General features: G+C 43.4%; 2 long non-coding RNA genes across 2 annotated transcripts; both read right to left on the bottom strand.

The window, feature by feature from the left end:
* Window positions 1–118,128: 118,128 nt before the first annotated feature.
* LOC146870122 (uncharacterized) lies at window positions 118,129–483,699 on the bottom strand. The gene is made up of 4 exons (XR_014969486.1): window positions 483,640–483,699; window positions 156,282–156,348; window positions 126,295–126,396; window positions 118,129–121,586 (listed from the first exon to the last, which is right to left on the bottom strand). It is a non-coding gene; the product is annotated as an uncharacterized LOC146870122 (long non-coding RNA).
* LOC146870123 (uncharacterized) lies at window positions 261,612–469,583 on the bottom strand. Its single transcript, XR_014969461.1, has 4 exons — window positions 469,480–469,583; window positions 469,272–469,394; window positions 262,375–262,759; window positions 261,612–262,121 (listed from the first exon to the last, which is right to left on the bottom strand). It is a non-coding gene; the product is annotated as an uncharacterized LOC146870123 (long non-coding RNA).
* Window positions 483,700–576,716: the final 93,017 nt, after the last annotated feature.

Below are 576,716 nucleotides of genomic sequence, written 5' to 3'. Positions count from 1 at the left end.
TAGATGTTAGAAAGCCATCTTGCCGCTTTTGCTGCTTTTGCACACGACACTGTAGTCACATGTTATTAAATTGAGAAATGCTTACTCGACTTTGCTTCACATGAGAACTGTCTGTTGTTCACATCCCAAACAGTGAGCAGCAACCTTGGTCTGTACACAGTGTAAAGAAATAGTCTGGGTCGCTAGACGGTGCATGTTGTTGGGTGCAGGTTGATCGGCCCACTATTTTAGCCATAACACGCACGCAGCTACGAATGCCTGAAAGTCGGGTGCTTTTAATATTGCAGTGTTACATTTTTTCATTACATTCGGAAGAAGAGTTTTCCCAGGAGCTGATCCTGACCCTGTGATGTGATCTCACTGAGCTGATCTTTACGGTATGGGGTTCCCCATTCAAGCCTAGAGACCTTTTACTAATAATAATTCTATTAGTTTGCTAGAGAAAGGAAGGTGGCTTAGATCCACTGTCATTTTAGTATGATTACTCCTTTCATTTTCTATGGTATTGTAACTATGCTGATGGTTTTGATTTTAATCGTTTGTCTGCTTATGTTAACCAAACTGCTGCATCTTAGGACATGAGGTTTATAAAATAAACTCTTTAAACTTTTACCGTGTCTCTGTTTATTCTGTTGTGGACTGATTTGAGAATAATTACGAAAAGGTATTTCTGATTCCCACCATTCCTGAGATATACACTAAGTCGCTTGTTCTGGGTTGTCTATACATTGGGACCGCCGAGCAGAACCTCGGATAACGAATGGGAAACTGATGCTGGTCGGATCTGAGGTGAGTTTTTTGGTACACCACAATTCACTGAGGGCCTGGGTTCCTGCGCATAGTTCTGTGCATAAGCAGAAACCCTGCAACATGGCGCACCTAACGTTTGGTCTATTGATTTGAAACGCCTTAGTAGTGCCTATATTAGTCCACAACACCCTCACTCTGGTTTCTGGATAACAGGAGTGACGGTTTAACCTACCTGTGTTTCGACTAATAGGTTCCTTCAAGCTTGATCATTAAAAAGGTTATTTTTTCTGAACCCCAGTGCTACTGTTGATATCGTTGATACTCTTTAGTGTGTCCTGATGGCGGTTGACATAGCCGCGCATAGCCGCGCACCTCTGCGCCGTCATTTGACGACGTATGGGGTGCCAGATGATGGGATGGCTGTAATTTTTGTGGTAAGCGCTGATGCGTCATACCCGTATGAGTTGTTTTACTCATGGGTGACTTTTCCGGCGGTAGATGACGATGATACGTTTCATACCTATACTGCCACACAGCTGCCTGCGGTCTATACCCCATATAGGACACAAGAAATTCCAATCTCTGCCTGGCAGCATACTATTTGGTTTAATGGCGCCCATCCCCATGCGGTTGCACCGGCGAGAATGGGCCCGTTGTCTATTGCAGGGGCCACATGGCCGGTGCTGGCCGGCTTTACGCCTCATCCCCGCTATCTCACGGTGGTGGTGGCTGAGTTGCGGGTACTACACACAGCCCTGATTACAGTCCATAGGGCTTTAGTGCAGTACGTGTCACGCAACGTAAAGGTGGGGGCACCTGCTGTTGCGGGACAACCTACGGACCACCACGCGGTGGTTATTAGTCCTGTTATGGTTAATTCGGTGGTCAGCAAGTGCCCCCAAAGTAAGGATGAATTTCCTTATTGGTTTGCTGAGAAATTTGACCAACTGGAAGCGGTTGTTCCAATTATCACTCCTGTGTCGAAACACAGGATCCTCACCATTACTTTGCCTAAAGACCTGGTCCCGGATATGGCCGATTGTGACAACTGGGGTAAGGTCTGTGCCGTGACCTATTCGAAGTGCTATGGCACTCCGTCTATGTCTGTGCTACCATCCGTCATCAAAAAGGTTCAGGAGAATCATGGTGCGGAGGCTGCTATTGAATTGGGAATGAGGCTTGTCGACAGCTTCGATGTGGTATGCTCCATGGTAATGGGCAACCTCAAAGGAGATGCCATGCAGTTCCAAGTTGCAAATATGATGGACCGCGTGGATGACGCCGACAAGCCCAAAGAGTTCGCTAAAGTAATTGCAAAGGCATATAGGACTGTGGGTCGTAGTGCCTTGGGTGTAAAACCGACTGTGATCATTCCTGATATAGTACAGCAAACTAAGGTGAGTTCGTCTACAAAAGACGAACGCCCCAACTTCCCTAAGCAAAGTTGGAGAGCTAAGAAACAGGGAAAGCAGCAACAGAAACAGGGGTCACATCCTGCCTCACCGGTACAGTCGTCTACCGACAGCAAATATGTTCTGCGCGATCGATCTCGTATTAAGTCACCTGATAGATTTCAGGTTTCTGAACAACGTTCTCCTCGTTCTTCACAGGAAACATCGGCTTCACAATCCGGTGGCGGAGACCGAGGGAAAGGAAGGGGTGCCCAAAGTCGTGAGCAACCCCGCCAGTCGGACGGCAAAGGCAAGCAGGACGAATCTGCGCGTCAAAGACCCCCGTTTCAGAAGAAGAAAGTTGCTGCGCTGACAGCGAGGTATGCCTCAGATGGTACAGATGCAGCTTCAGAACCTGACATAGGCACTAACGCTGCTAGACAGCGCGGCGGAAGTTACAGTAGTGCGACAAGCACTGCGTCCATATCTGGTGGTGACAGCAACTGATATATTCGTGAATATTGAAACTGCTGATACTCGGGTGTCTCCCCCTGATAGACTGTATAATATAGTCATTCAAATTGAAGGTGACATACAACGTACAATTCAAGGTTTTTTTTGGGATAATCTGACCACTTCCTATGATATTCTGTTGGCGGAGGCGGATTGGCCCCGGCTTTCGTTTTAGATGCTCCTAGAGGGGAGGAGGTAATCCTCCCGTCCTTTGCGCACACAGTGCCGAAGGTCCCAGCTAAAAAGTACGCCGAGGAATGGGCTCAGGTGCTAGCACCTGCTTTATATCGAAATCAGGTTGGCTGGGATAAATTGTCTCCCGGCCATGAGATTCCGTTGCGGACTACACCCCAACCTCAACCCCAATACCCCATGAGTCGCGAAGCTAGACCTCACGTCGCGTCAATCCTTGAACAATTGGAATATCAAGGAGTAATCGAAACATGTGTGTCACCTATGAATAATCCTTTGTTCACTGTGACGAAGCCTGACGGGTCGTACCGCCTAGTTTTGGATTACCGGCACCTAAACTCTCATTGCCGGACATGTGCAGTACAAAACACCCACAGTTCGGCTCTCGTCGATAGTCTTGTGAGAAAAAGGTTTAAAACCACACTTGACATTTCCAATGGCTTTTACAGCCATAACCTGTCCTCTCTTAGTAGTGAGTGGACGGCGTTCACCTCGGGTGGCAAACAAAAACAATTCAAAAGATTACCAATGGGCTATAAGAACAGCCCTGGAGTCTTTGCCGCTCGCGTCGTCTCTCTCTTATAGGGCATAGACCCTGATGCGTACTCGTATGTGGATGATATTTATCTCACAGATGACGAGTTGGAAGCACATCTCCGTCGCGTTGATCGCATTATTGTTTTGTTTGCAGACTTCGGTTACAAATTCAACTTTGCGAAGTCTCACATTGCAGAATATACAGTGTTGTTCTAGGGGTACGAACTCAACAATGAAGGTCGAGGATTGGCTCCGCACTTTCTAGAGAAGTGCGCATGCCTACGTGCTCCTACGACACTGAAGAAATTACAATCACTGCTGGGCTTTCTGAATTTTGGTCGAACTTACATTCCGGATTATGCCGAGCGTATCAAGCCGCTTTATGCCTTGGTACAACCTTCTTTTTCCAAATCTTGTTGGCTGCCGGAGCATTCAGCTATATTGCAGTCATTGCAAGCTGATCTTCTTGCTTCTAAATACTTACTGACGCGTGATAACCACACTAACCTGGTCATAAGAATTGTGCCTGGCGCGGTGGGTTTCACATACTTAACGTTCAATGAGGGCGACACCGTCCCCATTGCTTACAAATCTCACTTGTACACTTCGGCTGAACTGCGATTTTCCGCTGTCGAGAAAGTTCTGACGGCAGTGCAGATGGCGATTCTGAAAGAACGAGCGCTATCGCAAGGTAAACGCATGTTGGTGGTAACACCATATCCTGCCCTTGAGGCGGTGACAAAAGCAAGTGTACCAAATTCTAAGGCTTTACATCCAAGGTGGATACAATGGGCCACTTCCTTGACATCGCCGGACGTCACATATATCTTTGACGCGGCAATTCAGACTCAGGAGTTTTTGCAGTATGAATTCGTTCATCCGGCTCCTCTGTCCTTGCGCCTGCTCGAGGATTACCATTGTGTCATTTACACTGATGGTTCTGTGCAACCGGCAACTGGATCAAAGCACGCCTATTCAGCGGCTTGCGCAATTGTGGTCGGTAGTTTCGTATATGGTGAATTCCAGTCCGATGTCGTGCATATGTAGTCATTGGGTGATTGTACCACGCAGTTGGCGGAGCTTCGTGCTCTAGTGCTAGCGCTAGAGTTTGCTGATCCCCGAGTCACTACTCTTATAGTGAGTGACTCCTTTTATTGTGTTCAATCTTACAACGACAATCTACATTTTTGGTCTCAGAATGACTACCATGATTCCAAAGGTAGCACGATTAAGCATAAACTGCTTTGGGTTCGAGTGGCAGATCTAAAACAACGTCTGCCTCTCGTGAATGTTATTCACACTCTTGGTCACCAACGTGTAGGTGTCCATGCTGTCGGCAACAGCCTGGCTGACGAGGCAGCAAAAACAGCAGTGGCAACATACTTAGTAGCAGCAGTTACAAGATCCAAGAGTAAGATCGATGATGACATCTTGGCAGCTATTTCTGCTACAGAGAAGGGAACGAAATTTCCTAGAGGTTCCCCTTCTCGTTACCATTATCGCTTAAGTCCTGATAACGTCCCATTAGTCAGGATTATTGACGTTGGTGACAGATTGATTCCCAACGCGGACTGCAGACCATCTTTGATATTAGCGGCTCATGAGGGCATGGCGTCCGCGCATCCCGGCGTTGCAGCTACTGTATCTCTGCTACAACAACGTTACTGGTGGTGCGGTTTGTAAAAACAGGCCAGAGCTTATGTTCTTAATTGTGACATTTGCCAGCAGATTAAACCTTCAACAGAGGCGCGCCCACCACAAACTCAGTTGTACATATCTAATAAACCAATGGTTTGTGTTTATTTAGATCATTGCGGTCCTTTTACCTCTGATACTGCGTACAAATACATCTTGTTTGCAGTTGATTCGTGCACACGTTTTCTGTGGGTGTGGCCACAAAGGAGTGCTGATTCCCGCACTGTCATAAAAGATTTGCGTGTCTTTGTTGGAAATTTTGCGTGTGGTACCTTTCATTCTGATCAGGGCCCTGCTTTCGCCTCTAAGGCGTACAAAGAAGCCATGAGAAATTTGGGGGTCCAAGTCAAATTTTCGTCTCCATACCGGCCTGGGGGTAATAGTGTGGTGGAGCGAATGAACCGTGACCTAAAGCGATCTTTGACAGCCAGGGTTTTAGGTACTGGCCGGAACTGGCTAGCCCACTTGTATGACGTGCAACGTGCACTTAATAATCTTCCTAGAAGGTCTCTGGGTGGGCGGACCCCATACATGATGCTCTTTGGTGTACGAATGTTTGTCCCAGACCTTGATGGTCTAGACATAGCGGCGTCAGCCACACCCTTTGACGTAGATGAACACTGTGCGTTATTGCAGAATCTTCAAAAAGCCAGAGACAGTCTAGCGAAGGAACACATACCCTCCTCATCTGATGCTGCGCTTCAGGTTCCAGTAGTCGGCTGGCTACCTCGAGTTGGTGATCTGGTCCGTGAGAAGGTGGAGAACAAGAAGGAGTTCGGCCCCTCTTATCGTGCACCAGTTCCAGTGCTTGGAGTACAGGGTACACGTACAGTCATTTTACCTCCGCTTCCTGGTCGAAAGGATAACAGGTACATCTCAATTGACAATGTCAAGCTACAGCGAGTGGCCGATTCTTCTTACTATGACACCGGCGGTTTCTTGCCCTTCGATGCTGAGAAATTCTGTTGTGGCCAGAGCTTCTAACGCCGTGCCTGATGTTGCCATCGAGATGCATACAGTTACTGGTCCCTTATTGCCACCGACACCTAGTGGTCTGCCTGAAGATGTTGAGTATGCTTATCCTGCGCATGTTACATTGCCTGTTTTACAATCCACCACAGTTGCCCACTCACGAGACTCTTTTGACTCTAATTCAATGACTTCCATTGCCCCGTCCAAAGTTTCGATTTTTGTGGCCTGGTTCAAAAGACATTTTTTGATTCACCCTTGGACTTACATTTGGCTGGTGCTCATATGTATTTTTTTGTTTATGTCCATTGGCTTTGTGGTAGTGTTTTTTAGACTTATCAATGGACACTACCTGAAAGAAAGATCTACAATTCGACTAATTAATGGAACTTTGCCCCCCCCCCACTCCTCATCACATATTATGAAAAGGGACCAGACTTTTGTGAACATTACTGCCTGGCCTGTATGTGATGGGATCGCTTGGGATGCCGTAAAATTTCGAATTCATGGCCCCACTGAAGTAATTAATGTGCCAAATGTGTTTCGTGTTTCTATGGGTGATGTCGTTAAGCAGAACATCCACTCAGATGACTGGGATGTTCAAGCCATAGAAGCACTGTTTTCTGATTTGAAATATTATGCTGCATTTGATGCTGAGGATTTATATTTAGATACTGCTAATTATGATGAGCAATTCTGTTATCAACATTATGGCACGCATTTCCTGCACAAAGCAAATACGTTTAGACATTTTGTAAATTATACTCAATGGGAACACTGTCCCGCCCCTAGGCTGGGCAGCTCCGCCACGTTAGTGGACAAATTCACTTATTTTTCTGATTTGAGTGTGTCACATCCTGCCTCCTTTGATTTTAAGGTTGCGCCTGAGTCTGCTTCTAAAGTTCGACTGACACACACCAAATTGTTGTATTCCAAGTCCTTTATGGACGAGTTGGCAATTGGAGAGTATGATCTATGGAAAGCTACTATCGATCTTAAATCGGTTTGGGGCTCCAAACCGTGGCAAGTACAGGGAACAGAAGCTTTGCATCGTGCCTGTCTTATCCCGAATCACATGTTATTTTTAAATTCGTCCATTTTTCAGACCACCTGTTTTGGATTGGCTACTTCTAAAAAATTAAATTCTCCCTCGATTCCGGGTCTGGGTGCTTATCCTAATTGGGGTAATCATACGGATCTGTCCCTTGCTATGTTGCAGACATACATTTCCAACACATCCTTCAATATTTCTGAATTGGATCCGGAAGGGTGGTTGGTGTGGCAGACGAGTTCGGACTCCTGTCAACATCGGTTTCTGGATTTGAAGCAGGGGTATACACAGGTTCGTGTAGACCCCCGTTTTGAATCTTCTCATTTTGTAACTACCTACTCAGTAAGGAAGTTATGCCAGTCTTGGCTGCAACATTCCACTTTAGCATCTGTTAAACTTCATTTAGCATGATTAAACGACAAAATAGATTTGAATGATTTTGTTAAGGGTCCTGCGGTAGGCAGGCCCAAAAGATGGGTGTATGCTGTTTACAACGAAGTTTGAAAGTTATCACAAATTGAGGCTGCATCCAGATTACGTGCTATTGATCAAGCCAATATGGAAAAGGTATTGGCTGTTATAGATAATAGTATTAACACCCTGTCTTCCAGAATTTATACTTTAGACAATATTGTTTCATCTGTGGTAGACATTGTGCATGATGATTTCTCTGTATAGTATTATGGTGTAAAACAATTGCGTTCTATTATGCAGTTTGCATTGACGTTGCAAACGCTAAAGGCAGGGAAGGTCCCTTGGGATTACATGAACACTTCATCTTTGTTCCTTCCTTTTAATTTAACTGCAAAGCAGCAGTTCATGTCCATGAAAGATGCTACTTATTCATTACTGCACATTGAGAAATTATAACCTTTGCCTTTCTCTGTTGCTGAATTGAATTCCGCTGTGTGGCTTATACATGGGTTGATCACGTTACCGTTCCCCCTGTTTAAGTTCAGTTCGTGCATGAAACATTATGCTCTTGGCAGATATGAACAACTTGGTACTGCCTTCCTGCACGAGGTTTGGTCACTCCCATTTACGTATAGATGTGTGAGAGACGGCAAAGAGGTTTACTTGAAAGGTGAAGAGTGCACTTCCACTCCGGATCACTCTGTTGTGTGTAGGCACATTCAATTGCATGGTGCATGTAATGTGCACGCCCCTAATTTAGCTTGTGTCCTGAAAGGGATCCCTGTGCCAGTAATAACACCGTCTTTTACGCTGCTTGCTAACAGTAGTTATTTGCTTTTGAATAATGAAGCTTGCAGTGGGATGTTAGTGGGAATTCCCCACATAGTGACTGTATCACAGAGGGTAGTTTGCTGTAATAACGTCCTTTTCCCACCCCCGCATGGACGGCTCGATGTATCCATCTGGCCTTCCATTCCAACCTTGAAAGCAGAGTTCAACAAGATGAGCAGAATAAGGGCTCTATTGTCTCAAAAAGAAGTCGCGTTGACTTCACCCCGGGAAACATTTGTCCTTCACGTAGCAAATACCCGCACTGAGGTGCAAGCGCTTTTGAATACTGATCTCCCACTTCATTTTGGGACCCTGATTCAGACTATCTTTAATGCCTCGTCAACAAGTGGCATGGCTCATTTTTTAAAAATTGTGGGCTCCGGCCTCGTGACCTCCTTTCAAACTATTTTTGGTGTGATCCCGGCCGTTTTTCATTCTATTTTTTCCAGCGTCTTCGGAGGTCTCCCTTTACTTCTCGCCCTCATAGCTGGAATACTTTTGTTGATCTGCGCCCTGCGCTATGGATGCACAACTTGCGTCACACGACAACATGTCCTGGCTGCTCCATCTTCGTAACCAGATGCTTGGATACTATGGCACTTTACCACTGGCAACTCTAAGCATAGCCTATGGATTGTCCTTCCGGTTTCCCTACTTTACTTGTGTGCAGCCCGTCTTTCATTGCCTAGATTGTCCGTTCCAATGGGCTCTGGATTTGTGTCTGTCGAACTCGGTGTCTCCTGCCCCGGATTATGATCGGCTGATGAGCCCCTTAGTGGCTCATGAGTTGGAATGTTCTGGCGTCTGGATTATGGCCTGTGGAGCAGCACATGGAGTCCTTGGGTATTGGGACATCGGAACGGCTGCGATTGACTTCTTAGCGAGAAGTTATCTTGAAGAACACGTCAGTTGTCCTCGTCTGGTGCTGGAGGCTCCGGTGGTTGAGAAGCATGTATGTTCCTTCCCCGTCCTGAACTGGATGGCAGATAATTTTGCGGAACGTTCCAATGATTTCCTCTTGGAAGCTTTTGCAACTTATTGTGCTTATACATTGATGGATTGACTTTTGCACTTTCATTTCGTCCTACGTCATTCAATGAGTTTTTTTTATCCTTAACATGGGTTTTTGTCACTCCTTTTAAATTTTTTTCTTTATTTTTTTCTTTGAACTTTTTCACTTACCTTATATGGACTTACAGTTCATGCCCTTGGTTCCGTTCTATCAAACTTGAACTCTGCGTTCTTGCAAGTGCGCCCCTACTGGTTAGTGGTCCGATCAAGGGGGGATGTAGTGAAGATCGTTAGCTATATATGTACAATGCTAAGTTAGCACAACCGCGTTAGATGTTAGAAAGCCATCTTGCCGCTTTTGCTGCTTTTGCACACTACACTGTAGTCACATGTTATTAAATTGAGAAATGCTTACTCGACTTTGCTTCACATGAGAACTGTCTGTTGTTCACATCCCAAACAGTGAGCAGCGACCTTGGTCTGTGCACAGTGTAAAGAAACAGTCTGGGTCGCTAGACGGTGCATGTTGTTGTGTTCAGGTTGATCGGCCCACTATTTTAGCCATAACACGCACGCAGCTGCGAATGCCTGAAAGTCGGGTGCTTTTTATATTGCACTGTTACATTTTTTCATTACATTCGGAAGAAGAGTTTTCCCAGGAGCAGAGCCTAGCTGATCCTGTGATGTGATCTCACTGAGCTGATCTTTACGGTATGGGGTTCCCCATTCAAGCCTAGAGACCTTTTACTAGTCTAATAATAATACTATTAGTTTGCTAGAGAAAGGAAGGTGGCTTAGATCCACTGTCATTTTAGTATGATTACTCCTTTCATTTTCTATGGTATTGTAACTATGCTGATGGTTTTGATTTTAATTGTTTGTCTGCTTATGTTAGCCAAACTGCTACATCTTAGGACACGAGGTTTATAAAATAAACTCTTTAAACTTTTACCGTGTCTCTGTTTATTCTGTTGTGGACTGATATGAGAATAATTACGAAAAGGTATTTCTGATTCCCACCATTCCTGAGATATACACTAAGGCGCTTGTTCTGGGTTGTCTATACATTGGAACCGCCGAGCTAAACCTCGGATAACGAATGGGACACTGATGCTGGTCGGATAAGGGGTTCTGGGTTCTGAGGTGAGTTTTTTGGTATACCACAATTCACTGAGGGCCTGGGTTCCCGCGCATAGTTCTGTGCATAAGCAGAATCCCTGCAACACTGGATTCTTCCAGGGTCCCCTTAATGTCCCTATCATCATCATCAATAGAGGTAGTTGGAGTAGATAGTGGAGGAATACCCTTCCTTTTTCTTGCTGGAGATCTGGGAGACAATGATTCTAAAAGAGGAGGTTCTTGCTTGGAAGGAAGCCCAACCTCCTGTTCTACTGAAACATCAGGAACATTTACTATTTACTGGCAGTGGCTTCTGTCTGCTTTGCTCTGTGGTACTACCTTGTGAAAGGGACAAATTCAATTCAACATCACTACTCGTCGAAATCAACATAAATGCAGTGTCTGCCTCACTGACAGACATGGTCCTGTGCTTAGGTTGGGGTGGTGCTGTTGAGGCAGGAGAGCTGCTCTCAGCTTGCTCCCCAGAGGCTGGTCCGGCAGACACATGACGTGGTGGTCCAAAAATGGTTTGGGGTGATATGCCACTTGTAGGAAGCTGCTTCATCTCACTGACCACCTTCTTGAAAGCATCTTTCTTTTGGGCCATCTTGAAGATCTCAATTGGCAGTTGCACCAAGCTGAACAAGTGGAAGTGATTGGACGACTGATGTGGGACTGCGCAGGCCTTCTATTTGACAGTAATGCGGGTGATGTCTCTTCTCTTGTGCAGGTAAAAGCAAACAAGCAGGAACAACATTTACTGTGAAACGTGGCATTGTTTGCAGTTAGAATTAGTACAGACAAAGGCAATATTATTGTGGTTGTTTTGGTAACTTTGGTAACCACTTTAAAGTCAAACCAAACCACCATACCATAATTCCCCATCAGAATAACACAGAATATGCAGAATGATAGAGCTCTTTCCTTTATGTTTATGTTTTCAAAAGGAGACACCTCTGCCATTCAGGGAACTAAATTAATAAATGGAATAGTAATCTTTAAAAAAAATGGAGGTTAGTGTGCTCCTATGGCAGGCTCTGTGGTCCAGCAAGGAATGGAATAATAATCATCGCCATTACACAAATGTATGAAGGAGGAAACAGAATTATATACCTAAAAAACAGAATGTTGTTGCATGGTTGTGCACCCATGGTGGATGGATGGTTGGATGGATGCATGATGGATCGACCAAGGCTAAATGCTAAATGGGAAAAAAGTAATTTCAATAAATAATGAAAAAAACTAAAAAAATTACATTTTAAAAATTGAATTTAAAATCAATAAAAATAATGTAAGTGAAATTATCCTCAACCATATTATAAAACTGGATTCTCATCCTTCCATGCAAGTCTATGGCAAAGGCACGCTGACTGGATACACAAAATGGCTGCCAGCCTGTGCCCAATGGTCATCAACAACACTGAGCAAGAAGGCATGGGAAACAATTAAGACATGTAGGCCTATGGCAAAAGTAAACTGGCTACCCATACAAAATGGCCACCAGCCACATGGTTGCAACAACAAGCAGGGGGCCTGGAAAACAAAGAACACGTGCAGGCCTAAAGAAACAACAAGAAGGACAAACTTGCAGGGCTACAGCAAAAGCACACTGGCTGCCTAGTGCCTACACGAAATGGTCACCAGCTACTTAGTCACAACAACAAGCTGGAGGCCTGGAAAACAAAGTGCACATGCAGGCTTATGGGAAAAAACACACTGGCTGCAGCCACATGGTGACAACAACGAGTAGGAGGCCTGGAAAGCAAAGAACACATGCAGACCTATGAAAAAAACACACTAGCTACATACACAAAATGGCCACCAGCCACATGGTCACAACAGCAACACCAATCAGCAAGAAGGTATGGCCACAACAAAGAACTTATGCAGGCCTATGGCAAAAGCACACTGGTTGCCTACACGAAATGGCCACCAGCCACGTGGTCACAACAGCAACAACAACCAGCAATGAATCATGGCCTCACTTTCAAGACAATTCTTCTAACAACCTCTGCTGCCACTCCAGTAATAAGAATCATCAACAATTCCTTAACTACCGAAATATTTCCAGAAGAACTCAAACAGTCATGCATACACCTTTTACTACAGACTCAATACAAATGGACCTTTCCTAGGCAAACTGATAGAAAGAGCAGTGTTCACCCAGATGTCACAATTCATTGAAGACAATGCCATACTTTCAGACTTCCAAACAGGATTCCGTCCGGGAAGAGGCACAGAATATGCCCTCCTTGCCATCTGGGATGACCTGACGAACACAGTTGACCGCAACGGGGTTGCTGCGCTACTCCTCTTGGACCTCGCAGCTGCCTTTGACACGGTTGACCATGACACTCTGATACAAAGACTCTACAAAGCCGGCATACAGGGGACTGCTTTAGACTGGATCACGTCCTACCTTCGAAACAGAACTATTGTCATCCATACCCCACCTTTCTCATCCAAATTGTCAGATGAGACTCCAACCACTCACCTGAATGGCCAGGAAGATTTGCAGGGGCGATGCTAGATCCTCAATCCTCTTGGAACAATTCTCAAAGCTACTGGAGGAACAGCAGGCTTGACAATTGTCCCAAAAGGGAAGGGGGTTGGGAAGACAAGAGAGAAAAGAGAAGACACCGCAATCATCTGCAACCTGGACCAGCCAGGATCCGAGTTCTTGTGAGCAGGTGTTATGTGTGTATCTTCTTTCTGTAAACAATAAGCGGAATATGCTTAGACATCAATAAAACATAATTAGCTGTAAAAGAGAATCAAGCTGCGCCTAGAATTAACAAGCTGCGCCTAGAATTACCTTAATAATAACTGTTGATGCACAGTAAATCTCTCTGTTTCTTGGAATTGACTGTGTTGACAAATTACGATTTTACTCTTAACCCCTTCAGCGTGGCGCGGGTTTCCGCGCCACGCTGAAGATTCCGTGCGCGGGCGGGGCCATGACGGAACGGTTCCGTCATAAGCACAGCCCAACCGACGTGCATGACGGAACCGTTCCGTCGAGCGCGTCGAAGGGGTTAAAGAACTATTGACTGTTAAAGGGAAATATAAATACACAATAAGTACATGCAATGATTTCAAAGACCTTTGGTTAATTGAATTCCTGAAATAGGGCCCACTACTAATATAAGAAACATACCTAAATAACAAACCACTTGTCAAACATGGGGGGTCAAGGTTCATCAAGGATTCCACAGAAATCGTGACTAAGTTGGAAGGAAATGTGCAAACAGTGTTCATTGGACCTTCACATAAAATGTTATTCAGTTTGGTTATTTTCTTATTCAACAAAAGCTTAAAATCATTTAACAATACTGGAGAGACTCTCTTCACAATGTCCTGAACAAACTGTCTTTTTAGGGCCTTGATTTATGTCCTGTCATAGCCTTGAAAGTCTGGAGTGCCTCCTGTTAATTTCCTTTTAAATAGACTCGCGAGCATTCATTCCAACTCCTGGCACTGAAAATCTCAAGCTTGTCTAATGCAGAGCTTGTTCTTTAAACAACACGGAGATTACTTCACATGCGCTTTCAAATACAGAGAGCTTTTAAACATGTCACTTAGCTTGCTCTTCCTTGTGAGATTCGTTTGATTGAAGACGGCCTGAGGATGTCTGCATTCTTTTCTTCAAGAGTCTCAGCGCTGTCCTTCTTCGTCCTCATATGAAGAAACAAAAAGCCAAGCACCCTTGCGTGTAGGGTGTGGCTATTTATAGCTGCAGCAAGGGTGTGGTTCCTACGTTTGTCACGGATTATTCTCAAGCGTGCCTTTGATTTCCTGGCAATAGTGTTCATAATTGGAAACCAAACAAGCATTGCCAAAAACAAATATTATACCAAACAAGCAATGCTTAGAATACATGTTAGAACATATCCTAAATCACAGAAACATGATTAAAATAGACCCCAGAAGGATGTTGGCAAATGACACAGGTATGGTGGGAGTTCTGTACATGAGAATTCCTAACACAAATCATACTCCACAAAAGCTGGGGTCCCTCAAGGCTCTATCATCTCGCCCATGCTTTTCAACATCTACATGAAGTCATTACCGGTACTGATCAATCAATTTCAACTGATGTGCTATAACTATGCAGATGACACACAATTACTCCTTCAACTGGAATGCGACAGGACATTGGAAACTTACCAATTTTCAGTTGTCTCAGAGTCGTGGATCAATGGTTGACTTAGAGCCATCTCAAATTGAATGTTTCCAAAACAGAAATACTCATGTGTGGCGATTGGAAACATTATGACCCTCTTGCCCCCTGGCCTGATGAACTGGGATCACCGCTTAAAGTATCAAGGAAGTAAGAAACCTCAGAACGACCATGGACTCCAAGCTATTGATGAATGCCCAAGTGGACAAAGTAGCAAGATCAAGCTTTGATACTATAAAAACTCTGAGACAAATCTTCACCCATTTGGGATTTCCAGACAAGGTCCAAGCTACTATCTCCCTTGTTCTGTCCAAACTCGATTACGCCAATAGCCTCTACCACGGATCACCTTTAACGACTATGAAAAGACTACAACGGATTCAGAACTCGGCTGCCAGACTACTCTTGCATATCAAACCGCAAGACCACATTTCCCCTGCCTTGAAAGCCCTGCATTGGTTACCGGTTTGCCAGAAGATCCCCATTCAAACTGGTTTGTATCACCCACAAAGCGATTAATGGAATGGGACCGCTCTTCATCAGGAATAAAATCACCAAACATATTTATCATAGGAACCTCCGCTCTAGAGTGGCACCTTGCCTCAAAATCCCAAGATACAAGAACTGGGATCACCACCTAAAGTATAGAAGGAAGTTTGAAATGACCATGGACTCAAAGCAACTGATGAATGCCCAAGTGGACAAACTAGAAAAATCAAGCTTAGTTACCATAAAAATTCTGTGACAAATCTTCCCCCATTTGGGATTTCCACACAAGGTCCACGCTACCATCTGCATTGTTCTGTCCAAACTTGATTACGCGAGTAGCCTCTACTAACGATCACCTTTAATGACTATGAAAAGACTACAACGGATTCAGAACTCGGCTGCCAGACTGCTCCTCCATATCAAACCACAAGACCACATCTCCCCTGCCTTGAAAGCCCTGCATCCACGTTCAAGCTGGTTTGTATCACCCACAAAGCGATACATGGAATGGGACTGCTCTTCATCTGAAAAAAAATCACCAAACACATTCATCATGGGAACCTCCGCTCTAGAGTGGCACTTCACCTCAAAATCCCAATATACAAGAAACAAACATGGGTGGCACATCCTTCTCTGTTCAAGTAGCCAAAATATGGAACTCTTAACCCCCAACAACCACCGACAACCACCTTATCTTCAGAAAACTACTCAAGAATTGTCTCTTCCCCACATAAGCACCATACGCAAACAGAAATCTACAGCATATCCCTCTGTATGTAAGTATTTATTTGTACTATAGATATGTACCTATATATGTGTATTGCTTTGTATAAACATGTAGAATAATTATGTTTTTTTTCTTTTAAGTACAACACTTGAAAACCAGAGTTTACTGAATGCATCTTTAATCTGCTTATACTTACTTTATGCATCTATATACCTTCCATGTATTTGGATCTATATATTGATTGATTTCCTCGAAAAAAAGGATATTCAACACACTACCCTATTTCTCACCCTATACCTCTATAAATATCTTTAATCTACATATACCTACTTCCTTTATGCATCTATAAACTTTCCATGTACTTATTGATCTATATATTTATTAATGTATTCTAATTCAGGATATACAATGCCCTACCCTATTTCTCACCCTATACCTCTCTCAATATATCTTCCACCTCAACTCTCTGACTCATCTCAAACCTCTTTTTACTACTCTTTCTAATGCACTACCCGATTTCTAACCCTATACCTCTATCAATATATCCTTTACATCCATTTTCTCATTCATCTCAAACCCCATACCACTACTATGATCCCCAAAATAACCCTTTCAAGACTCTCCCTCCTTGCACTATCTTACACCTCTTTTACTATACTGATCCCCAAGCAAGCCTTTCTAAACTCTTCCCTCTGACTCTTCCCCTCCACATCCCTTTTTACTCATCCCAAGCCTCCCTATACTGCTATGACCTCCCAAAAAATTAAAAAAAGTAAAATAAAAAAAGTCTACATCCTTCACTCTTTTATCCCTCCACTCTACTTTTCAATCAAAATAACAGACTAACCCTGTCCACTTCTCAAATTTCATATTTCACTATACTAATTCACCACTAATCCTTTATGGGTTCCAGAGAAGCGTGCTACTCACCCAGAAAAGCGCTTCAACACCTCATTAGGGGTAGCAAGCACTATATATATGCAAACCTTTATCCCTCTTCTATCCCTCTGCTACCCTTCTCAATCCAAATATGACTAACATATCCACCAATCAAATTACTTTCATATTTCACTATACTAATTCAACACTAATCCTTTACTGTGTTCCGGAGTAGCGTGCTACTCGCCAAAAAAGCGCTTCAACACCCTGATCAGGAGTAACAAGTGGTATATAAATGCAAACCTTTTTCCCTCTTCTATCCCTCCACTTTCCTTCTGAATCCAAATAACTGACTAACCTATCCACCACACAACTTAATTTCATATTTCACTATACTAATTCAACACTAATCCTTCATGGGTTCCGGAGTAGCATGCTACTCGCTGAAAAAGCGCTTTGGCGCCTCATCAGGGGTAGCAAGCTCTAAATAAATGCAGTTAAAATACAATACAATACAAAGAACACATGTAGGACTTCGGCAAAAGCATGCTGGCTGCCTACACAAAATAAGAAGTTGAAATAGTCAGCGCACTCAATCTAAACTGTGATTCAAATATTGGAAACAAAATTCAATACATTGTACTCAAAGATTATTCCCGTGCAAACCAGAAATAGGTAGCCAACCTAAACGACAACAAAGGAAGCAGGTGAACTGTCACCTGTATACCGAATGCACAGCATTGAACGAAATTCTAACTAATGAAGACTCTTTTCACAATAGAAAAAAGACACTGTTATCTATTCTAATGCACATAAATTTCATTTATAATCATTCAATTATGAAGTTATCAAAAATGTTGACAAAAATATTGCTCATGGAAATTATATTAATGTACATCTGCTAAAGAAACAAGACATATTCCTGAATGTTCATGTAATGAAATAAAGACGTCAGCAATAAACATAATTCGCTGAGAATGTTGACGCTGTTTTGATTGATGCCCAATGCATTTCGGGATAACCAATATCCCTTCTTCAGGGGCCTCTATATGAAAAATGAAGAGAACAAAAATACATCGTTGTACAACATATAACACTGAAATACCACATAAAATAACAGATGCAGCATTCATGTCCAGAGTTGTAAGGTCACACCTATACGTGTTCAAAATCCAAACAATTATGTTCTCGTGTGAAAAAAAGAAAGAAAACGAGTGCTCAAAAATTGTGAACAACAATAATGCATCTTGTGAAACATAGCAATAGAAAGAAAGACTAGTTGAACCCCACACCGAAGAAAAGAAAATGTGCAATACTATTGAAAGTGCTGACTGAACAGCACTTACATGTAATCAAAAGAGTCTGCTGTTCTGTTGCTGAACGGAAAATGTCAGTTCACTCTCGTTCTGAGAAACATGAGAGAAACCCATGTTAAAACACTGACAACTGATTATGAAAAAGCTTAACCCAAGACTGTGCGTAATGTACTCACTATGATCGACATACACGAAAACTTCCTATTGCGCAGCTGAATTTGTGGTAACTCTTGCTAGTCTGGTGATACAGAAAGAAACGCACGTGACTAAGACCAAGAATAAACCAATAGTAAAAAAGAAAAAAACAAAAGTATCACTTGAAAAATACCGGTAAGTGATGTTGAGCGTTAAAAATGAAGACAACGTTCAACCCAGAAATCCAATGTCCAAACTGGTAATACGAAGCGTGCGCACTAAAGTGGCTATCAAGCGCGGGAACCTACAATAGAATAACTATGTTCTAATTCAGTAATAATTTGACAAAAGCCCATTCCCATGATGCTGGGAGACTAGTCAACAACTGTCAAATCGCTAACAGAGAAGAAGGACTACTACTAGACTTGATGGGATGCCATCTTCAGTCGGGATAAGTGGCACTACAATTGCTGATAAAACAAGGCCATAAATGCTGGTCAAAGTGGCAAAGTGAGCAAGGGACCCACATCTGGGCATACCCTGCCAACTTAGGGCGAACAAAGCAAAACCACTCACAGACTGTCCAGACAAAGGAGGCATGGTAACATAGCGAAAGCAGCATTAATTCAACAATGCCAAAAATGAAAATTAACAGTGCTAAAATATTTTACAACAACACATATCCTCCAAAGGCATCAAATATAATTAGCTCACCTATACACTGTTTGCAGAAAAAAAATGAAATACCCCAAGATAACAACACATTTTGTAATTTAATTCAATGCTATCCATGGCCTAAATTATGTTTCAATTCAACAGACACCACAGAAACAGTTGTTTCATGCACCCATCACTATTACTGGGCCTACTATCTGGAAGGCCCATTGATAGACTAGGCCACATAGTACATTTAATGAATATTGCATATGTTTAAAAACAACATGGAAAAAAATGTACTAGGGTGTGCAACATTTTTCGTGTGTAAAATAAGAAAAATAACATGCAAAAAACAACTAGGCCCCTACTGAAACTGCAGGCCACCCACCACAATAAATTTTTAAAATCAAAAAGAAATTCAAATAAATCCTGCTGCATACACTCAATCAAACAAAGAACACCCTTATACACCAGTTTTTGAATTTACTTGTGAAATGTCATATACAAAGTTCCTGCATATATGCGGCAGGCAGAGAGAGTAATTCTTCCAGCTCCAAATCCCAATGAAAAGTGACCAGGAGATGGAGAAGGCACTGAGAGGACCTTGCTAGACAGGAACAGGATATTTGAGTCTCTGGCGCCCTTCCTTACTGTTGGACAATAAAGGTTAAAAAAATAAACCTTCCAGCACAAAAAGCAATGGCCAGTTGGAGAAGAAACTCCATTTGAAAACCCACTCAGCTGCTTCTCGAGCACAAAAGCTGCGTTTGCGATGCGTTTGCGATGCGTTCGTGATTGGCACTAGATTGGCACCGTCATGGCCAGAACCCGAGCAAATGAGTGCAAAGTAACGTGCAAGATCGCTAGCAGACCGAGATTATCGTAGTGCTCAAGAAGCGAGGGCAAAAAAAATCTTGAGCTTTCAAACAGAAAAAATACAATCCTGGGAAGGAGGAATTTGGGAACTCAGTGCACCTCCACGGAGTGTGGAATGCCCGAATTCCGCAAACTCTGTGAGAAGAGCGGAGTTTTATATCCGAGCCTACCGGAAAGTCAAAAAGAATCAAAGTTATCAATTTGATCACTGTCCATCCAGAGGCAAATTTCCAAAGGGCGCAGAGAAGGGGAATCGCACAGGAAATCTACAAGGAAGAACCTTCCTACTGGGTGTATCAACTTGCACCACTCTTAAATCTCTTCTAAGACAATGGCAAGGTCCCTGCCTCTTGGAATGGCTCAAACATCTCGCCAATCTTTAAAGGAGGAGACAAAGGAAAACCAGAAAATTACCATCTAAGGCTCTAATAGGTAACAAAGCCAATCACTTTGCAGGGGCCATAGTAGAATAACTATAGACATGGGCTGAGGAAAACAGCATACTTTCCTTGAATCAGACTGGCTTCACAAAACAAATGGGGTCGATAACAAACATCATGGTCCTTTCCCTGTTGAGTGACTTTGCAACGTCGTACAACCAACCGGTGTAACTATGTTTTATAAATTATAAATCTGCATTTGATAGGGTAAACCACAGCAATCTATGGCCAAAACTGGCAGCATGGAACACTCCAGATGGTCTTCTAAGGGCACTACAAATGCTGTACACAAATATGTGCACCAGGAACAAACGGTGTGATGGCTCCCATCTGTCCAGGGTAATTCCAATGACTGAAGGATGAAAATAGGTTTGTTTATTGGCCCTGACACTCTATAACTTGTTTCTCACTGATCTTCCATCTCTTCTAAATAATATAAACAGCCATGCCCTAAAATTGGGAGGAATACAACTCTCTCATGTACTCTATGCAGATGACCTAGTGCTGGTCAGCAGAACTAAGGTAGGGCTGCAACGACTACTGGATGCAACCTTGGAATAACCAAAGAGCAACGCTCTGACTATAAACATGAAAAAGACCTAAACAATGAAATTCCAAGGAAAAAGAGCGAACAACTTCACTTGGTATTTGGGAAGAGACAAAGTTGAGTCTCCCAATGTGTACAGATATCTTGGAGCGGTATTCAATTGCAATGGCAGGTCAGCAAACCAAATGCAAGAAATCAAAAGGAAAGGCAAAGCGCTTGTGGCCGGCCTGGGGTCACTGCTCAGGAAGATGAAGGGCTCATCACTAACTCCAATATTGCAAGTTGCCCAGGCCAAAGTCTTCCTCATGTTGGCTTACAGAAGTGAGGCTCTGAGGGGTCAGGACAGGACTGTGTTTGACAACATAGTATAGAAAATCTAGAGGTCCATTTTCAATCTGTCAAAGTACATGTCCCCTGCACAAATTAGGTTGGAGTTCTGCCTAGTTAAACAAACACTGGGTCAGCAGGAGGCCTTTATGAATTGGTGTCAAGGCCTCACACTTACAAGGGAGTGCTCTGTAGGCCATTATCTCGGGTTGGAAACTCAAAGCAGGGACTGCTCACCTATGAGAGCCTTTTTACATCAGTGCTTAGCTACCTTTGGCCTCTCGTCTTCCTGGGCCCTTCACCTGAGCTGGAGTGAGTTAAAAAGGATTGCAAAACTAAACACCAAAGTCCTTTCTCTTCTGGATGATAAGCAATCCTTGGCAAGGTGGAGCCATGGGTGGCTAACACTCAGTAGCTACACGAACGAGTCCCGTCAAGGCTATCTAGCGGTGCTCCACAGTAATCATACAAAGGAACAGTTCTTAAAATACAGACTGCAGGTACTGCCTGTTTTACAGCATTACCCTCCTTGGAGAAGAATGAAAGGTAAGGGAAACTGCATGCTACATAGATAAAGCTTTGAGGACATTATTCATGTGTTGTGCCTCTGCGCAGCTACCTTAGAAGATTGCCAGGAACTTGTATGTAGAAATTCAACGCTAGAGCGTTAAGGGATAAGAGAGGCAGGAGTAGAATGTTTTAATCCCACTGACTTAAGACTGAACTGTGTGCTGGTAAAATGTCTCCTATTGGTGGAGAAAAGGGTACTGACCAAACAACGGGAGAAAGCTGCTAATGCCTAGTGAGCAGGGCATGGACCAGCCCCTGGGAGCTCTTGGTGCAATTGGAGGGGAGGCACATTGGGGCCCTTTATATAGCACAACGACTCTTTAGCGAACAGGCACGAAAGCACTTTATATTTGGCGCTCTCCAACAGCATGACTTCTCCATTATCCCTAGATCAATTCTTTTGTGCACATAGATGGTGGAAAAAGGGCAGTGACCAAACAAAGGGAAGCAGCTGCTAAGGGCTTGTGAGCTTGGTGCAGCCCAGTCATAGGCCTCAATGGAGCAATTGGAGGGAAATCACTTTAGAGCACTTTACATAGTTTAAAAAAAAATGCAAATAGGCACTAATGCACTTTAGATGTGGCATGCTCCACCAGCATGACTCCTTCACCATCCCTAGGCTAAACCTTAATGAAAATGCAATCTAACGGGGACATTGGCACAACAACACTTTTTTTCTAGGAGCCCCTAACTGCCTGTTTTTGTATTGCACATTCTAGTTATGTCATAAATATAGTGGGCCTACATGGCCCCTTGCCACTTTTCCTAGGCCTAAATCTAACTGCAAATTCATTGATAAGTGTGTAGGCTAAATTGCATTTAATTTTTGTGATGCTCCAATTTGTATGACCTCAGCAGCTATCTACCATGCCTCCCTCAGTGTCTGCGCACTGAGAATATGGACAATGGTATGGGAGCCTTGCTTTAAAATCTATTGTGACACTGACTCACTCGGATTTTATCTGTACAGGGAAAGCTAGCCAAGTGTTTTGTTTTAATTCAGCGCCTGATTCGCTTGATTGTAACCCCGTGTATAAATGCATTGCAATGGCTTATAAAATGACAAACATTAGGGCATGTGCTGTTTTAATGTTCTGTATTTGATTAGTTTTACTGTATTGAGAGTTATATGGATTCCAATGATTTAGATCAACTATTCACATGAAATAAACTTGAAACTACATTTGCTTGGTCCTGGCGAAAGATTTTGGAATAGCTATCTGACGTAAAGCCCCTAAGGTCAGAGTCATCTAACTATATTCTAGATAGGAAGCATCACCATTTTAGATGATGAAAGTTTCCATTTTATTCCATGAGTGTTGTCATCTTTCTCCATTTATGCAGAATCGTTTTCATGTCTGCCATCTTATGCAGACGTCATCTTTTATAGAAACCGTGGAAGTGTCTGACATAGATATATCAGCTAAAACGGCATAGGTCTGGGAAGTGTCTACTTGTCACAATGTCTAGATCAATTAAGAACAAAATCTAGCTATATAGTCAAAATAATGTAGTCTGAATTGATGTCCTCTTATGTCAGAAATTCCAATCTCTTATAAGACTCAATATAGAAGGAATGCCATTTGACCATTTAGATGAGAGGTCCTTTACCCAGATTAGCGGCCTAGATTCTGCCAGGAGATGATCTCACTATAATTCCACTGCACTTCAAAGATGCGTCTTCTCGCTCAGTCCTGATATAGCCAAGTCCGAGAGGAAGGCTGCTACAGCAGTGAATGTGTGCACTTTTCAGGGAACACTGACTTCATGCCTCTGCTGATAACCACAGCGCAAGCTGTCAGCAAAGTATGCAGTATATTACCTTTCTCTAATACACTCTAGGGGCTTATTTACAAGCCCTGCGCACCACCGGAATGTCACTTTTTGTAATATTGCGGAGGCGCACAGGGCTTAGCCATCGCTACAAGGCCACGTAAAGCCACCCTGCCTTGTAGATATGGCAAGTTGCTGCGTTGCCTTACATTATGATGGGGGGGCATGCCAGGGTCATTACTGTGGGTTTTACACATAACATCCATGGCATTTGATACATTTCAATATTTACAAAACGTTGTAAACCTGGGAATGCATCAAAAGCCTACGCCTCCCCAGGAGAGGTACAGGGGAAGTACAACAAGGGCAAATAACATTATTTCTTCTGGCATTTTTCATCTTCTATGTGCGCTGCATTCTGCAGCACACATGGAAAGAGGAAATTGTCTCCATTGATTAAACAATTATCCCTACAGTTCAGACACCCTTGCATCATGGTGCAAGGGTGCCTGCAATGGCGCATAGCAGCCAATTGAGCACAAGTGCAGGGAAAGAGGATAGGAAGGCACTGTATCTTTTGCCATAGGCGAGCGCAGCAGGAAGGCTTGCAGCACTGCCCTATGGCAATATATTATAAATGAGTACCTTAAACTGCAAGTTACTCTGCTAGTTACTCTAGCCGATAACGGAGGTGCTTGAAAGCATTTTGCGGCACTCACCGCGTGGGAGCCGATAACGGAGCCGACAATGCCTCACAGCACTTCTGTGTGGGGGGACTACAGCCACATAGTCCCTAGCACCTGGAGGTGCCGATGCTGCCCTTTTTACGCCCAGAGGCGCTTGAAAGCATTTCATGGCACCCGCTGCGCGGGAGTAGATAACGGAGCCGACAATGCCTGACGCTGCCCTTTTTGTACCTGGAGGCGCTTGAAAGCATTCCGCTGTGCAGGAGCCGACAAAGCCTGACAACACTTCTGTATGGGGGAACTACACGCCCCATAGTCCCTTGCGCTCAGAGGTGCAGATTCTACCCTTTTCGCGCCCGGAAGCACTTGAAAGCATTTGCTGCACCCGCGAAGCCCAGGCCTAGAGCGGGCCCGTCGGAGCCTGGAAGAGGCTGGGCTGGGCTCCCCCTCTAACATCCAGTCCTACGGAGAGAGAAAACTTCCAGCCTTCAGGTACTGTGTTATCTCTATTGACTACCATTATTCTCCCAAGGCTTTTGCTTAAGACGTTTGACCATACAGGAGTAGCGGGAACTTAGGATGCCTTCATTACAAGGCCTGAGTCAATGCTTAGCCATGAGATAGAGTTAACAGAGCAGCGACTTTCACTGGACCCACTGACTTTCCAGAGACGCTCATCGCTAGGCCCCCAAAATTTTGGCACCATCCTGCTAATTCCCCCGCCTTCTCCAGTGAAAAACCTGTCTCTTCCTCATGATGTACGAGACCTGGACATCCCCCCCTCTGATTCTCCAAATGGGCCCAGCACAGGAACGAGGGGCCGGGTTTCTAAATCTCATAATGATGACAACAGGAATGAACCGCCAGCAAAGCGAAGGAGGGGCGCGGGGTCACAAAAACATAAACCCACAAAAGGGTCTTGTTTGGCTAAACCTAAGGGCACAGTGAACCTGAACAGGGACTCATTTTTGACCCACTGACCACTGACCGGGCAACGTTGCCCTCCCAGTTGGGTGGAGAGGAAACGAATGGAGATCCTGGTCACGGTGTTACTAACTCCCCTCCAGCTTAAATTATCAGAAATCGAAGAGAGACTAGCTAAGTTGGAGGGCCTGAGTAAACCGGGACACCTTTATGCACAACATTCTCGCGCTGGTATAGAAGAAGGACAGTTGACTTATAGTGAGACGGAGAGGGCTCAAGAGTACCAATAATTGCAGGAGATAATCCATCTCAGCTACTCCAACTGAAACCACTTCATAATATGAGCCCGAGTACCTTTGTCCCTGTTCTTCACCCGCATGGGCATTCCACCATAGAGCAAAGGACTGGAAACCCTCTAATATGATGGAACCTATATCTACCTCCCTCTTAGTAGTGTCTCAGATAGACCACCAATAATTTACAGACACCTAGAATACCGGGGGGCATTGCTGACATCTCAAAACAAGGGAAAATCTTAGAGGGGCAGACCCACAACAGGTCCCAACTGCTGCATTTACCACCTTTAGCGGCACCCCTCATATTAGTTCTTGGAAACGTTCCCATCTTGAGGGAGGACCAGTTTGAAACCACGACTCACTTAATCAATAAATCTCTTCACTGGCTGACTGCTCACACAACAGGCCTGACAAGGAAAGGATCTTTGCTAGCTAGCCAAATTATTATGGCAAGAAGGGTAGGGTGGGTGGGACTGACCCCAAAAAACCCTGTGAGGCGACTGTGTGGTACTCAATTTCAATAATCCATAAATATTGAGATCCCTCCTGTTTCAATTACACAGAGCTCCACTTAAGGGTACCCAGATCTTAGCACTCCCTCTTGGCCATTTCTATACCCCTTCCCCTAAAATGGGCCTTGAAACAACATTCTACCATAGGGTGGACCAAGCAAACGCTATCCCTCTGAGCAATTCGGGCTTACACCTAATGAATAGATATGCGCCTATTTCTGGTATGGACCTCTGTGACTGACTGCACCCACGGCTAGCCGGCGGGCCTCCCTCATTGGAAGTCGTACTGCCTGACTTCGAGCCCCGTAGGTCCATCGTATGGACGATGAGGCACAGTTCTCGAAGGCATATTATCACCTTCCTATGCGAAGCACATACTTAGAGGGCAAAGGAACTTGACGAGAGAATTTTACAGCACTATCGACAGCAAGTTCCACGCGTATAACATGCGAATAGAGGGTCTTAGTATTGTTTCATGGAACATCGCAGGCCTTCGGTCCAAGATTGATAATTCTGATTAGAGAGCTTTGCTTGAACAATATCATATTGTTTGTTGCCAAGAGACCTGGACCGTGGATCCTTTTGATGGTTTTGCCTCTGATCATATACCAGCTGTCCCCTCTAGAGCTAGTAGAGCAAAAAGGGCTTGGTCACTTTCATATCATTGTCACTATCTCAATACTATTAGTTGCTTTCAAGTATTACATCAGAGTCGTTTGGTTTGCTTTTAATTAATTTCTATTATAATATTTTTGATCCAACTGTGACAAATCTTGTAGATGACTTAGAGGATGTTATAACTGATGCACAGAAGAAACATAGAAAGGATCTGCAAATAATTTGGGTGGGGGGTTTTAATATAGGAACTTGTGATCCTAGGGTCCAGGAATCCTGCGGCATTTGTGACGAAAGGGATAAGCCCGTGAATCATTTTAAACATACGCCGTATGGGGATACACTGAATAGAGTTACCACCACTAAGGATCTGAAATTTGCACAAGATTTGGATGCGACTATCACCCCCTGATCCCAACATATGTAGGTCCCTTATCATCCTCAACCATTGACCATATTTTAATTAGTAAAGATCTAGTACCTTTTTTTAAGGGATATGTAGTCAAGGCAAGTTGTTTGAGTGACCAAAACCCCATTATTTTAACCTTAAATCTACCGGTGTTAAAAAAAGAGAGGGACAAAAAAAAAAAACACAGGGCTATATATAATAGAAATAAGGGCCTTAGTATCAAATGGGAAAAGGTTGATAAGGAAGCCTTTTTTGTAGACCTTATAACAAATAATAAGGCAGATATAGGGACAGTACTGTCAGATCCTGCCCACCCAGAGAACGTCATAGTGGCCTTTACAAACCTTAATAGCTTCATTTTTTTAAAGCTGCAATAGTGGGCCCCCTAGTCCAGACTTGACAAAAAGCCAATATAGTGCTGATTTTTAAAAAGGGGGATATAACCAACCCCTAGTGCTATCGCCCAAGTTCCCTGCTGGATAGTTCGGTTAAAATATTGGGCAGGGTTATTTTGGTTAAATTAGAACTTTGGGCACTAGAACATCAGGCGCTTTCAATTTACCAATTTGGTTTCCGTCCAGGACTTAGAACTGTAGAACAATCTTTAAATCTGGCTTTAATTGTTCAAATGTACACTAGAACACAAAATGGCTGTGTCCACTTTGCATTTATGGACCTATCCTATGCTTTTGACACAGTGAATCGCAGCCAATAATTGTCCATAATGTTAAAAATGGGGATTGATGGAGCAATTGTCACCTTGCTCAGTACGCTTCACGAATATACCTCAGCCTCAGTACGCTGTAACAATCAAGGGAGATTTGACTTAAGGATTCTCTTCAGATATTGGGGTAAGACAGGGCTGTGTCCTGGCCCCATTCTTCATTTTGCCATACATTAATGAGCTGGGAGACCAACTATGTAAGGTGTGAAAAGATATACCAAAATGTAATATGTGCCAAATCCCCGTTTTCTTATATGCTGATGCTGCTGTCCTGATAGCCAGGACAGCAAATGGCCTACAAGTGTTGTTAGATTAATTTAATGATCTTATGAACAATCTAGGGCTTAAAGTAAATCGCACAAAATCTGTTGTCATGAAATGTAGCTAAAAAAAAAGCCAAAACAAGAACATTTTTACTGGGGGGGGGGACGAAGAAATTGAGAAGGTCCCATATTGTACCTATCTGGGGGTACCATTTGATGCTGATTTTAATTGGAAACATGTTTTAAATGTTAGAAGTATGCATTGGATGGATCTGCAGGTACTTATTTATGTCATCCAATTCCGATCGATTCTCCGGAGTATACCACTTTTGATAATAATCAGCGAATTGCCCTAGTATCTGGTTTGGGTGCTCATAAGCCACATTATTAGGCCCTTTAATCAGCTTTATAAGGGTCTTGGCCTTATCATCTGCCACCTTGAATGCCAAGAGCTTCCCTATTTTTTCGCCGCTTTCATATTGAGATACCCAATATTTATTTAGTTTAGCTACGCTTTTTTCCCTAAATGTCTTTTTCAGTGTGGATTTTCAGTCAACTAAAATATATCCTAAATCTTCTGCATTTGGGAGACCCCTTAACAATGCCTCAGCCTGTTGATTCTCAACCGTGAGAATATTTGTGATAGTCTCTTCTGTTTCTTTCTTACGCTCACCATTCTGTCTCCAAATGTATTGCTGGGAGAATCCTCTAATACTAGCCTTACATGAGTCCCATACTACAGTGGGTGCAGCAGAGTCAATATTAATTTCTAGGAATTCTTTCAGGTGTCTCTTAATCTGAACTACGAAGTTTTCATCTAGAAGTAGATATCTAGGGAACAAGAAGGACCTAGGTCTCCTTCTCTCCCCTGACATTTTGAATGACAAAAGAATGGGATTATGGTCAGAAGTGACCCTTGGGCATATCTCCATTATACTTGATTCTAAGACTTTATCTGACACCCAAGCCATGTCTATCCGGGAGCATAGTTTATGTGCAGCCGAGTAATAAGTATAACCAGCTATATTTGGGTATAATACCCGCCAAGTATCCCTGGGAGCATGTAATCGGCCAAACTCTTTGATCGCGACCCGTGTCTTTCGCATCCTCTGAAAAGCACACCGTCTAGTGATATCTATCTCATAGTTCATAATGCAGTTAAAATCACCCATTACCACCCTCTCCCCATCCCAGTTTAGCAATTCCATATTTAACCGGTCTATAATTGAAGGGTCATCGATATTCGGGCCATATATTACACAGAAAACATATTTGCTGCCTTCTATTACTATCTGTACTATAGCCCATCTGCCCCCCTTGTCTGTTAGTGATTTACCGACATCGGCTCTGAATCGTTTATGTTTTAGAATAGCGACCCCTCGAGTTGAGAAGCTTTGATCGGAGCTGGCAGCTACCTCCTATCCCAGTTGTTTTAATAAGCCTCGATCTTTATAAGAGATATGCGTTTCCGTTAACAGCACTAGCTGTGGATTATACATCCTCAGTTCTTCCGCGACAAGCCGTCTTTTGTTCCTACTATTCAAACCTGCGACATTCCAGGCTAAACACTTCACTAACTCCATCTTATTAATAATAATAGTTATCTTGTTTCTTTCTTATTGATTAATCCTGTAATGGTCCTCACTTTTGTCCCCTTTTTTCGTGATGATCTCATGTTGTTTTTTTTTGTTTTTTTGTCCCCCCCATAAACCCTCCCCCTCCCCTGATCTTCTAATCCCAACCCGCCCCCTCACCCTGTTTCTAGTAAGAGGAATCTTCCTCTTCTATCGGCTGCCGTTGGAGTGGCAGCCATCTAGGATTCAGCCACCCTCCTGGCTCCCGAGCTAGGACACCTCACTGCTATTTCAGCCATAGAGAGATTAAACATAGATAGGAGAGAACAGCCAGAAAAAAGAGAGAAAAGAGACATCTACATCTGGCCCGCACCCTCCCTTTGCCATTTCAGCATCATTTCATTCACATCTGACTTGAAAGAAAAGAAGTACGTTTGTCCCCTTCTCATGATCTTCAGGTGAGCAGGCTCCTGCAAGAAGACTTGAGCCCCCATTTCCTTCAGTGGATCGATTAGCTGTCTCAGTTGCCATCTCCTGTCCATTGTGGCTTTGCAGAAATCTGATCGGAAAAATATAGAGACAGAGTCCTCTGCTATCGGAGATCTAGGACCAGCTTTTAGTGAGACCGCTTGTCGCAACAGAAAGTTGCCAAAGTAGAGCAGAAACGGCCTTGGATGCCGAGAATCCTGCCGGCGTTGTACAATTGGGAGTCTATGGGCCCTCTGGATCTGGCAGTCCCAGTCCCAATCCCCCAGATCAGGGAAGGCCTTCTGCATGATCTGAACTATATATAGGCTCTGGGATCCGCCCCCTTCTGGCCATCAGGTATTCCAAATAGCTTGAGGTTCTGTCTCCTTTGTCTGTTTTCGAGGTCTTTGAGTTTAGATTGCATGTTCCTAAGTTGTTCTTCGTGCTGTGCAACCGAGCTAACAGTTCTGGATGTAGTCTCTTCTCTACAGACAACTCTCTGCTGGAGCTCTGTCAGTTCTTCTGTCATAGATCCGACTTTCTCCGTTACCTTCTTCAGTGTTTGCTGAATATTTCCATTATCAGCTCTAACTTGAGCAAAAAGCTCTCTTGTTTCTTCCCTCTGATCCTTCAGAGCCTGCAAGATCATAGAGTATAGCGGCTTCATTGCCCTGAGTCCCACTATTCTGAAGATCCTCTTCCGAGTGAGATATATAGGAAAGTGGAGACACTGAAGGTAGTATTAGAGGCAGGGAGAGAGTAGGATCAGGGCCAGAGCCAGGAGCTGGAGATGTCTCACCACTGCCATTTTTGCGAGATCCACTGAATACGCCCTGTCCAACAGATACCCTTGTCAAATTTGGCGCTATTTCAGAAGACAGGCAGTCCGAGCCTTTGGCTACCACTGTGCCACTATGCCCACCTTCTGACCCTCCATCAATGAGTCCCACATCTGAGAGTCTAGCAATCACCTTTTTAATTCCGCCTTGAGCCTGCACCCATTTCCTCATGGGGCTATTATTCAAGACCTCCTTAGCCTGTATCGTCTTCCCTTTTACAGAGCCTGTATTAGCTATATTTGTCATCTTCAGATCTTTCGCATTTTTAGCCTTGAGATCTTTCTTTAAAGGAGCTGCAGCAGCCATTGTTTTTTTTTTTGCCTCTCTTCGGGGCCGTTGATCCCTCAATAGATTTCCGAGGTGTTGTTCCTGGCCCCCATTGGAGGTATTTGGAATATTGACCTCCCTGCCAGAGAGGGCAGAGCCCTCGAGTTCGTCCGTGGACGTGTCAGCGCATTGTAATCCTAGAGAATTATCAGGTACTTCTAAATTTCTGGCAACTATGCCTTTATCACCACATGCTTTATTTCTGTAATTACCTGAGGCCCCAATCTCAGTCTCAGCCCCTTTATCCTTTGCCTCCATCTCCGTTGATCCCATGAGTGTGATACCTATGTTCTCTAAGCTCTGAGCCTCAACAAAAAAAGGCTGCTGTAGCTGATCAGAGGTCGCGGGGCTCTGGAGCACAGAGTCAGCGCAACATTGTTGCTTGTTAGCGATGGCACTTATTATAGTGTCATCTAAGTAATTTTCTCCAAGAGACTGTGTAGCAATATCTGCAAGCTCTGTCAATTTCTTAGACTGTAGGTATTGAAGTACCGGTTTGCCCAGTTTCATGTTTGATTTTTGAGCATATGCAGCTCCCGTAGTTTCCGCGGCTTCCAGCCCGTCCACTGGTTCCGCCGCCCTCTCTGTCCTCTCCACCTGGGAGTCTACCGAGGAGTCTACCGGGGCCCCCGCCGCCACATCTAATCTCGGACTAGCGGCCCGCTCACCGCTAAGCTTACCGGCTGGCGGCTCATCCCGTGTCCTCCTCGGGCTGTGCTTTTCAACGGAGCCATGTCTACAGCAGAGGCGATATGCGGGTAGCGAATGGGGCCGATATGAAAGCAAAATGGAGAACGCCAGACTGGGAGCCCCACAGCTAGCAGAGCCGACAACGGCGAACACCTGATGCAAGTCCGAGGTATCAGCAGCATCGAACCCGGGTAAGCGTTTCAAGCTTGCAGATCCGCTATTCTCTCGTTATTCTCTCTTTTTTTTTTTTTGCCTTCTCTCACAAAAAAGGGACGTCTTCAGCATGCGTTCATGTGTCAAAATCTTTTTTCGAATATTTTGATAATGTATATCCTTATGCTAGCAGAGAGTTCCAGTTCCTCGGGAGCCTCAGCGGTCTGCTCCTAGAGACGGCATCAGTCCGCCATCTTGTCTCCTCCCGGGTCATTGACAGCTGATATTACGAATAAAGAAGTCAAACTAGTGATAGCTGCCCTGCCTTCGGGCAAAGCATCAGGGGAAGATTCTATTCCCCTGGAACTATATAAGCTCTGCATGGATGAACTACTTCCACTTCTCATCCAGCTGATTAGATCTATCGGAGCAGGAGGAAATGTTCCTGACTCGTGGAATGTCTCACAGATTGTTTTCTTTAAAAAAAAAAACACTGGAGGAATGTGGGTCATATATAGGCCTGGGCCAAAATTCCGTTCCGTTTCTCGGAAATTGCGATAATTTGGCATTTTCGCGTTCCGCGGAAAGCACGAAAATGTCAAAATTTCCGCATTCCGCAGCTTAGCGATAATTTGTTTCTTGCTCGCGCTGTAAAATAATACATTCTCGCGAGCACGCGATCGCCTTACCTGAATCCCCGCGTTCGCCGACAAGTTTTCCCGATCCGGTCGCGTTCTCCACGAGATGTTGGATTGTTGGTAGCCATTTGCGCTGTCTCGCGACAGTTCGCGCCCGCAGTAACGTCATGCGTCTCGCGATCACGTCTTTCTTCTCGCGATCATGCACCGCGAGACAAGTGAAAACAAGATAGCCGCGCCCGCGAGCAACCGCATGGGTAAGTTGGCGAGCCGCGACCACGCAGAAAATACCGCGAACGGGCGGGAAAAAAACTTCTGCATCTTCGCAATATTTCCGCGTGTTTGCAGAGATTTTTTACATTTTCGCAATAATTTACGAAAGTGAATTTCGCCAATTCCGCCCACCCCTAGTCATATAGACCAATATCACTTAAAAATGCCGCCGCAAAAAGTTTTGCTAGAATTTTGGCGACTCGTCTTGCTCCAATAATGCCTGGTCTGGTGTCTCCTCAACAACATGGATTTATCTCAGAGAGGGACACTACGGCTCATGTGAATATGGCCGTAGCAGCATTTGATGTTGCAAAGACAAAGGCGACCCCACTCGGTATGGTCTTATTGGATGCCGAAAAAGCTTTCGTCCGAGTGGGGTGGGTCTTTCTCTGGGTCACATTAATAGCATTTGGTATTAAAGGCAAGTTTCTGCAATGGGTCAAATCCTTGTATCATCACCCTAGCGCTAAATTAATATATGCGGGATTACAATCCCCTACCTTTTCAATTTCTCGTGGCATCCGTCAGGGGTGCCCTCTATTGCCGTTATTGTTTGCGTTGTCAATAGAGCCATTTATTTTGGCCTTGCAAAATCAACCTCGGATTAAGCCCTTTATATCTGGGTTGAATAGCCTCAAAGTCACGGCATATGCAGACGACATTGCAGTTTACTCGACTGATGTTGAGGAAGCTCTGAAGGGGACAGTCGAGGAGGCAAAGAGATTTGGTGCAATATTGGGTTAAAGACTTAACACTAATAAAACTGAATTATAAATCCCCAGCCCCAGTTCCGGGAGTTTGCAGTGTCGCTACCTATTTAGGGATTAGAATATCGGCTAAAATAAGATAAGATAGTTGCATTAAACTACGAGGTACTTTTGAAAGAAACAGCTAAATCACTCAAAAAATGGTACAAGGCGCCTATAGGTATCAGCAGACGAATAAATATAATCAAAATGAAAATCTTGTCCAAATTCCTATATCTGTTTCGGTCCATCCCTTTACGACTGCATACTTCCTTTTTCAAGCACCTAGATGGATCTGTTTCGGTCCATCCCTCTACAACTGAATACTTCCTTTTTCAAGCACCTAGATGGAGTTTGTAGTGGTTTTATCTGGGGCTATAAGAAGGCACGTAGAGCTATTGACTTATTAAAGCTTCCATTCAACCAGGGGGGGGCTCGATTTCCCGGATTTTAAATTATACTTTTGGGCAGTTTTTCTGGGCCGTCTCTGTAGCTTAATAAATCCCACGAGCAATACTTTTTTCTATAGATTTATGTTAGGTGAAGATTATAATATGTTTCTTTTCAGAACTAATGACCCGAACTATTACAAGCGGGTCAAATTTAAGACCGCACGTGATAGTGTAAATATTTGGCGTGCTATTCTGTCTAAATGCAACACACTGTTCTATCATGTCAAACTCCCCTTGTGGGGTAATCCGGGTCAAGCAGAGATTTTTCATGATGCAGAGGGAAAGTTCTGGGATCAAATACCTCGGAGATCTATATGATTATAATGGTTTTATCACATTTGAAAGACTGAATATTCTATACAATTTATCAGCAAGCATGCGATTTAAATATTACCAGATCCGAGACTACTTCATACGCAGTATGAAGCTGACAAATGTTTCGGATTCTGATATATGGAAATGCTTGTATGAAATAAACGAAAAATCATTGATTAGTATAGGATATAAAAGTCTCTGCACCTATAAGGAAGACGATTGCACTAGACTCGCCGATCGCTGGAGCCGCAGTATGGGGATATCGATCTCGGCTAATACTATCTCGCTTGCCCTCAGCAGCATCAATAAGTCGGTGCACTCGTCTAATTTGAGGATGCAGCAGTATAAAACAATCTGTCTACTATACTATACACCTGAAAAGATATCAAAATGGTCATCTCACGATTCCCTTAGTGGTCGGACAAAGTGTCCGAAGTGTGATTTACAGGCAGCCGATCTAAAACACATGTTCTTTTCATGCCCTGAGCTAGTAGAATTCTGGCAGAAGGTGACTCAAATATTGTCTCAGAAACTTGGGAGATCGCTCATGTTCTCAATAGTAGATGTAATGATGGGTGGGCAGAACATGGGAACTAGCCAGACGGACTTAATTACTATCTTACTGGTATGTGCTAGGTTGACAATTGCCCGGGTCTGGATCTCACGAGCTCCTCCATCTGCTATGGAATGGTGGGTATTGGTTAAAGAGATATATGACATGGAATTAGCACTGGCTAAAACAAGAGGGATTCGTTCATTAAGCAAACTTAAGAAAGTTTGGGAATCATTGTTTTGAAAAATGTAAGGAATAGTACGGAACAGTTTGGTTTAATTAGGATCGCCTTTTGTCTTAAAAGAAGGGTAAGAATTAGTATTCCCGAAATTTGCTATGTTTTGGTATCACTGGTGTAAGTCAGTATGACTGTCCATTTAAATGTCTATTCTGTTATTTTTCTCATGTTGGTAAATAAAAAAAATTTAAAAAAAATAAAAAATAAACATGGCTTAGGTCTGCTACTATAGCCTGTATGCAATTTTAAATGACCAAATTTGACTTGGTAAAATAAACCTTTTGCAAAGCCTAAAAGACTATTTTTAATGCATACAAAGGAAAAAAAAAATATTAGAAGTATGCAATTTCAGAAATCTATTGATGCTATTTTTAGATTTGCTAAAAGACTAGGATATAAACCCATTAAGGAGATTTTATGTATCTACAAGAGTAAAAGTATCTCTGTAGTAACCTTGGGGCCAGGGTGTGGGGACACGTAAATTACAAATCACTCCAAGTAGCAGAGAATACGTTTCTAAGACGACTTCTCTCAGTGCCTCAGTTTTCCGCCGTTTCTTTCTGTCACAAGGAATTTGGTATGACTTATCTGAAAGACTATATAGTGATTCAAACGTTGTTCCTCTGGTTAAAAACCTGGAAGAATCCAGAGGCTGCCCTCTGCAGAGAAATACTGACAGACTGCATGAAGCTGGATAATAGCTTAGACATACCCTGACTTAGGTATATTAAAACGTGTTTTGCTAAAATGGATGTCCCAGAGTATTATACAAACCCCGATATGCTGAAAAATGTTTCACCGGTCACTATAAAGTCACTTTTTTATCAAAGCTATATCAATGTGCAGTATTACTGGTTAGCCAGAGCGCCTCCCACAACTGCAGAGAGCCTGACATGTACTTGCAAATTGACTTAAACGAAAGAAGGACATTTTTGCTAACGAAGTTGCGTTTAAAAACTGTAAATTTTTTTGCCGCTATTCTTATCCAAGGCACGTGGTTTGCCTCACTCCCTGTTTGTCTGTGTGACAATTGTTAACCTCAAAGCACACTGCACTTTATTCTCATTGGTAGATTTTACATCCCCCAGAGGAAACAGTTTATTCATCCTGTATTGCTGCAGGGATTATGAATTACAAATTCGCAATGGAGTTTTTACTCTCCCTAGGACCAGTTGAGATCATATTAAATTACCTTTTTACCGCTTTTAAGATTCGTAGTAGATACTGATCCTTTTAAAACCTGTACATTTTGCATATATGGATGTGCTGTTTTCAAATGAAATTGTGTTAGTACAACTTTATATGGCTCTTTTAGAGTCGAATTAAAGTATTTCTGACTGCTCTGCCTTCTATGATCTCTCAGCTTTATTTAGGGTGTTAGGTTTGAGATGACATTTTAACCATGTTAGAAATGTTTATATTGTTTTTATTACTCACAATGTGTCTTCTTTCTGTTTTTATTAAGTTCTCTTTAGTTGTTTTAGACTGAGAAAAAGGTTATTCCTGTGATAATAAACTTTTTTTTAAAGTGTCTATTCGTTGGCAGTCGTGGTTGAATCGTGGCAAGATGGCCGCAGGCCACTGATGCTCTGCTCGGTGTCGGAGGTTTTCTTTTGTTTACGGCGGCGGCCGAAAACATGTGCAGATTGACGATTAAGGTGCGTGCGGATTGGAGATGAGGTAAATTCTATTTTCTGGCATTTTTTTTATGCTGCTCACCTCGTTCTTACTTCCGCGTTGCTCACCTCAGCGCTGGTGGTCACGGCAACCATTTTGCCATACCAAAGTGCGTCGGAGATGATTTCCCTCCCACATGACGCTCGACCTCATGAAGCATTTTCAAGGTTAAATGACAGTGGAAAGCCCCGGAGCATGCCTGCATTTTGCTTCTGCTGCCTGAACTCTCTCAGTTAATTGATAACTGATGCTTCAGATAAAGTTTTTTAAAGGTGTAAATAATAGATTTTTGTGAGGAGATATTTGCAGCATACCTTGTTTTTTTTTAGGTGGTTATACCTGACATTTAGCTCAGGATTTTTATAAATGCTGTTGCATTTCAACTAACAGTCTCATATTCAAATTTTTATGAGGTAATTATTGTCACTATTGGTTTGGTGCAATAATCAGCTTCTTGTGCCTTAGTGTCTCTACTAATCTGAGCTCATATTTTGGATATTGCTTAATACGTGGTGCTAATATGTGGAGTCTTCTACTGCTTCTACCTTGAAGGCTGCCACCACGTCTACAGCAATGCCTATTGCTCTGAAGGATACAACTGTTCCCACTAAAAGGCATAAAAAGATCCTGGCTCTCCTACAAAGTCTCCTTTGCCTCTCACTTTGGAAGATCTTATGGAGGAAATCAAACACTAGAAACCTTTTATCATGGAGACTTACGTCACACTTCAACATATTGAGGAAAGATGGTCTACATTGGAGACCAGGGTGTCTGAGGTAGAACAACGGATTAGTGATGTTCAGGACCCAGCCATCAAAATTGACAGTATGTCTAAGGAAATAACTCTTTTGAAGCAGCAGACTGAGGATTTAGAGAAATTGGAACAGACGTAACAACCTTCGAATTTATGGTATTCCAGAGGGAGCAGGGGGATCAGACATGCTTGCCTTTCTTGGAATTCATATTCCGAAATTGGTGGGTCTTAAAGAGGGGATCCATCTTAATTTACAGTGGGCTCATCGTTTTGGTCCTAAATATTCTGATGTGTCAAGCTCTGGCTGACCTAGAGGTATAATTGTTATTTTTCTAGAATATACTGAGCTTCTGATAGTGTTATCTGCAGCCAAGCAAAGAAAAAAAATTCTATGGTCTGGCCAGAGAGTATATATATCTCAAGATAAGTCCCAAGCAACTGCAGCTCGTTGGGAGGAGTTTATGTCATTTCAACCAACCTTAAGATCTATGAATGCAAGATACGGTCTTGTACACCCATGCTTCTTTAAAGTAAGCTATAAAGACTGAACCTATTCTTTTGAAAGTCCACAAGACCTGATAACATTTATTTTTCAGCATTAGGGTGAAGCAATGGACACAGGAAAAGTTTAAGCTTCTTGTATTCAAGATACTTCTTCTGTTCATGGTTTGATCTTTTTTCTATGTCTCAGAGATTTTACTCAAGTTATACTTTATGTTTATTATTTATCTATGTCGTTCTAAAAGTAATCATGTAATTAATGTTAATGTTGTGTTTATGGTCGTACATCAGTTGTTTTCTTTTTTTGTTAATATTAATATGTATCATTCCTTTTTTACAGTTTGATGTTGTCTATCCTGGAATTCCTCCCCTGATTTGAAGTATTGCCCACTGCTTACTCCCCTTCCTACTCCTATTGTTTCATATTGTCCTCATGTCTGGTAAGTTGTCCCCTTTGACCATTTTTGTATAATATATTCTATTGTTGTCTTTTTAACTTTTTGTTTTGTTGCTTTTCATCTCATGATTGACTCAAAGATATTTCCTTCTCTACACGCTCTCTGCTTTCTGTATAATAATTAATGTCTCTGATACCACTTTCCTTTATTTTAAATGAATGTTTGCCTGTTGTCCGTCTGCAGTTTTTGCGTTTCTCCACCTATTCACTTTATTTATTCACACTACATGTGTCTCATTCTTCCCATGACTAAAGCCTTTCGGCTTTCTGTCATCTTCTTTCTTGTTACCAAGGTTTTTCTTGCTTTTCCTGGCTACTTCTCTTTCTTCTTTTACTTCTTTCCTTCTTGTGCTTTCTGTTTTTCGTTTCTATGTGTATCACAGTTTTCATCGATTTTCATACTTAGATCACTTTAGATGTTATATAATTTCAAAGAGTTTGATGTTGGTTTTAGTTATTCTTTGGTTGTATCTGTTTGTTACATTTATTGACATGTTACAATGGTGAACTCTCTTAAGATTATTTCCTGGAATGTTAAGGGTTTACGTAATCCTGTTAAGAAGTAAAGAGTCTTGACCCATCTAGCATGCCTCAAATGTAATATTGCTCTATTACAATAAAGTCATTTGATTGATAGAGAATTGAATTCATTGCACACAAATTGGGTTGGTCACATTTTTTGTTCTCTAGCCCTTGATCATAAAAATTGAGTCATTATCCTGGTTCATAAATCTCTTCCTTTGGTAGTTGAGAAAGTGACGATGAGGGCCGTTGGGTTTTATTGTCTGCTTCTTTACACCGTATGCCTGTTTCTATATTAAATATTTATGGTCCTACAGGTATAGATGTATTCTTTTGGAATCAAATGTCAGATGTTTTAGGCTCCTGTTCTAATGTAAAGTTGATAGTTGGTGGAGACCTTAATCAAATTGTCGACCCCTTCTTAGATAGGAAGTCTCAAGTTAAATATGTACCTAATAAAATGCAGAAAACATTTTCATGTTTTATACATTCTAGGGGATTGGTTGATGCATGGAGATTATACTTTCCAGACACACTGGAATATAATTTGTTTTCACCCACGCATAAGTCTCAGTCTAGAATTGATTATATATTTCTTTCACCGCCTCTAGTCGCCTCACTTACACATGCTGAAATTGGGTCAATTTTAATATCAGACCATGCAACGATTATCATAGATTTAGATTTATTACCTGAAACCTCTAAATCTAATAGATGGCAGTTTAATAATATTCTGCTGAAGGATAAAGAATTTTTACAGGATTTTGAATGTTTTATTAAAGAGTTTTTTCTGCTAAATATTACGCCGGATATCCCATTTCATACTGTTTGGGCTGCTTTCAAAGCCTCTGCCCGAGGTCATATTATTAATTTTGTTTCATTAAAAAAAAAGAAAGCTAATAAGGAGTCCTCAACTTTACTTCATGTTATTAAACAGCTAGAACATGAATTTTTACTACCAAGAATGATAATGCGTTACAGAAACTGATGAGTGCTAAATTTGAGTTTAATAGAAAGTCAACTGAAGAGGCTGCCGGTACATTACTAAAAATGAATTCAATTTTTTGGGGGGGAAGCAATAAGACTGGCAAATTACTTGCCGAATATTTAAAAGTTAAATCTCAAAAATCTAAAATAGCTAAGATCTTAGACGAAAGTGGAGATCCTTGTTTTAAGAATAAAGACATTTTGAAATGCTTTACTGATTTTTATACCAATCTTTACACACCAGATCATTTTCCAACAGATGAGGTACTGGATGCGTACTTTCATCCACTCTTGCCAAGACCACAACAGACACTGGATCTTTCTTTTCTAGATGAGCCAATTTTGATGTCTGAACTAAAGTTTGCTCTTATGGCTTTACATAGGGTAACGCTCCGGGCCCAGATGGCTTTACTGCTGAGTTTTATTCCTGTTTTTTGTGTTTTTTACTTCCCCGCCTTCTCACAATATATCAGTCTTTTATCTTGCTAAAGGAAATTTTCTAGAAGTTATGATTTGTCTGATCCCTAAAAAGGATAACGACCCTTCCTTATATGCCAATTATAGGCCCATATCCCCTATCAATTTAGTTTGTAAGTTTTGTGCTAAAATGTTATCAAATATAATTTCCCCTCTAATTACTGATATGGTTGGACTTGAGCAGACCAGTTTTGTAAAGGGTAGGCACATGACTGACAACTCCAGATTATTTCTTGATATTTTACATATGGCTTCTTCTACCAGCATTCCTATGGCAGCTGTCTCTTTTAGATGCCGAAAAGGCTTTTGACCGTGTCAATTGGAAGTTCATGATGCAGGCTTTACAATGGCATGGCTTTAGTCCAACTTTCCTTAAATATGTCAGTATATTGTGTTCCTCACCGATGATGTCTGTTTTTCTAAATGGTTCCCAATCTTCATATTTTCCCCTTTTACGTGGTACTTGACAGGGATGTCTTCTTTCTCCATTGCTTTTTATTTTGTCCCTAGAACCCTTTTTGCATACATTATGTAATCCAGCATTGGTTCGGGGTTTTCAGCATAAAGACACTGAGGTTAAGTTCTCAGCATATGCTGATTATGTAGTCCTTTATGTTTCTGACCCAGAAACATCAATTCCTGCCTTTGCCAATCATTTATCAGTATATTCCGGTTTGTCTGCTTATAAATTAAGTTTTTCAAAATCTGAAGTACTCCCTCTCAACAAATATTGTCAGAGGGGTATGTTTGATGGCACTGGGTTTAAATGGTCATATTAAATGTTTTGGAATTAAATGCTCTACTTCCATAGCCAAGACAATAAAGCTAATTTTATAAGAACTTAATTGTAAGATTCTTCAAATGACAGAGAAATGGTCCCTGTTAGATCTGGGGGTCTCTAGTTGGCAGGGTAGGTACCACTGTCCAAGTAGGGACCCTTGCTTCTAGTCAGGCTGGGGTTGCATTACAAAGGCGGCAGGCCTTTGAAGCTTCCCTCTCGAGCACTGTGCCCATCCTGGGGTAGGAGGTGTGACACTTCCACCCAGGATGTGCTTTGTTTCTGGTCACAGAGAGAAGAGGCTCTCGACCCAAGGGTCCTGCATCATGTCTGGTCATGCAGGCTGCTTAAAGCCAGTCAGAGACCTCACCAGGGTTGGCAGGTTTTCAGGGGGCTCCTCTGAGGTGCCCTCAGAGTACATGGTTTAATAAATCTAGCACTGGCATCAGTGTGGGTTTAGTAACGGGAGTAGTTTTGTACCAAACACTCCTAGGTTTAGAGAAGCAATCATGGTGCTGAGGAACTCGGGTTGTGAAGTTTCCAGTCCATGTACTCTCTATGGCTGCTCTGGCACTTACTATATACAAGAATAGACTTAAATATTGTAGGTGCATATCTGCTTATGCAGATATGTCCACACCTGTGACATAGAGCACCCGGCCTCAGGGCTGTAAGGCCTAATAGAGGGATGACTTACCTATACTTAGGCAGTGCTCGTTGGCATGCCACACAGGCAGTGTGCCATGTCGACTTTATCATTTTCACTGCACCAAGGCATGCAATCTAGAGGATCCCCTTCAGTTCCCATGCCCTAGGTACCAAGTGTACCATTTACTAGGGACTTACAGGGCGCTGAAGTTGTCAATTTTGGAAAGGTTTTAGGGAAGAAGCACTAACATAGGGGACCGGGTTGGCAGGGTCCTTGTGCAGTACAATGGAAACCGCATCATTTTCCGAGCAAAATGTGTGGGGCTGACCATGTCATAAGAGGCACTTTCTTACACCGGGAGAACAATGATGGTTTGGTTGACTCTGCTTTGACATTATGGGCAGCGGTGAAGGTGGCCATCAGGGGGAAGCTGATAAAGGACACAGCACTGTCTAACAGGCAGAGGGAGGAGCATCTGAAGGAGCTGGAAGCGGATATAGTCTGCCTCAAGTATGCTTACTCGGCCACCCCTCCACTATTACCAGGCGCAACCTTGAGAATGCACAAATGGATCGCAATACTCTTTTTACCTTCAAAGTTGAGTATGCGCTACAGAGGTTGAAATGCCAGCACTATGAACAGGGAGGGAAGGCAGGACGGCTACTGAGGGTGCATCTCTGGCAGATGGAGGTGGGCATGGCCATTCCCACTATCATCACTGACTCGAGGGCATTAGTCACCAAGCCACAGGAAATTGCAGATGCGTTTGCATCCTGCTATAGAGCCCTCTGTTCCCTGGATATTGTCTAGGGATTGGCAGAGATGAGCACCTTCCTGGATGATATTTACTGACTGTGCATCTCAGAGGAAGGTAGGCAACTGCTTCAGGGTGAGATCACTAAAGAGGAGATTGAGCAAGCCATCTCGGATCTACCCTATCATAAAGCCCTGGAGGAAGAAGGCTTCCCGACAGAGTTTTATAAATGGACCAATTCCAAGGTGGTTTTTTTTTCCATGAGGCCTTTGCTGAGGCTTATTGCACAGGCTTCTTGGGTTTAATGTCCATAAGGGCGCTGATTTCAGTTCTTTCCAAACCAGGATAAGACCCTCTTCTTCATGGGAGTTGTCATTCTGTATCCCTGCTCAATGGAGATGACTAGATGCTGAGCAGTAATCTAGTTACTACAGAGAATTATTTTAATCATCTGGCACAAAGCGTGTCCTCAGGATCTCCTCTTGATCCCCTTCCACATAAAATCTGGAAAATATTTGGGCAAGAAACCCTGCCTTGGCTATGGCAGATCGGTTGCCAGAGGCATGGAAACAGGCAGTGGTGACTCCCTTGCTCAAAAAGCCATCCTTGGACCCTACAATCCCAGCAAATTTTAAACCAATCTCTCTCCTGCCATACCCGATCAAAATTTTAGAAAAGGCAGTTAGCAAAATTCTATCAGGCTACCTGGAGGATAACTCCCTGCTGCATAGGGACCAATTTGGCTTTCGCCTAGGGCACGGCACTGAGACTGCTCTGGCAACCGTAATGGACAATCTAAGAATGCGTGCTGACAATGGGAATTCATCTGTCCTAGTACTACTGGATATGTCAGCCGCATTTGACACAGTGAGCCATGCAGTATTAGTGGAAAGATTGAAAGGCATAGGAATCAAAGGATTGGCCTTGCAGTGGTCACAATCTTATTTGTCGGGAAAACAACAGGCTGTATCTCTGACACCGTTCACCTTCGATAAGTCTCGAGTACACCACGGGGTGCCACAGGGCTCGGCGATCAGCCCTGTTCTTTTCAACATCTATTTACGCCCTCTATTCCCCATCATGAAATCACATGGTATTGACCTGGTCAACTATGCGGATGACACCCAATTGGTGTTTTCCCTTGAGGGGAAACAAGCGATATCCATGGATATTTTCCAGGAGTTTATGCACCAAACCGCTAGTTGGCTCAGGAAAAATTCCCTGCAGTTTAACGGGGGAAAACAGAGGTGGGGTACTGCCCTGCGGCTAGAGTATCTCGACCCCTACCGGCGGAGTTTAGGCTCACCCCTGAGGATGAGGCCCTGATTCTTGTCAAAACGGTGCGTAATTTGGGGGTCATGGTGGATGATAATCTCCAGATGGAATCACAGGCCAACAAAACTGCTGGTGTCTGTTTCTCTTTACTACGTATGCTTCGGAAGGTTCTTCCGTTACTACCAGATGATACTCGCTCACTTGTAGTAAGGAGCATAATTTTGAGTAGACTGGACTACTGCAATTCCCTGTATTTGGGAGCACTGCAATACATCTTGCAGGGTTTGCAGAGAGTCCAGTCTACAGCAGCTAAGCTGGTACTGAATAGACAGCGTGGGTCCTCCACGACATTGGCTCTGAGAGACCTACACTGGCTGCCTATTAAAGAGAGAATTTGGTTCAAATCTCTCTGCATTGTACACAAAGCAGTACATGACCTGGGTCCATCCCTTTTGCAGAAGATGTTCACCTGGTATACTCCTGGGAGTCATCTTCGCTCCTCGAGTACAAATCTGATCACAACCACCAAATTAAAAAAATCTAGGATGGGGGGGCAGAGCGTTTAGAGTGGCCGCTGCGTGTCTATGGAATGACTTGCCTCAGAACCTTAGACAGGTTAGTTCTCTGACCTGCTTTAGGAAGGATCTGAAAACTTGGTTGTTTCCTAGGGGCGAGTAATAGATCCCTTCATCGCCAACTGGTCTTTACTGCTATAGTGAGTAATCCTTCAATCGAAGCGCCAGGATACCCGTAGGGTGGCAGTCTGCGCTATACAAATTTCTTTCCAATTCAATTCAATTCAAGTGTCCGCCTCAAGCCGGTACTCTCCCCTCTTATTCACCATTTGCAAGTTGGGTTTGCTCATCTCATGATTCTCTTTGCACGCTGTCTGGCTGGCAGTGAATCTTCTGGAGGAGGCCATGGCGCTGTCGTTGGATGCTGAGAATGCCTTTTACAAGATAGAATGGGACAACTCCGGAAATTTGGCCTTGGTGACAACTTAATCTCCAGAGTAAGATGGATCTACGATTCCCCCTCGATGCAGGTCGATTGTGGGGGCTTTCTTTCTGATCCCTTCCCAGTCCACAGGGGTACCTGCCAGGGTTGCCCAGTCTCCTCCCTGCTATTTCTCCTTGCGATGGAGCCTTTAGCAGCATCCCCATGTTAATCTGATCAGATCATAAGTATCCCCATGCCCTTAGGCACTTCACTATGCAATTTATACGCAGATGACATTTTACTCCCCATTGGGCTTACCTTCCTCCATTTCGATGGTGTTACAGATCATTGACATTTTTGCAGCATTTGGCTAGCCTCAGGATGACCTAGCAGGCTTACCTGCGGGTGTAATATGATGAGGAGGACTGGGTAGAACTTTTGGAAGATCTGAAAGTGGAGTCCGAGAAGCATGGATGAAGTTCAGTCTATTTAAGAGTCGTCAGGTCTGGCACTGGGCCCCGGCACAATTTCAGGTTGCAGTGTTGCTCCCTCACTATGCCTGCTGGTGGTGGGATCACACACCCTGTGATATAGTTCATATATTCATGAATTGTCCTGTCATGTATCCCTTCTGGACAGCAGTGGGGTCTACGTTCTGAAGAACCAGAACCTTTTGGACCTGGCGGCGCAGGGTACGCCTTAATCTCCTGGGTTCTCCTGCTTCAGCTAACAGAGACACGGGGACACTCTGTCGGCGTAAAAGATCAGATTTTATTAGCTGCAGCTAGTACAGTTGTCCTAGAAGTACACACGGTATGTTCTCAGGAGACTGCCACTTCACTCCGTGGCGCACAATCTTATATAGTACATAGGTAACATATACATTAACAAAGAACACACCTAAAACATACATAGAGGACCAATAAGGTAAGGTTAAAGACAGAACATGTCCAATAGAAAAGGTTGAAAAACAAAGATATCGAGTAACTCGAAGAAGCCTCTCCTCCAACGGTGTTTGCCATCCCTCCCACAGGTTAAGGTATTAACATGTTTGTAACTGGCTTGCAGGTGGCGAGATACGTTCGTGTGTTTTGGAGGACAGTTGTGAAACAAGAGAATATGAGCGGAGGACAGCGAAGGCCAGAAGATAAGATAAAGTCAGGAGAGAATAGTGTGAACCAACAAATAGTTAAGACAGGGATTAGAAGAACCAGACAGAGATTAGTGTACTCGGCCAGTCTCTAACACCAGCTTCATAAACAGAGGCACAAGGCTATTTTGACACAATATTGCAGGAAAAGCAGAAAAGACTTTGTTCATCGTGCTGCCTGAGTGAGGGCAACACAAAATGGCGGCAGAGCACAAAATGGCAGCTCAATGCGATCGTGATCAAAAATCGAATTTCCTCAGACCCTCCTTTTGCCAGAACTCAGGCAAGATACATCGACTCACGTCAATCTGAGTCGATCTCAATGGCCATGAGGTCATCAAGCTGTTGCTGTAACATCATTCTAATAGTCTCAATATTCTCTGTTCTTTGTGCCTTGGGTTTTGGGATGCACACAGTAGCAAAAAGGTCGCAGATGGTGGGACCACAGTGCATACAAAGACAACAAGAGAATATGATGGCTGAAACCATACCAAGGAATGTTAGCACTTTCCAACCCCATTTGGACAGTAGTCCCCAAAACCATCCCAATAATGACCAATCTTCTTCGTCCTGATGAATCGACTCAGAGATTACATGTAATTTAGAGATGGCCTGGTATACTGTCGGAGCGTCATCAGGTATATAAATACAGCAACTCGATTTGATCAATTTGCAGACTCCACCACGATCTGCAAGAATAACATCTAGGGCATCTCGGTTCTGTAAAGTCATAAGACGATCCGCCTGTAGTTCCGCTGTAATATTACTTAAAGCTCCTACAGTGATGTCTATAGTAGTCTCTACAACACGAACCAGTTGCCTCATATTCCTGCTGTTTGCCATAGGACCCCAAAAAGGAAGAAATCCTTTAAGGTAGTCTCCTCCCTCTTGTCCTGCTGTGTCTTTGGAATCAATAATTCCTCTGCCATATCTGTTTCTATGAAAATTTGAAGAAGCAGTGTATGTAGGGGGAAGAAGAAAAGCTATATAGCAAGTTCCAGAAAAACTAGTCGGCAACCACGTATAGGCTCTATCATGACAGATGAAATATGTGCCCTGAGATGGAACTAATGGCGGCGAATTCTGAGAGGAGTGAATGTAAGTATGGGAACAAAAGCTTTTTCTCTGTTCGGGGTCAGTAGTTTGGCCATTGATTTGCAAACAGAAATTGCCTTGATGAGGTACAGTCCAAATCGGTGGAGATTTTCCTTGTTTAACCTTATCACTAAGACTTGTGATGTAATGAGTGACATTCCAATTAGCGTATGCTTTTCTCTCATCGATAGCAATTTTGCTATTTTCCATGATTTTAGCCATAGCTACCATTCCCTTTATCAATGAACTATGACTGAAATCTGGTCCACCAATATAAGAACTGACAGGTCGTTTAAATCGGCTTTGGTAGGCGTTAGAGAAAATTACGAAATAAGCCCAAGCAGAACCTTCATAAGAGAATGGAAGGACTAAATATGGCATCCCTTTTTCTGTGGAATGAGGCATTAATCCACACACCCAACAATCGGTTGTATTAATTACTAATTGGTGTTGGTGTAATAATTGAATAAATGAATTATTGTAATATTCGATTCTTCGTACGAGTTCATGTTGAGGGAGTGTATGAAATAGATGTGGAGAGATAGTAGAATAAGAAGGCACAGTAATAGAAGAAGGGACAACTTTTTGCTGCATAGCATAAACAATCCAACCTATACACGCCAATAGAATACACAATAATATGAAGACACATAAGGTTATACTACAACAACTGTTTCTTGGATACAAACGATATTTGCCCCTACAGATTGTAGCCACATGGCCACTCTGTGCCTTTTTTTCTCGTCATTAAGACCACATATATTAATGGTCAAGATCTTCACCTTATCCATCTTGAAGTTTAGCTTTCCCGACTAAGTGCATATTTATCTTTTCTAAAAGCGCTTTTTTCCTATGCTCTTCCATCTGATGTCCCTTTCTGCGAAGAACTTTACCTTTACAATTTATACATATTATAGTACTGAGCTTGTCTCCTCCCAACCCCCTCTTAAACCTCCCACCCCCCGCCCCCACCAATATAAAGACAATCAGGCTCAGTCCTGAGCCTGTTATGATGGCGTCTGTACTGACCCCACCCCACCCCCGCCGCGGTCCGTAAGCTTAAATGAAAGTACCCCCTCTCCTTCCCTTTCATTCTTTCCTTTTCCTTCCCCACTCAAGAAAAAAATAAATCAAGATTTTTTTTTTTCCCCTCCTTTTCTTTCCCCCTGTCCAAAAGGCTTACTCTCAGGGAGTTTTTTTCTTTTGACCAACAGTGATTTCATCTAAGAATTTCTGGGCCTGAATTTCAGAAGTAAAATAGTGGTACTGCCCTTGGACGCTAATTTTAAGTTTCGCTGGATTTTGCAGAAAAGCAGTGGCCCCAATTTTCTGGAAAGGTGTGATCAACTGTCTAAGTCGCCACCTTCTTTCTACAGTAGCATGAGCAAAATCTGGGTGGACAAAATATGAAAAGGTCTCCCAGTTCCTTTTTTTATCTGGTCTTGCGAGTTCAAACACTGATTGCCGAAGCAAAAAATTCCCCAAAAAGATTAGAATCGCTCTGGGGTATTGCGGGTCGACTGAACGTCGCTTAGATATACTTAGAGGGAATCTATGCACCCGCTGAATTTCCTTGTCCCAGTCCCAGTGTGCCAGCTCTGGGAGAGAGCTTTTAAGGAGGTTAATGGCAAATTTCCTAATATCTCCTCCCTCGCTGCTCTCTGGAATTCCAAGAAGTCTCAGATTGTTACGGCGTTGCCGGTTTTCTGCCTTCTCCAGTTTACACATTACATCGTTTATAGTCTTTTCTTGAGATGCTGAGTTTTGTTTCAAGCTTTCGCCAGAGGCTTCAAGTAGATCAGTTCGATTTTCTAATAGGCTTAATCTTTCGACAATCTCTGTACAGGTTTTACCGACTTTTCGGATGGAGCCTTGTATTTTTTTAGAAGCCAAACGTGCTTGACGGTTCTCGATTTCAGAGACTGTAGTATTAGGGACAGGGACGGTTCTCCGGAGTCAGCAGGCATACACAGGTCTCCCTGTCCGAACCGGAGCGTGCTCTGTGGTTGTTCCTTTGAGGTTGTTACATCTTTACACAATAAGGAGTGTGTATCCGAGTAATCCCAACCAAGGTCCCCCTTCTCCTCCATCGACCTCCGTTTCAGGTTACTTTTTTTCCTCTCAGAGAGTCCTAGGTAACTTCTTTCCCCCTCCCTCTTGCTGACTGTAATGGCTTGTAGAGGTATCACCATCTCACTCCTCGTCGCAGATCGAACTTGAGGCTGAATTGTCTGAATCTACAGAGTCTTCATTTAATGAGTAAAAGTTCTCTAAGGTGTCTGGCGAGAGAGAACCTGCTTCCTGGTCACCCCCCCTAGGTATGTGCTTTCCTTCCGTGATAGGGTGTAGTGGTGGAATCATATTTTTACTGTCAGCTATATTCTGATAGGTAGGGGATTCTAAGATTCCACTCAGAGTCTTGCCTTGAACAGCCATATCTGGATTAAGACTTTTAACTATGGCTTCTGTGCTGCCTGAATGTTCGTTTATGTATACTTCTGGAATACCCATGACGGTTGTCTCACCTCTGGACCCCCATGAATGCCGCTCATCTCTGGCCTCCGTCAGAATATCGATAATGGTATTAGGGCTGAGAGGGTCTGTACCAGATATTCCGGAGTTAACTACGTTAGCTATATTGCTAGCATTAATAGGAGAAGTTGTAGTTACAGCGGTCAGACCTTCAGTAATTATGTCTTTTCAATGAGTTGAATTCTTTGTAGAATCAGATATGTCTTTAGTTGGAAACAAACTAGTGATAGCCAGCTGCTTTTTACATGAGTCCCCTGTTAGAGAGTTTTTAGGAAGGGGATATTTGATCATTTCTTTTTTCCCGCTCTTACCACCGATAGCATGTTCATTTCTCTTCTTATCAGTTTCAGTCCTCTTGATTGCTTCTGTTGGTGCCGATCCAGGGATTGCCGGTGTCTGGGCCAAGGAGCGCGTCTTGTTCCGAGCTCCGCGGGCCGCCATCAGACCTGTAGAGTGTGTAGAGTGATTGGTGAGAGCCCCGGCATCTGCGTTGCCTAGCTGCTGCGCTTCTATGTCAGGAATCCCGTGGCCGGCAGCCGCCGTCAGCAATAGCCGAGCGAGGCTTTCCCAGCACCTCGTTTGATCCGAGATTTTCAGCGAGCAGCTTCTACACCATCCATTTGAGGGAGACCAACCCGCGCCTCTCTCACGGACCCCCAGAGTCGCCAGAACCATGGAGAATGGAGGTATCTTCAAAGGGTCAAGCTATCGATCTCAAAGAGAAACGCCGCAGAGGTAGGTATCGGGGAAACTCGCTACGGCGCCATCTTGCCTCACCTACCGGGTTTCACAGCTTTCACATCTGCTTCCTTTGGAGTATACCAAATATAATGGCCTGTACAGCCTATAATATTTGATAGCCCCTATTTTTCTGAAGATTGAACTTGCCAGGATACAATTTGACATGGCCTTATGTTGGATGTATGAACACATTACTTTTTCTACCAGATAGAATCCTTGCTTGAGTTTTCTAACATCTTTTCCTAAAGTGATAACACATATTACAGCTCATTCATTTCTGTAAAATCTGATTTCCCCTACTTTTCAACTCAAGTTGCCTTTTTTTCATACCAGACTGCTATATCTTTTCATATTTGTTATTTCATTCCACACGCTTTCACATCAGGGTCCTTCTGGGGATATTAAATATAATGCTTTATAAGGGCTGTAATATTTGGTGTTCCCTATGTTTCTTGGGTTAGAGCTTACCAGGATTCAATTTGACATGGCATACTTTGGGCTACATGAACGCAGTATATTCCTGCCAAATAGCACCCGTTACTGTGTTTTCTAACATCTTTTACTATGGGGATATCTCATATTACTGCTCCAGCATTGCTGTAATTTCTGATATCCCCTACTTTTCAACGGTTACCTTTTAGCCACTGACCAATTCAAGTTACCTTTTATATGATAGTAGATTCCACTAATTCTTTGCATTTTTCATTTGATTCCACAAGCGTTCACATCTGGTTCCTTTCGGAGATACCAAATATAGCGCCTTGTTTGGGTTATAATATTTGGTATCCCTTATATTTCTTGGGTTAGAGCTCACTAGGATTCAATTTAACATGGCATTCTGTGGACAAAGTATTTTCCTGCTAAATAGCCCCCTTCCCTATGTTTTCCATAATATTTTACTGAGGGATACCACATATTATGGCTTCTGCAGTGCTGTAATATCTAGAATCCCCAACTTTTCAAGCCTTAACTTTTAGCCACATATCAACTTAAGTTGCCTTTTATTTGCTAGCAGACTGCTAGATCTTTTCACATTTTTTAATTCACTGCGCAAGCTTTCACATCTAGTTCCTTTGGAGGATACCAAAAAATAAAATTCTCATAAGGGCTATAATATTTGGTATCCCCTATGTTTCTCGGGATAGACCATACCAGGATTCAATTGGACATGACATTCTGTTGTCTGGGTGAACAAAGTATTTTCCTGCCAAATGGCATCCTTCCCTCCGTTTTCCATAATATTGTACAATGGGGATACCACATATTACAGCTTCTGCATTGCTGTAATATCTGGTACCTTACATAATGGACTCTGCTGCCTATGAAATTTAGTATTCCTGGTGTTTCTCGGGTAAGAACTTACAAAGATTCAATTTGACGTGGTCCAATGTTGTATGGCTTAGCACAGTATTCGTTTGCCAATAAGCGCCCTTCCTTTTGCTTTCCAACATCATTTACTATGGGGATACCAAGTATTTGGGCTCACGAATTACTGTAATATCTCGTATCCCCTACTTTCCATGGGTTACCCTTTAGCCATTGACCACTTGAAGTTGTCTTTTATTTGATAGCAGATTACAGTATCTTTTCACATTTTGTACATCATTCCATAGGAATTTACATACAGTTTGCTTAGGGGATACCAAATATACTAGCCTATATGGCCTATAATATTTGGTTTCCCCTGTGTTTCTCGAGTTGGAAATTACCAGGGTTTAATTTGATATAGTCTTATGTTGAATGGGTGAGCACATTGTTTCTATACCAAGTAGCACCCTTTTTTTTGCTTTAAAACATCATTTACTATGGGGATGCCAAATATTATGAACCACGTATTGCTGTACTATCTTGTATCCCCTATGTTTCATTGGTTACCCTTTAGCCATTTACCAGCTGAAGTTGCCTTATGTTTGATAACAGACTTCAAAACGTTCTCACGTTTTTACATCATTCCACAAGATTTTACATCCGGATCCCTTAGGGGATGCCAAATATAATGGCCTTTACCGGGTACAATATTTGGTATCCCCAGTGTTTCTCGGGTTAGAAGTTACCAGGATTCAATATAACATCACCTTCTGTTGCATGGGGGAGCACAGTATTTCTATATCAAGTATCACCCTTCCTTTTGCTTTCCAACATCATTTAATATGGGGATTCCAAATATTATGGCTCACTCATTGCTCTAATACCTTGTATCCCGTATGTTTCATGGGTTACCCTTGAGCCATTGAAAGTTGAAATTGCCTTTTGTTTTATAGCAGCTACAGTATGTTTTCACATTTTGTACATCATTCCACAAGATTTTACATCCGGTACCCTTAGGGGATACCAAATATAATAGCCTATATGGCCTATAATATTTGGTATCCCCAGTGTTTCTCAGGTTAGAAGTTACCAGGATTCAGTTTGACATCGCCTTATTTTGGCTGGGAGAGCACAGTATTTCTATACCAAATATCACCCTTCCTTTTGCTTTCCAACATCATTTATTAAGGGGATACCAAATATTATGGCTCACGCATTGCCATAATATCTTGTATCCCCTATGTTTCATGGCTTACCCTTTAGCCATTGACCAATTGAATTTGCCTTTTATTTGATAGCAGACTACAGTATCTTTTCCCATTTTGTACATCATTCCACAAGATGTTGCCTCCGATACCCTTAGGGGATACCACCTATAATAGCCTATAATATTTGGTATCCCCAGCGTTTCTCGGGTCAGAAGTTACCAGGATTCAATTTGACATCGCCTTAAGTTGGATGGAGGAGCACAGTATTTCTATTAGGCTTGGACGGTAAACCTGCCGCGAAACGAAAGTATTTTTCTTGTTCGCGCTTTAAAAATGCATTCTCGCGCGCACGGTTGCGACTTACCGGGTCTCTGCGTTCGCCGACAAGTTTTCATATCCGTTCGCACGCACCACAAGATGTTGGATTGTTGGTAGCCGGTCACACTATCCTGTGAGAGTTTGCGATCGCGAACACGTCATTGCGATCGCGAACAGGAAATAGATGGCCGCGCCCATTAGCGACCGCATTGGGCAAGTTGGAGATATATTTCCCCGCGAGCACGCAAAAAGCACATTGCGAACGGGCGGGAAAAACAATCTCCGCATCTTCGCGAAAGCTTCGCATGCTCGCGGAGATTTTGCGCAATTTCGTGATAATTTGCGAAAGTCAATTTCGCAAATTCTGCCCACCCTTCATTTCTATACCAAATGGCACCCTTCCCTTTGCTTTCCAACTTCATCTACTATGGGATACCAAACATTATGGCTCACACATTACTGTAATATCTTGTATCCCCTATGTCTTATGGGTTACCCTTTAGTCATTGACCAATTGAATTTGCCTTTTATTTGATAGCAGACTACAGTATCTTTTCACATTTTGTACATCATTCCACAAGATTTTGTCTCCGGTACCCTTAGGGGTTACCAATTATAATAGCCTTTACGGCCTATAATATTTGATATCCCCAGCGTTTCTCGGGTTAGAAGTTACCAGGATTCAATTTGATATCGCCTTATGTTGGATGGAGGAGCACAGTATTTCCATACCAAATAGCACCCTTCCTTTTGCTTTCCAACATCATTTACTATAGGGATACCAAATATTATGGCTCACGCTTTGCTGTAATATCTCGTATCCCCTGTGTTTCATGGGTTACCCTTTAGCCATTGACTAGTTGAAATTGCCTTTTGTTTGATAGCAGACTACAGTATCTTTTCACATTTTTGTACATCATTCCACAAGATTTTACATCCGTACCCTTAGGGGATAGGAACTATAATAGCCTATACGGCCTATAATATTTAGTATCCCCAGTGTTTCTTGGGTTAGAAATTATCAGGATTCAATTGGACTTCGCCTTATGTTGGATGCAGGAGCAAGGTATTTCTATACCAAATAGCACCCTTCCTTTTGCTTTTCAACATCATACACTATGGGGATACCAAATATTATGGCTCACGCATTGCTGTCATTTCTCGTATCCCCTATGTTTCATGGATTACCCTTGAGCCATTGAAAAGATGACATTGCCTTTTGTTTGATAGCACACTACAGTATCTTTCCACATTTTATACATCAATCCACAAGATTTTGCATCTGTGCCCTTAGGGGATAACAACTATAATATCCTATACGGCCTATAATATTTGGCATTCCCAGTGTTTCTCGGGTTAGAAGTTAACAGTGCTCAATTTGAATTTGCCTTATGTTGGATGCGGGAGCACAGTATTTCTATAGCAACAAGCACCCATCTTGTTGTTTTCCAACATCATTTACTAAGGGGATACCAAATATTATGGCTCACGCATTGCCATAACATCTCCTATCCCCTATGTTTCATGTGTTACCCTTTAGCCATTGACCAATTGAGTTAGCCTTTTATTTGATAGCAGTCTACAGTATCTTTTCACATTTTTTACTTCATTCCACAAGATTCTGCATCCCGTACAGTTAGGAGACACCAAATATAATAGCCTATACGGCCTATAATATTTGGTATCCCCAGCGTTTTTCAGGTTAGGAGTTACCAGGATTCAATTTAACATCGCCTTATGTTGGATGGAAGAGCACAGTATTTCTATACAACCTGATTTACTGTGAGGATACCAAATATTATGTTTCACGTATTGCCGTAATATCTCGTATCCCCCATGTTTCATGTGTTACATTTTAGCCATTGACCAATTGAATTTGCCTTTTATTTGATTGCAGACTACAGTATATTTTCACATTTTGTACATCATTCCACAAGATTTTGCATCCGTACCCTTAGGGAATACCAAATTTAATAGCCTATACGGCCTATATTATTTGGTATCCCCAGTGTTTCTTGGGTTAGAAGTTACCAGGATTAAATTTGAGTTCGCCTTATGTTGGATGGAGGAGCACAGTATTTCTATACCAAATAGCACCCTATCTTGTTGTTTTCCAACATCATTTACTAAGGGGATACCAAATATTATGGCTCACACATTGCCATAACTATCCCCTATGTTTCATGGGTTACCCTTTAGCCATTGACCAAATGAGTTTGCCTTTTATTTGATAGCAGTATACAGTTTCTTTTCACATTTTGTACATCATTCCACAAGATTTTGCCTCCGGTACATTTAGGGGATATCAACTATAATTGCCTATACGGCCTATAATATTTGGTATCCCCAGTGTTTCTCGGGTTAAATGTAAATTGTAAATTTGATACTTGTATAGCGCACTACTCACCCGCAAGGGTCTCAAGGCGCTTGTACGAATACCGCTGTGGAACCCATCCTGGCTTTCCCTGTGAGGCGACCACTCCTGGGCACCCCCAAGGTGGAGGCCAGGCATCCTTAGCGTTGTGGGGGCTGTTGTGGAGATTAAGCAAGCTATTGCCCAGAGTTGCAGAGTGGGACTCCATGATTGGAATAGGCACCGAGGCGAGAATTATCAGGTCTGTGGAATTTTCGAGCCCAAGACCCGCCGAGGCGGGGAATTGAACCCTGGTCCCGGGATAGACCTCTGCATCAGGGTCTGCCACTCTAATCATTGAGCCACACTTCTCCAGTTAGAAGTTACCGGGAACAATTTGACTTTCCCTTATGTTGGATGCAGGAGCAGATTATTTCTATAGCAAATAGCACCTTTCCTTTTGCTTTCCAACTTCATTTACTAAGGGGATACCAAATATTATGGCTCACGCATTGCTGTAATATCTCGTATCCCCTATGTTTCACGGGTTACCCTTTAGCCATTGAATAGTTGAAATTGCCTTTTGTTTGATAGCAAACTACAGTATCTTTTCATATTTTGTACATCATTCCACAAGATTTTGCCTCCGGTACCCTTAGGGATACCAACTACAATTGCCTTTACGGCCTATTATATTTGGTATCCCCAGTGTTTCTCGGCTTAGAAGTTACCGGGATTCAATTTGACTTTCCCTTATGTTGGATGCAGGAGCACATTATTTCTATAGCAAATAGCACCCTTCCTTTTGCTTTCCAACATCATTTCCTAAGGGGATACCAAATATTATGGCTCACGCTTTGACGTAATATCTCGTATCCCCTATGTTTCATGGGTTACCCTTTAGCCATTGACCAAATGAGTTTGCCTTTTATTTGATAGCAGGCTACAGTATCTTTTCACATTTTGTACTTCATTCCACAAGATTTTGCATCCGGTACCCTCAGGGGATACCACATATAATAGCCTATACGGCCTATAATATTTGTTATCCCCAGTATTTCTCGGGTTAGAAGTTACCAGGATTCAATTTGACATCGCCTTATGTTGGTTGGAAGAGCACTGTATTTCTATACCAAATAGCACCTTTCCTTTTGCATTCCAACTTCATTTACTGTGGAGATACCTGATATTTTTCTCACGCATTGCCATAATATCTTGTATCCCCTATGTTTCATGGGTTACCATTTAGACATTGACCAATTGGATTTGCATTTTATTTGATTGCAGGCTACAGTATCTTTTTACATTTTGTACATCATTTCACAAGATTTTGCCTCTGGTATATTGAGGGGAAACCAATTATACTAGTATACACGGTCTATAATATTTGGTATTCCCAACGATTCTCGGATTAGAAGTTACCAGGATTTAGTTTGCCATCACCTTATGTTGGATGGAGGAGCACAGTATTTCTATACCAAATAGCACCCTTCCTTTTGCTTTCCAACATCACTTACTAGGGGATTACCAAATATTATGGCTCACGCAAAGCTGTAATATTTGGTATACCCTATGTTTCATGGGTTACCTTTAGACATTGACCAATTGAATTTGCCTTTTATTTGATAGCAGACTACAGTATCTTTTCACATTTTGTACATCATTTCACAAGATTTTGCATCTGTACCCTTAGGGGATACCACATTTACGAGCCTATATGGCCTATAATATTTGGCATCCCCAGTGTTTCTAGGGTTAGAAGTTACCAGGATTCAATTTGACTTCGCCTTATGTTGGATGAGGGAGAACAGTATTCCTATACCAAAGAGCACCCTTCCTTTTGCTTTCCAACATTATTAACTATGGGGATATCAAATCTTAAGGCTTACGCATTACTGCAATATCTCATATCCCCTATGTTTCATGGGTTACCCTTGAGTCATTGAATAGTTGAAATTACATTTTGTTTGATAGCAAACTACAGTATCTTTTCACATTTTGTACATTAGTTCACAAGATTTTGCATCCATACCCTTAGGGGATACCAACTATCATAGTTTAAGCGGCCTATAATATTTGGTATCACCAGCGTTTCTCAGGTTAGAAGTTACAATAATTCAATTTGACCTCGCCTTTTGTTGGATGGAGGAGCACAGTATTTCTATACCAATTAGCACCCTTCCTCATCATTTTCTATGGGGATTCCAAATATTATGGCTCACCCATTGCTGTAATATATCATAGCCCCTATGTTTCATGGGTTACCCTTTAGCCATTAACCAATTGAATTTGCCTTTTATTTGATAGCAGACTACAGTATCTTTTCAAATTTTGTACATCATTCCACAAGATTTTTCATCCGTACCCTAAGGGGATACCACATTTAATAGCCTATACGGCCTCAAATATATAGTATCTCCAGTGTTTGTCGGTTTAGAAGTTACCAGGATTCAATTTGACTTCGCCTTATGTTGGATGGGGGAGCACAGTATTCCTATACCATATAGCACACTTCCTTTTGCTTTCCAACATCATTTACTAAGGGGATACCAAATATTATGGCTCACCCATTGCCATAAAATATCCTATCCCTTATGTTTCATGGGTTACCCTTAAGCCATTGACCAATTGAATTTGTCTTTTATTTGATAGCAGACTGCAGTCTCTTTTCAAATTTTGCACATCATTCCACAAGATTTTGCATTCGCACCCTAAGGGGATAACAAATATAATAGCCTATAGTGCCTATAATATTTGGTATCCCCAGCGTTTCCCGGGTTAGAACTTACCAGGATTCAATTTGACTTTGCCTTATGTTGGATGCGGGAGCACAGTATTTGTATGCCAAATAGCACACTTCCTTTTGATTTCCAACATCATTTACTAAGGGGATACCAAATATTATGGCTCACACATTGCCATAATATCTTGTATCCCCTATTTTTCATGGGTTACCCTTTAGCCATTGACCAATTGAATTTGCCTTTTACTTGATAGCAGACTACAGTATCTTTTCACATTTTCTACATCATTCCACAAGATTTTGCATACAGTACCCTAAGGGGATAACAAATATAATAGCCTATACGGCCTATAATATTTGGTATCCCCAGCGTTTCCCGGGTTAGAAGTTACCAGGTTTCAATTTGACATTGCCTTATGTTGGATGGAGGAGCACAGTATTCCTATACCAAATAGCAACTTTGCTTTTGCTTTCCAGCATCATTTACTATGGGGATACCACATATTATGGCTCACACATTGCCATAATATCTCGTATCCACTATTTTTCATGGGTTACCCTTTAGCCATTGACCAATTGAATTTGTCTTTTATTTGAAAGCAGACTACAGTATCTTTTCACATTTGTACATCATTCCACAAGATTTTGCATCCGTACCCGTGGGGGATACCAAATTTATTAGCCTATATGGCCTAAAATATTTGGTATCCCCAGTGTTTCTTGGTTTAGAAGTTACCAGGATTCAATTTGACTTCGCCTTATGTTGGATGGGGGAGCACAGTATTCCTATACCAAATAGCACCCTTCCTTTTGCTTTCCAACATAATTTACTAAGGGATACCACATATTATGGCTCACACATTGCCATAATATCTCGTATCCCCTATTTTTCATGGGTTACCCTTTAGCCATTGACCAATTTAATTTGTCTTTTATTTGATAGCAGACTACAGTATCTTTTCACATTTGTACATCATTCCACAAGATTTTGCATCCGTACCCGTAGGGGATACCAAATTTAATAGCCTATACGGCCTAAAATATTTGGTATCCCCAGTGTTTCTCGGTTTAGAAGTTACTAGGATTCAATTTGACTTCGCCTTATGTTGGATGGGGGAGCACAGTAATCCTATACCAAATAGCACCCTTCCTTTTGCTTTCCAACATCATTTACTAAGGGGATACCAAATATTATGGCTCACCCATTGCCATAAAATATCATATCCCCTATGTTTCATGGGTTACCATTTGGCAATTGACTAGTTGATAATGCCTTTTGTTTGATAGCAGACTACAGTATCTTTCCACATTTTTCTACGTCATTCCACAAGATTTTGCATCAGTGCCTTTAGGGGATACAAACTATAATAGCCTTTACGTCCTATAATATTTGTTATCCCCAGTGTTTCTCGGGTTAGAAGTTACCATGATTCAATTTGACTTCGCCTTATGTTGGATGAGGGAGCAAGGTCTTTCTATACCAATAGCACGCTTCCTTTTACTATCCAACATCATTTACTGTGGGGATACGAAATATTATGGCTCACACATTCCGTAATATTTTGTATCCCCTGTGTTTCATGGGTTACCCTTTAGCCATTGACCAATTGAATTTGCCTTTTATTTTTTATAGCGGACTACAGTATCTTTTCACATTTTGTACATCATTCCACAAGATTTTGTCTCCGGCAACCTTAGGGGATACCAATTATAATAGCCTATACGGCCTATAATATTTGTTATCCGCAGCGTTTCTCAGGTTAGAAGTTACCAGGATTCAATTTGACTTCTTCGTATGTTGGATGCGGGAGGAAGGTATTTCTATACCAAATAGCACACTTCCTCTTGCTTTACAACATCATGTACCATGGGGATACCAAATATTATGTCTCATGCATTGTTGTAATATCTCGTATCCCCTATGTTTCCTTGGTTACCCTTTAGGCATTGAATTGTTGAGATTGCCTTTTGTTTGATAGCAGACTACAGTATCTTTTCATATTTTGTACATCATTCCACAAGATTTTGCCTTCGGTATCCTTAGGGGATACCAACTATAATTGCCTATACGGCCTATAATATTTGGTATCCCCAGTGTTTCTCGGGTTAGAAGTTACCGGGATTCAATTTGACTTTGTGTTATGTTGGATGCGAGAGCACAGTATTTCTGTAGCAAATAGCACCCTTCCTTTTGCTTTACAACATCATTTACTAAGGGGAAACCAAATATTATGGCTCACGCATTGCCATAATATCTCATTTCCCTAATATTTGGCATTCCCAGTGTTTCTCGGGTTAGAAGTTAACAGTACTCAATTTGAATTTGCCTTATGTTGGATGCGTGAGCACAGTATTTCTATAGCAACAAGCACCCATCTTGTTGTTTTCCAACATCATTTAGTAAGGGGATGCCAAATATTATGGCTCACACATTGCCATAACATCTCCTATCCCCTATGTTTCATGGGTTACCCTTTAGCCATTGACCAATTGAGTTTGCCTTTTATTTGATAGCAGTCTACAGTATCTTTTCACATTTTGTACTTCATTCCACAAGATTCTGCATCCCGTGCAGTTAGGAGACACCAAATATAATAGCCTATACGGCCTATAATATTTGGTATCCCCAGCGTTTTTCAGGTTAGGAGTTACCAGGATTCAATTTAACATCGCCTTATGTTGGATGGAAGAGAACAGTATTTCTATACAACCTGATTTACTGTGGGGATACCAAATATTATGTTTCACGTATTGCCGTAATATCTCGTATCCCCTATGTTTCATATGTTACATTTTAGCCATTGACCAATTGAATTTGCCTTTTATTTGATTGCAGACTACAGTATATTTTCTCATTTTGTACATCATTCCACAAGATTTTGCATTCGTACCCTTAGGGGATACAAAATTTAATAGCCTATACGGCCTATAATATTTGGTATCCCTGGTGTTTCTCGGTTTAGAAGTTACCAGGATTCAATCTGACTTCGTCTTATGTTGGATGGGGGAGCACAGTATTCGTATACCAAAGGCCACCCTTCCTTTTGCCTTCCAACATCATTTTCTAAGGGGATACCAAATATTATGGCTCAGGCATTGCTGTAATATCTAGTATCCCGTAGATTTCATAGGCTACCATTCAGCCATTGACCAGTTGAGGTGGACATTTATTTGATAGCAGACTACAGCAGCTTTCACAGTTTATACATCATTCCACAACATTTTACATCTGATTCCTTTAGGGGATACCATATATAATGGGCTGTGCCATCTATAATATTTGGTATCCCCAGTGTTTCTTGGGTTAGAAGTTACCAGGATTCAATTTGACTTCGCCTTATGTTGGATGGAGGAGCACAGTATTTCTATGCCAAATAGCACCCTTCATTTTGCTTTCTAACATCGGTTATTATGGGGTTACCAAATATTGTAGCTCACTCATTTCTGTAATATCTCGTATCCCTTACATTTCATGGGCTGCCATTCAGCCATTGACCAGTCGAGGTGAAATATTATTTGATAGCAGACGACAGTAGCTTTTCACATTTTATACATCATTCCGCAAGATTTTGTATATTGAGACAGAAGAGAACAAACTATTCAGAAAAAAAGCAAATGTGGACAAAACTTCTACATGCATTTGTCCCTGTGCTAATAAAAAAATTGACCAAGGTAAACTTGCAGGGAAAATGTCTGCAACATTTTTCCATCTGAACCACATTTTATTAATGCATTTGGTGAGTGAGGAAGTTTAGCTGGGCAGAAACTTTGCAAACCTTATGAATTGTAGCAATTGTGAACGTCGCAAAAATGACAGTGGTATAAAAAAAAAACTTGGCAGCCCTCTTCATCACATGCCGACTTTGGGGCAGATTTCCAAGCCCCTTGCACCACTTTTGCGTTACTTTTAACATGGGAAAAATGATGCAAAAGTGGCGCAAGGGGCTTGTAAATCTGCCCCTTTGTATTTGCCTTGAACTGTGTTGAGAGCTCCACTACCTTTTGGTGCATCATAAATACAACATACATACATATAAAATACATTTCTCTTCTACTTGAAACTGTGTGACTCACTGACTTGTTTGATACATATTGATGCACCAATAAGAAATTAGTTAATATGCGGTGACTAATTGCTAAATATCAAATGTGTTTCCCTTCTGTATCTCTCTCAGGACTCTATTAAGAGTGAGCTGATAATTAAAATGTGTTCACAAATTGTGGTGGTTTGCTATTGTGATTTATGCGAAGTGAAACCTGCTGCAAATAGTGGGACCAAATAAAGCACATGCCATGTTTGTTCACCCCAGTATGGAATAGCATGAGCTTTTCACATGACATTCTACAATTCAAGGTGCCTTACTCGTACCATGCACAAATTGCATACCGCCTCATTTGTGCACCCATTTTGTGCAGCCCTATCGTAATTGAGGCCTTAATCTTTCTTCTTCTCTTTCTGTCTCGGCTAATCTAACTGAATGAGGGCTGACACATGTCACAGAGTAGTCATTTGGTCACCATGGGTATGAGCAGGACCAGCCCCAAATTCCTCATAGAGAATGGGCTAATTCCACAGACCCATGTTCCACACCAAAGCTACGCTGCTGTCTGCCCTTTGATTCACTTCTGGAGCTGCTTCTCCTTTTTCGGAGAACTTGATAAGTTGTATATTAAGCCCTGCTCCTGCAGCGCTTCTCTCTTTTCACTACCCTTGTCTCTGGTTCATGTCACCCCTGTCCTTTACACCCAATTTCTCTCGGCCTTGCCCACCTCTCCTAAAACTGACACGTCACCTATAACTCTCATGTCCTATTAACACCCATCCTTCTGCACATAACCACCTTTTCCTGTTTGTGACCAAACAGCAAGCTGTGGATTTTGAAGCTTTTTTGGAAGTTAAAGAAAAGCAGTAAGGTCAATAAAAATCAATTTTAAAAGCATTTAATGTTGCTTTAAAAAGTAAAATAGAAGATCTGTACTGGTGCGGGCATTAGTAAGCAATAAAACATTAAAGTGCAAGATATCAGTTCATAAAAACCCTTTTTCTAAAAATTAAGACAAAAGTTAATTGCTGGAAAAAAAGGCGTAAGTAAACGGATAGAGCAGTTGTCAAGGGGGTCCAGGTGGTGCAGTTCAAAGTTGAAGTGTGATTGTTCCCACCTTTGAGTATTGTGCCTTTGGTTTGAGCCTAGCTACGGACAATTGAAAGCGTTTAGGAGTGTTAATGCCCAAGTGGTGACTTCTCAAGTAGCTCTTGCATATCCACTGGCTACTTACTCCTTAGTCGCAGCCCTCTTTTCAAATCTCTGAAGGAATTTGATCATGGCACAGTTCAGACTGATATCTGTAGGGTGAAAGCAGGCTAGCACCGCCTCCCTGCATGACCTTATGACAGGGTTCTCCACTTCCTGCACAAACGCTCGCGTAGATTCCCCCATACTGGTGTGGCACAGGCATAAGACGTGGACGATGTTCTCCAGTTTTTGCAGGCATAACCGGCAACTGGCTTGCCCTGGCCTTCTTCTCCATGGGAGGAGTGCTTTAACCCCTTGTATGCGCATGACGGCTCCCAGCCGTCATGCATCACGGTGGGCGTGTGCGCACGACGGCCGGGAGCCGTCGTAATCCCGTCCACCGTTTATTTCTCCCGCACAGCGCGGGAAATAAACCTGCACCCAAGGGGTTAATAATGGTTATAAACCCAGCCTGTACTTCAGGTAAAGCACCTTGGCCCAATTGCAATAGGTTTTGCCAAGGTAGCCCTGTGATTTTAACGTGGTGTAATTTTGAAGTGTCATCCACCCATAACTATGTTTAGACAGTTTATCTTTATCCTTAAACATTGATGCCAACTGTGCTCTAGATTTGGTTAGTTTTCTAAGCTCCTGGTGGACTAGAGATAAGCCCCAAACATTTGTTAAGCTTTGTGAACTCAATGCCTGGTTTACATAGACATGTGCAGGGAGCTCGGCCTGAGTTCCAGTTTTTGCCAGAAGTGGCCACCCAGGGAGCCCTCTGGAGCCTTCCTAAACTTGTGGCAACAGGACACACAGGCCACCTTCCGAGCCCTTGACTGTTTGGGGATACCAAATTCCAGACTTATTTGAGCAGGCGATGTGTTCGGAGGTAGTCGGAAAATTCACCCTTATATTTTGAGAATCATTCTGTCCAGATTTGCACTGTCCTGGCCGTGAGAGCCAAGAGCCTCCCTCCCATATGTCAAGGTGGGAAGGATCTTAGCTTGTGCTACCTGTAAGATGGGGGTAAGCGTGGGGTCTTTAAGCTTGTTGCAAAGAGACCTTAAAAAAAAGGCCAACGCTTTGCCCTTCTTCCTGATTTCCTCCAGTTGGTCGCTATAGCTTCCATTCCCATTGAAATAAACTCCTAGGTACTTGAAGCTTTTTACTGATTCATTTCTTTCATTCCCCAGACGCCAGGTATGCTTCTGTTTCATTTTTCTTTGCACTGGTAATATATATATTTTTTTTCTGTTATTCACAGTAGGCGAGGGTTTTATTCAACAAGCGCTGTAGGCCGACCTTGGTTCTGTTTGCAAGGACTAAATGATCTGCATACAGTAGGTTTGATAACTGGAAGCCCACCACTTTGGTGAGTTCACTTCATTTAGTGAGGGTGTGAGGTCTGCAGGGAACAGGTTAAACAAGGTGTTGATGGTGACCTCAGCTAGGCCTACCAGCGCCCTTCTCTGTACAGAGTCCTCAGACCAATAGGAAGAAGTTGGCACAGAAACTGGAATAGAAAATACAAAGTTTAATAAACCTCATGAGGTGGAACTACATTCACACAGCACCCTTCGGTGTTGAGTGAAGTAGCACACTGAACAGAAGAAGCATGGTCCTTTTATACCCACACAGGGGCTGAAAAAGGCGGTACAAGTGCACATGAGAAGAGTTTTGCACATAGATGGTCATACAGAAACTACACAGTCAACAAGTAGGAGGAGTAATAAGTTGCTGACATCAGTTAGAACAGCCTGACAGTTCTATACTAGGAACAGATGCACTCTACTAGCTAAGCACATATACGCATGTGCAGGACTCTGGGAGAGGGAAACAGCAAATGTCCAGCACATAGCTAACTAAAATGGCTGCCAAGTACAAAATGGCTTTCAGCTCATGCAAAGAGATTAATGCAATCTTCAACAGACGGTCCTTTTAGCATGAGCTAAAGACATTTCCCATAATCCAGTAGGAAAACAAAAAATATGCACATTAATTTTTTCATAAATGTATCAATATCCTAATTCATTGCTAGGTGGGCATTTCTCATTCTAAATATTGTTAAGCTGGTATGTATAAGGTATAAGCAGGAGTACAAAGTGAACAGAGTATTGGGTCATACAGATAGCAGGAGAGAGTAATTACTATTTTCAGAAACAGAACTATTAGCTTTCTAGTCCTAAGCAAATCCTAGAACCATCCAGTAAAAACATTTTCAAGGCTCCTATGCATTTCAGTGACCATCAATTTCAATAACAAAATAGCCAACAGTACATATCTAATAAAAACATTTTCACTAGACTTTTCCAGTGTTTCCTTTATGAGGGCTAGAATATCAATCAAGAAAAGGGTAAAGTAACATTTATCGCAGAATAAACATTATTCCCAATACAATTATGAAAGCAGTCAGACATATTACAAAAATTATCCTGGATCCAGGGGACCAGGAGGACCACACAGGACCATGAGAATTAGGACGAAGAGCTGCAAAGGGTTGCTCCTCCTCAAAAATGGGACGACCAATGGGGTACATTTTCAACAAAAAAAAGAAGTCCTTGGGAAATTAAAGCCGCTGTACAACCAACCAGAGGGGAGTCTTCTCCCGTTTGAGCCTCACAGGCAGGCTCTTGTTGTTCCCACGGTGGAGCTGCACAACTCGCAACTCAGGAATCACGGCCCAGTTTCAAGGGAAAAGTTTCTTCTTTCAGGATAGGGCAATCACCCACCAGGGCAAATGCTCTCAGCGATCCTGTCCAGTGTCGCAGGCAGTGCACCAGTTTTCTTCAGTTCAATCTAACAGGCACCAGAGACACAGCACCTGTACCCTGAACTCAAGTCCTTCCCTAACTCCTGTATTGCTCTGCTGGCACACTGCTCTTTCGTTGGGGCCATAGATTGCATTCAGTGTGCCCAGGTATCTCTTGACCAACAAAGGTGAAAACTTTACAGCCAGCATTCAGGAGCGTGATGCTGAAGTGCCTGAAGCAACCCTTGTTTCAAAGGGGGTTACCTGAAGCAAAAACTTTCTTGCTGATCTGGTCGGTCTGTGACTCTCGGCTGGGCATCAAAAACTTGATCCACGATTTCTCCTTTCTGATTTGTGACCCCGTCTTTCGCCCAAGACAGTGGCAGGGGTACACACTTCACATCCCAGTGCTTCCGGCCTTCTACCTTCACTGAGGTCCTGGTTGCCAGCAATGCCTGTGCTGGTTACCTTCACTTTGACTTCAAGCTGGACTGGTGCTGACTCTCCAAGCTGGATCTGATGTCCGTGCCCCTCTGGCAATGGTTGTAAGGCAGCAAATATCTATTGGTGGACAGAACAAAAGGTCTTTAGACAAGGCACAGAAATAATCTATCAACAGAGAGGATAGTCTCAGAATACTTCCTAGTCTAGGGACGCCCCATATATTAGCAAGGCACCCAAGAACCACTTTCATCTATGTGAGAGTAAAAAAAAAACAACCGCCTCGACCTATTGGCAAGTATAAAAGGAACTCTTTGGTGAACTGACAAGAGTAATACGTCACCCAATCCCAAGCAGCCAAGGAAGTCTGTGTTCATTTACTAAATTCTCAGGAAAAGAGAAAAACAATACAGACATACTCCAAATCCTTACATCTGTATATTCCTATCTTAATCATCTAAAGACCCTCAAGAAAAAAGGAAATGTTCTACACTTTTACTCATAGACTTTGCATTACTTGTACAGGACTGCAGACACTTCTAAAATGATTTCTCTTAATAAAAGCACCTACATTGTATGCTTAGGACCATGCTCTCATGTTATAGGAGCAACAGGAAAATCTAAAACTGCTATTTTAACAGGGATTCCTATTACATAAAGAACTAAAAACTTCAACATATTGGGTACATTTTCTCCAGCAGAACATCTTGTGACAAACAGACTCCTATAAAACAATATTTTCCTCAAAAATGTTTGCTAAGGATCACATGGGCATCTTCTCTGCATTCTATTTTTCATAATCCAAACTATGCAACATCAGCTCTAGTAAGGACTGTCAGTTTATTTACACAGACTAGCTAATAAAAACTATCAATGCCCTTGCAAAACTGTATGTAGCATGAGAATAACAAACAATAGTGGTGTTATCACCTGAGAATTTTAGAACAAAAACTACCCACAGCTAGTTCCCCTTAAAGATCAAAATAAGGAAACCACAATCTAGACTACTCATCCTATTCATAATTTCATCAGACAGGATGGGCAGTAACATAGCAAATTTATTTATTCATTTTATTAATGCTAATAATGTTTAAAACAGTATTACCGAATAGCCAATTAAATGTCTCATGGCTATTTCACAGACAGTTTAGACAGGCTCAAAACAAATTAGGAAAAAGAGAGAGAAAACATAAATTTGCTTACCCTTAATTTCTAGAGGAGCTAGCCTCCTCCCCCCATTTTTGACAATAGGAAACCTGTAACAGGTTTCATTCTGTCAACACTATCAACCCCAATTTTTAGCAACTGGGCATAAACAAACTCTGAGGAGCTAAATAGCACATTGAGCTAGCTAAAGAACATATTCATTTAGCAAATGTACAAGTGTGACACGAGGGCACATGAATTCAAACTAAATCCCATTGCTTCCTTAATTCAGCCCTGAAAGCATTAGTGCTATGCATATGACAGAGCCATTGTCTTAATAAAAGCTGACATATACCATTATTATTCAATCTGTTCATATGAGTGAACAAAAACTTGCTTTTGCAAAAAAAAAGCAAGCAAAACCTCTTTCTGGCCCTGCCCTGCCATTTCGCCTTTCAAATGTCGAAATGTCAAAGCAAACGTTGCGCTGAGCCCTGCAGGCTTCTAAATGTAGGACTTCGGCCTTTAACCTATGCAGCTGTCCCATCTTGCGTGCAAGGATTTCATGGGGGTGTCCCAATTCAAAGTCACCCTGGAGACTGAAAGAGCAACAGCAAAACCCACTTCTTTCCTGTCTACCAGCAATTCAGAGGTAAGCTTAATAACTTCTGCCAGTTTTTTTGTACATATTTATATTTGTAAGCAGTGTGCCGAGTGCTTGTCTAGCAGTATAGATGTCAGCTATTCATTCTATGCTTACAAATGTGCATTTACTGTAGCCCGAGGCAGTTTAAAAGCTGCTCTGATTGGAATAACCTCATTTAAATAGTGAATTTTACTCAATTTCGACTTTGATGTTTGGGGCACTTAAAAATGAATATCCTACAATGTTTTTGCATAATAGTATATCCCCAGAATGTCCCCTACATATCCCAGAGATGTGGCATCAGAAATGTATAATGTATACCCTTACAAAAATTAGTTTTGTACGCCTGGGTAAAGTGACATTTCACATGTAAGTGACCCCCTATTGCTGTATAGCATGGCTTAAATTCAATTTGGTTGCTAGGAGGTCACAGTATCATTATTAGGCATTATAAATATTAAAAAACGAATTTAATGCACCTATTTTAAATAAAAAAATGTATATAATCAAAATATATATATTTTTTAATAAGTCCACATATGAAAAGCAAGCTGCATCCCTTGCCTATCATATTTAAACGCATTCATTCATAGCCCTAAGAACAGAAACCGAACTTGAAAGTCTGCGCCACTTTTAAATGAAGGAAAGTCGTTATTATTTAACATCAAAAACCACTCTTATCCTTATTTCAATCAATAAATCTTTATTTCGGCAATGTTTCAGCCATAAAAGAACAAATAAAAGATATGTACAATAAAAACATACAGTAATGGGGCAGTAACTACAATTTCAGCGTCTAATATAGACCAAAACTACTAACCACTATTTGAAATTACAAAATTCCTTTTGATCCAAACAGTATGCAAAAACTTTGAAAGTGCAAACACAATGTGACCAGCAGTATCAGTTTTAAAAATCCTTAGTGCTTCTGAGCATTTCCGGAAGCCTACATTTCTACAAATTGGTACTATCCAGTACTTCCGGGCTCTGCTGTAAAGAGGGCAGAAAAATAAAATATGGCATTCATTTTCATTGTCCATTCCGCAACCTGGGCATTGAGTGGTCCCTGACGAAGACCATTTGCCGGTAAGGCACGCTATAGGAAGGGAGCCGAACCTCCATTGTATATAAAGCTTCCTAGCCAGAGTAGGGTAAATCACATTCAGATAATCTTCAAATGAATATACAGATTTGACCTCTAAAAATGCTTTTACCATCGAACCATTCTGCGAGTCATGCAGCCAAACACTGGAGCAGCGAGATCTATGGTACTCAGTAAATGACTTCCCTGAAATCTTACTACAGGCTATTGCAGGGTTGAGCCACATATCCGCAAGGCCCATTGTCAAGGGTTCTTGTTTGACATAAGAGAGCCAGGGAATATGCACTGCTTTGCTTAAACACAATATTTCTTGAAGTTCGGTTCCGTACTGCAGAAGTTCGGGCGTCAACCATAGCCTCCTCCAAAACCTAAGGGGTTTAATGGCTAATTCCTCCTGGATGGGGAGAAGACCCAAGTCAAGCCTTAGCGGTAGGAGAGGTGTACTTTGGGGAAGCAGAAGCAGCTGCCGCAGAAATCTGTTCTCTACTTTTGTAATTTCAGGTCTAACTTCATGCCCCCATAATTCCCCTCCATACAATGCCGCCGCTCTTGCCCTCGTTTTATAAATTTCAAGACCAGGGCTTATAGGCTTATAAGTGGAGGCATTTGTCATTTTTAGTATACCCCAGCTATTTGGGTCAATTTTAGTTGAGATTTGGCCAGCTGGGTACCCCAGGAGAGATTTTCACTTAGTGTGACGCCCAGATATTGAAATGTTTGAACTCTCTCCAATGGAACCGAATCCAAGGAGGGTGATGGTCTGGTGTGTGATGAGGGGTTAAAGATCATAAATTTTGTCTTGTCTACATTTATCTGTAAACCATATTCACAGCAAAAGTTGTTAAAACCATCCAATATGCGTTGTATCCCCATGGGTGACTTAGATAATAGCGAGGTGTCGTCGGCAAACATTATAGCCGCGACTTTCTTGCCAGCCAATCTGGGTGCATCATTGTTTGGCACCGCATCCAAGTAAGATATCATCCCATTTACATATAGACAGAACAAAGTGGGTGCCAGGACACACCCTTGCCTGACCCCCTTGTTCACTGGAAACCTAGCAGACATTACACCCCCTCTCCCACACCTGACCTGTGCAAAATTTTGTGTGTGCAACCTCACCAGTAGCCCCAATAGTGAATTCGGAACTCCCAAATCCCGTAAGACAGCCCAAAGTTTACCCCTGGGGACAGTGTCAAATGCTGAACGTAAATCTACAAAGACCATATAGAGGCTGCCACCCTCTACCGTCACAGTCTTCCAATACAGCATTATTAAACGGAAGATCTGGTCCATGGTAGATGTTTTGCTCCTAAATCCAGCCTGATATAGTGAAAGAATTTCATACTCATTGATCCACTCCTGCAAACGATCTAAAATAAGACGTGCAAATATTTTTTGGGGGACATCAATGAGACTAATGGGTCTGTAATTGACGGGGAGCAGGGCGAACCCTTTTTATAGATTGGTACAATTTCTGCTCCCAGCCAAGAATCCGGAACCTCAGCACCATACAGAATGGAATTAAATAGAGCACTTAAATACGGCGCCCATATCTTTGGCTGTTCTTTGAACATATCCCCAGGGAGTTTATCAATACCTGGAGCGTTACCCCTCGTCAATTTTGCAAGGGTGTTAGAGACAACCTCTGGGGAACATTCCAGGGCCTCATCATCCCCTGGAGGGAATGCATGGAAGGGCAAAAGATCTAAATCAGAGGTTGCTGCATAAAGAGATTTAAAATGGGATTCCCACACCCCCGCGTCTAGATTAACTTCAATCGCGTTACGGGGTTCGTCGCACCCTGTGTTCACGATTGCCCAGAATCTCCGCGCTTCCTTATTAGCAAGTGCGGAGGCTAAATTCTCCCATCTTTCCCGATCCCAATCTATTTTAGCCTGTTTCATAACTTCTTTGTAGGAGTGCCTGAGGGCACTGATGGTAAGCCTAACGCTACCGATTTTGATGGCATGGATCAAATCGGATTTAGATTTCCTACACGTGGCATTATACCAGGACGTTGGGGAATTCCTAGTCTTGCTAGAAGTAGCAATAGGGTTGAAAATGCCTGCCAGGGTGTCTACCAATTCCTGGTGAACGGTAATCAGGTTCCTGGGTGTACCGGTGAGTAGCCCCTGTGCCCAAATGTCCCTTGCCCTTTCAAGAAGATGTAGAATTAGTGTATATAAATTTGAGAGAGCGTCCCTCTTCTCTCGGAGATTCCCCCACTTGACCCTTATCCTTATTTAAAAAGGCATTAAGAAAATAAATCCCTACTGTCAATCTGTCCCCTGTTTTTCAAAAATAATGAAACTATATTTCTAACTTTTAAAACAGCAGTCTGAAATGCAGAATTTTACACCGTGTTTGACTTCAGCTGTTCTCTGTGGCCGGAGTCAGAAATACCCACGTGCTGACACAGCTGCTTGACATGTAAAGGCGTCGAATTCACACGCCTTTCAAGTTAGCCGTTCCAGCCAGCACAAATCTGTCGTTCTGTAATGTGTATTTTGGGTCAATTCACTCAGATAATGTGAATGCCTTTTAATACCTAATACAGAAGGAGAAATACTGTGACATTTTGTATCTTAATTTATCTATTGCAAAACACACAATTTCGTTTTCTGAAGCTTTTTTTATTCCTATTAAATGTGGATTCTAATTTTATCTTTAACATTGTGGCAATTTGCACACATGTATAGTGTCTTACTCTGTCAATTTAATGATAGCGTGCAACTATTTAGCATATATTATATAATTCATTGCTGGATTCTTTTAAAATGTATTTTATTTTAATGATATTTGGCATAACAGAATGATGACAAAAAAAAAGACAAAAAAACATTGAGCTCATTCCAGACATTTTCAAAACGGTGTCATACACATAATACAGGGCACTTAAGGCTAGCCATTCTTGCACCAAGAGCGCAATCGCTACTTACAAGTACCACTAATGACAAACCACAGACATTTAAACACATATTTAACCCACAGATCAACACTTAGGACAGAAACAAAAGACAGCCCACAGACTGTACTTAAACCAAACCATTTGTAAATACTAGTTGTAAGTCATATTCACTAGATTTGGCTGGCAGAACACCAAGAAAAAAAGCTCTGCATATCACCACTTATGAATGTTACTAAGTGCACAGATCAGGATCCTTTCTATGTACATATTTAGTTCCTCGGGGTACTAGTCACCAAAGAAGAAATACTTTTTTATACCTAAACCTAGTTAAGTATCCCCTCTAGGGGAGCCGGCTAATTATATACAAGTTTAAAAATGGTACATCCAAGAAAGCAACACATTCATAAATTCACCTGGGGGAAAACAAAAAGACCATCACGTACTTGCTTACAATTAACTGCTTTGTTCTTCAGCTCTAATGCTTTCACATAAATGTTCTTTCGCTGTTCTTTTTCAATCAAGGCTTGCTCACGCTTCATTCGTTCACGCACTTCTTTCTCCCACATTCGTACACATTCAAACATCTCTTGCCTAGTCTTTCGCTTAAACATACATTGTTCCACATACTCAATCTTTCGTAAATCAAATGACCCATACATAGGCCAACGCAACTCAGGATCCTTACGAGTGTATTTATTCCATAATGCGCTGTACATTATAGAAGAAAGACCATACTTAATATACATATCCCTATTAGGCATCCCCTCCGGGGGGCCGGTTGTGCTTCATCTAGTTTCAAATTGGTACCACTACAAAAGCAACACATCCTACGAAGTGTGCTAAAAACAGGCATGCCAAAAATAGTGCAGAATATGCAGTATTATAATCAAAGTAGCACTTAAGGTACCTTTAGTACGATGTGCCGTTCAAATCAATTCAAATAGAGAAAATTCTCCTCATTACCTGCCTATATAGACTGCATTCCATATATAAATCTCATAACAAACCAAGTTGGCCAACACCCATTCCAAAATCCAAAAGCCACAGTAAGTGTTACTAAACTACCTTACCAATCCCAGGCATCAAAACCAACAGCAAGCGCCACAGAAGGACACTTACCAATCACTTGGTGTCCAGGTTCCAACAGCCAAGTTCTAAAATCGACCAAATGGTCACTGCACGGCAAATCAACAGAAGAGATCTCAGTCGAGGACCGGCACCACCTGGATGGTCAGATCAGAAAGAAAGGAAAAACGCCGTGGTTGCCAAGACTCGGGTCTCATTGGGCAGCGATCGCGTCCACAGCGAGATTCCAATCCTTCGTCGCGATCAATCCTTTGGGCATCCGAGTCACCGGTGAGCCCCAGTAGTTGGGCGCCAATTTGTTGATGGTGACCTCAGCTAGGCCTACCAGTGCAAGGGGTTCGCCTTTCTCTGCCCAGAGTCCTCAGACCAATAGGAAGAAGTTGGCACAGAAACTGGAATAGAAAATACAAAGTTTAATAAACCTCATGAGGTGGAACTACATTCACACAGCACCCTTCGGTGTTAAGTGAAGTAGCACACTGAACAGAAGAAGCATGGTCCTTTTATACCCACACAGGGGCTGAAAAAGGCGGTACAAGTACACATGAGAAGAGTTATGCACTGTTAGAAATGAGGGGGCTCCGGTTGACGCAGGTGTGAACCCACAACAAGCAGGGACCCTTTACTTCTTGTCAGGGCGAAGGATGACTCCCCAGAATAACCCCTGCTCACCCTCTAGGTGCGTGGCGCGAGCAGTCTAGGCTAAGTCTCAGGCGTACACGGTTAAGCAAATGCAATTACACATACAGTAAACCCCTTGCATGCACCACAAACGGACACCAATCAGGAAGTATATAAAAATAAGCTTTTATGTAGATTCAGCAGATTCAAATACAAGGCCCAGTAACGTTGAACTGATGGGGCCACAATTCTTGGAAATACGGTAAAGTTCTCTTTGTTTTACGGAAAGTTCTTTAGGCGGGCACAAGGTAACTGTAGGCCTCAGCGCACTTTGGGCTGAGGCAGCGCCCAGGAAGCACACAGCAGATGACAGGGAAATAAGAACGTTGCAGACCCTGGATCCGATGCGAGCTCGCGGTCGAGTTCGTGAGTACAGTACCTTGTTTCTTGACGCAAAGGCGGGTGCGGGATTTCAGCGGCCCTTCGACCGAAGGGCGAGGCGGCGTCCGAGGCTCCCACACTTCACGATGGGGGTCTGATCTTCAGGCTCACGACAAGAGCGGGGTGTTGCAGGTGGCGGGTGAACAAAGCGGGGCAGCCGGGCACGCAGATACGTCCGGGCCGTCCGAGGCTTGGAGATGCTCACAAACGCCGATTCCGGCGGGAGGGTGAAGGTGCACAGCGAGCCTCCAACGAGCGAGGTGACGGGGCAGCCCAGCACAGCGTAGGGGGAGCGGCTCCAATCAAGCGAGGCTCTTCCCAAGGCGGGGGCGGCTAAGCAGTCCTGGTCACGGCTCAAGGAGGGACTGGGGCACGAGGGTCACAGCTCCGGCGAGGGAAAGGACACCACAGTCCAGCAGCAGGCGAGTGAAGATCAGGTAGAGCCCAATGGTCCTGGGGCTCAGTTCAGGGGGCAAGCTCAGTTCCAAGCCCTTGGAGATCGTTTTGGAAAAGCACAAGTCTTGAAAGTAAAAGTAAAGTGAAAGTCTTCAGCAACAGTTTCTCTTCTCTCCTTTGGCAGCAAGGTCACCCCTGCAGGCCAATCCCCCAGGATAGGGACAGTCTTCCTCCTACAGCTTTCCCGGTGCCTCCTCCTCAGGCAGAGATTCTTCTTGGTCAAAAGCGGATCTAGTTTCTCAGGAGCAGGGCTCCTCCATTTATACAGCAAATCTTTTGTTCTCCCAGGCCAGGGGGGCCCTTGCCTAGTTCAGTCCGGTTTCTGAGCACTTTGTTTACGCGATGCAGGCTTCTTCTTTCAGAGTGCAGGGCAGAGTCATCAGACGCTCCACAGGGGGCGGAGCCGGCATTGAGGTAGCAGAGCACTGTCCTATTCAGAGCCTAGGAGCACTCCTCCCACCCATCTACCTGTCGATCGTCCTATTCATTACCAGGCTACCTAGCCCGGCCCATCTGGGTTCCCCCAGCCCTGTCACTCATACCAGCCAGACATCAGATACACATCACGCAGAGGCGGCTGAAAGGTTTAGGCAAGCAAAGGCCAACTTTCTAAAAGCGGCATTTGCAAACCCAGAATATTAAAATAAACCTTGCGAAAAGATGTACCTTATTATTCCGAGTTCAGGCATACTAAACTCGATCTTCTACCATGTTCCCTGGGTCGGTTAGGATCATAGGGTGTAATAATCCAGGCCGCCCATACTGGCCTATGAGAACAGGGTAGCCTTGCAGTAGTGAACAACAAGATGGCGGTAATTCACTACTAGGACATGCCACGCATCCGGGCTTGTCCTACCTTAGGCTTACAACGCACCCTGCCCGTGGGCCTACCAGAGGGGTGACTAACATGCAGCTAAGGGAAGGTTTTAGGGACTGGCAAGTGTGGGCACTTGCCGGTCAGCATGTCAGTACCAGACTGCACGCAGGTTCTGCGATGGCAGACCTCAGACATATTTTACCGGCCGCTTCTGTGGGTGGCACAACCAGTGCTGCAAGCCCACCAGCGTTGTTCGTATTTACATGCCCTGGCGCCCCCGGCGCATTTTACTGGGGTCTGACAGTAAATCAAACAATCCAATCATGGAATCCAACCAACATATACAATTTACATAGGGAGCACTCGCACCGCGACACTGGTTGGCAGCGGCACAGCGCGCTGAGCGGCCAACACCATAAAAACACATGAGGCACAGCGACAAAAAGAGGAAGGGAGACTCACGCCAAGGGGCCAGGTCTAACACGTGTCCCCTCCAGCTGAAAAGTGGGGAGAACTACCCTACCCCAGGGAGTTCCTCATCACTAAGGCGGAAAAATCTGGACAGACCGTCAGCATTGGCGTGATCTGTACCAGGGCGATGTTCCACCGTGAAATCCATACCCTGTAGGGAAATGGACCACCTCAACAGCTTTGGATTCTCACCCCTCATATGCATCAACCATCTGAGGGGCCTGTGGTCCGTCTGAACCCGGAAGTGAGACCCAAACAAGTAGGGTCTTAGCTTCTTCAGCGCCCAGACCACAGCAAATGCCTCACGCTCAATAGCACTCCACCTTTGTTCCCGTGGAAGTAACCTCCTGCTAAGAAAGGCTACGGGTTGATCTAGGCCCTCCTCATTAATCTGTGAAAGAACAGCCCCCACACCATGCTCTGAAGCGTCTGTCTGAACGATAAACTCTTTGGAGAAGTTGGGAGCCAAGAGCACGGGCGCCGTGCACATAGCAGTTTTCAAGGCCTCAAAAGCTTTCTGACAGGTGTCAGTCCAGATCACTTTCCTGGGCTGCTTCTTCGAAGTCAGCGCTGTCAAGGGGGCAACCATGTTGCCATACCCCTTGACAAACCTCCTGTAGTACCCGGTGAGACCTAGGAAGGCTCTCACCTCCGTCTGGGTTTTGGGCGCCTCCCAATTCAGGATGGTTTCTATCTTGGGCTGAAGGGGTGCCACCTGGCCACTCCCAACTTGGTGTCCCAAGTACACCACGGAACCCTGCCCGATCTGGCACTTACTCGCCTTGATCGTGAGGCCTGCCTTGCGCAGCGCCATCAACACTTCCCAGAGGTGACGCAAGTGTTCCTCCCAAGTGGAGCTGAACACTGCGATGTCATCCAGGTAGGCTGCACTGAACGAATCCAGCCCAGCCAACACCTGGTTGACCAATCTCTGGAAGGTGGCAGGGGCATTCTTCATCCCAAATGGCATAACCCGGAACTGGTAGTGCCCATCTGGGGTGGAAAATGCTGACCTCTCTTTGGCCCCCTCGGTCAAGGCGATCTGCCAATACCCAGACGTTAAATCAAACGTGCTGAGGTAGTTGGCAGCCCCTAGCCGATCGATGAGCTCATCAGCTCTGGGGATGGGGTGTGCGTCGGTCCTAGTGACCGAATTGAGTCCTCTGTAGTCCACACAGAACCGGAGTTCGGGTGTGGCTCCCGGCGCTGCAGCTTTTGGGTCCAAGACCACGGGGCTGGCCCAAGGACTGCTAGAAGACTCAATTACCCCGAGTGCAAACATCTTGGAGACCTCCTCCTTGATGCATGTCCTCACCCTGTCAGTCACCCTGTAGGCCTTGTGCCGCACAGGTGGACTATCCCCAGTGTCCACATCATGGACGCACCAATCAGTGACACCAGGGACCAGGGAAAACAGGTCAGAAAATTGTCCCAGCAACTGGCGACAATCATTCTGTTGCTCAGGGGTCAGGGTGGAAGAGAGGATGACACCATCCACTGACCCATCTTGCTCCTTGGCTGACAGGAGGTCAGGAAGAGGTTCTGTCTCCTCTTCCATTCCAGCATCTGTTGCCAAGAGCATGCCCACTTGGGACCTCTCCAAGTGGGGCTTGAGGCGGTTGACGTGTAGGACCCTTAAGGGGTTCCTAGGAGACTTTAGGTCCACCACGTAGGTAACAGGACTCTTGCGCTCCACCACCTCAAAGGGACCGGTCCACTTATCCTGGAGCGCACACGGCTCCACGGGGGCCAAGACCCATACTTTCTGCCCAGGCTGAAGCTCTACCAGAGTGGCGTTCTGGTCGTACCACCGCTTCATCTCCTCCTGGCTGGCTTCCAGATTTGCCTCAGCAAGTTGCCTGAATCGCCTAGTCTGATTCCTGAAGGCCAGCATGTAACTATATACATTCTGGGGAGGTTTCCTGGGAGATTGCTCCCAGCCTTCTTTGACCAGACTTAGAGGTCCTCTGACTGGGTGACCATACAGAAGCTCAAAGGGACTGAACCCCAGAGACTTCTGTGGCACCTCACGGTAAGCGAAGAGAAGGCATGGTAAGAGGACGTCCCACTTACGCCTCATGGCTCCTTCCAGGCCCATTATCATGCCTTTGAGGGTTCGGTTGAATCTCTCAACCAACCCGTTTCCTTGGGGGTGGTAAGGGGTGGTGAACTTGTAGGTTACACCACACTCTTGCCAAAGAGATTTCATGTACTTGGACATGAAATTGGTACCTCGGTCAGACACCACTTCTAGAGGGAATCCCACTCGGGAGAAAATTCCCATCAGTGCCCGTCCCACCACGGGGGCCGTCACTGTCCTTAGAGGAATGGCTTCCGGGTACCGGGTGGCATGGTCCACCAGGACCAGGATGAACCTTTTGCCCATCGCTGTCCTGGGGTCCAGTGGCCCTACAATGTCAATCCCCACTCGCTGGAATGGGGTACCGACCACAGGGAATGGCTGGAGTGGAGCCTTCTGCTTCCTTCCACTCTTTCCACTTGCCTGGCAAGTCTGGCATGTCCTGCAGTGAGTATCTGAACTCCTGCGCATTTGAGGCCAATAAAAGTGGGTGACAAGCCTTTCAAAGGTCTTGTCCTGCCCCAAATGCCCTGCCAATGGCACATCGTGAGCCAGCCCCAGTAGGAAGGCTCTGAAGTCCTGGGGTACCACCAGCGCACGGGCTGACCCAGGCTCAGCAACCTTAGGCTCTGTATATAGGAGGTCGTTCTCCCAGTAAACGAAATGTGATCCTGACTGATCACCTGCGGCCTGGTCTGCCGCCTGCTGCCGCATACCCACGAGAGAAGGGCACTCCTTCTGTGCCTTGCAAAAGTCCTCCCTGGTGGGACCCCCTTCCTGCTGCCAATGGGTCAGCTCCGGCAGGTCTCCCAGTTCAGCTATCTGCTCCCCTGTAAGCTCCAGGGCATCCCCCTCAAGGTCTGCTTCCTCCTGGACCGTGGGAACTTCAGGGGCTGGCTTCCCACGCCCCTTGCTCCTTCTCTCTGAGGCCGGTTCCTGGGCCTCCCTCTCAGGCTCCAGGACCTCTTGAGTACCTCTACTGGCTGCCATGGACCGTGTGGTGACACACGCCCAATCCGGCATACCCAACATCTCCAGGTGAGCACTCCGCTCCACCTTAGCCCAAGGTGAGCTCTCCAAATCGTTCCCTAACAAACAGTCTACAGGCATGGCGGGCCTCACAGCTACCTGAAGAGTACCAGAGACCCCCCCCCACTCAAAGGGAACCTGAGCCACCTTGCAGTGTCTCTCTGTGTTGTCAGCGGCAACAACGGGATAGAATGCGTTGGGGACCACCTGCTCCTGAGACACCAGGTGACACCTGACAGCTGTCACACTGGCTCCTGTATCCCTAAGAGCTTCCACTCTATGGCCATTTATGGTCACCCACTGCCTGTACTTCTTAGTGTTCTCAGGCAGCTGGGTTGGAGGGACCACTTCACGGTCTCCTAGCGAGACCAGGGACATCTCTGCGGGACCCCACCCACCTTGGACATCCCTCTCCTCCCCCAAGGCTACACTAGTCACCTGCCGGGGTGGAGCACCAGTGGGCGCTGGTTTACCAAACAATGGACACTTTACATCAGAGGCAAAATGCCCCAAATTGTTACACCTGTAACATCTTACGGGCCCCTTTTGAATAGGAGGACCTGTCGGGGCCCCGGTCGGTTTCTGGGGTGGGGGAGGCTGAGAACCCTTCCCTTGGTTCCCTTGGGGACTATGTTGGGGCCCTTTTTGGAACTGCTTCTGTTTACCCCTGTCCTCCCCACTCTTCTGCTGGGGACCCTGCCCACCTTTGGCGGAATCCCCCACGGTACCCTTGTGGACCCTGGTACTGACCCAGCGGTCCGCCTCCTCAGCAAGCTTCCTAGGGTTAGTCAGCCTACTATCGATCAGGTGCTGGCGTAGCTCAGGAAAACAATTACTGGACAAGTGCTCCCATGCCACTAAATCAAGAAGCCCTTGATAATCATTTACCTTACTACCCTTTACCCAACCATCCAGCGCTCTGCAAAAGAAAGTCACATACTCCACATACGTACTATTGGGAATCTTAGTGCAACCCCTGAACCTCTGTCTATATAACTCAGGGGTGTTGACCCATACCTAGCCATCAATGCTTCCTTCATATGGGCATAAGAATTATGAACATCAGCAGGTAAATCTAACAGTGTGTCCCGCCCTTCACTCAGGAACCGTCCCCACAACCCCGCTCCCCAATCTTTCTCAGGGACCCGGTGGGAAGACATGGCTACCTCGTAGGCTCTGAACCACTGCCCGATGTCGTCATTCTTGAAGAACTCCTTCACCACATCCTTGGGAATATAAACTCTTGGTTCCGCCGGTACTGGCGGTGTGCTGCCACCAGAGGGATTAAGCTCCAAACTTTTTGCTTTCAGCTCCAGCTCCCTCATGTCATGCTCTAATTGTAGTTTCTTTTCTTCCATGGCTAGTCTTTGTTTTTCCATATCCATCTGCCCATGAAGTTTTGCCATCTCCACCTCGTGTGCCCGGGTTGCTGCCCTGTCTGCCAACTCTTCTGGCGACAGGCCTCGGCCAAACTCATGGACACTTTCTGGTGGAACCACTTCCACCTGATTCTCTGGTGCCTTTGACTCATACCAGGCCCTCAGCGCCTTCACGAATTGGGTCTTGTTTTTCAATCCAGTTTGGGCAATTCTGAACTTGGAGCAAAAACCTTTCAATTCTTCATTGCTATAATTCCGAAGTGCGCTTTCTTCCCAATCTATGTCCTCAAATCCAGAGATTATAGAAGCTGCCCTTCCGGCGGGAAGTGAACCAGGCATGGTTCTAACAACGGAGATTCTTGGCAAAACAAAAACAAATTCTAGTCTTGTGGCTGTGTTACTGGTCTGCTCTCACTACGTGGTGATCAGTGGTTCACTATACGCAAACCGCAAATGCAAATCCGTAAATCCTCACCGCTGCCACCAATGTTAGAAATGAGGGGGCTCCGGTTGACGCAGGTGTGAACCCACAACAAGCAGGGACCCTTTACTTCTTGTCAGGGCGAAGGATGACTCCCCAGAATAACCCCTGCTCACCCTCTAGGTGCGTGGCGCGAGCAGTCTAGGCTAAGTCTCAGGCGTACAGGGTTAAGCAAATGCAATTACACATACAGTAAACCCCTTGCATGCACCACAAACGGACACCAATCAGGAAGTATATAAAAATAAGCTTTTATGTAGATTCAGCAGATTCAAATACAAGGCCCAGTAACGTTGAACTGATGGGGCCACAATTCTTGGAAATACGGTAAAGTTCTCTTTGTTTTACGGAAAGTTCTTTAGGCGGGCACAAGGTAACTGTAGGCCTCAGCGCACTTTGGGCTGAGGCAGCGCCCAGGAAGCACACAGCAGATGACAGGGAAATAAGAACGTTGCGGACCCTGGATCCGATGCGAGCTCGCGGTCGAGTTCGTGAGTACAGTACCTTGTTTCTTGACGCAAAGGCGGGTGCGGGATTTCAGCGGCCCTTCGACCGAAGGGCGAGGTGGCGTCCGAGGCTCCCACACTTCACGATGGGGGTCTGATCTTCAGGCTCACGACAAGAGCGGGGTGTTGCAGGTGGCGGGTGAACAAAGCGGGGCAGCCGGGCACGCAGATACGTCCGGGCCGTCCGAGGCTTGGAGATGCTCACAAACGCCGATTCCGGCGGGAGGGTGAAGGTGCACAGCGAGCCTCCAACGAGCGAGGTGACGGGGCAGCCCAGCACAGCGTAGGGGGAGCGGCTCCGATCAAGCGAGGCTCTTCCCAAGGCGGGGGCGGCTAAGCAGTCCTGGTCACGGCTCAAGGAGGGACTGGGGCACGAGGGTCACAGCTCCGGCGAGGGAAAGGACACCACAGTCCAGCAGCAGGCGAGTGAAGATCAGGTAGAGCCCAATGGTCCTGGGGCTCAGTTCAGGGGGCAAGCTCAGTTCCAAGCCCTTGGAGATCGTTTTGGAAAAGCACAAGTCTTGAAAGTAAAAGTAAAGTGAAAGTCTTCAGCAACAGTTTCTCTTCTCTCCTTTGGCAGCAAGGTCACCACTGCAGGCCAATCCCCCAGGATAGGGACAGTCTTCCTCCTACAGCTTTCCCGGTGCCTCCTCCTCAGGCAGAGATTCTTCTTGGTCAAAAGCGGATCTAGTTTCTCAGGAGCAGGGCTCCTCCATTTATACAGCAAATCTTTTGTTCTCCCAGGCCAGGGGGGCCCTTGCCTAGTTCAGTCCGGTTTCTGAGCACTTTGTTTACGTGATGCAGGCTTCTTCTTTCAGAGTGCAGGGCAGAGTCATCAGACGCTCCACAGGGGGCGGAGCCGGCATTGAGGTAGCAGAGCACTGTCCTATTCAGAGCCTAGGAGCACTCCTCCCACCCATCTACCTGTCGATTGTCCTATTCATTACCAGGCTACCTAGCCCTGCCCATCTGGGTTCCCCCAGCCCTGTCACTCATACCAGCCAGACATCAGATACACATCACGCAGAGGCGGCTGAAAGGTTTAGGCAAGCAAAGGCCAACTTTCTAAAAGCGGCATTTGCAAACCCGGAATATTAAAATAAACCTTGCGAAAAGATGTACCTTATTATTCCGAGTTCAGGCATACTAAACTCGATCTTCTACCATGTTCCCTGGGTCGGTTAGGATCATAGGGTGTAATAATCCAGGCCGCCCATACTGGCCTATGAGAACAGGGTAGCCTTGCAGTAGTGAACAACAAGATGGCGGTAATTCACTACTAGGACATGCCACGCATCCGGGCTTGTCCTACCTTAGGCTTACAACGCACCCTGCCCGTGGGCCTACCAGAGGGGTGACTAACATGCAGCTAAGGGAAGGTTTTAGGGACTGGCAAGTGTGGGCACTTGCCGGTCAGCATGTCAGTACCAGACTGCACGCAGGTTCTGCGATGGCAGACCTCAGACATATTTTACCGGCCGCTTCTGTGGGTGGCACAACCAGTGCTGCAAGCCCACCAGCGTTGTTCGTATTTACATGCCCTGGCGCCCCCGGCGCATTTTACTGGGGTCTGACAGTAAATCAAACAATCCAATCATGGAATCCAACCAACATATACAATTTACATAGGGAGCACTCGCACCGCGACACTGGTTGGCAGCGGCACAGCGCGCTGAGCGGCCAACACCATAAAAACACATGAGGCACAGCGACAAAAAGAGGAAGGGAGACTCACGCCAAGGGGCCAGGTCTAAAATGCACGTAGATGGTCATACAGAAACTGCACAGTCAACAAGTAGGAGGAGTAATAAGTTGCTGACATCAGTTAGAACAGCCTGACAGTTCTATACTAGGAACAGGTGCACTCTACTAGCTAAGCACATCTACGCATGTGCAGGACTCTGGGAGAGGGAAACAGCAAATGTCCAGCACATATCTAACTAAAATGGCTGCCAAGTACAAAATGGCTTTCAGCTCATGCAAAGAGATTAATGCAATCTTCAACAAAGGTTGAGGCCAAAACACATCACTGTTTCAACCCTTGCGTGGTTTTTATTTTCCTTGATAAATGGGAGCCATCCCCTACCTTGATCATGACCCAGGTGTCTGTGTGCAGTATTTCCAGGGCTCTTAACAAACCATTTGGCATTTTTAGGTTTGCAAATTTCCTCCAGAGCCTACCCCGATCCACTGTATCAAAAGCAAATTTAATATCAATTAAACCAATGTGGACAGGGTTTGTATTCATTTTTGTAGAATCAATCAGCAACAAAAGCACCATGATGTTTGTTGTGTTCCTTGTTTGTTTAGTAAAGCCGGTTTGATTTACAGGAACAAGTAAGTATGCCTCAGCCCAATGTTAAAATTCCTCCAATAGGTCACCTGCGTAGTATTTTACATTATTATCAATTAAGGCTATTAAACAGTAATTTCTGGTGTTGTCCTTATATCCCCTTGTATTTTGGGGCAAGATTTGAACCTCTCCATGAGCAAGAAATACTATGGAGCTAAATGGGGCAGGTTCAGATGTCCAGAACAGTGGGTCCTTCGTGTAAATGGCTGGTGGAATGCCATTCGAGCCCAGTGCCCCTTCCCTACGTCCCCTTGCAATTTGCCTCTGCACAGCGCAAGGGCGGATTGTGCACATGGCTAATTCTGGGGCCCTCTCCCTTTGTAAGGTTTGAGATGTGCTTGCTGGGTCAGGGTCATCTAATTTGCACCTTTGTTATTCCTCCAGTGCCCCTTGATTATAGTGACAGCTCAAGAAATGATACCAGATTGTCTCAGAGTTGTTGGATGCTGCCACTCTTGGGAGGGGCCGGTTGATTCGTTTAATGTTTGCTAAAAGGAGGTGGAGTTGTTTTCTCTAATGTCATGCAGCAGCTTAGCCCAGAATGAATCCTGAGATGCTCTTTGAAGCTGCCATTTTGCCCTTTTTAATTGTTTCCTTAAAGCCCTGAGATCTTTCAGAATGACAGGGTCCATAGGTGACCTTTTGAGGGCTTGGCAGAGGCTGTTGGCTTCCTTTTTGGCCATCCAGAATCAAGGTTACACTCCCTTCTCTCCTCTCTAGGGAGTTGACATTAATCTCTTGATGTTCCCTGTTTATTGAGACTAACTTGACTGGTTTTGCAGTCAAATCTATGAGTTTTGTAGTGAATCTTCCCCAGCTGATCAGTGGGTTTTCACCAGAGGCGAATGTGCATTTTATGCATTTGAGGTTGATTGTGTAACCTGGAGTTTCATTATCCTTTGCGGGTACGAGTGCTTCTAAGCCTAAGTATAGAATTATTTCTTGGGACCGGAGGTCACTTTCCAATTTCTTGCCATACTCATAAGCACTAACAACTTGCAGTAGTGAGAATCTTACAAATGTGTAGTCAATGAGTGATGCACCAGATCTGGACAGAAACGAAGGCTCAGATGGTTTGCCGGGGTTGTACCAACCGTTTAATGCTCTGAGGCCTAAATGATCTAGGTTTCCTTGAAGGCTTTGACTTCTCCTATCTTCTTTTTGCCACTGGGGGCCACCTGAGTTGGTATCATCCAAAGGGCTTCTTGGGCCTTTGTGACCTCATTTTTCTGTAGCTAGCTCATTAGCCACATGTTGAAGTGGCCTGTAACTATCATTTCAGTCTTGTTCATTTAACTTTAGAGCCAGGTTTGTCTCAGTCAGCTTCTCTGTTAGCCCAGGCTTGGTTGAGGCATTAGGGTGAATGTAGACGTTTACTATTATAATTTTCTTTGACTGGCTGTTTGTAGTCAGGACCGCCATTACTACGATTTGTAGGCCAGCTTCATCAGTTTCTTGCTCTAGGCTTTCAATATTGCTTGAAGCTCAGACTTCTATTGCCAGACCACCCTTACTGCAGCCATGTTTGTGTGCTTTGACCGCAAGAGTATAAAAGCTTGTTAAGCCCTCTAGATGAGATGCGACCTGAGCCCAGGTTTCTTGGAGGAGAATTACATGGAAGGTGCGCGGGTATTGGTAGGTGTCTAGTCCTTCAAGCTTATTAGCCAGGCCATTAATATTCTAAGAGCAGATCCTCAGTGCTTTGTCAATACCAGTATTAAGAGCAGTGTCTTGTAATTGTAAAATTCCGGTTCTGTTCAAGGCACCAGACAGCCAACCCCACTCTGTGCAACGTCTGGTTCTGTGGCACACCCACCACAGGGCCGTTCAGCCCATTCAATTTGCTTCTTGCACGTCTCAGGACAGAGTAGACAGTTCTCAGTCAGGTCGATGTTAAGGCAAACTTTTTTTGTGACTCTGTTAGCCCAGCCTTGGTTGCGGCGTGGGGGTGAATGTATATGTTTACCATTATAATTTTCTTTGGCTGGCTGTTTGTAGTCGTGACCGCCATTACTACGATTTGTAGGCCAGCTTCATCAGTTTCTTGCTCTAGGCTTTCAATATTGCTTGAAGCTCAGACTTCTATTGCCAGACCACCCTTACTGCAGCCATGTTTGTGTGCTTTGACCGCAAGAGTATAAAAGCTTGTTAAGCCCTCTAGATGAGATGCGACCTGAGCCCAGGTTTCTTGGAGGAGAATTACATGGAAGGTGCGCAGGTATTGGTAGGTGTCTAGTCCTTCAAGCTTATTAGCCAGGCCATTAATATTCCAGGAGCAGATCCTAAGTGCTTTGTCAATACCAGTAGTAAGAGCAGTGTCTTGTCATTGTAAAACTCCGGCTCTGTTCAAGGCACCAGACAGCCAACCCCACTCTGTGCAACGTCTGGTTCTGTGGCATACCCACCACAGGGCCGTTCAGCCCATTCAATTTGCTTCTTGCACCTCTCAGGACAGAGTAGACAGTTCTCGGTCAGGTCGATGTTAAGGCAAACTTTTTTTGTGACTCAGGACATTGGGATATCCTGTTCCCTTGAATGGTATAATGGTAATCCCCCAGCCTTGGAATATATTGGCTGTACTCAGGATCTTCTCAGCAATCTCAATAGAGCCCCAAACTACTTTAGTTGATTCATTTCACTGACCAGCGCCTGGGTCAATACATTCAATTGATACTATATTATGTGAGGCGGCCTCCCCCATCTCATCCATTGTCCGAATGAGCTTGAGAATGTCACCTCTATCTGTTCGCAGGGCTGGTTTGTTTAAAAGTGGTCATTAATGTTGGAACATCCTCCCTGTCCTGAGTCGTCAATTTCTCATAGAGATCTGCATCCCTGGGGGTGGAGTGTGGCCTGAGTCTTGTATTTAAGACTGTGTAGGCTGCCAGCCTGCTAGGCCGTAGGAGCTTTTTGTTGCAACCCTTTCGCTTCCATACTCCCTGCTGTTTTGGTGGCTCGTCCATGTTTTATTGGGTCCTGTCAAAATCTGGTGAGCCTGCCATTGGCGAAAGTGCCATCCCGCTGTTGGATCCAGCAGTCCCCAGGCATTCATTGTTGCAGCAGGAAAGGTGGCCACACTTCAGCCCCTCTGACTCTACTGGAAGTGGTGCCTCTGAGTGGCCTGCCTTAGTGTTCAGGGGTCCTATGCTCATTTGGGGCCTGTCTTTATTCATGTCTTTGAGGTCAACCAGTAGATGTGTCATCGTCACCAGAAGCTTGTCTAAGACAGGGGAGCACCCGCACCTCTGTCCTATTCCCTGCATGTCAGCCTGTGCTCTCTTTCAGTTCGCAATTTTCTCATCAATGCCTGACACATACATTGCTAGAGTGTTCAGGAGGCTAATTTGTATGTCCATTTGCTTGAAGTACCTCTTCTGAGCCCTGCAGAATCCTTAACATGGTTGACCATAAGGACCCTTGTGAGTTCTTGCTTCCTTGTGGGTTTGGGCTGGAGTTTGTTGGTGCTTCAATGCCCTATGAGACAAGCATCCTCTCCCATTCCTCTCCCATTCCTTCAAGTAGAGATATAAAGTATAATTCACAGCTGCTAATGAGTCCTCATTGTCAGTACCAGCCAGATTGTCAGCTGTTTCCTGAGGGCTCAGCACAGTGGGGGGATAGTCGCAGTGGAGTTGAACAGTTGCTATGGAATCCCATTCTTAGCCCTGGGGATGAGTCAGTCCTGAGCGTTTGACATTTCCTTTCTTCCTCCTTCAAGTTGGTTTGTGAACTGTAGCAGGTCGTCCCGCTCCCCAGTGGTTGACCAAGTTTTGGCTGCGAGAAATGTTCTGCTGTCAGGGGGATATCATTTTTCATCACTGTTTTCTCGGTCTGCTCAGAGTGTTCTAAGAACTCTAGTAATAAAGGGTTGATTTTGACTCTCAGGCTGGCTCGAGCTACCGGCATCATACCCTGGTTATCAAAATTGTTCTGCTTAACAGGGGACCTATGGATTGCTTGAAGTATCATGGTGCCATTGCTAGTTGTGGAAACCACCGCCTGCCGGGGGATAGCTGGTCCTCTCAGAGGGTTTTGTGCCAGTACTATGGGGCTTAGGGAAACAGGAAACCCTTTGATGTTCAAATTGCTTGAAAACAAGACTCTTCCTTTTTTTTATTTTTTTTATATTTTTATTTGTTTTAACATATTTATTCCCCCACCCCCGACAGGTAAACATTCTGTACATTTACATCATACATTTTTATGTTTATCATATTTACATAACCATTATAGGAGATCTTGCAGAATATGTTCCATGCTTCATAAAAAAAAGAAGAAAAAAAAAAAAAGGGAGAGAAAACAGCTAAGACAATAACATTAACATATTGCAGCATTGGTAATAAATCAAATTTCTAAATCTCGCCAAAGTGTAAGAGGAGTCCAGATATTCATGCCCCTTTCCCGTCGCCTTCTGCCTTTCCGCTTATAAATAGCTATCTCAATATTATGCACCGCTAAAAGCCTAGCTAGCCACTGTTGAAAAGTGGGTGGTAGCGGGTCTAGCCAGGCCGATGCTAGGCATAGCCGCCAAACGGCCATGGCAACAAATATAAGATCATGGCCGTCCTCAAGTTTATCTGAATCAACCACCCCAAGTACCATTGCCTCTGGAGGCAGAACAACCTTTCTATGAAGAACAGAAGTTAAAAACCTTTCTATGTTTTGTATCAGAGGTATTAACACTGGGCAGGAGGCAAAGATATGGATAGAGTCTGCTTTAAATAGATTACATCTCGGGCAGCAAGTCCCATTACCAGTTCCCCATTTTGCAATCTTGTTCGGTGTATAATAGAGAAAAAAGCAGGTTTTATAAAATTGTGTCTGAAGTTTGGTGGAGATAAGAAGCGTTTGCGCTAGCTTATAGGAGCCTAAAAATCCTTCTTTAGAAATATTGAGTTTATTTTGCCAATTCATTGCCATTTTATCTAGATCATCAGGAAGCTTATCCAACAATGACTCATACACTCCACCAATCGAATGTTTCTTGGAATGTATAATTATCTCTACAATCGTAGATTCTTCCCAGATGTTTCTTAGTCCAAATTTATGAGTTAGGAAGGCCCTAATCTGAAGAAATTTTAAAAAATCCCGCCAATCTAGGCCAAATTCTCTTTTCAAGACTTCAAAAGATTTAATCCCCTGATTAGTATAAAAATCTCCTAGTTGTGTTATTCCCAAGTTGTACCATTTCTTAACACAGTTATCTTTGAAGATAGTTGGTGGAAGGATTGGGTTATTTAATACTGGGGTGTAGTATGAAAATCGTCCTATTCCTAGCACTTTTTTTACAGCCTTCCATACCTTAAAACAGCTATAGAGAGTCTTAAATTTAACCTTTTTATGGTAGCTATCATGTATGTGTATCCAAAAATAGCCATAGCAGGAGTTCCCCACCAATAGCTGAAAGATTGAAGCGGTCTGTTCCTCTGTGTTATTGCATCCTTGTAATAATTCCTTACTGTATAGTAGTACACATGACCAGTAATATCTCCGTAAATTAGGGAGTGCTAACCCACCTCTGTCCTTAGGAAGAGTAAGATATTTATATGCTCGCCGGGGTTGAGCGTATGACCATATAAATCTAGAAAAGGTACGTTCCATTACTGTAAACCACTGATTTGATATTTCTAGGCAGACTGCCCTGAATACATACAAGATCTTTGGAAAGTACACCATTTTAATTGCATTAGTTCTTCCAATAATGAAAAGGTGGAGATTATTTAACCGTCGTAGATCTTTTTGTATCGTGTTTAGTAGTAGCTTAAGATTTAAATCCACCACTTCCTCTAGTTTGGAAGAGATTGTCACCCCCAGGTATGTCGCTCCCTGCACAACCCTAGGATCGTCCATCAGAATTTTTTGATTTAAGACAATTTGTGTCTTTCCTTGATTTAACGCATAGCCAGAGACCAGTCCAAATTTCCTGGCCTCGGTCTCAATGGTCAGCATTGCTACCTTAGGGTCTGCAGTAACTACAGCAATATCGTCAGCATATGCTAGTGTTTTTGTTACATATCCCTGTGATAAAATGGGGATTATATGATTGTTTTTCTCCAAGTAGCGGATGAAAAAATCTATATATATAGCAAAAAGCAATGGCGAGCAAGGGCATCCCTGGCGAGTTCCTCTGGAAACAACGATTTCCTTAGTTAGACTTCCATTAACAGATACGACGGCCCTAGGATTATTATACATTTTTTGTATCGCTTGAGTAAACTTGGTTCGAAATCCGATCGTCGCCATTGCTTTCCAGAGAAACGGCCAGGAGACCCTATCAAAGGCCTTCTCTGCATCCAAGAGTATCAGGGCCATAGGGTCTCCGGTAATTTCTGTTCCGTCAAAAAGTGTAATAACCCTCTGAATGTGATTTATCGTTGACCTTCCAGGAACGAAACCATGTTGGCTTTTAACGATAACTTTGTGTATTATAGGTGCAATTCGATTTGCAAAAACTTTAGAGTATATTTTAGAATCAGCGTTTATAAGGGTTATTGGACGGTATGATCCTAGCTGTTCTGGGGGTTTCCCTTTTTTAGCGAAAATAACAATTCTGGCCTTGGGCCAAGACCCGGGAGGTTCCCCCCCGGAGAAAACATGTGTAATTAGATCACTAAATATATGTTTAATTTCGTCTAAGAATATACTATAAAATTCTGAAGGGATACAGTCCAGCCCTGTTGCCTTTCCTTTAGGGAGGCTCTTAACAGCAGTCAAAACCTCTTCCATGTTCGGAGTTTCCTCTATAGCCAACTGTATGTTTACCTCAAGCTTTATGGCTTCACAATTCTCTAGGTATCTTTCTATTTCTATGGTGTCTCCATTGCCGCTGTCCATGTATAGTTCTTTATAGAACCTCCAAAATGCTTGCTTGATCAGCTCTGGGTCTTTTAACAGTCCTTCCACTGGATCTACAATCTCCCTTATTAAATTAGCATTGACCTGTTGTCGTAATCGCATTGCCAATTGATGTCCCACTAGCTCATTAACTTCATAAACTAATTCTTTTCGTACCGTGGCTTTCCGGATTGCCTTATCTGTGAAGATATTAGTAATTGCTGCCTTGGCGACTGCTACTTGGGCTAAGGTACTAGAGATATCCCTGGTTATGTCTATATTGCTAGTAGCACTAATGAGTCCTACTTCTGCTGATATAAGTTCATCCTGTAGCCTCCTTAATTCCTCTTTCTCTCGTTTATTTGCTCGGAGTGAATATGACATAGTCTCGCCCCGGACCCCTGCTTTTAACGTATCCCACACAACCTCTATTGATGAACTATTAATGTTTTCTGTTAGGAACTTTGGTATCCAGTCTTTCATGTAGGTAAGATACTGAGGGTCATACAATAATGCTTTTTCAAATGACCACAGGTTAGGCTCTGGTTTAGCTAAGCTAGTAGTCAATGTGCAAAAAAGGGGGTTGTGGTCAGATAATACCCGGGGCAGTTTGACAGTTTGGGAGTTCCTGATTAGTGAGCTTGAGAGTAAAATGTAGTCGATTCTGGTATGCGTACGGTGTGGATTTGAATAAAAGGTATAGCCAGGGTCACCAGTGTTAAAATTAGAAGTCTGCCAGCTATCCACAAGTCCATGTACAAGACATAGATCTTTAAGAGAGCGAAATACTTTAGGTTTACGACCTTTATAGACCCAGTCATCATTTAAGGACCAGTTGATTGGAAGGCTTATATTGAAGTCCCCACAGAGCAAGGCCGGAAGAGGCCAGTGTGTTAATTCATTGGAGACGTCATCGAAGACCACGGGGTCATCTATATTGCTCCCGTAAATAGCACAAATTGTTATTTTTTGCCCTGTTTGATGACTGCAATCGGTGATAGCCCAACGGCCAAACTTATCAGTTTTAGAGTTATTAAACACCAATCCACTCCCTTTAGCCAGAATAGCCACACCCCGATTTTTAACCCCTTGTGAGGTAGCACACACCAGTTTATAACCTAGTGTATTTAACAACAGGCTCTGGGACCCTTCAATATGCGTTTCCTGCATGCATACAACATTAGCTCCCCAGTTTTGTAGCCCAATAGCAACCATTTGCCTTTTCTTGAGATCGTTTAAACCACCAATGTTCAGAGATAATACCTTTATCCCAGCCATGCTGATAAAGCAAGAGTGCCATATTTTATATCCCAGATGTTCTGGTTTCCTGTGATCCCTGTTAACATTTCCCTATTCTTTTTAACATAAATTTACTACCCTTTATGTCTAACCTGTCCGGTCTTCCCCTCCCCTTTACCCTCTCCCCACCCACCACCACCTTTGAAGGTTACCTGGGCCAGTCTGGTCCAGGGATGTGACATCTGCGCAAGCGGGTCCTGTGAACTAGGCTACTTTGATATAAATAGTATGCTTATTTTTATAGGTGATCCAAATCCTAAGACATTTAGATTCCCCGAGCCAATCAGGCTAAATTCCACAAGTTCCCCAAGGTATATCTTCTACAAAATAGAAATTATAATAATGAATTAATCTTATATATCTTCTTTTTTGCTACGAGATATATATCTGATTTAGATTATTTCCCTGAGTGTCGGGAGGCTGTCTCTGAGATTTCCCGAAGATAATTCTCCGCCTGTATTTCACTATTAAAGTTTCTTGTAGCACCTTTAAATATAATTTTCAAGCGTGCCGGATTTTGAAGGAATATTTTTGCTCCAGCTTTTTCAAATAGTTCAAATAGCTGACGCATTTTCCACCTTCGCTCCACAGTGGCATGAGCGAAGTCTGGCCTGGCAAAAAATTTAAACCCCTTGTGCTCTCTTTGGGTGGTAGGTCTTGCAAGATCGTAAATTTTTTCACGAAGGAGAAAGTTCCCAAAGTAGACCAGCATTGCCCTCGGAAATTTATTTTGTTTGTTAGAGTTTTTTTATAGCATTAAGGGAAAACGATGGGCCCGCTGGACTTCCCTTTCCATGTCCCAGGCATCCAGTTCTGGAAATGATGTTTTGAGTATGTCAATCATTGCCGCTCTGGCATCGTTTCCCTCAAAATTCTCCGGAATTCCGAGAAACCTTAAATTGTTTCTTCTGGATCTGTTTTCATGATCCTCCACTTTGGCCATGAGATCCCTTATTATTCCGTCTTGTTCTGTTTCCTTTATTTGGAGCGTCGCCACATCAGTTTCAAGGTTCTCAGTACGAGTTTCTACCATGACCATTCTTTCTGAGATCTCAGAGCAAATACTGCCCACTTTCTTTACTGCGCCTTGTAGTTTTTCAATGGCCATGCGATTCTTTTGACTCTCTTTTTTCACATCCTCATGGAAGTTTTTTATTGAACAGAGCACCTGACTCAGCGAGGGTTCGGGGATTTTAGTTTGATGTATTTCTTGATTTTCCTGTACATCTGAATTTTGACATGGTATTTCTTCTGGTGATTTAATCCTTGGACTTCTTCGAGGAGGATTAGGTCTATCACTGGCGTAGTCCGTATTATTACCAGGATCTGTAGTTTCCTCGTTCAACACGTTTCGTTCTCTTTTGTGTTTTGGCCTTTTTTTCCCCCCCACTTATTTTTTTCCTTATGTTGATTTCGCTAATCACTCTTGAGTCATTAGAGCCGGAGATCTCCAGCGATACGGCTCCCCTTCGCGTACTTAGGCTTGATTCTTGTGAATTGCTTAGTTGACTAGAGTCACTAGAGATAGACATCCCTGTTTCGTATAGTTCAGAATCGGAGTCTTCATTCAAGAGAGAGTGTACTTCTTCCCCCACTGGAGGATCTTGTGAATTGAGAGAGTTGCGAAAGGGCATTAGCTCCTTCCTATCCTGATTCAAAAATTTTTTTTTTTGTTCCCATTGCTCCATTTGCTCTCTCCGTTTTTCTGTGTCTATCTCTATAGATGTCCTTGTCTCTTCCTGGTTTACATTTGGGTCAGCATTCATAATTGTAACACTCTGACAATCCTTATGCAGAGGGCTAAATATATTAGAGATTCTTGGTTGCGATGGTTCTATTAAGCAGGTGTTCTTTGCAGCTGCTTTTAAGTTTTTTATCGTCAGTAGTCTCTGCGCTTTTTTAGCCATTAGTTCCAGTTTGGTATCTTCCTCTGTTGCCAACCCTTTCTCTTTAATGTTACCAGCTTCTTTCTCTTTCTCTTTCTCTTTCTCTCTCTCCTTTCGTCTGGTCTTTTCTCTTTCTTTCTCCAATTTTTTTTCCATATTTTTATCTTTAATTTTATTTTTTTCCTGAGCCTCATTTTTAACCAGGTCGTTAACCGAGTCTTTTTCCAGGTCTTTCTCTTTTGCTCTAATGTCTCTGGTTTCCGGGCCTTTGTGTCTGTTAATTGTATGTTGAGCAAGTGTCCGCTCAAATTCTGCGCTCAGAAGGTTAGATGCGTTCGAGGTCTCTCCCCGTACGAGTTCGGCTGCTTCGTCCCCTTCTTCCTTGTTAAGGGCGGCGTTATTTACTATCCCTGTATGTGCTTTCTGGCTTATTTGTTCTTTCTCCAGGGTGGGCCCTTGCCTTCTGTCGCTTCTGTTACGGTTCTCTCCGATATTTTTTTCCATATCTGAGGGTTTATAGGGTTTATAGTGTATATAGGCTTTAGAGGGCTTAGGGGGCGTCAGAATCCGTTTCCGATAAATCTGACAGATTACTGACGTCGGTGCACCCCACCAACCCCGCCCCTGTAGCTTTCTCTTATCCAAGATGCCAGATAAAATTACAGGCACAAACACCAATATCGAAGCAGTATTAATCACTGCTCCAGTCCTGGGATAAACCAATGAGGCAGGTAAGGCAGATGTAGTAGATATAACAGATGGGGAATCCTGAATACTAGCTCCAGCTCCCGTCTCAGCTGTACAGAGAAAGATACACTGCCTCCTCGTTTTTAATCTATGTCTGATGCTGCTGCTGCTCCCAGGCAGCATTTGTTTTTACTTTCCCGGCTTTTCCCTTTTTTTTTTTTTTTGGAGCCCCCAGCTCTGAGTGTCTCCTTGACAACGAGACACGTAGGGCGCGTTGATGCGCAGCGCACGTAAGGTTGAAGAATGAAGGATTGAAAAGTCAGTCTTCACTTGTCCGCAGATGACATCTAGGAGCCGAGGGAGGCAGACGATGGAAGCAGACGAGGGAGAAGAGCCGGCGCGAGAGAGGCAGAAACGGTAAGAGTAAAACAGGCATGTTGCAGCAGCCAACGAATCTGGTGATTACGTCCCTTTATTTTTTTTTTTGATTAAATATGGAGGCGTAGATTTTTTACTAAAGGCACCGGCCAGGCACCGGCCAGAGGACTAAGCAAAGAAAGTTATTACTGGGCAATCGATCAATCAATCAATCCATACTTTTACAGGGCTCCGAGTAGCAGAGAACGGACAATCGCTATACCATTATAGCCAGCCAGCAACAGCAGCAGCAGCGAGGTAGTCAAAAATATTCAAAATAGCAGATAGCACAGGTTATATGAGCGAATATTCTGCTTGCAACTTACAGCTGGGTTCTAGATCGAAGTCAGGCCGGGACTTTTGTGTTACTCTATTGTCCAGTTGTCCTGTTGTCTGTTGTCCTGATGTCCACATCGATGCCGCATAGCTGCTAATGAGTCCTCATTGTCAGTACCAGCCAGATTGTCAGCTGTTTCCTGAGGGCTCAGCACAGTGGGGGGATAGTCGCAGTGGAGTTGAACAGTTGCTATGGAATCCCATTCTTAGCCCTGGTGATGAGTCAGTCCTGAGCGTTTGACATTTCCTTTCTTCCTCCTTCAAGTTGGTTTGTTAACTGTAGCAGGTCGTCCCGCTCCCCAGTGGTTGACCAAGTGTTGGCTGCGAGAAATGTTCTGCTGTCAGGGGGATATCATTTTTCATCACTGTTTTCTCGGTCTGCTCAGAGTGTTCTAAGAGCTCCAGTAATAAAGGGTTGATTTTGACTCTCAGGCTGGCTCGAGCTACCGGCATCATACCCTGGTTATCAAAATTGTTCTGCTTAACAGGGGACCTATGGATTTCTTGAAGTATCATGGTGCCATTGCGGTGATAATGAGCTTGATAATATGTCCTTGAGCATTCCAATAGAAGCCCAGGTTCACACCAGAACAGAAGAGAGACTTTCCCAAAAATGATTGTTCAGTATTAAAGTAGGTTTGTTCTGGTGACTATACTCTTTTACAGTAATCCTCATCTTATTTAAAGGCGTAATATCTTAAATACCTTTTAACACATTGATTTACCTCTCTATTTCTCTGTCTCTCTAATGGCAAAAACCGGTGAACAGACGCGCTTCAATTCCTTCCACCATGGAGAGCAAAATCTAGAAGTAATTTGATTCTGTCAATAAGCAGAACATGAGGAATACGGTATTTTTGAAAATTTTGAATGCAAAAACCCTATGAAATTCCTAAGTAGTGGGCTGCCCCATACAACATATAAAATTATTCATTTTGGTCAATGATCCGACACCACTAGAAATACAATTCAATCTTTACTTTTGGGTAATTGCACATTAATCAAGGCAATAAATTGATCATTTTGATGATTCGATTGAGAAAGTCTGTTGTCTGATTCTGCCTGGCATCTGTGCCCTAGGTGAACTGTCAAAAATGAGACTCAGATTAAATTGGTTATGGCTTGCTAAGGCCTTATAATTCAATTAGAAATCAAAAGAAAGATGTTTCCTTTCTTTTAGAAAAAGAGTAAATATGTTGTGCATAAACTGGTTTGCACTTTGGGTGAAGCTTGCCTAACTTTTTATCTGCATGAACTAGAAAGGGCATATATGGTCATATTACTAATTAGGGGTCATGAATGAGTTCATTGATGAGCACATCAAATTGTGCATATTTCCACGAGCCAGCCTTAGTGGAAATCAGCCATGAGCTGTCCTTCTGGCAAGTTTAATACTGTTCTAATTACGTGGCATGTTAAAATGCTTCAGGTACAATTGGCTCTTCTTTTGACAATAGATTTATCTTCACAAGCCAAGAGTGTGGGGAGAGTGGTCTGTCTACAGATTATGTGGCGCTGATAGGACTACTTTAGGTCAAGATATTAAGAGGCAAACAGAACTGTACAGGAGGGCAGATCCAGGCCACTACAGCTGTGATGCTGTTGAAGAAAATAAAGCAGCATTGCCAGTGGTTGTGGAAGAGCAGCAGCTTACCCATAAGTACATTTCTGTGGGTTAGGATACGCCTTACCAGAACATATGGTGGTTCAAGCACACCAGTAAAGGCACCAAGCAAACTATCCCATCCTAACTGGGCCAACAGGCTGGAGATATTTACAAAAGTACCTGTTACTTTTGGCAGAATTGTTATCCCTGCAGTGGGTGCCTTGAGAGTTGGGAGCACCTCCTGTTGTTAATAAATTCCTATCAGGGTTGATTCTCTGATAGGGGAATGCGGGGAATATTGCGGGCTTTTGTTTAAGAATTCATGTTAATCACTGCCCCTTCACGAGCTGTGATTAACATGAATACTTAAACAAAAGCCCACAATATTCCCCGCACTGCGCTTTACTAACTAAAGAGAAGAGCAACTTTAAAAACACAGCGTGTACTTTTCAAAGTACAAGCTGTGTTTTTAAACTTGCTGTGCTTTTTAGTTAGTAAAGCGCGGTGCCGGGGAAGATTGTGGGCTTTTGTTTAAGTATTCATGTTAATCACAGCTTGTGAAGGGGCTGTGATTAACATGAATTCTTAAACAAAAACCCACAATCTTCCCCGCACCGCGCTTTACTAACTAAAGAGAAGAGCAACTTTGAAAACACAGCATGTACTTTTCAGAGTACGCGCTGTGTTTTTAAACTTGCTGTGCGTTTTAGTTAGTAAAGCGCGGTGCGGGGGAAGATTGTGGGCTTTTGTTTAAGTATTCATGTTAATCACAGCTCGTGAAGGGCTGTGATTAACATGAATACTTAAAAAATGCCCACAATCTGTCCCGCAAGTGCCGACAGCCGCAAGCCCCCAAGCCCCAAAGCCCACCTTACCTTCAATCCTGAGTCCCGACACACCGCATCCAGGAAGTGAGTGATTTTCGCACCGCTCTCTTTTTTAAAGCAGCAGCGCGATTCACTCACGGGATGTCGTGACTGTGTGCGCGCTGCACATACGGCAAGGCGCACTCACGTTAATGTAAATGTAAATGTAAATGTTGTAGACTTGTAAAGCGCACAGCTGCCCCAGCAACGGGGCGTCCCGGCGCTGTAGACCGCTGGGGAACCCATCCTGGCTATCCCTGTGAGATGGTCCCTTTCTGGGTATCTCCAAGGTGAAACCAGGCATCCCCGGCATCTGTGGGGGGCCGTTGTAGAGATGAGGCAAGCTTAATGCCCAGAGTTGCCGAGTGTGTTCCTGGTTAGAGTAGGTACCGAGGCGAGAATTATCGAGTCCGTTTTGACCCTGGTCCACGACCCTGCCGCGTCGGGAATTGAACCCTGGTCTCTGGCTGATTCTCTGCTTACGGGTCTGCCGCCTCTAACCAGTGAGCGCACCTTAATGGGAACAGTGATTCTAATGTAACTAAAGTCTGTTATCACCCTTTATAGTTCTCCTTTTGGTAACCCTCAAAATCTTCGATTCACTACAATGCATTTTAATGGGGTACTATCATATATATTGGTCCCAAGATGGCTGCCAGCAATTCCAGGATGAAGTGCTGACAGCCAATCAGATCTCACGATGAGATGTGTCGGTAGGCTCCGCCCAGATATTGAAACTTTTTCTTTTCTAATTTCTCATGAACTACTGAACGGATTTATACCATTTAACAAAAAGGGACCTTTCTGAACCAAGGGCTACCTTTTCGCCAAATTTGGTGTAAATCAGTTCAGCAGTTCGGGCTGTAGCCGTGTCTAAAGTTTCCTATGGGAATTAACATGGAAAAAACACGTTTTGGGACCCCCCTTTTTTCTTGGTCCCCACTTGCTGAATCACCCCAAAACATTTAAGATAGGAGCTGACCGGCGCGCCCCACGAGCTTTGAAAATTTCACGAAGATTCGTCAACCGATGCCAAAGTTATTGGGAAAAGAATGTTATGATTTCCTATGGATAATAGGTCCTAACTATAACTACCTACTGGCGACAGTCAGTAGGTAATATATATATATATATATATATATATATATATATATTCACTGAAAAAACCATAGGTTTCACACATGTTATAGTTAGCTGTACATTTCACTCGTAAAAAACCAATGAAATTCCACGTTATAGTTAGATCAGGTAACTATAACTTGCGCGCCCACAATAAACTGCTGATGACGTCACATATTACATCACTCATGACATGGTCAGTGACATCACTCATGACATCAATGATGACATCTGAAATTACACATTGTGGATTGCGGTCGCGCAAGTTATAGTTACCTGATCTAACTATAACGTGGAATTTCATTGGTTTTTTACGAGTGAAATGTACAGCTAACTATAACATGTGTGAAACCTATGGTTTTTTAAGTGAATTTGCAAGGTTTTGTAAATGATAATTCCTAACTATAACGTGTGTGAAACCTATGGTTTTTTCAGTGAATTTGTACGGTTTTTTAAATGCTAAGTTATGTATTTATTTCTTTGTTTTTTTTCTGGTTTTTCACTGTGCGCACACCCTGTCAATGCCGTGCGCGCCTCGCCTTTTTTTACACAGTAACATTTGTTTTTTTCTCCCTTGTGGGTCCTTTAATTTATTTAATAAATGTGATTGTTACTTCTTTATTTATTTTTTTTATTTTTTTTGCCGTGCGCGTACGGTAAGCTTACCGTACCCGCACTCCGCGATTTTTTTTTTAAATTATTAAATTTATTTTCCGTACTTTTGGGTCCTTCTTGGACCCCCTGACAAACACTAGGGGGTCTGCAACTCTCTTCGTTGCCCCCTTTTCACGTTCGCCACCTTTGTTTCTCAGTGCGAGAGACAGAAAATGGCGGCCGACACTTCCTGATTTCGACCGATTCGAATGTTTACAGTCATGTAACCACCAATCAGAATTGAGCTTGCGCACGGCACCGTACGCGTACGGTAAGCTTACGGTAAGCGCACGGAGCGCGCTTACAGATATATATATTGATTTAAATGCTATTTTCTCAGGACCTACTGAACAGATTTACACCAGACCTACAAAAGGCACATCCTTGACCCGAGGACTACCTCTCTGCCAAATTTCAAGTCATTCTGTTCAGCCGTTCGGGCTGTAGCTCGGTCTAAAGGTCCTATGGGAAAATGCATGGGGAAAACGCGTTTTGGGACCCCCCTTTTTTCTCAGCCCCTGCTTTACGAATCCCCCCGAGACTTTCAGGGTAGGAGCGGAGCGTAGCTCCCCATTAGTTTTGAAAATTTCGCGAGGATTCAACGACCGGCGCCAAAGTTATTCCAAATAGAATGTTGCGGTTTTCCTATGGAAACACGGTCCTAACTATAACTATCTACTGGCGACCGCCAGTAGATAATATTTATATATATATATATATATTCACTGAAAAAACCATAGGTTTCAGGGGCGTTATAGTTAGCTGGACTTTTCACTCGTACAAAACCATAGAAATTCCCCCGTTATAGTTAGTTCAGCTAACTATAACTCGCACGCCCGCAATGCACTGCTGATGACGTCACATATTACATCACTCATGACATGGTCAGTGACATCACTCATGACATCACTGATGACATCTCAAATGACATCACTGATGACATCACTGATGACATCATCCAGCGAATGTGTGTTTTTCTGAAAATTACATATGTTTTATATATGTATATCTCAAGGTCGATGGAAGAATAAATGGGTATATAAGTGTCTAAATGGATGATTTGTTTTTGAAAAATTGATTGAATAACTAACTGATTAAGTGTATCTTAGTGAATACATGGCTTAGTGAGTAATGTTTAAATATGTAAATATCTGTATCAGTCTCTCACTTTGTGTATAAGTGGCTGCATGGGTTGGTGAGTAGCTACATGAGTGTCTATATAGGTTATTAGTTGGTTTTTTGAGTATCAGTATAAGTGTCTGATGTCTGTATGGTTTGGTGGGGGGTATTACGTAGTGCATAGGTGCATGAATGAGTGACTCACTGTTTGTATGTGTTGAAGACAGCATGTGTGCAGGACTGTATGGGTGGATGAGTGTGTGCATGGGTGTGTTAGTGAGTGAATGACTGTCTCAATAGTGTCTCTATGAGTAACTACATATGTTTTAAACTAGTATATGTTACTATTGGTGTATATGTGAGAGTGAGAGATTGAAAGAGTTCCTGTATGAATAAGTATGTGTTTCTATAAGTGATTGTTAAAAAGACTAAGTATGTGTAAGTTTCTGTAGAAGTAAGTGTGGTGGTGTGTGTATAACTGTATATGCAGGTAAACGGATGTTTGATTCTTTATTAGCATGAGTGACTATGTGTGTGAGTATTTATGGATGAGTGGCGTTGAGTAACAGGATGTATAGGTGTATGAGTACATATGATGAGTGAGTACATGTATGAGTGACTGTATAGGACTGTTGGTGAATGAGTGGATGTGGATGTGGATCTTACAATTACTGAATAGGTTGTTGTAACTGGTATTGGTATGTCCATTGTTTTGAAAATTTTAATTTCTATTTTTGAATGTGTGTATCAAACGTTATATTAGGGGGAGAGGAGGTCTGCCACTCTATCACAAGGATGATGTCATCAGTGATGTCATCAGTGATGTCATGAGTGATGTCACTGACCATGTCATGAGTGATGTAATATGTGACGTCATCAGCAGTGCATTGCGGGCGCGCGAGTTATAGTTAGCTGAACTAACTATAACGGGGGAATTTCTATGGTTTTGTATGAGTGAAAAGTCCAGCTAACAATAACGCCCCTGAAACCTATGGTTTTTTCAGTGAATTTCCAAGGTTTTTTAAATGCTAATTCCTAGCTATAACGTGCCTGAAACCTATGGTTTTTCAGTGAATTTCAAAGGTTTTTTAAATGCTAATTTCTAGCTATGGCTACAGAGATAGGACATGTGAAGAAAGAAGGAAAAACGCACAGAAAGAAAAAAAAGAAATGCAGAAAGAAGCAACAGAAGTCCTCAAAGACGAAGAAAAGTGCAGGAAGAAGTATAACGTGCAGAAAGAACAAACAGAAGAGCAGAAACAAGCCTTGTTGCAAAATCATCCTGTACCCTGAACTTTTTCAGACGGATACTGGTGGTAACTGAGTCTGACTAACCAGTCCTAGAGCCAGTGCTATGTTAAAAAACACTCAGAATACAGTGAAAACACCTACATACACTAGGGCACACTATGCGTTGGGGTCCCCCTGTGATTAGCATGACCTCCTATGTAAGCCCCTAGTATATAATAGGGCAGGGGATTAAAACTACCTCTTAAAATGCACCACAGGGCATGTTTGAACACGTCACCTCATGCCCCGTCCCCTCCCTTCCCCACTGTGTAAACACGCCCTGTAGCCGTTTTAAGTTGGGAGATTAAGTCCCCTTGAATCCTGAGGGTCCCTAGGGTCCAACTAGACCACTAGGTACCTCCAGTAAGCGCCACAGAGCTGCGTTGCAGAGAGGTGTACAAAGTGGCACGGCCTGCACCACCTCTCTGCAACGCAGAGCAGTGGTGCTTACTGGAAGCTCCTGGTGGGCTAGTTGGACCCCAGGGTCCCTCAGGATTGAAAGGGAATTATTTCCCCAACTTAAAAATGTGCCACAGGGCGTGTTTGCACACGTCACCTCAGGCCCCGTCCCCTCCCTTCACCAATGTGTAAACGCGCCCTGTGGCCCTTCTGAGTTAGGAGATTAAGTCCCCTTGAATCCTAAGGGTCCCTAGGGTCAAACTAGCCCACTAGGTACCTCCAGTAAGCGCCACAAAGCTGCGTTGCATGGAGGTGTAAAAAGGGGCAGGGCCTCAGAACACCTGTCTGCAATGCAGCTCCCTGGCGCATACTGGAGATGCCTGTTGGGCTAGTTGGCCCTCAGGGACCCTCAGTATTGAAGGGGAATTAATTCCTCAACTTACAACTGGCCAGGGGGCGCTTTTGCAGAGTGCTGCAAGGAGGGGGCATGGCGGTCTTTTATTTATTTATTTTTAAGAAGGAGGGCTGTGTTGCCCCCCTCCTCAGGCCACTTATGGCCCCGGGGACCCCATCCCCCGGGGCCGGCCTTTGTTTTTTTTTTTTTTTTAAATATATATTTATAGAAACACCTAGGACATGCTGGACAAACCGTATGTACCTATCACCATGACGATTTGCGTGATATTCATTAAAAGGCGACTATGCATACAATGAATCCACGTAGAATGTATTCACACCGCTAGTGAAGCTCTGACATGTCTGACACCCTACCGTGCCTAATCCCGGCGCCCCCGCTGGTGGGTACTCTCCAAGTAGACACCCTTGTCATTTATTTAAACAAACATGGGTAGCTATTGACGGGCACATTTAATACACATGCACACCAAGCCATTCAAAGGGGATTCGACAAAAATTCGACCAAACTATGCAAGAAACCCCCTTACGGTTAATAAAACACACATCCACCGCCGGATGTGTAATACTTTTTATTTTACTCTCTGGAAAGGAGACAAACCTCACTTGAGGGTCACAGCGTGCTCCTGGCTGAGCCCAATGCTGTGTTACACCCACCAGTGCCCGCCGAGTGCCACACACCTCTGTGTTGTATTCCACCAGCTAGTGCGTATGCTATGACACTCTCTAGCCCATGTGCACTGTAACACCAGCCCGTGAATATGTCATGCCACAATTGCCTTCGCACGGGTTATATTGCCCCATCTAACGTGCCTTCCTCGATGCCTATGTTATAAAGCACAGCGCTATGCCATACATATTACAATTTGGGATCCATATCTTTGTCACAGTGCATATGCAATGTTACACTACCCAGCACATATTTTATATTACAACTTTAGAGACTACTTAGGTTACACAACACTGCCCTGTGCATATTACACTCCAAGGTGCATATCACATAGCAAGCGCTAGTACCTGTGCTATCTCGCGCTTTCCAATGAATCTATCATTGCGCACAATGTATTGCATATTATATTTCACGCCCCGGTTCCTCTTATATCACACTTTTTGGTGCATAGTTTATACCATATACTATATCTAGTTTTCATTTTCAATCGTGCTCTCAGGACTATGTTCTATATAACACTGCGTCCACCTACCCTTTTTACGGGCATTACATTTTGCGATGGGGGGTGGAGGGTCAGGGGATGTTTCTGCCAAGTGAGCCCGGAGTCACAGTCCCAAACGTCCTCTTCTTCCTGAATAAAAGTGAGATTATGCTGCATACTTGTTCATATTTTAAGTAGTTCGCACAGACACACATTTTAAAAACAATAAAGTTCCTAATACCCACCTTCTATGAACAGTTAGCTTGCTACCCCATCCACCTCCTCCCTATCCTCTGTTGTCTGAATCCATGGACAAGCCTCCTCCCTCCTGCCATGCATGGTCTGATGTGCTGCCACTGCCCTGCATTTAGCATGATGTACCAGTCCACTCATACTGCCCTCCATTGCCCAATTCTATGGCCCATCATTGACCTCCTACTTAGCCTCTGTGCTTTGCTTGCTGCCCCTATTCTCCTTCCCCCTGCCCTCCGATGTCTTTGTCTTTGTGCATGCCCCTGCTCCATCCTTTTTGACCACCATGTTCCATGGACCTGCCACTCCTATCTACTCTGAGTGTTCTGTTGAGCTGCCACTCCCCTACCACCTGCCTAGCATTGTCGGATGACTGTAACCTGTCCCTGCCACCTCCACCCTGCCTGTCCACATGCCATGCCCCTATCCCCTTCCTCTTGTCCTCCATGGTCCATTTTACTGCCACACCCTTCTGCCCTCCCTGGTCTGTTGTGCTGCAACTGCTCCTCCTGCCTGCCCCGCGCGGTCTGTTGTGAGGCCCCTTCCCCTGAACTCTCTTGTCTGTGCCCAGGTCCTGACCCTCCCTTCTCTCCTCCATGGTCCTTTGTGCATGCCCCTGCACCCTCCTTCTTGCCCATCATAGCCATTGTGCTGCCACTAACCCTCCCGCTTGCCATGCATGGTCTTCTGTGCTGCCATGGCCCCTCCCACCTTCCCTGTGTGGTCAGCTAGCTGCTCCTGACCCCCTCCCACCTTCCCTCCATGGTATGTGTGTATGCCATCATAGTCTCACTGTTGCTCTCCATGGTGTGTCTTGTTTCTAGTGCCCATCCTGCCTGACCTCCATGGTCATCTTGCTGCTCCTGCCCTGCCCCCTTGCCCCCAGCCCTCTGTTTCCATGTGCAGACCCATATTCCCTCCCTCCTGGCTTGTCGGTTCCATTGTAATGCCCCTGATCCGTCCCTCCTGCCCTTTATGGTCTGTTATGCTGCAGCTTTCTCTCCTGTCTGTCCATTATGGTCAGCTAGCTACCATTGCCTCTTTCCCCTCTGTTGTCTGTTGTCCATGTGCATGGTCCTGTCCCCTCCCTATTGCTTTCTATGGATTGTTGTGCTGCACTCCCGTCTCGCATGCCCTGTGTGGGGTATTGTGCTGCTGCAAACCTTGATGCCTGCCCTGTAGGGTCAGTTTGGTGCACCTCTCAATGTCCCTCCTGTCCTCTGTTATCCGAGTCCATGTCCCTACCCCAATTCCTCCTGCCTACCATGATCCAATGTACCATACTTGCGAACATTTTGAACTTGGTAAGAGGGATATTTTGAAATAAAACTGGGGTATTGATTTTCCCCTTTGAGTTACATTGAAAAAGAGAAGATTGTAGACAGGAAACAGATCAAGTAAAGCCCATTTGAGCTTAAAAACATTGGACGTTTCCTGGCTGAAACGGGTCTGTTGGCATGTATGGTTGTATGACCACTGCCTCTTCCTTCTGCCCACAATGGTCTATTATATTGCCACAGCCTCTCTTACCAGTCCTGTATTGTTGGTTTGTTGCCCCTGCCCCCCTTTCCACTGCCCTCCATAGTCTGTTGTGCTGCCACTGCCCTTCCTGCCTGCCTAGTGTGGTCAAATTGTTGCCTCTGCACTCTCCTACCTGCCTTCAATTTTCAGAGTCCGTGCCCCTGGCCTCTGCCTCTCAACAGTATCCCAAGGAACAACTAGATTGCTAACATTTTATATTTATTACAAAAGTGTGGAATGCCTGACGTCATCTTGATGTAATCAAAACTGTAATGCCTAGAGCATTTCCTTTAGAAATTACATATATGAGAGGGTCTTATTTGCTTCAAAATTATGGTTAGTGCTCTAAAAAACTAAAATGAGGACATATTTTCCGAGTTTTCAAATAGCGACAAAGAACTTTTAAATTATTTGTAATCTTAGTTTCTGTATCCAGTTGACCACTTGATTAAATGTTGCATCCAAGGGGAGAGGGTGTGGTGTTACTTCCAGAGCTGCAGACTTTGCAACTGGGGAACCAGGTTGGAGTTTCTGCTTCAGCTGAACATTCTGTGATTCTGGTAAAATCACTTAATCTTCCCATGTCTACAACCAAAATGAATTTGATCTTGTGTGATGTAACCAATGTTCATGTAAAGCACTCCAATACCTGACAAGTCTGCACTATATAAAACTGCAAATACACCAAAAATAAGTGTTTTGCACACTTCTGTCATTGGGCTACATTTGGGCTACATCTGGGTGATATTTGGGCTACATTTGGGCTCTTTTGTCTCTGGTGGCCATTTTAGGAGATTTATTTGTTATGAAGTTTCCTAATTTCCTCATTTACTGCAGTCTCCTCAGTAGGAAATACTTTCAGTTGTTTACTTTGATTCCATCAAAAAGGCATTCAGATGTGTCACACATTTTCCATAAATTCTGAATGTTAGCACTCTAGTTGCTCATTAGATCACTGTAGTAAAGCTACTGCTCACCAGGCAAGTCTGCTGCTGGTATTCAAAGTGCATGTTTCAGTCTGCATGTCAGAATGTTTTTATGAAATAAAAGAGGATTTCAGAAGTCAAAATGTGCCCTAGTTTTTCTTTCTGCAGCACTAATCATAATTTATATGGCAAAATGAACCCCCTCATTTTGTTCCTTTGTAAATTAAATGTTTTAAGTGTGACCACTTTATTCCAATCAAGATGGCTTCAGGTGTGCCATACGTTTGTCATAAGTAAGACTGTTAGCTCTCTAGTTGTTCTTTAGAGCACTCTGGGAAGCTGCAGTAGAACACAAAGGAATCAACTGACAGTCTCTGCCCTTGTTGGATGTACATGTTTTACTGAGAAAGATAATGTGAATTTACAGAAAATATGCTCTCAGTTTAGCTTATAGATCACCTTCCAAACCTCTGTGGGAAAAGTATGAGAAAATAGTTTTTTCTCAAACATGGTTCGTGATATCACAGCAGAAGGCTTTTTCACATGGTAAAATCCCCTTAGAACACACCACAATTCCTAAAATGAGTATGGTACCATCAACAAATGATTTATAATGTAACTAAAGTCTTAAAACCTTCTATTAACTGCAATGCTTTTTAATGAGGTGCTATCATGTATATTGGTCCCAAGATGGCTGCCAACACTTCTTGGATGAAGTACTGACAGCCAATCAGATCTCACAATGAGATGTGTGATTAGGCTCCGCCCAGATATGTATGTGATTCTATTTTTGATTTTCTCAGGAACTACTGAACAGATTGACACCATATATGCAAAAGGCACATGCCTGACCTGAGGACTACCTCTTTGCCAAATTTCAAGTAATTCTGTTCAGCCGTTCGGGCTGTACCTTGGACTAAAGGTCCCTATGGAAAATTGCATGGGGAAAACGTGTTTTGGGACCCCCATTTTTTCTCAGCCCCCGCTTGACGAATCCCCCTGAGACTTTCAGGGTAGGAGCGGAGCGGAGCGGAGCGCCCCACCTATTTTGAAAATTTCGCGAGGATTCATCAACCGGCGCCAAAGTTATTCCAAATAGAATGTTGCGGATTTCCTATGGAAACACGGTCCTAACTATAACTATCTACTGGCGACCGCCAGTAGATAATATACATATATATATATATATATATTCACTGAAAAAATCATAGGTTTTACAGATGTTATAGTTAGGAATTAGCATTTAAAAAACCTTAGAAATTCACTGAAATAACCATAGGTTTCAGGGACGTTATAGTTAGTTGGACATTTGACTCATATAAAACCAGAGAAATTCGCCCATTATAGTTAGTTGAGCTAACTATAACTTGCACGCCCGCAATGCACAGGTGATGACGTCACATATCACACCACTCATGACATGGTCAGTGACATCACTGATGACATCACTGATGACATCATCCACCTGATAATCTGATGCACATACTGATGGTCTAATATAAACTTTGATGCACGCACTCTAAAATACAGACTACTATTTTTTAAACCATACACACAACAATGCCAGATTCTACATACCACCCACTATTTCCTAGGTCTACACTCAGATCCACTCACTTATACATACAGTTACTCATCAATACAGTACTATAATATGCACTCATATACCTATACATGCAGTCACAGTCTGCCACTCATCCATAGAGATACTCACACACCTAGTCAGTCATGCAAAATATGTAATGTTTTATATCTTTAAAAAAAAGTATGTGTTGGAAGGTGGACCCCGAGGAGTCGGCGAGACCACCAAGGGGGGCCCTCACACTGTACGAAGTAGCCGAGCGCTGCCGAGAAGTCTCCTGAGAGATCCTTCTCCTATCACGTACTAGCACAGTAACACCACCACACAGGAATCAAGGAGGTTGTCTCAAGACAAGCAATTCTTTATCAGCAATAAAAAGGTTACGAGGTCAATATTTACACAAAGGGATCGAGGGATCCACCAAAAGTCTCAGTGTCTCTTTGGAAGGGTAGGGGTAGCGGGACAGTCCTCGGCAGGAGTGCGGTACGAGGGTACCTGGGGCCCAGTTCTTATCCTCAAGTTGGAGGACCTCCGGATCTCGGAGGGGTCGAGCCGCGACGGCGTCAGCAGGGCTCTGGCGGACAGTTCGGGGAGAGCCGCGATCCAATCAGCAGGGCTCTCAAGACGGTTTCTGTTCAGCTCGAGCCGCGACGTCGTCAGCAGGGCTCCGAGGGAGGTTTCAGCGAGGTTGGGCCGCGACAGCGTCAGCAGGGCTCCGATGTTCCAGGTGGCTTCAAAGTGTTCGCAAGAAGGAGCCGCGACGCAGTCAGCAGGGCTCGTGATGGTTCCGACAAGAGTTCTTCTCCGCAGGGTCAGCCGCGATTCAATCAGCAGGGCTCTCGACTCTGGGATACAACTGCCGATCTGTGGCGGGGTCGCCCCAGATATAGGTCTGGAGCCCTTTGATGTCCGGACCCAGGCGCCCGGTGGGGGCGGAGAGGCTGGGTGGAGGTGGCCAGACGCCCAGCAGGAGAGGCGCCAGGCCCAAGGGAGTTGCAGGGCGATCACACCTCGAGAGGGGAGGACAGTTGGGGGTCCCATCGATACTGTCCTCCGCCGGAGGTGATGAATGGTTCCTGCGGCACCCCCTGGCCAGTTCGTGGTGCCTCGATGTCGGGGCTTCGCTGGGGTCGAGGCCGGGTTGAGCGGGGTCGCGCTGGCTGGTGCACAGAGTCACGTGGGTGCCAACAAGATGGCGGAGCCACGAGGGGTATGCGACCTCGTGCCGCTCAGGGGAAAGGGCCTCGGTGCAGTTCAGAAGGGTGGCCCGTGAAGGCCGGGGCGGGGAACGGGCGCAATCCACGGGGGTAAGGACCATGCCACGAGGCCGGGTCCAACAGGCGTCCCCCCCAGCCGAAGGCATGGAGAGTCACCCATCTCCTTGGGGATTCTCCTCGTCAAGGCGGAAGAAGCGGGACAGGCCGTCGGCGTTGGCGTGGTCATTGCCGGGCCGGTGTTCAACGTCAAAGTCCATCCCTTGTAGCGAGATGGACCACCACAGCAGCTTGGGGTTCTCGCCCCGCATTTGCATTAACCACCGCAGGGGCCGGTGGTCGGTCTGGACCCGGAAGTGGGTACCGAAGAGGTAGGGCCGGAGTTTCTTAAGGGCCCACACCACAGCGAAGGCCTCGCGCTCGATGGTGCTCCATCGTTGCTCCCGGGGCAGTAGCCGTCGGCTGATGAAGGCCACTGGTCGGTCGAGCCCCTTTTCATCGGCCTGGGACAGGACGGCCCCGATCCCATACTCGGAGGCGTCCGTCTGCACCACAAACTCCTTATTGTAGTCAGGGGCCTGTAGCACCGGGGCAGTACACATTGCGGTCTTTAGGGTGTCGAAGGCTGCTTGGCAGCGGGGTGTCCAGTGCACCTTCTTGGGCTGCTTTTTGGACGTTAGCTCTGTGAGGGGGCCAACAATGCTCCCATAGTCCCGGATAAACCGCCGGTAGTATCCGGTGAGACCCAGGAAGGCCCGGACAGCGGTCTGGGTAGTGGGGGGTTCCCAGGCCTGGATGGCATCTATTTTCGGTTGGAGAGGGGCCACCTGCCCGCTCCCCACTTGATGGCCCAGATAGGTCACGGATCCGTGGCCGATCTGGCATTTGCTGGCCTTGATTGTGAGCCCGGCCCGCTGGAGGGCGGCCAGGACGGCTTTAATGTGAAGGAGGTGCTCTGCCCAGTGGTTGCTGTACACGGCAATGTCATCTAGGTAGGCCGCGCTGAAGGCCTCAAGCCCGGCCAAAACCTTGTTCACCAGTCTTTGAAAAGTGGCCGGGGCGTTCTTCATTCCGAAGGGCATCACCCGAAAGTGGTAATGCCCATCCGGGGTCGAAAAGGCGGACCTTTCTTGGGCGCCGGGGGTGAGCTGGATCTGCCAGTACCCGGCGGTGAGGTCCAGCGTGCTCAAGTAGCGAGCGGCCCCTAAGCGGTCAATGAGTTCGTCGGCCCTGGGTATAGGGTGGGCGTCCGTCTTGGTCACTGCATTCAGGGCTCGGTAGTGCACGCAGAATCGCAATTCCGGGGGGTGGCCGGGAGCTGTGGCCTTTGGCACCAGGACGACAGGACTGGCCCACGGGCTGTCGGAGGGTTCGATGACCCCCCAGGGCCAGCATCTTCGTTACTTCGGCCTGGATGCATGCCCGCACTCGGTCGGGTACCCGGTAGGCTCTGTGTCGCACGGGGGGGCTCTCCCCGGTGTCGACGTCGTGGACGCACCAGTGGGTCACCCCCGGGGTGAGGGAGAAGAGGGCTGCGTAGTCCTGCAGCAGTTGCTGGCAGTCGTTGCGCTGTTCCGGAGTCAGGGAAGAGGCGAGTTGGACACCCTCGATTGTTCCATCATGGACGTTGGACTGCAAGAGGTCGGGCAGGGGCTCGGAGTCGTCCTCGCCCCCCTCGTCGGTCGCCAGTAGCAGGCTCAGTTCGGTCCGGGCAAAGTGGGGTTTTAGCCTGTTAGCATGTAGGACCCAGAGGGGGTTCCGGGGGGACTCCAGGTCGACCAGGTAGGTGACGGGACTTTTCTTCTCCACTACCTTGAAGGGCCCGGTCCACTTGTCCTGGAGGGCGCCGGGTTCAACCGGGGCCATGACCCATACCTTCTGACCTGGCTCGAATTCTATGGTAGAGGAGTTCCGATCGTACCATCGCTTCATGTCCTCCTGGCTGGCCTCGAGGTTGGCTTCGGCCAGGGCTCGGAACTTGCGGGTCTGGTTTCGGAGGGTCAGGAGGTATCGGTAGACGTCAGGAGGGGTGCCTTGGGGCTTCGTCTCCCAGCTCTCTTTGACCAGGCTGAGCGGTCCGCGGACCGGGTGTCCGTACAATAGTTCAAACGGGCTGAACCCCAGGGACTTCTGCGGGACCTCCCGATAGGCAAACAGGAGGCACGGCAGCAGGACATCCCATCTCCGCCTGAGGGGCTCTTCTAGGCCCTGGATCATTCCCTTTAATGTTCTGTTGAACCGCTCAACCAGTCCGTTCCCCTGAGGGTGATAGGGGGTCGTGAACTTGTATGTGACCCCGCACTGCTGCCACAGGGACCGCATGTATCTGGAAATAAAGTTCGTGCCTCTGTCGCTCACCACTTCGCGGGGAAATCCCACTCGGGAGAAGATCCCCATTAGGGCCCGGCCTACCACGGGGGCCGTTACAGTTCTTAGCGGGACCGCCTCCGGGTACCTGGTGGCGTGGTCCACGAGGACCAGGATGAAGCGGTGGCCCAGGGTGGTCTGGGGGTCCAGGGGCCCCACGATATCGATTCCGACCCGTTCGAACGGGGTGCTGACGGCTGGAAAGGGTTAGAGGGGGGCCTTGACCCGACCCCCCGTCTTCCCGCTGGCTTGGCAGGTCTGGCAGGACCGGCAGTGGTTGTCCACGTCTCTCCGCATCCGAGGCCAGTAGAAGTGGGTCACCAAACGGCTGTACGTTTTGTCTTGCCCCAAGTGTCCGGCGAGGGGCACATCATGTGCCAGGTTGAGCAGGAACTCCCAGAAGCGGAGGGGGACCACGAACACTCGGCTGGCCCCGAGTTCTGCCACTTTCTGCTCACTGTATAGCAGGCCCTCGGCCCAGTAGACCCAGTGGGTGCCGGTCTGGTCCCCGTTGGTTTGGGCGGACGCTTGTTGGCGGACCCCTTCGAAAGTGGGGCAGGACTGCTGCTCTTGTTGGAACTGCTCCCGGGTGGGGCCCCCTTCGTGTCGACATTGTGTCAGCTCTGGTAGGGCGCACGGGGAAGCCATCTCTTCGGGGGAGGATTCACTAGGTCCAGGGTCGGTGTCCGCCTCCCCCTCGCTGCTGGCGGGAGGTGGTGCGAGCCCCTCGGGCTGGGCGGCCCCGGAGGCCGAGGATGAGCGGGGGGCCCGGGCGGTCATGGACCGGGCGATGGCACAGGCCCAGTCAGATAGTCCCAGCATGCGGAGGTGCTCTCGTCGCTCTACTTGAGCCCAGGGGGAACTCTCCAAGTCGTTCCCCAGGAGGCAGTCGACGGGGGCGTCGTCGCGTACCGTCACCTTCAGCAGGCCCGTCACCCCTCCCCACTCGAAGGGGACCAGGGCCATCTGGCACAGGCTTTCGCTGTTGTCGGCCGTCCGGAAGGGACACAGCACATTCGGTAGGATCTGTTCGGGGGTCACCAGGTGGCAGCGGACAGCGGTGACACTGGCGCCGGTGTCACGAAGGGCTTCGGCCCGTTGTCCATTGACCGTGACCTGCTGCCGGTACTTCTGGGTGTTGCTTGGGATGGGGGTGCAGGGTACCATTTCTCGGCTACCCAGGCAGACCAGGGACATGGCTGCCGGCTCCCATTCAGTGGTCCCTCGGTCGAGGGTCTCCTCTTCCTCTTCTCCTTCTCCCAGGGCGGCAGCCGCCAGCTGTCGGGGCGGGGGCCCGCCGGCCCCGTTTCTTCGGTTCAGGGGGCAGACCGGATCGCTGGCATAGTGTCCGGTTTGTTGGCAGCCGTAGCACGTTACTGGTGGCCGTGATCCGGATCTGACCGGGGCGACCCCCTTCGGGCTAGGCTCGGGGAGAGTTGTTGCTGTGGTGGCCCTCGAGGGGGACTCCTGGGGGCCCCGGCGGGAGGGTCTCGGTTCCTGTTCGGCCCTCCCCCTCCACCGCGTTGGCGGGGGGGTCCGGTGGGGTTCCTCTGGTACTCCCCCATTGAGTTCCGGGGGACCCGGGAGTTGACCCATCGATCGGCCTCGATGGCGAGTTTTCGCGGGTCGGTCATTTTGCTGTCGAGGAGGTGCTGTCTCAGTTCCACGAAGCAATTGTTGGAGAGATGTTCCCACACGATGAGGTCGACCAGCTGCCCGTAGGTGGTTACTTTGCTACCTCTGATCCACCCTTCGAGGGCCCGACTGAAAAAGTCCACATATTCCACCCAGGTGGTGCCCGGGATTTTCTTGCAGTCTCTGAACCGCTGGCGGTACATTTCTGCGGTTAGCCCGTAGTGGGTGAGCAGAGCCTCCTTCATGTGATCGTAGGAGGTCATCACCTCCTCCGGCAGCTGGAGCAGTGTGTCTCGACCCTCACTCAGGAACCGCCCCCAAAGGCCCGCGCCCCAGTCTTTTCGGGGCACCCGATGAGAGGTCATGGCCACCTCGTAGGCCTTGAACCATTGTTGGATGTCGTCATTCTTGTAGTACTCCTTGACGACCTCTTTCGGGATATGTACCTTGGTCTCGGCAGGCGGTAGAGTGTCTCTAGTACTGGGGGCATTGGTCCCTCCGTTCTTGGCCTTGATTTCGAGCTCCTTGAGACTGCGCTCGTGCTCAAGGGTCAGTTTCTTTTCCTCCAACTCCCGGTGTCGCCTCTTCTCCTCTATCTCCTCTTGAAGCCGTAGCTGTTCTAGGGCCAGTTTCTTTTCCGCCAGCTGGAGTTCGGCGTCCAGCCGCAGTCGTGCGAGCTCTAGCTCGTGGTTCCGGACCTTCTCCCGCTCTTGTATTTCTTCTTCGGAGAGGCCGGTTTCTAGGCTCTTTCTTCCTCCGGTTGCCGGAGTCCGTGCGGTTGATGAGGTCTCAGTCAGGGGTAAGGGACCTTCTTCCTGGGGGGGGCCTGCCCCGGCCTCCAGCCATGTCCTCAGAGCTTTCTGCATGTCCTCTTTGGTACTTAGGCCGGTGGTTGCAATGCCTTTGTCTTTGCAGAACTGTTTTAACTCTTTGTGCGTATATTCTTCCAGCCGTTCGGGCTGGAACTCCATTGTCGCGTTGTTTTCCTTGCTGCTCATGATTACTGTACGTTTGGATGGGTAGCTAGTGGGTACTTGCTGGTACGTACTGCGTTCGGCTCGGATCCCGTCGCTGGCCACCAAATGTTGGAAGGCGGACCCCGAGGAGTCAGCGAGACCACCAAGGGGGCCCTCACACTGTACGAAGTAGCCGACCGCTGCCGAGAAGTCTCCTGAGAGATCCTTCTCCTATCACGTACTAGCACAGTAACACCACCACACAGGACTCAAGGAGGTTGTCTCAAGACAAGCAATTCTTTATCAGCAATAAAAAGGTTACGAGGTCAATATTTACACGAAGGGATCGAGGGATCCACCAAAAGTCTCAGTGTCTCTTTGGAAGGGTAGGGGTAGCGGGACAGTCCTCGGCAGGAGTGCGGTACGATGGTACCTGGGGCCCAGTTCTTATCCTCAAGCTGGAGGACCTCCGGATCTCGGAGGGGTCGAGCCGCGACGGCGTTAGCAGGGCTCTGGCGGACAGTTCGGGGAGAGCCGCGATCCAATCAGCAGGGCTCTCAAGACGGTTTCTGTTCAGCTCGAGCCGCGACGTCGTCAGCAGGGCTCCGATGGAGGTTTCAGCGAGGTTGGGCCGCGACAGCGTCAGCAGGTCTCCGATGTTCCAGGTGGCTTCAAAGTGTTCGCAAGAAGGAGCCGCGACGCAGTCATCAGGGCTCGTGATGGTTCCGACAAGAGTTCTTCTCCGCAGGGTCAGCCGCGATTCAATCAGCAGGGCTCTCGACTCCGGGATACAACTGCCGATCTGTGGCGGGGTCGCCCCAGATATAGGTCTGGAGCCCTTTGATGTCCGGACCCAGGCGCCCGGTGGGGGCGGAGAGGCCGGGTGGAGGTGGCCAGACGCCCAGCAGGAGAGGCGCCAGGCCCAAGGGAGTTGCAGGGCGATCACACCTCGAGAGGGGAGGACAGTTGGGGGTCCCATCGATACTGTCCTCCGCAGGGGGTGATGAATGGTTCCTGCGGCACCCCCTGGCCAGTTCGTGGTGCCTCGATGTCGGGGCTTCGCTGGGGTCGAGGCTGGGTTGAGCGGGGTCGCGCTGGCTGGTGCACAGAGTCACATGGGTGCCAACAAGATGGCGGAGCCACGAGGGGTATGCGACCTCGTGCCGCTCAGGGGAAAGGGCCTCGGTGCAGTTCAGAAGGGTGGCCCGTGAAGGCCGGGGCGGGGAACGGGCACAATCCACGGGGGTAAGGACCATGCCACGAGGCCGGGTCCAACAGTATGTATATAGTTATTTTTGTTGTTGTTGAGAAAACTGAAGTCCCGTACCGGTAGTGTACCAAGCTCCATCAGCACGCGAATCCTATCCGCCATATTGCTCAACTCGTAAAGGATGTGCATTTCGTATCCGACGGGTTCGTGGCACCATGTCCTGCATAACATCATATATGTATGTGGTCGCACCAGTTGCTACTTTGGTAGGCGACGGGTACGCAGTACCAAGCTGCGCCATACGTCATGTACATATGGGGTCACGCCCGCTGCGCGTTGCGTATGCCACGAGTGCACGCTGCTAGGCCCTGTGTTACGTCATAGATGTATGGTATCGCGCCTGGAATGCCATTCCCTCATTTTTTGGGGGGCTCAAAACTATATCTAAATAAGTTTAAAATGTATATGAGGACAAGCTATAATCTAAAATATTTTAAACATTTATATATTCCTAGCTGTAATAAACTTATATTATGGTCATATTTTCTCAAAATCGCGTCGGGTGCGGACTCCTTGCGCGTTCGGTGCGCGATTGCCATATGACCTTAAAGAAAAGCATTTGATTGGTTCATAACATTTCCCATTGTAACAGTTGGAGGACCCCACCCATTTTAGTCATTCTCTCTACAGCGTTTGATGAGAGACTCCTCTTCTGCTTACAGAGCTCTTTTGAAAACATTTTGCTATGTACACATATCTGACACCACACACAACATGCAACCATCATCTTCATCAATATTCATGCTCTGTAAAGTAGCCTTCCACCTGTGATAGCCATGCATCTAAAAGCTACATAACAGACCTTTTCCCCACTGCCAGAGGTAACATGGTTGCATATGCTGTCCACAGCACACTGTAATAGGGCTGTATTGTCTGTCTTTCCTTTCTTGTTGTTGTAGCCTGGCCATGTGGCTGTCGGGCATTTTGTGAAGGCAGCCAGTGTGCTTTGCTTTTGCCATAGACCTGCATAGTCTGTCTTCCCTTTCTTGTTGTTGTGGCCTGGCCATGTAGTTGGCAGCCATTTTAGAAAGGCAGCCAGTGTTTTTCTGCTATAGGCCTGCATTTTCTGTCTTACATTTCTTGTTGTTGTGACCTGGCCCTGTGGATGGTGGCCATTTTGTGAAGGGACAGCCAGTGTGCTTCTGCATTAGGCCTACAAGCCTTTTTTGTGGTGGCTTGCCTTCTTGCTGGTTGTTGTTTTGCATGCAATTTTTTCTTCTTTTATCCAGCAAAAAATGTAGCACAGTTCACTACAATTTCTAATACATTTGCAATGTAATTGATTTGAATTAATTCACTATGTGGCCTAGTCTGCCAATGGGTTTTCCAACCAATAAGTGCAGTGCTACTCATGGGTGCATGAAACAACTGTTTCTGTGATGTCTGTTGATTTTAAACATCATTTAGGGCATGGATGAAATTGGATTGAAATGTAAAATGTTTTTTTTTTGGTATGTCACTTTTTTAAGTGTGTTAAATAAAAGCCTTTTTTGGATGTGTGTGGTTGTAACTTGCAAACTTTGTTAGCCCTGTGGATTTTCGATTTTGGCACTGTGCATTAAAGCTGTGTTGTTTAACATGCCTCTTTTCTCTGGTCAGTGTGTGAGTGTGTTTGTAATAGTGGGCCAACATTTTCCTTAGCTGAGCCTCCCAATGTGGCCAGGGGCCATTTTGTAAAGTCTGTGTCCACATAGGCCTGTTTGAGTTCATTGTTTTCCAGGCCTCCTGCTTGTTGTGAGTGATCATGTGGCAGGTGGCCATTTTGTGGTGGTAGTTAGTGTGCTTTTGCCATAGGCCTGCATGTCTTTTCTTTGTTCCGCTTGGTTTATTGCGTTCATCCATTGTCAGCTTCCTTAATGCTGCATCCCATGTGATGCACAATGTCAAACCGGGTCTGTTACATTTATATTTTTGTTGTTGTTCTTCTTCTTTCCTATCCTTCCTGAGTGTTCTGTATAGTACACCAACCATGAAAGCCCTTGTTGTCAAACTCTCACAGAAGGCTATTCTGTATTGTTATGTTTTTTAATAACAGATGCAATACATTCAATATTATTATTAACACTAACAAGTGTGACCACACACTAAGTTATATTTTATATTTGTTTGTTTGTACAAGTAGTAAATGAACAACAACAATGAATGCCACATTTCACTGATGTTCTTCGTACTTCTTTTCTTTAAGGTACACAAACAATGAGGAGACATCACCCACTGTACTGCAAGACAGAAATCCTGATGTGCACAATGTCATGTGACGTGTGACCACAGACATCTCTTCAACCTGCGCAGATGCGTGCTGCTGACATCTTCAAGATGGCCCTAAAGAAAGGTACCAGGTCCAGGAACAAGAAAGTTGCCAGTGAAAGAAGTCACTGCCACTTACCAAGACAGGTATGTCGCCTAAGACCTTTGTTGAGAAGTCAAAAATTGCGCCTGCAGCAGCGGTGTCCAGGGAGCAAGCTTGGAGCAGCACCCCCGCATCAGTGGACCTACCCCACCAACCTAGGCCCAAACCCATGTCTGTCACGGAGGCAGCCAGTTTAATCACGAGTCCAACGTCGACAAGCAGTGATGTTGAAACTGACTTATCGCTATCACAAAGCAGTACCCAATAAATGCAGGAAACTCAGATAAGTGGGTGACCACAGCCGCTACCACCCCCAATAGTAGTTGTTCCTCCCAAAGTAGGGGCAGTTCAGGAGATCGAGCTTCCTGCAGAGGAAGAAGAAGAGCAAGCCACACTTTCAGAAGATCCATTATCTTCCACATCCCCCGGAAGGAAAAGGTCCATCAACCTCGTCTGCAAGCCCCCTTCTGATGATTTAGATGCCACTTGGAAGACACCTCATTCTGACAGTGAGACATGCCATGAGACAAGGCTAGGAAAAAGGAAGGTTAAAGAAAGCCTTAGAGTTATGGAGGTAGATGTAGAACAGATAGGATGATGATGAGCCAGTCATCATGGACATTAGTCCCGTCCCAGTGGAGACCAACATTACCCCATCCCAAATTGCTGTGAGGGATGTGGCATGGATACCACCAACATAGATGATACCACCAACACCACCTCCAGCTTCCATATTTCACTGGCAGCGACCTACATCCACCACAACCACCTCAGAAGAAGTAGGTACTGCAGAGAGTCAAACATGAGGCCCACCTACCAGTTCATCCGACATTGCAAGTGGCACCACCAGAGCCAGAAAATTGACTTCCCCAGTTTGGAACTTTTTTCGGTTAGCAAGTAGGAGGTGAACATTGCTATATGCACTATTTGTGGACAAGGTGTCAGTCGGTGTGAAGCTTGGTACAAACTATGGTACCGAAGGCCAAACAACCCATCTGAGAAAACACCACTTGATAAAGTGGGAGGCGCACCTTAGCGGCCAAAAAACAGCACGTGTTGTTGATGGAGGGGATGAAGAAGAAGAAGCAATATTGGTGGAAGTTGATCAGGATGGAGACATTTTATCTGTTACACAAACCAGCCCTGTCACCAGCAGTGCAGGGGTACCACCCACATCATCATCAGCAACATCGCAATGACACAAGAGTCAGGCTGAGACACCAAGGGGTCCAAGGCAAGAGAGTACTGCAACGAAAAAAAGTGCATTAAGCATAACATCTGGCATCAAGAAGTCACCTGAATCAGTGGCACCAGAAAAGAAAAAAATCCAGGCTACCATCCTCAGCATGTTTAGGTCGGAGGGGCAGTACGAACGCAACCACCCAACGGCACGTTTATACAAAGCGAAGCTGGCTAAAATGTTAGCGCTGGGCCTACTCCCTTTTTCTTTTGTGGAAGGGGTGGGTTTTCTTGAATTTGTCCGAAATGGAAGGTTCCCAGCCGGTCCATCATCATGACGTGCTGAAATTGCTTGGATAAGCTTTGCAGCAGGGTGCTGTTCACACTATCCACCTGACAACAGACATGTGGACCAGTTGCCAAGCCACTGATTACTTGTGCATCACTGCACAATGAATCTCTTATGTGGGGGGTTGGAAAAAAGATATCTGCAGCATGTGTTGTTGACACTGCTGAGATTTTTAATGCCACTCGGAAACATGCAACTGTAGCCATGTTCACCAAGGAGAAATCTCATACTGCTGCAAACATTTTGGAAGACTTTGACAGCAAGGTCTTTGAATGGCTGTGACCAAGAGGGCTTAACATTGGTTTTGTAGCCACGGACAATGACAGTAATATAGTTAATGCTATGGCCGATGGTGGCTTTTTCAGGGTCCTGTGTTTGGCGCACTGCATTAACATCATTGTTCAAGACTTTCTGGAAAAAAGACAGAGTCAGTAAGTTACTGACCACCTTCAGAAGAATGTGCACACATTTCAGCCATTCTTTTAAAGCCCGAAAGCAGCTGAGGATCGTTTGTTTAACGTGATAACAGAATGACAGTTAAAGCACTCATCCAGGAGGTGCCAACACATTGGAACTCAACTTATTACATGCTTGAACGTCTGTTTAAGCAGTACAGACCAATCAATGAATATGTCATGCAAAGAGGGGATGCTACTCTGAAAGGCATGGTCATTGAGATGGATCAATGGAGCCTAGTTAAATGCGTGACAGAGATGCTACTTCCTTTCGAGGTCTTCACACATGAAATCAGCAAGGAGGACTGTACTAAGGGCCAAGCTATCCCATTGTTGCACATGCTACAGGAACAGTTGAAGGGGGTGTCTGCAATGTACGCAGGTGTGGAAGTAAAAAAAGAAGCATATGAGTTGGTGGAGAGCTTAAACCTTCGCTTTTCCGAAAATACAAGGCTGCAAAAAAGGATTGTGTCATCCAACCATTACATTAGTGCCACAATTCTGGATCCACGGCATGAACCATTACTGCACACTTTCATTCCTTTTTCAGATGGGGATGTTGCCAACTACAAAACTTTGATAGCTGTGGAAGCCAGTCAGCTAGAAAAAGAATATCCGGGAATTAGAGGCCCGCTCCTCCAGGCCACAAAAGGTACTGCAGGGCTTCAAGTTCAACTTCAGAGCCTAAGGGCAGTGTGGTTGGCTCATCAACAACACCAAGAACAACATTAACAACATCAATAAGAACAGGAGCATCAGCCCCAAAATCGGCACAGGAAGGGTTTCTACAGCAAGGACTTAAGTCCAGTGCAGAGGCAAAGGCAAAAGAGGCTGAGCAAAGCGGAGCACCCATGAGCATTGAGCGGATGGTCCAGGCCTATCTGGATGACCTAACAGAGGTCTACTTTGATCGAAACTCATTGCTGTATTGATATGGGAAAAGGTGTCAATGGCCAGTGCTCAGCAGGATTTTGTTACTTAATTTGGAAAATGCTATGTTGCTGTGTGTGTATGTGTGCTCAGTGTTGTCTGGCTCAAAATCTAAGCTAAGTGGGGGTGGGGTGCTGCTACTGCTGCCTCCTCCTCAGCTTCCAGAACCACCAGCTGTTGATATTCCACACGGATAGCTTCCAGCTTCTGTTGCAAGGCCATGGCTGCTAACTCCTTCCTGTTTTGTTGTTTCGGTTGGGAAGGAGTACCTATATGAAGAACGGAAAAAAGACAATTGTAACCAATAATATTAGCAAAACAATTAATTGTAGAAATAAAATTATAGTGGCACAGTAGCACTAGCAAGCACAGTACATAACATTTGTGGTATCCACCCACTTCCTATCGCCCATGTTATGCTCCCATTTTATGAATGGGTGATTGATTATCTGGACTGGGATGGATGTGACGCCCCAAAGGTGGTGGACAAAAGAGTACTAGCCCTACTCTTCGTGGATGACACCCTATTAATTTCTAAATCCCCCCCATGTTCTGCAAAAATTGTTGAATAATTTTATTGAGTAATGCAAGGAACATGGCTTGGTATTAAACCAGGCTAAAACTAAATACATGACATTCTCGAAGGGGAATTCCAAGCCATCAAAAAGACCAATGTATGTAGGAAATAGCCCCCTAGAGCAAGTTTATGCCTTTGACTATCTGGGTATCCACTTAACATCAAAGCTAAATTGGATGCCCCACATCGAAAAAGCACAATTATCACTAATCCAACAAACTGCTCACTTAAGTAAAATCCACACAAAAAACAGTGTCCAGGAAAGTGGCCTCAGCATTGGAAACTTATAATACCAAAATGTTGGGGGAGCCCTCAAAGGGGCTGAATTGTGGGGCTCTGGAAACACAAACTCTCTTACTTTTGTAGAAAACCGGTTTCTCCACTCAATGTTAAACCTCCCCACTAGTGCCCCCTTGACTCCTATGTTTTTGGTCTTGGGCCAAAAACTGTTTTCACACAAGATGGGCTACAAGCAGTTAATGTTTTGGCACCGTCTGTGGTTGGTTAAAGAGCTATCCCCATACAGAGCAGAGACGATTGATCTCCTGAAGTGATCCCAGGTTCACTCTATCCCTTCGTTTAGCTTCTTGAAGAACCTACTGAAGAGACTTGGGATGGAGGAATATTGGCCCTCCCCAGAAAGATTGAGCCTTATCCCAAAATGCAGTGACAAAGAGATTTACTGGGATACTGTTATGGTGAAGGAGATGGCTAAACCGGTGGGCACACTGACCCAGAATTTTATCAGTTTTAAATTTGCCCTATTCTATGAGGAACCTATTAATGAAATTGTATCACCACTGGCATGGAAATTATTCATACAATTCTGTTTTAAGACCTTACCCACTAAACTGTTCTGTAAAAGGTGGTGAAGTAAGGCCACCACAGATGATCAGTGTCCCGCATGTATGGCTTGATCAGAATCAATAGTCCAGTTGCTATTCTTTTGCCCCCATTATAAAAGCCTCCTCGGCAAGTGGATTGTGCCATTGTGTAAACTGATTGGACCTCAACATTACATAGAGGTTATGAGAATTTTAGCTACTGACACTCGCAGGGTGGTTCTTTTTGGTATGGCCAGATTTTGGCATGCATTATAGATAAACGTTTTAAATGTATTATATGAGCTGCCTCCTAAAGCTTTTTAATTCTTGCATATCAAATCTTGGGCCACCTTATGGAAAATGATTTTTAACCTTTTATTGTTTTAATCACTGTTGTATATTGTACCTCGTAAATCGTCTTTTTATTGCTTGTACCATTTTTATATAGTATGGCACCACGCTCTTTATAAGATCCTTATGATCGAAAATAAAGTATTTGATGATGGTATCCTCCTACTTCCTTGGCCTCTAACATTTATGGGAGTTTCAGGCATTACTAGGCACTTTTGAGTAGACAAGTCTTCTCTCTCTTGATTAGCTAAATTAACCTTGTAGGCATGCCAGCTGAGTCAGCTTGTGCCCTAGACAGACATACTTGTGTCGCACACTCACGTTATTTACTACTGTCTGCAGGCAGTTATCTTATTTTTCCATTATGGCCGTACTCTGCTACATCAATGGCAACTGCTCAATTTCACTTTCACCCTGACTACTACAACAAGGCAGATGATATCTGATCTGAATGATTGTGTATGGGACGACGTGAGGTACTAATAATTGATTGTGTAACCAAGCAGCCGAAAGGCCGCCATGGCTGACACAGTTGAAATGACATTGGTAGGGAGTAGGCCTCAGAGTCAGAGGGAGGTAATTGATAATGGGTGGGTATGGGTACATATATACACAATAAATATGTTGTATCTGCTAACTACTGTGAGTCAAGGGAGCATTCTGAAATACAACCTTTAATCAAAAACCTTGGAAAAAAACAGTCCTTGTTTCTCCTCCCAGCGATTTTTCTATTTATCATTGCATGGCTCTTCTAGCATTTTTTTTTTATTCTAACCTTATTCTTATCTTCACCCTTGGCATTGCTACTCTGGCACGTTTTTTTTTTTACATTCTCTTCACTGTCTCCACCTATGCTAAGACTGAATGCCATCCAGGCATCCACCCCTTCAAAGTAAACATGGCTATCATTCTTCTTAATCTCTCAACAAACCTTTCACCAACAACATACATTTGTAATTTCTTTTAAACCACCACCCTTGTGTCCTTGCTTGCCTTTGAGTTTGACCCATCAAACCTTCCGGAGGATTCCTATCACCCATACAGTTTCACCCACCCAGGCAGGCATCCTTTCTTTCACCTTTCACCCATCCTTCACCCACCCATGCATCCGATGCATCCCGGGCCCCCTTCCTTCACCCATGCATCCTTCTCTGCCAGTCATATATTACATTTCACCCATCCTTCCTCCTTGCACCCTTCTTTCCCTTTTTGTTCAACCCATCCATCAAGGTCGTCTGACTCTTAGGGGTCTATTATGATGGGGGGCTGACTTTGTCCGCCTGCTATCGCCCCGGGAAATGGGCCGCCCGCTAAGGATGCGGCGATCCCGCATGGGCAATTAGGATGCGCCCGCCACACTGGCGGGCGCATCCCGCCACACTGGCGGGCGCATCCCGCTTTTTTTTGTATTGTGCCGGGTTGTGCTGTCAGAAGCACACGCCGCATACAAAAAATGCATGTGCGCATTTGCATGCACACTGTGGCAGGCACCGCGCGGTTGCTGCCACGTTGTCCATGCAAATGCTGGGAGATACCATAGGTACCGTCCATGTGCCTCCCCACCCACCCAACATCCTGGGGGCCCGCAACGGGTCCCCAACTGAGGAAACCACGTGCCTTTCACCACGGAAAGGCTGCTTCCCGCTGTCATCCTAATATGGATGGCGGTGTCTATCAGACACCGGCACCATATCAGGCACCTTTTCTGCCCGGTCACCCGTGTGACCGGCGGAAAACCGGCGGACGGTCTTTCCGTCCGCCAGGGTCCCCCCTGCCATGCTAATATGGCAGGGGGGAAATGGCATGCGGGCGGAGGAGAATGTCGGGCGGAACACCACCACCATGCGGGCGGTGGCGATCCGCCTGACATTCTAATAGACCCCTTAGTCTTCTTCATAAAACTTTCCCAACTGAGTTGAAGTCAGATATAAGAGGCCATTAGTTACTCAACTCCCACCGCTAATACTATTGCTAATGCTAAGTAAAGGACCGAGTGCCTCCTTCAACCATTGGTCACAACAACTTAGTCTCTCTCAACAGTACAGTGTACACCCTTGCAGCGAGTGTGTATTGTCAATAGTAAGGAATATAACTTACTACCACCTGCCACTGCTGCTGGCTCACCCACCCCAGCAACTGCCGCATCTGCTTGCTCCTCTGCTGGCGTTGCCTTCCCAACTGACCCCGGCACTGGTGGTCGGTACGCATAGAATAAACATTACACATTTTTTAGATGCCATATACAACTCCCCCTATTTATTTATTATCACTAGCAAGATTGAAAATAAAATGCATACATACACCGCACATATCACAAGTACAAATCGGGTACTAGAGTAGAGTAGACAGTAGTATGTCCTCCTAACTTATCAATAATAACAAACTATCTGGTTGGGCATTTTGTTGGTGGCAATTTTCGAAAAGCCTCTCAAGAAGAGGACAACCCAAAGAACTGGACTCAGTGGCCAGAGCTGTTGGTGAATCTAAGTTTTAAAACTTTTCAAAAAGAAAAAGAGTGGCCAAGTGAGTGGACAATCAGACATGAAGTCTCTCGAGTCTCAACTCTTGACTCAAATCTTTTCTCTTGGTTGGAAAATGTAATTGTGCCCCCCTCCTCCTCATACTTTCTTTCAGCCATGGTGCACGGTAATCAGTTGTTCACAATCAACTGCTGCTGCTAAAGTGATAATAACAGTACGAGGCCTAGACGAGAAAAAGTAAAAATACAACACTTTGGGTTGTCCACGTGACCATCATTTTATTTATTGAGCATGAGAAGTAAAAGACAGCCTTCTAATCTCAATAAGCATACGTAGAATACCTTCATTGGCCATGCATTCTGCACAACAGAGTAGTAGTACTAGTAGTATAAAGGACCAATGTGTTCTCTGAGTCTTACAGTAGTACCATCACAAGGCAGTCCACAAAATATAAGGGGAGAGGAAAAGCTGACTGAAAAACCAGAATAAATTATAAAGCAAGCTACAGACAGACTAATAATAGTAGTAGTACAGAGTCAGAGGCAGTTAGATTGATGTAAAAAAAAGGCACTAGAAATATAATAACTAAGTAGGAAGGTAATGCATGGATAACAAGAATATAGAAATAGATAGATCGAAGAAGATTTGTTAAAAATTTGAATTAGGAAACGGAAATAAATAGGTCAAAAAAATAAGATGCAGTAAAAGTTTGGAAGAAATAATTATTAATAACAGAAGGACTTACTGGGGCCAGCAGCAGATCCATCTGTAGAGGAGCGATCCTGGCTCTGGGAGGCACCTACAGCTCCCGCCTCAGCAGACCCCGTCATCTTCTTGCCCACGGATGCTGATTATGTAAGACATAATAAAGAGACAAAAATGGATTGGTGTGAAACAAATAATAAATATTTTAACCCCTTCGCCGCGGCAGGAATTCCGCCGCGGTGCTGGGGGGATTTGGGGGCAGTTGCGGTGCCGCCGTGCTCATGACGGAACCACGCCGTCATGAGTCACGGGTGAGCTGTGCTCATGACGGCGTGGTTCCGTCACGACTCCGCCCACTGCGCTAATCGCCCGCACAGGCGGGGAATTAGCGCCGTGTGGGCGGAGCGGCCGCCAACGGCCGCAGCATGACGGAACCACTCCGTCATGAGCACAGCGCACCCGTGGCTCATGACGGAGTGGTTCCGTCATCGGCACGGAACGGGTTAAAAAGCGCTCAAAAAAGATTTGTTGACAGAAAACGACAATTGGAATAAAATTGACCTATCTAATCAGATCGACTAGTAGTATTATGGTCATGGACAGTCCTATCTCTTTATTATTCCAGTGTTCCATTCTGATTCCAGAATCCTAAACCTAAGTACCACCTAGCCCGCCTATTCCAAAGACTTTGGAATGAATTGCCAAAAATTATATTTGCTTCTTCTGGGTCTCCAATCTCATTCGCAATCAACAATGAATCAACCCCGTTTGATCGGCCAATTGTTCACTAAGTCTGCATTTCCGTTTCTTTTAGTCCTAAAATATGCATAGATGGACCCATGCATATTGCATGCACAAAATTGTTGGTTGGTTGCTGTTCTGCTGAGTTGCTATATTATTCACTTACTAACAAACTACAAAAGGTTCTACTAAGGACTGGAGTCAGCAGCACATGAAGGAGGACATGTCACACGGACCGCTAAAAGATTACCAAATAATACTAAGTTACTAACTATAGTAACTACCTACCACCACTATCTTAGTGACAGGACAAAGGAAAGGCGTCTCTCTAGCATTACTTAACTTAAGTTCTCTAACCTCTCTTACATAATCAGCCCAAACGAGCGCAAAAATAATATTCGCAATAACACAGAACAGAACACACAATAGTAATAGAATTAGCTACTCGCCAAGCCCAACGACCTCAACACCTAGCAGGTCCAGCAGATCCTGCTCCTATTCCAGGATGTCAGACCACAGGTGGTCCGCTGGTTGTGGGTGCGCCAGACCTCAGAACAGCGAAACACTGCCAGGCGAACCTTCGTCCACCGGCGGTGATGCTCCTATCCCATAGCTGGAACCAGGCCTGCCACCTGCTGCCAAGGTTAAGGGGGAGTGGCGCTGTGCAAAAAAACACTAGGGCGGCCACCTCCACCGCTGAGAATAAGGGCCAGGCCTACATCCCTTCCAGGCACTGTCTTCCACAAGGAAGGCAGCTCATGGTCTCATTACCCTTAGCCATTGCTCTGAGGAGGTAGAGGACGGAAAAGAAAAAAATAAATTCTGAAAAAGAAGTAGGGAAGTAAAAAGAAATAAAAAGCTATTAATAGAAAAACAGTAAAAAAATGCAGTAAAAAGTAGAAATAAAACGCAAAATATACACAGGAAGAGAGAGGAATAGATAATAAATAAAAAGTTCAGAAAAAACGTTTTAGAAATAAAGGTTTGAAAAGATTTGAGAGGATTCAAAAAGAGGCCAAAGAACCATACAAAGAGTAGAAAAACAAGATGGCCACGCCAATTGGCGACCGCTTGGTGAAGTTTGCGCGATATTTCCCACGAACATGCAATTCGCATAGTGCTGCGATGCGAACTCCGCCCGCGCTTTACTATAAGTGGGGATACAAATATTTTGAAAGCAACATTAATGGATTTAGATAATTACTTTTGACCAAAGGCGTGCATGTGCATCAAACGTTACAATTGTTTTCAGCACAAGCAGAACACAGGAGAATCTGCTGACGATTACGTGGCAGAATGGAACACGTTAGTTATGGAATGCAAATTTGGGAATTTAAATGACGACTTCATAAGAGATCAGTTGGTCATGCATGCAAGAAATGCTGCAATTCAAGAACGATGGTGGGTTAATGGTGATGCGACACTTGAGGAGGTGTTGGCAATAGTGCGAAAAGCAGAACTCTCTGGAAGATATGCAACAGAGCTTAAACAGAGCTGAGTGTTATCTCAGAAAGGACTTGATGGGTAAGGAAAAAAATCATTCTTGTTGCGTCCAGATCACTGTCACCAGCAGAGGAAAAATATCCTATAATAGAGAAGGAAGTGTTAGTGTGTGCTTGGGCTTTAGAGCATTTTTGAGCTTTTGTCTGGGGCAAGTGAGTGACCATCCGGACTGATCATAGGCCCTTAGTGAGGTTTTTGACTGTGGAAGGGGGTGTGTCTGCTTCTGCCAGGTTGGCGAGATTTACTGTGCGGATGAAAGATTATGGGTACAATTTGGTGTATGTACCTGGCAGGGAGAATGTAGTGGCGGACTGCTTATCCAGAATGCCTGTTCCTATGGAGGAATGTATGGACGATCCATAGGGAGATTTTAAAATTGCGTTGGTTTATGATTCAGGAGAACCGGCAATCAAGAGAGTGAAATAGGAGGAGGAGTTGTTGAGACAATATTGTAGGTTAGAATGGAGTTGTCAGTGGATAAGGATATGATTTTCAGGGGGTCAGGATTGTGCCACCTGAGGATCTGAGGAAGAGTATTTTGCAACTCTGCCATGAAGGGAATTTTGGTGTGGTGAAGACTAAGGCTGTGGTGAAGGGTGTGTTTTGGTGGCCTGGGATTTGATAAAGCATTGGAAAAGTGTGTAAGAACATGTACCTTATGTGCTTATGGAGACAGATCTTACAACCTTTAATGCCACCAATGAGTGAATGTTTAGTTCCTGAACAACCGTGTGTTGCAGTGGATGTGCTTGGTCCGGTGGGAGAAATGTCAGAGTATGAAGTGGCAATGATTTATATTTTTTCTAAGTGGCCATTAGTGGAGATTGTGCAAAGAATTAATACAAGTATGGTATTGGAATCTTTTGATAAAACATTTGTGTCGGAAGGTATGCCTGCTGTAGTGTTGAGTAACAATGGAGTGCAATTTACCTCCAACGCTGCAAAGAATTATTTGGAGAGAGCTTTTTTTAAAAATTCTCTTTATTAGATTTTACAGCATTGTATAAGCATTCAGCTATGACAAGCATCATGAACAAAAAACTGTAAAAAAAAGAAAAGAAAAAAAACTCTTTAGCGGTACATATTGTGATCAGACGGTACAATACATGCGATACCATTCCAATAAAACATACATTACAAGGCAGGTAGTATGAGAACACACCACTAGAAACATTAAAGCAATTCACTCAGTTTCAGTTTGGGCTTGTAACAATAAATAATCTCTCAACGGCGACCAGATGTCTTTAGGTCTGGATGACATTGGGAGTTCCTCTGCATACAACTCTAACTGTTTGCGGCAGTACGCTAAGTATTTAAGCCAGTCATCAACTTTAGGGGACAGTTTGCTTTCCCAAGTGAACATAATACGCCTTTTGACCAGCAGCAGAGCCACCCTAACAAATCTACCCAGAGCAGCCTTCAGATGAGGGACATAGCCAAGGAGACATTCCAACGGTGCACATTGTAAAGTGATTCCTGTCATGGACTGTATGCGTGTAGTAACACCTTCCCAATATTTAAACACGAGGTTGCACTGTCATGCTAGGTGAATAAAATCAGCATTCGGTAGACCACAGCGTTTACATTGATCGGAGTCCCTGAGACCCATTTTGTACAATTTAACAGGAGTATTATACATTTGATGAATGAATTTAAAAAGTATGATACGTAGATTGCCGTTAGGGGTAAGACGACCTGTTAATGTGCAAATCCATTCCCATTCTTGTGGGAGGATCTGGGGAGTCAGTAGAGCATTCCAACGCTCCAGACTGTTGTCCGGCCCACGCACCGTTTCCCCCTGCACAGCCTTATATAATTTAGTAATCAATTTCTTCTTGGTTGGGGTAACCAATAACAATTGAAGTGATTGGAGAGTAAAGGGCTCCACAGGGAAGTCAGGGTAGTGGTCCTTGAGTGCATGTCTCAGGCGAGGGAATATTGAAAAAGTACAGTAGGATTTCGAATATAATCCAAATCGTGCTCCGAAATATAATTACCCCCCGGAAATAGGTCGCTCATGTGTGTAATGTCAGCCTCTTTCAGAGCTTTTATGGGCCCTTGTTCCTGAGTTACTGATAAGGATGCGTGACCAGCCAGAGGTAGAGCAGGTGCGTAAAGAGGAAGCTTATGAGCGCGTCTGCCGATCTCCTGCCAGGCTGCGATTGTCATGTCAATGGTATTAATCTCAAGTTTAGGTGTGTGCCTATGAGTGTGTGTGATGATGCTCGCAAGCGGAACAGGGTGTGCGTCCCCATCCTCCACCGCAATGTGCGGGATAAAATCATGTGTCTGAAACCAGTAATAGGCATATTGGGCTTCAGCACAGAGATAATAGATATAAAAATCAGGAGCAGCAAATCCCTCTTTATCATAAGCAAGCGTTAGCGTATGACAGCTAATTCTGGGCTGTTTATCACCCCAAACCAATCTCAAGAGTTGGGTTTGTATTGTTTTGAAAAATTGCTTTGTGAGTTTAATCGGGATGTTGCAAAAAAGATATAAAAACCTAGGGAGGATTACCATTTTTATCACTGCGATATAGTCTGCCAGTGACACCGGAGATGTATCCACCTATCCACCTGTTGCACCAGGTTACTGTAGGCCGTGCCGTAATTCTCCTTAATTACGATGTCAGGGTCGCGATGCACCCAAACACCGAGGTACTTTACCGGGTCAGTGGATCACACCAGAGGGTACTCTAACTGGGGCGGAGCCGTAGCTAGCGTCAAAGGGATAACAACCGACTTCTCCCAATTTATCTTCAGTCTGGAAAATAAGCCATATCGGATATATTCGCGGATAACTGGGGAATTTGGAGAGAGTTGGTGTGAAACACAGAACTACATTGCTCTATAATCTCAGTGGTAATGGCACTGTGGAAAAATGTAACTGGGTGTTGAAGGGAATTATTCAAGGTGCAGTGAGCAAGGAGAAGGATTGGAGGCTTGATGTGAAGAAAGCAGTTTGGGCTTACAGGGTAACCATCCATGATTCCACTGGTCTACCTCCATTTTTAATAATGAGAGGAAGAAAACCGAGATGCAGATTTACTCTGGTTAAAGGATGGAGCTGTGGAGCATTGGTCACTCAGTGGTTAAGGACAGGTTGGATGAAACACATGAGAGGAGAAAGACTTATTATGACAGAGTGCATGGAGTAAAAGAGGTTCAAGTGGAGGTTGGCAATTGGGTGTGAGTGAAGAAACCTGGTAAGATCCCCAAGGGGGAGAGTCAATTTTTGAACCCCAGGAAGTAGTGGAGGTGTTGAGAAATGCTGTTAGGCTGAAGAATGGTAAAGTGTGGAATTTGAAACGTGAAGCTCTAGGGACAAGCGGAGGTGCTGATGAGAGTGTAGGCAAGGAACAGGAGAAAGTCAGGAGTAAAGGTTCAGAATGGATAAATGATGTTTTGAACATAGTGTGGTACAATATGCTCTGGAATTGGATAGAGTGGTTGGTAGAGGAGAGGAAGGGGCTGGTGTTGGAAGGATGACAGACGTGGAGGAAGAGGTTTTGAATGTTGGGGATGCTGTGGGGGTTGGTGTCAATGAGGCTATATCTCAGGCATCCAAGGGTAAAGATTAGCTACATGAAGCTTTGGATAATACCACGAGGAAAAGAGCTTTGCATGGGTGGTTAAAGGAATATGTTATGTAATAGAACTATACATGTTTTGTTTCTTGCTCTAGAGGAGTTTAAGCTTCCTTCATGGTTTTTGGGCTTTAGAGTGGGTTAAGTTTCATTTCTTTTTTTTGTAGGTTCTGGTATGTTGTAATGTGTCTTGTTTATATAGAGGGGGATGTGTTGTGGTTTTACATTATATTTGTTAATGGTATTAGCAGGAGACATGGATTGTGTAAGTGATTCCATGGACAAGGTTCCATGGTACAGCATTGCCTGTGAGGAGACTGATGCGGTGGTAGCTGAGTCGACCTTCTCACCTGTTTCCTTTTATTGTAGCATGAATAAAGACACGCTAAGAACTACAGAGTACTACGTGTATTTGTGTGGAACACCCCCGCATAACATACAGTAAAGGTTATTAGTCAAGAATCCTTCTCTGAAAAAAGCAATCAGCATTGTTGAGAGTATGAAACATACATACAACCAGTAAAAGAAATACGCAATACCCCATTTGTCAGTGCTACCCATGGGGTTTGTGAAGTGTTGGAGTATGATTCTGAAGGTGTAGATTGTAATGCTTATTTAGGGGTAATTCTGAAAATCACACGAAAACACGAGAAACCCAAATTGAATAAGGGGAATATTAAAGATTCAAAAAGCCAAGTGTTTCAATTGTGGCAGCCCAAACCATATGTCAAATTATCCAAATTGTTATGTCTGAAATGTTAATTGTAGTAATTGTGGAAAAAGGGGGCATTTTGCACTAGTTTCTAACAATACTAAAGTGAACTCTTTCTTCTATTGCTTATGAAACTTGTGTTTCACAACATGTAATCGTACATGCAACCTACTCAGACGGGGTATTCAAACATGGGGACAAGTGTGGTAAATATTTCGTTACCGGTACTATTTTTTATGCGGTAAAGTCTTAGTGAGAATAACTCAGTAAAAATAAGAGGCAGAATCCGTGGTATTAGAGGTTTTAAAAGGCTTTATTCCTATACAAAGGAATACAATTCGAATTGTAGGCATTCTATTCCATCACCACGAAAGTTCAGGAAGGAAGGGCATATATTATTGACAGATAAGCAGTTTTATAGAAAATGCATTACAGTGAAACAGATGCAAGAGGCGTAACAGCTGATAATACAGATAAACTGTGCATACGTAACTAATAGAGGCGTATACATGGGTGTAACTAAAATACGTCATTAAACATGATGTCACAAGTGGGTGGATCCACAGAAGAATCCTGCAATGTCAGCAGAAATATTTGGCAGAGATGCGCGCGCAGCCGCATGACGTGTGATTGACGTGCGACTAGAGGGTGAAGGGGACTTGACATTTAGCTCTACATGTGGAGACAGAAGTCTGGGGGTCATGTCAACCTAATCCCAAATCATATCTAATATCCTATGTTTAAAGAACTGTGTTATCCAAAAGGAAAGGTCTCTAGGATAGAATCTATTCTATACTGACTGTTAGTGCGTGTACAAGCGTCTAAGTGTCTACACTAGATGCGAGGGGGTAGGAATATTCCATGGTAACGGGGCTATGAATTACTTGCATGAGGACAGCGAGGCCTGGCCCTTTGCACGGTAGCTGGAGGAATGTTTACCTAAACTGCTAGACAGGAATGCATCGGATGAGTAGCGGAGGAGATAATCTTGAAGGTGAAATACAGTTTTTGGCAGGCGATAGGCTGGATCAGGCACCGTTAGCCGCGCAGGGAGTAGGACAAAGTTCATGGATACAGATGCAGGCTCAGACTGGAGCTTTCAGAGGCAGAAGGCAGGAAAAGGCTTGATGACAGAATTCAGGGCCTACTCGCCTGAATCTGTAAAATGTGGAAAGTGAACCACATAAAGTCGGTGGCCTTTCATACTTAGGAATGGAATATCTGACCCATTCATGGCGGATCTGAAAGAGGACATGTTGACGGTGGACGCACATATATTTGCGTCTTCAAAACTGGAGCAGGAGGGAACATACATGTACTTATAGCATGTACATGGAGCCGTTGGGGTCTACGATAGGGGACATAACTGATCACAAAATTCATATTTCCTCATTCCCTCCTTGGCCCCCTACGGACCCTCAGGAGATATCGATCTTCATCAATCCATCGATCTGTTCATATAGCATCATTTGTTCTTCTTTCTTCTTCCGGGATCTTGAACGAAAACTTGGATGTGGGATACACGATGTGGCACACAGACCACAAATCGCTGGCCCACATTGTAGACATAAACAGCAACTGAATAGTATGAGAAAGCCAATACCTAGGAAGGATAGGATTCTCCATCCCCAGGCTGACAACACGCCCCAGAACCAACCGGACCAAGTCCAGGTGCCTGGACTCTGGTGTATCTGGCTTATAATCTTATGAAGGCGGGTTATGGCTTTATATACTGACGGCGAATTTTCTGGTATGAAAATGCAACAACTTGATCCGATGACCCTACAAGCTCCGCCCCTATCGGCCAGGATGACGTCAAGGACAAGACGATTTTGAAGCACAACAATCCGCATAGCAGACTGCTCTTCTGTTAAATTGCCTAAGGCGGAAATAGTCTCGTTCACTACTGCTTCAAGGATTCTGGTTAATCTACGTATCAGCTTACTATTAGTGACTGTACCTATATAGGGGAAGAATCCTTTATTGAAATCTGTGTATTTTTCCCATGCTGTTTCAGTGTAATCGACAATTGGGAGATCTCTCTGTTGTCTATTGTGTACTAAATGAGTATTTCTATGATAATCAGGAGGAGCTAGGAAAACAGGTGGCAGAAGGAATGCTATGTAACAAGTACCATCCCAATCTAGAGGTAGACATATATATGCGGTCTGGCCACATATGAAGTAGGAATGATGGGAAGCTCTAAATGTAGACTTGCCTTGATCACTGAATTTTATTACAGTGGTGCATTTACTATGGCCCATGTGTATGGAACCATTCTTTCTTATACATAATTCCCCTTTTACTGGGAATACTGACATGGCGGACAAGATTGGTGTAGCTTCAGATTCAACGTTCAGGATCATGAGGTTAAGTGTAAAATTACCTAATCCATATACTTCATTTTCTAGATCAGTTCCTGTTCTTTTGGGAAGTCCCTCCTTGTTAGGGTAGCAGACTTTAAGCAAAACTAGGTTCAGGTTTCCCCATACCCAGTTGTCTTGATAAACTGCGGAATTTGAATCTAGGAAATTAATCAAACTAAACCATGCTCCACAGGAGCCATTGTGTGTGAACGGATATGGAAAGAGGGGCGAAACTCCCTTATAGTTTTGATAGGGAGGGAGTCGGCCACATATCCAACAATTTGTGGCATTGCTGGTCTGATGGGAATGATGTAACATACTAATGAATGTGTTGTTGCGCAGCGCAAATCTATATGACAACTCATGCGGAGGTAATTCGCTAAAAGAATGTTCTGCAGTTACATTGTAAGCACGCTTAAGAATAGGGTAATAGATATGCAATAGTATGCTAAAAATAATGATCAGAAGACTTAGAAAAAACAAAATTAATAATGTTACTGTGCAGTGACTACGAAGTGATTTACAATACGCATGCTTTTTCAGCTGCATTCGCTGATTTCTTTCTCTATTCCGGTCTAGAGGATACATGTCAGAAACAAATTCAACCGATTCACCTTGGAGAGGACTTAAACAATCAAATTGTCTGACTTGCTAGACCTCAATTTTAGTTTATAAAGTTCTGGTTTTGATTTCTCAACCAAGGGGAGCTTTGAGTCTGTCTGTGAGGGAATACAGTGTTGAGTATTCACACTGGATGGTAGTCCATAAAATTTCTTGATATGACTCGAGTGCAACCACCCTTTGCGACCCTCAATCTTCACGGCAGTCCTTGTAGTCAGTAGAACCAACTTAGGCGACTTCCACCTAGGATCCAGTTGGGTCTTCCGGTCGAAATTCCTGACCAAAACCAGGTCACCAGGAACCACGTCATGGGGCTTCACCTCAGTATTATCGGGAAAAGCTGCGGTTACCTGTGAACGACAAGATTGTAGTGCAGACATCAAGGAAGCCAGGTAATCTGTCAGCATATTACAGTCAACATCAGTTATTTTGCGAGGTATAGGCGTCCCCCACATATTTGGTGGTCTACCGAAGATCACCTCGTACGGGGATAGCCCAGTTCGAGAATGTGCTACCATTCTCATGTAAAAGAGCGCAACTGGTAAGGCTACTATCCAGTCGACACCTTTTTCCCTACATATTTTGGACAATCTAATTTTCAGAGTTTGATTATGGCGTTCCACGAGACCTGCGGCCTCGGGATGCCGGACACAGTGGAATTTCCATTGGTAGCCTAACAAAAGGGAAACGTGTTTCATTAGTTCGGATGAGAACGGCTGGCCGTTATCTGAGTAGACAACACGTGGTAAACCGTACCGTGGGAAGAATTCTCGAACTAACTGTTTGGCAGTAGTCGGAGCAGTGTAATCTGAAACCGGGTATGCTTCTGTCCAACGGGAAAGAGCACAGACAACTACGAGAACATATTTGAATCCTCGACATCGTTCCATCTGGATATAATCCATCTGGAGGACTTCAAAAGCATGATCGGGAAGTTGAAATCCACCCTGCTCTACGGGGATGCTTTTACCTGGATTAAACTGACAACATATCATACAGGTACGAACTTTTTGTTTAGCTGCTGCTCGCAAGTGCTTGTTGAACCAAATGTGTTGAATGCTGTCTAGCATAGCTTTTTCTCCTAGGTGCGCTGGACTATGTATTGTGTTAATGATGACTTGAACCATAGAGTCGGGAAGAAACCATATAGATTTTTCCTTCGTCATCCATCCTTGATCCGTTTGGATCCCTCCTAATTCAGTCCATTTCTTTATTTCTTCTGGTGTAGCATGTGTCTGTATGTCAATTACATCAAGGGCGGGATCCTTAACTGTCATGCAATGTGTTGGCGTCGGAACTATTGTCTTTGTCATGTCAGTTGTGAGAGTCTGATTCTGAGCAGTCTGTTTAGCTGTTCTGTCAGCTAGGTCATTATCCTGAGAAATGATATCGGTAACTTTTGTATGGGCTTTGCATTTCATAATCGATATTGCAGTAGGTAGATGAATTGCGTCTAATAGGGCTTGAATGAGGGGTCCGTGTTGGATGTGGGCACCGTGAGAAGTTAAATAACCTCTCTCTCGCCACAGTACGCCGAAGTCATGGACGACTCCGAATGCATAACGTGAATCTGTGTATATGTTGACTTTCTTATTTTTGGCTTGAATACAGGCTTGTGTCAGAGCGATGAGCTCTGCTGCTTGAGCTGACAAAGTGTTAATACGATTTGTTTCAATGACTTCAGTGTCTGTTGTGACTGCGTAAGCGGCCACTAACTCTTCTGTACTTGTTCTCATACATGACCCATCTACATACAATGTCAAGTCTGGATCTGACAAAGGGATATCTGTCAAGTCTTGTCTGGGTTTCGTCGTGATAGTAATGACTTCGACACAATCATGTGCCAATGGATCTGTTCCGCCCACTGGTAACAGTGTGGCAGGATTTAACGTATTGCAACGTCTGATTTCTATGTGTGGCTGAAACAATGTCAGTTCGTAACCGGTGAGTCTCGCTATAGTCAAGTGTTGTGTTTGTGTGCGGTTCAAGAGAACCTCTACTGCATGTGGTACTTGTACTGTCAATTGATGTCCTAACACTATGGCATCGCTTTGTCTGATTGCTAAAGCTGTTGCTGCCACCGATTTCAGGCACGCAGGAAGAGCCTGAGCTACTGGATCTAATGTACTAGAGAAATAAGCACATGGTTTGTGTGATCCTGCTTGTTCCTGAGTGAGTACTGACAAGGCAGTACCTTCGCGTTCTGTAACAAAGAGTGTAAACTGTTTACTGTAACATGGTGTTGCTAAAACAGGTGCTTGGCATAAAGCTTTCTTTAAACTTTCAAAGGCGTGTGTATGTTCTTGAGTCCAAGGGAGGACAGTCGATGTGGCTGCCTCCTGTGTTGTCAACTGGATGAGTGGTTTTGCTAGAAATGCATATTGAGGGATCCACTGCCTACAGTACGAAGTGAGGCCTATGTATGCCCGTACCTCCTTTTGTGTCTTGGGTGGTGGCATGTTAGCGATTAACTGGATACGGTCGGGTGTAAGCTGCCTTCCCTCCTTGGACAGCGAGTGCCCAAGGTAAACAACTCGCTGGACACAGAATTGCAGCTTAGAAGGGGACACCTTGTGCCCCTTGTCGGCCAGAAATTTCAAAACCGTCAGTGACGCTGTTTCACATTCAGGTTCGCTTCGGGCGGTGATCAGCAGATCATCGACATATTGAAGCAAGGCAGTGTTAACTGGCATGTGGATACTGTCAAGTTCTCGTTTCAGTGCTTGGCTATAGATGCTGGGGCTTTCTGTAAATCCTTGAGGTGCGCGTGTGAATTTAAAACTTCGTCCATTTAAACTGAATCCGAACAAATATTGACTTTCCGGATCGATTGGGACACTAAAGAAAGCATTCTTGAGATCAATTACAGTGAAGAACGTTGCTTCTGAGTCAATAGCTGTTAGTAATGAAGAGATATCTGGGACCACGGGGTATTGTGGTACAATACATTTATTTAATTCGCGCAGATCAATAACTAATCGATATACTGGTGGTGCCTTTGGATCCGTTCTTTTAAGAATCGGAATTATCGGGGAATTACATACATTGGAGTCGTTTTCGACAACCACTCCTTGTGCAATGAGCTCGTCAATGATTTGCAGCAAAGCCACAACAGCATCGGGTGGTAACTTGTATTGTCGCATTCGTGGTAGTATTACTCCTGTTTTTAGTGTGACACGATATGGTGTAATATTCATGCAACCAACATCAGTGGGGCCTTGTGCCCATAAATGTGTAGGTAAATTCTGCAGTCGGTGATCCATGTCTCTGGACATGTAGTGACCTTTAAAGTCACGTAAAAATAGTCGTACTCCTTCCGGAGAACAACATATTATAGCTCCTAGAGCTTTCAATGTTTTTATACCTAACAAGTTTTCTGGACATGATTTAGTAAGCAATAAATCTGTAGTACGTGTCAATGGACCAATCGTAAGTGGAAGAGGTTGTGTCATGTCATTTATTATAGGTTTTCCTGAGAATCCAAGAGAAATATTCTGTGAGCCTGAGAGGGGTGCCCCTGGAACTTCACTGCGTCTTATAGTTGTTCTGCTTGCCCCTGTATCAAGTAGAAACTTTCTGTCTTCCCCTAATAGTTCACTATGTACATAAGGTCCCTCTTGGTCTACAGGAACCTCAAAAAGGGGTAAGCCAACTTCCCTCTCTAGACTATGTCATGTATATCGCTGATAATCGGGATAATCTGCTTGTGCATACTGATACATCTGTTGTGTTGTCGCTTGTGTTGCAGCAATAGGCTGCGCTTGTGGTGGTGCTACAATCTGTTGTGGAGCTGCCTGTTGCGGAGTTAGTTGTTGCAGAGCTAACCTAGGTTGTGTATGCTGAGGGATTTGTTGTTGATTCTGATCCTGTCTAGGTGGCCGTGGTCTCTCCTGAGTTCTACCTGTAGCAATATTATGTTTCAGGACTGGACAATCGTGTATATAATGACCTGGTTGTTTACAATAGTTGCATGTCCCTTTCGTAGGACCTGCGGAATCACCTTTATGATGACCATCGGCTGGAACTGATTGAGCAACAAGCATTTTCATTTTTGTATCTTTCATACGTCTTTGTTCGTGTTCTTGTTCTTCTCTAATTCTATTGTGATGATATTGTAACATCTGTAACATCTGTGATGGGGTGTTACCTTGCCAGGTACTTTCGAATTTCAATACTCTATTCTTAACTTGTAACAGAGAATTTTCAACTAATTTTGTCACGAACAGATGTGGATATGATTCACTACTCGCTTTTATGCCACTATTTATACCAAAACATTTTTCAAATCGGGAATAGAAATCACTAGTGTCTTCATCTTGTTTTTGTTTACAGGCTGAGATTGCACCCCAGTCTTCCTTTTTCGTAGTTAATAAACGTGGCAGTACCTGCACTAGTAGTCCTGCTAGTGCTGTAGTCTTTTCCCCAAGTCCTGATCCTGCAGCTCGGGCCTTCTCTTCGTTCTCTAATGCTGTCCAATCTATCTTTTGGTCTCCCACCTCCCATTCCTTTTCTTTGAGTTTCTCATAAACACCGGCGGGTAATAGGACTTTTAATATTTTCATAATATCGGGGTAGGTATACTCTCCCATGAGTAACATGTCTTTTATCTCGCGGTGGAAACCTGCTGGGTCCTTGTCATGGCTGGGTACTACTTTCTTCATTTCCAATAATTCTAGTTTAGTTATAGGCGTGTACACAAACACGCGTGTAAAGTTATTACCGTCACCTCTGATTGGGTGTACTTCGCGTAACGGGTTCTGTCTATCTATGTGATACATTTTTCTTCCCATGATGGGAACTGGAACGTGTTCTGGGCATACGAAATTTAAATATTGGTTTCGGAATTCTAGAATTTCTTTAATCAAATCAGTACTTGACCCTCTCCATATATTCGTGAGCAGTTCTGTCAATATGTCAGGTAAGGGTCCTGGATCGGAGTGTTGGCTTTTATATAATATAAGGAGGTGTTGAATCATGTATATACTAGCTAAACGCTGTTCGTATGGGTCAAGATTCAGAAACGTGTGTGCAAGTACATCATCATTGTAGTCGCTGGGACTGTCAGCCCATTGTACTGCTGACCTAGCTAATTCTTGTTCGTCCATGGAATCGAGCATATGGTACCCTCTTCGATCTCGGAGTAATTTATCAACGGCTTGGAATAGGTGTTCGGGGGATTTTGTATTTAACATAGGGTTTGGAAAATGTCTATTATATTCTGGACGTATTGGACGTATCGGGTCGTTAAAGTCTCTAGTATTATTATGGGGTCTTCCTCTACCTACATAAGCTATTGTTTCGACTTGTTCTGATTCTTGCTCCTCCTCCTCTTCTGATTCTACTCTGTCTGTTTCTCGTCTTTCTTTATGTATTCGTTCTACTTCCTTGCGGATCTTTCGACTCATGGCGATTATACACGCCTGTCTATCGTGTTTCTCTTCTGATATGTTCTGACCCCATTTGACAAGTCTTTGCATGGTATCGTGATCTGCCCCGGGCCTGTCTTGATTCCTAATTACACAATTTATGAAAAAACGTAGTAGTTGTCTTTGGACATCCACTTTCTGATATTCCATAGCTTCGTTAATACTTTCTGGACCTCGCCCTGTTTGGACAAAGCGATATATTTCGTCTAGGTGTTCACCCATTCCTGGTATTGTCATTAAATATAATGTAGCTCGTCTTATACGTAGTGATGATATGAGCAATTTATCCTGTCTACCTGGTACTGGGTCGTATCTACAATCCACAAGCTGTTCTTTAAACATGTCGGATGTCGCTAATTGGGGTGTACGTTGGAGTGCTAAATCTCTAAGGGTCTGTTTATTTCGCGGCGGGGTGGCAAACATGTCTGTCGTACCTCCTGTAGCACCATCTGAGGTGCTAGGCACGAAAGGATTCGTTGGACGTAGGATAGAGATTGTAGATGCGGGAAAAACTGTAGAAACGGACGGACCTGTGGGAACTTGTGTAGGAATTTGTAATTGCGGGGGTACAGACGGATGCTCTTGGTGTTGAACACCATCGGCAAGCAGTGAGTGTGGTATGGCATTAGCATACTCGGGAGCTACGTCATCTAAATAGGAAGAAAGGAAAACGTCCTTTGCTGTTTTGGGATGTGTTTTGGGATGTGCTTTTATCGGGAGTAATGGAGGAGTTAAATCTTTTGGTATTTCCGGGGTAGCCTTAGGTAACCCTTCGGCCAGAAGAGGATACATACCATTCATAAGAGTGTTTCTTTGTCTATCTATTTGTTCTGAGTTTACTCAGGTACCTTCCTCAAGTAATAGATTTTCTCGAGTTTTGTTTGAATTCTCTCTACCTTTCTCGTCCTGTCTGAGTGCTTTTTCTGTACGTCGGTATGATTCTTTACGCCATAATTCAATGGCATCTTTCTGTGACTGTCTGGCTTTCTTTTTCCATAATTCTTCTTCCACTCTCATGATGCAATCTGCATCCCAGGTCCCCGTTGCGGGCCATCTCTGACTCTCTGGTAATTCTTTGGTGTAGTCCACCCATAAATCAAGAAATAATACGGCATCTAGACCATGCTTATGATACATAAAGTATCCTGGAGTATCCCTAGGTGGAATGGGAACAGCTTCTTCGAGTACACCTTTTCTAGTTTTGATCTGTCTTAGTTTCGAAAAGAGCGGCATTTTTAGATCTTGTTTCTTAGAACACACTTTATACGATGAACACAATAATGAACAGTCATTCACACCACAATGTATAGAACGTATTAAAACATTTAACATTTAACAGTTTTAACGAACAATGATAACTAATAGAAAACTAGTTACTGACATAATACTGACACTAGATAATATTTATTTATATGCAAGACATACTATATATACTGCTAAACAGTACAGATACACTGCTGAAACAGTGCAGACCGGACTTGTGTACCCAAACCCGTCTTGACCGGCACAGACTATGTGCACGTTAAATGCCTCCCCGGTAATGGTACTCACCGGGTAGCTCGGAACGGAAGGCCTCGGAACGGAACTGAAACTGGACCGGACTGGACTGGACTCGACTGGACTCGGAACTTCGGAACCTGGTGGGCCTCTGTATACCTCGGATCTTGCTCTCTCAGCTAGGCTCTGGTCGGGATACTTCGCACTTCTCACCGCCTCGTCTGGGTGTTGATCGCAGCCTCAGTCGCTCCCGCTTGGCCGGAGGGAGATACAGGAAATCCTGCAGGTACGCGTTTTTGTCCGTTCAGCTGTGGCAGGAGACCGGGCCTGCAACGCACCGCCGGCGCGTGAGATGAGAAAGTGTCCCTGTTCGGGCGCCAATTTATGTGGTAAATATTTCGTTACCGGTACTATTTTTTATGCGGTAAAGTCTTAGTGAGAATAACTCAGTAAAAATAAGAGGCAGAATCCGTGGTATTAGAGGTTTTAAAAGGCTTTATTCCTATACAAAGGAATACAATTCGAATTGTAGGCATTCTATTCCATCACCACGAAAGTTCAGGAAGGAAGGGCATATATTATTGACAGATAAGCAGTTTTATAGAAAATGCATTACAGTGAAACAGATGCAAGAGGCGTAACAGCTGATAATACAGATAAACTGTGCATACGTAACTAATAGAGGCGTATACATGGGTGTAACTAAAATACGTCATTAAACATGATGTCACAAGTGGGTGGATCCACAGAAGAATCCTGCAATGTCAGCAGAAATATTTGGCAGAGATGCGCGCGCAGCCGCATGACGTGTGATTGACGTGCGACTAGAGGGTGAAGGGGACTTGACATTTAGCTCTACATGTGGAGACAGAAGTCTGGGGGTCATGTCAACCTAATCCCAAATCATATCTAATATCCTATGTTTAAAGAACTGTGTTATCCAAAAGGAAAGGTCTCTAGGATAGAATCTATTCTATACTGACTGTTAGTGCGTGTACAAGCGTCTAAGTGTCTACACTAGATGCGAGGGGGTAGGAATATTCCATGGTAACGGGGCTATGAATTACTTGCATGAGGACAGCGAGGCCTGGCCCTTTGCATGGTAGCTGGAGGAATGTTTACCTAAACTGCTAGACAGGAATGCATCGGATGAGTAGCGGAGGAGATAATCTTGAAGGTGAAATACAGTTTTTGGCAGGCGATAGGCTGGATCAGGCACCGTTAGCCGCGCAGGGAGTAGGACAAAGTTCATGGATACAGATGCAGGCTCAGACTGGAGCTTTCAGAGGCAGAAGGCAGGAAAAGGCTTGATGACAGAATTCAGGGCCTACTCGCCTGAATCTGTAAAATGTGGAAAGTGAACCACATAAAGTCGGTGGCCTTTCATACTTAGGAATGGAATATCTGACCCATTCATGGCGGATCTGAAAGAGGACATGTTGACGGTGGACGCACATATATTTGCGTCTTCAAAACTGGAGCAGGAGGGAACATACATGTACTTATAGCATGTACATGGAGCCGTTGGGGTCTACGATAGGGGACATAACTGATCACAAAATTCATATTTCCTCACAAGGCTGATGGGAATTCTATTGAAATGCCTAAATGTGATATCATCATTGGTGGTAAGACTGTACCTGTGCTAACAGGCTCAGGGACTCTTTTCACCTTAGTCGTTGACAAGGATTGGGCCACCATATTTGGTAGGGAGACCATACCTTTATGCCCACCTGATATCATTCCTATAGGTTATGGGGGGCAAACGATTGATCTGCTAGACTTCACCACCTTGAGAAGAAACAATAAAGGAAGAGAGGTCATCGGAAATGTGTATGTGGCCAAACAGGGAGACAATCTCCTAGGATGGGGCCACCAGAAAGACCTGGGAATCACCTTGAGCCCAACTTCTCCCAACTAGGTAATGTTAGTGTCACAGGTTAGTAATGATACAGACATTGCAGAACAGTTCAGGGAATTTTTTAAGATGAGATTGGTCTACATAAACGGTTCGAACATAAGATCATCTTAAACCTAACGCACATCCAGTCGTACACAAAGTCAGAAGCATATCGAGCCTCATGCCGAAACCCCTACAGGAGGAATTGGACAGATTACAATGGTTAGGAGTGATAGAGGAAATAGAATCATCAGAGTCGTTGGCCCCAATTAATTTACCCCCAAGGACAGTGGAAATAAGATAAGAATGTGAGTTGACTTGAGAGACCTCAGCAAATGCATTTGGGTCGGTCAGCAACCCCTCCCAAATATTAACAAGGCATTGGCGATGTTGGGAGGTGCAAATGTTTTAAAGAGTAATGGATTTGTCTTTGGCCTATCACCAGGTGCTACTGCAGGAAGACTTGAGGGCATTAACCTCTTTTGTCACACCTCTGAGATCATTCAGGTTCCTAAGGATGCCTTTTGGGTTGGCCTTGGCAGCTGCTTGCTTCCAGAGGTTGATGAAGGAGGTCTTGACCGGAATAAACTCAGTCATGTGTTTCCAAGATGACATATTAGTATATGGCAAAGACAGAGCGAGTCATGGCGTTATTCTCAAAAATGTATTACTCAGGTTGATGGAAAGTGGTCTTGCTCTCAAGATAGACAAGTGTACATTCAGGGTGGGAACTGTGACCTATCTTGGACACAACATCTCGGGTGTTGGTATAAGTCCAAACTCTGAACTAGAAGATGTCATATCACAAGCACCCATTGACAAAGAACAGGTTAGGCCATTCTTGGCACTTTCAGAATACTGCTCTAAGTCCATTTGCAACTTTGCCAGTGTAGTGCATCTTCTGAGATTGTTACTCAAGAAGGGCATGGAATTTTCATGGTCACCTGAGTGCATAGAGGTGGTTACCAAGGTGAAAAATTAAATAGCTTGAATGCAGATTCTAGAGCATTTTGATGTTACAAAAAGGACAATCTCGACAACTGACGCTAGTAAGAAGGGGTTCGGAGCGGTCCATTTCACAAATGGTTGACAGCTAAAAAAAAGTTACAGGTTCTGCCTCACGTTCACTCAAAGGGGCTGAGATAAATTATTCTGTTATAGAACGTGAGGCATTAGCTTGCATGTTAGCCATCAATCATTTCAGTTTTTTGTGGGGGTTACCTTTCACAATGAAAACGGACCATAGGCCTCTGGTTTGGATGTTTGCCTGCAGGCATGCAGAGAACACCACTCCAGGATAAAAATGTGGGTTGAGGGATTTTGGGACTACAATTTCAATTAGAGTACTTACCGGGAAGTAAAAACATACCAGCTGACTATTTGTCTAGAATGCCTTCAGACAAGGCAAAGGTCTTGGAGGCAGAGCATCCTACATCATGGGTTAAAGTAACAGCACTCAACAAGCCAGAGTGGGAAGCTGGAGTACTCAAGGATGAAACACATAAGCAGGTGCTAGAAATTATTGTGGTGTGATGGTGGCCCATCATTAGCAAGGTCCACTGAGGGGGTAAACCGATTCTGGAATGTTCTAAAGGAGTTTAGCATAGCTAATGAGGAATTGTATAGGGGTTGAGAGGTTGGATCCCCAGGTGGAATTACAGGGAAAAATCCTTAACTAAGCCCATGAGGATCTTCTGGGCCATAATTTAACTAAGGCCAGACTGAAAGAATTCTAGTGGTTCCAGGAGTAGGCAAACAAGTGGTGGAAGTGGTTAGGGATTGCATATAGTGTACAAGTATAGGTCTGGCAGAATGTCTCCTTTAGAAGTTCTAGATACATTTTGGTCCAACCTAGCCATGGACATTGGTCCTTTTGAATTACTATCTCCTACTGAGAGATTTGTACTGGTGATGGTAGATCACACATTCAAGTGGGTCTTGAATGTGTGATCTACATTCCCACTAATGGACTCAGACTCACTCCAATCCCTGGCCTCACAAATAAAGTCTGGCTCCCCCCGCGACCCTGCACCCCCCTTACAATGAACATGGTTAGCCAAGTCATCCTCCCCACTATTTTGGAACTCCTCAACAGCTCAATACTTAAGGGTGTAGTGCCCCCAACCTGGAAACAGGCGATGGTGAGAGCATTACTCAAGAAACCGACCCTCAACCCGAAGGACCCAAATAACTATCGTCCCATCTCCCTGCTACCTTGGACAGCCAAAATTTTGGAGAAACATATTAATATTCACCTCACTAAATTCCTGGAAGAGAACCGGTTACTGGATTCTACCCAGAACGGATTCCGTCCCAAACACAGCACAGAAACTGCTCTCTTAGCCGTGACGGAGGAATCCAGAAGGATTCTGGACCAAGGGGGATCAGTGGCAGTGGTCCTCCTCGACCTAAGCGCGGCGTTCGACACTGTCTGCCACAAAACCCTGCTCGGCCGGCTATCTCATCTGGGACTTGCCGGGGCCGCCCTTGACTGGTTAAGTTCCTTTTTGAGCGGAAGGACTTTCCAGGTCTTTGACGGCGACTCCTGCTCCACCAGTAAATCCCTGGATTGTGGGGTACCCCAGGGCTCTTCCCTAAGCCCCACGCTGTTCAATGTGTATATGAGACCGCTGGCTGGGGTTGTCCGCCAACATGGTATTACAATCATTTCATATGCGGACGACACCCAGCTGGTGGTCTTCCTCGCACAGAAGAACAGCGGGTCCCCTCGAGATAACCTAGCGGCCTGCATGGAAGAGGTGAGGAAATGGATGACAGCATCCTCACTAAAAATTAAATGGGGATAAAACCGAGGTCATGCTCCTCGGCCCCCCCACCCTCACTGCCTTTGACTGGTTATGGCTTCCTAGTTTAGGCCCACCACCTACCCCGAAGGAGTACATCAAAAGCCTGGGAGTGTGGCTTGACAAATCACTCACTCTGAATACCCAGGCTACCAAAACTTCAGCAACGTGTTTTGGTATCATTCGTATGCTGAGAAAAATTCTGCCCCTCCTACCCTTCGAAGCTCAACAGGTGGTCATTCAGGGCCTCATCCAGTCCCGGATAGACTTCAATAATGCTCTCTATTTGGGAGCCCCTGAATACGTGCTGCTAAAACTACAGCGAATTCAGAACTGTGCGGCACGTACGCTACTTAAGATACCGAGAAAAGAATCTGCCAAAATGGGAATTCGATCACTACATTGGCTCCCGGTGAGGGAAAGAATAAAATACAAAACCCTATGCATATCCCATCAAGCATTTTACATAATAAACCCGGAGATCAATCACGCTCTTCTCACTCCCTACCTCCCCGGGAAACTGCTGCGCTCAACTTATGCCTTTCTAGCCACCGTACCCAGAATTAAGAGGTCAAGAGCAGGAGGCAGGACCTTCACCTTCAATGCCGCCAAACTATGGATCTCTCTTCCCCTATCCCTTAGATCCAATCCCAGCCTCCCCTCCTTCCGCAAGGAATTAAAAACTTTCCTGTTCAGAAACTAATTCCACTCCTTTCTCCCTCAGCTATTCCCTCAGTGAATCAGTTTTTCTACTCAGCGCTTGGACGCCTTGGGGCAGCAGTCGCGCTTTATAAATCCCCTTTCATTTCATTTCATTTCATTTCTTGGCATGTTGTGTCAACTCCATTGTGGCAAAGAGTGTTTTGGAATTTCTGAGGGAAGCCTTTGCATGTGAGGGCATTCCAAAAACCATATTAACGAACAATGGAGTCAAGTTCATTTCACAAGAGACAAAGGAGTTTCTACAGGATTTGTCGATTAACCATCATTGTACTGCTCCTTACGTGCCACAGGCCAATGGACTAGTGGAAAACCTGAACCACTTAGTGAGAGCATGTGTGCAGTGGAAATATGGAATGCCATTAAACGAGATTTCATGAGCGAAAGTGTGAGTCCGTCATTATACACCTAACAATGTCACAAGAGTTTAGCCTTTTCAAAAGCTTAAGGGAAGAATTTCTGGAACTAAACTCAACCCGGCATGGTTAAGTAGTAACTTCGTCTTCACACAAGATCAAAGAATATCAAGAGAAATACAAGAGGCAGTGTGATGTAAAGTATGGTGTTAGGCAGAACAAATGGAAGATTGGGGAGATGGTCTAAGTAAAGAAACCTTAGAGGGCCCCAAAGGGGGAAACTAAGTTCCAGGGTCCCAGACAAGTAATTGATATCAAGAAGAATGTTGTGGTGCTGAGTGGGAGAGAGGTGTGAAGCATGTCCAGATTATCTAAATATAGTCACAACCTAGATATAATCAATAAAAGAGGAAGTTGTGTACCAAGGGACGAGGAGGCTGGAGTTGTTTTGCGAGATGATGCTGGTAGTTTGTGAGATGCTCTTGACACTCCTAGATTCAGGAAGCCACCTACGTATCTCAATGATTATCTTCTACGGTAAGCCTTTACCCAGTGGGTCACTTGCTCTCAACATTCTTGCTCATTTTTCAGTTTTGAATATCCTATTTATATATACAAACTTATGAGGATTTTAATCGCTTAAGTTAACAGTGACTGTATAATACTTTCCCGGTTTCTTTAATCCCTGTTTTCCTACCTATGTTTTTATCTCCACCTCTACCCTGAGAAATGCAGGATACATGTTCCATCTACCTTCTTAACCTCATTGTTCCTTCCAGTGTTGTTTATTCAGTTGTTGCTGTGGGGGATGTAGGAAGATGTGTTGTAACATGCCCTTAAATGATGATGTAATGCATGGAGCTTTAGGGTCATCATGCAGAACCCTATGGGTGTTCTGGGCAACCACAGAGTTAGTTGTATGTTGTCTGAGTCAGACGGTGGCTATGTTACCTGTGGGTGGATGCTAATAAAGAGAGTTTGCAATATCAATTTGCGTTGAGGCTTCTATTACCATGGGGCTTTTCTGGAAATTTGGTTATATGCTGAGGCTAGACATACTGTGAAGAACCAATAAGCATTCCAGGTGGAAGAGAACATTTCATCATTTCTAGTGCATGGGAACAGAGTCACCATGATGTCCTATTAGGTCAACACCAAACAAAATTGTTCCATTGACCCATCTGTCTACGACATATGGGGAACTCCACTCTGACACCTCCACTGGTTCAATTATAATGAACTTTTGCAAACTGCTTAACTTCTAGTGTGACCTCATCCCTCAAAATAAGAAGAAGAATCTTGGTTTTATAAATTTTGTGTGAAAAATACAGCTTCAGTCTGATCAGATATATGAAATCCTCCAATTTTCCAATATTACCAACAAAAACCTTGAGAAAATCATTCATTACCCAACTTCTTGTACCCTCACTGTCACACGCAGCGAAAACTTTCTCTGGTATGTTGGGGTCTAAAACAACAATATGCAAACTTCTTTGGTCCTTCAATTCTAGAAGTGAAGGACAATCCTTGGCTACATACAATTTGAAGGGGCCTTTCTTTTTCTTGCAAATAGGCTTGTAACATGTTTTGCCTGTTGTTTGGCAACAACGTTAAATGGAGGGTGCTATGAGATTACGTGCTACTCCACAGGATTGCAGCACACATAGCCTGTTGCGTGGCAACAAGGTTGAATGGAGATTGCTGTAGACCTATATGCCATTCCACTCTCTCACAATGCTCAATATTGTCTGTTGCTTGACAACAATGTCGAATAGAATGAGCTGCAGAATGAATGCCACACTACTCTCCCACAATGCTCTTCGGAAGAATTTTGGCGCGCACACCTCTGATGAAATTCAGTGAGCTGTACCAGAAGTACGGCGCAAAACAAAGTGCTTGCAACTTCCACAGCCGCTATGCTGACATTTGTCATTGAAATGTAAGTGCTGCTGAACTTAAAATTAGATTAATAATGTTCATGCCATAGAGTATTTTCTTTGCCTTCCATCTCCACAAAACCTGCAGGAATGGTGAAATTATTGCTTGAAGGCAATCCTGCTCTTCTTATTAAATATGGCTTAATTAATATAAGTTCAGCACCATTTTGATGAGTACGGAAGGTTAAAAATCAAATTCATCACAGAAATTCTGTACTAACTCCTCTGATACTAGCGAAGGGGAAAAGGTACTTTATTGCTGAACAACTGTAGTAATCGGATAGAATGAAGAGGTGGCAGGCAGAATAAATGTATGTAATGCAGGATTTTGAGTTATAATGGTTAGCATGTTCTAGGTATTTAGGTAGATGTTTGGAATGTTGGGCAGGGGGAGCTGTGCTGTACTTGTGTGTGTACTGGTTCACCTGTGCCCAAGAGGTAGTTCAATAAAGAAGATCTTACAAAGCTTACCTGAGTCAATTGGCGACAAGTTGCCCAACCTTAGAAACCCACAGATTTATCCTGCATATTATTTGTAAAAGGTGATCATTGCATGCTGTTGGCAAGATCGTTGCCGTCTGTAGGTGTCCTGTCTCCCACTACAGCCCACACTGTGGAAAGGCTATCTACTGTTCCAATTTATTTTTGATTTTGGGCTTTTTGTCCAGTTGGCAGTTGATGCTGGTGGCTTTTGAGGGACTGAGCGCTGCACAAAGCTCAACACATTTCAGAAGTCTTGGTGGAAACCACGTGAAGATGAGTGTGGTTGATTCGGAAATGCGGGGTGTGTTCTAAATAACCCTGGGCGTAGTTCGTGAAGTAGCGCTACGCGTAGCTACGTAAAGTGCACTTTGCACTACGTGAGCTACGCGTAGCACTTCGCCAACTGCTTAGTACCCTGTTCGCACTGTACAAGATGCCGTTTTCAATGATTGCACAGTGCGGACAAGCATCTGGCACTGTGCAATCATTGAAAACGGCATCTTGCACAGTGCGAGCTGTAGTTTTCTGCTGCTCGAGTAGATTTTTACTCGAACGGCACCTTTCTCAATGCGGACTGGTAGTTTCTCATCGCGAGCATACGCGACCACTTGCAATGAGAAACCTGACCTCCCCGCGTTGAGAATCTCGCCGGGTGGTTTATTTTTCCACGCTCGCGATCGGCAACTTGATGTTGCTGATCGTGAACGAGGAAAAAGTCTCGCCGGGATGTCATTTTGCTTGAGCGCGGTCACCAACTTGACGTTGAGGACCACGAGCAAGCAAAAAATGACCGCTGCACTACGCTGCGCTATGCTACGCGTGTTTGCAATGTGCTACGTGCAATTCGCGTAGTGCGAAGTAGCGCAAACTTCGCAAACTACGCGAGCGTAGTGTAGTGCTTTGCCCAGGCTTAGTTCTAAAGCTGCAGTGCACTACGTGAAGACACGAACATGACCCAGCTCGAGACGGGAGCACATAGACTACACATCACCCAAGGACATTTCTACAGATTGGGTGAGGCTTCCGCATGTCATCAGGCATGTCACCCTGTTCTAAGCCACAGAGGAGTGCATGTCATCACACAAGGTCACGTGTGGCCATATTTGTTTAGTTACAGATAACAAGTGAAGGATGCGGAGGGATGGTGAACTGCTCTGAGGATTTACTGCACATTCCTGTGTGAGTGCGATAATAACTGAGTGGTATGGCGCTGATTGAAACCAATCAAAGATAATTTATGCACTGCGCTTGAATTTAAAGTGAAAAGGCACCTTCTTCCTTTACCACTCAATTGTTTTCCCTTGTGGCAGACTTCTGACAGGAACTGGACATAAGTAAGTGCTGTTTTCTTCAGTTACCTTAAACAGTTTTTCTTAATTTTAGTTTTTATTAACTATAAAAAAAAGTGTAAAATAAATATGGCAGGGTATTTCCTTTCCTCCCTCTGACCACTCGTAAAACCCTCATCCAGGCACTAGTGCTAAGCCGCCTGGACTACTGCAATGCTCTTTTGATCTCAGCTAATGAAGCTTTACTGAACAGATTGAACAGATTGCAAGTAGTCCAGAACACCGCGGCTCACCTGGTTTCCAATGTTCCTCCCCGAACTGCCTCACTCCCTCTCTTGCAGCAACTGCATTGCTTCCCAGTGCGAAAGCGGATCAGATTCAAGATCTGTGCATTGTGCACAAATCCTTCTATTGTAAAGGTCCTAGCTAACTGGCAGGAATATTACTAAATATCTCCCATCCAGGTTCCTAAGCTCAGGGACCAAGTCTCAACTCCTTGTTCCGCTTTGCAAAAATCGCGCCTAGATGGTAAAGCCTTTTTCCGCCTAGCCCCGTTCTACTGGAACCAACTCTGTATCCATCTGCGGCAATGCCCGGATCACTTACAATTCAGAAGGCTCCTTAAAACTGTACTGTTTTAATTTGTTCCCATTCTTTGGCCGGCTGCAGCAGTTCCATAGCGCGGAGATACCCCTTAGGGGGGTGATGCCGGTGCTTTATAAACCAATAAATATCAAATATGTTCACAAGTGAAGCTACCCCAGGGTGGTTAACTCAGCGTTGCACCTAAGTTCATCTAAAGAATTTTAGCAACCCCTGGTGAACCTGCTATACGATGGGGTGAGTGCTTTCTTAAATACATAGCCAATTTGAAAGATTGCAATTGAACTTTTTCACCAGAGAGGAAGAAAAGAATCTTGATGTATTGTTTGGGTCCAGAATAATTGCAAATATATAATGAGCTTTAAAAAACATGAGAGGAGTGATGGAGATTTGGATGTTTTTAAGTTGACTCCAATGGATTTAGATGAGCATTTTTCTTCTATAGTATGTGTAGCTATCATGAGGCATTTTTTTCCAGAGAAAACGAGAAGCATGAATCTATTGAGGATTATATCTTCGCTTGTGTGTGAGGGAGAGTGATGGAAAGGATTCTGCATCGGATAAGAGTGTAGGTGATGTAAATGCCAAATGTGTTTACAAACAAAATGTGGTTCTAAATATTGTTGCTGATGGTGATAACAAACCACTTTGTTGGGTCTCTTTGGGGATATATCATTAAAGGTAGCAGTCAATTCTGGATCATCGTGCATGACTTTTACGGTGAGTGTTTGGCATAAGCACTTTGTTGCAGTAATTGGAGACCATTTAGATCCATCAGATGCCAACCCCAAAAGCTATACAGGAGAAAAGATTTATATAGTGGGGTTGAGGCAATTGGTATTTAGGTACAAGAATATACATGCACTATGCAAATTAGATGTTGCCAAGGAGGGACCATCCGTGCTTGGGTAGAAGGATCAAAGAAAGTTAAACATAATTTTAGATCCAATTACTCCTTAGCAAATACTTGTTGCTTGTGAGGGAGAAGACACCAGAAAATGGGTCTTGAATGAATTTCCATCAGTGTTTAGTGGGTAAACAGGTAAATTGAAGGGTTTTGCACATCAAATTAGATTAAAAGATAAAGCAAATGAAAAAATCCACAAAGCACATAATATTCCCTTCATTGTCAGGGAAGAGGTGAAAATGGAATTCGAGTAACTTAAAGAGGCTTGCATTATTGAGCCAGTGAAGGTGTCTGAAAGGGTTTCTTCATTGGTAGTGGCCAGAATGACAAACAGCAAAGTGCGGTTGTGTGTTGATTTGAGGAGGCTTAATAACCACATAAGGGCTGATTAAGTTGTCGTTAGGAAGGGCTCCAGATGGGATTCGGTATTGTCGAATCCGATTCGGAACCCTTGTTTCCTACCAAATCATACAGTTTTCCCAATGACTAATTATGATGCCGGGAAACCGTTTGAGCAGACCGAATTGGTTCCGAAAGGCATCCGGACAGCCCAAGTTTTCAGAGCCGATTTGTACAGCTCTATGCAAAAGGTCATTTCTAGAGCTCAAATAAGCATAGGTAAAGAACCCACTCTGCAAAGTTTTGACCCCACATCTGAAACTTTTGTCCCCACAGATACCTGTGGGAAAGGTTTAGGAAGCATACTGACTCAGAAGGGAGTACAAGGAAATTAGGTTATTATAGCTTTTGCTTCAACATCAGTTTCCCCTACAGAGGAGAAGTACTCTGTAGTAGAGCGAGAGGCCTTGGCATGTGCATGGGCACAGGAGGATTTTTGCAAGTTCTTATGAGGAAGAAAGTTTATCTTAAGATCAGATCATAAGCCTTTGACAAAGCCTTTCACAACTGAATGATTATCTAGAGCCTCAGCAAGAACTGAAAGATTGTCCAGCGCTTACAGTATCTTCTTTATGAAGTCCATTATGTACCTGGAAAGAAAACTGTAACTGAAGATTTTCTGAGCAATGTCAGGAAGATTTATGTGAATCCCTGGAATGATGGGTGTGTTGCAGGAATCTTTATGATTAATGAAGTCAAAAGCCTGCAAAAGGAGGAGTGGATAAAGGCGTATGACAAGGATGATACCTTAAAAAGAGTTAGAGAAAAAGTTGTGAGTGGTTTAGGAAACTTTGAAGGCGGAGCTCCTAGATGAGTTGAAGGCATATTAGGAAGTTATACCAAAAACTAAAGGAGGGAGTGAAGAGGAGTGGTAGAAGGTAGACTCGGCCTCCTCAAAGTATACTGAAACAACCTTCCTATCAGAAAACCCTTCACAAATAGTGAAAAAATATGTAACCTAATGATGCATGGGGAAACACAACGTGTTGTTAAAATAACCCTCACCCACCAAATGAGTATTTGGTGGCATGCTTCATCATCGGGTCCTTCCCGCCCCCTGCGGGACGGGCGTGCTGCGACCTACGAAGACATGGGAGCACTAAGAAGTGAAATTACTATGTGTCGTGCAAGTGTAAGAGTGGAAGGGTCAGAAGGGACAGTGGTGCAAAATTAAAAGGTACCTGGCTATGTGGAAACAATTATTTAATACTTTCCCTAGCTAGTAGTGTTAAAACAGGGGAATGGAGGCGATATGCTATAATGGGATACCACCTCACTGGTCGACATGTTTCAAAGCCATCCCCTTTGACTTTTCATCAGGACCAAGTTAGATCCCTAGTCCACTCAAGCAAATAGAACAATCAATGTTGTCTGTTTATAAATGTAAGCAGGAGGTATGCATAAATTAGCAAGCATGCAATACTGTACCAACTCGGTATCTTAGTTATATTACTGATGGCAAACTATATCCTCATGAGCTGAGCTATTCACGGGCGGGGAGGGCTCAAACTGTCTTCAAGGCTGCTCACTCTCCAGGGTATTACAGCGCCGTGGCTCCGGAGCCTTCTAATAAATATAAAGATGTTCAAATATGTCCCTGTCCATTAAAATGAGTGTTTGGGTGAGATGTGCTTCTTGCCGTTGGTACTGAGTATCTACTACTCCTATACTATGCTTAAGACTCACCACTTATTACCTTTTGATGTTTCCATCTAAATTAAACTAAATTGAGAGTCTTTGATACGAGAACAAGTTGGTCATTTCATCCATTTGAGATTGACACATTGAGTATCTTTACAGGAAGTAATAGTTAAGCTTGTTTTTTGCAGCCTTAAAAAAAAAGCAAAAATGTTGATATTAGTGTTGCCTATTATTACACAAGCCTTGGGTAATCTTGCTTTTCCAGACTAAGTTCTGAATAAATTGATTGGTCCCATGACTTAAAATACATTTTGCTGAGAGCCATGTACTAGTAAATCCATGGAGCAGGGCCCAGGATAAAACATCCAACTCTCTGAAGCTATCTCATTCTTCAGCAGCTCACAAACTGTGAGATTCCTTTAAAGTTTAATGCTATTAGTTTCTACACAATATAGTTTTTTTGGTGAACTAGAAAGTAGGAGCATCTTAAGTATCATAAGTGGTGAAATTTTACAAAATTCTACATGATTTACCTTAAAGTAGTTTGCACAATTTGTTGTGTCTCCCTTCACCATTGCCAGTGAGAGGTTCTCTTCAGCCCTGCAAGACAATTTCTACAGTATAAAAGATCATAATCAGCAGGGTACAGGAATCTGGAGTTGTTGAAATACTGTGTCATTAAAAGTATCCACCCCTGCCGAGGAATTTCTACTACTGCCAAATCGAGATTATCTTCCTACTCATAATAAAGGCCCAGCTGTATTCTCCGAAGCATATATACAGCAAACTACAATGGAAACATTAATTAAGGATGCATGCATCATAAAGTGCGCCAAAACTCATGATTCTTAGGTATGTGGTACATAAAAAGTTTGCAAACTTCTCAAAGTTGTGTAGTTTTCAAAATAACTTTATGAAGGCCGCAAAAGGAAGAAATTATGCTTTGAAAACATTTGAATGTTTATTATATTGATTTGATGACTTTCAGCCTACTGTTAATTTGTACCTGTTAGTATTGCACATTGTCTAAACTGCAATGATTGCACTATTTGATATATGTTTATAAAATAAATAAGAAAATAGATAAATAAATACATACATACATAAATTCATAAAGAAATAAATAGACAAATATGGTGATGTGCCCATACATATACATTTACTTTGGAAATTTGGAAGCTGGGAATGCCCTCACAAACATCTCTCTAATCACCGGGAAAAAAGTACATATATAGTTAATATATGGAGAGAGAGGAATGGTACAATTGCAGATAGCAATCAATGTTCTTTGATAAATGTCAACCACTTATAGTAATCCACAGAAAAAAAGCTCTGGCTCAGGAAGGATTGTCTATTTTTGGTTTGTCCTACACTGGAAGTGTGATTTCTTTCTGATTGCCTTTCAGTACTGTTTCCCCACTTCAGCTTTGTCTCCCGAACATGCTAATTGGTTTAAAGGCACCCAACCCCATAGTATACAAGACATAATACTGGGCCCATTCAGCAATAAGGAGGCGTCATGGCCAGTCCTAGCCAGTTACACACTGCATCCTGGGGTTGATCGTTTGACTGCAGGACAGCTATGAGGATTAAATAATAATCTGGTAACAATATACGGACGTCTTACCCAATTCATGATGTGAACATTAACACTCACTCCTGCGCGGACTGGTGAAGTGGTAGCACCACAAACAGCTATAACAGGCATTAGCCCTCAAAGATTGAATGTAGTAATGGGAAAAGTTCCCACAAAAAGAGAAGAAATTCTGTTTTGGATTGCACAAAAATCAAACCAGCTTGAAGCAGTATTTCCCCATAAGGGCCCACAGGAAAACATAGGATACTAACCATTTTCTTTACAATGGGGATGGCTCACCCGGTAGAGGATTGTGTCACTTGGAGTACAGTCTTCACTGCAGTATATACCAGAACAGTAGCTACCCCTTCATTGGTGGTTCTACCTGAGGTATTAACACAGGTACAGAATGAGCATGGGGCAGTACCTGCCTTGATCTTAGGGATGAAACTGATGAGCAACTTTGCCACAGTATTCGCCATAATGTTGAGTAACATTAAAGGGGAATCAGCAACTTTAGCTACATGCCAATGCTTAAGGGATTTGACTCCAGCCCAGCAGGAGCGCACATTGCTTAAAATTATTGAAGAAATCTATGTTACACTGGCTAGAGATCATTTGGGATCCAGACCAGAAAAACAACAATTGAAGAGTAATTCTGAAAAGGATTTTTAAAAAATCACAAAGTGGGTCTCCTGCACAGAAATCTTCCAAAGAAAGTACAAATTGACGTAATCATTATAATGTTAAACCACCCAATAGGTATCAGGTTCCTCTCTTTCCATCCAGGATTCATTTGATAAACGTTAGGAGAAATGAGGACTATCAGAGCGCAGATCAGAAGCGCATGTGAAATCAAGTAAGGACCTCACAATGCCCATCTGAATACATAATAAAACAGGGAAACAAGCCTAAAATATCAAAACCTCAATTTATGAAGAAGAAGGTAGCCGGACCAAAGGTTAGGTATGCCACGGATTTTGAAGACTCTGCTTCTGAACGAGGAATGGGCATTGAAAATGCTGGAAAGCATTGCAGAAGTCACAATAGTTTGCCAGAAATCTGATGGATTGTCTGGTGGGAGTAGTGCTAAGTGTGTATATCAGGGTGGAAACACTGGATACCAGGGTAAGCATTCCATATCGTTTATAGGTAGTCCAACTATGGGTGGAATGGGCCATGCCCAGATTTATAAATGTCCTCGTTTGGGTGGAACTCACTCAAGTTTATGACATTTTCCTGGCCAAAAAAGATTGCCCACCTGTCTTCGTAATGGATTTCCCAGAGGGGGAAATGGGGATTTTAAGTGCCTTCTGCAACCTTGTTCAAGAATCAGTGAAACACTCATACGCCAAGGAGTGGGTTTAAGTGCTGGCTCCTGCGTTAAACCTCAACCTTGTGGGGTGGCATGACGGTTCACCTTATCATGACATGCCATTGACGACAACCCCACAATCATGAAGACAATACACACAAAAAATGAAGCAAAACAACAAGTTAGGGGAATCCTAAAACAACTTGAATATCAAGGTGTCATTGAAAGTTGCACCTCTTCACTGAATAATCCTCTGTTTCCAGTAATGACACCAGATCAACCATATCGTCTAATATTAGATTACAGACACTTAAACACAGCTACTCGCACATTTAAAGTACAAAATGCACACAGTGCACACAGTGCCGCAATAATGAATAACATTGTGTGGAAAAAATGCAAAACAACACTAAACATCTCAAATGGATTTTCCTGCCAAAATATAGCACCTAGAAGCAGATATTTGTCTTCACGCTGCTAGGTTCTCAAAAACAATTTTCCTGTTTTCCACATGGGTATAAGAATAGTCCCCGGCTGTTTTCAGCCAGAGTCTCAGAACTACATGACAAACTTTGATGATCAGGCATTGCGAGGGGGCTTTTTAAAAAATCTGCTCTAATTCTTTTGAAGCGATTTTAGGAATTTTGTTTTAACTCTGATTGTTGTTTTACTCACTGTGTGACATTGATGTACTGTTGACCTGTGTTAAAGCTCAGGGGGGAATACGCTCATTCTCTTCCTCAATTCCGCTTTTGGCGGCCATTTTGGGTCAGCGCTCTAGTCGCTGGACCCTGTCAAGGATATTTAAAACCACATGACGCGACCGCAAGGTGTGCCTATGGCAAGCCCGTCTGCACCCGTCCGTGGCTGGCCGGGGCGACGGGCCAGGAACTTTGCACCTTCTCATAAAAAGAGGTATTGTTATAGCCCTGAGCAGCTAAAACGTTTAAAGAAGACTCCTGAAATAGGATGCACTCACTACATTAATCTCAGTGGCCCCGTCACTAGTTGTAGGCATTGCCCTTTCAGGTTACAAACACAGACTCCCCCTCCCTCCCTGGGAGGATCGCCGATGAGAATTTATAAAATTCTTCTGCTTAATTGCAGATCCCTACCTAAACACTCCTCGGAGTTGTTCATTCTGCTGTCAGAGGAAAGTCCTGACATTTTGTTTCTTACTGAAACCTGGACAAACCTCTACTGTGAACCTGATATTGTTCAAGCCCTTCCCCCTGACTACCTACTTCAGAGACTAGATAGACCAATATGAAAAGGCGTTGGGGTCGCTATTATTTTTAAAACCTCCCTCAAGTGTCGCACTTTTGGGAGTCCTTTAACTGACTGCGAAAATCTCCACTTTTCTATAAGACTCGCCCCCTTGCTCTCCTTCTCGGATATTTTAATCTATCGACCGCCTGGGCATATGGGCCAGTTTCTTAACTTATTATCCAAAACTGTCACTAAGCTGGCCAGTCTCACCTCAAATGTTACCATCCTCAGCGATTTAAATGTTCACATTGATGACCAAGCATCAACAGTCGTGTCAGAACTCTCTTCCGACCTTGCTGCCCTCCAACTTATTCAGTAGGTGTCACATGCTACACACACAAAAGGTAACCTTCTTGACTCGGTTCTCTCCAATTTACAAGAGCTACTCTGCGCAGACCCTATTCCTATTCCCTGGTCAGACCATCATTTGATCTCCCTACACTGGTCCCCTAAGTTGGCTACCCCTACTATTCAACCGATAGGAAAAACAGTTTGTGGCTGGCCTAAACTTAGTCTGGAAAAATGGACTTCCGTTTTGGAACGTACCAAGCCCTCTATTAATACTGATCTGGTATTAGCTAATAACCATTTTAATAACTGGATCGAAGGGACATTAGACCAGGTGCTCCCGAAGAAGAATATCCAGATAAACATAGGGCCCAACAAAGCAGCCTGGTACACGCCTAATCTCCGTGAGTTAAAGCAACTGTGCAAGAGAGCTGAGAAAATCTGGAGGAAAGATTTTTCCCTCCTTAAGAAAAAGCAATACAGGGATACCATTAGAACTTATAAAAGTGAAATCAAAAAGGCGCAAGCTCTCTACTTTAGCGAAAAAAATCACAGCCGCAGTCAACTCCCCTCAGGAGACTTTTCGTATTGTAAAAAAACTCCTGAATGCACCCACCCTCCTGGACACCGGATTATTTCCATAATAACATTTTTAACTATTTGCTGCTTGTTCCCGAACTCCCTGGCCATCCCTCCCCCGAGGAAACCAATGTATGGAGCAAAGAACATTCTCTTGAAGTGTTCCCGCCACTGGATACAGAAGTTTTCCAAACCATTTTTGCACTGGTCAAGAGTGGATCACCCAGAGACCCGGCCCCCCTTAATATCTTGAAATCTGTAGCTGCTTCAGTAGGCCCCACTATTATGGAAATGATCAACGCTTCGCTTTTCTCTGGGGTGGTCTCTCCCCTATGGAAAAAAGCTGTGGTAAAAGCCCTGCTGAAAAAAACCCAGCTTGGACCCCGACTGCCTCGGCAACTATCGACCTATCTCGCTCCATCCAGGGGTGAGTAAAATCGCAGAAAAGCATGTCAATCTGGTGCTCTACAGATACCTTGAAGGGGAGAACCTTCTTCACGCGTCCCAAACCGGGTTCCGTCCGGGACATGGGACAGAAACTGCCTTATTAGCAGTTGTCGAGGATTCCAGAAGGATCCTCGATGCAGGAGGTTCTCTGGCCATGCTACTCTTAGACTTCAGCGCGGCCTTTGATGCGGTTAATCACCGCATCCTAGTCCAACGACTTCAGGACTTGGGTATTACTGGAGTTGCCCTTGACTGGCTGCGATCCTTCCCGGAGGACAGATATTTCCAAGTAGCTGAGGGTGAGGCCATCTCAACTAGGCCTGGGCAAAAATTTCGTTCCGTTCGCGGAAATTGCGATAATTTGACATTTTTGCGTTCCGCGGAGAGCGCGAAAATGTCAAAAATTCCGGTTTCCGCAGCTTGGCGATAATTTGTTTCTTGCTCGCGCTGTAAAATGATACATTCTCGCGCGCGCGCGATCGCCTTACCTGAATCCCTGCGTTCGCCGACAAGTTTTCTTGATCCGGTCGCGTTCTCCATGAGATGTTGTATTGTTTTTAGCCATTTGCGCTGTCTCGCGACAGTTCGCGCCCGCAGTGACGTCATGCGTCGCGCGATCACGTCTTTCTTCTCGCGATCATGCACCGCGAGAACAACTCAAAACAAGATGGCCGCGCCCGCAAGCAACCACATGGGTAAGTTGGCGACCCGCAACCATGCAGAAAATCTCGCGAACATGCCGGAAAAAAACTTCCGCATCTTCGCGATATTTCTGCTTGTTTGCGATAATTTTAAACATTCTCGCGATAATTTGCGAAGGTTAATTCCGCAAATTCCGCCCACCCCTAATCTCAACTCCATGGTCTCTCCATTCTAGGGTTCCTCAGGGGTCGTCCTTGATCCCCACTCTTTTTAATATTTACATGACTCCTCTAGCGGACATTGTTCTCCCTTTTCGGGTGCAAATTGTCACCTATGTCGACGACACTCAATTGGTCGTCGCTTTGAACCACACCAACAAAGCATCTACCTGTCTTGGCCCATGCCTCGAAGAGGTGATGAGATGGATGAAACATTCCCATCTTAAACTGAATGGGGACAAGACTGAGCTTAGGCTCCTCGGTAATCCATCTCTCTCTGAAATATTCTCCACCTGGCCTACATGTATGGGCTCTATGCCTGCCCCTAAATCAGAGATAAAGAGCCTTGGTGTCTGACAGGCCTCTGGCTAGTGTTTATTTGGACCATTCCGCCCCCCCTATCATCAGACGGTGCTTACAAGTACGTCTTGGTGGCAGTGGATTCCTGGTCTTGATTTCTGTGGGTATGGCCACAGTGATCGGCTGACGCCTGAACTGTTATTAAGGATCTGCAAGTCTTTATATAGGGACCTACACAGTTGCCACACTTCATTCTGATCAGGGTCTGGCGTTTACCTCTCGAGCTCACAAAGAGGCCATGGGAAGTTTGGTTGTGACCCTGTGATTTCTGAGGGAAACGCGGTAGTGAGGAAGAAAAACCAGGGCTTAAAGAAATTTTTAACAGCAAGGGTATTAGACTCTGGTTGCAGTTGGGTCCATCACCTATGTGGGGTCCAGAGGACTTTGAGCATTATGCCAAGAAAATCCCTGGTGGTCGGACTGGTTATGAGATCCTGTTTGGGGTTAAGATGTGGGCCCCAGACCTCAATAATGCCAGCACAGTGACGGCAGAATTATCATTTGATATCAATGAACATTTGGCTGTTTTACAGGAATTGATTGATTTCCGAGATGAACAAACAACGTCCAAGTACAACACACCACGACTGGAAAAGTGAAGGCTGTTCCAGCAAGAACGGTCTGGATCCCAAAGATCGGGGAACTGGTCTGAGAAAAGATTATGAACAAAAAAGAGTGTGGGTATCTTACCTATTCCTATCTTGGCTGTTTAAGGTACACAATTGTACTTCTCCTGCCCCTTGCCAGATGCCGAGACAAAAGGTTTGTCTCTATTGATCTGATCAAATCACATTATGTGGCTGATTCTCAACAGTAAGCTGTGTTGAAGCCTGGATAGCTACCAATCCCCTCTCACCGCCAAACAGGAGGTTCAGATGTACACTTTATTTATAAATGAAGCCTGCTCTCTTTAACAAGAGACAACGATGAACAACAATGAAGTATGCCTTCTACCTGTTTCAAAAGCAACAGAAACTGTGCAGTCTACAAGTACAGAAACACAGATTACAATTTGGAATCCTGAGAAGAACAAGATCTACATAAATGTACCACCTATCGAGTCTTCATCTTATTCAAACCAGCCTGCTAAGCTGCCCAAGATAGACTGGACTGCGCATGGATACTTCATTGACTTTGATGACTTCTCCTCCAACGCATTGGAGATTCCACTGCCCACACCTCCCCCTGCCTTTTGAATAAAAGGTGCGTGTCATCTATCTTTGGCTGAAAATGCAAACTTTGTTTCTCCATGGTTACACCGTTGGATTACAAATGCATTAATTTTCCCAGTCCTTTGGATTAGTTGTGTAGTTCAGTTCATAAACTTTATTCGGGTAGCTTAGTACATAAAAGCACAATGTCATAACAAATTAAATGACAAATGGAGGGTTAACAGTACATGATAATAAAGCATTTGTGGTGATATAACTATAGCATTTGATAAATTAAGTGACAAGTTAAAAAAGAACATCATTGGTAATAAGTGGGTAATTTACGGTTAATAAAACATTATATCATCTAGCAATTACACAGAGATAGTCAGTCATAATAAAAGCTCAAGGATCGGGCATAGTCTTGCGTGCTCTAATGGCAGTTCTCAAGAATGTGCTTATGCGGAAAATCAGTTCTTCTTCGGCCAGGGAAACTAAGCACGAATAGGCATTGTCCAGACTGATAGGTCTTCTCTTTTTAAAAAATGGGTTTAAAAACCACTTTGTATATTTTATATAGTGCTTACAAAAAAATGAAAAAGGTAAAATTGATTGGCCACTAACCCCATCACAAGGGCATGGTACGTGATCGAGATTAGGGTGGTAGCCAAGGGGGAAGCACAGTGCAAATCTGACAGTTCCTGCTCTAAGACGGAAAAATAAGCTCCTTTACCAATGGCACATGCGTAGGGTGAGGTATATAGGTAGGGGATGCTGATACTCTTCGATAGACATATAACGAAGAACAGATTCTTGGATTCCAAACCAATCCTTTCTGTATTATATAAAGAGTAGAGAACATCCCTTAGCTCCTTTTTTGGCATGGTGTCAGCTATATTTGGGTTTAAGAAAATACTTTCTTTGTTGACACTGCTCAAGCTTTGGTGTACTCCACTCAACCAAGGAATTTTCATTCCTTTCTCACACATGAGACAATCATTAATAATCTCTCTGGTGAGGGAGGCAGCCTGGTTCTTCTATACCGATAACCAAAAAAGAGCAGGACGGACACGTATAAAAGCCGATATAAAATTAAGGTTAAGTTCTCTGTGGCAAATATATTGTGGGGTAGAGATTGGGATACCCAAAAGTTTCCTGCAGAACCTATTTTCTTCCTGCTGGATGCAGGAACAATTGGCGATACCACAAATCTCAGCCCAATAAATGGCCACAGGGACACACTGTAATTTAAAAAAAAATAAAATGGCTGATATAGCACCAGTGGTCTTTGGGCGGGGAAGGCTAAGAATTGAATTGGTGGCCTTTGAGAAGTTGCTCCTGGAGTGAGCAAGATGCTCAGTCCAGGAGCCGTTCGCAGCAAAGACCAGCCCAAGATAGGGAAATGTACGGGTGCTTGTCAGTTTCTGGCTACCCACTACAATAGAGCTTAGCTGTCGCTTCCTAGAACCACAGGACATTAAAAATGACTTGTTAAAATTGACACATAGGTCCAAGCTATCCATATACCCGACAAAGGTTTGTACTAACGTACGCAAGGAATTCGGAGTGCGGCCTATGAGGACCGCATCATCTGCGTATAATAGCACGGGGAGGGTTTTACCATTAATCATAGGAACGTCATGGGTCGAGGTTTTAAGCAGATTGTTCAGCCCATTAATATAGATAATAAAAAGGAGGGGGGCCAAGACACAACTCTGTCTGACCCCCCTTCCTACCTTGATGGCTTCGGAAACCTCTCCGCCCATGCCGATCCTCACCTGCGCCTGAAGGTCTTTATGAAGGTACGCTAGAAAATGTACCAGAGGCTCGTCCAAGCCATATGCCAAAAGGATTGCCCAGAGCTTTGACCTATTAACAAGGTCAAACCCTGAGGACAAATCCATAAAGGCCAAATAGACCAGAGACTTCCGTGCAATGGTGTATTTCCCAATAACCAAATTAAGGTTGAGACATTGTTCGTTAGTGCCCACCTTGCTACGGAAGCCTAGCTGACAGGGCTCTAAGATACTATTTTTCTCTGTCCAGGTTAAAATGTTATTATACAAAACTCTCCCCAATATTTTTAGGGTGTTATCAATTAATGAGATCGGCCTATAATTAGGATTAGTTGTGTAACTGTGTTCTTCCTTCTTCTGAATGGACACTTTGTTCCAGAACGCTCTGCAGTGCACACAATATATTTGGTTCTGAAACCACATGCATCATCACTCCGCGAGCACAGAGACTTGTCCCTGGTAAACATTTCAGCTGTTCTAGTTCCGGATGGGATTGTATGGGGCAGGGTATCATTTGATGTGTATGGTCCCACTGAACTCTTGCAAATTCTGCATTTGTTTAAGATTTCTTTGAAAGACATTATCACCCCAGTACTATTTCTGATGATTTGGATATTGATACAGTATATGAAACATAAGATGATCTAGAACATTCCTCTGTTTTTTCTTCCAATGAGTTTTATGATGGTACAGCTACATTTTGTTCAGATTTTCTGCTTTCCACTTTATGTTCATAATTTTGTACATAAGGCTAGAACACCTTGTGAATTATTTAACTTTACGCAATGGGAAAATTGCCCTGCACCACCAAGGGGTAGTTCAAAAGCATTTGCACAAAGGTTTGACAATTTTTCTGGTTATGACACATCTGATCCAGCCTTATCTTATTGGATCAAACCCAGATCTGTTGACTGGGTGTGAGTGTTTGATTGGTTCTGATACTCTGTCCATCACCACCCTCTTTTGTACCGCTTTGTTCGCCATAAGTTGGCTGGGTATGCTCAGACGTGAGTCCCTTGCTCACTTTGCCACTGGATTCAAGCAAGCCTGGCTGAAGACGGCTGAAATGCTAGAAACCGGTCCTAGGAAGCTTGTTTCTGGTCCAGGGAAGGCATGGCTTGGCAATTCGGGTCGAACTGTTCCCATGAGGCACAGGGTCAGACTGATTTGCATATGGCCATGCCTGAAATGGGGTGACAGAGTGAGCTAAAGAACGGTGATGGATCAAACCCAGATCTGTTGACTGGGTGTGAGTGTTTGATTGGTTCTGATACTCTGTCCATCACCACCCCCTTTTGTACCGCTTTGTTCGCCATAAGTTGGCTGGGTATGCTCAGACGTGAGTCCCTTGCTCACTTTGCCACTGGATTCAAGCAAGCCTGGCTGAAGACGGCTGAAATGCTAGAAACCGGTCCTAGGAAGCTTGTTTCTGGTCCAGGGAAGGCATGGCTTGGCAATTCGGGCCGGACTGTTCCCATGAGGCACAGGGTCAGACTGATTTGCATATGGCCATGTCTGAAATGGGGTGACAGAGCGAGCTAAAGAACGGTGATGGATCAAACCCAGATCTGTTGACTGGGTGTGAGTGTTTGATTGGTTCTGATACTCTGTCCATCACCACCCCCTTTTATACCGCTTTGTTCGCCATAAGTTGTCTGGGTATGCTCAGACGTGAGTCCCTTGCTCACTTTGCCACTGGATTCAAGCAAGCCTGGCTGAAGACGGCTGAAATGCTAGAAACCGGTCCTAGGAAGCTTGTTTCCGGTCCAGGGAAGGCATGGCTTGGCAGTTCGGGCTGGACTGTTCCCATGAGGCACAGGGTCAGACTGATTTGCATATGGCCATGTCTGAAATGGGGTGACAGAGTGAGCTAAAGAACGGTGATGGATCAAACCCAGATCTGTTGACTGGGTGTGAGTGTTTGATTGGTTCTGATACTCTGTCCATCACCACCCCTTTTGTACCGCTTTATCTTATTATAGGCTTGCAACGTCATCTGCAGAGAAAAATATTTTAACTGTCACTAAGCTGATATACTCTGCTTCTTTCCTTTCCTAACTCTCTGTACAAGGTTTAGACTTTTAGAGGGATACAGTAGATGTAAAATCTATCCTAGGTCTAAAAATTGACAGGTTCAAGGAAATTAGGCTTTATTCAGAGCCTGTTTAATACCGCAGCAGGTAATTTTCCTGAACATAACTGTGCGACAGACAACGTGTCTTGGCTTAGCCAAGATGAAAGATTTTAACACACCAAGAGTTCCCACTCTTAAACGATTTGGCACCTTGCAGCGGTTGACACCATATGATGAAAGCACTATTGATACTATGCTGCGTGCGAGTAGACATAACTCATCAGATCCCAATTAGAAGGGATGGTTAGTGTGACCACCAGACACTATCAAAAGTCAGGATAGATTCCTAGGTAACATCAAGGGATATACAGCCAACAGTCCTGACATACGTGCAATGTGAACTTTCGGGGGTGGTAACAACTTCCACTGTTGGGAAGTTGTGCCTTGATTGCCTAAAAAACCTCAATACTGCCTCAGGTACAACAGCACTTGTCCCATCTATCTGATGACCTGGTCTTACGAGACTTTTTAATGGGTCCTCGGAAACTTCCTCTGCGCTATCTATCACGGGATATGGAAAATATCTCAACAAGAAGCAGCTGGAAGGCTGCATGAGATTGACAGGGCCAACTTAGAACAGGCTCTTGCAGTAGTGGACAACGGTATGACTACTTTATTATCTAGAATGTATTCTTTGGGTAACATTGTCTCATCTACAATAGATGTGCTTCAGCAAGAGTTTTCTGCATTACAACATGGTTAATCATAACTTAGGTCAATTCTATTGTTGCGATGCAGCAGACTGGAAGGGAGACAAAGTCAGGCCCAAACGAAGTCCAGGGAAGTCCAGACTGTCCAGACGGTAGAAGTGCAATGGTTTCAGTTCTGAATCTTATACCATGATGAATCTAGGGACCGACACCCAAGTAAGCCCTTAAGTACCATAGGGAAAGGGTTGAGAAGATTCAGGGGACCCTCCCAGGGGAGGGTCTGGACAGGGGAGAGGTTACTCCAATGTCCTTTGTCCAGTGTTGCGCCAGAGCAGGAGCCAATGGCTCCCAGGACTGGGTTGAACTGGACTATGCACAGAAACACCAAATTTGCCCCTCATGCAGAATTTCAGGTGCTGGCAAGTGCACCCACCCAGCCCTAATACACTAAATCCTGTCTGGGAGGTGGTCACACCTCTCTGTGACAGGATGCCTATTGTTCTACCTTCCCCTGCTCGAGTGTGGCTCAGCAGCAGGAGGGCTGTATCTCTGGTTGGCAGCAACCATTTTGTGCTGTCAGGGACTAGAAGGCTGGTACTGGGAACACTGAGAGCCTAAAGGAGGGCTCTTCCAGTGCTTGGAATCAGACCTCCCACACTGTTTACGGTGTGGGGGTATGATTCCAACATGTTTGATACCAAACATGATAGGATTTGTTGTAGCCGATTTGGAGATGGTCATCGCGCGATTACACAGTGCCCCTCTATATATGGCTGCTTCACTGACAACACAGGAGAATGGACTCCGTAGGCTGCAGGGTTGTCCTACTCATGCATGGGCACCCTCTCACTTATAACTAAACACCCTGCCCTCAGGATTGTAAAGGTCTGCTATAGAGGTGACTTATAGGTTTTGAGTGTAGTGACCCTTAGATATAGTAAACCTATATGTTTCTTAAGTGGTGCATGCACCATGTTACACAGGCTGCAATGGCAGGCCTGTAGTTCCATTTTAAATGGTCTCTCATGGGTGGCTTAATACATGCCCATGGAGACCTCTGGGGTACCTATGCCCTGGGTACATGGGTATCATATACTAGGGACTGACAAGGCTACCCCAGTTTCCAATATGGGATGTACCTAAGTACATAACACAACAGTTTAAGGAGAAAGCAGATAGACTGGGTTCCTGATTGGGAGGATCCCAGTCAGACTAGTCAAAAACAGCATCACATCAAGCAAAAAGTGGGGGTAACCATAAGATGCAGATCCTACTTTCCTACACAAACCCAGTAAAGGCTTCCCAGTATCTTTATCTCTCGGAGATTAGGTATCCTTAATCACTTGACTAAATAGTCCACCTCTTGTTTGCGTTTTTCATGCCTTAGTTTGGTACCCACATTTTTCAAGATAACCAACATTTGTTCCAAGATCATATTGTGTTTGCCTATAGAGTCAGCAAAAAAACAGAACATCGTCCTGAAATGCTTGAACTACAGGAACACCCTCCAAAACATGTTTGCTCGCCTATTTTTCGGTTGCCAAATCTCTGAGGTAGATCTCCGTTTCTTTGACATCTCGGCACCCATTGAAGTGCCAAGTATAGGGTGGACATTGCCCTACATAAATGCCTTATTAGTTTGACAATCCAAGCTCGATACTTAGATGACTACTTGAGAACATTGTTCATAAAATGCCCATTATATTATATTATCTAAATATATTGAATACTTGAATAGAGATGCCACATCAGAAATGGTGCACATGTAGAACACTCTTTCCATCACTATGAAGTTATGACAGGAAGCATCTGGTACCAGTGAATTGTCTGCCCTGATGAAGTCCATTGTTTAGTGAATGAAATGCATTGGCTGGTTTTTTATGAACTTCAATATGAGACACTAATAAATGGACTGTACGATTCAAGTATTACTGTTATCAGTTTTTGTAATCTTTAAGTGTTTATATTGTTTTTTTTTAGTCATATGTGGTGCAACTCTGGTTGTTGTATTTGTATGAATCCTCCAAAATGTTGTCCATCATTTTCTGGAAAACAGTTGCTGCTGAGGCTAAAACAAAAAGTAGGCATAACAAATGTATACACCCCAAAGGATGGTATAAAAATGGTTAAATCTTCAGACTCTACAGCAAGTGGAATCTGATGGTACGTGAACCTTAATTACAACAGGGAAAAGAACTTTGTTTGTCCTAAATATGTCAACAAATTCTGAATTCTTGACAATGAGGTTGCTATCCACAACAATGTTTTTATAGAAAGTGCACAAATCTGTGCATAAATATATTTCTTCCAATTGTTTGTGCCCAAAAATGTTGATTTTTTTAATATTACATTGAGTACATGAATCATTTAACAATGCCCTTAGTTTCTCACAAACACTCGATGGTACCAGTTTTACTTTACATACAACAACAGAGTGTTTTCCTTTAGTTTGATAAGATGCTCAAGACATTTGATTATGCCAACTTTATCTTGCAAAATGGAAATGTATTCAAAATTAAACCAAAAATAATCCCTCATTTTCTTTTTGTTACAATACTTATGTCTTTGATTGAAATATAAATGTTGGTGTTGATTGTTCTCGTAAGAAACACATGTAGCTGCGTAAAGAAACCTAAAATATCTATATCCTGTTCCCCATCATACTTTCAATGACATATTCGTGACCCATTCTCTGTAAAATAAAGTATCAGAAATCATTGTAAATTGTGAGCCTGAATCAGTCATCATTTGTATCTTCAGAATACCAATTATTACATCACACCAAGCTCCTTTCCCAACATGACCACCTTCAGAGTCAGTTCCAGCTTTTGAGAGATCTAACTTGTAATCTTCAGGCAATACCTCCACACTACTCACTTTAATAGTCACAATTTAACTTTTCCAAACAGTTATTAGAACTCTTACAGGCAGTTAGGGTTATTGCCGAAATGTGTCTTCAATCAACATCATTAGTATTAATTTTGACACTTTGTAATGATTATTTGCTGTTTTTATCCCCTAAGAAAAGAACATTAACAAATTCTTCATATATCGCATTTGCAGACATCACCGGAATTATGCTTTGTTCATTGTCCATTCATTTTCCGAAAGTAATGAATGCTCAATACTCTTTGTTAAATTCATAACTTCTGTTCTGGCGTTCTTCTATTTTTTTCAATTCACAGTTAAACACAAAATGATCTCTGATGTACATGTAGGTAGGACTTTCAAATTCACAAGTTGATGTGAGTATCCTCAAAGTTGCAACATAGTCCTCAACAGTGTCCGCTGCATTCTGTTTTTGTTTGAAGTTATTATGCCTTTCAAAAAGAATACTCCACTTCTACAAAAACTGTTTTTAAGTCACACCAGTGCCTCCTAATGCTCAATTCAGACTCCACATTGTCTTTCAGGAGGATGAACTGCAGACTTGTTGACCAACATGGCCCAGGTGACTAAATAAAATTGGCATTTTCTATTTGGTTCATACTTTGTGGCATCTATTGCCACAAGTATTTTTCGAATGAGTGCACCCAGTGCTCCTATCCAATGGGTGGCTTCCCAGTAAACTGTAAGATAGTATACTGCTGGTTGTTCATTTTCCCTTGTGCTATTAATTGCAATTTGTAAAGAATTTTGTGGCAAGATATGGCCTTTGTTTAAAATAATGATACGTAGTACTGGGAGAATGATAAACACTCATAAATTATTATTATTTGTTTTTTAAATAAAAAAAATACCTCCAAATGTTGCTGCTTGAGAAAAACTAGCTCGTCTGACTACATTTCGATCGATCACCACATTGCTGCTCGTAAATTGAACTGGGCACCTCAGGGTATCGGAACTCCATTGAAAGGGAATCCTTCCACAATGACCACCAATGTCTGTATGTTAATGTCCAAATGCTTCTTTGCTAACATGATCCTCAGGCCTTTAATCAATGAGCTACAGTGCCACTTCTCTAGTTGTAAATCAGCCTGAGCACAGTAAATGAACAAGCATTCCTCGCACAAGGCTTGTCTCACTGTGACTCTTAGGCTGCCTGCCAAACTTTTGACTGACTTTTTGCCTTCACCCCTGCTAGTTTTCTAAAGTCGTTCTTGTTGGCCTTAGGACTTTGTGCACTTTACCACTGCTAACCAGTGCTAAAGTGCTTTTGCTCACTCACTACAACATGGTACAATTAGCTTACATCTGATTGGTATATTTACTTTACTTGTACGTCCACAGTAACGTGGTATACCATATCCCCAGGGCCTAGAGATTAAGTGCTACTGGTGGCCATGCAGAATTCATTCTTTTACTCACTCAAGTAGACCTTTAAAACCTGTCTCAGACCTGCCATTACAGCCTTCGAGAAGTTTCAAACTGCTAATAAGAGTTGGAAAAGTAACCCCTTTGCCAAGCTTAAAACTCAATTTTTAATGCATATACGTCACTCCTAAGGTAGGCCCTAAACAGCCCATAGGGTTGGGTGCTGTGTAATTAAAATGTTGGACATGTACTTTTAAGATTTACATGTCTTTCTAGTGAAAACACTTACAAATCCCCATAGGAATAATCTCACCCATAGGATAGCATTGTGCTATCTTACTACATTTAATAAGTGCTAATGTATGATTGGGAGTAGGTAGTTAAGTGAAAATTGGTGCCTGAGGAATTGTAATTTAAAACCCTTTTATATATCAAAGTCGGATTTTAAGTCACAATTCTGAGAATACCACTTATATAAAGTTGTCATTTTCGGGGCCTAACTATTTGGTGCCTGCAGCCTGTTCCTGGGTCACTTGACTAGGTGCAGTTGGCAGTTGGTCTTTGTGTATTCCTCCTACACAGCATAGCAATAGAGGATCTGGTGTGTTGGCAAGATGTGCCATCTCTGACTTGATCTGACAGATTGCAAACCTTTGTTGTGCACGTCGAATGGTAATTGTACAAGAAAGGCCAACCACACTTGCACTTCAAAGGCACTGCCTCAGATCACACACAAAGGACTTCACACTAGCCTATTGTACCCCCAGACAGACTAGGACCAGGGCAGGGAGGCAAGAATTCCTGACCCCACTATTAGGGGAAACGCTAAAAGCTTCTCCACTTCGAAGCTGGCACCAGGCAAATATTGGACCCACAGACCCACTCTTCAGATGAGTTCTGGACCTGTAGAAGACTCAGAAGAAAAAATGCTCTTCTTCTCTGCTGCCCTGCTGCTCTGCTGCCCTCCAGCCTGACTAATAATGACTAGGTCTGCACCTTGAATCCAGACCTGCCAAAGTGACTCTAAGGTGTTGTTGGCTGGCCTCCTGATCAGACCCTCAGGGACAGAAAATGTGCTAACAATCTTGAACCCTGCACCTGGACTCGGCCTGCTGTGAGTCCTGACAAGTGGTGCATCCCCAGTCATGGATCCTTAAAATGGAACTAAAGTTGGTCTGCCAGTCCAGCTGTGGTTCCCATCAGAACCGATGCATCACGACGCAACCCAAAGCAGCCCTCGCAGCTCCTCATCAGAATCGATGTAGCATTAAGCAACTTGATGTAGACCTCGCATCACTGCCCTCACAGCTCCTCATCAGAACCAATGAAGCGTAACACAACTCAGCACAGGCACCCACATCGCTCATCAGAACCAACACTGCATGACACATGTCTACGTAGGACCTCACATTACTCCTCAGAACAGCCACTGTGTGGCACACACATCACAACAAGGACAGCAGGCCTAACCTGGTCCCTATATCTGGCCAGTGCTCCATCACGGTCAGCCTGAACCTGTGACTATGTCCCAGTCTGGTGTGACCAGATGACTACAGTTGGCGCTTTGTGCTTTTAAGCACAATTTTTGCGTAAAATCTTTGAAATGTCATCTCTCTGGTTCTACTAATTGTTTATTTGTCAAATAATGTAGTACATTCTACTACATTTTTCTAAATTGAGGTGGGATTTTTCTTGTGTTGTAGTTTCACTTACTATTTGTGTACTTCATAAATACTTCATACATTTCTTCTAAGCTAAGCCTGACTGCTTTTTTGCCAAGCTATCAGAGGGTTAAGCACGGGTTCATTTAATGACTTTTATGGTTTACCCTGACAGGGAATGTGGCTATTGGTTGAGAAACGCTCACACCGTCCCCAACCAACAACCACATTTCTCACACAGTGCAACAGAAAGTGATCAAATTTGTTCACCATAGACAAACCTTTAGTACACTATGGACCTGATTTTGAGCTTGGCGGATGTGTTACTCCATTTCATAAGTGACGGTTATCCCATCTGCCTTATTAGAAGTGCCATAGGATGTAATGCACTTGTAATAAGGCAGAGAGGTTATCCATCACATTTGTGATGGTGTAATCCATCTGCCATAATCTAAATCAGGCCTTATGTGTGTGGTACACATATCTAGGGTGTAGGAAACAAAGGTACATCAGCCAATCATTTGGACATTATGAGTGTGTACATGGTAATTTATTCTTGTCTTAATTCACATCTTTTTTCATGAATCGGGCACTATAGCACCTTCACTCGGTGACAGTATTTTTGAACTTCAGACAGCTGGAAGGCTAATACTTAGTTAATTAATACATTATTTCTTCCTCATGCAGATGATTACTAATGGAAATGAAAAGGGAACCTGAAGTAATAATAAATGTATTAGAAGAAGCTTTCTTTCTTTTGAGTGTCATACCTTTATCGAACCATTGTCATCTTATGAAGCATTTTGATGTGCTTAGTGCCTCGTGCACCCTCTTGCAATATAACCAGTTTTTTTCACTCAAATAGATTTGGAGAGCTTTTTGGAAGTGTGTTAGAAATGGGGATCTCTAGTTGGCAGAGGTATGCACCTTTGTCCAAGTAGGGACCCTTCTTTCTAGCCAGGGTGAGGGGATTACACACTTTAGATAACCCCTGCTCACCCCCTTGGTAGCTTGGTAGGAGCAGACAGGCCTGTCCCAAAGGCAATGTGTGAAGGAATTGTACCCGAACCCACAGTAACACAATGAAAACACCACAAAAGGACACCTCACCAATTTAGAAAAATAGTCTATCTTTAAACCAAACAAGACCAAAATGACAAAAATCCAACATTCACAATTCCAAATATGACTTCAAAAAGTTTCAAGCAACTTGGTCTATAGAAAACTACAGAAGCATGATTTTACACCAAAGTACCTGTAGTTGCGTCAAAATTCACAAGGCCAAATAGACTTGGAAGGGAAATGCCAGAAAACACAGCGATGCAACTATAGGGGGAAGTGAGGTATTGAAATCCAAGACAGTTCTGGTCTGTGTCTGATGCGTGGAAAACTTGGCACACAGGTATGATGCATGACACACCGGAGGTGATGCGTCACTTTGAAAGGCTTCGCATCATCTGGCGTCGGTTCTGAGACGCTTGCAGCTGTGGGGCAGGATTCAGCGACGCTTTGCGGAATCCAATATCTATTCCGAGAGGCTTTGCAAGGTTTTGAGATGCTTCGCACTGGTTCTTGCAGAGATCAGCTGCAAAACCCAATTTTCAGGCCCTTTGACTGAAGGGAGCCATCTCAGACAAAGGCAGGACTTACAGGTGGCAAAGTCCAGCACCACCAGTAGAATTGCAGGTAAACGGTTGTGTCCCTGAGACTTCTTAACAGGTGGCAAGCACAAACAAGCCCTTAGAGAGACTTCACAAGCAGGATACACAGCAAAGCCCAGTCCTTTTGTCCTCTCCTTGGCAGAAGCAGCAACTGCAGGCCAACCCAGCAAAGCACACACTGCAAAGGAGCAGTACCCCTCCTCACAGCTCTTCAGCTCTTCTCTTTGGCAGAGGTTTCTCTTGTTTCCAGAAGTGATCTAATACTCTGGGGTTTATGGTCCAATACTTATAACTCCATTTTCTCGTTGTTCTCTTTGTGGCAAGGGTCTCTGAGTCCAGTCCAAACCAGTTCCGTCCTCTCTGGTGCAGCATGACCACAGGAGGTGGAGACGGCATTGTGCAAACCAGACACAGACTATTCAGGTGGAAGTGAAACTCCTCCCACCACTCTAAATGCAACTAAGGTCTATTCAGCCCAACTATGAGTCACCCAGGAAACGCATGACACTCCTCAAATCCCCTTGTGAATGTTTACAGTGAATGCACATCCCCAGCTCCAGTCACAAAACCAGGCAATTAATACACAAACAACAGAGGCACACAGAATGGTTAAACAAGAAAATGACTGCTTTCTAAAGGTGGCATTTTCAAACACACAGTTTAAAAAACATCTCCCTACAAAGATGTGTTAGTAAATTCTGTGTTCAGAGAGCCTACACTCCATTTCCCAATCTTGTCCCAATGGAAAGTTATTCTTGTAAGATGTTACAAAGTAACTCCCATATTTGCCTATGGGACAGATAGACTTCCAATAATGAAAAACGAAATTGACCGTATTTAACTACCAGGACATAATATACACACTAGCATATGTCCCACTTTTTACAAACACTGCACCCTGCCTACGGGGGACCTTGAGTCAGCCTAAGAGGTGCCTTACATGTAAGAAAAGGGAAGGTTGGGGCCCTGGAAGTGTGTGCACTTGCCAAGTTAACTTGGCAGTTTAAAAGCGTGTGCTCAGACACTACAGTGGTACGTCTGAGATACATTTACAGGGCTACTCGTGTGGATGGCACAGCAAGTGCTGCAAGTCCACTGGTAGCATTTGATTTACAGGCCCTGGAACACAAAGTGCGCTGTACTACGGACTTACTAGTAAATAAAATATGCCAATCATGGAAACCAATCATAATCATTATTTACACAGAGAGCATATGCACTTTAGCAGTGGTAAAGTACCAAGAGTCCTAAAGCCGACAAACACAGGTCAGGCAAAATAGGAGGACGAAGCAAAGCAACTTGGGAGAAACCCTGCAAAATGGCCATTTCCAACAATGTTTGATTAGGATTTTGCTTTCAGTCTCGATGACATCCCTAAGATCATATAATGATAAATCATCTTTGTGGGAAAAATGCTGTAATGCAAATGGTTATTTTTCATGTTGGGAATCTACAAATACAATATTTTTTTCAATTGAAGAATCACTTAGGCATAACATTATAGATGAGCAGAAGACAGGTTTGATGAATCTAAATAAAGTACATAATGTTTGGAGTATTATTTTTCATTCAATTTTTGTTGGCACAGTTTATTGCGGTGTAAATGTGTGTTTTGAAGAACTAATTCTAGGTGCTGATTCATTCAGGAGAGGTCCTTATTGGTCGCATGAGACTGGAATGGCATGGTTAATTGCTGAAATAGTCTTCAAAGTCAACCTTTTGGCCCCCAGTCCTTTGGCAGAAGAACAACACTTTTTTCGGGGACTCGAGAACCCTCCATGAGTGGTACATTAATAAGCTAGTGAAAGACTTAACCCAACAAATCCTAAGAACTATTTTAGCTTATGCGTGGGTGTGCTACCACTGGAATGCTTTCTAATTCAGTGTGCATAGATACACTTCTCTGCTGCTTTTTGAAAATGACCTAAGTGCATTTAGTAGAAAAGTATTTATTTCTTCTTTAACAATGTTTCCCTTTTTTCTGTGTTTAATCTCAGCAAATAACAGGTGTTACTAACACCCACTGCAATGGTTTTTAATGTACTACATCAGAAACATTAAAGGTTTAGTTGGCCTTCCCAAGGTTCAAAACTGAAACATGTTGATCATAGGAGGTATCAGAAGGAAGCCTTTAACTCCCTGTTTTGTGAAACCCAATGTTTTTCATTGTGAATTTTTAGGTCTCGCCTGAGACAGTGCATGCAGTGTTGCTTGTGAGACAATTATTTTGCTTACAACTTGCCAAATACCATTGGCTGGCTTCATTTTTATTGTCATTTCCTTTCTTCTCTTTCATCAGTGTGTACCAGCTTCACTTCCTCTTTGTGTGTTTGTCTCTCCCCTGGAGCATGGCCCAAGTACTGCTTCCTTGATCAGGTTGTTTCATTGAACTGGTCGTGCTTTTGGGGGTATATTTTGCTTTTCTTTTTTAGCTTGCTCCATCCCTCCAGCTTTTTTGCTTGTCCCTATTCATCTCCTGCTTTCTTACCTGCCCCGTCCCGTGTGTTTTCTTGGTTGTCCTATCCCTACTGCTTTTTTGCACATCCCTTTCCGCTCACCATCCACTTTGTTGCTTGCTGTCCTATCCCGGTTTGTTGCTTGGCCTGTTGTTGCTTGCTCCCTCCCCCTGCCATTCTCCAATGTTGTTGCTTGCCCTATAAACACATCATCACATTCTGCAAAGGGGCCCCAACATTTTTTACTATACCACTACTCCCACTGTAACTGCCGATGATGGCCTCAACAGCCATGATAACATAAGCGAGAGCAAAGACGCCACACCTAGGCCTCAGACTGAGATAGGCGGGCAGCGTTCCATGTCACAGTGCTTTGTTGGTTGTGCTGTCACTTGGCAATGACCTATAAAAAATAAACTACAAATGGGGCTTTTAGCCCCCCACTAACGTACCATTGGTTGGCATCATCATCATTTTTTTTTGTGTCTTCTAATTTGACATGTCACTTCCTGCATCACTCTCTGCCCTTTGTGTGGAGTATAGTTCAAGTACCAATTGATTTACTTTAATTAGTGTATCTCTGCTGTGCTGGAATTAAGGTATTATTTGTCCTTTTTTTTGCATTTATATGTAGCCCCAACTTGACCCAACCCGAAGGTATTGAAGCGATCTACATTATCACAAGTTAGCTTACCCAAGGTCACATTCATTTTTCAAAGGCACTGGAAGATTATTATGTAGAGGAAACTCAACCTGACCGGAAGGTATTGGAGTGCTATAATATTCATCAGTTACTTTACAAAACGTCACATTAATTTTTTAAAGGCACCGGGCGATTAAGGGCCAGATGTACGACCGTCACAATTTGCAAAAGGCAAATTGCGTCATTTTGCGACTTACAATTTGCAACTTGCAAAATGTAATTTACAACACAGTTTGCGATTCCTAATGGGGTCGCAAATTTCATGTCTCATTAATATTCATGAGCCAGGTGTAATTTTCGACCCCATTGGGAATGGCTAGCACTTCCTGTGATGGTGGCCTGCTGGGGTCAGCAGACCACCATGTCTGTGACTGCTTTTTAAATAAAGCAGGTTAGATTGTTTTTAAATACAGCCCGTTTTCCTTCAAGGAAAACAGGATGTATTTACAAAAGAAAAATAAAATGTTTATGTTTCATTAGGTTGAGCATTCGAGACCTGATGTAATTTCTTCTGTTGGCTCAAATCCATCCCCTTGCTTTTGATTTGCTTATTTCACTGTCCTTTTAAAATCATTGCTTGCTAGTGATCAGTACTGCCTCTTTGTCCCTCCTTTTTAGGTCTCGCCTTGGCCGTGCATGCGCTGCATGCGCTGTCTCAGCGAGACCTAAAGTAATCTGTATGTTGGGTGAAATTTCATGTTATTTGTCTTTCCGCTTGCCATTGGCTTAGTTGTGGCAGTGTTGTTGTAATGTCCTTTTCTGTTGGCTGTTGGTGATTTTCTAACTTCCGTGCAGTCCCAAGACAGCGGCGCCTAACTACTGTGTTATTTCACTCTGCTTGCACTTCTTTCAGTGCCATCTGTTTCAGTGTCATCTGTTTTGCATGCTGTAGTCTTCCTTTGTAATTGGAGACTTTTGATCATGCTGGATTCCCCCACCTTCCTTCTGCTTGATGGGCTCCTGTGCGCCATGTGGATCAAACAAAGCCGTGCAGTAGCTTACTCACACGCGCTACTGTGTCTCGCCTTCATACATTTCCTGTGTATTCTGAGTTCAGTTGTGTTATGCGCTGGCCCTTTAATTCCCCGGGCTCAACGCGGCTGGTGACGCCCTCTTTCACTTTCCACGGGAGCCTGGTGTAGCGCGAAGGCCGGCTGTTCATTGGCGCTTGCCCCGCTGCTTCACTGTTGTTTTCTGTTGTCTTGCGGGGGTGCAGGCTCGGCACCGAGGCAGTTTCTTTAATTGTTGTCGGTGGACAGGCCTTCGTTACCAACGGTAAAAAGATCTAATATTACTCTAATTTCTATTAGCTCAACCTCGCACAGCTTATATATTTTACAATAAAACCACTCAGAGAGGCTCCTGCTCGCAACAGACCAAAATTAATGGCTGCAATTGCTCGGGCTACAGAGGGCAAAGGTTGGCAGAGGGATGACTTAATCCTGTTGTTTCATATGATTTCGCTGCCCCTCTCGGTCCTCCATTAGTGGCGGTTACAAGTCCACCGAAGGCACATCTCTTATGCTTAAGGACTATTATGGCAGTGGCAGTGAGGGAATCTGAGGAGGAGGTCACAGGTTATGGGGAACTACAGAGAGATAAGGGGTACGAGTGGAGGATGGCAGTGAGGGAAGTCGAGGAGGAGGTCTTGGGGTGGGGGGAACTACAGAGAGATGAGGGGCACTAGTGGAGGATGGCAGTGAGGAAAGCCGAGGAGGATGTCATGGGGCAGGGGGAAACTAGAGAGAGATGAGGGCACTAGTGGAGGGTGGTAGTGAGGGAATCTGAGAAGGAGGTCTTGGGGTGGGGGTACAACAGAGAGATGAGGGGCACTGGTGGAGGGTGGCAGTGAGGGAAACTGAGGAGGAGGTCATGGGGTGGGGAAACTATGGGGAGATGAGGGGCACTGGTGGCAGTGAGGGAATCTGATGGGGAGGTCATGGGGTGGGGGGACTACAGAGAGATGAGGGGCACTGGTGGAGGATGGCAGTGGGGGAAGCCGAGGAGGAGGTCATGGTGTGGGGGGAACGACAGAGAGATGAGGGGAACTAGTGGAGGGTGGTAGTGAGGGAATCTGATGAGAGGGTCATGGGGTGGGGGGAACTACGGAGAGATGAGGGGCGCTGGTGGAGGGTGGCAGTGAGGGAATCTGAGAAGGTCATGGGGTGGGGGAGCTACGGAGAAATGAGGGGCACTAGTGGAGGGTGGTAGTTAGGGAGTCTAAGGAGGAGGCCATGAGGGGAAGGGGCTACGGAGAGATGAAAGGGCAATGTTGGAGGGTGGTATTTAAGTTATCTGCAGAGAAAGAGGTCATTGGGGGGGCACCAAAAAAGACTTCCACACCAGCACTAAAGCCGACACAGTCATGGCCTTTCTGTTTTCGTTTATTTAATTAACAGTCAGGTGATTAGGACAACTGTGGAGCATACTTTAAAGTGTGTGCTAATTACATTCACTGCTATATTCAATGTTTTAAGTTTGAAGGTGATTTTACTGTTGTTTTCTACTGGGAGTAATGAAAGTGTAACTGAATGGTGGCTGATATTGGGCTGGGGCCCCAAGGTCAGCTGCGAGATAAGGTGCAATGGAGAGGGGTGGTAGAAAAGTGGATAATCAAGCCCGTAATGGAGCGCGCTGCAGAATCAGGGGTCAGGTGGAGGTAGTAATAAAGAGGGTTTCTGTCTGAAGGTTCGCACAGAGGGAGCCCGAGTAGTGTCACTTGCCTGATACTCCCCCCTCAGAAACCTCATCTTCCCATCAAAGGGACATTACATGGAAAAAACACTTTTTGAGAGTTATAACATTTAGAAAGAGACTTGGAAAAGAGTGTGTTTTACTGGGTCTTGTAAGACTAAGGAGAGATAAAGGAGGGCCCAGAAGCAGGCCTGGCTAGATATATAAGCGATAACTTGGGCCAGCAGTGGCCTACCCGAATGAACCCTTGGCCCACCCATATAAAAATTCCTGGAGCCAGACCGGCTCTGGAATATTATTGTCAAAAACGTTATCTCGTCGTAACCTTCCCTGAGGTGATTTCATTTGCAGCTGCCTTGTTCTGCTGTTCATCCCGCCCCGCGCTGTATTAGCACTTTGCATGAGAGGCTGGGAGCAGTAAAAGGCAGGGATGGCCGGGCCGTGCTCAATAAATGACAGGCGGCTATTTTTTGCCACAGACATGATAAGGATTAAACCGAGGCGCCATCAAAATTTGTCTAGGGTGTGATGGCCTCTAGGCCAGATGCCTCGTGGCTAGCGCGCCGCAGCGCTCATTAAATTACACAGAAACACGGTGTAGTTTCCAGCGTGGTCCCGACTGCCGTTAGCGGGCCATGCCCCTTTATTTATACTGAGCGCCTGACATCATGCGTCAGCGCTCGCACCTCACCTCCGACGCGGGTAGACTATACCACTACCCCACGTAGGAGGATACTACATTCCTTCTAACCTTTATCAAACAAACAATAAACATTTGACCCTGTAGGTCTGTTACCAGTCACTGGAATTCCAGTCCCAGGTCCGTCACACTAGGAAGTCAGCCAGCTGGGAGGATGGCGCCGGATTTCTTCTCAGGCTGTATCCGGACTGCTGTCCCCGCACTGATGGTGTTGTCGGGACCACTCCTTGCGAGGCTGCGCTCCCTGGGGACCTCACCTGAGGGCTGGGCGACCTCCCTCCTGGTGTTCCTGGTGGCGACGTTGCACTCTGGTCTGGTTGATTCTCGTAGTCGGTGGGGGTGGACCCCTGATTCCCTTCTGGGCATTCCTCCGCTGGCGGCTGACTCGGCCAGTCGCCCTGGCGTTCCGACAGACGCGGGTCTGAGGTCCCGGGGTGCACTCTTTTGAAGAACGATATGTTCCGGGTGACCTCCTCGGTCCCTCTCCTCGCGGTGACCAGAGTTCCAGTTCGGCGGACTACTGTCCAAGGTTTGTGTTCAAAGGGGAGCCGGAATTTGCTCCCGGGATACCTGTCCTTGAGATAGACTCTGTCTCTTACTTGAAAGGTTGACGTCCGGGCTCCCCGGTCGGCACTGGCCTGTTCATTGGAGTGGGTCCTGTTGGCTAGGACCTTCCCAGCGTCAATCTGAGGCGGAATCCAGCTTGGGTGATGCGGGATGGTGTCTCGCACTACTCGGTCCATGCTCGCCGGTCCAGGGGCTGCCTCTGTCGTGAGATGAGGCATCAGACGATATTCTCTCAGGAAGCTGTAGATGGCCCACTCGAGCGGCAACCCATCGGCGTGCGCAATGCGTATCACTTTGTTGAGGGTCCGCATGAACCTCTCCGCTTCCCCATTGGCTTGAGGCCAGCGCGGGGTCACTTTCCAGTGGTGGATTCCCCACTCCTTAAGATAGTCCGCAAATTCTTGCCCTTGGAAGGGTGGGCCGTTGTCTGTCTTGACCACTTCGAATATTCCGTGCGTGGCGATAGTCTTCTCGAACTTTGTGATGACCTCCGCGGCGGTCTGGCTTGCCACCACCTCGACCTCCGGGTACTTTGTGTAGTCGTCGATGATCACCAGGGCATAGCGTCCATCTGGGAGGTGCCCAAAATCTGCGCTCACTCTCTCCCATGGCCGTTGCGGGTTTTCCTCGGTGATGACGGGGTGGGGGTGATCCGGCTGACCCGACGCCTGGCACCAGGAGCATGTTCGGACCGTTCGCTCCACCATAGGGTCCATCCCCGGGAACCATACCTTGGCTCTCAGCCGACTCTTTGTTTTCACCATGCCTTGATGGCCCCGGTGTGCCAGGTCCACCGCTTGCTGGGTCAGACGGGATGGGATCACCAGTCGCGGGCCCCGAAGAAGACACCCGCTGGTGTCAACCGAGAGTTCATCCTTGACCCGCATGATGGCCTTGGCTTGCAGCGTTCGTCTGGCCATGGAGGACTGGATGGGGCGCCAGTCATTTGACTGGACGGCCATCAGGGCCAGTTGCAGACATTCGTCCCTCTGGGTGGCTGCTACGATCGTTTCGAGGCTCATGGGCAATGGCCGGGACCTCTCTGATACCATCCGGACATATTCTTCCGTGTCTTCAGCGTCCTCTTCTTCTGCTTTAATGGCTACTCTGGGATGTCTCGAGAGATAGTCCGCGGGATTCGAGGAGCCTGGCTTGTACTCCACTCGGTAGTCGTACTCCTGTAGCTGAAGGATCCACTTTTTGATCCGCGGCGGGGGTTTTGATGCCGATCCCTGAAACAGGGGAATGAGGGGTTTGTGGTCCGTGGACACGGTGAATGGATTATCGTACACATAGACGTGAAAATGTCGACAGGCCCAATGGATGGCAATCGCTTCTCGCTCGATCTGCGAGTACCTCTGTTCTGTGTCCGTCAAAGAGCGGCTCGCATAGGCTATCGGGGCCCACTCACCATTCTCCTGCAGCTGCGCGAGCACTGCCCCTAGCCCATATGGGATGGCATCCACTGCAACATTGGTGGACCGGGCCGGATTAAAGTATGACAGGGTGGTGTTAGCCGACAATGCCGCCTTGGTGTCCTTAAAGGCTTGTTCCTGTTCTGGTCCCCATTGCCACGGGGTGGTGGATTTTATCAGTTCCCTGAGGGGCTTCGTGAGGTTCGACAAGTCCGGGACGAACCGCCCGCAGAAGTTCACCATCCCCAGGAAACTCCTTATTTCCGAGATGTTGGAAGGTGCTGGAGCGTCTGCCACATCTTTGACCTTGTCCGGGTCCGGGGCGACTCCTTGGTCGGAGAATGTGTACCCAAAGAAACTGATCTTCTTCTTCTTTAGGAATTGGCACTTCTCCCTGTGTAGGGTCAGTCCGGATTCTTTGATCCTCTGGAGGACCCCTCACAGTCTCCGATGGTGATCTTCCATCGACGAGGCGTACACCAGGAGATCATCACTTACGTTCAGGACCCCTGGTAGCCCGCTGAGGACCTCTCGGATAGCGTTTTGGAACACCTCCGCAGCGCTTGAGATTCCGAAATTGAGGCGTCGGCACCGCCTGAGGCCGACGTGTGTCGAGAAGGTGGTGACGTAGCGAGAGTCCGGGTGCAGCGGCAGTTGGTGATATCCGGACCGAAGATCCATCTTCGAAAACCATCTGGCACCGTTCAGTTCTCCCAGAATGTCGTCAATGGTGGGGGTTAGGTGATGCTCCCTCTTCACCGCAGCATTGGGGAGTCGCATGTCCACACAGATGTGGACCTGCCCCGGCTGCTTAGGTTTTCTCGCCACTACGATCGGGGACACCCACGGGGTGGGTCCACTGACCTTCTCGATAATCCCTTGCCTCTCCAGTGCCTCTAGCTCATCCTCCACCTTCTTGCGCAAATGGAATGCAATGCGCCTGTGCCTCAGCGCCACCGGTTGGACCGACTGGTCGATGTGGAGGGATACTTCTTTACCTTTGAGGCATCCGATACCCTTGAAGACGTCTTCGAAATCCTCCAGTATGGCCTCTAACTCCTCCTCTTGCACCGCCAGGGCGAACAATATCAGCCTCAGCTCTTCCGCTGACTGCCCACTGATCAGCATCCCATTTCCCTCAGCGGTCACGTACACTGTGGTCGGGTTCTTGATGTCATTGTGGCTCATCTCCGTCTTGAAACACCCCAAAAGCGGGATTGGCGTCTTCTGCCCATACGCGAATACTCTGATTCTTGCTTCGCTCAGTGGGGGGCTGGGATTCAGTTGCTCATACACATTGGCTGCCATGAGCTCGATCGACGCCCCCGTGTCTATGGTGGCTCTGACGTCCTGGTTGTGGATCTTGACTTGGCACCTTGGGAGTCGTCGTCTCTTCCGTTGTGGTTGGTCTACCGCAAACACGTAGTGGACCGGGTATTCCTCTGCATCATCATCCATGTCCTCTCCGTCTCGCTCTTCCGCCACCGTCTGGGCTGCCTCCTTCCGTGACTTTGTGGACCGGCAGACTGCCGCAAAATGGTTCATCCACCCGCATGCACTGCATCTTTTCCCTCTTGCCGGGCAGTCTTGCAGGCGATGGGGCGTGTCTCCGCAGTATCCGCATCCCTTTCTCCTGTCTTGCGGCTTTCTCCCTGCGTTTTGGCGCGACTTGGGCCTTATCACGTTGGTCGTGTCCACCGCGTTGACCTGCTCCGTCTTGACAGGGCGGTGGAGCGCCGCCTCCATGTGCGACGCCCTGGCTTGCGACAATTCTTTTGACCGTCCCAGAGTGAGGATGTCCGCCAGGGATTTCCCGTCCTCCTGAAGAATGTTGACTCTGAGTTTGGACGAGTAGCATCCTTGTATAATCTGACCTCGGATCTCCTCCTGTTCATCTTGAAAGCCGCACGTATTGGCCAGTTCCTTCAGGCGCCCATGGAATGCGTCCAGCGATTCTTCTGCTTCCTGCTTGGCATGGCGAAATATGAACCGTTCGTAGTCCCTGTTCGCCATCGGCTCGAAGTGCGCATTCAGGGCATTGAGAAGCGTGACGTAGGTCTTAGGTGTAGTCTCCACCAACGTCTTGTAAATGCGATGGATGTCTTTGCCTCCCAGGTGGAGGAGTAGGGCCCTGCGCCGCTCTCGGGCTATGCCCGCCCCTTCGAAGTAGATCTGGAGGCGATCGGTCCAGTCTCTCCATCGTGGGGCAAGAGAGGAGGTAGCTCCATCGACCACAAATGGCTCAATGGCGGGAATCGATGCCATCTTGGCGCAGTCGCAAAGACACTCCGCAGCACGTGCGCTGCTTACCTTCCTGGGACAGTGGCAGCCGCCTTGCTGAGGTCAGTTTGGACACACTCAGGGCTTCTCCAGTGGCCTGGCCGAGTTAGGCCTCGCAGTGGGGACCTCCGCTCACCAGGGTGCCGGGCGCATACCTCTGCAGGTTCCGCCGGCCACGTATGACGCACACACCCATCAGTAGGTACACCCCCGAGGAACGAGGCTGAGCATGGGGTCTCGCAACCTGCCTAGGGCACATAGCAGGTGAGCTGCACCAAGGCGAGACAGCAAGGAGCCAGGGTCGAGGGCAGAGTAACAGTGCACAAAGAGATGGCTGTCAGCACCATAGCATGGGGTCGTTTCTGCCCCTCGTCGCCAGTGTGATGGCCTCTAGGCCAGATGCCTCGTGGCTAGCGCGCCACAGCGCTCATTAAATTACACAGACACACGGTGTAGTTTCCAGCGTGGTCCCGACTGCCGTTAGCGGGCCACGCCCCTTTATTTATACTGAGCGCCTGACATCATGCGTCAGCGCTCGCACCTCACCTCCGACGCGGGTAGACTATACCGCTACCCCACGTCGGAGGATACTACATAGGGCAGTAGTCCTGGGCCGAGAGTAGTTTAAGGAAAGAACAGAATAGAAAAAAAGACTGCGATGAGCTTGACACTCACTTTAATAAAGACAAAAGAACCTCCGAGGATTAGCATTTTAATTCATCCTCCTTACCCTCTGAACAAAAGAGTCACAGGTTTCATTACAGTACAGTCACAGTCTCTAGATGCATACCAGGGCTGTGCCCATTTAGCGGCTTGCGATCTTTTTATTCACTGTGAATTGACAGGCAAACGTAAACAGAAAGAATTAGCATTTTCACGCATAAGGCGTTCTTTAAAAATATTTCACTGGCATGCACCAAGCAGAGCAGGGCGGAGAAGCTGTTCTCCATCACGACACGATATTGTTTTCATTTTCTGTTCTTGAAAGTCAAATACAGGCAGACATCCACATATTTATGTGCCAGCGTTTTCTGAAAAAGCATCGCCACGCCGGATTCATGGCTGCATGATATATTCTGCCACATAGTTTCGCGTGTTTTTTTTTCGTACCAATTGCAAATCGAATATAGGAAATCCATTTATTTTCTTTGGAGAGCTTTTCTGTACTTTAACTCGATGTCGAAACGGCGTGTACAACATTTGTGTACCTATTTACACAAAGGGCACGTGGCTGTAAATGCTGGACGATATACATCGCTGGTTCTAGCACAAATAAAATAAAATAAAATGAAGGATATATGAACAAGTTCTCTTTCAGTTACCATAATTTTAATAACATTATTTTCGAGGAGACCAAATGGATTTATACAAGGCCTCGCACCAATACTATGAAAATTTGAAATCGGAATTTAGATCATAAAATGGATTCGGCTACTCAAAATCTGCCCTCTCTAGTGTAAATGGCTATTCTCTTATGTTATGAATATGTGTCAACTTCAGTGAGCTATGGTTGAATGTTCTGACATTTTTGGGTGTTTCACAGGTGAACTGTAAGACTTTAAGACATCTCTTAAATAGCCTCATACGTTCGTTGACATGCTGTTGTTCAACAGAAGTATATCGTTAAGTTTTCAATGTGGCCCCTGTCATATTCCTCTACAGATTATTTTCCATTTCCTGACAAATTATTGCCTGCTCCACAACCGTATGTTTTTTTTTAGGTCAAGCCCGGGCAGCGCATGTGTTGCTCTGAAACGCCTGCTGTATTTGAGTATGGACTTGAAGCTCCGCCCACTCTCCGCACATATTTTTCATTGGCTTGTGTCGTTGTCCTTTGTAAATGCTGGCTTCTGATTCGTTGCTAGGCTTGTTAGTCCCTCCTTAGTACCGCATAGTCTTCATTTGTAGCCTCCCATGAGGACTGGCCCTTTTACTTCTGTTGTTACACGGTATTTCTTATTTAGTCTGTAAGCACTATTTTCTTTAATGAGTTTCTCCTAATGCAGGCACACCAAGCTTTCCTGCAACATTCAGCACGCCATGGACGCTTTCACTTTCCAAGCAGCCCGGGACAATGGCCGCTGATTTTATTTTTTTTGTGAAATAGGTCACACATATACAAGAGTTTAAGCTATTGGCATTGTAAATGACAATGCCTTTTATTTATGTGTTAATTATCAAAACAGATAAATAAAAGGCATTGTTATTTGCAATGCCAATAGCTTTAACTCTCACAAATGCGAGACCTATTGCATTGCAAATGCTTGTTATCTTCAGTTCCTCCTATGCAGGAGGGACTAAGTACTGTCTCATTACACTGTGGTTCTTTATATGTTCTTTGGTGGACTATTTTATTTGTTAATGGTTTACCGCTCTGTTACTGTCTGCCTTTGTTTAGCTTTGATACCATAGATGCTTAGATTTTAGTATAGCAGTCCTCCCTTCCACCTTGTCTTAATACCACAATTGTGTTAGTGTGCCTCCCTCCCGCGCTTTGACTCCCGCTCCTTTGTGTGTGTGTTTTTATTTAACTTTTTTGTACTTTTCGATGGCCACTGTAATTTGGCTTCTTTTGTTAGGATATTGGTTTGGTTTGGGCTTGTTGACGTCTTCTTCCTAAGAAGGAAAGAGGCATTGCAGCCCCTCCCACTCCTCCAGGTGCTCTGACAGACTGATTATGAGGCAGAATTTAACTCCCGCTCTCTGGAGAGAGGTGGCAGTTCTTGAGAGTGCATAGCCAAGCAGTGCCCAGGTTCTTGCCCAGGACAGATGGCATATTAGTTTCCCTGATAATCACATTCTTCTTGCTCAATAAGCCATGCCTTCTCTAACAGGCACTTCCCCCTCTCTACCACATCTGCGTCCCCACTTCTTCCCCCTGCCTTGGTCCTGGCGTTGTTCTAAAAGCGCAAACGGCTGATATTTTATTTTCTACAGGTAACCACATCTCCTGTAATAACAGCTTTACAAATATAGTGGTTCTGCCACCAAACTGTCCTTTGGAGCCCTGGGAGCTAACAGTGTAAAGAACGAGGGGTGGGCAGGGCTTAGAAGGGGCAAGTGAAATATAATTGCACCCCTCCTGATTGATAAGCCGTGCGCCACCCAGGGCAGACCAGCAGGCACCTCCCACTCTCTAAAGCCCATCCGCCTCTGCCTTAAGAATAGGTCCAAAGAAAAGCTCTTTGTGGTTTTAGGGGCTGAACCCCCTCTGGAAGCACTGAAAGACTTCATGTTGTATTAGACTATACGGTAACCAAGTGTTATTTTGAAATATATGAAACAGTGTAAGTATAGGGCTTGAAAGCACTATGGTATCAGCGAAATACCACAGACCCTTCAGGCTCTAAAAATCAATACACACATCACACTTGTTCCATTAAGGGTTGTACTTTATTGTTCCATTTCACAGTGCATTTATAGTATGTGACATACTTTGTAGCTGTGGGTCTGCGGCCACACCTTCACCTGTCGACGTGCCGAGTATTCTTTGGCCTCGTGCTTTTGGTGAGAGACATCAGCTTGGAGCACCTGGCCCAGCAGACCCGGCAATAAGAGAGCCCCATGGTTCACCGACGAACTCAAGAGCTCCAAGAAGAACTGCCGAGCCCTCGAGAAAGCCTGGAGAAAGGAACCCACGCCGGACAACAGGACCACCCTCAAGCTCGCCACCCGGAAACACCACCAATTGATCCGCACCGCCAAGAAAACTGCATTCAAGAACCGACTGGACAACAACGCACACAACTGCAAGGAACTCTTCAACATCGTGAAAGAGCTCTCCAACCCCAACGCCGGAAACAACGACATCACCCCATCGCAAGACCTCTGCAACTCCCTCGCCTCCTACTTCCACAACAAGATCGCAGACATACACAACAGCTTCAGCACTCAACCGACGCACGCCACGACCGCAGCAACGCCACCCACCACCACCCTCCGCGCCTGGACCCCGGTCAACACCGAAGACACCGTCCACATGATGAACTCCGTCCACTCCGGATCTCCGACCGACCCCTGCCCTCACCACGTCTTCAACAAAGCCGACGCTGTCATCGCACCCCACCTGCGGGACATCATCAACACCTCATTCGACACCGCCACCTTCCCCGAGAGCTGGAAGCACGCCGAACTCAGCGCTCTACTCAAGAAACCTACAGCAGACCCCACCGAACTCAAGAATTACCGCCCCATCTCTCTACTTCCGTTTCCAGCCAAAGTCATCGAAAAGACCGTCAACAAACAGCTGGCCGCCTTCCTCGAGACGAACGGATCCCTCGACCCATCGCAGTCCGGATTCCGTGCCAACCACAGCACCGAGACCGCCCTCATCGCCGCCACTGACGACATCCGAGCCCTGATGGACAACGGAGAAACAGCGGCCCTCATCCTCCTAGACCTCTCCGCGGCTTTCGACACTGTCTGCCACCGCACCCTAGTGCAGCGCCTCAGCAACGTCGGAATCCAGGAGAAGGCACTGGAATGGATCGTCTCCTTCCTCGACGGAAGAACACAAAGAGTCCGCCTACCACCGTACAAGTCAGAGGCCACCGAAGTCATCTGCGGCGTCCCTCAAGGATCCTCGCTGAGCCCTACTCTCTTCAACGTCTACATGAGCCCCCTCGCGGCCATCGCACGCCAACACAACCTCAACATAATCTCCTACGCCGACGACACCCAGCTGATCCTCTCCCTGACCAACGACCCCGCCGCCGCCAGAGCCAACCTGCACGAAGGGATGAGAGAGGTAGCCGAGTGGATGACGACGAGCCGCCTGAAACTGAACTCAGATAAGACGGAGGTCCTCATCCTGGGCTCCTCGCCCTCCGCCTGGGACGACTCCTGGTGGCCCCCCGCCCTGGGCACCGCACCCAAACCGACGGACCACGCACGCAACCTGGGTTTCATCCTGGACTCCTCCCTCTCCATGACCAGGCAAGTCAACGCCGTCTCCTCGTCGTGCTTCAACATCCTGCGCATGCTTCGGAAGATCTTCTGGTGGATCCCCACAGAGACCAGGAAGACTGTCACCCAGGCCCTCGTCACCAGCCGACTGGACTACGGCAACGCACTCTACGCCGGAACCACCGCCAAGATCCAGAAGAGACTCCAGCGCATCCAGAATGCCTCAGCCAGACTCATCCTCGACATCCCACGACACAGCCACATCTCCGGACACCTAAGAGACCTGCACTGGCTCCCGGTCAACAAGAGAATCACCTTCCGCCTCCTTACCCACGCACACAAAGCTCTCCACGATCAAGGCCCGAGCTACCTCAACAACCGCATCAACTTCTACGCTCCCAAACGCCACCTCCGATCTGCCAGCCACGCCCTCGCCACCGTCCCACGCATCCGCAGAGCCACTACAGGAGGAAGGTCCTTCTCCTACCTGGCCGCCAAGACCTGGAACTCCCTCCCGGCCGACCTGCGCCTGACCCAAGACCACCTCTCCTTCAGGAAGAAGCTCAAGACCTGGCTGTTCGAGCAGTAGCGGCACCCCCCCCCCCCCCAGCGCCTTGAGACCCTACGGGTAGGTAGTGCGCTCTATAAATGTCTTTGATTGATTGATTGATTGACGGTGGATGCTGAAAGCTGCTGATGTTGGATATCTTGGAGCGTGTACACGCTCACACCGGTAAAATTGCAAGCGAATATGATCTTTATTGACACGCACCAGTGTTGCCAGATTGGGCTATTTACAGCTCACATGGGCAAATTTTTCCCATTTGTGCGAGAAAAAACCAAATTGCGGGCGGCTACCTGTTGGGCGTTTATTAGCCCATTGCACGCATTTTTCTAAGCTGGGGCGGCGCCTCAGCAGTGCCGGTGTTGTGTAATATCTGGTATGCCCACGGTATCATGTATCCCTTGCACTTCGGGACTTTTCGGAAAAGAAACTCAGCCCAGACAGGTTCAGACAGAAGCAGCTGATCACTGCTCGGGCTGAGTTAGGGGATACACGATTCAACGGGATGCCAAACTCGGCTCAGGCGATAAATCACCTGAAACTTTTTCACGAAGAGAGACAGACAGAAATAAATGGAGAAAATGAATCGTAATGGAAATAGGAATTAAGTGAATAAACATTGTGAAAGCAAAGAAACTATTTCTGAAGTGTTGGACTTGGCCCTTTTTGGAGGGTCATCCCTAAACTTTTTTGCCTTCCTCCTGTATTTTTTCTGACCTGTTGTTGGCTGTTTTATGACTCTGGGCACCTTACCACTGCTGATCAGTGCTAAGGTGCATATGCTCTCCCTATGGTAAAATGCTGATATTGATTGGTTTCCATGTTTGGCTTATTTGGTTTACTATCAGCCCCTAGTAAAGTGCACCAGGAGTGCCAGGGCTTGTAAATGCAAATGCTGCTGGTGGGCTTGCAGCACTGGTTGTGCCACCCACAGAAGCGGCCTAGTAAAATGTGTCTAGGGTCTGCCATTGCAGAACCTGCGTGCAGTCTGGTACTGTCGCGCTGATTGCGCAAGTGCACCTACTTGCCAGTCCCTAAACCTTCCCTTAACTACATATTAGTCACCCCTCTGGTAGGCCCAAGGGCAGGGTGCATTGTAGGCATAAGGTAGGACATGCCCTGGTGTGTGTGGCATGTCCTAATAGTGAATTACAGCCATTTTCGTTTTTCACTATTGAAGGCTACCTGCTCTCCATAGGCCAGAATGGGCTGCTGGAATTATTACACGCTATAATCCCAGCGGACTCAGAGAGCATGGTAGAAAGTCATGTTTAGTATGCCTGAACTCAGAATAATAAAATACTTCTTTTAGGAAAGTTTATTTTAATATCCTGTGTTTGTAAATACTACTTTAGAAAGTTAGTATTTACTTGCTTAGCCATTTCAGTCTGCCTCTGCTGTGTGTGTGTGTGCTGCCTAGTTTCAGTGAGGGGCAGGGCTGGGGAATTCCAGGAGACAGGCTGGCTGCCAGGTGGTGGGTAGATAGTTTACACCAGGATGGGTGGGAGGAGTACACCTTGACTCTGAATAGACCTGTGCTCTGCCATCACAATGCTGGCTCCACCCCCTGTGGAGCGGCTGATGTCTCTGCCCTCTGCGCTGAAAGGAAAGTACAGAGTCACCACAACAAAGTGCTCCAGATCCGGACTGGGCCAGGCACAGGCCCCCTGGCGACAAAGAACAAAAGAAACTGTGTATAAAAGAAGGAGCCCTGCTCCTAAGAAATCAGATCCTGTTTATGCCAAGAAGAACCTCTGCCCGAAGAGAAGGACCTGGGAAAGCTGCATGGAGGAGTACTGTCTCTAAGCCTGAGAGACTGGCCTGTGGTGGGTGCCTTGCTGCTGAAGGAGAGGAGGAAAAGACTGAGAAAGACTTTGAATTCAACTTGTGCTTTAAAAACAATCTCCAAGGGCTTGCTTGTGAACTTGCCCCCTGAACTGCGCCCCAGGAACAGTGGGCGCTACCCCTCCCTGGAAGAGAAGGAAGCTGCTGTGGGTGGATTGCTGTCGCTGACCCCAGAGAACCTGTGTGCCCCCATCTCGCTGAGCAACGCGACTTCTGCCCGCCTGTGCTGCTGTGAGCACCGTGAAGGCCTGCCCTGCCTGGCTGAAACAAAGTAAACAGCTGCCCCCTCGAGCCGTAGCTCGCAAGGCGAAGAAGAGACTACCGACGTCCAAGCGCCGAGCCTCTGCGACCCCTGGCCATGGAGATCACTGTGAGGACCGACGGTGCCCTGGTGCGCCGATCCTGGTCGACGCGACAGCGCTGCGTGCTGAGAAATCACCCGCGAACTGCCCCTCCTGCTTCTGACCCCCGAGGTGTGCTGCGACGTCCGGAAGCGCCCCATGAAGCATCGCCGTCCACTGCCCAAGCGGGACTACAACGCGACGTGGGACGCCCCTCTACGGACTTCTGAGGCCGCCGCGACCTTCCTACAAAAGACTAAGGTACTGTGTGCCCCTGTACGACGCGTACTTCCACTTGTACGGCGCGTACTTCCCCTGTGCGGCCCGGACCATACACTGACCCCAGCGAGAAGCGTGAGCAACTGCAGGGGAAGCGGCCCTGAGGGTACGGAGCGTACGGACATCTGTACGGCGCGTACTTTCACCTGGGCGGCCCGGACTGGCTGTCCCGTACGCTGACCCCAGCAAGAAGTGTGAGACACTGCAGAGGAAGCAGCCTTGGGTGTACGAAGCGTACTGACCTCTGTTCGGCACGTACCTTCGCCGGTACGGTCCGTACAGCATACGCCGATTCATGCGGGAAGCGTGAGCAATCGCAAAAGACTGTACAGCCCGTACAAAGAGTGGTACGACGCATACCAACACCCGTACGAACCGTACGAAAGACACTCCGACGTGCACAGACCTCAAGAAAGTGAATATTGACCTCAAATTGCCTTTTAAGAACTGTGGCCTCATGGAATATTGAGTACAAGTAACTGGAACCCTCTTAAGAAGTGAAACCCTGTATTTTGAAGCCTGCTTGAAGAAGTATATATATAAAGAACTTTATTTTTACAAAATACAGCCTTGTGTCTCTGTGTGGTGGGTTGGTGGTTATTGTGGGACGCCTTGAATGCTTAACCTAATGCTCTCTGGAATCTAGCCTGACTGCTCGCGCCACGTTACCTAGAGGGTGAGCAGGGGTTCTTTTCTTACAGTAATCCTTTGCCCTGACTTAGAGGAAAGGGTCCTGCTTGTCGCAAGTGCATACCTGCGCCAACCAGAGACCCCGGATTCTAACATGAAGCATATCGAATCGTAACGAAATAACATGAGAGGTAGAGAATATAAACAACAGGGGGTACAAATAAGGAAAAAATAATATCAAAACGAGCGAAAGATTAAAGGGTAAAGGTAAAAAAAAAGGCAATGAAAAAAGCAAAGTATTAGAATGGGGAAAGAAAGTGTTTTGATTTTCATATAATGAATATGTTATAAGGTGTTAATGACAAACATATAACTTGCACAATAAGTTGAATAACAGTGCATGTTTAGTTTGACTCATATAACATACTTGGCATTTTACCAGCTGCCCTATCTTTTTGTGTCCATGCCAATTAAACAAGCATTGGCAACGCAATCTGTCTCATATTTTTGTGAAAGTTAGAGCATATTGGCGATGTAAATGACAATGTTTTTTACTTATTTTCTAGTTCGAGCCTGGGCAGCGCATGCGCTACTCTGTGGCATGATCTATTGAAGCATGGAATAAAAGCCCCGTACACTCTCCTCCCATATTTGCCATTGGCTTGTGTCATTGTCCTTCGTAAATGCTGGCTTCTGATTCGTTAATAGGCTTGTAAGTTCCTCCTTAGTACCGCCTTGTCTTCATTTGTAACCTCCCATGAGGACTGGCCCTTTTCCTTCAGTTGTTACACGGTACGTCTTTTTTAGTCTGTAAGCACTATTTTCTTTATTGAGTTTCTTCTACTGCAGGCACAACATGCTTTACTGCAACATTCAGTGCGCCATGCGTAGTTTCACTTTCTGAGCAGCCAGGAATAGCGGCGGCCGCTTCTTTGAATAGGTCTCACATTTACAAGAGTTTGAACTATTGGCATTGTAAATGACAATGCCTTTTACTTATGTGTTAATTAGCAAAACAGATAAATAAAAGTCATTGTCATTTACAATGCCAATAGCTTAAACTCTGGCAAATGCGACACCTATTGCATTGCAAATGCTTGTCATACATGGCTCCTGGTGCACACTGGTAGCACACATTCTGATGTTCGTTTCTCACATTGCTGGTTTTCGTAGGCAGATACTGGTGCACGTTCGTGTCTCAGGCTACACAGCACACATTCTGGGACTAACTCCCTTACTGCCTTTGTTCGTACACGGATCCTGGTGTATGCTGGTGGCTCACGGCATACATTCTGGTGCCAGCTTCTTAAGTGGCAGGTTTTGGTACAGGAATTCTGATTCACGCTCATGTCACTCACTGCACAACACACTCTAATGGTGGTTTTCCACATAGCAGGGCAGGTTTTCCTACACAAATCCTGGTGCGCGCTTGTGTCGCCTGCTGCACAGCACACTCTAATGCTATTTTTGCACATGTCTGGTTTTTATGCACAGATTCTGGTGCAAGCTCATGTCTCATGCTGCACAGTACACACTAATGCTGGTTTTCCACAGGGGTGTTTTTCATGCACTTATCCTGGTGCATGCTCGTGTCTCACGTAGCGCTGCACACATTTTGATGCTGGTTTCCACACATGGATCCTGGTGCATCCTTGTGTCTCACGCATCACAGCACATTCTAATGCTGGTTTCTCACATGGCTGGCTTTCGCGCACAGATCCTGGTGCATGCTCTTGTCTCATGTTGCACAGCACACACTAATGCTGGTTTTTCACAGGGCTGGTTTTAATGCACGGGTCCTGCTGAACGCTCATGTCTCGTGCTGCACAGCAAACTCTAATGCTAGTTTCCCACATTACTGTTTTTCGCACACGGATACTGGTGCACGCTCATGCCTCACACTGCACAGCAAACTCTAATGCTGGTTTCCCACACAGCTGGTTTTTGTGCACGGACCCTGGTGCACGCTCATGCTTCATGCTGCACAGCACACTCTAATGCAGGTTTCCCACACGGCTGGTTTTTGCACACGGATCCTGGTGCACTCTCATGCCTCACTCTGTAAAGCACACACTAATGATAGTTTTCATATATGGACCCTGGTGCACGCTCGTGTCTCATGTGGCACAGCACACTCTAATGCTGGTTTTCCATAATACTGTTTTTAAGGCACAGGTCCTTGTGCACACTTGTGTCTCACGCTGCACAGCACACTATAATGCTGGTTTCCCAATTGGTTGGTTTTCACTCACAGAACCTGGTGCATGCTTATGCCTCATGCTGCACAGCACAAGCTAATCTAAAGGTTTTCAAATGAGTTTCTCTTACTGCAGGCAGAACAGGCTTTTCTGCAACATTCAGCACGCCATTCGTGCTTTCACTTTCCAAGCAGCCCGGGACAATGGCGGCTGCTTCTTTGCAAGGAAATAGGTCTCGTATTTACAAGAGTTTGAGCTATTAGCATTGTAAATGACAATGTTTTTTAATTATGTGGTAATTACAAAACAGATAAATAAAAGGCATTGTCATTTACAATGCCGATAGCATAAACTCTCTCGAATGCGAGACCTATTGCATTGCTAATGCTTGTTTTTGTTTGCAGTGGAGTGATCAGTTAGAAAACGAGAGTTAAAGCTATTGGCGTTGTAAATGTAAGTATTTATGTGTTATAGAGTAGAGTCGGTGTATGTGGTGTATAGTGGAATTATGTGACTACCATCCAGATAATGTGAGCATTTCAGAAGCAGAGGTGCAGTTAGGATGGATGGGTTGGTGGAATGATAACTATTTGTATGAATGCTTGAATGGATGGATGGCTGCACATGCATGGATATCTGGGTGATCAGTTGAATGAAAAGATGGTAGGTGATGCATGGGTAGGAAAGTTACAGATGGTTGGAATGGAAAGAAAAAGATGGACACATAAGGAAAATGTTTATAAAAAGGAAAGCTTTGTACTTTATTGGATATTTGGTCAAGACTGGATGATATATCAGACTACATGGTGGCCCAGATCTCAATAAACATAAAATCCCATTTACAATTCAGAAGTTGGTGGTGGTTTTGTGCCCTTACCCCGAAACTAAGCTTCATTGTCAGCTGCTTGGATGCCTGCCTAATCTGCAGTCTTCCAACACAGTATTACACTTGGACGCTGGTTTAACCCATTAAAATCTTAAATACTGTGTTCCATCAAACCTTACAAGAGACAATTACTAATTATGACTGATGAAGTAAAAGTCTGATGACTGGTCCCATTTATAGCACTTGCATGTGATGTTCTGCACGTTGCAAGGACACGTTGACAATGCCCTGTTGATGAACACAATTATGCCACTCTCTGGCATTGAGACTGCCAAATATAGGCCTATTTGTAAACTCTCTGGTGCATGACATGAACACAAAGGGCATTCTACATGTTTCTGGAGCCTTGCAACTTGTAACCGTGTGAGGGCAAGGAAGGGATGGCACAACTTGCACAGCAGGGGCAGCATTGCCGTCTTTTTGTTCTGAGGACTGCAACATTTCCGAGTGAGGCTTCACAGCAGCAGCTTCCCAGTATCTCTGTTGCTTACTTGATTGGAAGACCAAACAGAAGATATCATAATCTGGGGCCGTATTACAGATGACTGCGCCAGTGCTAATTGTCACTGTGCGCCAGATTGTGCGCCCAACGGCATTACAAAGGATCAGTCTGTAATGCGCCGTGATGTTGGTGAAGACTTTGAACTCTGTGTTTATAAGCGTTTGCGTCTGTGTGCATATTGTATTAGCGCACAGACGCAAATGCACATAAGCACAGACATACTCTGGCGCACAGCGACAATTAGCGCTGGCGCACTCATCTGCAGTACGGCCCCAGAATGTTTAATATACTGCTTTAGTTGATGGGCTAGGTGAAAGTCCTTATTCTCTCACCAAACACCTGACCCATACATTCACTGAAGCACCACGAAGAAGAAATAAGTCTGCACTGCGCTCTGAAAAAACAATAGTCTAGCCTCACAAATCAGAAGTATAACTATACCCAAAGCACGCTCCAGAAACATTTTGTATGCCTTGCAAAGTTGCAGATAACAGTTTCAGGTGTTCAGCATGTATTGTATTAAAAAGCACTCCTACCGAACTTGTGATGCTGTACCTGCCTAGTCAGCCCACCACCCGGTCCTACCTGAACAAATGGAGCTCCAAGGCCATGCCTGCTCCAGCTTTGCCAGGCCCAGTTTCACCTACTACTGCTGCTGCAGCAGTGTGGACCCCATGGTCTCGTTGCTGTCTTCCAGGGCCTCCAGCAGCTCAGCCAGCACCGGAGGCAGAAGGAAGGCAAAAACTGGATTATTTTGACCAGCGCAGCACCCTTACTTTGTCACCCTAAGGGTGCCATTTTAGTTAAGGTACTTTCAACGCCGAAGATAATCTGTTTAGGATGCGCCCTCTTGGTTAAGGGATTGCAAACTGCGTAATCATGGTTGAGGGCTCGCAAACCTAATACAGCGGCAGCGACACAAAACAAGTAGTAGCGAAAGAAGCGAGACGGCTCTTAGCAGAGGCACTGTCACACGGAGGGCAGACTTCATGCATTTAAGTTCACAGCATCCAGGCGAGCCACCACTATTTTATTCTCACCACTGACTGATGAGAGAAATGGGGGGTTGTGGGCTGGTAATGAGAGAAATGCAGGGGTGGGCGGCTGTACATATGAGCTGGGCTTTACATTTGTTGCTCAGTGATAAAGCATGGCATGCCGCGCTGCAACTGTTGCAGCGTGGAAATTTAAATCCTCCCTTCGTCACAGATCAAATATTAAACTAGCACATTCACTCAATACATTCATTGGTGGGGCCCATAACACCAACACTCACACTTCATTGATCCGTTCTCACAGGAGAGATAAATTGTCCAAACGCTGACATGAAAGGAATACCTTTTCAACTAAGGAACCCAATTTACCTGGACCTACATTAAGTACCTTTATTAAACTCTGAACCTCAAGATATTCCCTTCATTTAATCGATGAATCAGTTAGTTGATTTTGGATATTTGGTGACACAATTCTTTTAATCTACATTTAATCTTATTCTAATTTCTCTAAATAAATCACCCGACACTTTTGTTCGTTAGAATAATAATTTTGTTTATCTAATCAATTTCAATAAGTCATAAACCAAATCACCGAACATCATATTTGCCTAATCTGGCTATTAGACGTCCTCTAAGTCAATCAAGTCGTAGTAAAGTCTTTAAATCATAAAAGTCAGGCAGCAAATCAGTCTTTCAAAGATTCAGGATAACAGCTGTCCAGCAGTGTCACCGTCCTCTCCGTCAGCATAACGTCAGGAAAAAGGAAAGTTCGCTCAAAAGTTTTATAATGAAACTAATGTCAAAATGTAACAAAAAACAGTTTTAGGCAGTCCTGAATGGCTGGTTTGGGGTCATTCGGCAAAGTTCTCACATACTCCGTTAAGTTAAGTCATCACACTTGCTGGTTCCGGTTTTAAAGACAGTCCTTTGTTTCATGAATTTGGTGATTCTCCCAGTGTGTCCTTGACGGGTACATCTTGCCTGGGGTCAGGACGAGGCCACTGTTGCTGGTGGTGGCGCAGGCGCACTTCACCTGAAACCTCGTGAAACGGTAGTAGTCACGTCGTGTGTCTCAGTCAGCCATCTTTTTTTTAGGCCCAAATGGTCAACTTAAGCAAAACAAACATAAAACGTAATTAAAACATTGAAATGGCTAATAAAATGTTAAACCATCATTAATTCCCCTATGTGTGAGTAATTAACTAGCATGATAGCAACATTCAAAGCGTTTATATTCACCCAGTGATGTCATCTGGTGCAACTTACAATTACGTCACAAAAGCAACATATATCATGCAATATTCTAATTTTCTTCCATTAGTATGCGTACATATATTAGTATACAGTTAGTTTCGCCATGCAAATGCAAATCCCACGTATAATTCTTTCGTTAATATAATTGGTGGGTTATCACTTCAAACAGATTAATAATATTACAATTAATAGATAATTCGGATTAATATAAACATGCAGAAATGGGGGGGTATACAAAATTTTGTACTACCCGCTCCAGCAATCCCCCCTTTGGTGATTATATCACCACACCATCAACATTTTGTATCCCTTTTACGGAATTTCAAAGTGATTTCTTGTTTTTATTCATAATTCAGTTTCCCCTGTCTCTTCTCTTTTTGCTGATTTATACATACTCTCCTTAATTTCCTCCAATTCTATCTCATCAAATACTCTTTCTTGTTTTATGTCTTTTCTCCTTAAATGTTCTATTTTTGACTTTTTCTGGTTTTTATTCTTTTTACAACAAATACACCCTGATCTTAACAATAATACTATAAAAATCACACATGTTAATGGAAATAATATCTTACCTAAAAAGGTACTACCTAAATTCACTAAGAAATTTTTAATAGCTGATACCTTTCTTCCAATCTTTTCCCATACACCTTCAACCTCCAGTGGTGCAATTTCGTCATGCAATTCTGTAATATTTTTAATATAGATTTTCAAATATTTACTTTCATCAGGAATGTAAGTACAACAATGTTGAACTTTCAGCATTCCACAGACTCCACCCTCTTTTGCCAATAATATATCAAGGGCAAGTCGATTTTGCATTACCATAGCACGCATGGCAACCATTTCAGTGTTTACCAATAAAAATCCTCCAGCTGTGCTTGTTGACAAGCAATCCACTACTGTTGAAAGTCTTCTAATTTTGTTTGCATTCAGAGATATTCCTACTGCCGGTATCAATGCTCCAAAAATATCACCTACAATTTCTGCTCAAGATTCTCTCTTACTACGTACTAAATTACTACCTAAGTTATGTACACCATCTTCTCCTCTATCCATGTGAAAAATCTTTGGAAAAACCAGGCCTACATAACATGTGCCATACCAATGGTCTGGAAAACGATAATATGCCCTGTTCCCACAAATAAAATATAGTCCAGGAAAAACTGGATCTTTTCCACCTTTAAATCCCCATCCACCCATGATTCGGTATGTATCATGGCACTCGCTATTCCCTACAAAATAATTATCATGTGCAGTTTGATTCCTTCTGATACACAATTTTCCTTTCTGAGGCCAATCTAAAGCCATAGTTGGACTCGTTTCCCCTTTCAAGTGTTTTTCCATCTCTTCATCCCATACAGTTTTCTCCATCTTTCCTTCTGAAGCCTTTCTTTGCATTTTCAGTCTCCTTTCTTCAACCATATCTAAAAATGTCTTCTTCTCTTTCTTTAAACTGCAAGTCAAATTATTTTTAAATATGTATTCTAATGTTAGTTATTTAGTTTCTAGGAAAAATTCACCTAACACCTTTGCAGGTTTTACCTTATTTAACTTGTTAATTGACGGTACTTGTGAAAATATAGGGGCAGATTTATTAGCCCCTTGCGCCACTTTTGCGTCACTTTTAACATGGGAAAAGTGACGCAAAAGTGCCGCAAGGGGCTCATAAATCTGCCCCATAGTATCTACATCTGAAAAATAATATTCTAATTTTCCTGTCTGATAAAACAAACTAGCTATTACACTACATGTTATTCCATAAGTTACTGGAAGATGGTGATAAGTCACTCCATCCAATAGAGAAGGAGGTAACTGCATACAGACGTAGCAGTCCCTTACATCCATTGTTTTTACATATTCATACAACAATTTCGAAAACACATTATTAGAAACATTAGTTATAGACCTGTCTTTATGTAAATAGTTATCTATTCTAGTCGGAACTACTTTTTGAATCTTCCCTATATTAGTTATGTTTTCACTATGTCCTTCTAATGTATCTATAGTAACTTTAAATGAGATCAGGAGAGCAAGTACACTCCATAGAAGCATTAATAATCCTGTACAACAACAACACATTTTACACCATCTCTTCAAAAATTTACATCTATCTTTTCTACTATCTATGTTTGCCATCTTTGCTAAAATGGACTGTGTCTTTTGATTTAGCCTCTTCTTCTTCACAACTAGTTTTCTAACCCAAGCCTCTAAGCACCTACCTGGTTCTACCAGTTTTTTGTCTTTTTCGGTATTTTATTGTCTTTCTATCAGTTGTTTTCTTGTCTCATTCAGTTTGGCATTTCATCATTTTTCACTTTTCCTTCGTGATCGGTATACATAATGTCCTGAACATCCGCTTCTTCTCCAATATCGGACAAGATAACTCTCAGGATTTCCGATTCTTCGTCTTCCTCAACCACTTCTGGTACAACCACCTCTGGATTTCCTTGGCTATCCGCCTCTTCTTTTTCTTCAGGCAGGGCCACATACGTCCATTCTGGTGATTTATACTTCTGGTTAGGTTTTCTGGTTCTTTTGCTCTCTTTAATTTCAGTGGTTACTTCGTTTTTTGATTTCACCTGACTTGTCACTTCATTCACCTGTTCAGCTCTTGGTGAACTTACTCGTGTCAGTCGGTATCTCAACCTTTTTATTTTATTCAGCCAAACATCATCTTTTGCTGCTCTTTTCAATCTACTTCCTTTATCATTCTTTTCAGTTCTCCAAGCTCTTTTTCTTAGAACTCGACCTTCAGGTATTTCATCTTCGCTTTCTTCTGACTCGGTTTCAACTTGCTTTTTACTTTCAACAGTTTCCTTTTCCACCACTTCTTTAGTTTTCCCTACTTCTGTCCCTCCTCGAATCTCCGTCACGCAATCTTCCTGCTGACTACTTGTCCCTGTTTCTAACTGGATGTTGGCGTTCCCTACACCTCCTCGGGGGTCTTCCGCAATAATCTTTCCCTCTCTCTCTGTATCTGGTACCTGTCCATCTAAACGTGTTGTTTCAGGGTGAATTTCTCTCAATCTTTCATCTGGCACTTGCTTCTCATGAATCTCTTTTATTGTCTCTTCACTGTCTTTTTCTTTGGTTTTCTCTCGTTTTCCTTTAAACACTTCGCTCCTTGTTCAGTCTCTGAGTCTGAACTGGTATCAGAAATCTGTAACCTTCTTCTCAGGGAAATACTTCTTGGAACATGTGTTAGACTTTGTTCTGCTTCCCCCATTTCAGGATTTTCTTTTGTTTTTGGCTCTTCGTCATCTGACTCAGTACTGGATTCTGATTCATCAACGTACTCCTTTTCTGTGCTGTCCACTGGATTTTGCATTCTCAATGTATGGCTTGCATGGATCCAGTTTTTTAATCCAGCACACTTTACAGCTGTTGTTATGGTCAAGATGACTTGTCTTGGTTTTCCTCACCTCGGGACCAAACAGTTTCTTCTTCTGTGTACTTTTATTCTCACCCAGTCCCCTGGGCTTAGATCATGGGCTGGCTTCTTTTCAAGGGTAGTGGCATCTGCTCCAACCTGATGAAACACAGAATGAACTGCGTCAGCCAGGCTTTTACAGTATTCCAACACCATGTCATCAGTTATAGCCATCAGCTTGTTGACTGGTATAAACATGTGCTGCATGGCTCGTCCCATGATGATTTCATGGGGGCTTAACCCTGTAGTTCTATCTGGAATTGATCTAATAGTCATGAGTACCAGAGGCAAGACATCAGGCCATTTCATACCTGTGGCTAAACACATTTTCCCTATCATGTTTTTGATAGTACCATTCATTTGTTCCACCATACCAGAAGCCTCTGGTCAGTAGGCACAATGTAGTTTTTGTTGTACATTCAATGCTTCACAAATCAGTTTTATGATCTCAGTATGAAAATGTCCTCCTCGGTCTGATTCAATTGTCACTGGGAACCCAAATCTAGGGATGAATTCCCTCAAAAGTAATTTTGCCACTGTCATCCCATCATTTCTTCTTGTTGGGAATGCTTCTACCCATCTAGAAAACAGACAGACCATAACCAAAACATATCTCAGTCTGTTACAGGGAGGCATCTCAATGACAATGAAATTCACTTGCATTCTGGAAAAAGGCCCTCCTTCTCGACCTATTGTTCCTAGACTCCCTACTGTCTTTCTTCCTGGATTGTATTGCTGACATATTAGGCATCTCTGACAAAGACTTTCTGCTACAATTCTGAATTTTGCATTGTACCAGGTTTGTTTAAATGACCTGACCATAGCATCTCTCCCTATGTGTCCCTGTCCATGATACATCCGTGCCATGGCAGACATCATGCTATCAGGCATGACTGGTCTTCCATCTCTATAGACACATACCTAATCTTTCTCTCTGGGTGCACATCCTGCGTTTACCCACTGCTTCATTTCCTCTTCTCCTACCTCTTCCTGCAATTGTCTTACTTCTTCCCATGTTCCCACAGTGTTAGTAAACATCAAAGAGCAAGAAATTACCTCTCTTTCCTTAGCCCGATTAATGGAATTCTGATTCGTGCACAGTATTGTGCCATGTCATTCGCATATTTGTTGCCAGTGGCGATATAATCACCACTTTGACTATGGGCGGCACACTTCTCAACAGCCAATTGCCTAGGCAACTGTATCGCCTCAAGCAATTTTCCAACCACTTCAGCATTCTTAATGGGAGTTCCACTCGAAGTCAAAAAGCCTCTCTGCAGCCATATTTGACCGAAGTCATGTACGACTCTGAATCCATACTAGCTGTCAGTCATCACAGTCACTCTCACACTCTTTCCAATCTTACATGCTCTAGTCAAAGCGACAAGTTCAGCTACTTGTGCCGATTTTAATCCTTTCAGATATGATGCTTCCATCACTGTTGCAACTGTACATACCGCATAGGCTGCACTTAGCACTCCATCATCTGTTCTCAAACAAGACCCATCCACAAACAGAACAAAATCACTTTTTGGTAAGGGTACTTCTTTTATGTCAGGTCGAGGTTTTGTACAGAAATCAAGTACATCCAGACAGTCATGATCTGCTTCATCTCTGACTTCCACATTCTCAGCATCAGGCAGTAATGTTGAAGGATTCACATTCAAACATCTCACAAGACTTACATTCGTGGCACCTAGTATAACTTTCTCATACTTAGTCAGCCGACTATGTGTCATATACTGAGTGCGACTCCTTGTTAAAAGGATTGCCACATCATGAGGTACAAAAACTTTCACAGGATATCCCATCACAATTCCCTCACTCTGTTCTAAACTTCGGCATGTAGCAGCTACTGCTTTCAAACACCCAGGTAAGGCTACAGCTACTGGGTCCAACATTGATGAAAAATATGCAATTGGTCTCCTCAGTTTTCCATGCTTCTGTATTAGCACAGAGAGCGCACATCCATTTCTCTCACAGCAATACAACTCAAACTCCTTTTCATAGTCAGGCATACCTAATGCAGGTGCTTCACACAACCCATCTCTAAATCTTTTGAATTCTGCCAATTCCTCTTTGTTCAAATCAATAGGATCTTTCACATCGCTTCTTGTCAATCATACCAAAGGTTTTGCTATCAACGAAAAATTGCTAATCCATTCCCAGAAACATTCTCACTTCTCTTTGGGTCATGGGTGCACTCATTCTTTTTATGATCTTGATTCTATCTATCGTTATTTTTCTCAGCCCTTTTTCGATGTGATGTCCTAAATATTGTACTTCTTTCTTGCAAAATTGTAATTTTGATGGTGACACTTTAAGTCCTCCATCTGCCAAATGATTCAGCAAGGTTATCGTGTCAAGTTCACAAGCCTCACGGGTTTTTGACGCCACAAGAAGGTCATCGATGTACTGGACTAATACCGAATTTTCAGGCATTTCTAGACTTTCCAAAGACTTCTTCAATAGCTGATTAAATATCGAGGGGCTTTCTGTATACCCCTGTGGAATTCGGCACCAAGCTAAAATACGCTCGCCGAAACGAAATGCAAAAATTTGCTGACTGTCATGGTGCAATGGGATGGAAAAGAAAGCATGGCATAGATCAATTACTGTATATCATTCTGCGTCATGAGAAATCTGATATAGAATCACTGATGGATTTGATACAATGGGGCAACATGACACAACAATTTTGTTTATTTTTCTCAGATCTTGTACTATCCTGAACTTCCCACTAGGCTTTTTCAGTCCCATTATTGGTGAATTACATGGACTACTCATTATTTTTCTCAAAATACCTTGTTTTATCATTTTTTCAATCACAGGAGTCACTCCTTCAATAATTTCAGGTGTTAATTTATATTGGGTGAAAATCTGGATAGCTTACTCATTCTTTTACTGTTATTTTTACTGGGTCTACATTTCTCATTAATCTCACATCTTCTCCTGTGAAATCCCAAACTTCTGCCTTAACAGATTGTTTTAATTCTTTAGGTAATTCATCAGGGTTAAATACAGCATAGGTTTCAATAACCCTATTGTCCCTGTTTGTCATTGTAATTTTATACAGCACATCTTCATCCGGGGTTTCAAATGCTATCCCATCCGGGGTACAAAATATATAGTGCAGTTCATTTTGCACAACAAATCTCTATCTAACAAATTTCCAGGACTGGTATCGCACACGACAAAGCGGTGCATTTCAGAAAATTTCCCTATACGAACCTTCACTGGGTCTGTAAGGTAGGTTTTAATCTGCCTGTTGGATACACCAACTACCTGGATCGTTTCATCCGAGAGAGGAAGATTCTTAACATCAGCTGATCTGACTGTTGATCGAGTAGCACCAGTATCAACTAGGAAAGTAATGCTTTCATCATTAATCTTTCCATCTACAAATGGGCCTGACCGGTCTACTTCTAGAGTTGCGCCAAGTACGCACTCTTCTTCCTCCCTTCGGCACCGTCAATAACTTTCTTCTGAATCACTCTCATCGCGTTGCAGCCAATTCTGCGAAACAGCGCTAGTGCGCGGCGGTTTATTTACCTGTTCTCCGTTGTAGAATCCCATTTCATTACTATACCTCTGGGAATTTTTGCTCTGTGGAAATGGCGGTTTTGGCACCTAATTCTGTTGGGTAACAACCTGCTGCTGTCGCTGCAGTTTACCACTCACCTCATTCTGCACCTGTGGATTTAATGATGCATTTTCATCGTTAGTACTTGGGGGAAATTTACACTCGGATTTCCAATGCCCTATTCTACCGCAATTATGACATGGGAATTTCTTCTTAGCTTCCTCTATATTTCCTTTACCTTTCCCAGGACTGAATTTTTGTCTTGATCCTGCATTATTCGCTTGTTCTGCTAATTGTGCTTCCTGTCGCTCTGCTACCTTCACTTGTGCCCACATAGCCTTTTCTTTTAATTTTCGCTGTTTAGATTCAATCTCATCACTGAAATATTTAGCATGTCTCAGTACTTCGTCTATTTTCTAATTTTGCCAGTCTACAGTATGCTGTTTTATCATCTCACAAATTTCTGGATGAAGACCATATACAAACCTGTATACAAAGTGACTTAGATCCTTTTCACTCAGATTTTCATCTCCACTAAACTGTTTAAAGGCCAAAATTAGCCTCTCATAATATGCTTGTACTGACTCTTTGCTTTCCTGATGTGTTCTGTCAATTTTTACCCAATCTGCCTCTTTAGGTGGAACCTTATTTTTCAGAAAGGCAATAACCTGTTCGTATTTCTTCATTACCTCGGGGTCTGGAGCCCCTGTTTTTGGATCTCTTGGGTATTCTTGTGTTGGCCAATCTATCATGATTTTGCACTCTGTCCATAGATCTGCTGGTACTATTATGTCAAACAGGCTGTTTAAATCAATCCATAATACTTTGGACAATTTCACAAATCTGTCTACCTGTCTATACCGAATATAATGGCCTGTACAGCCTATAATATTTGGTAGCCCCTATTTTTCTGAAGATTGAACTTGCCAGGATACAATTTGACATGGCCTTATGTTGGCTGTATGAACACATTACTTTTTCTACCAGATAGAATCCTTGCTTGAGTTTTCCAACATCTTTTCCTAAAGTGATACCACATATTACAGCTCATGCATTTCTGTAAAATCTGATTTCGCCTACTTTTCAACTCAAGTTGCCTTTTTTTTATACCAGACTGCTATATCTTTTCATATTTGTTATTTCATTCCATATGCTTTCACATCAGGGTCCTTCTGGGGATATTAAATATAATGCTTTATAAGGGCTGTGATATTTGGTGTTCCCTATGTTTCTCGGGTTAGAGCTTACCAGGATTCAATTTGACATGGAATACTTTGGGCTACATGAACACTGTAAATTCCTGCCAAATAGCACCCGTTACTGTGTTTTCTAACATCTTTTACTGTGGGGATATCTCATATTACTGCTCCTGCATTGCTGTAATCTCTGATATCCCCTACTTTTCAATGGTTACCTTTTAGCCACTGACCAATTCACGTTACCTTTTATATGATAGTAGATTACACTAATTCTTTGCATTTTTCATTTGATTCCACAAGCGTTCACATCTGGTTCCTTTTGGAGATACCAAATATAACGCCTTGTTTGAGTTATAATATTTGGTATCCCTTATATTTTTTGGGTTAGAGCTTACTAGGATTCAATTTAACATGGCATTCTGTGGACAAAGTATTTTCCTGCCAAATAGCACCCTTCACTATGTTTTCCATAATATTTTACTGAGGGATAACACATATTATGGCTTCTGCAGTGCTGTAATATCTAGAATCCCCAACTTTTCAAGCGGTACCTTTTAGCCACATATCAACTTAAGTTGCCTTTTATTTGCTAGCAGACTGCTATATCTTTTCACATTTTTGAATTCACTGCGCAAGCTTTCACATCTAGTTCCTTTGGAGGATACCAAATATAATGTCTCATAAGGGCTATGATATTTGGTATCCCCTATGTTTCTCTGGATAGACCATACCAGGATTCAATTGGACATGACATTCTGTTGTCTGGGTGAACAAAGTATTTTCCTGCCAAATGGCATCCTTCCCTCCGTTTTCCATAATATTGTACTATGGGGATACCACATATTAGAGCTTCTGCATTGCTGTAATATCTGGTACCATACATAATGGACTCTACCGCCTATGAAATTTAGTATCCCTTGGCTTAGCACAGTATTCGTTTGCCAATAAGCGCCCTTCCTTTTGCTTTCCAACATCATTTACTATGGGGGTACCAAGTATTTGGGCTCACGCATTACTGTAATATCTCATATCCCCTACTTTCCATGGGTTACCCTTTAGCCATTGACCACTAGAAGTTGTCTTTTATTTGATAGCAGATTACAGTATCTTTTCACATTTTGTACATCATTCCATAGAAATTTACATCTAGTTCGCTTAGGGGATACCAAATATAATAGCCTATATGGCCTATAATATTTGGTATCCCCTGTGTTTCTCGAGTTGGAAATTACCAGGGTTTAATTTGATATAGTCTTATGTTGAATGGGTGAGCACATTGTTTCTATACCAAGTAGCACCCTTTTTTTCGCTTTAAAACATAATTTACTATGGAGATACCAAAAATTATGAACCACGTATTGCTGTACTATCTTGTATCCCCTATGTTTCATTGGTTACCCTTTAGCCATTGACCAGATGAAGTTGCCTTATGTTTGATAACAGACTTCAATACTTTCTCACATTTTTACATCATTCCACAAGATTTTACATCCGGTACCCTTAGGTTGCATGGGGGAGCACAGTATTTCTATATCAAGTATCACCCTTCCTTTTGCTTTCCAACATCATTTAATATGGGGATACCTAATATTATGGCTCACTCATTGCTGTAATATCTTGTATCCCGTATGTTTCATGGGTTACCCTTGAGCCGTTTAAAAGTTGAAATTGCCTTTTGTTTGATAGCAGCTACAGTATCTTTTCACATTTTGTACATCATTCCGCAAGATTTTACATCCGGTACCCTTAGGGGATACCAAATATAATAGCCTACATGGCATATAATATTTGGTATCCCCAGTGTTTCTCGGGTTAGAAGTTACCAGGATTCAGTTTGACATCGCCTTATTTTGGCTGGGAGAACACAGTATTTCTATACCAAATATCACCCTTCCTTTTGCTTTCCAACATCATTTAATATGGGGATACCAAATATTATGGCTCACGCATTGCCATAATATCTTGTATCCCCTATGTTTCATGGGTTACCCTTTAGCCATTGACCAATTTAATTTGCCTTTTATTTGATAGCAGACTACAGTATCTTTTCACATTGTGTACATCATTCCACAAGATTTTGCCTTGGATACCCTTAGGGGATACCAATTATAATATCCTATACGGCATATAATATTTGGCATTCCCAGTGTTTCTCGGGTTAGAAGTTAACAGTACTCAATTTGAATTTGTCTTATGTTGGATGCGGGAGCACAGTATTTCTATAGCAAATAGCACCCATCTTTTTGTTTTCCAACATCATTTACTAAGGGGATACCAAATATTATGGCTCACACATTGCCATAACATCTCCTATACCCTATGTTTCATGGGTTACCCTTTAGCCATTTTCCAGTTGAGTTTGCCTTTTATTTGATAGCAGTCTACAGTATCTTTTCTCATTTTGTACTTCATTCCACAAGATTCTGCATCCGGTACAGTTAGGAGACACCAAATATAATAGCCTATACGGCCTATAATATTTGGTATTCCCAGCGTTTCTCAGGTTAGGAGTTACCAGGATTCAATTTAACATCGCCTCATGTTGGATGGAAGAGCACAGTATTTCTATACAACCTGATTTACTGTGGGGATACCAAATATTATGTTTCACGTATTGCCGTAATATCTCGTATCCCCTATGTTTCATGTGTTACCCTTTAGCCATTGACCAATTAAATTTGCCTTTTATTTGATTGCAGACTACAGTATATTTTCACAATTTGTACATCATTTCACAAAATTTTGCATCCGTACCCTTAGGGAATACCAAATTTAATAGCCTATACGGCCTATATTATTTGGTATCCCCAGTGTTTGTTGGGTTAGAAGTTACCAGGATTCAATTTGAGTTTGCCTTATGTTGGACGGAGGAGCACAGTATTTCTATACCAAATAGCACTCTTTCTTTTGCTTTACAATATCATTTACGAGGGGGATACCAAATATTATGGCTCACGCATTACTGTAATATCTCGTATCCCCTATGTTTCATGGGTTACCCTTTAGTCCTTGAATAGTTGAAATTGCCTTTTGTTTGATAGCAGACTACAGTATCTTTTCATATTTTGTACATCATTCCACAAGATTTTGCCTCCGGTACCCTTAGGGGATACCAACTATAATTGCCTATGCGGCCTATAATATTTGGTATCCCCAGTGTTTCTCGGGTTAGAAGTTACCGGAATTCAATTTGACTTTCCCTTATGTTGGATGCAGGAGCACATTCTTTCTATAGCAAAGAGCACCTTTCTTTTTGCTTTCTAACATAATTTACTAAGGGGATACGAAATATTATGGCTCACGCATTGCCATAATATCTCGTATCCCCTATGTTTCATGAGTTAACCTTTAGCCATTGACCAAATGAGTTTGCCTTTTATTTGATAGCAGTATACAGTTTCTTTTCACATTTTGTACTTCATTCCACAAGATTCTGCATCTGGTACACTTAGGAGACACCAAATATAATAGCCCATACGGCCTATTATATTTGGTATCCCCAGCGTTTCTCAGGTTAGGAGTTACCAGGATTCAATTTAACATCGCCTTATGTTGAATGGAAGAGCACAGTATTTCTATACAAAATAACACCCTTCCTTTTGCTTTTTAACCTGATTTACTGTGGGGATTCCAAATATTATGTTTCCCGTATTGCCGTAATATCTTGTATCCCCTATGTTTCATGGGTTACCCTTTAGACATTGACCAATTGAATTTGCCTTTTATTTGATAGCATATTACAGTATCTTTTCACAATTTGTACATCATTTCACAAGATTTTACATCCATACCCTTAGGGGATACCAAATTTAATAGCCTATACGGCCTATATTATTTGGTATCCCCAGTGTTTCTTGGGTTAGAAGTTACCAGGATTCTATTTGACTTCGCCTTATGTTGGATGGAGGAGCACAGTATTTCTATACCAAATATCACCCTTCCTTTTGCTTTACAACATCATTTACGAGGGGGATACCAAATATTATGGCTCATGCATTGCTGTAATATCTTGTATCCCCTATGTTTCATGGGTTACCCTTTAGCCATTGAATAGTTGAAATTGTCTTTTGTTTGATAGCAGACTACAGTATCTTTTCATATTTTGTACATCATTCCACAAGATTTTGCCTCCGGTACCCTTAGAGGATATCAACTATAATTGCCTATGCGGCCTATAATATTTGGTATCCCCAGTGTTTCTCGGGTTAGAAGTTACCGGGATTCAATTTGACTTTCCCTTATGTAGGATGCAGGAGCAGATTATTTCTATAGCAAATAGCACCCTTCCTTTTGCTATCCAACTTCATTTACTAAGGGGATACCAAATCTTATGGCTCACGCATTGATATAATATCTCGTATCCCCTATGTTTCATGGATTACCTTTTAGCCATTGACCAAATCAGTTTGCCTTTTATTTGATAGCAGGCTACAGTATCTTTTCACATTTTGTACTTCATTCAACAAGATTCTGCATCCGGTACCCTTAGGGGATACCAAATATAATAGCCTATAGGGTCTATAATATTTGGTATCCCCAGCATTTCTCGGGTTCGAAGTGACCAGGATTCAATTTGACATCGCCTTATGTCGGGTGGAAGAGCACTGTATTTCTATACCAAATAGCACCCTTCCTTTTACATTCCAACATCATTTACTGTGGGGATACCTAATATTTTTCTCACGCATCGCCGTAATATCGCGTATCCCCTATGTTTCATGAGTTACCATTTAGACATTGAGCAATTGGATTTGCCTTTTATTTGATAGCAGGCTACAGTATCTTTTTACATTTTGTACATCATTTCACAAGATTTTGCCAATGGTATATTTAGGGGATACCAATTATAATAGCATATACGGCCTATAATATTTGGTATCCACAACGTTTCTCGGGTTAGAAGTTACCAGGATTTAGTTTGACATCGCCTTATGTTGGATGGAGGAGCACAGTATTTCTATACCAAATAGCACCCTTCCTTTTGCTTTACAACATCATTTACGAGGGGGATACCAAATATTATGGCTCACGCATTGCTGTAATATCTCGTATCCCCTATGTTTCATGGGTTACCCTTTAGCCATTGAATAGTTGAAATTGCCTTTTGTTTGATAGCAAACTACAGTATCTTTTCATATTTTGTACATCATTCCACAAGATTTTGCCTCCGGTTCCCTTAGGGGATACCAACTATAATTGCCTATACGGCCTTTAATATTTGGTATCCCCAGTGTTTCTCGGGTTAGAAGTTACCGGGATTCAATTTGACTTTCCCTTATGTTGGATGCAGGAGAACATTATTTCTATAGCAAATAGCAACCTTCCTTTTGCTTTCCAACATCGTTTCCTAAGGGGATACGAAATATTATGGGTCACGCTTTGCCGTAATATCTCGTATCCCCATGTTTCATGGGTTACGCTTTAGCCATTGACCAAATGAGTTTGCCTTTTATTTGATAGCAGGCTACAGTATCTTTTCACATTTTGTACTTCATTCCACAAGATTTTGCATCCGGTACCCTTAGGGGATACCAAATATAATAGACTATACGGCCTATAATATTTGGTATCCCCAGCATTTCTCAGGTTAGAAGTGACCAGGATTCAATTTGACATCACCTTATGTTGGATGGAAGAGCTCTGTATTTCTATACCAAATAGCACCCTTCCTTTTGCTTTCCAACATAATTTACTGTGGAGATACCTAATATTTTTCTCACGCATTGCCGTAATATCTCGTATCCCCTATGTTTCATGGGTTACCATTTAGACATTGACCAATTGGATTTGCCTTTTATTTGATAGCAGGCTACAGTATCTTTTTACATTTTGTACATCATTTCACAAGATTTTGCCTCTGGTATATTGAGGGGATACCAATTATACTAGCATATACGTCCTATAATATTTGGTATTCCCAACGATTCTCGGGTTAGAAGTTACCAGGATTTAGTTTGCCATCACCTTATGTTGGATGGGGGAGCACAGTATTCCTATACCAAATAGCACCCTTCCTTTTGCTTTCCAACATCATTTACTAAGGGGATACCAAATATTATGGCTCACCCATTGCCATAAAATATCATATGCCCCATGTTTCATGGGTTACCCTTTGGCCATTGACTAGTTGAAATTGCCTTTTGTTTGATAGCAGACTACAGTATCTTTCCACATTTTTCTACATCATTCCACAAGATTTTGCATCCGTACCCTTAGGGGATACAAATTATAATAACCTTTACGTCCTATAATATTTGGTACCATGATTCAATTTGACTTCGCCTTATGTTGGATGAGGGAGCAAGGTCTTTCTATACCAATAGCACGCTTCCTTTTACTTTCCAACATCATTTACTGTGGGATACGAAATATTATGGCTCACACATTCCGTAATATTTTGTATCCCCTGTGTTTCATGGGTTACCCTTTAGCCATTGACCAATTGAATTTGCCTTTTTTTTTTTATAGCGGACTACAGTATCTTTTCACATTTTGTACATCATTCCACAAGATTTTGCCTCCGGCAACCTTATGGGATACCAATTATAATAGCCTATACGGCATATAATATTTGGTATCCCCTGCGTTTCTCAGGTTAGAAGTTACCAGGATTCAATTTGACTTCTCCGTATGTTGGATACGGGAGCAAGGTATTTCTATACCAAATAGCACCCTTCCTTTTGCTTTACAACATCATTTACTATGGGGATACCAAATATTATCTCTCATGCATTGTTGTAGTATCTCGTATCCCCTATGTTTTATGGGTTACCCTTTAGCCATTGACTAGTTGAAATTGCCTTTTGTTTGATAGCAGACTACAGTATCTTTTCATATTTTGTACATCATTCCACAAGATTTTGCCTCCGGTATCCTTAGGGGATACCAACTATAATTGCCTATATGGCCTATAATATTTGGTATCCCCAGTGTTTCTCGGGTTAGAAGTTACCGGGATTCAATTTGACTTTGCGTTATGTTGGATGCGGGAGCACATTATTTCTGTAGCAAATAGCACCCTTCCTTTTGCTTTCCAACATCATTTACTAAGGGGATACCAAATATTATGGCTCACGCATTGCCATAATATCTCATATCCCCTATGTTTCATGGGTTACCCTTTAGCCATTGACCAATTGAATTTGCCTTTTATTTGATAGCAAACTACAGTATCTTTTCACATTTTGTACATCATTCCACAAGATTTTGCATCCGTACCCGTAGGGGATACCAAATTTAATAGCCTATACGGCCTAAAATATTTGGTATCCCCAGTGTTTCTCGGTTTAGAAGTTACCAGGATTCAATTTGACTTCGCCTTATGTTGGATGGGGGAGCACAGTATTCCTATACCAAATAGCACCGTTGCTTTTGCTTTCCAACATCATTTACTAAGGGGATACCAAATATTATGGCTCACCCATTGCCATAAAATATCATATCCCCCATGTTTCATGGGTTACCATTTGGCAATTGACTAGTTGATAATGCCTTTTGTTTGATAGCAGACTACAGTATCTTTCCACATTTTTCTACGTCATTCCACAAGATTTTGCATCAGTGCCTTTAGGGGATACAAACTATAATAGCCTTTACGTCCTATAATATTTGTTATCCCCAGTGTTTCTCGGGTTAGAAGTTACCATGATTCAATTTGACTTCGCCTTATGTTGGATGAGGGAGCAAGGTCTTTCTATACCAATAGCACGCTTCGTTTTACTTTCCAACATCATTTACTGTGGGGTACGAAATATTATGGCTCACACATTCCGTATTATTTTGTATCCTCTGTGTTTCATGGGTTACCCTTTAGCCATTGACCAATTGAATTTGCCTTTTTTCTTATAGCGGACTACAGTATCTTTTCACATTTTGTACATCATTCCACAAGATTTTGCCTCCGGCAACCTTATGGGATACCAATTATAATAGCCTATACGGCCTATAATATTTGGTATCCCCAGCGTTTGTCAGGTTAGAAGTTACCAGGATTCAGTTTGACTTCTCCGTATGTTGGATACGGGAGCAAGGTATTTCTATACCAAATAGCACCCTTCCTTTTGCTTTACAACATCATTTACTATGGGGATACCAAATATTATCTCTCATGCATTGTTGTAATATCTCGTATCCCCTATGTTTTATGGGTTACCCTTTAGCCATTGACTAGTTGAAATTGCCTTTTGTTTGATAGCAGACTACAGTATCTTTTCATATTTTGTACATCATTCCACAAGATTTTGCCTTCGGTATCCTTAGGGGATACCAACTATAATTGCCTATACGGCCTATAATATTTGGTATCCCCAGTGTTTCTCGGGTTAGAAGTTACCGGGATTCAATTTGACTTTGCGTTATGTTGGATGCGGGAGCACATTATTTCTGTAGCAAATAGCACCCTTCCTTTTGGTTTCCAACATCATTTACTAAGGGGATACCAAATATTATGGCTCACGCATTGCCATAATATCTCATATCCCCTATGTTTCATGGGTTACCCTTTAGCCATTGACCAATTGAATTTGCCTTTTATTTGATAGCAAACTACAGTATCTTTTCACATTTTGTACATCATTCCACAAGATTTTGCATCCGTACCCCTAGGGGATACCAAATTTAAGAGCCTATACGGCCTATAATATTTGGTATCCCTGGTGTTTCTCGGTTTAGAAGTTACCAGGATTCAATCTTACTTCGCCTTAGCTTTTCACATTTTATACATCATTCCGCAAGATTTTGTATATTTGTATATATTTGCCTAGTAAAAGCATGCACACTAAAATCATGCGTAGTAAAGGTATTTGCGAAGTAAACGGTATGCTAAGTAACATCATATATTTGTCAAAACCAGGCTGGGATCCCCCACGAAGTCCCCTTATATTGGCCATTCTCCCTATTAAACGTAGTCTATAAGATATTAGGGAAGGCCCGGGCTAATTGGCTGCTCCCTGTTGCTAACACCCTAGTGCACGTAGATCAATGTGGGTTTATTCCAGAATACAATTCTTTTCTCAACATACGATGACTACTTAATCTGATGAAACCTGGCTTGAGTGAGGCGGGGGAACAGTTGGTGGTGTCGCTTGACTTAGATAAGGCGTTTGACATACTGGGGTGGGATTACCTTCTGGCGACTCTGGAGGAAATCGGCATGGGGCCGGGATACCTTAATTAGATATGCACCCTCTATAAGAACCCGAAAGCAAGAGTCAGGATGGTACAGTTAATAATTGAAAGGTAGAGAAGTGAAAAGTGGTACAGAGAGGATGAAAACGGGGGAGAAGAGACCCAAGTATTGAGACAGAAGAGAACAAACTATTCAGAAAAAAAGCAAATGTGGACAAAACTTTAAAAAAATTAACCAAGGTAAACTTGCAGGGAAAATGTCTGCAACATTTTTCCATCTGAACCACATTTTATTAATGCATTTGGAGAGTGAGGAAGTTTAGCTGGACAGAAACTTTGCAAACCTTATGAATTGTAGCAATTGTGAACGTCGCAAAAATGACAGTGGTATAAAAAAAAAACTTGGCAGCCCTCTTCATCACATGCGAACTTTGGGGCAGATTTCCAAGCATCTTGCACCACTTTTGCGTCACTTTTAACATGGGAAAAATGACGCAAAAGTGGCGCAAGGGGTTTGTAAATCTGCCCCTTTGTATTTGCCTTGACCTTTCTCTACTACTTGAAACTGTGTGACTCACTGACTTGTTTGATACATATTGATGCACCAATAAGAAATTAGTTAATATGGGGTGACTAATTGCTAAATATCAAATGTGTTTTCCCTTCTGTATCTCTCTCAGGACTCTATTAAGAGTGAGCTGATAATTAAAATGTGTTCACAAATTGTGGCGGTTTGCTATTGTGATTTATGCGAGGTGAAACCTGCTGCAAATTGTGGGACCAAATAAAGCACATGCCATGTTTGTTCACCCCAGTATGGAATAGCATGAGCTTTTCACATGACATTCTACAATTTAAGGTGCCTTACTGCACCCATTTTGTGCAGCCCTATCGTAATTGAGGCCTTAATCTTTCTTCTTCTCTTTCTGTCTCGGCTAATCTAACTGAATGAGGGCTGACACATGTCACAGAGTAGCCATTTGGTCACCGTGGGTATGAGCAGGACCAGCCCCAAATTCCTCATAGAGGATGGGCTAATTCCACAGACCCATGTTCCACACCAAAGCTACGCTGCTGTCTGCCCTTTGATTCACTTCTGGAGCTGCTTCTCCTTTTTCGGAGAACCTGATAAGTTGTATATTAAGCGCTGCTCCTGCAGCCCTTCCCTCTTTTCACTACCCTTGTCTCTGGTTCATGTCAAACCTGTCCTTTACACCCAATTTCTCTCGGCCTTGCCCACCTCTCCTAAAACTGACACCTCACCTATAACTCTCATGTCCTATTAACACCCATCCTTCTGCACATAACCACCTTTTCCTGTTTGTGACCAAACAGCAAGCTGTGGATTTTGAAGCTTTTTTGGAAGTTAAAGAAAAGCTCATGATTTATTTTAAGTAAGTAAATCTTTAATTCATGATTAATTAAAATCTTTGCAACAAAATGCATGATAAAACACCTATACAACACACATAAAACTACTAATTTGTTTGCAGTAAGGTCAATAAAAATCAATTTTAAAAGCATTTAATGTTACTTTAAAAAGTAAAATAGAAGATCTGTACTGGTGCGGGCATTAGTAAGCAATAAAAATATCAACAGAAATTACCGACTGCCTACAGCAAAGGAATATAAATAAGCCCAGAACTGGGTCTGGATTAAATAGGCAACCACAAGCCGTGACTGACACAGAAGGGCAAAGGAACATAAGAAAAAAGGATTTTCAAAATCAGTTTATTTAAATGTAAAGAATCAAGATAATTGTCGATAAGAAAAAGAATAAATAACAAATTACATAATACAAACATATATAGGTCCCACACTAAACAATCATACACACATTCATTCCCTAACATACTCATTTATTCAACAAACACATAATTCAAGAATAAATTATTTCATACATAGGTTAAAACCATCAGTATTGAAGAGATAACAATTTCAAAAGATAATAGTTCCAAAAGACTCGTGCTCTCCCAATCTTAAGGACAGACGGGGTCTCCAGGTAGGCACGAGATAATGAAAGCCAACGCACGTTTCGGTGTTGGGCCCGCGAGGGGCTACACCTTCATCAGGGCAGTGGTAGTTACAAACGTGTGGGACACACAATAGACACCTAGAATGCAGTCAAAATGATAAAAAAAAGAGAAAGAAAAAACTTAAGAGACACATAAATTTAATCTGTGATTTAATACATCCTAAATCAACGTCTATCAATGCAATCAAAAATTAGGGTAATAACCTAAAAATCCAGAGAGCTGAATTGAGATTGTCTGGAATGGATGTATGACATTACAATGCGTGTCATTACAACGCGTGCAGTTACATCGCATGCGTTACAACGCATGCGATGTTACAACGCTATGCCATTACAATGCAAGTCTTTACATCGACTTGCACTAGATGGCGTGCTAACATTAGAAAAGTGTAATTTACTATTCCAACTCCAGTCCACGTAACAGTAGGGAAGGTGTTGGGATAGTAAACTACACTATTTGTAATGTTAGCACGCCATCTAGCGCAAGTCGATGTAAAGACTTGCGTTGTAATGGCATTGCGTTGTAACATCGCATGCGTTGTAACGCATGCGATGTAAAAGCTGCGCGTGGTAAAAACCGCGTTGTAATGGCTGTTCCCCGTCTGGAATCAGTGTCAGTCGTGGTAGGGTTCAGATACAAAAGGAAAGATGGTCACAAGATAATCCAATTTAATAAAACCGAGGTGCACCGAGAACAGACTTCTCATAGGAGATGAGTTTAGATAAAAAGAAAAAGTAACAAAGTCCAATATATCACCCATGCAGTAAAAAGTAAGAATGACAAAAGGGTGCAAAAGTTGTCAGAGAAATGCCTAGAATGAAAAAGAGAGGGAGCAATGCGAAATAGGTTCCAGCTATTACATATGAAGGGAAGTCAATACCTTTAATCAGGTGGATAGCTGATGGTAGCCCTCTACTCAAGGGAAGGGAATTTTTCGGGGCCTCAGGGGGCTCAAAAGAGCGATTCTGTAGCAAAGGAATACACATGAAGGGGAAGGAGTCAGGATAGGAATCATAGGGGAAGCTGCGATTAAGATCGCAGTAGCTGTTAAGAGAAGCAGAGCTTACCCGAGAAGTTAGTGAGGCAGCAAGCTCGGGATTCATTCAACATATAACAACATCACATCAAAAATCCAACGTGAAGGGCCAGATGCGCCAAATGTTAATTCCGGTAGCGATATTAGATGCGCCTGTCGAATACACCAGACAGGAGAATGGATTAATTCCTGCAACAAACAGCATAATATGGTAAAAAATATATAAACGGCTTAATGAGGTATGTATATATAAGTGAATGAGGCTGACTGTCAGCTCTGCCTCTTTATATGAAAAAATATATATGTATAGGAACATATAAAAAACTTAACAAGCGCGGGAAAAGAGCATAGTGATTAAAAGTCACCGCGGGGTTGATAGCGTGGGCAGAAGTTAATACGAGCGTCTCCCTTCAGCCAAGGGCCGAATAACAGAGCTAAAAGGTATAGTATGGAGAGCGGGGCCAAATCAGGGTAGCCACACATAGAATCCGAGTATCGCACACGGAGGTTCTTACCGTGAGTAATTTAGCAACGATGAGGAAGATGACCGAGTTGCATCGTCCGAGTAGGGGCAAAAGGCTTCCGGGTGGATTTCTTCGGGAGCCGATATTTAAATGCTGCTAGGTGTCTAGGAGGCTGGACGATAGAAGGTCTCGCGCGAGCGAGCACGGATCTAAAATGGACAAAGGACTTCTGCCTGGGGCATTAAATTGGATCAAAAGACGGCAGCCATATTGGAACAGGGAGCGTGGTAAGCGCCCGCCAAGGGAGGCTGTGGGAAGGTGGAACTTTACACAACAACATGGTGTAAACAAAGCAAAAAATGAGACATTCTCAAATGAACAATTTAGGGAAAAAGCCGGGTAAACCCGGAGGGAACCAGTATCTCTATAAAGAAAGAGTGAATATAAAGTAGTAGTCTAATCAAGTGATAGCATTTTCCCAGGGGCAGATTTCATTAAGGCCTTGGGCTACTACATTTAAGAAATAAATCCAGAAAACCTCCCTCTTTTTTCGGATGGTGGTAGGATTCTTGCCAATGGGGGTATGTATTTTTTCCACAATAGACCATTTAAGGTCATGCTCTGTATGGCCGTATTCAATTCAGTGGGAGACCAACGGGGCGCTGAGTTTCTTAATACGAATGTTGGACTTATGCTCACCCATTCTGAGTCTACATTCCCTGACAGATTCGCCAATATAAGCCAAATCACAGGGGCATAGAATCACATAAATGATGTTGGATGTACGGCAGTTGGTCATTCCGGTCAAATTAATGATTCGTTTGTTGATGCTGATGGTTTGCCCTACAAGGGCATTGGGGCAGGCTTGGCAGGAGCCACACCGGTGGTTACCTGTAATAGGGGGAAGGACAGTGATAGAGATTTGCCGGGAGGAAGGAGGGTCTGAAATTTTACCTCGAACCAAGTAGTTCCTGAGGTTTTTGTTCCTTCTGAAGGCAAAAAGGGGTTTAGGCAATTTATTGTCGTCATCCATGTTCAAAAGGTACCAAAGTGAATTGATGGTCTGCCGTATTTTATGGTTGATATTTGAGTGTTTGGTCACACAGACCAAATGATCCAAAGGTTTTTCTTCCTTTTGTTGAAACATGGATTCACAATTGTAATATCTGGCTCTTTTAAATGAATTCTTGACCAGTTTAGAGGGGTAACTCCTATTCAGAAGTTTGGTTTAAAAGATCTGCCTGGAACAAAAAATCCTTCATCTCAGAGCAGTTTCTCCGAAGACGGAGGAATTGACTAAAGGGTATGCCTTCCCTCTGACAGCGGGGGTGATAGCTATCAAATTGGAGAAACGTGTTCCTCGCAGTCGGTTTAGTGTATAGGGAGACAAACAGTTGGCTATCTTTGAGCTCAACCCATATATCGAGGAATTCGACCCTGCTGTTACTGGAGTGAACGGTAAATTTAAGGTTCTCGTCAGCCAGGTTAATCCATTGAATGAAGTCGTCAAGGGATGCCTGTTCCCCCTTCCAGATGAAAAAAATATCATCAATGAAGCGGGACCAGGCACAGACGTTCTCATAAAAGGGGGCTATTTCGTTATAGATGTTAATTTTTTCAAACATACCCATGTATAGACAAGCTAAACTGGGGGCACAGGCGGCCCCCATGCTGACTCCTTGAGTTTGTTGGTAGTATTTGTTATTGAACTCAAAATAGTTCTCTGCTAGTATGATGTTAAGACATTGAAGGATGAAAGGAGCATTAGTAATGTCAGGTTCAGAGAGTAAGATTTCTTGAAGGGCGGACAGGGCTCCCTCTTGGGGGATGTTGGTATATAATGACTTCACGTCCAGGGTAACTAGGAGTTCCCTGTCACTCAGGTAACGTAGACTTTCAACCCTAGAGATAAAGTGGCCGGTGTCTTTGACATACGACTCAAGGTTGCTCACCAAAGGTTTTAAACATTGGTCCACATATTTGGATAGTGGCTCAGTGGCCGCACCAATGGTGGATACAATGGGTCTTAGTGGGGGATCCAATACATTTTTGTGGGTCTTGGGGACCCCATAGATAATAGGTAGTCGGGTATGGAGAGGTGTAAGGAATTCTGCTTCCTTAGACCATAAATATCCATCATCAACAGCAGTGCGTACCATGGTCAAAATTCGATGTTTAAGTGCCGGTTCAGGGTTGATGGTAATACGCTTGTAATGTCTGTCCACCGACAGTAAATTATCAATTTTTTCAATGTATGTCGATGTGTCAAAGATAACGATCCCCCCTCCCTTGTCACAAGGTTTAATGGTGAGTCGTTCATTGTCCCTGAGTAAGTGGAGAGCATCCTTTTCTTCTTTCAATAGGTTAACGGCCGGTTTAGGGACATATTTCAAGGTTTTTTGAATTCTACAAAGTACCGCCTTCTCGGAGATCTGGACTTCAGACCCTAGAGAGTCCAAGGAGGGGGTGAACTCAGAGGGGGGTCTTAGTCCAGATCGGTTGTTGGTAATCCCGGCGGGAGGTTTTGTGAGAAAAAATGTTGTCTTATTTTACGAAAAAAGGAATAAAGATCCTTCATAAATTCTAATTTGTTGAAATTCGCAGAGGGAACAAACGACAAACCCCTAGATAACAACCTGGTAGTCTCTGAATTGATGGTCTTGGTCAATAGGTTAAATACTGGAATGTTATTTAAGTTTTCCAGTATTGTTGTTGTCTCGTTTGTATATACATCTGGGGTTGACTTTGATCCTGACGGAAATCCCTCTGTCTGGGGTTCCGATTCCTGGGGCGAAAGTTCCCTCTGCGGTTCCCTAAAAAACGATTAGGGGGAATAGTCCTATCGAAAATCTCCTGTCTGGGCTGATAGGTAGGGTTATAATTAGGATTGTAATTATCAGGATCTTCACTATCCGAGTCCGTGGTGTCAGAAAAAGTAACAACACGTCTATTGTCCCATCTGGTGGCGGCAGTACTGTTAGAGTAATCTGGATTTACTTCCTCTGTAGTTGTGTAGAAATTAGGGGTGAGATAAGGGTAGGCCCGCTCCTGAGAGAAGAGCCTAATATCTTTTCTGAACTTATCCGTCTTCCTCTTAAGAAGGTACTCAGAAAATGAATCTAGTTCTAACGAGATTTCTTCCAGTTTACTTTTCCCTGTTTCGACGGCATTGTCTTTTTTCAATTTTTCTTCCATTTCCTCTATTTCTTTGTTTAAAATGGATAGGACTTCCCTAGCAGTTTCAACAATCAGCATCATCCAATCTCTAGAGCATCTGTTCGAGATTAGCGCCCATTTTTCCAAAAACAGTCTCAATTCAATGAAGAGACCCGGGATGTTTCGGACTCGTAGACCAATAGGGATAGTGCCAGCTTTAAGATATTCTAACATAAAGTTGGCGTGTGCCTCAGTTCGTTTAGATTTCTTTTTGAGATTGAGGAGTTTAGTCCATTCCTCCTCGAGGCCCTTAGATAGAGTAAACTGTTTGTTACTGCCAGTTGTTATCCCAATCATACGGGCAAAATCTTCATCTGAGAAGCCAAAGGTTGTGATGCTCTCCATAGTAAGTATGGAGCTACAAACAAATAAATGGGTTATATATACAGGAACAGGGTCTACAGAGACTCTAGGAGAAACCAATAAGGGGAGAAGGGGGGCAAAAAAACAGGATACAAACAAATGCAAACAAATACAGAGTCAAGGAAAAGGAAAAAGAAGAAAGACTAGGTGCACATCGGGTAAACAGCAATAGCTTGCAGACAAACAAACACAAACCCCCACAGCTCAAGGCTGTGAAGAAGATATCCAATAGAAGGGGGACCCCTGAAGATCAGATAGGTAGGCAGAGGGGGCAGGGGAAAATAGAATCAAAATATCAACAGAAATTACCGACTGCCTACAGCAAAGGAATATAAATAAGCCCAGAACTGGGTCTGGATTAAATAGGCAACCACAAGATTAGTAAGCAATAAAACATTAAAGTGCAAGATATCAGTTCATAAAAACCCTTTTTCTAAAAATGAAGACAAATGTTAATTGCTGGAAAAAAGGCGTAAGTAAACGGATAGAGCAGTTGTCAAGGGGGTCGAGGTGGTGCAGTTCAAAGTTGAAGTGTGATTGTTCCCACCTTCGAGTACTGTACCTTTGGTTTGAGCCTATCTACGGGCAATTGCAAGCATTAAGGAGTGTTAATGCCCAAGTGGTGACTTCTCAAGTAGCTATTGCATATCCACTGGCTACTTGCTCCTTAGTCGCAGCCCTCTTTTCAAATCTCTGAAGGAATTTGATCATGGTACAGTTCAGACTGATATCTGTAGGGTCAAAGCAGGCTAGCACCGCCTCCCTGCATGACCTTATGACAGGTTTCTCCACTTCCTGCACAAACGCTCACGTAGATTCCCCCATACTGGTGTGGCACAGGCATAAGACGTGGACGATGTTCTCCAGTTTTTGCAGGCATAACCGGCAACTGGCTTGCCCTGGCCTTCTTCTCCATGGGAGGAGTGCTTTAATAATGGTTATAAACCCAGCCTGTACTTCAGGAAATGTACCTTGGCCCAATTGCAATAGGTTTCACCAAGGTAGCCCTGTGATTTTAACGTGGTGTAGTTTTGAAGTGTCATCCACCCATAACTATGTTTAGACAGTTTATCTTTATCCTTAAACATTGATGCCAACTGTGCTCTAGATTTCGTTAGGTTTCTAAGCTCCCGGTGGACTAGAGATAAGCCTCAAACATTTGTTAAGCTTTGTGAACTCAATGCCTGGTTTACATAGACATGTGCAGGGAGCTCGGCATGAGTTCCAGTTCTTGCCAGAGGTGGTCGCCTAGGGAGCCCTCTGGAGCCTTCCTAAACTTGTGGCAACAGGACACACAGGCCACCTTCTGATCTCTTGACTGGTTGGGGATACCAAATGCCAGCCTTATTTGAGCAGGCGATGTGTTCGGAGGTAGTTGGAAAATTCACCCTTATATTTTGAGAATCATTCTGTCCAGATTTGCACTGTCCTGGCCGTGAGAGCCAAGACCCTCCCTCCCATATGTCAAGGTGGGAAGGATCTTAGCTTGTGCTACCTGTAAGATGGGGGGTAAGCGTGGGGTTTTTAAGCTTGTTGCAAAGAGACCTTAAAAAAAGGCCAAAACTTTGCCCTTCTTCCTGATTTCCTCCAGTTGGCCGCTATAGCTTCCATTCCCATTGAAATAAACTCCAAGGTACTTGAAGCTTTTTACTGATTCAAGTCTCTCATTCCCCAGACACGAGGTATGCTTCAGTTTCATTTTTCTTTGCACTGGTAATATTTTTGGTTTTTTTCTGTTATTCACAGTAGGCGAGGGTTTCAATCAACAAGCGCTGTAGGCCGACCTTGGTTCAGTTTGCAAGGACTAGATGATCTGCATACAGTAGGTTTGATAACTGGAAGCCCACCACTTTGGTGAGTTCACTTCATTTAGTGAGGGTGTGAGGTCTGCAAGGAACAGGTTAAACAAGGTTGAGGCCAAAACACATCACTGTTTCAACCCTTGCGTGGTTTTTATTTTCCTTGATAAATGGGAGCCATCCCCTACCTTGATCATGACCCAGGTGTCTGTGTGCAGTATTTCCAGGGCTCTTAACAAACCATTTGGCATTTTTAGGTTTGCGAATTTCCTCCAGAGCCTACCCCGATCCACTGTATCAAAAGCAAATTTAATATTAATTAAACCAATGTGGACAGGGTTTGTATTCATTTTTGTAGAATCAATCAGCAACAAAAGCACCATGGTGTTTGTTGTGTTCCTTGTTTGTTTAGTAAAGCCGGTTTGATTTACAGGAACAAGTAAGTATGCCTCAGCCCAATGTTAAAATTCCTCCAATAGGTCACCTGCGTAGTATTTTACATTATTATCAATTAAGGCTATTAAACAGTAATTTCTTGGGTTGCCCTTATATCTCCTTGTATTTTGGGGCAAGATTTGAACCTCTCCATGAGGAAGGAATACTATGGAGCTAAATGGGGCAGGTTGAGCTGTCCAGAACAGTGGGTCCTCCCTGTAAATGGCTGGTGGAATGCCATTCGAGCCCAGTACCCCTTTCCTACGTCCCCTTGCAATTTACCTCTGCACAGCGCAAGGGCGGATTGTGCACATGGCTAATTCTGGGGCCCTCTCCCTTTGTGAGGTTTGAGATGTGCTTGCTGGGTCAGGGTCATCTAATTTGCAACTTTGTTGTTCCTCCAGTGCCCCTTGATTATAGTGACAGCTCAAGAAATGATACCAGATTGTCTCAGAGTTGTTGGATGCTGCCAACCTTGGGAGGGGCTGGTTGATTCGTTTAATGTTTGCCAAAAGGAGGTGGAGTTGTTTTCTCTAATGCCATGCAGCAGCTTAGCCCAGAATGAATCCTGAGATGCCCTTTGAAGCTGCCATTTTGCCCTTTTTAATTGTTTCCTTGAAGCCCCGAGATCTTTCAGAATGACAGGGTCCATAGGTGACCTTTTGAGGGCTTGGCAGAGGCGGTTGGCTTCCTTTTTGGCCATCCAGAATCAAGGTTACACTCCCTCCTCTCCTCTCCAGGGAGTTGACATTAATCCCTTGATGTTCCCTGTTTATTGAGACTAACTTGACTGGTTTTGCAGTCAGATCTGTGAGTTTTGTAGTGAATCTTTCCCAGCTGATCAGTGGGTTTTCACCAGAGGCGAATGTGCATTTTATGCGTTTGAGGTTGATCGTGTAACCTGGAGTTCCATTATTCTTTGCGGGTGCGAGTGCTTCTAAGCCTAAGTATAGAATTATTTCTTGGGACCGGAGGTCACTTTCCAATTTCTTGCCATACTCATAAACACTAACAACTTGCAGTAGTGAGAATCTTACAAATGTGTAGTCAATGAGTGATGCAACAGATCTGGACAGAAACGAAGGCTCAGGTGGTTTGCCGGGGTTGTACCAACCGTTTAATGCTCTAAGGCCTAAATGATCTAGGTTTCCTTGTAGGCTTTGACATCTCCTATCTTCTTTTTGCCACTGGGGGCCACCTGAGTTGGTATCATTCAAAGGGCTTCTTGGGCCTCTGTGACCTCATTTTTCAGTAGCTAGCTCATTAGCCACATGTTGAAGTGGCCTGTAACTATCATTTCAGTCTTGTTCATTTAGCCTTAGAGCCAGGTTTGTCTCAGTCAGCTTCTCTGTTAGCCCAGTCTTGGTTGAGGCATTAGGGTGAATGTAGACGTTTACTATTATAATTTTCTTTGTCTGGCTGTTTGTAGTCGTGACCGCCATTACTACGATTTGTAGGCCAGCTTCATCAGTTTCTTGCTCAAGGCTTTCAATATTGCTTGAAGCTCAGACTTCTATTGCCAGCCCACCCTTACTGCAGCCATGTTTGTGTGCTTTGACCGCAGGAGTATAAAAGCTTGTTAAGCCCTCTAGATGAGATGCGACCTGAGCCCAGGTTTCTTGGAGGAGAATTACATGGAAGGTGCGTGGGTATTGGTAGGTGTCTAGTCCTTCAAGCTTATTAGCCAGGCCATTAATATTCCAAGAGCAGATCCTCAGTGCTTTGTCAATACCAGTATTAAGAGCAGTGTCTTGTAATTGTAAAATTCCAGTTCTGTTCAAGGCACCAGACAGCCAACCCCACTCTGTGCAACGTCTGGTTCTGTGGCACACCCACCACAGGGCCGTTCAGCCCATTCAATTTGCTTCTTGCACCTCTCAGGACAGAGTAGACAGTTCACAGTCAGGTCGATGTTAAGGCAAACTTTTTTTGTGACTCTGTTAGCCCAGCCTTGGTTGCGGCGTGGGGGTGAATGTAGACGTTTACCATTATAATTTTCTTTGACTGGCTGTTTGTAGTCGTGACCGCCATTACTACGATTTGTAGGCCAGCTTCATCAGTTTCTTGCTCTAGGCTTTCAATATTGCTTGAAGCTCAGACTTCTATTGCCAGACCACCCTTACTGCAGCCATGTTTGTGTGCTTTGACCGCAAGAGTATAAAAGCTTGTTAAGCCCTCTAGATGAGATGCGACCTGAGCCCAGGTTTCTTGGAGGAGAATTATATGGAAGGTGCGCAGGTATTGGTAGGTGTCTAGTCCTTCAAGCTTATTAGTCAGGCCATTAATATTCCAGGAGCAGATCCTAAGTGCTTTGTCAATACCAGTAGTAAGAGCAGTGTCTTGTCATTGTAAAACTCCGGCTCTGTTCAAGGCACCAGACAGCCAACCCCACTCTGTGCAACGTCTGGTTCTGTGGCATACCCACCACAGGGCCGTTCAGCCCATTCAATTTGCTTCTTGCACCTCTCAGGACAGAGTAGACAGTTCTCGGTCAGGTCGATGTTAAGGCAAACTTTTTTTGTGACTCAGGACATAGGGATATCCTGTTACCTTGAATGGTGTAATGGTAATCCCCCAGCCTTGGAATATATTGGCTGTACTCAGGATCTTCTCAGCAATCTCAATAGAGCCCCACACTACTTTAGTTGATTCATTTCACTGACCAGCGCCTGGGTCAATACATTCAATTGATACTATATTATGTGAGGCGGCCTCCCCCATCTCATCCATTGTCCGAATGAGCTTGAGAATGTCACCTCTATCTGTTCTCAGGGCTGGTTTGTTTAAAAGTGGTCATTAATGTTGGAACATCCTCCCTGTCCTGAGTCGTCAGTTTCTCATAGAGATCTGCATCCCTGGGGGTGGAGTGTGGCCTGAGTCTTGTATTGAAGACTGTGTAGGCTGCCAGCCTGCTAGGCCGTAGGAGCTTTTTGTTGCAACCCTTTCTCTTCCATACTCCCTGCTGTTTTGGTTGCTCGTCCATGTTTTATTGGGTCCTGTCAAAATCTGGTGAGCCTGCCATTGGCGAAAGTGCCATCCCGCTGTTGGATCCAGCAGTCCCCAGGCATTCATTTTTGCAGCAGGAAAGGTGGCCACACTTCAGCTCCTCTGACTCTACTGGAAGTGGTGCCTCTGAGTGGCCTGCCTTAGTGTTCAGGGGTCCTATGCTCATTTGGGGCCTGTCTTTATTCATGTCTTTGAGGTCAACCAGTAGATTTGTCATCGTCACCAGAAGTGTTGACAGCTTGTCTAAGACAGGGGAGCACCCGCACCTCTGTCCTATTCCCTGCATGTCAGCCTGTGCTCTCTTTCGGTTCGCAATTTTCTCATCAATGCCTGACACATACATTGCTAGAGTGTTCAGGAGGCTAATTTGTATGTCCATTTGCTTGTTTGCTTGAAAACTGAGTACCTCTTCTGAGCCCTGCAGAATCCTTAACATGGTTGACCATAAGGCCCCTTGTGAGTTCTTGCTTCCTTGTGGGTTTGGGCTGGAGTTTGTTGGTGCTTCGATGCCCTATGAGACAAGCATCCTCTCCCATTCCTTCAAGTAGAGATATAAAGTATAATTCACAGCTGCTAATGAGTCCTCAATGTCAGTACCAGCCAGATTGTCAGCTGTTTCCTGAGGGCTCAGCACAGTGGGGGGATAGTCGCAGTGGAGTTGAACAGTTGCTATGGAATCCCATTCTTAGCCCTGGTGATGAGTCAGTCCTGAGCGTTTGACATTTCCTTTCTTCCTCCTTCAAGTTGGTTTGTTAACTGTAGCAGGTCGTCCCGCTCCCCAGTGGTTGACCAAGTGTTGGCTGCGAGAAATGTTCTGCTGTCAGGGGGATATCATTTTTCATCACTGTTTTCTCGGTCTGCTCAGAGTGTTCTAAGAGCTCTAGTAATAAAGGGTTGATTTTGACTCTCAGGCTGGCTCGAGCTACCGGCATCATACCCTGATTATCAAAATTGTTCTGCTTAACAGGGGACCTATGGATTTCTTGAAGTATCATGGTGCCATTGCTAGTTGTGGAAACCACCGCCTGCCGGGGGATAGCTGGTCCTCTCAGAGGGTTTTGTGCCAGTACTATGGGGCTTAGGGAAACAGGAAACCCTTTGATGTTCAAATTGCTTGAAAACAAGACTCTTCCAGCGTCTTTCAAGAAGGTAAACTTAAACGTAATCTTTGGCTGTAGCAGCCCCTCATTGGCCTCCCTAGGGAAGCATGAGGAGTCCAGGAGTGAAAATGTTGCAATTTAGTGTGGAGATACCAATATAGATGTCAGTGCCAGTGGCTGTATTGGCTGCTTTGGCACCTTCCATTTCCTCTTTAGGGTCACCACTGGAGCCCCGGATTTACCTGATCACATGCTGCGATCTTTTTCCCCAAGTTATTCCAATGAGCATCAGGAGGCCCCACCTCCTGTTGATTTATGCTGCGCCCGAACCCAGTCGTCTCACAGTAGAAGCCAGAGCCGATGTCTCCTTCCTCCTGTGGCTACACATAACCCTTTATCACTCACTGCCTACTGGGAGAGGTGAGGAAATATGAATTTTGTGATCAGTTATGTCCCCTATCGTAGACCCCAACGGCTCCATGTGCATGGTATAAGTACATGTATGTTCCCTCCTGCTCCAGTTCTGAAGACGCAAATATATGTGCGTCCACCGTCAACATGTCCTCTTTCAAATCCGCCATGAATGGGTCAGATATTCCATTCCTAAGTATGAAAGGCCACCGACTTTATGTGGTTCACTTTCCACATCTCACAGATTCAGGCGAGTAGGCCCGAATTCTGTCATCAAGCCTTTTCCTGCCTTCTGCCTCTGAAAACTCCAGTCTGAGCCTGCATCCGTGACCATGAACTTTGTCCTACTCCCTGCGCGGCTAACGGTGCCTGATCCACCATATTGCCTGCCAAAAACTGTATTTCACCTTCGAGATTATCTCCTTCGCTCCTCATCCGACGCATTCCTGTCTAGTAGTTTAGGTAAACATTCTTCCAGCTACCGTGCAAAGGGCCAGGCTTCGCTGTCCTCATGCAAGTAATTCATAGCCCCGTTACCATGGAATATTCCTACCCCCTCGCATCTAGTGTAGACACTTAGACGCTTGTACACGCACTAACAGTCAGTATAGTCAGTATAGAATAAGATTCTATCCTAAGAGACCTTTCCTTTTGGATAACACAGTTCTTTAAACATAGGATATTAGATATGATTTGGAATTAGGTTGACATAACCCCAGACTTCTGTCTCCACATGTAGAGCTAAATGCCAAGTCCCCTTCACCCTCTAGTTGCACGTCAATCACACGTCATGCGGCTGCGTGCGCATCTCTGCCAACTATTTCTGCTGACATTGCAGGATTCTCTTATGGATCCACCCACTTATGACATAAGGTATGATGACGTTTATTAAATTACGCCCTCTATTAGCTACGTATGCACCTGTTATCAGCTGTTACGCCTCTTGCATCTGTTTCACTGTAATGTGTTTTCTATAAAACTGCCTATCTGTTAATAATATATGTTCCTTCCTTCCTGAACTTTCGTGGTGATGGAATAGAAGGCCCACAATTCGAATTGTCTCCCTTTTTATAGGAATAAAGCCTTTTAAACCCTCTAATACCACGGATTCTGCCTCTCATTTTACTGAGTTATTCTTAGATAGACTTTACCGCATAAAAAATAGTACCGGTAACGAAATATTTACCACATAAATTGGCGCCCGAACAGGGACACTTTCTCATCTCACGCGCCGGCGGTGCGTTGCAGGCCCGGTCTCCTGCCACAGCTGAACGGACAACAAAAACGCGTATCTGCAGGATTTCCTGTGTCTCCTTCCGGCCAAGCGGGGACGACTGAGGCTGCGATCAACACCCAGACGAGGCGGTGAGAAGTGCGAAGTATCCCGACCAGAGCCTAGCTGAGAGAGCAAGATCCGAGGTATACAGAGACCCGCCAGGTTCCGAAGTTCCGAGTCCAGTCGAGTCGAATCCAGTCCGGTCCAGTTTCAAGTTCCGTTCCGAGGCCTTCCGTTCCGAGCTACCCGGTGAGTACCATTACCGGGGAGGCATTTAACGTGCACATAGTCTGTGCCGGTCAAGACGGGTTTGGGTACACAAATCCGGTCTGCACTGTTTTAGCAGTGTATCTGTACTGTTTAGCAGTATATATAGTATGTTGTGCATATAAATAAATATTATCCAGTGTCAGTATAATGTCAGTAACTAGTTTCTTATTAGTTATCATTGTTCGTAAAACTGTTAAGCGTTAAATGTTTTAAATACGTTCTATATATTGTGGTATGAATGACTGTTCATTATTGTGTTTTCTCGTATAAAGTGTGTTCTAGAAACAAGATCTAAAAATGCCGCTCTTTTCGAAACTAAGACAGATCAAAACTAGAAAAGGTGTACTCGAAGAAGCTGTTCCCATTCCACCTAGGGATACTCCAGGATACTTTATGTATCATAAGCATGGCCTAGATGCCGTATTATTTCTTGATTTATGGGTAGATTACACCAAAGAATTACCAGAGAGTCAGAGATGGCCCGCAGCGGGGACCTGGGATGCAGATTGCATCATGAGAGTAGAAGAAGAATTATGGAAAAAGAAAGCCAGACAGTCACAGAAAGATGCCATTGAATTATGGCGTAAAGAATCATATAGACGTACAGAAAAAGCACACCGACAGGAAGAGAAAGGTAAGGAGAATTCAAATAAAGTCCGAGAAAATCTATTACTTGAGGAAGGTACCCGAGTAAAATCAGAACAAGTAGATAGACAAAGAATCGCCCTTATGAATGGTATGTATCCACTTCTGGCCGAAGGGTTACCTAAGGCTACTCCGGAAATACCAAAAGACTTGCCAACTCCATTGTTTCCGATAAAAGCACATCCCAAGGGGCATCCCAGAACCGCAGAAGATGTTTTCCTTTCCCGCTATTTAGATGACGCAGCTCCCGAGTATGCTAATACCGCATCACATAGACTGCTTGCCGATGATGCTCATCGCCAAGAGCATTCGTCTGTACCTCCGCAACAACCCGCTTCGACACACATTCCGACAAGCACATCTGTTTCTACAGCTTTTCCCGCAACGACGGTTGCTGTCTCACCCTCAACAAATCCTTTCACGTCCAGCACCCCAGACGGTGCTACAGGAGGTACGACAGACATTTTTTCTACGCCACCCAGAGGAAATAAATTTTCCCTTAGAGATTTAGCACACCAACGTACGCCCAAACTAGCCACTCCCGACATGCTTAAGGAACTTCTAGTAGATTGTAGATATGATCCTGTGCCCGGTAAACGGGACGAAATGCTGCTGTTATCATTACGTATTAGACGAGCTGCCATATATTTAACGAAGTTACCAGGAATGAATACACATTTAGAAAATATATATCACTTTGTCCAGTCAGGGCGAGGTCCTGAAAGTATTAGCAGAGCCATGGAGTACCAGAAAGCGGAGGTACAGGGACAACTGTTACGTTTCCTCATAAACTGTGTAATTAGAAATCAAGACCGGCCTGGGGTAAATCCGGAAGAAATGCAAACACTTGTCACTTGGGGCCGGAATATATCAGAAGGAAGACATGATAAACAGTTATGTATAGTAGCTATGTACCGAAAGATCCGCAAGGAGGTAGAACGAATACACGAAGAAAGATTAGAGGTAGACGCCGCTGATCTAAACAGAGAAGAGGAGGAGCAAGAGTCAGAGCAAGTAGAAACGATAGCTTATGTAAGTAAAGGAAGACCCCATAATAATACCAGAGGTTTTAACGACCCAATACGTCCAATACGTCCAAAATATAATAGACATTGTCCAAACCCTATGCTAAATACAAAATCCCCTGAACACTTATTCCAAGCCGCTGATAAATTACTCCGAGATCAAAGGGGGTACCACGTGCTCGATTCCATGGACGAACAAGAATTAGCCAGGTCAGCAGTACAATGGGCTGACAGTCCCGGCGAATACAATGATGATGTACTTGCACACACGTTTCTGAATTTAGACCCATATGAACAGCGTTTAGCTAGTATATACATGATTCAACACCTCCTTATATTATATAAAGGCCAACACTCCGATCCAGGACCCTTACCTGACATATTGACAGAACTACTCACGAACATATGGAGAGGGTCAGGTACTGATTTGATTAAGGAAATACTAGAATCCCGAAACCAATATTTAAATTTCGTATGCCCAGAACACGTCTCAGTTCCCATAATGGGAAGAAAAATGTATCACATAGATAGACAGAACCCGTTACGCGAAGTGCACCCGATCAGAGGTGCCGACGATAATTTCACACGCGTGTTTGTGTACACGCCTATAACTAAACTGGAATTATTAGAAATGAAGAAAGTAGTACCCAGCCATGACAAAGATCCAGCAGGTTTCCACCGTGAGATAAAAGACATGTTACTCATGGGAGAGTATACCTACCCCGATATTATGAAAATATTAAAAGTCCTATTACCCGCAGGTGTTTATGAAAAACTCAAAGAAAAAGAATGGGAGGTAGGAGACCAAAAGATAGATTGGACAGCATTAGAAAACGAAGAAAAGGCCCGAGCTGCAGGAGCAGGGCTTGGGGATAAGACTACAGCACTAGCAGGATTACTAATACAGGTATTGCCACGTTTATTAACTACGAAAAAGGAAGACTGGGGTGCAATCTCAGCCTGTAAACAAAAACCAGATGAAGACACTAGTGATTTCTATTCCCGATTTGAAAAATGTTTTAGTATAAATAGTGGCATAAAAGCCAGTAGTGAGTCATATCCACATCTGTTTGTGACAAAATTAGTTGAAAATTCTCTGCTACAAGTCAAGAATAGAGTATTGAAATTCGAAAGTACCTGGCAAGGTAATACCCCATCACAGATGCTACAGATGTTACAATATCATCACAATAGAATTAGAGAAGAACAAGAACACGAACAAAGACGTATGAAAGATACAAAAATGAAAATGCTTGTTGCACAGTCAGTTCCAGCTGATAGTCATCAAAAGGGTGATTCCACAGGTCCTGCAAAAGGGACATGCAACTATTGTAAACAACCAGGTCATTATATACACGATTGTCCAGTCCTGAAACATAATATAGCCACAGGTAGAACACATGAGAGACCACGTCCACCCAGACAGGATCAGAATCAACAACAGACGCCTCAGCAGGCACAACCTAGGTCAGCTCCGCAACAATTAGCTCCGCAACAGGCAGCTCCACAACAGATTGTAGTACCACCACAAGCGCAGCCTATTGCTGCAACACAAGCAACGACACAACAGATGTATCAGTATGCACAAGCAGATTATCCCGATTATCAGCGATACACATGAAATAGCCTAGAGAGGGAAGTTGGCTTACCCCTTATTGAGGTTCCTGTAGACCAAGAGGGACCTTATGTACATAGTGAACTATTAGGGGAAGACAGAAAGTTTTTACTTGATACAGGGGCAAGCAGAACAACTATAAGACGTAGTGAAGTTCCAGGGGCACCCCTCTCAGGCTCACAGAATATTTCCCTTGGATTCTCAGGAAAACCTATAATTAATGATGTAACACAACCCCTTCCACTTACGATTGGTCCATTGACACGTACTACAGATTTATTGCTTACTAAATCATGTCCAGAAAACTTGTTAGGTATAAAAACATTGAAAGCTCTAGGAGCCATAATATGTTGTTCTCCGGAAGGAGTACGACTATTTTTACGTGACTTTAAAGGTCACTACGTATCCAGAGACATGGATCACCGACTGCAGAATTTACCTACACATTTATGGGCACAAGGCCCCACTGATGTTGGTTGCATGAACATTACACCATATCGAGTTACACTGAAATCAGGAATAGTACTACCACGAATGCGACAATACAAGTTACCACCAGATGCTGTAGTGGCTTTACTGCAAATCATTGACGAGCTCATTGCACAAGGAGTGGTTGTCGAAACAGACTCCAATGTATGTAATTCTCCGATAATTCCGATTCTTAAAAGAACGGATCCAAAAGCTCCACCAGTATATCGATTAGTTATTGATCTGCGCGAATTAAATAAATGCATTGTACCACAATACCCTGTGGTCCCAGATATCTCCTCATTACTCACAGCTATTGACTCAGAAGCAACGTTTTTCACTGTAATTGATCTCAAGAATGCTTTCTTTAGTGTCCCAATCGATCCGGAAAGTCAATATTTGTTCGGTTTTAGTTTAAATGGACGAAGTTTTAAATTCACACGCGCACCTCAAGGATTTACAGAAAGCCCCAGCATCTATAGCCAAGCCCTGAAACGAGAACTTGACAGTATCCATATGCCAGTTAACACTGCCTTGCTTCAATATGTCGATGATCTGCTGATCACCGCCCGAAGCGAACTTGAATGTGAAAAAGCGTCACTGACAGTTTTAAAATTTCTGGCCGACAAGGGGCACAAGGTGTCCCCTTCTAAGCTGCAATTCTGTGTCCAGCGAGTTGTTTACCTTGGGCACTCGCTGTCAAAGGAGGGAAGGCAGCTTACATCCGACCGCATCCAGTTAATCGCTAACATGCCACCACCCAAGACACAAAAGGAGGTACGGGCTTTTATAGGCCTCACTTCATACTGTAGGCAGTGGATCCCTCAATATGCATTTCTAGCAAAACCACTCATCCAGTTGACAACACAGGAGGCAGCCACATCGACCGTCCTCCCTTGGACTCATGAACATACACACGCCTTTGAAAGCTTAAAGAAAGCTTTATGCCAAGCACCTGTCCTAGCAACACCATGTTACAGTAAACAGTTTACACTCTTCGTTACAGAACGCGAAGGTACTGCTTTGTCAGTACTCACTCAGGAACAAGCAGGATCGCACAAACCATGTGCTTATTTCTCTAGTACATTAGATCCAGTAGCTCAGGCACTTCCAGCGTGCCTGAAATCGGTGGCAGCAACAGCTTTAGCAATCAGACAAAGCGATGCCATAGTGTTAGGACACCAACTGACAGTACAAGTACCACACGCAGTAGAGGTTCTCTTGAACCGCACACAGACACAACACTTGACTATAGCGAGACTCACTGGTTATGAACTGACATTGTTTCAGCCACATATAGAAATCAGACGTTGTAATACGTTAAATCCTGCCACACTGTTACCAGTGAGCGGAACAGATCCATTGGCACATGATTGTGTTGAAGTTATTACTATCACGACGAAACCCAGACAAGACTTGACAGACATCCCTTTGTCAGATCCAGACTAGACATTGTATGTAGATGGGTCATGTATGAGAGCAAGTACAGGAGAGCTAGTGGCCGCTTACGCAGTCACAACAGACACTGAAGTCATTGAAACAAATTGTATTAACACTTTGTCAGCTCAAGCAGCAGAGCTCACCGCTCTGACACAAGCCTGTATTCAAGCCACAAATAAAAAAGTCAACATATACACAGATTCACGTTATGCATTCGGAGTCGTCCATGACTTCGGCGTACTGTGGCGAGAGAGAGGTTATTTAACTTCTCACGGTGCCCACATTCAACACGGACCCCTCATTCAAGCCCTATTAGATGCGATTCATCTACCTACTACAATATCGATTATGAAATGCAAAGCCCACACAAAAGTTACCGATATCATTTCTCAGGGTAATGACCTAGCTGACAGAACAGCTAAACAGACTGCTCAGAATCAGACTCTCACAACTGACATGACAAAGACAATAGTTCCGACACCAACACATTGCATGACAGTTAAGGATCCCGCCCTTGATGTAATTGACATACAGACACACGCTACACCAGAAGAAATAAAGAAATGGACTGAATTAGGAGGGATCCAAACAGATCAAGGATGGATGACGAAGGAAAAATCTATATGGTTTCTTCCCGACTCAATGGTCCAAGTCATCATTAACACTATACATAGTCCAGCGCACCTAGGAGAAAAAGCTATGCTAGACAGCATTCAACACATTTGGTTCAACAAACATTTACGAGCCGCAGCTAAACAAAAGGTTCGTACCTGTATGATATGTTGTCAGTTTAATCCAGGTAAAAGCATCCCCGTAGAACAGGGTGGATTCCAAACTCCCGATCATGCTTTTGAAGTCCTCCAGATGGATTATATCCAGATGGAACGATGTCGAGGATTCAAATATGTTCTCGTAGTTGTCTGTGCTCTTTCCCGTTGGACAGAAGCATACCCGGTTTCAGATTACACTGCCCCGACTACTGCCAAACAGTTAGTTCGAGAATTCTTCCCACGGTACGGTTTACCACGTGTTGTCTACTCAGATAACGGCCAGCCGTTCTCATCTGAACTAATGAAACACGTTTCCCTTCTATTAGGCTATAAATGGAAATTTCACTGTGTCCGACATCCCGAGGCAGCAGGTCTCGTAGAACGCCATAATCAAACTTTGAAAATTAGATTGTCCAAAATATGTAGAGAAAAAGGAGTCGATTGGATAGTAGCCTTACCAGTTGCGCTCTTTTACATGAGAATGGTAGCACATTCTCGAACAGGGCTATCCCCGTATGAGGTGATCTTCGGTAGACCACCAAATATGTGGGGGACGCCTATACCTCGTAAAATCACTGACGTTGACTGTAATATGCTGACAGATTACCTGGCTTCCTTGATGTCTGCACTACAATCTTGTCGTTCACAGGTATCCGCAGCTTTTCCCGATAATACTGAGGTGAAGCCCCATGACGTGGTTCCTGGGGATCTGGTGCTGGTCAGGAACTTTGACCGGAAGACCCAACTGGATCCTAGGTGGAAGTCACCGAAGTTAGTTTTACTTACCACAAGGACAGCCGTGAAAATCGAGGGAAGAAAAGGATGGTTGCACTCGAGTCATTTCAAGAAATTTTATGGACTACCATCCAATATAGAGACTAAACCCTGTATTTCCTCAAAGACAGACTCAAAGCTCCCCTTGGTTGAGCAATCGAACTCAGAAATCTATAAACTAAAATTGAGGTCTAATAAGTCAGACAATTTGATTGTTTAAGTCCTCTCCAAGGTGAATCGGTTGAATTTGTCTCTGACATGTATCCTCTGGACCGGAATAGAGAAAGAAATAATCAAATGCTGCTCAAGAAGCAAGCGTATTGTAAATCATTTCGTAGTCATTGTACAGTAACATTATTAATTTTGTTTTTTCTAAGTCTTTTGATCATCATTGTCAGCATCCTATTGCACATGTATTACCCTATTCCTAAGCATGCTTATAATATAACTGCAGAACATTCTTTTAGCGAATTTCCTCCGCATGAGTTGTCCTACAGATTTGCGCTGCGCAACAACACTTTTATTAGTATGTTACATCATTCCCATCAAACTAGCAATGCCACAAATTGTTGGATATGTGGCCGACTCCCTCCCTATCAGAACTATAAGGGAGTCTTGCCCCTCTTTCCCTATCCGTTCACACACAATGGCTCCTGTGGAGCATGGTTTAGTTTGATTAATACCCTAGATTCAAATTCCGCAGTTTATCAAGACAACTGGGTATGGGGAAACCTGAACCTAGCCTTACTTAAAGTCTGCTACCCTAACAAGGAGGGACTTCCCAAAAGAACAGGAACTGATCTAGAAAATGAAGTATATGGATTAGGTAATTTTACACTTAACCTCATGATCCTGAACGTTGAATCTGAAGCTACTCCAATCTTGCCCGCCATGTCAGTATTCCCAGTAAAATGGGAATTATGTATAAGAAAGAATGGTTCCATACATATGGGCCATAGTAAATGCACCACTGTAATAAAATTCAGTGATCAAGGCAAGTCTACATTTAGAGCTTCCCATCATTCCTACTTCATATGTGGCCAGACCGCATATATATGTCTACCTTTAGATTGGGATGGTACCTGTTACATAGCATTCCTTCTGCCACCTGTTTTCCTAGCTCCTCCTGATTATCACAGAAATACCCATTTAGTACACAATAGACGGCACAGAGATCTCCCAATTGTCGATTACACTGAAACAGCATGGGAGAAATACACAGATTTCAATAAAGGTTTCTTTCCCTATATAGGTACAGTCACTAATAGTAAGCTGATACGTAGATTAACCAGAACCCTTGAAGCAGTAGTGAACGAAACTATTTCCGCCTTAGGCAATTTAACAGAAGAACAGTCTGCTATGCGGATTGTTGTGCTTCAAAATCGTCTTGTCCTTGACGTCATCCTGGCCGATAGGGGCAGAGCTTGTAGGGTCATCGGATCAAGTTGTTGCATTTTCATACCAGAAAATTCACCGTCAGTATATAAAGCCATAACCCGCCTTCATAAGATTGTAAGCCAGATACACCAGAGTCCAGGCACCTGGACTTGGTCCGGTTGGTTCTGGGGCGTGTTGTCAGCCTGGGGATGGAGAATACTATCCTTCCTAGGTATTGGCTTTCTCATACTATTCAGTTGCTGCTTATGTCTACAATGTGGGCCAGCGATTTGTGGTCTGTGTGCCACCTCGTGTATCCCACATCCAAGTATTCGCTCGAGATCCCGGAAGAAGAAAGAAGAACAAATGATGCTATATGAACAGATCGATGGATTGATGAAGATCGATATCTCCTAAGGGTCCGAAGGGGACAAGGAGGGAATGAGGAAATATGAATTTTGTGATCAGTTATGTCCCCTATCGTAGACCCCAACGGCTCCATGTGCATGGTATAAGTACATTATGTTCCCTCCTGCTCCAGTTCTGAAGACGCAAATATATGTGCGTCCACCGTCAACATGTCCTCTTTCAAATCCGCCATTAACGGGTCAGATATTCCATTCCTAAGTATGAAAGGCCACCGACTTTATGTGGTTCACTTTCCACATCTCACAGATTCAGGCGAGTAGGCCCGAATTCTGTCATCAAGCCTTTTCCTGCCTTCTGCCTCTGAAAACTCCAGTCTGAGCCTGCATCCGTGACCATGAACTTTGTCCTACTCCCTGCGCGGCTAACGGTGCCTGATCCACCATATTGCCTGCCAAAAACTGTATTTCACCTTCGAGATTATCTCCTTCGCTCCTCATCCGACGCATTCCTGTCTAGTAGTTTAGGTAAACATTCTTCCAGCTACCGTGCAAAGGGCCAGGCTTCGCTGTCCTCATGCAAGTAATTCATAGCCCCGTTACCATGGAATATTCCTACCCCCTCGCATCTAGTGTAGACACTTAGACGCTTGTACACGCACTAACAGTCAGTATAGTCAGTATAGAATAAGATTCTATCCTAAGAGACCTTTCCTTTTGGATAACACAGTTCTTTAAACATAGGATATTAGATATGATTTGGAATTAGGTTGACATAACCCCAGACTTCTGTCTCCACATGTAGAGCTAAATGTCAAGTCCCCTTCACCCTCTAGTTGCACGTCAATCACACGTCATGCGGCTGCGTGCGCATCTCTGCCAACTATTTCTGCTGACATTGCAGGATTCTCTTATGGATCCACCCACTTATGACATCAGGTATGATGACGTTTATTAAATTACGCCCTCTATTAGCTACGTATGCACCTGTTATCAGCTGTTACGCCTCTTGCATCTGTTTCACTGTAATGTGTTTTCTATAAAACTGCCTATCTGTTAATAATATATGTTCCTTCCTTCCTGAACTTTCGTGGTGATGGAATAGAAGGCCCACAATTCGAATTGTCTCCCTTTTTATAGGAATAAAGCCTTTTAAACCCTCTAATACCACGGATTCTGCCTCTCATTTTACTGAGTTATTCTTAGATAGACTTTACCGCATAAAAAATAGTACCGGTAACGAAATATTTACCACAGAGGCACGAGCACACCACTACCCAATATGAGTTGAGGCTCGTGTCCTTGTTAGATACTTTATGGTGTCTTAAAAGTATCAGATCTCACTACAATGGTTCTCAGTTGGCTGTTTTGAGCACTTGTAGCCAATTCTTAGCCTGTGGCTGCCTGGTGGGGATGCGCTGTGTATCCCAGCAGGGATTGCAACCAAAACTGAGCTTACTGGCTGAGATCAAGAACGAGGGGGAGCGGATAGTGGCACTGTTGCAGTAAAAATGGTAAAGGCGGAACTGGTATGCGGTTCTAAAAAGGAATGCACAAGCTCCACCGACCTAAAGCCGGCCACCTCCGCACCTACCAGTTGTTGGCCTTACCTTAGCTCATACTCCACCCTCCACATCAGAGCTCAGCAATCTCTTCCATCCTAGTTTCCTTCTTCCTTGGAGCTTCTCTGGACATTGACTTGCATCACCCTCCATGTGGGATTCGCCACCTTCTCCACTCGCAGCCCTGTTGTCATGCAGGCTCAGTATCTCCAATGCGTGCTCTGCTGACCTTCAAGGCAGACGCAGGCCTGCGAACTATGCGGGAGGTCCTGGTAGTTCTGGCACTAACCTGCCCTTTCTGGGAGCTGGCCGCAGCACAGTATGTGTCTCTGTACTGCAAGGAGCGATCAGCACCTCACCAGCTGGCATGGTGCGTAATGTTCTGCAGTAACACGGGGGACAACAGCCCCAGAATGCTGTTGGGGTGAAGGGGTGCCTGTTTGGCAGGTATATTGATCACTGGCATTGGCAACCCTCAAATACTGTGGAAACTCGTGTACTCCACCAGTGATGTGGAAGTCAAGAGCTGCGAGGGACTAGTGTTAGCAGGGCCGCAGTCTGGGGGCCACAGCTCCAGAGGCTTGTGTGGACTGGTAGCCCCGGGTTGACCACCTGTAAGCTTCAGATGTCTCTTGCACTGCCACTTGCTTCTCGTGGCACCGTTCTCCTCAGCCTCACCTCAGAGGCTGTAAACCACAAAAGCTTTATGCTCGAACTGCGCCCTCCAAGGTCCTGCCTCGGCTTCTGCATCCTACATTCTGTGTGATACTCTGCTCTGCTCTGCTAACCATGAACTCTTGATTCTGTTGTGTAATGTCAGTGGTGCAATAGATATAATCTATGCCTATTTGAAAGTCCATCAGTACTCTTTTCTCTTCCATTCATTTTTACTTTCTGTTTATGAGATTATCTGTCCATACTGTTCAGTCGACACATGGAATCTCCCCACTGCTTGGATGCACTTATTTTTAGGGACGAGCATTTATTGTTCCTCAACAGGTTTTGATCCAGAGCAGGGGAGAGAAATCCCCCAAAAGAAGGGAAGGGGGAAGAGAAAGGCAGACAGTGACACATCGACAAAGCAGGGATAAACAAGCACCTGCAAGAGTGAGATAAAGAGGCAGGGAGTGAGGTGGAAGCAAGACAATGCAATGTTGAATTTAGCACACCAACATTTAATAATGACAGCCGTGGGCATCTGAGCAAAACTTTGGTTACAGAAAAGGATGTCTGGACAAGTTTTTTTTGTTTGTTCTGATTCAGGAAAAATTTCCAGTAGGCTGAATTCAAGGTGAAAATTCTTTATATAAAGGTGATTTAAGAATTCTGTATAGGTTAAATAACGAGTGAAAAAACAGCCAACATTTGTTTTGCCCCCTTACATGGCCATCTGGCCTGGGGCTTCTTCAGGGCGTATCATATAATCAATTGAGCTTACGAGTCTTCTAGAATTAATACAGTCGGAGATCCTAAGTCGATCTATATGTCTCGGGCATAATCCCACCGGCGTGTCTTCGAAAACAATGCAAAACATTGGGCCCTGGGACTTATTCTTTTACAAATTAAGCACTGCCTATTGCTCTTCCTTCTGGAAATCTATTCACCGTTTGTCTCTTTTCCTACCTGATTCTTTTTATTTACCATCCTACTGCCAATGCACGTCTCACTTCTTTTCGCCATCTGAGTGCAACAGAAACCTAATTTCTCAACTTTGCCTCTGAAACCCCCAACGCATCATGTTTTGATGCCTTTATAAATTGTGCGCTGCTCACATGTGCACAGTGGATGATTTCTAGTGATGCTTTACTTGTGAAAATTATAAACTTAATACAATCCTACAATTAGGAGTATACTAATAATATGCTAAATTAATAGCAGGCATTCTCTTAGCTGAGACACACAGAATCTTATTTAGGGTTTCTCAGATGTGAAACTTTAACAAAACATGACGGGTATCCACTCTGCCGTATTACAAGTGCCAAACAGAGGCTGTAATGCTCTTTGCAATAAAGTGAATGCGAAATCCTCCATGGCTGTCATGTAATTGTAATTGTAATTATATAGTGCTTACTACCCCTGACGAGGCGTCAAAGCACTTTACATCAAATAGCACACTACGACGAAACGATTAGTGGTTAGTCCAGTGGTTATTGTTGGTTATTTGGATTAGTTGTGTAGTTTCCGGTGAACTGTTGGGTGGGATAGATAGGCTGGCAGATATTAGTTATTGTTAGATCACAGGGATAGGGATTTAAAGAGGAAAGGTTGTGATCTATGAAATGAGGTATCAGCCAAATGCAGAATTACGATCAAAAGGATTGAGGCAGACAGGCAAGAGACAGAGGAGACTATTGTTTAATTAAACTACTATTCTCAGAAATAGAAGATATGCAGAGGATGGAAGCCAAGCAGAAGGGCATTCTGAAAAAAGAAAGGAGAGGAATCAAGCAAGAGTAAATGAATGACATTTTTTCAAGCAGTGTTTAGGAGTATAGCAGGAGAAGGCTTTCTGTGTTTAAGTAGAGAATGTAAGCTGTAGAGAGTAACATTATACTTAGTGTTCTATATCCAGGGCAAACAGTTTAAACATGTGATTGTAAGTGTATACATCATTCAAACATTAAGAGCCCTAGATATTGCAGAAAAAAAGTGTGATGCTCATTTAAAGTGCTCTAGTGCCCCCGAACCTGAGTTTGCGCAATATAAAACTGTAAAACAAAATCAGTACGCCTTGTAATGCCCTCTTTCATTCACGCTAAGAGAGGGTGTGAGGCAACGGACAGAGATGCTGAATCCAGAGCTGGGGAACAAGGCTCAAGTCTCCGCGTCGACCCAACATCCCTTGACTCCGGGCAAATCACTCCTTCTTCTCGTGCCTCCAAAATTGGTGTGTTCCTATGCAATGCAACTGGTGTCCATGCAAAGCACTCCAACACTGCCTGGTGGAGCTCACGTAACACAATATGAAAGACAAATGGAGGCTGAACCCATGCAGATGTGGGCCAGAGGCTTGTTGTTTACGAGGCTGATAGGAAGACCCATTTGTTGGGGGCTTCTACAGGGAACGTCCTGGAGGGTCGGGGGTGAGATGGCATCTGAGTTTATTATCCTGTTCCTCTCTCCGGTCTGATCCTGGTTCAACCCCCTACCCAGGGAGAGGAGGCCATGACATCCATGCAAAGAAACAGGGAGCTAAGTGGGAACAGGAAGAGTGGGCAACACTCCCATGAATGCTGCATATTTATAGCCTCTGGTGTCATAGGGGGTCTTTAATCCTTGCAAAATGGAAATGAACGAGGACCACAGAAAAGAAAGGCAGACAACTGAATTGAGGGGGGAACGGGACACAGGGATGGAACTGAGGCAGAAAAGATCAAGCAATGCAGGAACTGAGTGAGAAGAGAAAGAGACGACAGAGACGAAAGCAAGTGGAAGAGAGCAAGATGGTGCCTGTGTAACCTACCTCACTGCGTATCGCCCCACCCCACCTCGATAGCTCGGTGGTCCATTCCAGTACCTGAACAGTGTGAGGAAGTCCGGCGGGAGGGTGAGCTGATGATGGTGAAGTGTGAGAGGAGCTCTAGTGACTCGCGTTATAGATGCTTTAGACGCGGTCTCCTCAAATTTGGCGTGGGTTATAATTTGGCTGTGATCCTTATGACATCGAAGCAACTGGCTAAGGTGCTCCAAACACGGGCCGTTACGGTAACCCTAAAGGAGGAGCGGCTGGCAAAGATGGCAGACACAGGGGCAAAGTCCACAAAAACTAAACCTCCATCGTCAACCGTCACGGCAGCTCTGTTAATGTTAATGTTAATCATAGATTTATAGAGCGCACAGCTACTTGACAGAGTGTCCCGGCACTATGACAGAAGAGACAAAGAGCTAAGGCTCAGAAACCAATATTTGTTATGGTAATAAGTTATGGTAATTGTTCAACCGGATGGGCCAGAACAGGTGCACCAACTTCAGCTCAAGTACCAAGCAGCCGAGACACAGCAATAGAAGGAAGGATGGTGAGAAAAGGTGACGATCAGAGAGCTAAAGGATAAGGAAACCCAGATGCTGGCAACAAACAGGCACAACAGCTGTCTCGTGGTATTAACCCCATGGAAGCTGGGGATGGCCAGCCATCACTTGTTGGTATGTTTTCTAATACAAGGAACAAAGAAATGAAAAAGGCAGATATTTCAGCGGTCCAGTTGGATTTGGACACCCCTGTGATGTCATCAGATGAATTTCCAATTACGACGCAGCGCGAGGCGGATAAAGAGACAGTAATCCTGGTGCCCTCATCAACACTACAGTCGGATGCATTAAAGCTGGCACCCCGGGGGGGTCATATAGAGCGGAAAAAAAGTGGGGTGAGATGTCGGCGGTTGTTGTGTCCCCCAATAAAGCGAGTCCTACCCAGATAATCCAAGACAGTTTAACGGGCCCAATAACTTTATGCTCCCCCAAGCTTTTGGGTGGAAAATTCTTCTCGTTGATGGATGACTTGGAATCATCACCACCAGGAAACGAGTCCTCCACTACTACCTTTTAGGACCCAAGCAGCAACAGCTCATTGGAGGAATCAGTGGTGGCTGTAGGGAGAAAAAGTAGCTCCGAGGGCGGGGAGAGAGAAAAAAAGCCTCACTGCAGAAGAGAGGGGAAAGAAAAGGATATGTGAGAAAAGAGAGCTCTAGACAAGATGGATTGAGTTGGGGGAACTCACCCAACCTAAGATTTGATTATCCAGACACACAGTTGCTGCCTCAGAAAAATGAGAAACCAGAAAACTGAATAATGGAGGGTCCCAGCGGCACAGCTGATTCAGAAGTACAGAACACGGGAGAACCTTCACCCTCTGATATTTTATTTTCTATAAAACAGATGCAGGAGGAAGTGAGAAGTGACAATCGTTGGGCACAGCAAGCCTCTAAAAAATTGCAGGGTGCAGTAAGGGAGATCAATAAAACATGCACAGACATATCGGAGAGATTGACAATGGTTGAGGCCCGTACAGAGTTTCTCGAATGAGAGGCAGCAGAATTAAAGAAGACAAAGATATCTCAAGATCCCAAGATAACTGACATAATGCGGAAATTGGAAGAGAAGGAGAACAGGCAAAGAATAAATAACCTCAGACTCCTAGGAATACCTGAAGGCCGTGAAGGGGGGATGCAAGAGGGTTTAGAATAAAACTTTGAGGGGGCCTTCCCAGATTTTATAGGGTGGGACTGGGAAAATGAAATTTGTGATCTCTTAACTCTTAAAATTCATCATGCAGGCAATCAAGAGCAACCTCAGGCAATGCTTGTATTTTTAGGCACATTTTTGCTGAGGGAATGTATATATGCACAAGCACGGCCAAATGCAAAAAAGGAGTTTGAAGGGGTTTCCTTTTATGTAAGACCTGACTTCACTGATGCCACAGTGGAGAGGAGGTAGTGTTTGAGGCAATTATTCACACCAGTCCAGAAATTGGGGTACTGTAAATATACCTCCGCTCCCATTCCAGAAATTGGGAGCGGAGGTATATTTAAAGTACCCGGCGAAACTGAAAATAGTTTTTATGGGGAGTGTTCGTAGCCGTACCTGACTGAATTGTCGGGGGAAATCTGAAAGGCCTCAACAGAGAAGTGGAGGGAGGGAGCTGAGTAGTTAGATGCAGCTGTTGAGGAGAGAGATTCCCCAATGATTTACAATGAGATGGGACCATCAAGCTTATGATGCTTTGAATCAGGACGAAGTATGGAGAGGATTTAGCAGTTGGATAAGGTAGGGAGATGGAGAGAGCAGTTATCCAGATAACCTCACACAGGCTAGGCCTGATTGCCCACATGTGTGGGGTGGGCGGAGGGAGGGGGTGTGGGGGTTTGAAGGGAAAAAGGGCTTTGGGTGATGGGTTGGGATGGGGTGAGGGGGAGGATAGGGGGTTCATACGCTCCGAGGTGTAAAAGTTGGAAATTAGGACAGAGCCATTTTTGTTAATTGTATCCATGTATAAGAGCTATAGTCGGGCTATGAAAGACATGTAGTAGGTGGACAAGGAAAAGTGTGTATAGCCTCTATTAATATTAGTGGGTTGAATGATGCCAAAAAAAGAGCGAGAGTGGCAGTTCATCTGCAAACATTGAAAGCAGATGTGGTTTACTTGCAAGAGACCCACATTGAAGGCTCATGTAGAGATGTCCTAAATACTCTTGGCTAGAGGTTGATTGTGGGGACCTCTCAATGTGTTCGAATAGGGGGGCTGGCGATTTTGGCCAAAGGTAATAAAATACAGTTCACGCAAGTTCCAGCTGACAAGGTAAATTGGTGATTGTAGGATGTCATATTAAAAACTGAGGCGTACTGACGTTATGTTCTGTGTATGGGAGTATTTTGGACATCCCACATATTATTAACGACTTATCGATTGAAATAACTCATCAGCCTCTGCCAATAAAGGTATGTGGAGATCTGAATATCAATCTGCCCAGTGGTTGGGATAGGGGCAAAACTAAAAAGTATGTGGGTCAGAAAACGAAAGTTTCTCGTGCCATAGTAAGCATCTGTGAAGATCATGGGTTTATTGATGTATGGAGTAGGAAGAGACCTCTAGAGCATGGATTCACTTATTATTCGGGCCCACATGGTTCGTATGCCGGTCTAGACAATTTTTTTTATCTCAAATACATTGTTGACGAGCTGTAGAATTCAACGATACCCGTGTTTTTTGTCAGATCATAATCCTTTAATGCTGGAAATTCAGGGTCGGGCCTTATTAAGAAATGTGGATTATCGCAGCCATATGAGGAATTGATCCCAATATTTTTAAAGGGAAATAGTGGTAGTGCACCAATAGAGGTAGTTTGGGACACACTGAAGGTGTGTTTACGTGGGGGGATGCTGGGGTTCTCATTGGATAGAGAGAAGGAAGAAAAACAACTCATTCAGCGTAAACAAGATATGTTAGCCACTGCCGAAGAGGACCTGGTTGGAATAGTCAAGCAGGGAGGGGAGATAGGGGAGGCTCAACCAGGGGTCACCTTAGCTAGACCAGCACTTAATCAGATTTTTGCAGATAGAGCTGCAGAAAAAATGGCAGCCCGGAGGGAGGAAGTGTATGAATGTAGCGAGCAAGCCGGGCATCATCTGGCTGCAAGAGCTAGACAGAAATCTCAGCAAATGAAGTGAGAGGAATATGTGATCCCACTTTCGGGGCAGTTTCTAAGCCCAGGAAGATCAGGAAGGCATTTAGGGCATATTATCAATAGCCAGCTCAGATCAGATAGCCGATACTTTGAGAGGAGTGCCGCTAAGGATATTGTCCCCGGAAGATAAAGAGTCCCTGGAAGGGGACATATGTTGAGAGGAGATTTATACGGCATTAGCTGGTATGGCTACAGGTAAGGCCTCAGGGCCTGATTCGATCTCAGTGTAATTCTATACAAAGTTTGCTCCCTAATTGAAAGTACATCTGACTGATTTATTAAACCAGATCTATAGAGAAACTCCCCCTCCAGGATCTTGGTCTAAATATGGTTGTTTTCTTAAAAACAAATAAACCAGCCACAGTTCTTAGTTCATACCGACCAATAACTTTAATGAACGGGGATGCAAAGGTTTGTCCTAAGATTTTAACTGCACGGTTGGCACAGGTTATGCCGCAGATAGTGTCCAGCCGACAACATGGCTTTATAGCGGGCGGGACATGACATATCAGATCAGAAGAGTGGTCACACTGCTCAATGCAGTACAAGTGTCATGGGACCCTATGGCTCTGGTCTTATTGGATGCAGAGAAAGCCTTTGATAGGGTCTCCTGGCACTTTCTCTGGCAGATGATGCAGATTATGGGCATTGGGCCAGAGTTTATACAAGTGGTTAAGGCCCTATATTACAAACCAGGAGCTAATATTTTTGTCTCAGGTGATTTGCCTGAAAATATAGAGATCACAAAAGGGATACGGCAAGGGTGTCCCTCCTCCCCCTAGCTGTTTGCACTGTATATAGACCCTCTGAAACGTAAATTCGAGCTAAATTCAGCAATTACACCAGTGGTAGTACAAGGGTATGAGAAGAAAATCTTAGCGTATGCAGACGATATAGCCGTGGTGACCCCTAAACCTGAAATGGCCCTTAAAACAATTGAAAGGGAGGCAGTACTCTTTGGGGAGGTTTCCGGATACTCGTTGAATAGGGATGAGACCCACATGGTGATAAATGATAAGATAACGATGGTGGATAAAAGAATGATAAAAAAAAGCTGTCTATATGGGTGTTAGCATCAACTCGGAGGTGGACTAAATCAGGACCCTCTCATAGGAAAGATGAAAAAAGATCTAGGCAGATTAGACAATTTACATCTTACAATTGTGGGGAGGTGTAATTTAATAAAAATGATTTTTTTCCCTAAAATTCTTTATTTGTTTAGGTCAATCCCTTCTCGAACCATTGGTTGAGGCAGTGTTCTCAAGGTTTTTATGGGCCTACTCCAAACCTAGAAGGACATTGAAATACCTTTCACTTCCAAAAGAAAAAGTAGGGGGGGGGCATTACCAAACCTTAAATTGTATTATTGGGCTTCTATGTTGCAATATAGCTCTACATTACTTGGACAACCGCACATTAATAAGCCTCAAGAGGCTATACCTTCAACATATGAGTTATTGACTGGCAATGAAGCCTGGGGTTGCTTCTAGAGACAACTAGAGGTTAGCTATTACAAAAAAGTTAGATTCAAGTGCATTTTGGGTGCCTATGAAGTCTGGGCCGGGGTATGCAAACTGCTGAAAATAGGAAGAATGAACTTTTACAAACCGTTGCGGACTAATGAAAATATGCCCTTTATTTTTGGGGTTTAGTGTATACAAAGATGGTCGCAATTAGGTATCAACAGTCTGCGGGCTTTTTATTCCTCCACTGGGATTGTCTCATTTGAGGAGCTAAAACATAAGTTTGGTATTAACCATAGAGACTTTTTTTAATATCTGCAAGTCAGGGACTATCTGCAGCGCAAGGGGGGTGGCTCAGTGTGCTTGTGGAATTTATATCATATTCTGAATTCAGAGATGAAAGGTGATCTTGTAAAGTTCTTGTCAAAATGGGAAGAGAATGTATTGATATCGGATTTGGATCTCTATAAAGCTCTTAATTTCTCGCAATCCGTTTTTATGTCAGCTAATTTGCCAACTCACTTCTTTGAGACCTGCTTTATGTTATACCACATGCCCACTAGGATAGCAAAATGGGGCAGGGCTGAGGTGTGAACTGTCCTCGCAGTTTCATGTGTGTGATGATATAGTGCATATGTTTGCACCTTGTAGTGCCCTGAGCCCTGTAAAAGACTAAATCGACCGTTTTCTTGAATATAAACTAGAGATAAAAGTCAGTCTGACCACACATCTTATTTTATTTGAAGTTCAAAAAGAGGGACGGTTATGAAGGCAAAACCTTTTTTGGCAGTGGCAATGGCTTTTTTAAGACTCACTATAGCATCGGCCTGGCTAGATCCGAATCCCCCGTCGTTCCAACAGTGGTTGAGCCAGCTCTTGGTGAACCACAATCTGGAGAAGGCTATTTATGCTGGGAAAGACAGACAAGCAAAGAAAAGGGGAAGTAAACTTTGGGCACCCCTAAGTGGTTGGGTAACCAACTAGATATGTAAAGGGCTCTTGGGGGATTTGTATTTAGTATATATGGCAGTGGGAGACCCAGGAGGTCGGGCTATAGCCTTTTCTATGTCTTTTTAAAATAGCCAAACTATCTTTAAAGGTTGCATTGTGTGGCTAGCAAGACGGTTAGGAATTTGTATGTGTATGTAAGGATTGCTCAATTGTTTGTATATCCTGTGGGCAAATTGAATGCAAATGGGGTATAAAACCCTCAGGTTGAGGGGAGGTCTGTCACTTTTATTGGTATTTTTGAAGGGATGTTATTTAATGTCAATGTTTATTCTTGCACAATGCACTTCAAAGTAGGACAGCTGACTTTGTTAGGGGTAAATCTGCCACCCGGTTGGTCAGCTCCAACTCTATGTTGTGGTAAAATAGAAAAGATTGTATTTTTGGTTATATGGATGTCTTTTTTTATACTCTTCGTGTATAGTGATTAACTCTGAGTGTATGGTGCAGGGCATGGGGGGTGGGTCCAGGGTGTTTATATTGATAGAAAATGTGCAATAAAAATATTGACACAAAAAAAACCAGACAAAAGCAAATGGGTGTAGGGGCAAGCAGAAGAGGGGCCAGGGTGGGGCGAGGAAGCGAACAGATGTAATGAATGAAGAGAACAGGGACAGAGCATGCAATAAGCGGATCTCCAGCATAAGTTTTACTGTGCAAGCACGCAAAACACGCATCTGCCCGACCGATAAAGTATGCTTAACCCCAACACATATACACATGCACAGATCTCCCTGTGAAACTGGAACACAATCAGCAAGGCTGCTATTACACTGTCCATCCACAGCTGACTCTAGAACACCTACTCTGCACTACACAATAGGATTGTACGCCACATAGACGCACAAAGCAGAACTGCCCTGCAAAGCTGCGGATACACAAAACACGACAGTTCACTGGCATAAAAAAAACTGCATACATTACAAAAAATGGTCACTACAACAATTTGACAAAATTTTAAAGTAGCATCAAAACACAGAACCCCCTCCCCCCCCCCACAAAAGGGATATCATGCCGGTTTCATCCAGATTTAGGAAAGGTTGAGCTGCTGCTGTCCATGTGGTACCTTTATTGCGTTATGAAGCTTAGTATTATTCTTTTCACTACACAAAGGACAAAACTATTTATATTGCCTATGCTTGTTTTAATGCATGGTGTGAGTAAACCCTCACAAAATAAATGGGCAGAATTTACTTTTGGTTTTATGTGTGAAACAAACAGTTTTTAATTTATCTAGATAACACCTTCATAACCTTTTGACTTTTGTGGACTCCCGCTGAGTCATTACTGGAATGTGGTGGCCCCAACTGAGTCATTATTGGAAGATGGGGTCCCGCGAGCCTAAGCAATTTTCATGATTTGAATCTCAAAACAATGCACACAATAAAACATATACCAAACAAATGCTCAAATATTGAAATATTTTGTTTAATTCACAATCAATATTAACTTTTACATTTTCAATTTTGATTCCTTTTTTGTATACACTTTATTATGTTTAATGTACTCATGTTAATATTATCTCATTTTGTAACACAATCATGGACCGCCTGAGTTTGCCTCGCTGACTCCCAGGGGTGCTGGGACCACAGGTTAAGAACCACTGATGTAAATTGCTTTGATTTGATTTTTAAACATAGCTGACAAGTGTCTCATGGGGATGTATAAAACGCCAGGCCAATTCTGGCATTTTAGTCAGCAGCACTTTGAATGCTAGGATTATGAGCCCTTAATGAAAGTGTAAAAAGAAAAAACTACATGGCCCGCAATGCTGTGGTCCTAAAAGCCAGGAATGGCTGATAGTATCATATGTCATAGTAGGTGAGAGGACAGAGATAGCCTTTCAAAGGCAAATACAAGCTAATCACTGCAAATGGGTAACATAAACACTCATTGGAAATGAACATGCTAACAAAGGATGCTATTTACCAGAACAGTGCAGCAGTAGCGGAAGCTGGACATGTCTAAAGACACATTGGAAAGAAACAACAATATGCTGGCACTGAGGTTAATTTCATGTGATTTAGATGGGGCAGCTGCATCTCCACTATGATTGATGCAATCTGCCTTGAACAGGTGCGCCACTTGCTGCAGGTGTGCCATGACTATCTCTTGCGCTGATGACACACCAGTGTTATACCCTCAACAGGGGTCACAGTTCACCATGGATGAGGGTGAGGCTGGTGGTCATTGGAACGCCTCTATTCTTCCTGTAAGAGCACTGTCACTGTGCATGAGGCCCAGCCCATGCAGCCTACTAGTTCAGTAGTAAAATTAGGACCAATTTAAAATGATGATTTTAGTTTTGTACTGCTCTGCTGTGCTGTCAATCATTAGGTGCCTGTGTGCCAGCTTGCATCCTATCCACTCAACACCACCAGACCAGTCATCTCATTCGCCAGGTGCTGCACAGACATGCACTTGGGCTCAGCCTTGATTTGCTGAGTGAATGTTATGATGGATGGTGGTACTCGTTAGGGACGATGACAAGTGTCAATGAAGGTAAGTCACTTGTGCCTTCTGGGAAGGCTGAGGCAGCACACATTTGTGTCACATGTTATAGTGCTTGAGGAGGGTCAGCAGGAATACCTGTACTTTCCTTGTTCCCGCACTGGCCCGCCTATGTAAGCGACACCAGCAGTCATTTGACTGTGGATAGTGCAGTTCCAACTCTATCGAACCAGTCTGACAGCAAGGAGTTGCGTATGGACAAAGCAGGTTCCACTCTTGTTGGCCAATCAAGCAAAGTACTGCATTACTGAGTCTGAGCCCCTCTGCAAGCAAGACAAATAGGACATATATCATTTTATTTAGGTATGGAAGCGCAACTAAAGTGCAGATGTGTTTATGCATTTAATAGTTTTACAAAGCTCTTAGGTGTTGCCCTATGACTACTTTAGAGCACTGTGGAAGCAAAGAAGGTGAAAAGAATAGAATGATATGGTGATGAAAAGGAATTGGACCACCTGGATATGGTACACATTAGGAGACACGTAAATGGTCATCCTAGAAAAAGGTCTTGTAGGACATTTTTGCCTGGTTTTTATACAGACTATGTTTTAAAGAGTGAACATTAAATGCATCTCTGAAAAGGCAGGTTCTAAGGTGGTTTCTGAATTGAAGGCACTTTACTAGGTTTCTCATAAAAAGGGTCCGGGTCGTTACCACGCCTCACGCACATCAAGCACCTTCCTCATTTGGCAGTGTTCTGGGCTTTTGATGAATGAGCTGTGGAGCACTGTCCGATCATGAGTTTTTCATAGGTTGGTAAGGTGAGACCAGATGCTTGATTGTATGATAAAGAGTGACAACTTTCATGTGAGTGCGGATTAGTGACTGAATGGATGAAAGCATACAGGTACTTTCAGTTGTAAGCCAGACTAATTGACTTAGACAACGCCTTCTCATAGTGCAGACACCTCGATACAAGGTTTAGTAGTTCCAACTTGATTCTAATTCATTATTTGTTTATTATACACAGGTTTCTTTTGCAGGTGCATTACCCCACCATATCGGATTACAAAAGGTATCACTACCTTTGAATATCTAGTTTCATATAAAGCACCCAACTCCTTGGCTCTGCACATGCCCAAGGAAGTCCAGGTTCACACCTGCTCCCACCATTCTGAAATATGAGAAAGCTTTGTGCAGCATGAACGGGTTTTCTCACTAATTCCTCTTGCATCTTGTAAATAGCTGGACTTTGCTGCCCTGTCGGCCTCTTCTATGGCCCACATGTGGAGGGGTACTTAAGATGTGACAGGAGCTGGGCTTTCCCATAGAGACTTAAGACAGAGGGGCCGATTCTGATTCCATCTGTAAAACGTACCGACCGACACGGACCGGGAACGGAGACTGACCGACACGGACCGGTGCCTTACGATCCGTGCAGTACGATGCAACGCATGTGAATTACAACCCACTCTCACGGAATACGAGCCGAACAACCGAACTGTACGAAAATCAGTGATTCGCCCGTAAAATGACCGGGAATCCTCCAGGAATTGACGCGACCATAAAGTACCCGCGATGCACGAGCCATGCAGTATGATGCAAAACGTGTGAATTGAGACCGACTCGCACGGAGCACGATCATGAAAAACCGAGACGCACAGCAAATAGTGACTAGCAAACAACGTCGAAAACAGCAGAATGTCAGTGTGACAGACTCGGGTTACCCAGCGCGAGCCACTGGCAGCGTCCGACACGGTCAAACGAACGTCTCCATCATGCACAACAAAAGCAAAGGAAAAGTCACAATAAAAGCCCCCCAAAAAAAGGAAAAAGCCAATGAATAAAAAATAAAAAAGGAACAAAGACACACCCACAACTCTACCTATATAATGGCAAGAAATCCCTACCATGATCCTTTGGAAATTACAGGCATAGGACAGCAGACACCACCACCACCCCATTGCAGAGACACACCACAACTCACACAACACACAACAACTACACCATTTGCACCACTTCAAAAACGAAATCACATATTCACTGACAAACTCACACCCACCACACTCACATACACCCCCCATCAAACCCCACAACCACCCAGCACCATGCCCCCCAAGAAGAATCCAAAATTCACAGATAGTGATTTGAAAGTCATGATTGGTGAAATACTCAGGGTAGAGCCACAGTTGTTTGGCACATTGGTCCAACAGACCCCCATGTCCCAGAAAACCAAGATGTGGGAGAGGATTGTCGACAAGGTCAACGCACAAGCACCTTGTTTGCGCACAAAGGACAATATACAGGTATTATGATGTGCGCAGGAGGGACAGGGAACACACCCTGAGCAGGCAGACTGGCGGTGGCCCTCCTGCCAAACCAACGCACTTCAGGTCCTGGTAGGAGAAGGTGCGGGCCATCCTACCACCGGAGAGCATACATGGATTAACAGGAATACCAGAGCCTGGTGAGTACAGAACCAATTAACTCATAATCGTGTATCAACACACATATAGCACTGTCAAGGGGACTGTGAAACAAATTACCGCCAGCAAAGCAAGCAACGGAAAGGCAAGTATGCTGTGATGTGTATATCAGTTATACAAACACAATACCTGCCATCCCACAGTAATATGGAACTATGTCCTAACATGTGCAAACCTAAAGGCCAATACTGCAAGGCATGACCATAAATAACCAACAAACACTGTCATCCATTTTGCCACTACTGTCACACCACCTCACAGGAAAGCTGAGTCAAAATGAAGGAAGGTTGGGCTGCTGGGAATGTGCATGTAGCAGAAAGCATGATGGGAGTTGCAGTCACAGCTACCAGTCCCCCACCCACATGTCCCTACAAGCTCACACTGAACCATGCTCACCTCACAAGGAGTGCAAAAGTACTGCCAAGATGGCTGACACTAGGCCCTGCTGTGGGGAGCACAAGGCCCTGCTGGGCCTTGGCATCTGACAACAGGACACCAATGCCAGACATCCTGAAAGGTGACCACTACTCCCTGCAATGGATGCATGGTGCATGGTGGGAGGTCTGGACTGGGGGAGGAGGACTGCCAGCTCTGACTACAACTACCAGCAGGCACTTGCACACACACACACACACACACACCCCTTAACACAAACTACACCCAACCCACCTGGTCTAATGCAATCCCTGAATATCCCACAAAGATTGACCACACTGGGTTCTGTTGTGTGAAGGACATGGGATTTTCAGGACTTGAGTGCAAACAAACGCCAGGACACCACTGCCTGCCAAACTGTCCCCCACCCACATGTCCCTGCAAGCTCACACTGAACCATGCTCACCTCACAGGGAGTGCAAAAGTACTACCAAGATGGCAGACACTAGGCCCTGCTGGGGGGAGCACAAGGCCATGCTGGGCCTTGGCCTCTAATCGACAACAGGACACCAAGGCCAGACATCCTGAACGGAAATTGTGACTCCCTGCAATGGAAGCATGACACATTGGGGATTCGCTGGCCTCTGTGGGTGAAGGGGGTCCTGCAATACCATAAATGCAGCCTCAAAGCACACCTTCTCAGCCAGAACAAAGAGCACCCTTGGGACCAGTCACTCCAAAAGTAAATGTCTTGGCAAGATGGATGACACATGGTCATGATGTATGAATTGTCTGCAAGTCACACCTATGCACTGGCCAACTCAAACACATCTACTCTCACACCCATTGGAACTGTAGGTATCCTCCCACTCTCTGGAGATGCAGTGTCCCTGTGGTGTCCCCTGACCTGGCTGTGGAGATGTGTCTTGTTGATGACAATTGGGGAGATGTAGACATAGTACATAGCAACAAGCACACACAATGTCACCTATACATCATTGACAGTGGACACCTGACAGTGACTAGAATGGACACGCACATAGCTGACACTGTAGTATGGTGTCATTCAAAGAATGTGCAGTTGTGAGCTGCATTTCAATCCCACATCGGTCTGCGTTGTACGTAACATTCCTGCAACAAATTATCCACTGTCATGGAGACCCCAAACACAATGACTAACCTGGACTGCATCTGAGGAGGCATGCAACTCACAACAGCTGAACTGTAACACACACACCTCTGCCCATCACTGTAATGAGCATTGAAAAGCAAGAGAGCTTCTGTGCCCAATCCCTCTCACTGTAGTGGAATTTGACAAGATGGAAGGCGTTAGCACATACAAAACTCAGCACCAACTTCATTAGCTATGCTAACACCATGACTTGTATGAAAAGAGATGTGAACTAGGAACACAGACAACAAATTAGTGTCTCACATTGGATCTCAGGCATACCATACTGCAACCATGTTGCACAGACACACCAATGTGACTCACAGAGGAAAGAGAAGAATCACACAATACATGCCCCAAGCTCGCCACATACCCCAAGTGTAATTGTACGTATGTCATTGTTAAAGCACAAATGTGGAAAGGGATAATACAGCCGTGTCAGGTATTTAATGGAACCTGAGTGGCAATGGGCATCTACAGACAATTGATCAATACATGAGCTGGTCATGCACCCAGCTTGAAGTGCACATCGAAATGCTCCAGGTTGCCATTACAAAGTGCTCCAACAATATCAAACTCTGTCACAACTTAGGAAAATGCAATGTACAGACTCTCATAATGATGTTCAGTGTCAAATGTCATGTGTGTGAAACATTGAGGTCTGTAGAAACATAACATACATTGTGTGTCTCCTCCAAACACAGGGTATGCTGGGGACATAGCAGGTCCTGAGGAACAGTCCCAGTGCCAGACTCTGGCGGACCCTGAGCTCCCCGGCGTAGATCACTCTCCGTCCTCTTTGGACGACGACCTTGACTGACCTGGCACCTCCGGCGTGAGCCTTCGTGCAGCCCCAGCAGCAGTAACATCAGCACCCCCCTCAACCACTCCTGCCACATCGGACATCAGACAGAGTCCCCATGCCAACACGGACAGGCCCAGGCCCCAGAACAACAACCGGAACAGGTACACAGGGACAACACCACCGGCGCTAACACTCAAGGGGGCCCAATGTCGGCTGGGCCGGCCATGGCAGGTCCTGTCCGTATGGGTCGGGGCGGTGGGAGGGTGGCCAGGCAGAGGACACGGCCTGCCAAGGGGGCTGGACTGCATGATGAGCCACACCTGTAACACATCATAGATGCGTACCAGGAAAGCACCGGAGGGTTTGGACCGGTCATGGGGATCCTCAAGGAACTCAAAGAACAGCAGGCTGCCCATCATGCCCGCTTGAACTCCCACATGGCCCGGGTGGATTCCAAGTGGGACAAATTGGATGAACTAACAGCAGTGCATAGGGACATACTGGCATGCCTATGCCAGATCAGCACCAACCTGACCACACCTCCCTGTGCGCCCACGACATCTGTTGCCACAACATCCGCAACAGCCACAGGGAGGGAGGAGGACTCCTCGGCACCGCAGCAGCCTGCACATGAGGGCCCTCCGAGGAAGAAGAGGGGTCATCCGAAGAAGGGCAATTGAGACGCTGATGGCCATGCATATCCCCCAGGTAACCAACACCTGATCCTGTTAACATCCTTTGTGTGCAAACCAGTTGACCTCTACTCTGGACATTTCAACTACCAAGACTACCAACTCACCTGTGAACTTTGGATTACCATCACATTGTACAGCACTGCAAATTCCGTTCACCATCCTTACACATGTTTGTAAATAAATTCACAATCACACAATACTTGCCTCTGTCGTGATTCCTACTTGCTTTGTGCTATGGCGATGATGAGCTGCTAAGGAACACTGTGCATGCAAACTAATACAGCAATGTGAACACAGTTATGTGGGTCATGTGAATGTGACACATATGAGGGAGACACACCACTAGGATAACGCAACACATACTCACCAGGGCCCCTAACTCAACACTGATGTCAACAGGAAACACAGTGGAATGCACACACACAACACCCATCCTGGGTCATTAGCAAGCAGCCCGCAGGTACAGGATCCAAATTACTGTTGGATGTGTGGACACACATGGAGCACATCACAAAGTGAAGGGCAGGTTTATTAAATATTCACATTGTGAGAATTCCACAACTGATGCACGTTAACCTAACGTGACAGTGATCAGAAAATTAAACATGTGGTGAACGATGAAAGTCCAGGGGTGTGTGGCAGATCATTGGTTGGGACAACGATTACTTGCACTCTGGAACAAGGATCTGTGTCTTGGGGTTCAGACCGCACCACACAGCATCCAAAGTACCCTGTGAAGGACAGACAGAAAACACAATCAAAAACACAGATTTGCAGCAGACAACAACAATATACATGCCTAAAACAAAACATTAACTACCCAGACACATCCTAACAATCAGGTAAACACTGTTTGGGAGTACAGACTACCAGAAAGGACACATCACAGCAAGCATCCTGACAAGTAGCATACAGCCACACTCAATCAGCACCAGTGCACCACCAACATAGGTCATGCCGACACAATACTTTAACAACACATACCTGTATACTGACATTCATGAGAAGAATTTCTGGATCAGCTGGCTCCAAACATCACCATCACCCTCATCATCACTGGAATCATGCCCCAGACCAGGATCCTCCACGGCTGGTGGAGGTTGGTCATCGTCATCCTGGATGAGAGGCAACTGCTTGCGCACTGTCAGGTTGTGTAGCATGCAGCACACAATTATGATCCTGCACACCTTCGCAGGTGCATATGGGAGGGCCCCTCCTGTCTTGTCCTGGCAGCGGAATCTGCTTTGCAGGAGGCCAAATGTCCGCTCAATCATTCTCCTGGTCCGACCATGTGCCTCAATGTAGCGCATCTCCGCTGGTGTCACAGGGTTCCTGAGGGGTGTCAGCAACCACGGCATGTCGGAGTCACCTACAGAGAGACAATTGCACATTAGTTGAGTGTGAAAATAGGGTGTGAATCAACTTTAGCGAACACACACAATGCTAAGCAGTCAGTACACAACGACAAGCCAGGAACGCTAGTACTGCATCTGTGACATCATCGTTGGGATGCGACTACTCCTCATTATGTAGGCGTCGTGCGCTGAGCCCGGGAACCTTGCACACACATGGGAAATGGTAATGTCCAGTGTGCATGACAAATAGCACATGATACCACATTACAGGACACAAAAACATGATGTGTGTGCTGTGGGTATGGACACACATATCAGATACATGCCCATCATCTGACATCTCAACACTACAGGGCCACACAACAAGGTCCCTGTTGTGCTGTGAGCAATAAATGGGCTCCATCACAGTACATCAGTACGAGTGTCACATAGTAGACACACACCACAGTGACTAGTGAGGACAGATGTCTACCAACATCACAGGATCCTGACAGACACACACAGGGACCTTGTGCCGCAAAATGGACACCATCATTATGTGGCGTCCCATATGCACAACACAACGCACACATGACACACACATGTAGTGCCCCCTGATTTCATGCCAGCTCACACATGGATGTCTGTGACACACAGATGCAACATCAGCTCACATTGACAATAGACAGGGATGTTGTGAACGTTTGACATTGAGCACATTAAATCTGAGTCATCTCTGCATGGAAATGCACACATACTGTGGATGAACATCACATATGTGGCACTGTGACACCCTGTGAGGCACCTACCATTCCACTGCAGAGTCAGGGTGTGTGTCACATGACATACACAATGTACACCGGGAACTATGTACATGCCGCATGCACTGAAATGTACTGTTGTCAAACACAGTGGTTATGTGTCCAGCCAACAATTGTATCTGTCCCCATGACATCCTGCCCTGCCTGGGAGTGGGTGCCACTAAGTGACACATGCAAAATCACATATTTATCCACATACACACACAGTTAATGCAGCCTGACATGCACTTTGAGTTACTGTGTCACAGACTGTATTGCTGTTGTGCCCATGGGTCAATGGCAAGCTATGATGTGTTGCATGCCTTAAACTGACACGGGTGACCAATGCGAAAGATGCGTTGGATACCTAGGGATGAGCCGCACGCACTCCTTGCATGCACGCCTTGCACAATGTCTTCAATGGGGACTGACGCGGGTGGACGGAGTCGCATGCACGACTTGCACGCACGCCTTGCTCAATGTCTTCAATGGGGACTGACGCGGGTGGACGCAGCCGCATGCACGACTTGCACGCACGCCTTGCTCAATGTCTTCAATAGGAACAGACGCAGATTTGAGCCTGGTACGAATCGGTTTCTTGAAAATCTGTTGGCTACCTGCAACAATGTTTCAGACTCGTCATTGCAATGCTTTTAAATATTTCAAATAATGCGGAAGGCGTGTACGAGGCGTGCAATGCGATGGATTGGCCAGATTCATAGGATGCAAACGTGTTGGACCTATCGCTTTTGACACATGGGACTGAATCTGCCTCTGCAGCACAGGTATAAGTCTGTCTGTCCACCTGGAAGCTCACTTGCCTGCAGTACATGATCAAGATTGACATCTCTGCCACCACTGCTGCTGTCTCTACATCCTCTGGCTCCAAGAATGGCACGTACTGTGGAGAGGGCCCCAGCCTTCACAGAGGAGGAGAACAAGGCCCTGCTGGACAGCCTCCTTCCACAATACAGCAAGCTGTATGGGACACCAGGGGAGCAGGTGAGTGTGCACTCCACATCCCTTATTCATTGTGTATGTTGTCTGACTGGCACCAATGAAATTGTGTTTATACCCCCAGGGTGTGTAGGTTCCTGTAGTGGACAGGTACTGTGCATGAAAAGTGCATTTTCCCATGATTGTAATACTCAGGCAATGTTTCCCTGTTGGAAATTCAGGACAACTGTCAATCACCATATCTGCACTACCTGTGTCCATCATATACCCTTGCCAGAAAGACATGTGTATCCAACTGTGTGATGCACAAACATGTGGCTTGTGTGGTAAAGGACTTTTTCTACCCTTGTCATCCTCACAGGTTGATGCCCACCAGAAGCAGGGGATCTGGCTGACCATTGCCCGGGCTGTTCGTTCTGTGGGGGCCCACAGACGCCGCATCTGTAACTGCCACTAGAGGTGGCAGGACCTTCGTGGCTGGACCCGGAGGATTGCCAGAGTCCAGCTGAAGCTGTCGCCTCCTCGCAGAAGGGACGGATGACGGGCACTGAACCCCCACATGCTCTGGATTCTGGCGGTGGTCTTCCCGGACCTGGATGGGCAGTTAAAGGCCAGAGAGCAGCAAGGAGGGGGTAAGTGCATGCATTCTCTGTGTCCAATGTCTTACATGCTCTTTGCACTCCTACATCCTGGCTACACTTCCACAGATCTCCTGTCTGCATGTACTGGAGTCATGTGGCAAAAATAGGTCATGTCCCATTCTCATCTGATACACAGGTGTGCCCCTTTCAGTCTGTGACTTGTGTAACTTGGGTTCTGTGTCCCTGCTGTTGTACAAACTTAATGTTGTGACCAGCATCTGCGACCGGTGCATTGTTTGGTCTTCATGAGTGAGGCACATGATTTCCATGTGTCTGCACATTGCCAGAAAAAAAGACATGTACTCTGTGTGGGCAATTGATATGTGTTCCAATTGATGTTTTGGCACACCATATGTGCCAGGGGTATTTGACACACAGCCATGTAGCAGCAACGACAATTTATGGGCATCAGAAAAATTTACATCATGTGTTTCACACATGCATGGACACATGCCTGGTGTCCAGGGTAATCCCATGTTGCACATGTTCCTGGACAGGTATGCCTACTCCGGACATGAAGTACACTCTGTTCTTCTACTCCTGTGTGTCAGCCTAACATTACTGCATTGTGAAGTGTGCTATATGGTGTCTGCATCGGTGTCATTGTGAGGTGGCCTAGCCTCTTAGACTCCTTTGGTGTTGGTCATTTTGGTTTGTGCAGCTAGCTGAGGTGTGGCCAATGGGTCATCACAATGGGTTCATGCATAGATGTGGAATCACTTGACGGTGCATAATGTTGTATTGTACATCACAGTGCAGGCAGTCTCAATTAATTCTCATCATGCTGTGATGTCATCATGCTTACAGATTTGTGCTTGCAGTCAGTCATCTGTTGCATTTGTATTGCGTGTGATCATCAGATTCCTGAAGATGTGGTTAGCATTGGGTGTACCTGTGCACTTGACATCTGCAGGGCTTAAATTCTCATACATGTTAATGGTTGTGACACAGTGCAGAGTGTTTAAATTTGGATGCACTGCCCCTGAGACTGAAGCCAGTGCTGGCTGCTTAGCCATACTAGGCCGTAGCATGGCATTCCACTTGCTGATGTGTATCACACAGTGATATCAGTTGTACAGCATGCACTCTATTGTGGCCTTGACCATCAAAACATGTGCAAGTCGTGGTGTTTTGTGAGGGAAACATATCCATTTTAGTGACAATGAATTTGGCCCTTTCTTCGCATGACACATGTACTGAGTCAGTGGCAGGAGATGGCATGTATTAGTCCTGGCAGATTTAAATCATCAGTCCTGCAGTTCTGAGATATGTCCATGTGGTGCTTGTGCACACATATGAGAAGTGGCATACAACATGTCCCAGACAGATGGGTCCATGGAGGAGCAGGATATGAGGGGCATGGTTGACTGGCAGATTGACAGGTGTCATTTCCAAAAAATGTGTCCACTTTTCGCAATATCTGGCACTTGATGCCAAGGCGTACTCTGTGATGTGCTGTACTGACTGTAATGTGTCAGGTGAAACAGGTGACTGATGTGGATCTGTTTATCCCGATGGATTGCGGATACATCTACGGCTACTGGAGAAGACAGCTCCATTGACCAAGAGGAGCCGCAGAGCCAGACTGGGTCAGCTCCAGAGGATTTTGAGGGACCCAGTGGCACTGAGGGTGAGGGGAGCCACATAGAGGAGACCTCAGCTACAAACACCTCTGCCGAGGAACACAGCATCTCCAGTGAGGACTCCGTTGTGGAGGCAGGTGTCAGCAGACCCCAGACAACACCTAGCGAGTCTGTCCCCGCCACCACCACCATCTCCACCCTCCCATCTGCTGCCATCCCAGATGTCTTTGGAGGCCCCCGTGTGAGGGAACATGTCTCCTTTGGTCCAGGCACCGCACCCCCTGCCCCTGTCTCCCCTGCTGCCCTGAGTGTGGAGTCTGTGGACTTACTGAAGCAGCTCCATGTAGGGCAGACTGCGATGCTGAGTGTTCTCCATTCCCACACCACTCTGTTGACTCAACTGGTGTCCTTCATGGAGGGCATCTCATCCAACATGTCTGTCCTACATCGGACCATTCAGTCCATGGCCTCCACACAGATGGCAGCAGTATCCCTCCTCCTTCAACAGTCCCTCACCCCTCCTACCTCTGCCACACCCACAGTCCCCACTACACTACTTGTCCAACGCACACACACAGCAGCACCGGCACGCACCACAACAGACCCAGGCAGCACACAATCACGCAAGTCAAAAATAAAATTTGCAGGCACGCACACTCCAGGGACTGATGGCACACACACAGGGGATGGGTCACAGACGCACAAACAGGCATCCACGAGCACTCCGCAGACCTCAGATGCCTCTCCCTCCAAAAGTACTTCCCCTGCCTCACCTGCAACCCCACCTTCCAAGCAGCTCTTCCTTGGTGACCTTGGCCTCTACCCCACGATCCATCTGCTCAGATGCACAAGGGAAAGAGGAAATCACTACGCACAAAGGGGAGTTCCCCTGCCACACAGACACCCACCCCCAGGCGCCCGGACACTGAGGCCCCCATCCGCAAGTCCCCCCGGAGCAGGAAGAGCAAGACCCTCTCAATCCCGCAGCTCACAGTCACAGTCTACATCCTGCAGCCCCCAGGCCACCACTCCACAGGTCCCCCGCCACACCCTGCCCCGGTTCCCCCACACACCAATACCGCATCCCCAAAATGCTTAGGCTATCCCCTCCTACCACATGCACTCCCACCCACATCTCACATGCTCAGCCTGTTCCTGCCACTGATGTGGGGACCGTGTCCTCCCCTCTGTCCTTCCAACCTCACCTGAGCCCCATGACACTCCCTTGGAGTTTTGCACTGCAGTGGAGGCCCAGTCCCAACCATCTGACCTGCCCACTGCAGTGCTGCCAGTAACAACCCCATCTGACTTGGGCCCTGCATTGGTGTCAGCACACACCACATTGGACTTGGGCCCTGCCACGGTGACTGCGCCAACTGTGTCAGACACCTCTGCTGCCATTGCCAGTGACATTCCTGCACCCACCAGCCCTCCCCTGCCCCATTCTGCTGTCCCCTGATCCTGTTACTGCAGTGCCTGGCCTGCCCTTGTGTATGCCCCTCCAAGGGGAGATGTCCCCTGCCCGTAGCAGTGCAGGCAAGCAATGGTTGACGACTTGTCACATCTCACCCTGTGAGGACTCCAGAAATGGACTGGCCATTGGCCTCTTGACATTGTGGTTAAACGGTTTCAAAGAGTTATGTCCCCAATAAAGTCAATTGTTGTTGGATGTATGACATTACAACGCATGTCATTACAACGCGTACAGTTACATCGCATGCGTTACAACGCATGCGATGTTACAACGCTATGCCATTACAACGCAAGTCTTTACATCGACTTGCACTAGATGGCGTGCTAACATTAGAAAAGTGTAATTTACTATTCCAACTCCAGTCCACGTAACAGTAGGGAAGGTGTTGGGATAGTAAACTACACTATTTGTAATGTTAGCACGCCATCTAGCGCAAGTCGATGTAAAGACTTGCGTTGTAATGGCATTGCGTTGTAACATCGCATGCGTTATGACGCATGCGATGTAAAAGCTGCGCGTGGTAAAAACCGCGTTGTAATGGCTGTTCCCCATCGTTGTTATCCAGTGTTGTTGCATCAAATGTACATGATGTTGATGATGAGTGTCATGGACTTGCTGCTGTACAGGTGTTTTAAAGGTATAACAGAATGATTTTTTGATGGGATGTACTCCATGTGGTCCATGAAATCTGTGTACTTTTCTGATATGTATCCATGACATCCTCAGCTGCAATTTCAAGGTGTGATGTTGGCTACATGTTGTGGGCCGGGTTTTCTCTTTGGGGTTGCAACTTCGCATCTTTAGCATACACTGTTGCACATAGGTTGTGCTTACATTTGGGCACATGGAAAGATTCCCTGACTTGGACAATCTCCACTGGACAGGCATGTTTGTGCATCCATGTTACACAAGTCATCTGTGTCATCAGTCCAACTTGGTGTACATGTGTATTGTATATGTGCATATGACTGAGGGAGGACTCCCTTACACAAGCTTCTGTGACCATAGCTTTTCTTGAGTTGTAATATTTGGATCACTGTGCAAGTGTTGTGCTGGCATGACAGACAACATTTGGCACAGCTGACCTTCCCCAGGAGTACAGTCCCCTCATGGCATTGTGCCATTCCATGACATTGCCTGGGCACATGGTGTGTGTTGTGTGAGCATGGCTGTGTGTGTTCACTTCACGTTTTTGGATGCAGCCTGTGTTCCAGACAGATGTACCTGTTTTGTGGACTTGCAGATTTGGCCTGTGTTCATCTAACTTCTTTGCCCTGCCTTTTCTGGGATGTAGGTGCATGACAAACTACTGCTAATAAGGCTGCCATCCTTGGCTGTTTCAGTAGTAAATTCCAGGGATATTGTCCAACACACGTGGGACACATTCTGGATTACCATTGGCACTTCTGTGTCACCAACATCATGTTGTTTTCCATATGTGGTATCTGTCATTGACAAGCTCACTTGTGTGTGTGTGTGTGAGACTACTCCCTATCATCAGGGTCATTGCTGCTATGTTGTAAGGTGTCGACCTTTGTGCATTGTGGCTCTCCTTTGGTTCAACATTGGTGTAGGTGTGTGGCAGGGTTCCGAATGAATTGTGTAGTTTTCACAAAATGTCGATGTGCCACATGCTGCGCTGTGTGGCAGACCTTCACAGGTGTTGCTGTCAGCCCATGTGTGAGGATTTGTGGGTACCTTGGATCCCCCCCAGGATTGTCATGTGTGCACAAGCAATATCACTAGTCCCTGTGTGCCTAGCTGATGCACATTATTGCAGATCAAGGTGTGTGCTGTAGATGGTGGCAAAATGGGAGTTGTTTCATGTCTAGGCCCATGACTACTTTTTGCCCATTGTTTGCAGGCCATGGCCAGCGATTTGTGTTTATGGAGGTGTGATGTGAGTTTGTGATCCCGGACACATGACCAAGGACGCACATCTGAATGTGCTACTCAGTATGGGGAAAACCTAGCTTTATCATAACAGTGGGATTGTCCTACAGGCTAATGTCACCACAAATTAGGGTACTAGAGGGTAGTGCTGTGTTGGGTCTGTCTCTTGCTGTGTTGGTTGCTGTTCCACCCAACTTGTGTCACATGAATCCTTTGTGATCCCGCTTACCTGACAATGCCTGCTTGCCTCCCAAAGGTGTGCCCAGTCAAAGATTTACTTTTGTATGGCACTGTGTACACATGTGTGTCATTGTAGTTCAGCCCACCGTCATGCGTTGTGCACTAGCCTGGGGACACTGTGACACATACACGTGTTGTGTATGATATGCAGTGTGTGGCTGCCTGTCTGTGTTTGTGCATCTGCGTCTCTGCATTGGTGTGGCTTTAGCGTTCCATTGGGGGGATGTTGTTTGTGGGATTGTTCCTAGTGTCCATGTGTCTTGCAGATCATCATCCTGCACATTGATCATGTTTGGTATGTCCCATTGCTGCCATGGTATGTGACTTTGTCACCTAACATCGACAGTCTCCACAGGATTCCACAGTTTGTGTGTCTGTTTATAGAGATATGTGTGTATGCATCATGATGCTCACTTTTCACACAGTCTAATTGTACACTGTTGGCATTGTCAGGAGTCATGGCTAATGCTTGTCTGCACATGGCAGAGGGAGTTTTTGTGATACACAGCATTCTTTGCCTCTCATATCTATGTTTGTAAGTGACACAACCACTACATTGCCACTACGTTGGTTGCAGTAGTCACAAATGCTGGTCTGGTGATGTTGCTCTTGTTATGTCCACACTCACCTTTTGGCCACTGTAGTGATGGGGAGTTTGTACCCCATTACCACAATGATCCAACAATGCTGTTTTTTGGACCCCACACTCACCTTTTGCTGACTGTAGTGATGTGGGGTTCAGACCCCATTACCACAATGATCCTGAAATGGTGTTTCTGTGACCCCACAACAACATTTTGGGCAGACATGTGATGTAAGTCACATTGTATGTTCACTGTCGGGATCTGGCTTGTGGCCATTTTGCACACACAAACATATGATCTTGCCAAGATGTTAAGGGGATGGTTTGCTTGGTCAACCTATGAGTGGGGAGGGGAGTGGTGCAGGACATACAGCCCCCTATGAGTGGCGAGGGAAGTGGTGTAAGACATACAGCCCCCTATGAGTGGGGAGGGGAGTGGTGCAGGGCATACTCCCCCAATGAGTTGTGGGTAGTGGTGCAGGACATACAGCCCCCTATGAGTGGGGAGGGGAGTGGTGCAGGGCATAATCCCCCTATGAGTTGTGGGTAGTGGTGCAGGACATACAGCCCCCTATGAGTGGAGAGGGGAGTGGTGCAGGACAAACAGCCCCCTATGAGTGGGGAGGGGAGTGGAGTGGTGCAGGACATACAGCCCCCTATGAGTGTGGAGGGGAGTGGTGCAGGACATAATCCCCCTATGATTTGTGGGTAGTAGTGCAGGACATACAGCCCCCTATGAGTGGGGAGGGGAGTGGTGCAGGACATACAGCCCCCTATGAGTGGGGAGGGGAGTGGTGCAGGACATAATCCCCCTATGAGTTGTGGGTAGTAGTGCAGGACATACAGCCCCCTGTGAGTGGGGAGGGGAATGGTACAGGACATACAGCCCCCTATGAGTTGTGGGTAGTGGTGCAGGACATACAGCCCCCTATGAGTGGGAAGGGGAGTGGTGCAGGACATACAGCCCCCTATGAGTGGGGAGGGGAGTGGTGCAGGGCATAATCCCCCTATGAGTTGTGGGTAGTGGTGCAGGATATACAGCCCCCTATGAGTGGGGAGGGGAGTGGTGCAGGGCATAATCCCCCTATGAGTTGTGGGTAGTGGTGCAGGACGTACAGCCCTCTATGAGTGGGGAGGGAAGTGGTGCAGGACATACGGCCCCCTATGAGTTGTGGGTAGTGGTGCAGGACATACAGCCCCTATGAGTGGGAAGAGGAGTGGTGCAGGACATACAGCCCCCTATGAGTGGGAGGGGAGTGGTGCAGGACATACAGCCACCTATGAGTGGGGAGGGGAGTGGTGCAGGACATACAGCCCCCTATGAGTGGGGAGGGGAGTGGTGCAGGACATACAGCCCCCTATGAGTGGGGAGGGAGTGGTGCAGGGCATAATCCCCCTATGAGTTGTGGGTAGTGGTGCAGGACGTACAGCCCCCTATGAGTGGGGAGGGAAGTGGTGCAGGACATAATCCCCCTATGAGTTGTGGGTAGTGGTGTAGGACATACAGCCCCCTATGAGTGGGGATGGGAGTGGTGCAGGACATACAGCCCCCTATGAGTGGGGATGGGAGTGGTGTAGGGCATACTTTCCCAATGAGTTTTGGGTAGTGGTGCAGGACATGCAGCCCCCTATGGGTGGGGAGGGGAGTGGTGCAGGACATAATCCCCCTATGAGTTGTGGGTAGTGGTGCAGGACATACAGCCCCCTATGAGTGGGGAGGGGAGTGGTGCAGGACATAATCCCCCTATGAGTTGGGGGTAGATGTGTAGGACATGCAGCCCCCTATGAGTGGGGAGGGGAGTGGTGCAGGACATACAGCCCCCTATGAGTGGGGAGGGTAGTGGTGTAGGGCATAATTCCCCAATGAGTTGTGGGTAGTGGTGCAGGACATACAGCCCCCTATGAGTGGGGAGGGGAGTGGTGCAGGACATAATCCCCCTATGAGTTGTGGGTAGTGGTGCAGGACATACAGACCCCTATGAGTGGGGAGGGGAGTGGTGCAGGACATACAGCCCCCTATGAGTTGTGGGTAGTGGTGCAGGACATACAGCCCCTATGAGTGGGGAAGGGAGGGGTGCAGGGCATAATTCCCCAATGAGTTGTGGGTAGTGGGGCAGGACATACAGCCCTCTATGAGTGGGGAGGGGAGTGGTGCAGAACATACAGCCCCCCATGACTGGGGAGGGGAGTGGTGCAGGACATACAGCGCCTATGAGGGGGGAGGGGAGTGGTGATGTGCACCCCCCCAGGTGTGGTGACTGCTGCTAGTGGGGACCACGCTACCTCTGTGGTTTTGCTGTTGCTGGTGGAAGGGTTTTCACCCCCCTATGTTTGTGTAGCATTTCGCGTGTTCGTGACGTTAATTTGTGGGGGTGTCTGACTGACCATCTGTAGTATCTTCATATAAGATAAATTGTTCTCCTGTATCTTGTAGTTAGCTGCTCAGCCAGTGTGAGTGTTCCATGTGGAATGATGACGTGACTGGAATGTTGGTGTGGTGAGAGACAGTTAGGAGAGGATGGGCTGAGCAGCTAGCAGGCTGCTCCTGGTGGGGCTATACTATGGACTTTACTATCTTAATAAATAACCTAAAGATATATACTGGCTACGTCTGCTGTGTCACATCATCCTATGGAACCAGGTCACTTCAATTGGCGACGATTTGGAGACTAAAGAAACCATGCGTGTAACCTGAATAGACTGGTGTGTAACTAAACTAGTGTGACTTGAAGAAACTTGTCTTAAAGAAAAGAAACTCCTCATTTGGCGGAACTACCTGGCACTGTGAGCCCCACCAGTGACCACAACACCGGTCGCCCATACCTCCGTGTGCCAGTTAATGTGAGGAGTGGAGTTGCAACCTGTTCCCTTGTGCAGCACAGAGGTTTGCCTCAGCCCAGCTTCTACTTCCTGGTGTTGTGTTCCAGAGCCTCTGTATGGACGTCTTCGCGAACAAGTTTAAAAAAAAAAAAAAAAAGCTGCTGGCCCCTGTGACAGTCGTGTAAGAGTAGTACCTGCAGTCTCTTTGGCGTGGGGGACCACTTGACGATCGTGAAGTGAGTTTTTTGGGAGCTGTCACCGGAAGAGGTGTGAAGAAGATTTGTCTTTACCAGCGCCTATGTGCCACTACAAATATCGACAGGGCAACCTGAACCAAGGTATTCAATGACTGACTTTGCTCGTGCTCTTGCGTCAAGTGTTTCTGTTTTACTTGGGACTTTGGTGTGCAAGTTCATCGTCCTTGTCGGTATTCTACTACCTTTTCATTTGGATGTGTGACATTGTTTTATTTGCGCACTTTCTGTTCTGGAGCTGGTGTGATCTTTATTTGTGCCTATTTTGACTTCGGGCGTTTTCACTGCGATAAGGCTGGATTGAGTTACAAAATCGCAGTATGCACTATTACTAAGGTAAAGACATTAACCGTTTTAAACTGTTTGCCGTAGTTTCTACTACAAGGGCTGTTAAGGATGTCAGTTGTACTTTGCCTTCAAAATCAAACACGGATCGCGCACCTTACCGTGTCATTGGTGTCGCGTGGAGCCGTTCGAGAAACCTTTGTGACGTGTCAAGATATTCATTGTTGCCTATGACGTTTTGTAGTGGGAGCGCGCCGTAAGCCACCCGGCATGCGTCTCCTGTGCGTCCCGCATCTTAGAGTTGGCGGATCCAGGTTTTCTGTATCCATGGTTATTGGCAGTGCCCGCCAGCACTCTGCCAACCATTGCTCAATCTATAAAGTTTTCTCCCGGTTTACGTCTCCTGTACGTGCAGTCATCTTTGAGTTGGAGGAGTCCTATTATGTGCCAACCAAGTTGTATTTGATGATTAAAGTTATTCGGATGTTAAAAGTCTTCACCAGCGTCGTGTTAAGAAGTTCGCTGCACCGCTTTTCAAGTGAGCATAATGACAGTCTCTACGTTTGGTCTTTGCCTTCAATTCCATTGGTGAGTTATGGGATTATAACAAGACTTGGTGCCGGATGGGATTATAACAAGACTTGGTGCCTTCATATCTTCACTGGGCAATGTATCCACCACAAAGCACTGTTTTCTTGTCTCTGCTGCTTAGTGCTATCTTCCGGCAAGTCTCCTGGAGCTGCTTCATCTTTAAGTGCTACTGGTTGTGTCATTTTAATGCATGTCCATCATTACCACGGTGACAGGCACACCTATGACTATGGTTATTTAACATGCTATGGTTTTAATCATTTAATGATATGAGAGTGTACCCAGTGTCTCACTACTCGGGTGAGAGATCGCTCACCGGCGGGTCACAGTTTAATATTGCACTTCTAGTGAGAATGTTTTTGCATACTTATGTTGGTGTTCTTATTTAGTACCACATTTTTGTTGTGTTGGTCGTGTGGTGTGTATCAGTCACTTTATGCTGCACGTTGTCTACTATCTTGTGTGGTTTTTTTTTTGTTGTCATGAGTCGACAGCATTTGTGGTCCAGTGTTAGAGTCTTTTCTTGATCTTTTTGTGATTGGACTGATCATTCGTTATGGACACCTGTTGTGTATATATATTATCTTGATAATATGTTATGCATTTGTCTTTCTTAAAGTCACCTTTCTGTTATTTTAGGTGTGAGTTTGGGTTTGTATGTTAGCTATATTCTTACTCAGTGTATAGGGGGTACTAGTCCTACCTATGTAAGTAGTATTGCTTTTCAGTCTTATATATTCAGTTTTTAGGGGGTGTTAGTCCCACCTAGGTAATTAGTAATGGGTTTTAGTCCTTTTTACTAAATTTTAAGGGGGTGTGAGTCCCACCTTTGTTCACGTTAGTGTTGGGTTTTAGTCCCTTCATTTATATATTAGTTGTTGTGTGTGAGGGTATTTGTCTCTTGACGCCTCACTGTGCTGCATTCTGTTATGTTTGTTGCACTAGTCTATGGGTGTCAGTCCCATACACTTCGTGTTTAGGGGGTGTCAGTCCCACCTAGGTCATTCTTAATTAGTGTTACTCCCATTTTATTTGTGTTTAGGGGGTATTGTCCCACCTATGTCAGTAGTATTGGGTGTTAGTCATGCTGTGACTCACTTGTCGGCCTATAGGGGGTGTTTGTCCCACCTATTAAATTGGGTAATGGGTGTTAGTCCCATATACTTAGTATTTAGGGGGTGTTAGTCCCATCTACGTTTTAGTAATGGGTGACATCCACCCATTGTGTATTTGGTTGGGAGTGTTTCTTCCTGTCTGTTTCTGCGGTTCCTCGAGTGTTTTTTTTTGTCGTTTTTTATTCTGATTTTCTGTGTTGGTTTTCATGAGTATATTGTGTGGTGTTTCCAACCTCCGTTTGGTAGTTTAGCGTTGTTTGTTTAACGTTTTTTTTGTGTCTCATTAAAGGAGGAGGTTGGTCATGGTGTGTGAGTTTAATGTTTTCTTTTTATTCTTGTTATAAGAGGAGGATGGTGATAGTTCATTCTTATTTTCCGTCCTTTTCTTATCTTTTTCCTTCCGTTTTATAGTCTGGTTCCCTTTCGTGGTATGTGTAATTCATCTTACCCTTGGGATTTGGACTATTTATCTCGTTTATTTTGTGTTTGTTATTATGTACTTTTAGTGCTCTTTGTTTTATTGTCAACTGTAAAGAAGGGAGATATTGTAGTATCTTCATATAAGATAAATTGTTCTCCTGTATCTTGTAGTTAGCTGCTCAGCCAGTGTGAGTGTTCCATGTGGAATGATGACGTGACTGGAATGTTGGTGTGGTGAGAGACAGTTAGGAGAGGATGGGCTGAGCAGCTAGCAGGCTGCTCCTGGTGGGGCTATACTATGGACTTTACTATCTTAATAAATAACCTAAAGATATATACTGGCTACGTCTGCTGTGTCACATCATCCTATGGAACCAGGTCACTTCACCGTCTGAGTTTTGCGCGTCTGTTCCTGATCCGGTCATTGATGTACAGTACTGGGATGACCTGCGCGATGGGATTCATCGTTGGTTCAGCTCGTACTTGCTGCTTGTTGCCCCGTCTCATATACGTTGAGAATTGGTCTGTCTCGTAGCCGAGGATCGTGTTGTGGTTCGAATTGGTCCTGATATGCAGCTCTCCCGGATGCTGTGACGTGCTGCTAGTTGCGACCCATCTGGCGCATAGGATTTGCGCATCGTACTTGTCCGGCCGGAAACTGCTGTGGGAACTGCTTCCAGGCGACTCGAATCGGCGTTCGGAGGTACGGCTCGTATGGGAAATGCTTCTGGAATCGCAGCCTACGTGTCGGACGGAATTGTGTCAGTTATGCGCATCGTGCTTCATCACCCGGAAGGACCGGCTCCCGGGACGAGTCGGTCGCAAGGTAAGGCTACGGACAGCTCTCAGAGGGCTGTCCGACCCGGATCGGAATCGACCCCAGAGAGTGAAAATCGAGACAAACGAGTTTATCTTTGCTAGCAGGCTAGAAAGGCCCTCATTACAAGTTCATGGCTAAATGCCAATCACTTCACAAGAAACTCTGTGAGCACAAAACCTAGAGCCACTAACATACTTGATATAAAAGGAAGCTTACTTTTTCGACTCTTTTCACACTAATCATCTAAATCATTTCCATATGATACATTTAATATGCACCTCATTTGTTTTTGTGCGGAACAGCACATTTTCAGGAGAGCAGGAACCTGCATGACTCCATCCATTTCAAAACTTTAAATAAGACTCATACCGTTTAGACTGTTGTATTTTCTCTTATTTACCAGAACTTGGCAGTTCAGGATATAATTTAGTATCTTATATCTTAACTTTGAAAGATACATTGCAGCAATCAAGTCTGTACATGTGGCATACATGCAATCACACACGCACTCACATTGCATGCCCACACAGATGCAAACACAAACATGAGCACAGAGAACTGCTTTGGAAGATAAGGGCACACAAATATACACTCACGCAAACAAAACAAAAGCATACAGGTGCCCAAACACATGCACATCCACATAATGCATGCCCTCACAATTGCACCCACAAACACACACACATGCAAACACACAGAAACATGACATGAAAGACAAAGCACAAGCACCGAAGCTTACAGAAACAAGCCAAGGCTGGCGTTTGCAGCCCTGCCAAGTGCCACGCATCACGCGTGATCCTAACGCATTTGAAGGCAAGTCGCCGCATCACCGCATTAAAAATAATCCTGACGCATTATAGCGCTTCCTCAGTGTCAAGAAGGAGCACTGCAATATAGTAATTCGCAGTGTCTGTCTGAGCAAAGCTGGCAGTGCTGGTTCATGCTGTTCGCAGCTTGGGGGCAGACTCAGCTGTGCTCCGCTCTGGATACATTTTACCTGGTCCCAACATTCTGATTCACGTGACCCAACGTTATGAGAGTGACTGTAAGGATTTATCCAAAGACTGTGCAGCCACGAGGGGACACGTAAAGGCGGGCCACAAGCAGCAAACTGGCGACACTGGCCTGAGGAGTTTGAGGTGCTCACCGTTTTATGCTCAGCCCTCTTTCCTTCAGGTCGGATGACTGTTCTGACTGAGAGCAGTGACGCAGCGGCAGCCGAGCCCGCTCAACGACTAATTGTGCAGCAGGGACAGTGGTTCAGTGTAGCCCCTAATGCAGAACTTTCCAAACTGTGTGTCCCGACACAGTACTGTGTCGCCTGCAAATGGTGGGCGTGTTGCGGGATGACACTAATATTAACGGCCATTTAGCTCATAACTGCAGCTAATTAAGAGACATTCCTTTGAAAGAGTGTCAGCAAACACCGCCGCAGCAGCGCAGACTCAGAGACACTCTGCTCTATGGGGGCCGGTCGATTCAAAACAAAGCCTCATTTACAAGTAAATGGTCTTTGAAAGACCTGCGAAGTGTGTGTGCCCAGGTAGCTGGGGTGAGGTGACAGAGGGTGACAGACAGAGGGTGAGGGAAGGAGAGAGAGGGAGAGAGAGGGAGGGAGACGGAGAGAGAGAGAGGGAGGGAGACAGAGAGAGGGAGACAGAGATAGAGAGAGAGAGGGAGACAGACAGAGGGAGGGAGAGGGAGAGAGAGGGAGGGAGACAGAGGGAAACAGAGAGGGAGACAGAGGGCGACAGACAGAGGGAGACAGACAGAGGGAGGAGGGCGACAGAGGGAGGGAGAGAGGGAGACAGAAGGATGGAGACAGAGAGAGACAGAGAGGGAGACAGAGGGTGACAGACAGAGGGAGGAGGGCAACAGAGGGAGGGAGACAGACAGAGGGAGGGAGACAGGGAGACAGACAGACAGAGAGAGACAGAAAGAGGGAGAGAGACAGAGAGAGAGGGAAACCATGGGAGAGTAAGAGAGACAGAGGGAGGGAGACAGAGGAAGGGAGTCCGGGATAGACAGAGGGAGGGAGAGGGAGACAGAGAGAGGGAGACAGATAGAGGGAGACAGAGGGAGAAGGAGACAGAGAGAGATGGAGACAGAGAGAGAGGGAGACAGACAGAAGGAGACAGAGGGAGAGAGAGAGGGAGACAGAGGGAGACAGAGAGAGAGGGAGACAGAGAGAAAGGGAGACAGACAGGGGGAGACAGAGGGACGGACACAGAGGGAAAGAGACAGCGGGACAGACAGAGGGAGACAGAGGGTGACAGGCAGAGGGAGACAGACAGAGGGAGGGAGACAGACAGAGGGAGGAAGGCGACAGAGGGATGGAGACAGAGGGAGGGAGACAGAGGGAGACAGACGGAGACAGATGGAGGGAGACAGACAAGCGGGTGACAGACGGAGGGAGGAGGGCGACAGAGGGAGAGAGGAAGGGAGAGAGGGAGGGAGAGAAGGAGGAGACAGAAGGGTGGAGACAGAGGGCAACAGAAAGGGAGACAGAGGGTGACAGACAGAGGGAGGAGGGCGACAGAGGGAGGGAGACAGACAGAGGGAGGGAGACAGGGATGGAGACAGACAGAGAGAGATAGACAGAGGGAGAGAGACAGAGAGAGAGGGAAACCATGGGAGATAGAGAGAGACGGAGCGAGGGAGACAGAGGAAGGGAGTCCGGGGTAGACAGAGGGAGGAAGAGGGAGACAGAGGGAGGGAGACAGATAGAGGGAGACATAGGGAGAAGGAGACAGAGAGAGAGGAAGACAGAGAGAGAGGGAGACAGACAGAGGGAGACAGAGGGAGAGAGAGAGGAGACAGAGGGAGACAGAGAGAGAGGGAGACAGAGGGAGACAGAGAGAGGGAGACAGAGGGACGGACACAGAGGGAAGGAGACAGAGGGACAGACAGAGGGCGACAGAGGGCGACAGGCAGAGGGAGACAGACAGAGGGAGGAAGGCGACAGAGGGATGGAGACAGAGGGAGCAGCATAAAACAAAATTTTGGAAATAACAATATATACAAAGGCCAATGGCCAGTCCAGAATAGAAGTCCTTGGGGGGACACATGGGCACGCGTCTCCCTTAGCTTGCCTGCACAGTGGAACCCTCAGGTTCGTCGACCGGGGGGGGCATCATGTGGGAAAGGACCAGGCACCGCAGGGACAGGAGTTGTAAGGGTAGGTGTGGTGGGTGCAGGGCTGGACGCCTCCACCACAGGGGGTGGGGCAGCGCCAAAGGTGGAGATGAGCTCGGCGCTGCAAACGTCTGCCAGGTCGTCCAGATTATCCCCTGCACTGGAAGAAGCCGCAGGCACAAAGGCGGGGGGGTCCGAGGGATGGGGTGCAGCGCTTCTGGGGGAGGGGGTAGACATGGGGGGACTCAACTCCCCTGTCCGTGGAGTCCCTTTCCCGCTGAGGGCCAGCACAGACATGTAGCTTTCCTTGTCTGACTGTGTGGCAGGGGAGCCAAGGGAAGTGCTTTTGGAGGTCCTGGGTCGTGAGGCATGCGGACTCAGACTGTGGCTGCGTGTATGTCTGTGTGCCCCAGACCCAGTGGGTGTGCCTTTATCCCCCTGAGTGTGCATGCCAGGAGGAGTGTGCTTGCCCTTACTTGGTGGTGTGCTGCCTGTTCTGGTGGGGTGCATGCTTGGGAATGTCTGGGTGTGCATGGGACAGGTATGGGAGTGGGAAGTGTGGATGGGGCTGGGGTAGGGGGGACGAAGCGCTGCAGGAGACTCACTGCTGCCGTCAGTGAAGAGTCCATGGACCGCAGAAACATCCGTTGGTCAGACATCGTTGCTGACATGCCCTCCATGAATGACACCATCTGTGTCAGCAGTCTGGTGTGGCCATGGAGGACATTCAGCATCGATGTCTGCCCAACGTGTAACTGCCGCTGGATGGTCACAGACTCTGCAGTGAGGGCAGCAGGGGTGACAGGGGCAGGGGCTGCGGTGCCTGGCTCGAAGGAGACATGGTGGTGCCCTGCACGGACAGAAGGGACCGGAGCAACTGGGAGGGCGGTGATGGGAATGGAGGAGGCGGGGACAGATGTTGGGCTGCTGCCAGGTGTTGTAGCAGCCTCCGCCCCCTCGATGAGGTCAGCCTCGGACCCATCAGCGTCGTAGTTGGGCTCGCCACCAGACAGGTCCTCCGACTGACTCCCCTCGCCCTTCGTGCCACTTGCTCCCGCAGACTCGCCAGCACTGGTGGCACCGGTGCTGGATCCCTCCTCCAGGTCCGTGCAGGTGTCTCCCTCGGTTTCCTTCGATGATGCTGTGGGCAAGGTGAAGATACAGAAAAAGAATCAGTCACCAGTATACATCTGACACATGAGTCCAAACAAAATAGGTCACAGTGCATACCAGGCAATGCATCACGAGTAACATCTAGATGACTCCGCACATATGTAAGCCCTGTACTCCCCAGTTGGTTGACCCACCATGCCACTTAGAAACAAGGAAAAATAGGACACTCCAGCCAAAAACTTGTCTGAAAAATATACTGAGAAGCTAGTGTCTGGGAACAGTTGAGCACAGCAATACTATGACGTCATGCAACCTCTTGTTTACCAGGAATGAAACAGTATTGGTGCACCCAAGGCTAAATACCATACCTCAATGCTAAAGGTGTCCCCACACTCAGGGACCTGTAAGTACTTTGGAAACCCAAACAAAATACATTTTGATCCCTTGGGAATCACATCACTTTACACAATCAACATGTTTAGAATGTGTGAATGTGCCACTTTGTGAACAGAACACACATGTGCCTGTATAAAAGAAGTCTCACAAGGAGGTGCACACCAAACTACATTTACCCAGTCATTGTATAAGCTGCCAGCCTTATTCAAAGAAGCCACTGTTAGAAAGAAATGGTGTTTCAGAAAGTACATATACATGGGACCACGGCGGTCTGGATGACTTGACACTCGTAAGTTGGTATCACCAACGACCAAGGAGTTTCACAAATTCCACCACACTGTGGGAACATGGATATGTATAATCTGAAAAACAGTCTTATTCGAACTGTGCCTTTCTTTAAAATGTGCCAGCGTGTTCCCTGAAAGTGTAAAGGTGGTTTCTTGTGCACTTCCTTGGGAGTCATCGGTCATGCAGGCACATTATTGTCCTTCACAACAAAACATCAAACTCAAGCATTGAAAACATGAAGACATGTTGACAAGTGTAGTGAGTGCCAAGGTACAATACTTTTTGACTAACAACTTGAATCATGCCACCTGTCACATGCCATCCGTACCATGATGACACAGTTGGCAACACATCTGACCCACTGCCTGTCATGTGGAGTGGCACACATGTGCAAACACAGGCCAATGCATAAGCTAATGGGCCTGCAATTGTGTTGGAATAAGGCATACCTGCACAGAGGAGACACCCCCATGGCAAGCCAGAATGTCCACACAGATGTCAGCACTCAAAGACAAAACTATGTAGCATCTGGGCCACACACTGGTGCCAAAAATGGATGAGCAGGAATCGTGTATTTAAACTATTGACACATGCTGCAAAGCACAAACATTAAACCCTGCACAACATGACTGGGTCACTGCATGTTGAGTTTCTGTCCAGATAATTATCACATACAGGTCAGACCTGGCAAGGAGACATAAGGTTTGGACATGTAGGCCTCGCCCGCACAAATCCCCCATACCTGAGACAATGTGATTGAGACAGATCAAGAAGTGACACCTCTTATTCAGGGTCTACAAAAATGTGCTGCAAGAATTCCCAAATGTACTCCACATCACCTCGTGAGGCTGCCAACACATATTTGTGACAAACAACCATCAACAGATAGTTGTGAATAGACACACAGGCACTGCCCAGTGTGAGTTTGCACAAGCCAAATGGGGTCTCCCTGTACAGTGGACACATGTAGCACACTTTAGATAAATACAAATGAGGCCAGGGAACAATGCCACAGAGGCCAACCTATGCTGAACACACAGAGAATGGGCACAGTGTTGGATGACACACATGATTACGAGGCAAGGGTGTCTCAGGGGACTGTAGTGGGCACACTGCTCCATGGTCCTGGAATGATCTGACTGTAACATGAGCAACCGTCCTGGCACTATGCATATCTCCCACTCATGCACATCATGTCTGAGGCCACAACATCGGTCATGCATGCTACAAGTGTGTTCATTTGAAACCTCACACCCCTATGTTGAGACTCATCATCAGTGCCAACAAATAGGGACCCCCAAATGACTGAACAGGACAGGGCACAGGCAAGGTACCAACAAATGTAACAGACCACCCCCACACATGATGCAGAAAACATTGTGCACTTGGATTAACTGGCAGCCTAGATGACCATGTGCCCCTCATCTGCATATTTATTTAGACTCTATTTGGTATCACAGCGCAGAGATACTCCGGTTGGAGTCGATTCCAGCGCTATAGAAACCCATAAATAAATAAATAAATAAATAGTGATTACACACAGACCAGGGAACACATGTCAAGGAGGGGAAGGGAGGAATAACAGCACCAGTTGACTTCGGGGAACAGGATATGCACTGCACATATAAACCCTGGCAGTGTATCCAGGCGACTGAGCACTTCCAAAAGCTGGTGATACACAACAAACACACATGTACCTACCCCCTCCTTGCTGCTGTCTCTCCTGGAACTGCCTATCCATGTCAGGGAAGACCACCGCCAGGACACGCTTCATCTGGTGGGTCAGGCGTCGGCACCCGCCATGGGGGTGTGGAGGTGAGTGCCCCAGCTGGACCCGGGTGATCCTCCGGGACCAGCACCGGATGTCCTGCCACCGTTTTCGGACTTGGGCTAGGCGCCGACTGCAACCATCCGCCGATCTCACAGCCCTAACGGCCCGCTTCCAGATCTCCCCCTTCTCGTAGGCAGTTACCTGTGAGGATGACAAAGTGAGAAAACATCACTACATCAGCTCCATGTCAGAGAGACACACATTTGAACATCTTTGATATGTTTAACAGGGCATAGGATGCTGCCAAGGAATAGCATATTTGTCAGATGGAAATTGTCCTCTGTGGAAGCCCCAATGCACTGCATGGCATAGAAGGTACACAGGTGGCATGAGGGTTGCGACACACTCCATGATCATGGCACAAACTGTGCATCACAAGCAACACCAGGCTGATGGACAGCACCTCCAAGCAGTTACATGCCCCAGGCCACTGACGCAACCTCAGCAGAGTACACAGACACACACACAGGCACAGATCAATCACCTGGCATTGGCAACAGCGGATACAAACCTCACTCTGCACATCTGCCACTTGCCTGTGGGGTGTCACAGGTGTGGGGCTAGCTCAGCAAGTCAGACACACAGCACGGCTTACTTCTCACATCAGATGGGTAGAGCTGTAGCCTCCTCCATGCAGCTGTGGTGCAACACTTCACATAGACACTCACCCACATGACAAGGAACATTCACACACATCAATGTCCAGGGGGCATACACATCACTTGGACACTCTCATCACAGCTCCACTCAACTCACACACATCCTCTCATGGGTTCTGGCTGACTTATATCTGTCTTGCTGAGGGGCATTCATTTGGAAGAATACATAGTGATTGGTCAGATTCATTCGCATCTTACGTTTACTCCAATCCCTTTCCACATACACCAGTGACAGCATTTGCATCGTTCAAATTTTGAGCATCATGTCAAGTCAACAACCACTTTGCAACATTGTATTTTGTGGCCAACTGACTTTTCCAGGACACCTGATGGAAAAATTTGAACTGAAAACTCTGTATCCATGACAACCAGCATGCATTTAGTGCCTAAAACTTGTCCCTTATGTGTCCCCTATGTAATTTTCGAATCCACACACAGGTAGGGTGCATTTCACACGTACCCCTAAGGCACCAGTTGCACAGTGTGTTTGACACGTACCTGTACGCACTGGTAGTACACGTACGTGTAGGCGCTGGTAGTTCACGTACCCGTACGTGTACTACCAGTGAGTACACGTACGTTTAAGCACAGGTAGTACACGTACCCGTACATGTACTACCAGTGCGTACACGTACGTGTACTACCAGTGCGTACACGTACGTGCACTACCAGTGTCTACATGTACGTGTACGCACTGGTAGTACACATACGTGTACACACTGGTAGTACACATACGGGTACGTGTACTACCAGTGCCTACACGTACGTGTACGCACTGGTAGTACACGTACGTGTATGCACTGGTAGTACACGTATGTGTGTACGTTCCGTACCATGCGTGCTCCTACGGCACCACTACTATAGTGATACGGACCGTACTTGTACGGTCCGTCCCACGCGTACCCCTATGGCCCCACAACTCTATGGCCCCACAACTCTAGTGATACGAACCGTACACACGCCCTCAGAGCGTATGTACAGTGCGTTTCACACGCGTACACTGGTGATAGGATACGCACACGAAAGGAATGGAGGTCTCAGACTCGCACTAGGATGTACATCAAGTCATTGTCATTGCAGTCCTACATGTGCAGGGCCTAGGTGTGTCAGGCAGTGATATTGCACATGTCTCCTCATGTATTTGCACAATTGATGTGTGATGACCTGTGTACACATGTCATGTGTGATGGGGCACTATGTGGCACACTTCCCCTGCACACTTTACACATGTGTGCATGTAGTACAAACGTGTCAAGCACAGCATCACTGGTATGGCACAGTCACCACCACCCGCAACTGTCCCCTGATGCCAGGGACACTAACAACTGACATTTAACGACCAGCGTGCCCCGCTTTGACTATGTCATGTGTGTGTCATGTGTTCCCATGAGCTTGCTTTTGGTGTTCCGTCAACTGCATTTGCTGTTGCTGCATCCAACATGTGTCTGTGTGTAGATGGGCATGGCACACATCTACGCACACCATGCCACATGTGGATTCCCACATAATGTGTGTCGGTATGCATCGAACATGATATTTAGAAATGAGGACATATCTGCGTTGTCTCAATGTCTGTGTTTTCTGTTTTCACGTGTACCCCTTCATCGTAATCTGTGTGATCTGTACATTTGACATTCCATGTGACCTGTGCGTCTAGCTTGCCGTCAGGTGTCTGTGTGAGATGACATCCTTCAAATGCAGATATGTGGATGTATGTCACTCTTGTGATGTTCACATACACTGGCCCCCAGCTCGTTTCAGGGCATGTCATGTAGACTTGCCAATCAACGGGTGTAGCTTGCTTTTTGTAGGAGTATCACCTGGCTCAGTTCATTGACATTTATTTTGTTATGTTCTCACTCTTCGTTATTCATTCCAATTTTCTGCAGGGCACCGCCTGTCCCCAGACCAATGCCAGACTTGGGTGCCATGAGGGAACATGACTGCATACGACGTTACAGATTCACTCAACAGTTGATTGAGGACCTACCAAACAGGCTGGCACCACACCTCCAACCGCGACACAGGTATCCTACTGCGCTGACCCCAAAGATAAAGGTGATGGCAGCCCTACATTTTTTTGCCACAGGTACGTTTCAATTCACCATAGCTGATGTTGGTGGCATGTCACAGACGATGTTCAGCCCTGTCCTGCATGATGTTCTAGCAGCCATGTTGGAGCACCTGGATGAAATCATCCATTTTCCGACTCCTGAGGAGTTGACAGGTGTCAAGGGTGATTTATATGCCCTGGGAGGGATGCCCCATGTAATTGGGTCCATTGATAGGACACATGTGACTTTGGTACCACCATAGGCACAGGAGGTAGCCTATTGCAACCGTAAACATTACCACTCTATAAATGCCCTTGTGGTGTGTCTTGCTAACATGCTGATTTCCCATGTCTGTGCACGTTTTCCAGGGTCACCACACAATGCCTACATTATGAGGCGTAGCAGGGTGCCACAAATGATGCTGCGGCTACACAACGAACGAGCATGTCTTGTTGGTGGGTATACTCTGTTTTGCGGTATCTTTGTATCTTACGACATCTCCTGACCCACTTCTTTACATGATGTTTCCATGTAGGGGACTCTGGCTACCCCAACATGCCATGGCTGATGACGCCTCTCTGCAACCCAAGATCAGCTGCAGATCACCGTTACAACAATGCACACGGGCAGACCAGGTGAGTGATTGAGAGGACGTTTGGCCTCCTGAAGAGCCGATTCAGGTGCCTTCACAAGACAGGTGGGTCCCTCCCATATGCACCGGCAAAGGTCTGCAAAATCTTCCTCGTCTGCTGCATGCTGCACAACATGGCAGTGGAGAAGGCAGTGCCACTCATCCTGGAGCAGGATGAGCAGGAACACCCACCCGTGGCGGATGAAAGGCTTGGTCACGAGGCAAGTGAGGAGGAGGAGGAGGAGGAGGATATTCAGAGTCAGCTCATACGCAACTTCTTCTCATAATGGTGAGTCACTGGGTCTGAGTGTGCACGCTTTGATCCTTGTGTGGCATGTGTTGCAATGTGTGTGTCCAGCTGACTGTATGCTAAGTGACTCAGATGTGTGTTCTGATGTGCCACTCGAGTGATGATGTCATTCCACACATTTTTGCTGAGACACTAAATTTTCAATTCGCATGGTGAAGACATTATTCCTGTAGAGTAAATGACCATGTATGCGGATAATAATCTTTTAGCTGACTTCTTGTGTGTCTGTCATCCACAGGTTCTTGCGCATGTTGTCTGGTCGTGTCATCGTTGGCCTCTTGCTATTCCTCATGAGTATTGCAACGTGTGCTGAATCAGCGTTCCATGCACGGACATGGGGAAAAGTCTTTTTGGGTAAGGATTGCAGCAAGGCATTTTGGGGGTGGTACGTGTTTGGAATGTGTGGGGACTGCTCCTGTGCATGTTGTGTTACCATGCATACATGTCGACTCACCATGGGTCACATGACATGTAGCATGACTCCCATGAATTGATAGTCAACCTTTGTGACAGTCATCTGTAATGGTTTGTGGATTCTGATGAAGGCATCAATGTGTGTAAAACTTCTCTCAGAAACATACGGGATGCTACGGGTGGACATAGTGTGGGACATCCCCATAAGAGGCTCAATGGGGAATTGCAGCCTCTCCGTGTGCAGCAGGGGGTGTTTGGCTCATCCCCTTAACTTGTGTGCCAGTTCATTTGGATTTACAACATCTGTGTTGTGAAGGGGGTGTCCAGTGTAGGTCCCACATGGTCAGCCAAATGACCTGTGAGTCTGTTCATATTGATGCAGTTCCCTTAGTGTGAGCCTGAGTAATAAAGGTGTCACTCACCCTCCAAGGTGCCTCATCTCTGTCAATGCAGGTCTCTTGCCACTTTGCATGCGGCATCTCTGGCATAGTTCTTCATGGGTTAGAATCTCTATTGTGCATGAAGTCCATGGTTGTGTATGTATTTGGGCATGTTGGTCCCCACAACGGGCCGTCAACGCCTGCTGAGGGTGTGTCTCCTGTGCGCAGCTCGGCCTTCTGTTTCCTGATCCTGTGCCAGTCATCTTTGGTGATTGTGCATCCATTTTCTCTGGGTGTGCCATGGGTAACCGGACACTGCTTCCTTTACATACACCTGTTGCAGTTGTCCTTTCTGACATCCTTGTCTTTGTGTGATACTTTTGCCATAGTTTCCAGGACATGCCGCCTGCTGCTGTGGCCCCTGCAGCAAGGGTCCACAAAGTTGCCGGATTTGGCAACACACATGCCTCAAGGATGCTCCTCCCTTCCTCCCTCCACCTATTCATTTGGCTGTCATCAGCTTGTCTGTGCCACTGTGCGGCCACGCGGTGCCAAAGGCAGGACCGTCAGCGCATTCAACATGCACATTGCACGACCCTCATGTCCTTGCATGACCCACATCACACTACAGTGTGATGTTGCAGCCACCCTCAAAGCAATGTCCATCCGGAAATCAACTACCTGCTCTCAGGCATACCCTAAGCGCACACACAACACCTTTGCATGCTGAGTGTGCAACTCCAACTGCCTACACAGCGCTGCCCCGCCTTCCAGGCCCTGTCACACCAACTCAGTCATGTCCCTCCTACTCCACACCGGCTCCGCACACCAGCAAGGCCATGGGAGTGGGACTCAAGCCTTCAGCGTATAGTATAGTGGCGTCATCTGGCACATGGCCCAAGGATCATCTCTCAGCGTGTCAATCTTCAATGTGTCCAGGCCCCCCCTCTCCACCATCACATGCGCACACAACCTCATCATCAGCTCGTATGCCATTGACAGCCAGGTGCTCCTCACCCTCACCAAAGACGCAGCCATTGCCAGTTCCAACATTCAAGAAGGCATGAGGTCCGTTGATGAATGGCTGAACATCAGCCACCTGACTTGTACAGGACTGAGGTAATCATCTGAGCATTGTCCCCTTACAGCTGGGTCAACTCCTTGTGTCCCACCCGCCAGGGCCCTACACAAGCACGCAGTGCCCATGCACACAAGATGGTGTGAATTATGGATTTGTCGCTCACATTCGCCATGCAAAACACCAGCATCTGTACCTCATGCTGCAACACCCTCTGCATGATGCACATGATCCACAGATAGATCCACTCCAAGGAAAGACAGACCACCCCCCAGGTCCACGACAACAGCCGTGTCAACTACTGCCCCGCCCTCTACGGAGCAAGTACATCCAAAGTCACGGGAAACTTTTCCACATCCAGGGTGCATCTGCACACCTCAGCTTCAACATCCCGCACCCCAGCCACATCACCCTCCACCTGAGATAGCTGCAATGGATCACCGTCTGCTGCAGGATGACCTTCAGACTCCCCAACCACACTCAGGAGGCAGTCCACAACCCCAGACCCCAAACAAACCTTGGATGTCTGTCATCCGAGAACCCGTTGGGCCACCTCCGTGCATCCAACCTTGCCCTGGCCACCATTCTTCACATCCACCGTACTCCAGCATGCAGGACATAGTTCTCCCACCTGGCCAAACATACCTGGTACTCCCTCCCTGGGAACATCCACATGAGCCATGACCTCTACGCCTTAATGATACTCACCCAAATTGGTCTATCCGCACAGTATTGCAAGCCCCCCCCTCAGCAGCTTGAGGACATCACAGGTGAGTATTGTGCGCCATGTCTGTATTGGATGATACATTGTGACACATGTGTGTCCTGTACCAGACTCAGTTCCCCGGGTATGGATGGCTGGAGTTAGCTCAACACTCAGGCATAGTTTGACATTTCCCCACACGTAGGTTGTGTACTCATGCAAAATGACTGCAACATATAATTAAAGAAATTAACTTTTATTCTCGGTGGGGGGTGTGTTTAGTGTGGAAAAATAGTTGCTATACAGTGTGCATAGAATCCAAAGTTCACAGGGGGAGATGGGATCCTTGTCATTTGAAGTCATCAGAGTCTAGACCACAGTGTTTGACATCATTGGTCAGACTGTGACCAGCAAGTCCATGTGGCAGAGAATGTCATTGAATGAGGTGCTGCTGTTGCGCATGAGGGCCAGGTGCCAGGCCAGGTGACCTGGGAGATGTGGATGGTCCGCTGCCTCTCACGGTCTTTTCCGTGAACGACCCACCTTCCTCGGGGGACCCTCAGATGCAGGCTTTGACGATGCTTGGGATGCTCCGTCGGACGAATCCTCCTCCTCCTCCCTCCCTGTGGCTGGTAGTGGTCTTCGCCTGGGGACACTGGGAGGGTTGCCCATGTTGTCGGCGATCCGACAGAGTGAACGGCTTATGTCCGTTTGCACCGCCAGTAGCTCAGCCAGTCTTGCCTCCATCCGTCCTTGGTGTTGTTGTTGACTGGCGTGTTGCTTGGCCTGCTGGTTCTTAATCTCTGTGAGGGTCTCCACTACCTGGCTGATGGCCCTGGTGTTACGCCGGTATGTGTCCAGGATGTGGCGTAAGTGTGACATACTGATCCCTTCAGCTGGCTGGTCAGGTTCTCGCCTCTGCCTGCCTCCACTCCCACCACGCCTGACCACATGAGCCTGGCCTGCCGTTGTGGGCACATCGGGTCTACGGGACCCCTGAGGGATGGCATTTGCGGGGTTGTCTGCCTCCTCCTGGGTGCCCAGAGAACCTTGTCCCTTCAGGTCAGACTTGCTCAGTTGTTCAGTGCGGGCAGGGCTCCTGGGTGTCTCCTGGGATGTGGCAGGAATGGGGGGGGTGGTTGGCATAGATGTACCTGAAGCAGGTGCTGCAGGGGCTTGGGCAGCAGAGGGTCCAGGTGGGTTGGGGTCATCCACGGAATGTTGAGAGTCGTAGCTGCCGGTGGGATCAGCATCCTGCCGAGCCTGGGACTATGATTCTTCCCCCCCATTGTTGGGGGGAGATCCATGACGTTGCCCTGTGTGTGAGAGAGTGACAATGTTAATGCTGTTTCATGCGACATCCATGTTTCATACATATTCAAGTTGGCACAGTTCCTCCGGGTAGTTGGATGTGCCTAGCATTCCTCTTAATTTTCACTTGTGGATGGGTATGTTGCGGGGGACAGATTGATATGTTCTCATGAGTGTTTGCCATGTAGATTTTTGGCTGAGATGCTTCTTTGGCTATGGATTGATCTTGTTGTGTCACATGTCCATTGTGAGAGTGGGTAAATCCATTGCCTGCCCTGGGGGTGTGTGCTTGTGTAAGGGGTGTGTGTGATAGGGCCTGCTGTTGGGTATAGTGTGATTTGGCATTGGGTCTCCCAGGTGATGTGTCTGTCCCCTCATGGAGCATGCTGGCATAACAGTGAGTGTGAGTTCCTGTCCTAGATATCTGAGCTTGTGGTGTTGGTGTTAGAGTTTACAGTGGTCACAAGAGGGCCTTGTGCTGGCTACAGCAGGGCCAAGTGTCAGCTACCTTGTCAGTACTTAGCCAGTCCCTGTGCATTGAGCATGGTGCATGGGTATGTACCTGGGCCATATCGGCTGAGGGCAATGATGTCTGCTTCTGAGTTGAACAATGTGTTTTTTGAGCCCCACCCTTCCAGCATCACGGACATCCAGTCTTGTGTTTGTGGTTCGTGTAGCCTGGGACATGGCCTTGCTTTGTGAATAGGGCATGCACATGTTAGTGGCATGAGCGTTGTTTTTGAGTGTGGTTGTGTCAGGTGAGGGCTTGGGGGTAGTTGCGTGCATTTGGTGTAGTTGGGGTGTGGATGCCATTACCCCCATGTTACATAAGTTGTTAGTGTACTCACCAGGCTCTGCAACTCCTTCGACTCCGTGTACTCCCACCGGCGGAAGCAGTGCCATCACCTTCTCCTCCCAGGGATGGTAATGTACCGGTCTGGGGGGCATCCCACCTCCAGTGATGTGGCTCTGGGCGTAGTCCTCATTCATTTTGCGCTTGACAGTCCTCCGCAGATCGTACCACCTGGCTTGGCATTCATTCCTGGTCCTTCTGATGGGCGCAACAGCATTCACCCTATTGACGATCCTCTGCCACAGGTGTGATTTTTCGGCTATGCTGGTCTGTCTGACCAATGTTCCAAAGAGCTGTGGCTCGACTCTGATGACTTCGTTGACAAGGATGTCCAGCTCCTCCCTTGTGAACTTTGGATTCTTGTCTGTGGGCATGGTGTGGGGTGAGGGTGTGGATGGTTGTGGGTGTGAATGTGACGGTGTGGGTCTGAATCTGAAGAGGGGGTCTGTGTGAAGGAGGTTGTGTGAAGGAGTGTAAGTTAAGGTGTATGGGTGCAGTTGTTTGTGTGTGGTGTCTGTCAGCAGTGGGTCTGTTGCAAAGGCTCATGGTTTGTGTGTGTGTTGGCCCTTTTTATTGGTCCATTTGTGGGTGTGGCTGGGTTTGAAATTTTGGTGGATGTGTTATAAGACGTGGTTGTGAGTTTGGGCCTCTGTTTGCCTGTTTGGATGTGCCAGGTCAGTCATTTAGATGTTTTTTCTACTGTAGATGTGTTTTGTGGTGTTGTGCGAGTCGAATTGACCCTCCTTGTGGTGTTTTACACTGTCCTGGTTCTGTACGAGTCGTTTTCGCGTATGTAAGGTGCGTACATACGCGATGTTGTTGTACAGTGCTCACATATGCAATGTTGTTATACGGTTCGTACATACGCGATGCTGGGGTACGGTGTTGGGGTACGGTGCGTACAAGTACGGGGCTGGGGTACGGTGCTGGGGTATGGTGCGTACAAGTACGGGGCTGGGGTATGGTGCTGGGGTACGGTGCATACATGTACGGGGCTGTGGTACGGTGTTGGGGTACGGTGCGTACAAGTATGGGGCTGGGGTACGGTGTTGGGGTACGGTTCGTACAAGTACGGGGCTGGTGTACGGTGTTGGGGTACGGTGCTGGGGTATGGTGCGTACAAGTACGGGGCTGGGGTACGGTGCTGGGGTACGGTGCGTACTTGTACGGGGCTGGGGTACGGTGTTGGGGTACGGTGCGTGCAAGTACGGGTCTGGGGTATGGTGTTGGAGTACGGTGCTGTGGTACGGTGCTGGGGTACAGTGCGTACAAGTACGGGGCTGGGATACGGTGCTGGGGTACGGTGCGTACATGTACGGGGCTGGTGTAGGGTGCGGGGGTATGGTGCGTACAAGTACGGGGCTGGGGTACAGTGTTGGGGTACGGTGGCGTTTTCCATGCGCTTGTGTATTCGGAAGGGCGGGACGGATCGTACTTGCGCGCTCGGACTTCAGTTTTATGATTTGTAAGTGAAACTGTCCGGCTCCCTCTCGTAGACCTTTTCCCGAAGCGATTCGTTTGTATTTTTCACGTACGAATCGTACTTCACCGGTTGTACAGGACTTGTAAGATTCGTACGTAAAAAAATACGGATACGAGTCGTACGGTAATTTTTTTTAACGGATCGGAATCGGCTCCTATGTTTGTATTTGTTGTCGACGTACTCACTATAAAATTCAAACTAGGAATGTAGATGTGTTTTTAAAAAGTGAAAAGGAAAACAATGATAAATGGAGAGAATTTGCTGCTTATCTGTTTGTGGAAGGTCGTTTTGAGTTAGGTACTGTACAATGTATTTGTAAATATTGTTACAATAAATTAGAAGAAAACAAAATGCCAGCTAGAGCTGTCCATAATGACTTAGAATTAGTAGCTATACCTCCAGAACGTAAAGATTTAAATACATATGAGGCCATCCTAATACAATCTGTGCACCCTTTTCAGGCTATAATTCGTATGGAGCCTAAAACAGGTAAGCTGCCTCCAACAGATCTACAAAGAGGTTTAAAAGGAAGAGTAGTGTATTTACCTTTAGAATTTAAGAAAAATGTTGAACTGTTGGTGTGGAAAGAGAGGATACTGAACCTTTAGTCATTCTTGTTAATGGTGGTACCCACAAAGAGTTGGAAAATATGGCAAGAGTTAGTAGATGTCACAAAAGTCAAAAAGGCTACATTATATCTGGTGCAAAACAATATTCACTATAAAAGTGTAAATGTAGAAGAAGAAGAAATGACTTTAGAAGATGAAACATATATTTCAAGTGGACAAATAGAAAAAGTGAAGAATTCCAGAAAAGAAGAAATTTATGAACATTATACTATACACCCTCTACATTCAAAAGAACTGATAGGAGATACTATTGAATTGTTCCAGATGAAAAAAGCAAAAGGAACTCCCATGAGTGTGTGGGAAAAAACTTTGGAAGCTCGTTGTTTTCACAGATGTTCCCTACTGGAAAAGGTGGACGATATAATGAACGACCAGTTCAGATTCCAGCTTCAGAATATCATACTTTATGACTGTACTCAGAATAACCAAGATTTTGTCAGTGTATTCCATATTTGTTTCATCTTTTATTTGAGAGTGACCTGTCTGTACTTTCATATGCAGTCAACCATATATTAAAAACTGGAACGCATCTTTCACATGTTTCTGCAAAGCAATTTATGGACAAAGTTGAAGAAAGAGACGAACATTTAGAATCACAGGTAATTAATTTGATGGCATGTCAACGTGGCACTAATGAATATTGGTATAGACGTCATGGAGAACTAAAATGTATGTTAAGAAACTGAGGAACCCCTTCGTGGTTTGTTACACTTAGCTGTGCTGAGTACGCATGGGATGATTTACTGGATTTTCTACGAGAAGCAAATGCAATATAGAAAATATTGAATTGAAGACACCTGGAGAACTGTGTTCCCTAGATCCTGTAAATGTCTGCAGATATTTTAATCATAGATTTGAAGCTATGATGTATTTCATCAGTAATAAAAAGAATCCACCTATTGGTGAAGTTACTGATTTCTTTTGGAGAAAGGAATACCAAGCTAGAGGTGCTCCTCACATACATATGCCTTTATGGATCAAGGATGCACCCAAATTTGGAACTGATTCGGATGAGACTGTTTTATCTTTTATTGAAGATTATGTTACCTGTGCGTTTCCGAAAACAGGAGGAGAAAATATCTTTAGACAGCAAGTTTTACGATTTCAAAGTCATCGATGTGGAAAATATTGTCAACGAAAATACATGTCAAAGGAAAAGATTTACACAAAATGTCGATTTGGTTTTCCTGTCCAGTAATTTCCAAAGGAAGACTGAACAGTTTTATGTCTGCAGTGAGGCATACTATCACTCGAAAATCACCAAAAAATACTTATAATATAAAAATAACAGAAGAATCGAAATACATCAATGATTACAATCCAGTGATTTTAAAGATGTGGAATGCAAATATGGACATACAATATGTTGCAGATAACTCAATTGCTGTTGCTCGCTATGTCACCTCACGAAATCTGAGAAGACAGATTTGAAAGAAATGTGGGAGGAAATTTCACAGGAGAAGACACTTAGCAAAATATTGTACAGCTTCAGCTTGAAGATGCTTTCACATTGAGAAAGTGGATCCTATGAATGTTCGGATGGATTGACATCTGCAAGTTTATACTCAAAGTCAAGATGAATCATCTGGATAAGTCTAGGTATTGCTGCAGCACAAAATCGTGTTTTGAAATCTGTACAAGAAATTGAATACTTGGCACTGGATGAACCAGAAAGTACAGATATTCTGAAATCAAATATGTTGGATACATATTATACCTGGAAAACATATGTCTATATGAAATACTACAACATTATAGTTTTAAAAAAAATGTAACAGAAAGAATAAATGAAGGGAAATACGCTGTTATTGGATCTGAAGGATGTTTGGTAAAGCATGACAAAGGAAATTTGATTAATCACAGGATATTAAGTTGTGATACTCCAGATAAAAGAGAGTTTTTCTATTTAGCTCTTCTGCAACTCTTCAAACCTTGGCGGACTGAAATGGAATTACTAGGAGATTTTTACTGCTATGAAGATTCTTTCAATGCATGTAAAGATAGCATTGACTGTACAATTTTTCCAAATTATCTACAAATGTTGAATGAAGAGATTAATCAAGAAAGAACTATTGCAGCTGAAATTGCTAGAGATAGTTCTCAAGATAGTCAGAGTTCCGCTCCACAGTCAAGATCCACTAGGAGAAGCCATACTTGAAAATGAAGCGGCAATAGCAATGAGTGAAGTGGAAACGGTGATGCAGCAAGCACAACAGGAGAATATTGATTTGGAAAATTTGGAGGAACGTTTGAATACTGAAAAGAGAGAAATATATCACCAAGTTACACAACAGATACAACATGGATTACTGCATGAAAAGAATGATTGCCAATGTATATCATTTAGACCTATTCTTATGTACATCAGAGGACAAGCTGGAACGGGGAAAAGTTTCTTGATTAAATGTTTGTCAAGTTATCTATAGAAAACAATGGATTCACATTTCTCTTGTGTTGTAACTGCTCAAACTGGGTTAGCAGCACACAACATTTAAGGGATTACATTACATCATCTACCTATGTTACCAGTAGAACATGAAAATAAGTTGGAATACCACAAGCTATCTGGAGAAGCTTGTTTCAAAGTTTCAAGAGTACTGAAGAAAATGAAACTTCTGGTAATTGATGAAGTAAGCATGGTCTCAAACTTAATGCTTGTGTTTGTACATTTGAGGATGCAGCAGATTTTAAAAACAAATTACCCCTTCTTCATGAAGACACTAAAAAATCTTTGGAAAGTATTGGAAATGTGAACATATGGAGTTATTTTCAATATAAGGAACTTATCAAGAACATGCGACAAGCAAATGATGAAGATTATGGAAATATTCTTCAAAATGTTAGAATTGGTGTCTTAACAAAGGAGGGAAAATATGCTTTAGAGAGTCAGCTACTAAGAAACTTGTTTCCAAAAGAAAATATTGCAGCTGAAACAATCTACCGAAGAATTGCAGAAAAGAAATCTATAATTTGCCTTATGCCAACACTGAAAGAATGCTCTACATTCAATGAAGAACTGTTGAAACTGGAGAATGAACTGATAATGAAAATTGTAGCTATTGATAAAATAGAACATGAAGGAGTAACTATTCTTTTGTCAGAGATATTGCAGATAAAATTAGACTCTTTGGAAAAATCAATATCTAAGACTGCTGTTTTGGAAAAGACCTTATATGTATGTCTAAACTGCCGGGTAATATTACGACATAATTTAGATGTTGAGAAAGGATTAGTAAATGGAGCAATGGGGAAAGTTATTGACTTTGTTAGTTATGCAAATAGAGATGGAATTGAATTTTTGAAGATTAAATTTGATCAGATTGAAGAGGTGAAACAGATTGGATGCTGTTCTGATCGTTTCTTGCTTGTAAAAGATTTGCATGTTCGTAGAAAACAGTTTCCTATTTGTTTAGCATATGCAGTGACTATTCATAAATCTCAAGGTTTAAGTGTAGACAATGCTTTGGTAAATATTGGAAGTTCTGTGTTTAAGGAGGGTATGGCATATGTTGCATTATCTCGAGTTAGAACGTTATCCGGATTGTATTTGATTGATTTCGATGAAGAAAAGATTAGTGCAGATGTAAATTGTGTAAAACAGTAAAATAGGTTAAGAAGACTCTATGCTCCTAGCTTAGGTGAATATCCTATTTATGAAAAACGTTTAATACGTCCAAAACGAAAATATGCTAAAGATTTTACTGAGGTTGCAAAGAAAAAAGAATTGAAAAGATTGATGAGTCTGGAAAGAAAATAGAAGGGAACACGGTTGCTAATATTGTAGGATATCAGTTTGAAAATAGTTCAGGTATCAACTGCTATGCTAATGTAATCATCAACGTTGTGTTTTTTTTAGAAAATCTACAGCATGCAATTATGGAAACTCGAGAAAAAAGATGTTATTCTTTGTTATATTCTATTTTTGAGAAGTTGAAAACTGATAAAATGAAAATCCTTACTGCTTCTGATGTGCGGAATCTTCTGGCTATATGTTCTGGATCTTCACAATTTACAAAGAATGTACAGCAAGATGCTCAGGAATTTCTTATGTTTATGCTTGCAGTATTAGAAGATGAAGGTATACAAATTGAAAATCTGTTTGGACTACGTTACAGATGGGTTTATACATGTGACAGCTGTTCATTTTCATCTACCACTAAAATAGACACTGAGCGATTCATATATTTGACAATGCCAGATTTGAAAACAGTGTCTTTCAATGATTTAGTAAAATCCGCTAATCAACATATGGAACGTACTCAGTGCAAATAAGAAATGTTGTCAACGTTATTTATACAAAAATGTGGACAATATATTATTTTAATGCTGCAACGTTGTAGAGCAGATGGAACAAAATTGAAAACCAAAATTAAAATTTTTGTGGCAGGTCAAGTTTCAATTTCAGGAAGAACTTTTAAAACAGTGGCTATTGATTTCCACGATGGAACTACTTCAACATCTGGACACTATACTGTATATTTAAAATGCAATAAAGGATGGACACTATGTAATGATGCACATTTAGAGTATACATTTTGGTTGCCTAATGAATTACTGAAATCATATTTAATATTTTTGATGCCGAATTTCTGAGAAGATATCAACATGAATTACTGACTATATTTTGGATATTTCCACTACAAATGATTTTAGATACATCATTCACCCTATTGGAAGCATGTGAATATGATTTTAGAAGTCTATCTTGGATATCCTCATTGCAAATGTTTTCAGAAACATCATTCGGCCTATTGGGAAGGTGTGTATATGACTTCAAAAATGTATATTCGATATACTTGAAGGAAATATTTCCAGAAACATCATTTGGCCAGTTGGAAAGATGATGGTAATTACGGATTCAATTATTGATTCTGTTCTTTCATATTGCATTTGGAAAATTGTGTTTGAAGGAAGGTGGTCATATATTTGATCTTTGTATTATATACTTTGTTATTAAGGATGTTCATTTGTGAAAATGTAAATACCAAGCCGCGTTTGTTGTAGATATTTTGAAGAGAAATATGTTTTTTTAACAATCTTATTGATTGTATTTTTTTGCCCGTTGTCATCTGATGATTAACATTGAAATCACTGTTTATGGTGAAATTCAATACAATCTGAAGACAGCAAAAAAAGGCAAATTGAATATGTGATGTAATTGTATACTTCTGTTTTGTTGCAAAAACTATAAAATGATATGTAATAACAGGATTTTTTTTTTCTCTTTTACAGACCTTATTACTAAAGTTTAAAATATTTTTAATTTGCATTAAAAGAAGAAGTGAATATAATTTACTATTAATTTGATATCTACTTGAAAACAGGTAAGAGTAATTCACCCAGGTACTACCCTTGCAGTCTATCAAAGACACTGCCATTCCCCAGGCTCATCTCCAGTCACCCAGCCAGTACTATATACTAATGCAATCTGTTCACTAATACCCAAGCACTTATAAATACACTATGCACTCTCTTTACAGCACTATAATCATCTAGTTACTAGTCACGCACTTATGGAATGGCCTAATTACTAGTACAAGTACAGCTAAAATATTCTGTACACTATCCATGCAGATCTCTAACCACCTATATACTATTAATAAACTCCTCTAAATACGAAGTTATTACCCATGCAGTGTAGGAATCCTCCTGTGAGTCCGATGCACTTCTCCAATCACCCATCCAGGCAATTCGTAAGCACTTATAAATTCACCATGCAGTCTGTGTGTAGCACTGTAACTATTCCAGTTACTAGACATGGAATGGACTAGTTACTTACACAAGTATCCGCTAATATTATTAATAGTAACTTTCAGTGAGGATATAGTTCGAAATTAGCATTTAAAAAACCTTTGAAATTCAATTAAAAAAACATAGGTTTCAGGGATGTTATAGTTACAAATTAGCATTTAAAAAACCTTTGAAATTCACTGAAAATACCATAGGTTTCAGGTTGGTTATAGTTACAGATTAGCATTTAAAAAACCTTTGAAATTCACTGAAAAAAACATAGGTTTCAGGGATGTTATAGTTAGTTGGACATTTCACTCATACAAAACCATATAAATTCCGCCGTTATAGTTGGTTGAGCTAACTATAACTTGCGCCCCCGCAATGCACTGCTGATGACATCACATATTACATCATTCATGACATGGTCAGTGACATCACTGATGACATCACTGATGACATCTCAAATGACATCACTGATTACATCATCCATGTGAAAATCTGATGCACCTCCTCACACCCTAATATAACCTTTGATACACCCCCTGTAAAATACAGACTACCATTTTCAAAACCATCCACACACCAATGCCAGTTACTACAAACACACTCACTGATTCCTAGGTCTACACACACATCCACTCATTCACCCATACAACCATTCATACATGTAGTCACTGATCAATACAATACTATCATATGCACTAATACACCTAAACAGACATTCACACACCACCACTCATCCTAGTCAGTCATGCACTCATCCTAGTCAGTCATGCAAATAATCAATCACAGTTCCATTTACTCACCTACACAGTTATACACACACCACCTCATTTATTCATACAGATACTAATGCATACTTACTCTCTTATATAATCACTAATACAAGTATACACTCATCCATACAGCCACTCTCACAATCACTGACTCTCACATATAGTCATTTATATACTCCAACTCTCACATACACTGCCTTTTACTTTTGTACTTACTTGGACATCTACCACTGACACATCCATTCACTCACCAACACATCCATACACACACTCGCTCACCCATAAAACTGTTTCCACAAGCACTCTTAAAATCATACACCCAGTAAATTAACCACTCACATATCTATACACAGAGTCACGCACGCCCATCCAACCACACACACTCAGTCTCCCATACAATTACTCAGGCAACTAATCAATAACCCATATAGACACCCATGGAGCTACTGACCAACTAATGCAGCAAGTTATACAACAACAGAGAGACTGATACAGACATTCACACAGTTTAGTCACTAACCCATGTATTCAGTAAGACACATTTAATCACTCACTTAAACAGTGAGTACCACACCTACTAAATCCTCCATCCAGACACTTATACATCCACTCATTCTTCAATACAGCTTGGTATATATATAATACATATTTAAATTTTAAAGAAAAACACATTCACTGGATGATGTCATCAGTGATGTCATCAGTGATGTCATTTGAGATGTCATCAGTGATGTCATCAGTGATGTCACTGACCATGTCATGAATGATGTAATATGTGACGTCATCAGCAGTGCATTGCTCAACTAACTATAACGGCGGAATTTCTATGGTTTTATTTGAGCGAAATGTCCAACTAATTATAACGGCCCTGAAACCTATGTTTTTCCAGTGAATTTCCAAAGTTTTTTAAATGCAAATTTGTAACTATAACATCCCTGAAACCTATGTTTTTTAGTGACTTTATATATATATATATATATATATATATATATTTTATCTACTGGCGGTCGCCAGTAGATAGTTATAGTTAGGACCGTGTTTCCATAGGAAATCCGCAACATTCTATTTAGAATAACTTTGGCGCCGATTGACGAATCTTCGTGAAATTTTCAAAATAGGTGGGGCGCTCCGCTCCGCTCCTTCCCTGAAAGTCTCGGGGGGATTCGTCAAGCGGGGGCCGAGAAAAAAGGGGGGTCCCAAAACACGTTTTCCCCATGCATTTTTCCATAGGACCTTTAGACACAGCTACAGCCCGAACGGCTGAACAGAATTACTTGAAATTTGGCAGAGAGGTAGCCATAAGGTCAAGGAAGTGCCTTTCGTAGGTCTGGTGTAAATCTGTTCAGTATTTCCTGAGAAAATAGCATTTAAATGCATATATATATGTGGGCGGAGCCTAACCACACATCTCATCCTGAGATCTGATTGGCTGTCAGCACTTCATCCAAGAAGTGTTGGCAGCCATCTTGGGACCAATATACATGATAGCACCTCATTAAAAAGCATTGCAGTTAATAGAAGGTTTTAAGACTTTAGTTACATTATAAATCATTTGTTGATGGTACCATACTCATTTTAGGAATTGTGGTATGTTCTAAGGTGATTTCACCATGTGAAAAAGCCTTCTGCTGGGATATCATGATTGAGAGAAAAATATTTTCTCATGCTTTTATCACAGAGGTTTGGAAGGTGATCTGTAAGCTAAACTGAGAGCTTATTTTCTGTAAATTCACATTATCTTTCTCAGTCATGTGAGAATGAAGTCTGACATTCTCAGTAAAACATGTACATCCAACAAGGGCAGAGACTGTCAGTTGATTCCTTTGTGTTCTACTGCAGCTTCCCAGAGTGTTCCAAATAACAACTAGAGCGCTAACAGTCCTACTTTTGATAAACATATGGCACACCTGAAGCCATCTTGCTTGGATTAAAGTGGTAACTCTTAAAACATTTAATTTAAAAAGGAACAAAATGAGGGGGTTCATTTTTCCATAAAAAGTATGATTAGTGCTGCAGAAAGAAAAATTAGGGCACATTTTGAGTGACTTCTCAAATCCTCTTCTATTTCATTAAAAAATTCTGACATGCAGACTGAAACATGCACTTTCAATACCAGCAGCAGTTTTCCCTGGTGAGCAGTAGGTTTACTACAGTGATCTAATGAGCAAAAAGAGTGCTAACATTCTGAATTTATGGCAAATGTGTGACACATCTGAATGCCTTCTTGATGGAATCAAAGTAAAAAACTGAAAGTATTTCCTACTGAGGAGACTGCAGTAAATGAGGAAATTAGGAAACTTCATAACAAATAAGTCTCCCAAGATGGCCACCAGAGACAAAAGAGCCCAAATGTAGCCCAAATATCACCCAGATGTAGCCCAAGTATAGCCCAATGACAGAATGTCCCAGAATGTTCTTAAAAACAACTAGAGCGCTTACTGTCTTCATTATGACAAAAGTATGGCACACCTGAAGCCATCTTGATTGGAATAAACTGGTAACACTTAAAACATTTAATTTAAAAAAGAACACAATGATTGGGTTCATTTTGCCATAGAAATTATGATTAATGCTGAAGAAAGAAAATGAGGGCATATTTTGAGTGACTTCTCAAATCCTCTTCTATTTCATTAAAATATTCTGACATGCAGACTGAAACATGCACTTTTAATACCAGGAGCAGACTTCCATGGTGAACAGTAGTTTTACTACAGTGATCTAATGAGCAACTAGAGTGCTAACATTCAGAATTTATGGCAAATGTGTGACATATCTGAATACCTTCATGATGGAATCAAAGTAAAAAACTGAAAGCATTTCCTACTGAGGAGACTGCAGTACATGAGGAAATTAGGAAACTTCATAACAAATAAATCTCCCAAGATGGCCACCGGAGACAAAAGAGCCCAAATGTAGCCCAAAATCACCCAGATGTAGCCCAAATATAGCCCAATGACAGAAGTGTGCAAAACACTTATTATTTCGTGTTTTTGCAGTGTTATATAGTGCAGACTTGTCAGGTATTGGAGTGCTTTACATGAGCATTGGTTACATCACACAAGAACAAATTCATTTTGGTTGTAGACATGGGGGAGACTAAGTGATTTGACCAGAATCACAAAATGTCGAGCTGAAGCAGAAACTTCAACCTGGTTCCCCAGTTGCAAAGTCTGCAGTTCTGGAAGTAACACCACATCCTCTCCCCTAAGTGCAACATGCAATCAAGTGGTCAACTGGATAAAAAAACATAAATTTAACAAATAATTTAAAAGTGCTTTGTCGCTATTTGAAAACTCAGAAAATATGTCCTTATTTTAGTCTTTTAGAGCACTAACCATAATTTTGATGCCAATAAGACCCTCTCATATATGTAATCTCTAAAGGAAATGCTCTAGGTATTACAGTTTTGATTACATCAAGATGATGTCAGGCGTTCCACACTTTTGTAATAAATATAGAATGTTAGCAATCTAGTTGTTCATTAGGATACTGTTGAGAGGCAGAGGCCAGGGGCACGGACTCTGAAAATTGAAGGCAGGTAGGAGGGTGCAAAGGCAACAATTTAACCACACTGAGCAGGCAGGAAGGGCCGTGGAAGCACAACAGACTATGGAGGGCAGTGGAAAGGGGGGCAGGGGAAACAAACCAACAATACAGGACTTGCAAGAGAGGCTGTGGCAATGTAATAGACCATTGTGGGCAGAAGGAAGAGGCAATGGTAGTACAACTATACATGCCAACAGACCCGATTCAGCCAGGAAACGTCCAATGTTTTTAAGCTCAAATGGGCTTTATTTGATCTGTCTCCTGTCTACAATCTCCTCTTTTTCAATGTAACTCAAAGGGGAAAGGTGCACCAAACTGACCCTACAGGGCAGGCATCAGGGTTTGCAGCAGCACAATACACCACACAGCGCATGCGGGACGGGAGTGCAGCACAACAATCCATAGAAAGCAAGAGGGAGGGGACAGGACCATGCACATGGACAACAGAGAACAGATGGGAAAGAGTAGGGGTATGCACATGTAAACAGAGGGCTGGGGGCAAGGGGGCAGGGCAGGAGCAGCAAGATAGCCATGGAGGTCAGGCAGGATGGGCACTAGAAGCAAGACACACCATGAAGAGCAACAGTGAGACTGTGATGGCATACACACAGACCATGGAGGGAAGGTGAGGTGGGAGGGGGTCAGGGGCAGCTAACTGACCACACAGGGAAGGTGGGAGGGGCCATGGCAGCACAGAAGACCATGCATGGCAAGTGGGAGGGTTAGTGGCAGCACAATGGCTATGATGGGCAAGAAGGAGGGTGCAGGGGCATGCACAAAGGACGATGGAGGATAGAAGGGAGGGTCAGGACCTGTGCACAGACAAGAAAGTTCAGGGGAAGGGGCCTCACAACAGACCACACGGGGCAGGCAGGAGGAGCAGTTGCAGCACAACAGACCAGGGAGGGCAGAAGGGTGTGGCAGTACAATGGACCATGTAGGACAGGAGGAAGAGGATAGGGGCATGGCATGTGGACAGGCAGGGTGGAGGTGGCAGGGACAGGTTACAGTCATCTGACAATGCTAGGCAGGTGGGAGGGGAGTGGCAGCTCAACAGAACACTCAGAGTAGATAGGAGTGGCAGGTCCATGGGACATGGTGGGCAAAAAGGATGGAGCAGGGGCATGCACAAAGACATCGGAGGGCAGGGGGAAGGAGAATAGGGGCAGCAAGCTAAGCACAGAGTTTAAGCAGGAGGTCAATGATGGGGCATAGAATTGGGCAATGGAGGGCAGGAGGAGTGGACTGGTACATCATACTAAATTGAGGGCAGTGGCAGCACATCAGACTATGCATGGCACGAGGGAGGAGGCTAGTCCATGGATTCACACAACAGAGGATAGGGAGGAGGGGGATGGGGCAGCAAGCTAACTGTTCAGAGAAGGCGGGTATTAGGAACTTTATTGTTTTTAAAACATTGTGTCTGTGCGAACTACTTAAAATATGAACAAGTATGCAGCATAATCTCACTTTTATTCAGGAAGAAGAGGACGTTTGTGACTGTGACTCCGGGCTCACTTGGCAGAAACACCCCCTGACCCTCCACCCCCTATCGCAAAATGTAATGCCCGTGAAAAGGGTAGGTGAACACAGTGTTATATAGAACATAGTCCTGAGAGCACGATTGAAAATGAAAACTAGATATAGTGCATGGTATAAACTATGCACCAAAAAGTGTGATATAAGATGAACTGGGCGTGAAATATAATATGCAATACATTGTGTGCAATGACAGATTCATTGGAGAGCGCGAGATAGCACAGGCACTAGCGCGTGCTATGCGATATGCGCCTTGGAGTGTAATATGCACAGGGCAGTGTTGTGTAACCTAACTAGTCTCTAAAGTTGTAATATAAAATATGTGCTGGGGAGTGTAACGTTGCATATGCACTGTGACAAAGATATGGATCCCAGATTGTAATATGTATGGCATAGCACTGTGCGTTATAACATAGGCATCGAGGAAGGCACGTTTGATAGGGCAATATAACCCATGCGAAGACAAGTGTGGCATGACATATTCACGGGGTGGTGTTACAGTGCACATGGGCTAGAGAGTGTCATAGCATATGCACTAGCTAGTGGAATACAACACAGAGGTGTGTGGCACTCGGCAGGCAATGGTGGGTGTAACACAGCATTGGGCTCTGTCAGGAGCGCGCTGTGACTCTCAAGTGATGTTCGTCCCATTTCCAGAGAGTAAAATAAAAAGTATTACACATCCGGCAGTGGATGTGTGTTTTATTAACCGTGAGGGGGGTTTCTTGCATAGTTTTGGTCGAATTTTTGTCGAATCCCCTTTGAATGGCTTGGTGTGCATGTGTATTAAATGTGCCCGTCAATAGCTATCCATGTTTGTATAAATAAACGACAAGGGTGTATACCGGGATTAGGCACGGTAGGGCATCAGACATGTCAGAGCTTCACTAGTGGTGTAAATACATTCCACGTGGATTCATTGCATACATAGTCGCCTTTTAATGAATATCACGCAAATCGTCATGGTGATAGGTACGTACGGTTTGTCCAGCATGTCCTAGGTGTGTCTATAAATATATATTTTTAAAAAATAACAAAAAACAGTGGCCGGCCCTGGGGATTGGGGTCAAAAAAATATAATTAGGAGACAGGCCCTGGGGGATGGGGTCATCAGGGCCAATAAATTAGAATAAGAAGGGGAACCACACAGCCCCCCTTCTTAAAAAATTAAAATAAATTAAAGACTGGCATCGTGCCGGAGGCCATGCCCCCTCCGTGCAGCACTCTGCAAATGCGCCCCCAACAGGCATCTCCAGTATGCGCCAGGGAGCTGCGCTGCAGACAGGTGTTCTGAGGCCAAGCCCCTTTTTACACCTCTCTGCAACGCAGCTCTGTGGCGCTTACTGGAGGTACCTAGTGGTCTAGTTTGACCCTAGGGACCCTTAGGATTCAAGGGGACTTAATCTCTCAACTTAGGACAGCCACAGGGCGCGTTTACACAGTGGTGAAGGGAGGGGACGGGGCCTGAGGTGACGTGTGCAAACACGCACTATGGCACGTTTTAAATTGGGGATATAATTTCCCTTCAATACTGAGGGACCCTGGGGGCTAACTAGCCCACCAAGTGCTTCCAGTAAGCGCCACTGAGCTGCATTGCAGAGAGGTGGTCCAGGCCGTGCCACTTTTTACACCTCTCTGCAACGCAGCTCTGTGGCACTTACTGGAGGTACCTAGTGGGCTAGTTGGACCCTAGAGACCCTCAGGATTCAAATGAACTTAATCTCCCAACTAAAAACGGACACAGGGCGTGTTTACACAGTGGTGAAGGGTGGGGACGGGGCCTGAGTTAACGTGTGCAAAAACGCCCTGTGGCCTGTTTTAAGAGGTAGTTTTAATCCCCATGCCCTATTATATACTAGGGGCTTACAGAGGAGGTCATGCTAATCACAGGGGGACCCCAACGCATAATGTTCCCTAATGTATGTAGGTGTTTTCACTGTATTCTAAGTGTCTTTTAACATAGCACTGGCTCTAGGACTGGTTAGTCAGACTCAGTTACCACCAGTATCCGTCTGAAAAAGTTGAGGGTACAGGATGATTTTGCAACAAGGCTTCTTTCTGCTCTTCTTTTTGTTCTTTCTGCACGTTATCCTTCTTCCTGCACTTATCTTCGTATTTGAGGACTTCTGTTGCTTCTTTCTGCACTTCTTTTGTTTCTTTCTGTGCATTTTTTCTTCTTTCTTCACATGTCCTATCTCTGTAGGCATAGTTAGAAATTAGCATTTAAAAAACCTTTGAAATTCACAGAAAAAACCATAGGTTTCAGGGACGTTATAGTTAGGAATTAGCATTTAAAAAACCTCAGAAATTCACTGAAAAAACCATAGGTTTCAGGGGTGTTATAGTTAGCTGGACTTTTCACTTGTACAAAACCATTGAAATTCCCCCGTTATAGTTAGTTCAGCTAACTATAACTCGCGCGCCCGCAATGCACTGCTGATGACGTCACATATTATATCACTCATGACATGGTCAGTGACATCACTCATGACATCACTGATGACATCTCAAATGACATCACTGATGACATCACTGATGACATCATCCTTGTGATAGAGTGGCAGACCTCCTCTCACCCTAATATAACCTTTGATACACACATTCAAAAATAGAGACAAAAATTTTCAAAACAATGGACATACCAATACCAGTTACAACAACCTCTTCAGTAATTCTAAGATCCACATACACATCCACTCATTCACCAACAGTCCTATACAGTCACTCATACATGTACTCACTCATCATATGTACTCATACACCTATACATCCTGTTACACAATGCCACTCATCCATAGAGTTACTCACACACATAGTCACTCATGCTAATAAAGAATCAAACATACATTTACTTGCATATACAGTTATACACACACCACCACACTTACTTCTACGGAAACGTACACATACTTAGTCTTTTAAACAATCACTTATAGAAACACATACTTATTCATACAGGAACTCTTTCAATCTCTCACTCTCACATATACTCACATATATACACCAATAGTCACATATACTAGTTTAAAACATATGTAGGTACTCATAAAGACACTATTGAGACAGTCATTCACTCACTAACACACCCATACACACACTCGTCCACCCATACAGTCCTGCACACATGCTGTGTTCAACACATACAAACAGTGAGTCACTCATTCATGCACCTATGCACTACGTAATACCCCCCACCGAACCACGCAGACACTCAGACTGATACTCAAAAAACCAACTAATAACCTATATAGACACCCATGTAGCTACTCACCAACCCATGCAGCCACTTATACACAAAATGAGACTGATACAGATATTTACATATTTAAACATTACTCACTAAGCCATGTATTCACTATGATACACTTAATCAGTCAGTTACACAATCAATTTTTCAAAAACAAATCATCCATTTAGACACTTATATACCCATTTATTCTTCCCTTGACCTTGAGATATACATATATAAAACATATTTAATTTTCAGAAAAACACACATTCACTGGATGATGTCATCAGTGATGTCATCAGTGATGTCATTTGAGATGTCATCAGTGATGTCATGAGTGATGTCACTGACCATGTCATGAGTGATGTAATATGTGACGTCATCAGCAGTGCATTGCGGGCGCGCGAGTTATAGTTAGCTGAACTAACTATAACGGGGGAATTTCAATGGTTTTGTACAAGTGAAAAGTCCAGCTAACTATAACACCCCTGAAACCTATGGTTTTTTCAGTGAATATATATATATATATATTATCTACTGGTGGTCGCCAGTAGATAGTTATAGTTAGGACCGAGTTCCCATAGGAAATCTGAAAATTCTATTTTGAATAACTTTGGCGCTGGTTGACTTATCTTCGTGAAATTTTCAAAACTAATGGGGCGCTCCGCTCAGCTCCTACCCTGAAAGTCTCGGGGCGATTCGTCAAGCGGGGGCTGAGAAAAAAGGGGGGTCCCAAAACACGTTTTCCCCATGCATTTTCCCATAGGACATTTAGTCGAAGGTACAGCCCGAACAGCTGAACAGAATTACTTGAAATTTGGCAAAGAGGTAGTCCTCAGGTCAGGCATGTGCCTTTTGCATATATGGTGTCAATCTGTTCAGTAGTTCCTGAGAAAATTGCAGTTAAAAGTACATAAATATCTATATGCGCGCACCGTGCGTGCACCGTGCGCGCACCAAGTGTCCGCAAGTGTAATTCTGATTGGTGGTTAGATGTCAGTCAACATTCCAATCAGTCGAAATCAGGAAGTGTCGGACGCCATTTTGTGTGTGACAGTCAAAAAGAAAGGTGGAGAATCTGAAAAGGGGGCAGGGTAGAGAGTTCCTGACCCCCTAGCCTTTGTCAGGGGGTCCCTGAAGGACCCCGAAGGGTGAAAAAAACATTTCATTTTTTTTCAAAAAATCGCGGGGTGCGCGCACGGTGCGCGCACCCCCCAGCCGCCATTTTGAGTTTTAGAGGCAGAAGGGAGCTAAAAACACAAGTGGAGAACGTGAAAAGGGGGCAGGGTAGAGAGTCCCTGACCCCCTAGGCCTTCTCAGGGGAACCATGAAAGACCCCTAAGGTCCCAAAAAAAAAAACATTTTATAAATATTGCGCCGTGCGCGCACGGTGCGCGCACGGCGGCAAAAAATTCATAAAAAAAATAGAATTAAAAATCAAATTTAAGTGTTTAGATGTTGGGTGGCTCTAAAAAGAGCCGTTGTGTTCATTGAGTGTTTTTTTGTACCTACAAGTAAGTACCGATGCAGAGTCTAAAGTTCAACAGGAAGACTCTTTTCCCTTCATCTGTGAAATGTACACCGTCTCCTCTATAAATGCCTTGCATGTTGTAACGCAAGTTGTTGTGGTATATAGAACCCATACCATAGTCTCTGAGGAAAGCAGAAACAGACTTATTGACGTGCTTTTTTGCTTTCTCAATCTGCGGACAATATTGGTTGGACCAGTTCCACTTTTGCCTTTGGCATATATTAGAATATACAAAGGTAGTTTGTGGAAAAAGTGACATCAATTGCACAAAGGTGTCCTTAACAAGCATTTCCAGACCTACCCCAGTTAAAGTGCCTAGGTCATTTCCACCACAGTGCACAATTATAAGGTCAGGCTGTGGGAGATGTAGAAAGGATTTCACCAAAGGCATTAATTGGTGCCACTTTAACCCTCTCTGACCAATCCATTTAATGTCTACATTTGGCAAAGCACGGTCTTTCACAATACCTCTTTTTTCTGCATACTTTTCACTCCAGTAGACATAGCTTTGACCTACAATCCACACTGTGAACATCTTTCAAGGAGATCTGGATGCACTCAGAAGGTGTCTTTCAGTAGAATGGCAATATGAAAAGAAAGATAGTTGTAAAATGGAGGCTTACATACTTTTTTTTAATAAAAAGAACTCATTGGCTGTTTCAGACCATTCAACACTAAAAACTAGGCTGTATGTTTACATTTTTAAAAACATGTTTTGTATTGGTTCAGAAAAATGTGTTCCCACAGAAGATTACTTTGGATATGCTGTTAGGTTTGAAACGTCAAGCACTCTTGCTCTTTGGATTAGAAACATTGTGTGCTGAACTTCTGACCTCTCTGCTCACACCAGTGTTCCATGATCTGTTGCTATGGTAGCAGGCAGAAGTCATGTTGGGGGTAGGAATCATTTGGAAAGGGTTGAAATTTGCAACCAATAGAAATGTGTGTTTCCATTTAAAAAAATGTGGGAAGCCATGTGATTTGAAGTTAACATGTATATGTGTGAAAAAAGAGAGGGAAATGTTGCCATTTAGTGGTTCTGGGGAGAGGAGTACAGCTCAGAGATTCTGGCTCTGATAATCTGCTGTGTGAGTGGCACATTTCTTTCTCAACTAACTACTTTTGAAGGTGAGTTATGAATTTGAGAGGGGATGTATGTGGTGTATTTTGATATAAATATTAGAAATTTGTTTCTTCTTTTAAAGTTGTGTTTTACATTTTATGTTTTGGAAGATATTTAACTGCCTTGAACTTGTAAGATATTATGGAGTTTGTCTTCACCATAAGTTAAGGTGTACTGGTATCACCCAGGAATACAGTTTTGTGCCTAGAATCACATCATGAGTCTGTGTGCACACAGGAATTGTTGTCAGAGATTTAATTCGTGTTGCTCTTGTTCTGTAAGACTTGCACTTGTAGGAAAGGGGCAGCTTGTTTTCTTGAACTGTGATGGTTAGCATTCAGCAGAAATCACTATCTCACAGATGAGAGGCAAATGCTAACACATTTACAAACAGGGTAGATTTTCCTTCCACTCCTGCAATGGGTGAGGTAGTTCCTACATGTTCAAAACTCCAATTAATCCTCACCACAGGTGATCTTACATACATCTCTGCAGTCTTCATGCAGTTGTGCAAGCGTCCATGCAGATCTCTCTTGCACCTGACAATACACAGCCTCCAGAAACACACTCTTAGCACACAGGCAGCTGCTTCTCCTGCACTCCCATGCTTACTATTCAGCACTGTGTGGTATTTGAGATAGCAGTGTGTAACGCTAACATATTCAACATCACCAAGGCTCATTTCCTTTGCTCTAGTCTAATCACTCACCCAGGTTCCACATGCTCATGGTCTCAAGTGGCTGTTAGGACATGTGCTCTTTTCTGCCTCTCTAAACTATATGGAAAATGTGTCAGGCTGTTACAGTAATTATCACTTGCTCTACCACAGTAGTAAATGCGCTTTGAAATTGTCAATCAAATATCGTTTTCTGCCTAGAATCACTCCATGAGTCTGTCTGCACACAGGAATTGTTGTCAGAGATTTAATTTGTGTTGCTCTTGTTCTGTAAGACTTGCACTCGTAGGAAAGGGGCAGCTCATATGATAGGATTTGAAAAGCTCAAAAAAATATAGTAATATATTTAAATTACATAAAGGTATTTTTTTTTTAGTTTCCTTTAGGTATTGCTGAACAACACTGAAATAAATTAAACATGCCTATAAAATCAAGAAAGAGAAAAGAACAGCAAAAACATCTATATTTGAAGACAACTGGACAACAAAAATTAGTTGAAGAACCTCATTTTGGAAAAAAAGAAAAAGTCTTCTGGTAAGCAGACTAAGGATTTTTTTCTTAAATATCCTCAAACATAGAAAAAATGTACAAAGTATATCCACTGCAAATAGTGTTTCAAGAAGAAAACAACAAGACAATAGAAAGAAAATACTAAATGCTAATGTACAATCAGAAGCAAGAAAGAATGACTTATAGCCGAAGTTAAGGTTTTTTTGGAAGTAAATCTAGGTTCCACCTCAATTCCCACTGTTTGGGATGCTCTGAAGGCATTTTGGAGAGGAAATATTACCTGTAGAGCCTCCCGGAGAAGGAAGTTATATAGGGAAAAGATTATAAACATAGAAGTCGAAATTAAATCTATTGAACAAGAACTTAGTACCTCTATAGGCTCAATTAGACAGCAAGAAAAATTAGTTCACTTAAAAACACAATTGGAGTGTATTTTACAAGAAAGGGTTGCTAGTAGATAGGAGGCAAGTAAGAATTCCCATTTTGAGTTCGGGCAAACAGCTGGGAGGATGTTAGTGTGGAAAATAAAAGCAGATCAAACAAAAAAATACATTAGAGAGATAAAGCTGGAAGGCGAACAATCCTCTCGATCTGCAAGCTCTGATATTGGGAGAGCCTTTCAGGAATTTTTTCAGGCCATTTATAAAGAGGATACCACTGACGATCTTTTTGCAAGAAATTCTTGGTTAGATAAAATATCCCTGCCAAGCCTCACTCAGGTTCAAAGCAGCTATATTGATTCGGAAATAATAGAAGCAGAGGTTAGAGAAATTATTGGGCAACTTAAGCAAGGGAAGGCAGCTGGTACAGATGGCTTACCAGCTGAACTATATTGTGCCTTGAGCGAAGCTATAATACCAACGCTGACAGTTCTTTTTAATAGTATTCTCTTAAAAGGGGATGACCCTCCTAAATCATGGAGTGATGCCACCATAGTTCTGATACTTAAACCTGGGAAAGACCCGACCGAATGCGGATCATACCGCCCGATATCACTTCTTAACAACGACTATAAAATTTTTGTGGCTACTTTGTCAGCCAGGTTGGGGAAGGTCATAGCCTCAATAATAAATCAAGATCAAAAAGGTTTCATAAAAGGCCGTCAGTTGGCTGACCTTACGCATGATTTAGTCGGGGATTTTGATATTGCCTCTAGCTTCTCTCTGCCGTTAGCTACTTTCACGTTAGACGCAACTGAGGCCTTTGACAGGGTGAGTTGGCCTTATTTGGCTTTGGTACTGAAAAAAATTAATTTCGGTGATAGTTTTTGTCAAGTGATCTCTCTTTTGTATAAGGCTCCATCTGCTAGACTCTTAGTAAACAATACCTTGTCAGAACCTGTAAATATTACAAGGGGGACAAGACAGGGCTGCCCCCTTTCTCCCCTTCTTTTTAATTTGTATATTGAGCCTTTTGCTCAAGTCCTACGAGAGGAAGTTAATATCCCCTCTTTTAAATATGAGGGGTGGGAAAGGAGGGTAGCTCTGTACGCGGATGATATCCTTATTTTCACAGTTGACCCGGTCTTAGCATTTCCAACCATAATTAAGCGTGCAGAAGAATTCGGGCGGATCTCCGGATACGAGATTAATGCGAGCAAAACCGAAATAATTGTGTGGATTATAAACAATACTCATTTTAAGGTGACGCCCTCAATGAGGTATCTCGGTATCCACATCACCCAAGATGTGGGGAACATGGCGCAAACCAACTTGGATCGGGTCTTTAAAGACTGCCAAAAAAAATTAAAAGCGTGGTCCTATCTCCCACTATCTATACTGGGTAGAACTAATTTAGTTAAAATGGCCATCTTTCCTAAGTTTACCTTTCTATGTAATACTATTCCCCTTGCTTTTGATCCAAAACAAATAGTCAAATTTCAGCGGGAAATTAATTCTTTTATTTGGAAGTATAAATCCACCAGATTGGCGTGGAAGAAATTACGAAGGAGGAGGGAAAAGGGTGGGTTGGCATTACCCGATTTGCAGTACTATGCTTGGGCTTTCCAATTATCTTACTCTAGAATGCTTCTGAAAGCCCCATCTAACTCCTCGATAGGTTTAATGTTTAGAGCCATGTTGGTTGGGGCGGAACTACCCTCTCAGGGATTTATGTTTAAGTTTGGAGACCAAAAGTTTTTTAAGAAGGTTAAATTAAAGTCTCTTCAAGCTATGGCCAGAATCTGGGCCCAGATTAATAAGAAAATAGGGCTGTCTTATTTTTCAAATCTTGCTCCGGTGTGGAACTCCCTGGGTACACCAATGTGTTTGAGGGATGGGTTGGCGTCCCCCTTGAAACAAGTTGGAATCGTAAGGTGGGGAGAGCTGTTGGTAAACGACGCATTGCTGACATGGGATGAACTACGCGACAAGGTCGGCCCTGGGCTATCAAGATTTAAATATATGCAGCTCGATAGTTGGGCCCGGGCTCTAGCTAGGAAAGCTGTCCCGCTGGGTAAATTTAGTAATGTGGAACAACAGCTTGTCGTAAGGCAGGCGGGCAGGCGGCAAAGAGGTGGCTTTTTGGTACTGGAGTATTTTGGAGGAGGTGGATGGAGATTTTAGCCTCCCGGACCAACTATGGGCAGAGGAGATGGGGCGACAGTGTGAGCAAATATGGCTTACTTCATTTACTATTTTACATAGATTAGTTAAACCCGCTTGGCTAAGGCGCAACCATCTTTTCACCGTTCACCATGCATACCTCTCTCCCTTACGACTATCAAAATTTCAGCCAGGAAAGAGATGTAACAAGTGCAACCTCCTCGGTGCTTCAGATACACACATGTTTAAGGATTGCCCTTCCATCTGTACTTTCTGGGAGAAAATAAAGGACACGTTGGAGTCTATACTTAATTGCACCGTGCCCATTACCCTGTCACTGGTAATTTTTGGCATTGACGAAGATATACTGGGCCAGGCAAGATCTTTTCCTTTTTACGCTATTCTTCTGGCAAGGCGTCAAATTTGTAGGTTTTGGGTAGACGCCTCAGCTCCATCACATGGCGACTGGTTGGCATCCCTATACATTACATCTAAGCTGGACCTGGCTAGACGTGTTAACAAAAAAAATTGGCTTTCTGGGACCTTTTGTTAAACTGGAAATAGGAACGCCGGGGTTTTTTTTTTTTTTTTTTTTCTCCCCGGGTCCTATCATTATGCCTATGTTACCCTTTGGATCTTGAACGCTGGTCTCACTGTTCAATGATTTCGCCCCTTCAGGCTAAAAAGATCCTTCGATAGAGTAATCAAGCTAACTAGCTTCCCTCATCATGGATTTATCTTCCGCCATTTGGTGAATTGTGTCCTGGTATGCGAGGTAGCCTGAGAACCTGAGTTCTTCTCTCAGTTTGCGACACACTTGGTGGCTGGTGATTCTTATAATGAGGGTAATTGGCAAATGAGGACAAAAAAAAAAAAAAAGAAAGAATGACTTAAAAAGAAAAACAGAATTTCAAAACATTCGTAAAAAAATGTTTCAGAGAAGAGTGGTGTTCAATTTGCTAAAGGATGTGAAAAAATATAGGAAGAAAGCAATATTTTATAAGAAAAAGAAACATATTGAATCAATTGTTGCAAAGGCTTTGGAATTAAAAAGAAAGCTATTCATTTTAATTTTGAACAGGATCCGTACATTAGATAAAATAGTCAATGTAATGAAGTCAAAAAGCAAAAGGAAAAAAAAATAACTTTTGTAATGTGTTCTTAGGAGAATGGAAGCATAGTTCAAGCACTGAACCATTTTTTAATGAAGAGAGTTATCTTCAAAGTAATAGTTTGCTGCATGCAGTTGACACCAGTGGTCGAACTTATGAAGTTAAAGATGGTTGTGTAATGGAAAAGGAGAAAATGGTTCCAAGAAATGAGGAAGAAGTGTTAGCTGATGAGGTTATGGGGAAACGTCCTAAAGCCCCAGTGTACACTTGGAATTGTAGTAGTATTTGTACTGTACGACAAGAATCTATTGATAAATTACGTGACTTTCTAAGAGAATATAGTAAAAAAAAGTGTTAAACAGAAGATTAAGGTGCTTCAAAGACTAGATCCATGCAGAGTGAGAAAGAATACTGGTTTGCAAGGACATTCTCTGGCTTGTCTTTCTAGGAAAGTTTGTCAAAGTGTTTTTCACCATTTTAGGATGCTGGCAGTACATCATACTGAAATGAGAAAGTTTGTGAGAAGATTGTATTTTGCTAAAAGTCCAGCACTAAAGTTAAATGAGTTGAATAGTGCTCTGTTGCGTGGATCTGTATCAGATGTAGAGAAGGTTACTGATGATATTCAGTTTTGTTACTTTGGTCCAGAACAAGAAAGTGCAGGAAATGACATTGTTATTGAAGAAAATGTGGAAGAGAATGTAGAACCCAAAGTTAGTAAAAATTTTGAAGATCAAATGACAAAATTTACTATCATCTCTCATGAAAGACCAAATATTACTCGTATTTGTTGTCGGAGAAGCCATTATAAAACTCAAGCAAGGAATGTTGATCTCTATAAAAAAAGTGAAAAAGAAAATAATTATGAGTGGAAGGATTTTGCTACATATTTGTTTCTGGAAAATTGTTTTGATTTGGGTGAAGATCAGCGTATTTGTAAATACTGTTATAACAAGTTAGAAGAAAATAAAATGCCAGCTAGAGCTGTACATTATAATTTAGAATTGGTTGATATTCCTGCAGAACTTAGTGATTTAAATACGTATGAGTCTATACTCATTCAATGTGTCCATCCGTTTCAGACTATAGTTCGTATGGAGCCCAACACAGGTAAATTACCTCCTTCAGATTTACAAAGAGGTTTAAAAGGAAGAGTTGTCTATTTGCCATTAGATTTGAAAAAAAATATTGAAACAATTGATGCAGATAGTTTGGAAACTGAACCATTAGTTATTCTGGTTAATGGTGTACCTACAAAGAATAAGAAAATTGGGCAGGAGCTAGTAGATGTACGAAAAGTACAAAGAGCAAATTTATATTTGAAAAGAAATAATAAGTACTATGAATCAATTTATATGGATGAAGATGAAGAAGTTTTACTAGCAGACACAGGAATACCAACTGGGCAAATTGAAAAAGTGGATAAGTCAAAAGAAGAAGAAATTTATGAACATTTGAACATTTCAGCATACATCCTCTTCATTCTAAAGAAGTTATGGGAAACACTATTGATCTGTTTCAGATGAAAAAAGCAAAAGGAACTCCTGTGAGTGTATGGGAGGAGAGCTTGGAAGCTCGTTGTTTTCCCCAGCTGTTTCCTACAGGAAAAGGTGGATGATATGATGAACGTTCAGTACATATTCCTGCTTCTGAGTATCGGACTACAAGATTATAAGCAGAAGATCCAAGATTTCGTCAAAGTATTCCTTATTTGTTCCATCTTTTATTTGAAAGTGAGGATAACCATGCGCGGGTCCGGTGGGGGGGCAAAGGGTGAGGTCACTGATTCATTCCAAGTTGACAGGGGAGTGCGCCAGGGTTGCGTGCTTGCGCCCACCCTGTTCTCGCTCTTCGTGAACGGGGTGGCTGATTTCCTCTTGGAGACCCCCACTGATGCCCCTGTGCTGGCGAAAGAACGCATACCAATCCTCATATTCGCGGATGATACTTTGATAGTTTCTAAGACCCCTAGTGGCTTACAAAAAGCCCTTAGTAGGTTTGAGACCTTCTGCTCGATCCGGAGCCTTGTAATCAATACAGAGAAGACAACATTTATGACATTTAATGAGCACAAATCTTTTCGGGGCAAGGTTTTTATGAATAATGTCCCTCTTGAAAAAGTAGATGCTTTTACGTATCTGGGGGTTATGCTTCAGTCAGACATGAGCTGGTCTAAACAAATTAATACAGCTACCCTAAAGCATAAGCGACAGGCTGGGATTCTCACAGTTAACTTTAAAACCTCTTTCTCCAAGCCAATTAGTCCATTGTTGGAGATTTATGGCCTGAAAGTTCTAAGCTCCACTCTGTATGGTGCGGAATTATGGGGGTTCCAGAATCTATCTACCATAACAGTTGCCTAAAATTCTTTTTTGCGCAAGGTTACCGGCGTCCCGAACAGTACTCCTATGTGCCCACTATTGTTTGACTTGGGAAGGAAAACAATAAGGGATCTGGCTAAACTTCGCCCTCTTTTATATTGGCGAAGATTGTGGTGTACGGTCGAACTTTCACATTACGCAAGAGGACTAAAAGATTTAATGGACATAGACTGTTTTCATAGGATTAAATGGCTAGGGGAGATAAGGTTGTTGCTGGTGAACCTAGGTCTGAGAGATCTCTGGGAGGATCCCCAAAATGCTTCTTTTCCATCAAAGAAGATATTGAAGGAGATGTATTGGGATATGATAACTGCATCAACACTAGCGAAGGGTGCAGTAAAACAACTGTCTGGTCGGTTCCTTGAACTGAAGTTAAAACCTGCACTAGAACCTTTTTGGGACTTTATTGAGAAACCTCTAGACAGGAAGTTATACTTCCAAATGAGGATTGGTACCCTACCCGTTAGATCATTCTCTGGCAACTGGGTTGGGGGTACTATGAAAGTCTGCCCAAAATGTATTGAGAAGCAAGAAACAGTTATTTGTTGTTTTTTTGTCCACTGTATAAAAAGCCTCGTGCAATGTGGGTTAAACCTATTTGTAAGCTTTTGGGCTTTAGGAAGCATGATGAGGCCTTAAGAATCCTCACAACAGACCCATCACAGCCAATAGCAATCGCCATGGCTAAGTTTTTAGGCTGGGCCTGGACCATTAGATTTAGGGCTTTGTCTCAGGTTGTCTGATTGAATTAGTCTCAGTTATGAAGATAGGTTAAACCATGGTATGAATTGCCTGGGATATTTTGAGCGTACAACTATGAAATTGTTTTTAGAACTAATTTACTCGGCAGTATCTACTGTTTAATTTGTTATTAAATGTTTTAGACTTCAGAATATTTATTATCTTAATATTATGCTGTAATGTATGTTGCTTTTATGACAAAACTGTCGAATAAAGCTATTTGAAAATTGACTTGTCTGCACTATCTTATGCAGTAAATCACATTTTAAAAACTGGAGTACATCTACATAATGTGTCTGCAAAGGATTTTATGAACAAAGTGCAACAGCGAGATGATCATTTGGAATCTCAATTGATTAATCTGCTGGCTTGTCGGCATGGAACTAATGAATATTGGTACCGACGCCATGGAGAATTGAAATGTATGTTACGGAATTTAGGAACTCCTACATGGTTCCTTACCCTAAGCTGTGCTGAGTACGCTTGGGATCATTTACTGGATTTTCTTCGAGAGGCAAATTCAAATATTGAAAACATCCAATACAAGACAGCAGGAGAATTGTGCTCATTGGATCCGGTTAATGTTTGCAGATATTTCAATCATAGATTTGAGGCTATGATGTCCTTCATCTGCAATAAAAAAAAATCCACCTCTTGGAGAAGTTGTGGATTTCTTTTGGAGAAAAGAGTACCAAGCAAGAGGTGCTCCTCATATTCATATGCTGTTGTGGATCTAGGATGCCCCAAAATTTGGAACAGATTCTGATGATGCAGTTTTATCTTTCATTGAAGAATATGCAACAAGTGCTATACCTAAAAGCACAGAAGAAAAAAACTTAAAAGAGCAAGTTTTTTTTTCCAAAGTCATCGGTGTGGAAAATACTGTCGACGAAAGTGCAAGAGTAAAGATAAATTCTACACAAAATGTCGATTTGGATTTCCACGACCTGTTCTTTCAAAAGGAAGAGTAAACAGTTTTATGTCAGCTGTGCAACACACAATTACAAGAAAATCTCCGAAAAATACCTACAACCTAAGAAGAAAAGAAGAGTCAAAATATATAAATGACTACAACCCAGTCATTTTATCCATGTGGAATGCTAACATGGATATTCAGTATGTAGCTGACAATTCTATTGCTGTTGCTCGGTATGTCACATCTTACATCACTAAATCTGAGAAAACGGAATTGAAAGAAATGTGGGAAGAGATTTCTCACGGGAAGACTGTCAGTAAAAAGCTATACAGTTTCAGTTTAAAGATGTTATCACATCGAGAAATTGGGTCATACGAATGCTCAGATAGGTTATCATCTGCAAGTCTGTACTCAAAATCCAGAAGAATAATTTGGGTAAATTTAGGCCTTGCAGGAATGCGAAATCGGGTACTGAAATCTATTCGAGAAATTGAATATTTAGCAGAGAATGAACCAGAAAGTACAGACATTTTGAAAACAAATATGTTGGACACATATTACCCAAACAGAAGTCATCATCTTGAGAACATGTGTCTCTATGAAGTGCTGCAGAACTACATTTTTTCACGGAATGCCACAGAAGACATCAACAATGGAAAATATAAAGTCATTGGTGAGGAAGGATGTTTGGTGAAACAAACAAAAGGAAGTTTGATTAATCACAGGAAGCTGAGTTGCGACACTACTGACAAAAAGGAATTTTACTACTTAGCACTTTACAGCTGTTTAAACCATGGCGTTCAGAGGATGAATTACTTGGAGATTTTCACAGCTATGAAGATTCCTTTAATGCATGTAAAGATAGCATAGAATGCAGTACTTTCACAAATTATGTACAAATGTTAAATGAAGAAATTGAACAAGAAGCTAAATTGCAGCTGAAGTAGCTAGAGACAGTTCTCAAGACAGTCAAAGTTCTGGTACGCTCAGTCAAGATCCCCTAGGACAACCAATCATAGAAAATGAAGCTGCAGTAGCCATGACTGAAGTGGAAACAGCTATGAATCAAGCCCAGGAAGATTTAATAGACTTAGCAAATTTGGAACAACAACTGAATGATGAAAAACAACAAATTTATGAAGAAGTCACAAAACAAATTGATCATGGATTACTACATGAAAATAAAGAGTGCTCATGCACATCATTTGAACCAATCAGAATGTATGTGAGTGGACAAGCTGGAACTGGAAAAAGTTTCTTAATTAAAGTAATTAGAAGCTACCTACAGAAAAAAACAGATTCAACTTTGTCTTGTGTCCAACTGGGTTAGCAGCATATAACATAAAAGGAATTACCTTACATCATTTGCTAATGTTACCAGTAGAGCATGAGAACAAAATAGAATACCACAAGCTAACAGGAGAAGCATGTTTTGAAGTTTCAAGAGTGTTGAAGAAAATGAAAGTTCTCATTATTGATGAGGTAAGCATGGTATCAAACTTAATGCTTGCCTTTGTGCATTTAAGAATGCAGCAAATTCTAAAGACAGACTATGACGTGTTATTTGGAGGAAAACATGTTATAGTTTTTGGGGATCTACTGCAGCTCACTCCAGTTAAAGGACAACCAGTATTTAATACTCTTGCACATGAAGACATGAAAAAGTCATTAGGAAGTATAGGTAATGTGAATATTTGGTCATACTCTGAGTACATAGAACTCATTACCAATATGCGGCAAGCAAATGATGATGATTATGCAAGTATTCTCAAAGATATCAGAATTGTACTACTCACAGAACATGGCAGAAAAGCTTTACAGAGTCGATTGCTATGTAATTTGTTTCCAACAGAACAAATAGTTCCAGAGAAAATATACAAGAAAATTGTAGAATAAAATACTGTAATCTGCTTAATGCCAACACTACATGAATGCTCTATATTCAATGAAGAACTTTTGAAATTGGAAAATGAAGAGATTATGAAAATGGAAGCCGTGGATAAAATACAGCATGAAGGAATAACTATTATATTGACAGGCAAATTGAAAACTAAATTGGATTCTCTAGAAAAAAACATATCGAAAACAGCTGGTTTAGAAAAGAATCTTTATGTATGTATGAACTGTCGAGTAATTTTAAGACGTAATTTGAATGTAGAAAAATGTTTAGTGAATGGAGCTATGGGTAAAGTTGTGGGTTTTGTTAATTACCAGAAAAAAGATGGAATTGAATTTTTAAAAATAAAATTTGATCAGATTGAAGAGGTTAAAGACATTAGTCGTTGTTCAGTTCGTTTTTTGCTTGTGAAAGACTAATATGTACGTAGGAAGCAGTTTCCGTTTTCTCTAGCATATGCTGTAACTATTCACAAATCTCAAGGATTAACTGTAGATAGTGCTTTTGTAAACATTGGATCTAGTGTGTTTAAAGAAGGTATGGCATATGTTGCTTTGTCACGAGTGAAAAAATTATCTGGTTTATTCATGATAGACTTTGATGACTCAAAAGTTAGTGCTGATGCAAATTGTGTAAAGGAGTAAAATAGATTAAGAAGAAGCTATGCTCCTCATTTAGGTCAGTATCCTGTGTTTGAAAAACGTGTTTGTCGGAAAAGGAGAATTGAGAATATCTGTAATGAGGATGTACAGAAGAGAAAACAAAAAGAGAGTGATGTGATTGCAAGCAAAAAGAAAAAGGACAATGTTGAAGAGGTTGTTGGTTGTCATTTTGAAAATAGCTCTGGTGTCAACTGCTACGCTAATGTAGTGCTGAATGTTGTATTTTATCTTGAAAGTTTGCATGAGCAGATACTAAATCATGAAAAAAGATTTTGTTCTCTGCTGAGTTTCCTTTATGAGAAGTTGAGTAATGATAAAACTAAAATAGAAAGTGCTTCTGATGTTAGAAATCTTTTAGATGTATGTTCTGGATGTACACAGTTTACACAAAATGTCCAGCAAGATGCACAGGAATTCTTAATGTATATGCTTATGGTACTGGAAGATGAAGGGGTAGAAATAGAAAATATGTTTGGTCTCTCTTATAAATGGGAACATTGTTGTGAAAACTGTATGAACACATGCAGCACTAATGTTGATTCTGAAAGGTTCATACATTTAACATTACCAGAGAGTAAATCAGTGACTTTTAGTAAATTAGTTAAAGATGCAAATCACAACATGGAATGTTCTCAATGTAAATCAGAAATGTTATCAACGTTATTTTTAAAGAAATATGGACAGTATATAATTTTAATGATGAAACGTTGTAGAGCTGATGGAACAAAATTTGACACTTTAATAAAGAAGTTTGTAGGAAATCAATTATCAATATCAGGAAAGACTTTTGTTGCAGTTGCAATAATTTTCCATGATGGACCTTCTATAACTTCTGGTCATTACACAGTTTATCTAAAATGTGAAAAAGGCTGGACACTGTGTAATGATTCTCAATTGATTTTCAAGCAACGTTTGCCTGCAGAATTACCAAATTCCTACTTAATTTTTCTAAAACCAAAATTTTAGATACAAATTGCAGCATCTGAAGAAACCATTATTTCGATTTTATAGTATTACCATTGGATATTTCACCTAAAAAGGATTTAAAAATTACCATTTGGCCTCATTGAAAGGTAAATGTTTCTATTGTGGACTTCTTTGACAGATATTATTTTGGTGTATGTGCTTAAGCAACAAGATTTACAGATGTTATTTATTGCAAATAATTATTGTTCTTAGAAGATATTTTTAATATATATGTTACATTTCTATCAAGGTATGTTTTACTGAGGATAGATTCAGGGCTTTTTTAAACAATCTTTCAGATTGTTTATTTTTTTGCCCGCTGCTAAGTGATGAATACAATTGATATCACTATTTTCAGTGAAATTCAATATATTCTGAAAACAGCAAAAAAAGGGCAAACAATTACTTTGTTAAATATGAAAATATGTGTACTGTATTCTAAAATATATTGTTAAATATTACTACTTTTTTTCTTTTTTTTCATATCTAGAAAGAAAATTTAGGAAATTGAATCCATTTTTCTTGTAATTAAAAAAAACATTTATTTCTAATTTAGTTATTTTGTTGGTCAGGTAAGTTTAAAATATCTGTATTTCTCACCCCTTCACTTTCATGCTCCCTTTTCTTCGCTTCTCCTCACTCTGCTTTTCTCATTCCCCTTCCCTCTCTCTTCTTCCTTTACTGCTCTTTCGTAACTCCCTCACTCCTTCTCTACTACTCCCCTAGGTTTACTGCCTCCATCACTATTTTTTCAACCATGTTTCTCTCCCTGTCTCCATATGTCTCAGTCATTCTAACTGCCTTACTCCTTCTCAGTTCCTTGCTCTCTGTCTCTGTTTCTGTCTCTCTCCCTTTGTCTGTCTTACCCTTACTTTCCTTAACATCTCTGTTTCTACCACTCCTCCTCTCTCCATCACTCATTTTCCATCTATGTTAATTTTTTAACCTTCTCCGTTATTCTCCTTCCCTCATCTTCCCTAACTGTCACTATCCTTTACTCATAGTCACTCCTATTCGCCTACTTCACTTCCTCCTGTCTGTATCTCACACCCCTTCACCTTTTTGCATTCTTTCCTTCACTCTCCCTCACTCTCCTTTGCTCATTGAAATCCTGACTCCCGTTCTCTCACTCCAGTTTCTTAAATCCCTCCATCCCCTCACTCCCCATCTTTCACTTTCCCTTACCCCCTTTTCTAATCCTCATACCCCTTTATCTCACCATCACTCCACTTCTCTTACTTTCAATCCCTTTATCCTGCTGTACTTCATCCGCTTCATCTGTTACTCCCTTTTCCTATCTCCGTCCCTTACTCCCCTTTTCTCACTCCCCCTCCATCACTCTCCATTACTCACTGCCATTCCCTTACTCATTCACTCTTCTTACCTGTATCCTCTACCCTTAGTCCTTTTGCTGCAGTCAGTCTTTCACTTCCCTTTCATGACTGATCATACTTTCCTTTTCTCATTCTGTCTGTCCTTTCCTCCTCTTCACTCATTTCAATCATTCATGTATACACTACACATTCATTCAATAAAATTACAACACAGTATATTAGGAATATAGCTCTTCTTGGAGAAGTGAAGTGAGTTCTGAAAAGAACAGTTTTTTTTGTCTTTTTTGTTTTGTATTTTTTTTTAGTTTTTTAACAATTTTGTATTTAAAAAATTTTTTTTAGAGCACCAAAAAAAACTGGTAATGAAAAACTGTTCAACAGGAACAAAAATAATAAATGAAAAAAAATATGGTCTGGAGCGTGTGTGCTGCTGTATTTTGTTTTCGATCAAGTTAATACTGCTCTCACCGTAGCAAAGAACAGCATTGCACACATTACAATGTATGTGCACCTTCTGGAAAAGTGGGCGGATGTCCAGTGACCTGGTACACGGAGAATCTGCGGCCGCAGATGATGTGCTCGGCTGAGCAGGTGGAGGGTTGTCTCTTAGGGCTCTAGTTGTCTCTCGAGCATAAGGTACAGGATGCACTGTCTTGAAGTGTCTCAACATTGAATAAATACTAAACGAGTATTTCTTCGTGGAATCTCCTCTGGATAAGACACTTCCACAAATAGTGCATGTCACCTTCAGTGCATTGACCTTCTTTTGTCCCTCTGGAAAGGTGAAGAATTTCCAGATGAAAGAGTCTTTTTGTTTGGTCTTCCTTGGTGGTACAACAAAGGTCTCCTCCTCACTCCCTGAAGTAGACTGCTGTTCTGCCATTTTCAAGTAAAATTCTACTAGAATAGCTGTTCAGCTCCTTGTCCCAGGAAATAAGAAGAAATAGTGAGGGGAGTGGGTGTGGTGTTTGAAGATTCTGGAACAGAAACTACTATGAACCAATGAAAAGTGTTGTTTCGTTATCACATGACTTGCCGTGAGCGCACGGTGCTCGCACGGAGCGCGCACGGTGCACGCACGCATCAGAATTAATTACTTTTAACCCGGTTTCTAAAACATGAAAAGGAGGCAGGGAAGACACTCCCTGACCCCCTAGACCTTCTCAGGGGGTCCCTAAAGGAACTTGTAAATCAAAAAAAACCATTTTGGTTAATAAAAAAAAATTGCCGGTGCGCGCACGGTGCACGCACTGTGCGCGCACGGTGCACGCACGCATCAGAAATCAATTACTTTTAATCCGATTTCTAAAACATGAAAAGGTGGCAGGGAAGACACTCCCTGACCCCCTAGACCTTCTCAGGGGGTCCCTAAAGGACCTCGTAAATAAAAAAAAAAACATTTTGTTAATAAAAAAAATTGCCGGTGCACGCACGGTGCTCGCACGGTGCGTGCACGGTGCACGCACGCATCAGAAATGAATTACTTTTAACCCGATTCTAAAACATGAAAAGGAGGCAGGGAAGACGCTCCCTGACCCCCTAGACCTTCTCAGGGGGTCCCTAAAGGACCGTGAAAAACCCTTAAAAAAAAAAAACATTTTAAACTGTTTATAAGTTTATAGAAGATATTAACTATGCTGTTCAACTTTATCCAAATTAAAAAAAAAAGAGCTGAGCCATTCCATATTACAGGATACAGTCAATCTATAACTATATACATAGGTAGTTTATTGTAAAATAAATATATAAAAAATATAATAATACATACATAAATTAGCATTTAAAAAACCTTACAAATTCACAAAAAAAACATAGGTTTCACACACGTTATAGTTAGAAATTAGCATTTAAAAAACCTTGCAAATTCACTAAAAAAACAAAGGTTTCACACACGTTATAGTTAGGAATTAGCATTTAAAAAACCTTGCAAATGCACTGAAAAAACCATAGGTTTCACGCATGTTATAGTTAGCTGGACATTTCACTCCTACAAAACCATTGAAATTCCCCCGTTATAGTTAGTTCAGCTAACTATAACTCGCGCGACAGCAATCCACTGCTGATGACGTCACATATTACATCACTCATGACATGGTCAGTGACATCACTCATGACATCACTGATGACATCTCAAATGACATCACTGATGACATCACTGATGACATCATCCTTGTGTAAGAGTGGCAGACCTCCTCTTATGCTAATATAAACTTTGATACACACATTGAAAAATACAAACTAAAGTTTTGAATACCAGTTAGAACAACCTATTCAGTAATTCCAAAATCTACATACGCATCCACTCATTCATCAACACTTCTATATAGTCACTCATACATGTACTCAGTCATCATATGTACTCATACACCTATACATCCTGTTACCCACCTACACTCATACATAGAGTTACTCACACACATACTCACACATGCAAATAAACATCCATTTACTTGCATATACAGCTATAGACACACCACTACGCTTACTTCTACAGAAACGTCCACATACTTACTCTCTTAAACAATCACTTATAGAAACACATACTTATTTATACAGGAACTCTTCCAATCTCTCTCTCTCATATATCCTCACTTATATACATCAATACTCACATATACTAGTTTAAAACATATGGACTTACTCATAAAGACACTATTGAGACAGTCATTCACTCTCTTACTCACCCATACACACACTCATCCACCCATACTGTCCTGCTCACATACTGTCTTCAAAACACATACAAACAGTGAGTCACTCATTCATGCATCTATACGATAAGTAACATCCCCCACTGAACCATACAGACACTCATACTGATACTCTAAAACCCATATACACACTCATGTAGCTACTCACCAACCCATGCAGCCACTTATACACAAAGTGAGACACTGATACAGATATTTAAATATTTAAACATTACTCACTAATACTTGTATTCACTAAGATACTGTTAATAAGTCAGTTATACAATTAATTTTACAAAAAAAACCATCCATTTAGACACTTATTTACCCATTTATTCTTCCATTAACCTTTAGATAAACATATATAAAAAATATTTATTTTTCAGAAAGGCACATATTCACTGGATGATGTCATCACTGATGACATCTCAAATGACATCACTGAAGACATCACTCATGACATCATCCTTGTGATAGCGTGGCAGACCTCCTCTCACCCTAATATAACCTTTGATACACATACTCAAAAATCCAAACTAACATTTTCAAGACAATGGACATACCAATACCAGTTACAACACACTGATTCAGTAATTCCAAGATCTACATACACATCCACTCATTCACCAACAGTCCCTATGCAGCAGAGGTCTTCAAACTTTTTGATGCCGAGACCCCGTTGCCAAACCTTTTTAGGAGTAAGGACCCCCTCCTGACAAAAGTTTCTAGAACTTGGTACTCCTCATCATCGACAACCATAAACGCCCCCAATTCCCACACTAAATAATTTTTACGGTGTGGAAATAATGTTAGACAGTGTTTAGCCAACCAAAGGCCAGTGAGCGTGGGGGCGTGGTCAGAGGTGTAGCTAAAAACAAAGGTATGAGGAGGGGGCCAGTGATCTTGATGAAGTAAGTGGGGTGTTTGGGGCCTCGTTTCCAGCTTTTGGACGGAGTTCCCCATGCTGACCGGGTACTGCACCTTTAAACGATTTTCGTTTCTCTTTCTCGCCGCACATATAGTGTGTGACTACAGGTCCGGCCCCCCCACAGGATTCATGTTGCTCACTCTGAAAATCTCATTGTAAGCATTGTATCATTTTCTTTTTTCATGTTATTAAAACCACGAACATACCGATAACTCGACACTATTGGTCAAGGCACAGAAGCGCATAATAATCAGCATTAAATAACAGCCACTTTCTCAAAAGCATCACTATCCATTTCACTACCGCTAATTTGCCACATAGTCTACGGACACAGCGCTCATCTAGTCACATTACTAGCGTGCGAATATGAGAAGCTACAGTTGCTTAATGTCTATGTTTGTTTGTTCTGTTTGTTGTCCTTTTCCCAACAGGTTTTGAGCAAATAGAGGAACATTTCCTCCCTCATTTAAATGCACCTTAGGGCGTGCGACACATATCTGGTCAAACAAACCATAACTGACCATCACTAACTCACCATACACATAGGTCCTGATGAAAGCCAGCATACACAGCAGTCTGGCTGAAAGATGTAGACCTCATTCTTAGGTTTACAGGATATTGGAGACATAATTGTAACTCCTCACATATCCGCCTTGTTGCTTTAAATACTGCCAAGGGCCCATTATAAAAATCCTTTAGTCAAACGGGACCCATTGGACAGCTTTTAACTCACGTTCATTCACTCTAGTGCACTCTCACTACACAAAACCAGCTCTGCTGTAGTCAGGCGTCGAAGCACACCCAAGGTTCATAAAAAACAAAAGGTTTTTCCTCCTGACATGGACATCTAGCTTCCACTAATAAGCTAGTTCTCATTGATATTTACCTATTGTACCAGGGGAAGTGAACTAGCCCACATTATTCCCCTCTCAACCATTTGATTATTAACAAGCTAAAAATAAAGGGCCTCATTTATGAGGAATTGGCGTTGGGCAGCGCCACAAGTAGTCTTGCTGCGGTGCTCTGCGCCAATGTGAAAAGGCAGGAATGCACCATATTTATGAAATACGGTCCATTCCTGTCCTTTCCTCTTGCGTTGGCTCACAAATTGCTGCCTAGCACCAACATAGGCAGGATTGTTTTTGTGCAGGAAGGACAGCTTCCTGCACACAAACAATCCTGATAGATGTTTTCCTCTTTCTATGTGAGCTGCAAAAATGCAGCACATATGGAAAGAGGAAAAAACAAGGAGAAATGTTTTCACTGGGGAGGCATATGTTTTTGCTGCTGCCCCAGGTTTAAGTGATTTTGTAAGTATGGGGCAGCATCAAAATCCATGGGTGTTGCATGAGAACACCCACGCAGCGCACATGGAACACCTCCTTGATGCAGAATTAGACAAGGCAGCATCTTGCCCTGCTTTGTCTTACTCCAGAACCATGAGCCCATGCAAAGCCATTCAAGGTGACTTTGCGCTGCCTCATAGATATGGTTGAGACGCTTGCGCCACCAGAGCATCAATAAAACTGGTGCTCTGGCAGCGCAAGCCTCTCGTAAATGAGCCCCAAAATATTCTGTATGTTTTTTTAGGTCTTTCACCATCAGGTACCTACATATAAAATAATGGGCATCGTAAAAAAAAAAAAAATGTAAATAGAAGTTACTCAGTGGGAAATGCACTGTAGTACATTTGAAACCTCTATTAGTTAATGCACTGCAGAGGTGTGTGTGTAACCAGAGAGACACATAATTAAATCTTAGTTGGTGCATTGGAGAATAGTGTATTTTTAGTGCTATGAGGTCACAGCCTGTGACGGAAAGCACTGTGAGTATGTAAGTCTTTATTTTATACTTGCATTACACACAGTGAAATATAGACTGATACAAAATGTGTAAATAGTTTTACAATAAAATGATTCTTCTAAAATGTAGATTTCAGGAATACCAGGGCTTATGTAATGCAATTTATATTTTAAATAACTGTTGTTTCAACACCTCCTTAGTGGTAGTAAGGACTGTGTAAGTGCAGGTTTTTTTAAAAGCAAACACTTCACAGCCCATTTGTTAACTCTTTGTACTACCACTCAAAAAAGCTACTTTTTGTCATCGCAAAGCTATGAGTGATTCATGGGGTCCCAAGCACCCTTCACACTTACAGATTAACTAATTGGGCACATTTGCATTTCTTTTAGATGATCAGGCACCCTGGCGTAAAACGTTTACACAGCACAGGAGACTCCGATACCGCATTTAACGAGCAAACTTTGCTGTTCCAGGAGGGCTGTCTTTTTTCCAAACCGAAAGCAAATGTTTTAGAATCCAAGCAAAGTGAGGCTGGGGAAAGCTCGACCCCCTTCCCAGGACTCCACGGCCCTCCTAGGGGTCACGCCCCACAGATTGAAGACGTCTGCTATACAGTCACTCATACATGTACTCACTCTTCATATGTACTCATACACCTGTACATCCTGTTACACACCGCCACTCATCCGTAGAGTTACTCACACACATAGTCACACATGCAAACAAAGTATCAAACATCCATTTATTTGCATATACAGTTATACACACACTACCACAATTACTTCTACAGAAACTTACACATACTTTCTCTCTTAAACAATCACTTATAGAAACACCTACTTATTTGTACAGGAACTCTTCCAATCTCTCACTCTCACATATACTCACTTATATACACCAATACTCACATATACTAGTTTAAAACATATGTAGTTACTCATAAAGACACTATTGAGACAGTCATTCACTCACTAACACACCCATACACACAGTCATCCACCTATACAGTCCTGCACATATGCTGTCTTAACACATACAAACAGTGAGTCACTCATTCATGCATCTATGCACTAAGTAATACCCCCACCGAACCATACAGACACTCAGACACTCATACTGATACTCAAAAAACAAACTAATAACCCATATAGACACTCATGTAGCTACTCACCAACCCATGCAGCCACTTATACACAAAGTGAGAGAGACTGATACAGATATTTACATATTTAAACATTACTCACTAACCCATGTATTCACTAAGATACACTTAGTCAGTTATGCAATCAATTTTACAAAACAAAATCATCCATTTAGATACTTATATACCCATTTATTCTTTATCGACCTTGAGATATACATATATAAAACATATTTAATTTGCAGAAAAACACACATTCACTGGATGATGTCATCAGTGATGTCATTTGAGATGTCATTAGTGATGTCATGAGTGATGTCACTGATCATGTCATGAGTGATGTAATATGTGATGTCATCAGCAGTACATTGCGGGCACGCGAGTTATAGTTAGCTGAACTAACTATAACGGGGGAATTTCTATGGTTTTGTACGAGTGAAATGTCTAACTAACTATAACGCCCTTGAAACCTATGGTTTTTTCGGTGAATTTCTAAGGTTTTTTAAATGCTAATTTCTAACTATAACGTGCCTGAAACCTATGGTTTTTTCAGTGAATATATATATATTTATTATACTATGTATACATGTGAAAATGTCTCGGTCTACCTGTTTGCCTCGGTGGCACAGAAAAAATGGGTGGAACTGACATCAGCACGCCGACGAGGTCCTCTTATGGCTCCGATGACGTCATACGGATGACGCGAGCGGAGTCGTGTTAGTAGGCTGTCCTCGTGGACATGGGAGAGCTAGGAAAGAATTTCCGTGGAATGCTCGTGCAGGGGATATTCACCTAAATGTTCAGGCTAGTCCTTTGGGAGCAACTGTTTATGTTGCCACTCCAGAAACCGAAACCAGTGATCTGAGGGTAGAAGCCCTGCAGATGGCACATGAGGTGGGGTGACCAGTCGTGTGCACCGGCAGGGCAGCGAAGTGACATGCACCACAACCCACATAAAAGATAACAAGGGCACTGAATAACACAGGATCTTCTCTTTGTATCTGGCAGGAACAACAACGTTAAAATGCCCGAGTACCAAAATGTAGAATTTGTGCTACAACGGTCTTCAAGAGGACCTGCGATGCTGCTTCTGCCTCCCGTACTCTGGAGGCGGCACATGGGTCACGCGGTACAGTCATACTGCAGTGGGACGCACACTCGTTGACCTCTCATTGCACTGCTCCACATTTCAGGGAGGCCGCTTTCCATTAGCTATGTTTTCTGATGACGTGTCGCGCCGCACCGTCCAACTACAGAACTCCTTAAGATCCAAACAGACTCTTCCACTTTCTCACCGGAAGTGAAACCAGGCCAAGCGGACAATTTCACAATACAAAAGCCTGGAATGCACTTTTCGGTAAAAAAAAACACATTCCTTCCTCCTAATTTATAAAATAAACAACTCACTGAAGAAATGGGGCCAGCTTCGATCGGTTACAACAAATTTTTTACTTCCCGATACCATTACAATGCATGCATTACCACGCACGCGTTGTACATCGCAAAGTCATTACTACGCATTTTTTTAGAACGTATGGCCATTTACCACGCATGCCTTTACAACAAATTTCTTTGTAAAGGTATGCATGGTAAATGATCATGAGTGCACCGCCCCTCAGAGACGATGTGAAGCAGGAACCACGAGGAGAGAGGAACCACGAGGAGTGAGAGGTAAGGGGGATTGGGCATGGGGTGTTTTTATTCCCTCTGGTTTAGGGTTGTGCACTGGTGTTTGGTTAGTGTAGGGGTCATGCTGGGGGCAGTGTTTTAGGGTTTAGGGTAGTGCAGCGGTATTTGGGTAGTGTAGGGGGTCGTGCTGGGGTAGTGTTTTAAGGTTTAGGGTAGTGCAGTAGTGTAGGGGGTCATGCTGGGGGTAGTGTTTTAGGGTTTAGGGTAGTGCAGTGGTGTATGGGTAGTGTAGGGGGTCATGCTTGGGTAGTGTTTTAGGGTTTATGGTAGTGCAGTGGTGTTTGCGTAGTGTAGGGGGTCATGCTGGTGGTAGTGTTTTAGGGTTTAGGGTATTGCAGTGGTGTTTGTGTAGTGTAGGGGTCGTGCTGGGGTAGTGTTTTAGGGTTTAGGGTAGTGCAGTGGTGTTTGTGTAGTGTATGGGGTTGTGCTGGTGGAAGATTTAGGATTTAGGGTAGTGCAGTGGTGTTTGGGTAGTGGAGTGGGTAGTGTTTTAGGGTAGTGCACCCAACCAGCCACAATATCTGTGGACAAAGGGGATCCTGACTCTTTTGAACGCTCCGCCAATTGAATAATTTGGTTCAAGGGCCCTACCACGTCCAAGACCTATCAGTTCCTTTCTTGGGATCCCTCATATACTTGGAGAAAAAGGTACATAGTTTCTCATCAATTTCAGGCGTGTGTGCCACCTTCCCCTTCAGTGAGGGCCTGGGACATTCTCCCTTCATCCTATTCCTGACCTCCCTTTCAAGGGGTTGATGGATTTTCCCCACCATACTCTGCCACTTTGGTGTCAGGGGTCCACTCCGCCGACCTAGGATGGTAAATCTGGGTAGGCTCGAACATGTCTGAGTGGACCCTGTCCCCAACCCAGGCCTGAGAGGAGTGGGACTCTGGATGCCAGGGACGCCCCGAGTCCTTATCCTCATCGGAGGAGAAATCGTCCTCCGATACACCCTCTCCCTCTAAGGGAAACTTGCCGTCGGGGTCTACTATAGTGGTGACAGCGTCGCAATTTTCTCCGGACTCCTCCTCCTCCCGGCAGGGTGCATGTTTTAGCGTTCGCGCATTCTCGAGTAAGGTCTCCATAAGTTTATCAAATCCTTCCAAGTGCCCCGCGTTATGCTTAACGGCTCTTTTATTCCCCATCTGGGAGCTACTGGGGCCCGCCACCACCAGATCTGGGTCACTGAACACCCCAGGGATGCTTTTCACCAGCTTATCAACCTGATCCCTAAGAGGAGCCAGCGCTCTAGAAATAGCCAGAGAGAGGGCTTGGTCCACTGCTGGAGGGAGAAGTTGGGGGGCCATTCTTACTCCACTTCCTAGTAGGAGGAGTAAAAATGGTCTTCTGGAGAAGACATGATAGCACAGGGTGTGATCACAGAACAAATGCCCTTAAAATCCTTAAGGCAGTCCCCTCACCAGTGCTCCAACAGCTGGGCTTTCCCCGGAGCTGTTATAAGAAGAGACTGAGGCGCAATACCAATTACCACCACCAGGTGGTGCTGTCACTAACATGGCCGTGTGGGGAAATCACTGTGTAGCGGTGTCAAAAATTAGGCGAGGGTTAGTCGGGAATCAAGCGGACACTAAAGGAGTGACCGGATTCCCAAACGCGCGTAAAGACCAGTGGGAGCGCTCGATGGAGCTGCCTCACTCAGACAAGACATGCCTGACAGGATTTCACCGCACACAGAGCGCACAGCGGGAGAAACTACGAGGGGGAGAACGCTCTCGGGCAAGGCGCAGGGAATATGAAACAATACCAAGGCAATAATGGTAATAACGTACACAAGAAACCGCTATACAAACAGCAACAATGTCAGATTAAGCCAAGAATGTAAGGAATGCACTTAACAGATGAGAAAAAAGAGGAAGCGTAAGGGACATCACGATATTATATATACGATGGACTGTGATATGATTGGACTATAGTTGCCTTGGAGACTACCCCCCTAATGGTTCATGGGTTGTGTAGTCTTTTGTTTAATGATTGTTGTGTTACGTTTTCTTTGAACTGCTATGCAAATAAAGTGAGGAAAGATATGCATAATCCTCGCCTCCGTCCTGCCATAGAATTCATTAAACTTTATTCGATCTGATTTAGAAACATAGATCATAAAAGTGTACATAAAAACAGTAAATCCTCTTTCCTAATTCAATACAGTGAGAATTAATTAAAACCAGTAGGTAAAAATGGGTGTTACAAAGCCCGGTTCAGAGCAACTTCAGGTTAACAGAATCGTAAAGTTTAATGTTTCGCAAGATACATCTCATGTACTTCATGCAAAATACGCAATAAGGGGTCCAAGTAAGATGTAACGCTCCAATACCTGACCAGTCTGCACTATATAAAACTGCAGAAAAACTAAAAATAATAAGTGTTATGCACACTTCTGTCATTGGGCTATATGTGGGCTACATCTGGGTGATATTTGTGCTACATTTGGGCTCTTTTTTCTCTGGTGGCCATCTTGGGAGACTTATTTGTTATGAAGTTTCCTAATTTCCTCATTTACTGTCTCCTCAGTAGGAAATGCTTTCAGTTTTTTACTTTGATTCCATCAAGAAGGCATTCAGATGTGTCACACATTTGCCATGAATTCAGAATGTTAGCACTCTAGTTGTTCATTAGATCACTGTACTAAAGCTACTGCTCACCAGGGAGTTAACTGTAATTCTACTGCTGGTATTGAAAGGGATTGTTTCAGTCTGCATGTCAGGATTTTCTAAAGAAATAGAAGAGGATTTGAGATCTCACTTAAAACATGCCCTACATTTTCTTTCTGCAGCACTAACCATAATTTCTATGGCAAAATGAACCCCCTCATGTTGTTCCTTTTAAAATTAAATGTTTTAAGTGTTACCAGTCTATTCCAATCAAGATGGCTTCAGGTGTGCCATAATGTTGTCATAAGTAAGACTGTTAGCTCTCTAGTTGTTCTTTAGAACACTCTGAGAAGCTGCAGTAGAACACAAAGGCATCAACTGACAGGCTGCTCCTGTTGAAATATAACAGGAAGATATTTGAGATCTCACTTAAAACATGTCCTAATTTTTCTTTGTACAGAACTAACCATAATTTCTATGACACAATGAACCCCCTCATTTTGTTCCTTTTTAAATTAAATGTTTTAAGAGTTACCAGTTTATTCCAATCAAGATGGCTTCAGGTGTGCCATACTTTTGTCATAAGTAAGACTGTTAGCGCTCTGGTTGTTCTGTAGAACACTCTGGGAAGCTGGAGTAGAACACAAAGGCATCAACTGATAGGCTGCTCCTGTTAAAATATAACAGGAAGATATTTGAGATCACACTTGAAACGTGTCCTAATTTTTCTTTCTACAGCACTAACCATTATTTCTATGACAAAATGAACCTCCTCATGTTGTTCCTTTTTAAATTAAATGTTTTAAGAGTTACCAGTTTATTCCAATCAAGATGGCTTCAGGTGTGCCATAATTTTGTCATAAGTAAGACTGTTAGCGCTCTAGTTGTTCTTTAGAACACTCTGGGAAGCTGCAGTATTTATTTATTTATTTTATTTTGCACATTTATAGAGCGCTCTGATACCCGGAGGTGTCCTGGCGCTAGAAAGATAGACTGGTATGTTGAAGCATGCTTACTGAGTGAAGAGCCATGTTTTTAGACCTCTTCTAAAGGCCATCAGATTCTGGATTTGTCTGAGCGCAAGTGGAAGTTTATTCCAGGCCTCCGCGGCCCCGAGAGAAAAACTCCTGCCTCCCCAGCGAGCTCTTTTAATTCTGGGGACCGTGACCAAAGCCAGTTGTCCTGACCTCAGAGTTCTTGCTGGTTTATGCCAACAGAAAAGAGATTTCAAGTGTCTGGGTCCCGAATCGTGGAGGGCCTTAAAGACCATGCAAACTGCCTTGAAAATGATTCTTTTACGGACCGGCAGCCAATGAAGCTTGACCAGCTCCTGAGATACCGAGGCAAATTTGGGTGTGTCAGTGATTAGGCGAGCAGCTGCATTTTGCAGAAGCTGAAGTTTACTTAATATGCTCTGCTGGGCGTTTAACATCAGGCTGTTACAGTAGTCTAGGCGTGATAGCACTAGACCCGTAACTATTGTTTTCCTGTGTTTCTTCTCAAGATAGGGTAATATTTTCCTGATGGTTTTGAGTATGAAATGGAGGGAGGAGGAAAGAGTGCTCACCTGGGCTTTAAAGGTCAGGGAGGTGTCCACCAGAATACCGAGATTTTTCACTTTGTCCACCGGATCTGGGAGAGGTCCCATTTCGTCTGGCCACCATCTCGGAGACCAAAAGTTGTCTGTCACCAAAGAGCAGAACCTCTGTTTTTGAGGAGTTCAGCTTAAGGCAGCTCTGTGCCATCCAGCGGCCAACTTCAAGCATACAGTTTCTGAATCTATCGGCGGTGTTTTCTGTGTTACCGGGAAGGAGGGACACCACAATCTGTGTGTCGTCGGCGTAAGCCGTGAGTTGAAAGCCAAAGGATCGAATCACCGGGGCAAGGGTGGACACATATACATTAAAAAGGGTTGGGCTTAGCGAAGACCCCTGGGGAACTCCGCAAGGAAGCACAAAGGAGTGAGATTCGTGGCTGCCCAGCGCCACTGTCTGGGATCTGTCAGACAGGAAGGCTTGTAAGATTTTTAAAGTCTTTCCCTGAATTCCACAGGCCCTCAACCGGTCCACCAGTAGCTTATGGTGGACCGTGTCGAAGGCCGCAGAGAGGTCCAATAGGATCAGAGCTGCTCTGCCCCCTGTATCCATCACCTGCCTAATGTCTTCCATGGATTTGATCAGGGCGGATTCCGTGCTGTGCCCCTCTCGAAAGCCGTGTTGGGAGGAATCCAGTACATCCGCAGATTTTAGGAAGGCGCTAAGTTGTGCGTTCAAGTAACCTTCTATTATTTTGGCCGGGAGGGGGAGTCTGGCAATCGGGCGATAATTGTTCATCTCCGTGATGTCAAGATTGGGTTTTTTGAGCAGGGGTAAGATGGAGGCTTGCTTCCAGCTAGAGGGATATTCCCCTTTCTCCAACATCTGATTGAAGAGGGGAGTAAGACCCCTGGCAATTGCATCTGGTGCAAGTTTAGTTATTGTTGTGGGGCAGGGGTCATGAGGGGAGCCTGATTTAATTTTTAGTAGGCGACTTCTCACTTCTTTTTCCGTGATGGGCGGGAAGTATAGAAGCGTGAGTTCAGGTCTGGCGGGAACGGGAGCCACCCTCGGGGAAGAAGTCATCACTATACTATCTAAGGGGAGAAAGATGTTTTCCACCTTATCACGAAAGAAGGTAGCCAAACTTTCGCAGAGTGAGAGGCTTGCTGGAATTTCAATGGGTTTGGGGTTTGCTAGGGAAGCGACCGTGAGGAAGAGTTCTTTAGGGGTATTGGTAGCATCTTCTATCTGTCTCGTGAGAAAGGCTTTTTTCGCTTGAAGGATGGATTCCTTGTAGCGTCTTTGTTCCGAATTAAGCGTTTTTTTGTCAGCTTCTCTATAGTGCATGCGCCAGATTTTTTCAAGTTTTTTGCACCTTATTTTGTGTTCCCTTATTTGATCTGTGAGCCACGGTGCGGCAGGCTTGGCCGAGTGGAGTGGATGGTTTTAGGGGGGGCTAAGAGTAAACAAGCCCGGTCCAGCCAGGAGGTATAGGTCTTAGCTGCTTCCTCCACATTGTTCGGAAGGGGGGGTAATGTAGTGTTTAATGTGTTATCTAGCGAGTCCCCTGTGATGTTTTTCCATTTTCTCACTTGTTTCGGGGTGTTTCTCTTGTTAACTGGTTTTTCATAAGTGGTGAGAGGAATAGAGAAGTGGATTGCTGAATGGTCAGACCAGAAAACTGGTAGAACCAAGGAGACTTTCAAGTTGAGCTGATTAGAGAAAATCCCGTCTAGGGTGTGTCCTGCTCTATGAGTAGGATCCATTACTAGCTGTGGCATGTCGATCCCAGCCAATCGGTCGATAAGTTCCTGGGTGTCAGGAGATGTTTTGCTTTCCAGATGGAAATTGAAATCACCCAGAAGAGTGAATCTTTGGGAGCCGGCTACTGCTTCTAGTAATTTACTCAAGGCTGCTAGAAATCTAGTTTTCTCGCCCGGGGGCCTATAAACAAGGCATCCTGTAAAAGACTGGTGATTAGAGAGGGTAAAATTGAATAGCAGAGATTCATCTAGGCCAGAGGGACCGGGTTGAAAGGAGCCTCTGATATCTTTGTGATATATAATGGCTAGTCCGCCCCCTCTCCTTTTGTCCCTATTTTGGGTGTAGCAGATAAAGTCCTGTGGGGTGGCTTTAACTATATCTGGACCTGATGCTGCGTCGGTCCAGGCTTCCGTAATGAAAGCAATTTTTATGCCTGCATCCTGAATGTACTCGGCAACTTCTGAGCTATGCTTAACTAGAGACCTAGTATTAAGGAGGAGGCATTTAGCCAGGGGGTGGTTGGTTATTGGGCAGGTGGGCTGGTCTCTTAGTTGCGCAATTGGTAACCAGAGAGGTTTAAACAAAAGTGCCAAGCACTTGGGGCAGTGGGAAAGTGTGGGAGGGTGATTGGTCCCTGGTTCCCAGATGTTACAGTCCTTACCGGGAGGTACGATATTTAGTGCTAGAAGCGTGTCTCTATTGTAGACAAGCCTGGGTAAGGGGTAAGACGCAGGAGCAACAGGGGGGCTGGCCCTGGGCGCGGGTCCGGCGCGGACGGGCGCAGACGGGCGCAGACGGGCTCGCCTTTGGCGAGCCTTCGGCGCGCCGTCGGCGCGCCCGCTGCGCTCGTCCGCTGCGCTTCCTCGTGAGGGGGGCCATATAAAGGAGGAAGGGCGGGAGGGGCGGAGCACTGCACTGCTCGGCCGGCTCCCAACCCAAAATGGCGGCACCCTCCGGAGCGGATCGCCTCCAGACGGGGGTTCGAGTGCCCAGAACACAAAGTGCAGAGTTTAAAAAGTCAAAAGCAAACACCAGTGTGCTGTGCTAAAATAGCGTGTGAGATTAAAACAATTTTTACAAGAATGCAAATCAAATCTAAATGTCCCGGCTTCCGCCTCAGGACGCTTACTTCCCACACCGAGACTATCGAGTCAGTCTCAGGCAAGAAGCGCCTAGCTTTTAAAGGAGGAAGGGCGGGAGGGGCGGAGCACTGCACTGCTCGGCCGGCTCCCAACCCAAAATGGCGGCACCCTCCGGAGCGGATCGCCTCCAGACGGGGGTTCGAGTGCCCAGAACACAAAGTGCAGAGTTTAAAAAGTCAAAAGCAAACACCAGTGTGCTGTGCTAAAATAGCGTGTGAGATTAAAACAATTTTTACAAGAATGCAAATCAAATCTAAATGTCCCGGCTTCCGCCTCAGGACGCTTACTTCCCACACCGAGACTATCGAGTCGAACACAAAGGCATCAACTGACAGGCTGCTCCTTTTGAAATATAACAGGAAGATATTTGAGATCACACGTGAAACATGTCCTAATTTTTCTTTCTACAGCACTAACCATAATTTCTATGACAAAATGAACCCCATCATTTTGTTCCTTTTTAAATTAAATATTTTAAGTGTTACCAGTTTATTCCAATCAGGATGGCTTCAGGTGTGCCATACGTTTGTCATAAGTAAGGCTGTTAGCGCTCTAGTTGTTCTTTAGAACACTCTGGGAAGCTGCAGTAGAACACAAAGGAATCAACTGACAGTCTTTGCCCTTGTTGGATGTACATGATTTACTGAGAATGACAGACTTCATTCTCACATGACTCAGAAAGAAAATGTGAATTTACAGAAAATATGCTCTCATTTTAGCTTCAGTTTTCTCTCAAACATGATTCATGATATCCCAGCAGAAGGTTTTTCACAGGGTAAAATCACCGTAGAACATACCACAATTCCTGAAATTAGTATGGTACCATCAACAAATGAATTCTAATCAATGTTCCCTCTAATTTTTTTCCTCTGTGTGCGGCAGTGGAGGGTCTATGTGCGATGCAACCTTGGCTATGTGCGCCAGGAACCAGAACGCGCGTGTGTGCAGCGCCAGGAACCAGACCGCACGCGTGTGCAGTGCCAAATGTCACTCCAAACATTTACTTAAAAAAGTGAAAAGATGGTGCATTTTTACACATACAGCGCCACGTTAAAGGTCTTAAGGTCGGTTTGCAAATTGGATAAACACTCCATGACATGAATTGGTTACACAGGCAAGTACACTTCAGGTCTAGAAAAGCACAAGACTCCAAGGGGCATATTATCAATAACGGCGTTAAAATTATCACCGCTTTAGCGGCCAGAAACTGCCGCTAAAGCGGTGATAATGAGCTTGATAATATGTCCTTGAGCATTCCAATAGAAGCCCAGGTTCACACCAGAACAGAAGAGAGACTTTCCCAAAAATGATTGTTCAGTATTAAAGTAGGTTTGTTCTGGTGACTATACTCTTTTACAGTAATCCTCATCTTATTTAAAGGCGTAATATCTTAAATAACTTTTAACACATTGATTTACCTCTCCATTTGTCTGTCTCTCTAATGGCAAAAACAGGTGAACAGACGCGCTTCAATTCCTTCCACCATGGAGACCAAAATCTAGAAGTAATTTGATTCTGTCAATGAGCAGAACATGAGGAATACGGTATTTTTGAAAATTTTGAATGCAAAAACCCTATGAAATTCCTAAGTAGTGGGCTGCCCCATACAACATATAAAATTATTAATTTTGGTCAATGAACCGACACCACTAGAAATACAATTCAATCTTTACTTTTGGGTAATTGCACATTAATCAAGGCAATAAAGTGATCATTTTGATGATTCGATTGAGAAAGTCTGTTGTCTGATTCTGCCTGGCATCTGTGCCCTGGGTGAACTGTCACAAATGAGACTCAGATTAAATGGGTATGGCTTGCTAAGGCCTTATAATTCAATTAGAAATCAAAAGAAAGATGTTTCCTTTCTTTTAGAAAAAGAGTAAATATGTTGTGCATAAACTGGTTTGCACTTTGGGTGAAGCTTGTCTAAATTTTTATCTGCATGAACTAGAAAGGGCATATATGGTCATATTACTAATTAGGGGTCATGAATGAGTTCATTGATGCGCACATCAAATTGTGCATATTTCCCCGAGCCAGCCTTAGTGGAAATCAGCCATGAGCTGTCCTGCTGGCAAGTTTAATACTGTGCTAATTACGTGGCATGTTAAAATGCTTCAGGTACAATTGGCTCTTCTTTTGACAATAGATTTATCTTCACAAGCCAAGAGTGTGGGGAGAGTGGTCTGTCTACAGATTATGTGGCGCTGATAGGACTACTTTAGGTCAAGAAATTAAGAGGCAACCAGAACTGTACAGGAGGGCAGATCCAGGCCACTACAGCTGTGATGCTGTTGAAGAAAATAAAGCAGCATTGCCAGTGGTTGTGGAAGAGCAGCAGCTTACCCATAAGTACATTTCTGTGGGTTAGGATACGCCTTACCAGAACATATGGTGGTTCAAGCACACCAGTAAAGGCACCAAGCAAAATATCCCATCCTAACTGGGCCAACAGGCTGGAGATATTTACAAAAGTACCTGTTACTTTTGGCAGAATTGTTATCCCTGCAGTGGGTGCCTTGAGAGTTGGGAGCACCTCCTGTGGTTAATAAATTCCTATCAGGGTTGATTCTCTGATAGGGGAATGCGGGGAATATTGCGGGCTTTTGTTTAAGAATTCATGTTAATCACTGCCCCTTCTCGAGCTGTGATTAACATGAATACTTAAACAAAAGCCCACAATATTCCCCGCACTGCGCTTTACTAACTAAAGAGAAGAGCAACTTTAAAAACACAGCGTGTACTTTTCAAAGTACAAGCTGTGTTTTTAAACTTGCTGTGCTTTTTAGTTAGTAAAGCGCGGTGCGGGGGAAGATTGTGGGCTTTTGTTTAAGTATTCATGTTAATCACAGCTTGTGAAGGGGCTGTGATTAACATGAATTCTTAAACAAAAACCCACAATCTTCCCCGCACCGCGCTTTACTAACTAAAGAGAAGAGCAACTTTGAAAACACAGCATGTACTTTTCAAAGTACGCGCTGTGTTTTTAAACTTGCTGTGCTTTTTAGTTAGTAAAGCGCGGTGCGGGGGAAGATTGTGGGCTTTTGTTTAAGTATTCATGTTAATCACAGCTCGTGAAGGGCTGTGATTAACATGAATACTTAAACAAATGCCCATAATCTGCCCCGCAAGTGCCGACAGCCGCAAGCCCCCAAGCCCCAAAGCCCACCTTACCTTCAATCCCGAGTCCCGACACACCGCATCCAGGAAGTGAGTGATTTTCGCACCGCTCTCTTTTTTAAAGCAGCGGCGCGATTCACTCACGGGATGTCGTGACTGTGTGCGCGCTGCACATACGGCAAGGCGCACTCACGTTAATAGAGGTGCACGCGTGCGCGCACCTTAATGGGAACAGTGATTCTAATGTAACTAAAGTCTGTTATCACCCTTTATAGTTCTCCTTTTGGTAACCCTCAAAATCTTCGATTCACTACAATGCATTTTAATGGGGTACTATCATATATATTGGTCCCAAGATGGCTGCCAGCAATTCCAGGATGAAGTGCTGACAGCCAATCAGATCTCACGATGAGATGTGTCGGTAGGCTCCGCCCAGATATTGAAACTTTTTCTTTTCTAATTTCTCATGAACTACTGAACGGATTTATACCATTTAACAAAAAGAGATCTTTCTGAACCAAGGGCTACCTTTTCGCCAAATTTGGTGTAATTCAGTTCAGCAGTTCGGGCTGTAGCCGTGTCTAAAGTTTCCTATGGGAGTTAACATGGAGAAAACACGTTTTGGGACCCCCCTTTTTTCTTGGTCCCCGCTTGCTGAATCACCCCAAAGCTTTTAAGATAGGAGCTGACCGGCGCGCCCCACGAGCTTTGAAAATTTCGCAAAGATTCGTCAACCGATGCCAAAGTTATTGGGAAAAGAATGTTATGATTTTCCTATGGATAATAGGTCCTAACTATAACTACCTACTGGCGACAGTCAGTAGGTAATATATATATATATATATATATATATATATATATATATATATATATATTCACTGAAAAAACCATAGGTTTCAGGGGCGTTATAGTTAGCTGGACTTTTCACTCGTACAAAACCATAGAAATTCCCCCGTTATAGTTAGTTCAGCTAACTATAACTCGCGCGCCCGCAATGCACTGCTGATGACGTCACATATTACATCACTCATGACATGGTCAGTGACATCACTCATGACATCACTGATGACATCTCAAATGACATCACCGATGACATCACTGATGACATCATCCAGCGAATGTGTGTTTTTCTGAAAATTACATATGTTTTATATATGTATATCTCAAGGTCGATGGAAGAATAAATGGGTATATAAGTGTCTAAATGGATGATTTGTTTTTGAAAAATTGATTGTATAACTAACTGATTAAGTGTATCTTAGTGAATACATGGCTTAGTGAGTAATGTTTAAATATGTAAATATCTGTATCAGTCTCTCACTTTGTGTATAAGTGGCTGCATGGGTTGGTGAGTAGCTACATGAGTGTCTATATAGGTTATTAGTTGTTTTTTTGAGTATCAGTATAAGTGTCTGATGTCTGTATGGTTCGGTGGGGGGTATTACGTAGTGCATAGGTGCATGAATGAGTGACTCACTGTTTGTATGTGTTAAGACAGCATGTGTGCAGGACTGTATGGGTGGATGAGTGTGTGCATGGGTGTGTTAGTGAGTGAATGACTGTCTCAATAGTGTCTCTATGAGTAACTACATATGTTTTAAACTAGTATATGTGACTATTGGTGTATATAAGTGAGTATATGTGAGAGTGAGAGATTGAAAGAGTTCCTGTATGAATAAGTATGTGTTTCTATAAGTGATTGTTAAAAAGACTAAGTATGTGTAAGTTTCTGTAGAAGTAAGTGTGGTGGTGTGTGTATAACTGTATATACAGGTAAACGGATGTTTGATTCTTTATTAGCATGAGTGACTATGTGTGTGAGTAACTTTATGGATGAGTGGCGTTGTGTAGCAGGATGTATAGGTGTATGAGTACATATGATGAGTGAGTACATGTATGAGTGACTGTATAGGACTGTTGGTGAATGAGTGGATGTGGATGTGGATCTTACAATTACTGAATAGGTTGTTGTAACTGGTATTGGTATGTCCATTGTTTTGAAAATTTTAATTTCTATTTTTGAATGTGTGTATCAAAGGTTATATTAGGGGGAGAGGAGGTCTGCCACTCTATCACAAGGATGATGTCATCAGTGATGTCATCAGTGATGTCATGAGTGATGTCACTGACCATGTCATGAGTGATGTAATATGTGACGTCATCAGCAGTGCATTGCGGGCGCGCGAGTTATAGTTAGCTGAACTAACTATAACGGGGGAATTTCTATGGTTTTGTACGAGTGAAAAGTCCAGCTAACAATAACGCCCCTGAAACCTATGGTTTTTTCAGTGAATTTCTAAGGTTTTTTAAATGCTAATTCCTAGCTATAACGTGCCTGAAACCTATGGTTTTTCAGTGAATTTCAAAGGTTTTTTAAATGCTAATTTCTAGCTATGCCTACAGAGATAGGACATGTGAAGAAAGAAGGAAAAACGCACAGAAAGAAAAAAAAGAAATGCAGAAAGAAACAACAGAAGTCCTCAAAGACGAAGAAAAGTGCAGGAAGAAGTATAACGTGCAGAAAGAACAAACAGAAGAGCAGAAACAAGCCTTGTTGCAAAATCATCCTGTACCCTGAACTTTTTCAGACGGATACTGGTGGTAACTGATTCTGACTAACCAGTCCTAGAGCCAGTGCTATGTTAAAAGACACTCAGAATAAAGTGAAAACACCTACATACACTAGGGCACACTATGCGTTGGGGTCCCCCTGTGATTAGCATGACCTCCTCTGTAAGCCCCTAGTATATAATAGGGCAGGGGATTAAAACTACCTCTTAAAACGCACCACAGGGCATGTTTGAACACGTCACCTCATGCCCCGTCCCCTCCCTTCCCCACTGTGTAAGCACGCCCTGTAGCCGTTTTAAGTTGGGAGATTAAGTCCCCTTGAATCCTGAGGGTCCCTAGGGTCCAACTAGACCACTAGGTACCTCCAGTAAGCGCCACAGAGCTGCGTTGCAGAGAGGTGTACAAAGTGGCACGGCCTGCACCACCTCTCTGCAACCAGAGCAGTGGTGCTTACTGGAAGCACCTGGTGGGCTAGTTGGACCCCAGGGTCCCTCAGGATTGAAAGGGAATTATTTCCCCAACTTAAAAATGTGCCACAGGGCGTGTTTGCACACGTCACCTCAGGCCCCGTCCCCTCCCTTCACCAATGTGTTAACGCGCCCTGTGGCCCTTCTGAGTTAGGAGATTAAGTCCCCTTGAATCCTAAGGGTCCCTAGGGTCAAACTAGCCCACTAGGTACCTCCAGTAAGCGCCACAAAGCTGCGTTGCATGGAGGTGTAAAAAGGGGCATGGCCTCAGAACACCTGTCTGCAATGCAGCTCCCTGGCGCATACTGGAGATGCCTGTTGGGCTAGTTGGCTCTCAGAGACCCTCAGTATTGAAGGGGAATTAATTCCTCAACTTACAACTGGCCAGGGGGCGCTTTTGCAGAGTGCTGTAAGGAGGGGGCATGGCCTCCGGCGCGATGCCGGTCTTTTATTTATTTATTTTTAAGAAGGAGGGCTGTGTTGCCCCCTTCCTCAGGCCAATTATGGTCCCGGGGACCCCATCCCCCGGGGCCGGCCTTTTTTTTTAATTTTTTTTTTAAAATATATATTTATAGAAACACCTAGGACATGCTGGACAAACCGTATGTACCTATCACCATGACGATTTGCGTGATATTCATTAAAAGGCGACTATGCCTACAATGAATCCACGTAGAATGTATTCACACCGCTAGTGAAGCTCTGACATGTCTGACACCCTACCGTGCCTAATCCCGGCGCCCCCGCTGGTGGGTACTCTCCAAGTAGACACCCTTGTCGTTTATTTATACAAACATGGGTAGCTATTGACGGGCACATTTAATACACATGCACACCAAGCCATTCAAAGGGGATTCGACAAAAATTCGACCAAACTATGCAAGAAACCCCCTCACGGTTAATAAAACACACATCCACCGCCGGATGTGTAATACTTTTTATTTTACTCTCTGGAAAGGAGACAAACCTCACTTGAGGGTCACAGCGTGCTCCTGGCTGAGCCCAATGCTGTGTTACACCCACCAGTGCCCGCCGAGTGCCACACACCTCTGTGTTGTATTCCACCAGCTAGTGCGTATGCTATGACACATTCTAGCCCATGTGCACTGTAACACCAGCCCGTGAATATGTCATGCCACACTTGCCTTCGTACGGGTTATATTGCCCCATCTAACGTGCCTTCCTCGATGCCTATGTTATAAAGCACAGCGCTATGCCATACATATTACAATTTGGGATCCATATCTTTGTCACAGTGCATATGCAATGTTACACTACCCAGCACATATTTTATATTACAACTTTAGAGACTACTTAGGTTACACAACACTGCCCTGTGCATATTACACTCCAAGGTGCATATCACATAGCAAGCGCTAGTGCCTGTGCTATCTCGCGCTTTCCAATGAATCTATCATTGCACACAATGTATTGCATATTATATTTCATGCCCCGGTTCCTCTTATATCACACTTTTTGGTGCATAGTTTATACCATATACTATATCTAGTTTTCATTTTCAATCGTGCTCTCAGGACTATGTTCTATATAACACTGCGTCCACCTACCCTTTTCACGGGCATTACATTTTGCGATGGGGGGTGGAGGGTCAGGGGATGTTTCTGCCAAGTGAGCCCGGAGTCACAGTCCCAAACGTCCTCTTCTTCCTGAATAAAAGTGAGATTATGCTGCATACTTGTTCATATTTTAAGTAGTTCGCACAGACACACATTTTAAAAACAATAAAGTTACTAATACCCACCTTCTATGAACAGTTAGCTTGCTGCCCCATCCACCTCCTCCCTATCCTCTGTTGTCTGAATCCATGGACAAGCCTCCTCCCTCCTGCCATGCATGGTCTGATGTGCTGCCACTGCCCTGCATTTAGCATGATGTACCAGTCCACTCATCCTGCCCTCCATTGCCCAATTCTATGGCCCATCATTGACCTCCTGCTTAGCCTCTGTGCTTTGCTTGCTGCCCCTATTCTCCTTCCCCCTGCCCTCCGATGTCTTTGTGCATGCCCCTGCTCCATCCTTTTTGACCACCATGTTCCATAGACCTGCCACTCCTATCTACTCTGAGTGTTCTGTTGAGCTGCCACTCCCCTACCACCTGCCTAGCATTGTCAGATGACTGTAACTCTCCCTGCCACCTCCACCCTGCCTGTCCACATGCCATGCCCCTATCCCCTTCCTCCTGTCCTCCATGGTCCATTTTACTGCCACACCCTTCTGCCCTCCCTGGTCTGTTGTGCTGCAACTGCTCCTCCTGCCTGCCCCGAGCGGTCTGTTGTGAGGCCCTTTCCCCTGAACTCTCTTGTCTGTGCACAGGTCCTGACCCTCCCTTCTATCCTCCATGGTCCTTTGTGCATGCCCCTGCACCCTCCTTCTTGCCCATCATAGCCATTGTGCTGCCACTAACCCTCCCGCTTGCCATGCATGGTCTTCTGTGCTGCCATGGCCCCTCCCACCTTCCCTGTGTGGTCAGCTAGCTGCTCCTGACCCCCTCCCACCTTCCCTCCATGGTGTGTGTGTATGCCATCATAGTCTCACTGTTGCTCTCCATGGTGTGTCTTGTTTCTAGTGCCCATCCTGCCTGAACTCCATGGTCATCTTGCTGCTCCTGCCCTGCACCCTTGCCCCCAGCCCTCTGTTTCCATGTGCAGACCCATATTCCCTCCCTCCTGGCTTGTCGGTTCCATTGTAATGCCCCTGATCCGTCCCTCCTGCCCTTTATGGTCTGTTATGCTGCAGCTTTCTCTCCTGTCTGTCCATTATGGTCAGCTAGCTACCATTGCCTCTTTCCCCTCTGTTGTCTGTTGTCCATGTGCATGGTCCTGTCCCCTCCCTATTGCTTTCTATGGATTGTTGTGCTGCACTCCCGTCTCGCATGCCCTGTGTGGGGTATTGTGCTGCTGCAAACCTTGATGCCTGCCCTGTAGGGTCAGTTTGGTGCACCTCTCAATGTCCCTCCTGTCCTCTGTTATCCGAGTCCATGTCCCTACCCCAATTCCTCCTGCCTACCATGATCCAATGTACCATACTTGCGAACATTTTGAACTTGGTAAGAGGGAGATTTTGAAATAAAACTGGGGTATTGATTTTCCCCTTTGAGTTACATTGAAAAAGAGAAGATTGTAGACAGGAAACAGATCAAGTAAAGCCCATTTGAGCTTAAAAACATTGGACGTTTCCTGGCTGAAACGGGTCTGTTGGCATGTATGGTTGTATGACCACTGCCTCTTCCTTCTGCCCACAATGGTCTATTATATTGCCACAGCCTCTCTTGCCAGTCCTGTATTGTTGGTTTGTTGCCCCTGCCCCCCTTTCCACTGCCCTCCATAGTCTGTTGTGCTGCCACTGCCCTTCCTGCCTGTCTAGTGTGGTCAAATTGTTGCCTCTGCACTCTCCTACCTGCCTTCAATTTTCAGAGTCCGTGCCCCTGGCCTCTGCCTCTCAACAGTATCCCAATAAACAACTAGATTGCTAACATTCTATATTTATTACAAAAGTTTGGAATGCCTGACGTCATCTTGATGTAATCAAAACTGTAATGCCTAGAGCATTTCCTTTAGAAATTACATATATGAGAGGGTCTTATTTGCATCAAAATTATGGTTAGTGCTCTAAAAAACTAAAATGAGGACATATTTTCCGAGTTTTCAAATAGCGACAAAGAACTTTTAAATTATTTGTAATCTTAGTTTTTTTATCCAGTTGACCACTTGATTAAATGTTGCATCCAAGGGGAGAGGGTGTGGTGTTACTTCCAGAGCTGCAGACTTTGCAACTGGGGAACCAGGTTGGAGTTTCTGCTTCAGCTGAACATTCTGTGATTCTGGTAAAATCACTTAATCTCCCCATGTCTACAACCAACATGAATTTGATCTTGTGTGATGTAACCAATGTTCATGTAAAGCACTCCAATACCTGACAAGTCTGCACTATATAAAACTGCAAATACACCAAAAATAAGTGTTTTGCACACTTCTGTCATTGGGCTACATTTGGGCTACATCTGGGTGATATTTGGGCTACATTTGGGCTCTTTTGTCTCTGGTGGCCATTTTAGGAGATTTATTTGTTATGAAGTTTCCTAATTTCCTCATTTACTGCAGTCTCCTCAGTAGGAAATACTTTCAGTTGTTTACTTTGATTCCATCAAAAAGGCATTCAGATGTGTCACACATTTTCCATAAATTCTTAATGTTAGCACTCTAGTTGCTCATTAGATCACTGTAGTAAAGCTACTGCTCACCAGGCAAGTCTGCTGCTGGTATTCAAAGTGCATGTTTCAGTCTGCATGTCAGAATGTTTTTATGAAATAAAAGAGGATTTCAGAAGTCAAAATGTGCCCTAGTTTTTCTTTCTGCAGCACTAATCATAATTTATATGGCAAAATGAACCCCCTCATTTTGTTCCTTTGTAAATTAAATGTTTTAAGTGTGACCACTTTATTCCAATCAAGATGGCTTCAGGTGTGCCATACGTTTGTCATAAGTAAGACTGTTAGCGCTCTAGTTGTTCTTTAGAGCACTCTGGGAAGCTGCAGTAGAACACAAAGGAATCAACTGACAGTCTCTGCCCTTGTGGGATGTACATGTTTTACTGAGAAAGATAATGTGAATTTACAGAAAATATGCTCTCAGTTTAGCTTATAGATCACCTTCCAAACCTCTGTGGGAAAAGTATGAGAGAATAGTATTTTCTCAAACATGGTTCGTGATATCACAGCAGAAGGCTTTGTCACATGGTAAAATCACCTTAGAACACACCACAATTCCTAAAATGAGTATGGTACCATCAACAAATGATTTATAATGTAACTAAAGTCTTAAAACCTTCTATTAACTGCAATGCTTTTTAATGAGGTGCTATCATGTATATTGGTCCCAAGATGGCTGCCAACACTTCTTGGATGAAGTACTGACAGCCAATCAGATCTCACGATGAGATGTGTAATTAGGCTCCGCCCAGATATGTATGTGATTTTATTTTTGATTTTCTCAGGAACTACTGAACAGATTGACACCATATATGCAAAAGGCACATGCCTGACCTGAGGACTACCTCTTTGCCAAATTTCAAGTAATTCTGTTCAGCCGTTCGGGCTGTACCTTGGACTAAAGGTCCCTATGGAAAATTGCATGGGGAAAACGTGTTTTGGGACCCCCCTTTTTTCTCAGCCCCTGCTTGACGAATCCCCCCGAGACTTTCAGGGCAGGAGCGGAGCGGAGCGCCCCACCTATTTTGAAAATTTTACGAGGATTCGTCAACCGGCGCCAAAGTTATTCCAAATAGAATGTTGCGGATTTCCTATGGAAACACGGTCCTAACTATAACTATCTACTGGCGACCGCCAGTAGATAATATACATATATATATATATATATATTCACTGAAAAAATCATAGGTTTTACAGATGTTATAGTTAGGAATTAGCATTTAAAAAACCTTAGAAATTCACTGAAAAAACCATAGGTTTCAGGGACGTTATAGTTAGTTGGACATTTGACTCATATAAAACCAGAGAAATTCGCCCATTATATTTAGTTGAGCTAACTATAACTTGCACGCCCGCAATGCATAGGTCATGACGTCACATATTACATCACTCATGACATGGTCAGTGACATCACTGATGACATCACTGATGACCTCATCCACCTGATAATCTGATGCACATACTGATATAAACTTTGATGCACGCACTCTAAAATACAGACTACTATTTTTTAAACCATACACACAACAATGCCAGATACTACATACCACCCACTATTTCCTAGGTCTACACTCAGATCCACTCACTTATCCATGCAGTTACTCATCAATACAGTACTATAATATGCACTCATACACCTATACATGCAGTCACAGTCTGCCACTCATCCATAGAGATACTCACACACCTAGTCAGTCATGCAAAATATGTAATGTTTTATATCTTTAAAAAAAAGTATGTATATAGTTATTTTTGTTGTTGTTGAGAAAACTGAAGTCCCATACCGGTAGTGTACCAAGCTCCATCAGCACGCGAATCCTATCCGCCATATTGCTCAACTCGTAAAGGATGTGCATTTCGTATCCGACGGGTTCGTGGCACCGTGTCCTGCATAACATCATATATGTATGTGGTCGCACCAGTTGCTACTTTGGTAGGCGACGGGTACGCAGTACCAAGCCGCGCCATACGTCATGTACGTATGGGGTCATGCCCGCTGCACGTTGCGTATGCCACGAGTGCACGCTGCTAGGCCCTGTGTTACATCATAGATGTATGGTATCGCGCCTGGAATGACATTCCCTCATTTTTTTGGGGGCTCAAAACTATATCTAAATAAGTTTAAAGTGTATATGAGGACAAGCGATAATCTAAAATATTTTAAACATTTATATATTCCTAGCTGTAATAAACTTATGTTATGGTCATATTTTCTCAAAATCGCGTCGGGTGCGGCCTCCTTGCGCATTCGGTGCGCGATTGCCATATGACCTTGAAGAAAAGCATTTGATTGGTTCATAACATTTCCCATTGTAACAGTTGGAGGACCCCACCCATTTTAGTCATTCTCTCTACAGCGTTTGATGAGAGACTCCTCTTCTGCTTACAGAGCTTTTTTGAAAACATTTTGCTATGTACACATATCTGACACTACACACAACATGCAACCATCATCTTCATCAATATTCATGCTCTGTAAAGTAGCCTTCCACCTGTGATAGCCATGCATCTAAAAGCTACATAACAGACCTTTTCCCCACTGCCAGAGGTAACATGGTTGCATATGCTGTCCACAGCACACTGTAATATGGTACAGCCCAGGGGCAGTATCATGCATAGATAATGAACACACGGACACAGATAGATAGTGGAAGTGGGTACGGGCACGTGCGCTTGACTCCTTTTTATTAGAAGGGTAACATATCCAGTGATGTCTGTGATGTCTGTGCTGACTGCGTGTGGGGTGAGTTTAAACCAGCCCTTTGGGAATGGTTGCTGCTAATATCAACTACAACAGTAATCATTGGATCACACACAGAGATTCAATAATAAAAGGGTCAATAATTTGTGCTGCAGTAGGGTAGGGACACAATAATAGAGAAAAGATTCTATCGTAAAAGAACCATATCTTGTGGTATACTGAGATACAGGCAGTAGATCTGAAATAATACACAAAAAGATTGTATCATAAAGGGTCCATCAGGTCGAGTGCACTTAGAGAGCCACATCAAAAGCATTCAGCATGTGCACAGCCAGTGATGATGCGTGCTGCGGGCGGGCCGTACTAGGAGCAATGTCTGTTGCCTACAACACTACATCATCTGCAATAGCGACTAAATCTGAATTGTAAACACTGCTGTCTGCAGTGTAGGCCAGAGAGCGGTCAGCAAGGGCCCACAGCCACGTGGCATTGACTTGAGCTGTCCTGTTTGCCGTACGCGAAGCAACAAAAACCATGTGCGGACCCTGTGATGATGCGTATGTGTTGTGCGGACAGAGCGCACTGGAGCATTGTCTTTTGCCTACAGGACTGCGTCATCTACAATAGCGACTCGATCTGGATTGTGAACACTGCTGTCTGCAGTGTAAATTGAAGGCAGTAGTGGGAACAGTCTTCCATGAATACTTTTTCTCACTTCCTCTTCACAAAATACAACAACATAAATTACACAAAACTCTGCAATAAATAAATCAAAACAATTCAAATTGCAATCTCTGCTGTCCACTGTGTACACTGTTATTCAGTGTTCTCAGATGCAGTTCTAACATCGTACATTGTGGGATCAAGACCCCGTTTCACTGTTCGGACCTGCTGTACCGCGGTTTACTCCACCGACTGCAGTCACCCAACCCCAATACTCATGTGCAGCAATTAGCTACGGAAGCACAGAGTCTGATGCACCTCAACGGAGGGAGTTCTGTGAAAACCAAGCAGCACGTAATATCGTACATCGTCCATTTTGGGATCAAGACACCGTTCCACTGTTGGGATGTAGAGTTGGTTGCACCTGTTCAAAGGGAGTACCTTCATCTCCACTCTCAGATGCAGTTCTAACATCGTACTTTGTGGGATCAAGACCCCGTTTCACTGTTCGGAACTGCTGTACCGTGGTGTACCCCACCGACTGCAGTCACCCAACCCCAATAATCATGTGCAGCAATTAGCTACGGAAGCACAGAGTCTGATGCACGTCAACGGCGGGACTTCTGTGAAAACCAACATGCAGCAGGTAATATCGGACGTCGTCCATTCTGGGATCAAGACACCATTCCACTGTTGGGACCTAGAGTTGGTTACACCTGGTCGAAGGGAGTACCTTCATCTGCACTCTCAGATGCAGTTCTAACATCATCCATTCTGGGATCAAGACCCTGCTCCACTGTTCGGACCTGCTGTACCGTGGTGTACTCCAGCGACTGCAGTCAGCCAAGCCCAATGATCATGTGCAGCAATTAGCTATGAAAGCACAGAGTCTGATGCACCTCAACGGAGGAAGTTCTGTGAAAACCAAGCAGCAGGTAATATCGGACATCGTCCATTCTGGGATCAAGATACCGTTCCACTGTTGGGACCTAGAGTTGCTTGCACCTGGTCGAAGGGAGTACCTTCATCTCCACTCTCAGATGTAGTTCTAACATCGTCCATTGTGGGATCAAGATACCGTTCCACTGTTGGGACCTAGAGTTGGTTACAGCTGGTCGAAAGGAGTACCTTCATCTGCACTCTCAGATGCAGTTCTAACGTCATCCATTGTGGGATCAAGACACCATTCCACTGTTGGTACCTGTTGGACTACAGTGTTAGTAGTATACAGAGCACTCCACGGTGCTGGGCCTCAGGCTGGGTGCTGTCTGCCTGTGTCGCGGTAACCAGCGTTGATCTCAGGAGCCTTCCCAGCTCGCAGACCTCGGCCCAGGAGTTTCCGCCGGCACGTGGTGGGCCCTCTTTCACATACGGCGGTGTCGGAAGGTAAACAGTGGGGCATATGTGCATCGCAGCAGCCATGACGGATTCTGGGTAGCAGCAGGCTGAGAGCATTATTCCCGCAGCCACCTTTGCTCACGGCGTCAGTCTCATGGCAGTGTAAGCTGCGCAGACCTGACAGACATGTTCGCCATTCCGGAAGAGAACCACACCCAGAGAAACGTGACTTTTATTCATACCCCTACGCTAGCCTTATGTACGCCGAGCCAGCCCACTACGCTAAAGATTTGGGGGGGAGGGGGCATGTACGCGCTATGTTTTCGTAATCTTCCCTACTGACTGTACTATCATGGTTGCGTCCACTGTCCACTTCACTCAATAGACCATCAGTGTATGTTGACATGTACATGTCTGTGCTCTGCATACTCAAGTCTGTCCGGCACATTCCCTCAACACTTTGCATTGTATACTTTTATAATTGAGAATCACTTGCCACCTTCACACATACTTTGCTCCCATCTCTCCCCGCATTCTACATTGTGTGGCAGAGGTGCTATGTTTGGTTTGTGTACATGGCTAGCCACGGTTCCCACAGTACGTAGTGTCTGCTAGATGTACATGTTGTTTTTCATGTTGTATGTGATTATATAAGGTAGAGCATTTATTTACGAGCAGTGGTTTCTCCCATTTACATATCGCTGTCTTAAAGAGGATACCAAAGTTTTTCTCACAGGTGAAAAGTGGGACCACAATGGCAGTCATTCATTACTATGGAAGAATATTCAACTGCACAACGCTTCTAAGCTTACAGCCCCCAATCTTGCGTGCTTTCTTAAAAGCACGTCAACTCCCACAATCAGACCAACATTCACACAGCTTTCTAACGGCAGTTATCTGCTTCTTAATAACATGGACTGAGCTGGCATATCGTATGTCCTTACTGTTTCAAACCGAATAACTTCCTCTGGCAATCTCTATTCCCACCCACACAAAGTTACTCCCAAAGTTCAACTCGGCCTTCAATACCTACTTTGAAAACAGATTTTATTAAATGGAGCAAACTGAAAGCGCTTTTGTTTCAAACAGAAGTGTCCCTCACTTTTCCAAAAGGAATTTATCGACTGCAGATAGCACAAACTTCAAGTAAAATACACTCCCTTTTAAATACGAACCTCCCATTACACTTTGTGAATTGTTACACAATTTTTAACACTTTATGACATTTAAGGTCTGGCACTCTTTTTTAACACTGTCTCCTCCGGCCTTCTCATAGGCTTTCAAACTGTTTTTAGTCTAATACCAGACTTCATTCATTCGATCATCTCTGGAATAACAGCAACAATGCCCATAATTCTCGCTCTGTTTGCGGCCATCCTACTACTATTTTAGCTTGTTAAAAATGGCTGCACTCCCTGTGGTAACCAGCATGTCCGACAGAATACGCCTCTACACGAAGCTACATCAATACCGTGAAAAAATTGAACAACTTTTCAGCTGCCTGCCTCTATCTATAATCGGAGCCAGCTACAACATGACATTTATTTACACACATTCAATCTACGTGCAACCATCTTTTTATTGCAAAACTTGCCCAATCGACTGGCGAATGGATCTATGCCTTGCCAACATCCCAGCAAACGCTCCTGATATCCAGCAGGTAATGGAGTATCTTGAAAGCCATGAACATGATTGTTCGGGCAGTGGAGCAATGGCGGATGCAACACAAAAAGGTATCCTGGCAGAATGGGATTTCTGCGCAATCGCGAAAGGTCTCCTGCAACGTGCGACCTTTGACAACATCCCAGATTGCATGCCAATTCAAATTGCCGCTCCAACATTCAAGGAACATTACTGTCCCTTCGAGGATATGAATTGGATCGCTTCGCTTTTCTCACATGATGGCAAGAATCGCCTCTTGGAACATTACGCATCTCAAGCCGCTGAAGAACTTCCGGATTGCAATCTCCAAGACTTGTAAGAAATTCACTTTATTCTTGAATTGATTTTTTACAACTTTTTTTACTTTTTCCTATTATATTTTTTAATGCACTTCAATTGAACTATTTTCATATAATAACTTTCTAAGTATGCTTAGGCATTTGAACTCTGTTTTCATTATTGGCCCTTACGTCTCCACACTAACCAGGGATGGATGATGTATAGCCTATGCAAACACGCTATTTACTTGCTAAATTAGCCTAAACCCGACATCCACTTTGAAACCATATCTATTCTTTGTACACACGTCTCTCTGCCTGCCTGTTTTCCACAAAGCCCTTTCACACAAATTAGCTCATCCTCAGCCTCTGCTTACGAGCTGGCGATCAAAATAAAAAAACAAGTCATTGTTTAGGAACTGGTTGGCACACTGTGGTAATCGTATCCTACCTTTATTTTCATTCTACAATTTACAGTTATTAATGTCTAATAGGTATTGGTTATGTTACATGGAACTGTAACATGTAATGTGGAATTGACTGATGCAGGAGCTTAGGTTTGAATACAGCAGTAGCGGTTGGAGTTTGCCTCAGCTGGATGCCTTAGCTCTTGCACCAGTGGTTCCATTTATGGCACTTAAATAAAGACACTTTTATATAACTTGCAGACTCCATCGCTTTATCCCACACAGCCACTTTCTTAAACACACCTGATTTCATCATTTGTCTTCTGTGGCATTGCAACATTCTGCATTATATTCTTCACAATTATTTCTTTATTCCTGCTTGCTAAAACGCTCCATTCGAGTGTTCAGATGGGTAGGGGTGAGTAGTTTGCTTCCCACTCCCGCTATACTCTAAACCCATACTAATGCCACTTGCACAGCTATGCTACAGCGGCCGGTATGCTACAGCGCCCAGAGCACATCACTTTACAGCAATCAGCTCACGGTTTCATCCCCGAGTGTACCGGCAGCTCACCTCAGCACCATCTCACTCTGGGCAAAACAGCACTTTCACACCGCTAGGGGTGAATACTTTGCTTAACACTCCCTGTATAGCACACCCTAACCACCCCACAGAGCTCACAGTGCTATAGTCTAAACCCATACTAACACCACTTGCACAGCTATTCTACAGCGGCCAGTATGCTACAGCGCCCAGAGCACATCAGTTTACAGCAATCAGCTCATGGTTTCATCCCAGAGTGTACCCGCACCTCAACTCAGTACCATCTCACTCTGGCCAAAACAGCACTTTCACACCGGTAGAGGTGAATACATCGCTTCACACTCCCTGTGTAGCACCCTAACCACCCCACAGACCTCACGGCGCTCGTACCCTCCTCTTTCCTACTCTTTTCGCCCTTTTTTCCCCTTACTCACTTCAACAGAATCACAAAATGGCTGCCAACACTTCCTGGTTCCAACCACTTGCACCACTCACAGCCAATAAGCAGTAAGCTCGTGCTCGCAACGCCTCAGCCACTCAGAAGGCAGAATTCCCAAATATCGATATCTGTAAATTTCGATAATTCTCCAAAACTACTGAATGGATTTACACCAAATAAACAAAAGCGTGCTTTCTAGGCCAAGCCCCTTCTTCCTGCCAAATTTGGGGTAATTCCGTTCACCCGTTCGACCTGTATCCTTGTCTGAAGTTTCCTATGGAAATTAACATGGAGAAAACACGTTTTGGGACCCCCTTTTTTGTTGGCACCCCCTTGACGAATCACCCCCAAACTTTCAACATAGGAGCTGATATGAACAAAGAATTGGTTTGGAAAATTTCATGAAGATTCATCAAACGAAGCCAAAGTTATCAGCAAAACAAAAAATGCTCTTCCTATGGAAACTTGGTCCTAACTATAACTACCTACTGGCGTCCGCCAGTAGGTTATATATATATATATATCTGATCCCGTAGTCAAAATCACAAGTCAATTACCGGTGAACCAACCGAGTGAATATAACGGGGTCATGGAGGTCCCAGCTTAACGCGAGTGAAGTTAAAACAGTACGATTCTTATAGACTGTAATGCATTTTTATGTCTTGGTTTACATATTGAGGGCTTTATTTTTCTTGAGAGATTTGTGCTGTGAAAACATGTAACAAGCCATCGATCTATTCCTCCCATGTACAGTTTCAGACACACATTATGTTAATCCCTTGGACAGTGACAGGCTGAGGATGCATTATATGATTGGTTGCACTTTGCAGTTCATTAAGTAATGTAAATATTGATCAAAAATGTTTGATTTTCTATACCAGCCGCACTGTTGAGACATTATGTCAGGGCAGAGTTTAAATCACATAATGGGTCTGATCAAGTGCTTGGATGAAAACGTAATAGTATTTTATTTATGTTTATGCATGCCTCTAGGGGGAAGGGCTATATAAACGTACCTGTATTTGGCGCCAATTAGATTGACAAAGACTTCTGCGAAGCCGAAACGCGTCTCTCCTGTCGTGGGGTCGTGGGAGACCCGAGAAAATAAAAAGGCCCTTTTCCTACAGCCTCAAGTGCGTGCCTTCTTCGTTGAAGCAGGATTGCATCTCTTTTATATATATATATATATGTATATACATATATCTATATAACCGGAGCTGGCCAAAAGTTTTGAAAATTTCACGAAGATTCATCAATCGGCCCCAAAGTTATTGGGAATAGAATGTTGCGGATATCCTATGGAAAATAGGTCCTAACTATAACTACCTACTGGCGACCGCCAGTAGGTATGATATACATATATATATATATATATATAATGGCTCCAAGGCTCACCCTTAAACTGCAGAACTCGTGACGGGTGCTGATTTCCGCTTAAACGTGAGGGCGAAATCACGGGAATATATACAGCTACAAAATGCGGAGCACTCACGGGACATATTCCAGTTGAATTTATTTCAGCAAATGCATTTCGGCGTCTAGCCTTCTTCAGTGCTTATCAACTTGACATTAGGCATTGCTCATGTTTAAATACATTGTAAAACGATCTCATTGGAGAGGCAATGCATTTGCTGAAATAAATTAAACTGGAATATGTCCCGTGAGTGCTCTGCATTTTGTAGCTGTATATATATATATATATATATATATATATATATATATATATATATATATATATATATATATATATATATATATATATATATATATATATTTATGAGAGAACGTTTTTTTGAAGGGGTTTAGGGTGTTTTTAGAGTTTAGGATGGGTATGGGGTTTGGGTGGCAAATATAATTTTAGCGTTTAAGGTGGAATTTTGGGGTGGCAAGATTAATATTAGGGTTTTGGGCGAGTATGGGTTTTTGGGTTGCAAGAGTAATTTTAGGGTTTAGGGTCAGTGTGGGCTTTAGGGTGGCAAGGGTAGGTTTAAGGTTTAGGATGGGTATGGATTTGGGGGTGGCAAAGATAATTTTAGGGTGGGTTTGGGTGTTGTGGTGGGAAGGGTAATTATAGGGTTTAGGGTGGGTGTGGGTTGATGAGCTGTGGGGTTTTAAGGAGATACATATATATGTGTATGTGTATATATATATACATATTTATATACATGCAATGTGCATTTATGCATGGGTAAATATATATATTTATATACATATTCACTGAAAAAACCATAGGTTTCAGGGGTGTTATAGTTAGCTGGACACTTCACTCGTACAAAACCATTGAAATTCCTCCGTTATAGTTAGTTCTACTAACTATAACTCGGGCGCCCGCAATCCACTGCTGATGACGTCACATATTACATCTACTAGATGATATCATCAGTGATGTCATCAGTGATGTCATTTGAGATGTCATCAGTGATGTCATCAGTGATGTCACTGACCATGTCATGAATGATGTAATATGTGACATCATCAGCAGTGGATTGCTAACTATAACACCCCTGAAACCTATGGTTTTTTCAGTGAATTTCTAAGTTTTTTTTAATGCTAATTCCTAACTATAACATGTCTGAAACCTATGTTTTTTTCAGTGAATTTCAAAGGTTTTTAAAATGCTAATTCCTAACTATAACATGTCTGAAACCTATGGTTTTCTCAGTGAATTTCAAAGGTTTTTTAAATGATATTTTTAAAATGTATTTCTGGTTCTAAATTTTGTCATATTCTTTTACTACATTTTTTGAATCTACTTATTTTTTTTAAAATTACACCACATATATTTTTAAAATAAATATATATTTTAAATATACTTATATTATTTTTTTTATTGTTTGTTTTCTTTTTTTGGGAGTCGCGCACCCAACGCGTTAGAATCGTGCATCCGATGCGTAGAAGTCGTGCACCAAATGCTCTGGAGTCGTGCACCCTACAGGTTAGTAGTCGTGCATCCAACGCGTGCACCCCAGGGGGCCGCTCTAAGAGCTAATTTTACCGTAAAAAAATAGCCCCTATCACTAATTTGTATTATCCCCGGGGACCCCATCACCCGGGGCTTATAAAAAACATTGGGGACCGTAGGGGGAGCCCCAACGCCCCCACGGTCCCAGCCGGCTCCCCGCGTCCTTCGGGAGCCAGCATTGCTTTTCCACATGGGGAGCTGCTGACGTGCAGCTCCCCGTGTGGAAAAGCAATATAGTTTGGATTTTGAAAGAGAGAGAAGGTTTCCCTGCTCTCTCTTTCAAAATCCAAACCAAGTTTGCTATGGGAGGGTGGGAGACTTCTGCCCTCTCATAGCAAACAACAGTGTCCTGGGGGTGGGTACCCCAGGACACGGCAGGAGCCGGCCTTGGGGGGTGGCGGTCCCCAGGGCCCTTGAGGGCTCCAGGAGTGGGGCCACGCAGCCCCCCTCCCTCAATACATAAAGTCCCAGGGGGTGGTGGTCCACAGGGCTTGGGGGGCTGTTGAGCCCCCCCACAAATTATACTGGGAGGGGCTTTCGAGCCCCTCCCAAATGTATTTTGTAGCCCAGGGGGGGAGGTGGCGGTCCCCGGGCTGGGGTCCCCTCTGGGCCCCCTTTACATTTAATAATTTTGCTCCCGGGATTTTGCCCCCCCGGGGGCTAATTATAAAAAGAGCTCAGTTTAATTTTTTATTTTTTTACGGCAGGATCCACGCAACCTGCGTGCACTTTGTGTCTTTAAAAGAAAATTGGGGGGGCCCTGGGAGTCCTTCTGGGATCGCCTAAGCAGGTCTAGAGGGTCAGGATATTTCTACCCTGCCCCCTTTATACGTTTTGCACACTTATTCCACAGACTTCTTCAGCCTCGCTTCTACAGAGGCACAAAATGGCTGCCAACAGTTCCTGGTTTCGAATGTTGACAACCACTTGACAGCCAATTAGCATTCAGCGCGTGATCGGGAGGATGCGCTCAGGGTGCGTTCAGGGTGCGCGGATCCAGCACGGCCATAGATATATCTGTACATTTAACTGTAATTTTCTCAGGAACTATGGAACAGAGTGACACCATTTAAGCAAAAGGCAAGAGTCTGAACTGAGGACTACCTCTTGGTGTAATTCCGTTCAGCAGTTCGGGCAGTAGCTGCGGCTAAAGGTCCTATGGGAAATTGCATGGGGAAAACAAGTTTTGGGACCCCCTTTTTTCTCGGCCCCCACTACATGAATCATCCCGAGACTTTCAGGATAGGAGCGGACCGGAGCTGGCCAAAAGTTTTGAAAAGTTTGCGAAGATTCGTCAATCGGCGCCAAAGTTATTGGGAATAGAATGTTGCGGATTTCCTATGGAAAATAGGTCCTAACTATAACTACCTACTGGGGACCGCCAGTAGGTAATAAATATAGATGGGTAGATATATATAAAGATGTAAGTGTGTATACAAAACAAGTTTTTGTAGTCGCCCGTACATTTGTTTAGCAAGCATATGCCTTTACCATGCATGTTGAATATTGGGATGGCAAGGGTAATATTAGGGTTTTGGGTGAGTATGGGTTTTTGGGTGGCAAGGGTAATTTTAGGGTTTAGGGTCACTGTGGGATTTGGGGTATGCAAGGGTAATTTTAGGGTTTAGGATAAGTATGGATTTTGGGGTGGCAAAGATAATTTTAGGGTGGGTTTGGGTGTTGTGGTGGGAAGGGTAATTGTAGGGTTTAGGGTGGGCGTGGGTTGAGGAGTTGTGGGGTTTTAAGGAGATACATATATATGTGTATTATATATATATATATATATATTCACTGAAAAAACCATAGGTTTCACACATGTTATAGTTAGCTGGACATTTCGCTCGTAAAAAACCAATGAAATTCCCCCGTTATAGTTAGTTCAGCTAACCATAACTCGCGCACCCGCAATCCACTGCTGATGACGTCACATATTACATCACTCATGACATGGCCAGTGACATCACTCATGACATCACTGATGACATCTCAAATGACATCACTGATGACATCACTGATGACATCATCCATTGAGTATGTATTTCTGATGAATTTTAATATGTTTAATATATATAGGGAAAGGCCTGTTGGAGAATGAGTGGGTGTACAAGTGTGTAAATGGATGATTTTCTGTGGTGCGTAACTGACTCTATAAGTGAGTCATTAAATGTATCTTACTGCAGACTAGTGACTAAACTGTGTACATTTTTTGTTTGTTTCTGTATGTTGGTGTATAATTGGCGGCATGGTTTTGTGAATACCTATATAAGTGTCTATATAAGTTATTGATTGTATGGGTTCCTGATTGTTTGTGTGGGTAGGGTGTGTGTGACTCTATGCATAGATGTGTGAGTGGGTGATTCTATGGGTGCATGGTTTTAAGAGTGCATCTGTGAGGGACTGTATGGTTGAGTGAGTGTATGTATGGGTGTGTGAGGGATTGAATGTATATCTCAGTGGTACATTTGTGAGTGACTACATATGTGAAAGGCAGTATATGTGCATGTAAGAGTATATAAGTGGGTACATGTGAGAGTGTGTGATTGTGAGAGTGACTGTATGGATGAGTGTGTGCTTGTATCAATGATTGTATAAGAGCGTAAGAATGTGGTACTATTTTTATGATTAAGTGAACTTGTTTGTGTATAACTGTATAGGTGAGTAAATTTGACTGTGTTTAATTACTTACACGACTGAGTAGGTGCGTTAGTACCTCAATGGATGATTGGCGGTGTCTGAGTGTCTATATAGGTGTCTAAATTTATATGGTAGTCTTGTATGGAGTGATTGTAAGTATGAGTGACTGTACAGGTGAATGAGTGGATTTGCATGTAGACATAAGAGTTAATAAGTGAGTATCTAGTTATTGGTATTGGAGTACGTATTGTTTTGAGAATGTAAGTCTGAAATTTTCAGTCAGTGTTTGAAAGGTTATTATAGGGTGTGAGAAAATGTGGTAATATATCACATGGATGACGTCATCAGTGATGTCATCAGTGATGTCATTTGAGATGTCATCAGTGATGTCATGAGTGATGTCACTGACCATGTCATGAGTGATGTAATATGTGACGTCATCAGCAGTGGATTGCGGGCGCGCGAGTTATAGTTAGCTGAACTAACTATAACGGGGGAATTTCATTGGTTTTTTACGAGCGAAATGTCCAGCTAACTATAAAATGTGTGAAACCTATGGTTTTTTCAGTGAATTTGCAAGGTTTTTTAAATGCTAATTCCTAACTATAACGTGTGTGAAACCTATGGTTTTTTCAGTGAATTTCAAAGGTTTTTTAAATGCTAATTTTTGAATTTTTTATTATTTTTTTTATTTGTTTTTTTAACAATATGCTACCTATGTATATAATTATAGATTTACTGTATCCTGCAATATGGAATGGCTCACCTTTTTTAAAAAAATGTTTAGTTATAGTTGAACAGCATAGTTAATATCTTCTACAAACCTCTAAACATTGTTTTTTTTTTTTTATGGATTTTTACCGTGCGCGCACCGTAAGCTTACGGTGCGCACACAGTACGGTACAAGTACGGTGCGCGCATGTACTTTGCATGCGTACGTGCTCCGTGTGCGCATGCGTACGCGATTTACGCGCGGGCTCTGTACGCTCATGCGCGTGTTTTCTTTTTGCGCATGCGCGCATACTCCTTACGCGGGACCGCCATACGCGCATGTGCGCGTGCCCTAATGCGCATGCGCGCGCGCGTCGTTTGCGCGTGCTCCTTACTCGCATGTGCACGTCTTACGTACGCGCATGCGTACTTGTACTGTGCGCGCACCGTAAGCGTACGCTGCGCGCACGGTACGTCATGTGATCAAGAAACAACACTTTACATTGGCTTAAAGTAGTTTCATTTCCAGAAACTTCCAACACCACACCCATTCCCCTCATTATTTCTTCTGATTCCCTGGGAGAAGGAGCTGAACTGTTTTTGTGATACAATGGCAGAGCAGCAATCATCTTCTGGGAGTGAGCAGGACAGCCTTATCAGACAGAGACAGAGGAAACAGAAAGATTCATTTGTCTGGCAATATTTTACATTTCCAGAGGGGCAGAAGAAATTCAATGCTCCATTAGTCACCTGCAAACTTTGTGGGCGTGTCTTATCTAGAGGAGATCCTAAGAAGAAGTACTCTTTTAGTATCTTCACTATGTTCAGGCACATTAGGGATGGACATCCTGCGACTTTTGCTCGAGCTACTAGAGCAACCCCTCCAGCAGCTCAGCCGAGCACATCTGCAGAAGCTCAGCCGAGTACATCATCGGCAGCTCAGCCGAGCACTTCCTCTGCGGTGGGAGCGTCACCCTCTTCTGCTCCTCTGGACATTTACCCTCGGTTTCAGAGTGTACATATAAGGTGCAATACTTGATATGCTCTTATTGCTTTTGGGGAGTCCAGTATTCCCCTAATAGATAATAAGATACAGCAGCAAAAGTGCGGCACCTTATAATATTGCCATTCTTTCCTTCCTCTGTCTCTTTTTAGAGCCACCTTACCTCTTAAATTGTTTTATTTTTTTTAATCATTTTTTTTTCCGCTTTGCGCGCACGGTGCGCGCACCCCTTGTGTTTAAAAAAAAAAAAAAAATGTTTTTTTCACCCTTCAGTGTCCTTGAGGGACCACAAGGGGAATGAGAAAAGCAGAGTGAGGAAAAGTGAAAAAAAGGGAGCATGAAAGTAAAGGGGTGAGAAATACAGATATTTCAAACTTACCTGACCAACAAAATAAATTCATTATAAATAAATGTTTTTTTTAATTGCTAGAAAAAAGGATTAATTTTCCTAAATTTTCTTTCTCGATCTGAAAAAAAGAAAAAAAGTATTAATATTTAATAATACATTTTAGAATACAGTACACATATTTTCATATTTAACAAAGTAATTTTTTGCCCTTTTTTTGCTGTTTTCAGAATAAATTGAATTTCACTGCAAATTATGAAACCAATTGCATTCATCACTTACCAGCGGGCAAAAAAATTAACAATCTGAAAGATTGTTTAAAAATAGCCCAGAATCTCTTCTCAGTAAAACATACCTTTATAGAAATGTAACATATATAATAAAAATATCATGTAAGAACAATAACTTTTTGCAATAAATATCGTCTGTAAATCTTGTTGCTTAAGCACATACACCAAAATAATATGTCAAAGAAGTCCACAAGAGAAATTTTTACCTTTCCATGAGGCCAAATGGTAATTTTTTAATTCTTTTTTGATGAAATATCCAATGGTAATCCAATAAAATCGCAATAATGGTTTGTTCAGATGGTGCAATTTGTATCTAAAATTTTGGTTTTAGAAAAATTAAGTAACAATTTGGTAAATCATAAGGCAAACGTTGCTTGAAAATCAATTGAGAATCATTACACAGTGTCCATCCTTTTTCACATTTAAGATAAACTGTGTAATGACCAGAAGTTATAGAAGGTCCATCATGAAAAATTATTGCAACTGCAACAAAAGTTTTTCCAGATATTGATAATTGATGTCCTGTAAACTTCTTTATTAAAGTGTCCAATTTTGTACCATCAGCTCTACAAAGTTGCATCATTAAAATTACATACTGTCCATATTTATTTAAAAATAACGTTGAAAACATGTCTGATTTACATTGAGAACATTCCATGTTGTGATTGGCATCTTTAACTAATTTACTAAAAGTCACTGATTTACTCTCTGGTAATGTTAAATATATGAACCTTTCAGACTCAACATTAGAGCTGCATGTGTTCAAACAGTTTTCACAACTATGTTCCCATTTATAAGAGAGACCAAATATGTTTTCGATTTCTACCCCTTCATCTTCCAGTACCATAAGCATATACATCAAGAATTCCTCTGCATCTTGCTGGACATTTTGAGTAAACTGTGTACATCCTGAACATACATCTAAAAGATTTCTAACATCAGAAGCACTTTCTATTTTAGTTTTATCATTACTCAGCTTCTCATAAAGGAGACTCAGCAGAGAACAGAATCTTTTTCCATGATTTAGTATTATCTGCTCTTGCAAACTTTCAAGATAAAATACAACATTCAGCACTACATTAGCGTAGCAGTTGACACCAGAGCTATTTTCAAAATGACAACCAACAACCTCTTCAACATTGTCCTTTTTCTTATTGCTTGGAATCACATCACTCTCCTTTTGTTTTTTCTTCTGTACATCCTCATTACAGATATTCTCAATTCTCCTTTTCCGACAAACAACACGTTTTTCAAACACAGGATTCTGACCTAAATGAGGAGCATAGCTTCTTCTTAATCTATTATACTCCTTTACACAGTTTGCATCAGCACTTACTTTTGAGTCATCAAAGTCTATCATGAACAAACCAGATATTTTTTTCACGCGTGACAAAGCAACATATGCCATACCTTCTTTAAACACAGTAGATCCAATGTTTACAAATGCACTATTTACAGTTAATCCTTGAGGTTTGTGAATAGTTACTGCATATGCTAGAGAAAACGGAAACTGCTTCCTACGTACATATAAGTCTTTCCCAAGCAAGAAACGAACTGAACAACGACAAATGTCTTTAACCTCTTCAATGTGATCAAATTTTATTTTTAAAAATTAAATTCCAACTTTTTTCTGGTAACTAACAAAACCCACAATTTTACCCATAGCTCCGTTCACTAAACCTTTCTCTACATCCAAATTACGTCTTAAAATTACTCGACAGTTCATACATACATAAAGATTCTTTTCTAAACCGGCTGTTTTCGAGATGTTTTTCTCTAGAGAATCCAATTTACTTGTCAATTTGTTTGTCAATATAATAGTTATTCCTTCATGTTGTATTTTATCCACAGCTTCCAGTTTGACAATCTCTTCATTTTCCAATTTCAAAAGTTCTTGATTGAATATAGAGCATTCATGTAGTGTTGGCATTGAGCAGATTACAATATTTTTTCCAGCAATTTTCTTGTATATTTTCTCTGGGACTATTTGTTCTGTTGGAAACACATTACATAGCAGTCGACTCTCTAAAGCTTTTCTGCCATGTTCTGTGAGTAGTCCAATTCTGATATCTTTGAGAATACTTGCAGAATCCTCATCATTGGCTTGCCGCATATTGGTAATGAGTTCTTTATACTCAAAGTATGTCCAAATATTCACTTTACCTATACTTCCTAATTACATTTTCGTGTCTTCATGTGTAAGGGTTTGAAAAACTGGTTGTCCTTTAACTGGAGTAAGCTGCAGAAGATCTCCAAAAACTATAACATGTTTTCCTCCAAATAGCACGTCATAGTTTGTCTTTAGAATTTGCTGCATTCTTAAATGCACAAAGGCAAGCATTAAGTTTGATACCATGCTTACCTCATCAATGATGAGAACTTTCATTTTTTTCAATACTCTTGCAACTTCAAAACATGCTTCTCCTGTTAGCTTGTGGTATTGTATTTTGTTTTCGTGCTCTACTGGTAACATTAGCAAACGATGGAGGGTAATTCCTTTTATGTTATATGCTGCTAACCCAGTTGGAGCAGTGACAACACAAGACAAAGTTGAATCTGTTTTTTGCTGTAGGTAGCTTCTAATTACTTTAATCAAGAAACTTTTTCCAGTTCCGGCTTGTCCACTCACATACATTCTGATTGGTTCAAACGATGTGCATGAGCACTCTTTATTTTCATGTAGTAATCCGTGATCAATTTTTTTTCTGACTTCCTCATAAATTTGTTGTTGTTCATCATTCAGTTGTTGTTCCATATTTGGTAAGTTTATTAAATCTTCCTGAGCTTGATTCATAGCTGTTTCGACTTCAGTCATGGCTATTGCAGCTTCATTTTCTACGATTGGTTGTCCTAGAGGATCTTGTCTGAACGTCCCAGAACTTTGACTGTCTTGAGAACTTACTCTAGCTACTTCAGCTGCAATTGTTGCTTCTTGTTCAATTTCTTCATTTAACATTTGAACATAAGTTGAGAAAGTACTGCATTCTATGCTATCTTTGCAAGCATTAAAGGAATCTTCATAGCTCTGAAAATCTCCAAGTAGTTCGTCCTCTGAACGCCATGGTTTAAACAGCTATAAAAGTGCCAAGTAGTAAAATTCCTTTTTGTCAGTAGTGTCACAACTCAGCTTCCGGTGATTAATCAAACTTCCTTTTGTTTGTTTTACCAAACATCCTTCCTCACCAGTGACTTTATATTTTCCATTGTTGATGTCTTCTGTGGTATTCCGTTTATAAATGTAGTTCTGCAGCACTTCATATAGACACATGTTCTCAAGATGATGACTTCTTTGTGGGTAATATGTGTCCAACATGTTTGTTCTTAAAATGTCTGTACTTTCAGGTTCGTACTCTGCTAAATATTCAATTTCTCGAATAGATTTCAGTACCCGATTTCTCATTCCTGCAAGGCCTGAGCTTACCCAAATTATTCTTCTGGATTTGGAGTACAGACTTGCAGATGATAATCTATCTGAGCATTCGTAGGATCCAATTTCTCGATGCGATAACATCTTTAAACTGAAACTGTATAGCTTTTTACTGACAGTCTTCTCGTGAGAAATCTCTTCCCACATTTCTTTCAATTCCGTTTTCTCAGATTTAGTGATGTAAGATGTGACATACCGAGCAACGGCAATAGAATTGTCAGCAACATACTGTATATCCATGTTAGCATTCCACATGGATAAAATGACTGGGTTGTAGTCATTTGTATATTTTGACACTTCTTTTCTTTTTAGGTTGTAGGTATTCTTAGGCGATTTTCTTGTAATAGTATGTCGCACAGCTGACATAAAACGGTTTACTCTTCCTTTTGAAAGAACAGGTCGTGGAAATCCAAATCGACATTTTGTGTACAATTTATCTTTACTCTTGTACTTTCGTCGACCGTATTTTCCACACCGATGTCTTTGGAAACGTAAAACTTGCTCTTTTAAGTTTTTTTCTTCTGTGCTTTTAGGTATAGCACATGTTGCATATTCTTCAATGAATGATAAAACTGCATCATCAGAATCTGTTCCAAATTTTGGGGCATCCTTGATCCACAACAGCATATGAATATGAGGAGCACCTCTTGCTTGGTACTCTTTTCTCCAAAAGAAATCCACAACTTCTCCAAGAGGTGGATTTTTTTTATTGCAGATGAAGGACATCATAGCCTCAAATCTATGATTGAAATATCTGCAAACATTAACCGGATCCAATGAGCACAATTCTCCTGCTGTCTTGTATTGGATGTTTTCAATATTTGAATTTGCCTCTCGAAGAAAATCCAGTAAATCATCCCAAGCGTACTCAGCACAGCTTAGGGTAAGGAACCATGTAGGAGTTCCTAAATTCCGTAACATACATTTCAATTCTCCATGGCGTCGGTACCAATATTCATTAGTTCCTCGCTGACAAGCCATCAAATTTATCAATTGAGATTCCAAATGATCATCTCCCTGTTGCACTTTGTTCATAAAATCCTTTGCAGACACATTATGTAGATGTACTCCAGTTTTCAAAATGTGATTTACTGCATAAGATAGTACAGACAAGTCACTTTCAAATAAAAGATGGAACAAATAAGGAATACTTTGACGAAATCTTGGATCTTCTGCATATAATCTTGTAGTCCGATACTCAGAAGCAGGAATCTGTACTGGACGTTCATCATATCGTCCAACTTTTCCTGTAAGAAACAGCTGGGGAAAACAACGAGCTTTCAAGCTCTCCTCCCATACACTCACGGGACTTCCTTGTGCTTTTTTCATCTGAAACAGATCAATAGTGTTTCCCATAACTTCTTTAGAATGAAGAGGATGTATGCTGAAATGTTCATAAATTTCTTCTTCTTTTGACTTATCCACTTTTTCAATTTGCCCAGCTGGTATTCCTGAGTCTGCTAGTAAAACTTCTTCATCTTCATCCATATAAATTGTTTCATACCATTTCAAATATAAATTTGCTCTTTGTACTTTTCGTACATCTACCAGCTCCTGCCAAATTTTCTTATTCTTTGTTGGTACTCCATTAATCAGAATAACTAATGGTTCAGTTTCCAATCTATCTGCATCAATTGTTTCTTTATTTTTTTTCAAATCCAATGGCAAATAGACAACTCTTCCTTTTAAACCTCTTTGTAAATCCGAAGGAGGTAATTTACCTGTTTTTGGCTCCATACGCACTATGGTCTGAAACAGATGCACACATTGAATGAGTATAGACTCATACGTATTTAAATCAGAAAGTTCGGCAGGAATTTCAACCAATTCTAAATTATTATGTACAGCTCTGGCTGGCATTCTATTTTCTTCTAACTTGTTATAACAGTATTTACAAATACGCTGATCTTCACCCAAATCAAAACAATTTTCCAGAAATATATATGTTGCAAAATCCTTCAACTTATAATTATCTTCATTTTCACTTTTTTTATACAGATCAACATTCCTTGTTTGAATTTTGTAATGGCTTCTCCGGCAACAAATACAAGTAATATTTGGTCTTTCATTAGAGATGATAGCAAATTTTGTCATTTCATCTTCAAAATGTTTACTAACAGTGAGTTCTACATTCTCTTCCACATTTTCCTCAATAACTGTGTCATTTCCTGCACTTTCTTGCTCTGGACCAAAGTAACAAAACTGAATATCATCAGTAACCTTCACTACATCTGATACAGATCCACGGAACAGAGCACTATTCAACTCATTTAACTTTAGTGCTGGACTTTTAGCAAAATACAATGTTCTCACAAACTTTCTCATTTCAGTATGATGAACAGCCAGCATCCTAAAATGGTGAAAAACACTTTGGCAAACTTTCCTAGATAGACAAGCAAGAGAATGTCCTTGCAAACCAGTATTCTCTCTCACTCTGCATGGGTCTAGTCTTTGAAGCACCTTAATCTTCTGTTTAACACTCTTTTTACTATATTCTCTTAAGAAGTCACGTAATTTATCAATAGATTCCTGTCGCACAGTGCAAATACTACTACAATTCCAAGTGCACACTGGGGCTTTAGGACGTCTCCCCATAACCTCATCAGCTAACACTTCTTCCTCATTTCTTGGAACCATTTTCTCCTTTTCCATTACACAACCATCTTTAACTTCATAAGCTCGACCATTGGTGTCAACTGCATGCAACAAACTATTACTTTGAAGATAACTCTCTTCATTAAAAAATGGCTCAGTACTTGAACTATGCTTCCATTCTCCTAAGAACACTTTACAAAAGTAATTTTTTTGCACTACTCTTTTCCTTTTGCTTTGTGACTTCATTGCTTTTACTAATTTTTCTAATCTACGCATCCTGTTCACAATTAAAATGAATAGTTTTCGTTTTATTTCCAAAGCCTTAGAAACAATTTTTTCAATATATTTCTTTTTTTTATAAAATTTGGTTTTCTTCTTATATTTTTTCACATCCTTTAGCAAATTTAACATCACTCTTCTCTGAAACATTTTTCTACGAATGTTTTTAAAATCTATTTTTCGTGTTAAGTCACTCTTTCTTACTTCTGATTCAATATTGGCTTTTCGTATTTTCTGTCGACTCTGTTGTTGTTTTGTACTTGAAACACTATTTGCAGTGCATATTTTCTTAACATTTTTTCTTTGTTTGAAGATATTTTTAAAAAAATCCTTAGTCTGCTTACCAGAAGTTTTTTTCTTTTTTCCAACATGAAGTTCTTCAACAATGTTTTTGGGTCCAGTTTTCTTCAAATATAGATGTTGTTGCTGTTCTTTTCTCTTTCTTGACTTTATAGGCATCTTTAATTAATTTCACTGTTGTTCAGCAATACCTGAAAGAAACTAAAAAAAAAATACCTTTATGTAATTTTAATACATTACCATTTTTTTTCAGAGCTTTTCAAATCCTATCACATGACCTGTCCCTTTCCTACAACTGCAAGTCTGACAGAACAAGAGCAACACGTATTAAATCTGTAACATCAATTCCTGAGTGCACACAGACTCATGGTGTGATTCTAGGCAAAAAACGATTTTAGTTTGGCAATTTCAAAGCACATTTACTACTGTGGAAGAGTAAGTCATAATTACTATGGCAGCCTGACACATTTTCCTTATAATTCAAAGAGGTAGAAAAGAGTACACATCCTAACAGCTACTTGAGACCATCAGCATGTGTTACAGGGTGAGTGATTAGAGTAGAACAAAGGAAATGAGCCTTGGTGACATTGAATGTGTTAGCATTACACACTGCTATCTGAAATACCACACAGAGCTGAATAGTAAGCATGAGAGTGCAGGAGAAGCACCTGTCTGTGTGCTAAGGGCGTGCTTCTGGAGACCATGTATTGTCAGGTGCAACACAGATCTGCATGGACGCTTGCACAACTGCATGAAGACTGCAGAGATGTATGTAAGAGTACATGTGTGGTAAAGGTTAATTGGAGTTTTGAATATGTAGGATCTACCTCACCCATTAGGGGAGTGGAAGGAAAATGTACCATGCTAATTTCAAATGTGTTAGCATTTGCCTCTCATTTGTGAGAAAGTGATTTCTGCTGAATGCTAACCATCACAGTTCTTGAAAACAAGCTGCCCCTTTCCTGCGAGTGCAAGTCTAACAGAGCAAGAGCAACACCAATTAAATCTCTGTGAAAAATTCCTGTGTACAGACAGACTCATGGTGTGATTCTATGCACAAAACAGTATTTCTGGGTGATACCAGTACACCTTAACTTATGGTTAAGACATACTCCATATTATCTGACATGTTCAAGGCAGTTAACCCCTTCGATGCTCATGACGGAACGGTTCCGTCATGAGCATCGGTTGGGCTGTGCTCATGACGGAACCGTTCCGTCATGAGGACAGCCCCCGGGGGAAGCGCTGGCGCTCCCCCCCTTGTCCCTCGATCTTGGCCCCCTTTACGGGGGTGGCAGCGGAAGAGCTTCCGCTGCCACCCCCGACCCCCCCCGAGCCCCCCCACGCTTTCTGATGACGTCAGCGCGCACAGCGCGCGCCGGCGTCATCAGGAAGCGTTGGACGCGCTGGAATCCATTTCTTCCAGCGCGTCCGAGGGGAGCAGAGGTAGGTGTTTGGCGTCTGGTGGGGGCCGCGGCGGTGAAATCTCTAGTATTGAGGCATCGGGGGAGAGGAAAGAGTATTTCCTCTCCCCCGATCTCTCAATACAGGGCATTCCTGCTCCACGATCGCGCACAGCGTCGCGATCGTGGAGTAGGGATGCCCCACTAGACACCAGGGATTTTGTATTTGGAGTTTGGGAAGCGACCCCTTAGGCAAGGGTCGCTTCCTTGGGGACGAAAATTTTGCAAAGTCTTTTCTGCCCCCCCTGGGGGCAGATCGGCCCGCTTTCTGCGCGTTTCTGCCCCCGGGGGGGGCAGAAAAGCCCACTAGTCACCAGGGATGCTGTTCCTACTATGTAGGAAGCGACCCCTTGGGCAAGGGTCGCTTCCTTGGGGGCAAATTTTGTTGAAGTCTTTTCTGCCCCCCCTGGGGGCAGATCGGTCCGCTTTCTGCGCGTTTCTGCCCCCGGGGGGGGCAGAAAAGCCCACTAGACACCAGGGATATTGGTTATGCTATGTAGGAAGCGACCCCTTAGGCAAGGGTCGCTTCCTTTGGGGGCCAAATAATTTGAAGACTTTTCTGCCCCCCCTGGGGGCAGATCGGTCTTCTTTCTGCCCGTTTCTCCCCCTAGGGGGGGCAGAAAGCCCACTAGACACCAGGGATGTCTATTTCGTTATGTAGGAAGCGACCCCTTGGGCAAGGGTCGCTTCCTAGGGTGGTAAAGTGATTAGGAGACTTTTCTGCCCCCCCTGGGGGCAGATCGGTCGTCTTTCTGCCCGTTTCTGCCCCCAGGGGGGGCAGAAAAGCCCACTAGACACCAGGGATGTCTTTTTCTTTATGTAGGAAGCGACCCCTTGGGCAAGGGTCGCTTCCTTTGCGGCCTAATTTTTTAGAATACTTTTCTGCCCCCCCCTGGGGGCAGATTGGTCGTCTTTCTGTCCGTTTCTGCTCTTTGGGGGGGGGCAGAAAAGCCCACTAGACACCAGGGATATAAATATTATTGTAGGAAGCGACCCCTTGGGCAAGGGTCGCTTCCTTGGGCCCCTAAATGTTTTGAAGACTTTTCTGCCCCCTCTGTGGGCAGATCGGTTTTATTTTTTTGCCGTTTCTGCTCCCATTGGAGGCAGAAAAGCCCACTAGACACCAGGGAATTAGTTCAATTAGAAATAGAAGTGACCCCTCGCTTCCAGGGTGCAATTTGTTATATGTATTTGGGTCACCTGCCCCGGGACTGAATAGCCTTTTTTTTCCTGCTGTTTTCTGCCTGACCTGGCACACAAACCGATTGACCATTTGGGTAGTGACATGGCATGTTATAATGTTTATTGTTATATGTTTTGTGATTTCCAATTGTAATGTTTTTTTTGTTTACTTTTTTGTTCTAGGTGAAGGCTTTTCTTCTGTTCACGGTGACATTTTGGTTCTGGTGGTTTTGCTGTTTGTGTAGTTTGGTAAGAGACTGTTTTTTTGTACAATGCAAATGTGTTTGATTTCTCTGCCTGTTTTTTTTTGCAAATGGTGTAATAATAGCAGTATGTTTGGTTTTTGAGTTTCAAAAACTTTTTGCATTGGTGCATGATGTGTATTTTGTTGTCTTGTGAGTAATTTGTTTTTTTTTCTTCTTTCTAGTTTGATATCGTTGGTCTTTGCTGTGTCACTGCAGAGTTTGTTTCTGGTGAGTGTAGCTGTCTCTTTTGATTTTGGATTGTATAGTTTTTGAGTACATTGATCTTATTGATATAAGGTACACATTTCTTTACTTACTTGGTTTGCACATTGTTGGTTGTTGTTGACTTGTTTGTGCAGTCTTCCATCTTAGTAGGTATAATGGCTAGCCGCAGGATGACTGCTCAGCAGGTTGTTGGTTTGCTGTTTGAGTCTTCCTCTGATATTGGGTCAGAGACTGACTCTGCTTCTGAGGGAGAGGGGGCAGGGGACGATTCTGGCAGTGAGTTTTCTCTCCGTATGGGGTCATCGGATGATGAAGATACTCTTAGCGCGGATGAAGTGCCTGTGTTAGAGGAGGAGACTGATGTGCCGATAGTGCGGCAAGAGGCATCTGGGCTGCAGCCTGCGCCTGCAAGGCTTCCCGTTGGTGTAGTGCGGCAAGAGACATCTGGGCTGCAGGCTGGGACTGCAAGGCTTCCCGTTGGTGTAGTGCGGCAAGAGGCATCTGGGCTGCAGGCTGGGGCTGCAAGCCTTTCCGTTGGTGTAGTGCGGCAAGAGACATCTGGGCTGCAGGCTGGGGCTGCAAGTCTTCCCGTTGAAAGTGATGACCTCTGGGTTGCCCCTGGCATGGTGCAGCCGGAATTTCCTGAGTTTACTGGTGTTCCAGGGTCTAGAGTGAATACCGAGAACTTTTTGCCTGTAAATTTTTTTCAGTTGTTTATGGACGATGTGTTTTTGGCAGAGATTGTTGAGCAGACTAATTTGTATGCCGAACAGTTTTTGAGGGACAACAGTGCCAGTCTTAAGCCACACTCTAGAGCTACCCGGTGGACTCCCACAAATGTTGAAGAGATGAAGAAGTTCTTGGGTTTAACTTTTTTGATGGGCTTGCTAAGGAAGCCATCATTGGCTTCATATTGGTCTAGCAGTCCCTTGATGGCAACGTCTATTTTTCCGGCAGTCATGAGTCGTGACAGGTATTTGCTTCTGCTTCGGATGATGCACTTTGTAGATAATGGTTTAGCGTTGCCACGAGATCACCCTGATTGTGACCGTCTTTTTAAGATTAGGCCTGTCCTTGATCACTTTGTTGATCGATTTTCTGAGATTTATGCCCCTGGTAGAGAAATTGCAGTGGATGAGTCTTTGGTGTTGTTCAAGGGCCGCTTGGTTTTTAGGCAATACATTCCTAGTAAGAGGGCACGCTATGGAATAAAGCTGTATATGCTGTGTGACAGTAGGACTGGATATGTCTCTAATTTCAGGGTGTACACCGGTAAGGAATCTAGGTTTAACCTCCCTGGTTGTCCGTCCACTTTTGGAGTGACTGAGAAAATTGTTTGGGAACTTGGAAGAGGATTTTTTAACAAAGGCCACCATTTATATGTAGATAACTTCTACACTGGTGTACGGTTGTTCAGGGAATTGGCCAAAGTGGACACTTTTGCTTGTGGCACAGTCCGCTGTAACCGTAAAGGTTTTCCGAAAGAACTTGTTTGTCAAAAGCTTGTGCGGGGACAGTGCAGTGCGTTGCGTTGCCAGGAGCTTCTTGCTGTGAAGTTTACAGACAGGAGAGATGTCTACATGCTGACTTCCATCCATGATGAAAGCACTGCACCTGTGACTGTTTGGGGTCAGGTCGCTGAAGCGCGCAAACCTGTATGTGTTTTAGACTATAATAGGTACATGGGTGGTGTTGACAGAGTAGATCAGAGGTTGGAACCTTACACTGCTCTTCGTAAGGCTTACATTTGGTACAAGAAGTTGGCTATCCATCTTTTCCACTTGGCAATGTTTAATGCTTTTGTTGTGTTCCAGGATTCTTGCCCTGAGTCAACGATGACTTTTGTTAAGTTTCAGGAGTCTGTAATAGGCAGCCTTGTTGTAGTGGAACAGGCAAGTGTTCCTAGAGTTGGACTGGTGGAGGATGTTGCTAGATTGAAAGAACGCCACTTTCCAGATCACATTCCTCCCACACCCGCAAAAGATTTTCCCAGTAGGAGATGTAGAGTCTGTTGGCGAAGAGGTACGCGGAAGGAGTGTCGTATGTACTGCCCCGATTGTCCCTCTCATCCTGCACTGTGTCTCTCTGCTTGTTTTAGAGCGTACCACACGCGAAAAAATTTTTGGGAGGATTCTTGAGTGGTAAAGTGAACTGGCTGGTCTGTATTCTTTGGATAATTTGATTCTGTTTCAATGTTGGTGTTAGTGCAATGTATTTAGTTGCTGATTTTCTGTTAGAAGATTTTTATCTATTTGCAATTTGTTTGTGTTTTTATTTTTTTCTAAAAAAATCCAAAATGTGATGGCGGTGTGTGTAGGCTTGCGCTTGGCTGTTGGTGTGTGTGGACTGGCACTTGGTTGGTGGTGTGCGTGGAATGGTGCTTGGCTGACGGTGTGCGTGGACTGGCGGTGTGCATGGACTGGCGGTGTGCGTGGACTGGTGCGTGGCTGGTGGTGTGCGTGGCTGGTGGTGTGCGTGGAATGGTGCTTGGCTGGCGGTGTGCGTGGAATGGTGCTTGGCTGGTGGTGTGCGTGGAATGGTGCTTGGCTGGCGCTGTGCGTGGACTGGTTCTTGGCTGGCAGTGTGTGTGGACTGGTGGTGTGTGCGGACTGGTGTTTGGCTGGTGGTGTCCGTGGACTGGAGCTTGGCTGGTGGTGTCCGTGGACTGGAGCTTGTCTGGTGGTGTGTGTGGACTGGAGCTTGGCTGGCGGTGTGTGTGGAATGGTGCTTGTCTGGTGGTGTCCGTGGACTGGAGCTTGGCTGGCGGTGTAGGTGGATTGGCGATTGGCTGCCGGTGTGCCTGGACTGGCGATTGGATGGTGGTGTGCCTGGACTGGCGCTTGGCTAGCGGTGTGCGTGGACTGGCGTTTGGCTAGCGGTGTGTGTCGACCGGTGCTTGGCTGGCTGTGTGTGAGTAGTGACTTTCTGCTGGTCACTACACACACTGCTAGCTGAGTGCCACTCCACGCAATCCTTCTGCCTGTGTAGTTGCTGTGTCTGGATTGTGGGCGTGTGAAAGTGATGGGCCCTTGAATGGCGCTGTGTGCCGCTGTGAGTTTTGTTATGTGATGGGCCCGCGGCTGGCGGTGTGAATGGTTTTGTATGTCTCACACGTATGAAAGGTGTATGAATGGCCTGTAAAGAGGTTGGTGCCTTGTCGTGGCTTTACAGCTCACGAGCTGTGAGTCAATGGTTCAGTTTCTTGCCCTTTCAATTATTACCAGTGCATTTCATTTTTTGTGAAATCACTTGGTAATACAATTTTATCTACTGAACCATCACTCACCCTCGTGCCAAATCCAACCAGTATGTGCGTGTGCTTGCGGGTTAGATGACTGTGCAGTAATATTTGTTTTTTTGAAGCAGGGTGTACCTTGTCCCTTTTTGGTGATTTTTGTACTGTGTTGCTTTTGTACCTGGTGGTGCGAATGGTCTTGTTTGTATCACGTATGAAAGGTGTGTGAATGGCCTGTAAAGCGGTTGGTGCCTTGACGTGGCTTTACAGCTCACGAGCTGCAAGTCATTGGTTTGGTTTTTTGTGAATTTAATTATTGACAGTGCATTTCATATTTGTGAAATCTCTTGTTAATAAAATTTAATACACTGAACCATGACTTGCCCTCGTGCCAAATCCAACCAATATGTGTGTGTGTTTGAGGAATAGATGGTTGTGCAGGAATCTTTTTTTTTTGTTTCTCTGCCAAGGTACACTTTCCATGTAAGAATAACCCACCAACTGTAGATATTGTCGAAAACCTTTGGGAGTTCATGGTGATGTCTCTCTAGTGATTTGAAAAATATTTTTTATCCCCATTGTCCTGTAAACCTCAAATTGTCTGCCACATTTTCTTTGCAGTATTATTCCTAAATTCTCACGCTGTAGTAACAATAGGTAATCTGGTTATGCAAGGGGGGTTACTTTTGTTTTTTGCCCAGGGCTCGGCGGCCATCTAGGGAAACCTACCAAACCCAGGCATTTTTGAAAACTAGACACCCGGCGGCTTCCAGGGAGGTATGGCTTGCGTGGATCCCCCAACGTTTCCTTACCCAGAATCCCCTGCAAACCTCAATTTTTGCCCAAAAAATCACTTTTTTCACACATTTTGGGGTGGGAAAGTAGTGGCATCACCGGGCTCACACAAATTTACCACCACCCAGCGTTCCCCCAGGTCTCCCGGTAAAAATGGTGCCTCACTTGTGTGGGAGGCCCAAGTACCCGCGGCAGGCAAGGGCCCCAAAGGTAGTGAGGCCACCTCAAGATGGCCTATCGCCAAACCACCTGGTTTTGCAAGGGGGGTCACTTTGGTTTTTGGCCCGGTGCGCGGCGGCCATCTAGGGAAACCTACCAAACCCAGGCATTTTTGAAAACTAGACACCCGGCGGCTTCCAGGGAGGTATGGCTTGCGTGGATCCCCCAACGTTTCCTTACCCAGAATCCCCTGCAAACCTCAATTTTTGCTCAAAAAATCACTTTTTTCACACATTTTGGGGTGGGAAAGTAGTGGCATCACCGGGCTCACACAAATTTACCACCACCCAGCGTTCCCCCAGGTCTCCCGGTAAAAATGGTGCCTCACTTGTGTGGGAGGCCCAAGTACCCGCGGCAGGCAAGGGCCCCAAACGTAGTGAGGCCACCTCAAGATGGCCTATCGCCAAACCACCTGGTTTTGCAAGGGGGGTCACTTTGGTTTTTGGCCCGGTGCGCGGCGGCCATCTAGGGAAACCTACCAAACCCAGGCATTTTTGAAAACTAGACACCCGGCGGCTTCCAGGGAGGTATGGCTTGCGTGGATCCCCCAACGTTTCCTTACCCAGAATCCCCTGCAAACCTCAATTTTTGCTCAAAAAATCACTTTTTTCACACATTTTGGGGTGGGAAAGTAGTGGCATCACCGGGCTCACACAAATTTACCACCACCCAGCGTTCCCCCAGGTCTCCCGGTAAAAATGGTGCCTCACTTGTGTGGGAGGCCCAAGTACCCGCGGCAGGCAAGGGCCCCAAACGTAGTGAGGCCACCTCAAGATGGCCTATCGCCAAACCACCTGGTTTTGCAAGGGGGGTCACTTTGGTTTTTGGCCCGGTGCGCGGCGGCCATCTAGGGAAACCTACCAAACCCAGGCATTTTTGAAAACTAGACACCCGGCGGCTTCCAGGGAGGTATGGCTTGCGTGGATCCCCCAACGTTTCCTTACCCAGAATCCCCTGCAAACCTCAATTTTTGCTCAAAAAATCACTTTTTTCACACATTTTGGGGTGGGAAAGTAGTGGCATCACCGGGCTCACACAAATTTACCACCACCCAGCGTTCCCCCAGGTCTCCCGGTAAAAATGGTGCCTCACTTGTGTGGGAGGCCCAAGTACCCGCGGCAGGCAAGGGCCCCAAACGTAGTGAGGCGACCTCAAGATGGCCTATCGCCAAACCACCTGGTTTTGCAAGGGGGGTCACTGTGGTTTTTGGCCCGGTGCGCGGCGGCCATCTAGGGAAACCTACCAAACCCAGGCATTTTTGAAAACTAGACACCCGGCGGCTTCCAGGGAGGTATGGCTTGCGTGGATCCCCCAACGTTTCCTTACCCAGAATCCCCTGCAAACCTCAATTTTTGCTCAAAAAATCACTTTTTTCACACATTTTGGGGTGGGAAAGTAGTGGCATCACCGGGCTCACACAAATTTACCACCACCCAGCGTTCCCCCAGGTCTCCCAGTAAAAATGGTGCCTCACTTGTGTGGGAGGCCCAAGTACCCGCGGCAGGCAAGGGCCCCAAAGGTAGTGAGGCCACCTCAAGATGGCCTATCGCCAAACCACCTGGTTTTGCAAGGGGGGTCACTTTGGTTTTTGGCCCGGTGCGCGGCGGCCATCTAGGGAAACCTACCAAACCCAGGCATTTTTGAAAACTAGACACCCGGCGGCTTCCAGGGAGGTATGGCTTGCGTGGATCCCCCAACGTTTCCTTACCCAGAATCCCCTGCAAACCTCAATTTTTGCTCAAAAAATCACTTTTTTCACACATTTTGGGGTGGGAAAGTAGTGGCATCACCGGGCTCACACAAATTTACCACCACCCAGCGTTCCCCCAGGTCTCCCAGTAAAAATGGTGCCTCACTTGTGTGGGAGGCCCAAGTACCCGCGGCAGGCAAGGGCCCCAAACGTAGTGAGGCGACCTCAAGATGGCCTATCGCCAAACCACCTGGTTTTGCAAGGGGGGTCACTTTGGTTTTTGGCCCGGTGCGCGGCGGCCATCTAGGGAAACCTACCAAACCCAGGCATTTTTGAAAACTAGACACCCGGCGGCTTCCAGGGAGGTATGGCTTGCGTGGATCCCCCAACGTTTCCTTACCCAGAATCCCCTGCAAACCTCAATTTTTGCTCAAAAAATCACTTTTTTCACACATTTTGGGGTGGGAAAGTAGTGGCATCACCGGGCTCACACAAATTTACCACCACCCAGCGTTCCCCCAGGTCTCCCGGTAAAAATGGTGCCTCACTTGTGTGGGAGGCCCAAGTACCCGCGGCAGGCAAGGGCCCCAAAGGTAGTGAGGCCACCTCAAGATGGCCTATCGCCAAACCACCTGGTTTTGCAAGGGGGGTCACTTTGGTTTTTGGCCCGGAGCGCGGCGGCCATCTAGGGAAACCTACCAAACCCAGGCATTTTTGAAAACTAGACACCCGGCGGCTTCCAGGGAGGTATGGCTTGCGTGGATCCCCCAACGTTTCCTTACCCAGAATCCCCTGCAAACCTCAATTTTTGCTCAAAAAATCACTTTTTTCACACATTTTGGGGTGGGAAAGTAGTGGCATCACCGGGCTCACACAAATTTACCACCACCCAGCGTTCCCCCAGGTCTCCCAGTAAAAATGGTGCCTCACTTGTGTGGGAGGCCCAAGTACCCGCGGCAGGCAAGGGCCCCAAAGGTAGTGAGGCCACCTCAAGATGGCCTATCGCCAAACCACCTGGTTTTGCAAGGGGGGTCACTTTGGTTTTTGGCCCGGTGCGCGGCGGCCATCTAGGGAAACCTACCAAACCCAGGCATTTTTGAAAACTAGACACCCGGCGGCTTCCAGGGAGGTATGGCTTGCGTGGATCCCCCAACGTTTCCTTACCCAGAATCCCCTGCAAACCTCAATTTTTGCTCAAAAAATCACTTTTTTCACACATTTTGGGATGGGAAAGTAGTGGCATCACCGGGCTCACACAAATTTACCACCACCCAGCGTTCCCCCAGGTCTCCCGGTAAAAATGGTGCCTCACTTGTGTGGGAGGCCCAAGTACCCGCGGCAGGCAAGGGCCCCAAACGTAGTGAGGCAACATCAACATTGCCTATCCCAAAGGTCGCCTCACTACGTTTGTTGTCCTGGCCTGCCGCGGGTACTTGGGCCTCCCACACAAGTGAGGCACCATTTTTACCGGGAGACCTGGGGGAACGCTGGGTGGTGGTAAATTTGTGTGAGCCCGGTGATGCCACTACTTTCCCACCCCAAAATGTGTGAAAAAAGTGATTTTTTGAGCAAAAATTGAGGTTTGCAGGGGATTCTGGGTAAGGAAACGTTGGGGGATCCACGCAAGCCATACCTCCCTGGAAGCCGCCGGGTGTCTAGTTTTCAAAAATGCCTGGGTTTGGTAGGTTTCCCTAGATGGCCGCCGCGCACCGGGCCAAAAACCAAAGTGACCCCCCTTGCAAAACCAGGTGGTTTGGCGATAGGCCATCTTGAGGTGGCCTCACTACGTTTGGGGCCCTTGCCTGCCGCGGGTACTTGGGCCTCCCACACAAGTGAGGCACCATTTTTACCGGGAGACCTGGGGGAACGCTGGGTGGTGGTAAATTTGTGTGAGCCCGGTGATGCCACTACTTTCCCACCCCAAAATGTGTGAAAAAAGTGATTTTTTGAGCAAAAATTGAGGTTTGCAGGGGATTCTGGGTAAGGAAACGTTGGGGGATCCACGCAAGCCATACCTCCCTGGAAGCCGCCGGGTGTCTAGTTTTCAAAAATGCCTGGGTTTGGTAGGTTTCCCTAGATGGCCGCCGCGCACCGGGCCAAAAACCAAAGTGACCCCCCTTGCAAAACCAGGTGGTTTGGCGATAGGCCATCTTGAGGTGGCCTCACTACCTTTGGGGCCCTTGCCTGCCGCGGGTACTTGGGCCTCCCACACAAGTGAGGCACCATTTTTACCGGGAGACCTGGGGGAACGCTGGGTGGTGGTAAATTTGTGTGAGCCCGGTGATGCCACTACTTTCCCACCCCAAAATGTGTGAAAAAAGTGATTTTTTGAGCAAAAATTGAGGTTTGCAGGGGATTCTGGGTAAGGAAACGTTGGGGGATCCACGCAAGCCATACCTCCCTGGAAGCCGCCGGGTGTCTAGTTTTCAAAAATGCCTGGGTTTGGTAGGTTTCCCTAGATGGCCGCCGCGCACCGGGCCAAAAACCAAAGTGACCCCCCTTGCAAAACCAGGTGGTTTGGCGATAGGCCATCTTGAGGTCGCCTCACTACGTTTGGGGCCCTTGCCTGCCGCGGGTACTTGGGCCTCCCACACAAGTGAGGCACCATTTTTACCGGGAGACCTGGGGGAACGCTGGGTGGTGGTAAATTTGTGTGAGCCCGGTGATGCCACTACTTTCCCACCCCAAAATGTGTGAAAAAAGTGATTTTTTGAGCAAAAATTGAGGTTTGCAGGGGATTCTGGGTAAGGAAACGTTGGGGGATCCACGCAAGCCATACCTCCCTGGAAGCCGCCGGGTGTCTAGTTTTCAAAAATGCCTGGGTTTGGTAGGTTTCCCTAGATGGCCGCCGCGCACCGGGCCAAAAACCAAAGTGACCCCCCTTGCAAAACCAGGTGGTTTGGCGATAGGCCATCTTGAGGTGGCCTCACTACCTTTGGGGCCCTTGCCTGCCGCGGGTACTTGGGCCTCCCACACAAGTGAGGCACCATTTTTACCGGGAGACCTGGGGGAACGCTGGGTGGTGGTAAATTTGTGTGAGCCCGGTGATGCCACTACTTTCCCACCCCAAAATGTGTGAAAAAAGTGATTTTTTGAGCAAAAATTGAGGTTTGCAGGGGATTCTGGGTAAGGAAACGTTGGGGGATCCACGCAAGCCATACCTCCCTGGAAGCCGCCGGGTGTCTAGTTTTCAAAAATGCCTGGGTTTGGTAGGTTTCCCTAGATGGCCGCCGCGCACCGGGCCAAAAACCAAAGTGACCCCCCTTGCAAAACCAGGTGGTTTGGCGATAGGCCATCTTGAGGTCGCCTCACTACGTTTGGGGCCCTTGCCTGCCGCGGGTACTTGGGCCTCCCACACAAGTGAGGCACCATTTTTACCGGGAGACCTGGGGGAACGCTGGGTGGTGGTAAATTTGTGTGAGCCCGGTGATGCCACTACTTTCCCACCCCAAAATGTGTGAAAAAAGTGATTTTTTGAGCAAAAATTGAGGTTTGCAGGGGATTCTGGGTAAGGAAACGTTGGGGGATCCACGCAAGCCATACCTCCCTGGAAGCCGCCGGGTGTCTAGTTTTCAAAAATGCCTGGGTTTGGTAGGTTTCCCTAGATGGCCGCCGCGCACCGGGCCAAAAACCAAAGTGACCCCCCTTGCAAAACCAGGTGGTTTGGCGATAGGCCATCTTGAGGTGGCCTCACTACCTTTGGGGCCCTTGCCTGCCGCGGGTACTTGGGCCTCCCACACAAGTGAGGCACCATTTTTACCGGGAGACCTGGGGGAACGCTGGGTGGTGGTAAATTTGTGTGAGCCCGGTGATGCCACTACTTTCCCACCCCAAAATGTGTGAAAAAAGTGATTTTTTGAGCAAAAATTGAGGTTTGCAGGGGATTCTGGGTAAGGAAACGTTGGGGGATCCACGCAAGCCATACCTCCCTGGAAGCCGCCGGGTGTCTAGTTTTCAAAAATGCCTGGGTTTGGTAGGTTTCCCTAGATGGCCGCCGCGCACCGGGCCAAAAACCAAAGTGACCCCCCTTGCAAAACCAGGTGGTTTGGCGATAGGCCATCTTGAGGTCGCCTCACTACGTTTGGGGCCCTTGCCTGCCGCGGGTACTTGGGCCTCCCACACAAGTGAGGCACCATTTTTACCGGGAGACCTGGGGGAACGCTGGGTGGTGGTAAATTTGTGTGAGCCCGGTGATGCCACTACTTTCCCACCCCAAAATGTGTGAAAAAAGTGATTTTTTGAGCAAAAATTGAGGTTTGCAGGGGATTCTGGGTAAGGAAACGTTGGGGGATCCACGCAAGCCATACCTCCCTGGAAACCGCCGGGTGTCTAGTTTTCAGAAATGTATAGGTTTGGTAGGTTTCCCTAGGTGCCGGCAGGGCTAGGGTACAAAATCTACAGCTAGTCACTTTGCCAAAAAAAGGGTCATTTTTCACTCCAAAACCACTTTGCGTTTTGCGCCGTTTCCTGTCGCGGGCACTAGGCTGACCCGCACAAGTGAGGTACCATTTTTCTCGTAGGACTTTGGGGAACGCGGGGTGGGTGGAAATTTGTGGATCCACGCAGATTCCAGAACTTTCCATCACAGAAATGTGGGGAAAATGTGTTTTTTTTTTTAATTTTTTACGTTTGCAAGGGATTCTGGGTAACAGACCATGGTGGGAGGCAGTCAAGTCACCCCATCCTGGATTCCCCTGGGTGTCTAGTTTTCAGAAATGTATAGGTTTGCTAGGTTTCCCTAGGTGCCGGCAGGGCTAGGGTACAAAATCTACAGCTAGTCACTTTGCCAAAAAAAGGGTCATTTTTCACTCCAAAACCACGTTGCGTTTTGCGCCGTTTCCTGTCGCGGGCACTAGGCCGACCCGCACAAGTGAGGTACCATTTTTCTCGTAGGACTTTGGGGAACGCGGGGTGGGTGGAAATTTGTGGATCCACGCAGATTCCAGAACTTTCCATCACAGAAATGTGGGGAAAATGTGTTTTTTTTGTCAATTTTTTACGTTTGCAAGGGATTCTGGGTAACAGACCATGGTGGGAGGCAGTCAAGTCACCCCATCCTGGATTCCCCTGGGTGTCTAGTTTTCAGAAATGTATAGGTTTGCTAGGTTTCCCTAGGTGCCGGCAGGGCTAGGGTACAAAATCTACAGCTAGTCACTTTGCCAAAAAAAGGGTCATTTTTCACTCCAAAACCACGTTGCGTTTTGCGCCGTTTCCTGTCGCGGGCACTAGGCCGACCCGCACAAGTGAGGTACCATTTTTCTCGTAGGACTTTGGGGAACGCGGGGTGGGTGGAAATTTGTGGATCCACGCAGATTCCAGAACTTTCCATCACAGAAATGTGGGGAAAATGTGTTTTTGTTGTCAATTTTTTACGTTTGCAAGGGATTCTGGGTAACAGACCATGGTGGGAGGCAGTCAAGTCACCCCATCCTGGATTCCCCTGGGTGTCTAGTTTTCAGAAATGTATAGGTTTGCTAGGTTTCCCTAGGTGCCGGCAGGGCTAGGGTACAAAATCTACAGCTAGTCACTTTGCCAAAAAAAGGGTCATTTTTCACTCCAAAACCACGTTGCGTTTTGCGCCGTTTCCTGTCGCGGGCACTAGGCCGACCCGCACAAGTGAGGTACCATTTTTCTCGTAGGACTTTGGGGAACGCGGGGTGGGTGGAAATTTGTGGATCCACGCAGATTCCAGAACTTTCCATCACAGAAATGTGGGGAAAATGTGTTTTTTTTGTCAATTTTTTACGTTTGCAAGGGATTCTGGGTAACAGACCATGGTGGGAGGCAGTCAAGTCACCCCATCCTGGATTCCCCTGGGTGTCTAGTTTTCAGAAATGTATAGGTTTGCTAGGTTTCCCTAGGTGCCGGCAGGGCTAGGGTACAAAATCTACAGCTAGTCACTTTGCCAAAAAAAGGGTCATTTTTCACTCCAAAACCATGTTGCGTTTTGCGCCGTTTCCTGTCGCGGGCACTAGGCCGACCCGCACAAGTGAGGTACCATTTTTCTCGTAGGACTTTGGGGAACGCGGGGTGGGTGGAAATTTGTGGATCCACGCAGATTCCAGAACTTTCCATCACAGAAATGTGGGGAAAATGTGTTTTTTTTGTCAATTTTTTACGTTTGCAAGGGATTCTGGGTAACAGACCATGGTGGGAGGCAGTCAAGTCACCCCATCCTGGATTCCCCTGGGTGTCTAGTTTTCAGAAATGTATAGGTTTGCTAGGTTTCCCTAGGTGCCGGCAGGGCTAGGGTACAAAATCTACAGCTAGTCACTTTGCCAAAAAAAGGGTCATTTTTCACTCCAAAACCACGTTGCGTTTTGCGCCGTTTCCTGTCGCGGGCACTAGGCCGACCCGCACAAGTGAGGTACCATTTTTCTCGTAGGACTTTGGGGAACGCGGGGTGGGTGGAAATTTGTGGATCCACGCAGATTCCAGAACTTTCCATCACAGAAATGTGGGGAAAATGTGTTTTTTTTGTCAATTTTTTACGTTTGCAAGGGATTCTGGGTAACAGACCATGGTGGGAGGCAGTCAAGTCACCCCATCCTGGATTCCCCTGGGTGTCTAGTTTTCAGAAATGTATAGGTTTGCTAGGTTTCCCTAGGTGCCGGCAGGGCTAGGGTACAAAATCTACAGCTAGTCACTTTGCCAAAAAAAGGGTCATTTTTCACTCCAAAACCACGTTGCGTTTTGCGCCGTTTCCTGTCGCGGGCACTAGGCCGACCCGCACAAGTGAGGTACCATTTTTCTCGTAGGACTTTGGGGAACGCGGGGTGGGTGGAAATTTGTGGATCCACGCAGATTCCAGAACTTTCCATCACAGAAATGTGGGGAAAATGTGTTTTTTTTGTCAATTTTTTACGTTTGCAAGGGATTCTGGGTAACAGACCATGGTGGGAGGCAGTCAAGTCACCCCATCCTGGATTCCCCTGGGTGTCTAGTTTTCAGAAATGTATAGGTTTGCTAGGTTTCCCTAGGTGCCGGCAGGGCTAGGGTACAAAATCTACAGCTAGTCACTTTGCCAAAAAAAGGGTCATTTTTCACTCCAAAACCATGTTGCGTTTTGCGCCGTTTCCTGTCGCGGGCACTAGGCCGACCCGCACAAGTGAGGTACCATTTTTCTCGTAGGACTTTGGGGAACGCGGGGTGGGTGGAAATTTGTGGATCCACGCAGATTCCAGAACTTTCCATCACAGAAATGTGGGGAAAATGTGTTTTTTTTGTCAATTTTTTACGTTTGCAAGGGATTCTGGGTAACAGACCATGGTGGGAGGCAGTCAAGTCACCCCATCCTGGATTCCCCTGGGTGTCTAGTTTTCAGAAATGTATAGGTTTGCTAGGTTTCCCTAGGTGCCGGCAGGGCTAGGGTACAAAATCTACAGCTAGTCACTTTGCCAAAAAAAGGGTCATTTTTCACTCCAAAACCACGTTGCGTTTTGCGCCGTTTCCTGTCGCGGGCACTAGGCCGACCCGCACAAGTGAGGTACCATTTTTCTCGTAGGACTTTGGGGAACGCGGGGTGGGTGGAAATTTGTGGATCCACGCAGATTCCAGAACTTTCCATCACAGAAATGTGGGGAAAATGTGTTTTTTTTGTCAATTTTTTACGTTTGCAAGGGATTCTGGGTAACAGACCATGGTGGGAGGCAGTCAAGTCACCCCATCCTGGATTCCCCTGGGTGTCTAGTTTTCAGAAATGTATAGGTTTGCTAGGTTTCCCTAGGTGCCGGCAGGGCTAGGGTACAAAATCTACAGCTAGTCACTTTGCCAAAAAAAGGGTCATTTTTCACTCCAAAACCACGTTGCGTTTTGCGCCGTTTCCTGTCGCGGGCACTAGGCCGACCCGCACAAGTGAGGTACCATTTTTCTCGTAGGACTTTGGGGAACGCGGGGTGGGTGGAAATTTGTGGATCCACGCAGATTCCAGAACTTTCCATCACAGAAATGTGGGGAAAATGTGTTTTTTTTGTCAATTTTTTACGTTTGCAAGGGATTCTGGGTAACAGACCATGGTGGGAGGCAGTCAAGTCACCCCATCCTGGATTCCCCTGGGTGTCTAGTTTTCAGAAATGTATAGGTTTGCTAGGTTTCCCTAGGTGCCGGCAGGGCTAGGGTACAAAATCTACAGCTAGTCACTTTGCCAAAAAAAGGGTCATTTTTCACTCCAAAACCATGTTGCGTTTTGCGCCGTTTCCTGTCGCGGGCACTAGGCCGACCCGCACAAGTGAGGTACCATTTTTCTCGTAGGACTTTGGGGAACGCGGGGTGGGTGGAAATTTGTGGATCCACGCAGATTCCAGAACTTTCCATCACAGAAATGTGGGGAAAATGTGTTTTTTTTGTCAATTTTTTACGTTTGCAAGGGATTCTGGGTAACAGACCATGGTGGGAGGCAGTCAAGTCACCCCATCCTGGATTCCCCTGGGTGTCTAGTTTTCAGAAATGTATAGGTTTGCTAGGTTTCCCTAGGTGCCGGCAGGGCTAGGGTACAAAATCTACAGCTAGTCACTTTGCCAAAAAAAGGGTCATTTTTCACTCCAAAAACAACGTTGCGTTTTGCGCCTTTTCCTGTCGCGGGCACTAGGCCGACCCGCACAAGTGAGGTACCATTTTTCTCGTAGGACTTTGGGGAACGCGGGGTGGGTGGAAATTTGTGGATCCACGCAGATTCCAGAACTTTCCATCACAGAAATGTGGGGAAAATGTGTTTTTTTTGTCAATTTTTTACGTTTGCAAGGGATTCTGGGTAACAGACCATGGTGGGAGGCAGTCAAGTCACCCCATCCTGGATTCCCCTGGGTGTCTAGTTTTCAGAAATGTATAGGTTTGCTAGGTTTCCCTAGGTGCCGGCAGGGCTAGGGTACAAAATCTACAGCTAGTCACTTTGCCAAAAAAAGGGTCATTTTTCACTCCAAAACCACGTTGTGTTTTGCGCCGTTTCCTGTCGCGGGCACTAGGCCGACCCGCACAAGTGAGGTACCATTTTTCTCGTAGGACGTTGGGGAACGCGGGGTGGGTGGAAATTTGTGGATCCACGCAGATTCCAGAACTTTGCATCACAGAAATGTGGGGAAAATGTGTTTTTTTTTTCAATTTTTTACGTTTGCAAGGGATTCTGGGTAACAGACCATGGTGGGAGGCAGTCAAGTCACCCCATCCTGGATTCCCCTCGGTGTCTAGTTTTCAGAAATGTATAGGTTTGCTAGGTTTCCCTAGGTGCCGGCAGGGCTAGGGTACAAAATCTACAGCTAGTCACTTTGCCAAAAAAAGGGTCATTTTTCACTCCAAAACCACATTGCGTTTTGCGCCGTTTCCTGTCGCGGGCACTAGGCCGACCCGCACAAGTGAGGTACCATTTTTCTTGTAGGACTTTGGGGAACGCGGGGTGGGTGGAAATTTGTGGATCCACGCAGATTCCAGAACTTTGCATCACAGAAATGTGGGGAAAATGTGGTTTTTTTTTCAATTTTTTACGTTTGCAAGGGATTCTGGGTAACAGACCATGGTGGGAGGCAGTCAAGTCACCCCATCCTGGATTCCCCTGGGTGTCTAGTTTTCAAAAATGTATAGGTTTGCTAGGTTTCTCTAGGTGCCGGCAGGGCTAGGGTTCAAAAACTACAGCTAGACTCTTTGCAAAAAAAGTGTAAATTTTCAGTGTGAAAATGTGGTGTGTTCACCTTAGGTTTTGAGCCACTTCCTGTCGTGGGCACTATGCCTACCCACACAAGTGAGGTACCATTTTTCTCGGGAGACTTAGGGTAGTTCAAATTTGTAAAGCTACTGTTATTACCTGTTGATTTTTGATGCATTTCTCCCTTCCAAATGAAAGACATTGTGTAAAAAAAAAGTCATTTTGAAAAATGACCAATAATTGTCATGCAAATATGAGTATTCCCAATTTCGAAAATGTGCAAATATGCACTGTTTCTGAACTCTGTAATTTGTTCCCATTTCAGAAATACATAGGTGACTTTCATACCGATTTTTCCAAGTATACATTTTCCCACAATAATTGCTATATACCCGGACCAAAAAAAAAAAACATTACAAAATGCTGCTCATTTTTCTACTCTGGGTTCGTTGGGCTCTTGATGAACCTACAAGTCCTATATGTCCACACAACCAGGAAGGTCTACCGGATGTAACGGTACATTGCTTTCAAAGAGATGTCATAATTCGAAGAAGTTACAGGTAAAAACGTTGACTCAAGAGGCTGCTTTTTTCAACAAATTTTTAATTTCTCCTATATTTGCCTGTAAATTTCTATAAAGAAACCTTGATGGATCTACGCAAATGACCCCTTGCTGAATTCAGAATTTTGTCTACTTTTCAAAAATGTATAGCTTTCCAGGATCCATTATTGTTTTGTTACCCTTTTCTACCGTTAACTGGAAGGAGGTTGAAAGCACAAAAAATAGCAAAAATAGGGTATGTCCCAGAAAAATGCCAAAACTGTGTAAAAAATGTTGGTTTTCTAACAAAAGTCTGTCATTCCCTAAAAGCTGGAGAAATTGTGATTTCAGCCCCACAAACCCTTTTTTGATACCATTTGCAGAGAAAAACCCAGAAGCTTTCATTTGCAGCCCGTTTTTCACATTTTTCACAAAAAAAAAAAAAAATTGCTGTATTTTGACTAATTTCTGTGACCCCTCTAGGAGAATCCACAAACCCTGGGTACCTTTAGAATCCCCAAGATGTTGGAAGAAAAGGACGCAAATTTGGCGTGGATTCCTAATGTGGTCAAAAAGTTACAGGGGCCTAAGCGCGCACTACCTCAAATAGCCCAAAAAGGGCTTAGCACAGGAGGGGAAAAGGCCTAGCAGCGAAGGGGTTAAATAACTTCCATTACATAAAATGTAAAACACAACTGTTAGAGTGGTAGGAAAATGTACCATGCTATTTTCAAATGTGTTTGCATTTGCCTCTCATTTGTGACAAAGTGATTTCTGCTGAATGCTAGCCATCACAGTTCTTGAAAACAAGCTGCCCCTTTCCTTCGAGTGCAAGTCTAACAGAGCAAGAACAACACAAATTAAATCTCTGTGAAAAATTCCTGTGTACAGACAGACTCATGGCGTGATTCTAGGCACAAAACATTATTTCTGGGTGATACCACTGCACCTTAACTTATGGTGAAGACATACTCCATAATATCTGACACGTTCAAGGCAGTTAAATATCTTCCTTTACATAAAATGTAAAACACAACTTTTAAAGTCTTTTGAGTCATCAAAGTCTATCATGAACAAACCAGATATTTTTTTCACGCGTGACAAAGCAACATATGCCATACCTTCTTTAAACACAGTAGATCCAATGTTTACAAATGCACTATTTACAGTTAATCCTTGAGGTTTGTGAATAGTTACTGCATATGCTAGAGAAAACGGAAACTGCTTCCTACGTACATATAAGTCTTTCCCAAGCAAGAAACGAACTGAACAACGACAAATGTCTTTAACCTCTTCAATCTGATCAAATTTTATTTTTAAAAATTAAATTCCAACTTTTTTCTGGTAACTAACAAAACCCACAATTTTACCCATAGCTCCGTTCACTAAACCTTTCTCTACATCCAAATTACGTCTTAAAATTACTCGACAGTTCATACATACATAAAGTTTCTTTTCTAAACCGGCTGTTTGAGATGTTTTTCTCTAGAGAATCCAATTTACTTGTCAATTTGTTTGTCAATATAATAGTTATTCCTTCATGTTGTATTTTATCCACAGCTTCCAGTTTGACAATCTCTTCATTTTCCAATTTCAAAAGTTCTTGATTGAATATAGAGCATTCATGTAGTGTTGGCATTGAGCAGATTACAATATTTTTTCCAGCAATTTTCTTGTATATTTTCTCTGGGACTATTTGTTCTGTTGGAAACACATTACATAGCAGTCGACTCTCTAAAGCTTTTCTGCCATGTTCTGTGAGTAGTCCAATTCTGATATCTTTGAGAATACTTGCAGAATCCTCATCATTGGCTTGCCGCATATTGGTAATGAGTTCTTTATACTCAAAGTATGTCCAAATATTCACTTTACCTATACTTCCTAATTACATTTTCGTGTCTTCATGTGTAAGGGTTTGAAAAACTGGTTGTCCTTTAACTGGAGTAAGCTGCAGAAGATCTCCAAAAACTATAACATGTTTTCCTCCAAATAGCACGTCATAGTTTGTCTTTAGAATTTGCTGCATTCTTAAATGCACAAAGGCAAGCATTAAGTTTGATACCATGCTTACCTCATCAATGATGAGAACTTTCATTTTTTTCAATACTCTTGCAACTTCAAAACATGCTTCTCCTGTTAGCTTGTGGTATTGTATTTTGTTTTCGTGCTCTACTGGTAACATTAGCAAACGATGGAGGGTAATTCCTTTTATGTTATATGCTGCTAACCCAGTTGGAGCAGTGACAACACAAGACAAAGTTGAATCTGTTTTTTGCTGTAGGTAGCTTCTAATTACTTTAATCAAGAAACTTTTTCCAGTTCCGGCTTGTCCACTCACATACATTCTGATTGGTTCAAACGATGTGCATGAGCACTCTTTATTTTCATGTAGTAATCCGTGATCAATTTTTTTTCTGACTTCCTCATAAATTTGTTGTTGTTCATCATTCAGTTGTTGTTCCATATTTGGTAAGTTTATTAAATCTTCCTGAGCTTGATTCATAGCTGTTTCGACTTCAGTCATGGCTATTGCAGCTTCATTTTCTACGATTGGTTGTCCTAGAGGATCTTGTCTGAACGTCCCAGAACTTTGACTGTCTTGAGAACTTACTCTAGCTACTTCAGCTGCAATTGTTGCTTCTTGTTCAATTTCTTCATTTAACATTTGAACATAAGTTGAGAAAGTACTGCATTCTATGCTATCTTTGCAAGCATTAAAGGAATCTTCATAGCTCTGAAAATCTCCAAGTAGTTCGTCCTCTGAACGCCATGGTTTAAACAGCTATAAAAGTGCCAAGTAGTAAAATTCCTTTTTGTCAGTAGTGTCACAACTCAGCTTCCGGTGATTAATCAAACTTCCTTTTGTTTGTTTTACCAAACATCCTTCCTCACCAGTGACTTTATATTTTCCATTGTTGATGTCTTCTGTGGTATTCCGTTTATAAATGTAGTTCTGCAGCACTTCATATAGACACATGTTCTCAAGATGATGACTTCTTTGTGGGTAATATGTGTCCAACATGTTTGTTCTTAAAATGTCTGTACTTTCAGGTTCGTACTCTGCTAAATATTCAATTTCTCGAATAGATTTCAGTACCCGATTTCTCATTCCTGCAAGGCCTGAGCTTACCCAAATTATTCTTCTGGATTTGGAGTACAGACTTGCAGATGATAATCTATCTGAGCATTCGTAGGATCCAATTTCTCGATGCGATAACATCTTTAAACTGAAACTGTATAGCTTTTTACTGACAGTCTTCTCGTGAGAAATCTCTTCCCACATTTCTTTCAATTCCGTTTTCTCAGATTTAGTGATGTAAGATGTGACATACCGAGCAACGGCAATAGAATTGTCAGCAACATACTGTATATCCATGTTAGCATTCCACATGGATAAAATGACTGGGTTGTAGTCATTTGTATATTTTGACACTTCTTTTCTTCTTAGGTTGTAGGTATTCTTAGGCGATTTTCTTGTAATAGTATGTCGCACAGCTGACATAAAACGGTTTACTCTTCCTTTTGAAAGAACAGGTCGTGGAAATCCAAATCGACATTTTGTGTACAATTTATCTTTACTCTTGTACTTTCGTCGACCGTATTTTCCACACCGATGTCTTTGGAAACGTAAAACTTGCTCTTTTAAGTTTTTTTCTTCTGTGCTTTTAGGTATAGCACATGTTGCATATTCTTCAATGAATGATAAAACTGCATCATCAGAATCTGTTCCAAATTTTGGGGCATCCTTGATCCACAACAGCATATGAATATGAGGAGCACCTCTTGCTTGGTACTCTTTTCTCCAAAAGAAATCCACAACTTCTCCAAGAGGTGGATTTTTTTTATTGCAGATGAAGGACATCATAGCCTCAAATCTATGATTGAAATATCTGCAAACATTAACCGGATCCAATGAGCACAATTCTCCTGCTGTCTTGTATTGGATGTTTTCAATATTTGAATTTGCCTCTCGAAGAAAATCCAGTAAATCATCCCAAGCGTACTCAGCACAGCTTAGGGTAAGGAACCATGTAGGAGTTCCTAAATTCCGTAACATACATTTCAATTCTCCATGGCGTCGGTACCAATATTCATTAGTTCCTCGCTGACAAGCCATCAAATTTATCAATTGAGATTCCAAATGATCATCTCCCTGTTGCACTTTGTTCATAAAATCCTTTGCAGACACATTATGTAGATGTACTCCAGTTTTTAAAATGTGATTTACTGCATAAGATAGTACAGACAAGTCACTTTCAAATAAAAGATGGAACAAATAAGGAATACTTTGACGAAATCTTGGATCTTCTGCATATAATCTTGTAGTCCGATACTCAGAAGCAGGAATCTGTACTGGACGTTCATCATATCGTCCAACTTTTCCTGTAAGAAACAGCTGGGGAAAACAACGAGCTTTCAAGCTCTCCTCCCATACACTCACGGGACTTCCTTGTGCTTTTTTCATCTGAAACAGATCAATAGTGTTTCCCATAACTTCTTTAGAATGAAGAGGATGTATGCTGAAATGTTCATAAATTTCTTCTTCTTTTGACTTATCCACTTTTTCAATTTGCCCAGCTGGTATTCCTGAGTCTGCTAGTAAAACTTCTTCATCTTCATCCATATAAATTGTTTCATACCATTTCAAATGTAAATTTGCTCTTTGTACTTTTCGTACATCTACCAGCTCCTGCCAAATTTTCTTATTCTTTGTTGGTACTCCATTAATCAGAATAACTAATGGTTCAGTTTCCAATCTATCTGCATCAATTGTTTCTTTATTTTTTTTCAAATCCAATGGCAAATAGACAACTCTTCCTTTTAAACCTCTTTGTAAATCCGAAGGAGGTAATTTACCTGTTTTTGGCTCCATACGCACTATGGTCTGAAACAGATGCACACATTGAATGAGTATAGACTCATACGTATTTAAATCAGAAAGTTCGGCAGGAATTTCAACCAATTCTAAATTATTATGTACAGCTCTGGCTGGCATTCTATTTTCTTCTAACTTGTTATAACAGTATTTACAAATACGCTGATCTTCACCCAAATCAAAACAATTTTCCAGAAATATATATGTTGCAAAATCCTTCAACTTATAATTATCTTCATTTTCACTTTTTTTATACAGATCAACATTCCTTGTTTGAATTTTGTAATGGCTTCTCCGGCAACAAATACAAGTAATATTTGGTCTTTCATTAGAGATGATAGCAAATTTTGTCATTTCATCTTCAAAATGTTTATTAACAGTGAGTTCTACATTCTCTTCCACATTTTCCTCAATAACTGTGTCATTTCCTGCACTTTCTTGCTCTGGACCAAAGTAACAAAACTGAATATCATCAGTAACCTTCACTACATCTGATACAGATCCACGGAACAGAGCACTATTCAACTCATTTAACTTTAGTGCTGGACTTTTAGCAAAATACAATGTTCTCACAAACTTTCTCATTTCAGTATGATGAACAGCCAGCATCCTAAAATGGTGAAAAACACTTTGGCAAACTTTCCTAGATAGACAAGCAAGAGAATGTCCTTGCAAACCAGTATTCTCTCTCACTCTGCATGGGTCTAGTCTTTGAAGCACCTTAATCTTCTGTTTAACACTCTTTTTACTATATTCTCTTAAGAAGTCACGTAATTTATCAATAGATTCCTGTCGCACAGTGCAAATACTACTACAATTCCAAGTGCACACTGGGGCTTTAGGACGTCTCCCCATAACCTCATCAGCTAACACTTCTTCCTCATTTCTTGGAACCATTTTCTCCTTTTCCATTACACAACCATCTTTAACTTCATAAGCTCGACCATTGGTGTCAACTGCATGCAACAAACTATTACTTTGAAGATAACTCTCTTCATTAAAAAATGGCTCAGTACTTGAACTATGCTTCCATTCTCCTAAGAACACTTTACAAAAGTAATTTTTTTGCACTACTCTTTTCCTTTTGCTTTGTGACTTCATTGCTTTTACTAATTTTTCTAATCTACGCATCCTGTTCACAATTAAAATGAATAGTTTTCGTTTTATTTCCAAAGCCTTAGAAACAATTTTTTCAATATATTTCTTTTTTTTATAAAATTTGGTTTTCTTCTTATATTTTTTCACATCCTTTAGCAAATTTAACATCACTCTTCTCTGAAACATTTTTCTACGAATGTTTTTAAAATCTATTTTTCGTGTTAAGTCACTCTTTCTTACTTCTGATTCAATATTGGCTTTTCGTATTTTCTGTCGACTCTGTTGTTGTTTTGTACTTGAAACACTATTTGCAGTGCATATTTTCTTAACATTTTTTCTTTGTTTGAAGATATTTTTAAAAAAATCCTTAGTCTGCTTACCAGAAGTTTTTTTCTTTTTTCCAACATGAAGTTCTTCAACAATTTTTTTGGGTCCAGTTTTCTTCAAATATAGATGTTGTTGCTGTTCTTTTCTCTTTCTTGACTTTATAGGCATCTTTAATTAATTTCACTGTTGTTCAGCAATACCTGAAAGAAACTAAAAAAAAAATACCTTTATGTAATTTTAATACATTACCATTTTTTTTCAGAGCTTTTCAAATCCTATCACATGACCTGTCCCTTTCCTACAACTGCAAGTCTGACAGAACAAGAGCAACACGTATTAAATCTGTAACATCAATTCCTGAGTGCACACAGACTCATGGTGTGATTCTAGGCAAAAAACGATTTTAGTTTGGCAATTTCAAAGCACATTTACTACTGTGGAAGAGTAAGTCATAATTACTATGGCAGCCTGACACATTTTCCTTATAATTCAAAGAGGTAGAAAAGAGTACACATCCTAACAGCTACTTGAGACCATCAGCATGTGTTACAGGGTGAGTGATTAGAGTAGAACAAAGGAAATGAGCCTTGGTGACATTGAATGTGTTAGCATTACACACTGCTATCTGAAATACCACACAGAGCTGAATAGTAAGCATGAGAGTGCAGGAGAAGCACCTGTCTGTGTGCTAAGGGCGTGCTTCTGGAGACCATGTATTGTCAGGTGCAACACAGATCTGCATGGACGCTTGCACAACTGCATGAAGACTGCAGAGATGTATGTAAGAGTACATGTGTGGTAAAGGTTAATTGGAGTTTTGAATATGTAGGATCTACCTCACCCATTAGGGGAGTGGAAGGAAAATGTACCATGCTAATTTCAAATGTGTTAGCATTTGCCTCTCATTTGTGAGAAAGTGATTTCTGCTGAATGCTAACCATCACAGTTCTTGAAAACAAGCTGCCCCTTTCCTGCGAGTGCAAGTCTAACAGAGCAAGAGCAACACCAATTAAATCTCTGTGAAAAATTCCTGTGTACAGACAGACTCATGGTGTGATTCTATGCACAAAACAGTATTTCTGGGTGATACCAGTACACCTTAACTTATGGTTAAGACATACTCCATATTATCTGACATGTTCAAGGCAGTTAAATAACTTCCATTACATAAAATGTAAAACACAACTGTTAGAGTGGTAGGAAAATGTACCATGCTATTTTCAAATGTGTTTGCATTTGCCTCTCATTTGTGACAAAGTGATTTCTGCTGAATGCTAGCCATCACAGTTCTTGAAAACAAGCTGCCCCTTTCCTTCGAGTGCAAGTCTAACAGAGCAAGAACAACACAAATTAAATCTCTGTGAAAAATTCCTGTGTACAGACAGACTCATGGCGTGATTCTAGGCACAAAACATTATTTCTGGGTGATACCACTGCACCTTAACTTATGGTGAAGACATACTCCATAATATCTGACACGTTCAAGGCAGTTAAATATCTTCCTTTACATAAAATGTAAAACACAACTTTTAAAGTGGTAGGAAAATATACCATGCTATTTTCAAATGTGTTTGCATTTGCCTCTCATTTGTGAGAAAGTGATTTCTGCTGAATGCTAACCATCACAGTTCTTGAAAACAAGCTGCCCTTTCCCGCGAGTGCAAGTCAAACAGAGCAACAGCAACACAAATTCAATCTCTGTGAAGAATTCCTGTGTGCACACAGAATCATGGTGTGATTATAGGCACACAACAGTATTCCTGGGTGATACCAGTACACCTTAACTTATGGTGAAGACATACTCCATATTATCTGACATGTTCAAGGCACTTAAATATCTTCCTTAACATAAAATGTAAAACACAACTTTTAAAGTGGTAGGAAAATGTACCATGCTATTTTCAAATGTGTTTGCATTAGCCTCTCATTTCTGAGAAACTGATTTCTGCTGAATGCTAACCATCACAGTTCTTGAAAACAAGTGCCCCTTACCCGCGAGTGCAAGTCAAACAGAGCAACAGCAACACAAATTAAATCTCTGTGAAGAATTCCTGTGTGCACACAGAATCATGGTGTGATTATAGGCACAAAACAGTATTCCTGGGTGATAACAGTACACCTTAACTTATGGTGAAGACATACTCCATATTATCTGACATGTTCAAGGCACTTAAATATCTTCCTTAACATAAAATGTAAAACACAACTTTTAAAGTGGTAGGAAAATGTACCATGCTATTTTCAAATGTGTTTTCATTTGCCTCTCATTTCTGAGAAAGTGATTTCTGCTGAATGCTAACCATCACAGTTCTTGAAAACAAGCTGCCCCTTTCTGCAACTGCAAGTCTAACAGAGCAAGAGCAACACAAATGAAATCTCTGTGAAAAATTTCTCTGTACAGACAGACTCATGGTGTGATTCTAGGCACAAAACAGTATTTCTGGTTGATACCAGTACACCTTAACTTATGGTGAAGACATACTCCATAATATCTGACATGCTCAAGGCAGTTAAATATCTTCCTTAACATAAAATGTAAAACACAACTTTTAAAGTGGTAGGAAAATGTACCATGCTATTTTCAAATGTGTTTGCATTTGCCTCTCATTTGTGAGAAAGTGATTTCTGCTTAATGCTAACCATCGCAGTTCTTGAAAACACCTGCCCCTTTCCTGCTAGTGCAAGTCAAACAGAGCAACAGCAACACAAATTAAATCTCTGTGAAAAATTCCTGTGTACAAACAGACTCATGGTGTGAGTCTAGGCACAAAACAGTTTTTTTGGTTGATACCAGTACACCTTAACTTATGGTGAAGACATACTCCATATTATCTGACATGTTCAAGGCAGTTAAATATCTTCCATTACATAAAATGTAAAACACAACTTTTAAAGTGGTAGGAAAATATACCATGCTATTTTCAAATGTGTTTGCATTTGCCTCTCATTTGTGAGAAAGTGATTTCTGCTGAATGCTAACCATCACAGTTCTTGAAAACAAGCTGCCCCTTTCCTGCTAGTGCAAGTCAAACAGAGCAACAGCAACACAAATTAAATATCTGTGAAAAATTCCTGTGTACACACAGACTCATGGTGTGAGTCTAGGCACAAAACAGTTTTTTTGGTTGATACCAGTACACCTTAACTTTTGGTGAAGACATACTCCATAATATCTGACATGTTCAAGGCAGTTAAATATCTTACTTAAAATAACATGTAAAACACAACTTTAGAAGAAGAATCACATTTCTATTATTTATATCCAACTACACCACATACATCCCCTCTCAAATTCATAACTCACCTTTAAAAGTAGTTAGGTGAGAAAGAAATGTGGCACTCACACAGCAGATTATCAGAGCCAGAATCTCTGAACTGTACACCTCTCAGCAGAACCAGTAAATGGCAATGTTTTCCTCTCTTTTTTCACACATATACATGTTAACTTCAAATCACAGTGTTTCCCACATTTTTTCAAATAGAATCACACATTTCTATTGGTTGCAAATTTCAACCCTTTTCCAAATGATCCCTTCCCCCAACATGACTTCTGCCTGCTACCATAGCAAAAGGTCATGGAACACTGGTGTGAGCAGAGAGGTCAGAAGTTCAGCACACAATGTTTCAAATCCAAAGAGCAAGAGTGCTTGACTTTTCAAACCTAACAGCAAATCCAAACTAATGTTCTGTGGGAACACATTTTTCTGAACCAATACAAAACATGTTTTTAAAAATTTAAACATACAGCCTAGTTTTTAGTGTTGTATGGTCTGAAACAGCCAATGATTTCTTTTTATTTTGAAAAAAGTATGTAAGCCTCCATTTTACAACTATCTTTCTTTTCATATTGCCATTCTACTGAAAGACACCTTCTCAGTGCATCCAGATCTCCTCGTAAGATGTTCACAGTGTGGATTATAGGTCACAGCTATGTCTTCTGGAGTGAAAAGTTTGCAGAAAAAAGAGGTATTGTGAAAGATCTTGCTTTGCCAAATGTAGACATTAAAAGGATTGGTCAGAGAGGGTTAAAGTGGCACCAATTAATGCCTTTGGTGAAAACCTTTCTACATCTCCCACAGCCTAACCTTATTATTGTGCACTGTGGTGGAAATGATCTAGGCACTTTAACTGGGGTAGGTCTGGAAATGCTTATTAAGGACACCTTTGTGCAATTGATGTCACTTTTTCCACAAACTGCCTTTGTATATTCTAATATATGCCAAAGGCAAAAGTGGAACTGGTCCTACCAACATTGTCCGCAGATTGACAAAGCAAGAAAGCACGTCAATAAGTCTGTTTCTGCTTTCCTCAGAGACTATGGTATGGGTTCTATATACCACAACAACTTGCGTTACAACATGCAAGGCATTTATAGAGGAGACGGTGTACATTTCAATGATGAAGGGAACAGAGTCTTCCTCTTGAACTTTAGACTCTGCATCGGTACTTACTTGTAGGTACCAAAAAACACTCAATAAACACAACGGCTCTTTTTAGAGCCAACCAACATCCAAACACGTAATTTTTTTTTAAAATATTTTTTTGTAATTTTTTTTTGCCATGCGCGCACCTCGCGAATTAAAAAAAAAAATTCAAATCTTTTTTTTTTGCCCTTCGGGGTCCCACTGTGACCCCCTAACAAACGCTAGGGGGTCAGGAACTCCCTACCCTGCCCCCTTTTCACGTTCTCCACCTTTCCTTTTCAGTGTGACAGACAAAATGGCGGCCGACACTTCCTGATTTCGACTGATTCAAATGTTTACAGACATATAACAACCAATCAGAATTACTCTTGCGCACATTAGGGTGCGCGCACCGTATGCTTACGGTGCGCGCACGGTGCGCGCTTATAGATATGTATATGCTTTTAAATGCTATTTTCTGAGGAACTAATGAACAGATTGACACCAGACCTGCAAAAGGCACTTCCCTGACCTGAAGACTACTTCTCTGCCAAATTTCAAGTAATTCTGTTCAGCCGTTCGGGCTGTACCTTCGACTAAAGGTCCTATGGAAAAATGCATGGGGAAAACGCGTTTAGGGACCCCCCTTTTTTTCTCGGCCCCCGCTTGACGAATCACCCCGAGACTTTCAGGGTAGGAGCTGAGCGGAGCGCCCCATTAGTTTTGAAATTTTCGCGAGGATTCGTCAACTGGCGCTAAAGTTATTCAAAATAGAATTTTCAGACTTCCTATGGAAACACGGTCCTAACTATAACTATCTACTGGCGACCGCCAGTAGATAATGTGTGTGTATATATATATTCACTGAAAAAACCATAGGTTTCACACACGTTATAGTTAGGAATTAGCAGTTAAAAAACCTTGCAAATTCACTGAAAAAACCATAGGTTTCAGACATGTTATAGTTAGCGGAAATTTTACTGATAAAAAACCAATGAAATTCCCCCGTTATAGTTAGTGCAGGCAACTATAACTCACGCGACCGCAATCTTCTGCTGATGCTAATACTGTATTTAGACACTTATTTGCCCATGTCTTCTTCCATAAATTTTTAGCTATACATATATTAGAAATATTTTTTTTTCATAAAGACACATATGTCATCAGCAGAAGATTGCGGTCGCGTGAGTTATAGTTGCCTGCACTAACTATAACGGGGGAATTTCATTGGTTTTTTATCAGTAAAATTTCCGCTAACTATAACATGTCTGAAACCTATGGTTTTTTCAGTGAATTTGCAAGGTTTTTTAACTGCTAATTCCTAACTATAACGTGTGTGAAACCTATGGTTTTTTCAGTGAATTTGTACGGTTTTTTAAATGCGAAGTTACTTTACGCCATTCGTGGCGTGCACGCCCACTTAACGCAGTTCGTTCCGTGCGCGCACGGTGCGCTTCGCGCACCGTGCGCGCACAGTGAGCACGCGGTGCGCTTCGCGCACCGCGCGCCCACTTTACGCAGTTAGTGCCGTACACGCAAGGTGGGCATGCAGTGCGCTACGCGCACCGCGTACCCACGTTACGCACCGTGCGCACATGGAGGACATATTATGCGCTTCCTTGTGATAGGTAATCTGTTAAATTTAATTTGTAAGTGATGACAATAATATGCCATGCACAGAGAGTGTTTTTTTTTTTTTATTAAAATTTTTACCGTAAGCGCACCGTACGCGTACGGTAAGCGTAATCGGCGAAATTTTAAAAAAATAAAAATTTACCGTTTTTGGCCTTTGAGGACTCAACTAACATGGCTATGTGCATGGGCGCTGTCTAAACAGCCCCTTTATATGTTTTTTGCCTTTATTTACAGCCCCCCCCTCAGAGTGCGAGAGAGAAAATGGCGGCCGCCGCTTCCTGGTTTCGACCGATTCGAATGTTTACTTAGATGTAACAGCCAATCAGAATCGCGCTCGCGCACGCCACCGTACGCGCACGGTAAGCTTACGGTAAGCGTACCGTAAGCTGGCTCAGATATATATATTGATTTAAAGGCTATTTTCTCAGAATCTACTGAACAGATTTACACCAAACCTACAAAAGGCACTTCCTTGACCTGAGGACTACCTCTCTGCCAAATTTCTAGTAATTCTGTTCAGCCGTTCGGGCTGTAGCCCTGTCTAAAGGTCCTATGGAAAAATGCATGGGAAAAACGCGTTTTGGGACCCCCCTTTTATCTCAGCCCCCGCTTGACGAATCCCCCCGAGACTTTCAGGGTAGGAGCGGAGCGTAGCGCCCCACCTATTTTGAGAAATTCGCGAGGATTCGTCGACCGGCGCCAAAGTTATTCAAAATAGAATGTTGCGGATTTCCTATGGAAAAGGGGTCCTAACTATAACTACCTACTGGCGACCGCCAGTAGGTAATACATATACATATATATATATATATACACACTTGCATATTCACATGCAATGAGCATTTATGTGTGGGTAAATACATATATATATATGTATACATTACCTACTGGCGGTCGCCAGTAGGTAGTTATAGTTAGGACCACGTTTCCATAGGAAAACCTCAACATTCTATTTTGAATAACTTTGGCGCCGGTCGACGAATCCTCGCGAATTTCTCAAAATAGGTGGGGCGCTACGCTCCGCTCCTACCCTGAAAGTCTCGGGGGGATCCGTCAAGCGGGGGCTAAGATAAAAGGGGGGTCCCAAAACGCGTTTTTCCCATGCATTTTTCCATAGGACCTTTAGAACGAGCTACAGCCCGAACGGCTGAACAGAATTACTCAAAATTTGGCAGAGAGGTAGTCCCTAGGTCAAGGAAGTGCCTTTTGTAGGTTTGGTGTAAATCTGTTCAGTAGATTCTGAGAAAATAGCCTTTAAATCAATATATATATCTGAGCCCGCTTACGGTACGCTTACCGTACGCTTACGGTAAGCGTACGGTGGCGTGCGCGAGCGCAATTCTGATTGGCTCTTAGATCTTAGTAAACATTCGAATCGGTCGAAACCAGGAAGCGGCGGCCGCCATTTTGTGTATTTCACTCTGAAAAAAAAGAGTAAAAACAAGGAAAGGGGGCAATGAGGAGAGTTACAGACCCCCTAACATTTGTAAGGGGGTCAAAGAAGGACAGAAAAGTACAAAAAAAACATTTATAGATTTTAAAAAAAAATCACGGGGTACGCGTACGGTAAGCTTACGGTAAGCGTACGGTAAAAAAAATAAAAATAAATAAAAGAAAAGCAGATTTAAGAGTTTAGATATTAGGGAGCTCTAAAAAGAGCTGTTGTGTTTATGAAGTCATTTTTTTAGTGGTACCTACAAGTAAGTACCGATGCAGAGTCTAAGGTTCAAGAGGAAGACTCTGTTCCCTTCATCATTGAAGTGCACACCATCTCCTCTATAAATGTCTTGCATGTCATAACGCAAGTTGTTGTGGTAAATGGCACCCATACCATAGTCACGGAGGAAAGCAGAAACAGATTTGTTGACGTGCTTTCTTGCTTTGTCAATCTGTGGACAGAAATGATTGGACCAGTTCCATTTTTGCCTTTGGCATATGTTGGAAAACACAAAGGCAGTTTTAGGGAAAAGTGTAAACAGTTGTGCAAAGGTGTCCTTCATAAGCATTTCCAGACCTACCCCAGTCAAAGTGCCTAGGTCATTGCCACCACAGTGCACTATTATGAGGTCAGGGTGTTGGATTTGAATGAAGGATTTCACCAATGGCATCAATTGGTGCCACTTTAACCCTCTCTGACCAATCCATTTAATGTCTACATTTGGCAAAGCAAGGTCTCTCACCATACCTGTTTTCTCTGCAAACTTTTCACTCCAGAAGACATAGCTGTGCCCTACAATCCACACTGTGAACATCTTCAAAGGAGAACTGGATGCACTCAGGAGGTGTCTTTCAGTAGAATGGCAATATGAAAAGAAAGACAGTTTGGAAATGGAGGCATACATATTTTTTTCAAAACAAAAAGAACTGATTGGCTGTTTCATACCATTCTAGAATAAAAACTAGGCTGTATGTGTAAATTAATAGAAGCATGTTTTGTATTGGTAAAAAAAAATGTGTAACCAAAGAACAGTACTATGGATTTGCTGTTAGGTTTGAAAAGTCAAGCACTCTTGCTCTGTGGAATTGAAACATTGTTTGGCGAACTTCTGACCTAACTCAACACAGCAGTGTTCCATGAGCTGTTGCTATGGTAGCAGGCAGAAGTCAAGTTGGGGGAAGGGTACTAGGCAGAAGTCAAGTTGGGGGAAGGGTACTTTTGGAAAAGGGTTGGTTTTCAACCAATAGAAATGTGTGATTACATTTGAAAAAAAGGGGGAAGCACTGAGATTTGAAACTTACAAGTATATGTGTGGAAAAATAGAGGGAAAGTTTGCCATTATCTGGTTCTGCTGAGAGGAGAGAGGTGAACACAACAGAGATCCTGGCTCTGATAATCTGCTGTTTGAGTGTCACATTTCTTTCACAACTAACTAATTTTAAAGGTGAGTTTACAGTTTGAGAGGGGATGTATGTGGTAACTTAAGAAATGAATAATAGAAATGGAAATTGTTTTTGTTGTAGTTACACATGGTGGTTTCATAATGTGTCAGTCTGTAAAAGTGATTTTCACTTGCCCCGAAAAAAAAAAGAGCAGTAAGTGTGCTTTCAAATTGGCAAAGAAATTTCGTTTTGGGACTAATGTGAAATCATGACTCTGTGTGCAGAGAGGAATTATAGGCAGAGATTTATTGCGTCTTGCTCTGGTGATTTCACAGTTGCATTAGATGGAAAGGGGGAGCGAATTTTTGGAGGAAGAAGCAGAGTCTTAGCACACACCCATGTGCTTGCCATGTATAGTCATGCACAGTATTTACAAGCGAGTGGGGTTTTCAGGTTTCAGTCTGTAATGCAAATACATTCAGCATCACTAAGGCTGGTTGCCCTTGCTGGAGTGTAGGCAGTCACCGAGAATACACATGGTGGTGGTCTGAAAAAACAGTTTGGACATGTGCATTTAAAAAAATCTGAAAAGTGGTTTCATAATGTGACAGTTTTGTGACTATTGTGAAAAGAAATGTAGTAATATATTTAAATACAATAAATGATTTTTAGTGTTTTTTTTAAAAAAAAAAAAAAAGTACGCGCACCGTACGCGTACGGTAAAAAAAAAATAAAAAAAAGTTTTTAAAAACATATGTAAAAAAAACATGAAAGATAAGGTTGGCTCTTAAAAGAACCGTTGTGTTCATGCAGGGACAGAGGAAAGGAAGCATGGGAAAATTATTCAAAGCGACAAATGTGCTGATCTATTTTGTTGTTCACTAGGGAAACACTGGTCTCCCTATGGCAAATTAGATCTTTACAAAATGTGCAATGAATATCAACCTTCCGAAATCGAGGGTTCATTTCCAGAGGGCCAGCAAAAGGAGATTCTCCCCCCACAGATGAAGGGCTCACCTGACCTGCAGAAGAAGGAGTCAGCCCTGCAGATGATGGTCCAGGCTGAGCTACTGTGGATGTACTGGCTCGTCTTTCTGAAGAGTTACCTCCAAAAAGATGACCATGTGTCCTTCTGTGTACATCCTGGAGGTGTCTCTTCATGGTGTGATTCCCAAAGGAATACTTCCTGTTAGGATTACCTCTAGAAAGTACACGCTTACACAGCTTACAAGTCACTAAGGGTGCATTTACCTTTTGCTGGCCTTCAGGAAAAGTAAAATAATCCCATACATAAGAGGGCTTTTGTTTCCTCGATCTCTGCCTCAAGACAGTGCTGCTAGTGCTAGCCTCACTCTCAGAAGAGCTCTGCTGTTCTGCCATCGTATCCCAAAGACAAACCAGCTCCTTCTCCCAAGGGATCACAAGCAGAAATGAGGGGAATGGGTGTGGTGTAGGAGAGTTCTAGAACTGAAAGTAGTTTCAACCAATCAAAAGTTGTGTTTCATGATCACATGACCTACCGTACGCTTACGGTACGCTTACGGTACGCTTACGGCAAAAAGTACGCATGCGCGTAAAAAAGACACGCGCTTGCGCGCATGCGCATAACAGTCACTACCCGACACTTCCGCGTAACGTGCGCGTGTAGCGTAAGCGCGCACGCGTCCCACGCGCAGTACGCGCGGCTACGCAAAGTGCGTAACTATACGCAAGCAGCGTACATAGATTACGGACGTTGCGTAAACCGTACGCTTACCGTGAGCTTACGGTACGCGTACTAAAAAAATATTTTTTTTTTTAAAAAAGTACTGCAAATAAATTTTACATGTTTATTTTAAAAAATATATTTAAAAAAACATTAAAGAATTTTAAAAATTTAATCATAGTCTTTATAAAAGGTAAGATAATTAAATTAAAAATATGTTAGAAAAAAAAAAAAAAAAAAAAAAATTAGCATTTAAAAAACCTTGCAAATTCACTGAAAAAACCATGGGTTTCACACACGTTATAGTTAGGAATTAGCATTTAAAAAACCTTAGAAATTCAGTGAAAAAACCATAGGTTTCACACACGTTATAGTTAGGAATTAGCATTTAAAAAACCTTAGAAATTCAGTGAAAAAACCATAGGTTTCACACATGTTATAGTTAGCTGGACATTTTACTCGTAAAAAACCAATGAAATTGCCCCGTTATAGTTAGTTCAGCTAACTATAACTCGCGCGCCCGCAATGCACTGCTGATGATGTCACATATTACATCACTCATGACATGGTCAGTGACATCACTCATGACATCACTGATGACATCTCAAATGACATCACTGATGACATCACTGATGACATCATCCTTGTGATAGAGTGGCAGACCTCCTCTCACCCTAATATAACCTTTGACACACACATTCAAAAATAGAGACTAAAATTTTCAAAACAATGGACATACCAATACCAGTTACAACAACCTCTTCAGTAATTCTAAGATCCACATACACATCCACTCATTCACCAACAGTCCAATACAGTCACTCATACATGTACTCACTCATCATATGTACTCATACACCTATACATCCTGTTACACAATGCCACTCATCCATAGAGTTACTCACACACATAGTCACTCGTACTAATAAAGAATCAAACATACATTTACTTGCATATACAGTTATACACACACCACCATACTTACTTCTACGGAAACTTACACATACTTAGTCTTTTAAACAATCACTTATAGAAACACATACTTATTCATACAGGAACTCTTCCAATCTCTCACCCTTGCATATACTCACATATATACACCAATAGTCACATATACTAGTTTTAAACATATGTAGTTACTCATAAAGACACTATTGAGACAGTCATTCACTCACTAACACACCCATACACACACTCATCCACCCATGCAGTCCTGCACACAAGGTCTGTTCAACACATACAAACAGTGAGTCACTCATTCATGCACCTATGCACTACGTAATACCCCCCACCGAACCATACAGACACTCAGACTGATACTCAAAAAACCAACTAATAACCTATATAGACACCCATGTAGCTACTCACCAACCCATGCAGCCACTTATACACAAAGTGAGAGACTCATACAGATATTTACACATTTAAACATTACTCACTAAGCCATGTATTCACTAAGATACACTTAATCAGTCAGTTACACAATCAATTTTTCAAAAACAAATCATCCATTTTGACACTTATATACCCATTTATTCTTCCATCGACCTTGAGATATACATATATAAAACATATTTAATTTTCAGAAAAACCCACATTCACTGGATGATGTCATCAGTGATGTCATCAGTGATGTCATTTGACATGTCATCAGTGATGTCATGAGTGATGTCACTGACCATGTCATGAGTGATGTAATATGTGACGTCATCAGCAGTGCATTGCGGGCGCGCGAGTTATAGTTAGCTGAACTAACTATAACGGGGCAATTTCATTGGTTTTTTACGAGTAAAATGTCCAGCTAACTATAACATGTGTGAAACCTATGGTTTTTTCACTGAATTTCTAAGGTTTTTTAAATGCTAATTCCTAACTATAACGTGTGTGAAACCTATGGTTTTTTCACTGAATATAAATATAGATGGATAGAAAATATATATAAAGATGTAAGTGTGTATACAAAACAAGTGTGTGTACTCCCCTGTACATTTGTTTAGCAAGCATATGCTTTTACCATGCATGCTATCATGTAAATGTAAGTATTTTACAGGAAAATATAAATCTATATTACCTATTGGCGGTCGCCAGTAGGTAGTTATATTTAGAACTTAGTTTCCATAGGTAAAACGTTTTTTGTTTTGACAATAACTTTGGCGCCGTTTGAAGAATCTTCACAAAATTTTCAAAACTAATTGTTCATTCAGGTCAGCTCCTGTCTTGGAAGTTTGGGGGTGGTTCGTGAATGGGGGGCAAGAAAAACGGGGGGTCCCAAAATGTGTTTTCTCTATTTTAATTTCCATAGGAAACTTTAGACACGGCTACAGCCCGAACTGCTGAACAGAATTACACCAGATAGCTCTTGGTCCAGAAAGCACACTTTTCTTTTAATGGTGTCAATCCGTTCAGTAGTTTTTGAGATATTTAAAGATTTACAGGTATCGATATTTGAGACTTGTGAGATCTGATTGGCTGAGACGTTCTGTGCACGAGCTTGCCTGGGATTGGCTGCCAACACTTCAAACTAGGAACCATTGGCAGCCATTTCGTGAGTCAGTTGAAATGAGTAGGGGAAAACGGGGGGAAAAAATTGAAGAGGGTAGCGTAGGAACACTGTGACCTTTCTAGAATGCTCATAGGCTGTCACAGGGAGTTAGAACGTAAAGAAACATTTTTATATGTTTTCGGCAGGATTCGCATAGGGACTGGAAATCACGGTGGGAAAATCAAAGGTCCGTGCATGCTAGTCTAAACCAGGCCTTCTTTAAACAGCTTTCACAATCATGCTGTGGAAATATGGATTTTTCCGATCAGTTATGTCCCCTATCTTGGACCCCAACGGTTCTATGTGCATGTCACAAGTACATGCATGTTCCCTCCAGTTCCAGTTATGAAGACGCAAACACATGTGCGTCCACCGTCAACATGTCCTCTGTCAGATCCGCCATGAATAGGCCGGATATTCCATTCCTAAGTATGAAAGGCCACCGGCTTTATATGGTTCACTTATGCCATTTTACAGTCCAGGCAAGTAGGCCCTGATTCTGTCATCAAACTCTTCTTGCCTTCTGCCTCTGAAAGCTCCAGTCTGAGCCTGCATCTGTGACCATGAACTTTGTCTCATTCTCTGCGCGGCTCACGAAGCCTGACATCAGCCTATTCTCTGCCAAGAACTGTATTTCGCCTTCGAGTTATCTGCTTCCCCCTCAGCCGATGCATTCCTGTCTAGTAGTTTAAGTAAACATTCTTCCAGCTACCGAGCAAAAGGCTCGACTTCTCTGTCCTCATGCAAGTAATTCATAGCCCTGTTACCATGGAATATTTCTACCCCCTCGCATTTAGTGTAGACACTTAGACGCTTGTACACGCACGCACAGTCAGTATAGAATAGATTCTGTCCGAGAGTCCTTCTTTTATGGATAACATAGTTCTTTAAACATAGGATGTTAGATATGATTTGGGATTAGGTTGACTTGACCCCCCAGACTTTTTGTCTCCACATGTAGAGCTAAATGTCAAGTCCCCTTCACCCCCTAGTTGCACGTCAATCACACGTCATACTGTTGCGCGCGCATCTATGCCAAGTATTATCTTATAGATCCACCTATAGGTGACATCATAACCAATTATGTTCCTTTTTACTCCTTGTTCCACCCATTTTTGGTTACGCAGACAAATCGTCATTTTTCCTTATCAATTGTTACGCCTACTGTATTCGCTTCATTGTAATGTATGATCTATAAAAGTCATTTCATGTCAATAATGTATGTACTTCACTTTCTGAACCTCCGTGGTGATGGAACTTGGAGCAACCGATTATAATCGATTATTGGAATAAAGCCCATTCCGAACCTCTAATACCACGGATTCTGCCTCTCATTTTACTGAGCTATTTTATTATGTTTCTGTATCAAATTCAGTCCAGGTAAAGGAAAATTATTTACCACATGAATGGCGCCCGAACAGGGACACTTTCTCATCTCACGCGCCGGCGGTGCGTTGCAGGCCCGGTCTCCTGCCACAGCTGGACGGACAATAACGCGTACCAGCAGGATTTCCTGTATCTCCCTCCGGTCAAGCGGGGGCGACTGAGACTGCGATCAACACCCAGACGAGGCGGTGAGAAGTGCGAAGTATCCCGACCAGAGCCTAGCTGAGAGAGCAAGATCCGAGGTATACAGAGACCCACCAGCTCGAAGTCAAGCCCAGTGCCCGACGAGTCGAGTCGAGTCCAGTCCGGTTCAAGTTCAAGTTACCGAGGCCTTCCGTTTCCGAAGCTACCCGGTGAGTACCATTGCTGGGGAGGCATTTCTGACGTGCACATAGGTTGTGCCGGTCAAGACGGGTTTGGGTACACAAATCCGGTCTGCACTGTTTTAGCAGTGTATCTGTACTGTTTAGCAGTATATCAAGTATTCCGAAGTATCTAGTTATTGTCAAGAATTAAGCTTGGTGATTAGTTATGCAGACGATCATCATTGTTGGTTATTCTAACGGTTAAAAATGTTTTAATGTTTAATATTTAATGTGTTAAACGTCTTGCATATTGTGGTATGAATGGTTGTTCATTATTGTGCTTTTGTATTAAGTGTGTTCAAGATTAAGTATCGGATCAGTTATCAATATGCCGCTCTTTTCGAAATTAAGACAGATCACTACTAGAAAAGGGGTTCTCGAAGAAGCCGTCCCTATTCCTCCTAGGGACACTCCAGGGCATTTCATGTATCACAAACATGGCTTAGACGCTATATTATTTCTTGATTTATGGGTAGACTACACCAAGGGATTACCGGAAGGTCAGAGGTGGCCCGCAGCGGGAACCTGGGATGCAGAGTGCATCATGAAAGTCGAGGAAGAGTTATGGAAAAGGAAAGTCAGACAGTCACAGAAAGACGCCGTTGAGTTATGGCGTAAAGAATCTCATAGACGCACAGAAAAAGCACGTAGACAGGAAGAAAGGAATAAAGAAAGTTCAAATAAAGTTCGAGAAAATCTATTAATTGAGGAAGGTATCCGAGTGAAATCAGAACAAGTAGACAGACAAAGAAACGCCCTTATGAATGGTATGTATCCCCTTCTGGCCGAAGGATTACCTAAGGCTACTCCAGAAATACCGAAAGACTTGCCACCCCCATTGTTCCCAATAAAGGTGCACCCTAAGGGGCATCCTAGAACCGCAGAAGATGTTTTTCTTTCCTCATATTTAGATGACGCAGCTCCCGAATATGCAAATTCCGCCCCGCATAGACCGCATACCGGGGAGGTCCAACGCCAAGATCCAGCACCCGTGTCCCTACAGCAACAAATCGAGTCCCAAGTTCTGGCAAGCACATCTGTTTCTGCATCCGCTCCTACAGCTACTTCTATAGCTGTGTCCACACCTGTAGTTGCTGTGTCACGTTCGACGAATCCTTTCACACCCGACACCCCAGATGGGGCCACGGGAGGTGCTACCAATATCTTCTCTACGCCACCCAGAATAAATAAACTTACTTTTCAAGAGTCAGCACATTCACGTACACCCAAACTCATAAGTGCCCGTACGCTGAAGGAACTTCTTATAGATTGCAGATATGACCCTGTGCCCGGTAAAGAGGACGAAATGACCCTGGCATCATTGCGTATCAGACGAGCCGCAGTGTATTTAGGAAAGTTACCAGGAATGACTGTGCATCTAGATAATATATATCATTTTGTCCAAACAGGGCGAGATCCAGAATGTATTAACAGAGCTATGGAATACCAGAAAGTAGAGATACAGGGGGAACTGTTACGTTTCCTCATAAACTGTGTGATCAGAAATCAAGACCGACCGGGGGTAGACCCGGAAGCAATGCGAGTTCTTACAAGATGGAGCCAGAATATATCAGAAGGGAGACATGATAAACAAAATTGTATAATAGCCATGTGCCGAAAGATCCGTAAAGAAATAGAACGCCTACACGAAGAAAGATTAGAGGTAGACGAGTTCGAACAAAGCGAGGAAGAAGGGTCAGGACTGCCCACAGGACAGTCGGACACCATAGCCTATGTAGGTAGAGGAAGATCTTGTAATAGTAATAGATGTCTTACTGACTCGATACGTCCGATATGTCCAGATAATAACGAAGGGGTTATCATTTTCTCGATTCTATGGATGAACAAGATTTAGCCAGGGCAGCTGTCCATTGGGTGGACAGTCCCGGAAAATATAGTGATGATACAGTAGTACGCACATTTTTGAATCTTACCCCAGATGAACAGAGGTTAGCGGGGATTTATATGATTCAACAACTCATTATACTATATCGAAGTCAGCATTCGGACCCTGGTCCCTTACCTGACATACTGACTGAATTGCTTATGAATAAATGGAGAGGTGCAGGTACTAAATTAATTAAAGAAATTCTAGAATCAAGAAAGCAGTATATTCTTTTTGTATGCACAGAGCATGTCTCATTGCCCGTCAAGGAAAGAACCACGTATCACATGGATAGACAGAATCCCTTACGAGAAGTGCACCCAATAAAAGGCGAGGACAACGAGTTCAAGCGCGTATTTGTATATACGCCCATATCGAAAATAGAATTGTTACAAATGAAAAAAGTGGTACCCAGTCATGACAAAGATCCAGCGGGTTTTCACCGTGAAATTAAGGACATGTTACTCATGGGAGAGTATACCTATCCCGACATTATGACAATATTAAAGGTATTGATGCCTGCTGGTATTTATGAGAAACTCAAGGAAAAAGAGTGGGAGGTAGGAGACCAAAAGATAGAATGGTCAGTGTTAGAAGCAGAAGAAAAGGCCCGAACTGCAGGAGCAGGACTTGGGGATAAAACTAAGGCATTACCAGGTTTATTAGTACAGGTACTGCCACGTTTATTAACTACGAAAAAGGAAGATTGGGGTACAATTTCAGCCTGTAAACAGAAGCAAGATGAAGACACTAGTGATTACTATGCCCGATTTGAAAAATGTTTTGGTATAAATAGTGGCATAAAAGCAAGTAGCGAACCATACCCACATCTGTTTGTAACAAAATTAGTAGAAAATGCCCTGCCCCCAGTAAAGAATAGAGTATTAAAATTCGAGAGTACCTGGCAAGGTAACACTCCATCACAAATGTTACAAATGTTACAGTACCATCACAATAGAATTAGAGAGGAACAAGAACATGAACACAGACGCATGAAAGACACGAAAATGAAAATGTTAGTTTCCCAGACGGTTCCAGCTGAAGGACATAAAAAGGGTATGACACATTCTGATTCAGCAGGACCTGTAAAAGGGACATGCAATTATTGTAAAAAGCCAGGTCATTATGTACACGATTGTCCAGTTTTAAAACATAATATCGCCATAGGTAAAACACAAGAAAGACCACGGCCATTTAGACAAGAGCAGAATGAACAAGGAGCTCTGCAGCATGCCCAGGCCATGCCAGCCACACAACAGCCAATACAGTTTGTGCCAGCTGCACCACCGTTGCCTGTTGCTGCCACACAGACAACAACACGACAAATGTATCAGACCGCACAGTATGAATATCCTGAGTATCAGCGTTACGCATGAACAAGCCTAGAGAGGGAAGTTGATTTACCCCTTATCGAGATTCCTGTAGATCAAGAAGGACCTTATGTACATAGTGAATTATTAGGCCAAGATAGGAAGTTTTTACTCGATACAGGGGCAAGTCGAACAACTATAAAACGTAGTGAAGTTCCAGGGGCACCCCTCTCAGGCTCACAGAATATTTCCCTTGGTTTTTCAGGAAAACCTATTGTTAATGAAGTGTCACAACCTCTGCCACTTACGATAGGACCTCTGACCCGAACTACAGATTTATTGCTTACTAAATCATGTCCAGAAAACTTGCTAGGAATAAAAACGTTGAAAGCTCTAGGAGCCATAATATGTTGTTCTCCGGAAGGAGTAAGGTTGTTTTTACGTGATTTTAAAGGTCACTATGTGTCTAGAGACATGGATCCCCGACTGCAGACTTTACCTACACGTCTATGGGCACAAGGCCCTACTGATGTTGGTTGCATGAATATTACACCATATAGAGTCACATTAAAGGCAGGAGTGGTGCTACCACGAATGCGACAATACAAGTTACCACCAGATGCTGTAGTGGCTTTACTACAAATCATTGACGAGCTTATTGCCCAAGGAGTAGTTGTGGAAACAGACTCCAATGTATGTAATTCACCGATAATTCCGATTCTTAAACGAACAGATCCTAAGGCCCCGCCAGTATATCGATTGGTTATTGATCTGCGCGAGTTAAACAAATGCATTGTGCCACAATTCCCTGTGGTTCCAGATATCTCGTCATTATCCACATGCCAGTTAACACTGCTCTGCTTCAATACGTCGATGATCTGTTGATCACCGCGAGAAGTGAACGAGAATGTGAAAAGGCATCACTGACAGTTTTACAATTTCTAGCCGAAAAGGGGCACAAGGTGTCCCCTTCTAAGCTGCAATTCTGTGTCCAGCGAGTTATTTATCTTGGACACTCGCTGTCCAAGGAGGGAAGGCAGCTTACACCTGACCGCATTCAGTTAATAGCTAACATGCCAATACCCAAGACGCAAAAGGAGGTGCGGGCTTTCATAGGTCTCACTTCATATTGTAGGCAGTGGATCCCTCAGTATGCATTTCTAGCAAAACCACTCATTCAGTTGACAACACAGGAAGCAGCCACATCGACTGTTCTCCCTTGGACTCAGGAACATACGCAAGCTTTTGAAAGCCTAAAGAAAGCTTTATGTCAAGCACCTGTTTTAGCAACACCATGTTACAGAAAACAGTTTACACTTTTTGTTACAGAACGCGAAGGTACTGCCTTGTCAGTACTCACACAGGAACAAGCAGGAGCACACAAACCATGTGCTTATTTTTCTAGTACATTAGATCCTGTAGCTCAGGCTTTGCCTGCATGCCTGAAATCAGTAGCAGCGACAGCTTTAGCAATTAGACAAAGCGACGCCATAGTGTTAGGACATCCATTGACAGTTCAAGTACCACACACAGTAGAGGTCCTTGTAAATAGAACGCAAACACAACACTTGACTATAGCGCGACTTACAGGGTATGAACTTACATTGTTTCAGCCACATATAGAAATCAGACGCTGTAACACATTGAATCCTGCCACACTTTTGCCAGTAACCGGAACAGACCCACTAGCTCATGACTGTATTGAAGTTATTACTATAACGACAAAACCCAGACAAGACTTAACCGATGTCCCATTGTCAGATCCAGACCTGACGTTGTATGTAGATGGTTCATGTATGAGAACAAGTACAGGAGAGTTAGTGGCCGCTTACGCAGTCACAACAGATACTGAAGTCATTGAAACTAATCGTATAAATACTTTGTCAGCTCAAGCCGCAGAGCTCATCGCTCTGACACAAGCCTGTATTCAAGCCACAAATAAAAAAGTCAACATATACACTGATTCACGTTATGCATTCGGAGTTGTACATGACTTCGGCGTGCTGTGGCGAGAGAGAGGTTATTTAACTTCCCACGGTGCCCACATTCAGCACGGACCCCTCATTCATGCCTTATTAGATGCAATACATCTACCCACTGCAATATCAATTATGAAATGTAAGGCTCATACGAAGGTTACTGATATCATTTCTCAAGGCAATGATCTAGCCGACAGAACAGCTAAACAGACTGCTCAAACTCAAACCCCCGACATGACAAAGACAATAGTCCCGATGCCGACACAGTGTATGACAGTCAAAGATCCTACCCTTGACGTAATTGACATACAGACACATGCTACACCAGACGAAATAAAGAAATGGACTGAATTAGGAGGGATCCAAACGGACCAAGGATGGATGATGAAGGAAAAGTCTGTGTGGTTCCTCCCTGATTCAATGGTCCAAGTTATAATTAACACTATACATAGTCCAGCGCATCTAGGAGAAAAAGCTATGCTAGACAGCATTCAACACATTTGGTTCAATAAACATTTACGAGCAGCAGCCAAACAAAAGGTCCGTACCTGTATGATCTGTTGCCAGTTCAACCCAGGAAAAAGCGTTCCCGTAGAACAGGGTGGATTTCATCCTCCTGACCACCCTTTTGAAGTCCTCCAGATGGATTATATCCAGATGGAACGATGTCGAGGATTCAAATATGTTCTCGTAGTTGTCTGCGCTCTGTCCCGTTGGACGGAGGCATACCCGGTTTCAGATTACACTGCCCCGACTACTGCCAAACAGTTGGTTCGAGAATTCTTCCCACGATACGGTTTACCACGTGTTGTCTACTCAGATAACGGCCAGCCGTTCTCATCCGAATTAATGAAACATGTTTCACTTCTGTTAGGATATCAGTGGAAATTCCACTGTGTCCGACACCCCGAGGCAGCAGGTCTCGTAGAAAGACATAACCAGATACTGAAAATCAGATTGTCCAAAATATGCAGAGAGAAAGGTGTCGACTGGGTAGTAGCGTTACCAGTTGCACTCTTTTACATGAGAATGGTAGCACACTCTCGAACAGGGCTATCCCCGTATGAGGTGATCTTCGGCAGACCACCAAATATGTGGGGGACGCCCATACCACGCAAAATAACTGATGTTGACTGTAATATGCTGACAGATTACTTGGCTTCCTTGATGTCTGCACTACAATCTTGTCGTTCACAGGTTGCTGCAGCATTTCCCGACAACACTGAGGTGAAACCCCATGACGTAGTTCCGGGTGATTTCGTGTTTGTGAAAAATTTCGACCGAAAGACTCCGCTGAAGCCCAGGTGGAAGACACCCAAGTTGGTTCTGCTGACCACAAGAACAGCCGTGAAGATCGAGGGCCGCAAGGGCTGGATTCATTCAAGTCATATCAAGAAATTTCATGGACAATCCTCGGATATAGACATTGTGCCCTGCACTCCCTCACAGACTGATTCAAAACTTCCTGTGGTTGAAAAAACTGAAAACGAACTCTATAAAGTTAAATTGAGGCCTAGAACGTCAGACGATTTGATTGTTTAAGTCCTCTCCTAGGTGAAGCGGTTGAATCTGTCTCTGACATGTATTCTCTAGACCTGAATCATGGACAGTCGCGAAAAATGATGAAACGACAGGCGTATTGTAAATCACTGCGTAGCCATTGCATAGTGACATTAATAATCTTGTTTTTCTTGAGTCTTTTAATAATTACTGTAAGCATATTGTTGCACACATATTACCCTATTTCTAGACATGTTTATAATGTTACTGCTGAACATTCTTTTAGTGACTTACCTCCGCATGAATTATCTTATAGACTTGCGCTGCGCAATAACACTTTCATTAGTATGTTACATCATTCCCATCAAACTAGTAATGCCACCAATTGTTGGGTGTGTGGTCGGCTCCCTCCCTATCAGAATTATGAAGGAGTCCTGCCATTCTTTCCACACCCATTTACACATAACGGCTCCTGTGGAGCATGGTTTAGTTTAATCAATTCCATAGACTCAGACACAGCTGTTTACCAAGGTCAGTGGGTATGGGGAAATCTGAACCTAGTTTTACTCAAGGTCTGCTACCCTGACAAGGAGGGTCGCCCCAAGAGAACAGGAACTGATCTAGAAAATGAAGTATATGGATTAGGTAATTTTACACCTAATCTCATGATTCTAAATGTCGTATCCGAAGTTGAACTAGTCTTACCCACCATGTCAGTATTCCCAGCAAAAGGGGAATTATGTGTAAGAAAGGTTGGTTCCATACATATGGGCCATAGTAAATGCACTACTATAGTAGAATTCAGTGATCAAGGCAAATCTTCATTTAGAGCTTATCGCCACTCCTACTTTATATGTGGTCAGACTGCATATATGCGTCTACCTCTAGATTGGGATGGTACCTGCTACATTGCATTCCTTTTGCCACCTGTTTTCCTAGCTCCTCCTGATTATTATAGGAATATTCATTTAGTACACAACAGAGAGCGGAGAGATCTCCCAATTGTCGATTACACTGAAACAGCATGGGAAAAATACACAGATTTCAATAAAGGCATCTTTCCCTATATAGGTACTGTTACTAATAGTAAACTGATACGTAGATTAACTAGAACCCTTGAAGCAGTAGTGAATGAAACTATTTCCGCCCTAGGCAATTTAACAGAAGAGCAGTCTGCTATGCGGATTGTTGTGCTTCAAAATCGTCTTGTCCTTGACGTCATCCTGGCTGATAGGGGCGGAGCTTGTAGGGTCATCGGATCAAGCTGCTGCGTATTCATACCAGAAAATTCGCCATCTGTATATAAAGCCATCACTCGCCTTCATAAGATTGTAAACCAGATACACCAGAACCCAGGCACTTGGACTTGGTCCAGTTGGTTTTGGAGTGTGATATCAGCCTGGGGATGGAGAGTTCTATCCTTCCTAGGTATTGGCCTTCTCATACTATTCAGTTGCTGTCTATGTCTACAATGTGGACCAGCGATCTGTGGTCTGTGTGCCACATCGTGTATTCCACCACCAAGATTTCATTCGTCACGAAAGAAGAAAGAAGAACAAATGATGTTATATGAACAGATCAATGGATTGATGAAGATTGATATCTCTTAACGGGCAAGTAGGGGACAAGGAGGGAATGTGGAAATATGGATTTTTCCGATCAGTTATGTCCCCTATCTTGGACCCCAACGGTTCTATGTGCATGTCACAAGTACATGCATGTTCCCTCCAGTTCCAGTTATGAAGACGCAAACACATGTGCGTCCACCGTCAACATGTCCTCTGTCAGATCCGCCATGAATAGGCCGGATATTCCATTCCTAAGTATGAAAGGCCACCGGCTTTATATGGTTCACTTATGCCATTTTACAGTCCAGGCAAGTAGGCCCTGATTCTGTCATCAAACTCTTCTTGCCTTCTGCCTCTGAAAGCTCCAGTCTGAGCCTGCATCTGTGACCATGAACTTTGTCTCATTCTCTGCGCGGCTCACGAAGCCTGACATCAGCCTATTCTCTGCCAAGAACTGTATTTCGCCTTCGAGTTATCTGCTTCCCCCTCAGCCGATGCATTCCTGTCTAGTAGTTTAAGTAAACATTCTTCCAGCTACCGAGCAAAAGGCTCGACTTCTCTGTCCTCATGCAAGTAATTCATAGCCCTGTTACCATGGAATATTTCTACCCCCTCGCATTTAGTGTAGACACTTAGACGCTTGTACACGCACGCACAGTCAGTATAGAATAGATTCTGTCCGAGAGTCCTTCTTTTATGGATAACATAGTTCTTTAAACATAGGATGTTAGATATGATTTGGGATTAGGTTGACTTGACCCCCCAGACTTTTTGTCTCCACATGTAGAGCTAAATGTCAAGTCCCCTTCACCCCCTAGTTGCACGTCAATCACACGTCATACTGTTGCGCGCGCATCTATGCCAAGTATTATCTTATAGATCCACCTATAGGTGACATCATAACCAATTATGTTCCTTTTTACTCCTTGTTCCACCCATTTTTGGTTACGCAGACAAATCGTCATTTTTCCTTATCAATTGTTACGCCTACTGTATTCGCTTCATTGTAATGTATGATCTATAAAAGTCATTTCATGTCAATAATGTATGTACTTCACTTCCTGAACCTCCGTGGTGATGGAACTTGGAGCAACCGATTATAATCGATTATTGGAATAAAGCCCATTCCGAACCTCTAATACCACGGATTCTGCCTCTCATTTTACTGAGCTATTTTATTATGTTTCTGTATCAAATTCAGTCCAGGTAAAGGAAAATTATTTACCACAATGCAAAGGCAAATATATAGCGCAATGTAGTTATCAGTGTAAGGCTTTCACTGATTGCTACACCGCACTATATATTTGCCTTTGCATGAATTTGAAGCTGTTCACTGCAGGCAAGCACTGGCTGCCACATTGGCTGCCACCGTGGTAACGTTCTGTGCCTGCTAGGACCATTGATGTTAACTTCGGCTGCCACCGCACTTTATTCCTGCTTAATGCAGATGTTAGGCACGGTGGCAACCGATGTTAAAATCAAAGGTACTTGCATGGACTTTCACTGACTAATCCGCTTTCATTGACTACTACGCGAAGGCAAAAGAAAGCGTGGTAAAGTCAGTGAAAGCGGATTAGTGCAGGCAAGAACCTTGCATTTTACCATCGGCTGCCACCGCAGCATCGGCCCAGTGCCTGAAAGGACTTTTAATTTTAAAGTTTGCCTGCCTCTGGGCTTTATTACCGAAGGCAGATCTAAAGCTCAGTGGCAGACAACGTTAAAATGAAAGGGTCTTTCCTGCACCAAGTCGGTTTTACCGACTCTGCTACTACTCGATCAGGGGCCCACTTACCTCACAGCAGCAGCTGCTCCGGGAGGACAAATGGAAAGTTAATGAGGAGCGCGGTGCCAGCCTGGAAAAGATAGGTGGCACGCGACTAAGAGGAAAAACGTCACGTTCTTCAGCCTGCCCCGCCCCAGCTAAGCTCACTTCAGCCAATCAGAGCTGCTCGTTTGTGTGAGGGTGGGCAAGGGCTGAAAGCTGTGAAAAACAATAAAGGGAAACAAAATAAAATGCTGAAATGACGTCGCAATATAGATAGCAGTGCAAGCTTCTCTCAGAGGGTCGCGAGCCACCGGTAGCTCGCGATCGACTGGTTGGATACCCCTGCCCTAAAGTCTCACCTAGGAGTTCCTGGGGTGGGGGACCGGTAGATATATGTAGCATACTTATAAAATATGTTTTTATAAGCCCTGGTGCTGGAAAAATCGCCCAAGTCACTTTTCCCATTGCCAATCCCATGCCATAAATTAACATTGGAAAAGTTTATTACTTAATAACTGGAGAAAGAAAAGTCATACAACTAGGATTAAGGGACTCAGTAGAATGATAATCATAAATCTAACAATATGGTATTGTTGAATTTATTGTAAAATGTACAGACAAGAAGTTATAGGACTTTTTTTGTCTGTAAGCCAAAATTCAACCCTGTACTGTCCCACCCTGACTGGTCAGAGATAAGTGGGTGAGCATGGCTGCTTTGAAGAGTTGATAAATGACCCCTGGGATTAGGAAGCCTCTCAAGGAGGAGAGGTTGCTGGGCATAGGAATGCCATGCCAGAGCAGGGGGAGGAGTCGTAAACCATGGTCTTCAAAGGAAAGAGAAGGCCTCAGTGTCATTTACACCTTTAAACTGTTGACCTACAGCCAGATGCTAGGATTAAGGAAGGGATGAGCAGATGCAAGGGGAAGAGGTTATGGAGATTAGCCAATATTTCGTTACCGGTACTATTTTTTATGCGGTAAAGTCTTAGTGAGAATAACTCAGTAAAAATAAGAGGCAGAATCCGTGGTATTAGAGGTTTTAAAAGGCTTTATTCCTATACAAAGGAATACAATTCGAATTGTGGGCCTTCTATTCCATCACCACGAAAGTTCAGGAAGGAAGGGGCATATATTATTGACAGATGAGCAGTTTTATAGAAAATGTATTACAGTTAAACAGATGCAAGAGGCGTAACAGCTGATAATACAGAAAAACTGTGCATACGTAACTAATAGAGGCGTAAACATGGGTGTAACTAAAATACGTCATTAAACATGATGTCACAAGTGGGTGGATCCATAGAAGAATCCTGCAATGTCAGCAGAAATATTTGGCAGAGATGCGCGCGCAGCCGCATGACGTGTGATTGACGTGCAACTAGAGGGTGAAGGGGACTTGACATTTAGCCCTACATGTGGAGACAGAAGTCTGGGGTTATGTCAACCTAATCCCAAATCATATCTAATATCCTATGTTTAAAGAACTGTGTTATCCAAAAGGAAAGGTCTCTAGGATAGAATCTATTCTATACTGACTGTTAGTGCGTGTACAAGCGTCTAAGTGTCTACACTAGATGCGAGGGGGTAGGAATATTCCATGGTAACGGGGCTATGAATTACTTGCATGAGGACAGCGAGGCCTGGCTCCTTTGCACGGTAGCTGGAGGAATGTTTACCTAAACTACTAGACAGGAATGCATCGGATGAGGAACAAAGGAGATAATCTTGAAGGTGAAATACAGTTTTTGGCAGGCGATATGCTGGATCAGGCACCGTTAGCCGCGCAGGGAGTAGGACAAAGTTCATGGATACAGATGCAGGCTCAGACTGGAGCTTTCAGAGGCAGAAGGCAGGAAAAGGCTTGATGACAGAATTCAGGGCCTACTCGCCTGAATCTGTAAAATGTGGAAAGTGAACCACATAAAGTCGGTGGCCTTTCATACTTAGGAATGGAATATCTGACCCATTCATGGCGGGTCTGAAAGAGGACATGTTGACGGTGGACGCACATATATTTGCGTCTTCAAAACTGGAGCAGGAGGGAACATACATGTACTTATAGCATGTACATGGAGCCGTTGGGGTCTACGATAGGGGACATAACTGATCACAAAATTCATATTTCCTCATTCCCTCCTTGTCCCCTACGGACCCTCAGGAGATATCGATCTTCATTAATCCATCGATCTGTTCATATAGCATCATTTGTTCTTCTTTCTTCTTCCGGGATCTTGAGTGAAAACGTGGATGTGGGATACACGATGTGGCACACAGACCACAAATCGCTGGCCCACATTGTAGACATAAACAACAACTGAATAGTATGAGAAAGCCAATACCTAGGAAGGATAGGATTCTCCATCCCCAGGCTGACAACACGCCCCAGAACCAACCGGACCAAGTCCAGGTGCCTGGACTCTGGTGTATCTGGCTTATAATCTTATGAAGGCGGGTTATGGCTTTATATACTGACGGCGAATTTTCTGGTATGAAAATGCAACAACTTGATCCGATGACCCTACAAGCTCCGCCCCTATCGGCCAGGATGACGTCAAGGACAAGACGATTTTGAAGCACAACAATCCGCATAGCAGACTGCTCTTCTGTTAAATTGCCTAAGGCGGAAATAGTCTCATTCACTACTGCTTCAAGGGTTCTGGTTAATCTACGTATCAGCTTACTATTAGTGACTGTACCTATATAGGGAAAGAATCCTTTATTGAAATCTGTGTATTTTTCCCATGCTGTTTCAGTGTAATCGACAATTGGGAGATCTCTCTGCTGTCTATTGTGTACTAAATGGGTATTTCTATGATAATCAGGAGGAGCTAGGAAAACAGGTGGCAGAAGGAATGCTATGTAACAGGTACCGTCCCAATCTAAAGGTAGACATATATATGCGGTCTGGCCACATATGAAGTAGGAATGATGGGAAGCTCTAAATGTAGACTTGCCTTGATCACTGAATTTTATTACAGTGGTGCATTTACTGTGGCCCATGTGTATGGAACCATTCTTTCTTATACATAATTCCCCTTTTACTGGGAATACTGACATGGCGGGCAAGATTGGTGTAGCTTCAGATTCAACGTTCAGGATCATGAGGTTAAGTGTAAAATTACCTAATCCATATACTTCATTTTCTAGATCAGTTCCTGTTCTTTTGGGGAGTCCCTCCTTGTTAGGGTAGCAGACTTTAAGTAAAACTAGGTTCAGGTTTCCCCAAACCCAGTTGTCTTGATAAACTGCGGAATTTGAATCTAGGGAATTAATCAAACTAAACCATGCTCCACAGGAGCCATTATGTGTGAACGGATATGGAAAAAGGGGCAAAACTCCCTTATAGTTTTGATAGGGAGGGAGTCGGCCACATATCCAACAATTTGTGGCATTGCTGGTTTGATGGGAATGATGTAACATACTAATGAATGTGTTGTTGCGCAGCGCAAATCTATATGACAACTCATGCGGAGGTAATTCGCTAAAAGAATGTTCTGCAGTTATATTGTAAGCATGCTTAAGAATAGGGTAATACATATGCAATAGTATGCTGAAAATAATGATCAGAAGACTTAGAAAAAACAAAATTAATAATGTTACTGTACAGTGACTACGAAGTGATTTACAATACGCATGCTTTTTGAGCTGCATCTGATGATTTCTTTCTCTATTCCGGTCTAGAGGATACATGTCAGAGACAAATTCAACCGATTCACCTTGGAGAGGACTTAAACAATCAAATTGTCTGACTTACTAGACCTCAATTTTTGTTTGTAAAGTTCTGGTTTGGTTAATTCAACCAAGGGGAGCTTTGAGTCTGTCTTTGAGGCAATACAAGGTTGAGTATTTATACTGGATGGTAGTCCATAAAATTTCTTGATATGACTCGAGTGCAACCACCCTTTGCGACCCTCAATCTTCACGGCAGTCCTTGTAGTCAGTAGAACCAATTTAGGCGACTTCCACCTAGGATCCAGTTGGGTCTTCCGGTCGAAATTCCTGACCAAAACCAGGTCACCAGGAACCACGTCATGGGGCTTCACCTCAGTATTATCGGGAAAAGCTGCGGTTACCTGTGAACGACAAGATTGTAGTGCAGACATCAAGGAAGCCAGGTAATCTGTCAGCATATTACAGTCAACATCAGTTATTTTGCGAGGTATAGGCGTCCCCCACATATTTGGTGGTCTACCGAAGATCACCTCGTACGGGGATAGCCCAGTTCGAGAATGTGCTACCATTCTCATGTAAAAGAGCGCAACTGGTAAGGCTACTATCCAGTCGACACCTTTTTCCCTACATATTTTGGACAGTCTAATTTTCAGAGTTTGATTATGGCGTTCCACAAGACCTGCGGCCTCGGGATGCCGGACACAGTGGAATTTCCATTGATAGCCTAACAAAAGGGAAACGTGTTTCATTAGTTCGGATGAGAACGGCTGGCCGTTATCTGAGTAGACAACACGTGGTAAACCGTACCGTGGGAAGAATTCTCGAACTAACTGTTTGGCAGTAGTCGGGGCAGTGTAATCTGAAACCGGGTATGCTTCTGTCCAACGGGAAAGAGCACAGACAACTACGAGAACATATTTGAATCCCCGACATCGTTCCATCTGGATATAATCCATCTGGAGGACTTCAAAAGCATGATCGGGAGTTTGAAATCCACCCTGCTCTATGGGGATGCTTTTACCTGGATTAAACTGACAACATATCATACAGGTACGAACGTTTTGTTTAGCTGCTGCTCGCAAGTGCTTGTTGAACCAAATGTGTTGAATGCTGTCTAGCATAGCTTTTTCTCCTAGGTGCGCTGGACTATGTATTGTGTTAATGATAACTTGAACCATAGAGTCGGGAAGAAACCATATAGATTTTTCCTTCGTCATCCATCCTTGATCCGGTTGGATCCCTCCTAATTCAGTCCATTTCTTTATTTCTTCTGGTGTAGCATGTGTCTGTATGTCAATTACATCAAGGGCGGGATCCTTAACTGTCATGCAATGTGTTAGTGTCGGAACTATTGTCTTTGTCATGTCAGTTGTGTGAGTCTGATTCTGAGCAGTCTGTTTAGCTGTTCTGTCAGCTAGGTCATTACCCTGAGAAATGATATCGGTAACTTTTGTATGGGCTTTGCATTTCATAATCGATATTGTAGTGGGTAGATGAATCGCATCTAATAGGGCTTGAATGAGGGGTCCGTGTTGGATGTGGGCACCATGAGAAGTTAAATAACCTCTCTCTCGCCACAGTACGCCGAAGTCATGGACGACTCCGAATGCATAACGTGAATCTGTGTATATGTTGACTTTCTTATTTTTGGCTTGAATACAGGCTTGTGTCAGAGCGATGAGCTCTGCTGCTTGAGCTGACAAAGTGTTAATACGATTTGTTTCAATGACTTCAGTGTCTGTTGTGACTGCGTAAGCAGCCACTAACTCTCCTGTACTTGTTCTCATACATGACCCATCTACATACAATGTCAAGTCTGGATCTGACAAAGGGATATCTGTCAAGTCTTGTCTGGGTTTCGTCGTGATAGTAATGACTTCGACACAATCATGTGCCAATGGATCTGTTCCGCTCACTGGTAGCAGTGTGGCAGGATTTAACGTATTGCAACGTCTGATTTCTATGTGTGGCTGAAACAATGTCAGTTCGTAACCGGTGAGTCTCGCTATAGTCAAGTGTTGTGTTTGTGTGCGGTTCAAGAGAACCTCTACTGCATGTGGTACTTGTACTGTCAATTGATGTCCTAACACTATGGCATCGCTTTGTCTGATTGCTAAAGCTGTTGCTGCCACCGATTTCAGGCACGCAGGAAGAGCCTGAGCTACTGGATCTAATGTACTAGAGAAATAAGCACATGGTTTGTGTGATCCTGCTTGTTCCTGAGTGAGTACTGACAAAGCAGTACCTTCGCGTTCGGTAACAAAGAGTGTAAACTGTTTGCTGTAACATGGTGTTGCTAAAACAGGTGCTTGACATAAAGCTTTCTTTAAGCTTTCAAAGGCGTGTGTATGTTCTTGAGTCCAAGGGAGGACAGTCAATGTGGCTGCCTCCTGTGTTGTCAGCTGGATGAGTGGTTTTGCTAGGAATGCATATTGAGGGATCCACTGCCTACAGTATGAAGTGAGGCCTATAAAAGCCCGTACCTCCTTTTGTGTCTTGGGTAGTGGCATGTTAGCGATTAACTGGATGCGGTCGGGTGTAAGCTGCCTTCCCTCCTTGGACAGCGAGTGCCCAAGGTAAACAACTCGCTGGACACAGAATTGCAGCTTAGAAGGGGACACCTTGTGCCCCTTGTCAGCCAAAAATTTTAAAACCGTCAGTGACGCTTTTTCACATTCAGGTTCGCTTCGGGCGGTGATCAGCAGATCATCGACATATTGAAGCAAGGCAGTGTTAACTGGCATGTGGATACTGTCAAGTTCTCGTTTCAGTGCTTGGCTATAGATGCTGGGGCTTTCTGTAAATCCTTGAGGTGCGCATGTGAATTTAAAACTTCGTCCATTTAAACTGAATCCGAACAAATATTGACTTTCCGGATCGATTGGGACACTAAAGAAAGCATTCTTGAGATCAATTACAGTGAAGAACGTTGCTTCTGAGTCAATAGTTGTTAGTAATGAAGAGATATCGGGGACCACAGGGTATTGTGGTACAATACATTTATTTAATTCGCGCAGATCAATAACTAATCGATATACTGGTGGTGCTTTTGGATCCGTTCTTTTAAGAATCGGAATTATCGGTGAATTACATACATTGGAGTCCGTTTCGACAACCACTCCTTGTGTAATGAGCTCGTCAATGATTTGCAGCAAAGCCACAACAGCATCGGGTGGTAACTTGTATTGTCGTATTCGTGGTAGTATTACTCCTGTTTTTAGTGTGACACGATATGGTGTAATATTCATGCAACCAACATCAGTGGGGCCTTGTGCCCATAAATGTGTAGGTAAATTCTGCAGTCGGTGGTCCATGTCTCTGGACACGTAGTGACCTTTAAAGTCACGTAAAAATAGTCGTACTCCTTCCGGAGAACAACATATTATAGCTCCTAGAGCTTTCAATGTTTTTACACCTAACAAGTTTTCTGGACATGATTTAGTAAGCAATAAATCTGTAGTACGTGTCAATGGACCAATCGTAAGTGGAAGAGGTTGTGTCACGTCATTTATTATAGGTTTTCCTGAGAATCCAAGGGAAATATTCTGTGAGCCTGAGAGGGGTGCCCCTGGAACTTCACTGCGTCTTATAGTTGTTCTGCTTGCCCCTGTATCAAGTAAAAACTTTCTGTCTTCCCCTAATAGTTCACTATGTACATAAGGTCCCTCTTGGTCTACAGGAACCTCAATAAGGGGTAAGCCAACTTCCCTCTCTAGGCTATCTCATGAGTATCGCTGATAATCGGGATAATCTGCTTGTGCATACTGATACATCTGTTGTGTTGTTGCTTGTGTTGCAGCAATAGGCTGCGCTTGTGGTGGTGCTATGGTCTGTTGTGGAGCTCCCTGTTGCGGAGCTAGTTGTTGCGGAGCTAACCTATGTTGTGCATGCTGAGGGATTTGTTGTTGATTCTGATCCTGTCTAGGTGGACGTGGTCTCTCCTGAGTTTTACGTGTAGCAATATTATGTTTCAGGACTGGACAATCGTGTATATAATGACCTGGTTGTTTACAATAGTTGCATGTCCCTTTCGTAGGACCTGCGGAATTACCCTTTTGATGACTGTCGGCTGGAACTGACTGAGCAACAAGCATTTTCATTTTTGTATCTTTCATACGTCTTTGTTCGTGTTCTTGTTCTTCTCTAATTCTATTGTGATGATATTGTAACATCTGTAACATCTGTGATGGGGTATTACCTTGCCAGGTACTTTCGAATTTCAATACTCTATTCTTAACTTGTAGCAGAGAATTTTCAACTAATTTTGTCACGAACAGATGTGAATATGACTCACTACTGGCTTTTATGCCACTATTTATACCAAAACATTTTTCAAATCGGGAATAGAAATCACTAGTGTCTTCGTCTGGCTTTTGTTTACAGGCTGAGATTGCACCCCAGTCTTCCTTTTTCGTAGTTAATAAACGTGGCAGTACCTGCACTAGTAGTCCTGCTAGTGCTGTAGTCTTTTCCCCAAGCCCTGCTCCTGCAGCTCGGGCCCTTTCTTCGTTTTCTAATGCTGTCCAATCTATCTTTTGGTCTCCCACCTCCCATTCCTTTTCTTTGAGTTTCTCATAAACACCGGCGGGTAATAGGACTTTTAATATTTTCATAATGTCGGGATAGGTATACTCTCCCATGAGTAACATGTCCTTTATTTCACGGTGGAAACCTGCTGGGTCCTTGTCATGGCTGGGTACTACTTTCTTCATTTCTAATAATTCTAATTTAGTTATAGGCGTGTACACAAACACGCGTGTAAAATTATCACCGGCACCTCTAATTGGGTGCACTTCGCGTAACGGGTTCTGTCTATCTATGTGATACATTTTTCTTCCCATGATGGGAACTGGAACGTGTTCTGGGCATACGAAATTTAAATATTGGTTTCGGAATTCTAGAATTTCTTTAATCAAATCAGTACTTGACCCTCTCCATATATTCGTGAGCAGTTCTGTCAATATGTCAGGTAAGGGTCCTGGATCGGAGTGTTGGCTTTTATATAATACAAGGAGGTGTTGAATCATGTATATACTAGCTAAACGCTGTTCGTACGGGTCAAGATTCAGAAACGTGTGTGCAAGTACATCATCATTGTATTCGCCGGGACCGTCAGCCCATTGTACTGCTGACCTGGCTAATTCTTGTTCGTCCATGGAATCGAGCATATGGTACCCTCTTCGATCTCGGAGTAATTTATCAACGGCTTGGAATAGGTGTTCGGGGGATTTTGTATTTAACATAGGGTTTGGAAAATGTCTATTATATTCTGGACGTATTGGACGTATCGGGTCGTTAAAGTCTCTAGTATTATTATGGGGTCTTCCTCTACCTACATAAGCTATTGTTTCGACTTGTTCTGATTCTTGCTCCTCCTCCTCCTCTGATTTATGAAAAAACGTAGTAGTTGTCTTTGGACATCCACTTTCTGATATTCCATAGCTTCGTTAATACTTTCTGGACCTCGCCCTGTGTGGACAAAGCGATATATTTCGTCTAGGTGTTCACCCATTCCTGGTATCGTCATTAAATATAATGTAGCTCGTCTTATACGTAGTGATGATATGAGCAATTTATCCTGTCTACCTGGTACTGGGTCGTATCTACAATCCACAAGTTGTTCTTTAAACATGTCGGATGTCGCTAATTGGGGTGTACGTTGGAGCGCTAAATCTCTAAGAGTCTGTTTATTTCGCGGCGGGGTGGCAAACATGTCTGTCGTACCTCCTGTAGCACCGTCTGAGGTGCTAGGCACGAAAGGATTCGTTGGGCGTAAGATAGAGATTGTAGATGCGGGAAAAACTGTGGAAACGGACGGACCTGTGGGAACTTGTGTAGGAGTTTGTAATTGCGGGGATACAGACGGATGCTCTTGGTGTTGAACACCATCGGCAAGCGGTATGTGTGGTATGGCATTAGCATACTCGGGAGCTACGTCATCTAAATAGGAGGAAAGGAAAACGTCCTTTGCAGTTTTGGGATGTGCTTTTATCGGGAGCAATGGAGGAGTTAAATCTTTTGGTATTTCCGGGGTAGCCTTAGGTAACCCTTCGGCCAGAAGAGGATACATACCATTCATAAGAGTGTTTCTTTGTCTATCTACTTGTTCTGAGTTTACTCGGGTACCTTCCTCAAGTAATAGATTTTCTCGAGTTTTATTTGAATTCTCTCTACCTTTCTCTTCCTGTCTGAGCGCTTTTTCTGTACGTCTATATGATTCTTTACGCCATAATTCAATGGCATCTTTCTGTGACTGTCTGGCTTTCTTTTTCCATAATTCTTCTTCTACTCTCATGATGCAATCTGCATCCCAGGTCCCTGCTGCGGGCCACCTCTGACTCTCTGGTAATTCTTTTGTGTAGTCCACCCATAAATCAAGAAATAATACGGCATCTAAACCATGCTTATGATACATGAAGTATCCTGGAGTATCCCTAGGTGGAATGGGAACAGCTTCTTCGAGTACACCTTTTCTAGTTTTGATCTGTCTTAGTTTCGAAAAGAGCGGCATTTTTAGATCTTGTTTCTAGAACACACTTTATACGATGAACACAATAATGAACAGTCGTTCACACCACAATATATAGAACGTATTAAAACATTTTAACATTTAACAGTTTTAACGAACAATGATAACTAATAGAAAACTAGTTACTGACATAATACTGACACTAGATAATACTTATTTATATGCAAGACATACTATTTATACTGCTAAACAGTACAGATACACTGCTGAAACAGTGCAGACCGGATTTGTGTACCCAAACCCGTCTTGACCGGCACAGACTATGTGCACGTAAAATGCCTCCCCGGTAATGGTACTCACCGGGTAGCTCGGAACAGAAGGCCTCGGAACGGAACTGAAACTGGACCGGACTGGACTGGACTCGACTGGACTCGGAACTTCGGAACCTGGTGGGCCTCTGTATACCTCGGATCTTGCTCTCTCAGCTAGGCTCTGGTCGGGATACTTCGCACTTCTCACCGCCTCGTCTGGGTGTTGATCGCAGCCTCAGTCGCTCCCGCTTGGCCGGAGGGAGATACAGGAAATCCTGCGGGTACGCGTTTTTGTCCGTTCAGCTGTGGCAGGAGACCGGGCCTGCAACGCACCGCCGGCGCGTGAGATGAGAAAGTGTCCCTGTTCGGGCGCCAATTTATGTGGTAAATATTTCGTTACCGGTACTATTTTTTATGCGGTAAAGTCTTAGTGAGAATAACTCAGTAAAAATAAGAGGCAGAATCCGTGGTATTAGAGGTTTTAAAAGGCTTTATTCCTATACAAAGGAATACAATTCGAATTGTGGGCCTTCTATTCCATCACCACGAAAGTTCAGGAAGGAAGGGGCATATATTATTGACAGATGAGCAGTTTTATAGAAAATGTATTACAGTTAAACAGATGCAAGAGGCGTAACAGCTGATAATACAGAAAAACTGTGCATACGTAACTAATAGAGGCGTAAACATGGGTGTAACTAAAATACGTCATTAAACATGATGTCACAAGTGGGTGGATCCATAGAAGAATCCTGCAATGTCAGCAGAAATATTTGGCAGAGATGCGCGCGCAGCCGCATGACGTGTGATTGACGTGCAACTAGAGGGTGAAGGGGACTTGACATTTAGCCCTACATGTGGAGACAGAAGTCTGGGGTTATGTCAACCTAATCCCAAATCATATCTAATATCCTATGTTTAAAGAACTGTGTTATCCAAAAGGAAAGGTCTCTAGGATAGAATCTATTCTATACTGACTGTTAGTGCGTGTACAAGCGTCTAAGTGTCTACACTAGATGCGAGGGGGTAGGAATATTCCATGGTAACGGGGCTATGAATTACTTGCATGAGGACAGCGAGGCCTGGCTCCTTTGCACGGTAGCTGGAGGAATGTTTACCTAAACTACTAGACAGGAATGCATCGGATGAGGAACAAAGGAGATAATCTTGAAGGTGAAATACAGTTTTTGGCAGGCGATATGCTGGATCAGGCACCGTTAGCCGCGCAGGGAGTAGGACAAAGTTCATGGATACAGATGCAGGCTCAGACTGGAGCTTTCAGAGGCAGAAGGCAGGAAAAGGCTTGATGACAGAATTCAGGGCCTACTCGCCTGAATCTGTAAAATGTGGAAAGTGAACCACATAAAGTCGGTGGCCTTTCATACTTAGGAATGGAATATCTGACCCATTCATGGCGGGTCTGAAAGAGGACATGTTGACGGTGGACGCACATATATTTGCGTCTTCAAAACTGGAGCAGGAGGGAACATACATGTACTTATAGCATGTACATGGAGCCGTTGGGGTCTACGATAGGGGACATAACTGATCACAAAATTCATATTTCCTCAGTAGGGGATTGTCTAGCCAGATCTTCTTTGCCTGCTGAACATTCTGACATATTGAGTTTTGGAAGAATATTGGTTTCTGAGTTAGCATTTTGCCATACTCTGCAGGAAGTGGTCAGACCTTTGGGTGGAACCCTGCAGCTCATTGGACAGGAGTGCCCTACTGCTTGACCCCAGAGAACACTGAATTTTGTATTTGTAATATCCTATAATTATTTTTTCTTATTGTTTTCCTCTTATTTAAATATGTAATGTCTTATGTCTTTTAAAATATATATATATATTTTTTGCATAAATAGTGGAGTCGTGTACCCATCGTGTACCTATCACGGTGGGTGCGCGGATTCAAGCCGCAATATTGCTAAAGTCGAGATATGATGCATGTTTGGTATGCGACATGTGCGCATAGCGTCATTTGCATATGGTGTCGCACCGGGTGCGTGACTTTCGTAATTTTTGTTACGTTTAAAACTATGTGTATATAATTGTAATATATATATTAGAGTAAATCATTATAAAAACTTTCCCAGGAGATTGTAGCAGTGCATGTGTTAGTGCCTGGGTCATTGCATGAGTACATGGGTAATGGCTGGATGATTACAGTACTGCAAGGAGAGTGCATGATGAATCTATAAGTGCTTGGGTTTTGGTAGAGTGATTGGATAAGTACACGGTGCTGGCTGGGTGATTGGAGGAGTGCATAGGTAGTGACAGGGAGATTGCTCGACTGCATGGAAAGTGCACAGAGGATTGTAGAATTGCATGTGTTAGTTCCTGGGTTGTTGCATGAGTACATGGGTAGTGACTGGATAATTAGAGTACTGCAAGGAGAGTGCATGATGAATTTATATGTGCTTGTGTTTTGGCGGAGTGATCGGATAAGTACATGCTCCTGGATGGGCGATTGGAGGTGTGCATGGGTAGTGGAAGGGGGTTTGCTGGAGTGCATGGGTACTACCTGGGTAATTGGAGGAGTGAATCAGTTGTGTGTAGGTGGTTAGAGATCTACATGGGTAGTGCTTAGGGGATTGTAGCAGTGCATGTGTTAGTGCCTGGGTCATTGCATGAGTACATGGGTACTGACTGGATGATTACAATACTGCAAGGAGAGTGCATGATGAATTTATAAGTGCTTGGGTTTTGGTGGAGTGATTGGATAAGTATATGGTGCTGGCTGGGTGAGTGGAGGAGTGCATAGGCACTGACAGGGCGATCACTGGACTGCATGGGTAGTGCACAGGGGATTGTAGCAGTGCATGAGTTAGTGCCTGGGTCATTGCATGAGTACATGAGTAGTGACTGGATGAATAGAGTGTTACAAGGAGAGTGCATGGTGATTTTATAAGTGCTTGGGTTTTGGCGGAGTGATCAGATAAGTACATGATGCCTGATGGGTGATTGGAGGAGTGCATGGGTAGGGACAGGGGGATTGCTGGACTGCATGCGTACTATCTGGGTAATTGCAGGAGTGAATCAGTACTGTGTAGGTGGGTAGAGGTCTGCATGGGTAGTGCACAGGTGATTGTACCACTGCATTTGTTAGTACCTGGGTCATTGCATGAGTACATGGATAGTGAATGGATGATTAGAGTACTGCAAGGAGAGTGCCTGGTGAATTTTAAGTGCTTGACTTTTGGCAGAGTGATTGGATAAGTACATGGTGCTGGCTGGGTGATAGGAGGAGTGCACAGGGAGTGACAGGGAGATTGCTGGACTGCATGGGTAGTGCTCAGGGGATTGTACCACTGCATTTGTTAGTACCTGGGTCATTGCATGAGTACATGGGTAGTGACTGGATGATTAGAGTACTGCATGGAGAGTGCATGGTGAATTTATAAGTGCTTGGGTTTTGGCGGAGTGATTGGATAAGTACATGGTGCTGGCTTGGTGATTGGAGTAGTGCATAGGCAGTGAGAGGGTGATGGCTGGACGTCATGGGTAGTGCACAGGGGATTGTACCAGTGCATGTGTTAGTGCCTGGGTCATTCCATGAGTACATGGGTACTGACTAAATCATTAGAGTACAGCAAGGAGAGTGCATGGTGAATTTATAAGTGCTTGGGTTTTGGTAGAGTGATTGGATAAGTACATGATCCTGGATGGGTGATTGGAGGAGTGCATGGGTAGTGTCAGGGGGATTGCTGGAGTGCATGGGTACTACCTGGGTAATTGAGTGAATCAGTAGTGTGTAGGTGGTTAGAGATCTACATGGGTAGTGCACAGGGGATTGTAGCAGTGCATGTGTTAGTGCCTGGGTCATTGCATAAGTACATGGGTACTGACTGGATGATGAGAGGACTGCAAGGAGAGTGCATGGTGAATTTATAAATGCTTGGGTTTTGGCAGAGTGATTGGATAAGTACATGGTGGTGATTGGGTGATTGGAAGACTGCATGGGAAGTGCACAGGTGATTGTACCACTGCATGTGTTACTGCCTGGGTCATTGCATGAGTACATGGGTACTGACTGGATGATTAGAGTACTGCAAGGAGATTGCATAATAATTTTATACGTTTTTGGCTTTTGATAGAGTGTTTGGATAATTACATGGTGCTGGCTGGGTGATTGGAGGAGTGCATGGGTAGTGACAGGGCAATGGCTGGACTGCATGGGTAGTGCTCAGGGGATTGTAGCAGTGCATGAGTTAGTGCCTGAGTCATTGCATGAGTGCGTGAGTAGTGCTTGGATACTAACTGGGTGATTGCAGAGTATGGAATCAGTCAATTATTACTCAAGTAGTTTTAAAATCACATATTCACTACCTTTGCACTCCTGTAATCGGGCAGGCACCTCTCAATAGTTCACTAAGCATACCTACAAGTGTATACATAGAATCTGAACACATAGATGAGTCATTACATCCTATCTAGTAAAGTAGATAAGTACAACATGCCTGCAAGGGTAATATGTGTTGGTTTACTTTTGAGCTACATCTTGATCATTCAATCTAGAAATATGTGACATCAGTAAACTATACCTCTCAACAGACTTAAGAAAAAGGGCTAATTAACAACACCTTTTATGTGCATTTTTAAAACCACACTTTTATTGTACATCTTCACCTTTGTATCTAAAATTATGTGGCATCATTCAACTATACTTTTGCTCAGACTTCATAAAGAAGCCTAATTAACAGCACCTTATTTCACCATTCTATCTTAAAATATATAATATCATTTAACTTTACCTTTTGTACAAACTAATAAAAGAACTCTAATTATTAACACCTTATATGATCATATTTCAAACAGCACATTTGTTCTGCATCTTTACCAAAGTATCTATAATTATCCAGTATCATTCAACTATACTTTTGTAGAGAGAATAAAAAATGAAGCCTAAGACACTATACCTTATATGAACGTCTTTCAAACTACACATTTGTACTGCATCTTCAACCAACTATCTATGCGGTATGATTAAACTATACCTTTGTACTATACTATACCTTTGTACAGATTTAAAAAACAAGCTCAATTAATAACATCAGTAATCATCTTAAAAAAAAAACCACATATTACTGTACAGACTCTTTTTAAACAATATGCTTCTTAAAGTGTCGGAGCCACCAAACACATTTAATTCAGATATAATATAAGATTAATTTGAGTAGTGTCCTATAGTTCACACAGGAGCCTTTGAGGTGGATTCTGCCATAAAGAATGGCTTTTAGTGGTCTCAGTGAGGGTGTGGAGAGCAGTGAACAGCGCACTCCCTTCATCAATGGGTGGTCGTGCACAGCAATTTGGAAGTTCATAGAAGTGAAAAAGGGCCGAAGACGGCAAGGTAATCTAAGCGGGAACAGTGCTGTTTGTCTTTTCTTTTTTATTTGTTCCTTGAGGGACAATGATGCATCTGTGGGAAATCATGCTCATTAGGGTAAAAGGAGAGTCAGACAAGAATTCACCTAAGATCATATTGTTGGGACACTCTTTATTGAGAGGCTTGAGGAAGGGGCGTAGCTCTCGTTGGTTCAGTAGGCTCAGTGACTCAAGGATACAGGCGCCTGATGCATCCACTACACCCTGATTGTAGCTCTATTTTATTAGCCGATTATCTGAAAGGGGCTGATTTTCCTTCTTGCACTAGGGGCCTTGTCATCCTTGCTACCTCACTGGTTTGAGGGTTACAATATTTATTAGGGTGACCGCAGGCTTTGTTAAGTTGAGTTTCAGATAAACTGTAGAACTTTATCCTTAAATAACTTTCAGGAAGTATCCGATTTTGCCAAAGCTAGGCACTTGATATGTAACGGATATATATGATGAACATGGACTTCCTTCCTTTCGGCAGCATTACTTCAATAAATTAAATCAGCCTCTTTTCACTCTGTTTGTAGCTTTGATGATTGCTATAAGAAGACAATTAACATTATCACGTAAATCGAAAGTGTTTCTGTTTTATATCCACTGATATATGAATACACTGCGCTGTGTGCTACGTTTAATGCTATTCAGAATAGTATATATAGGCAAATATATAGCGCAATGTAGTTATCAGTAAAAGGCTTTCACTGATTGCTACACCACACTATATATTTGCCTTTGCATGAATTTGAAGCTGTTCACTGCAGGCAAGCACTGGCTGCCACATTGGCTGCCACCGTGGTAACGCTCTGTGCCTGCAAGGACCATTGATGTTAACTTCGGCTGCCACCGCACTTTATTCCTGCTTAATGCAAATGTTAGGCACGGTGGCAACCGATGTTAAAATAAAAGGTACTTGCATGGACTTTCACTGACTAATCCGCTTTCATTGACTACTACGCGAAGGCAAAAGAAAGCCTGGTAAAGTCAGTGAAAGCGGATTAGTGCAGGCAAGAACCTTGCATTTTACCATCGGCTGCCACCGCAGCATCGGCCCAGTGCCTGAAAGGACTTTTAATTTTAAAGTTTGCCTGCCTCTGGGCTTTATTACCGAAGGCAGATCTAAAGCTCAGTGGCAGACAACGTTAAAATGAAAGGGTCTTTCCTGCACCGAGTCGATTTTACTGACTCTGCTACTACTCGATCAGGGGCCCACTTACCTCACAGCAGCAGCTGCTCCGGGAGGACCAAATGGAAAGTAAATGAGGAGCGCGGTGCCAGCCTGGAAAAGATAGGTGGCACGCGACTAAGAGGAAAAACGTCACGTTCTTCAGCCCGCCTCGCCCCAGCTAAGTTCACTTCAGCCAATCAGAGCTGCTGGTTTGTGTGAGGGTGGGCAAGGGCTGAAAGCTGTGAAAAACAATAAAGGGAAACAAAATAAAATGCTGAAATGATGTCGCAATATAGATAGCAGCGCAAGCTTCTCTCAGAGGGTCGCGAGCCACCGGTAGCACGCGATCGACTGGTTGGATACCCCTGCCCTAAAGTCTCACCTAGGAGTTCCTGGGGTGGGGGACCGGTAGATATATGTAGCATACTTATAAAATATGTTTTTAAAAGCCCTGGTGCTGGAAAAATGGCCCAAGTTGCTTTTCCCATTGCCAATCCCATGCCATAAATTAACATTGGAAAAGTGTATTACTTAATAACTGGAGAAAGAAAAGTCATACAACTAGGATTAAGGGGCTCAGTAGAATGGTAATCATAAATCTAACAAAATGGTATTGTTGAATTTATTGTAAAATGTACAGACAAGAAGTTATAGAACTTTTTTTTGTCTGTAAGCCAAAATTCAACCCTGTACTGCCCCACCCTGACTGGTCAGAGATAAGTGGGTGAGCATGGCTCCTTTGAAGAGTTGATAAATGACCCCTGGGATTAGGAAGCCTCTCAAGGAGGAGAGGTTGCTGGGCATAGGAATGCCAGAGCAGGGGGAGGAGTCGTAAACCATGGTCTTCAAAGGAAAGAGAAGGCCTCAGTGTCATTTACACCTTTAAACTGTTGACCTACAGCCAGATGCTAGGATTAAGGAAGGGATGAGCAGATGCAAGGGGAAGAGGTTATGGAGATTAGCCATCGTAGGGGTTTGTCTAGCCAGATCTTCTTTGCCTGCTGAACATTCTGACATATTGAATTTTGGAAGAATATTGGTTTCTGAGTTAGCATTTTGCCATACTCTGCAGGAAGTGGTCAGACCTTTGGGTGGAACCCTGCAGCTCATTGGACAGGAGTGCCCTACTGCTTGACCCCAGAGAACACTGAATTTTGTATTTGTAATATCCTATAATTATTTTTTCTTATTGTTTTCCTCTTATTTAAATATGTAATATCTTATGTCTTTTAAAATATATATATTTTTTTTTTGCATAAATAGTGGAGTCGTGTACCCATCGTGTACCTATCATGGTGGGTGCGCGGATTCATGCCGCAATATTGCTAAAGTCGAGATATGATGCATGTTTGGTATGCGACATGTGCGCATAGCATCATTTGCATATGGTGTTGCACCGGGTGCGTGACTTTCGTAATTTTTGTTACGTTTAAAACTATGTGTATATAATTGTAATATATATATTAGAGTAAATCATTATAAAAACTTTCCCAGGAGATTGTAGCAGTGCATGTGTTAGTGCCTGGGTCTTTGCATGAGTACATGGGTAATGACTGGATGATTACAGTACTGCAAGGAGAGTGCATGATGAATCTATAAGTGCTTGGGTTTTGGTGGAGTGATTGGATAAGTACATGGTGCTGGCTGGGTGATTGGAGGAGTGCATAGGTAGTGACAGGGAGATTGCTCGACTGCATGGAAAGTGCACAGGGGATTGTAGAATTGCATATGTTAGTTCCTAGGTTGTTGCATGAGTACATGGGTAGTGACTGGATAATTAGAGTACTGCAAGGAGAGTGCATGATGAATTTATATGTGCTTGTGTTTTGGCGGAGTGATCGGATAAGTACATGCTCCTGGATGGGCGATTGGAGGTGTGCATGGGTAGTGGAAGGGGGTTTGCTGGAGTGCATGGGTACTGCCTGGGTAATTGGAGGAGTGAATCAGTTGTGTGTAGGTGGTTAGAGATCTACATGGGTAGTGCTTAGGGGATTGTAGAAGTGCATGTGTTAGTGCCTGGGTCATTGCATGAGTACATGGGTACTGACTGGATGATTACAATACTGCAAGGAGAGTGCATGATGAATTTATAAGTGCTTGGGTTTTGGTGGAGTGATTGGATAAGTACATGGTGCTGGCTGGGTGATTGGAGGAGTGCATAGGCACTGACAGGGCGATGACTGGACTGCATGGGTAGTGCTCAGGGGATTGTAGCAGTGCATGAGTTAGTGCCTGGGTCATTGCATGAGTACATGAGTAGTGACTGGATGAATAGAGTGTTACAAGGAGAGTGCATGGTGATTTTATAAGTGCTTGGGTTTTGGCGGAGTGATCAGATAAGTACATGATGCCTGATGGGTGATTGGAGCAGTGCATGGGTAGGGACAGGGGGGTTGCTGGAGTGCATGGGTACTACCTGGGTAATTGAGTGAATCAGTAGTGTGTAGGTGGTTAGAGATCTACATGGGTAGTGCACAGGGGATTGTAGCAGTGCATGTGTTAGTGCCTGGGTCATTGCATAAGTACATGGGTACTGACTGGATGATGAGAGGACTGCAAGGAGAGTGCATGGTGAATTTATAAATGCTTGGGTTTTGGCAGAGTGATTGGATAAGTACATGGTGGTGATTGGGTGATTGGAAGACTGCATGGGCAGTGCACAGGTGATTGTACCACTGCATGTGTTACTGCCTGGGTCATTGCATGAGTACATGGGTACTGACTGGATGATTAGAGTACTGCAAGGAGATTGCATGATAATTTTATACGTTTTTGGCTTTTGATAGAGTGTTTGGATAATTACATGGTGCTGGCTGGGTGATTGGAGGAGTGCATGGGTAGTGACAGGGCAATGGCTGGACTGAATGGGTAGTGCTCAGGGGATTGTAGCAGTGCATGAGTTAGTGCCTGAGTCATTGCATGAGTGTGTGAGTAGTGCTTGGATACTAACTGGGTGATTGCAGAGTATGGAATCAGTCAATTATTACTCAAGTAGTTTTAAAATCACATATTCACTACCTTTGCACTCCTGTAATCGGGCAGGCACCTCTCAATAGTTCACTAAGCATACCTACAAGTGTATACATAGAATCTGAACACATAGATGAGTCATTACATCCTATCTAGTAAAGTAGATAAGTACAACATGCCTGCAAGGGTAATATGTGTTGGTTTACTTTTGAGCTACATCTTGACCATTCAATCTAGAAATATGTGACATCATTAAACTATACCTCTCAACAGACTTAAGAAAAAGGGCTAATTAACAACACCTTTTATGTGCATTTTTAAAACCACACTTTTATTGTACATCTTCACCTTTGTATCTAAAATTATGTGGCATCATTCAACTATACTTTTGCTCAGACTTCAAAAAGAAGCCTAATTAACAGCACCTTATTTCACCATTCTTTATTAAAATAGATAATATCATTTAACTTTGCCTTTTGTACAAACTAATAAAAGAACCCTAATTATTAACACCTTATATGATCATATTTCAAACAGCACATTTGTTCTGCATCTTTACCAAAGTTTCTATAATTATCCAGTATCATTCAACTATACTTTTGTAGAGAGAATAAAAAATGAAGCCTAAGAAACTATACCTTATATGAACGTCTTTCAAACTACACATTTGTACTGCATCTTCAACCAACTATCTATGCGGTATCATTAAACTATACCTTTGTACTATACTATACCTTTGTACAGATTTAAAAAACAAGCTCACTTAATAACATCAGTAATCATCTTTAAAAAAAAAACACATATTACTGTACGGACTCTTTTTAAACAATATGCTTCTTAAAGTGTCGGAGCCACCAAACACATTTAATTCAGATATAATATAAGATTAATTTGAGTAGTGTCCTAGAGTTCACACAGGAGCCTTTGAGGTGGATTCTGCCATAAAGAACAGCTTTTAGTGGTCTCAGTGAGGGTGTGGAGAGCAGTGAATAGCGCACTCCCTTCATCAATGGGTGGTCGTGCACAGCAATTTGGAAGTTCATAGAAGTGAAAAAGGGCCTAAGACGGCAAGGTAATCTAAGCGGGAACAGTGCTGTTTGTCTTTTCTTTTTTATTTGTTCCTTGAGGGACAATGATGCATCTGTGGGAAATCATGCTCATTAGGGTAAAAGGAGAGTCAGACAAGAATTCACCTAAGATCATATTGTTGGGACACTCTTTATTGAGAGGCTTGAGGAAGGGGCGTAGCTCTCGTTGGTTCAGTAGGCTCAGTGACTCCAGGATACAGGCGCCTGATGCATCCACTACACCCTGATTGTAGCTCTATTTTATTAGCCGATTATCTGAAAGGGGCTGATTTTCCTTCTTGCACTAGGGGCCTTGGCATCCTTGCTACCTCACTGGTTTGAGGGTTACAATATTTATTAGGGTGACCGCAGGCTTTGTTAAGTTGAGTTTCAGATAAACTGTAGAACTTTATCCTTAAATAACTTTCAGGAAGTATCCGATTTTGCCAAAGCTATGCACTTGATATGTAACGGATATATATGATGAACATGGACTTCCTTCCTTTCGGCAGCATTACTTCAATAAATTAAATCAGCCTCTTTTCACTCTGTTTGTAGCTTTGATGATTGCTATAAGAAGATAATTAACATGATCACGTAAATCGAAAGTGTTTCTGTTTTATATCCACTGATATATGAATACACTGCGCTGTGTGCTACGTTTAATGCTATTCAGAATAGTATATATAGGCAAATATATAGCGCAATGTAGTTATCAGTAAAAGGCTTTCACTGATTGCTACACCAAACTATATATTTGCCTTTGCATGAATTTGAAGCTGTTCACTGCAGGCAAGCACTGGCTGCCACATTGGCTGCCACCGTGGTAACGTTCTGTGCCTGCAAGGACCATTGATGTTAACTTCGGCTGCCACCGCACTTCATTCCTGCTTAATGCAAATGTTAGGCACGGTGGCAACCGATGTTAAAATAAAAGGTACTTGCATGGACTTTCACTGACTAATCCGCTTTCATTGACTACTACGCGAAGGCAAAAGAAAGCCTGGTAAAGTCAGTGAAAGCGGATTAGTGCAGGCAAGAACCTTGCATTTTACCATCGGCTGCCACCGCAGCATCGGCCCAGTGCCTGAAAGGACTTTTAATTTTAAAGTTTGCCTGCCTCTGGGCTTTATTACCGAAGGCAGATCTAAAGCTCAGTGGCAGACAACATTAAAATGAAAGGGTCTTTCCTGCACCGAGTCGATTTTACTGACTCTGCTACTACTGGATCAGGGGCCCACTTACCTCACAGCAGCAACTGCTCCGGGAGGACCAAATGGAAAGTAAATGAGGAGCGCGGTGCCAGCCTGGAAAAGATAGGTGGCACGCGACTAAGAGGAAAAACGTCACGTTCTTCAGCCCGCCTCGCCCCAGCTAAGTTCACTTCAGCCAATCAGAGCTGCTGGTTTGTGTGAGGGTGGGCAAGGGCTGAAAGCTGTGAAAAACAATAAAGGGAAACAAAATAAAATGCTGAAATGACGTCGCAATATAGATAGCAGCGCAAGCTTCTCTCAGAGGGTCGCGAGCCACCGGTAGCACGCGATCGACTGGTTGGATACCCCTGCCCTAAAGTCTCACCTCGGAGTTCCTGGGGTGGGGGACCGGTAGATATATGTAGCATACTTATAAAATATGTTTTTATAAGCCCTGGTGCTAGAAAAATGGCCCAAGTCGCTTTTCCCATTGCCAATCCCATGCCATAAATTAACATTGGAAAAGTTTATTACTTAATAACTGGAGAAAGAAAAGTCATACAACTAGGATTAAGGGGCTCAGTAGAATGGTAATCATAAATCTAACAATATGGTATTGTTGAATTTATTGTAAAATGTACAGACAAGAAGTTATAGAACTTTTTTTTGTCTGTAAGCCAAAATTCAACCCTGTACTGCCCCACCCTGACTGGTCAGAGATAAGTGGGTGAGCATGGCTCCTTTGAAGAGTTGATAAATGACCCCTGGGATTAGGAAGCCTCTCAAGGAGGAGAGGTTGCTGGGCATAGGAATGCCAGAGCAGGGGGAGGAGTCGTAAACCATGGTCTTCAAAGGAAAGAGAAGGCCTCAGTGTCATTTACACCTTTAAACTGTTGACCTACAGCCAGATGCTAGGATTAAGGAAGGGATGAGCAGATGCAAGGGGAAGAGGTTATGGAGATTAGCCATCGTAGGGGTTTGTCTAGCCAGATCTTCTTTGCCTGCTGAACATTCTGACATATTGAATTTTGGAAGAATATTGGTTTCTGAGTTAGCATTTTTCCATACTCTGCAGGAAGTGGTCAGACCTTTGGGTGGAACCCTGCAGCTCATTGGACAGGAGTGCCCTACTGCTTGACCCCAGAGAACACTGAATTTTGTATTTGTAATATCCTATAATTATTTTTTCTTATTGTTTTCCTCTTATTTAAATATGTAATGTCTTATGTCTTTTAAAATATATATATTTTTTTTTTGCATAAATAGTGGAGTCGTGTACCCATCGTGTACCTATCATGGTGGGTGCGCGGATTCATGCCGCAATATTGCTAAAGTCGAGATATGATGCATGTTTGGTATGCGACATGTGCGCATAGCATCATTTGCATATGGTGTTGCACCGGGTGCGTGACTTTCGTAATTTTTGTTACGTTTAAAACTATGTGTATATAATTGTAATATATATATTAGAGTAAATCATTATAAAAACTTTCCCAGGAGATTGTAGCAGTGCATGTGTTAGTGCCTGGGTCTTTGCATGAGTACATGGGTAATGACTGGATGATTACAGTACTGCAAGGAGAGTGCATGATGAATCTATAAGTGCTTGGGTTTTGGTGGAGTGATTGGATAAGTACATGGTGCTGGCTGGGTGATTGGAGGAGTGCATAGGTAGTGACAGGGAGATTGCTCGACTGCATGGAAAGTGCACAGGGGATTGTAGAATTGCATATGTTAGTTCCTGGGTTGTTGCATGAGTGCATGGGTAGTGACTGGATAATTAGAGTACTGCGAGGAGAGTGCATGATGAATTTATATGTGCTTGTGTTTTGGCGGAGTGATCGGATAAGTACATGCTCCTGGATGGGCGATTGGAGGTGTGCATGGGTAGTGGAAGGGGGTTTGCTGGAGTGCATGGGTACTGCCTGGGTAATTGGAGGAGTGAATCAGTTGTGTGTAGGTGGTTAGAGATCTACATGGGTAGTGCTTAGGGGATTGTAGAAGTGCATGTGTTAGTGCCTGGGTCATTGCATGAGTACATGGGTACTGACTGGATGATTACAATACTGCAAGGAGAGTGCATGATGAATTTATAAGTGCTTGGGTTTTGGTGGAGTGATTGGATAAGTACATGGTGCTGGCTGGGTGATTGGAGGAGTGCATAGGCACTGACAGGGCGATGACTGGACTGCATGGGTAGTGCTCAGGGGATTGTAGCAGTGCATGAGTTAGTGCCTGGGTCATTGCATGAGTACATGAGTAGTGACTGGATGAATAGAGTGTTACAAGGAGAGTGCATGGTGATTTTATAAGTGCTTGGGTTTTGGCGGAGTGATCAGATAAGTACATGATGCCTGATGGGTGATTGGAGCAGTGCATGGGTAGGGACAGGGGGATGGCTGGACTGCATGTGTACTATCTGGGTAATTGCAGGAGTGAATCAGTACTGTGTAGGTGGGTAGAGGTCTGCATGGGTAGTGCACAGGTGATTGTACCACTGCATTTGTTAGTACCTGGGTCATTGCATGAGTACATGATAGTGAATGGATGATTAGAGTACTGCAAGGAGGGTGCCTGGTGAATTTTAAGTGCTTGACTTTTGGAGAGTGATTGGATAAGTACATGGTGTTGGCTGGGTGATAGGAGGAGTGCACAGGGAGTGACAGGGAGATTGCTGGACTGCATGGGTAGTGCTCAGGTGATTGTAGCAGTGCATGTGTTAGTGCCTGGATAATTGCATGAGTACATGGGTAGTGACTGGATGATTAGAGTACTGCATGGAGAGTGCATGGTGAATTTATAAGTGCTTGGGTTTTTGCGGAGTGATTGGATAAGTACATGGTGCTGGCTTGGTGATTGGAGGAGTGCATAGGCAGTGAGAGGGTGATGGCTGGACGTCATGGGTAGTGCACAGGGGATTGTAGCAGTGCATGTGTTAGTGCCTGGGTCATTCCATGAGTACATGGGTACTGACTAAATCATTAGAGTACAGCAAGGAGAGTGCATGGTGAATTTATAAGTGCTTGGGTTTTGGTAGAGTGATTGGATAAGTACATGATCCTGGATGGGTGATTGGAGGAGTGCATGGGTAGTGTCAGGGGGATTGCTGGAGTGCATGGGTACTACCTGGGTAATTGAGTGAATCAGTAGTGTGTAGGTGGTTAGAGATCTACATGGGTAGTGCACAGGGGATTGTAGCAGTGCATGTGTTAGTGCCTGGGTCATTGCATAAGTACATGGGTACTGACTGGATGATGAGAGGACTGCAAGGAGAGTGCATGGTGAATTTATAAATACTTGGGTTTTGGCAGAGTGATTGGATAAGTACATGGTGGTGATTGGGTGATTGGAAGACTGCATGGGCAGTGCACAGGTGATTGTACCACTGCATGTGTTACTGCCTGGGTCATTGCATGAGTACATGGGTACTGACTGGATGATTAGAGTACTGCAAGGAGATTGCATGATAATTTTATACGTTTTTGGCTTTTGATAGAGTGTTTGGATAATTACATGGTGCTGGCTGGGTGATTGGAGGAGTGCATGGGTAGTGACAGGGCAATGGCTGGACTGAATGGGTAGTGCTCAGGGGATTGTAGCAGTGCATGAGTTAGTGCCTGAGTCATTGCATGAGTGCGTGAGTAGTGCTTGGATACTAACTGGGTGATTGCAGAGTATGGAATCAGTCAATTATTACTCAAGTAGTTTTAAAATCACATATTCACTACCTTTGCACTCCTGTAATCGGGCAGGCACCTCTCAATAGTTCACTAAGCATACCTACAAGTGTATACATAGAATCTGAACACATAGATGAGTCATTACATCCTATCTAGTAAAGTAGATAAGTACAACATGACTGCAAGGGTAATATGTGTTGGTTTACTTTTGAGCTACATCTTGACCATTCAATCTAGAAATATGTGACATCATTAAACTATACCTCTCAACAGACTTAAGAAAAAGGGTTAATTAACAACACCTTTTATGTGCATTTTTAAAACCACACTTTTATTGTACATCTTCACCTTTGTATCTAAAATTATGTGGCATCATTCAACTATACTTTTGCTCAGACTTCAAAAAGAAGCCTAATTAACAGCACCTTATTTCACCATTCTATCTTAAAATAGATAATATCATTTAACTTTGCCTTTTGTACAAACTAATGAAAGAACCCTAATTATTAACACCTTATATGATCATATTTCAAACAGCACATTTGTTCTGCATCTTTACCAAAGTTTCTATAATTATCCAGTATCATTCAAGTATACTTTTGTAGAGAGAATAAAAAATGAAGCCTAATTAAAAGCACCTTATTTCACCATTCTATCTTAAAATATATAATATCATTTAACTTTACCTTTTGTACAAACTAATAAAAGAACTCTAATTATTAACACCTTATATGATCATATTTCAAACAGCACATTTGTTCTGCATCTTTACCAAAGTTTCTATAATTATCCAGTATCATTCAACTATACTTTTGTAGAGAGAATAAAAAATGAAGCCTAAGAAACTATACTTTATATGAACGTCTTTCAAACTACTCATTTGTACTGCATCTTCAACCAACTATCTATGCGGTATCATTAAACTATACCTTTGTACTATACTATACCTTTGTACAGATTTAAAAAACAAGCTCAATTAATAACATCAGTAATCATCTTTAAAAAAAAACCACATATTACTGTACAGACTCTTTTTAAACAATATGCTTCTTAAAGTGTCGGAGCCACCAAACACATTTAATTCAGATATAATATAAGATTAATTTGAGTAGTGTCCTAGAGTTCACACAGGAGCCTTTGAGGTGGATTCTGCCATAAAGAATGGCTTTTAGTGGTCTCAGTGAGGGTGTGGAGAGCAGTGAATAGCGCACTCCCTTCATCAATGGGTGGTCGTGCACAGCAATTTGGAAGTTCATAGAAGTGAAAAAGGGCCTAAGACGGCAAGGTAATCTAAGCGGGAACAGTGCTGTTTGTCTTTTCTTTTTTATTTGTTCCTTGAGGGACAATGATGCATCTGTGGGAAATCATGCTCATTAGGGTAAAAGGAGAGTCAGACAAGAATTCACCTAAGATCATATTGTTGGGACACTCTTTATTGAGAGCCTTGAGGAAGGGGCGTAGCTCTCGTTGGTTCAGTAGGCTCAGTGACTCCAGGATACAGGCGCCTGATGCATCCACTACACCCTGATTGTAGCTCTATTTTATTAGCCGATTATCTGAAAGGGGCTGATTTTCCTTCTTGCACTAGGAGCCTTGGCATCCTTGCTACCTCACTGGTTTGAGGGTTACAATATTTATTAGGGTGACCGCAGGCTTTGTTAAGTTGAGTTTCAGATAAACTGTAGAACTTTATCCTTAAATAACTTTCAGGAAGTATCCGATTTTGCCAAAGCTAGGCACTTGATATGTAACGGATATATATGATGAACATGGACTTCCTTCCTTTCGGCAGCATTACTTCAATAAATTAAATCAGCCTCTTTTCACTCTGTTTGTAGCTTTGATGATTGCTATAAGAAGACAATTAACATGATCACGTAAATCGAAAGTGTTTCTGTTTTATATCCACTGATATATGAATACACTGCGCTGTGTGCTACGTTTAATGCTATTCAGAATAGCTGTGGTATTAAGCTGTTTATATATTTTTATTTCTGTACCTTTCTAATTGTACCCTACGCATTTTGGTTTTTTTTTTCTGGACAGCAATTATAGAAAGTTGTTTTTTTCATTTTTATACTACCTTAGGGAAGCACACAAAAAAATGCTACAAAATATAAACTGGGTTCCAATTAAGCCAGTTAGCTAGTAAAAGAGGGTGGGATTGTTTTGTAGCAAATGCAACAATCGTGTTTTTACGTTTAACATAAACCACATTAATTTTATGGGACTTTCTGAAAATAAACAGCTTTGATTTTAAATGACCGATGTTACACACTTTATGTCAGGGTTGAGTGATATTAACATATTAGTGGATAACGTTTCCCTGCCAGCTGAGTAGTATTTTTAATGGCTCCTGTACAGTTGAACATAAGACTAGGTCCCCAAGGAACCCACAGTCCATGAACTGGTGATGATCTGAAGGAATGCATCTACACCAATTGTTTTGGGCCACGGATGTATGAGATGAACCAACTGAAAGTGGAGCCAGTGCTACCCATGAATGAATGGTGACTTTAAACTAAGGCCAGGTTGTTGACAGCATTAAATATCACTTAAAGGGAAGGCACGCAAAGAGACATGGTTCACTATTATCAGTGACCGGTAGAATGACATCCATAACCAGGATGGTGGCAGCATCTGTAATACAGGGGAGCTCAACCCATATTGGTATGGGAAGAGGAGGCTGTGAACACCAAACTGCACTAGGTGTTGGATAGCTACTGCCTTTCACCGAATCACCGAATCTTACTGATGGAGAGAATGCCTGAGATGAGAACCTCCTTAAGGGCTCATCCATAGAGAGAGATGAGTTTACTTGATGAAGAGGAGTGAATTTTGCCACTTTTCAAAGATGAGGGTAAAATACTTGCAGGAAAGTGATGTTGATGATGGGTAATTAGAAGGAGCCTCAGAAGACACGGATTTAATGTATATGATAGAATGAAGCCATCATCATAGAGTGATAAGGCAGAACATGAGACAAAAAGGGAAAAGATCACAATGAGTAGATATTTCTAGAGGGTTGAAGCTAGGACTTGCTCTTGATCTCTTTTCTATTTGGCTTGTTTCTGATTGACCTTCATTCCCACTAGAAAGGGGGCAAATCGATGCCCACCAAAAATGAACGGGAGGCATATAATGAACGACGCTACTGTATGCTAATAAACCGGTAATATTCAATTAAACCGTGTTTGCTCTTCGGCGTGTATAAGTTTCTATTTACTCTAGAGATGAACAAGATGGCTGTATTTAAAAAGTGATGCATATGATTAATTCATAGGATGTTAGTTTGCTGTGTTGTATTGTATTTTATTTTAAATGCATGTTTTTGATAAATGCTTTCGGCGTTGGAGTTGTTTAGATCAGCCTGTGTGTCTATATAGATAAATACACTTCTTAACCGAAGTTGAATTTTGGAGGGTGTAGGATGGTAGCCGAGATTGTGGTTTCAAGGGTTCGAAGAAGTGTCATTGTTGGGTACAATCATCAGCACCAAGTACCATCAGCATTTGCGGTTTTAGCAGTGACGTATTGATGCCAATGCTCCGGATAAGGCTAATGAATGCATATCCGTGAGACTAAAGTACCACAAGATTAACAAGCATTTGCAATGCAATAGCTCTCGCATTTGCGAGAGTTTAAGCTATTGGCATTGTAAATGACAATGTGTTTTATTTATCTGTTTTGATAATTAACAGATAAATAAAATGTATTGTCATTTACAATGCCAATAGCTCAAACTCTTGTAAATGCGAGACTTACTTAGGGGCATATTATCAAGAAACGGCGTTAAAATGATCGCCGCTTTAGTGGTTTCTGCCGCTAAAGCAGCTATAATTTTAACGCCGTGCCTGATAATATGCCCCCACATTTCAAAGAAGCGGCCGCCATTGTCTCGGGCAAAAGTATTTCTCGCACTCCTCAAGGGTTGCAAATTGCAAGAGGATGCAAGGCTGGCAACAACCTTTTAATATCAATCAAGTGTTCCTTGTTGGTCAGCACAATAGTCCACACACACATTTTACAACAGAGCCAGCTCTTGTGTGTTAGTACAACTATTTGTCATGTATGGCTATTGAGCAATAGGGTTTCCTTTTTCCAATTCTTTTTATCTTCATGACACGCTGAAACATCCCCAAAAGTGACAGAAAACAAGCATTTTAGCCACCTGGGCTTTCTGATGGTTGTGGTAACATCCGTGTGGCATGTGGTGGTATGTGCGTGTGGTGGTACGAAGTTAGGACAAGACTGTCGCTATGGAGTCATGTTCTCAGTACCGATAAGAATGTTTGGCTAAGAATTTGTAAAGGCCGTGTGAATTGTCCAAAGGTCATATATCTGGATGCTCTGTGGTACTCAGGTTAATGAAAGGGGTGTGGTTTCTCAAGTGGCGACCTCAATCTGTTAGCAGGAAACATAGGGGCATATTAGCAAGACCGGCGATAATGGGCTTGCTAATATGTGTTATAGAATTCCAATGGAAGCTCAGGTTAGATGTCCTGCACATTTAACCTGGGCCTGTATTAGAATTCTATAACGCATATTAGCAAGCCAATTATCGCCGTTTTAGCGGCAATTTCCTGCCGCTAAAACGGCGATAATTTTTTCGCCGGTCTTGCTAATATGCCACATATTTCTAATAGGCTGTCTATGAGTGCATCCAGTGTTAACTGGTCATCTGCAGGATAATACAGTGGCAGGAAGGTGGCTTTGTTGTGACTGGTTCGTGGAATCAGACGTCATTCATTCTAATAAAGAGCTGATGGCAGTTCTAATGAGCAGAGCGTGAGACAGTGCAGGATTATGTGCATTTGTCTGACTTCCGTGTTGACATTACAATGCCTTTATTCAAGAAATGTTTTTGCAGCTGTCACCTGCAACGCAGTGACAGCCAAGGACAACAAGCATTTGCAATGCAATCGGTCTCGCATTTGTTAAAGTTAAGAGCTATTGGCATTGTAAATTATATTGTTTTTTATTTATGTTTTATGTTTGTAGCGGAGTAGTTGTATGTTGTTTGTAGTGGAATTATGTGGTTGAAATTGGAATTGTTAGTTGTGGAATTGTGTGGGGTTGAATTTTGTGGTGTATAGTGTATTTGTGTTTTGGAAATATGTGGTATGGTGAATAGATAGGGACGGGAGCTGTATAAAATAGATAGAAAGTAAGATTAAGAGTGATAGGTAGTTTGTGTATGAAGTGGTGAATGAAATATGGGAAACAGCCTTTATACTACAGCTCAAACCATGCTGTGCCTTAAACAGTGCGGCCCGAACCTTTGCAACGTATTCCTTTATCACGCAAGTCGTTAGTACGACTTGCCTTAAGGAAAACGTTGCTGGATTGATGCTGGACTTTAAGTTCAACACTTTCCCTACTGTTGCACAGACTGGAGTTGGAATAGTAAATTATACCATTCTAACTCCAGTGCTTTCTCTAAGGCAAGTCATTGTAACAACTTGTGTGGTAGCGGAATGCACTGTAAGGACACATTTCTATTTCGGACAGAGTTATTAAGGCAGTCGTGATTAACGCCTGCGTGATTTTGACAAACAACCATGAAATCTAGATAGAGTAGTAGAAAGAGTGTGTGAAAAGATAGAATGAAGGGCTGAGAAGTTTATAGACGCATAAGGAGGCTGCGCTTGTGTATGCAGAAGACACCAAAAGAAATGGAGGAGAGTGTGTGTTTGGATTTTTTGAAAGGTTATGGCAAAGAAACTGCGCTGAAAGACCTGAAGTGAACCAATATGAGAAATGCTGGATTAGTGCGTTTGTGTGCAATGGAATTATGGGGATAGTAATTAAGTGGCATTAAATGTAGTGGACTTATGTGTAGTGGTACTGTGTGTCATGAAGTGGCATGTACTGAGTGCAGTTATGTGGCGCAGTGTTGAATTATGTGGCATTATGTGGAATTTTGTGGGGTGGATTGGATATATGTGGTGTGTAGAGGAATAATGTGTTGTGGAGTGGAATTTTGTGACTGTGGGATAGAATTGTGTTGAGTTGAATTGTGTTGCATGGAATTGTGTGGCACTGAATGAAATTATGTTGAGCAGAATTATATGGCATGGTGTGGATTGTATTTAGGTGGAGTGTTGCAATGTGGGATGGAATAGATTTCTGTGAGAGAAATTATGTGGTATGGAGTGGAGTGTATTTATGTTGTATTGTTTGGTATGGTGTTGTGTGGCATTGAATTGTGTGGTGTGGCATTGTTTGGAATTATGTGGAGTGTAAATATGGGGCACGTTGTGGAGGTGAATTTTGTTGAGTATAATTAAGTGTTTTGGAGCTGTGTGTATATATGTGCAGTGTAATTATGTGGTGTGAAGTGTAACTATGTAGGTTGGAGTGTAATTATATGTAGTGGAATTATCTGGAGTTGAATTGTGTTGCGTGGAGCGTAATGTTGCATGCAGTTTTAGTATGTGAAGTGGAATTATGTGTTATGGAGCGGAGTAGACAGTTTTGAAGTTGAATTTGATGTATTGTAATTATGTGGCATGACGTGGAGTTCAATTGCATGGTGTAGAGTTATGGGATGTTGAAATGTGATGTGTAGTGGAATTATGTGGTGTGCATTTGTGTATTATGGAATGGCATGGCAGTTAATTGTGTGGCAGTGTTTTGATTTATGTGGAGTTGAATGCTTGTTGTCTTCATAAGCCATCTGCGTGCGGGACTCAGTCTGCCTCATTTGGCTATATTGTCCAGTGGGCCTTAGATGGCTTTGGAATTGGCTTGCAAAAAAACTTGATTAATTTATTAACTGTGAACACCCCCGCTTGTGGGCCGAAAACAAACATGTGAAAATCTTTGCGCCCAAGGTTAGCAAGTTCACCCGAATGTATTAGACTGTGTCAGATGAGCAGCAGTTGCATTATAAAAGGAAAAGAATTGTAGGTACAAAAACCGCTGTAGACACACACAAGGTACACAGGCATATACAGAGATACAAGGTACACACATATACAGAATGCACACCAACTGAATGCACACATATTACATATGTTCCTACATAAGAAGCACATAATGTTCCCCCACACATGCAATACTCACAAACACTATGCACTTAGGAGCAGCAGCCCCAGGGCACTGCAGTTTCCAAGCAGGCCCTGTGTGTGGGGAGCTGGCTTAGAAGCTCTACATGCGCCGCGGTGCTGCATGTCAATTTTATATAGTGAAAGCTTGACCTAAAGATTTTACTGTGCTCCATATGAAAACCAATTGTATATCGCTTTATATAAAATCCAGTTGTATTACAAAAGGGAATGTCACATCCAGCATGTTATTTTAGATATGGCCTTGATTGTCATTGATGAAACAAAAAGACAGCTCACACCTTTGATAACAGCTCCGTGGCCTAAATATAAGGATAAAATGGCCCTATTCCAAATGGCAAATTTGATTGTAAACATAGGTTCAGAACTAAATTTACAGATTATTAGAAAAGTGATTTCTTTTTTATTTTTATTTTTATTTTTTTATTTTTATAGAGCAGAGGAAGAAGGTACCAAAATACACGTTTTCAGACACAACATTTGGATCACCACAATTGGAGAAACCAATGATATTAGTATGTTGACAGACTACTTACTAAACAACGTACAGGGTGTTATGTATTTTTGTGTTTTATATACTATATCATACCATTCCGTTGTATATTAACAAACTGATGAATAAAGTGCAAATGCAAAATGAAGCTACAAGATCACATGTGTCTCGATTGTGATATAAAATTCATCTTGAGTCACTTAACACACAAATTAAGTTCTAGATTAAAGTGCAAATGCAATAGCAGCCGGTAATTTACTTTGGCAAAATACAGTACTATTAACCTCAAATACGAATATTATCACCACATAAAGTGCAAATATAATAGCAGCAAAACTGCACTTAAAAGAAAAACACAGTATTTCAGTCATAAAATACAGAATATAAGGTTAACAAGGTAAAGTGCAAATACAAATAGCAGCCAATAAATAGCATACTAAAATTGCCTAAAAAAAAAATCAACATTTTCATGATTGAACCCCAGAAATTGTACGTTGTTAATCATATAAAACTTGTATAAGTAGAAAATCATTGCCCCAGTCCAGTTGGGGATCAGTAGTGATTTATGATTTAAGCTGACAAATTAAACACCAATAATAAAAAAATAAAAAAAAATATATAATACTCTTCGACAATAAAAAAGCCCGCGACAACTCTACGACCTATCCTTAAGTAGGAGTAATTCTTCAAATCTTTTCCAATTTTTCTCATATTTCCTTATGCCGCCTACTTGCTTGGCATATGCCTCTTCAAATTTCCAAATCCTTGTCATTTTATTAAACCAATTTAAATGATTTGGAATCTCCTTAGATTTCCAATTTTGAAGTATCAAGGAACGGGCCACCATACAAGATATAGCTAAAAAACCCCTATAAGAGCTAGATAAGTTGGCCTCGTCCCTTGAATACCCGAATAATGCAGTTTCAGCCTGGGGAAAAACACTCATGCCTATAACTACTCCCATATCGTTAAAAATCTCCCCCCAGAACTGCTCCAATTGCGGACAGGAAAAGAAAATGTGTAGCCATCCTCCTTCCTCCTCCTGATGGCAACGGAAACACCTATTAAGATGGTCGGGATATCGTTTCTGAATCATAGCCGGGGTCCAATAAGCGAGCCATCTTGATAGAAAGGACATTATTTTAAAATTAGCGGCGCGTAGGGATCTGTGCCCTAAAAGGCATATTTTTTCCCATTCCTTAGGAGTAAATCTACATCCAGTATCCCTGGCTATTTTTTCAATGTTGCAGACTGTCCCCTTTGCCTGTTCATCCTTCCGCAATACAGAATACCATTTCCCAAGTCCCGAAAACTTGGAGTCATAAAGTTCTGCCATGGTATTATGTGGAGTATTCAAAATGCCCTCGATACTGGAAATAAAATGAACTATCCGCATATATTCGAGAAATGTGGGCTTTCTACAACCTTCTGCCCTAACCATAATTTCTTGCCAAGATACTATTTTATTATGGATAATAAAACATTTAAGTTGAGAGAACCCACACTCTCCCCATATCTCAATATGTCTTAGTTGCAGGTGTAGGCCAAGGCTGTTAAACTCACCCAGACCCAAATATTGAAAGCCTGAGGAGCTATTTTTTTTAAAAACTGCTTGAAGCCTAAACTGAACTTCTCGTAGAGACTTGTAGCGGGTCTTCTTTGGTAATTTAGCTGTTTTTAAAAAGGCGGGCATTTGCGTTCCCCCTTCTACTACCATTTTATAAAAAAAAAAACTATCATAGATGCACTTATAATGTAATAGGTCCACCACTAAATTCAGTAAGGCTGCCTGATAATATGTCCGTACTTGTGGAAATGCTAGACCCCCTTGATTTATGGGCAACTGAACTGTAGCTAATTTTACTCTGGGAACCTTTTTTGCCCAAATAAATTCCCTAAACAATATATCTAACTCATTAAAATAAGATTGATTGAGACGAATAGGGACATTTAAGAATAGGAAAATCAGTAGGGGAAGAATGGACATTTTAACCAAAGAAACTCTCCCTATAATAGTAAGGGGGAGTGCAGACCATTGTTCAAGGGAGCTTTTTATCTTCTGCTTAGTTCTAAGATAATTTAGTTCAAATAATTTCTGATACTGGTTAGTAACATAGATACCCAATTATCTTATCGAGTCAGTTTTCATGGCCTGGGCCCTCAAATTGTTGGAAAGACGTTGGGATCAATATTAAGAGCCAGTATCTCGGACTTTTTTTCATTTATTTTGTATCCACCAATTTGTTGAAAAAGGAAAAACTCTTTAAAGGCTAGCTCTAGGTTCTCTTTCGTCGGGGTTAAATATAGAATGATGTCGTCAGCGAACAACTTAACTTTTGACATCCCTGGTATAGGAGAAAAAATAGCAGCATTATTACGAATTTTTAAAACCAAGGGTTCAATAAAAAAGGTAAAAAGTAACGGGGAAAGCGGGCAACCCTGCCTGGTTCCCCGTTTTATTGTAATTTCCCCTATTTGTTCCTGATTAATAACCACCTTAGCGCTAGCACTATGATAAATATTCTTTAACATATTAATAATCTGTTGTGGAAGACCAATACGACTTAAGGTTAAAAACAATGTTTGCAAGTTCACAAGATCAAAGGCTTTTTCAGCGTCAACCATAATTATTGCGGCAGGAATTTGGTTGGTATTAAAAACATCTAAGGCATGAATTAAAAATTGAGTATTAGCGGCCATAGATCGCCCTGCTATAAAACCTGTCTGATCCTTATGGATTATTTCTTGAGCAGCAGGAAGGAAGCGCTGAGCCCATACTTTCATCAAAATCTTGTAATCGGAATTAAGTAGACTGATTGGCCTAAAAGAGTTCACATCTAATGGGTTCTTATCTTTTTTCACACAGGATATTATTATAGACTCCTTAAATTCAGTTGATACAGTTCCACCCTTTCTAATATCATTAAAAAGTCTCTTTATGGGAGATACCAGTTCTTTAATAAAAACCATATAAAATTCGATGGGAAATCCATCATGTCCACATGCCTTACCCCCTGCCATAGAGTTAATTGCACTTATAATTTCTTCTTTCATTATTTAATCGTCTAATTCTTTAATTCTGGCCTCTGAGAGTCTGGGAAGATCAACATCCATCAAGTACTTCCAAATTTGTTCGTTATTAACCGGATACTCCATTGAATAGAGCTGTCCGTAGTGATGGACAAAAACCAGTGAGACATTATCCCTATCTGATACAACTAGTTCTGTGACCGGGTCCCTGATGGAAGTGATTAGGGAGGATTCCATTTTTTTCCTGGTGGAATTGGCTAACAGCTTCCCCATTAACTGACTCTCTTCATACATTTTTTGCTGGTAAAGTTTGGAATTGCATATTTCCTCAAGGATAAAAAAATCTCTTAGTTCCCTGCTAGCTATTTAGAAGGAGTTGGGGGAATGCTGTAGCATTAAGGCATATTCTTGATCCACCTTATTCTGAAGGTTCTCAATTTGCAACCTCCGGGTTTTGGACTGACCGGCCATGATAGCTATTATTTGGGCCCGGGCCGCGGCCTTATAACCTCCCCAGACAGCAAAGGGGGTGGCGGTATTATTGTTAACCTCAAAATATTGTACAATCCACTCCCTAAATCCAGTAATCAAATCTGCATTTTGAAGGAGGAGGCGATCCATCTGCCACCTTGATTGTTCCTTATCTCTCCCCCCAATAGCAAGGAAACCCCGACAAGCGCATGGTCAGAAAAGGAATTGCTACTAATCCATGCATTTGTCACCTGTATAGACCTTGATGTTAATAGATAATCTAGTCGAGAGGCCGAAGAAAAGCGATGGGAGTAAAGGGTAAAGGATTCCATTTCTTGATGGAGATCCCGCCAAGAGTCTACGAGCCCAAACTGTTCCATAATTGCCACCATCATTTTTTTGGTATTAGGCTTCGACTGTCTTTTGTTTTTATTAGTGGAATCCTTCCTAATATCCATAATATAGTTAAAATCCCCCCCTAGAACAATTTGCCCAGGAGAACTAATCAGCCTTTCGTGGATCTGGGTCAGAGGTAAGACATTATCGGATATTGGGCCATAATAATTGATAAAATTTATCATCCGACCCCTAATTTTAGTTGTTACCCAGATCCATCTCCCTAAAATATCTCTATGTACTTGAAGAAACTCCCAATCCATTCTATTAGAGAAATAGATTGCTACCCCCCTCATTGCTGCCCCTGAAGAGGCGAAAAAAGCCTTTGAGAATTTTTTAGGGATAAACAAGTTGGGGGAATTAGACTTAACATGGGTTTCCTGAAGAAAGAGAACGTGGGGGTCCAAAAAAGCGGCCCATCTTATAAGTGCACCATATTTCTTTTTATTTAATATCCCATTGGAATCTTACAACTACCAGTTGCCATACTTCTGTGCTCTATAAATCAATCCTGGCCTTCTTACTACTGCTCTTTTTTCCTGCTAACAACCCAACCCCCCACCACCCTAAAAAACCCTCCCCCGAAAATGTGGAAAACCCCCCCACTACACCACGCAGGCCACATCTCCCACCTCCCACAATTGTTCCTGGGTGTCATGTTGTTACACCCCATTGGGCGATCGTGGTCACGCTCCCCCTAGAAAAGTGATTTCTGATAGGCATAAATGGATTTACTACTGGAGATTTACCAGAGAACTTTATAATAATTAATCCCTCATAAGGGGTGGGAAATCTGCATTCCAGGGTGGTCTGCCTTGGAAGTTTGCATATTTCTGGGCAACCTCCGACTTCCCTCAGACCTCCTACCACCCTGGAAACGGTCAAAAATGTACTCCAGCAAAGGGCTGGAGCAACTGCCTTTCCAGGTTGGGAAGGTAAACACTCGCCTTCAGATTTGTCAGGGGTGCAAGGGAAGAGCTTCTTCAATGGGGGAAATTTTTTCACTTTGTAGACAAAAGAAATGTGCATATGCATTCTGATCTGTGGGAAACTCAGCTCAGAGGTAATAGACAGCTTTACAAAAAGTTGCATGACCTTCCCAAAAGTACACCTGGAACCCTGCGCCTGCCACCGTCTTTATTTTGCCCGTCATGAATTTTGATTCCGTAACTATATGCCATGATCTTCCACAGTCAACCCGAGAAACACATTCTGTACTTTTAAACCAGGCTATAGAAAACCTTATTTTCGTTTCCTATGCCTTCTTTGTGCAATTGTGTTATGCACTCTCAGTACCAAAGCGCAGCTCCCTATAGGAAGGTTCAGTATGATGATGTTGAAAAATATATAAACCATCATTTAACATTTCTTTTGGTGATAGAACGTACGTAAGGCATTTTAGGAAAACATAAAAAGTCATATTGTGAAAGTTCTGAATCTTTATGTTAAGTGCTTGTTAGACACTATGACCACATACATCAGAAACAGCTGCTGCTCAGTTCTAGACCAGATGAGCAAAGATGCAGAATTAACTGATTAGGGAACAGGGAACTCATTAAAACAGCCCTAAAGACATCTGTAAAAATAATTCTCTTATTTTAATTTGCAAGGATGACATTGCGCCGAAGGTGTGGTGAGTTGACTTTAAAGCACTGTACGCGCCACAGTGCTGCAAATCAATTTTATATAGTGTGGACTTAACCTAATATTACATCGCTTCATCTCAAAATCAGGTGTATTAGAAAAGGATATGTTAGCGTGAACCTAACCTACAGATATTACAGCACTTCATATGAAAACCAATTGTATTACAAAAGGACATGTTAGCGTGAACTTAACCTAAAACAATTACAGCGCTTCATATGAAAACCAATTGTATAGCGCTTTATACAAGTACCACTTGTATTACAAAAGGACATTTTTTGCAAATGAATTACAATGCGCTGAAGGTGTGGGGAGTTGGCTGTAAAGTTCTATTCGTGCTGCGGAGCTGTTTGTCAATTTTATATACCGTGAACTTAACCTAAAGATTTTTTGGGTATTGAAAACAAACACATAGAAAACTTCAGGGAAAAAAGGCGTGGGGAGCTAACTTCGAAGCTGTGCACACACCGCGGAGCTGCGTGTCTATTTCATATATTAGAAAAGGACATGTATTTTTGGCACGTCAAAAACATCGAGCCGAAGGTGAGGGGAGCTAACTTCAAAGCTCTGCTGTGGTGCTGCGTGCTAATTTTATATAGCGTGAACTTTACCTAAATATATTACAGCACTTCAAATGAAAACCATTGAAAAAATAAAAGTGCAGGCTGCATTTAAAAAAAAACTGTAACAAAACAGTGGCACAGAAACAAGTACATTAAAAAAACAAACACTTACAGACTGCTAATGACAAAAGAGTGCAAACTCACAAAAGGAGCAAGCTTTGAGAATTATTTACGTGTAACAGCCTGAGAGAGCCTCATGATTGATTTGGGGGGAAGGAGACATAAGAGAGAGTTGGGTGGAGGAACGAGCGAAGAAGGAGACACGAGAGGGAAAGCAAAACCAGCGCGGCGCTCGTGAAAGGGCCACGTGCTGAAACTAGATCGTGATCCTGCTATATTTATAATGCACAGTACCATAACTTCACAGCAGTGCTGCTGTAATTATATCACAGTACTGGCATCCCCTAGCTGAGCTCCCGTACCTATGACTTCGAATCTTAAGATGCAAATGGCTAATGTTACACATTAGACACGTCTTAATAGAGCTACAATATTATAACGGCACAGTACCTGCACTTCTCAGCAGTGCTGCTCTACCTATATTGCAGACAGTACATGGACCGAAAAATGAATGCTTGAGAAGCACTTCACAGCACTAACGCTGCTCTTCTGTGGGAGGAGTGTCTTACTTGTTTGCAACTGGAGGCTCGGGACGACCAAACCTCGTGCGAATGCTTTTGATAATAAGCATGCGCACAAACAAGGGGAGCTGCAAAAGGGGGCGTGATTTAGAGGCAGCAAAGCTCACGGCCATGTTTGAATGGAATGTGGGTTGATACGCAGACTGCCTCGGATGCTTTAACAATTTAAAAATGAAGGAGTGCGTCGCGCTTAATAATTAAAAGTGAAGGCAATGTGATGCTTAGAAATAAAAGTTATTGTGGGATAAGTGAAAGCGGCTGTCGCGTTTAGATGTAGAAATGAAGGCGGGCTCAGACTTAGTATTTTAAACTAAAAGCTGCCCTCATGCTCAATATTTAAAAGTGAAAGCAGGCACCGTGAGGAATATTTTAAATTTACAAATCACCAGGTGCCCAGCGTGTGTGCCTTTTAAAGCATGCTGCCTGTACACAGAGCGCGCTGTAGCAGCAGCAGCTTTGACAAGAGAAACAAGCCCAATCCCCCTTAAAACAAAGCCAAAAACTAACTACCATCGTACCAAAAAGAAGCCCAAATGACGATCGACTGCAAAGTAGTGCTCAGGAAACATGCAGTAAAGGGGCCAATAGCCGTGGAAGGAGACATGGCTGTCATAAGGCGGGACTAGCAGCCTCTAAACGAATCAGAAGTCAGCATTTAGAAAGGAAAAAGCCACAAGCCAATGAAAAAGTGGGCAGGGGAGTGGGCGGGTCTTCCCTCACCTATAGTGTATTCTGCATGCCTCGCAAAGCAAGCAGCGCATGCGCTGCACTGCTAGGTGAGACCTAAAAAACAGCAACCTCCGAGAGTTAATGTCCATGTTTCCATTGCAAACTGAAATTATAATGGTGGGAAAACCCACCTCACACCTCGCACTGTTCACTAGTTTGTAAAAGACTTCACAAACGTACTTTCACTAGTAAATAAACTCAAAGATAAACATTCCTATGCGTAAGTAGCATAATATTGTAATATATTTAAATGTACAAGAACAGATACAAAGTTCAATTGTTCATTTTGACTTCACTGTTGTGGCAATTGTAAGATACATCGTATTAAACATGCTTAATAAAATTTACAACAATCATAAAAAATGACAATCCAACGATAATACAAAAATCTTCAAGTTGTTGATAGAAGTGCCCAATGCATTTCGGGATCTTAAATCCCTTTGTCAGGGGCAAAACCTAGAGGAAATGTAGAAATAATGATTGATGTTTACAGGGTAAATGCTTCAACGATGCTGTGGTTAGGAAGTTAAAAGATAAAGCAGCAGGGTTATAAGTGAGTGCACAGCCTGGACTTGTCACTTGTCAGTAGTGAAAGTATTGCCCACCTCAAATGGCCAGCTGCTTAGATGACCACAAATATAACATATATCCACAAGTATGAGAGGCAACACAAAAACAAACGTATTGAGTAATTTCAAAGTGAAAGACTGAATGTTGAGTCCACACAGCAGTTGAATATTTTCATATATTAATTTATTCCAAAGTTCAGTGCGACCAGATCCGCAGCCAACGCGTTTCCCCCAAGCATGGGCTTCTTCAAGGCTGTTTAGAGATCATACAAATACAATATTTGTAAAATTCCATGAGTATATAACGAATGGTTGTGCAAACACAAAACATGTGATGAAAAAGCGAAAAGAGTGCAGGAAAACCGAAAAGACTGTGAGAAACAGAGGAAAAGCATGAGGCGGCACAGCACGTAAAGGACAGCACAAATTACTAAGAAGCCACCACTGTGCCTAGAGAACGGAATTGGAAAAGGATAAGTGAGTTGTCCCAGATCCAAAAAGTTAAAGCACGGATTGAGGGAATATTGTGTCCAAAAATAAACAAAGAACAAGATTTAAAGAGCAGAGAGAAGTCGCTTACCAAGGTTAACAATATATAAGCACACGTCAGGAAATTAGCGTAGTAGTGTGACGAAAACAGCCGGACCCAGAATTATGTCTGTAAACTTAAGAAAGCACAATGAATAGTGCATCAAGAGTCAAACGGTGACTGGAAAGGATCATGGCTTGAAACCGTAATAATGTCAACTCACCTTACTAGGTGATAAGCCAGTGACTGTTGAACGTCCGTTAGGTGTGTGACATCAAAAAGTCTATACTGCCAGGTTCTGACTAATCAGATCTGTTAGAAAAAAAATAAAAGCAAACGCAAAATAGCGTAAAAGTCGACAAATGTCCCGGTGTCCAGCAACAGATGAGAAAAAGTGACACAGATATCCATTGTAAAGAACAGTTGTTCTAAAAACAAAACCACCCATTACGTGAGCCGCTGCCACGTATTTATTTTATAAAATGTCTAAGCTAACTTCCGTACCATAAGAGCGTGATAACAGAAACCGGCCATGGAAAACGAGGAAACCGGCAGGTTACATAACGTAAGGTCCCGGCCCATTGGATTCCTACAAGGCAATTATTGACCCATGCGTTGTCAGAGTTACAGATCTAACTAACAACAGTCCTTCACGGAACCCTTAGGCAAGAGGAGACGCACCTAAACACACTGGCTGCCAAACATGTTAATATGAAACAAAAAAACTACCAGCCATTCGTAGCCAAAAAGAGACAAGGGTTACTCTATCCGTGAGTGCATCGAAAGTCCGACCTGCTCATGTCCCCCATCTAACACTTACTGTGTGAAGCTCAGTGTGTGAAGTTCAGCCGAAGTCCGAGGCGCGATGAATCCCATTGTGTTGAAACGGATACCTTGGTAGTGGTAGCGTCCAAAACTTTTATACTAACGCGCCAAACAAGTGTTATCCGGTGTGTGATGGTAACGATTCTTAAAAAACTAGAGCGCATTACTAAATGAAAAAACCCCATGTTGGAATAGTTCCGGTTGGTCGTATGCGTCACCTGACTGTCTATTCAAAGCGTAGCGATGGTTACCTAGGCAACGGCGCCGCCCATGAGATACAACTGGCGCGCCAAGCAGGTTAAGTCCGGTATACACTAGTGTCGGGTGCTTACGTACTGAGTCGCGTCATAACTTAGTTTAAAAATTAGTCTGAAAAGCGTGTATAATGTAAACGGAAAGAGTAACACAAAGACTGCCGTTTCCGACGTGCCAAGCAAGTTAAACCCGGTATGTAAACGTGACAGGTGCTAGAGTACTGGATCATGCCAAAGACCGGTTAAGTGTATGAGTAGTAAGAAGAACGTGTTTGAGTTGAGCGGATACAGTGACGTACAGGCATAAGAAGGTGGCGGGTAGGGGGAAGACAGCGTAAGTAACTGTTGTCCAGTACCATTGCCAAAATAGTCATGCCGTGTCCACCCAAATACGATATCACGCATCCGGTCTCCAGAAATAGTTAGGTAGTGATGAAGCTGGAAAAACTGAAACTTTTGTTACGTGTTGCGGTCCGCGCAAATATACAAAGAGATAAAAACACGAGGTAAGCGACTAACAGAAAAAATTAAAAAGGGCCATTAGAAGACCCCAATCAAATGTTGAACCTCAGGAGTACAGTAAAAACAGATCGTCTGTAGAGAGACCCGGACTCTATTAAAAGAGGGAGAGGATACGAACCAAAGGTGTATTTAAGTATCAAGCTAAGTGGCAATAGTGTCCAGAAAAAGGAGGAAAAGCAAGTCTAAAATTGAAACCATCTTCTAGTTGCCTAGGAGAGTATAGCAAAGGAAGATGTGGTTGACTGGTGTTCTTAGAGTCAGAAAACCGGGGTCATTGCAGTGAGAAAGACAACAATTATAGCGTGCCAAGAACCTACTGTAAAACATATAGTTACAGCAATGTCATAGTAGTACAAACGATAGTATAAACATTCATATTGCAGATACTGGCTAGAGTACATTCAACCTGTATCCACCGGTACATTAAGACCACAAGGAAACAGTATTAGCAACCAAATTGAAAGCATGATAACGATACATCAGCGACACATCCAATGAACATAAGTTGTACCCTCTGAAAAAGAGAGTAGTGAAAAGTGGAACATAGAGATGACAAAAGAGTTCAAACGTGATGTTTTACCATTGCACCATCTTAATACATCGCATAAACATACATGGCTGCGGATCTGGTCGCACTGAACTTTGGAATAAATGAATATATGAAAATATTCAACTGCTGTGTGGACTCAACATTCAGTCTTTCACTTTGAAATTACTCAATACGTTTGTTTTTGTGTTGCCTCTCATACTTGTGGATAAACGATGCTGTGGTGTTCAAGCAGTACTGATGCATCTCAGTATTGACGTGGTGATGACAAAAGTGAGGAAAAAGAGAAAAAAAAAACAATGTGTTGGTGTCCATTAATATATGTGAAGAATTAATGAAAGAAAAGGTGAAAAAACGATAAGAAAACGATTGCTGGAGAATGATGATAGTTTAGGAAGAACTGGAGTTATTGGTGGATTATGACTGGAGATGAACCTGTCACCAAAAAATAAAAAACAAAGATGTAGGCTGAAATATTACGTGAAGGTGACTGGTCAAAAGAAATTGACTAGTCGCTCAACTTAGTGGCATGATTCAATGTTTAATCAGAGGGACCAGAGTGGTCAAAATGATGATTGCTGAGGAAACCTGTTCAAAAATATAACATGAAATGAGCTGGCAATGTTAGCTATAACATAAGAAGCAGAATGCGCCTCACGTTTAGAGAACGCTTACCTCAAGCGGGTAATGGGTGAATTTCTCGTGGTAGTAACGGTTGGAGGATTCCGTAATGTTGGGAAGACCAAGAATGCTGGTCGTAAAGAAATGCATCAATCGTCATGTAGGACGGGCAAAAGTCTGTCAAGGATGTTAAAATATAATTAGCACTGCGGTCAAGTATAAATGTGGAAACAAGTGAAAAGCTTTACTTCTGAAAGCTTACCTAATGCGGTGAATACGGAAGTCCAAAATAGACGCGATCGTTGCCGTCTGAGCGGGAACCTGCCAAAGAGCAACGCGTTGATTGAAAGACGAGACGCTTTCAGTTTAAATGCCACGCGAAGCAGGAGTGTCATGTGACTCGTGCCAACAGCAATGGTGGAAATACTATGAAAGAGCATAATGCTTAGAGATTGCCTAATGCTCTCTTCAAGGGGTGATCGGCAAGAATGTTTAAGAATAAAGCACCGTGGGAAAATGGAAATAAAAACCGCAAACTAGATAAAGATGTCAAAATTAAAAATAGACTATCAAAAAAGAATATTATTAAAAAACTTAAAACGTCAGATGAGTAAAAAGAAAGATATCGTGGAAACTGTCCAACTAGTGATAAATACAGTGCAACCACTGAAAAATTGGAAGGGAAAGAAGGAAAAATAAGTTAGATATGGTGTGGCAAGTGATACCAGAAACAAAAAGCATGCATGAGAGTAAAAGGAAAATTTAGATTTTTAAATTTTTCCATTGCGCCATACAAGGATGGTTCCACTCCTCTAACAAAATGTTGTTCTTGATTTACATATAGCTATAGGACACCTGCAAGGTAGTTAACAGAATGTACTGGAGAAATATGCCGAACAGAGCATTGCTCAGTGAAACGGCCTGAAAGCCTAAAACGATGTTGATAGCCTACAAAATAAAAAGGCAGATCACAGCCGTGAGTCTGCACCCCATTATAGTTGCTGACAGCAAAGCTGCGGCTAATAAGTGGGTAGTGGTAGGGTGGGCAAGGAAGTGTTGTGTGAGGGGTGAGGGGGGCAGCACCAGGAGAGCAAGTGATGTGCAAAGTTAATAGGCCATTTGGCAACCATCCGTTGCGATGGATGACCAGGAGGAACCGTGGACGTAATGGGGTGGCCAAACGCAAGCAAACAATGAGTGAAATTGCGTTGGCGTGAAGAAAGCACACAAAGGCGGGAGAACTAAAACCAATGCATGAATAAAACCCCTGTATTTCTAAATGGCACCTCAAAGAATGGATGGCAATGCATGGGCATGCCAAAAGCCGATAGAGGAGATAGGTCTTACATACAGCGCATGCGCCCTGCCTAGGCTCGACCTAAAAATTGAGCATGCCTGCTGAACAACGTTAGCAGTGGTGTTCTTGCAATACTCCTTTTGGTGAGAGGCATTCTTTTTAGAACTATGTAAGCAGTTTCAGGCACCTGTTGTGAAATCCGAAGATCAACATCTTTTGTCCACATATCCGTGGCAGATTTGTACCACTAGGTGATTATCATGACTGGAATAGCACGTTAGTCGCGGAGCAGTAAAATCCTGTTGATTAAGGCAGTACGTTTGGAGCACTCACAAGCTGTCTTTAAAAGCCCAGTATGTTGCATGCCTTTCCTTTCTAAATGCTATATTTATTTATTATGTCTCATTTAAAGTCTGGCAGACTGTGAGCTCTGTAAATCAGTGAGAGGTTGGCAAAGTGCAAGGTTTCACAGTTGCAAACTTTTTACCTGCAGTCCATCTATCACAGGGCCTTTGGCCAATGTACATCATAAGGCCCACCCTATTTAGAGTGGTCCTTTCATGGACCCTTCTCCTTTTAGCCAACGCCAGGAAAAGCCTAGGGGTTCAGAACAGGAAACATAGCAAATAACCTTTTGCACATGAGCAAAACTCCCAGTGGTTCATGGGGATTCATTTTTTATTTGTGAGAAACAAACTCCCCATAATTTCGAGGTTTGTTTTGTTATATGGCCCTTAGGGACATTGTCAACATTGCTAAGTTAGCATGAGCTTTGCTGCCATGATGCTGCTTTTGCGCACGTTACTACATGACTTTATTTTTGCAAGACTCTGTTTGTGCCTTTCACAAGAGAACGGTCTACCTTTTGCGTTCTCTGCTAAGTTCCTGGAGTTTAGTCTGAACACGATGTGCAAGGTCGGTAAACAATGCCCTTGTTATTCTGTTCCCTAGCACCTCGACAAAACATGCTAAACACAGCTGCAATGCTGGATACTCGTGTTTTGATATTACGGGGATGCATGTTGTTTTACCACACACCTGGAGAGAGCCTTTCCATGGAGAAGAGCTATGCTGCTCCTATGATGTAAACCTTACATTCAGGCTTTAAGGTTTGGGGTCTGCTGTCAAAGCCCAGAGATCTTCTTTTATATAAATAAAATTCTTCCAGTCAAGAGGAGGGTGGTTAGGCCTTATATTCCTTTATCCATTGTCTTTATATAATGACTTCCCCCTTTGTACTCTATGGAATTGTAACAATGCTAATTGTTTTGAGTTTATGCATTTTGCTGGTGGTAGTGGCTCGTATACTGTATTGTAGAGCACAATAGTTAAAATAAACATTTTGAACTATTATAGTGACTCTGCCAATTCTTATTATGGAAAAGTATGGGAGAGGAAGCGAAAGGGTATGTCTTACTGGCGCGATTCCTGAGAGAGTTGGGAGTGTTGTGTTCTGGGTTGTCAAATCATTTGTAGCTTTGTGTTTTTTGGGGGAGAACGATTGAGACACTATAGCTAGATGGTTTTGGGATCTTTGGTACTAAGGTGATAGGTTGGTACACCCCTATACACTGAGGTCCTGTTTTACTGCGCATAGTTCTGTATAGGTGCAGAATCCCCGCAACAGTTTCTGAAAGAAATGTGCTAAGCAGGGCCAAACATGGTCCTTTGTCCGCAAAGTTCTCTACCTTCTGTATAGCCTACAATTTGGTGAACGATGAAAGGCAGTAACATCCCTGCAGAGCACCGGGGGTGGGATCATATAATATGGCACTTGGCCCTCCACCATGTTGGTGGAGTGTGAGAGGGTGGTCCGGAACAAGGACAGAGACGCACCCTATTCCCCTCAGTCGACCATTTACCCCAAGAAAGCCAGAGATGGTTACCCTAATGCCGGGTCCTTTACCTACCCCTTTGCGATCTCCCACCCCAACAGGACCCCACTGTTTTAACTGTGGAGGGTTTGGACACATAGCCAGGGTGTGCCCTCAAAAGGAGGAGCCGATGGAAGTAGGACTAACCCGAACCTTTGATTGCACCAGACAGGGGCAAACACTTCCATACCATAAGACAGTGAGGGTAAATGTAGAGGACCGATCTGCCCTGATTGACACAGGATGTTTACATAGTCTTATGAGGCCCAAAAGCATGCCCAGGGGTAATCCTTGACCTATGGGTCTCGTGAAAACTCAATGTGTCCATGGTAACAGTAGACAATACCCCACAACAGAGATATAGGTACAGCACGAGCCCTCAATAGAACCGGTCCCTCTACGCGTAGGACATATCCGTAAGTTACCAGAGCCCTTTGTCTGAGGGAGGGACTATGCATATATAGAGCAGCTTCTGAAAGATGATGCAGAAGAGTGGAGTAAAACAGCCCCGTTCTCCCAAAAGCAGGACCATAGTTTTTCCCCGGAAAGCCTAAGAAAAGTAAAAAACAGAAGAGAAGGGAAAAAAAAGACTGGACACAAGTAGCCTTGACCCAACCAAAAGAAGAGGTCATGTGGCAGTATGACCAAGGGTTCAACACAGCACAAAGGGAAGATCCAACCCTAAGGGAAGCTTGGAATAAAGCCAAAGAAGCGGAAGACCCCGAGCAAGTAGGTCCCCAATTCTTTATAAAGAGGGATTTGATATATACGAAGGGAGGGAGGGACCAGAACCCTCAATTGCTTGTACCCTAAAAGTATAGAGAAAAAGTACTTTTCCTAACCTATAGCCATCTGTTGGGGGGGTCACTTCAGAGGTGAAAAAATGGAGAAAGACGTTCTGGACAAATTTTACAGGCCAGGGATCTACCAACAGATTCGCCGGTACTGTAAAGAATGCTCCATATGCCAGATGAACAGCCGAAGTCTTCCCCTGAAAGCCCCCCTTCAACCCCTGCCCATAATTGAGGAACACTTCACCAGGGTAGGGATGGATATTATTGACCCCCTTTTTGCCTCGTGTAGTGGATGCAGATATGTGCTAGTCTTGGTGGACTATGCCACTCGTTTTCCAGAGGCAGTGGCTCTAAGACAACCCAATGCTCTACAGATAGCCAAGGCTATGGTTTCTATCTTTTCCCGGGTAGGGTTTCTTCGGCAAATCATAACCAACCAGGGTACTCCTTTTATATCCAAACTGATGAAACAGGTATGCCAACAGTTAAACATCAAACAACTGAGAACATCGGCTTCCCATCCCCAGACTGACTGGTTAGTGGAGAGATATAATGCCACACTTAAAACTACCCTAAAGAAGCTCCTTGACCTTGAGACTAGAAAATGGGAGGATATGCTACCATTAGCTCTTTTCATCCGCTGCAAACAACGGAAGAGTACGGGGTATTAACCCTTTGAGTTGTTATATGGGAGACAACCGCGTACCTTACTTGAGATGGCAAAAGAAGAGTGGGAAGAAGAACAAAGAGGTAAACCTCTGCCCGAATATGTCCATAGCCTAAAAACACACTTACAACAAACACGCAGCATTGTCAAATCTCACTTAGAACAGGCCCAGATCTCACAGAAGACACAATATGATAAAAGCACTAAAACCAGTACACTTGAAATAGGAGATTTTGTCCTATTTATGCTATCCACCTCAGACCATAAAATGTTAGGTCAGTGACAGGGCCCTTTCAGGGTAATAGAGAAGGTAACACCAGTGACCAACCGTTTGGAATTGGATCCTAAGAAGCCCTTACATACACAGATTTATCACAGTAATCTATTAAAAAAATGGGAAAGACCCATCCCAACATTGTTGGGTTTGACCAAACAGACTGAACCTCTATACATCAAAAGCATAGACCCCAAACTTCTGGTAAGTCAAAGACACGAGCTGTGTAAACATTTACTGCCTCTACAAGAAGTGTTTTCCCTAATGCCTGTTAAAACAGATGTAATGGAACATGCGATTCATACCTTTCCAGGAAAGAAAGTGAAATTGCGGCCCTATCGTATCCCAGGGGCAAGGAGAGACGCAGTGAAAAAAGAAGTAGAACAGATGCTCCAGATGGGGATAATAGAACCCTCCATCAGTGAGTGGAACTCCCCTATTGTTTTAGTGCCAAAACCTGACCGGTCTATCAGGTTTTGTATAGACTTCAGGGAAGTAAACAGGATCTCACAGTTTGACTCATACCCTTTACCGAGAGTCGACGAGATGATAGGCCATCACCACTATACCCTTTCGGCAAACCAAAAAAGATTTGAGGGCATTCTTAGGCGTTTTGGGTTATTACCAAGGCTCTATCCCTAAATTTTCTCAGTTAGCTAATCCCTTAACGGATCTCCTGAAAAAAGACGCTAAAACTGAAAAAGAGCTGAAACATCCTTCTTCTGCAGCACTACATGCTTTCCACCAGTTGAAACAGGCCATAACCTCAAAACCCGTCCTTCTCAGTCCAGATTACACCAAGCCTTTTGTATTGCAAACACACACCTCCGAACATGGGCTAGGGGCGGTACTGTCTCAGACCGATTCCCAAGGGCAAGAAAGACCGGTCCTGTATATCAGTAGAAAACTGTTTCCACGAGAGAAAAGGTATGCCATGATAGAAAAAGAAGCACTAGCCATAAAGTGGGCCATAGAATCACTCCGGTACTACATAGAAGGTCGGGAGTTTGTTCTATTCACTGATCATGCCCCATTGGAATGGGTGGCTAAGAATTAAGGAAATAATGATAGAGTCCTCAGATGGTTCTTAGCCTTACAGCCCTATCGCTTTACCACCTTGCACAGAAAAGGGAAGGACCAAACCAACGCAGACTTTCTTTCCGGATCTCCCCTTGACTCATTTCTTGCGGGCAAGAAAGTTTGGGAAGGGGGATGTGAGAGGGTGGTCCGGAACAAGGACAGAGACTCACCCTCTTCTGCTCATGCCGGGCCGGGTACAGTCGTGGGACGGGAAAGGTTAATCAGAGTACCTCCCTCATCCCTACAAGAAGAAGGAGCCGGCTGGGGACAGATCAGCGAATGGGCAACGAAGGACGTACCGGAAGAGGCGGGGCAACCGGCCTTAAGGAGGACAACGTGGGAGGAAGAGTGTTCATGGAGACGGAACCCGGAAGATGCTGAACCAAGCAGGGAAGCAGCGAATCAACGCGTGGAAGAGCAATCGCCTGAGGACATCGAGGAAACAGCAGCAGGAACGGAAGACATCGGGGAGGACATGGAGAGCTGGCCCGAAGACTGGTGGACGCCCCCGGAGGACGCTGTGAAACCACCGCAACTCAGGAGAGTTGCGGCAGACGGGGTGAGTGAGACAGAAGGGAAGGAGTGGGGGTGTTAAAAGGGGACAGCGCACTTAACCTAAGCTTGATTTACAAACCCCTTTCCGCCAGTAAAGCATCATGTGTCTTTTGGTTTGGTTTGGTAATCCCGATATATTACACACCCGGTATTTGAGAGGCGCTAACCTCACGGTGTTGCTCCCGTAAAGACCGTGGAGCTGTCGTCACATTCTTTGGGATAAAGTCCCTTCTTACCTCACACCTTTTTATTGATTTCTTTTTCCGTTCCTTTTATCATACCCTAATTTTACATTCTGATGGCTGGATTGAATTGGAGAGAAGATATCCCCCAACCCAGACCTAATCTAGGCTATATATAGAAAGCCATTGGTATTCTGACATAAACTCACAGGAGTGGTCTAGAAGCAGGGTTTCTCATATTTTCCTTTTTGTGTTCTTCTAAAAATTCTTTACTATAGGGTGTGGTGACGGTAAATCGTTTAAGAGATAGGCCAGTCCACTGACCTTCTTCTTTTGGAGAGACTCTGGGGAGACATCACCCAGGCTTTGACATACAAAGATCCCCAGAAGGAGAAAAGAAACCAGCAAGAAAACGTCATCAGGACCACCCATACCACCTCTAGGTGGAAGCCCACCTTTACATCTTGGCTTTTTCAATAAAATCCAAAAATTCAACCACCAATCAGGCCTCCTAGATTCTGTTTCCGCCCATCCCTCTGACATGGAGGTTACAGTCAGCTGACCTGGCATGCTGACTGGCCATACACTGCTGCCTAAATCACCTCCTAAATGCTCTCCTACACCATATCAGACTCCTGCACATGCTCTTAAGAGGGCCTCTGCTTTATTTCTCAATTATACATTACTATGTAGCCCATTTGGTGGGCCAATGTTTTGCCAGGTTAATATCATCAGGAGTGTAGGACTGCACTTGACACAAATGTCTACCTGTGCATGCTGTCCCTTCGCCGGTGCAATGTCAGCAATGTGAAGCAATAGTCAAAGTCCACGAGCCTATAGTTTCTTATTTCTTTCTTTAGTTTCTCTACCTGGAAGGTACACAACTGACTGCATCGTTCTCAGTGCGAATGTAAATTTTAAAGTCTGTGTGGATTCTGCTTACTCTTAAAGGGGCCCATTATGCATATGCAGTATCAGGCCCTAAAAGAATTCTGTTGTGTTCTTCTATACAAGAAATGGTGAGGTGGTGATTGGGTTTGGGATTCAAACCTCATGAGAATCACATCATCCTTTTCTCAATCCATTGTAGTTTTTGTTGTTTTGTCGTAGCAGTCCATTTCACACTGCTTTCCATTTTTGCTTCCGCTTTAGTTGTCTTCCCTTCTACTCTTAGGGCCTGATTACAAGTTTGGCGGACAGGTTATTCCATCACAAGGGTGACGGATATCCCTTCCACCATATTACGAGTTCCATTATATCCAACAGAACATAATTCTAGGAAATTCCTGACACAGACCTACTCAGTGGTAGCTGATGAGCACTGTTTTTTATCAGTACCCTGACCATTTGATAATGTTACCAACCATGATAAGAACACTGCTGGCGCACTGAGCCTGGGGCTGCCTTGTGTATTTGCTGGATAAGGATAGACCTACAAGTAATGAAGCGGAAGCATGAACTAGATGATGAGTAGGGGTGGGCGAAGATTTTCGCTCCGCTGGCGGATTTCTCTGAGTTTTACCCACTCTGCTCTAGATGCAGGTGGAGCTTTCCAAGATTTCCAAGACCCATGCAAGAAATGAATGTCCTCTGTATATAATGAAGTGATTATTTTCTCACTATGTATATGTCTTGATACAAATTGAACTATTGTAAACAACTTTATTCCAAAGAAATCTATTATTGACACTGTGCAATATGTACTTGATATTGGGTCAATATAATAATCGATTTTTGAATCTTTATTGCCAGATCACAGTGCAAATTTGAATATAGAGGATCATATGTTTTCTCTTCCCTTTTTTAATGTGTACATTCAGAATAATTCATTTGTAAAAATAATAAAAAATTATTTTGATACCACTGAATAGAGGTTGCATGTATATGTTCATGACATGTAATATTTAGGTCCACGAGTATTTTCAACTTTCCTATATTGTGATATTTACATTCAGGTGGAGCTGCACCAGTACAGTGTTACAAGAGCATGGCTGTTTTTGAACAAGCTCCAACACTACCGTCTCTTGGACCCAGGAGACAGCGGGGGCTGAATCTCTTAGAATGAGTGCAGGGGTTCCTGGAGTCCTGGGCTACTTCAAGTGAGCTCAGCATGGGCGGACTGGAGAGAGATATCTATGACTGTGCCGGCTGCCATCCTAGGACTGCCCAATTCAAAAAGAACAATTGATGGACAGAATGCAGAACAATGTCATACATTCACCCCAGTACAGAGATCTGGACCTAAATCCATTGTGTGTTTGCTCACCATGCCTTTCCAGTTTGAACTCAGCCAAATGCAAATCAGTCTTGACCCTGCTCTCAATGGGAACAGTCCAGCCCGAACTGCCAGGCCAGGTCCTCCCTGGACTGGAAACAAGCATCCTAGGACTGGTTTCGGGATTTCACCCCCTATTAGCCAGGATACAAGGAACAGGGTCAAGACTGATTTGCATATGGCTAGGTCCAAACTAGGGTGGTGTGGTGAGCAAAAGAATGATGGATTGAATCCAGATCCTTGTGACTGGGGGTGAATGTGTGCATTGTCCAGCATTCCGTCCATCAATTGTTTCATTTGCATATGTCGCCCTAAGTGAGAAGGGTATGCCCAGACGTGGGTCCGTGCTCACGTGCTCAGCTAGCCTGGTTGATGAAGGGGGATGCCCTGAAACCGGTCCCAGGATGCTTGTTTCCATTCCAGGGAGGACCTGGCTTGGCACTTCGGGCTGGACTGTTCCCACAAGGATCCTTGTGACTGGGGGTTAATGTTTGCATTGTCCAGCATTCCATCCTTCAATTGTTTCTTCTGCATCCTAGAACTGCCCAGCATTCTCACCTCTCTCTGCCATCCATGCCCACCTGCCAGGGGCAGCTCCTCCACTAAGGTGGAGGAGCGTCACCCCACTTTCTTTTAGCACTGCAAAAAAGGAAAAATAAAATGATAATAACGCAAAATTTATTTTTCTGTCCTGAGGCAGTTTTGCGACGTGGGGCTGGGCTGGGCAGAGAAGGGGGAGGAGTGGTTTGCACTCCCTAAGTGCACAATACTGTTTGGCCGGCCGTCTTGTGCCTGCCAAACATTCATGCACACTTTGCATGTTCTCCACTGGCTGTATTGTACAGCCTGGGTGAAGACCATGCCCAGGCTCACAGTACCTGTCTGAACACCGAACCACAGTGCTCAGACCAATTCCAACGCTGCATTGCAGTGTTGTGATTGGCTTAGGGGATCCTGGGTGCTTCCTGCTTACTGCTTCCAAAAAAGGAAGAGGACGGAGAGGATGGAGGAGAGGCATCAGCCAGCCAGCGGGCCGGCCAGCAGGTTAGTGATTTTTTTTTTAAATTACCCCCCCACCCACTACTGCTTCATGGACCAGCCGCCACTGCCACCTGATCTCCAGGACTTTAGACTCACCTCCTAGGGGATTTAGGTTGCTATGGACACCTCCCACTCCCTGACATTGTAGGATGAGGAGCGTTTGAACAACAGGATGTATGTAATTCATTATTTCTACACTTCGTAGAACTTATCCTGCTGTTGGCCGGGGACTGGGAGGGCGCCTATAAGCACAATAATAAAAATATAGACTTTTGGGGCATGTGCATATTTTGAAGGACACGTATTTGTACCTAATGCTGCACTTCCTTGATAGGAGGAGCTGCAAATTATTAAGGGCAATTGTTAGACTTGGCTCAATTGGCGTGAGTCTCCCTTTCATTTTTTGCTGTTGCCTCCTGTGTTTTTGTTGTGTGCTGGACCCCGTTTTGCTGGTCTAGATGCTTTGGGCACTTTGCCACTGCTGTTCAGTGCCAAAGTGCAAGTTCTTCCGTTATCTAATTGTTGTTATGGATTAGTAAATGCTGCTAGTGGGCTGCAGCACTGATTGTGCCACCCACAGAAGCAGCCTGTAAAATGTAACTCTGGCATGCCATTGCAGAACCTGTGTGCAGTCTGGGACTGCCATGTCGACTTGGCAAGTGCCCACACTTGCCAGTCCCTGAACCTTCCCTTTTCTACATATTAGTCACCACTAAGGTAGACCCAAGGTACCCCCGTGGGCAGGGTGCATTGTATGTGAAAGGTAGGACAGGGCCTGATGTGTGTGGCATGTCCTGATAGTGAATTACTTCCAATTTCGTTTTTCACTATTGCAAAGCTACCTGTTCCCATAGAAGAGAATGGGGAGTTTGTTTATTACATCTTATACACATAACTGGCCCAAGGAACAAGGTCGAAAAAGTAAGTTTTGTATGCCTGAACTCAGAATGTTAAAGTGCATCTTTTAGTGAGGGTGACTTTTTCATTCTGTGTTTGAAAATACCACTTTTAGAAAGTAGGTATTTTCTTGCCTAACCATCCAGTATGCCTATGCTAGGTTTGTGTATTGCATGTCTGGCTTTTGGATGACAGGGGCTGGAGAGGGGCTGTGGCCCCAGAAGTCAGATTAGTCAGGGCTGGGCTGAATGGACCTGGCCTGCATTTAGAGTAAGGGGAGGAGATTTCCTTTTCACATGAATGGGCCTGGTCTGCCTTCAACAATGCTGTCTTCAGCTTGAGCTAGGAAGCTGCACCCATGAGGACAGAACTGGTTTTGGCCTGGTACAGACACTCTCTGCCATCAGAGAACAAAGGATTTTGGTGTATAAAAAGAGGGGCCCAGACCCCAGACTTTTAGATCACTTCTGGGAATCAAGAGAAACCTTTGCCAAGTAGAAGAGCCGGATAAGCTGAGGAGGAATACTGCCCCTGTGCTGTTTGCTGTCTAGGGTTGGTCTGCAGTGGCTGCTTGCTGCCAAGGAAAGGAGAAAAGGACTTTGCTGTTTGTTTTGTCATCTTGAGGAAGATCTCCAAGGGCTTGAAACTGAGCTTGCCTCCTGTTCTGAAGTCTCGGGGACACAAGGACTTCCCCACCAGCTCCCCTGAATTTTCTTGCTGGGAATTCCAACCTGCAAAGAGGTGCTTGCTGCTGTTTAGGACCCCTGGAGACTGTTTGTCGCTGGGAGCTGGAAAATCGACTCAACATCTGAGAAGTGTGATGCATCCGTACCTGTTTCCGACGCATCGCCGAAGAATCCGTCGCAGCACCTGCCGTAGTTCGAGAAATCGCTGCACGACACATCGGGTGTAACGATCTCCGAAACCCGAGATTGCGGCACCGATTCCGACGCAAGCCTACTGTGTGGCTGCACGAAACCACACATCGTACCGGATCAACGCATCGCATCGAGGCGCCAAGATTGTTTCATCGTTGGGGGCCGCAATAAGAAACAGATGCATCAACTCTCCACGCAGTAAGGAATCGACGCATCACCTCCCCTGTGCTGCAATAAGGAACCGACACATCACCTCCCCTGAGTGTAAGGAACTGACACATCACCCTCTCTGCGGCCATTTTGTTTGTTTTGCGTGACGCATCCAGGGTACTTTGTGGGAAAAATGTCGCATTTACAACTTGCATTGAACTGAACTATTTCTACCATTTGAAAGCCTTATTTTTAATACTATATTGTGGATTTTTGTCGTCTGGTCTTGTTTTGGTTTAGATAAAGATTACTTCTTTTTCTAAACTGGTGTGGTGTTCATTTGTAGTGTTTTCACTGTATTACTGTATGTGTTCACAAATGCTTTACACACTGCCTATGAGATAAGCCTGTCAGCTTGTGCCAAGCTACCAAGGGGGTGAGCAGGGGTTATTATAGGAGTGTATCCCCCTTACCCTGACTAGAAGCAAGGGCCCCTTTTTGGACAAAGGTACCTACCTCTGCCAACTAGAGACCCCCATTTCTAACAGCAATCAACACACATTCAATTGTAAAATATTGCAAAACCTTTGAGTGCATTTCTAATCATTTCCAATCATTCCAGTTCCGGTCATTCATGGAATTAGGACGACAACTGGAGGTAAAGTGATGTTACATGTTTACCTCAAGGCCTGTTCCATCAAACAATAGATTTCATGAAACGTATGTATCCTGGAGCAAGGGCGACACCTAGTGGCCAGTTGCAATGAACACCGACGTCCTCCAAACCATAGTGTAATAGATCTTTTTAATTAAAAATGTTAGTTTCTGGTCCTCCGCTAGCTCATGGAACTCCGCAGAATCTTGTAGAGTTTTTTGCTAAATCTGTGGAATTCTGAGAAGTGAAACTCCGTGAGCTCTGCCGAGGCCTACTGACGAGCCAGAGGTATCAGGACCATTTGAGAAATGTATTATTTGCTTTCTCTGCGATATATGTTTAATGTGCGTGAAACAGTACAATTATTTATTTATCTGTGGTGTCTATGCATTCATTCTTAGTGCACTTCTTTTACATATAAATGTTAGAACGTTACTTTGTACTTGTCTAAGTATTCCATGTATTACATGTTTGGAATGTTTGGGTTAGAGGATGGAATTGCTTCTCTAGCAGTTGGAGCAGCCACCTTGAGCCCTCTACACCTGTATACTTGTATATCCTGTTGGCTGGAATAAACTCCTATCAAAGAGTGAAGATTCCTTGTCTACTTGAATTCCTGCACAACTTTCCCAAGGAGGATACACTTCAAAATTGGCGACAAGCTTGGGATGAATAATTTTTTTTCTTATACTTCAAAATCTGAGAGAAAATGGACTTTATTCTTTCCCACTTCAATAAGGTACTGTAATCTCTTTGTTATTTCTGAGGGCTCAAGGATTCATTTCAGGCCAAATCGTTTTCCTGTGACATCCCCCTGTCACTCAATTACAATTATTTGCCTGCACAAGATTCATTTCAGTACTTTCAACAATAAGCGTGTTGTTTTAAACTCTCACTATCCAATTATTCTGATGCGCGTTAAAACCATTTCCTGATATGCTTTGATAAAGCTGTACAAAGTACGTGATCAAAGACTTGAAAGTAAACAAATCTTTCCAAGCCTACACGTCTCAGCGCGAGCTTCGTGATTAAAGACTTGAAAGTAAATAAATCTTTTTAAGCCAACACCTCTCAGCGCGAGCTTCAAAGCATAGACTTTCATAGTGCCAGTCAAGCATTGCGCGCTTCAATTAAAGAGCATCAACGATTTCAAAGTAAACTTTGGCAGCGCATCGTTGTTTATCTTCAAATTAAATCTTCCACACAGCGCGAGAGCTCTAAAGTGTGTTTTCAAGTCTGGAATTCTTCCACTGTCAACATTCAACACTCAGCCTGCAGCGCGCTCGTTGTTTACCTTCAATTAGACCTTCTAAACAGCACGAGTGCTCTAGTGCGTGCTCTCAAGTCTGGAATCTACCTTTTGTCAATCACCAGCACTTCGACTTCAGCGCGCTCTGCCCAGTGTCATCTCTAAGTAAACAACAATTAAAGATAAACACCCGTCCTTAAGTGACTTGTTCTCCCAAGCGTGAAGGGAAAGCCATTAATCTTTTTAAGTGTTTCCCTTCAACAAGCTCAATCTAGCGTGAAGGGAAAGCCTTTATTTCCACATTTCCTTGTGTGTTAATTCAGAAGCGAAGGCACAGTCATTGTCTTTTCACACGTTTGTCCATTTTTCATCCCGTTTCCAAGTTCAACAGCCAAGTATTAAACAGCTCTTTGAATACATTTGCTTTTAAAAGGCATACACACTTTGAATTAAACGTCTAGTTTTCCTTGCTTTGCCAACAAACAAGTTACTTTCAAAATAAGCAAATACAGTAAATACAGCTCTTGACTACTACTCTGCATATTATCTTTTACCTTGTTTTTTCTTCACGGATATCCACTCCTTTCAGATTCACAACTGGAGTGTGACCATAGACTTGTTCAACTGGATTTTCAAAGGAAGTGCTCCATAACAAGAACTACTACACTCCTTGATTTCATTATCTTTTGTCACAGCGCCACCTGTTGGATAATTTTTTTTCATTTCCCTTCATCAACAATTAACACTCTATATGTTTGCGTTTTTTCCTCATGTAAAAAAAAAAAAACTATTTTGGGGGGGTTTTTGCTGATTGACATTTGAAGCACAGCCATCAACAACGCTTTTTGTATCACATTGTCAATATTTGTTCCATGTTTACCATTTAATTATTCATTTCCATTTACAGGTACAACTGCCCTAGTTCATTTATTTACAGATTACAGCATGCAAACCGTTACGCCTCCCGCTTTATTTCTACAGGACCCAGGGGAACCACCTCTAAAATGGCGACTTTGGTTCAGATCCTTTGAAGCCTACATAGGTGCTATTGATGGTTTGAAATTCAAACCAGAAAGAAAACGTAGTCTTACTTAGGTGTTGAAGGGCAAAATGTTTTTGATCATTTACCAGTATATTTGGGCCAAGATTTAGGTGATCTAGATGAATATCAGCTGGCTGTCAAAAAATTAACTATTTATTATGAGGGAAAAGTTAATTTAGTTGTTCATCGTCACAAATTTTTTACACGCATCCAAAGTTCCAATGAGTCCATTGACACTTACATAACAGCTTTAAAAGTTTTGGCCAGCTACTGTGATTTTGATCATTTTACATCACAATTAATTAGAGATCAATTAGTATCTAGATGTTATTCAAAGAAAATTCAACAAAGGTTGTTATCCTGTAGAAATCCTTCATTAGATGAAGCTATTGATATAGCAAAGAGTATTGAAACCTCTGAATGCGATTCAAAAATTTTGCAAACTCAACCTTTGCCCTCAACCACTTGTGCTTTGTCAACAAAACCATCACACACAAATGATACTGTAACCAACAAAACCAGAGGCGCTTTCTCAAATTTTAGAAGTTTCAGAGGTACGTCTTTTGGTCGCGGCAGAATTGTATGTTTTAGGTGCGGTTCAAATTCCCATGTTTCAAGTTTTAAAAATTGTCCAGCTGCAGCACAAGAGTGCTGGAAATGTAAGAAAATTGGTCACTTTGGCAATGTTTGTAGAGGAGGATAACGCCACCCTATCAGACTGGTTCAAGATTCTGATGTTGACACTGATGTTGTAGAAAACGAATTTGAAGAATTAATGTTAGCAGTAGATTGCATTGACATTAATAATGTACATTCCGAGAACACAATTTCTGATCCTTTAGTTCAGATTTTCATTGATAATATCAACATTCCTCTACTCATAGATTCGGGTGCAAGAATTACTATTATTTCTATTGACAAGTATAAACAAAGCTGGTCTCACAAAGTGTTATTACCTCCTGATGTTGTCACTACCGCTTTTGAAGGCAGCAGGTTTGACTTAGCAGGATACTTCTGTGGCAACATCACTTTTGAAACTAAAACCATTCATGGTAAAATTTATGTGGCTTACAAAGGTATTAATGTTCTGGGGTGGTGGCACCAAGCAGAATTTGGGATGATCCTTAAACCTGGTCATAAATATCCCGTTTCTCTTACCAATTCAGTTTCTGACCATTCAACTTGGAAAGAGAAATTAAAAAAAAAAAATGCTGATAAAATTGGCTTGATTAAAATTTTTTACCACACCATCAAGGTTAAGGAAGGTGCGCAACCAGTCAAGCATAAACTACGCAATGTTCCTCACAGTGTTAGAGGTGAACTGTCGGCTATGTTGAACAGTATGCAAAAGGATGGCATTATAGAGAAAGTAGATGTCACCCTATGGCTTTCTCCGATAGTTTTGGCCAAGGAAAAAAATGGCGAACTTCGTCTATGCATTGACTTGCGCACTATTAACAATGCGATTTGGGTAGAGAACTATCCTTTACCCCGCATTGAGGATCTAATCACCGCTGTCGGCCAATCCAAATGGTTTTCCAAACTAGATTTACGAGCTGCGTATCATCAGGTGGAACTGGATGTGTCATCAAGGCACCTCACGGCCTTCGGTACTTTCCAGTTTCGTAGGATGCCATTTGGCTTGGCGTCAGCTGCTTCTGTATTTCAGAAAGTCATGAGTAACCTATTCAAAGATATTCCCAATGTAGTTGTGTTTCAAGATGACATTTTGGTGCACACTGTTTCAAAAGAAGAACACAACATGGTACTTGAAAAAGTACTTACCTTATTGCAAAACAATCATGTTACTGTCAGAGAAGATAAATGCATCTTTCTAGTAAATGAAATTGAATACTTAGGACACGTTCTTTCCAAGGATGGTGTTAAACCTAAACCCAGCATTGTGGATGGTATTGTCAATGCACCTCACCCTATTGACAAAGATCAACTTCGATCATTCATTGGACCTTGCGAATTTTATTCCAAGTTTATAAAGAACTTCGCAAGTCTCACTGAATGTTTCAGAAGTCTTTTAAGGAAAAACTCGGATTTTATATGGACAGCCACCTGTCAAGATCATTTTCAGCGCATTAAAGAGAGCATTCTTTCTGCACCTGCTCTTCAAGCATACGTGGAAGGGCGGGATACTTTTGTTACTGTGGATGACAGTTCTTATGGCATGGGTGCTGTATTATCGCAAATGTCTGGCAACAATGAGCTTACAATTGGTTTTGCATCCAGACGCATGAAAGATGTTGAACTGAGATATTCAGTTATCGAAAAAGAATTATTTGCTTGTGTATGGGGAATTGAGAAATTCAAACCATATTTGTGGGGGAGAAAATTCTGTTTGAGAACCGATCACAAGCATTTAGTAGACATCCTTTCTGGCAACAAAATCAAAAAAGCAACTGCTAGGTTAGCCAGGCTATCCACAAAGCTGTTGGAATTCAATTTTGTAGTACAATACATAGCTGGAGGAAAAAATATTAAAGCTGACTTTTTATCCAGACATCCTGTGCAGGTGGACAAGTCTAATGTTTCAGAAGATGACATTGAAGAATGTATAATTGCCAGCATTGATGACACTGTAATCTGTTCTGACATGGTAGAGTGGCATAAAGCATTAGAAAGTGATGCAGTACTCAAACAAGTTATGGAATTTGTAGTGAAAGGTTGGCCTAAGGAAAGATCTGTTGAACCTGAGTTACAACCATTTTGTAAGGTTGCAAATGAGTTATCTCTGGAAGGTGATCTCTTAGTCAGAGAAGGTAAATTGATTCCCCCAAATTGCCTTCGACAAAGAATCCTAGAAACGGCACATTCAGGTCATTTGGGTATGACTGCCACCAAGCGCAGAGTTCGCAAGGATTTTTGGTGGCCATCGGTTTATCGAGATGTGGAAGCACTTGTTGTTAATTGTACACAGTGTTTGTACAGTGACAAACATTTGGTCACAAGTTCTCCATCTCCCAAACCTTCAATTTCTCCCAATAGAGTGTGGCAAAAGGTCGCAGTAGATTTTCTTGGACCATTTCATGTACTACCCAATTGTATGAGATATTTCATAGTCTTAATTGATCATTTATCCAGGTGGGTAGAGGTCAGAGGTGTTTCTGAACCAAACACAAAATCTGTCATTAAATTTCTTCAGGATGTGTTCAGCAGAGAGGGCACACCGGAGGAATTACTTACAGATAATGGGGTTCAGTTTACTTCACAACTCATGCAAGAATTTCTGACAAAGATGGGCATCAAACATTTGCGCACTCCTTTATACTTTCCTCAAGAAAATGGCAAAGTTGAAAGATTCAATAGGGTGCTAGTTGAATGCATTCAGAGTGCCATCAAAGCTAGAGTAGACTGTGAGTCTGCTGTTAGAGATGTAGTGTGGGCATATAGGACTACTCCTCACTCTGTATCTGGTTGTGTTCCTTTTGAATTGATGAGAGGGAGGAAAGTGGTATCTACGCTCAATCCGTTTTGGAAGTTGAATTGCTTGGATAATAAATGTGGTGTTGCAGAGAATTCACTCATTGCCAAAAATCGCAGTGATGAAGCAAGTGTTAGGAGATGTGATAAACTTTTCGTGCCTGTCTCCAAGAAAGAAGTCAAATTCGTTGTTGGTGATCTTGTTCGTGTCAAGGATCCTTTGTTACTGCAAAAAGGGAAATCAAAGTTTAGGGATCCTGCACGTGTAGTCATTATTAGAGGTAACTCTGCAAAATTAGAGAATGGTCAATGGTGGAATTTTGGTCGTTTGGCCAGATCCAATCCTGTTTACAATCCAGTTGTAAATATTGGTGAAAGTTCTCCTGAGGTCAGAAGGAGTTCAAGATTTAGGAGAATTCCCAGTAGGTATGTTAAATAAGGATGGTGTCTATGCATTCATTCTTAGTGCACTTCTTTTACATATAAATGTTAGAACGTTACTTTGTACTTGTCTAAGTATTCCATGTATTACATGTTTGGAATGTTTGGGTTAGAGGATGGAATTGCTTCTCTAGCAGTTGGAGCAGCCACCTTGAGCCCTCTACACCTGTATACTTGTATATCCTGTTGGCTGGAATAAACTCCTATCAAAGAGTGAAGATTCCTTGTCTACTTGAATTCCTGCACAACTTTCCCAAGGAGGATACACTTCATTATCTCTCTTGGGTTTTCAGAATTAGAGGTACTACACATTGACAGTGTCTAAATGCGCATGACTGTTCAACAGATATTATTAGAAGAGAAGTTTTTAAAGGAGCAGAGGAAAGAGGTTCCCTGGGAAATGACTCAATAATATCAGAGTGTGAGGATTAGGATGTATTATATGATATGGCTGTGGTGCCTTATCATGTAATACACTCACAAAAGCTGTCTTGGGTCCAGTCAGACTCGTTTGTGCACCTTTAGGTCAACCCTGGGTAGCCATGGAAGGCTTGACAAAGGATTTTAGTTAAAGCATTGAACAACACCAAACAATTAAATAGGAAAGTTGGCCAACAAAGAAGAGACGCAACAACAATTTCTACAAATAGAGTGCATTTGTATACATTTTTAGAGACCTTGACATTTAAAATCCACTGGAGAGTTCTGGAGATGCAGATTTTTGAAGATAGAAATATTTTTTAATAGAATTGCAAACAAGCACTGGTCAACATAAAGTTTGTAATATTTTGAAAAGTTTGAAAGCGTTAATTCAGCAAACCTGGCCGTGCTTTGGTGGCTAAATCCAATAGGATGGGAGGTTTAGGTGGCCAGAGAGAATACTTTGGACAGATGCCTGGCCACCAGAGCGTTTATTAAGGAAAGTTCCAAACTTTGCAGGATGAACCCATAGACTGCAACAGAGTGGTCCTGGTGCTGGTAATGCAGGCTAAAGATGCTCCAAACTTGTATTGGTTGAGGTGCGATCGACGGAGGTGTCTTTATGGTTGTTCTTCAGGCTGTTTGTGACGAAGGGCAACTCTGGTCACAGCGATCAAAATTTCCTCAAAGTCCTCTACGTTGCAGTAGCAGGCCCGTCGATGCTGGGCTACTGGTCTCTTTGCACCGCAATAGGGGCAAAAATCTTAGGTGGGGCAGGTGTCCTTTCTATATGATGAATTCTGGTTTCTGAGTCTTGCAGGCACAGGTGCAATTTTTGGTTTTCTCCGATTTGTCCTATCGTGCACCCGGCAACTGACAGTGGCAAAACATCTGCGGTGGCTACCAACTTGTCGCTTTGGGCTCTTTCCGCTTTTGTGTTCCTGAAGCTGGTTCCAGGGGATCAGCCACCTGATCCTTGGAGTCACTACTTTGGGATGAGGTCAGGAATCAATAGGGCTCTCTAGGCCTTCTTTAGGGGAGACTTACATATACAAGTTTGTTTTATTTGTTTGATTAAATAAAATCTTACAAAAAAGTGGTTAAAATATCATCAAGTATAAAAGGATTTAAAACGCTATATACACGATTGTTATCATGTCTTATACTTACTAAAATACAATACACAGTATATTTTGGGATACAGTGGACAAATAATTCAAATATTACTCCTCTAGTTTTTTTCCAACAGCACATACAAATTATACAAATGCAGAGATCATGAATATATCTTTAGAATTTAGGCATGCCATCAATGCTTGCCTACATGTCCTTACTCCACAGTCATTAAATAGTCTCTTGAGGATAATTTTCCTTTCAGTTTCTAATTCGAGACAAAGACATAATAAGTGTATAATGTTCTCTTGTCCGCATTTACATAGCCTACATTCAGTGTTCTCTTCAGTCTTCTTCCATGTAGGTAAACGACATAAACCCGGCAATGAGCCAAAACGTGCTCTGATAAAGATTTGTTTGTTTTTTGCGACCATGGTGTTTCAAGATATTCTTGGACTTCTTTTTTGATAAATCCATTTATAATTGGCCATGCATGTTTTCTTTTTACAAGTATGTCTTTGTCTTTTATCAGCGACAGATGATTAGTGAGTTTGTTAATTTTTTTTTTTTAAACTTTCTTGGGTAATAGTATTCTCCCAAATCGATATTACACCAAATTCTTCCTTCGCTTTATTTAGATAAGACCAGGCCTGCAGTTTCCTATTGTCTTTGACTTCTTGCCATAATAGCTGGTACATTTGGTTTTCTTGATCGTTCTTATTCGGTTCCACACTTTAGAGCTTGTCCTTTTCTTGCAAATAGCTGGTTATTTATCCCAAATTCCAGCCTCACCTGCGCTTGTGAGGCGTTATTTGGCAGGCAAAATAAGATTTTATACGTTTTTGCAACTGCGTTGTTAATAATCTCTGCATCTTTCCCGTTCAATACCTCACAGCCGTATGTCAGGGTAGGTAATAATTTTGACGAAAGGATCTTTAGTAAATGACGATAAGACAAGTCACTTATTGATTTCTCAATAATCCTAAATAGCTTTTCTTGTAATTTCTTTTTTTTTGCTGAATGAAATTTCCACTGTCATTAAATATAACTCCAAGATACAGGTAAGAAACAACTTGTTCTAATCGAGTTTCTTCCAACATCCAATTATATTTATTTTTTAGTCTTGTATTTTTTGTAACTACCATTACTTTGGTCTGTGTTTCATTTATTACCATATCATTTTCTTTTGCGTACATTGATATACGATCATTTAACCTTTGCAACCGAACTTTAGTTTCACTTAAAAGTATAACATCATCTGCGTACAACAGATTAGATATTTGCTTATCAGCTAACCTAGGCAGATGTGCATTTACTTCGTTCAATGCGGTAGAGAGATCTGCTAAAAATAAATTAAAAAGCAGTGGGGCAAGGACGCACCCTTGTTTTAATCCATCCTCCAGTCGTCCAATTGTCAGTGTACAGTAGTTGTATCATTTTTAATAGTGAGTTTGGAATTCCATGGACTTTGAGTTTTATCCACCGACGGTGTCTATTCACACAATCGAAGGCTGATTTAAAATCAACAAAACAAAAATACAAGGGCTGTTTAGCTAAAAGTGCCTTATCCATTAATACAGATATAATCAGTATATTTGTGAAGGTACCTAAACCTTTGATAAACCCGGTTTGATTCGGGGGCAATATCCGTTTATCCTTTACCCAGTCTGTTAAACTTGATAGTGAAACCCCCGCAAACAGTTTTGCGTCAGTATCTTGGAGGGTAATCAAACGATAGTTCTCCGGTAATTGCCTATTTCCTTTCTTAAAGATAGGAGATATTAATGGCCCTCTCCACGATTTTGGAATCAGCCCAGTTTGTACGACTTCGTTAAAAACCTTTGTTAGATATATAGCTCAGAGGTCTGGTTCTTCTTTGTAGAGAGCAAACGGGATGCCATTGGGTCCTGGTGCTCCATCTTTTTGCTTCTTTATTAATTTGGCGACTTGGGTTTCTGTAATATAGATTTCAGCATCACAATCTAGGTCTGTTTTAACCATCATTGTCTGCTTGCCTTCCTTAATATTTGCTTTGGCTTCCTTAATATTTGCTTTGGTAACAGGGTTTAGGATTTTTATAAGAAATTCAAACCATTCATCTTCAGTTAAGGAGGATGCTCCACAGATTTATTCGGCCTGGTTAGTCCATTAATCACTTTCCAGAACTCCCTTGAGTTTGCTTGATTACTACCGTAGAAGATTTTTGTCCATAATTCCTGCGTGAATTTATTTCTTTCATTCAAAATTAGTTTCCTCAAATATTGTTGACATTTTTTAGTTTTATTTATATATCTTCATTATTTGGGAGCTTATTTAGCTGTTTCCTAAGTCTATTACAGGTCTGTCTGATCTTTTTAATTGTATGTGAGAGATTGATGTTAGTATCCCTTTTTTCCGTTTGAGTCATTTGTTTTTTCTGAACACGAAAAGAGGTATCATGCGGTTTAACTATTTTCTGTGTGAAGTTTTCCCATTGCTCAATTGCAGACCGAGTGAGGTTATCTTTGAAGAATTCTTTAATTAGTTCTTGCGCCTTTTCCTTCATACCATCCATAATATTTGTTTTCCATATAAGTTTTCTATAATTGGTAGTACAGGTCTGACCTTGGTTTGTCAAATAATTTTGATGTTTCAAACATGACAATTTTACTTGGACTACTTGTTGGCTGTGGTCGCTATCAAATACCTTCCTTAGTTGGTAGGAAACAATTTTGTCAAAGATATTTATAGATACCATTTTATAGTCTATTCTTGACTTAAACTTATGAGACTGAAATGTCCAAGCTGGGGGTATATCTGATTCAAATCTACTGTTTAATATTCTTAGTCCCAATTTTTCCACGTCCATCAGGAAGTTTCTCCCAATTAGATTTTGTTTAGCATTTATTATGGGATCAAGTATTTGTTCTGGGATTAACCATTGGTGATTTGGCCACTGTATAATATCGTCCCGTATGAAGTGTATTAACAGGTTTATGTTAAAATCACCTGTAACGATGAAATCTGCAGACGGGTCTTCCATTATTTGGTCCAATAAGAAGATAGTAAGAGCAGCACACATATCCTTCCTTGAGGTCTGTTTAGGTGGTATATATATATTGATTAATATTATAATTTTTGATTTTTTTCCCTCACTTATTATATATTTCAACTTTACCGCTTGGAAGTTCGAATTATTCGTGACTAGCCGCTCATGTTCAACTTTCAAGTCAATCAGTATGAATATTGCTAAGCCCCCACACGGTCGTCCAAATTTATGATGTTTAATTGCAGGCACAAAGTATCCTTGAAGCATAAAAGGGTCCATTTCCCATGTTTCCTGCAATAATATAATTTGATAAAGATTTGTTAATGAATCTATTTGGGCATTTTTTATCTTTTTACATAAACCATTAATGTTCCATGAGCATATTCCTATTGTTAAAATATCCGTATTCAATTCTTGTGTTTTTTCTTGTGATCTATTCTGTCATTGTTCGGTGTTACCATGCAAAGCTGTCAGAATCCATTTTTCGTTTATTCCTTTATTTTCTTTTATTTTTCCAACTTTTATTTCATCCACGGACTTTTCATCATCACTGTTTATTTTACCCAGGGGATTTTTTAGTATAGAATAGACTAGATTGTCTTTTGTCTCTTTTGACCTTTTCAGAGGACTTTCTTCTTTTATAAGCGGATTTGGATAAACCTTTGGGGCTGGTTGGCTGATTGTTATCCCCCAACTGCGAAAGATTTCTTGTTCCTGCAGGATTTGGCCCACTATGGAATCAGTATTTACAGTTAGCAATGTTATTGGTTGTCTGCCATCAGGGTTTTGTAAAAATCCTACACATTCAATATCTTCAGTTGTCACTTTTTTTAGTGATGGTACTGATTTCAACAGCCGAAGGATATTTCCTCTATTCAAAGTATCATGGTTGCTGCGTGAGTCATATAATGGTGTGAGAGTAATTTGGGCAGGCCTTTTCAGAATCAACGCTGCTCTCTTTTTATCCTCACAAGTTTGTATTCCTTACATATAATTTGTTTATCTTGACCATTTCTTATAATAATTGGGTCATCCCTTATAGGTTTATGCCTCATATCCTCGATCGTTTCTTCTGATATCGTAAAGTTATTCTCAGTTTCCTCTATCCTTTGTTTTTGTGCAACTAGATTATCTTTTTGTTGTATCAAATTCCAGCGTACTTTTGATGCATTTGTTTGGTCTTGGCCAACATACCTTTGTTCTTCATTTTGGCTAGTTAGTGAGGTTTTAGGGTCAAGGGAGGTTAGGGATCTCGTTTTTTTATTCGGATTGTTTTGAATGTCACACGTAAGTTCCTTTGCTAATACACAACCATTTCGTTTTAGCCTATGTATTTCTTCTTTATCTTGGGCTTTCTTCCCTTCTAATTTTACTTCGTCAGCTTTTCGATCAGTATTATCCGTTAATATAATTGTATTTGTTGGGAGTGGTTTTAGGTCTGCAAGGTGTTTCCCAGGCTTTATAAATATATCATCATATTTTTCAATTTTTTTCAATAATTTTGCAGACTGACTCCCGGATACATCACTATCTTTTTTTTCCTCCTTTTGTCATATCAGCAGGTGTTTCCGATTTGGAATATGTTTTTGCTGCAGTTTCCTTTTTTGCCTTATTTCTTGCTTTACGTAATTTTTTCCTTTGTCTCTTTGTAAATTCAAAGGCTATTAGATCTTCATTATCCTTTCCTTCATTATTCAACTGTACTGGGAAGTCAAGCAGTATTTCTTTAGTTTTTAACCTATTTGTTTCTTGTTGTGTCCTCTGCATTATTTCTGAGTTCAGTTTGGTGACGACATTAGAATCTATTATGTCACCAATTTGCTTCATTTTTTTTTATTCTACAGAAGCAGATGGATTTTTGTCAATGCAACACATATCTCCTCTTTTTGATTTTCATGTTTTTTGTGCACAATGTCTTTAACATCTTCCAATATGTTGTTTACTATGTCCGGGATAGTTGCCAGTTTGTTTATTATGGGTTCACATGTGCAATCAAAATAATTTGAGGTTGCTTCTTTTTGAGCTTTGTTTATTAGATTGTTTAACTCAGCTAATTTATGATCGATTCCGGTGACTGCATTGGCCATGACTCCAAGTATTTCAATTTGAGTATCCATTTTATTCGACTGATATGTCAGCGCTTCTAGAGTCAGTGTTGAAGTTTGATAAAATATATCCCATATAGATCCTAGATCCTGCTTGCCGGGCATTTTTAAAATTTTGATTAATGTGTATTTCATTTTTTGTAATAGGGGTGTTTGTGTCAACCTGGCGAATTTCTTGGTTTTCTGTTTGAATTTTTGATTTAACCGAGTTATTATGTTTACCGGTGTATTCAGTTTTTACTACCACTTTCTCATTGCTTTCCATATTTTTGATAATCATTGTTTTTAACTGGTTAGGAGTGTCACGATCTTGATTTTCATAACTCAATTCCATATTTCTTTCTCCAATCTTTCTTGTTGGCATAATTGTCACCAATGCAGAGTTCATTATATCAATTGTTGGGGTTTTCTTTTCTTGTATGACTTCGTCGACATTACTTAATATGTGCTCGTGATTACTATGTAATGTGTAGTCATTACCTGGTTCACTTTTTTTCCTTATTTCAACTTCAACTCTAATGGTAATGGAGCCCCTGCAGTCATTGGGCTCATAGGCTTATCAACTTGTGATCGATCTTTTGTTGGTGTTTCCATCCCATTCTTAACCATATCCCTCTCTTCTGTTTGAGATAGCAATACTGGGTTTTGTAATTCCAAATCCACTCTTTGTTCAATTATTTGGCCCTCTAGATCCTTGTTTTGCGTATTGCTAATATAGTCGCACTCCCACTCTGAACCAACTGCCAGTATATTTCTTTCCAAGATGTTAGTTGGCTTAATCGGTGTCTGTAACTGTTTTGTTTCTACATCTGATTCCATTGACATAAGTGCTCCTGTTGGGTCTCTCATAAAATCAAATCTCTGTGGTATTTTTGTAGATTTTTTGAACATCTGTGCTATTGGTGAAATTAAAGTTTGATTTGCTCCTTTTATCTGTGCTTTAGCTTTTTTAACTTTTAAGGTGCTTGCGTTTTACATGCTCGTCTTGTAGGAGGGCCCAGTGTTCTTTCCTTCCCTGAGCGCATTCCCGATGTCTACCTTGTTTGTTCGTATTGAGGTCACTTATATCGTAGTACTTTATACCACTTTACTTTATACCACTTGTGTGTTGCCAATATACCTTGTTTGTTCGTATTGAGGTCAGTTATATCTGAGTACTTTATACCACTTTACTTTATACCACTTGTATGTTGCCGATATACGCTGATATTTGCGTGTATGTCACAATATAATTGCTAAATATATCCCAGCAGGGATCTTATTGAGCTGATCTTAGAAAAAATACTTGGGTATTAGACAGCTCAGCACCCACCGTGTTCTCCAAGTTCAAATAAGACTACGACTTTTCAAATTTCAATTTTCAGTTCCATAGTGTAGTTACAGCTTTCAATTTTCCATGTAGTACAAGTGGTGGATAAGTTAAACCTTATTTTACGCAACTTATTTCCAATCCTTATTTGCAATCCTTATTTGCACAGCTCTGCCACATCTCTGCCACAATTCTGACACTCAATTTACCCAACAACCTCTGGGCCACACCACAAGCCACATCGCAAGCCGCACTACAAGCTGTGTTCTGTCTCAAAGTCAAATGGGGGACAGCCTAGCCGCTTCCGCGAGGGCAAGGAGGCCAAGGAGGGGAATATAGGAGCAATATAGGCCAACGCTTTAACTCCCTCAGTGGCTTGAAAAAATGGGAACTGGTAAATGGAAAATGGCAAGACAGCATAGGCATAGGCTGTTACTCACTCCCACTTGCTATTATTCACTGCCACAGATGTCCGAACGCGGTCTGAACCGCCTCAGTGTCAGTGTCCGCGTCTGCCGTCTGTCGTCACCACTTCCACCTCAGTGAGGAACCCCAACCGCAGCTGCAGCTCCAACCGCAGCTGCTGTAGCACCACGCACTGAAGGGAGCAAGTGCAAGTGCGAAGTATAAGTGCAGAAAGTGCAGAATGCGGAGTCCTCCTCGCGGCTCCTGCACCAAGATGAGGGAGGGAAATGCCTGTAGAGTCCTCCTCGCAGCTCCTGCAACAAGATGGGGGAAGAAATGCCTGCGGGACCGCTCTCACTCGCGGTACCCGCTCCCCGACTCCCTCTCTGCCGTGCACCAAAGGAGGGGAAGAATACTTGCGGGACCGCCTGCTGATCGCTGGCACAGCAGCTGCTCACTCTCGGCTCTTTTAGATGTCGCAGCGTGACCACGGCACACTTCTACCCTGCTTGCCCCCCTCTCCTGCCTGTCAGCTGCTGCGGGGCCTGGGGGCTTCAGATAGAAGAGCGGCGTCCTCCTTGCTCCACGCCCGCCCGCTCGCTCACTCTTCATTCCGGTGTCCGGCGTCGTCCTACTCCTCGCACAGAATGTCTGGCTGTCTGACTGGCGCAGGCTGGACGTACATATACAGTTTAGGGAAGGGTGGCTTTCTCATTGGTCTTAATTGCAAAGTTGGCCTAGCATTGAAAACACAGTGCTCTTCCAGTTTGCAGTGGCAGGCTGGTAGCCATTTTGTCATTTGTCACACTCAGAGTGGCTCATACAGTGCTGCAGCCCTGGGTGGATGCTCTGCCTTACATGCCCTTGGTACCCTGGTACCATATACTAGGGACATACAAGTAATTCAGTACATGTCAATTGGGTACAGCCAATTTGACATAACATTTGCAATGGGTCAGACCACTGGCAGTGAGATCTGGTTAGCAGGCCTCAGTGCATGCTCAGAGTTGAAAAGCCAGCAGTGTATAGTCCAAATGGGGTAAAAAGTGGGGGGAAACCTGCAAAAACTACCTGGTTCATTACAGTTTGATTTCTTCGTCTGTGTCAAATTAAGGGTGAATTCCTGCTTCTATCTGGAAAGTGGGCTTCTGTGACTACAATTCTGGAATGGTGAACCTGTCAGCTGGTTCTAAGGCTGCAGTAATTGTCACCAATCCAATGGACTGTAGCATGAAATATGTATGCCTTTCGCAAGGAAAGCTTAGGGAAGCATTGGCCTCTGGTTCAATGATGTATGTTCGTATCCATTGCTAATGTGACCCTGACAGGTGATGAGGCGTCTGATAGCAGTCCTGTTGTTGATTAAGCTTGAGTGGGGAGGACTGGTCTCACATGAGCTGCTTGAACATTGATTTCCAAATTTAGCTGCATTCCCTCAGAGAAGAGCTGCTTGACACATTGTGCACAGTTCTTCTACAATGGGATGCTATATGAAGTTACATATGCTCTTCTAAGATCTCCAGATCTCTAGATCTGTCGTGTGAAGCCTGTCCACCTACAGATGTTCTGTGTTTGACTGTTAAGTAGACTAAGATAGCCAAGTCCTTTTAGCCGAAGCTTCATTTCCCTGGAATAATTCATTCGGAATAATCAAAATGTATATTCAGATTAATGGCCTGTATTTTTGTTTTTGAGCTACAAAAAGAATGTTGTTAGTGATTGACATCCCTCTGCAATTAATCTGTGAAAGAGCCTTTTGTTTAAGATTGCCCAGTATTTCTGGCTATAGAGCCCTGCAGGAGTGATGCTTGTTGTTTTCATATGAAGATGAGGAATGCCTTTGTTCTCCAGGTGGTACATTGAGCTTTCTGAAGGAAAATTGTTAAAATTATGAATTGGGGAGCAATAGCTCTTTTCCTGTACGGACGACCTTCAGCATCTTCGTGTTTCCTCCAAGCATGATGTGTTAATTGTCCTGCAAGAAAGTCAGTTTCACTAGACCTCAATTATCATATAGTGCACTGGATGGATTCACGGCATTGAGGCTTTCACTACTGGCATACTTGTTTTATTATGTGTGTCCTACTTATCCTTTTTGTTGCTCCTGTAGAAAATAAGTCAAAGCTAACCAAAGTAGACCTAGGGGTATATTCACAAGAACATCTGATAACTACCGCAAGAGTAGCTTAACGCAACTCTCAGCATTGCAGCCTATCGTGGAAAATCACACCATGCCAACCAAGTATTCACAACGTGGCGGTAGCATGCAATAGTCACCAGATAACGCGTCAAATGGCCGTGCAAAAATCAACGCCACACCGCAAAAAAGCAAAACGCAAACACAAAAAATCATGCGATGAGCCAATTGCGGTGCAAAAAGTTGCAAAAACCAGCCACAGGCTTGCAAATCTCACGTGTCTGGCAGGAAAATGCACCATAAAAACCACAGAAACAACACACCAGAAACAAGCCAAAGCACGTAGCAACATGGATGCACCCTGACCCAACGAAGAGGCCAATGCGAACCGCACAACCCCCACAAACCACCAGCAAGGAACAACGGGGACGGGGACGGCCGAGAAGAGGGAGAGGAAGACGGGGTGCAGTCCGCAGCAAAACCAGATCAGCGTCACGGAGGTGACAGAACACTACCAGCAACTGACCCACAAGTAGACCACTTGGAATGCAGTTGGAGTGCCGAGGAGGCCAATCGAGGAGGCCAAGAGGCCCTGGCATGTGATGACGACCTAAACCAGTCACAAACCCGCTGCCAACAGGAAGGCTGCAACGGCGAAAGGAGGTGGCAGTCCTGCGCCACAGGAGGAGTTGGAGGAAGCCGAGGCCACAGTCATCAGTGTGGAGACAGTGCAAGGAGTAGGGAGTACAGACACAGCTCGAGAGGACCTGACATAACATCAACAGTGTGAGTAACGACCAGGGACTGGGGGGACGGGGTAAGATGGGCACAATGACACTTATGCACAATGAGGTGTAGCACACTGCACACCCACAATCACCCAGGATCATGTCCCTGATCCCCTTGGCACACTGCAGAACACACACATAGCAAGAACAGGACACCCACATTGAGGACAATGAGGTACAATGCGCAAAGCCGACACCGCAGAACAGAGGACACAACTGGCTCCGCACATGCACAGAAACATGCCTACTACATCTGACAGAGCTGGAAACTGTGAAATGGAAATGTACGCATATGACCTCACATCCGTCATGTAGTCCAAATGTACACTGTCCCACAGAAGAATCCAGCACCTCCCAAACAGTCACAATGTACATTGTCATACAGTCTGCATGTAAACCAGTACAATGCGCCAACATACATGTCAACACAATGTCAACATGCATCTCCGCTTCACATTGCCGAGTGGCACACAACACCTCCAGCAGAGCACAGAAGACAACACATCTGTGATGCCGGGGAGGACCACCACACCTTCGACACCGATGCCCCACAACAGCCCATGGATATCCCACGCAACCCACCACCAGGACCCGGGCAGCCAAGCTACTTAGAGGAGAACACAGAGCCTGCAACAGACCACACAGCAGGAAGCACCCGCAAGCACAGCTGGCTCACGACACTTCACCCACCCACACATGGCACCCCAGTGCCATGTGTCAGCACACCAAAAGGAGGTGGCCCAACAGGTGTGGGTGGGTTCCATACCCATAGAAGGCGAAATAGATCACATAAGTTGGTATCTATTACCCTTCAGGGACCACCTACACCCCACAAAGGAGAGCCACACTGCCATAGAGACACATGCAGATGCACATTCACAGTACACAACCATGCCCAGGGGACCGCACATATTAGTCACACACCCACCTTCGCTCTTCGTAGTACGGCTCAGGCCACACCCCTTACATTGAGTGGGTGATGACAAAGCTACATGTCCAAGCTCAAACCCGATGCCTGCGGTGACATGCCTGCATCCGCTGTACACAGCACAATGTAATGTCGTAGGGCCATGGGCCCTCATGCATACAACAAGACCACAGGGACACATGCAGATATTATGTTGAACTGGCTACGGGCACATGCGCCCAGCCTCTTTATTGGCAGGGCCACATGTTCAGTGACGCCTGTGCTGGATGTGTGTGGGGTGGGTGCAAGCCAGCCCTCAGGGGTTGTTGGTGTTGGCAACAAATACAACAGTTAACACAATGATTACATAAACAGACAACACCAGCATCACAGGGACACTGCGGGCATCATGGAGGTAGCCTGAGCAAGTCCAGAGGGCACACAATGAGCAAACAGAAGTGTCCGTGAGTTGCAGCACACTGAGGTCTGGGCACTACAGCTGAGCGCGCCCATGTGAAGAAAAAGTCTTGGATTGTGTCCCTTCGAGATATTCCTGATGCAGATGCAGTGGGGTGTGTTACACCTGCATCATCTTCCTCATCAATGTCCCAGGTCTCCCACACTGCTTGAGGTGACATCGCTGCGCAACCTCTCCACGGCACAAAACTCAATCAGTAACGGACGATGGCTTGCGGTGCACTGAGTCAGTGGCACCTGGAGTGCCTAGCAGGGTATCAGTCGGATGATAGCATCCACGACAGGTGTGAGCAACTCTGTAAGTCTGTCAGGACCACCGTTTTGACTCTGGCAGATGGCGGTTGGAGGTGGTACTAGCGGTGATGGTGTGTGCCTCCTGCGGTGATGTGACGTCCGTGCCGGTCAGGACTTGATTTGGTGTGTGAGCCCTGGTGGACCGCAGTTGAGGCCGGATGCAACGGATAGCACAGGGCCCCAGACACCTGGCTTCGATAACCCTGAGGCCATCGCCGCAGAGGCCATCCGATATCTCAGAAGAAGGGGTCCCGGACCTGACCAGCACAGAGTTATTGGCCCCGGATGCACAGCGGCCAGCACAGGCACCCTTCCACAGTTCAGTGACTTCCGGTGCAATGAGGTAGGTCCACGCGCAGTGAGCGGGTCCGCATCGATGTCGAAGGTGAATGTGGTCGAGTCTTGCAGGGGACAGAGAAAGGTGTCCTCCAGGGCATGATGCGGAAGGTCTGATGTTATCCGGAAGCAGCAAATGGTTGAGTGGAAGGCACAGCCTCGTTTTCACCACCAATTCGGTGTCAGCTTCATGAGGATGAAAGCTAGCCCCTAGAACATAGACTCAGATGCCACAAATGTATGACCAGAGAGTGTCCATGAATGTCGGGGAACAGACTTAGAGGCACCGGTGCTGAGAGGGGATGCAGTCTGCGATGATGCCAGTACACTGATATGAACTCCGCCATTGCTAAATCAAGACTCTGCACTCTGTGACCTACTGGACTGCAGTGTTGGCCGGAGGCAGGGGTCAGCAGTGGCCCACACCCACCTGTCGTTGGCTCACGATGCACACAGTTAGTGACACCTGGGCAGTTGTCGGTAGTGTTCGATCACCTCCGTAACGATGATCCATTTACCTCCGGACTGCAACGCGTTATCCTCTTATGCCTCGCCTTGCATGCGATGATATGTTTTCTGCCTTTGAATAATCGATGTTCAGTTCCAATTCTTTCACCAACTCTTGCGCAGCGTTGGCCAAGGGCAGTAGTCCGCTTAGGCCCACAGACACGTGTGGTTGTAATGCTATGCACAGACTTGGTGGCACCACATCAAAGGGAGTATAGTGACATGAACTCTGCCTTAAATAATGTTCTCTGCCATAGTGTAATCAAGACTCAGTTCCAAATGTGTGACCTACTTGAACGTGGTGTAGTCCGGAGTCTCCAATAGAGTACGTCAACGAGAAAGGAGTAAAGCCGGCCTGTGTCGTGGAGGCCGTGATGGTCTGAGAGGCTGTCAAGGTCGCGGGCCTCGGGCTTGGAGCTTGCACCGGCACATGGTGGGCCCTCCTTGACATACGCCGGTGTCAGAAGGTGATCAGTGTGGCCTGGCTGCGCAGGGACAGGCCTGAGGGGTTCGGGGTCCAGCGGGTGGGGTTACGGCAGGCGCACAGGATCGCAGGCAACTCCACTCAGGAGGACAGCGTCGGCCTCGTGGCATGGTGAGAGGTGCTGCCCTGGCAGAGACGTTGAGCTTTCTGAAAGAGGACCACACCCAGGGCTATGTGCTTTTTATTCACACCCCTACACTGGCCTGACATACGCCGGCCCATCCCACTCCGCTCACGCTTACGGGGGGACCTAACAGGCAACTTTTCCGCGATCTCCCCCACTGGCTGGGGTGACATGGTTGTGTCCACTGTCCACTACACTCCATACATCAGAGGTGTATGTCACCATGTATATAGGTGTGTTTGGCATACTGTGGTCTGTCCAGCACATCTCCGCCACTCTTGGCATTGTGTACTTTCCCAATCATGGTTCTCCTTCATCCTTCACACATGCCTGGTTGCCACCTCTCCCCACTTTGGGCTAGTGTGTGGCTGAGGTGCCATTCTGTTGATGGCTCATGTTTACGGCTTGCCCAGGTTGCCAAAGTGAGTTGTTCTGTCGAGTCTGGTGGGTGGGCATGTTGTTTTGCATGTTGGTTGTGATTTTGTGACTAGTGCATTGCCAGGGTTGTGAGTTTCATGGTTGTGGAGTTGAGGTGAGTGGGGTGTTCATTTGGAACTTGCCAAGGGGCTGGGCATTTCCCTTGGTGCCATCCTGGGAACGCTGGTTGCTGCTGGACTGTTGGAGGATGAAGGGGCCATGCACAGTGGGTGGGTATTTGGAGGCAACATTGGTGGAGGTTCCACGGTGTTCGGATGTTTCCTGCACATTGATGTGAGACGTGTGCTTTCTCTTGCGGTGATTGAGTGCTGTGTCACCAGGGAGCACAGGTATGACATGTATGCTGTGGACTGCCCCCAACACGTGCGTGCATCCAGCTATGGCGTATGGTCCTTGCTAGGTCTCCAGCGGATCCTGTGTATTGTGTTGGAAGTATAGGGACTGGGGTACCAGACTGATGGTGATGTCTAGGACAGGTGTGAGGGACTTGGATGTGGCTGGCTGTGTGACTCCTCCGACTCTGGTGGGTTTTGGTTGTGGGGTACCAGGGGCCAACAGGTGCAGCACAGCCAGCAGCTTTGTGTGAGGTGGGTTGTTGGTTGTCCGTTGTGTTGTTGCCGTCGGCCTGTTGGGCGTTGTTGGTCAGGATGCGTAGGATGGTTGTCCTTTTTTGCCTGTAGTAGGCGATGACATTGTCAGGAGTTGGATCTGTGAGGCTTGTGCGTTTCCTTGGGGTCAGTTGTATTTGTCTGCGCAGCCTCTGTGGTGGTCCAGGGGGGGTGTTCCGGGTGGGTGTTGGGGTCCTGGGGTGGTGGTGGTGGGTGTTGTGGCCCTCTTGGGTGTCAGGGCAGCATGTCTAGTGGCTACGTGGCATCTGTTGCCCTTCCGATGTGGCTGTGGGCTGGGCTCCCTTTTGTGGTGCAGGCTGTGGTCCGACTTTGCACCAGGTCAGAGCAGGTGTTATTTTCCTGCTGCTAACGTGCCTTATCGCCTGTTTTGTGTTCTTATTGACGTTCTGGTTTGTAGTTGTGAAAGTTGTGGAGTGGTGTTGATGCTGCTTTTTGCACGGGAGCACCTACTCTGCTTCTCATTAGCGATAGTTGCGGGGGTCATCTGTGGCGATGTTTTTTGCGGCTGCTTTTGTGGGTAAACTCGTGCTGTGGGCTGTTAACACCAGCTTGTGTTTGGGGCAATAAGTTTATCGCAACTTTGGCTGCGATAAAGTGCTGTTAACTCGGCGATAGATCCTTGTGAATATCCCCCCTTGTGTCTTATAGTGAAAATAACTTGATTCATGTTTGTAACCAGTTATATCTTGATTTAACCATAGGAACAGAGGGACCTGCGCTTTGCTGTTGACAGTATTATTTACCTTCAGTGGTCAGGTAAACTATTTGCTAGGGGATCCTGTGATTCCAAAGAGAGATGCTCCCCGCACTACCATCTTGAATGTTCGCGCAGCTCTAGACAAAGACACCATTCTGTGACAGAATACGGTGGAGAAGTCTGTTTCACTGGCAAATTCTTTCTGTGACACTCAATGTTTTTGGAACTCTGATCAGGCTATGGAAGATCCACTTTTTTTACACATTAACATATATTTATTTCAGTGACATACTAATATGTTTTGGAATGCATGGTTAAATCTTCCTTACCTGCAAATTCTGTTAGTGTGGTGTGCACTTATGCATTATAATAGCCTTTTTGCACACACAAGTTGATGTGTTTTGGCTTCTGTGATGTGCATGCAACACACAGGACATATTTGTGCTGATTTGCATTGTGCATTTGCACCATACTATAGTCTTTGTTTGGTTTCAGCATAGTTAATCCTTGATGTATTATATCATTTATTTCTAATTCCTTAAAATTAAATATGCATCTTTTGGTTGCATTGCATACTTTGTACAATTATCTGTGCAGACATGCAATTTGATCCACCACAAAAGCTTCTTCAATGCAAGGAAGATAGCCCAATTCTCTAATACTGTGTAAAAAGATGGGAGGAAGAGTTTTTAACATTTGGTAGCCATGGAAACAGATAAAATGCAGATAGAATGGAAAAATGCACTTTATTTTATTGTTTAGGCTAAGAAGTGATAGTGGGGTTTCTTAAATCTCAATTTCTTATCACTATCATCAAAGGGAATCCAGGCAGGTCATATGGACCTTTGATTGTCAACGTGAAGTATAAGAAAGGAGCTAACCTCAGCAATACATTTCAAGTACATTGAAACCAATATGGCTCCACGAAAACAACCAAGAGCTGTCCAAACCTTAAGGGTTTTATCAAAAATATTTTGTTCAAGTTACAAGTTACAAGTTAAATCAGTCAGGAAAATTTGAAAAAAATATATAATAAAAGCAAACATATTTATATCATCATGCAATAGAAATTTGTAAATAATCATAAAGAATATGCAAAATATCCACAAACAAAATATCAGGCAGGTTCCATAAAGGAACTTCCCTAGTCTAAACAAAGCATCCAAAGTAGCAAAGGGAAATTCTATGGAGAAGGTGCTAGCATCAGATGAGCCAAGTTTAAGGTTTGAGGTGAAAGTATAGGAGTTTCAAGCATGAAACTTAACACTGGGCAGGAGAAATCAGCAGAGGTGACAAGAAGTCAGGACAGGGTTTTCTTGAATGTCAAAAACAATGATACAATTAAGGCACAAAAGAATATTCTAAAAGGCTTCTTTCTATCAGGTTCCACCAAACAAACCAATCCAAAGACTGTGTTCTCTGGGAGCGAGTTTAATTCATAGTTTAACGGCCGGGTGACCTAGAATGTATCATCAGTATGGTCTGCCTGTTAGAGAATGTCTCTCCTACTGTCTTAGTCTTCACATCTAAGGCCAAATTCTAATTAAAAGTTGAATAGCCTACTAATCTAATACAATGCACAGCAAATGCTACTCTACCTTAACAAACACCTTGACAAGACACTTGCAAGACAGGTTATGAAAATTCAACATATACAGATCAGGCCTGGTTACAACTTAGGCCAACATTATATTCAGAACATACTCTAAACAAGTACAATTAGCATAGGTGAGAATCTTAAATTTTGCAGAAATGCTATGTACATGCGGCTACCGAATCACAAAAAGGAAATCTCTATTTGTGATTTACTATTGTGCCATTTCCAAAATGCAAGTTCTACTGGGTATAAATCTAATTTTGTAACACATCATTTGCCTTTTTGGCAGTTTTGCCTTTCTTAACGGCCCAAAATAGCGATTCTGATTTACAAAATGCAAAATTGGTTTGTACATATGGGCCTTGAATCCTGTAATGGCTGGCAGCAATATTTTTCTGACGTTGCTGACAGCCAATCAGAGTGCTTGCTCCCACAGGAGTCTGACTGCTGTGGGAGTGAGATGGCCCAGAGGAACTAAAACTCCCATGGCCAATCAGAATGCTCAATTTTAAATTGTCACCCCCAACTGTCCAGATATACAATTATTTTTTAACCTCAATTTATCAAAACTACTGAACAGATTTACACCGAATCACACAAAACACAATCTGAGACAAAGATCTAGCTTCCTGCCAAATTTGGTGTAATTCCATTTAGCAGTTTTTGTTGTAGCCCTACCTAAAGAAGTCTAAGGAAATTGCACAGGGATTTTGAATTTTGGGACCCGCCTTTTTCTCAGCCTCTGTTTGACGGATCACCGCAAAACATTACATGCACAAACTAGTTGAAACGTAGCACCTTTTGGTAAGGGTGTGTGGAGATTTGGCTAATGAAGCCAAAGTTATTGGCAACACAAAAAAAGTTTTTAAACACCCTGGAAATTCACTGAAAAATCCAAAGGTTAAAGTCACGTTATAGTTAGGTGAATATATCAATGACAGCATTATTATTTTGAACTAAAAAATACTCAAAAATTCACCTGTTATAGTTAGTATAGCTAACTATAATTTGTGCCCCTACCATGACTGCTTATGACCTCACATATTACATAATTCGTAACATGTTTTATGACATAATTTATTAAATCACTGATGATATCTCAAATGACATCATTGATGACATCACCGATGACATCACTGATGACATTATCCAATCAAAGTATTAGTTTGTTTTATAGTTTACTTAGTTATTATTCCCACGCTCTGCAACCCAAACCCGAAATTACTTGATGAATAGGCTGAGAATTCGAATCAATGTTCACAAGGAATGTTAAAGATACTCATCAAATATGCTTGAGAGGACACAAGGAACGTTTGCTTAAAATCAATAATTTAATTGTGAAACTCAAAAACAAATTGGATGACCAGTTCACTGAAAACTATTGAGGAATGAAATCTGATTTTCAAAAACGAAGTAATGCTGCTGAAACAAAGAAAACTTTGAAGAGAAGAAAATGATTATGAGTCTGGGTGCAACTTTTGAATGAAAATTTGATAAAGAGAGATCACACATGGCAAAGGACTGTCCCAAAGAAGGAAAAGCCAAAGACAGAGCCATGCGAATACATGGGTGCGGATACTGGAAACAGCAATGGATAAAAGGATGAAGGCAGAGAACCAATTAAGAGTAGTTAAACTTTTCCCCATGGGTATTGACTGATATTGAGATCGATGTTTTAAGTTTTGGATTATCTTTTTCTCCAGATTCTGCCCTAGATTATGCACAAACTAAGATTGATTTGTTCAAGTTTGTTCCCAAGCTGAAATAGCTTAAGTGCATTTAATGAAAGGGACAAAAATCGAAACAGCCATACTGCCATTGTCGAGGGTTCATATTTGGTCATCGCTGACATTAAAATTTTGAATACATTGTATGATTTAAGTCCTGAGATTGATTCTAATACTGATACAGATATTTGTGATCCTTTTGACCCCAGTCATAAAACTAAGATGTTGAGTGAATATGGAATAAGAATGGATTTAACTGTACAGACTCATCTTAGATCACAATCAAGCTACGTTGCACAAACACCCATGGATAACATTGATGTGTTTAGCGAGTTAGTTGCCAAAGACCTGTTGCAGTTATGTAATCAGACATCAAGGGTCCATCAGAATTTAAATCAGGCACACTGTGAAGCTTTGTTATCATTGCAGAAGGATGAAAGGATAATCATCAAACCATCAGATGAAGGTGGCAATGTTGTACTAACATCTATAGAAACATATATTGAAGAAGGCTATAAGAAGCTCTACAGATGTGAATGTTACCAAACAATAATATGCAGACTTACAGAATAGGTATCGAGAAAATATCACAGAATGGTACAATTGTCAAATGATTGAATGGAAAGAGTGCAATTCTTCAAGAATGATACACCTGTGCTCCCAACATTATACCTATTACCTAAAATCCTTAAGGATAGCCATAGTACGCCAGGGTGACCTATTGCGTCATCTAAAAATAGTTTGTTAGAAAACACTTCTATTTAGGTATACCAAAGATTGTATTGCTCATATCCAGAACATTAATTATGAGCAATCCTTTTTCTTAGTGAGCCTTGAGTTTTTATATGAGTACCCATCAAACGGATGGGATAGAGGTTTGTAAGTATTTCTTGAGGGCAGAGGGATCAATCTTTTGGAACATAGTCACATGTTACTTGACATGAAATACACCTGTCTTAGCCAGGATATCTTTATTTTTGATAGTCAATATATCAGCCAACTGCAATTTACAGCGATGGGCATCTGCTTAGCCCTCAACTATGCTAATGTAGTCATGGGCTGGTGGGAGAAGCAGATGCTCTGGTCCACTGAATTGGAATTTCTCACTGACAGGGTAGTGATGTGGGTGAGATACATCAACAATGTATTCTTTATCTGAAAAGGACAAGAACAATAATTTAAACAGTTTGTAGCAATTTTCAACCAGCATCGGTTGAACTTATGCTTCACAATGGACTACAGTAAGGAAACTATAGATTTTTTAAATTTAAGACTAAAAGTAAATAAACATACTTTGGAAATGGAATTATTCAGAAAGTGTACGGCAAGAAATTCTATTTTACATGCAAGAAATAACCACCCCGCGCTTTAGGTGGAGTGTCCTCTGCAGTGGGTTTTAACGAGCGAAAGGTAACTAGCTCAGAGAATAGTTATATAAGGGTAAGAGATAACATGATTCAAAGATTCAGACTGCGAGGATATCCAAATAGGATGCTCAAACAAGCTATAGATAGGGCTGATAAAGTGAGCAGGATAACTATCCCATATAAGTAAAAAAAGACCACTAGGATATGGCAACAAGAGGTTCACAGCTTTATGTACCCCAAACAAACAGAATGGTTAAAACCCCTAATAGGTTATCAAAGATGCAGACAATGTAGAGAGTGTGAATTAAGCCCCAGCATCGAGGAATTTGAAATATCTCGAATCAAAAAGAGTTGCCAGATCAATAAACACATTTTGTGTAAAATTGATCATGTAGTAAATGTGATTACCTGCTTGTGAAGCAAATGATATTTTGGAAGTCAAAACACTTATACTCAGCTAGATATATGCATTATCTCCACTTTCCAATTTCACTTAAAAGAAGGAACCTACCACTCCGGTAACTGTAGTTCAGCATTTGTTTATTGGCAAACGAGGATAACGCGTTTTGACTCCAAGGAGTCTTGGTCGTATATAGATATATATCTATATCTATATTAATACCTATATAGAAATAGATATAGAAATTACCTACTGGCGGTCGCCAGTAGGTAGATATAGGTAGGACCTATTTTCCATAGGAAATCCGCAACATTCTATTTGGAACAACATTGGCGCCGATTGACGAATCTTCGCAAAATTTTCCAAACTTTTGGCCAGCTCCGGTTCGCTCCTATCCTGAAAATTTCACGGTGATTCATCAAGCGGGGGCCAAGAAAAAAGGGGGGCACCAAAACGCGTTTTCCCCATGCATTTTCCCATTGGACCTTTTGCTGCAGCTACATCCCGAAATGCTGAACGGAATTACACCAAATTTGGCAAAGAGGTAGTCCTCAGTTCAGACTCGTGCCTTTTGCTTAAATGGTGTTAATCCGTTCAGTAGTTCCTGAAAAAATTAGAGTTAAAAGTACATATATATCTATGGCCTTGGTGGATCCGCGCACCCTATGCGCACCCAGCAAGCACCCTGCCGTGCACGAGCTGTATTCTAATTGGCTGTCAACACTCCAGATCAGGAAGTGTTGGTAGTCATCTTGTGCCGAGGCACAAGAAACCTAAAAAACAAACGCAAAAAACGCAAAAAGGGGGCAGGGTAGAAACAACCTGACACCCTAGGCCTGCTCAGGGGGTCCCACACGGACCCCCAGGGCCAAAAAAAGATTTTTAAAAAAAAGAAAATCGGCGAGATTCGCGCACCCAGCGCGAATTTCAGCCAAAAAAAAATAATAATAATTCAGCGCGGCTCCCGCGCTGAATATGTTAATTTGCCCCCGGGGGCCGAATCCCAGGGGCATAATTTAAAAAAAAGTGTGGGGGGTCCCAATCCCCCCCACACTGCCCCGGGGACCACCACCCCCTGGGGCTCAAATATAGTATATGGGGCCCCCCCAGCCCCGGGGACCGCCACTCCCGGGGCTTCTTCAACATGGTTGGGGGAGCCCGCAGCCCCCCCAGCCCCGGGGACCACCACCCCCCCGGGTCAACTTGTCAATGTGGGAGGGGGAGCCTTGTATAGGCCCTGGGGACCACCACCCCCCAGGGCTGGCTCCTGCAGTGTCCCGGGGACACTGTAGTTTGCAATGACAGGGAGGGAGCCTCGCGGCTCCCGCCCTGTCATTGCAAACTGCTTTGCTTCATTGAAGCGAGAGCAGGGAAACCTGGGAGGGGGGCCACGCGGCCCCCCTCCACTGTTAAAAAATAAAAAAACAATGTCCGGCCCCGGGGGATGGGGTCCCCGGGGCCTTAAAGTGGCCGGAGGAGGGGGGCTACGCAGCACCCCTCCATAAAAAAATTTCTAAAATTTAAAAAAAGGCCCATGCCTCGGGGGATGGGGTCCCAGGGAAAAATTATGGCCCCCTTCCCGATTTTTTGTTTTTTGTAAATAAAAATTGGGGGTAGGCCCTGGGGGATGGGGTCCCCAGGGCAAAAAAATAGAAAAAGAAGGGGGGCTACACAGCCCCCCTTCTAAAAAAAGAAGAAAAAAAAGGGGATCACCACTGGGTGTTGGACATGTACCATTGAGACATATATTTGCTCATCGCCACACCCATAAAGATATTCACTCACCCAAGCAACTGTTATAACATGTAGTTTTAACTTCATATACCTACTGAATCAACTATTCACACATCTTTGGGCAGTCACAAACCCCACACCGAACCACACACACATTCACTCTCCCATACAAATACTCAGTTAACTAATCAATAAATAATATAGACTTTCATGTAGCTAGTAACCAACTAGTGCAGCAGTTTACACAACAACTGACAAAATGATACAGATATTCACACAGTTTAGTCACTATCCAATATATTTAGTGAGACACTATAAATTATTCAAGTAAATCACACTGCTACTAAATCCTCCATCCAGATATTTATATTTATATATCCACTAATCCTTCAATGCAAATTGCTATATATATAATACATATTTAAATAACGAACCAAACCACATTCACTGGATGATGTCATCAGTGATGTCATCAGTGATGTCATCTGAGATGTCATCAGTGATGTCACTGACCATGTCATGAAGGATGTAATATGTGACATCATTAGCAGTGGATTACGGGTGCGCGAGATGTAATTAGTACAACTAACTAAATCGGAGGAATTTCAAAGGTTTTGTTCGAGTGAAATGTGTAGCTAACTATAACACCCCTAAAACCTATTGTTTTTTCTGTGAATTTCTAAGGTTTTTTAAATGCTAATTACTATATCAGGCCTGAAACCTATGTTTTTTCAGTGAATATAGATACAGATATATATATTCACTGAAAAAAACAAAGGTTACAGAGATGTTATAGTTAGGCTCACATTTAACTCATACAAAACCAGTGAATTTCAGCATTTATATTCAGATGCGCTAACTATATCTTACAGATCTGTAATGCACTGCTTCTGACCTCACATATTACATTATTTCATGACATTGCCAGTGACATCACTGATGACATCACTGAAGCCATCTCACCCCCTCCCAATTTCAAAATAAAATTTGGCCCTGGAGAATTGGTCCCCAGGGCCAAGGGGGATCCATAAGGCCCTGCAATGCAAAGAAAATATCCCCGGGGAGGTGGCAGTCCCTGGGGCCTGGGTGTGGTCTGTATATCCCCCTGTTAAACAGCATATGCCCTGGGTAAGTGGTGGCCCCAGGCACCCACCTCCTTTAATTTTGTTTTAGACCACATGCCCCTGTGACCTGGCCCACACAAGCGCCTCTCTGTAAAGAACTGATTTTTTGAAAGCAGCTGCAGATCCAGCACGACTCCCGCCAAAAAATAAAAACAAAAATGCTTTCTTTTGCCATTTCTACAGCAAAATCTTTGAGCATAGGATTAGCACAGTGCTGAAAGGGTATTGTTTTGACTTATTCCGGGTGCCCCCTTGTGTGTAGACAAAGCTATACCTCTCTGAAGAGCTCTAAAGAGAGCACAACACGTGCCAAGGGTTGCTTTTATTCATTACAGGTTGGCTTGGATGGTATTTTACCATTCTAAAGCTGTAATAATGTGCCTGGAGCGGTAAAAGGCTTTGGTCATTTTACAGCTCGACATGTGGTAATCCTATGCTTAAAGACTTTGCTGTAGAAAGGGCAAAATACTTTGTCCCTTTCTATCATGACATGGATGGCTCTGTGCTAATCCTATGCTTAAAGACTTTGATAGAAAAGCAGACATTTGAGGTGAGAAAATTTACAGTGTCACTGGTGCTGAGACTGCACCTCTGTTTCTTCTTTCAGCAATTCTCTTGCCTCTTTCTGCTGTTCTCTTGCCTGTTTCTGCACCCTTCTTGCCTCTTTTTGTTCCAGTCTTCCCTCTTTGTGCAACTCCCTATCCTCTTTCTACAACTCTCTTCCCTCTTTCTGTACCTCTGTTGCTTCTTTCTGCACTTCTATTGACTCTTTCTGCACTCTTCGCGCCTCTTTCAGCACCTATGTTGCTTCTTTCTGCACTTGTCTTCCTTCTTTCTGCACCCCTCCAGCTCTTTCTGTACCCCTCTTGCCTCTTTAAGCACCTTTCCCACCTATCTCTCACCTCTCTTCCTTCTTTTTGCACTTTTCTTGCTTCTTTCTGCACTTCTCTTGCTTCTTTCTGTTCCCCTCTTGCCTCTTTAAGCACCTCTGTTGCTTCTTTCTGCACTTCTCTTGCCTCTTTCTGTTCCCCTCTTGCCTCTTTAAGCACCTCTGTTGCTTCTTTCTGCACTTCTCTTGCTTCTTTCTACACCCCTCTTGCCTCTTTCTGTATCCCTTTTGCCTCTTTGTGCACCTCTTTTGACTCTTTGTGCACATCTCTTGCCTTTTTCCACAGTTCTCTTGCCTTGTTTTGCACCTCTGTTGGTTCTTTCTGTACTGCTCTTGCTTCTTTTTGCACCTGTGTTGTAAATTTCTGCATCTCTCTTGCCTCTTTCTGTATCCCTCTTCCGTCTTTCTACACCTCTTTTGCCTCTGTCTGCATACCTGTTCCCTCTTTCTGCACCCCTTTTACCTGTTTCTGCACCTCACTTGCCTCTTTTGTATCTCTCTTGCCTCTTTCTGTACGTCGCTTGCCTCTTTCTGTATCTCTCTTACCTCTTTCCGCACCTCACTTGCCTCTTTCTGCACTTCTCTTGCCTCTTTCTGCACTTCAATTGCCTATTTGTGCACAGCACTTGCCTCTTTCTGCACTTCTTTTGCCTCTTTCTGCACTTCTATTGGCTCTTTCTGCACTACTTTTGCTTCTTTCTGCACTTCTCTTCCTTCTTTCGGCACTTCTCTTGCCTCTTTCTGTACTACTGTTGCTACTTTCTGTACCTCAATTATGTCTTTTTTGCACTTCTCTTGGCTCTTTCTGCACTTTTCTTGCCTCTTTCTGCACTTCCCTTCCCTCTTTTTGCACTTCTCTTGTTTCTTTCTGCACCTTACTTGCCTCTTTCTGTACCACTTGTGCCTCTTTCTGCACCTCACTTCCCTCTTTCTGCACTTCTCTTGCCCCTTACTGCATTTCTCGTGCCTCTTTCTGCACTTCTCTTGCCTCTTTCTGTACTTCTCTTGCCTCTTTTTGCACAAGTCTTGCTTTTTTCTGCACATCTCTTGCCTTTTTTTGCGTATCTCTTGGCTGTTTCTGCATTTCTTTTGCCTCATTCTCTACTTCTCTTGCATGTTTCTGCACTTTTCTTGCCTCTTCCTGCACATTTCTCACTCTTTCTGCACCTCTGTTACTTCTTTCTGCACGTCTCTTGCCTCTTTCTGTACCCTTGTTCTGCACATTCCATGCTTCTTTCCGCATCTGTTTGGCCTCTTCCTGCACCCCTGTTGTCTCTTTCTACACTCGTCTTCCCTCTTTATCTACCTTTCTTGCCTGTTTCTGCATCTCACTTGCCTCTTTCTGCACTTTTCTTTTTTCTTTCTACACCTCTGTTGCTTCTTTCAGCAATTCTCTTGCCTCTTTCTGCTGTTCTCTTGCCTGTTTCTGCACCCTTCTTGCCTCTTTTTGTTCCAGTCTTCCCTCTTTGTGCAACTCCCTATCCTCTTTCTACAACTCTCTTCCCTCTTTCTGTACCTCTGTTGCTTCTTTCTGCACTTCTATTGACTCTTTCTGCACTCTTCGCGCCTCTTTCAGCACCTATGTTGCTTCTTTCTGCACTTGTCTTCCTTCTTTCTGCACCCCTCCAACTCTTTCTGTACCCCTCTTGCCTCTTTATGCACCTTTCCCACCTATCTCTCACCTCTCTTCCTTCTTTATGCACTTTTCTTGCTTCTTTCTGCACTTCTCTTGCTTCTTTCTGTTCCCCTCTTGCCTCTTTAAGCACCTCTGTTGCTTCTTTATGCACTTCTCTTGCCTCTTTCTGTTCCCCTCTTGCCTCTTTAAGCACCTCTGTTGCTTCTTTCTGCACTTCTCTTGCTTCTTTCTACACCCCTCTTGCCTCTTTCTGTATCCCTTTTGCCTCTTTGTGCACCTCTTTTGACTCTTTGTGCACATCTCTTGCCTTTTTCCACAGTTCTCTTGCCTTGTTTTGCACCTCTGTTGGTTCTTTCTGTACTGCTCTTGCTTCTTTTTGCACCTGTGTTGTAAATTTCTGCATCTCTCTTGCCTCTTTCTGTATCCCTCTTCCGTCTTTCTACACCTCTTTTGCCTCTGTCTGCATACCTGTTCCCTCTTTCTGCACCCCTTTTACCTGTTTCTGCACCTCACTTGCCTCTTTTGTATCTCTCTTGCCTCTTTCTGTACGTCGCTTGCCTCTTTCTGTATCTCTCTTACCTCTTTCCGCACCTCACTTGCCTCTTTCTGCACTTCTCTTGCCTCTTTCTGCACTTCAATTTGCTATTTGTGCACAGCACTTGCCTCTTTCTGCACTTCTTTTGCCTCTTTCTGCACTTCTATTGGCTCTTTCTGCACTACTTTTGCTTCTTTCTGCACTTCTCTTCCTTCTTTCGGCACTTCTCTTGCCTCTTTCTGTACTACTGTTGCTACTTTCTGTACCTCAATTATGTCTTTTTTGCACTTCTCTTGGCTCTTTCTGCACTTTTCTTGCCTCTTTCTGCACTTCCCTTCCCTCTTTTTGCACTTCTCTTGTTTCTTTCTGCACCTTACTTGCCTCTTTCTGTACCACTTGTGCCTCTTTCTGCACCTCACTTCCCTCTTTCTGCACTTCTCTTGCCCCTTACTGCATTTCTCGTGCCTCTTTCTGCACTTCTCTTGCCTCTTTCTGTACTTCTCTTGCCTCTTTTTGCACAAGTCTTGCTTTTTTCTGCACATCTCTTGCCTTTTTTTGCGTATCTCTTGGCTGTTTCTGCATTTCTTTTGCCTCATTCTCTACTTCTCTTGCATGTTTCTGCACTTTTCTTGCCTCTTCCTGCACATTTCTCACTCTTTCTGCACCTCTGTTACTTCTTTCTGCACGTCTCTTGCCTCTTTCTGTACCCTTGTTCTGCACATTCCATGCTTCTTTCCGCATCTGTTTGGCCTCTTCCTGCACCCCTGTTGTCTCTTTCTACACTCGTCTTCCCTCTTTATCTACCTTTCTTGCCTGTTTCTGCATCTCACTTGCCTCTTTCTGCACTTTTCTTTTTTCTTTCTACACCTCTGTTGCTTCTTTCAGCAATTCTCTTGCCTCTTTCTGCTGTTCTCTTGCCTGTTTCTGCACCCTTCTTGCCTCTTTTTGTTCCAGTCTTCCCTCTTTGTGCAACTCCCTATCCTCTTTCTACAACTCTCTTCCCTCTTTCTGTACCTCTGTTGCTTCTTTCTGCACTTCTATTGACTCTTTCTGCACTCTTCGCGCCTCTTTCAGCACCTATGTTGCTTCTTTCTGCACTTGTCTTCCTTCTTTCTGCACCCCTCCAACTCTTTCTGTACCCCTCTTGCCTCTTTATGCACCTTTCCCACCTATCTCTCACCTCTCTTCCTTCTTTATGCACTTTTCTTGCTTCTTTCTGCACTTCTCTTGCTTCTTTCTGTTCCCCTCTTGCCTCTTTAAGCACCTCTGTTGCTTCTTTATGCACTTCTCTTGCCTCTTTCTGTTCCCCTCTTGCCTCTTTAAGCACCTCTGTTGCTTCTTTCTGCACTTCTCTTGCTTCTTTCTACACCCCTCTTGCCTCTTTCTGTATCCCTTTTGCCTCTTTGTGCACCTCTTTTGACTCTTTGTGCACATCTCTTGCCTTTTTCCACAGTTCTCTTGCCTTGTTTTGCACCTCTGTTGGTTCTTTCTGTACTGCTCTTGCTTCTTTTTGCACCTGTGTTGTAAATTTCTGCATCTCTCTTGCCTCTTTCTGTATCCCTCTTCCGTCTTTCTACACCTCTTTTGCCTCTGTCTGCATACCTGTTCCCTCTTTCTGCACCCCTTTTACCTGTTTCTGCACCTCACTTGCCTCTTTCTGCACTTCTCTTGTTTCTTTCTGCACCCTTCTTCCTTTTTCTACACATCTCTTGCCTCTTTCTGTACATCTCTTGCCTCATTCTGCACATTTCTTGGTTCTTTCTGCACTGCTCTTGCCTCTTTCTGCACCCTTCTTACCTATTTGTGCACCTCTTTTGCTTTTTTCTGCACTTCTCTCTCCCCTTTCTGTACCCCTCTTGCCTCTTTTTGCACCTCTGTTGGTTCGTTCTGCACTTCCCTTGGTTCTTTCTACACCTCTGTTGCTTTGGTCAGCAATTCTCTTGCCTCTTTCTGAACATCTTTTGCTTGTTTCTGCACCTCTCTTGCGTCTTTCTGAACTTCTGTTGCCTCTTTCTGTACTTCACTTGCTTGTTTCTGCACCTCTCTTGCCTCTTTCAGCACATCTGTTGCTTTTTTTTGTACTTCTCTAGCTTCTTTCTGCACCCTTTGCACCTCTTTCAGCACCTCTGTTACTTCTTTCTGCACTCCTCTTCCTTCTTTCTGCACTCTTCCTGCCTCTTTCTGTACCTCTCTTGTTTCTTTGTGCACCCCTCCTACCTTTTTCTGCACCCCTCTTGCCTCTTTATGTACCTCTGTTTGTTCATTCTGCATTGCTCTTGCTTCTTTCTGTACCTCTCTTGCCTCTTTTGGCACCTCTGTTGCTTCTTTCTGCACTTCTATTGCCTCTTTCTGAACCTCTGACTTAGAGGTATTTTTAATCTCCCTGTTATGTACTAAAGCCTTAAGGGGAGTTCATGCTTATCACAGGGGTACCCCAACCCACAGTGTACCCTAGTGTATATAGGTGTTTTCACTGTATTTTAAGTGTATTTCAGCATAGCACTGGCACTGGGCCTGGTTAGTCAGAGTCAGTTACCACCAGTACCAGTCAGAAAAAGGTTGGGGGCACAGGATGACTTTGCAACAAGGCCTCTTTCTGCACCTCTGTTGTTTCTTTCTGCATATCTCTTGCTACTTTCTGCAACTTTCTTCGTCTATCTGGACTTCTGTTGCCTCTTTCTGCATTTCTCTTGCTTCTCTCTGCACTTTTCTTCCTCTTTCTGCACATGTCCTACCACTGTAGGAATAATTAGAAATTAGCATTTAAAAAAACCTTTGAAATTCACAGAACAAACCATAGGTTTCAGGGAAGTTATAGTTAGAAATTAGCATTTAAAAAACCTTTGAAATTCACTAAAAAAACACATAGGTTCCAGGGACGTTATAGTTAGAAATTAGCATTTAAAAAACCTTAGAAATTTACTAAAAAAAACACAGGTTTCAGGGATGTTATAGTTAGTTAGACATTTCACTCGTAGAAAACCCAGAGAAATTTGGCTGTAATAGTTAGTTCAGCTAACTATAACTCGTGCCCCCTCGCAATGCACTGCTTATGATCTCACATATCACATCATTCATGACATGGTCAGTGACATCAATGATGACATCACTGATGACATCTCAAATGACATCACTGATGACATCATCCATGTGATAATCTCATGCACCTCCTCATACCCTAATATAACCTTTGATACACCCACTCTAAAATACAGACTACCATTTTCGAAACCATAGACATACCAATACCAGTTACTACATACCCACTCACTGATTCTTAGGTCTACACACACATCCTCTCATTCACCTTTATAGTCACCCATACATGCAGTCCCTCATCAATGCGGCACTATCATATGCACTCATGCATCTATACAGACACTCACACACCGCCACTCATCCATAGAGTTACTCACACACCTAGTCAGTCATGCAAAGAATCAATCACACTCCCATTTACTCACCTATACAGTTATACACATACCACCTCACTTATTCATACATATACTAACATACTTACAGTCTTATACAATCACTAATACAAGCACACACATCTATACAGCCACTCTCACAATCACTCACTCTCACATATAGTCATTTATATACTCCAACACTCACATATACTGCCTTTTACATATGTAGTTACTCACACATATACCACTGAGTCATCCATTCACTCACCAACGCACCCACACACACACTCACCCACCCATACAGTCCATCACAGATACACTCTTGAAGCCATGCACCCAGTCAATCACCCACTCACATATCTATGCACAGAGTCACACACCCCCCACTCACACACACAGACACTCAGGCACCCATACAGATACTCAGACAACCAATCAATAACCCATATAGACACTCTGTTAGCTGCTCACCAACCCATGCAACCGCTTACACACCAACTGACAGACTGATACAGAAATTTACAGTTTAGTCACTAACCCATGCATTCAGCAAAACACGTTTAATCACTCACTTATACAGACTGTCATGTACCTACTAAATCATCCATTCAGACACTTACACACCCACTCATTCTTCAATACAATTTCGCATATAAATATATAAAACATATTTCAACTTTACAGAAACACACAGTCACTGGATGATGTCATCAGTGATGTCATTTGAGATGTCGTCAGTGATGTCTCTGACCATGTCATGAATGATGTAATATGTGACGTCATCAGCAGTGCATTGCAGGGGCACGAGTTATAGTTAGCTGAACTAACTATAAGTGCTGAAGTTCTCTCAAGTGAAATGTCTAACTAACTATAACGTCCCTGCAACCTGTGGTTTTTTCAGTGAATATATATATATATATTTACGACTTGATTGAAGCTTCTGTGGTAAAGGGATAACTACTTACCTGCTTTATAAGAGCATGCGTGGTAAAGGCATTGCGCGGTAAGTGCATCGTTGTAATGACTGGTTTGTCTGTTGGGATAACGATTTTACACATACCTACATAGACTACTGAGACCATCTTTTTTCAACTTTTTATCTGGTTATCGATGGATATAATCTGACATCACCAGATCATTTACAAAATGTTTTAATGTTTTTTTTTATCTTTTGACATGTTTCATATGCTTCTCTTGTCAGATAAACTTGATCACATCTGCAATGATCTTCTTAAAAAGTCTGACTGAAATTTGAAGAGACAGAAGAAAAGTGGACCCAGCCTCCACTAGAGAGGGTGTGTTTCTTTTCATGCAAATCGCTGTGGGATCTTTGAAGAACACAGTAATATTGATATTCTACTTGTACGTCAGATTTAGCGAGACTCTACTAAAACCAGTAGACATAATTTTGTATCACCTGGCCTTTGCCAACCTGAGTTCACTTCTTTTAAAGGAATTCCCCACATCATGACTATCTTGGCTCCTGATAGAATTGCCAGCAGTGTGAGGGGGACATGCGGACTACCATTTCCAGCAGCCCTCGCGGCGCGAACACTGCTGACGTATGCAGTGAGCACCAGGGGGTGCATTTAAGGATCCTCGGCTACCTGCAGCGTGGGAAAACTCCTAATAGAATCGCCAGCAGTGTGCAGTGTGAGGGGGACACGCGGACTACCATTTCCAGCAGCCCTCACGGCGCGAACGCTGCTGACGTACACAGTGAGCGCCAGGGGGTGCATTTAAGGATCCTCGGCCACCCGCAGCGCGGGAAGACTCCTGATAGAATCGCCAGCAGTGTGCAGTGTGAGGGGGACACGCGGACTACCATTTCCAGCAGCCCTCGTGGCAGGAACGCTGCTGACATACGCAGTGAGCGCCAGGGGGTGCATTTAAGGATCCTCGGCCACCCGCAGCGCGGGACGGGCGCGGGCGGGCCCGGGCCAAGGGCGGGCCCGTCTGCGCCAGTCCGAGACCGGACGTGGCTGGGCTGGTCCATCCCCCTTTCATCTGTGTCTGGATTAGCAAGGCGTCCCAAGGCGACCAAACGGAAATAAGGTACTGTGCAAGTGTTACTTCCTAACCCAATTAAGGATTTGATTCTTGGAAGGGGATCTTGGTACCCACCCGGAGCGGTGTTTCTGTGGACTTACCTGACCTTAAACCTTCTTTTTGAATTAACGGTTGTTTTGAACTTTAAGGTGTGGACTGTATATAAAAGAAGCAAATGGGGAAAAGAAAATTACCCTGTAAGAAACTAGACGTGCAGGGTACTAACCCCAAGCAAATAAAAATGTCCTTGTTAAATTACCTGACAGGTGCAGTAGGTGCTATAGATAAACAGATTTTAACTATAGAAGAGGCATTAAATGTTGAAGTGCAGGGGCTAAATGCTAACAACAAACAAAAAATATCTAATGACAAGAATATCGCCAAAAAAGGGTTAGATGAGATATGCCCCCCTGAAATTCAGAGCCCCGGGCAGTATAGAAATGGTGGTATCCAGGTTATTAATGATGATATTGATGATGTTTTAGGTAGTGACCAGGATAGTGATACTTTACCAGCACCAAAAAGGCAGTGTAACCCAAAGCCCCCTGTGGTCACAGACAATTCCCAGGTAATAGTTCACAAAAGCCCCCTTAAAAAAGTTTCGAAAAAAGCCATGGGGAAAAAAAGAAACTGTCAGAAACAAAAAAGAAAAGATAACCCTGCCGCTTCCGAAAATGAAAGTATAATAGAAACTTCGCTTAATAGTATTAAACTGGAAAACATGCTCAAGGAGCTAACAATTTACGTTAAATCATATACAGATAGCTTAGGTGCTAGACTAGCGCAGATCGAAAAAACACTGGAAAAGATTCTGAATAACCAGATCTCCATTATACTAAATAGGAATCTGCATGGTCAGGAAATTATAAATCGTCCAGACACGCCAACCATTCCTAATAAACAAGTAGAATTGGCCACTAAACTGGGAACTAGGGAGGGGACCCTAAGGAATCCCGCTATAGAAAAACAAGATAGTGATATTAGAAATGGTGTTAAGATACATTCCCCAGGGACAAGTACAGCAGCTACACAACAGGGAGGTAGGCTTACACACGATATACAATCAAGACAAATTATTGCCTCCCCGAAACACCAACACTATATGAATGTGAGACATAATCTTGACCTCCCTCCGGCTGCAGCACCACTTACTGTTGTCCTGGCAAATGTCCCAGTCCTTAAGCCAGTAGAATATGAAACATGGTCTACATTAAAAAACAAGGTTATTCATTATCTGGGAAATAAAGTAGGCCTCTCGGCGGAACTGTTTAGATCTTTTAAAATGGTAAGACGAATACCGTGCGTAGGAAGGAGTAAGAAATCCTTTGATGGTGATTGTGTAGTCTTATCCCTTGGCTCGTCCTCCCTGGTCAGGGAAGTACTGAATAGGGCAGAGGATATAATATATACTGAATCTGGCATAAATATTTTTCAATTGGGTTTCTTTTATCGCCCATGCCAGTTCAATTTGCAACAGGATATGCTAGGCAGTGTACAAGGTCCCACCAGAATGAACCATTATCTGGAGACACGAAATAGATTTGAACCTCTATACTCGCTAGACGCAAATGATTGACGCACGGTCAAAAGCAAACTGAAGGCGGATACTGGGAACAGTAACAAGTTTAATGAAAATGTAGGGAGTAGGTATGAAACTAACATCACCCTGAATCCAGAGAGAATAGAGTACTGGGAAATGAATGAGTCAGAGGGTGGTCGGGGGACTGATACCACTGATCATCTAAACCCAAGCCTGTCTAGTACTCCAACCTGTGATGAGCGCACAGGCATGGAACTAGACTCCCAGCTTGAAATTAGTACAGGAGTAATCAATACGACTGAAATAATTAACCATAAAACTATTAGAGTATTGTTCTGGAATGTCGCCGGCCTGAGGAATAAAGTACATAATCTAGCCTGGTACAATTTTGTCAAAAAATTTGGTATCTTGTGTCTTCAGGAAACATGGATGGTAGAGGAGTTACATATAGAAGGATACAAGACATTTTATAAATCGTCCATCCATTCGAATCATGGTAGACATAAGGGAGGCCTTAGTATATATATTTCAAACTTAGTGGAAACACAAAAAATATCACCATTGAAATGTACACATTTTTATCAGCTTGTCCAGATTGATCTAATTGCAAATTGTATCTTAATTGTGGTGAATTTCTATAATAATATTGAGAAGGGTTATTTGGGGGATATCCTAAGGCAATTAAGTGACGACCTTGGCAATTTAAGTACCCCGAAGGACAAAGATATGATTATAATCTGGGGGGGTGTTTTTAATGTTAGTCTGTGCTCCAAACCGGGGCCAGGCTCCTGTGGCCTAACGATCTCAGAGGATGACCATCTAGCTCACTTCGATCATACGGAACGGGGTGATAAGTTTAATGAACTCTTATTTTTTTACGATCTGGGTTTTGCAAACAAATTGTGCTCTCCTAGTATTGACTTTAATTACACCTTTGTAGGTAGGGGTTGCCAATCCTTAATTGACTTTATTATTATACCAAACTGCTATTCAAACTGGGTAGCAAATTTTAAAACTCACCGAAATGTTATGAGTGATCATCTCTCCCTAAGTATCAACTTAATACTACCAAATATAGTAGCCCAGCGAGTTGATAATACATTGGCCTGGACTCAAGGTCTTCGTCTTTCTAGCCAAAACAGATACAAATTAAGATGGAACAATTGCAATACGACTAAATTGAACAAGCAAATTATTACTAAGGCTAACAATTCGATTTTAATTTGCCTGCGGGAAGAGTCCTCTAATGAAATCATTGTGAATGCTTTCCTACAGATTACTTCCATCGTTCAAGATTCCCAAAAAGTTGGAATAGTATCAGACGAGATACCAGAAACATATGGTTCGATAAAAAATGCACAAAGGCATACTCCGGCTTAAAAGAGGCCTTACATAAACCAGAGAGAGACTGTGACGAGATTAGAAAATGCAGATCATCTTATAATTTAGCCAGAAAAAAACGAAAGAAGGAACTAAAGCAGGAGGCATGGATGACCCTATATGAAGCATCACTTAGTAAAGATTGCTATATGTTCTGGAGGGCTGTAAACGCGCCATGTTTTAAACCTAACGACGTTGCATCCATCACTATAGCAATAGATGAAAAGGCCTGGATAGATAATTTTTCTAAGGTTTATAGTATACAGGGACATGATGAAATTTCTCTTGATGTCTTAACTCCACATGTGTACAATACTAATACCTTTACCTCTATTGATCTAGAAATTTCTCAAGATGAGGTAACTGTGGCCATTAATGCGAGTAAGGGGGGCAAGGCCCCTGGACCTGATGGCCTCCCTATTGATCTCTTTAAAACCACTCCCTTACTTTGGTCACCCTTGTTAACCCGGGTATTACAAGCAAGTTGTACAAATGCTTTTCCGAAAACATGGGCTGAGTCTGTTATCGTCCCGATTTTTAAGAAAGGGGAGCGAGCAAATCCGGCATCTTATCGCCCGATTTCTTTACTCGACTCATTAATGAAAGTTATGGGACGAATTGTTTTGAATAAACTACAAACCTGGGCCGACGATAATAACATAATTAGTGATGTGCAATATGGTTTTAGACAAGGGTTAGGGACAGTCGAACAATCTTTGAATTTAAGTATTTTAATTGGGAAGTACACGCAGGCAAAGGGTGGGAAACTCCACTTGGCTTTTGTAGACCTAACAGCTGCCTTTGACTGCGTGATACACAACAAACTGTGGAGTATTCTTACTAATTTAAATGCCGACCCGGTCTTGATTCAGTTTTTAAAACAATTATATTCGGGGGCCACAGCCAAGGTGCGTTACGGTATGAACGGAGAATGTACTGCCCCCATCATGGTGGACAGGGGGGTGCGACAAGGATGTGTTCTTGCGCCATTTCTTTTTAATCTTTATACCAATGCCCTGGAACAGGAGCTTGAAGAAATGGCGCAGGATCCTCAATATGTCAATAAGCGCCCAATAGTTGCCCTCCTGTACGCGCATGACGCGGTTTTAATGGCCCGTACACAACTTGGTCTGCAGAAAGCACTTTTACCTTATGCTTGTTTTATGAATAAACTAGGCCTGAAATTAAATGAAAGGAAAATATTTGTGATGAGTTGTGGGAAAGGGAGAATTAAAAGCAATAGTCTCCCTTTGGGGGACAAAAGAGTAGATTGTACAAACTTCTTTTCTTATTTAGGTGTTTTATTCACTAATACGGGCTCATGGGGCCCAGCTGTGAAAAGTAGGAGTTTGCTATTTATGAAGGCGACTGCTGTCCATCGCCAACTTCTCAAAGAAAATGGGGAAAAGACCCCCTGATATATTACTTAAAATCTACCAGGCCAAATGCTTAAGCATAGCAATATACTCGGCGGGTGTGTGGGGTTTTTATGATGTGTCCTCGATTCAATGTGTAGAAAATGCCTTTTTAAGATTTAGTTTAGCTGTACCAGCAAGCTCCCCAGTTTTTAGTTGCCATAGCGAATTAGGTATCCCCTATGTTTCTGATATTATAAAAATGCAACCAATATTGCTCTGGCATCGTGTATGGACTTCAAGCAGTACGTCCCTAAATAGAGAAATAATCAAGGATTCCATGAAACTGGACCAGGCAAATAAGATCACGTGGCTAAACTATGTGAGAAGATTTCTGAGTGATATTAGCCACCCGGAGTTTTACACCTTCCCCGAAAAAATGAATTCTATCTCTAGAAAGGACCTTAAAATAAGATGTTCTACCCACTTGGACTTACTCAGATTGTCTAAGGAGGTTAATAAGCAATCGGTGGTTCAGCATCAAATGACTTTATCTACCTATGGTATGCAACCGTATCTCCTATGTTGTACGGGGGGCTATGATAGATACCTTTTAACCCGTTTTAGGTTTAATAACTTTCACCGACTAGTCAGTTATCCAGATATTAATGACTGGTCCAGAGAGCTATCTGCTTGCCCCTGCGACAATGTATCTATACAATCAACTCTCCATGTGATCTTGTTTTGTAAATTTTATGAAAAAGAAAGAAAAAGATGGATCCTCCCCTGGTTAAAAAGAGCTGGCATGAGACAATGTAGACCAGCGTTTTTACATCTACAATTTATAGATAAGACGTTTTTAGTATGTATTATGACTGGTTTCTTGAAAAGTATTATGAGAATTAGAAAAAGTCTAAATGCCCAAAACCCATTAGTGATTGCTGCCGTCTGAAAAGGATCCCTGTATACCCTGACCTACTTGAATGCACTCTTTGCACAGTGTGATAGGCTAATGTTTTTTTTAACACATTTTAATTGTTTTTATTCATGTTTGTGCTTTTATGATTTTAAAAATGCCTAAAATCGAATAAAGCTATCTTGATTGATTGATTGACTATCTTTGGAGTGAAGGAAATACTCAACAATGCAGGCTGTAAGGTTGTGATCTACCTTTATAGGGTAACAAAGGAACTTTCAGTTTCTACCACTTGCATGCTGAGTGTGTTTCAGTCAGTGGCCATTGCTTCCATTAACTCTTTGTGGGGAAAGTAGAAGAACACAATTCACAAGCATCTGATTCATTCTTTTGTACTCTTGTGGATTTTAAGTCTTTTGTCATATATTAACATCCTCCTCTACACTGGTGCCGCTTGGAAAAACACCATTCCAAAAAATGGTGTCAACTCAATTTTTTGCTACTCCTCACATTTTGCTTTATTTAGTCCTGAGGTAGTAATATTTCAGATATTAACCACTGGACAAGACCTACTTCTGGTGACTCTTATGGCCGTAGCAAGCAGCTACATTTTGTTGACCTTAAAAAGACACCACCACCAAATCAAGACCATGCAAAACTCTATGCAGAATCTGCCTAGGACACCCCAGGTTCAAGCTGCAAATACGATTATTAGACTGGTGACACTCTATGTCTCTTTCTATTGTATTGACATCACGATGTTTCTTTACATAACAGTCACAAAACACCAGGGTCTTATCCTATAAGTCATCCACGTCTTCTTCTCATCCTACTTTTCATCCCTGAGCCCCTTAATCATGATCACTTTCATCAAAAGATCAGGCTTCAAACTGTATCCTAAGTGTAGAGATAGTCTCAGAGCAAAACGTCACCATGTTGTTTCACACATTTGAATTAATGATTAAACATTGATTTGTTGAAAACAAAATGTTGTCAAAACATTTACATGAATACGTAGAGTGCTTGATATCACAATTTAATAGAGGAGCACACCAACAAAAAGAGGCATCAATTCAGAGGTTGTACAATCACTCACACATTATCGACAACAATAATATTGAATCAAAAATATAATTTGCTAAAATATTCTCTCCCTATACTTATAAGTGCAAAAATGTTGAACATAAAATGTGGTTTCGCACTAACAACAATAAAAAAAAAACACAAAATAATATATATATATTTTTTTTAAAGTAGCAAATCTTAAATATTATAATATATACTATTAATATAATGTAAATTAAATACAGTTAAATATTATTGAATACTATATATATAAATATATCCTTATTTAAACACATACATCTGAATGTGTGCGTGTATGTTTATATATACATATAGTTAATGTAACACTATTATTAAAACAATATATTTTACCGTATATTACATTTTTTTATTATTTTGTATATATTTACCACTATATATATATATATATATATATATATATATATATATATATATATATGTATGTATATATATATTCACAGAAAAAAACATAGGTTTCAGGGGTGTTATAGTTAGCTGCCCATTTCACTCATACAAAACCATAGAAATTCCTCCGTTATAGTTAGTTCTGCTAACTATAACTCACCTGACCGCAAAGCACTGCTGATGATGTCATATATTGCATCATTCATGACATGGTCGGTGACATCACTGATGACATCACTGATGACATCTTAAATGACATCACTGATGACATTATCCACTGAATGTGGTTTAGTTTGAAATTTAAATATGTATTATATATATACCAATCTTTATTGAAGATTGAGTGGATATATAACTGTCTGGATGGAGGATTTAGTAGCTGTCTGACTGTCTTTTTAAGTGAGTAATTAAAAGTGTCTCACTTAATACATGGATTAGTAGCTAAACTATGTGAATGTGTGCAGCACTGCCTCTGTTGTTGTATAACATGCTGCATCAGTTGGTCACTAACTACATGAGTGTGTATATTAGTTATTGATTAGTTGGGTGAGTATTTGTATGGGACACTGAGTTTGTGTGTGGTTGGATGGGGTGTGTGTAACTCTATGCATAGATGTGTGAATGGTTGATTGACTAGGTGTATGGGTTTAAGAGTGCATGTGGAAACAGTTGTTTGGGTGACTGAGTGTATTTATTTGTGTGTTGGTGAGCGAATATCTGTTTTTAGTTGTACATCTTCAACAAAGTAAAAAAATAAAAGGCATTGTATGTGAGAGTTGGTGTATATAAATAAGTATGAGTAAGAGTCAGTGATTGTGAGAGTAACTATATGAATGAGTGTATGATTGTAATGGTGCTTTTTTAACATATGAACGATGAGTTACTATGTGTTTGAATAAATGAGGTGTTGTTGGATAATTGTGTAAGTGAGTAAATTTAAGTGCAATACATTTTTTTCATGAGTGAGTAGGATGACTGCATAACCAACTAAGATGACTGCTGATGTGTCAATGTCTATATATGTGTATAAGTGCATTTGATAGTGTTCTATTAATTAATGACTGCATGTATAGATGATTCTGTTGTTGAATGGGTAGTTGTGTGTGTAGACTTAGGAATCAGGGAGTGGGTATGTAGTAACTGGTATTGGTGTGTAAATGGTTTCAAATATGGTACTCTGTATTTTACAGTGAGTGATGAAAGTTTATACTAGTGTATGATGAGGTGTATCAGATTGTCAAGTGGATGATGTAATCAGTGATGTCATTTGAGATGTCATCAGTGATGTCATCAGTGATGTCACTGACCATGTCATGAATGATGCAATATGTGACATCATCAGCAGTGCATTGCGGGCGCGTGAGTTATAGTTAGCAGAACTAACTATAACAGAGGAATTTCTATGGTTTTGTATGAGTGAAATGGGCAGCTAACTATAACACCCCTGAAACCTATGTTTTTTCTGTGAATTTCTAAGGTTTTTTAAATGCTAATTTCTAACTATAATGTCTCTGAAACCTATGTTTATTTTCAGTGAATTTCAAAGGTTTTTTAAATGCTAATTTTTAAGTGTGATAGTAGTTATATCTATTTTTTTGTACTGATTTTCTACAGTTTTTTAACTGTTTATTTATAAATATTTTATTCATTAAATAACATTATATATTTTTCTGAAAATTGCAAAAAAAAAATGTTTTTAATTAAAACTGAAATATTGATTAATTTTCTTGTTTTCATTTTTCATTTTTTATTTTAATATATTTATATTATTTTCTTTAAAAAAAAAGTCCAATTTTTTTCGGAGTTGCGCACTCAAAGTGTACACATCACGGTGGGTGCGCGCATTCTAGCCGCCATTTTAGAAAAGTCATGAAGGATCCGCGTATGGTGTGCGACGCCTGCGTGTTTTTCAGTTACATCATATACATTTAATATCACGTGATATGCGCGATTGGTATGCGACCAGTCTGCGACTCCTGCTCCCGCGCATTTGCGACACATGCACATTACGGTACGAGATGTTTGCGCGGTTGCGGGTCCCGCGTGACATCATATACGTGCTGGGGCGCGCAGGGTGCGCGACTCCCGCAAAAAAAATTTATGTTCCAAAATGATATGTATGTGTCTTCAATATACATATTAAGGCAAGAGATTATGTAAGATATTCATCAAAATAATATATTTGTACTTATATTATTTTTAAATATATTTTCGCGAAGTCGGGTGCGTGCATCGTGAGTGCAGAAAACCAGGTCAGCAGAGCTGCTGTAGAGCCAGAGAACCAGGTCAGCAGAGCTGCTCTAGAGCCTAAGAACTAGGTCAGCAGAGCTGCTCTAGAGCCAGAGAACCAGGTCAGCAGAGCTACTCTAGAGCCAGAGAGCCAAATCAGCAGAGCTGCTTTAGAGCCATTGCACCAGGTCAGCAGAGCTGCTTTAGAGCCAGAGAACCAGGTCAGTAGAGCTGCTCTAGAGCCTAAGAACCAGGTCAACAGAGCTGCTCTAGAGCCAGTGAACCAGGTCTGCAGAGCTGCTTCAGAGCCAGAGAAACCAGGTCAGTAGAGCTGCTTTAGAGGGAGAGAACCAGGTCAACAGAGCTGCTCTAGAGCCAGAGAACCATGTCAGCAGAACTGCTTCAGAGCCATAGAACTGGGTCAGCGGAGCTGCTTTAGAGCCAGAGAACCAGGTCAGCAGGGCTGTTGTAGAGCCAGAGAACTAGATCAGCAGAGCTGCTCTGTAGCATAAGAACTAGGTCAGCAGAGCTGCTGTAGAGCCAGAGAACCAGGTCAGCAGACCTGCTGTAGAGCCAGAGAAACCAGGTCAGCAGAGCTGCTTTAAAGAGAGAGAACCAGGTCAGCAGAGCTGCTTTAGAGCCAGAGAACCAGGTCAGCGGAGCTGCTCTAGCTGACACTGACTGACTGACACTGACTGATTGACACTGACTGACACAGATTGACTGACACTGACACTGACACTGACTGACACTGATTGACTGACACTGACTGACACTGACTGACTGACTGACACTGACTGACACTGATTGACACTGACTGACACTGATTGACTGACACTGACTGACTGACACTGATTGACTGACACTGACGGACACTGATTGACTGACACTGACTGACTGACTGACACTGACTGATTGACACTGACTGACACTGACTGACACTGACTGACTTCTCTCTACTACTCTACTACTGACTCTCTACTACTCTCTACTACTCTCTCTCTACTACTCACTCTACTACTCACTCTACTACTCTCTACTACTCACTCTCTACTACTCTACTACTCTTGACTACTCACTCTCCACTACTCACTCTCAACTACTCACTCTCTACTACTCTACTACTCACTCTCTACTACTCACTCGCTACTACTCTCTACTACTCACTCTCTACTACTCACATTCTACTACTCACGCTCTACTACTCTCTACTACTTACTGTCTACTACTACTCTCTCTACTATTCACTCTCTACTACTCTCTACTATTCACGCTCTACTACTCACTCTCTACTACTCACTCTACTACTTTCTACTACTCTCTACCACTCACTCTCTACTACTCTACTACTCACTCTCTACTACTCTCTACTACTCACTCGCTACTACTCTCTACTACTCACTCTCTACTACAATCTCTACTACTCTCTCTGTCTACTACTCTCTACTACTACTCTCTACTATTCCCTCTCTACTACTCACTCTCTACTACTCTCTACTACTCACTCTACTACTCTCTGCTGCTCTCTACTACTCACTCTCTACTACTCTCTACTACTCACTCGCTACTACTCTCTACTACTCACTCTCTACTACAATCTCTACTACTCTCTCTGTCTACTACTCTCTACTACTACTCTCTACTAATCACTCTCTACTACTCTCTCTCAACTACTCTCTACTACTCACTCTCTACTACTCACCCTACTACTCTCTGCTACTCACTCTGTACTACTCTCTCTCTACTACTCACTCTCTACTATTCACTCTCTACTACTCGCTCTCTACTACTCGCTCTCTACTACTCACTCTCCACTGCTCACTCTCTACTACTCGCTCTCCACTACTCTCTACTACTCACTCTCAGCTACTCACTCTCTACTACTCTCTATTACTCTCTCTGCTACTCACTCTCTACTACTCACTCTCTACCACTCTACTACTCTCTACTACTCGCTCTACTACTCACTCTCTTCTATTCTCTACTACTCACTCTACTACTCTCTCCTACTCTCTACCACTCACTCTCTACTACTCTACTACTCACTCTCTACTACTCTCTCTCTACTACTCACTCTCTACTACTCACTCTACTACTCTCTACTACTCACTCTCTACTACTCTCTAATACTCACTCTGTACTACTCACTCTCTACTACTCACTCTCTACTACTCTCTACTGCTCACTCTCCAGTACTCATTCTCTACTACTCGCTCTCAACTACTCTCTACTACTCACTCTCTAATACTCTACTACTCACTCTCTACTACTCACTCGCTACTACTCTCTACTACTCACTCTCTACTACTCACTTTCTACTACTCACGCTCTACTACTCACTGTCTACTACTACTTTCTCTACTATTCACTCACTACTACTCTCTACTATTCACGCTCTACTACTCACTCTCTACTACTCACTCTACTACTTTCGACTACTCTCTACCACTCACTCACTACTACTCTACTACTCACTCTCTACTACTCTCTACTACTCACTCGCTACTACTCTCTACTATTCACTCTCTACTACTCTCTCATAACTACTCTCTACTACTCACTCTCTACTACTCACCCTACTACTCTCTACTACTCACTCTCTACTACTCTCTACTACTCACTCTGTACTACTCACTCTCTACTACTCACTCTCTACTACTCTCTACTACTCACTCTACTACTCTCTGCTGCTCTCTACTACTCACTCTCTACTAGTCTCTACTACTCACTTGCTACTACTCTCTACTACTCACTCTCTACTACAATCTCTACTACTCTCTCTGTCTACTACTCTCTACTACTCACTCTCTACTACTCTCTCTCAACTACTCTCTACTACTCACTCTCTACTACAATCTCTACTACTCTCTGCTACTCACTCTCTACTACTACTCTCTACTATTCACTCTCTACTACTCACTCTCTACTACTCTCTACTACTCACTTTACTACTCTCTGCTGCTCTCTACTACTCACTCTCTACTAGTCTCTACTACTCACTCGCTACTACTCTCTACTACTCACTCTCTACTACAATCTCTACTACTCTCTCTGTCTACTACTCTCTACTACTACTCTCTACTACTCACTCTCTACTACTCTCTCTCAACTACTCTCTACTACTCACTCTCTACTACTCACCTTACTACTCTCTGCTATTCACTCTCTAATACTCTCTCTCTACTACTCACTCTCTACTATTCACTCTCTACTACTCACTCTCTACTACTCGCTCTCTACTACTCACTCTCCACTGCTCACTCTCTACTACTCGCTCTCTACTACTCTCTACTACTCACTCTCTACTACTCACTCTCTACTACTCTCTACTACTCTCTCTGCTACTCACTCTCTACTACTCACTCTCTACCACTCTACTACTCTCTACTACTCGCTCTACTACTCACTCTCTACTATTATCTACTACTCACTCTACTAGTCTCTCCTACTCTCTACCACTCACTCTCTACTAGTCTACTACTCACTCTCTACTACTCTCTCTCTACTACTCACTCTTTACTACTCACTCTACTACTCTCTACTACTCACTCTCTACTACTCTCTACTACTCACTCTGCACTACTCACTCTCTACTACTCACTCTCTACTACTCTCTACTGCTCACTCTCCACTACTCATTCTCTACTACTCGCTCTCAACTACTCTCTACTACTCACTCTACTACTCACTCTCTACTACTCTACTACTCTCTCTACTTCTCACTCTCTACTTCTCTCTCTCTACTACTCTCTACTACTCTCTACTACTCACTCTCTACTACACACTTTCTACTACTTGCTCTCCGCTACTCGCTTTCTACTACTCTCTAGTACTCACTCTACTGCTCACTCTCTACTACTCTCTACAACTCACTCTCTACTACTCCACTACTCTCTACTACTCACTCTCTACTACTCACTCTCTACTACTCTACTACTCTCTACTACTCTTGCTCTACTACTCACTCTCTACTACTTTCTACTACTCACTCTCTACTACTCTCTCTCTACTACTCACTCTCTACTACTCTCTACTACTCACTCTCTATAACTCTCTCTACTACTCACTCTGCTACTCACTCTCTACTACTCTTTAATACGCTCTCTCTGCTACTCACTCTCTACTACTCTCTACTACTCACTCACTACTACTCACTCTCTACTACTCTCTACTACTCACTCTCTCCTACTCTCTCCTACTCTCTACTACTCACTCTACTACTCACCCTCTACTACTCTCTACGACTCACTCTCTAATACTCACTCTCTACTACTCACTCTCTACTACTCACTCTACTACTCTCTACTACTCACTCTCTGATACTTTCTCTACTACTCTCTACTACTCTCTACTACTCACTCTACTACTCACTCTCTACTACTCTACTACTCTCTCTACTTCTCACTCTCTACTACTCTCTACTACTCACTCTCTACTACTCTCTACTACTCTCTACTACTCACTCTACTACTCACTCTCTACTACTCTCTACTACTCACTCTCTAATACTCACTCTCTACTACTCACTCTCCACTACTCACTCTACTACTCTCTACTACTCACTCTCTGATACTTTCTCTACCACTCTCTACTACTCTCTACTACTCACTCTACTACTCACTCTCTACTACTCTCCACTACTCACTCTCTAATACTCACTCTCTACTACTCACTCTCTACTACTCACTCTACTACTCTCTACTACTCACTCTCTGATACTTTCTCTACTACTCTCTACTACTCTCTACTACTCACTCTCTACTCTCTATTACTCGCTCTCTACTCTCTACCTCTCTACCTCTCTCTCTACTACTCTCTACCTCTATACCTCTACATCTCTACCTCTACACCTCTACCTATACACCTCTACCTCTCTACCTCTCTGTACATGCACACATATGCACATATATATATGCATATATATGCATATGCATTGATATATATGTATGTGTATATATATATATATACATATATAAACATATAAATATAATCTGCATATATATATAAATATAAATGCATGAAAACATATAGATATACATATATGCATACATATGCATGGTATGTACATGAAAGTTTGAAAAACTCTAATACAAGAAAAGCTAAAAAGCCACCTAATTACAAACAGAATTGCTTTAACTTAAACGAGGGCGAGACCTATTGCATTTTCAATTCTTGTTTACTTTGATTCCATCAAGAAGGCATTCAGATGTGTCACACATTTTCCAATAATTCTGAACGGTAGCACTCTAGTTGCTCATTAGATCACTGTAGTCAAGCTACTGCTCACCAGGGAAGTCTGCTGCTGGTATTCAAAGTGCATGTTTCAGTCTGCATGTCAGAATTTTTTAATGAAATGGAAGAGGATTTGAGAAGTCAAAATGTGGCCTAATCTTTCTTTCTGCAGCACTAATCATAATTTCTATGGCAAAATGAACCCCCTCATTTTGTTCCTTTGCAAATTAAATGTTTTAAGTGTTACCACTTTATTCCAATCAAGATGGCATCAGGTGTGCCATACTTTTGTCATAAGTAAGACTGTTAGCGCTCTAGTTGTTCTTTAAAACACTCTGGGACATTCTGTCATTGGGCTATAATTGGGCTACATCTCGGTGATATTTGTGCTACATTTGGGCTCTTTTGTCTCTGGTGGCCATCTTGGGAGACTTATTTGTTTTGAAGTGTCCTAATTTCATCATTTACAACAGTATCCTCTGTAGGAAATACTTTCAGGTTTTTTAAACTATTCACTCTCTACTACTCACTCGCTACTACTTTCTACTACTCACTCTCTACTACTCACTCTCTACTACTCTCTACTACTCTCTACTACTACTCTCTACTACTCACTCTACTGCTCTCTACTACTCTCTACCACTCACTCTCTACTACTCTACTACTCACTCTCTACTACTCTCTACTACTCTCTCTCTACTACTCCCTCTATACTACTCACTCTACTACTCTCTACTACTCACGCTCTACTACTCTACTACTCTCTACTACTCTCTACTACTCACTCACAACTACTCACTCTCTACTACTCTCTCTACTGCTCACTCTCTACTACTCTCTACTACTCACTCTACTACTCTCTACTACTCTCTACCACTCACTCTCTACTACTCTACTACTCACTCTCTACTACTCGCTCTCTACTACTCACTCTCTACTACTCACTCTACTACTCTCTATTACTCTCTCTCTACTACTCACTCTCTACTACTCTACTACTCACTCTCCACTACTCACTCTCCACTACTCGCTCTCAACTACTCTCTACTACTCACTCTACTACTCACTCTCTACTACTCTCTACAACTCGCTCTCTACTACTCACTCTCTACTACTCTACTACTCTCTACTACTCTCTCTACTACTCACTCTCTACTACTCACTCTCTACTACTCTCTACTACTCTCTCTCTACTACACACTCTCTACTACTTGCTCTCTACTACTCACTCTACTACTCATTCTACTACTCACTCTCTACTACTCCCTACTACTCACTCTACTACTCACTCTCTACTACTCTCTACTACTCACTCTCTACTAATCCACTACTCTCTACTAATCACTCTCTACTACTCACTCTCTACTACTCTCTACTACTCACTCTCTACTACTCTTTACTACTCACTGTCTACTACTTTCTCTCTACTACTCTCTACTACTCACTCTACTACTCATTCTCTGCTGCTTATTCTCTACTACTCTCTCTCTGCTACTCAGTCTCATCTACTCACTCTCTAATACTCACTCTCGACTACTCACTCTATACTACTCTCTACTACTCACTCTACACTACTCTCTACTTCTCACTCTCTACTACTCTCTACTACTCACTCTACTACTCTCTCCTACTCACTCTCTGCTACTCTCTCTACTACTCTCTACTACTCTCTCTCTACTCTCTACTCTCTATTACTCAGCCTCTAATCTCTACCTCTCTACCTCTCTCTCTACTACTGTCTACCTCCATACCTCTACCTCTCTACCTCTACGTCTCTACCTCTACACCTCTACCTCTCTACCTCTCTCTACCTCTCTCTACACGCACACATCTGCACACATATGCATATGTATTTATATATATGTATGTGTATATATATATACATACATATATAAACATATATATAATCTGCATATCTATATAAATACAAATATAAATGAATGCATACATACACATATATGCATGTTATGTACATGAAATTTTGAAAAACACTAATAAAAGCAAAGCTAAAAAGCCACCTAATTACAAACAGAATTGCTTTAACTTAAACGAGGGCGAGACCTATTACATTTTCAATGCTTGTTTACTTTGGTTCCATCAAGAAGGCATTCAGATGTGACACATTTGCCATAAATTCTCAATGGTAGCACTCTAGTTGTTCATTAGATCACTGTAGTAAAGCTACTGCTCACCAGGGAAGTCTGCTGCTGGTATTCAAAGTGCATGTTTCAGTCTGCATGTCAGAAATTTTTAATGAAATGGAAGAGGATTTCAGAAGTCAAAATGTGCCCTAATCTTTCTTTCTGCAACACTAATCATAATTTCTATGGCAAAATGAACCCCCTCATTTTGTTCCTTTGCAAATTAAATGTTTTAAGTGTTACCACTTTATTCCAATCAAGATGGCATCAGGTGTGCCATACTTTTGTCATAAGTAAGACTGTTAGCGCTCTAGTTGTTCTTTAAAACACTCTGGGACATTCTGTCATTGGGCTATACTTGGGCTACATCTCGGTGATATTTGTGCTACATTTGGGCTCTTTTGTCTCTGGTGGCCATCTTGGGAGACTTATTTGTTTTGAAGTGTCCTAATTTCCTCATTTACAACAGTCTCCTCAGTAGGAAATACTTTCAGGTTTTTTACTTTCATTCCATCAAGAAGGCATTCAGATGTGTCACACATTTGCCATGAATTCGGAATGTTAGCACTCGAGTTGCTTATTAGATCACTGTAGTAAAGCTACTGCTCACCAGGGAAGTCTGCTGCTGGTATTGAAAGTGCATGTTTCAGTCTGCATGTCAGAATTTTTTAATGAAATAGAAGAGGATTTGAGAAGTCACTCAAAATGTGCCCTAATTTTTCTTTTTTCCGCACTAATCATAATTTCTATGGCAAAATGAACCTCCTCATTGTGTTCCTTTTAAATTAAACTACTCACTCTCTACTACTCACTCGCTACTACTTTCTACTACTCACTCTCTACTACTCACTCTCTACTACTCTCTATTACTCACTCTACTGCTCTCTACTACTGTCCACCACTCACTCTCTACTACTCTACTACTCACTCTCTACTACTCTCTCTCTACTACTCTCTCTCTACTACTCACTCTACTACTCTCTACTACTCACTCTACTACTCACTCTCTACTACTCTACTACTCTCTACTACTCACTTTCAACTACTCACTCTCTACTACTCTCTCTACTACTCACTCTCTACTACTCTCTACTACTCACTCTACTACTCTCTACTACTCCGTACCACTCACTCTCTACAACTCTACTACTCACTCTTTACAACTCTCTACTACTCTCTCTCTCTACTACTCACTCTCTACTACTCACTCTACTACTCTCTACTACTCTCTCTCTACTACTCACTCTCTACTACTCACTCTCTACTACACACTCTCCACTACTCACTCTCTACTACTCGCTCTCTACTACTCTCTACTACTTACTCTACTACTCACTCTCTACTACTCTACTACTCTCTACTACTCTCTCTGCTACTCACTCTCTACTAGTCTCTACTACTGGCTCTCTACTACTCACTATCTACTACTCTACTACTCCCTACTACTCTCTCTACTACTCACTCTCTACTGCTCACTCTCTACTACTCTCGACTACTCTCTCTCTCTACTACACACTCTCTACTACTTGCTCTCTACTACTCACTCTACTACTCACTCTACTACTCACTCTCTACTACTCCCTACTACTCACTCTACTACTCACTCTCTACTACTCACTACTAGTCACTCTCTACTACTCCACTACTCTCTACTAATCCCTCTCTAATACTCACTCTCTACTACTCTCTACTACTCACTCTCTACTACTCTCTCTCTACTACTCACTCTCTACTACTCTCTACTACTCACTCTCTACTACTCTCATTCTGCTACTCTCTACTACTCACTCTACTACTCATTCTCTACTACTCATTCTCTACTACTCTCTCTCTGCTACTCAGTCTCCACTACTCACTCTCTACTACTCTCTACTACTCAATCTCTAATACTCACTCTCTACTACTCTCTACTACTCACTCTCTACTACTCTCTACTACTCACTCTACACTACTCTCTACTACTCTCTACTTCTCACTCTCTACTACTCTCTACTACTCATTCTCTACTACTCACTCTACTACTCTCTCCTACTCATTATCTGCTACTCTCTCTACTACTCTCTACTACTCTCTCTCTACTCTCTACTCTCTTTTACTCATCCTCTACTCTCTACCTCTCTCTACCTCTCTCTCTACTACTCTCTACCTCTCTACCTCTACCTCTCTACCTCTACGTCTCTACCTCTACACCTCTACCTCTCTACCTCTCTCTACACACACACATATGCACATATATGCATATGCATTTATATATATGTATGTGTATATATATACATACATATATAAACATATATACAATCTGCATATCTATATAAATACAGATATAAATGAATTCATACATACACATATATGCATGTTATGTACATGAATTTTTGAAAAACACTAATAAAAGCAAAGCTAAAAAGCCACCTAATTACAAACAGAATTGCTTTAACTTAAACGAGGGCGAGACCTATTACATTTTCAATGCTTGTTTACTTTGGTTCCATCAAGAAGGCATTCAGATGTGACACATTTGCCATAAATTCTCAATGGTAGCACTCTAGTTGCTCATTAGATCACTGTAGTAAAACTACTGCTCACCAGGGAAGTCTGCTGCTGGTATTCAAAGTGCATGTTTCAGTCTGCATGTCAGAAATTTTTAATGAAATGGAAGAGGATTTCAGAAGTCAAAATGTGCCCTAATCTTTCTTTCTGCAGCACTAATCATAATTTCTATGGCAAAATGAACCCCCTCATTTTGTTCCCTTGCAAATTAAATGTTTTAAGTATTACCACTTTATTCCAATCAAGATGGCATCAGGTGTGCCATACTTTTGTCATAAGTAAGACTGTTAGTGCTCTAGTTGTTCTTTAAAACACTCTGGGACATTCTGTCATTGGGCTATACTTGGGCTACATCTCGGTGATATTTGTGCTACATTTGGGCTCTTTTGTCTCTGGTGGCCATCTTGGGAGACTTATTTGTTTTGAAGTGTCCTAATTTCCACATTTACAACAGTCTCCTCAGTAGGAAATACTTTCAGGTTTTTTACTTTCATTCCATCAAGAAGGCATTCAGATGTGTCACACATTTGCCATAAATTCGGAATGTTAGTACTCTAGCTGCTTATTAGATCACTGTAGTAAAGCTACTGCTCACCAGGGAAGTCTGCTGCTGGTATTGAAAGTGCATGTTTCAGTCTGCATGTCAGCATTTTTTAATGAAATAGAAGAGGATTTGAGAAGTCACTCAAAATGTGCCCTAATTTTTCTTTTTTCCGCACTAATCATAATTTCTATGGCAAAATGAACCTCCTCATTGTGTTCCTTTTAAATTAAACTACTCACTCTCTCCTACTCACTCGCTACTACTTTCTACTACTCACTCTCTACTACTCACTCTCTACTACTCTCTACTACTCACTCTACTGCTCTCTACTACTGTCTACCACTCACTCTCTACTACTCTACTACTCACTCTCTACTACTCTCTCTCTACTACTCCCTCTCTACTACTCACTCTACTACTCTCTACTACTCTCTACTACTCACTTTCAACTACTCACTCTCTACTACTCTCTCTACTACTCACTCTCTACTACTCTCTACTACTCACTCTCTACTACACACTTTCTACTACTTGCTCTCTGCTACTCGCTCTCTACTACTCTCTAGAACTCACTCTACTACTCACTCTCTACTACTCACTCTCTACTACTCCACTACTCTCTACTAGTCACTCTCTACTACTCACTCTCTACTACTCTACTACTCTCTACTACTCTCGCTCTACTACTCACTCTCTACTACTCACTCTCTACTACTCACTCTCTACTACTCTCTCTACTACTCTCTACTACTCACTCTCTACTACTCTCTCTACTACTCTCTACTACTCACTCTGCTATTCACTCTCTACTACTCTCTAATACGCTCTCTCTGCTACTCACTCTCTACTACTCTCTACTACTCACTCACTACTGTTCACTCTCTACTACTCTCTACTACTCACTCTCTACTACTCTCTACTACTCTCTACTACTCACTCTACTACTCACTCTCTACTACTCTCTACTACTCACTCTCTAATACTCACTCTCTACTACTCACTCTCTTCTACTCACTCTACTACTCTCTACTACTCACTCTCTGATACTTTCTCTACTACTCTCTACTACTCACTCTACTACTCACTCTCTACTACTCTCTACTACTCACTCTCTAATACTCACTCTCTACTACTCACTCTCTACTACTCACTCTACTACTCTCTACTACTCACTCTCTGATACTTTCTCTACTACTCTCTACTACTCTCTGCTACTCACTCTCTACTCTCTATTACTCGCTCTCTAATCTCTACCTCTCTACCTCTCTCTCTACTACTCTCTACCTCTATACCTCTACCTCTCTATCTCTACACCTCTACCTATACACCTCTGCCTCTCTACCTCTCTGTACATGCACACATATGCACATATATATATGCATATATATGCATATGCATTGATATATATGTTTGTGTATATATATATATATATATACATATATAAACATATAAATATAATCTGCATATATATATAAATATAAATGCATGAAAACATATACATATACATATATGCATACATATGCATGGTATGTACATGAAAGTTTGAAAAACTCTAATACAAGAAAAGCTAAAAAGCCACCTAATTACAAACAGAATTGCTTTAACTTAAACGAGGGCGAGACCTATTGCATTTTCAATTCTTGTTTACTTTGATTCCATCAAGAAGGCATTCAGATGTGTCAGACATTTTCCATAAATTCTGAATGGTAGCACTCTAGTTGCTCATTAGATCACTGTAGTAAAGCTACTGCTCACCAGGGAAGTCTGCTGCTGGTATTCAAAGTGCATGTTTCAGTCTGCATGTCAGAATTTTTTAATGAAATGGAAGAGGATTTGAGAAGTCAAAATGTGGCCTGATCTTTCTTTCTGCAGCACTAATCATAATTTCTATGGCAAAATGAACGCCCTCATTTTGTTCCTTTGCAAATTAAATGTTTTAAGTGTTACCACTTTATTCCAATCAAGATGGCATCAGGTGTGCCATACTTTTGTCATAAGTAAAACTGTTAGCACTCTAGTTGTTCTTTAAAACACTCTGGGACATTCTGTCATTGGGCTATAATTGGGCTACATCTCGGTGATATTTGTGCTACATTTGGGCTCTTTTGTCTCTGGTGGCCAACTTGGGAGACTTATTTGTTTTGAAGTGTCCTAATTTCCTCATTTACAACAGTATCCTCAGCAGGAAATACTTTCAGGTTTTTTAAACTACTCACTCTCTACTACTCACTCGCTACTACTTTCTACTACTCACTCTCTACTACTCACTCTCTACTACTCTCTACTACTCTCTACTACTACTCTCTACTACTCACTCTACTGCTCTCTACTACTCTCTACCACTCACTCTCTACTACTCTACTACTTACTCTCTACTACTCTCAACTACTCTCTCTCTACTACTCCCTCTCTACTACTCACTCTACTACTCTCTACTACTCACTCTCTACTACTCTACTACTCTCTACTACTCACTCTCAACTACTCACTCTCTACTACTCTCTCTACTGCTCACTCTCTACTACTCTCTACTACTCACTCTACTACTCTCTACTACTCTCTACCACTCACTCTCTACTACTCTACTACTCACTCTCTACTACTCTCTCTCTACTACTCACTCTCTACTACTCACTCTACTACTCTCTATTACTCTCTCTCTACTACTCACTCTCTACTACTCTACTACTCACTCTCTACTACTCACTCTCCACTACTCGCTCTCTACTACTCTCTACTACTCGCTCTCTACTACTCAATCTCTACTACTCTACTACTCTCTATTACTCTCTCTAATACTCACTCTCTACTACTCACTATCTACTACTCTTTACTACTCTCTCTCTACTACACACTCTCTACTACTTGCTCTCTACTACTCACTCTACTACTCATTCTACTACTCACTCTCTACTACTCCCTACTACTCACTCTACTACTCACTCTCTACTACTCTCTACTACTCACTCTCTACTAATCCACTACTCTCTACTAATCACTCTCTACTACTCACTCTCTACTACTCTCTACTACTCACTCTCTACTACTCTTTACTACTCACTGTCTACTACTTTCTCTCTACTACTCTCTGCTACTCACTCTCTACTACTCTCTACTACTCACTCTACTACTCTCTCCTACTCACTCTCCGCTACTCTCTCTACTACTCTCTACTACTCTCTCTCTACTCTCTACTCTCTATTACTCATCCTCTAATCTCTACCTGTCTACCTCTCTCTCTACTACTCTCTGCCTCTCTACCTCTACCTCTCTACCTCTACGTCTCTACCTCTACACCTCTACCTCTCTACCTCTCTCTATACGCACACATCTGCACATATATGCATATGCATTTATATATATCTATGTGTATATATATATACATACATATATAAACATATATATAATCTGCATATCTATATAAATACAAATATAAATGAATGCATACATACACATATATGCATGTTATGTACATGAAATTTTGAAAAACACTAATAAAAGCAAAACTAAAAAGCCACCTAATTACAAACAGAATTGCTTTAACTTAAACGAGGGCGAGACCTATTACATTTTCAATGCTTGTTTACTTTGGTTCCATCAAGAAGGCATTCAGATGTGACACATTTGCCATAAATTCTCAATGGTAGCACTCTAGTTGCTCATTAGATCACGGTAGTAAAGCTACTGCTCACCAGGGAAGTCTGCTGCTGGTATTCAAAGTGCATGTTTCAGTCTGCATGTCAGAAATTTTGAATGAAATGGAAGAGGATTTCAGAAGTCAAAATGCACCCTAATCTTTCTTTCTGCAGCACTAATCATAATTTCTATGGCAAAATGAACCCCCTCATTTTGTTCCTTTGCAAATTAAATGTTTTAAGTGTTACCACTTTATTCCAATCAAGATGGCATCAGGTGTGCCATACTTTTGTCATAAGTAAGACTGTTAGCGCTCTAGTTGTTCTTTACAACACTCTGGGACATTCTGTCATTGGGCTATACTTGGGCTACATCTCGGTGATATTTGTGCTACATTTGGGCTCTTTTGTCTCTGCTGGCCATCTTGGGAGACTTATTTGTTTTGAAGTGTCCTAATTTCCTCATTTACAACAGTCTCCTCAGTAGGAAATACTTTCAGGTTTTTTACTTTCATTCCATCAAGAAGGCATTCAGATGTGTCACACATTTGCCATAAATTCGGAATGTTAGCACTCTAGTTGCTTATTAGATCACTGTAGTAAAGCTACTGCTCACCAGGGAAGTCTGCTGCTGGTATTGAAAGTGCATGTTTCAGTCTGCATGTCAGAATTTTTTAATGAAATAGAAGAGGATTTGAGAAGTCACTCAAAATGTGCCCTAATTTTTCTTTTTTCCGCACTAATCATAATTTCTATGGCAAAATGAACCTCCTCATTGTGTTCCTTTTAAATTAAACTACTCACTCTCTACTACTCACTCGCTACAACTTTCTACTACTCACTCTCTACTACTCACTCTCTACTACTCTCTACTACTCACTCTACTGCTCTCTACTACTGTCTACCACTCACTCTCTACTACTCTACTACTCACTCTCTACTACTCTCTCTCTACTACTCCCTCTCTACTACTCACTCTACTACTCTCTACTACTCACTCTACTACTCACTCTCTACTACTCTACTACTCTCTACTACTCTCTACTACTCACTCTCAACTACTCACTCTCTACTACTCTCTCTACTACTCACTCTCTACTACTCTCTACTACTCACTATACTACTCTCTACTACTCTGTACCACTCACTCTCTACTACTCTACTACTCACTCTTTACTACTCTCTACTACTCTCTCTCTCTACTACTCACTCTCTACTACTCACTCTACTACTCTTTACTACTCTCTCTCTACTACTCACTCTCTACTACTCACTCTCTACTACTCACTCTCCACTACTCACTCTCTACTACTCGCTGTCTACTACTCTCTACTACTCACTCTACTACTCACTCTCTACTACTCTACTACTCTCTACTACTCTCTCTGCTACTCACTCTCTACTAGTCTCTACTACTGGCTCTCTACTACTCACTATCTACTACTATACTACTCCCTACTACTCTCTCTACTACTCACTCTCTACTGCTCACTCTCTACTACTCTCGACTACTTTCTCTCTACTACACACTCTCTACTACTTGCTCTCTACTACTCATTCTACTACTCACTCTACTACTCACTCTCTACTACTCCCTACTACTCACTCTACTACTCACTCTCTTCTACTCTCTACTAGTCACTCTCTACTATTCCACTACTCTCTACTAATCACTCTCTACTACTCACCCTGTACTACTCTCTATTACTCACTCTCTACTACTCTCTACTACTCACTCTCTACTACTCTCTCTCTACTACTCACTCTCTACTACTCTACTACTCTCGACTACTCACTCTCCACTACTCACTCTCAACTACTCACTCTCTACTACTCTACTACTCACTCTCTACTACTCACTCGCTACTACTCTCTACTACTCACTCTCTACTACTCACATTCTACTACTCACGCTCTACTACTCTCTACTACTCACTGTCTACTACTACTCTCTCTACTATTCACTCTCTACTACTCTCTACTATTCACTCTCTACTACTCACTCTCTACTACTCACTCTACTACTCTCTACTACTCACTCTACTACTCACTCTCTACTACTCTACTACTCTCTACTACTCTCTACTACTCACTCTCAACTACTCACTCTCTACTACTCTCTCTACTACTCACTCTCTACTACTCTCTACTACTCACTATACTACTCTCTACTACTCTGCACCACTCGCTCTCTACTACTCTACTACTCACTCTTTACTACTCTCTACTACTCTCTCTCTCTACTACTCACTCTCTACTACTCACTCTACTACTCTCTACTACTCTCTCTCTACTACTCACTATCTACTACTCACTCTCTATTACTCACTCTCCACTACTCACTCTCTACTACTTGCTGTCTACTACTCTCTACTACTCACTCTACTACTCACTCTCTACTACTCTACTACTCTCTACTACTCTCTCTGCTACTCACTCTCTACTAGTCTCTACTACTGGCTCTCTACTACTCACTATCTACTACTATACTACTCCCTACTACTCTCTCTCCTACTCACTCTCTACTACTCCCTACTACTCACTCTACTACTCACTCTCTACTACTCTCTACTAGTCACTCTCTACTACTCCACTACTCTCTACTAATCCCTCTCTAATACTCACTCTCTACTACTCTCTACTACTCACTCTCTACTACTCTCTCTCTACTACTCACTCTACTACTCTCTACTACTCACTCTCTACTACTCTCTCTCTGCTACTCTCTACTACTCACTCTACTACTCATTCTCTACTACTCAGTCTCTACTACTCTCTCTCTGCTACTCAGTCTCCACTACTCACTCTCTACTACTCTCTACTACTCACTCTCTAATACTCACTCTCTACTACTCTCTACTACTCACTCTCTACTACTCTCTACTACTCACTCTACACTACTCTCTACTACTCTCTACTTCTCACTCTCTACTACTCTCTAATACTCATTCTCTACTACTCACTCTACTACTCTCTCCTACTCATTATCTGCTACTCTCTCTACTACTCTCTCTCTACTCTCTACTCTCTTTTACTCATCCTCTACTCTCTACCTCTCTCTACCTCTCTCTACCTCTCTCTCTACTACTCTCTACCTCTCTACCTCTACCTCTCTACCTCTACGTCTCTACCTCTACACCTCTACCTCTCTACCTCTCTCTACACACACACATATGCACATATATGCATATGCATTGATATATATGTATGTGTATATATATATACATACATATATAAACATATATATAATCTGCATATCTATATAAATACAGATATAAATGAATGCATACATACACATATATGCATGTTATGTACATGAAATTTTGAAAAACACTCATAAAAGCAAAGCTAAAAAGCCACCTAATTACAAACAGAATTGCTTTAACTTAAACGAGGGTGAGACCTATTACATTTTCAATGCTTGTTTACTTTGGTTCCATCAAGAAGGCATTAAGATGTGACACATTTGCCATAAATTCTCAATGGTAGCACTCTAGTTGCTCATTAGATCACTGTTGTAAAACTACTGCTCACCAGGGAAGTCTGCTGCTGGTATTCAAAGTGCATGTTTCAGTCTGCATGTCAGAAATTTTTAATGAAATGGAAGAGGATTTCAGAAGTCAAAATGTGCCCTAATCTTTCTTTCTGCAACACTAATCATAATTTCTATGGCAAAATGAACCCCCTCATTTTGTTCCTTTGCAAATTAAATGTTTTAAGTGTTACCACTTTATTCCAATCAAGATGGCATCAGGTGTGCCATACTTTTGTCTTAAGCAAGACTGTTAACGCTCTAGTTGTTCTTTAAAACACTCTGGGACATTCTGCCATTGGGCTATACTTGGGCTACATCTCGGGGATATTTGTGCTACATTTGGGCTCTTTTGTCTCTGGTGGCCATCTTGGGAGACTTATTTGTTTTGAAGTGTCCTAATTTCCACATTTACAACAGTCTCCTCAGTAGGAAATACTTTCAGGTTTTTTACTTTCATTCCATCAAGAAGGCATTCAGATGTGTCACACATTTGCCATAAATTCGGAATGTTAGCACTCTAGTTGCTTATTAGATCACTGTAGTGAAGCCACTGCTCACCAGGGAAGTCTGCTGCTGGTATTGAAAGTGCATGTTTCAGTCTGCATGTCAGATTTTTTTAATGAAATAGAAGAGGATTTGAGAAGTCACTCAAAATGTGCCCTAATTTTTCTTTTTTCCGCACTAATCATAATTTCTATGGCAAAATGAACCTCCTCATTGTGTTCCTTTTAAATTAAATTACTCACTCTCACTCGCTACTACTTTCTACTACTCACTCTCTACTACTCAATCTCTACTACTCTCTGCTACTCACTCTACTGCTCTCTACTACTGTCTACCTCTCACTCTCTACTACTCTACTACTCACTCTCTACTACTCTCTCTCTACTACTCCCTCTCTACTACTCACTCTACTACTCTCTACTACTCACTCTACTACTCACTCTCTACTACTCTACTACTCTCTACTACTCTCTACTACTCACTCTCAACTACTCACTCTCTACTACTCTCTCTACTACTCACTCTCTACTACTCTCTACTACTCACTCTACTACTCTCTACTACTCACTCTACTACTCTCTACTACTCTGTACCACTCACTCTCTACTACTCTACTACTCTCTCTTTACTACTCTCTACTACTCTCTCTCTCTACTACTCACTCTCTACTACTCACTCTACTACTCTCTACTACTCTCTCTCTACTACTCACTCTCTACTACTCACTCTCTACTACTCACTCTCCACTACTCACTCTCTACTGCTCACTCTCTACTACTCTCTACTACTCTCTCTCTACTACACACTCTCTACTACTTGCTCTCTACTACTCACTCTACTACTCACTCTACTACTCACTCTCTACTACTCCCTACTACTCACTCTACTACTCACTCTCTACTACTCACTCTCTACTACTCCACTACTCTCTACTAATCACTCTCTACTACTCACCCTGTACTACTCTCTACTACTCACTCTCTAATACTCACTCTCTACTACTCTCTACTACTCACTCTCTACTACTCTCTCTCTACTACTCACTCTCTACTACTCTCTACTACTCACTCTCTACTACTCTCTCTCTGCTAATCTCTACTACTCATTCTCTACTACTCATTATCTACTACTCTCTCTTTGCTACTCAGTCTCCACTACTCACTCTCTACTACTCTCTACTTCTCACTCCTAATACTCACTCTCTACTACTCTCTACTACTCACTCTCTACTACTCTCTACTACTCACTCTACACTACTCTCTACTACTCTCTACTTCTCACTCTCTACTACTCTCTACTACTCATTCTCTACTACTCACTCTACTACTCTCTCCTACTCATTATCTGCTACTCTCGCTACTACTCTCTACTACTCTCTCTCTACTCTCTACTCTCTATTACTCATCCTCTACTCTCTACCTCTCTCTACCTCTCTCTCTACTACTCTCTACCTCTCTACCTCTACCTCTCTACCTCTACGTCTCTACCTCTACACCTCTACCTCTCTACCTCTCTCTACACGCACACATATGCACATATATGCATATGCATTTATATATATGTATGTGTATATATATATATATATATAAACATATATATAATCTGCTTATCTATATAAATACAAATATAAATGCATGCATACATACACATATATGCATGTTATGTACATGAAATTTTGAAAAACACTAATAAAATCAAAGCTAAAAAGCCACCTAATTACAAACAGAATTTCTTTAACTTAAACGAGGGCGAGCCCTGTTGCATTTTCAATGCTTGTTTACTTTGGTTCCATCAAGAAGGCATTCAGATGTGACATATTTGCCATAAATTCTGAATGGTAGCACTCTAGTTGCTCATTAGATCACTGCAGTAAAGCTACTGCTCACCAGGGAAGTCTGCTGCTGGTATTCAAAGTGCATGTTTCAGTCTGCATGTCAGAAATTTTTAATGAAATGGAAGAGGATTTGAGAAGTCAAAATGTGCCCTAATCTTTCTTTCTGCAGCACTAATCATAATTTCTATGGCAAAATGAACCCCCTCATTTTGTTCCTTTGCAAATTAAATGTTTTAAGTGTTACCACTTTATTCCAATCAAGATGGCATCAGGTGTGCCATACTTTTGTCATAAGTAAGACTGTTAGCGCTCTAGTTGTTCTTTAAAACACTCTGGGACATTCTGTCATTGGGCTATACTTGGGCTACATCTCGGTGATATTTGTGCTACATTTGGGCTCTTTTGTATCTGGTGGCCATCTTGGGAGACTTATTTGTTTTGAAGTGTCCTAATTTCCTCATTTACAACACTCTCCTCAGTAGGAAATACTTTCAGGTTTTTTACTTTCATTCCATCAAGAAGGCATTCAGATGTGTCACACATTTGCCATAAATTCGGAATGTTAGCACTCTAGCTGCTTATTAGTTCACTGTAGTAAAGCTACTGCTCACCAGGGAAGTCTGCTGCTGGTATTGAAAGTGAATGTTTCAGTCTGCATGTCAGCATTTTTTAATGAAATAGAAGAGGATTTGAGAAGTCACTCAAAATGTGCCCTAATTTTTCTTTTTTCCGCACTAATCATAATTTCTATGGCAACATGAACCTCCTCATTGTGTTCCTTTTAAATTAAACTACTCACTCTCTACTACTCACTCACTACTACTTTCTACTACTCACTCTCTACTACTCACTCTCTATTACTGTCTACCACTCACTCTCTACTACTCTACTACTCACTCTCTACTACTCTCTACTACTCTCTCTCTACTACTCCCTCTCTACTACTCACTCTACTACTCTCTACTACTCACTCTCTACTACTCTCTCTCTACTACTCTACTACTCTCTACTACTCTCTACTACTCACTCTCAACTACTCACTCTCTACTAATCTATCTACTACTCACTCTCTACTACTCTCTACTACTCACTCTACTACTCTCTACTACTGTGTACCACTCACTCTCTACTACTCTACTACTCACTCTCTACTACTCTCTACTACTCTCTCTCTCTACTACTCACTCTCTACTACTCACTCTACTACTCTCTACTACTCACTCTCTACTACTCACTCTCTACTACTCTACTACTCACTCTCCACTACTCACTATCTACTACTCGCTCTCTACTAGTCTCTACTACTCACTCTACTACTCACTCTCTACTACTCTACTACTCTCTCTGCTACTCACTCTCTACTAGTCTCTACTACTCGCTCTCTACTACTCACTCTCTACTACTCTACTACTCCCTACTACTCTCTCTACTACTCACTCTCTACTGCTCACTCTCTACTACTCTCTACTACTCTCTCTCTTCTACACACTCTCTAATACTTGCTCTCTACTACTCACTCTACTACTCACTCTACTACTCACTCTCTACTACTCTCTACTACTCACTCTACTACTCACTCTCTACTACTCTCTACTACTCACTCTCTACTACTCCACTACTCTCTACTAATCACTCTCTACTACTCACCCTGTACTACTCTCTACTACTCACTCTCTACTACTCACTCTCTACTACTCACTCTCTACTACTCTCTCTCTACCACTCACTCTCTACTACTCTCTCTCTGCTTCTCTCTACTACTCACTCTACTACTCATTCTCTACTACTCATTCTCTACTACTCTCTCTCTGCTACTCAGTCTCCACTACTCACTCTCTACTATTCTCTACTACTCACTCTCTAATACTCACTCTCAACTACTCTCTACTACTCACTCTCTACTACTCTCTACTACTCATTCTACACTACTCTCTACTACTCTCTACTTCTCACTCTCTACTACTCTCTACTACTCATTCTCTACTACTCACTCTACTACTCTCTCCTACTCATTATCTGCTACTCTCTCTACTACTCTCTACTACTCTCTCTCTACTCTCTACTCTCTATTACTCGTCCTCTATTCTCTACCTCTCTCTACCTCTCTCTCTACTACTCTCTACCTCTCTACCTCTACCTTTCTACCTCTACATCTCTACCTCTACACCTCTACCTCTCTACCTCTCTCTACCTCTCTCTACACGCACACATATGCACATATATGTATATGCATTTATATATATGAATGTGTATGTATATATACATACATATATAAACATATATATAATCTGCTTCTCTATATAAATACAAATATAAATGCATGCATACATATACATATATGCATGTTATGTACATGAAATTTTGAAAAACACTAATAAAAGCAAAGCTTAAAAGCTACCTAATTACAAACAGAATTGCTTTAACTTAAACGAGGGTGAGACCTATTGCATTTGCAATGCTTGTTTACTTTGGTTCCATCAAGAAGGCATTCAGATGTGACACATTTGCCATAAATTCTGAATGGTAGCACTCTAGTTGCTCATTAGATCACTGTAGTAAAGCTACTGCTCACCAGGGAAGTCTGCTGCTGGTATTCAAAGTGCATGTTTCAGTCTGCATGTTAGAATTGTTTAATGAAATGGAAGAGGATTTGAGAATTCAAAATGTGCCCTAATCTTTCTTTCTGCAGCACTAATCATAATTTATATGGCAAAATGAACCCCCTCATTTTGTTCCTTTGCAAATTAAATGTTTTAAGTGTTACCACTTTATTCCAATCAAGATGGCATCAGGTGTGCCATACTTTTGTCATAAGTAAGACTGTTAGCACTCTAGTTGTTCTTTAAAACACTCTGGGACATTCTGTCATTGGGCTATAATTGGGCTACATCTCGGTGATATTTGTGCTATATTTGGCCTCCTTTGTCTCTGGTGGCTATCTTCGGAGACTTATTTGTTTTGAAGTGTCCTAATTTCCTCATTTACAACAGTCTCCTCAGTAGGAAATACTTTCAGGTTTTTTACTTTCATTCCATCAAGATGGCATTCAGATGTGTCACACATTTGCCATAAATTTGGAATGTTAGCACTCTAGTTGCTTATTAGATCACTGTAGTAAAGCTACTAGCTACTGCTCACCAGGGAAGTCTGCTGCTGGTATTGAAAGTGCATGTTTCAGTCTGCATGTCAGAATTTTTTAATGAAATAGAAGAGGATTTGAGAAGTCACTCAAAATGTGCCCTGATTTTTCTTTTTTCCACACTAATCATAATTTCTATGGCAAAATGAACCTCCTCATTGTGTTCCTTTTAAATTAAACTACTCACTCTCTACTACTCACTCGCTACTACTTTCTACTACTCACTCTCTACTACTCACTCGCTACTACTCTCTACTACTACTCTCTACTACTCACTCTCTACTACTCACTCTACTGCTCTCTACTACTCTCTACCACTCACTCTCTACTACTCTACTACTTACTCTCTACTACTGTCTACTACTTTCTCTCTACTACTCCCTCTCTAATACTCACTCTACTACTCTCTACTACTCATTCTCTACTACTCACTCTCTACTACTCTACTACTCTCTACTACTCTCTACTACTCACTATCAACTACTCTCTCTCTACTACTCTCTCTACTACTCACTCTCTACTACTCTCTACTACTCACTCTACTACTCTCTACTACTCTCTACAACTCACTCTCTACTACTCTACTACTCACTCTCTACTACTCTCTACTACTCGCTCTCTCTACTACTCACTCTCTACTACTCACTCTACTACTCTCTACTACTCTCTCTCTACAACTCATTCTATACTACTCACTCTCTACTACTCTACTACTCACTCTCCACTACTCACTCTCTACTACTCGCTCTCTACTACTCTCTACTACTCACTCTACTACTCACTCTCTACTACTCTACTACTCTCTACTACTCTCTCTGCTGCTCACTCTCTACTACTCTCTACTACTCATTCTCTACTACTCATTCTCTACTACTCTCTACTACTCTCTCTCTACTACACACTCTCTACTATTTGCTCTCTACTACTCACTCTACTACTCACTCTACTACTCACTCTCTACTACTCCCTACTACTCACTCTACTACTCACTCTCGACTACTCTCTACTACTTACTCTCTACTACTCCACTACTCTCTACTAATCACTCTCTACTACTCACTCTGTACTGCTCTCTATTACTCACTCTCTACTACTCACTCTCTACTACTCTCTACTACTCACTCTCTACTACTCTCTCTCTACTACTCACTCTCTACTACTCTCTACTACTCACTCTCTACTACTCTCTCTATACTACTCTCTACTACTCACTCTACTACTCATTCTCTACTACTCATTCTCTACTACTCTCTCTCTGCTACTCAGTCTCCACTACTCACTCTCTACTACTCTCTACTACTCACTCTCTAATATTCACTCTCTACTACTCTCTACTACTCACTCTCTACTACTCTCTACTACTCACTCTATACTACTCTCTACTACTCACTCTACTCTCTCCTACTCATCTGCTACTCTCTCTTCTACTCTCTACTACTCTCTCTCTACTCTCTTCTCTCTATTACTCAACCTTCCACTCTCTACTTCTCTCTACCTCTCTCTCTACCACTCTCTACCTCTCTACATCTACCTCTCTACCTCTACGTCTCTACCTCTACACCTCTACCTCTCTACCTCTCTCTACCTCTCTCTACACGCACACATATGCACAGATGCACATATATGCATATGCATTTATATATATGTATGTGTATTATCTACTGGCGGTCGCCAGTAGATAGTTATAGTGAGGACCGTGTTTCCATAGGAAATCCGCAACATTCTATTTGGAATAACTTTGGCGCCGGTTGACAAATCCTTGCAAAATTTTCAAAATAGGTGGGGCGCTCCGCTCCGCTCCTACCCTGAAAGTCTCGGGGGGATTCGTCAAGCGGGGGCTGAGAAAAAAGGGGGGTCCCAAAATGCATTTTCCCCATGCAATTTTCCATAGGGACCTTTAGTCCAAGGTACAGCCCGAACGGCTGAACAGAATTACTTGAAATTTGGCAAGGAGGTAGTCCTCAGGTCAGGCATGTGCCTTTTGCATATATGGTGTCAATCTGTTCAGTAGTTCCTGAGAAAATCAAAAGTAAAATCACATACATATCTGGGCGGAGCCTAACCACACATCTCATCGTGAGATCTGATTGGCTGTCAGTAGTGTTGGCAGCCATCTTGGGACCAATATACATGATAGCACCTCATTAAAAAGCATTGCAGTTAATAGAAGGTTTTGAAACTTTAGTTACATTATAAATCATTTGTTGATGGTACCATACTAATTTTAGGAATTGTGGTGTGTTCTAAGGTGATTTTACCATGTGAAAAAGCCTTCTGCTGTGATATCACGAACCATGATTGATAAAAAACTATTTTCTCATACTTTTCCCACAGAGGTTTGGAAGGTGATCTATAAGCTAAACTGAGAGCATATTTTCTGTAAATTCACATTATCTTTCTCAGTCATGTAAGAATGAAGTCTGACATTCTCAGTAAAACATGTACATCCAACAAGGGCAGAGACTGCCAGTTGATTCCTTTGTGTTCTACTGCAGCTTCCCAGAGTGCTCTAAAGAACAACTAGAGCGCTAACAGTCTTACTTATGACAAAAGTATGGCACACCTGAAGCCATCTTGATTGGAATAAAGTAGTAACACTTAAAACATTTAATTTACAAAGGAACAAAATGAGGGGGTTCATTTTGCTATATAAATTATGATTAGTGCTGCAGAAAGAAAAACTAGGGCACATTTTGACTTCTGAAATCCTCTTTTATTTCATAAAAACATTCTGACATGCAGACTGAAACATGCACTTTGAATACCAGCAGCAGACTTGCCTGGAGAGCAGTAGCTTTACTACACTGATCTAATGAGCAACTAGAGTGCTAACATTCAGAATTTATGGAAAATGTTTGACACATCTGAATGCCTTCTTGATGGAATCAAAGTAAAAAACTGAAAGTATTTCCTACTGAGGAGACTGCAGTAAATGAGGAAATTAGGAAACTTCATAACAAATAAATCTCCCAAGATGGCCCCCAGAGATAAAAGAGCCCAAATGTAGCCCAAATATCACCCAGATGTAGCCCAAGTATAGCCCAATGACAGAATGTCCCAGAGTGTTCTTAAGAACAACTAGAGCGCTTACTGTCTTACTTATGACAAAAGTATGGCACACCTGAAGCCATCTTGATTGGAATAAACTGGTAACACTTAAAACATTTAATTTAAAAAGGAACACAATGAGGGGGTTCATTTTGCCATAGAAATTATGATTAGTACTGAAGAAAGAAAAATTAGGGCACATTTTGAGTGACTTCTCAAATCCTCTTCTATTTCATTAAAAAATGCTGACATGCAGACTGAAACATGCACTTCTAACACTAGCAGCAGACTTCCGTGGTGAGCAGTAGCTTTACTACAGTGATCTAATGAGCAACTAGAGTGCTAACATTCAGAATATATGGCAAATGTGTGACATATCTGAATACCTTCTTGATGGAATCAAAGTAAAAAACTGAAAGCATTTCCTACTGAGGAGACTGCAGTAAATGAGGAAATTAGGAAACTTCATAACAAATAAATCTCCTAAAATGGCCACCAGAGACAAAAGAGCCCAAATGTAGCCCAAATATCACCCAGATGTAGCCCAAATGTAGCCCAATGACAGAAGTGTGCAAAACACTTATTTTTTGTGTATTTGCAGTTTTATATAGTGCAGACTTGTCAGGTATTGGAGTGCTTTACATGAACATTGGTTACATCACACAAGATCAAATTCATTTTGGTTGTAGACATGGGGAGATTAAGTGATTTGACCAGAATCACAGAATGTTGAGCTGAAGCAGAAACTCCAACCTGGTTCCCCAGTTGCAAAGTCTGCAGCTCTGGAAGTAACACCACACCCTCTCCCCTTGGATGCAACATTTAATCAAGTGGTCAACTGGATAAAAAAACTAAGATTACAAATAATTTAAAAGTTCTTTGTCGCTATTTGAAAACTCAGAAAATATGTCCTCATTTTAGTATTTTAGAGCACTAACCATAATTTTGATGCAAATAAGACCCTCTCATATATGTAATTTCTAAAGGAAATGCTCTAGGCATTACAGTTTTGATTACATCAAGATGACGTCAGGCATTCCACACTTTTGTAATAAATATAGAATGTTAGCAATCTAGTTGTTCATTGGGATACTGTTGAGAGGCAGAGGCCAGGGGCACGTACTCTGAAAATTGAAGGCAGGTAGGAGAGTGCAGAGGCAACAATTTGACCACACTAGGCAGGCAGGAAAGGCAGTGGCAGCACAACAGACTATGGAGGGCAGTGGAAAGGGGGCAGGGGCAACAAACCAACAATACAGGACTGGCAAGAGAGGCTGTGGCAAAATAATAGACCATTGTGGGCAGAAGGAAGAGGCAGTGGTCATACAACCATACATGCCAACAGACCCGTTTCAGCCTGGAAACGTCCAATGTTTTTAAGCTCAAATGGGCTTTACTTGATCTGTTTCCTGTCTACAATCTTCTCTTTTTCAATGTAACTCAAAGGGGAAAATCAATACCCCAGTTTTATTTCAAAATCTCCCTCTTACCAAGTTCAAAATGTTCGCAAGTATGGTACATTGGATCATGGTAGGCAGGAGGAATTGGGGTAGGGACATGGACTCGGATAACAGAGGACAGGAGGGACATTGAGAGGTGCACCAAACTGACCCTACAGGGCAGGCATCAGGGTTTGCAGCAGCACAATACACCACACCGGGCATGCGGGACGGGAGTGCAGCACAACAATCCATAGAAAGCAATAGGGAGGGGACAGGAACATGCACATGGACAACAGACAACAGAGGGGAAAGAGGCAATGGTAGCTAGCTGACCATAATGGACAGACAGGAGAGAAAGCTGCAGCATAACAGACCATAAAGGGCAGGAGGGACGGATCAGGGGCATTACAATGGAACCGACAAGCCAGGAGGGAGGGAATAGGGGTCTGCACATGGAAACAGAGGGCTGGGGCAAGGGGGCAGGGCAGGAGCAGAAGGATGACCATGGAGGTCAGGCAGGATGGGCACTAGAAACAAGACACACCATGGAGAGCAACAGTTAGACTATGATGGCATACACACAGACCATGGAGGGAAGGTGGGAGGGGGTCAGGAGCAGCTAGCTGACCACACAGGGAAGGTGGGAGGGGCCATGGCAGCACAGAAGACCATGCATGGCAAGCGGGAGGGTTAGTGGCAGCACCATGGCTATGATGGGCAAGGAGGAGGGTGCAAGGGCATGCACAAAGGACCATGGAGGATAGAAGGGAGGGTCAGGACCTGGGCACAGACAAGAGAGTTCAGGGGAAGGGGCCTCACAACAGACCGCGCGGGGCAGGCAGGAGGAGCAGTTGCAACACAACAGACCAGGGAGGGCAGAAGGGTGTGGCAGTAAAATGGACCATGGAGGACAGGAGGAAGGGGATAGGGCATGGCATGTGGACAGGCAGGGTGGAGGTGGCAGGGACAGGTTACAGTCATCTGACAATGCTAGGCAGGTGGTAGGGGAGTGGCAGCTCAACAGAACACTCAGAGTAGATAGGAGTGGCATGTCCATGGAACATGGTGGTCAAAAAGGATGGAGCAGGGGCATGCACAAAGACATCGGAGGGCAGGGGGAAGGAGAATAGGGGCAGCAAGCAAAGCACAGAGGCTAAGCAGGAGGTCAATGATGGGCCATAGAATTGGGCAATGGAGGGCAGGATGAGTGGACTGGTACATCATGCTAAATGCAGGGCAGTGGCAGCACATTAGACCATGCATGGCAGGAGGGAGGAGGCTAGTCCATGGATTCAGACAACAGAGGATAGGGAGGAGGTGGATGTGGCAGCAAGCTAACTGTTCATAGAAGGTGGGTATTAGGAACTTTATTGTTTTTAAAATGTGTGTCTGTGCGAACTACTTAAAATATGAACAAGTATGCAGCATAATCTCACTTTAATTCAGGAAGAAGAGGACGTTTGGGACTGTGACTCCAGGCTCACTTGGCAGAAACATCCCCTGACCCTCAACCCCCATCGCAAACTGTAATGCCCATGAAAAGGGTTGGTGGACGCAGTGTTATATAGAACATAGTCCTGAGAGCACGATTGAAAATGAAAACTAGATATAGTATATGGTATAAACTAATCACCAAAAAGTGTGATATAAGATGAACCGGGGCATGAAATATAATATGCAATACATTGTGCACAATGACAGATTCATTGGAGAGCGCGAGATGGCACAGGCACTAGCGCTTGCTATGTGATATGCGCCTTGGAGTGTAATATGCACAGGGCAGTGTTGTGTAACCTAAGTAGTCTCTAAAGTTGTAATATAAAATATGTGCTGGGTAGTGTAACATTGCATATGCACTGTGACAAAGATATGGATCCCAGATTGTAATATGTATGGCATAGTGCTGTGCTTTATAACATAGGCATCAAGGAAGGCACGTTAGATGGGGAAATATAACCCGTGCGAAGGCAAGTGTGGCATGACATATTCACTGGGTGGTGTTACAGTGCACATGGGCTAGAGAGTGTCATAGCATATGCACTAGCTGGTGGAATACAACAAAGAGGTGTGCGGCACTCGGGGGGCACTGGTGGGTGTAACACAGCATTGGATTCAGCCAGGAGCTCCTTTCCAGAGAGTAAAATAAAAAGTATTACACATCCGGTGGTGGATGTGTGTTTTATTAACTGTTAGGGGGTTTCTTGCATAGTTTGGTCGAATTTTTGTCGAATCCCCTTTGAATGGCTTGGTGTGCATTTTTATTAAATGTGCCCGTCAATAGCTACCCATGTTTGTATAAATAAACGACAAGGGTGTCTACTTGGAGAGTACCCACCAGCGGGGGCGCCGGGATTAGGCACGGTAGGGTGTCAGACTTGTCAGAGCTTCACTAGCGGTGTGAATACATTCTACGTGGATTCATTGTATGCATAGTCGCCTTTTAATGAATATCACGCAAATCGTCATGGTGATAGGTACATACGGTTTGTCCAGCATGTCCTAGGTGTTTCTATAAATATATATATATTTTTTTAAATAAAAAACAAAGGCCGGCCCCGGGGGATGGGGTCCCCGGGGCCATAAGTGGCCTGAGGAGGGGGGCAACACAGCCCCCCTCCTAAAGAATAAAAACATTTAAAAAAGGCCATGACCTGGGAGTGGGGTCCCCGGGGCCGATTAAGGCCTTGGGAGGGCCAAATTAATTTTTTTCAACAAAGAAAATTAGGGTGCAGGCCCTGGGGGATGGGGTCCCCAGGGCTAATAAATTAGAAAAAGAAAGGGGGCGACACAGCCCTCCTTCTTAAAAATAAATAAATAAAAGACCGGCATCGCGCCGGAGGCCACGCTCCCTCCTTGCAGCACTCTGCAAACGCACCCCCTGGCCAGTTGTTAGTTGAGGAATTAATTCCCCTTCAATACTGAGGGTCCCTGAGGGCCAACTAGCCCAACAGGTATCTCCAGTATGCGCCAGGGAGCTGCGTTGCAGACAGGTGTTCTGAGGCCACGCCCCTTTTTACACCTCCATGCAACGCAGCTCTGTGGCTCTTACTTGAGGTACCTAGTGGGCTAGTTTGACCCTAGGGACCCTTAGGATTCAAGGGGACTTAATCTCCTAACTCAGAAGGGCCACAGGGCGCGTTTACACATTGGTGAAGGGAGGGGACGGGGCCTGAGGTGACGTGTGCAAACACGCCCTGTGGCACGTTTTTAAGTTGGGGAAATAATTCCCTTTCAATCCTGAGGGACCCTGGGGTCCAACTAGCCCACCAGGAGCTTCCAGTAAGCACCACTGCTCTGCGTTGCAGAGAGGTGGTGCAGGCCGTGCCACTTTGTACACCTCTCTGCAACGCAGCTCTGTGGCGCTTACTGGAGGTACCTAGTGGTCTAGTTGGACCCTAGGGACCCTCAGGATTCAAGGGGACTTAATCTCCCAACTTAAAACAGCTACAGGGCGTGTTTACAAAGTAGGGAAGGGAGGGGACGGGGCATGAGGTGACGTGTTCAAACACGCCCTGTGGTGCATTTTAAGAGGTAGTTTTAATCCCCTGCCCTATTATATACTAGGGGCTTACAGAGGAGGTCATGCTAATCATAGTGTGCTCTAGTGTATGTAGGTGTTTTCACTGTATTCTGAGTGTCTTTTAACATAGCACTGGCTCTAGGACTGGTTAGTCAGACTCAGTTACCACCAGTATCCGTCTGAAAAAGTTGAGGGTTCAGGATGATTTTGCAACAAGGCTTGTTTCTGCTCTTCTGTTTGTTCTTTCTGCACGTTATACTTCTTCCTGCACTTTTCTTCGTCTTTGAGAACTTCTGTTGCTTCTTTTTGCATTTCTATTTTTTCTTTCTGTGCGTTTTTCCTTCTTTCTTCACATGTCCTATCTCTGTAGGCATAGCTAGAAATTAGCATTAAAAAAACCTTTGAAATTCACTGAAAAAAACATAGGTTTCAGGCACGTTATAGCTAGGAATTAGCATTTAAAAGACCTTAGAAATTCACTGAAAAAACCATAGGTTTCAGGGGCGTTATAGTTAGATGGACTTTTCACTCATACAAAACCATAGAAATTCCCCCGTTATAGTTAGTTCAGCTAACTATAACTCGCGCGCCCGCAATGCACTGCTGATGACGTCACATATTACATCACTCATGACATGGTCAGTGACATCACTGATGACATCACTGATGACATCACTGATGACATCATCCTTGTGATAGAGTGGCAGACCTCCTCTCCCCCTAATATAACCTTTGATACACACATTCAAAAATAGAAATTAAAGTTTTCAAAACAATGGACATACCAATACCAGTTACAACAACCTATTCAGTAATTGTAAGATCCACATCCACATCCACTCATTCACCAACAGTCCTATACAGTCACTCATACATGTACTCACTCATCATATGTACTCATACACCTGTACATCCTGTTACACAACGCCACTCATCCATAAAGTTACTCACACACATAGTCACTCATGCTAATAAAGAATCAAACATTCGTTTACCTGCATATACAGTTATACACACACCACCACACTCACTTCTACAGAAACTTACACATACTTAGTCTTTTTAACAATCACTTATAGAAACACATACTTATTCATACAGGAACTCTTTCAATCTCCCACTCTCACATATACTCACTTATATACACCAATAGTCACATATACTAGTTTAAAACATATGTAGTTACTCATAGAGACACTATTGAGACAGTCATTCACTCACTAACACACCCATGCACACACTCATCCACCCATACAGTCCTGCACACATGCTGTCTTCAACACATACAAACAGTGAGTCACTCATTCATGCACCTATGCACTACGTAATACCCCCCACCGAACCATACAGACATCAGACACTTATGCTGATACTCAAAAAAAACAACTAATAACCTATATAGACACTCATGTAGCTACTCACCAACCCATGCAGCCACTTATACACAAAGTGAGAGACTGATACAGATATTTACATATTTAAACATTACCCACTAAGCCATGTATTCACTAAGATACACTTAATCAGTCAGTTATACAATCAATTTTTCAAAAACAAATCATCCATTTAGACACTTATATACCCATTTATTCTTCCATCGACCTTGAGATATACATATATAAAACATATGTAATTTTCAGAAAAACACACATTCACTGGATGATGTCATGAGTGATGTCATCAGTGATGTCGCTGACCATGTCATGAGTGATGTAATATGTGACGTCATCAGCAGTGCATTGCGGGCGCGCGAGTTATAGTTAGCTGAACTAACTATAACGGGGGAATTTCTATGGTTTTGTACTAGTGAAAAGTCCAGCTAACTATAACGCCCCTGAAACCTATGGTTTTTTCAGTGAATATATATATACATACATATATAAACATATATATAATCTTCTTATCTATATAAATACAAATATAAATGCATGCATACATATACATATATGCATGTTATGTACATGAAATTTTGAAAAACACTAATAAAAGCAAAGCTAAAAAGCCACCTAATTACAAACAGAATTGCTTTAACTTAAACGAGGGTGAGACCTATTGCATTTTCAATGCTTGTTTACTTTGGTTCCAACAAGAAGGCATTCAGATGTGACACATTTGCCATAAATTCTGAATGGTAGCACTCTAGTTGCTCATTAGATCACTGTAGTAAAGCTACTGCTCACCAGGGAAGTCTGCTGCTGGTATTCAAAGTGCATGTTTCAGTCTGCATGTCAGAATTTTTTAATGAAATGGAAGAGGATTTGAGAATTCAAAATGTGCCCTAATCTTTCTTTCTGCAGCACTAATCATAATTTCTATGGCAAAATGAACCCCCTCATTTTGTTCCTTTGCAAATTAAATGTTTTAAGTGTTACCACTTTATTCCAATCAAGATGGCATCAGGTGTGCCATACTTTTGTCATAAGTAAGACTGCTAGCGCTCTAGTTGTTCTTTAAAACACTCTGGGACATTCTGTCATTGGGCTCTAATTGGGCTACATCTCGGTGATATTTGTGCTACATTTGGGCTCTTTTGACTCTGGCGGCCATCTTGGGAGACTTATTTGTTTTGAAGTGTCCTAATTTCCTCATTTACAACAGTCTCCTCAGTAGGAAATACTTTCAGGTTTTTTACTTTCATTCCATCAAGAAGGCATTCAGATGTGTCACACATTTGCCATAAATTCGGAATGTTAGCACTCTAGTTGCTTATTAGATCACTGTAGTAAAGCTACTGCTCACCAGGGAAGTCTGCTGCTGGTATTGAAAGTGCATGTTTCAGTCTGCATGTCAGAATTATTTAATGAAATAGAAGAGGATTTGAGAAGTCACTCAAAATGTGCCCTAATGTTTCTTTTTTCCACACTAATCATAATTTCTATGGCATAATGAACCTCCTCATTGTGATCCTTTTAAATTAAACTACTCACTCTCTACTACTCACTCGCTACTACTTTCTACTACTCACTCTCTACTACTCACTCTCTACTACTCTCTACTAATACTCTCTACTACTCACTCTCTACTACTCACTCTACTGCTCTCTACTACTCTCTACCACTCACTCTCTATTACTCTACTACTCACTCTCTACTACTCTCTACTACTCTCTCTCTACTACTCCCTCTCTACCACTCACTCTACTACTCTCTACTACTCATTCTCTACTACTCACTCTCTACTACTCTACTACTCTCTACTACACTCTACTACTCACTATCAACTACTCACTCTCTACTACTCTCTACTACTCACTCTACTACTCTCTACTACTCTCTACCACTCACTCTCTACTACTCTACTACTCACTCTCTACTACTCTCTACTACTCTCTCTCTCTACTACTCACTCTCTACTACTCACTCTACTACTCTCTACTATTCTCTCTCTACTACTCACTCTCTACTACTCTACTACTCTCTATTACTCTCTTCTACTCACTCGCTACCACTCTCTACTACTCGCTCTCTACTACTCACTCTCTACTACTCTACTACTCTCTACTACTACTCATTCTCTACTATTCACTCTCTACTACTCTCTCTCTACTACACACTCTCTACTACTTGCTCTTTACTACTCACTCAACTACTCAATCTACTACTCACTCTCTACTACTCCCTACTACTCACCCTACTACTCACTCTCGACTACTCTCTACTACTCACTCTCTACTACTCACTCTACTGCTCTCTACTACTCTTTACCACTCACTCTCTACTACTCTACTACTCACTCTCTACTACTCTCTCTCTACTACTCCCTCTCTACTACTCACTCTACTACTCTCTACTACTCATTATCTACTACTCACTCTCTACTACTCTACTACTCTCTACTACACTCTACTACTCACTATCAACTACTCACTCTCTACTACTCTCTACTACTCACTCTACTACTCTCTACTACTCTCTACCACTCACTCTCTACTACTCTACTACTCACTCTCTACTACTCTCTACTACTCTCTCTCTCTACTACTCACTCTCTACTACTCACTCTACTACTCTCTACTATTCTCTCTCTACTACTCACTCTCTACTACTCACTCTCTACTACTCTACTACTCTCTACTACTCTCTCTGCTACTCACTCTCTACCACTCTCTACTACTCGCTCTCTACTACTCACTCTCTACTACTCTACTACTCTCTACTACTCTCTCTACTACTCATTCTCTACTACTCACTCTCTACTACTCTCTCTCTACTACACACTCTCTATTACTTGCTCTTTACTACTCACTCAACTACTCAATCTACTACTCACTCTCTACTACTCCCTTCTACTCACTCTACTACTCACTCTCGACTACTCTCTACTACTCACTCTCTACTACTCCACTACTCTCTACTAATCACTCTCTACTACTCTCTACTACTCACTCTCTGTTACTCACTCTCTACTAATCACTCTCTACTACTCTCTACTACTCACTCTACTACTCTCTCTCTACTACTCACTCTCTACTACTCTCTACTACTCACTTTCTACTACTCTCTCTCTACTACTCTCTACTGCTCACTCTACTACTCATTCTCTACTACTCATTCTCTACTACTCTCTCTCTGCTACTCAGACTCCACTACTCACTCTCTACTACTCTCTACTACTTACTCTCCAATATTCACTCTCTACTACTCTCTACTACTCACTCTCTACTACTCTCTACTACTCACTCTACACTACTCTCTACTACTCTCTACTTCTCACTCTCTACTACTCTCTACTACTCACTCTCTACTACTCACTCTACTACCCTCTCCTACTCATTATCTGCTACTCTCTCTACTACTCTCTACTACTCTCTCTCTACTCTCTACTCTCTATTAATCATCCTCTCCTCTCTACCTCTCTCTAACTCTCTCTCTAGTACTCTCTACCTCTCTACCTCTACCTCTCTACCTCTAAGTCTCTACCTCTACACCTCTACCTCTCTACCTCTCTCTACCTCTCTCTACACGCACACATATGCACATATATGCATATGCATTTATATATATGTATGTGTATTACCTACTGGCGGTCGCCAGTAGGTAGTTATAGTTAGGACCCTGTTTCCATAGGAAATCTGCAACATTCTATTTGGAATAACTTTGGCGCCGGTCGACGAATCCTCGCGAAATTTTCAAAATAGGTGGGGCGCTACGCTCCGCTCCTACCCTGAAAGTCTCAGGGGGATTCGTCAAGCAGGGGCCGAGAAAAAAGGGGGGTCCCAAAATGCGTTTTCCCTATGCATTTTTCCATAGGACCTTTAGACACAGCTACAGCCCGAACGGCTGAACAGAATTACTTGAAATTTGGCAGAGAGGTAGCCATAAGGTCAAGGAAGTGCCTTTTGCAGGTCTGGTGTAAATCTGTTCAGTATTTCCTGAGAAAATAGCATTTAAAATCATATATATATGTGGGCGGAGCCTAACCACACATCTCATCCTGAGATCTGATTGGCTGTCAGCACTTCATCCAAGAAGTGTTGGCAGCCATCTTGGGACCAATATACATGATAGCACCTCATTAAAAAGCATTGCAGTTAATAGAAGGTTTTAAGACTTTAGTTACATTATAAATCATTTGTTGATGGTACTATACTCATTTTAGGAATTGTGGTATGTTCTAAGGTGATTTCACCATGTGAAAAAGCCTTCTGCTGGGATATCATGATTGAGAGAAAAATATTTTCTCATGCTTTTACCACAGAGGTTTGGAAGGTGATCTATAGGCTAAACTGAGAGCTTATTTTCTGTAAATTCACATTATCTTTCTAAGTCATGTGAGAATGAAGTCTGACATTCTCAGTAAAACATGTACATCCAACAAGGGCAGAGACTGTCAGTTGATTCCTTTGTGTTCTACTGCAGCTTCCCAGAGTGTTCCAAAGAACTACTAGAGCGCTAACAGTCCTACTGATGATAAACGTATGGCACACCTGAAGCCATCTTGCTTGGATTAAAGTGGTAACTCTTAAAACATTTAATTTAAAAAGGAACAAAATGAGGGGGTTCATTTTTCCATAAAAAGTATGATTAGTGCTGCAGAAAGAAAAATTAGGGCACATTTTGAGTGACTTCTCAAATCCTCTTCTATTTCATTAAAAAATTCTGACATGCAGACTGAAACATGCACTTTCAATACCAGCAGCAGTTTTCCCTGGTGAGCAGTAGTTTTACTACAGTGATCTAATTAGCAAAAAGAGTGCTAACATTCTGAATTTATGGCAAATGTGTGACACATCTGAATGCCTTCTTGATGGAATCAAAGTAAAAAACTGAAAGTATTTCCTACTGAGGAGACTGCAGTAAATGAGGAAATTAGGAAACTTCATAACAAATAAGTCTCCCAAGATGGCCACCAGAGACAAAAGAGCCCAAATGTAGCCCAAATATCACCCAGATGTAGCCCAAGTATAGCCCAATGACAGAATGTCCCAGAATGTTCTTAAAAACAACTAGAGCGCTTACTGTCTTCATTATGACAAAAGTAAGGCACACCTGAAGCCATCTTGATTGGAATAAACTGGTAACACTTAAAACATTTAATTTAAAAAGGAACACAATGAGGAGGTTCATTTTGCCATAGAAATTATGATTAATGCTGAAGAAAGAAAATGAGGGCACATTTTGAGTGACTTCTCAAATCCTCTTCTATTTCATTAAAACATTCTGACATGCAGACTGAAACATGCACTTTTAATACCAGGAGCAGACTTCCATGGTGCAGTAGTTTTACTACAGTGATCTAATGAGCAACTAGAGTGCTAACATTCAGAATTTATGGCAAATGTGTGACATATCTGAATACCTTCATGATGGAATCAAAGTAAAAAACTGAAAGCATTTCCTACTGAGGAGACTGCAGTACATGAGGAAATTAGGAAACTTCATAACAAATAAATCTCCCAAGATGGCCACCGGAGACAAAAGAGCCCAAATGTAGCCCAAAATCACCCAGATGTAGCCCAAATATAGCCCAATGACAGAAGTGTGCAAAACACTTATTATTTTGTGTTTTTGCAGTGTTATATAGTGCAGACTTGTCAGGTATTGGAGTGCTTTACATGAGCATTGGTTACATCACACAAGAACAAATTCATTTTGGTTGTAGACATGGGGAGACTAAGTGATTTGACCAGAATCACAGAATGTCGAGCTGAAGCAGAAACTTCAACCTGGTTCCCCAGTTGCAAATTCTGCAGTTCTGGAAGTAACACCACATCCTCTCCCCTAAGTGCAACATTTAATCAAGTGGTCAACTGGATAAAAAAACATAAAGATAACAAATAATTTAAAAGTGCTTTGTCGCTATTTGAAAACTCAGAAAATATGTCCTTATTTTAGTCTTTTAGAGCACTAACCATAATTTTGATGCCAATAAGACCCTCTCATATATGTAATTTCTAAAGGAAATGCTCTAGGTATTACAGTTTTGATTACATCAAGATGATGTCAGGCGTTCCACACTTTTGTAATAAATATAGAATGTTAGCAATCTAGTTGTTCATTAGGATACTGTTGAGAGGCAGAGGCCAGGGGCAGGGACTCTGAAAATTGAAGGCAGGTAGGAGGGTGCAAAGGCAACAATTTAACCACACTGAGCAGGCAGGAAGGGCCGTGGAAGCACAACAGACTATGGAGGGCAGTGGAAAGGGGGGCAGGGGCAACAAACCAACAATACAGGACTTGCAAGAGAGGCTGTTGGAGGGAAGATCTATTACGGGTCAAAAAGCTAGGGGCGGTCCCCAGATCCCCGGGAGCCACCAGAGAACTGAGCAGGAGAGTGAGTCAGGAACAAAAGGGGCACCTTAATTTGAGCCGGGGTGCCTAGGAACGCTTGCTCCAAAAATGAAGAAAACAGACATATGAGACATGGAATTGGAGGCAGAATACAATGGCAGTTTAATGAGAAGATGCAACTTCAAAGAAACCGCAGAATAGAGACATAAAGTACAAAATACAGAATCCAGATAATCATACAGCTGTCATAATATTCTCTGTATCTCAATTAATGTACTGACAGAGAGAGAGAGAAAACACATCTATAAATGCATCATGAGAAACAAGTTACACCAAGGAAAATGTTACCTAGGAACACTCACGTTTACTCTTAGAGCAAGCATTCCTGCAATTACAATACAAAATCTTTTAAATGCAAAAGTAAAGAGAACAATGGTTAAACATAACATGACATTTCATATAGGTAAAATAGAATAAGATACTTCAAGCAAAGCAGAGCAAGACATTTTAAGCAAAGGAAGACAAGAGCTCCCAGCTCTTGGGGAAAACCTGCACTGCCTGTTAACCTACATACAGACGGCGAGGTAGTCCGTCGATATCTGTGGGTGCTCCCTTTTTATATCATTTTGTGGGCTCCTTTGCACGCTACATCTACCTACGTATGCTACCCAAAAGCTTCGTCTGCAGATTTTACCAGACATTTCGTCATTTACCCACTTAATGCTGACAATGGACTGGGTGAAAAGGTCAGTCTCTCAGGCCAATCGCTTATCGTAAGTTCCATAGAGCAAGCAGAAAATAATGGGTATTGTACGGGAATTCAATATATTCATGTATAAAATCTCCTCAGTTCTCCTAACTTGACGCTCTGCGGTTGCCACTTCCTTAAAAGCGGGAAATCTGCCCAGGAAGCAAGTACCAGTCCAGGATGCAGCCTACTGTATGTCGACAGCTTCAGGGGGATGTTGAACTTTGATACCGAGCACTCGGGTAGGGTGGGGGCTACTAGTTTGGATCAGAAGGCCTTGCAGACCTGCCTTCAGACTGCTATACACTAAAATTGCAGAGCTATGGTCAATTTAACAAAGAGGCCTACATATTGAACAGAAGGGCCTACACAGGGGTTTTATGCTGGCTGAGTGGTAAGGATGTCTCAGGATAATTATATAGCAACACAGGACCCGCTGGTCAATTTATTACGGCCTACAAATGCAGCTGGCAGGGCAAGGACAAGGGTCTCATACTTCAGGTGTGGACAGAACGGGCCAGGGGCCCCCTGTGATACAAAATCTACCCTCCTTCAAGGCTGTGGCAATGTAATAGACCATTGTGGGCAGAAGGAAGAGGCAATGGTAGTACAACCATACATGCCAACAGACCCGATTCAGCCAGGAAACGTCCAATGTTTTTAAGCTCAAATGGGCTTTATTTGATCTGTCTCCTGTCTACAATATCCTCTTTTTCAATGTAACTCAAAGGGGAAAATCAATACCCCAGTTTTTTTTCAAAATCTCCCTCTTACCAAGTTCAAAATGTTCGCAAGTATGGTATATTGGATCATGGAAGGAAATGGGATAGGGACATGGACTTGGATAACAGAGGACAGTAGGGACATGGAGAGGTGCACCAAACTGACCCTGCAGGGCAGGCATCAGGGTTTGCAGCAGCACAATACACCACACAGGGCATGCAGGACGGGAGTGCAGCACAACAATCCATAGAAAGCAAGAGGGAGGGGACAGGACCATGCACATGGACAACAGAGAACAGAGGGGCAAGAGGCAATGGTAGCTAGCTGACCATAATGGACAGACAGGAGAGAAAGCTGCAGTATAACAGACCATAAAGGTCAGGAGGGACGGATCAGGGGCATTACAATGGAACAGACAAGCCAGGAGGGAGGGAGTAGGGCTGGGGGCAAGGGGGCAGGGCAGGAGCAGCAAGATAGCCATGGAGGTCAGGCAGGATGGGCACTAGAAGCAAGACACACCATGAAGAGCAACAGTGAGACTGTGATGGCATACACACAGACCATGGAGGGAAGGTGGGAGGGGGTCAGGGGCAGCTAACTGACCACACAGGGAAGGTGGGAGGGGCCATGGCAGCACAGAAGACCATGCATGGCAAGTGGGAGGGTTAGTGGCAGCACAATGGCTATGATGGGCAAGAAGGAGGGTGGAGGGGCATGCACAAAGGACGATGGAGGATAGAAGGAAGGGTCAGGACCTGTGCACAGACAAGAAAGTTCAGGGGAAGGGACCTCACAACAGACCACACGGGGCAGGCAGGAGGAGCAGTTGCAGCACAACAGACCAGGGAGGGCAGAAGGGTGTGGCAGTACAATGGACCATGTAGGACAGGAGGAAGAGGATAGGGGCATGGCATGTGGACAGGCAGGGTGGAGGTGGCAGGGACAGGTTACAGTCATCTGACAATGCTAGGCAGGTGGGAGGGGAGTGGCAGCTCAACAGAGCACTCAGAGTAGATAGGAGTGGCAGGTCCATGGGACATGGTGGGCAAAAAGGATGGAGCAGGGGCATGCACAAAGACATCGGAGGGCAGGGGGAAGGAGAATAGGGGCAGCAAGCTAAGCACAGAGTTTAAGCAGGAGGTCAATGATGGGGCATAGAATTGGGCAATGGAGGGCAGGAGGAGTGGACTGGTACATCATACTAAATTGAGGGCAGTGGCAGCACATCAGACCATGCATGGCAGGAGGGAGGAGGCTAGTCCATGGATTCACACAACAGAGGATAGGGAGGAAGGGGATGGGGCAGCAAGCTAACTGTTCAGAGAAGGCGGGTATTAGGAACTTTATTGTTTTTAAAACATTGTGTCTGTGCGAACTACTTAAAATATGAACAAGTATGCAGCATAATCTCACTTTTATTCAGGAAGAAGAGGACGTTTGTGACTGTGACTCCGGGCTCACTTGGCAGAAACACCCCCTGACCCTCCACCCCCTATCTCAAAATGTAATGCCCGTGAAAAGGGTTGGTGAACACAGTGTTATATAGAACATAGTCCTGAGAGCACGATTGAAAATGAAAACTAGATATAGTGTATGGTATAAACTATGCACCAAAAAGTGTGATATAAGATGAACCGGGCGTGAAATATAATATGCAATACATTGTGCGCAATGACAGATTCATTGGAGAGCGCGAGATAGCACAGGCACTAGCGCGTGCTATGCGATATGCGCCTTGGAGTGTAATATGCACAGGGCAGTGTTGTGTAACCTAACTAGTCTCTAAAGTTGTAATATAAAATATGTGCTGGGGAGTGTAACGTTGCATATGCACTGTGACAAAGATATGGATCCCAGATTGTAATATGTATGGCATAGCACTGTGCGTTATAACATAGGCATCGAGAAAGGCACGTTAGATGGGGCAATATAACCCGTGCGAAGACAAGTGTGGCATGACATATTCACGGGGTGGTGTTACAGTGCACATGGGCTAGAGAGTGTCATAGCATATGCACTAGCTAGTGGAATACAACACAGAGGTGTGTGGCACTCGGCAGGCAATGGTGGGTGTAACACAGCATTGGGCTCTGTCAGGAGCACGCTGTGACTCTCAAGTGATGTTCGTCCCCTTTCCAGAGAGTAAAATAAAAAGTATTACACATCCGGCAGTGGATGTGTGTTTTATTAACCGTGAGGGGGGTTTCTTGCATAGTTTTGGTCGAATTTTTGTCGAATCCCCTTTGAATGGCTTGGTGTGCATGTGTATTAAATGTGCCCGTCAATAGCTACCCATGTTTGTATAAATAAACGACAAGGGTGTCTACCAGGATTAGGCACGGTAGGGCATCAGACATGTCAGAGCTTCACTAGTGGTGTAAATACATTCCACGTGGATTCATTGCATGCATAGTCGCCTTTTAATGAATATCACGCAAATCGTCATGGTGATAGGTACGTACGGTTTGTCCAGCATGTCCTAGGTGTGTCTATAAATATATATTTTTTAAAAATAATAAAAAACAGTGGCCGGCCCTGGGGATTGGGGTCAAAAAAATATAATTAGGAGACTGGCCCTGGGGGATGGGGTCATCAGGGCCAATAAATTAGAATAAGAAGGGGAACCAAACAGCCCCCCTTCTTAAAAAACTAAAATAAATAAAAGACTGGCATCGTGCTGGAGGCCATGCCCCCTCCGTGCAGCACTCTGCAAACACGCCCCCAACAGGCATCTCCAGTATGCGCCACGGAGCTGCGCTGCAGCCAGGTGTTCTGAGGCCAAGCCCCTTTTTACACCTCTCTGCAACGCAGCTCTGTGGAGCTTACTGGAGGTACCTAGTGGTCTAGTTTGACCCTAGGGACCCTTAGGATTCAGGGGGACTTAATCTCTCAACTTAGAACAGCCACAGGGCGTGTTTACACAGTGGTGAAGGGAGGGGACGGGGCCTGAGGTGACGTGTGCAAACACGCACTATGGCACGTTTTAAATTGGGGATATAATTTCCCTTCAATACTGAGGGCCCCTGGGGGCTAACTAGCCCACCAAGTGCTTCCAGTAAGCGCCACTGAGCTGCATTGCAGAGAGGTGGTCCAGGCCGTGCCACTTTTTACACCTCTCTGCAACGCAGCTCTGTGGCACTTACTGGAGGTACCTAGTGGGCTAGTTGGACCCTAGGGACCCTCAGGATTCAAATGAACTTAATCTCCCAACTAAAAATGGACACAGGGCGTGTTTACACAGTGGTGAAGGGAGGGGACGGGGCCTGAGTTAACGTGTGCAAAAACGCCCTGTGGCCTGTTTTAAGAGGTAGTTTTAATCCCCATGCCCTATTATACACTAGGGGCTTACAGAGGAGGTCATGCTAATCACAGGGGGACCCCAACGCATAATGTTCCCTAGTGTATGTAGTTGTTTTCACTGTATTCTAAGTGTCTTTTAACATAGCACTGGCTCTAGGACTGGTTAGTCAGACTCAGTTACCACCAGTATCCGTCTGAAAAAGTTGAGGGTACAGGATGATTTTGCAACAAGGCTTCTTTCTGCTCTTCTTTTTGTTCTTTCTGCACGTTATCCTTCTTCCTGCACTTATCTTCGTATTTGAGGACTTCTGTTGCTTCTTTCTGCACTTCTTTTGTTTCTTTCTGTGCATTTTTTCTTCTTTCTTCACATGTCCTATCTCTGTAGGCATAGTTAGAAATTAGCATTTAAAAAACCTTTGAAATTCACAGAAAAAACCATAGGTTTCAGGCACGTTATAGTTAGGAATTAGCATTTAAAAAACCTCAGAAATTCACTGAAAAAACCATAGGTTTCAGGGGTGTTATAGTTAGCTGGACTTTTCACTTGTACAAAACCATTGAAATTCCCCCGTTATAGTTAGTTCAGCTAACTATAACTCGCGCGCCCGCAATGCACTGCTGATGACGTCACATATTACATCACTCATGACATGGTCAGTGACATCACTCATGACATCACTGATGACATCTCAAATGACATCACTGATGACATCACTGATGACATCATCCTTGTGATAGAGTGGCAGACCTCCTCTCACCCTAATATAACCTTTGATACACACATTCAAAAATAGAGACTAAAATTTTCAAAACAATGGACATACCAATACCAGTTACAACAACCTCTTCAGTAATTCTAAGATCCACATACACATCCACTCATTCACCAACAGTCCTATACAGTCACTCATACATGTACTCACTCATCATATGTACTCATACACCTATACATCCTGTTACACAATGCCACTCATCCATAGAGTTACTCACACACATAGTCACTCATGCTAATAAAGAATCAAACATACATTTACTTGCATATACAGTTATACACACACCACCATACTTACTTCTACGGAAACTTACACATACTTAGTCTTTTAAACAATCACTTATAGAAACACATACTTATTCATACAGGAACTCTTTCAATCTCTCACTCTCACATATACTCACATATATACACCAATAGTCACATATACTAGTTTAAAACATATGTAGTTACTCATAAAGACACTATTGAGACAGTCATTCACTCACTAACACACCCATACACACACTCATCCACCCATACAGTCCTGCACACATGCTGTGTTCAACACATACAAACAGTGAGTCACTCATTCATGCACCTATGCACTACGTAATACCCCCCACCGAACCATGCAGACACTCAGACTGATACTCAAAAAACCAACTAATAACCTATATAGACACCCATGTAGCTACTCACCAACCCATGCAGCCACTTATACACAAAGTGAGAGACTGATACAGATATTTACATATTTAAACATTACTCACTAAGCCATGTATTCACTATGATACACTTAATCAGTCAGTTACACAATCAATTTTTCAAAAACAAATCATCCATTTAGACACTTATATACCCATTTATTCTTCCATCGACCTTGAGATATACATATATAAAACATATTTAATTTTCAGAAAAACACACATTCACTGGATGATGTCATCAGTGATGTCATTTGAGATGTCATCAGTGATGTCATGAGTGATGTCACTGACCATGTCATGAGTGATGTAATATGTGACGTCATCAGCAGTGCATTGCGGGCGCGCGAGTTATAGTTAGCTGAACTAACTATAACGGGGGAATTTCAATGGTTTTGTACAAGTGAAAAGTCCAGCTAACTATAACACCCCTGAAACCTATGTAGCTACTCACCAACCCATGCAGCCACTTATACACAAAGTGAGAGACTGATAGATATTTACTTTAAAGATTACTTACTAACCCATGTATTCACTAAGATACACTTAATCAGTCAGTTATAGAATTAATTTTCCCACATAAATTCATCAATTTAGACACTTATATACCCATTTATTCTTCCATCGACCATGAGATATACATATATAAAACATATTTGATTTTCAGAAAAACACACATTCACTGGATGATGTCATCAGTGATGTCATTTGAGATGTCATCAGTGATGTCATGAGTGATGTCACTGACCATGTCATGAGTGATGTAATATGTGACGTCATCAGCAGTGCATTGCGGGCGCGCGAGTTATAGTTAGCTGAACTAACTATAACGGGGGAATTTCAATGGTTTTGTACAAGTGAAAAGTCCAGCTAACTATAACACCCCTGAAACCTATGGTTTTTTCAGTGAATATATATATACATACATACATAAACATATATATAATCTGCTTATCTATATAAATACAAATATAAATGCATGCATACATATACATATATGCATGTTATGTACATGAAATTTTGAAAAACACTAATAAAAGCAAAGCTAAAAAGCCACCTAATTACAAACAGAATTGCTTTAACTTTAACGAGGGTGAGACCTATTGCATTTCCAATGCTTGTTTACTTTGGTTCCATCAAGAAGGCATTCAGATGTGACACATTTGCCATAAATTCTGAATGGTAGCACTCTAGTTGCTCATTAGATCACTGTAGTAAAGCTACTGCTCACCAGGGAAGTCTGCTGCTGGTATTCAAAGTGCATGTTTCAGTCTGCATGTCAGAATTTTTTAATGAAATGGAAGAGGATTTGAGAATTCAAAATGTGCCCTAATCTTTCTTTCTGCAGCACTAATCATAATTTCTATGGCAAAATGATCCCCCTCATTTTGTTCCTTTGCAAATTAAATGTTTTAAGTGTTACCACTTTATTCCAATCAAGATGGCATCAGGTGTGCCATACTTTTGTCAAATGTAAGACTGTTAGAGCTCTAGTTGTTCTTTAAAACACTCTGGGACATTCTGTCATTGGGCTATAATTGGGCTACATCTCGGTGATATTTGTGCTACATTTTGTCTCTTTTGACTCTGGCGGCCATCTTGGGAGACGTATTTGTTTTGAAGTGTCCTAATTTCCTCATTTACAACAGTCTCCTCAGTAGGAAATACTTTCAGGTTTTTTACTTTCATTCCATCAAGAAGGCATTCAGATGTGTCACCCATTTGCCGTAAATTCGGAATGTTAGCACTCTAGTTGCTTATTAGATCACTGTAGTAAAGCTACTGCTCACCAGGGCAGTCTGCTGCTGGTATTGAAAGTGCATGTTTCAGTCTGCATGTCAGAATTTTTAAATGAAATAGAAGAGGATTTGAGAAGTCACTCAAAATGTGCCCTAATTTTTCTTTTTTCCACACTAATCATAATTGCTATGGCAAAATGAACCTCCTCATTGTGTTCCTTTTAAATTAAACTACTCACTCTCTACTACTCACTCGCTACTACTTTCTACTACACACTCTCTACTACTCACTCTCTACTACTCTCTACTACTACTCT

This window comes from Triturus cristatus, chromosome 1_1 (assembly GCF_964204655.1).
Source record: "Triturus cristatus chromosome 1_1, aTriCri1.1, whole genome shotgun sequence".
Lineage (NCBI taxonomy): Eukaryota > Metazoa > Chordata > Amphibia > Caudata > Salamandridae > Triturus > Triturus cristatus.
This window is presented reverse-complemented; position numbering and strand designations above follow the sequence as displayed.